Source organism: Sciurus vulgaris (assembly GCF_902686455.1).
Source record: "Sciurus vulgaris genome assembly, chromosome: 3".
Lineage (NCBI taxonomy): Eukaryota > Metazoa > Chordata > Mammalia > Rodentia > Sciuridae > Sciurus > Sciurus vulgaris.
In genome coordinates this window covers 145004073-145580788 of record NC_136463.1, presented here as the reverse complement: position 1 = coordinate 145580788, position 576716 = coordinate 145004073, and the positions used below count along the sequence as shown (strand labels likewise).

At 35.9% G+C, this 576716-nt stretch overlaps 2 protein-coding genes and 2 long non-coding RNA genes across 6 annotated transcripts; 2 read left to right on the top strand and 2 right to left on the bottom strand.

Moving 5' to 3' along the window:
- The first annotated feature begins 100938 nt into the window (after positions 1-100938).
- TMEFF2 (transmembrane protein with EGF like and two follistatin like domains 2) lies at positions 100939-337984 on the top strand. 2 transcript variants are annotated; one of them, XM_079132593.1, is made up of 11 exons: positions 100939-101527; positions 103936-104045; positions 111702-111831; positions 116497-116523; positions 229091-229187; positions 290282-290430; positions 291157-291216; positions 331463-331486; positions 331888-332011; positions 334075-334233; positions 337602-337984. In XM_079132593.1, exons 1-11 carry the CDS (start codon positions 101356-101358, stop codon positions 337696-337698), a joined length of 1149 nt encoding a protein of 382 aa, XP_078988719.1. In that variant the 5' UTR covers positions 100939-101355; the 3' UTR covers positions 337699-337984. The 2 variants fall into 2 exon arrangements, with proteins under 2 accessions (XP_078988719.1, XP_078988720.1); XM_079132594.1 differs by lacking the exon at positions 331463-331486 and having other exon boundaries at positions 100940-101527.
- Positions 201311-241190, bottom strand: LOC306656965. The gene is made up of 3 exons (XR_013762683.1): positions 241004-241190; positions 231708-231821; positions 201311-202462 (listed from the first exon to the last, which is right to left on the bottom strand). It is a non-coding gene; the product is annotated as an uncharacterized lncRNA (long non-coding RNA).
- A 58060-nt stretch (positions 337985-396044) lies between the features above and the next one.
- Positions 396045-422331, bottom strand: LOC306656966. 2 transcript variants are annotated; one of them, XR_013762684.1, is made up of 5 exons: positions 421042-422331; positions 418092-418193; positions 416894-416947; positions 416565-416674; positions 396045-396223 (listed from the first exon to the last, which is right to left on the bottom strand). It is a non-coding gene; the product is annotated as an uncharacterized lncRNA (long non-coding RNA). The 2 variants fall into 2 exon arrangements; XR_013762685.1 differs by lacking the exon at positions 416894-416947.
- Positions 422332-445219: 22888 nt separating this feature from the next.
- On the top strand, positions 445220-457991 carry CAVIN2 (caveolae associated protein 2). Its single transcript, XM_079130306.1, has 2 exons — positions 445220-446048; positions 455582-457991. Exons 1-2 carry the CDS (start codon positions 445566-445568, stop codon positions 456374-456376), a joined length of 1278 nt encoding a protein of 425 aa, XP_078986432.1. The 5' UTR covers positions 445220-445565; the 3' UTR covers positions 456377-457991.
- The last annotated feature ends 118725 nt before the right edge of the window (positions 457992-576716 follow it).

The following is a 576716-nucleotide window of genomic DNA, read 5'->3' as shown; positions in this document are numbered from 1 at the left end:
TTTTATTTTAATGTTTAACTACTATCAGAAAGTTATTAGAAAGAAACAAGTAATGTGATTGTCTCCTAAAAATAAAACTATAATGATATATCCTGAAATTTATATATAAATATGTATGTATATGTGTATATAAAATGCATATATATATATAAATGTATATGTTACATATAATCCACACATATTTTATATATGTATCCATTTGTATATAACATACATAATAATGATTCAAGATGTTTGTGATTCAGAAGTTGCCAAGACGTTAAATGGTTCTTCCCATTTATGACATTTATTATATTCTTATTGTAAGGAACAAGGCTGCAGCTATTTCTCCCCTGATTCTGTCTCCTCCCCACACTCGAGTTTTTAATCTAGATTGTCAACATTCTTGTCAGTCATTGGTCCAATTAGCCAGCAGTGTTTCACTATTTAAGGGTAATTCTGCTCTTTGCTCTTTTCTCTCTCCCTCTCTCTCTCTCTCCCTCTCTCTCTCCCTCTCTCTCTCTCTCTCTCTCTCTCTCTCTCTCTCTCTCTCTCTCTCTCTCTCTCTCTCTCTCGCTCTCTCGCTCTCTCTCGCTCTTTCTCTCTTTCGCCCTTGAGAGCAGACACTCTGTTTGTATGCTAATGAAGTTTCTTGTGTGAATTCCCGCATCTGGAGTGGTTTCTGCTGCTTTCACTTCTGTTCTTTACTTTTGCAGCCCTGTTAAGTTTGACACATCTTTAGCAGTTTAGCAGGGTTTTGTTGTTGTTATTGTATAATTGACATATAACAAACTTTACACATTTACCTTGCACTATTTGACAAAATTTAGCATATGTGTACCATCATCTAGTCTAAATATTAAAGATATCCATTACTGAAGAAGTTCCCTTATGTGCTTTTGTAATCACTGCCACCTGCCTTCCTCTATCCTCATCTTTATACAGTGACTGAATTGGTTTATGTCCTTATAACTTAGTTTGCAATTTCTAGAATTTCATAAAAATAGAAACATGAAATGTGCATGTTTTAGGTTTGACCTCTTTCTTGCAACACAATCATTGAGTTATTTTCCAAGTCATTCTCTGTGTAGCAATCATACTAAGGAAAAGACTATGCAAGGATTCTTCTTTATTTGTAGCAATATGTTAGTTCTATCAATGAAATAAGATAAATTGCAAAATTGTAACATGGTGAACTGCCAGGGAAGGTTTTAGAACTTACAAAGAATTCCTAACAAAAACAAACTCATTATGTAAAAGTAAAAAAGTTCTATCATTTTTGACTAATGATCTTTATTGACTTTAAATTGCAAATGCTAATAGTAAATTTTTGTAAATTTTAATACTTAATATATCGACTCACTTTTCTTCTGTCTTGAAAGGCAGACTGATTAAATTTCTGGAATTGACTAGGAAAACATATCCCCTTAGCAAATACAGGGAATAAAGAGATAAAACTAAACCCTCTGGTATTATTACTCAGATGCTACTTTCTAGGGTTTACATGGACACATACATTATTTAAATACTTTAAACTCTCAATAAGCAAGAACTATGTAAATGCAAATACTGCTATTGCTGTCATTGTCTCAGAAGTCTAGGCACAGTCTTCTTAGAAACATAATTAAAATTTGCATACTCTTATTAAACAATTTTCAGGTACTCATTTGGCAAGTCTCAAAATAGAACTTTGTTTTCAGAAATAGTTTATGAATGTTTATTTAATGTATCCCTGAGGCTTCAAAAGAAAATGTCAAGGGAACTTTTATGGGAGATTTGCTAAAATTCTCATGTAGCAGCTTGGTTTTATAGAGCATGTTTTAAAGTGGGAATTGGAAAATATCCATAATTGGAAAGTTGCAACCTTATAAGCCAATACAGGAGAACCCAGGAGTATCTGAATTTGGTAAATTGTGTGTTTGGGGAAGTATATATGTATAAAATACATATTGGTCAGGTGGGCTACTCACCAGCAGAAAATAAGCAAAAGCAAACAGGACTGTATCATGTCACCTTTCGACACACTGGGTGCCAATTACAACAGTGTGCAATATACTACCTGTTAAAAAACAACTTGGAGGTCAAATAATGAAAACCAAGGAATAAGTGAGGACGATGCTAAATAAGTGTACTTTCAAAGTGGTTTCAAATTGGGAATCTTTTTCTATGAAAAATTGCTCACTAAAGCAAACTGTATGAACAGGGTGGGTAGGTTGACTGGCAGAAAAGATTCAGAGATATAAAAGGAACTTAAATATGGTGTCTTTTAATATTTGAAAAGAATGAAAGGAATTATTTTGTCTGTAACTAAGAAAAATATAGCCCTGTAAAATTGGTGTCCCCAAAGCATTCTCTCATTGCACAGTGGAAAGGGAGCATTATACATATAAAGAGAGAGGTAGCTTTGTTACTATTTCAGAAACATTCAGCAAAGGTTAAAAAGAAAAAAAAAAGGAAATAAAGCGACATCAGGTTCTGTGTTCTATACAGCACCCTCTGAGAGTTCCTGTGAGTTTCATAAAGTAGTCAGGTGTTGTACACTTAAGTCTCTTAACAATTTAGACAATTTAGGCAAGCACAGTAGCCATTAGTACATTCACAAAATGCTCACTCTATTTTCTAATCGCAACATGGGTACAATTTAACTGAGTTCTAGAAACAAAATATATAGGGGCATTTTAAATAGCTAAAGAAAAGGTAGAATGGAAGAGGAAAATTCACAATTTAGAAAACAGATATAAAGAAATTGAGTAATGAGGTTTATAAAAATGTGAAAACTGGTCCATAGAGAGTTATATAATTTAATGATTACTTTAGGCAATTATGGCAACTTTTACAGATTAATAAACAGGGATTTTCCAATACTGGAATATATCCCATTGTTCAGTTTGTAAAGTATTTCTATGTGATATACTCTAGAAAAGTCCAAATTCAAGAACAACTGTTCAAATAGTGCTAGAATTATATAATGACATTTTTTTGTTTTGTGAATAATGATAAGGAGTGAGAAAGGAAAGTAATATATAACCTTGTCTGATTTTCCAGTCAAGTATTATTAAAATTGGGGTGGGGGGAATCCATACAATGGCAATTCCAAAAGAAAAATCAGAATTATTTTAGTTAATCTAGGATAGTGCTATTCAAAGTAAATATAATGTAAGTAAATATATATTATTCTAAATTTTCTTACACTACTTTGAAAAAATAAATTGCAGATGAAATTAATTTAAATGTATACCAAAACTCCAATCTGGGTCTAGCTCATACAAAGAGTTAAACTTTGCAACCATACCTATGTTTATATCTATATGACCATGTCCATATCTATATGGAAACTTTTTTTATGTATCAATGAGAATATGTAAGAGGTCAGTGAATATTACATATGTGTAGGGTAAATTCAAATAAGACATATTAAACATGACATGAGATCAGAAGACAGGTGGCTGAAGTCAACAAATAGATAAATCATTTACCTTACTTTGGTGTTTATGTAAATTTAGCTGAAAGATTTGGCATTGGAAATTAGAAAAACAATGTTACTTTATTTTGAATTGTCATATATAAGAAATTCTACTACGAGACTTATTCACATTTTATCATTTAACTCTCTAATAGTTAGATACAGTTATTGTTATGCTTTAGATAGGGGAATTAAAGTTTGAAAAGATTATGTAGTCTGTTCTTATCATGGACTGGTAAAGATGGATATAGGACTCACCCATCTCACTCTGAATTCTCCACCATGATCAATCAAATGCAATGCAGTCTCCCTGGCTCTGGGAAATTAAGTAGATAACTCTGCCATAGAAAGGAAAGAGATAAGGGCAGTTGTGATAAGACAAGAAAGTAGGAACATTTTTTGATCATATTACGTGGTGCCACGTAATATGCTTTATGTGGATGAACTTAATTATTCCTCTCAACTACCCCATGAGCTGTGATCTCTTGTTATCTCAGTTCGAGATATATATCAATTCAAGATGTATCACATTTTAAAGAGAGTATGCAATTTGTCAATGATCATATATGTAGGTTGGCTTTGAACCATAAATCCCATCATCAGAATTTATGCATTTCAATACACTATTAATCTGCTTCAGAGAAGTAAAATTGAGCTAGTTACTAAAGAACAAGTAGGGGACAATAAAATAGAAATGTAGCGGTAGAGGAGAGTATTCTGAGCAGACTAAATGGCACATGGCCCTTCCTCTTCTTCCTTCACTTGCTGCTTTTAACAACCTAAGTAAATGTGACTTGCCATATGACATGGAATCAAAATTTTTTCATGACCTCTTGCTTCAGTGTAACTTAAATAAATCACTGAATTTCATTTTAAACAGTAACAGATGAGAACTTTAAAATATATTGTTCTATAAATCCATTTCAAAGGTTTGAATTAGGTCCCATTTCCCCATCCATAAATAGATCCATTTGGGTAATTCTGAATAGTTAAGATGGGAGATTCATCAAACATAAGAAAGTAAGTAGGTGATTTGGGTTGATTTCATCCTTCTGTTCAGGTGAACAAAAGGACTACAAAGGTATGACTTATAGAATCAGATTGTAATCTTAGAAATCAAAAAGTAGGGATAAACAGAGATCAATACTCTGGAAGACTCCCTGATGGCATGATAAGAACTTCTTAATAAAAAAAACCTATCTGCTAAGTAGGCATTATATTAGAACTGAATAATCATCTCTTGAAATTTGTCCTTTATATATACTAAAGACATGTAAACTGTATTATCTATAAATAGGAAGCAAATATTTTAGTAGCCTAGATTCTGATTGGGATTCTAGTGAAAGAATATTGTTATTGTAAGATCCATGTGGATGGTAAAATCCACCACTGGAATTCAGACACAAGGGGAAAGATGAGAAGTACTCAAGAGCATATTCAGGTTTGTCTCCTCCTGAGAGAGGTATGTGGATTGATTGTGAAACACTTCTTAAAATGATTCTCTTTTCTGACCTATACAATGCAGAACCTTTTCAATTTTAAAGAGAGGTCTAGATAGAATACCTCTGTAAAAAGGGAAGCACATAGGCAAAATATTAATGAATTAATTCAGTAATAATCACTACAGATCTATATGCAGAGGATCATTCTATTTTTTTTATTTTTAATCTAATCTATAAGGTATTAAAGTTTCACAAACAATATAACTTAAAGTATTTCTCAAGAGATTCAATTCATGTTTTTTTTCTTCCTCTACAGTTATTATGGTAATGCTTTGATAAATAGCATCCTATTTTCTGTTAGTGAAATATAATAATACAAGTGATATATACACTAAGAATATACTTTGGAAATAAAGTATGTAACTCTGAAACTGTGAAAACTCTCATAACTTTCTGATTCATATAATTGGTGACAAATGATACTGTATGTAGCTCATTATTTTTGAGACCTTTAGAAGGACTTTAAAAAGGTGCATATTATCTCATAAAAATAGGTTCCAATCTCATTTGTCTAGTCCATAAATAATTAAAATTCTTATTCTCTAAATTGGATTACTTTCATACACATGCTTACTATTCCTAAGACTGCTCACATTACCTAAATATTATGCTCAATCAAAATGTGTTAGATGTCGAAATGACTTTTATAAACAATGCTATTTGCTGTGTGCTGCCATGGAATTTTTAAAGGAAACCTGCATTTCTGCTCTCTGAGGAAGCTTCTCTTCCTATGGAATCACAGTTAATAAAGATGTTTCAGAACAATGCTTGTAAACTCTCCATTCCTCCCAGTCTGCCTAAATTACGCCTTCACGTTCTCCTACCTGGGCCTTGTCCACACGTATGTAAAGATTCAAAGGGAGCATGGAATAAGGGATGAATGGATATCCACGCATGTATGAAGAATGAAATGTTCACCTAGACAGTAACAAAACCTTGTACACTGAAGAGCTTACAAACATCAGAACTTTATTTCTCATGGTTCCAGAGCACGGCAAGCCCAAGATCAGAGGTCCAGCATATTCAGTGTCTGGCAAGGGCCACTCTCTTTCACTGATGGCCCTTTTCTCTGTCCTCACATGGTAGATGGAGTAAAGTAGCTCTCTGGGACCTCTTTTATAAGAGCTCTGGCTCATGACCATTCATTTCTCAAAAGCTCCCATCTCCTAGCTCCATCACGTTGGTGACTAGGTTTCGACTATTGAACACTGTGGAAGACACAAACATTCAGATAATAGCAAAAATGATTTGTGTGATTTCCATGATTCCAAAAATCAATTAAATGTCCCTATGTTGGCATTTCTGACAGGTGTTGTATAATACAATGATTAACAGTAAAATTGAGGCTAATAACTTAAATATTTAATTTTTCTTTACTTCATCAAGTAGCAAATACAAGAAACAAAAACAAAAAACAAAAAGATAACCCCTAGATAAGTCAAGAGAGAAACTATGGAAGGAAGGTAAAAGTTTTATATTTTTGTTTCTTTATTGGCAGATTTGTGTGTGTGTGTGTGTGTGTGTGTGTGTGTGTGTGTGTGTGTGTGTGTTTCTGTTTTTTGAACTAGGGTACTGCATTTCCATTTTGTGCTGTGTTCCACAAATTACATAGCTGGTCCTGTTGGAATTAACAACTGGGAAGAGAGGGAAGAAGCAGAATTGGGCTGAAAAGAGAATTGGGTCAAAAGAGAAGTCTGTGATCCATTCACAACAGTGACCTGGGCCAACTCCATAGGGAACTCTGAAACTGGAATGGATAGGCCTCAGATGTGCTCCCAGCTGGGGTGAGGATCAGGCCTCTAAATCCTGTGTCTGCCAGTCACTGAAGTCAGGCTGCCCTGGGAATATAGCTCTCCTAAGCCAAAGGAATCCCCAGGGAGGAACTCAGCTGCAAGCCATGAGCTGACACATTCCCAGCAACTGGAGAGTGTGGCTCAGACCTGAAAGGGAGATCTGGGGATAAATGCAAAAAATCTGGATAGATAGATGAGGAAGTTTTGACTTGATATCAGACATTACAACACTGTACCTCTCTAATTTTGAGTAGCTATTATTTTAATTTGGTGCCATTGTTATGAGAGCCCTTTGACAAAGAAGATGCCTAGGATACCACTTCCACATTGCAAGAGTCCCCAAAAGGGACATTTGAGGTACTAGATGTTTGGCATCCTGATAGCAGTACAAGTGAACCTCCTTAGTCAAAATATATAGATAGTAAAATCTGAAAATCCCTCAGATACAGCATCATTTTTGTAGAATCAGGGGAAGGAACCTAAAAAACAAATCTGTGACAAGGAATGAAGTCATTTTGTTGTTTTGTTTTTATATGAGAGCCTTTTTCCCACATTGAGGTAGAGACACATAATCAAAATTTTCACAGGAGCATGCATGCTGTGCTTCATTAGGGCCACAGCTTTGATGTTGCTGGGCTTTCAATCCAGTGCAATTCACAAGACTTAAAGATATATCTGCACTGGAGAGGGAAGAGGAAGGCGAGGAGGAGGGAGAGGGAAAGGGACCAGAAAAACTTTGAAACAGGAGCCTGTTGGACACTGTCATGCTCAATAATGCACCTTTCTCCTTGAGGACACCTCTCAGAGTCAATTTGCCCAATTTTAAGTGAGTTGTAAAGTATTTAATTAATTTTTAAATGAGGAATAGCCCGATTTATGAATATAAGTAGCTTATAAACAGTTTTCAAATACTTCCCATTTCTCCGATTTGACATATTAAACCTGACTCACTTTCCCACTGTTTTCCTTCAGAACAGGGCTGTGGTGTTATGATTCATGCAAGCCACGGCAGCATGATAGTTAAAGGCTGAGGAACTCAGCAGCATGGTGGCAGAAGTGGAGAGCAGGAGCCTGCTGATTCTGATGAGCACTTGGCCTCCCTTCTACCACCGTGGGCCAAGCCCCAGCAGTAGAGATCTACACATATGCATCCACCTTGGCCTCTTCCTATCCCATCCTCTGGGCTGGTTTCACACACATGAAACCTGTTCAGTCACACAAGTCCTTTCATCTAGAGGAGCCTCAGACTTGGTTTAAAGTTCTTCTGTCATTGCCCTGAAATTCTTAACAATTTCCAAATAAGGGGCTCTTCATTTTTACTTATGTGATTTATTTGACTGGTCCTGCCTGTGATTCAAAATATCTGAGAAGATCAGAGAACTGAGAGACCAGTTTCAGATGTTTGTCATCTGCAAATAAAATAGCAACTTTCTTCAAAAGAGTAAAAGTAGAACTGCTCCTGCAGAGGAGAACCCCACCCTTTGGCCTCTGAGTACCTAAGTCAAGTCTGTAGAATCGTGAAAATCTATGGAACGCTGTTTAGAAAACATTGCCACAGTGATACCATCATTTACAGGTGATGAGCCCTGCTTCCTCAGGTGTTGAAGTATAACGCCAGAGAAGCACGTGGAGGTAAGCGTACAATAGAAAGTATTTCTTTATTTAAAAAAGTAAGGGGTGATCCAAGATGGCAGACTAGAGGGTGACTGCATCTCCAGTCGCTCCAGAACCCAGGATTCAAGAAGGGCAGGCATTGAGAGACTCGGACTAAAATAGAACCACGGGGTGAGTCTCCCCCACCCAGTGAAGCTCAGCTGGGCAGCAGGCCGGGATTCGAGCAGCTGATTAGAGTAGGACAGGGCAGATAGAGTCTCCCCCAGGCAGCTCTGGGCACTCTGGCGGTGGGCTCCTCCCACAGGGCCAGACTCTCCAGCCTCGCGGAGCAGGCCCCCCAGTGAGAGCCTTTCTGCACAGAAGCAGCATGGCCAGCTCTGGCCCATCCCACTGCCAGCTCCAGCCCACCTGCAGGTTGCTTCAGAGACCAGCATAGGGCGCCAGGTACTTCCCCAAGCAGCCCAGCCCACTCCGGCAGGAAGTGCCTTTCTAGGCTAGCTTCTCGGGGCAGACCGCCCAGTGAGAGCCTGTCCACACAGAGCCAGCTACAAGTCCCCAAGCCAGTGGAGACCTCCGACCTGCAAGCAGCCTCTGGGACAAGGGCTGGGCAGCAAGAGACCTCTCCAGGTCACTCTCCCTCGAACCAGTAGCGGGCTAGGGGCAGCATTCTTCGGAAGCACTACATTATCAAGGTAATCCAAGACTTCAGGCTACTGAAGGCTGGTAGGTGATACACTGCAAATCTACAGGGACACTATAAGCCAATAGAGGAAATCTACAATATCACAGAGTCCCACTGACATCTGACCAATATGAGAAAACAAGGGAAGAAAATGTCCAAAACAAACCTAGATACTATATCAATAAAACCCAATGACAGCACAGCAGAAGAAATGTCAGAAAGGAAGTTCAGAATGTACATAATTAAAACAATCAGGGAAGCAAACGAGCAGATGAAAGAACAAATGCAGGCATTAAATGAATGCACCAATCAACAGTTAAAAGAGCAAATACAGGAAGCAAAAGAGCATTTCAATAAAGAGTTAGAGATACTGAAAAAAAAACAAACAGAAATCCATGAAATGAAGAAAAAAATAAACCAAGTTAAAAACTCCATAGAAAGCATAACCAATAGGATAGATCACCTGTAAGACAGAGCCTCAGATATTGAAGACAAAATATTTAATCTTGAAAACAAGGTTGACCAAACAGAAAAGGTGATAAGAAATCATGAACAGAATCTACAAGAATTATGGGATATCATGAAGAGGCCAAATTTAAGAATTATTGGGATTGAGGAAGGCTTAGAGAAACAAACCAAAGGAATGAACAATCTATTCAATGAAATAATATCAGAAAATTTCCCAAATCTGAAGAATAAAATGGAAATCCAAGTACAAGAGGCTTATACGACTCCAAATATACAAAATTACAACAGACCTACACCAAGGCACATTAATATGAAAATACCTAACATACAAAATAAAGACAGAATTTTAAAGGCCATGAGAGAAAAGAATCAGATTACATTCAGGGGGAAACCAATAAGAATATCAGCAGATTTTTCAATCCAGACCCTAAAAGCTAGAAGGGCCTGGAACATTTTTCAAGCCCTCAAAGAAAATGGATGCAACCAAGAATTTTATACCCAGCAAAACTTACTTTCAGATTTGACGATGAGATAAGATCCTTCCATGATAAACAAAAGCTAAAGGAATTTACAAAAAGAAAGCCAGCATTACAGAACATTCTCAGCAAAATATTCCATGAGGAAGAGATGAAAAACAACGAAGTAAATCAGCAACGGAAGGAACTAGCCTAAAGGAATAGCCAAATAAAGGAGAAACCAAATCATGTAAAAAAAAAAATGAGTTCTATGACTAGGAATACAAATCATATCACAATAATAACTGTGAATGTTAATGACCTGAACTCATCAATCAAAAGACATAGACTGGCAGATTGGATTAAAAAAAAAATCCAACAATATGCTGCCTGCAAGAGACTCATCTCATAGAAAGAGATACCCATAGACTAAAGGTGAAAGGATGGGAAAAAACATACCATGCACACTGACACAGCAAAAAAGCTGGAGTATCCATCCTCATTTCAGATAATGTGGACTTCAAGCCAAAACTAGTCAGAAGGGATAAAAAAGGACATTTCATACTACTTAAGAGAAGCATAAAGCAGCAAGACATAACAATTATAAATATCTATGTATGTCAAACAAATCCTTCTCAATTCCAGAAATCAAACAGACCACAACACAATAATACTAGGTGATTTTAACACACCTCTCTCACTGCTGGATATATCGTCTAAACAAAATTTGAATAAAGAAACCATAGATCTCAATAACACAATCAACAATTTAGACTTAACCGACTTATATAGAATATATCATACAACAAAGAACGAATACACTTTGTTCTCAGCAGCACATGGATCCTTCTCTAAAATAGACCATGTTTTATGCCACAAAGCTACTGTTAGCAAATACAAGAAGATAGAGATACTACCTTGTAATCTATCAGATCATAATGGACTGAAATTAGAAGTAAATGACAGAATAAAATACAGAAACTTCTCCAATACTTGGAGATTAAATAATACACTATTATATGATGAATGGATAACAGAAGACATCAGGAGGGAAATTAACAAATTCTTAGAAGTAAATGAGAACAAAGACACATCATATCAAAATCTCTTGGACACTATGAAAGCAGTACTTAGAGGAAGATTTATTTCATGGGGCGCATTCAACAAAAGAAGTAGAAATCAACAAATAAACAACTTAACATTACAGCTCAAAGCCCTAGAAAAAGAAGAGCAGACCAACACCAAAATTAGTAGAAGACAGGAAATAGTTAAAATCAGAGCCAAAAGCAATGAAATTGAAACAAAAAAAACAATCGGAAAAATTAACAAAATAAATAGTTGGTTCTTTGAAAAAATAAACAAAATTGATAAACCCTTAGCCACACTAACAAAGAGAAAGAGGGAGAAAACTCAAATTACTAAAATTCGGAATGAACAAGGAAATATCACTACAGACAGGAGTGAAATACAAAACATAATTAGAAGCTATTTTGAAAATCTATACTCCAACAAAACAGAAAACCTTGAAGACAACAAAACAGAAAACCTAGAGACATATGAATTACCTAAACTGAATGAGGAGGACATACACAACTTCAATAAATTAATTTCAAGCAATGAAATAGAAGAGGTCATCAAAAGCCTACCAACAAAGAAAAGTCCGGGACCACATGGGTTCTCAGCCGAGTGCCAAGTTCTACAAAACCTTTAAAGAAGAGCTCATTCCAATACTTCTCAAAGTATTCCATAAAATAGAAGAGGAGGGAACCCTCCCAAACTCATTCTATGAAGCCAATATCACCCTGATACCTAAACCAGACAGAGACACATCGAGGAAAGAAAATTTCAGACCAATATCCTTAATGAACATCGATGCAAAAATTCTCAACAAAATTTTAGCAAATCACATACAAAAGTATATTAAAAAGATAGTGCACCATGATTAAGTGGGTTTTATCCCAGGGAAGCAAGGTTGGTTCAACATCTGGAAATCAATAAATGTAATTCACCATATGAACAGACTTAAAGTCAAGAATCACATGATTACTGTGATAGACACAGAAAAAGCATTTGATAAAATATAGCATCCCTTCATGCTCAAAACACTAGAAAAAATAGGGATAGTGACAACATTCCTTAACATTGTAAAGGCCATCTATGCTAAGCCCATGGCCAATATCATTCTAAATGGTAAAAAACTGAAAGCATTCCCCCTAAAAACTGGAACAAGGCAGGGATGCCCTCTTTCACCACTTCTATTCAAAATTGTCCTTGAAACTCTAACTAGAGCAATTAGACAGACCAAGGAAATTAAACAGATATGAATAGGAAAAGAAGAACTCAAACTATCCCTGTTTGCTGATGACATGATTATATATTTAGAGGAACCTGGAAATTCCACTAGAAAACTCTTAGAACTCATAAGTGAATTCAGTAAAGTAGCAGGTTACAAGATCAATGCACATAAATCCAATGCATTTTTATACATAAGTGATGAATCTTCAGAAAGAGAAGTTAGGAAAACTACCCCATTCACAAAGGCATCAAAAAATAATAATAATAATACTTGGGAATCAATCTCACAAAAGAGGTGAAAGACCTCTACAATGAGAACTACAGAACACTACAGAAAGAAATTAAAGAAAACTTTAGAAGATGGAAAGATCTTCCATGTTCTTGGATAGGAAGAATTAATATTGTCAAAATGGTCATACTACCAAAAGTGCTATACAGATTCAATGCAATTCCAATTAAAATCCCAATGATGTACCTTACAGAAATAGAGCAAGCAATTATGAAATTCATCTGGAAGAATAAGAAACCCAGAATAGCTAAAACAATCCTTAGTAGAAAGAGCGAAGCAGGGGGTATCGCAATACCAGATCTTCAACTCTACTACAAAGCAATAGTAACAAAAACGGCATGGTATTGGTACCAAAATAGACAGGTAGATCAATGGTACAGAATAGAGGACACGGACACAAACCCAAATAAATACAATTTTCTCATACTAGACAAAGGTGCCAAAAATATGCAATGGAGAAAAGATAGCCTCTTCAACAAATGGTGCTGGGAAAACTGGAAATCCATATGCAACAGAATGAAACTAAACCCCTATCTCTCACCCTGCACAAAACTCAACTCACAATGGATCAAGGACCTCGGAATCAGACCAGAGATCCTGCATCTTATAGAAGAAAAAGTAGGTCCAAACCTTCAACTTGTTGGCTTAGGAGCAGACTTCCTTATCAGAACTCCCATAGCACAAGAAATAAAAGCAAGAATCAACAACTGGGATAGATTCTAACTAAAAAGCTTTCTCTCAACAAAGGAAACTATCAGTAATGTGAAGAGAGAGCCTACAGAGTGGGAGAATATCTTTGCCACTCATACTTCAGATAGAGCACTAATTTCCAGAATCTATAAAGAACTCAAAAAACTCTACACAAAGAATACAAATAATCCAATCAACAAATGGGCTAAGGAAATGAACAGACACTTCACAGAAGAAGATGTACAAGCAATCAACAGATATATGAAAAAATGTTCAACATCTCTAGTAATTAGAGAAATGCAAATCAAAACTACCCTAAGATTTCATCTCACCCCAATTAGAATGGCAATTATCAAGAACACTAGCAACAATAGGTGTTGGCGAGGATGTGGGGAAAAAGGTACACTCATACATTGCTGGTGGGGTTTCAAATTAGTGCAGCCACTCTGGAAAGCAGTATGGAGATTCCTCAGAAAGCTTGGAATGGAACCACCATTTGACCCAGCTATCCCACTCCTTGGTCTATACCCAAAGGACTTTAAATCAGCATAGTAAAGTGATGCAGCCACATCAATGTTCATAGCTGCTCAATTAACAATAGCTAGATTGTGGAACCAACCTAGATGCCGTTCAGTTGATGAATGGATAAAGAAACTGTGGCATATATATACAATGGAATATTACTCTGCCATGAAGAATGATAAAATCATGGCATTTTCAGGCAAATGGATGAAATCGAAGAATATCATGCTAAGTGAGATAAGCCAATCTCAAAAAACTAAAGGATGAATGATCTCGCTGATAAGCAGATGAGGACATATAATGAGGGGTAGGAGGCGTTAGCATTAGGGCTAGGGTTAGGTTTAGGGTTAGGGATAAGGAGGGTGGTAAGAATGTAGGAATGAAGGACTGTATAGAGGGAAAAGAGGGGTGGGAGTGGTGCGGGAAGGGAAAAAATAACAGAATGAATCAAACAACATTGCACTATGTAAATTTATGATTTTTAATTAAAAAATGGAAAAAAAATCCCCAAATAAAAATAAAAATAAAAATAAAAGTAAAAGCAGACTTCTCCCGGGTGGAAGAAGGGGACCCAAAGGCGGAATCCATAGAATGAGCAAATCTCGTCCTTTTTATAGGTTTTATTCTCCCATTTTTCCCCCTTACCTCTTTCCTTCCTGCCTACATTATTAGGCCTGATTTTGCATAAAGTGAGAGGTGATGGGCAGGGAGAGGGCCAAGGTGATTTAGGCAGGTAAGGTTTCTGGGGGTATTAATTAGCATCTCCTTGCTTGCAGTCCCTGAGGAGGGCAGGTAAATTTGGTTATCAATGGGCTCTGTAGGTCCTTGACATTCCATTCTCCCAGCACAGTCTCCAACTTCCAGAGGCAGATGACTTTCATGGCCTCCATCTTCTCAATCTGACCCGATCCCCTATTTCTACACTAACTGTCTGTCCACAATTCTGACTTCAATCGGATTTATCTTTCTAAATACAGAAAAATTAATATCAGAAAAGAAGTTACTCCATTTAGTCTAGAAACCAGAATTTGTATATATTTCATTAAATGAGATATTTGTTGTTCTTTTGTTTACATTTTCTAAAATGCATTTTTAAAAATTTTGTTTTAATTTTTTACAGACTGCATTTTGATTCATTGTACAAAAATGGGGTACATCATTTCGTTTCTATGGTTGTACACAATGTAGATTCATGCCATTCATGTAATCGTACGTATACATAGGGTAATGATGTCTGTCTCATTGCACCATTTTTCATACTCCCACCCCCTCTTATTTCTTTCTACATAATCTAAAGTTCCTCCATTTTTTTTCTCCCTCCCCACCCTAAAATGCATTTTTTATATCTTTCCCTAAATTATACAAAATGTGAGACACAAAAATGCTTAGACTGTAAGGAATCCCACGGAAACCATGCCGGACCCGGGAAATTACATAAGGGAGTTTATTAAGCAAACAGAGTGTCTCCCTGCAGGGTAAGAGAGAAAATGAGACGAAAAGAAAGGGAACGAGAAAGGGCACGTGCAAGAAAGTGTGAAAGCCAGGAGGATAGAGAAAGTGAATAGGAAAGAGAGAAAGATGAGGAAAGATGGCAGGGTAGCTATAGTAAAGCCATTGAATTCCGCTGGGCTAACAGGGGACCAATATGGGAGAAGGATACTTGCAAGCTGGCTGATGAACCAATAGCTAGCTAGGATGTTCACAGATTGACAAGTGGTTGGGAGGCAGGCAAAATGGCTGCAACGGAAAGGGCAGGGGAGCAGCTTTATACATTACATAGACTACTTTTGATCCCACTTAGTGAATGCTCTGTCTCTGCTATACATTGTGTTATACAATAATAGACTGCACACCTAAAAGGTGACAGAGATGTGATTTTAATCCACAATACATTGACTCTAACACTCTTGAACTAAACATTAACAAAATACTAAAATTTAAGAAGTTTAATATTTTTAACATCCTTAAAATCTCTATTTGTTAATGAATACATGGTAAAACTCTTTGTGACCATAGTTTTAACAACTATGCTGCTTTTATTATGCATCATGCTTTCCTTAAGTCATTTTCTAATGATAGAATTTGTTTTTCTTCTGTTTTTCCCTAATAAGTAAAATTACATCTTCACATAATTTTTTCTTTAATGCCGTATATCTTATTATTCTCTAATGATAGATTTCCAGAATAGAGATCAGTGGATAAGAAATGCACCAAATAAGTACAAATGAGAGTATTTTGAAATGTGTAGGAATTAGAAAAATAAGTTTTATGAATGTAATGCTAAGCTCCAACTCATGTGATGGGACTTTTGAGGATGATTCTTGTTCCTTTGTTAGAAGAAATAAACACTAAGTACATATCTTTAGAAATTTGGTCTGGATTCAATGTTTGTTGGTTTTCAATAGTTGAGGAGAACTGAAAAAGAGATTAAAAAGAAAGAAAAGAAAATTGAAAAGTCAATAATGAAAAATGTATAAGGTAATTCCACAATTGGACTCTTCATACAACTTAGAATAAATTTTTATGTGAAAACTGATTTTCAGAGTTGTATAAATATTTTGTACTGAAAATAATCTATCACCAAAAATAACTCTTCTTACTGAACTTGTTATTCTCCAGGAAATTGGATAAGCCACATCACTCAGAATTCATTTCCCTGGGTTCTTTCATAAGAAAGTAATCAATTTGGTTCAAGAAAAGAAACACTTTATGGTTGACACCATCTGTGTGATCAAATGAATACTTGAAGAATTAGGGGTCCTGCCTCTTTAAAAAAAGAAGAACGCAATGGGATTAATTGGCAAATTACATGAACAGTCGTATTGAAAACAGGAAAAACAAACAATGAACTATCATTCATTTGCTAGTGCAAATTAATATAATGATAAAGTAATTTTTGCCTAACAAATTGGTCAAGTTTGTGTTTGTCTTATATTTACTTTCAAAGATAGTAATGCGAGAGTATAGACAAAAACAAGTTTTCTTATAGAATTGATCGAAGTAAAACTTAGTTCCACATTTTCTAAAAGAAATTTTCAATGGGTAATAAAATGCCTTAAAAAACACTTATTTGTTTTTGATCAATAATTCTATTAGAGAAACCTGTCATTTGGAAATAATAATAAGTACAGCCATAAAGAAAAAAATTTTGTGAAGATATTCATGATGTTACTTTTATCGGGGAAAAACCAGAGGAAAATCAACTTCTGTCATTAGAGAATGGTTTAAAGAAAGTATATGCATTAATAAAGGTGGCATAGCCATTAAAATTATGGTTATAAGGAATTTTAAATTAATATTTAGAATTATGGAAGAGTTTAAAGTTATGATATTAGCCATAAGTATAGTTTGATCTCAATTATGTATGAAATTATATATAGGCCTAAATTTACAATTAATCTACAAGAAGATGAGTTTAAATTTAAGCACATTTATAAATTAAATACTACAGAGCAATGAAGATAAATCACATAGAGCTATAAGACATCAACATTGATGAACCTCGTGAACATAAAATAGGGAGAAAAAAGCCAGAAAAATATAGTATAATTTCAAAACATACAATTCTATGGAAAGTATCAGAATGAACTACATATACACATACATCTATGTGTGTGTTTCTATTTTATGTTTGTATACACATGTGTGCATATGTAGCATAAAATTTATACATAGAGGTAGACAAGAACAGATAAGTGTAAAACAGTATGTGAGTCAACTAAAAGAGGAAAACTTTTGAGTTTTGTATAGATTTAAAAAGTTAACTGGAAACCATGTAGATCGACCCTTTTAACATATTAATTAATTCATTCATTAATAATCACTACAGATCTATAAGATGAAGATCTTTAGGAAAACTCAGATTATGGTCAATTAATTTGCTTCAATCTTACTAACCAAAATGCAGTTTTAATTTTATGCCATGAAATGTCTCTTTACTCTTTTTTTTAATCCTTGTGGGCTATATATCCCAGGGAAATACTTAATTACACTTGTGTAGTTAACAATCATATGTTTGATATAAGGAATAGATTTTTATTTAATTAAAATATTTTTTCAATTGTGCTTAAGACAAGGGCCTTGTGCATAGCAGGTAAGTGCTCTACCACTGAGCTACACCTCAGCTCCTAATTTAATTTAACTTAATTTAATCCATAGTTTTGAATTGTGTATGATGGACAAGCTACCAGGCTGAACACTGAAAGATATAACAGCATAATTGCTGTTTCTCACAAAGATATTACAATGTGAAAAGTCTCTGGCCCTATTCTGTCTGTGGAAATAAAAGGAGATAAGGGAGTAATATTAGCCAGAATCAAACACATATTGGGTCTGTTTGCATGTGTTGCCATGCTAGTCCTACAAAGTGAATCTATTGTTTATTTCCCTCCTCTTTCCCCTCTTCCTTCCTGGAATAAAATACAGAGACTCACAGAAGGAGGCAAACAATTTTTCAGGAATCTGCAGTTAGCATAAAGCAGAAATGGGGTTTGAACCCAAGTTTGTTGGTTGTGAAGTCTTGAAATTTCCCACTCAACTCTATGAACACCCACCTCATTGCCTTGCCCAAGAAAAACACCTTGAGAAGCCCTTTGTCAGAGTCTATTAAAGCTAGGAATCTATGTATAAGGAAAACCTTACAAAATCTTTATTTAACCTGTCTAAAGTACCTGAGTGTCACAAGTGAACAGGGACAAGAGAAAAGGGAAATGCCCATCAATTTCATTTCTTGCTTCCTGTGATTCCCCAGTCGATGAACACTATTTTTCCATCTTGTTTCCCAGAAAGAAAAGTGAATAAGATCATTCCAGGCACTATTACATTTCTTTAGACCCCAACTAACATTTTAAACCATTTCATAGTGCTAGATAATATTTCAAGTATTAAAAAGGTAATACTTCAAACTCCTTTTCATTTACAACTTCTCTCCCCATCTAATGAACACTAGCTCATTAGTGGTGTATAAAAGCAACTCTGCATTTTTGTCAGTCTATTAAATGCCAAAGCTACCAATTTAAAAGCAAGAAAGATTAAACAAATTATGTGGCATTATGTGGAATTGCCCAACTACAAGTAAAAATTCCTATTAAATTCAGCTATTTTTAAATAAATGAGTTAAATCATCATAGGTTAAACACAGAACTTAGTTGTAATTTATTTTATAAATGACATTTACTGAAATATTCTAAAATTTTCCTAGATGAGGTTAAGAATAAACAAAATTTTTTTTAAACACAATTTTGTAGGAGTTGGTTTAATAAAGATTCTTTTGTGTTGCAACACAGAGACCAAGGCTGTAAATGCATGGAAAACAAGCATTAAGAGTATGTACTTGTTGTAAGGAATTTCCACGGAACCAAGCCGGACACGGGAAATCACATAAGGGAATTTATTAAGCAAACAGTGTCTCCCTGCAGGGTAAGAGAGAAAATGAGAGGAAAAGAGAAAGGAAGAGAAAGGGCATGCGCTAGAGACAGTGGAAAGCCAGGAGGATAGAGAAAAGTGTGTAGGACAGACAGAAGAATGGAAAAAAGATGGCGGGGAAGCTACAGTAAAACAGTTGAATTCTGCCGGGCTAACAGGGGACCAATATGGGAGAAGGATACTTGCAAGCTGACTGATGAACCAATAGCTAGCTAGGATGTTCACAGATTGACAAGTGGTTGGGAGGCCGGCAAAATGTCTGTACCTGGTGGGTGGAGGAGCAGCTTTATACATTACACTTGTGGTACAGAAGAACAAAAATTTGCAAGGATAATCACCCTTTTAAAATGTTTATTTAGTAACTGTTACTCTTTATCTTCATAATTTCTCATTCCAGAATCCAAGGTTAAGAGAACTGATTATTTTATTCCAGTTGCTCTCTGCAAAGAATGTCACTATCTTCCAATCTTATCAGCATACAGATGTGATTGGAGTAGAACCATGATAGAAGTTAAATATTTCATTTGCAGAATATAAATTCTTGCCAAAGAGGCTATAGCTAACGTTACATGTCTCAGTACAGAGAAGAACTTTCTCTGACATTTTAATTTTCACCCTCGTAATAGTCTTCATCAAATATAAAAGCAAATTAAATTACTTTGAATACAATGGCTGTGTGCTTAGAGGATGAAGAGTGTGCCAACTCTTTACACAATAAATCAACATAACATAATATTTTCGTTAATGCTTAAAGGTTGATATTACAGGTCTAATTCTGTGTGAGCTGTTGTTTTGTAAGACTTTTTCTAAGACTCTGAAAACTTAAGCTATGACTGACTCTATAATGAAGAAAAAACAGGTGTACATCATAGGAAACCATGGCAAGATCCCAATCTTCACAAACACCATTATTTTCCTGTCATTTCCCTATAAAAGGCACATTACAATAATTTATTCTAAAATGCAAAGTTGGTTAGCAATGATACTAAGAAACTTTTCTCTTTTTTGAGTTATTTTGATTCTTGTTTAGGGAAATTGTGTTTTTCCAAACAAAAATTTGAAGTCTGAAATCATACTTTCTATCAGAGTTGATATCGGACAATTAATTCATACCAGAAAATATTAAACTTTTTTCTTTAGATATAACCAACATGTTCTGGGTTTATTTGTGTCCTCCAAAATTCATTTGTTTCAATCCTAATCTCCTAGGTGATAGTATTAGGACATGGGCCTTTGGGAGTTAATTAGTTCCTGTGGAGGATCAGTGCTCTTAATGAGTGGGATTAATGTCCTTATGAAGAAGACCAGAAAACTCATTTGCCTCTTCCACCATGTGTGGACACAGATAGAAAGCACTGTCTGTAAAGCAGTAACTTCAGACACTAAACCTGACAGCACCCTGATTTTGAACTTTCCAGTTTCAAAATCATCAGAAATTAATTTCTGTTTATAAGTACCCATTTAATGGTATTTTGTTATGCATTGCAATAACAAACAAAAAGCTAAAGCATTTCTGGAAATATGGTCTCCTGACTCTTATGAGTTGCTCCTTTAGATTTAAAAATGTGTATTTTCTCAAATCTTACATTGTGGATTCCTATCCCAGGGCTCCTTCTAGAAGCCTGTCCTGTCTGCTGACTTTGGAGGGGCATATTTATGTCCTCAGGATTCTGCTCCATTGGCCATGACTGAGATTTACAGTTGGTCTCAAATCAGACAATCCATTGGTTTAGCAAGGCTTCATCTGATTTTTTTTTTTCATGATTTGGAATGAAAAAAACATAGTCTCTAGTTAGGCCATGTTCATAGTTTCACATACAAAGCAAAATTGGCCCTGAGGCTACCATGTGTTGTATTCTGGAATATAAGTAATTCCAAGCAGCCAATAAACAGAGGATAAAATAGTGAGATCCTATCTCAAAAGACGAAACAAAACAAAACCTTTGAAAGATTGAAAAAAAAGACTTGATCCATGACTTCTCAGACCAGAGTCCAATTGGACTTAATTTCCTCCCTACAAATGTTTGAATTTACTTGCATGCTTGAATAAATCTGCATTTTGAAGTTCACTCACGAGCTTAAACTGCATCCAAAATTCTAGGTTATTACAGGATGAAATGAACTATTTCACAAATGAAAACTGTAATTTGTCAGTAACTAATTTCATTGTCTTTTATTTATATTTCTTACTCTGGAAAGTGGGCATAGCATATTGTATTCATGTTAGGTACAGGACCACATACCATGAACAAACACTTGATCAAAACATATCTTTGATGATCCAAATCTGAGTTTTAAAGTGAACTCACAAACAATGCATAGAATTTGTGATGTACAAAAATATGTAGTAGCTATTTTAGGGTTATTTTACAGATATGTTTTTTTATATTGCTTTTTTTGTGTGGAGTCATTTGCTTTGAAAGGTGTAAATGAAATTTTGTGTCCTGGGAAACAACAGAATGTTCAGAAGTTCCCACCTAGTGCTTTAGGAGATTACTAAAAATGGACCTTGTTTCTAAAAACTACTATCACTATACTGTATCCCACTTTATTGAATTTGCTGTCCGCCCTGCTAGAAGAAGCTATTTTTTAATGAAGTTGTGTGTCCTTGTGTTATTTCATTTCTTTTCGTCCCAGTTTCCTCATCAACAGATTGGAACTAATAACAGTTCCAACATGATAGTATTGTTGTGAGGATTAAACGAGATAATTTGTGAAAAGCATTAGATATACAAATGGAATATAGAACATTGGCTGGGACATTTAAACATTCGACACAGCCAAAAAAAAAAAAAAAAAAAAAAAACTTACCAGATGAAATCATATTGTATGCAACATGCCTAGAAAGAAGCAGTTTTCTCAATTTTTCACATCTTTAATAATTCACTTAATATACAGTTTACCAATTTAATGTGTAAATTTCTTGGTTTTTAGTAGTCACAACTCAATTCACCACAATGAATGTTAGAACACTTTATCACATCCTTGTATGTCTTAGCTATCATCTTCCAATCTTTCAAAACTCCCAGCCAGAAGCAACTATAATCTACATTCTTCTTTTTGTCTATTCTGGACATAAATCATAATGAATAGGAAAAAATGCATAAAGACAACTTGTTTTCAGCTCAGTACATTAACATTTACCTTGAGAATTCTAGAAATGCCAAACCTTAGTGGATTTCTTGGACTTCTTAAATTTGAGCATATAATGGCCTGTTTTCTTTGCTCACAATTCTTTCTTTAAACAGAGAGCAGCATTAGGAACTTGGAAAGTTGCCCAGTGTGCTCTGCACAGCATTCAATTGACCTTTCGACCTATGTCCCACATACAGCTGATAATGTGACGATTAGGTCCTCACTTTGTTTAAGGTCAAACTTACTCCACTGTGCACAGTGCAATAAAGAAAAGGTGAAAGGCTCTTTTTCGAAGGAAAATGTTCAGGAAACCCAGTGATTGAGATCAACCGCAAAAATGGATTTTATGAATGGTTTGCTGGAAAACTCATAAAATGGTAGCATCAGTTCAAATGTGACATTTCAATTATTCGTATTCTGGGCCTGTGCAAATGAGCAATTCAATACGTTAGTAATTTTCATGAAGAAGATAACAAACCATCTTGTTTGCCTTAGACAAACTACCTTATGCTATAACAGTCTTAATCAGCTCTCCTGAAATTTCAAGTACAGAAATATTTCAGACAGTGCAAAGAGTTGAAAATCTAAAAATAATGCTTTGATTCTTTTAAAGAAGGTTTTGTTGGTGTCTTACACCTTTCAAACTGACAGGCAGGATCATGAAATGCACCCCCCCACCCATGATTTCTAAACCATACTTAGATAATTTCCCTATATGAGTGATGTGTCATTATCAGGATACTCTGTGACTATTTATTTCTTTAGAAATTTTCTCATGTGATCATGAAGAGCCAAATGTAGCACATAAAGTTAAGATGGAGATAAAATATCCTAAGATCAGTGCTATAAAAATCAGGGGATTTTGTAATTTATTGTTTGCTAACAGAATCTAAACATTTGTGTCACAAAGTTTTGTGTTTTAATGTAACTACATCAATTTCCATAATTAATCTGCTCAATAATTCTGCAGCTCACTAAGTCATCAATCTGAGACAACAAATTTCAGTCCTCATCAATTTCCAAGAAAGTCCCTCACCATGTAGATTTCACCAGCTACAACGGGACTAACTTCTAAAATAAGGTAGACCAGAGTGTTTCCCAATGCCTTGTACATTCATGTTGATGCAAAGTGTGAGTCATGTTGTGACAGAGAAGAGGTAGAAGGATCTATGTACATTGTTGACAGATCTGTCTATATTACATGATACACGCTCTATGAAATCATAAGAAAACACTCTTACACAGAATTTGGTCAACTACTCTAATGAACATTTTTTTGTCTCTGCCTGTTACTTAGATTTGCTCTGGATACTATACCACATGAAAATATATAAAGGAAATATAAACATGTCATCTCTTATCATAAAACAGGTCCTATACTTAACTCTGCCAATAGAGAAAGGAGTCACAACCTTCTCCTTAAAAATACATGCATAGGTATATACAAAATCATGTAAGCACATTTCTAAGATAAAACTAATCATGTAGTGGATTTGATCATTCTGTTTCTGTCATATACCAAATACTACAGGCATTGATTTCATGATAAGCCAGGTACTGAGTATTTAAATAGCAAATGTTGTTAGACTGACTTTTTGCTATTTATCTGTGGATCATAAAATTACCCTGATTATAAAAATATTATGATTAAAAGAATAACATATTCACCTCTAATCACTATATTTCTCTAAGATTTTAAAAGCGGCCTATCCATTTTTATCAAGAATGTAAAATATGGCACAAAAATCTCTATGGTAACAGAGGATGTGTATAGTCTTTCTGAAAATAAAATATAAACTGTTTCTTTTCAGTGACAGAATCTTATATTTAGCTGCTTTGAATAAGCATGATGGGGTCAGTTCTTGATAAACTGTTACTTTCTGGTAAAAATAAAACTCTCTTTAAGATTTGTGATGGACACAATTCTAAACCATATGACTCTATTTTACCATTAAGTAATCAAAAGGGATAAGTTTTGCCTCCCTTTTCTCCTGTTAATGATAGGAAATCCTGAATTCTCTCTTGACAAGGAAGCAGATACTTGCTACCTTGGCTATTATCCACCAAACTGTGAAATAGAACTATAACAAATAGTTTTACTAGTAATGTCAATATATACTGTAACTAAACCCACACAGTTTTGTCTCCAAGTGTTGCATATTCATCAGCTCTTGTGAGTACAACCATTTTGGATGCACTTTTTTTTTCCTCTCTGTTGAGTATATACCAGGATTTCTCAAACTCAAGCCCTATTAACATTTTGAGCAAGGTAATTCTCTGTTGTGAGGACTGCCCTGTGAATTATAACACATTTAGCAATAAATCTGGCCTCTGTCCACTAGATGCCAGAAACATCTTTCTCACTTTCCCCGTATCTGTGGAAGACCTTAGCTTTGCTAGTCTTTTTAACGTATGTCATTTCGGTGACTGTACAATGGTATGATATTTTCATGATTGCTCTTTTTTCAACCCAGAAATATGGCTGGTCTCCTTATTTTGGCATTTACATTACATCATTTTCAACTTTCTATATTTTCATATTTTCGGTGTAATTATTGAATTGACATAAATTGACATTTAGTTGATAAATTAACATTGAATGAACTGGATTTACAAATTTTAAAATGTATTATAAGAAAACTATTTATTTTACTAATTTAGTCTGTTCACATCATTTGTGATTTCTGACATATTTGAACATTTTCCACCTTTTTATTTAATTATGAAGCCAAACTAAGTTTGAGAGTTTGAGTGGTTTGACCCAACCTAATTATCCTGATAAGCCTGTCATTTTTCATAAATAATTTTATAAAGCATAAGGCTTATCATTAGGTTATTACAAAAATATATTTATTTTCTTTATGGAAAAATACATCATTTTCCATCCATTAATTTTAATTTTATATCCTTTTGTCTTAAAATATCTCTTACAAATATAACTGTATTTTAATTTTATACAATTGAGTTACATGTTTTATAATTATTGGAATTATTAATGTAAATATACCAAATTTATACATTTTAATGCTTATTCTGTCTTTCTTTTCTACCCTGTCAGGTTAATAATATTTCCCTTTATGTCTTTGTGTCATTTTAATAGTTCGGACGCTACAAATGTATTGGGAGCGGCCCCAAGGCATTCACACAAAGACCTGTCCGTTATTGGTTAACATTTGAACAGCTAAACATTAGTCCTCCTCTGGTTGGGTCCTGCCAATCTATTTGATTTTCATTGGGTCCCACCAGAACTGAACGGTCCTAGAGGAAGAAGGGAGGAGGGAAGGGGTGAACTATGCAGGAGATGAGTCGGGCTTAGGCCCCCCCTGTCCTTGATAGATAAGGTTTCTAGGCAGCTGCACATTCCTCAGACAAATATCTCTTAACAACCTCAATAAGCACAGGGGCCCAGCAGTCCTGTTTGTGCTGTATTGGCTCTTGAGGGTGCAGTCGCAACTGCCTGCATCCTGGTGATTAAGTCAGTTAGCTGCACAGATATCACCCTGTTCTCAACAAAACATCTAAAGTATTTCTAAAATTTTTTCATTCTGTTGACTGCTCATTTCATTTGGTACAAATTTTCATTTTTCACCAGTAACTTGTAGATATCACTCTCTTGTTTTCCAAAATATGTTGCTGCTGATGAGAAGTCTACTCATATTTTATTATTGAGTAGAACATGATTATCTTTTTAACCTTCACGTTTGCAATTTTGCTTTATTATAACAAGAATGAATTTGTTTATTTAATTGCTGAGTTACTGCCATACACTTCCATCTTTAATTCTTAGAATTTTTCAGCTGATTTATTTGTAACTATTGCTCCTCTGTCATTTCTTCTATTTTGTTTCTCTGTATCTCATTTGTTGTACACTGGGGCTCTTAATCTGGTCTCATTGTCTTAATTTCTGTGTGCACTTTCATACACATGCATATACATCTTTTCATACACATACATACACATCTTTATGCCTTAGAAAATGTCATCTTCAAACTTACTAATTCTTTAGCATCAATTTTTGTACAGAATCTAAAGCCTAAGGAGCTTTAACTTGCCAAAGACATACTTATATTTAATATTTTAAATACTTCTTTTCATACTGATTTGTTTCATTTCTCATTTTTTCAATCATAACTTCATGCTATTTTACAACTTTTATTATCTCCAACATCTTTCTGAGAATCCTGGCCATACTAGTATTCATTTATTTAGTAAATTATAATATAAACCTAATTGAATGTGGAGTGGCACTGTTTCCCTTTTTGGTTTTTGCTATCTTTCTTAATTGTGGTCTTTTCATAAAATTTGCACTTTTTTTCATTTTTAACCTGATCCATTCTGTGATTCCCCAATGCCATGTATTAGTAGATAGTAAATTCTTTGAGCCTCCCTCAAATTCCATTAGTGTATTAGTTTCAACCCTTTTCTCCAAGGAAGACTCTAAATGCTGAAGAACATGCTGACCACTGGGAGTAAACTGCTGACAACTGTCCCTCAACTTCATGCCTGGTCACTTTATATATTATATAATATATAAATATATATTACATATATATCTGTAATGTCTATTCTTTTAAGTTCATTTCTGTGTTTTCCAGGTATATATTTAAAATTTTCTCTATTTTTTTCTTACTGCTTTGTACTCATCTAGAGAATATGATGGTTTTATTTAGTCAGCATCCTCTCCAGATTCAGCACCTACCTGTAATATACTCTATCCTGTTATCTATCCCAAGAAGCTGACTCTTAGCAGACATTATTCCCCAAGCTCTTTGGATTTGTTTCCCAGCAAGTTCGAGGAAGAAATTAGGGGGAAAAAAAAAAAAAAAAAAGAAACACCAGAACAGGGCTGGAGGTGATAATAACTTCCACTGCCTACATTTCCATATACAATTCCTTCATTTCCATCTCTGTATTTAACCCATCTGAATTGGATTATGCTTCCTGCCAGTACTGGCATACTGAGGGTGTGACAATGTTTGCAAATAATACCCTGTCTTGACAGGAAGCCCCTTGATGTTGCCCTTAAGCACTTCCAAAGTGCTTTAACACATTACTGTGTTTGTTAGCTCATGGAGACACATTTGTTAAACTAGCTCATGCAATCCTTTGTGGATATTTCAGTATTTGACAGAATCAGCATAGATCTACATATCTCTGTGTGAGGACAGGGTCAATAGTTCTGAGAACCGAGAATAAGTTTGGTTAGATTTGGCCCTGCTTGACTAGTTTTGGCTTTCTTCAAAAATACATTCCAAGTCAAACTTCAAATACAACCTCAAAGTAGGTGCATTTGAATTGCTGCCAAGCTCCTCTCCTAATAATTACTGCTATTCTTTTGGGTAAAATGCATGACAAGCTAGCATGTTCTTACTTTTCTATGGAGTAGAGGAATAGGAAATTAACTGCTCAACAGACTTCATAGAAGAATTTCACCTTCTGAAGTGTTCTGGAGTTACCCTAACAAAATTGAAAAGAGTGTCAACATTTACATAATGAAACAAATGTTCTATTTCTTAACACACTATGCACTCTACTGTTTGACACATTCATCAAATTCCATAAGGACATTGACAGCAAACAAAATTATAATGGCATCTTGTCATTTCACACTCATCACAAAATCAGAAATCAGCAGTAGGACAAAAAGATCTTTCCTGGTGTGTGTGGGTGGTGATCACCATACGGCAGGCCCTGAGAGGTGACTCCCTTCTCACATACACACCACTTGCACACACAAAGGCAAACATGTTGTTTTATATATCTATTTGTTCATCTTTGTTTCATTTCATGTGAAATTTTCTGTGTGGCAACAAGTCCACTTAGGATTTAACAAGAAATATTTTTTAACAAATATGTAAGATAAATAATACAGAAAAATTTCTCACCACATATACCCATGTGGGCACAAAAGTATTCTTTGTTTTTGTTCTTCATTTTATATATATATATATATATATATATATATATATATATATATATACACACATGTATAACACCAGAAGAGAGAGCAATAGAGAAGAAACTTTGAAATATGTTCTAGTTGGGGCCTTTGTTCAACTAAGTTCAATTAATTTACACTAAGTTCATGTCTATTTCTACATGCTGACCTAGGTCATAGAGATCTAAGGTCAAATAAATTCTAATTCTATCATTAAGGAATTCATAAATTGATATATAACCACTTAATCTCTCAAAAGTCAAATAGTACTACTTGAGATTCTCAGGGTTTGTCTGAATTCAATGTTCCTCCATTTAATCAATATACTAAACTGAATTATAAATTATTTCTTATGGGTCAGTCCTAGAAAATATGGAGTACTGTTATGTATCCAGGTTCTTAGTTAACACTAATATCCAGAATTTAATTAACAAATACTCAATTGGCCATTTTCTATTCCTTAAATCATTTCACACTTTAAAACCTTCACCATTGTCAATTTTTATATGGTTCTTTCACTTAGTAGATTGTATAAATCTTGCATCTTGATCATTTCTGAATATGAGAAATGAAATTCTATTTAACATAATATTTCCTTGAATATGCAGTGAAATAATTCATGTAACTGGTTAGCATTATAAGACCTGGTGCATAAAATAGCACATTCAATAACATGAAATAGCTCCAGAGCTTAGACTGCTTGAATGAGATTTGAGTCATAAAGTCAGAGAAAAAATAATTACAAAGTTAGACTGGCGTCAGGTTAAGAAATCCTGGAAAATCTTAGAATGCTCATCTGCCCATTTATTGCATGCAGTTTAATTTAGAGCTATGATAGTATATGCAGTATAATCCTATAAATAGTCAAAGAATTTTTGTCTGGATAATTCCATATTTTTATAATTTTCTCTATAGATCTTAGTCTTCAACAGAAAATACTACTCTTACCTACTTGCCACTGAATGTCTGGCCAGGCTTGTTCTAGAGTAAATTAATAAACTACAAAGAAAAAACGTATGTTTTAAAATAAGAAGGTATTTTATACATGGTCCAGCTATAACAATAAGTACATTTAAGTCTATTTTTCTGAAATCATAAAATAAGTTGCTTGCTGTTAAAGGGATTTAAGAAGTAGAGAGGAGGAAAGGTTTCCTACTTGCTAAGAAGAGTCCATGAGACATGTAAGACACATGATACAGTAGAAAGAATTTTTGGAGTTGAATGAAAAACACCATTTTTCCTCATGAGTTCTGTAAACTTGAGCACATATTTTGCTCATTTGCTCCTCAGTTTCCCCCTTGGAAAAGACAATTTCCTAAGAATTGGCTTTGATGATTCTCTGTGCCTTCACCCTCCATAGAATACTTTCTGCCAACAGTTTTAGAGAATCCTGGGCCTCCATAATGCATACAGTCTCTGTATAATCTTGCTGTCAAAGTTTACCCTGCTACCAAGAGCAATTAATTGAATCCTTGTGTGTACTCATTTATCCATTCTCTTTCCTGCACACACCTCTGTTCTGAAGGAGAATACGGCTGGCTCTCTTTGCTTTGAGAATGTACATCCTTTTACCATGTGTTCCTGCCAACGGTGAAGATGAGAATTGCAGTTCTGAAACACTTGATGACTCTTGTTAGGCCTGTATGGCACACCTAACAGGTCATTCTTAGTTATCATTTAAGAAACAGCGTACAAAAAACTCGGATATCGATCATGCAAGAAACACTTTGTAGTAATGAATACATTTTAGTGATTAAAGGAAACCTTCAGTAGAATATTACATTTTGGATTATCTCACTTAAAATAGCTCTGATTTTTATCGGCATAATGGATTTTGCGTTTTTGCTATTTGTTTTTATTAAAGGAAGTTACCACAGTCTTATATGAGCACAGTAGAGTTTAAACCCCTTTAGTCTCTGTTCAACTTAAGTACGTAATTCTACACATACTCTGCAGGTTATTTTGGTATAATTGAAAGTGAGGTAAACATATCACCTACAGAAAAAAAACAAAAACAAACAAAAAAGTGTCCCAAGAAATAAAATCTCACTATAATGAAAAGTCTCCACTCTAAGTGTTATCACTGACCTCTTAGCAAATTCTGTATCTTAATTTTCCAAGCATAATATGGCATCTGTATTAATATACATGCTGGATTATGTGGTTGGAAGTAAAATTATGTCTAGTGTAAATATTTCTGTATTAACTTGATCTCTCAATTAATCATTCATTCTCTTTACTGGAAAATATAGGTTCCCTGATCTCACAGGAGAATGTAGCTTTTTTTCACATTTACATTCTATGACCCAGTTAGACTAAAATTTATTCCTTTATACAAAAACTTTCTCCAGGAAATGAGTAATTTTTATTTGATCTCCACAAAGAGAATTAGTCAGATATTGGCAATGAGACAGTATGTCATCAAGATTCAAACTATAGAAGAGATCTAAGTGCTATACAGAAAAGAAACTTCTATAATAGAGGGTCGGATCAAGGAAACCAATTTCTAGGTTGTTGAATTTTAATTTGTACATATTCATTATTATAAAATATTAATCTATTAAAAATATTGATTGAAATCCAACCATATTTTCAGCTTAAATCAGATACTAGGTAACATGGGAAGTGAGAATGGAGTAGAGAATAAAATTACAGAAATATCCTAAATTTTTAAGTAATATATTATAAGCCTAAAATTTCCAGATATAAAAATACTATCTGGTTGTTAAGATCAAGTTCAATTTTGAAATTTTTTTATTAACTGGTGGCCTGGAAAGTTGTGAAAATGTGTTTCTTAGTTTCTTCATCTGAGAAATTTAGATATGAACAATACCTACACTCCAGATTTATAGGAGGATTAAATGAGATAATCACCATAAATTTACTTAGAAATTACCGGGTAACAACTCAAAAACTACTTATTCTTTGTGTTTGTCTGCCTTAAGTCTGTTTGAGCTGCTCTAACAAAGTATCACTGAGTGGATTGCTTATAAACAACTGAAGTTTATTTCTCACAGTTCTGGAGAAGTCCTACATCAGAAGGTCAGCACAGCCCTCTTGTAACGAGGGGTCTTTTCTGGGTTGCAGACCTCACACTGTATTTTCTGGAAATAGAAAAGAGAAAGAGAAAAAAGAAGAGAGGTCTCTAGCGTGTCCTGTATGGGTATTAGTGCCATTCATGTAGTCTCCACCTTTACCACATAATTACCTCCCAAAGGACCCACTTCCTAACAATATTTCATTGTCATTTAAGATTTCAACATCTGAATTTGGGAGATAAGGGACACAAATTCAGTCCATCCCACTGTTCCAGCATTCAGTTCATGGGAAGGTACAGTGAAAGTGTTCCTTCAGGTGAAGAAGAGGATGCAAGAAAAGACAAATAATTATCAAGAAATAAATGAGCAATAATAAAAAGAACACAGACACTAGCTTGACTGTCCAGTAGTGTATAGTCTTGCTAGGGTAATGGTCTTATTAAAATCTACCAGCTCTAAATATAAAAGAATCCAGAGAAAGAAAAAGAAAAAAAGCAAAATGAGCTGAAAGCTTCAGAAAGGCTCTGACATTCATGATTTCAGGATATTGATGGCATAATTGCATTTGCTTCTCTTCATCTTCCATTCTTCTCAAATAAAAAATTCATAATAAACTGAAATACATTTATCAACAACTTTAACCTGGTTAGGCCATCTAAACATGTTCTTCCTATTTTTAAGTTGATTTATTCTACCTCTGGGAGTAACTTCCTGGAGAGAAATTTCTTCTTTCTCTTTTTTTTTTTTTTTCTGTAATTACTTCAAATAATTTTGCTGAATCCTTTATAGATCCATGTAACTTAATTCTACCCCAGAAATTTCAATTTAAATAAATAGTGACTTCTAGTTGAAAGCAAGATAAACCCAGAAAAAGTCTTGGTTAAGGATTAGGGAAACCAGTGTGGAGTTTCCTCAAAAGACTAGGAATAGGACCCCCATATGACCCAGCTATACCACTTCTTGATATTTATGCAAAAGAACTCAGATCAGCACACTATAGTGATACATGCATATCCATGTTTATAACGGCACAATTCACAATAGCCAAATTGTGGAACCAACCCAGATGTCTGTCAACAGATGAATGGATAAAGAAAATGTGGTGTATAAATGTATAATTGACTTACATTCAGTCATGAAGAAGAATGAAAGTATGTTATTGCAGGACAATGGATAAAACTGGAGAGCATTATGTTAAGTGAAACAAGCCCCCTTCAAAAAGTCAAGGGGTAATGTTTTGTCTCATATGTGAAAGCCAGAGAGAGAAAAAAAAAAAAAAAAAGGAAAAAAAAAGGGAGGGGGGGTGAATGATATTATGTAAATAGAAGGGAGACCAATGAGTTAGAGGAAGGAGATCAAGAAGCAGGAGGAAGGATGGGAAAAGGAAGAGCAGTGTAATGAAATTGACCAAACTTTGTGATATATTTATATATCACAAAGAATTCCACTTTCAGGTATAACTATGATGCACCAAGAAAAACTAACGAAAAAATATTGGTTACCATCAGACCTGAACCTACAGTTTGACTTATCATATTTTTTTAGCCAATGTATTTGGGTATTTTCTGCCTTGGTAAGCTAAGGAAAGCAGTATATTAGATATCTCAAACATTGTCTACTTAGTCCTTTCCTTTTCTGGAAACTGTCCCTATGTGAGCATATCTAATTGTTCTCAGGGATTCTTGGCAGTCTTAATTCTCCAGCATGAGCTTGCACACTCCTTTCAGTGATTGAGTCAATGATCAAAAGACAGTCAACAGTGTTTTTCCTGGAAATTTTAACCTAAAACCCAAAGACATAATTTCTCTCTAAGATTAGTTGCCTAATATGAAATTAATATCTTAACTCTCTTTGTATTTTTTACCATGTGAACTTAAGAAATCAAAAAGCTGGTGAAAGGGAAGTGGAAGGAAATGCAAAAACAGTAAATGACTAACGAAAGCAAAGTCCTCCTGTCTCTCATTTCAACTCATTTCTAAGGCCCAGCTTCACTCCCATTGCATTGGCTGATCTGTGACACATGACATTAAAATAGAGGAATTTTCTGTGGTGTGCTAAAATGAATAAGTTTTCCTTTTTGCAGCCAAAACAACTAGTGTAGATGACATATGATTTAAAAGAACAGAAGATATTTTTCTTATTTATTCAAGCTTAATACTTGTTGAACCATATATGATAGTCAGAATTACAGCCAAAAAAAAAAAAAAACTTTTGGCAAAGCAAAAAACAAGAACAGCAGAATCCCTCAGATCAGTGGAAAGAAATTAAGGGCTATGTAATTTGGTAGGAAACTAAGTAAGCACAGACCTATTTAATAGACATGTCAAATTTTTATTGGTCCCTAATTATTTTACATAACAGTGGGTTTCATTGTATCATATTCATGTATGCACATAACATACTTTGATCCATTTCATTCCTTAGGACCTCCTCTTTCCCTTCCCTGCTTCTTCTTCTCAACACCTTCTGCTACCCCACTGGGTTACTTTCTATTTTCACGTGATCCCTTTTGTTTCCTTTTCTTTCTAGTTTTACATATGAGAGAAAATATAAAATCCTTACCTTTCTGAGTCCAGCTTATATTATTTAACTTGCTCTGCAGTTTCATTCAAATTCCTGCAAAGAACATAATTTTGTTCTACGCTATGGTTCCGTTGTATATGTGCATGTGTGAAGTTTTCTTTATCTGTTCATCTGTTGATGGACACCTAGGCTGGTTACATTATTGGCTCTTATGACTTGTGCTGCTTTGAACATCAGTATATAGGTGTCATTATAGTGACTTTAGTCAGTATATAGGTGTCATTATGCTGACTTTAGTTCTTTTGGTAAATACAGAGCAGTGGTAGAACTAAACCATAGGTGGCGAATCCATTTCTACTCCTTTACATTCATATGGTTGCTGCTTTTAAGAGTATAAGAAGGGTCACTAGTTCTTCCTAATTTGCCTGGAATTTTCCTTGTTTCAGCAAAGTCACATATCTAAGGAAGTCCTGAATCCTAGGCAAACTGGGACAGTTGGTCACTCTACTTTCAATGAAAGACTAAAACCAATTTGTTCCAGAAAAAAGACAAAATTGTCCTTGAAAAAAAATCATGATTTCTACATTTTATCTTGATTCTATTGCATTAACTGAACTTTGAAAAAGTTGCCTGTCAATACCTCTTGTTTTTCAGAAAAAAAGCTGAATATCTAGTGTAAGATGAGGAAAAGAACCAAATTCATTTGACTCTACAGTAAGTGGATTTTTAAATTCTGTTATGCTTAGTGAAAACAACTCTCAAATTACTCAAACCTCTTTATTCACAGTATTTTTTCTGCTAAATGTAAGAATATTGGTGTTGAAAGCCCTATGGTTACACAATACTTTCAGTTAGTGCAGGTGTTAACAGCATGAGCATAACACAACCTGGAACTTGGTCTTGACTCCATGATCATCACAGGACCTGGAAAACTGTTGCTTAATAGTAATAGACTAACTTTGTTAATTAATAAAATAATTGAAACACATGACTGATAGAGTAGTTGAGATGATGAAAAGCAATTGTGCATGTGAAAAAACACTTATCACAGTACCTGGCCCTGTTAGGCACCCATTAGCATTACCCATTATTTCGTTCAATCTGATAATCATCATCATCTTATGCACTAAGAAGGGTGAGTACGGCAAACTTATTTTGCAGTTGAGAAAATTCAGGGTTAGGGAGATGGAATGAATTGAAGTATTTCATTTAATAAAAAGTCTGTACTTAAACTTCATGTCCAGGACTTGTTCTACCATACTATATTTCTTTTGTGTGAAAACAGAAAATCTGAGTTTTTAATTGTTTTTACCTATGATGATAATAAATGTTTATCTATGGCTCTATCTAATGCTAAAGTTTTTAAAAACATAAAAAATAAATTCATCTTTTTAAAATAGATGCTAAAATTTCTACAAAGATTTTAAATTAAATTTTTCACTTTTCCATCTCTACTGGGAATTAGGAAGACATCAATATTGTCATTTCAATTGGTGGGCATTATCCAAAATAAAGTAACTACGTGGTCATATGTGGCAGGCGAAACCCAGGGCCCAGGGTTACGCCACGTGCATCTAAAGATGGAGACTGGCAGAGCGGACCATGACCTGGTTATGCTTGGAGAATGGCAGGAAGCATTTACAATTGGCTGCATGATAATCAGTTCAGCCACCTAGCGCGTGGACAGTATACTTTACATGTATGCTAGAGTGAGTGATCGCTTGACCTTTAACAGGATTGGATGGACATATCTGGTTACAATTGCTTATGCATGAGACTGCTTATATATTGAAGGTGTTATTTGACTAAACGAGAAGCTGCTTCATTAACCTCTGAAGTGTACATGTCTTTCGTCCCACTGGTCGGGCAGTAAGCACGAGAAGCGGCGCCGAGTTGCTTCGAGAAAGCCAGGCAAAGAAGCCCCAGTTTTCAGTAAGCGGAACCGCTTGGAGCAGCCCTGGCAGCAAGCAGCGGTTTGCTGTAGTCATAAGTCATTTTCTGGAAACCAATGAATATGCTATCAAAGACAAGCAAAATAGATGAAGATAACACTTATTTTTTTTAAAAAATCCTATGCTATAAGGAACATATCCATTGAATTCATTTAATGTAAAACCCAGACTTTATCATAAATAAAATTTGTACAATTAAGGTTTGGAGAAGATAACTGGTAAAGAATTGAGTTTCCATTTTCTGAACTCCAAAACAAAAACAAACAACAATAAAATCCTTCACATTTCAAAAATCATTTCAATAAAGAAAAATTTAAGACAAATTATGTGGTAGAGTTCACACATATTTTGGCTTTGTGATTTGGGTGAGTATAAAAAGGAAAATCTGATATATGAATTCATAAGACCAAATCAATAGAGTTTATGCTGCCAGAAAATTGATTTGCAACAGTTTTAATTGAATGCTTTTTATATCTTAATGTAATCTATGCCATCTACAGAACTCCTAATGTAAATCTTTGCAGAAAAAAAAAAAAAAAGATATACATATATAACTTAGAAAAGCAAGGATTTTTGCTCCCTAAACAGAAAATAGTTTGCAATCATGTGATACACGCAAAATAAACTATTCATGAAATTAGGGTAGTCATAATTTCTCATAAATAGCCTGCTGGGGGAAAAACTGACTTTATTTTGTAATAAAGTTTATTTATTGATATGCGTGCTAGTTAATTTTTTAAGCCTGATAGATTGGGCCACAGGGTGCCTAGATTCAGGCTCATCATTATTTCTGGGTCTGTGAGGGTGCTTCCAGAAGATATGGACATTGGAGCAAGCTGACCAAGTAGAACAGATGTCCCTCCCCAGTGTGGGTGGGCCACATCCAACCCACTGGAGAAAAGCAGAGGAATGGAGAGTGCTCTTCCTCTGCCTGAGTACTTGAACTGGAACATCAGTCCCTGGTTGTTCTCTTTGTTCTCAGACCTTCAGACTCACACTGGAACTATACCACCTGCTTTTCTGGGTTTCCAAATCGTTAATTTCCCAGCCTCTATAATCTTTGAGAAACAATTCCTTATAGTAAAATATCTCTCTGTCTCTCTCTTTACCTCTATTTCTACCTATATATTTCTGTCTCTATTGATAGATGATAGATAGATAATTGCCAATGGGTTCCATTTCTCTGGAAAACCTAATAATGTATACAACAGCTCTCAGGAATTTTTTTTTTCATCCTCTCCCTCTCCACCAAGTTTACCATTTATATTTGCACCAAGAAAGCAAGGGCATGACTGTATTTTTAGATCATTTTCTTGTTTTATAAAAACTATATTGGGCTACATGATTTTTTAATTTCACAGGTATCATATACATACTTACATATTAACTTTTAAGGCTCAGAATTTGCTATCTTGTTTAAAATATCTATTATTCAAATAGTGCTATGCTAAGCATTGGCAAGAATGACTGGACCCCTGACTTGATGGCCTCATAGTTTAAGCTACGAAGTTCTTATTTGCAAATTAAATGATATTCATAGAAATTTACTCATACATGACATTAGCGTTCCATTTCATTTCACTTTAGCCTTTGTCAATTTTGTGGACAAAAGGTGGTGCCTTACTAATGCATTAATTCTAACTATTTTTAATACAAAGTTTAATTTTATATGTTGATTGTCCATTTGTAGTTGTGATTTTTTGGTATTAATGTTTTCACACATATTACTGATTAATAAATTTCTATGTGAATAGTATTGAGCTTCTCTCCATTAGGCATTCTTTCCCAATTTTCCTTTACCCCTTAGTTTTGTTTATAGTGCCTGGAAATAGATGGTTTGAATTTTTATTATTAAATCAATAAATAATAGCTAACAATAATGACGTGCTAAGTCTTCCCACTGTACATCTTGTTCATCTTGAACTGTACACAGTTCATCTTGATTTCATAACAGCTTTACTAAGTATTCTTGTTTTCTGTTTTATACACAGAATAGTGAAATATTTTTTTAAAAGGTCATTTAACTTCTGTAAATTCACCCAACATGCCAATGAAATTAAGTCATCATGTTGAAAATCCTTCTGTTTTCTGTCTTGAGGTCCCATTTACAAAGCAGGCACTTGCTTTAATATCATTATATCCTCCTTTTTATTTCTTTGTTCTTTCTTTTTTTCACATTTACATTATGTGAGGTAGTGTTCAATTTAAAATGCCTACAATATTTTTGATCTATGGTGGAAGATATTAAAAATATTATCCCACCTCAAAATTATGTGGCCTTCCCTCCTATTAAATAGAGAGGCACTACAGCTTCTGTAAAAGGTTGAAACCTCAACTCTAGATCCTATCCTCTCTTTATCTCCCCAAATATTTAATTCTATCACTATGCTTTCATCAGCAATGTCCCACTATTAGATCATATGCTTCAGGAGAAAATCATGTCTCGTGCCTCATTTCTTCATCAACAAATTTTCCTACCATGCTCAGTATTACCAACAACACATAGCATGCAGACCAACAGAACTCTATACCCTGACATTCCTCTCTGGTTAATTATCACTCTTTGTGCCACATTTCACTTTGAAACCTCAGAAGAATTGATATTTTCAACCACTTTTCCTCATTTCCTGCTCACTCTTTAATTGATGAAAATTGATTTATCCCCCTCAGCACATAAAAATTTGCTTATGAAACTCACAAATAACTTCACCCATACCAGGTAAAATACCCAATTCTTAGTGTTAAACTTCACTCAATTTTCAGCTGTATTTGCTAATTTTCCACATATTGCTTTTTTAAAACGTGATCTTCTTTCATATATCTGACAACAAACTCTTTTGATTGTCTGTTTACTTACCTGGTTACTCCTCCTGAACCTCTTGGCAATATTGTAAGTAGAGAAGTTCAAGGGCTGACTCAGAAGAAATTTCTAAACACACACACACACACACACACACACACGCACACACACTCCCCCATCCCTTCTTCTTTCTCTGTATTCTATCTTTCTACCCTTCATTCCCTTGATTTTTTAACTAGTCTCTCTATATAATGACAAACAACTCTATCTCCCCAACTTCAACTTTTCTGCTTATCACCAGACATGAATACAACTGTTTATGGGATATCATTCTTTGAGCTTAAATAGGTATCTCAAATTTAAAATGTTTAAAGCTGAATTTTCACTGTACATATAACTGCAAAGATTTTTAAAATGTAAGTAAAATATTTTCTTATTAAAAAATTCTTAGCTAATCTTTCTTTTTCAAAATTTCAAGATGATCTTGTCTCTGAACTTGTTTAGCATCCTTATGCCCAAACTTATGCTATAATCCTATTCTTTTCACTTCTACAAATAACATCATGACATTTTCCTCAAACTACTATACCAAAACTCTTTTAAATTTAATCAATTAAAAACAATCTTTGAACATCTGCTTCTGATACGGTATGATTCATATTGGAGCGATTCTTCCTCAATTAACAATTTTAAATTCTAGAACCATATTTTAAAAACACACGTTGCACTAACTAGAAAGTAACCAAAATCAGACAGAAGCTGACAGAGCTAATACTTTGAAGAGGGAAATAATCTAGGTGAGTCCTGTGTTGTGTGATTTTTCAGCTAATGCCACTGTTCCATACAATACACCAGAAGGATGAATGCAAACAGAATGCCATGATATTTACTAGTTTAGCTGCTGTCAATAATTTTTACTTGTTTATAATTTTTGGCAATTTTATTATATTGAGTGTTTTTATGGTTTGTTTGGATTCATCATCACTGAGGTTGACTAAGCTGCTTGTAAGTTTATATTTTCCCAAAAATTTAGAAAATATTCTCTTTATTTCTTCAAACATTGTTTTCTTCCTTATTTTCAAAAGCTTACATTTGATATTTTAATTACGAATTTTTTTTGTCTTTGTTTTTATATCGTCCCACAGGTCACCAAGACTCTGCTTGTTTCTGGAAAAATATCAACTTATAGATACAAGATACTCAGTGATCCTCAATGATTATGAAACCCAAAGAAAAGTATAATAACATTCAATATATTAAAATTCTCAAAAATTAAAAACAAAAATAAATAAAAATAAGAATTAATGAAAGCAGCCCAAATAACTAATCTATTTTATATACAGAAACACATATTGAAATGATTCAGTTTGGTTGGTTGATGTAATGGTTAATTTGAATTTTCAACTTGATTGGATTAAGAGATGCCAATGACTAAGAGGGTTCTTGGTGTGTCAATTAGGGTGTGTCTAGGAATGAATGGAACGTGGGATAGTGAACTGAAGTGAAGACCCTTCTTAAGCGTGGGCAATAGGATAGAATAAAAGCTGGAAGAACAACGAAGCAGATGCAGATGCAAGCTTGGCTCTTCTTGAACAGACTCTTGATTGTTGCTTCTATTGTCTGAGGATATCGGACTTTTCTTCACTTTTCCAAAGCAGACTCTGCCAGTGATTCTCCAGGTAGTTTCCAGAAGCCTTAGTCTCAGACTAGAGTAGCGCTGTTGATCCTTCTTGTTCTGGGGCTTCTGTGTCTTGGACTGTGCAGCTGTTGGTTCTTCCAGCTCTCCAGCTACAGACGGCCAGACAATCCAGCTTCTGGTCATGTAAGCCAATCTAATAAATCCCCTTTTATAATCATATTTCCTGTTGATTCTGTTCCTCTAGAGAACCCTGACTAATACAATTGGCTTGTTTGTTTTGGTGGTACTGGATTGAACATAGGGACATTCTACCACTGAGCCACTGATCACTGGTTAAATCCCCAGTGATAGGTTCTCCCCAAGTTGCTGAGGCTGGCCTCAAACTTGTGACCAACACACTGCAGCCCCCAAGTAGCTGAGATTACTGGTATGCACCACTGTGCATGGCTCAAATGACTGAAGATTTATCATGAGAAACTATACCTTGAAAAGGGATGCAGCATTTTAAAATGCTAAAATAAAAGAACTATTAAATTGAAATTCTTTTTTTAAAATTTATATTTATTATAAACAAATGGGATACATCTTCTTTCTCTGTACATGAAGTATAGGCATACCATTTGTGTAATCATACGTTTACCTAGGGTAATAGTTTTTGATTCATTCTGTTATTTTTTTTCTTTCCCCCCACCCCTCTCACCCATCTTTTCCCTCTATACAGTCCCTCCATCCTCCATTCTTGCACCACTCCCACACCCCATTAAGTGTCATCATCTGCTTATCAGCAAGATCATTCGTCCTTTGGGTTTTTGAGATTGGTTTATCTCACTTAGCATGATATTCTCCAATTTCATCCATTTGCCTGCAAATGCCATAATTTTATTATTTTTTATGACTGAGTAATATTCCATTGTATATATATACCACAGTTTCTTTGTCCATTCATCAATTGAAGGGCATCTAGGTTGGTTCCACAATCTGGCTATTGTGAATTGAGCAGCTATGAACATTTTTGTGGCTGTATCTCTGTAGTATGCTGATTTTAAGTCCTCTGGGTATAGGCCGAGGAGTGGGATAGCTGGGTCAAGTGGTGATTCCATTCCAAGTTTTCTAAGGAATCTCCACACTGCTTTGCAGAGTGGCTGCACTAATTTGCAGCCCCAACAGCAATGTATGAGTGTACCTTTTTCCCCACATCCTTGCCAACACCTATTGTTGCTAGTATTCTTGATAATCGCCATTCTAATTGGAGTGAGATGGAATCTTAGGGTAGTTTTGATTTGCATTTCTCTTATTACTAGAGATATCGAACATTTTTTCATATATCTGTTGATTGCTTGTAGATCTTCTTCGGTGAAGTGTCTGTTCATTTCCTTAGCCCATTTGTAGATTGGGTTATTTGTATTCTTGGTGTAGAGTATTTTGAGTTCTTTATATATTCTGCAAATTAGTGCTCTATCTGAAATATGCATGGCAAAGATTTTCTCCCACTCTGTAGGCTCTCTCTTCGCATTGCTGATAGTTTTCTTTGCTGAGAGAAAGCTTTTTAGTTTGAATCTGTCCCAGTTATTGATTCTTGCTTTTATTTCCTATGCTATGGGAGTCCTGTTAAGGAAGTCTGATCCTAAGCCGACATGTTGAAGAGTTGAACCTACTTTTTCTTCTATAAGATGAAGGGTCTCTGGTCTGATTCTGAGGTCCTTGATCCATTTTGAGTTGTGTTTTGTGCAGGGTGAGAGATAGGGGTTTAGTTTCATTCTGTTGCATATGGTTTTCCAGTTTTCCCAGCACCATTTGTTGAAGAGTCTATCTTTCTCCATTGCATATTTTTGGCACCTTTGTCTAGTATGAGAAAATTGTATTTATTTGGGTTTGTGTCCGTGTCCTCTATTCTGTACCATTGATCTACCTTTCTATTTTGGTACCAATACCATGCCGTTTTTGTTACTATTGCCTTGTAGTACAGTTGAAGATCTGTTATTGCAATACCCCCTGCTTTGCTCTTTCTACTGAGGATTGCTTCAGCTATTCTGGGTTTCTTATTCTTCCAGATGAATTTCATAATTGCTTCCTCTATTTCTGTAAGGTACATCATTGGGATTTTAATTGGAGTTGCATTGAATCTGTATAGCACTTTTGGTAGTATGGCCATTTTGACAATATTAATTCTGTCTTTCCAAGAACATGGAAGATCTTTCCATCTTCTAAAGTTTTCTTTAATTTCTTTCTGTAGTGTTCTGTAGTTCTCATTGTAGAGGTCTTTCACCTCTTTGGTTAGATTGATTCCCAAGTATTTTATTTTTTTTTAGACTATTGTGAATGGGGTAGTTTTCCTAACTTGTCTTTCTGAAGATTCATCACTTACGTATAAAAATGCATTGGATTTACCAGCATTGATCTTATATCCTGCTACTTTACTGAATTCACTTATGAGTTCTAAAAGTTTTCTGGTGGAATTTCCCAGTTCCTTTAAATATGTAATCATGTCATCAGCTAATAGGGATAGTTTGAGTTCTTCTTTTCCTATTCATATCTGTTTAATTTCCTTGGTCTGTCTAATTGCTCTAGTTAGAGTTTCAAGGACAATTTTGAATAGAAGTGGTGAAAGAGGGCATCCCTGCCTTGTTTCAGTTTTTAGGGGGAATGCTTTCAGTTTTTCACCATTTAGAATGATATTGGCCATGGGCTTAGCATAGATGGCCTTTACAATGTTAAGGAATGTTGTCACTATCCCTATTTTTTCTAGTGTTTTGAGCATGAAGGGATGCTATATTTTATCAAATGCTTTTTCTGTGTTTATCACAATAATCATGTGATTCTTGACTTTAAGTCTGTTCATATGGTGAATTACATTTATTGATTTCCGGATGTTGAACCAACCTTGCATCCCTGGGATAAAACCCACTTAATCATGGTGCACTATCTTTTTAATTTTTTTTGTATGCAATTTGCTAAGATTTTGTTGAGAATTTTTGCATTGATGTTCATTAAGGATATTGGTCTGAAATTTTCTTTCCTCGATGTTTCTCTGTCTGGTTTAGGTATCAAGGTGATATTGGCTTCATAGAATGAGTTTGGGAGGGTTCCCTCCTCTTCTATTTCATGAAATACTTTGAGAAGTATTGGAATGAGCTCTTCTTTAAAGGTTTTGTAGAACTTGGCTGAGAACCCATCTGGTCCCGGACTTTTCTTTGTTGGTAGGCTTTTGATGACTTCTTCTATTTCATTTCTTGAAATTGATGTATTTAAATTGTGTATGTCCTCCTCGTTCAGTTTAGGTAATTCATATGTCTCTAGAAACCTGTTGATGTCTTTGAGATTTTCTCTTTTGTTGGAGTATAGATTTTCAAAATAGCTTCTAATTATGTTTTGTATTTCAATCGTGTCTGTTGTGATATTTCCTTGTTCATTACGCATTTTAGCAATTTGAATTTTCTCTCTTCTTCTCTTTGTTAGTGTGGCTAAGGGTTTATCAATTTTGTTTATTTTTTCAAAGAACCAACTATTTATTTTGTCAATTTTTTTGATTGTTTCTTTTGTTTCAATTTTGTTGATTTCAACTCTGGATTTTAACTATTTCCTGTCTTCTACTACTTTTGGTGTTGCTCTGTTCTTTTTTTTCTAGGGCTTTGAGATGTACTTTTAGGTCATTTATTTGTTGAGTTTTTCTTCTTTTTTGAATGCACTTCATGAAATAAATTTTCCTCTAAGTACTGCTTTCATAGTGTCCCAGAGAATTCTTTATTCAGAAAAAAAATTCTTCAAGAGAGAAGGTGAACCAGATATTCTCATATAAAGGAACACTAAGAGAATTCGTTGTTTGTAGTCATGCAGTAAAAGATCTTCTAAAGGGGGTTCTTCATAAAGAAAGGAATTGAGACCAGAAGGAAATTTTAAATATCATGAATTAAGGAACAGCAACAAAAATGATAAATATCTTACTAAGTAAAATAAACTATCAGTTTTCCTCTTTAGTACTTCAAAATATGTCTTACAGTTGATGGGTAAATTTATAAAACTGTGTATATAAATGTAAACTATAAGACAACTATAATATAAAGAAGAGAATAACCTGTAAGAAAGTACTATTTCAAAAATCCTCTTAAAGTGATATAATATGGGGGTCTATGTAGCCTACAGAAATTAAGTCTGCATATCGTCATCTCTAAAACAAGCACTAAAATAAATTGGACAAAGATAAATTAAGAAAAACAACAGGAAATTTAAAATTAAATACTGAAACTTTTCCAAACAACCCAAAAGAAAGTACCAAAAAAGGAAACAGGGAGTAAAAACAGACGAAATATATAGAAAATAAATAAGTAAATCTAAATGCAAACATACCAATAACTACATAGAAACAAATAGTTTACACACAATTAATTTGCAGATATTATTATAATGTAAAACCACATATTTGGTATCTATAATAAACTTACTTCCAATATGATGATGTGGGTACAGTGGAATAATTCTGAGGTGGATTCCATAATCCCACCTCCTGTGTTCCTGCCCCTTTCTTTGAGTGTGGACGAACTTGTAACTTGCTTGTGGTCAACAGAGTAGAACAAAAGAAACCAAAAGTACATAATTATGTTACCTGAGATTGAAGCTCCTATCAAGGAAGGAGACTTTCTCTTTCTGTATTGATAGGTTTATAAACACAAGTCTCCGTGCTGTAATTTGATTATTGAGAGGGCATATGAGAAAAAGTCAAAATAGAATTGACTGATGGCAAGCAAGAAATGAGGCACTCAGTCTGATAGTCCACAGAAAATAAAATACTGTCAACCACCGTTTTAGTCAGCTTTTTCGCTGCTGTGACTAAATGATCTGAGCAGCACAATTATAGAGGTTTATTTGAGGGGTCATGGTTTCAGAGGTCTTAGTCCATAGAAGGCCAGTTCCATTCCTTAGAGCTGGAGGTGAAGCAGAACATCACGACAGAAGAGTGTGGCAGTTCACATCATCAGGAAGCAGAGAGAAACAGCTTGCCAGATACAAATTTGTACCCAAAGCTACAACCCAGTTTCTACCTACTCCAGCCACACCCTACTACTTCAGTTACCACTCAATTAATCCCTATCAGGGGATTCAATCAGTGATTGGACAGACTCTCACAACCCAATGGTTTCTCCTCTGAACCTTCTTTTGCACAGTCTCACACGTGAGGTTCTGGGGGACACCTCACATCCAAACCATAACAACCTCCATGTGAACAAGCAAGCAGATCCTTCTTCAGTTAGTCTCAGATGAGACCATAGCCCAGAGAATTATCTTGATTGCTGATTTGCAGAGAACCCCACTTTGATTTGCCTGGACTCACAACTAAAAGTCACTGTGAGATTATAAACTATAGTTTTAAGTCCTAAAACTCTTAGGGGAATTAAAATTTTAATCTCAATGACGCATGTGTTTGGGCTAGGAGTTAGAGATGAACAAGGCAATAATAAAATATTTTTCAGACAGAGAAAATACTCTGATACTTCAATGTGGAAAGAGGTCATTATATATTTGTTCAAACTCATAGAATGTGTAGGTCTAACTATATGTAAACTATATGTAACTAACTATATGTAACTCAATGTAAACTATGAGCATTAGGTGATTATGGTATATCAATATAGGTTAATTTATTATTTTTTTTTAATATTTCTATGGCTGAGTGTGGTGATACACATCTGTAATCCCAGCTACTTGGGAGGCTGAGGTGGGAGGATCTTAAATTTAAAGCCATTCTGGGCAACATAGTGAGATACCATCTCAAAAACAAACAAAATCACAACTCTAGTGGAGGAGGTTTGTAATTGGGGAGGTTATTATGTGAAGGGACAGGGTATACTGAAAATCTTTGTCCTGTCGTCTCAATTTTAGTTATAACCTAAAACTGCTCTTAAAGACATACCTTTAAAAGAAAATCTCCAGGACTACATGATTTCAATGAAGAAGTCTATCAAATTTATAAAGAAGAATTAATACTAGTCCTATCCAATTCCTCCTAGAAAATAGGAGAGGTAATACATTACTATACATTTTATAAAACCATTATTACTCTGATACCAAAACTAAAGAGACCATAAAAGCTAAAAAAATAAATAAATAAACGAACAACACTATCACTTAAGAATGCAGACACAAAAATCTTTAACAAATTATTAGCATATTTAATATAGAATATGTACATATAATTACAAACCATTACTAAGTGGGTTTTATTCCAAGAATATAAGGCTGGTTAAATGTTGAAAAATCAATATAATCCACATTAAGGCTAAAGAAGAAAAAATCACATGATCATATATCAATACAGAGAAAGCATTTGACAAAATCTATAACCCATTTGTGATGAAAACTCTCAGAAAACGTGGACTAGAAGGAAGCATCCTAAAGGCAAATACAAAAAGGGAACAAACGAAAACACCATATGGTGAACTTGATGCTTCGTGGTGAAAGACCAGCTCCAGTGCATAAGAACAGGACAGGGCTATCTGCTCTCATGTGATGGCCGTGTGGAATAGGGTATTATGGTAACTGGAAATTCTACTCAATACAAAAAGGCAATGAAAGCACAAAGAACAGAGAGGAATAAACAAAACTTTGCTAATTGTAGATGGCATGATTTTCTACGTAGAAAATTCCAAGGAATTGAAAAATGAAAAACAGAATCCCTCCAAGGACTAATAAGTGATTTCAGCAGAGAACACAAGATTATTGCACAAAGGTCAATCACATTCCATTATATGTGCCGCATGCATAATTGGAAAGTGAAAAACACCATCTATAATGTTTCTAAAAAATGCAACACTCATGTATAAATCCAACAAAAAACAAGTATGGGATCCATATGCTAAATTTTTTGATGTACTGACAAGTAGGATCAAAAAGCACCTAAATAAATACAGACATTCCATGTATGCAGATTAGAAGACTCATCACAGCATAAGGCAAATTCCATCCCAAATGGCCAATAGTCTTAATATAGTTCTTATAAAACGGTCAGCAATATATGTTTTGTAAGGATAGGCAAACAAATTCTAAATTCATATGGAGTATCACAGGAACTGAAATAGCTAATTTTGAATAATCAAACTGAAGTTAGAAAAATCACATTACTTGATTTTATGATTGTGATAATCATGACTGGCATTGGCAGAGGGACAGACCCATCGATTGATAGAATGCAATAACAAATCCAGAAATAGAACTGCACAGATAATGGTCATTTAGATTTTGACAACAGTGTAAAAGTAGTTCAACAGGGAAAGGATATTTTTTCAAAAGATTGATTATGCAAAAAATAAAAATGTCTAAATCTCACAACTATGCAAAAATTAACTCAAGCTTTATCTTAGATATAAATGTAAAATATAAAACTATATACCTTTCAGAATAAAGTAAAATTCATCTTCATGACCAAATATCAGACAAATAGATCTTAGATATAAAGCCAAAAGCACAATCTTTAAATGGAAAAAATTACTAAGGTGACTCATCAAAACAAAAGTTTTTATAAGCTACAGAGAGAATATTTGCAAATTAGATATCCATCAAAGAACTTTTATTAAATCATATGAAGAACTTTCAGTTCAAAAGAAAGTAAAAGCCAAAACTAAGAAAGCAAACAACTTGATTAAAAATGAGCAAAGAACTTGGATAGATACTTCAAGAAGTTATGTGGATAGCAAATATACACATAAAATTATTCAATACTATTAACCTTTGGGAAAATGCTAAAAACACTGTATGGTATCATTATACAGATATTAGAATGGCTTACCTAAATAATACCAAGGAACTGATTATTCAAATTACTGGTGAATATAAAGAACTAGAATTCTCAATATATTTCTGGTATGTATGTAAAGTGGTACAATCCAACTACAAAATAATTTGGCAGTGTTTTATTATATTAAAAACATTCTCACCAGGATTCTTGGGTAGTGAGACTAGAAAAAGGTATATATGTGTTTGCAAACAAAACACTTTTAAACATTTTTAAACAGCTCTCTTTATAACTTCACCAAACTGGAAGCAACCCAAATATCCTGGGAAAAATGAATGGACTGTTAAAGCCATAGAATACTGTTCAGCAATAAAAAGGGAAAAGCTATTGATAGACTTAAAAGGCATTATGCTAAATGAAAGATAGGACTTTTCAAAGGTCCCATTTATATACAATTGGATTTATATGACATTTTCAAAAATAAATATAATAATGGAGTTAGAGGTAGGTAGATGGAGAAAATGTAAATAACTATAAGCAAATGGTATGAGGAAATTTTTTGAAGTGACTTAAGTGTTCTGTCTCCTGACTGTGGTGGTAACATGAGTCTGTACCTGCATTAAAATTCATAAATTTATATACCAAAAAGGTCTATTTTAATGTGTGATAATTAAAAATTAAATTTAAAAAGTGATGACCTCATTTCCTTATAAATATGCATTTACTGAATAGTCCTGTACTGTAACAAAAGCACCTCACAGGATTCTTGTAAAATTATAAAATGGGCCTTAACATATCTAAGTGTGAGCTAGACAATGATAAGATGCTCAATTACCTAAATATCTCTGTTTCAACAAATGGTAGACTTATTTTTTTCCACTTCAAATTCTACTGTAAATAGAATTCTTAGTACTAATAGTTTATTTCCTTAGAAGTGCGGAGACTGTAACATATGAACATGATGAACAATTTCTCCTGTCCTTTAAGCCCCTTCTATTTTACTTTCCTTGAATCTCATAACACTGAAAGATCACTGTGATCCTGACTATATTAGCTGGCATTGTACAAGGTCCTAGGCAAGTTTTACTAATATAATATTTGATTGTTTATAAAAGCTTCCCTGACAGTTTAGCAAAATATAGATTCAATTACAAAGCCAATAGAAGATGCTTGGGAATTTTAAATGAGGACATGCCTATTTCATAAAATGTGACTGATTGTCTGAATAATATTATTAAAGGTCAGTGCTACAGCTGTGTATTTGATGAGCAGCTGTGTGAGCTACCAAGAACAATGAACTGTTTGATTGGCACCAAACCTGGCTGTGCCAGCAGTTAGGATAGAAGGATTTGGAATAGATTTAGAATGAGTATCTACTGGGTCCTGCTGTGGACACCCTAACTATTGGAGAGTTTAAAGTAAATGGAATAAAGCTGGTGCAATTTGAGAATAATATAGACATCCTACAGAGAGTAGAGTTGTGATGAGGAAAGAACAGAGAATGTTCCCTAGAGGCAACAGATACAGGCTCTTCAAAAGCATAAAATGAATTTGAATCTTTTAGGTTTAAGAATATCAAAGTAAGATGTTTTTGACAGCATTTATTGAAATAGTGGGAAAACTCACACAATCCCACTTTCTACTGGCAAGGTGACACTTAAATCCTATTTACTTAGATCTAGAATTTGTCTTGGATTTTCATAAGCCTTTTTTATGATCCTGGGGTAACATGGCAAAATTTCTCCTTCCAAGACTATGGTTGGAAAATGAACAGATGATGTGTTGTTCAAGTAGAGCAAGTGAGTCAGCAGCAAGTGAGAATGCATGTGTGTGCTTCTTGCCTGTAAACTGTTTTTTTTTTTTTCACCACACTTATCGTTATTTGCAAGAACAATGTATGTATAATAACTTTTGCATTACCCTCCACATATGTAGTACCAAATGTGGAAAAGCTTTCCATGGGGTGTTCTACAGTTTCTATTTTCCATCAGGGTTAATTATTTTTTCTTTCCTTAATCACACACTTGCTATAGCTTTATTTCTTGATTATATTGCCCTTGTCTTCTAGCCTTCCCTTTAAGATATATCTTCCCATTTTCCAAAATACAAGGGCCTTCAGATTTGAATTCAGCCTTGGATCTTGCAGATCTCCAGTCTGCTGGACTGCCCAGAAAATTTGGGACTCGACAGTTTTGTAATATTGTAAGCCAATTCCTTAAGGTAAACCTCTTCCTATATGTATATTCTATTGTTTCTATTTCTCTGGAGAATCCTAAAACTGATAGATTCTTTGGACAATATAAACAAATGTCCAAGACTGCATCTTCACTTCCCAAGTACCTTATTAATAGTGTGAAAACCATAGATGGAATATTCTTTGCCTAAATATTCACAAATGAATGTGAATCAACATGAATTAAAATATGTATGTTTGACCTGTAGATATACTACTCTTTATTTTAGAGAGTAAAATGCAAATGCCTTTTCTTTATGGAATCTCTCTTGCATCAATACTTTAATACTTCTTTTTCACTGCTCTTTAAGTCTGTTAAATATTAAAGCTTCCTTAATCCAATTCTTGTTGTTTCTTATTAAGTAGAAAGTGAATTTCTATGGACCTTTCTCCCACAGTATGTCATCCCACTAAATAGAAAGACATAACAGACAGCAGAAAGCAATCACTGAAAACGATACTTTGCTTTCTGAAAGGCCTTGATGATATTAAGGGAGAAATATATGACATATTCCCAAGCTAACCACATTTGTACACATTTTACTCTTTTAGTCATCTCTATTTCTCCAAATAGTCATCCAAATTTTTTCTTTCAACTTTTCTTTACCCACCTCATTCTCTACATTCCACTACCAAAAGCACCTTCCAATGCATCTCTAAGACACATTCTTCCTGCCTGTTATCTAAAGAATGGGTAACAAAGATTAGCCTTTCTTCCACAGTTCATTCATCTCCTCAGTTAGTAGAACAAATGATGCTCCTGTTCACCATAATCCTTAGAGCACAAAGTAAGGTAGAATAGTCTCACTATATCTAAAATATCTTAGTTATAAAATAAAAACTTTTAACCATTTGGTGACTTTTCCTTACTATTTTCTCTGGCCCTCTGAATGGACTACCTATATATTGATTCTGGCCTCCCCAGGTTTTCTTACCTCTAATAATGGACTTATTCTTTCCTGAGCCATCCCATATTATACTTTAGAAACACCTAATAATTCTCATGTACATTTAGATATTTAAGTAACATCATATCAATCATTGATCACACTTTTTCTACTATCTATTTTGTTGTTTGATTTTTAAAAACATTTTACACTATAGTTGGTCATACTCTTGATCTTTACAGAAAAGACCAACATGCCAACTTTCTCATGTCTGTCTTTTATGCTTTTTCACAAACATATCTCCTAATGTACCTGGGAGTGAACGTCCTTTGCCACTTCTTGGGAGCTATAATAGATGTCACCAGCCCCTGAACATCCTCGCTGGGAAGAGTGCAGAGGAGAAGCCATCTTATTCTGCATATGGAATACTCAGAGATGGTGTCAAAAACCCACAGGACAAAGACTATGCACCAGGTCTGTGTCTGCTGGAGTTAAATTGGTTGAGAACAGAGTCAACTTTTAAATTGACTGATATTAACGATAAAAGGATTGACTTTTATTTTTGTTCTTTTGAGAAGAATGAGCTGGAATCCTGGCCCACTTATCCCAAATGATTGCATAACATTTAGTTATCAGTGGTAATAAAGAATAGGGATGAAGAAATTCTCAGGAAATCTCCGGACCTCATTTTCGGCATAATTTAAATGTCAATGATAAGAAATATTTAATCTAGCTTCTACTAAAGTCTTTTCTTTGGAACATTAATTCTGTTTTATGTCTGGAAAAAGAAGAAAAAGAAAAACTCTCTGAAGAAATAAGTTTGGGAAATGCTAGGTTCAAAAGAGTTTAAACCAGTTTCTTTATTGCAAGAGAGCTAGAAGCCTTTAATACTCCAGTGTGCACTGTGAATTTCTAAAGAGGGGCATATGATATGCAGCATTTATTCAACATATTGAATTTAAGAGTCCTTTTTAAAGAAAATTCTTAGAGTAGAAGTCTATAGCTCTTACACTGAAAAATGCTGCTCAAATTGGAATTGGTAATAGATAGCAATTTGATATGATTGCATTAAATCTTTTTTATCTTCCTTGATAAACCTACCAAATGAGAGCAAAATGTCCTAAGGGCAAGTAAACATATGGGACAGGGAATTAAAAAAAAAAAAAAAAAAAGTTCTGGATAATCATCCTGCAAATGCTTCAGAGTAAGCTATACTTTTAGTAATAATTGGCCTCCAGATTGTTCTGGAAATACACAATTGACAGGAAATGTAAATCAACACATGCCCTAGCAAACACCTTTTTAAACTACTACATTTCCTGAGAACTGACGCTTCCTCTCTCTTTCTCCAGAGCCAAGGGTGCTCTCCACCAGTATTCAGTCTGCTGGTGGCTGGGAAAAAGTCCAGCAGAGCCATGGGTGAGCACTTCCCCTCTCAAAGTGAGTGATCACATTGATTAGTAGCTGCTCTGTAGGAGCTGGGAGACAGATGCCTTGTTCTAATTACAGTTTTAGCACCTTCTACTCCACATTCCCTGCTGCTGAGGGTGCTGCAAAGTCTCTGCAGATGCTTATCAGTTAAACTTCATTTTGAATACAAAGTAGTATTATTACTTCATAGGAACTCAAAATTCAGGACACATTCACCTGGTTCAATTCCATACTTCACTTGAGTCATACAAAGGAAAATACTTGTTAATCCCTTATTGTCAAAGAGAAGTTGAGGGCCTCTAGCAGCTACATTTATCTCATTCCACATAAGGAAAAGAGCAATAAATAAAAGACTTGCAGATCATTCCCAGCATATTCCACGAGAAGGTAGAAAGACCAATGAAAGAGACTGAGGAATTTGGTTGGGTAGACTAATCCACGTCATGTCATGAGGAAAGTTCTATTCATGGTGGGCTTATTCTATACCCCTGAAAGATTTCAGTGATTCTTTTTCTTCTACCACTTATGAATGCTGTTATATTTTCTAAAAATGTATTTTCTAAATCAATGACTCTTTTTCCCTCTTGATGTTCTCCACTGGGATTCCTATCCACTTCCCATGATTTCAAATATCAACTCTAATTGGACAACTAAGAAAATTATGCCTAAACCCTTAGAGCTTCTTTTATGAACTACAAAGTCTTATTTTCATCTTCCCGATGAACATTTTCACATGTGTATTCAACTGGTAGCTCAGATGAAAACATCAAAAAGAGAACATTTTCATCTCACTTTCCTAAGCCCAACTTCCTTCAAAAATTTTTTTACATATTGCATATATTTTCATGAGGTTAAACATTTTTAAATAGAATATATATTCAAATATTTATTGAGGGCCTTTTAGACATAAGAAATTATCATAGAGGCTAAGAATATAAAAGTGACCAAAACATAAATACAACTCCTCCCTTCTGGAGTTTATATTCTACTGAATTGTGACTAATAATAAACAAACGAGTCAAACTTATACCACAGCAGAGTGTAATAAAGTCATGAAGAATCCTTAAGCAGATAAAAAAGCTCTGAGGAGGACAAATGTTTAATATGTTTTACAAATATCAAAGACACCAAATGGGACTAAGGCAGAATGAACTAAAAAGAAAAAAAAAAGTTCAAAGAAATAGTGATACAAGATAATGAAATACAAATGTTCGCAATACAGACTGCCTTTTGTAGTTACTACCTAACAAAATATTTTTAAAATTCCAGTGTCCACATCTTATACAAGTCTTGACAAATTAGAACTTTGGGTGATGTGCCCCTGCTACTGGTATATTTTACAAGCTCCGCAGGTGATTCTGATATGCAGTCTATGTCAAGAACTGAATATGTGGGCTCAGTTTTCTACTGTAAGATTACAGTTTCTTTATTTAAAAAGCTTCATTATTCTATTTACATTTTAAAATGATAGCTCTGGCTGGTGTGTAGAAAATAAATTGTGGGTAAAAGTGACAAGGGCATAAGCAAGGACACCACTTCTGATCTCCAGTAGTAATTCAAGGGAAAGGAGGTCATGGTGTGGCCCAGGGTGGTCACAGTGACGGTGGTGAGAAATACTCAGATTCCAACTATGTTTAGAAAGTATGGTCAACAGAATTTGTCTTATGTACCAAATGGGAATGACGAAAGTATTTCAATAACTCCAAGGTTTAGGACCAAGAAGGATGGAGTTGCCATAACCAAGACAAGGAAGAATGTGGGAGAAAGTATAGAAGGGAAGTTAGGGAGGTGCTTTTGAATTTGTCAATGGAATTAAGAAAATACAGAGAAAATTTAGCATATTCTCAAGAGAAAACCATGGAAAGATTTAGAAACTTTTTGATGATTTGTAAAACAAAGGGGAGCAAAGAAATGTGCTTGAAGCCAAGAGTTCTTCAGGAAAGTTTGCAGCATATCTATAACTATTGGAGAGATTATAACATGTGTTGTGATACTGCAAGAGAAAGATTGTGGAGGTATGTCCTTGAATAGACACAAGGGAAGGAGTTCTGATACACAAGAAGATAAATTTTGCTAAGAGCACCAAAATTTTTTCCTAGAAACAAGACTGAAGGCAGGAATAAATAAGTGTGAGAAGATATTGTGGTAGGATTACATGTAATTTATTTTGTATTGCATAACACTGAAGTTTAAATTGTTTTTGAATTCTCTTTTCCCATGATATAGCTCTTAGGTTGAGAAATATCTTGATTGCAAAATAACTTTCTAATTTTTTCTAGGTTAGAAGGATATATTTTTTAAATTGTGACATCTTACTTTTTCAGTGTTAAAGTAATTCATTTCTCCCTCCACATCCTAAACCATCCATATGTCTCAGAATTTAGTGATTTGCTAAATAATTATCCTTCAAAAGTAGATGAGACATTGTAGAAAATAATACCCTATTTGAGTTTATTATAAGAAAACCGTGAGTCAAATGTAGTGAATTTTCTCTCCCAGTCCAAGAACTCTCAGTTACATTCTGTCCCCCAGATCCCTGCTTTCTCAGAGAGCTTTAATCAACTCATTCAAGTGATTTCAGGTTGAAGCAAATAAAGGATTAAGGAAAAGAATAAGGCTTCTTCTTTAACATTTTTCTGAAAGTGATTATGTAACCTCCAGAGCATCTACTAAAAATATTCAGGATGGACTATCCCTCATTTAAGAGAAAATTCCATTAGCTTATGGAAAAGTGGAGTTATTGAACTACAGGTTACATATATGTGTGTGCATATATGCACACACAAACTGTGAGTATATATATACATTCACAGAAGACTGACATTTGCTATTATAGAAACATTTTTCCCTGTAGTAGCTAAAAATAAAATTGGATTAACTATTTTTATATCATAAAACAACTTTTGACAAATATTGCAATTAAAGTTTTGCTTACTCTGTTGTGAAGGATTTTTTTAAATGCAAAGCTTACAAAATGTTTTTGGAACACAGCATCATTATAATACCTCCTTTTATGAGATGCCTCCTTTTATGGAATTATACTGATAAAGTCCAGATAGAGATATGGATTCTCTAATGTTCAGCCACCCCACAGAATCTGGAATATAAGAGGGCACAGTAAATCTAATGAGGGGATTTAATTGAAATTTAATAGCTACAAGCAATGTAAATAAGATTTTAATCAATGAGATTTATTAGAATATAGACTGTACATGGGCAAGAACTTAGTTTTAGCAATTTCATTCCCAATATCTAAATTATCACATTGTCCAAATTTTAATATGGATCTGTTGAGTAAATGTTGAATACTGAATATATGGTTACTTTTCTCTCCTTACATTTATTAGATTATGGTCTTTAATTATGAGATATATGACAAGGGTTGAATATCATTGTTAACTGAGGAAAATATGTTTTCTTATTCTCTTCTTCTTTATCACCTCAGGAATTATTGTTGTCTGCCTATCTTCTAAGCCCACTTCTTTCAGTTGCCCAATTTTTTTTTAGCAAATGTCATTTTCTACTTAAAATTCTCAGAGACAAGTTTTGTTATTGAAAGTAAGAATCCCAAAAGATGAAGGATCCTCTTGTTCCTGGGAGCCCAGAGGAGGCTTCTTCTCAGGAACATAATCTAGACTTAATAGCTGGGGCCCCTGTCTCTTCTCTATTACAATGTTCTTCCCTTAGAGAAGAAGAAAGGGTTCTAGGAGAGAATTAGGATGAATTGTGAATCTGAGGCTAATAATACTTTGTACTTTCTTTGGAACTTTCATTCCCCACAGAGCTCAAAATGTTTTACAAACCTAGCATTTTGTTCTGTGGCTATTATTCCCAAGGATATTACACTTGAGAATATGTATTTCTAGAAAATTTACCAATGAATTGTTACATGTGAATACAAGCTGAGGCAAACCTTTATTCTGACCCATAACAAAAAAAAATATTTTACCAACTTGATGATATTAATAATCATGAGGGATGTATTTTAATACTACATGCATTCATTACAGGAAAAGAGCTCTAGGACCTATTCTCCACTTATTTCAAGTGCTTAGACCTTTAGATGGGAAGCCAAGTCATGCCTATTTTTAGTATTGTTTTGAAAGGTATTGTTTTGACATCTTTGATTGTTTGTAGTAATTATTTCAAAGTTTATTTCTTTTGAAGGATGGAATAGCATCACACAAAATGAAAATAACCATCCTTTATGCCTCTATTTCTAAAAATATACATAATTTTGAGCTAAGACAATATAGAAAAAAATCACATATATATGAGTTGTAGGACTTGATCAATTTAGGCATTAACTTAGAAAATTCAATTTGTCCTCCTCCTCCCCCAGCATGGTCTACAAGTCTTTACCGTTAATTCATGTGTGTGCTCAAAAGCAGAAGAAAGAATCAATTATAGATCTAATGATTTCTGGGATAGGCAACCTCCAAGAGGGTTCCCAGGGACCTCTACCCCTTGGTGTTCACAAACTCATTGTAGGTTCACTCCCGCACTACACTAGGGTGGCATTTTGTGACTAATAACATTTGAGGAATAATATTCTAATTTGGGAGTAAGTTATGAGTCTGCAGCCAGGTCAGGTTCTCCCTCTGTAGTTATGTGTAATAGTGGGGTTCATGGGGACATTTTCATGAATGCCTATAACAATTTGCTTTACTTTATTCCCCAGTACTTCCTCTTTCCCTCCCCTCCTCCCTCTCCTAATTCCTTTCTTCTACTATGCTGGTCTTCCTTCTACTTATGGTTTTATAATTGGTAAATATAGATGTACATAAAAGTAGAATCCATTGTGATATGTTGATACATGTATGTAGCATAATTCAGCCTATTTCATGCCACAGTTCCTCCCCTTTGCCTCTCCTCCTCCCTCCCTTTGACCCTCTTCCTCTACTGCTCTCCATTCATATTTACGTGATCCCTTTTTTATTCCTTATGTCTTTTTATCTTCCAGAAATGAGAAAAAAAAAAAAATTTTACCTTTGACTTTCTGCATCAGACTTATTTCACTTAATATGGTGTTCTCCAGGTTCATTCATTTACCAGCACATGCCAAAATTTCATTCTTTTTTATGGCTGAGCAGAACTCCATTGTGCATATATACCATATTTTATTCAACCAGTCATCTGTCGAAGGATAGTTAGGCTGTTTCCATAACTTGGCTATTGCGAACTGTATTGCTGTAAACATCAAAATGCAGATTCAATATAGCATGCTAATTTCTATCTCTCTGCACAACAGACAACTCAAAGTGGACCAAAGATGCAGGAATTAGAACAGAAACTTTATAACTGGTAGAAGAAAAGACAGAATCAACAATCTAACATATAGGTGCAAAGAATGACTTCCTGATTAAGATCCTAAACCTCGAGAAATCAAACCAAGAATCAATAAATGGGATAGTATCAAATTATAAAGCTTTTGCACAGCTAGGGAAGCAGTTAAAAACATGAAAGGCTACAGAATGGAAGAAATCTTTGCCAACTACCTTTCTAACAGATAATTAATATCCAGAATATGTAAAGAACCCAACAAAACATAAAAAAAAATAGCCCAATCAATAAAATGAAAATGAAATAGAGACCTTTCTTTAAAAAAAAATGCAAGTTACCAACAAATACTTGAAAAAATATCCAAGATCCTTAGCAATCAGGGAGATGCAAATCAAAACTACATTGAGATTTCATCTCACCCCAGTTAGAACAGCAAGCATCAAGAACGTAAATGACAGTGAAAGCTGGCAAGAATGTGAGGATAAAAGAATACTTATATATTGTTGGTGGAACTGTGAATTAGCACAATCACTATGGAACTCAACATGGAGATTCCTCCATGGGAATGGAACCACATGACCTGGCTATTCCATTCCCTGTCCACCCTATTGTTTTTTAACCAACTTAAAACTTCAGTAGGTTTGTATATATTTTTGAACATCCAAATATCTTCTGTTTAAAAAGATAGTAGTTGCTTTCAGTGGAATGGAGTGTTTATGTTTTCACATTTTTGCCATGTCATAAACTAGCATACCATAACATTTACGATATTTAGTTGTTCCCCCCATACACATTAATGTGGCACGAGCTATACATACATAGTCTGCTTCTAAACATTCCATTATAAAAGTGGAATGTTTAAGCTGTGTTTTAATGTAGTACATCTCTACAAAGATGATCTGTCTTGGCTTTGCTTTGGTGGATATAAGGTTAAAGTGCAGTTCTCATGATGCCATAGTGTGGCTGTTAGGAATTCTAGTACAGATGACCCAATGGAGTGAGAGGGACTCATTCCATCTGCCACAAATATATAGAACTAGTAAAAAGCTGCTCATCATGTGTCTTGTCAAATGTAATATATTGCACCGTGAGGATAGGAAAAGATATTCAGCATTCACAGTAAAAAATGAAGGTTAGCTGTGAGAGGTGAATAAGATGCCAGGAAGAAAAAGGATGCTTGTATTTAAAACATATTTATCATTTTGAATAGGATACCTCTTTTTGATGGCTGAGTTCTTAGATGATGAAGTAAAACCCTGGATGGGAGATGTTGTCAGGACACACAAAAAAAAAGCAATCAATTTTCTTTAAAATGCAAAGTAGCTCTGGATGCATCATCTTGGAGCTTTCCATTGTGACTCAGTGACTCACACTATACCCAATTGTAGCTTGTGTTTTCTCCAAATTTGAGAAGACAGTATATGACTCACTGACAGACAATGGCAAACTCTCCCCAAGATAGCAGGGAGCAGGACAAACAAACATCTGGGAAATAAGTTGAAAAGAACTAATTGAAGAGTTAGCGTGCCGCTGTCCACCTCCATCTGTACTTCTCTTCCTCTCATTTTTATTTGGTTCTTAGATAAAGAAAAATTTATTGTGCCTGATAGAAATAACACCCTTAGGTTGCTAGGACATCATTCTGAACCCCACAAAGGGTTATGTATTCTCCTATCACCAACGAAGCTGAAATGCACTGATTCATTGTTATCGATGATGATGTTGTTTTTAATGCTCGTAATTTATAGTTTTCCTTTGAAATACTGGCATAAGATAGAGAATGAAAAAAATCACAATATATTTCACGTTTGCCATATTAACCTACTACTGTATAATGAAATCAAATTTTGAATTTTATCTAAATCTTAAATACCTAACCTTCTTTTATGCAGATTTCTTTGTGTTATGCTTATGTCATTGTCTTTATCTTCATACAAGATACTTTCATTTGATCATAATTGAATTAAAAAAAGAATGCAGTATGCTTACCCTTTACGTTTCAAAGTGATGGCATATATCTCAGCGTATTTTTTGTCTAGTTAGTTATCTTTCAGTAGGCATGATGAACACATTTTGCTCTTTATAAGATTCTTACACAAGTTCCATTTTTCTTATGCACTAAACAACACTCAATTTTTTCTATTTAATTATGTGTATTAATAAAGTTAAAAATTGAAAGCCATTCACTGGTAGGGAAATTATTGCAATTCTCGAAACTTTCGGTTTTACCACACCAGTTAGTCAAGACTGTCCAGTGAATATCTGTATTTCATATCACATATTTCTATTTTTTCTCAATGATTTTCACTTCAGACTAAACAGAAAGCAGTAGTATATGAAAATTCCCAATGTGTGCTGTCTTCATAACACTTTACTTCAAGAAAATTTTTGATTATAATGATTTTCTCTGGAAAGACTCTGCCATTATTGATATGGTTGGGCATTGGAGAGAGAGAGAGAGAGAGAGAGAGAGAGAGAGAGAGAGAGTGTGTGTGTGTGTGTGTGTGAGAGAGAGAGAGAGAGAGAGAGAGAGAGAGAGAGAGAGAGAGAGAGAGATCTGTCTTTCCCAAATTACTCTGCAATAATAAAATCTTAGTCTTAGTCTTTGGCATCTTTATCATTCTCAGAGGATTTCAAGCCCAGTTTGATGGTTGGAGAGCCAATCCCTTTTAGTATCTCTGAAAAACCAAAATCTACCTCTTACACGTACATTTCCATTTTTTACACTTTAAAAAAAGAGATTGATTTAGCATCAACTATATTCCAGACACTGCCTTATTACCGCAATTATCAAAATGAACTATGTGTGTCAGTTCTCAGAAAGGTTTCTTTCTCCTTGTAGAAATGATTCAATAAGCAAATAACTGTATAATGGTGTGATATGAGTCGCAATGGAGTCAGATTCACAGAAAGCAGTGAGAAACAATCTCTTCTTTGAAAAGTCAGAAAAGATTTCAGAAAAAAAATATAGGAGCTAAATGCCAAATAATTTTTTTCATATAATCAAAAAATACAGGAGACAGTGTAGACCGAAAAAACATAGTATGAGAGATAACAAATGGAGAGAAGTGCAAATGTTCATGATAATCTAAATAGTACAGTTTTCAGAACTTGCATGCAAGACGAATGAAGTGTTGGAAGGACAAAAGATGGCATCTGAAATACATTACTTACAGGATTGTGAAGGGCTGAAATACATTTCAGAGTTTGGGTGTTATCTGCCTGGTGATTGGGATCATTGAAGTTTTCCAAAGAGGGAAGGACATGTTCATTTTGCATTTTAGAAAGTTTTTTGTTTGTTCAGGTTTTTGTTTGTTTGTTTGTTTTGTTTTATTTTTGTTTTTGTTTTTGAGAGTAAACTAAAGGATGAGCTTTAAAATTGGGAACTTGAGCCATGGATATCAGACAATGCTTCCTATTCTCATTCATTTCAGAAGCTAAAACAGTTAATCTCAGAAGTAAAGAGTGGAATGGTTTTACTAGAGGGTAGGAAAGCACTGAGCTGGGAGGACAAAGGGGATGGAGGGGGCATGACTAATGGGCACAGGAGTGTAGTAGGTGGAATAACAGCTAATGTTCCTTACCATAGCAAATGTGGTTGACAACATTTAATTGTATATTTCAAAATAGCTCCTAGAGAGGATTCTGAATGTTCCTAAGACAAAGAAATGATAACTCCTGAAGTTGAAATGCCAGTTACCCTGATCTGATCACTACACATTGTGTAAGTGTACTGATATATCATACTGTACCCCATAAATACAATTATCTAAATTAAAATATTGTTTAAAAATATTTATAGAGACACATGTATATGTATATGTTTATATGTAATTTGCAGTACATTTATATTTTTTTCATTTAAAAAATAATAGAATTCACTGTCAAATCATTTTCCAAACTACATGTGTTCATTTGGTTCAGATATTTATCTTACAACATGATTTTCACCTTATCATCTTGGTGGTTCTGCTCCAGATATATTCTACTTTCTCAAAGTTCTAGGTACTTTTATGATTTTATTGATTTGTATTTTCTGTTTCTAGATATATTTTATATTGGATATTTCAATTTCCTGTTGTGAGGAAATAATACCTCCTTTTCTGTTTTGAAGTTACTCACAATGCTTACTTTTTCTCTTCATCTTCCTCAAATTGTCTAACATAAATCAGACAATAAAGCAAAGCAATAAAGCAAAGTGAATAGTTACAGAAAGTGGAATAGTTCATCTACATGAATGTTAACATACATCACCATATTAATAAAATAGAATTAAAGAACTATAACGACCTCTTAATTAGGTTAGCTATTTTTAGCAAATATGAGTATAATCAGCATACTCAGCATTTCTGTGATTCTAAATAATCTTAGATTTTTATTATTAAAACCCTTAATGTTTTCAATTGTACATGGCAGGAAATAGCTTGTAACCAAAAGGTATGGTGCTTCCAATTAAAACTTTTAAAAGTAAAAAATGTAATTCATATATTAAAATGTTTCATTTTAACTAAAAGTGACCAAGGTAAAATACCACATTTAAGACAGCTGGCTTTGTAGGCCATTGACTAAATATTTTGAAATTAATTTGAACTAAAATTTCTGCTGGATATACATAAACTCTCCACATTTTAACACCTCCTTCCTCAGGCCAAAATCTTTCAATGTGGCATACGTTTTTTTTTTTTGTTTGTTTTGTTTGTTTGTTTGTTTTCTTGTCAATGACTAAAGTTATATTTATTATATCTCCTTCTGACTTTAAAAAAGTTATTTTTAGTAGACCTTATTGGAGCAATAACTGACTAGATTAATCAAGAGCACTGTTTCCTCTCTATATATCTGCATTCCTTAGACTACTGAAAAACTATAGCTGCTGGTTTCATAATTGCACACTCTATGGGCAGCTGACACTTTCAAGACAAAAATACCCATCACTGAACTATTAATCCTGATATGTCTCAATATTTGCTATTAAAGATGACTGAACTAACATAGATATGTGGGTTTATCTTTGATTATGGCTGTGAGAAAGGCACAGAAGTTTTCATTTCAAGGGAGCAATTAGCAAAATGCATGGCATCTTAATTTCTCAATGTGCTCAATAGCAAAGGAGGACATCTGGCTGAAAGCAGGCCAACATGCAATCAAATTAACATTATGAGAATACCACTGGCTATTCCCATTTTCATCCCAACATAAGCTATTTTTGAATTCTTTGTAGTTTGACATATGATCATTTTATTTAGATTCTCAGCCAGGAATTTCATCTCCAAAGGGCATTAGAGTTATACTGGCTTGGAAAAATGACACTACTTCCCAGCAAATCTGGGTAGGTTTGGTCTAGCAGAGTAGAGTGAAGGTTTCATAGTGAGACTTATACAGGGTTGTCTCTGGCTCTTTGTTCCAGAGGGATGAATCTATCCATTTTCTAGGAGGTAGGGGCAAGATTATCCTTTCAAACAGAGGTGAGGTTTTTAGCCTCCATTAGTCTTTGTGGTGTATTAACAATATTTCTAGCATGTACTATCTCTACAGGGAATGAGGCAGCTGATAATGAGTCTAGACTCTCATAAGCAAGAGTAATAGCTAGTCAAAAGTATAATAATAGAAATATTATAATATTATAATATTAGTTTTATGCTTAGTTAGGTTAGCCCTATGCAATCAATGAAATTAGCATATTTTCTTAAATAGTATGTAATTATTTAGACTTCAAGTAAATATGATATATATGAAATCATATTATTTTACAAATGACAGTTCATTAATAAATACTTTAACTATCCTCTTCAGCATTGTTCATCAATCCCCAGCACCGCAAAAAAAAAAAAAAAAAATCTCTTTTCAGTGTTGACCTGAGGCCCAGAGTGACAGTCTTTCCCCTGATGGTCTCTCACTCTTCCTCCCAATCCTTCCCTACCCTTGAGACCATCAATTGCTCTCTTTTGTAACATCTGATTGAAGAGTAAGTGTACCGAAAAAATATAATGGATTTATATTCTAGCCCTTTTAGGATTCTAAGATGACAATATTCTCAAAAAGGTGAATAGAGAAGTTGGCAATCATTAATGTGGTTTTGGAATTCATTAATAATACAAATTTCAGACCTTGAAAGAACCAATACAAGAGAAAATGTTTTTTTTTTCTCAAATAATACCTTTGGCATGAATAACCATTATATTTTAAGCAAATCAAGAATTAGAAATCTTGAAAATATCAAATGCTTTTTATTCACTTTAGAAACATAAGAAAAATTTAAATTATTAAGGAATTGTCAATAAAAAAATGGAAAATGTAATTATATAATGCTTAAATATTTAAGGAATAGGAGCAGATTAAAAATATCAAATAATAACTTTAAGGTTGAGCTACACCAAAGGGAAGAAAACATTATTATGTTGGTGGTTATAATTGAGGAAGCTTGTGCCATGTTACATTCAGTATTTTTATCTTTCAGTTATTAGATAAACTCTTCAGATAATACAAATAAACTGCTTACAGGGTTCAGTGTCAAGTAAAACCGAGAGCCAGTGTGAACAATGGAAAGGCAGAGAATGAGGAAAGTTCTTTGTTCCGTTAGAGAAGGTTTTAAGTTACTAAAGAAACCGAGAGCCAGATTGGTGAAAAGAGAGCCAAGAAAATGAAATAACAGGATACAATAAGACAAGGAAGTGTTATAAGGAAACGAATGCATGACATTCTACCCAAAAGAGTCATGATACAACGAAAACTCATGGACAGATTTACAGTTTTGCTCCCCCCAAATTTCTGAATATCTGCATAGCTTAGGCAATCAGACAGTGTATGTCAATAATACCAAATTTTCAAATGTCAGTTGTAGTATTTCATTTTCATGTTTGCCTATTCTTGGCTAAGAAGGCAATTTCAAAGAGCCTGTGCTTAGAACAAATTGAATACATGAAAATGTATTTCAATTAGAGTCTACTTCTATTTGTACTGGCGTTACTGATTTAAAAAAAGAAACGTTAGTACATCTATTTGTTACACTCTTGCCTGTTCATTAAAATGGTGTTTGACTTTGTAGATTTTTAGTCTGAATACATTTGATGTTTAAATCTTAAACTGAACTGGCAAAAAAGTTCTTTTAGTTCTATGTGCCCTCACAAAACATATGGAATATTTAATCAGGATTTACAATTGTATTGATTATTATGCAAACTTGCTGGGCTTGGTGGCACACACCTGGAATCCTAGTGGCATGGGAAGTTGAGGCAGGAGGATGGAAAGTTTGAAGCCAGCCTCAGCAAATTAGCAAGACTGTAAGCAACCCAGTGAGATCCTGCCTCAAAATAAACAATAAAAAGGGCTGGAGATGTGGCTCAGTGGTTAAGCACTCTTGGGTTCATTTCCCAGTACCAAATAAAAAAAAAAAAAAAGAATTATACAAGCTAAAACAACTTGGTTTTGATGGCTATATTACACCTGCTACTTTCCTAATAATTCAATATTTTCAAAACCATGTTATGGGTCATTAGAAAAGCTTAAGTTAGAAAAGGCAGCTTAACTTACAAATTCAATATATAATAATTGCAAAAAAACATTTTTAAGTCTTTTTTCCTAAAGCTCTTGGCTTAAATAAATAAGGAAAAATTTATATCTGTTCATGCTTAACCAAAAAATATCAAGTATATTGTTCAGTTGTAGGGCCTCTGGAAGATAGCTAAGTGAGATTGATTAATTTTCCTGAAATGAAACACTAAATTTAATAGTCTTCTATATAAGAAATTTGACAAATTTAAATTAAAATTCTTTAGGGGATTGGAAAGGAGGAAGCAAATATGTAGATTTAATAAGAATTGCTTGAAAAAGTATTTCCAACTGGAAATATTACGATTGATTTTCTAAGAAATGGAGCACAAAGGACCAATGTACTCTGACTACTAACTACAAATAGTAGCAAATTTCAAAATATGTCATAGGACTACAAGACAAGATTTCTGTAATTCCTGATGGCTCTGGGCTGGCAGTCAGCAACCATATTAACACAATAGTATGCAATAACTTTTTGTTGAATTAGAATACAGCTATGATTAAGTTTTATGCTTTAGTTAGGTTAGCCTTATTTACCTAAAATCTCCACCCTTCAGTTCAGCAATAATTTTTCTAAATCATATAAAAAACTCAACTATTAAGCATTAAAGGCAAAAAAAAAAAAAAGGAAAGAAAAAAAAGGGAAGACAACCTTATTCAGTTTTAGTAAGTTCACAGATGATATGTTGAAAAGTTAAATTTAAGAGCTTCTCATGACTTCACTGAACTTCATTTCTGAATCATTAAGCTGCTTTGGATTCCAGAATCTTCAGCTCTTTCTTCTGATGAAGACTTACCTAAAGTTTCTCCACTTCCTGTTTCAGGCCCCAATTTAAGTTCAAATCCATTGATCATGGCTTTATTTATGCCTGAGATAAATTTGTCTCTGGAAGGAGTTTCCCTTTTGGTTCTATCAGCCTTTCCTTTACAGTACCCATCACAATTGCAATTCAGTATAATTATCTGTTAATATTTTTTGCCAAGTGTACAATAAATTCAGGGCAAGAACCAAGACTGTCTTATAAGTGCTGTATATCCATACATGAGAGATTCTTTTTAAAAAACTATATAGAGTGAATATGTATTCATCAGAATTTCACATGTAATCTAATTGTATGAGTAAATTTTGTTACCATTTATATAAGAAGCAATTCTTCAGAGTGTTTGTTCATGGTCACATGGTTGCTTACAAGAATAAATTGTAATTTAATCCCACTCTTCCCACTTTCTCTAGACATGTTGGTTTAAGGTACTATTAGCTTGGTAATCAATTATATAATAAATATCTTCATAAAGTAAACATTGCTCAATATTCTCTCCAGAATCTTGAAAAATTACCTCATATTTCTTTACGGATAATGCCTTTTAGCTAAACATAGACCCTCCCTACTTTTAGAAATATAATAATGTTTCTTTTCTAAAAATCAACTCTTGTGGCTGTTAAATAATGCATTTAGTTCAATAGAAAACATGCAGTGGAAGGTTTATCTGCATAAACTCCATGTAAAATATTATTTATTAAGTAGGTTAATTCTTGTCACAGTAGTACATATTGTTATTCATAGTAGTCTAATATTCACCTTTAATGATTGCTATTTCAGGAGGCAAAAGTGATTAATAAAGACATTAAATAAAAAAGAAATAATTATCTATCTAAAATCTTATGGTAAAGTGTTTATTTGTTTCATAAACAAATATTTGGATTTATTGTTTTTGATTATAATCCAATATTTTTTTGGGGGGAAATGATGACATTCTCAAAAATGTAAAAATGTGTACATATACATTGTGCTGACACTAAGAAAACTAGTAAGCCTAAACTTAATTATGAATATAATAGATCACTTAACAAGAATATAAATCATAACAATGGAACTAAAATAGGTGCAAATTATCAGCATTCCAGAGCTCAAAGTGAAAATTACTTGAGAAATTATGAAATTAAAATATGTCAAACTCTTATTGTCAAATATACGCCTTGAGAATACATATATGTTTCACAGATTAATTTTTAGAGCAGTATTCTTTAGTGTGAGTCAATGATCATCAAGTGTAAGGTTTCCAACACATCACAATTGTTTCATTTGCAAATATGAAAAAACTTCAGAAGTAACCTTAGGTATTTTATAGGTACTTTTTTCTTATTTTTTTAAACAGAATGTCCTACCATGTTTCAAGGTGTGGGCTTGAAGACAAGATAAGGGACCACCAGATCCAAGACCTAAAAGGTGGGGAGGAATGGACGAAAAAGGGTCAAGGTCCTGCCAGACAGAGGGGTCAGCATCTGGGGAGGCCTGGAGTATAAACAACTGATTTGTCAGAGAGACAGTCTTCTTTTATTACAGAAAGAAATATGAATTAGGAGAAAGTTGTATTTTTTCTAGAGGGAAGAAAGAAACAAAATACAAGCAAATATTTTGGAAAGAGCCATCTTGTCCCCATTCACAAAACTTCTTTACTGTGCCTCTATTAATTCTCTAAAGTCGAGGTTTCCCAGTCCAGATGAAATAGAGTCCAGTTAATGTTCACTCTACATTTAACAGCTCCAAGCTAGTCATGCCTTCAAATTTTGTGTACAACTGTAAGAAAGTAAAGGAGATATTTGCTCTTGAAACTGTAGGGAAGCAGTAGGATAACTATGAAATAATAATTTGAAGAAAAATAAATAGAGTCATAAAAGTCAGAGGTAGAACATAGGAATGAAATGCACACATTCTTACACCATGTTGCATCTTTTTCTCAAAGCTTGGCAAGGAAAACAGCAATAAGCAAAGAAAATGCAGCAAATCAGGTGTTCTAATCTATTTGCTAAGGCTTCCAAAGGAACAATAAACGGGGAAACTTTAAAACACGGCAACCAAGTCATATACAGCCAGATCTCAGCAATTTACCTTTTAAGAGGGCAGAAAATAAAGAGGAAAAAAAATATCAAGTGGGAAAGGTAAATAGTCAAAAGACTGCTTTTACCTACAGATCTACAAATATTGCTGAAGTGGAGTCAGATGCTTGGCATTTCTGTTCGTACTTGACTCCACTCCAGTGTAGTGCACTGAGAGAATGCAGAACAACAGGCACAGGGCAGATTATGCATAATGGCCAGGCAAGCATGGCAGCCGAGCCTGCTTGCTGAGTGCCTTGTGCTGTGCACTTGGCATATAGAGGCACAGTCTATGAAAATGACTGTGAGGCTCATCAACTTAAAAGGAAGGCAGAGAATTTAGACAGAGTTCAGGGTAGAATGACAACAATAATGGAGACCTCTAAGGAGACATTAAATACAGTCATTAGCCTGGAGAAATCTGAGATGCTGCATATTTATCGATCTTTAAACAAATTATGGCTTATCCCTCAAAGGAAAGAAGTCCAAACTTTTTACTCCATTGGGCATCGCAAAAAGGAAATGAATTTAAATTGCACTATAAGATATTTAAGTTAGACATAAAAACATATTTCCAGGCAGAGAGAGAGAGAGAGAGAGAGAGAGAGAAGAGAGAGAGAGAGAGAGAGAAGAGAGAGGTTTAAAAAAAATCAACTTTCTCCGGAGGTCATTAAATGCATGCCATCTTAATTGGGTTAAGCCTAATGCCTCTAATTTTCTATCACATGTTTCCTTCAGTGCTATCCTATTACTGCTCCTGTTATTTTGGCATTATAACAAATTACATTTTTATTATGATGAGATATATTTCTTTGGAATGCCTTTCACCTCTTTTAATATGTGTAAGACATTTGAGGAATAAAATAATAATGGCTTGTGTCTTTTTCTTTGTTCTTTCTTGTGGAGATATTTTCTGGAAGATGCTTATTTCCACATTGATTTTCAGTTTTAGAAAACATTAGGGCAGTTTGTTCCTAGGAAAACTAAAACCTGTAAGAAAATGAAATCATATTCCAAGTTCTCATTAATCTGATTTCATATGAAGTTTAAAAGCATCATTCCAGCCCCCACCGGGGCTATGGAAAGGAGATTTGGGGACTACCCCAAGACGTCCTTCCCCAAGATGGTTATATCTGAGGATACTATTTCTATCAACTGGGATCATCCAGATGTCTGGGCACAGATGAATCAGGAATCTTCTGATTTAAATAATACTTTTCTGAGGAGTAAAAAATAAATTTTTTAAATTCTTTTTTTAAATTAAGCTCTATTTTCAGGAACTTTTATCCTAGTTATACTGCTACTAAACCCAGTCTCACAATTTAAGGAGAAAATAGGAAACTATTCAAATGTTATTTGAATTAAAAAAAAAAAAAAGCTGAGACCACTTAAATTTAAAAGTTTACTTGAGCAAGGAAGAGTTTCTAGAGTCAGGTCACATTTCAGAACAAAAGAGATTAAGAACGCCACATTCCACCATGTGTATAGGTTACACTTACAGCTAGAGAAAAGGAAGGTTTGCTGTAGTCATCATGTGCCTCATAGACATGGCCAATGGGTAGCCAGTTATTGGTTGAAGCTCAGCTGCTGTGACTGACTGAGACTCAGTTGCTTAGTCATAAGAGTGTACTCTACTTGGAGGTAGGACCTCGTTGGAGGAAGTAGGTCACTGAGGTTGTGCCCTGGAAGGGATTATCTAGTCCCTGACTCCTTCCACTGTCTCTCTCCACTTTCCCCTTGCCTTGAGCCAAGCAGCTTTCCTCCAGCAAACCCTTCTGCTATGATGTTCTTTCTCATCTCAGAACCAAAGCAATGGAGTCAACCAACTGCAGACTGAACCTCTGAAACTCTGCACCCAAAACAAACTTTTCCTCCTCGAAATTGCTCTTGTCAGGTATTTTGGTACTAGCAATGAAAAGCTGACGAATAGCCAAGATTTTTCAAACCTAAGTAAGCAGCTGTATCTCCTTAAATCTTGTTAATTTCATGCCTTCCACCCTGAGAAATCATTTCAGTCAACCTGGAATAAAACCCCTTAATCTGTATTTGTAAGCAGTACCCCAAATAATTATGAGAAGTCCTCCAATAACCATACTTTTGAGAAATATTATATTGTACTGTAATAACAACAAATGCTAATGAGCTCACAAGAAATTTTAACAAACTAGTCCTTTAGAAAACTGGGTTGTAAGCAATCTCTTTTCATTAGGGGTTTACATTTCTGTGGGACAGGCAGGTAAAACACAAATAGCTATTAATTTTCCATTTAAACATTATTTATTGATAAAAATAATTCATAGTAAAACAAACTTCAAATGCCATGTGAAGTGTGAAAATATTTTAGCTATTAATTACATAGAACTACTTTTTAGAGCTACTAAAGTTATCTGAAATATAATTATTCAATAGTTTTTATCATGTTAAATAATAAATCCATTAAGGTAATGATTTTCTAAGATGGATTATGGTAGACCAAAAACAGTAGAACCATTATTCTAGTAAAAGTTGGCATTCGCTCTACTCAAGAGGTGCAAACTTTGTTTTGTGAAGATGGAGGGACTAAATATTAGCAGAGGTTGTGATGTCTGAAAAATTATTACTGAAGTATCTTTAATTATTATTGAATATTCAAGGTACATGGAGGTATTCTGGGCACTATATTACCACATTACTTTTTTGTCCAAAATCCTTCTAGGATTCTTTCCAACCTGCCTGCAGAAGTAAATTCATTCTCCTCAGCTCTTTGGTATAAGCGCTCTGTGATCTGGGACTGATTTACTCTTTTGATTTTATCTCCACACCTCTAATAGCACCACGCATGCACTCTCATGCTTGTTTCCAATAAGGCAATGTTTCTCACAGGATGTCCCCAAGAACTCTAATTTCAGGATACTAATAGGTGTTATATTTTAACAACAACAACAACCACAAAAAGTCTCTGAGGTCAAATGCATTTGGGAAATGATATGATAAGCAAAGTTAATCACATTCCTTTTCTATAATTCTCAGAACATTTAGGATTCTAGTGTGAATTAAAAATATCCAGGGAATGGATGTAGAGTGAAACATTTCCCAAGCGATCTTTTTTTCATGAAATGTCTATTTTACATGTATTATCTATTGAGAATAGTGGTCTAAAGAAATTAGCTTTGGAAAATTGAGATGGTAGAAAAGCATGGAATTGGGAATCTGACATCCTTTGGTTCAAATATTAGATTCAATATTCATCAGTGATACAACCCTAGTCTAGTTAATATGCAGATTGGGTTTTTTTTCCCTACTGAGAGAGAGAGAGAGAGAGAGAGAGAGAGAGAGAGAGAGAGAGAGAGAGAGAGAGAGAGAGAGAGAGATGTTTAATTTAAAAGGTCATTGCAATAATTTAATAAGAAAGCATATATTAAACACTTAGTATTGATCCTTGTCATATGTTAAATAGTCAGGAAATAAGAGTTTTGTTGCTTTCCCCCATCTTCCAGACAAATGAAACTCTTCAGGTTGGGGAGCTCTTTGCTTTGGGTGTGGTAGAACTCAGAGAATCTCTTACTTCTTTGTGTCCCATTCCTTTTAAAAATGGGTTGACATGTGAACAACTTTTATATAGTAATTTTTACCTCTTCCTGCCTGCTGTAATCCTCCTATCATTTATATTTGCCTTCTCTATGAAAGCTTCCTTTGATCTTGACAATTAAAATTAGATCTCCCCTGTTCATATTACAGTGGAAACTTTTCTTGCACTGCTATTCCATACAAACCTTTTTATACTAATAGGTTATAATCTCTGTGTATTCAGACAATTATTGTTGCACCAGCATAAGAATTTTTAATTGACATAAATGCATTAATACTACAGAAATGTATCCTCTAGGAAAACCAGGAGGAGCAAGACTCTCTCTTACTTGTGTAGCAACAAGGTTGCGGAGTGGTCATTGATGTCACATGCTGCCTGTGGATTCTTGATCCACATTTTTAATAAATTTTTAACTATCTTGTTTTGATGTTTAGTGAATGAAGAAAAACTTGACTTGTTCCTGCCTCTTTTGTTTAAGTTTTCACCATTGGTGGTCCAATATTCTCTTCCATAATTCTGATAATTTTTCTCTTGGAATTCTCAAGAAATATGTAAGTTCTGTGCTTTTCTGAATTTAATGTAAAATACATTTGGCTGTGTTCAAAAGCTGCAAATTTGTTTACAAAATTAAAATTCCTGTTCTAATTTTCAGCTTAAATTTCAGTGCTGAGAAACTGCATAACAGATCGGATGAAAATGTGGCTGTTTAGTTAAACACTCAGGTTAAAAATCATGGATTCAACACTTATTTATGTATATGAGCTTGAAGTATAGAAAGTTTAAACATACCCCAATTTTGTTATCTCCAGAATAATACTACTTCACAGCATTACTATAAAGACAATAAAATAACATATATATATATATGTGTGTGTGTGTGTGTGTGTGTATGTGTGTGTGTGTGTATATATGCTCTTTACTGGGAAAAGAATATTAGAGATATTATATTTGTATAAACAGTTTTATTATTATAAAATTCACAAATATTATTAATAAAACTTAATTTTAGTATTCTGAAATATTCTTGGTGCTATTTTTACAGCTTTATTTGTTTCTGTATAATTCAAAAAATAGCAAACCATTAATCATTCTACATACAGATTGAGAATGGTTGTAGTTTCAGAGTCTTACTCAGTGTTATCCCTAGATATCAGTCCATGGACTCTTTGTAACGACACTTTAAGTAATAATTATGCACTACAATGATTTCTCTGGAAATAATTTTTATTTGTTTACTCTTATTTTATGTTGTAATAAAAAGTCTCAATTTATCAAATAGAAAGCAATAAGAATAAATTTCACACCTCAAAGGGAGAAAGTTATGAGGACATAAAGACATTTTCGTGGAAACTATTCCAATGTATAGCCTTGTAAGACATTTGACATTTCAAGATCTGTTATCTCCAAGTACATGAGTGTTAGTGAACCTCAGATTTATCATAGGACAGAACCGGAGTCAAAGTTTGCTAACTGCTAATTATACCGTCTACTGGAATGTTTCATTGACTTCACACCATCCCTCGGTTGAGGGTTCCCACCTGTTCACCAAAGAAACCACATTTCCAGCTCCTGTTTATCAAAACTAATTTCTGGTTTTAATAGTGACTTCATCAGGGCTTCAGTTGGAACAAAAATAGTCAAGGAAGAAAGAAAAGGAGAATGTGTGAATGCTTCAGAGGAAGAGGAAGGAATTGCCATAGAATCAAAGACTGGAAACACCCACTTATTTTGACTTGAGAAAATAATTTCATTCCAAGAGGCAGTTTATATAAAAAATAATCAGTTTGGAACATTTTTCCATTAATGGTGCTACACTTTTCTCAGTAGAATATGTACTTATGTTTTCACATATTTGTATTTTATATAAGACAGAAGTAAATTTTTATGTTAATATGTTTTATTTAAAACAGAAGCCAACTTTCTTGGAAAATATCAAATGCAGTAAAAAATAAAAGCAATACTAATGAAACGTTTTTTAAAATGTATATTTTAAACTAATCAAAATGCAGATTTTTACCTGATATGGAAGTTCCCTTGGTAACTAGGGAGGGAAAAATGATTATTTCTGAAGAAGAACGTTCCCCATGGAGAGCCAGTGTTTGTCAGGTCTGCGTTGTCTGCTTGCAGAATTACCGGCAGACCACTGCTTTTTACCTGATGCCTGCAATCACTTTAAGCCCTTCTACTTTGGCACAGTTGTCTTAGGTTGGGTATTCTTCCATTAGGCCCCATCTCCGCACTACTCTTTCATTTTAGGTCAATGGAATTTTCCAAGGTCATTCTGGTTTCTTCAGAAACAAGTGTAGTGATTTTTTGTTTTTGAAGGAGTCATATCATTTATGGCAAAGGAAAAGTGCAACCATATAGAAACCTTTAAGGAGAGATTGGAAATGTGCTCTGAAATGGAAAAGTGAAGAAGGAATAAAAATAATAGCATCTCCAGAGGAAGTGACCTTGTTTGATTGGATTTGTATCAGTGTTCCCTCCACAGTCACCCACTCCCTGCCTTCAACACATTTCCCACCTGCACTCCCCCATTCCTGTGCCTCTGTTGTACTCCAACTTTGTTCTCTGAACCAGCTGGATTCCAACCAGTCTGCAGTTATTTGGTAATGAGTTACTTGTTTAGGAGCTGGGGCTAACATCATTTTTTTCTTAAGAAACTTACAATGATTTTGTTGTTGTTGTTGTTGGACTCCTCTTCTGAGGCGAGCTTCTTCCTTGCCTCCAACTCAGCCTTATTGTTCAAATTGCACCCAACCTCTTCTGATAGAGCTCCCTGTTACTTGCCCAATATTGAGTAACGAGTTAAGCACCAAACCAACACCAGGCAGGTCATATTATTGAATTCCTTGCCTAGCCATATGGCACCCTTCTTGACGTTGTGTTTATTTATATATTTTTTGCCTTGTTCTTAACTTGGGAAAAGAAAAAAAGGTAATTCTTAGACCATATCTCATTTTAAAAATCTAAGAAATGTGAACCTCCTGGTCCCAAGTAGCCATATCAAAGAGATCAATGTCAGAGAATTAAAATGTCATGCAGAAAGAAATAGGAAAATGAGGGTATAGGGAGAAATTGAGAGAGACTGAGAGATTGTAGTAGGATGTTTATACTGATAGATTTTTCAGTCATCAATGAGACCCAATTAAACCTTTACAACTCATTATATTAACTAATAATGTTCTATTTTCTTTAAATATGTTCAAAACACATTTCTGTATTAGAAGTTAAACTACAGAAAATTAATGTGCCATTATACTCATTAAATACACAGTATACCATAGTCATTACTGTACAGAATTTCAAATTCCTTGGGAGCAGGGACTATATATTTGTTTCTTTGCATCCCTTGTGGTAACATTACACAAAAAAGAATTCAATAAGCACCTGTTGGTGGACCTGGGAAGGCAGAGTAGTACAGTTGTTTCCAACTATTTAAAGTTGTATCTTGCAATTCTAATCAAATTCCAGCAATGGTAATAATAAGCAGCAAAAAGTGTAGACATATTATAGTTCACCTTATCGCCAATAAAAGTAATATATTTAGTATCTGGTCAAAGCAAAGAGTTTATATAAAGGTGTTATGAGGACCAATTCTCCTGTCTTCCAGATAAGGAAACTGAAATATAGGAAGATTAGGCAACTTGATAATATATATACAGATACAGTCAAAATAAGGATTTAAAAATCCAGTTCACCCAAACTTGATTTTCTCTGAGTCACATCTTTGAACCTCTCTTAATAGTCATATGAACTATTAATGTAAATTTCTTGAGAGTTTTATTATTTTTCCTGTGTCTTCATTCTTGCCATACATTTAAGTGGATCAAATAAATTGCTTCTTATAAATATATGTAAGCTAGAGGATTTACATAAATTATTAAATTTCCTACACAGATATATATGATATGAATACATCAAAGTTGTTCTTATTTTATTTCTGAATAAATCTTATTTCTAAATGAGATGACGATTGATAAGAAAACAGAGAAAGAGAAATGGCAGCTTACTTTCCCAGTCATAGAATTGATGGGGTACCAAATACAGATAAAGGGGCACTAAGGTTGGTAAAAAAATGAAATGGTAGAAGATCCTGATCTATTCTCTTAGCTTTTTCCTATTGTGATGTTTTTGGAGTGGAATCATATAGCAAGTTCACTTTGCTCATGTCAGAGTACTAAGTCATATTGATTACTCCTACTGGGGTAGAAAGCCTGTCTCTAATTGCACACCTGGCCTTTCAGAGTTCAAATTCTCCTTGTTATGACATTGTACAATATATGAAGTATACACAAAATTGGCTGCTTGATACCCTAATTTGCATATGAAAAGAGTATTTTTCTTTTCCTTTGATAAAAATTGTGTTGTCTGAGGTCAGGAATAAAATAGTAGTGCATGGGAGTAGTTTTGATAATGTGAACTTTCTTCTTTACAAAGATCATAAGAAAGAGGAAAGCAGTAAAGATGAAGAACTTTTGTTGTCAAGTTAAAAATGAGAAAGTCAACAAAACACTCAAACTACTAAGTGGATAATTGTCTGTTCTATAGTGTATTTCACCATTGGGAGGTCGATTGCCCTTGGCTGTGTTTCTTCACAGGTGAGTTTTAGAATTATCTTCAGGAACTCTTCCATATCTGAATTTCACTTTTTCTTCCTGGTACCCATTCTAACTTAAGATTTGTGGATACCTAATGATCTCTGGCTCATTTATACAAAATTGAAGTTGAAACCATTGAAGCACCATGTTGACTTGCTTCAAGATATGGACCACGTGACTTTCATGCTCATCACCAATGTCTCTTGAATGTAGGAACACAATTTCCTTAAATATCGTATTATTTTAAGATTGCATGGAAACCCATATACTGGGGTAAAATGGTAGGATTTTAAAAATAAGGTAATTTGAAGTCAGTATATTTTATTTTGTTTTTATTTATTTTATATTTTGTACTGGAGACTGAACCCAGAGTGTCCTACCACTGATCCACATCCCCAGTTCTTTTTCATGTTCTTTATTTGGGGATAGGATCTTCCTAAGTTGCTGGGTGTCTCCCTATATTGCTGAGGATGGTCATGAACTTGCAATTCTCCTGCCTCAGCCTCCTGAGTCGCTGGGATTACAGGCATGTGCCCCATGCCTGGCTTTGAAGTCATATATTTTAAATACCATCTCTGTATCTTTAAGCATTGTGAATTTTCTGAACTTCATTCACAGTGCAGATTTTAGTGAGTGATATTATTGACTACACAATATTTGGGGAATTTTTATTGAGATAATAAGTCTGAAAGGTGCTTAATAAATAGTAACACCTGGGCTGAGGTAGTGGTTCAGTGGTGGAGCGCTTGCCTCACATGTATGAGGCACTGGGTTTGATCTTTAGCACCACATAAAAATAAACAAACAAATAAAGGCGTTGTGTCCATCTATTTAAAACAAACAAACAAACAAATAAATAAATAAATAAATAGTGATACCTTACTTGCCTTTATATGAAAGTGTCCACAAAATGTTGTATTTATAAATATTCTAGTGATAGAAAAAAATATACATAGTCTTTTAGAAATTGAGTTTTTATGTTTGACTAATTAAAATCTAGGAAACTTAAAAACTTACACTTGGAGTTGATTTTGTCTGATTCTTTGTTATCTAGTAATTTATCATTCAATGATAGACATAATAAAATCTAAGTTCTTGTGTGCTGGATATTTTTGTATTCATTTCCTGGAAGCTAGTTGTCTCTTGCAGATAATCAGATTATTTTTGTCTTCCAAGTCTTTCTTTTAAGTGATTTTCTCTCCCTCTTCCTTCTCCTCCTTCTTTTAGGGCAGTTGTAGAGGAGCCTTTATTCTAATGCTGCCTAATCCTGTCATCTAAAGTGTGGTTCACCCAGGATATCTACTGAATGCCCATGTATTTAACAAGGTAGGAAGTAAAAAATCCCCCGTCTTATGTGAGCTCTAAACATTTTCAGTCTTACAACCCCATAGTAATTTTTCTTTTTTCAGAATATGTGCTTGTCTGACCTTATGGAGTTTCATCCCATGCATGTACAAACTGCTGTTCAACCAAATTCAAGGGAACCTTTTTGGAAATGTGTCTCTCTCTCTCTCTCTCTCTCTCTCTCTCTCTCTCTCTCTCTCTCTCTTTCTGTAGATTCCTTCCTCTTAAGTATTCTACTCAGTTTGAGCTACCTTGACTTCCACAAACTCTAATCTCTGTATCCTGAAACAGCTTAATTACTGGCAGATTCAAACATGGAATTCTATTTCCATTGATTAATGAGAGATTGAAATAGCAGATAAATGATAATTATAACCTCTGCTTATTTTAACTTCACTATTTTAAAAATATAATTTAGTGCATTAATTTTAAAATAATAGTTACATAGAAGATTTTCTTAAATACTGGAAATAAATAGTTTGAAAGAAACTGGAGTAATTTTAAGCAAGTTACCTCAAGAACAGAATAATGTAGGAGATTTTTTTCATGAAAACTATGGACCAAGTGACATTTAAGAAATAGTATTTTTTTTTAACCTAAGGGTGGCCTTCAAAACTAGATTATCATAAGTGTAGTTAGGGACCAATAATAAATTAATATTTGTTCTAAATCAACAAGTCACACTTAAGTCTTTCCTACATGAAAACAGAAAATTACATTGAGATTTAAGTGTAATATTGAAGATTTTATTGTCATAATAGACTTTATATTACTAAATTCAGACTCTACCACCTAGAAACATTTTCCCTCTTTCTTTGAGTTTCCTGAAGTTTCTATTTAATTATATAAGTACTAAAATATTGACATTAATTTATTTGTTTTACTAAGACATAATTTTATTCATTCAGCAAAAAAGTATTATTTCTTACACTGTACTCCAGGAATATGATGAGGGTCCACCACTGAAAAGCTAATAGTTCAGATTAAAATACAGAAAGGTAAATTGGTAATTATAGTTGAGTGTCTTGCAGTCAATAGAGCAATTAAGTTGGCTTTAAAGAGGAGGCTATACAATCTTAGAATGTCTAAGTGCGACTTCAAAGCATGAATAGAAAATATATATACATATTTGCATGTCTGTGTGTGTGTGTGTGTGTGTGTGTGTGTAATGTGTGCTGTACATATCTTGGTATCCTGATTATTGCAATATTTTCATATATACTATGTTACTTTCATAGATATGACAATTGTAAAGAACTTTTTCTTTGAAGACATTTGAGTCAAAAACAACTTTAAAAACAGCTTCCAGAAAAAAATGAATCTCATAAAATGGTAATTCAAGTTTTTCTTTACTTAGTCAAGAAAGGACATATACAGGTAATGTAGAAGTGCACCAAAAGTTTGGAGAAGTGATTACAAACAATAAAAAACTGAAGATATCAAAGTAGCAAAAAAGTAAATAGAATAATAAAGTAATGAACATGAGGCATTTTCAAGAAGTGAATTTCATATTTTTGAGGTTTTTTTCTGGTATTGAGAGTTACACATGAGCTCACAGGATATAAAAGTTTTAATGTCTCTATTCACAAAACACAATAAAATTCATTGTCCAAAATATGCTGAAACTTTGGCACATATGAATAGCTTTATTCTACTTTCATGCAATGGATGAATTGTAGGTTATATAATTAACATAACTAGAGTGTCAAGCTCAATGAGCATAACTGTGTATTGGGAAGAAAGTAGCAACAAAGGGAGAATATTCACCTAGAACTGTTATGAGATGTCAAAAAGCAGACCGTATCACTATTCTAAGGTCTCATCCTGCCATTGTCACTGGCCAGGTGTCTGACCTGCAATCTGTCTACCTGGAAATGCACATCTCCATCCGAAAACCAAGGGAGCAGGGCTCTAAAAGCTCTGTGTTTCTTCTGAGTTCTAAAATTCTACGATGCAATAATTTTCATTGCCTGATGGGTAAATATATGCTCTTTGCTCATAAAACAACTGCACCTGATAACACTGACCATTTTTTTGCCTTTAATTAATGCCCTAAATATCTTAAGATATATGGGGAAACATTCTCACAGTGTAAGAATATAAAATGGGTTTTGGCAAATGAGGACCCAGGAGAATCTAAGTTATGTCTCACCTAATACAGGAGACATTCTGATACTTAATTATCATGATTTACCCTTCAAGTAGGGGAGTAACTGAAAACTTTTACGATCCACTAGTCAATAGTAGGACACAAGTTTATAAATAGCTGCCAATAAATATAATCATAAATTTAAAAGCATTCTTCCTTCTTAAGGAAATGGGTGATAACAGAATTAATTCAAGATTAATTCCAAAATAGTTATTAAGGAATCTTTTTGTAACTGATATCTGATTTTAGCAAATTACGTTGTGTGGGCATTTTTGTTTGTTTATTTTTTGAGAGAGAAAGCATATGCAAATACAAGGGAGGAAGTAGCCCTAAACTGGAAAAGAATCTCATTAATAGCCTCCTAAACAAGAAATGCAACAAAGGCCTAGATACTGAGTCTGCAGCTGCAGTTAGCACTACATCATTGAGCTATGATGGACAATACTGGTACTGTACAAATTCAGGCTAAATTAATGCTGATGGGTTTTGTTTCAAAAGACAAAAAAAAAAAAAAAGTGTATGAAACAACTTCAGTTCTCACTAAGCTGAATCTGAGATCCCATCTGTTCAGATTTCATGCTTTAAGAAGAAAAAAAATCAAGCTCAGAAACAAACCTCTTTCATTCTAATATTATTAAGAGATCAATCTGAAAAACTAAATAAAAATCCTCAGAATTTTATTCAACTTGAGCAACCTTTAAATGATGAAACATATTATTTTGCAGTGTCTAGGGTAGCCTGAATTTCTAAGAAAGCCTATGAATGATGCAGCCAGTGAAAATTATATCAGGCCAAGACACTTCTTTCTCCTGGCATCATCTGAGCAGTAAACTATACAATTGAAGGGTTATAGTTAAGAATTCCAATATATTCTTTGATTTTACTAAAGGCAAAGAAGTGATCTGTCTTAAACTAAAACCTAGAGATATCACATTAATGTCTTTCCTTTTAATTGTTAAGTGACATTTAAAAGGACAAATAAATGTCCATCAAAAACTTTTATTGCTTCTCCCTTGTTTTCTTAGCAAGGAAGAAATCTGATGTAAACAAAAAATGTTATTGCCTAATGGAATGCTTACTAGAGAATAACTAATTGGCTTAAAATAGTTTAATTTTAGGCTTGATTAAACTTTTTCAGTCCATGTTTGTATTCAGTTCCTGGGTGCAGTAAGTGTTGCATTTCTTTAGGATTTATGATGCTCGTGAGTAATGTGCTTCATAATTTAAACTCAGCTAAGAAAACACTGTTCAGTTTTAAGAATAAGCTTTAGATTCTATGCTTCCCCAGAATTAAGATTTATGTTATCCTTATTGATAATGATAGTTTTATGTTTCAATAAAGCTTTAAAACAGATGACCTATAATGTCCTTTATTAAATAAAATTAATTTTATGATACTTTTGGTACTAATCTGGATGTAAGAATTTGTTATCTTAGTATTCCAATTATAATAACTTAGATATATTTTCCTCCACAAATGAAAATGCAGAAAGGAGATTAAATTCCTAAAAGCTCTATATTGGATATCAGCAATTTGGTAAAGGCGGAATCAGAAAACACCTGTATTAGATTAAAGCAATTTATGCAGACACATTTTTTAAAATGTGCTGATTATGTTGATCTTCCATTCTCCATTATAATAAATAGAGCAATTATAACATTCTGAGATTTTCATGAAAAGATAGAATTGCTTTTTATTTTTTATTAACATGTAATAATTATATATATTTATGGAATACAGTATGATTCTTTAACACATGTATTCACTGTGTATTGATCAAATTAGGGTAATTATCATTTCTATCTCCTTATCATTTCACTGTTTGGAGAAATTGAGCTCCTTTCTCCTAGTTTCTCATAAAATAGGTAATAGATTACTCTTTTAAGATGCTCCTAAATCCTTAGTCCTTATTCTTCAGCATTTTCTTGATAAATAATAATAGTAGCTAACATTTAGTGAGAGCTTTCTATATACCCTATTCAGTGAAGTTCTGAGGTATTGTCTATTTTTAATTACCCAGTGTAAATTTTCTTAACAATGTCATTATTCCCATCTTTATACATATGAGAAATCAAGACTACAAAGAGGTTAAATATTCACATAGCAACTCAGTGATGGAAATAGGATTCAAACCAGTTAGGTAGAGTTTGGTGGTTATACAATACTAATAGAATTGCTAAAGTTTTGTTTCTTTTTTTTCCCAAAAGGATTTTATTTAAAACAGAGAAAAAAATCAGGAACATTTAGGTACATTGTATGTTATTTATTTCAAAATTTACTTCTCATCTGTTATTCAGATTATATAGAGATGAAAGTCAATGGTTTTGATAATTCTTCAATCAAAAACAGAAAACCCTTCCACTATGTGTTTGGGTATATTTCCTCAAGTATATTGACAAATCAAAAATTGGCATTTGAAGACAGCTACTATATGAATCTTCTGTTTGAGGGAAAACTCAATAAATTTGCTACTCATTAAATATTTACTTTTTGCTCTAAGGCAATTTAATATGTAATAGATGAAAGCAGGGAAAAAGTTATGTGTTTATGTTATGCATTATAATCCTTAAAATAGAACATAGGATTATTTGTAAAAGAGCAAAAATAAATAATTCAGGAAACAAAACAAATAAAACCTAAATTTACTTATTGCCATAGATATTATCTATAGCAATGGTTTAAGGAAAGCAATTATTGACCTTGAACTAGGAATCTTTGCAATATTGCTGCTTCATTTCGGCAGCATTGTATGTGGTTTCAGAAAGCTTAATGATTAAAGTACATCATCATCTGAGTCTTTTTTTACAATGTTGTGATGGTCTTTGCATCCATGATCTCATTTGATAGTATGAAATAATAATTGTCCTCTCCTATCAGCAAATACAAAGGAATCAGATGGAGTTTCATTATGAAGACCCTATAGAAATGCTTTTTTGAAAGGTCTTCTACAACAGGTAGGATCAGATGGTATAATCCCCTCCTAATGGTAGAGAAATCCTATGATGGATGTTGCTTTTCATGGAAGGTTAGTAGGAGGCTAGCACACAGGATGGAGTGATAGGAGTAGAGTTAGAAAAGCATTTAGGAGAAAATTAGAGAAAACAAAAGGGAATTTTAAATATGTTAACATCCATAATTAAATATTTATATCAAAATTTACAAAATGTTGTTAAAAATGCAAATTGTTACCTGAAAAAAGAATGAAGTCATAGATATAAATTTAAGAATCGTTCATTTTGTGGGAATGATTTAACCTTGAAAGTGGAGGAAAATGTCAATGTAGAAAAGAAGCCAAAGGAGGAAGGGTCAAGGACTAAACCTTAGAAACAATCATGTTAGAGGACAGTAGGAAAATGTGGAGCCAAGAGAAGACAAGAATCATTAAAGTAGTTAGAAGAAAAAAAAACACAGTATGTGCTACAGATTTCAGAAAATATGAGATTTTTAGAAGTTAGTCAATCATGTTAAATATTTCAGAGGACATAAGTAAAATGAAGACATATTTAAGGAAATATAAATATATATTTACAATATACAATTATAATTATATTTAATTATATTTATAAAATATATATGTACTTATATGTACTTAAGGAAAATGAATATATACATTTCTTTTATTCCTTTCTTCTTTTTCTCTTTGCCTTTGAACCATTATTTCACACCTATATAAAATAATAAGGTTCAGCAAAGACCATGACTTAAATATTTGTCAAATTAAAAAATATATAGCATGTATAATTATTGTTTTCTATGTATGCTTATATGAACTTCACTAACAATCTTTTCATTGTTTACTTTGTTTATAAAGAAAGTACCACATTGCTATTATCATCCTTCTGATTCTATGACTCGAGTCATTGAATGCTATCATCTGAACGTTTGAATCCCCCCAATGTTTCTATGTTGAAATCCTCAGCCTCAAGTTGATAGTATTAGAAGATGGGACCTTTGGGACATGATTAAGTCATGGGGGTAGAGCCCTCATGAATGGAATGCTCTTATAAAATAAGCTTCAGAGACACATACCATCCCCTCTTCCAAGTGAGAACACAGTGAAAAGGCTGCTGTCCATGAACCAGGAAGTATGCCTTCATCAGACACTCCTCTGCTGATGCCTTGATCTCAGACTTGGCAGCCAAGGCAACTTTGAGAAATAAATGTTTATCGTTTAAGCCTCCCAGTTTAAGACAGTGGGCATGGTTCTGCAACAAAGCTGTTCCAATCAAAGCTACTCTTCACCAATCTTGCTGTGACCTAAATGTTTTCATTCCTCCTCTAGTGCATATGTTCAAAGCTAATTCCCAGCAGGATGGTTTTAAAATATGGTACCTCTGGGAAGCTATTAGGTCATGAGGGCTGAGCTCATTAATGGGATCAATGTCCTTATGAAAGGGACATCAGAAAGTTCTCTTGCTCCTTCTACCTTGTGAGAACTCAGCTAGAAGGCACCACTTATAATATGGAAATATGGCCCTCGCAGACTACTGAATCTGCCTGTGCCTTATCTTGAATTTCCCAGCCTTCAGAACTTTGAAAAATAAATTTATATTGATTATAAGCTACCCACCATATTGGCACTTTTTTGTGGAAGCCAGAATAGATCTAGACAGTTCCCTTTAATGTATGTAAAATTTTGGCCAAGCTATATATAGACAAGTTGAAGTTATGAACAAAGACGTGTCCATGGAGAGAATTTATGAGTTTATGTGTTCTCCTGAGACATGAAAGATATACTAAGAAGAATGACAATCTCAACAGAAAGAATACTAGATTAGGAAAACTGCCTAAATCTTCGTCCAGGGTCTGCCATTAATAAGAGGATCTAAATATCTTTATCTTTTAAATAAAAGAACGAGATTATATTATTTTTGTGAACCTTTTCACTTACTTCTCATAAACTATACTTTTCTACACAACATTTAGAGTGTTTCTGAAATTACAAGATGAAAAATATAGTCTCTATGTTTTAGTCAACTTTTTCATTGCTGTGACTAAAAGATTTGACCAGAATGATCTTGAAGAAGGTAAAGTTTGAGGGATCATGGTTTCTGAGGTCTCAATCTATAGACAGCAGACTCCATTCCTTGGGGCTCAAGGTGAGGCTGAACATCACAGCAGGAAAGGGTGTTAGAGGGAAGCAGTTTGCATTATCAGGAAGCATTCTCCAGATACAAAATATATACCCCAAAATCATGCCCCAATTCCCACCTCCTCCAGCCACACCTTACCACTTCAGTTACCACTCAGTTAATCTCATCAGGGATTAATCAACTGATTAAGTTAAAGCTCTCACAACATAATCATGTCTCATCTGAATTTTCTTGCATTGTCTCACATTGAACTTTTGGAGGACACCTCATATGGAAACAACACTGTACAAATAGCTGTCACCAAATTTCATCTGAGGGAATTGCATTTTTGGAGAAGTATATTGATAAATCTTTGATAATGAAAGCTAAGACACTAAGAGTTGTAAATGGATGACATTATTCTAAATACAATGGAAAATAGGATTTATTGCTCCATGAGAGAAAGATCAGAAAATGAGACACAGTAAGAAAATGGCAAAAGGGCATTTACTTTGAAATGAGCTTAGTGAACTACTTAAGTCACTATAAAATCCACTAAAATTTCAAAATATTTAATGTGTAGATTGCATAGAAAATGATGAAGAAGTTGAGTTGTAAATCTGGGTGTCATGGGGAAAACAAATGCAATCCCCAGCAGCCTGGAGCACATCCTTAAAAAAGAGAAGACAATCAGGTCTTGAAATTTAAAGAGACCGTGGAAGGTTATGAATTACATCACGGTGAAGGAACTGGAACACAAGCCAAGTCACACCAGATCTCCAAGAACTAGAAATCCATTTATCTTGCAATTCTAAATAGTGAGTGAATTCTAAATAAATTCACTACCCTGCTGAAGCCTCTTCATGTCTCCATTATCCTGGAAATAACATCCAAAATCATTAACATGAGATACAAGAATAAGCTCAGCTTAGCTCCTGTCCACCAAACAGCACCATCTCTCATCTTTCTTCTAGTCATTGGGTTCCTTTCAGCATACCATGATCTGCATAAATTCTGGCTTCAATATTTATTTCACTAGTTTATTAACCACAAATGTTTTCCTTTCCCCATTTCTATGTGAACCTGGATAACAAGGTCTCACCTTAAATTTTCTTTGCCCAGTTGGATTTCCTAACCTTCTAGAATAGGCTTAATCTCTAAGATTTATAGGCTTAATCTCTAAGAATGCAGTTCCCAAGCATTCTCTGGTTGCCATTATATAACATTCCTCATAGTTGAATTTAATTTCATATTTCATTTCTTCTAAGTCAGAAGAACAGAGGCCATGTCTATCCTGTTTACCATTCTAACATCAATACTTAGTACAATGCCTAGATGTGATAGAAGTGAAATAAACTAGCATGGAATAACTGAATTATATAAATATTGGATGGCTTCAGATTCTAGAGAAAGGTTTAAAATGGTCCATAAAGATTGAGTCATAATATGACAGCCTCATTCATCAATCACAAAGTGGTGTTTGTCAAATGGGTAAAAACAACATTAATTAAGCCACTTGCAAATATCAAGAATCTAAAAAGCAGAGATGTCACTTTCTATTATTTATTGCATGCATTATAACTTCATTAATCTAGTCATTATCTAAAAAGGATGCAGATATCCCATTTTCTGACCACTCCTTCTATGTTCATTTAGTCAAGTTTGCTTGCTCAATTACTCAAAATTTTTTCATATCAGAAAAATTGCGTAAGTTGCCTAACTTTCCTGTCTACTCCTTTATGATCTACTTTACACTCAGCATCAGTGATCATGTTACAATATAATCCAATCTGGCTAGGCTCTCATTAAACTCTTGAGAGATTTCTCTTTGTACTACAGAGCATTAAGCAAAAGAAATCTTAATATGACTTGAAAGACTTTATATGATCTATAAGATTGACCCTGCTTACTCTGCAGAACTCATATAATTCAAGTTTCATTTAGCAAATATTTTTGAATATAATGTGTGATAGAACTTCCTTATATTTTATGAACTTTTTCACTGCTGTGACTGGAAGAACCCAACCAGAACAATTATAGAGGAGGAAAAGTTTTTTTGAGGGCTCACGATTTCAGAGGTCTTAGCCCATAGAAGGCCGGCTCCATTCCTCAGAACTTGAGGTGGAGCTGAACATCATGGCTGGAGAATGTGGCAGAGGGCAGCAGCTCACAATATGGTCATCAGGAAGCAGAGAGAGAGAGACTCCACTTGCCAGATACAAATATATACTTAAAACCATGCTGAAATTAACCATTTCTTCCAATCACACCCCACCCGCCTCAGTAAATTCCATATGGGATTAATTCACTGATTAGGTTGGGACTCTCACAACTCGATCATTTGTCCTCTGAATCTTCTTCAATTGTCTCACATGTGAGCCTTTGGGAGACACCTCATATCCAAATCATAACACCCTAGTTGTTGGGGATGCAGAAGTCCTGCTGTCCTAGAGCTTGCTTTGTGCTCCAATGAAGCTGTCACGTCTCTTCACTCCAGTTCCCAACTACCATCTTTTCTCTGGATTCCATTTCATTAATATACTTTTGAGAAGTCACCAGTGGATGTCACATTAAAACTCAACTGGCATATTTTCTACCCTCGTTTTACTGGGCCTCTCCAACCATGACAAGCTGCCTATTAACTACTATAAACACTCTGAAGTCTTAATTTCTACCAACCTAAATATCAATAATTTTTTTCAATCTCTGTAAGAGTTCACCCTCAACTCTACCTAAGCAAAAGATGACAATAGTGTGAAGGTAAGATGAAGTCCTAAGAAAATGAAATATTTGTAAGAGTGAATAAAGAAAATGGTAAGTAGCTGCCTGCCCACTTCATTGGGTTGATTAGCTCTGTACTTACTCTATGTACTCAAGTACAGGAAGACTGTACTCTTCCATGGAAGTTTTCATAGTTACCTATTTATGTAATTACCTAATGCATATCTTTGCAACTAACACTGTTTCCCTTGTAAAATCCCTAAGACTTGGTCAACATTTTTCCCTGTTTCTTCCCTGGGTATCTTAGGTCTGACTCAGGAGCCATTCAACATTGAGGGATAAACAAACATACAATTCCATCACATTTGCATACTCATCTACATACCTTTCACTGTGTAGTTGTGTCACTGGGTATATGACACATGGACAATAAGAAAGGCATATTAATGGCCTTAAATTAATAACAATAAATCAACACATTGAAATTAAAAGCTATTAATGAATTGTTTAACCCACTGCAATATAATCTTTCTTATTTACACCAAAGACCATTGATTTGTTAAGTATTTGCTATCTTATTGTTCTAATGAATCCTTCCTAATTATACTCTAAACTTAACCTAAAAACTAAAAAAACACTCATAATTATTTAAAAATTGCAGCATAAGAGGATGTCAAGGGAAGTTAGAGTGAAAGTGAAGAAAATTAAATATGACTTTTATATAAAGATAAAAATTGTTTTCTTACCTCCTTGTCATGAGGTGTTTCTTCGATTATTTTATCCTAATAAACTCATTAAATGTTCTTGTAACAAGTAATGTGAATCAAGAAAAAGACATGCAAAGTCATACACTAAGAAGTTTTTTATACTTCCTGTATTGATAGCAATAATCACTTAACACTAGGTTCTGATATATATTTTAGTCAAGGATATTAATAAAAATACTTTTAAAGTAATTGTAATTTCAAAAATGGTCTATAAAATTATTTTGGTAGCATAGTTTTTTGTTTTTGTTTTTTAATTCAAAATTTCAACATATAAAGTCAGTATTGGTTGGTGAAAGAAGGAGAATGTGCATCAATACCCAAGTTTTTTAGGTTACACAGGTGCACAGATATTTGAAATATATTTCCTTTTATCTAAGTTTAGATTTAGGTATTATAATTTTAAATAATTATGCACATAATATAAACCATGATTTTTATAATAAGACATGCATTCAATACAGCTTCATATTTCTTCATACATTCCCCGATTTGAAATCTATGCTACTTAATAATTTAGTTGTTTTTTTAATCAAAAGTCAACCTATTTTATAGAAATGCAAAGTAAATCAGATCACCTGGAAGTAAACTATCATACCTCCATTCCAAATTGCTTTTTTTTTTTTTTTTAAGGAAATGACTTACAATATGGTAGCAATATTTTCCTTATGAGTGATAAAAAAATGACTCATAAAATTAGGTGTTTAACCTAATGTTCATGAATGGGTTGTGGAGAGGTTCTTGGGCCTCCTGAAACTATGTGTAAATCAACTGTGGTATAAGCTTATGAACATTTTTCTGGGAAGAAGAGCTTTAGTTTTATCTACTTCTCAACAATAAATCTTCAAAAATATATATACCAATAATATGAAGGAAAGAACTTAACCTTACAAGACTACAATGAACTATGTAATGAAATTAAGGAGACTTTAAATCTGCATTTTACATAAGGATTTTGTGAGAATGCTAAATTGGGGAAAACAATAAATTCAAGATTTATTATAAATGACACTATTTAGCATTTCATGTGCTCAAAACTCATAGTAACTAATTTGATAATTAGCAATCTATGACTGATATAACTTTTAATGGGCATTTCTATAGAAATCATATTTTAACGTGGCTGTACTGACTGATCACCAGATATATTCAGATCATTCAGATATATTAAAATGACTAGTCAACTGGTTTAAATCTGCCTCAAATCTTCTCTGAAATAAAATGAAGTAAAAACAAATGCCATTGAAAGAGTGAACCACATTCTTCAGTGCCATATGGAGATGCTCTTTGTCTCTGGACAGATAATGTTACTTAAATGTACATTTTTATGAAATTCAACTTTCTGCCAAGTGGCGATGGATAGCACAGTAACATGAGAGCATTTTGTTGCTATGTCAATAAAAGCAACATCCATTGTCCAACACTTACCTTTCAATCAGATGACAATGGAAAGATAATATTTTATTAGAGAAGTAGAGAAATAGAACTTGCTAGAGAAGGAGCTTATTGTTACGGAATGTAAGCCTATTAATGTTGTAAATTTATCTTCACATATGTCATGTAAGATGCATTATCACCCATTAGAAGCAGGTATAAGTTAAACATTAATGGAGCTATTGTTGATATCTTTTCACCACAATATCCTCCCAGTTGCATGTGCTGAACAGAGCTCTTCTGACTAAATGGTCGACCACTCTAAAGGATGTGCAATTAAGAAATTGCTATTCTGCTGCATTAAAGGATAAGCCAAATGTGAGGAATTAGCATCCATTTCCAGTACAACTTTGCACATGAGAGAATGTGTGCAACAAGGAAGTAATTGCTTACCTTATAAATACAGTTTAAGAAACTGATATTTACAATACATATCCTCTAGCTTGAGGATTTCTTTCAGCTCTTTGTAATCATCTTGACAACTCAAAAGGTAAGCTCATTCTTACAGAACATTGAAACTTCAGCTTGAAAACATTAGATAATAAATCTTTTCATATCATTTCCCAGATCTCAAAAATAAAAATACCTGTCTTGTAAGGATTAAGAGATATACTTAGTTTTGTAAGATACAAATGCTATGTAAATATTTTTAATACTATCGCTAATAACTAAAGTTGACCTACTAGAAGGAAATGGTCACGAGATTAACCATGCATTTCCAACAATAGCGCTGTTTCTGTCTTCACCTGTTCACTGAATCACTGAATTGTACATCACAAATTCCCTAAAAATAAAGAAGTCAATTACATAACTTATAAAAAATATTTAAAACCTTTAAATCATTAACTTTCATTTACTGAAATGGAAATCACTGTTTAAAATTTCAACCAAAATTACGGATTATAAAGAAAATCACTAATCTACAAACAAAGTGACTTAGTTTCATTTAAACTCCTGTGGGTACTACCTTATTTTTCTTAATTTTCTGTACTTCTTTAGTTCATATAATTTTAAAAAAATAGAAAAATAAACTTACAATACACTTAACATTAATACAAATCCATCTACTTACACCTTTTAAAAAATATCTACCCTGTTCTTAAGTTAGGAGTAACTCAATCCCCAGTGTTTGGTGCTGGTGCAGTTGGGTGATAAGTGTCACCAAGATTTATCATGGCTTTTAATTTCGACTTTGACAACAAGGACTAAAGCACATAAAACTCCTTTGCTTTGTGAACAGTTTAGTAGAGAGCAAACAACACCTGTAGAGAGGAACTTGTAGATTACAAGTCTTGTTTAATCTTCATGTTATGACTGTCAAATTCTGTACATAATGAAAATGAGAATCAGGGAAACTAGGATCACACTTCAAGGGTCAGAGTCAGAATTTTAAACATTTTCCAATGCAAGTTCTGTGTCCCAAATATTATGCAAAAGTTGCTTTAGATATGATTGGTAATTCACAGTCAATTATTTATGAGGGGGAAAATGACTATTTTTAATAATATATTTTAAATTTTTATAAAAGAATGAATTTCTGAAAAGAAGAATTAAGTTTTGTAAAAGAAAGAACTCATTCACTCTGTCTATATTGGTGCATCAGATTAACACTACTCTTTGTATGCAAATAGTTGTAACTGTCATGGTATGATAATTAACATCCTTTGGAAAGAGTTCAAGACCAATCCACTTACATTGAAATATATAATATGACAACTAATATCACATTCGATTTTAGGGGTATTATTATGTATTATGGCAGCATGGAGCTTATAAGAAATTATGTTCTAACTGCACTATTGAATTAAATTTGAAAGCTATTTAAAATATTTCCAGTATTTTACTCAAATTTAGCATATATTCCACTAAGAGTAGTTAAGAACCAAAATATAAGGCTTTATTTTGCTAGCTACCTCAATAATGCCCCACCCCCAAACATAGATACACTCTCATTGCAGGTTTTTTGGTCTTTTGTTGGAGAGTTAAGATAGACATCTTTGTCGTAAAGTTAATATATAATATATTGCTTTTGTATTAGTTTTAATTATCAAATGAAATAAATAGTGGACTGAATAAATTATGAAACATCCTATCCAGCCAAATGAGGCAGACCTTCATGTGTTCATTAAGTAAATAAAACAAGAATTAAAAGAACCCATTAAATGTTTGTAAGTGCATACACATATACAATACAAGAAGGAGAGTCTTTGTGAGTATGTCTATGTATATATATATATATCAGGTCTCCAAATATCATTGGCTTTCTATTTTCTTTTCTCTTTGTTCCTACTACTTAAAAACCTCAAATTTTGCATCAGAGGGCTGGGGTGTAGTTCATTATTTGTAGATCACATGCTTAGCATGCACAAGATTCTGGGTTCAATCCCTAGCACCCCACAAGAAACTTGAATCAAGACAAAATTTATTAATTTATTCTAAGGCATGATGATTTGGGTAGTTGCTATACTGACAGGAAGTGATGGGAAATACAAAGATAGCAAAAAACTAAAAGACAATAATGTAAGAACACAAAGAACTCCACATCCAAGGTAATAAGAGCAGCAGCTGCTGTTAAGCAAAACACACAGGCAGAAGAAAGAGGAAGATTCTCTCCCCTATCCCAACCTTGCTTAGGTGCTCCCAGATGCATTGTCACCATTACCGCTCAGTATTGTCCTTGGACTCCAGGGTGGGTCTTGCCAATTAAAGAACTTTTACACAGGACTTCCGTCCTATTCCACAGGGATTTACACTACCATCAGAAATGGTAGTGTAAGTAGGTGCATTCTTCATGTATTTAGTTTTAAAATTGTAATATAATTCAGCATCATTCATTGAATGCCAACTGTGCATAAAGTGTTTTCTATGCCCTTGCTGGTATAGACAAAGAATGACATCATGGGAAAAATTTAAAATATTTGAAATCCAGTATTATTAGTCATTGTGTCTAAAAAGCAAATCTTATAAATGAAAGTCAAGATTTATGAAATGTAAATTAGATAATTTACATAAATTAAATAATAAACTAGTTCCGTAGTCTCTTAAACAATTCACTATGAAAATATCTTCTCTTAATAATTAAATGTACTGAAATTTAAAATATGAAAAATTTTATAATGCGTATATAATATACAGTAGGCTTTCAATAGAGTTAAATACAATTATAAACACCTATCTAAGTTAAGGAAGATAGAATAGCTGAGAAAATTGATCTATGTGGAAAAAGAATGAAAATAACTAAAAGTACAAAATAGAGCTGATAATGTACAAGAAAGATGAAATAAGAGACTGTCTTAAATGGTGTTGACTTTCTGTTGTGGGAGTGGGTAGTTGGGATTGAAACCAAGGGCTCTCTACCACTGAGCTACATCCCAACCCTTTTTGTTTTTATTTTGAGACAGAGTCTGGCAAAGTTGCCCAGGCTTGCCTTGAACTTGAGTTTTCCTGCCTCAACGTCACTAGTAGGTAGGATTACAGGTGTGTGCCACCATGCCCACCAGTCTGACACTCCCTTTTGCCCATGCTCTTATTACATGTATTTTCATTCCCTACTTCTTCTTCTTCTTCTTTTTTTTTTTTTTTTTTTTTTTTTTTGTGGCACTGGGGATAGGGCAAGCACTCTACCAACTACCAACTGAGCTATATGTTCAGACACCATTCTGTTCTTCTTAAAGTTAATGCATAACAGCCTAGAGCTCCTTCCTTCCTTTTTTCCTTCCTTCCTTCCTTCCTACCTTTCTTTCTTTCTTTCTTTTCCATTCTACAATTTGGGATATTGAATCTAGGGCCTTGAATATGCTAGGCAAGTATTTTTCACTGAACAATATCCCCAGACCTTTTTATTTTTTATTTTGCTTATTTTTATTTTTAAGTTGTTGAGGCTGCTCTTGAACTTGTGATTTTCCTGATTCAACCTCCTGCGTCACTAGAATCACAGTCCAGCCACTCTGCCAAGTAACCTATTCGGACTTTCTATTTACAGATTTTAGTCTTTCCTATCATTCTTTGTTCTTTCCCCCAAGGTCCGCAGCATATTCTCTCCCATCTTATACCAGGCTTTCTTTGTTACCCAAGTAATAAAAAGAACTCTAGCCAAGACAAAAATACTGAAGGTCAGAGAAACCAAGTATTGACATGGACATCTTCTAGATAACAGGATAAAATTCCAACTCAGATATTTACAGGTGTCCAGAACTTGTCCTGTGGTCTTTCTTGCCTTGTCTTTATGTGGGAAACTCTAGTTACCCCGTGAGTGGCTGCGTGTCCAGATCTATGCCATAAGAGATAAGCATAGAAGTGTAAATAAATCAATTAAATTCTTATTATAAACTTGTGAACACTTCCATTTAAACATGTTGCATGTTCAACAATGTAAGATATGGTTTTTCAAAAAGTAATGTTATCAGATGCAATCTGTATTTGACCCTATGTTACAATCACTGTAAAGAAATTACAGTAATTTAGAATTTACATAGGATGAAATCAAGGACAAATTTATAGGTTTTATGGTCAGGAAAGGCTGACATTTTAATCAACTTAACCAAAATGTTCACACTGGCAGGGAGTATAGCATCAGAAAACAGAGTTGTGGAATATTTATTCTGCTGATTTATAAAACTCACACCTGATTGTGAGCTGGCTTTACTGCTGTCACTGCAAAGATATATATCAGAGGGAATGGTCAGACCTGTTCCCTAAAATGTGGATAAGATGTTTTCTAAAGGCTTCTTCCTTTAAACTATCATAATAGAGTAATACACTGAAATCCATTGCCATGGTTTATTGTAGATTTTCTTGCTAAAAGGGATTCATGATCAAATAATATTGGAAAATCTGAGTTCAATAAAGTTAAACAGGTGTTTAGTTTTATTTGATATGTTTTGGTTTGATTTTACTGCAGGGCTCCTCAGAGCCTTTAGTATGTAAATGCACACTATGAAGCTACAAGACAGTATTTTTAAGGAGGCATTTACCAAATTCAGTGTATGACAGAAGTCCCTCTCCTCATTTCTTTTTCCTTCACTCATTTTTTTCATCCTTCCTTCCAATACAGAGACAGGAGATGCAAAGTGGTTGGGAATTATTATTGCTTAAAGGATCTGCTGTCACAGATAATAGAAGTAGAAATGACTGAGAAGTATTGTGAGAAATAAATGAGTAAAATGCTCAGAACGTAATAGACTGGATGGTGCTAATGACATAAATTGCAAAGAACTACCTTTATTAATTCTTTACACAAAGCCAATAGAAACCATGGGTAGCCAAAGATAGACGTGAAAAGCATTTCATCCTAAACTAATTCTACTTCCTGGTTCTAACTCCAAAAAATAAGTTTCATAATGAATTTTAAGAAAAGTACTAGACTAAGCTCTTAGATAAGGCTATGATTAAAATAATAGCTCCTGGAAACTATTTGAATTTGTAAATAAAAAGAACATCGAATTGCATTGAGCTGACTATTGAATCTTTTGAATTTTAACTGTATTTTTTTCTAAACCAATTTGCTAGTACCAAATTAATGGGAAACATTAACTATTTCATTACCTGCTTAAACAGAGGATATTTTGTATGAAATGTGTATTTAAAAAAACTCTAAGTGAAAAGAAAGCACTCTTTTACTGCCTGAAATTTGGATATCTCTATGATGAGGAACAAGCCACCCACTCATTCACTTTTCCCAGAAAGGTGACAATCAAGGCTATATGTTATAATCATCAGGAAAACTTTAAAAAAAATATATCTCTTTGTCACTCCCAGAGTTTCCAAGTCTTGGGTAGGAACTCTCATTAGTGGTTTTTAATTTTCAGTGAAGTCATGATTGAGGCCCACTGTCCTAAGATGAAATATACTATCCAGTACTGACAATTTTTAGACATAAACAATCAAAAATAATTAAGACCACAGGAATCAATAAAGTATAAAGAAACCTTATAAAATTATTTCTTTAAATCAATTTATAATTTATACATTATTAACTAACTATAAAAAGGGTAGTTGGGGAGCCATCCTTATCTAGTAGAATCAGATGTGGTTGAGCCATGGGACACTGAAGCCTGACTCCCAGGAACTGGCAGCCATGGAGGATTGTCCCAGATCACCGGGGAGTATGTGACCCTGTGTGGGAGTGGTTCATTGTCTGGTTATATGATAATTTCCCTGAGCAAATGGCTCCCATAACTCTACCACATCCTGTTCATCACAGAAGAAGCCCCTTCCGGTCTTGGCCCTCTTTACCTGTGACTATAAATAAAGGAGTGGTGGGCTACTCCATGTTATTAGAGGACAGACAAGGTATGGCCCCATCCCTCATGCCCTCTCTCATTTAACGAGTATTGGCTCTTGTATCTTTATTGTTCAGATAAGTTTATGGGTAATAAATTGATTTATAGCCAACATCATCCTCCGGCAGTTAACCCTTTTCTCATCCACACTGGACATGGCTGGAAATCCCCTACAGGGCAGAAAACAGCACTTTAAATTACACTCAGTTTAAAAAAAAAATCAATCAGAAACAAAGATGGTTTTTCTGAAACACTGTCAATAGCATTTTCCATAAACAAAATTCTGATCCATTTATTACATACGGGTAATATTCACTTTACATATTAATATTATAGATGAAAACTAAATAATATTTGGGGTATACTATATATATCTACCTGCCTATTTAAAATAGGCTAAAACTTATGGGATAAAATGTTAAGGTATGGGAATAGAAACAAATAATATCATACTTCAATTATCAATAATCAACAAATCAAATACTTTGATATCACATACGTATAATATTATTTGTGCACTCAATTTTGATCATGCATCTAAGTACACATACATTTCTGTATTCATCCATTCATTCATTCACTCATTCATTTACATGATATCCCCCCAAAGTCATTACCAATAAATCATATATTATTTCTCTCTTTGTCTTGAGAACAACTGGGAGGTATTATTTATACCCACATTGTATAAATGAGGAAACTGCAATTACAAAGTTACTAAGTCAGACATTTTAGAATCAATATATATTTAATATATATGAATGATAAAGAGATAGACACATACAATAGCTTATCTCTACACTGAGATTGAGCCTTTATTCTTTCTTTCCAAAACTTCTCTACCTAAAGCCCTGTGTAAAATGAGCCAAAGTACAGATACCCTTTTACTTGTCATTTAGGTATAGGTGGTACCTTAGTTCCCATTTAAGGATGAATATTAAAATATAGATCTTTTGAATCAGAATTCCTGCCAGTGGTACCTGGAATTTTCTATTTAAATTTGTTTCTAGTAATCATATGATCAACAGATAGAGAAACCATTGTATATTATTGCTCATATTTGAGATTTAATGAGTTTGGATCTTAGTGATGCATCAAAGAAAAGACAGACACAATATTTTTAGGGAAAGAGCTAATATATACCCAGTTACACTTTCCTTTCTCTGATATAAAGAAGTATCAATACAGCAGGAATTGTTGACTTACTCCTTGTGTTCTTAAATCACACTGAATTTTACTGAGAACCAAGCTGCTCGATGCTTTAAACACCATATTTCTTATCCATAAAATATAAATAATGATATTTCTGTCTCATTAGGGCATTGTAGGATTAAATAAAAGTAATTTTTTTCTTGCATGGGGCAATGTCTGATATCTTGAGAAACATATTCTATAGTCCTATTAAAAATACCAGAAAATATTAGAGGTCAGAAAGAAAAAAATAGTTCTAATTGCCAGTGTATCTTATTTTCCCAACTATTTTTTATCTTAAATAATTGTTGTTCTAGAATAATTTCTTTTTTTCTCCCCAAACCCCATTAAAATTTGGGTATTCTCATATTTCTCAACGAGTGCTAGGGACCAACTCCAGGGCCTGGTGCAGACTGGACAAGCACTCTGCCACTGAGCTATACCCCAGCCCCTCTCACTAAAATCTTCTGAGGAGTTCTTGTTTTTTTTAATCTCTGAGTTATTTCTATTTTAAAATATGGCAACTTGACTTTATCCCTCTGCACCAGTTGTAGGGTGTGTATGCCAAAATAAAGTGCTCTAGCTCAGGATTACTGAAAGTTAATACTGTATAGTATTTTAAAATGAGAACTTTGTAAGTGAATGATATGATTGGCTCATATCCTTAGTAATTATATAATATACAATAGAAGATACAATTCATAGACACGGTTTTAAATTTAATTCAAATAAGTAAAGCGATTTGACCTGTTGGGGAAAAGTTAAAGCCCTAATCCAATCATTAATACAATCTTCTTTGCAATAAAATTTAATGCCTGTCTACTTCCTTGGTGCCTAATGATGAGACTAAATAATGTACATATTTTATTTACATATTCAACAATACAATGCTCTATTCAGTGAATGATGTTCTTCTGCCACTTGGTGGTGCTTGCCAGTTTCAAAATTTGTTTCTTGGTGGCACTATAACACTAAGTACATGGTAAGGAGAACAAAATCACAGCATTCCCATTGGAAAGGCTTTGCTTCAAACTGTTTAATAATTTAAAGAACCTCTGTGGAAGCAACTGTATTTGTTAACCAGTCACAACCAGTAATTAACTCCTTTGGAGTTTTAAATTACTTTGGGAAAAATGTCTTAGGAAGAATACATATTACTAGAAAGCATGCCAAAAATTTACTTAGCAAAGAATTCAATAGCAGTTTTCCTCTGCTAAGAGGTTCTGTACAGTTCTACTTAAATAGCCAAGCCCTGAAATCTTTGCAGGTCTCATTTCATTATCATAATTACTGCATAAACACTTTTAAGGACTTTTGCCTTTAGTTTCAAGCATGGCTTATTTTCATAAGCCTGATTAGTTACCACACCAGCCTTGTTATGGATAATGACATGTTCTTAGTCTGTACTGCGGAGTTGTTATAGCTTGATTTACATTTAGCTTATATTTATGTTGCTGTCTCTACTGAAAGGCATCTCTGATTCCTTGCTTTTGCAATATCGGTTGGCAGTTGTATCTACTGGGCATTTCGTTTCCTTAAAGAATTTATCTGCTCTGTCTAGAAGCCGATTTTCTGATGCCGCTAACGTCTGGTCAAATTGATCTGTTTTAATGGAGTCTTCGTCGGTGAGGAGTGAGATGCTACTGACTAGAATGCTGGGATCCGCTGCTTAATTGCCAGGAGTGAGAGACACTGAGATTCAGAAATCTTTGGAAGTGGGCGGGGGAGGGGGAGGTAGTCTTAGGATGAAGGCGGAGATGCAAGATAAAGGGATGGAATTCACATAGGGAAAAAAAAAAAAAAAAATTTTCTTTGAGGCACCGAGGTGCTGCAGGATCACATCTCTCAAAAGAGAAGTTAAAAAACAAGGAAGTGGGAGGAGGTCAGAGGTTAAAGTACTTAAAAAGACTGCTGGGGCACAATTTGTTTTTATGGTGGTGTCTGAAAAAGACAGATGCTCCCCGTTTTCAAAGTATACTGGTGTCTTTTTTAAGTGATTAGGAACAGACACTAATTGCTTGTTAGATGCTATCAAACAACGCTGTGCTAAATTCTGGGGATATGGAGGAAAAGAAGAGAAAGGGGAATTTAAGAAGAGAGAAAAACACAGGCTACGAGGGTTTTTGAAAGAGAAGGGAGACAGAGGAGGGAGGGAGGAAAACAGGGAGGAGGATGCGGAGAGAAGGGGAGAAAATCCTGAATCATTCAACGCTTGCACACACACACACACACACACACACGAGAGAGAGAGAGAGAGAGAGAGAGAGAGAGAGAGAGAGAGAGAGAGAGAGAGGAAAAAAAATTTAAAAAAAGAAAAAAAGAAAACTCTTAGTTGTAACTCTTCCTTGTAGGGCATCAAAAACACTGTGACTGCAGTAGTGACCGAATCGCAGGAAAAAAAAAGATGCTCCTCTCCATCCTGTCCCAGAAAGCTATGGGTCCTAGCGACTAAAAACCCATTAGGCTAAAGAGTGTGTCTAACTGCGCGAAGAATGCAGCAGGCAGAAGGCGGGTCCCGCTACGCCGTTTGCCCTGTGCCCGCTGGAGCGAAATAAAGAAACGCGCAGGGCCAGCGACTCCTGCCGATTTAGACCTTCTAGCCTCGCCAGGTCACTGGTGATCAAGCAGAGACCTGCGTAAAGCGCCCAGGGCTACTGCCTGTGCTGCCCAAGTGAGCCGGCGGTTCCCGGACGCTGCTTCCCTGCGGAGGCGCCCGGGAACCCACCCACTGCTTATGCAGAGGAGCCCTTCCCTTCTTCTGAGACCACTTGTCCCGACTAAATCTGACCTTCGAAACACATCTGGCCGCACGGCAACAAACAGGCTCTGGGCTGGAGAAGAGCGTATGATGGGAGACAGGGATTCAAACCTTCGGTCCCTCGGTTTGGGTCGGAGCTGCGGGAGGCCAGGAAGGGGACTGGGGGAAAAAGACTCGGAAGAGGAAAGAGCCTGCAAGGCTGGCTGGGCCAGCGCGGCGAGCAGCCTCAGGGTTGCGGGCTCCTGTGGGCAGTGCTGCTTCCAGGCCTGCTAGAGCTGTTCTCACACTCACACCATCGCTTCTCACCCTCTTTCTCTCGGCTACTGTCTAGAGAAACGTCCCTGGGCTCTCCGCCGCGACATTCCCAGTCTTCAACCCCTTACAGCTCAGGCGGCGCGCTCCCTCACGCTTGAGCGCCCGGCGCCCGCAGGACGCCCTCTTCTCCATGCCCGCTTTCCCCTCTCTGCCCTGCTTCTGCGGCTCTTCTGCCACCTCCGCCCCCATCATCTCTAGCTCCTAGAAGACGCCATCCAGCCGCGGCGGGTGCTTACAGCCCCGGGTCACGCATCTAAGAGAGGCGCAACTCTGGACCCTGCGCTCGGTAGGGGGCGTCCTGGAGCGGAGAGTGAGGCAAGAGGTATAAAAGAGTGTGGGGGTCGCCCGCCCTGAAGCCTGAGCTTCTTCACAAGAACTATCCGCGCCTAGCTCCATTCGGGCTAGAGCCTGGCAAGCAAGCCCATCTGTGGCATCCGCGGCAGCCTCCTCCTTGCACCTCCTCGCCGACCCCTCCCTCTCGGGACCTGCATCCCGCTCCACCAATCAGCGTCCGATTGCCGCTTCCCACGTGATCCCGGGCGGGCTAAGGACCTGCTGCTTCCCAAACGCCAGAGGGATGCGGGCGGCAGAGCGCGAGAGGCGGCTGCTAGGCTGCGGGGCGCCTTGACTCTCCCTCCACCCTTCCTCCTTGGGCTCCTCTCCTTTGCCTTCTGGACTTCTGCTCCTCTACTTCTCAGAGCCCCCTCCTAATGGCAAGAGCTTTCCGCATCTCCGGTGTTGCTTCTCAGCGGAGGACCCTCTCACTCCCGGGGCTGAGCCGGGTCACTGGATGTTGCTGAAACTCTCGAGATCATGCGCGGGTTTGGCTGCTGCTTCCCCGCCGGGTGTCACTGCCGCCGCCGCCGTCTCTGCTGCCGCCGTCCGCGGGATGCTCAATAGCCCGCTGCCTGTTCCCCGAAATCCTGTGTTCTTCAGAAGCTGTTTGCTGCTGCAGAGTTGCGAGAACTAGTCATGGTGCTGTGGGAGTCCCCGCGGCAGTGCAGCAGCTGGACACTTTGCGAGGGCTTTTGCTGGCTGCTGCTGCTGCCGGTGATGCTACTCATTGTAGCCCGCCCTGTGAAGCTCGCTGCTTTCCCTACCTCCTTAAGTGACTGCCAAACACCCACCGGCTGGAACTGCTCTGGTAAGCCCAGAATCCGGCCCCCGACCGACCCCCCTAACCCTCAGAAGAACTCTCCCATCCTGCATAGACCGCTGTGTCTCCCCAGCTTCTCATCTCCACCGCCCCAAACCTGAGACCCCGTACCTCCATCCAGAAAAACACAGGGAGCTGTTCCAGCCATCCTCCCCCACCCCCCGGGAGTGAAGGGGGGGCTGCTGGGATGGGCAGAAAGTGCAGGTGCTGGAACCTTTGAATGTTTGCACTTAAATTGGAGCCTCGAGGATTTTGAGAAATATTAAACGGGATGGTCTTCTGGGTTCATTGAAAACAGTACCAACCTTAGGGGAAACACTAAACCAGAACATTTCCCATCATTAAAGAAAAAGTCTGACTAGGATGAGCGAGAAATAACTTTATGAGAAAGAACAAGGGAGAAAGCAATAAATCAAATGGTGACTGCAGAGGAATCGCTGATTCCTGGCAAAAGTGCTATGAAAGTGTGATGGTCTCGAATTCAAGACCAGATCATATAGATTCTAAAAGAGTAGGTTATAGGAGAATCAATTTCAATATCTCTCTCTCTCTCTCTCTCTCTCTCTCTCTCTCTCTCTCTCTCTCTCCCTCTCTCTCCCTCTCCCCCTCTCCTCCTCTCCCTCTCTCTCTTCCTCTCCCTCACTCCTCTCCTCCCCCTTCCCTCCCTTTCCTTGACTGCAGAGGACATGACATTATATTTGATTTTGCAGTCCAAGGGTACCCTTCCCCTGCTTCCCTAACCTCCTATGTGGTGGAGGGAAGTTGAAAACGAGCGCTTCACAAATTTCCCAGGCCGGAGTAGATATGACCCAGGCTGGGCAGGCTCACATGCAGGTGGACAGAAGGTGAACCAACCTCTGTGGGCTCTGACTCCTCCATTTCTGGACTGGGTTTGGAGTAGGTCGGTTGTTCCTTTTACTTGTCCGGGTCCCTTCAGAATCTGAAAGCAAGAGCTTTGGCAGGCTTCACTCTGCTAAAGCCTGCTAATTAAATAGGACCGTAGGATGGGAGTTGCTGCACTCCTAGCATTTCAGTATGACAGCCTGTAGTATACCGGGTGGAATTGTGGTGTGATTTCATTGGCATTTTAAACTCCATTAACATGCCTGGGTATTGTCCCCTAGGTCTGGTCTGTTCTAGTTTTAGCAAGTGTGCATGTAATTTTTTAACTTCTGTAAATATAATTCTGCTACAGTGAAATCTGGCTCTGAATGAAGTGACTTTCAGGGATGTATGTGAGCCAAAGTGTATATAACTTTTGAGAGAAGATGACTAACTGTAACTTATAAGTGAAAGAATATGTAGTTTTCGGTTGTTACTGATGTAAATTCCAAGATGAAATTTATTATGCTTCCTTTTAATTTATCCTTTTTTAAAAAAGTTGAGAATTGGAACACTGTTACATTTGGGTCAATAGATCTTTGTTCTGTTTTTGGTAATTCTAAATTTGACATTTTATAAATTTCATGTTTCTTTAATTTATTCTTGGTTTATGCATGGTTGTAAGCTATTTTTGAAAGAATAAGTTCCACTTTGCAGGTGCCTTGTCACTTTTTAGGTGCTTGGTTACATGAACATTAAACAGTCTTCAAAATCAGTTGTTTCAAATGTTGATGGCTTTTTAGTCCAACATGACTGTTTTTCTTCATCCATAACTGTAGTATTATTTTAGGAAATAACTAATTTAAATGTAAAATTATCATTGACAATAGAGAAATTCATTATTGGCCAGATATCTTAAAGGGATCTGCACAAACTGAAAAGAATGAACTGGTTTTCCAGGCAGATTGTCAAGAACTTGGCATCCCCCTCCTATCCTGTTAACTTGGAGGTGATCAATCTTCATTTGAGCCAGACAGACCATCACAGAAAACACTGTGCCTGTTTATCTTTATTATTGGGGCTTTGTTTCCTCTTTGTCTGGAGAAATTCCAAATAAGGGATAGTTTCAGACCTTAAAAACAATGATTAAATATGGAGAAATGGTAAAATGGCATTCACAGCCTATCATCAGCTCTTCAGCTCTTTTCCAAAATGTTGAGTTTTGGAGATATATATTCCACTTACTTAACAAAAAAGCAAAAAGAAAGAAAGAAAGAAAGAAGCTAGGTAGCAAGTGTCAAACTTTCATTCACTGTTGTCAATATTCACCCAAGCTAAAATGCATTATCAAAAGAGGCTATTGAAAGAGATTTGACTACAAAATAACTGTAAAGAATGGAAGTGACTATTGATCACTTAACTAGCTTGTGAGGTTATTGGTAGAGCATTGTCCTAGTTGAACAGATGTGGTTGTTGGAATTAAAATTTAGGAAATTCTTTTAAAGATTCAGGGTGATCCTTTTTGACAAAATCTAACATGTTTTAATGACTGGAGTGTTATCTTTGAATTTGAGGTTACGATGACAGAGAAAATGATCTCTTCCTCTGTGACACCAACACCTGTAAATTCGATGGGGAATGTTTAAGAATTGGAGACACTGTGACTTGCGTCTGTCAGTTCAAGGTAAGATGTCTTTGCATCTTCAAATTCATTAAAGGGACTACGAAGCAACCTTTTACGACCCATCACTCATTGATTTATAGCTATATGAGCTAAGAAGAAAGCTGGCATCAAGTGAATGTTGGCAAGAGAGCCAACAAATGTCAGGAAGATGTATACCTCTTGAAGAACCATGTATGCCATAGTTATCAATGCCACTGGAGATAGACAGCTTTGGATTGTGTTTTTTTTTTTAATATGCAGGAAATATTATTTCTCTGACCCTTCTAGCATGCATTTTGTATGTCAAGAGACTGGGGGTAGAAGTCAAAATAGTTGACCAGTAAAAAAGTATGGATCTGTATAATTTTGTTCGTTTTGACTAGGACTGTCATCTTTTGAAGTTATTGTTCTTTGTTTTAATGGTCTTGGTTTTCACTATCCTGTCAATATGATTAAACTTTTAAATAAACTCTGATTAAAGTGACTTTGAAACTACTGATCTAGTTTTGAAATTATGGACCTTGTTAATACATGTTAACTTTTCAGTGGGTACCATGTTGAATTAGAACTGAATCTTTCAGGAATCAAAATAAGCACATTGCATTGAACTGCAAGTCATTTCATGAACACAAGAAAGATTTAGTTGGGCTGGTGTTGTAAAATTTTCAAATATTAAAGCACAGAAAAAGTTGTGTACTAGGTATCATTGAAACTAGATTATTAGTATCTCTTAAAGATAAAACTGTCAATGCTATTATCATCATTTAACAAATGTTTTCCATGATGTAAATTATAAACCTCCTTTTCCTTTCAAAATACTCATCTATATATACCTTCAATTACATAGATGTGTGAATATTCTATATCCACCTTTGAGTATTACTGAGTTACTTTTTGTCAGGGGTGGTATCAGGAATTGAATTCAGGGGCACTTCACCACTGAGCCACATCCCCAGCCCAATTTCGTATTTTATTTAGAGACAGGGTCTCACTGAGTTGCTTAGCACCTTGATTTGCTGAGGCTGGCTTTGAACTTGCCATCCTCCTGCCTCACCCTCCTGAGCCACTGGGATTACAAGCAAGCACCACCGCACCTGGCCATTGTGTTACTTTTTAAAATATTCTTTGTCATCAAGATAAGATTCAACCAGGAAACATGCATATAAACAAAACTCTGTATGTGAGATAAGGAACACTTTCCAAGATTGTAAGTAAAAGGAAGTTATAGAACAAATAAGAATGTCAATCACAAATTCAGACCTAAATATCTGATTTAATATGTAATATTTAGAATTGAGGAAATTCAAATATTTTAGACTGAATTCAACCTCTTACTGAAAAAGATAAGGGAATTCATATTTCAATATAGTTTGACTTTTACATAGGCTAAAGGCTTCATAGACTTTATTTTCTTCATTCTACGAAACACAGTAAAAGAAGTGCTATTTGTAAAGTGCACCACCTCCTGTGGGTGGTTACTGCTGTGACTATACCACAGTATTTAAGACCATACTGTAGTGTTAAAAACACATTTAATATGCATAGACTTCCAAAGTCTCCAGTACACTGAGCAATGTAATTATGTTCTTTCAATGAACTACAAGAGAGCAATGGAGCATGAGAACTCCCCAATTCATACTTCCCCCAAATGTTAACTAACAGGAAAAAAAAGTTGGACATATCACTAATTGAAGAACTCCCCCCCACATAGGATTTTCAGAAAAATTTCCCTTTAACTTTGTGATTCTCATCAATTTGTCATATTTTGTAACCAAGGGTAGATATAATAAGTGGACTCATAAACAGTAAAAAATGAACCAGGAAGAACATTCCTTAAATGGAAAGTCATGGTTCTTGAGGGGACGGGAAGAGTAGACAGAACTCTAAGTGGATGAATACTACTAAATGGAATTGTGTTTGATTTGCAGCTGCCACAGGAGATTCTGGTAAAATTTTTATCAAGAAAGATATTTGTGTTTTTTATACTTTTGTCATCACTTTAAAAAAACTCTTGAGTGGAATAGATTGTAGAGGGTAATGAATGCAAGTTTTAACAGAAAACTAAAGTGTAACTTTGTAAAATATAAAATATGTAAAATGTAAATTTAAAAAATTTTTTAAATTTACTGTATTACTACTGCTATCAATGTGTGCTTTGTAATACTTGTCAACCTGGCAGAAGAAAATAAACATCTTCCTAGAAGAAAATTTAGATTTTGCCTATACCAGGAGTATAGAATGATATATGCAGTAATGAATTTGCATATACCAGGAATATAGAATATGTACAGTCTTCTCATAGCATTTTCACATGAATTTGAATTTTTTGTTTTTGTTTTGTTTTTCTGCCCTATTACCTGATGAAAGATGAGAAGTTCTGAAATCCTGTTTTTCTACATACTATTCCAAATCTCTGTTTCCCTTGCATCTTAAGATGCAAGCATGAATTCTTCCATTCAAAATAGGATACAGACTGTAGTCTTTCTTGCTGAGAGATAATTTCAAAGAGAAATGGGCATATATACATGTAAGCTATAACGTCTTCCAATTTGTATTATTATTGACCAACCTCAGTGAACATATATTAGCCTTCACCCCCCCTTAGATGATTAAAAATAAATTTATTTCTACCCTTTAAAATATGATCACACTTAAAACTGGGTAAGAATTCTTCTTCTTCTTTTAAATATGGATCAATCAAGGCTCATAAATATAACTAACTCACAATTAAGTGTTTATACTTCAGTAAGAAGCTAGATCCTAACACCAAATGCAATTTTCCTGAAGATATTAGATATCCAAATGAAAATATCAATAACAAAAGTGCCAGATTTTTGTGGACGACTCTTAATATCCAAAGCAACAAAGACTGAGCATCCCTAATCCAACAATACAAATTTCAAAATGCTCTGAAGTTGTACATGATACTCAAAGAATTTTTGATTTTGGAGTATTTTAGATTTCAGACTTTTGGTTTAGGAATACTTTCAGGGCAATGTCTTTGCCAGTACTCTAAAATCCTCAAAACTCTGAAATATGAAACAATTCTGGCCCCAGGCATTTTTGGATAAGAGATACTTAACCTATATAACTATTTCTTAAATGATGATATAAATTGCAAAAATTGCGGCCTCTTGCATCCTACCTTCCTGTCTATATACCAAATGATATGCTGGTCAGTCTGGTAAAATAATTATGAAGGTAAAAATTTAAGACAGTAGATGGGTGAATAATAGGATGAGAGAAGAAAGAAGGAAGAAAAGAAGGAAGGAAGGGACAGAGGAGGAGGGAGAAATAGAGAAATTTGGATATTGTTATTAGTACTCATCATATAATGATCAATAATCACCTTATAATTTAAAAATATGATGAAGCCTTGTTTTCAGATTTTATCTAATTCAAGTATTAAATATTCCTATTTAACAAAACATACCTTAGATCTACAAATGTCTCATTACTAGGGCTATATAACAAATTGCCCAGAGCTTAGCAGCATAAGACAGTGGATTTTTATATTTATTTTTTTCATGAATCTTCAATTTGGGCTCATTGGAAACATCTCATCTCTGCTTCCTTTGTCATTAGCTGAGTCCTCTCAAAGGCTAGATGCTCTATGCATCTCAGGGTTTTAAGTTGTATCTGAGTACCAGCTGGGGACCTTGTTTTTCTCCATTTTGATCTCTCTATATGGGCTAGTTTGGCCTCCCTCAGAGCACAGAGGCTGGCTCTTAAGGGAAAATATGCTAAGAGAGGAGGGAAACCACTTAGAGCTGTGTCTTTAAATGACCTAGCCCAGGAAGCCTCACAGAGTCACTTTCACTTATAGTCAGAGGCTACCCATTCTTAAACAGTAAAAGTTTTACATTTAAGGAAATACAACCACAGGGAAGTAAAAGTTGCTTAAGGAATGGTCAAAGGACTGCAACATATGCAGGGTTTTTTTAATCTTTTTTCTTTCTTGGAAGAGAAATATACCATATCCCAAGCCATTCTTCCTAAGCCCTTGACAACTGGGAATATAACTGAATTCACTTAACATCTGTTGAACACCTTCTACATGCCAGACTCTGAAGAAGGTGCCGACAATATATAAAACATAAGTCATACATAGCTTCTAGATGCTGAAATTTCAACTAAAAAACTCTATTAACCAAATTAGCAATAAATCATATGAAATACTTTTAACATAGTTTTTATTCCTTTGTAGCAAAAATGAATTCCTTATATTCCATTATTATATCAAGTTATTGAATCTGCTAGTGTGGTAGATCGCTGATTTTATAACCAATGAAAAATTTTGGAACAAAATCATTCTATTGAAAAACACATATTTAGAAAATAAACTTTAAGATTTTAAAAACATCTTCGGCAAAATAAAATCACTTTTTTCTCTGTGAGGAAGTTTGTACAACACATACATTTATGGACCTAACCATCTGGGCTTGAGTCTTGGTTTTTCTTTTATCAGCCAACTAGGTGGCCTTTAGCAAGTCACTACCCATCTGAATTTGTCCCTTCATCTAAAACTGAATGGTTTCATCATTAAAATTAAAACTATTTCCAATAATTTTATATATTTTAATATAGTATGTAGATAGTATTTAGCATTTTTTTCACTCTTAGAGTTATCCTTTTTTCATTTTTTTCCTAATTCCAGGAATTACCTGTTTTGGTGTTAATGTTAGCTGTTGAATGCTAGTTAAAATACATGTCATAAGAGTCAAATAATTTACATTTCTTTTTACAATGAGATTTTCAAAGTATTCCATATATTAAAAGCATAACTTTATTAATTCCCCAACTATCCCAGTTAACCATTTCAAAAGGAGAAACTAAACTACAAATTTGTTAAATATTTAATTATTGAGTAATATAAATAAGGTCTACATCAAGACAGGGAAATAGGAGGACCTAGGACTTGACCCCACTCTTTAATGCAAATGATTTAGAGTATGTTCCCTCCTTGCGTTATTCATGTTGTAAGCGCAAGTCATGGTACTAAAGGCCAAAAGCATCAGGGTGATAATCTACAGTTAAGCTTTTTTCAGCTCTGTACAAATCTCCCCTTGGCTTGTGCATGGAACTTGGCAGCTCTTGTTTTAGAACTGTTCATATTTGGCTTACTACATTTCTCAGAAAAGACATATGAACACTTTATCAGTTTATTCGATATTTTAAGATGCATATCAGAATTGTGTAATAGCACTTGACAGAGATAATAAATACTTCCCCTCCCCACTCCCGTCCACTGACTCTTATTTTGAGTATTCTACAGAAGTACATGAGAATGCCAAATAGAGAAATTTTAGGGATAGGACAGAAGAAAATGTGGGCCCAAATAATCTACACACAAAGTATTCTCATTGGGAGTGAAAATAGAGATTAAAAGACAACCAATGGCAAAGAATGTCAGGACCCACACATGGGTCCAGCTGTCCACACCAATTCTGACTCTCATGTGTCTACCAAAAGGGTTAGCAAGTCTATTGACCATAACGTTACCAGCTATTTCCTTCTTTCTGATCTCTCCTCCACGTGCTCAGAGTCCATGAGTCCATCGTAGTGTTAGCGAGCCCCATAAATCCTGCCAACCTTCTCTCATCCCAGGTCCTGAACACGCAGCATGTGTGTGTATCAAGCACCTATCTATTCGCTTGCTTTCCTGGCCATAGTTCTGGCATGAGCACGAGTCCCCTTTATTTGTTTTCCCTTCAGCACTGCTCATTGGAAAACTCAAGTTCTTCACTGACATTTTGTTGTTGCTTGCCTTCTGTCTTGAGTAGCAGAGGAGATGCTCAGTCCTATGGTAGGTCAGTATTCAGATATGTTAAATATATATATATATATTTATATATATATATTAATATATATATTATATGTATGTATGTATTTATATGTGCATATATATGTCTATCTTGTGGAAGATAGCTCTTACACGGGTAGTCTATCTATCTTATCCATCTATCCATTCATCTATCCTGTCAAAGATAGCTCTTACACAGGTATTATACAATCAGAAGTAAATTACTTATTGCCCCAAAGATTATTGAAAGACCAACAAAAAGTTCTAATCAAATTAGTGTTTATAAAATCCAATGACATAAATAAACTGTGTCTGAAAATGAAAGGTTTAACTATAGAAAGGAAGTATTACATAGGTTTCCAGAATGTCTACATTATAATTCATAAAAAGAAAGATAAAGAATATTTCTAAAATATGTACAAAATCTTCCTATTAATAGTTATTGCCAGCATAATATGAGTGTCATACAATTTGGATTTACTGTTTAGAGGAAAGTAGATCATAGTTAGCAAAATATAATATTTAAGTAATTTAGTGATAAAAAGGAAGACTTTCATTTCAGAGAACGTTGATTTTCTCCATTTATAAACTTGTCCATAAGACTAAACTATTTTTTATAAAGGCAAAGAGCAAGATGAGAGTTGATTGGGAATAAGGGTATAGAAATGATGAGAAATTAGAGCATAAAGGCATCTCAGATTTTATGAATTGGATTCTCACCTTACTGAAAGTTTGTTTGCATAAATCTTGAGTCCATAATTATTTCTTATAGAGTTTTAGGTTTAGTATCACATATATATGAAAACCTTCATAGTGATCTCAATAAGTCAATAAGTATATGTATTCTACATTTACAGCACATCAACAGTCCAAAAACAATTAAAAGTGAAAAAGAGAAAAGTGTTTTTACATGAATATATGCATGAGTTTTCTTACTTAGTTTCTGGCATAGGTAATCATTTATAAGTAATCATCTTGATCATTACATTTGTTATAATTAAACAATGAAGTGCATCAGTAGTAGTAATCATGAGATAATCACATCCCTGGTGTAATTAGCAGGTATAGGACACAGCCAAGTACCTCTAATGCCTTGGAGTGTGATTATATTATGATGACTATACCCGGTAGGTTGCCTAATTTTCATTGTAAAAATGTGTACTTTTTGGCAATGAGGTTGTTTTTAAAAATTAACTTTTCTCTTTCTGAAATATATATTAATAGGCATGCTTTGGAATAGGCAGTAAAATTTACATATAGTTCAGAGTTGTTGAATTTTTTTCTCTGCAATCCATAGTCTGTTGCCGGACTGTATCTACATCAATATCCAAAGCTGGAAAGTTACATAAAATGAACTTGTAAGTCAGTACCTCATCTAAATATTCAGAAATTTGAAATGATTAAAGTTCAATGGGAAAAAGCAACCAAGAACATTTGTGGTATCTCAGTTTCATTCTTCTGCTCCCCACATGGATAAAGCATTGCCTTGTTTCAATAGCTTGACCATCGTACTATTCTGATTTCTTCTTCCAAGTCCAGTGGGCTATATATCAGAAAGGCAATATTAAATAGCACTGATATATTTCTTGTTTTATGTTTTGCATGCTCCTAGTTCAGTCACTTTGGTTTTGATAGGTTGATCAATTTAGATACATCTTGTTACCCAACCCTAAATAAAATGACTGGTTGGTTGATTTGATTCTGCCTTTGTGTAACTTGAAGAGATGCACTCACAAGGTTAAAGACTTCTAAGATAAAATGGCGTCACTGAAAATGAAGACAGTGGTTTGTTTTGTAAATTGTTATTTCTGTTCAGGGTTTCAGAGGGATGCCAACTCCAGTACTAACCATTAACTCCCTTCTCTGTTCTCCAGTGCAACAGTGACTATGTGCCTGTGTGTGGCTCCAACGGGGAGAGCTACCAGAATGAGTGTTACCTGCGGCAGGCTGCGTGCAAACAGCAGAGTGAGATACTTGTGGTGTCAGAAGGATCATGTGCTACAGGTATGAATATGACCCTCCCTGAAGACCTTCTTATGGATTCTGAATCCAAAAATCCTGTCTTGTGTTTCTTATTATCTTCAAATAAATAATTCAGACTCGATATGGACTGGTCAAGCTACTTATTCTTTGGTACAAAGCATTGTATTGTTCTTATTGTCTTTTTACATTTTAATCAGTTTGAACAAAAAAGAAATTGTATCATAAAGACATTGGTAGAATTAAATAATATGTTATTTAATGAGGTGCAGACAGTTGAATATGTATAAGTAGAAATCTTGATTGACTTCTTAGGTACCAAATATATAGAAGACTATCTATACATGCATAAATTTTGCTTGTTTTCTTATTTGTTTAGAAAAATGCAGTTATGTGCTGGAGGTCAGCTTTGAAGGTTTAAGTTCTGAAGTTAATATCTAACATTAACAGCTCAAAAAATGCTCTTCTTACCATTTAGCAGATTATATTGAAGAATGTATTGGTGGTAGATGTGATTTATAATGACATCTGTCTTTTCTGACAGCTAACTTGGGATTCTATAAAGCTTTTTAGCTATTATACCAAGGGGATATAAAGAAAGTAAAGGAGAGAGTGACTTCACATGCTCATTAGCTTTCTGTGTTTTCCTTTGTGTAGTGGTTGTTAGAGCTTAACAGCATTACAGCAGAAAAAACAAGAGGGCTACAGCCCAGCTTGACAAAGCTATTCCTTAAAATGGAACTGAGTCTTCAGGTTAGACTTATGGAATCATAAGCACTTGGGTTAAAGAAACTTCTGTATCTCATGAGAGTCATCCTGAATGGGAAATGGGGATCTTTCTGGAAAGTCATAATTTCTGAGAATTTGAGTGATGAAAACTTATTTAGGAAAAAATAATGATATAAAATATGAATTTTTTAAATAGTAGAAATAGAGAATATTATCATAAAATATCTATTTTATTGAAAAGTTCCTCTTATATAGAAGGTATTTCTATTTTAGGACATTATGTTAAAGGATTTGGGTTTGGTGGCTGGGAAAAGAGTGGAAAATGGACAAGGAGAAAAGTCTCATATTCCTGAAAAGATTATCTTCAGCCTATTGATTGTTAGTGGTGAATAATATTCTAAGATGTACTGATGACTGCAAACAGAGCAGAAGAGAGTTGGTGCTGTTTTTCACAGGGATGTGCGGGCTTTTGGATTTGGTTTTTGTTATTAAGTAGTCTTTTCTCCTAAATGATTCTGTGCCTCTGGATGTGAATGCCCCTTTTGGATAAGTGTCATGAAGTGGTGTGGACCAGTACTCTACTGCTCATTATTTGGTAGAGCACCCTTAGTCTTGAGTGAATAGTAGTAAATAAAGTGACAGCAACATGTGAACTTCATGGGCTTCCCAAGCACAGGGGGGAAGAGAGGAGGAGACCCCTGCTGCTCTCACAGTACAAGTGGGAGAAATAGAAAGAAAGGCAAGAAGCAAACTAATTATGTGAAAATTCAGTCAGCCATACCAAAGGAACACAAAATGAAAAATGACACTTTAGGACAAATGGAATAAAAAAAAAATTAGAAACTTTGTCTCCCAGAAACCAGGAAGGATGTAGGCAAATCCCAGAGTACTGAGGATGGGATTTGCTTCTTCAAGGCCAGGGGGTATAGCTGTGATTTTCTAACAATCCTCAAATGAGGCAACAGTATAACAAACAGACCAGAAGTTAAGGTTGTGGCAAATTATGTTTGCTAGCAAGATCTACCTTTCTGACTCGCCAGCCTCTAAGTTCTTATGAGTGCACACAATCATATTCTCCTCATTCATTCAAGTCTTTTCATTCTAGTCCCTGATGTGCTGGTTATACTATGAAAAAAAACACTCAGCCAAGTTGAAAATTTAATCACAATTGAGTAAGCTGTCCTGAGCTCATTCACACATTTAGATTCTACAGGATTCAATTAGTAAACTAGTTCTGTTTAATGCATGTTCCTCTGACTAGTAAATCAGAAATGTTTTTATTTAAGAAATGAAGAAAATACCAAAATAATTTCTGTTAAACGGATTTAGCTGTAAATCAATTGAGGATCAGAAATTTTTTTTTATCTAAAAGGGCTTTTCATTTTTTTTTCATAGATTTTCCATTTATTTTTTTATTGCTCCTTGACACTGACTGAAGGTAGCAAGTTGTGATCTCTCGGAATAAAAGGGTCACAGAAGATATCATTCTATGTTAATTTTATTTCATTGAACTTACATATATATTTTGTCCACAAAGCATTTTCCTATTGGACAGTCTTCTCATGGTCTCATTGTTATTTTAACTTTTTGCCTTGTGGGAAATGCATTGACTAGGAGCTCAGATTCAGATCCAGCATAACGTTTTTTTATTAGGTATTTCTGTCATCCTCATAAGTCCTTCGTAGGCTGCTGATCTCTGTTTTGCCAAGATGACTTAATCTTATAATCGAGAAAACATTAATGTTTCCCCCAACTATTTCCCAATGATGCCATGGACTTAATGTGATCATTTCTCCAGTCTTTCCCTCTTTTCTTCCCCAGCTCTTTAAGTGGAATCAAATCAAACACGAATTGCCTTAAGGACCATGTCCCTTGAATATTTAGAAACATATATGAGAAACACAAGCCAAAATACTGCTGCCAGTTTTTTTCTGATTTCCCACAGCCACATGTTTATTAGAAAACCTACCAATGAATACCCAAGATGTTTACTCAACATATTAATTATTATGTTTCAGTCAGTGCTTAAACATTTAAAATAAGGTATTTTCCAATAAACCTCAAAATAGCCCAATCAGATACATATCACTATGACCATAAAATAGAAAAATAGCTTAGGAAATTTAAATAACTTTCCTGTGTCATTCATTGAGTGATGTTTGGAGTTGGGAACCCATAAGTTTTTAGGCATTTCCTCTGATATGCATGTAAGTATAGAAGGATGACCCATACATTGCCTGGACATATGCAAGTTTATGATTTTAGTAGAAAATGACAAACTACACATTCAACTTAAATATAGGTAGATGTATTAGCACTATAATACTGTAACTTGTGATTTAGTTCTTGATGAATACAAATAATAGGGAAATAAATTTTTAAATTAATTCAAATAAAGTCAATAAATTTTATCTGTGAAAGGACATTAAAAGGAAATGCAGCAAGTACTGACCATTTGAGCACCTATTTGTCCAAAAGAAATGACACTGTGACTTATGATTATCAGTCCATTTGGCAAGAATATTCTCCAATGATGGAGATAAATGTATCTGCTTTTCTTGATCTGTTATCATTAAACCATCTAAACATGATTAAGTATTTGTATGGTCCTATATTTACAAGAAGTATTTTTATTATAAATTGTTTTTTACAAATTAGCTTGCTTTTAAGCAAAGACATATACCGTCACATTAGCGAATGTTTAATGAAATAACATTTTGATGTAATACGGTGTTAGAACCTGTGAATTTACTTAACATGAGTCTCCACCAAGTCTAATAATTTTACTGCTGTTACTTCAGGGCAGTTTTCATGCCGTAACATGGAGGACTATTGGGGAGGCATCCATTCTTCCATATTTGTCAGATTTGTCATCCGCCTTTGGATTTTTCATATACCATGCTACTTTCTGTATAGTTTCTGTCAATAAAAATGTCATGGAGGCAGACAAATAGAAGTAAAGTTTTATTTCCATCTAACGAAAACATCAAATAAAAATTCATAGGAATGACATTGGATATAAGCCTTGAACTCCGATTGAGATTGAGTGGGATAGTGGTGCATTAGACAGAGGATTTCAAGGTTAATCATACTCCTATTACTAACTTTACAAATACAAAATTAAATATATTTAGACTACAAAGAAGGTGAGAAGCAGAGGGAAGATGATGTCTACATGTGACAAGTAAAAGCAGCTGGGAACTTGGTGGTTTTGACTCAAACTAGAAAAATTGTGTTCTGAGTTCCCAGAAAATAGACAACTTTGGTCAGTTATAGTCTTGTGGAAGACAGGGGAGAGAAGTAGAGAAGGAGGAATTCAGAAGCAGGGGGTGACATTTTTTCTTCCAGCATCACTTATATATATCCAATTTTAAACACAAAGATGCATGTTAAGTTTACTTCTTTATTTCAAAAACAAAGAACAATTTAGTTGCAGATAGAAGCATCAACAATTGTGGTATTTGTTAAACATTATCAATTGTATAAAAAGGTTTATCTTTAAATGTTTTCTCTTTGGTCACACAAAATTTGCAATAATATAAGCCTTAACTATGAGTTTATTTGCCATATGTTTAGCTTTTAAAAACTTATTGTTTTTTGGAGTGTTTAGCTTTAAAAACCTTATTGTTAAAACCGTTATCATTTATAATTTTTTTGTTGTTAAAGTTTCCAAATACAGTCTGATTAAAATAAAAATATGAAGGATTTCGCATAGTTTAGAAATTTTCCTAAAAATGGATATTTTTTTCATAAAGTTTAAAAGTGAGAGGAAATTTATTTTATGCATTATGTTAGTAGAAATTGACAAATTGATGTGACTATACATTATCAGATTTTCATTAATTTTCACAATATTACAGACTTAAATTAAGAAAGTAAACTTTAAAATGTCTAATTTTTAAATATGTTTTTTCTAGTGACCATAAACTCTGTTTTTTGTTTTTTTTTTTCTCCTTGCAGATGCAGGATCAGGATCTGGAGATGGAGGTAGGAAGTTGCTATTTTTCTATATTTAAAAACTCAGGTGAATATTATCATGGATATTTTCTTATGTATACTCTATAACAGATGTCCAAGACAAATTTACATTTTTTGTTTTAGGAAAAGAGAAAACAAAAATCATCCTCCTTGCTAAGAAAATGTACATACTGTGCAAATTAGTCTATTTGTCAATCATACGCTATCTCCATTTCATCTTTCTTGTTCATTTGCTTGAGTGTGAATGAACTCTCCTTAGAATGCCAAAGCTTCCTAACAGAAGCTTCCATGAATATTTGTCAGAATAGGAAGATTTATGAGGAAATCATTTAAATTTGCATTCTAAAAGTACATAATGCTTCTTTCAGTGCCCAGGTACTAATATAAATATGCACATAACTATCATGTAGTCAAGGTGTTAATTACCAAATTTGCAGTTTGAAATTAAAGGAATTTTCATTCATAATAGTAAAAAATGTCAAAAAAATTTGAACCAATGAAAATAAAATATTATCTTTGCTTTCTAGATTACATGAAAATGTAGTTCTTTTCCACAAAAAATAAGATATATATTTTCATTATTTAGTTTTGTTTATGGGAATATACAAGAGAAAGGTGGAAACTTTAAAAGTTGGAGCCAATATACTTAGAAACAATTGAAGATTCTAGTATAAACTCATTCTAAATGTTTCAAGTGCTTTTCCAAATGAAGTCCAAGTGAAATTCCATTTTTATGTGCAGGAAACAAAACAAAAACCTAGATATAATTTCAAGATTAATAGCAAAGTATTGAAAAAAGTACAAACATCTCAAGGACTTCTCAAGCTTTATAAAATAATTAAATGTATGATTCTGACTTATGTTTTAAATGCATCGTTTGATGAAAAGATAAGTAAAAGAAGACCATGGTTTAGGAAAAGAAATCTTTAATGCACAGTTATTTAGTTTGAGAAACTTTGAAGATTTATCAAGTTGCCTCATGTAATTTATTAGCAAAATGCTTTGCCTGTTCAAATAAACTATGTCTAGGAAACACAATTCAAACAGCATATTGGAACATATATTTTGCCCATAAAGATTAAAACTGAACAAGAGTCAAGACTCAAGCATGGACTGTATTTCAGCATCACATGACACTGGACAGTCACTTGAGTTTTGGTCAGTATTTCTCTACTTCAAGAAATTAAGTTGACCCCAGTCCCAGTCTGGTTGATTAATATGCTATTCTAGAGAAAGCTTCCTTAGAGGTTTTGAAAGATGAGCTTAAAGAACAAATTAAATATTAAAGAAAAAGAAAAGAAAAAAAAAAAGGCATTTCCTCCAGTAGATGTTTCATCAGTGGAATATTAAGAAATCATTTAATTTTTAAAATGTTGCTTTTGTAAGGAAGTAATTTCTATGCAGAGTTCTGTATACCTTCCAGCCATTTAGTTTTATGTGTAGACTATCTAATTTGGCAGATATTGTGTTGAGATTGAACTGTTCCACTATTCCTCTAACAAGTCTTGTTACTTTGTAGCATCTTAAAGAAAAAAAAAATCCACAGAATACAGGATATCTTATTTCCCTTCCTGTTAAATTGAGTCTCCTATCACATCGTGCATCATTTCTTCTTGTTTTTAAATGATAGGATATGGTTTCTGTTTCATATACTAGGTTTTAGATTTCATTCACTGTTATTAGTACATGCAAATGAAATTGAAGTCAAATTTACTCTTCCTTGTTGCATTTTATATTGAAATCTTTGGTTCATTATGTTGTCTTGTGATCTGAGTAAGGCTGAATTTTTCAGGAAATAATTTTAATCTCATGAGTGTGACATTTATAACTTCCTTCATAACATATGGATGATACATCATTTGGAAGCCACTTTTCTTTCTGTTTTCCTTTCCTTTTTATTTTTCCTATTCCTTTCAATTACAGATGATTTATAGTAACTTAGAATAAAAAAGAAACAACAATTTCTTAAGAGATGTTTAGGTTAGAAAAAAACTAGAGCTTAAACCATTTCATTCTGAGTTGAATCTTCTGAATAATTAGTATTCTGAAAATTTTAGTAATGGTAAATTTAGTAATTCTTAGAGTTAAATGTTTTTTGTTTTTTACCAACTTGCTTTTTTTCCCTTAATCTGTGCTCTGGAATACTAATGGTTTTAATTTTATTTAATTGTATTTAAAATTGCAAGATCCCAAGTGTCTTAATAACTAGAATTAGAGTGGTATACAAAAGTTCAAGTCACATAACCTATGGAGTTGTACATAAAATACATTTGAGCCAGGCATGGTGGCACATACCTTTAATACCAATGGCTCAAGAGGCTGAGGCAGGAGGATTGCAAGTTCAAAGCGAGTCTCAGAAACAGTAAGGTGCTAAGTAATTAAGTGAGACTCAGTCTCTAAAAAAAATACAAAAAAAAAAGGGTGGGGGATGTGTCTCAGTGTTGAGTGCCTCTGATTTTAATCCCTGGTACCAAATATATATATATTTATATATATTTGGTACCAGGGATTGAAATATATACAAATATACATATATATTTGACTTGCTACTTCTGCTATACAGAGAATAGATTTGCCTCTGTATTTGGATATAGTACCCACAACCAAGGCATCAGAGGGTCCAGAATCAGTTTCTTTTGAATTACCCTGGAGTGATTAAATAACCTGATAATTTGACTTATTTAACAACTGTAGCTAGAGATTGTTCTAACTGGTTGGTGTCTGTAGAATATATTCTCAATAATAGGTTTAGTTGATAATTGGGTCATCTTTGCAAGCATTTTGGAAGGTTAATGATTATTTTTCCAATTTCTTATTTTAACAAAAATTTAACATAATTTCCAAATGCAGTGCACTGATCTGAATAGTGAAATGAACAAATTTATTTGAAAAACCTTTTATTATGTGTGACTAGTATAAATCATATTATTAAACATCCCAATTCTGAAATTATTTTAAAATACATCAAGTTTTACTTGTTTTGATTGTACTGTATTTTTTAGTGGATATATATTGTGTTAGCAATGAAGATTAGACTTGATTATTTTTAAAATAATTTGTAAGCCTCGCCTTTTGCACAAGTGCATATCTGTCATTTATTGCATTTGAGGGAACAATTTAATTGCAAATAAAAGGGATATAAAGGTTTCATAAAATTTATGTTAACTTGTTGGAGTGCATTTTATAGGAGTTTAAAAATCTTTAACTATTGATCCGTTCATTCAGACGAAATTTTCAACTGGTTAACTTTATTAGTAAAACATGTTTACTGTGTCTCTGACTTGATCTACAGATGTGCATTCATTCATAAAGGTAATTTGCAGACTAATAAAAAGCAAACACTGCATACAAATATTAAAGACTAGCTTTTTCCATTTCAGGGACTATGCTCTTCTGGCATTTCAGAAAACTTATAATATAAGAAATAACTGCATTATTAATTTTCAACATAAGACTTGCAGTTTATGGAATTCTGTTTTCAAAGAAAAAATATTTCTTAGAATACCTCAGGTATCCTTTTTGGATAAACTCACACTTTTAAAAATCAGGATAAATGATAATTAATCATAAAGAGTTCAATGGGAAAGTAATATTTCAACCCAATTCCAAAGAGTTTTAGAAAGTGATTGAACAAAAAGGATTAGTGTTTCAAGTACTTATATATATGGAGATTTAATGTTGTAAATAAGAAATCGGGTGTGTAGGAGGGATAATAACCTCTTATCTACCCACAGACTTCCTTAAGCAACAAATACTGAAGGAAGAAAAAGTATTAAAGATGCCTCCTCTCAAAATCCAATGGTGTGTAGGTGGTTCGAGGATTGTTTTTAACCCCTGTTTTTCTCCCATATATTTAGTCATATTTTAAAGACAAGCTTATAATTATTTTCCATTCTCTCTTCAAAATGTTTTGGAATTGCTTAGATTTTCACTAGATTCACAGAAAATTAAAATTAAGTCCAGTAAAATGAAAACCGTATTTCAATCATTATAGTAATTGTAAACATACTATCCTCCTATAAATACGACAGAATCCCAATTAAATTTTACTAATGTAGGAGGTGGTATGATAATGATTATAGATGTAAAATGTATTTAAGACACAGAATAGTTCCAATGAGTATAGTTTTATTTCATGAGGTTAAAGGAAGCAGGGGAGCATGGACTTTTAAAACCACTTATATAGTTACACAGGTCTACAAAAAGTCTTTAATAGACTTATGTCAACTGTATACAACAAGTCAAATTATTCTATTACTTTTTATAAAGAAAGTCTTATTTTCACATGATTGAATAATGTAATTATTATGATAACAATTGTTAGAAAGTCAGTTGACTTATTATTTTTTAAAGTCTTTAATATTTGCCTCTCCTTTATATATATATATATGTGTATTTAAGTTGACAATGAATCTTTTATTTATTTATATGCAGTGCTGAGAATCGAACCCAGTGCCTTGCATGTGCTAGAACAGCACTCTGCCACTGAGCTTCAACCCCAGCCTGACACATTATTTTTAATTAATGAAAAATTTTCTTTGTAAATTGTCTTTTTATTACCCAAGATGTCCATAATTAAAACATTTATGTACACTGCAGATATAACAAGAAAGGATGACATTGCAACAAATTGCAAATCTTAAGCTACTCTTTCTGATTATGTGGACTGCTAAAAACTGACAGATTTGTAAGAAGTTTGAGAATTTAGAAATCCTTTTTTAAAAAATCCCCTTCCTTGTATTATGAATTTGATAATATTCAGGAATTTAGTTGACTTGAACAAGTGTAATAGAACCTGGGCCTTATGACAAGATTCCTGGAACTGCAATGATAAATATGATCAGAGTTCTGTACACTCAGGGAGATTACATATAAATTCTCTTTCCAGCACACAATGGGAAAATTATGATTCTAATTATGAGAAGAAAAATAACCCCCTGCAGAAATAAAATGTTAAAAACACTGTAAATACCAAGGAACAGAATATTCATCCCATAAAATAATCTTATATAAAGATAAATAATAAGTAATTTTTTTCTTCCAGGTTGCTGTACTCATTCCCTGTCCTGATCAGCCTTTGTACCTTCCCCACTTTATGTCACAGTCAGACTCTAGCAAATACAAAAAGCCTGGTCATATCCCCCTCTCCCCATTGGGTTCACATTACAGCCAAAGTCTAATAGTAATCAATTTTAAGAAGTCCAACTGTAATGCTGATTCAAGAAAGAAATTCCACCAAGCATGCAGGGTCTGAGAGTCTTCCAAGGCAATCCATAACAGAAAGCAGAAACTCCTCTTGCTGTGCTATACAGCTCTCTTGAGAGCTGCTGTTCTGCGTGAAGATGAGCTTGTCGCCACCTGAACCTCAACTGAAATCTTATCTTGGCTTTTCATAGGTTGGGATCTATCTTGCTTTCTCTTTACTTCAAAGAGGAACAGTACCGAAATGGAGTAATAACATAGAAGTAGAATGGATGAGGAACATGTAATGGATATTAATGTTGGGAAAAATATAAGAAGCAAACAGAAGGAGGGAGACAAAGTGAGAATGATGGAAAGTGAAAAGGGAGGAGAAGGGGACCTTTATTATTAGCCTGCCTGTATGGTAGTTTATTTCACACATGAATACCATTTTACAAATAAGAATTTTTTTTTTTCTCCAATAGAGTAGTAATAGTTTTCTGGATTTCGAGAAACTGTTTGGGAAAGTGAAATGGATGCTACAAATTTTTGTCTGAGTTGTCCATATGCCTTTTTAAAAATTAGACAAAGAAATTTAATCATTATGTGTAGTATTATAGAAATGGCTTTGGATTATGAATCCAGAGATTCACATCCTAGATTTTTAATTGGCTTTAAGGATATCTAAAAGATTTTTACTCTTCACCTCCTTGGAGATTCATTTCCTTTTTATCAGTTAAACAAAACAGTATTTATTTTTAGGAAAGATGATCATAATAAACAACTGCAAGCAACTTTGAACTTCAAAAATTAAAGATGAAATTATAAGGATTCATCTTACTTCTTGCCTTTTATTCCCATTTAATCTAAGCATATAATTTCTATGAACAGTTTAATTAGAATTTTGAATATTTAATTAGTAATTTTAAGTCCATGATTTTAAATATTGATGCTAGGATAATAATAGCTCTATGAGTCCAATACAGTTTTTAGTACTAAAAGGAGACATCTAGCTCTGAAACCTTGAAGGAAAGTAAAATCATATGTTTTATATACACTTTGGAACAAATGTATCCAGAGAAACTTAAGTTACAGAAGATAGATAAGAAAGGAGGAATAATGTTAACAATTTGGAAATAGTAAATAATTATTCTTAAAACTACAGTATTGTCCCAATAGGAAACCTGATATGGGTGCGATTTTGTATATCACAAGGAAGAATTTCTCTCAGGGCTCTAAGGATGGCAAAGTATTTCTATGTGTATCTGAGATTTTTAGAAGGAGATTCCTTTAAAATAAATGGAAAAATCATACTACAGTTCTGTTCAATATTAGAATATGAATTGGGTAAATCTGTGAGCATGTATAATTGTTTAAAATACCCTATGATTTATTAAATGTTTGAAGGATATCTAATAGATAATACCTAATAGATAATACCTAATTTATTTAATCACAACAATAGCCCCTGGATGAAGATCAAAAAGATCAGAAAGGATGAGTATCTTACCCACAGTCCCAATGCAAATATGGTAATTAACTTAGTCCTGAAATTTCAAGAAGGAAGGAAACTTCAAAGTTATCCTGCCTCTTGTAGTAGCTGTTTGCAGTGACTACATCAGACCTCAGATTCTGTGGTTTATATAAATTGTACTTTCTACCAAGAATCATATGAAAAAAAAAAAAAAAATTGAATGCTTCCTTCTTATCCCTTTCCCACTCTAACTTTTACTTCTGAAATCATCTGTTCTATTCAGTGTAGTATTCAAACACTGTGAGCTTAGGTTATCATCTGTTAAATTAGTCTTTCTTCTTAGTTCATAACATATAATGATTGCCACCCCTTCTCTTTCATTACCCCCACCCTTGTTTCCCCATCCCTAATTCCCTTCTTCTTCTGCTGTAAGTATTTATTCTAAGGTGTTTGATATACTTTACACTTGTGATAAAAAATATATATAGTATAAGCCAGGCCTGATAGTGCACACTTGTAACCCCAGCTAACTGTGAGTTGGGCAGGAGGATTGCTTGAGCCCAGAAAATCAAGGCCAGTCTGCAATGCAGCAGGACCCTGTCACACACTCACACACATGCACACACGTGTTTGTTTGTGTAGACATGTAACAATCATCTGAGTAGCAATAGGAGGCAGTAGTTCAAAGCACAATCTCTGGAACTTTAGATTACGTGGATTTCAATCCTGGCTTGCCGCTTAATTAGCCATGTGACCCCAGACAGGTTACTTCATTTTCTATATTTGTGACTCTGTTGGGATTTATCAGTAAGTACTTTAAAGTTGAAATTTTTTTATGTGAAGTATACTGATGGATGCTCTTAGGAATTATATTTGTGAATTAGGAAGAGGAGAATTTTTATTGGTGCAGTTAAAAAAGCCAGAGCACAACCTACATGGAGTTTTCAAGGTGGATGGTCCTTATGGGTTCTGCCCAATTGAGATGATGTGTCTGGGCCTTACATACCCCATTGATCATCATTCCTCTGGGCAATCCCCAAAAGGGAGAGTGTGTCAGGCCAGTTGGCTCTCCTCAGTACGGACTTGACCTGAAGAGGCACTCAGCTGTGAGCTCAGTGCAACACTCCTAGCATCTGGGAAAAGAGAGAGATGTGGACGTGAAATCACAGCCTCCATGAAGACCTATAAAATACAAAGCAGACAGAACAAAGACCCTGCCTTTATAGAACTTATTCCTTGTGAAGGGAAACAAATGGTAAACACAAAAACAAAGAAGATAGACTGTCAAATGGTGCTATGCAGAAGGGAAATAGTGGGATAAGGGAAGGGAGGGGTGTCAGTGTTTTGAGGATGATCAGGAAAGTCTGGAGAAAGATAAAAAAGGGAGAGGAAAACAAACCCTGAAGTAAATGGGGGACATTCCAGCAGCGAGACCTATAGATGGCAGAAGCTCCGAAGCAGGTGCATGTTAGAGATAATCCAAGAAGATCAAGTATGGTCATTGTACTAATGTGAGTGAGGAGGTGCTTGGTTGAAGATGAGGAAAGGTGGGGGAGTGACCCTGCAGACTCTCCCACAGGGAGTGGCTCTGCCTTTGAGTGAACTGGCAGCCCTTCTGGGGGTCTGGAGCACAGAGGAATGTTGTGATGGAGCTTGTGATTTTGAAAGATCACCTTGGCTGCTGTTTTGATGACGCACTATACTGAAGCTGTGAGGAAGTGAGGAAACGTCTACAATTAAAAAAAAAAAATTTTTTTTTGTTCTCTGCTTGTTGAGTTTCAGGAGTCTGTGGGCATGTTCTCTAGTGAACTCCCTGTGTGTGTTAGACATACCAGTCATCTACTCACATGAGTGATGTTGTCTACGAGTCTTTATTAAATAAATATCCTAGATGTTGCTGTATTTAAATCCACAACTATATCTCTTAAGGTATTTTTGTACTGGAGTATATTATAAAATATACTTCTCTTGATATTTTTAAGCAAGCAGAAAATTTCTGTTGTTTTTCAGACTGTGTTTAATGCATAAGAATGCCTCGGCATGCAGCAGTGCATGCCAAATTGCATTGAATTAGTTTCAAATTTGGACTTGAAAATATAGCTTTTTTACTGAATTAAATGTACAATACATATTGTAGTGTATGATTTCTAATGTGTACTTAACAAAGAGCAATTTCATTTTCTCTGGTAAATTACACACTTGTTATAGCTTTGGGATTTTAAGAAAATCCAGGAATAAATAGAAAACAATATGTTTAAATAATGTTAGCATCCTAGCTCGATGAGTTAAACCAAAAGAATTATTCCAGTGCTTGTCAGTTAGTAAACTGGTTCTGAAGAATCTTTTAATTGTGTATTTAGTACAGATCCTTCTCTGAGAAGAATAAAAAGGGGATTTACTGAACTTTAAATAAGGTTGGTCTGATGCTTTCAAGAGCCTGTTCTGCAGATGAATATTTAAACTGGATCCATTCCTAATTAAATAGTATTTCTTCTAAACTTCTCTTTCCCCCCATTTTCTCTCATTTTCTAGCTGTGATTCCTTTCCCCTATGGTTTGGCTAATGGGGTGCTGTTCTATCAGTTCCTTCTCTTGGTGAAGGCCACAGCACAAAAAGTCATAGTAGTAGAGTCCGTTAGAGAGGGAACTCATCTTTATAATTGCATCTACACAAAATGGTGTACTCCGCACATATTTGGTCCTGACTGCACTAAGAGATTTTACATGCTCTTGTAAGCACTTAGAGAGATCAGGAATCATTCCAGATGAACTAACTGTCCTCTCCAGAGACTGTGACATTCACAGAAAAACATGACCTTTGGCACATAGAATTTCTGACACAGTGATCTAAGTGGCCATGGTGGCAACATGGTGAAAGGACATGTGGAGTTACAGAGTGTCGTCTCTTCTGGCCCTCTCAAGCTCATGATGTAGTTTGAGAGCTAATCGTTAAGGAATGGAGAGTTTTACAATGCTAGGGATTTTGTTCAGTTACTCAAAAGACAACCATAATAGCAGCTTGAATGTAGTTATCTTTGAAAGTAGATGTTATTTTTAAATATAATTAAAGAGAAACACAGCTGGCATTTAAGGAAAAGAATTAGTAGTAGAGTTATTTTACTGCATCTTAAATAGTGGGATTATATTAAATCGTTATATTCTGGAAACTCATGCTCACACTACACTTGAAGTCCAGGCTGTCCAACCATATCCAGGCGTTGATTCAGGAAACTCCCATGGCTTTTCATGAGGAGAGCTCCCTTATGCTGAGATCTGCTTTGAAACAGAATGTGGCAGAGTTTTAAAGCAAGTTGAATCCTATAAATTAGCACATTTTGTGGATTTTGCATTGTGAATGGTTCTCAGATCTGTATCTTAAGACCCTCTGCAATCTCTTATTTCAGCCCCTAGATATTTCTTGTGTATTCTTTAGGAAAAACAGCCTCTTAATAAGTCTGCTTGCTTCTAGCCTTGCTTCCTAAAACTTTTGCATTTGCACAGCCAGAATTGTTTATATAAAGTACTTTGTAAGCATGCCATTCCTTAGCTTACAACCCCCAAATGGCTATCAACCTTAGGATAAAAGTTGGTCTTCCCAGTAGGAGAGACAATGACCTCTGGAATTGATTCAGTTCCTGCCTCTCCGTCCTCACCACGCACCTTCTACATCTCAGACTTGACCCTCAGGTGCACTCTTGTGTTGAGCATACATCATTGAGAAAACCATCCATTGATTTCACACCTCTGTGCTTTGCTAATGCTCTTCCCTCTTACTGAAATTTTTCTCATGTGTTTGTGTAAAAATTGTTCATCCTTCAAGACTAAATTGGCGATCATATTCTTCAGGATGATTTTTTTTCAGTCCTCTTATTGGACTAAATATCTCTCATCAATTCTTTGTACACCATCAATCTGATTCATTGAAATAATCTGTGTGTATATGTATCTGGGACTTGTTAGTATTATTACTTGTATATCACAAAACAAGATCTAGTGTATGTAGGAGTTCACTAAATATTTGTTCAGCTGGACCACTGCATTAACACTAAAAACAAACAACAAAAAATGTGTGAAAGTGTGCCTAAATTTCCAAATGTTCCCATTCACATTTGCATGTTGCAGTTTCAATTATTTGAAATTCTAACATAAAATTGAATATGTGAAATGTTTAGTGTACTAAACTGACTATAAAATTATTTTAACTTTGTGGAAGAGGACTAAAAAGCAATGACAATAACAAAGTAAGAATATGATCCATTCTACTGAAAATGAGGCAAGAAGATGATACCCACAAACCTAAACCAGCCTCAAAAATAAGCACTGTTTTTCAGGATCTAAAAAATGTCAAGAAAACCCAAGAAGAAGCCTTGCAAAAAATACATTGCAAGCTTAGTCTGAAAGCTTCTTCTTCTTTTTTCTTTTCTTTTTTTTTTTTTTTGCATTCCCTTTATTTTAAAAGTACATAGCACCTTATATCAATATAGCAATTTGTTCATTTGTGATCTACTCCATTATCCTAAAAGTGGTATGCAGAAAAAAAATTGAAGTTATTTTAGGATTCTAGTTAGTTTGTAGGTAATTGAGGTAATTTTACCCTATGTGAATACTTTATTCCACATCCAAATTACTTATTAAAACACCAAATGGCTTTGGCCAGAGAATAGAATCATTTGGAAATCTATTTGATGCCTTCATTTAATTTGACATTGAACCAGAGTGTGTGGAGGGATCCTGTCTTTTCTGGGTTTTTAGGGAATTACAGTGATTATTCCACATAAATATGCTTTATCCACCAAATAATATAACTTGAAAATGAAACACTCATAATACTTCCTCACATCCAGAAAGACTCTTATCATAGGAAAGTGACACAAAAGAGTAGAACTCTTTGAACTTCATCTTTAATTTACGAAATATGCAAATCTATGGAGGAGGAAAATGACACTTCTACATGATGTCATGGAGATACTAGAGCAAGTGACATTAAAGTTAAGTCACACCATTGTCCGAAGACTAAAAGTAAAGACTCAAACAGCAGAGTTTCATAGAAGTGGGCCTGACATAGAGTAGGTTCTTGCTGAATATTATTAAATTAAAGAATGAATGAATGAACTGGAAGGGCAATGATGTCAGTTACAGTGAATGCAATTCATCCATGAAAATAGAGACTATTGTTCTACTTCCCCCACTTGATAACTAGGACCCACGACTTAGAATGGGAATAGGAAATGTCAGTATAGACATCAACTCTTGAGTAATCAGCAAAATGATTCTATTCCTCTGCCAAGTTCAAATCGGATCCCTTGCCCCTTCCTCATGTTCTTCGAGCTCATCTGTTTTCCCCCACAAGTGAATCTGGAGCACTGTTGCAATGCTGCACTCAGATACAAAAGATGGTTGTGAGGACAAAAAGAAGAGTTTGGAGAAAGAAGACAGTAGGACTGCCTGGTGAGAAAGGGGAAGACTGTCCAATGTGAAATGTCAGAAGGAGGAGAAAGCAGTGATGTTCACATGATGCAGAAGAATTACAATGATCAAGTTGGAAAACAAGAGGTGGAATTTTAAGTAGCTTCAGACTTGTGTATGCCATATTGATTTTATATATTCCAACTCTAAATTTCTTTTCATGTTAACACATGTGGAACATACTTACAGAATTGATTGTTTCTATACCTGCCGCACATATGCTTTGAGAAGGAAAAAAAAGTGTGTTCCAGATGTAGGTTTTCTTCCCAACTCCAGCCATCTAAAATAGCATTTCACGCTGCCAGTGGATACTTGATTGGAAAACTACTTTTTCTGCCAGACAAGATGAAGGTTGAAATCAGTGTTCATACTGCTCATGGGGAGATCTAGACAACCTTTCTGTACCCTAGCACTTTTAAAAATGTGTCCTGTGGAATTTGAAGGCCTCAAGATGCTGCTCTGCTGTGGTGTACACAGATAAATGAGGTTGAGAAATGTGGCATCTTTTGACTTCTTTTGAAGAGTCATATATAATTAGCAGCTAGCTGTAATATGCCTGGGGTTTTCCCAGTTTTATCTCTGAAAGTTTCAGGAAACTTTAATCCTGGAAAAAAGCATGATTGGTCACTTAAGTCATAAGTAAGACTGAAAAGTCTTGCAGTAAAAGCATACTAAATTTTGTTTACTCAGTGTTTTTAGAGGAGACCTGAACAAGAAGCTTTTCTTCTTAAATGTGATATTGAAAATCAAAGAAATTAAGAACCTATTCTATCTATGCAGTGTGGGAAACTCTGTCCCAACTCCATGCATTTGTCTTCTGGCCCCTGGCTCATCAGAGGTCCCTCTCTATTGCCCTGCCTTGCAGGGCACATGGAGACAGGAGTGCCCCCCCCCCCCCAGTAGCTGCTTGACTTTATACTTATATCCAAGACTAAATCTACTTAGAACCTCAAGCCTGAAGCTTAAAATAATTACTTTGGAAATTATTTTCATCACTTTGAAGGAATTCTCCTTTCACAGTCTCTTTCACAAATGTGTATCTGTCGTAATGCACATCATTTTGGGAATTTGTATAGAAAGGTAATCTGTCAGGAGGAAAGTTCTTGAAAGGTCTGTATTCTAAGTTTTTTTTTTTTTTTTTTTTTTTCGTTTGCTATCATATATTTCTGGATGAGTCTTGAGTTTATGTTGGGCAGTGTATATGAGTTTCAAAGCAGAAAGTGGTATTGAGCTTTGAGGCTGTTCTCATAAAGACAGAGACATACAAGCCATTCTCTTCCAGTCCCTCTCTTTAGGAAAAATACCAGAAAGGAGCAGAGTAAGACAATTATATGCATAGAGGGGAACACAAACAATTTCAGTGTCTGGGAAAGGGGGAAAATCAGATTTGAAACCACTTAGTTCCATTCAAACTTTGGATTTTTAAAAATTTTTTATCTTTTAATCATCGTATAAAACCTCCATCTGGTTGGACCCATCTACACATCCCACTGTATCACAAACAAGAGATAGGTGTCTCTTCCATCACCAGCAAAACAACCAGAAATGACAAAACTCATTTCAGTGAACACCAAACAATTGGCCAAATGGAATTATGAAAGGGGCTCTGTTACACTGAATAGTCTTCCAAAAAATGCATTTGTTTCAGCCAAGACTTAAATTTTTCTAAATTCAGAGATATTTTTCTAACTTTTCTTAAGTAGTTTTCAGTTCTAGATAGCTGAGAATTACAAAGTACTGTTTCTGACATTTCTAGCACACAGTGTCTACTAATAATGCTGAGGAAGCGTTCCTTCGGATAAACTCTCTAATTTTTGTACCTCTACAAGACTACATGAAAGTAAAATACAATAGTTGCCTGCTACTCCCTGAGGTTATTGGGTGAGGATAAAGAGTAGATGGAAAAGTGCCTCAAATAGTATATTAATTTTAGGTGTGTTGCTTTCAAATTGGGCAATAATGAAAACACTGATAAAGACCCATCACTGCCTCTGTGTGTGTGTGTGTATGTGTGTGTGTGTGTGTGAATCACTGAAGTCCATAGAGTTTATGCTGTTTTTATTAAGAAATTAATGAGGACCTGCTGTATATCAAGTATTTTATAGCCATACATTAAATACTTGCTATAACTCTTCAGGAAAAAATGTATCATGTTCATTTTCCCATGAAGAAAACAAGAGACAAACAAAAATTGTTACTTGTGTAACAGGAGTTAGTAACATGTAGTATTAGTGAAAAAGCCAGGTTTTAGATGCATGCTCCTGGAACTCCAAAATTTCCCTTTTATTATCTGTGGTTTCATGCATTATCTGGCATATAGTTTAAAGTCAGTGATTTAAAGTCACTTTTTGTATTAAAATATATTAAACATTTATTAACATGATTGAGAGTAAAGTATTATATATTTTTAGTTGTTGACAGACCTTTATTTTTATTCATTTATTAACATATGGTGCTGAGAATTGAATTTAGTGCCTCACACATGCTAGGCAAGCATTCCACCACTGAGCCACATCCCAACCTGAGAATAAAGTATTTTTAAGCGGAGATTTTGCACTAGTCATAGAAACTTTTATGCTTTTCATTTGTGCAATGTAACTTTGGCTTACTAGTTGCCTGTGTGCACAAGTGCACACACACACACACACACACACACACACACACACACTTTTTATTTAAAGTGTTCATTCTACTACTATTCATTGACAATACTATTTATTGATATATTATATTTTATTGGTGGTAACATGAGCTAATATCATTATACTTGTGTTGACTGTTTTAGATGAAAATAAACATAAGCCAAAATATTTCAGAGAATGATTTCTTTTAAGACAGTAAAGCTGGTGCCATAACAATGAGATATTTACTGAAGCCTTCATTATAAGAAGGAACGAGGGGGTGAAGACACGGAGGCAGGGCATTCAGAGCAAAGGGGAGAATAAGTACCAAGGCCCTAAGCAAGACCTTCATGACATCTAGAAATGGAGAGAAGACCAACACACCAGAGTGATTAAGTGGGAAAATGCTATATGAAAGCAGAGAAACAATACATTTGCATTTTGTTCACAGTGTCATAGGAAGAATTGAATAGCAGTCATATTATCTGGCTTATAGGTTTTGAAGTTTTCCCTGGCATGTGTGTGGAGAATTAATCGTAGGTTCAACCCATGAATATTACATTCAAACGGGAGAAGATGATCCTGACCTAACTAGAATGGAGGTAGTGTAGGTGGTGGGAAGGTGGCCAATCTGTTGCGGTCCAAGTCTGCTCAAATTCTTTTCTATTTCTTTCTCTAGCGACATTGGTGTCAATGAAAATGTTCCATGTGTAAATAAGAAGTATATGGAAAAGAGAAGGAAAAAAAAAAGATCAGAATCCTCTTGCAGGTCTCAAATTCTCCAATAACATTTAACACTATTGAACACCTAGGTTTACTTTTAAAATGCAAACATTTTTCATAAAAAGCATTATTTATAAAACCAAAGCCCATGCACTGAGTTCGTTCTATTCATGTAAGGTGATTTTCTTGGACTTTCAAGAGGGAGGCAGTCTGATGTTCTTTTGACATTTTCAGTTGGTGGTTTTTCAATAATGCCTATGTATATACATTGATGTTTTTGTTTTTCATTTACCATTTCAAATGTATATGATTTAAGCATCGTCACTGGTGTGGCAGTAAAAGGTAAAATATAAAAATAGAATGTTCTATAATGTGGCCTTTAAATGGTTTTATATATTTATATTCTATGTAGGATATGTAACAGATTGTGATAACAGAATCAGATATAATCAAATTGCAGCCTTACAAATATAGCAAATATCATGAAACAGCTCCCTTCTGCTGACTCAAAGAGTAGGAGTTCTATTTCTTTCATTATATTTTTTCTGTAACAGCCTATCACCAGCAACACCTTTGCAGCTTTTCCCCTGCTTTGTCGGTGTGAATGTCCCCACAGTAGCACTTTACCTAACATTCGTCATTGATTCTCTCACATTGAATTTTCTGCTCTGGAGACAATTAATTGAGTGGCTTGAAATATAAAACTTATGGCTTCCACCTTCAGTTTTTCAGTTCATATAGCAACATAGAAATCACTTCCAATGCAGAAAACCCCAAGACCTTCAGACTTTATTCAGCTTCCATGGTGCTACAATTTATTTTATTTTTCTAAAGCCTATAGCTTTCCACATATACTATTAAGGGGAGAAATCTGTTATAAATATGTAAGCATCACTACAATTAAGATCTTCTGGTTGTTATATATGAATGTGAATGAGGACCTAAGATCATTCTTGAGTGACAGCTCTTTAGTATACTCTGTCTAATATTGGGTGGGGATTAAACAGGTGCTCTCAAGTATTTGTAAACAAGTCTTTTGCATTCTTTTTTTTTTCTCACAGAGATTGCTTTAGAGGGAGAAGAGTTGATTTTCTGCTTTGTTTGGCTTTTTGTTCAGTTTTTAAACACTTGTTTAGCTTTTCCTCTTTTTAATACTAAATTGCTTTTTTTTTTTTTTTTTTTTTTTTTTTTTTCTTTTTCTTTTTATACTGCTATTCACAGAAGCTATTTTTGCTGGGTTCCTGCAGTGGGAATAGTGTTGTACCAGTAGGGGGAGCTCATATCATGCCTATTTTATGGGTTGGAGAAAAGGAATTTTGTGGGTTTGTTAAGGGTGGAGCTATTTTAATTCTAAAGCCAACAGAGATTATAGGTTGGAATAAAAGTTATTTCCTCTGGTTGAAAAGTTCAAATTTTCTGAAGTTATAAATCTTGAGTACATTAAGTGTTTAAGTGACTTTGATTAATGAATCTGCATACCGGAGGTGAAGTTTTCAGACAATTGAAATACGATGGCTTTAAAACTTATTAAAAGATTTCTTTGTTGAGATGTATTGTCAAATGACTTTCCTCCCTAAATAGTAGACAAAGAACCTGGTTTATGTGTTTGTTTTATGATTATATGTCAATATAAACAAGGCAGGTGCTGATGTGAGTGGCAATAGACATAAAGTTGAACTTATTTTTCTCATAAATGTCTCAGGTCATTTTGCTTTTGAGTCATTTATCTTTCTCACTAAATTGGCATCAAGTGTGGCCACAAGTCACCAGGATCACAATTAGCTAACTTTTACCAAAATCAGTAAGGAAACAGAGCCTGAGTTGTTCTTCTACTTCTTTTTCCTCTTCCTGGGTATTATGATTCTTCTTTGACTAAACACACTTCACAATACCATCTGTAATTTTGTGATCTCTAATACAGTAGACATCAAGCATCTCATCATATGGCATTATACTTTTCTAGCCTCTTAGCATTTACTATGTCTGCAGGAAATGAGAAAGGGATAACACATCCTCTCCTTGCTCATTTCTTGCACTCTATTGAGCACCCATCTAATGTCAAGCACCAAGTGAGAGACCGGGGATTTCAAAAAGAAGAGAAACAAAGCTCATCTCTGCCTGCAAGAAGCTCATGATCTAGGCAACTTGAAGTTTAGTATGCTGGGAAAGGAGAGCTCCAATGGAAGTCTGCTTTTTTCATCAGAAGGAAAGGACACAGTTGTCTCCAACTGGTCCACGTGACTGACTTTCAATCATTCTTGACTCAGGCCAACTGACTAATTGCTCACTTTATGTCTAACAAATTTGAAAGTCTTTGAATTTGAAAGTGCAGGATGCCTGTAATTGGACAGATACGAATTATGAAATCACTTGTGTCATAGAACTTTCATCCAAATCAATGTGCTGCTTCAGAGGTTAAATCTGTTTGGAACACTGGTGTGGAAGTGGGACAGAAAGAGGGGAGAAGAATGTAAGGTGAAGTGAAGAGAGGAGACTGAAAGATGGTAGAATGTTTCTGGGCATTTGTTCTGTTTCCTCAGGGTGAGCTCCACAATTGTCTAGCAATTTTCTAGCAATAAAATAGCTGTCCTATGGTTGATAAGGCTTTAGCATGACAGAGTGATGGCCCTCGACTGGATTCTCAGATTTAAATAGCTCTTTGGTTCCCATAGGGCAAATCCCTTTTCTCCTATCTTTCTTCAATAAACTCTTCCTTCTTTTCTAACTCTTGCCTACTGATCCCACTCCAATGTTTAATTGTTGTAGCATTACTGTTGCTGCAAATGCTTCTTCCTCTATTCTTCTCACATTTCTCTTCCCATGTGGTTTATCTTTCCTGTCTTGGATTTAACTAAAAGACTATTCTGGACCCTTCATGAGTACACTGACCATGGCAATGTAATGAGGTTATTATGTCCTGGAAAGTGTGTGACTTCTACTTCAGAGCCCCCACCTTGGCCAGGCTCTTTCCAGGCCTCTATACATAATTGGACTTTTGTAACGTTATCTTTTTTTTTTTTTTTTTCATAAGGAAGGTTTCCTATATTGTGTAAGTTCCAGCTCCACAGAAATTTAGGCCGATGAGTTTTATTATTCAGATGTTTGGCTCGCTTTCCAATTGCTTTGCTGTTACTGTTGTTTTGTGGTTCTGTAGGCAAATTGTTGCTGTGCTGGTTCTTTTATTAATGAATATTTTTAATATATTTTTGTCTCCCAGGCAGTTTCTTGTGCCAGAAGCCAAGTTATCTAATAGAGCTTAATGGATGTTTCAACAATTCTTATAAAATATGGTATTTTAGGCCTCCATTGCTAGATTAGATATTACAACATAGATGCTACAAGAATATATCCAACAAAGTATGCAGCATGTGAGTGAAGCCAAATGGTGATTCACACCATTAATAGCATTTACCCAATAATTCATATTTCAGGCTCAACAGTAACTTTGAAACCAAGCTCTTTGTGAAATCTATCGAATAACTCCCTCAGTTCCACCTCCCTTGACCTCCACTCCTAAAACACACACATACTTGCTCCACCTCAGAGGCCCAAGGCTCTTAATGTTTTAGAAAACAGTTTGAATGAACTCACTCTTTTTCCAGGCAGTAAAATAACAATGGAAAATCTCTGACTACTAAGCCTCTGGCAACCATAAAGTCTGTCTTTGCCATTGTTGAAGGTAGTGCTAACCCAGTAATTCTTACTGTACCTCTGACTTCTCATTAGCCCTGGTCTTAGACAAATAGAAGTACAAGTCTCTGGTTCAGACTTTCAAGTCTCCAAAAATTGATTGGGAAAATGACTTGCATTCATTAATTCAACATTTTGTGTATCAGGCACTTGTTCAGGTTCTGGGAATATAGACATGGAACAAAGCAAATATAATCATGTTAACACAGCAGCAAAGGCAGGGCAGTGAGGTGGAGACATCGAAGGATGGGGAGGGACTGTTAAATTACCTAGAACATTTCCTTGAAATAAATCCACAAGCTTTTAGTATCAAGCAGCTAGGGGGTAGGCCATTGCTCAAAGGGAATGCTGTGAGAGTGGTTTGTATTACCAAATTTTATTAGATGTCGGGTCCATATAGGGGTTGAGCTATATAGTGATAGTCAACTGAATATGAAGTTATTAAAAATTAAGTTTTATGTTGTTCTTTCAGGTGTCATGAGAATAGCAGAACTAGCACATGCAGTTCCTAGAATCACAGCTTCATCATGAAGATGAGTCATGTTGAACTAAAGGAACTATATTTTAATGAACCAATCTGGTTACGGTAGCTCAAACACCCTCAGCAGCAGACTGCCTGGGGAACAGGAGACAATCTATTTTTCAAATGAAAAATTAGTCCCTAATGCTATCCTTCTGTCTTGAGTCCCCTGACAGTACTGTCTGCTCTGTTCCTTCTTGCACATGCTCTGGCCTCTGGGTTTCCCTTAACTGCAAATAGTCGTTGTCCCAAATGGTCTCCATTGTTGTGGTTGCAATTCCCTATTTGGTATTCGTTAACAAATATGAGTCACCAAATATTTATTATGTACCTACTATATTTATAACACAGTAAGATTAGAAAATAATTTCTATAAAATAACCTGTTGTCCTTGACAGGAAGTTTATACTCTTTTGGGATTGTGGAAACGCGTACACACAAGATCATCAAACCAAAAGATGTGATGTGTAGTCATTCACAAAATCTTGCTCCTAGGGTAGTCAGTGGGAGGAGCATTAGAAAGGAGATGGGCTATGAAGTAAACCTTAGGTTTTGAATATTTTCACATTTTTATGATTTTCAAATATACTCTGTTTTTAAGTTCACATGGTAAACATTTCTTGTTAACAACAAGATAACCTACAATTATTTTTATTCCTGATTTCAATGGATTATTCTGTGAGTGCACTTGATAATTTTTTTTTAGCGCTAGGCGAGGATTCGTACCTTGAATGCTTAGTTTGGAGTCTCTCATAGGTTCTTGAGATACTAAACTGTGAAGTAATGAATCCTAGGCTCAAGCAACTATGATAGAGAAAGAAAATAAGATAAATGCTGATTTTCCTTAATGTTGGTGTAACAGGGACAGTTACTATGGGTTTTGATATTCTGATATAAAATGTTTAAAATGGATTTGATTGTATTATCTTCCTATAAATATTACAGGATATCATTTAAAAATATATTTGTAACTTCCAACTATGTGTCAGGTTATGTACATTATTGATGGCTAAAGTAATTGGTAAGTGTCAGATACGTCTAGTTTTCACATTAAAAGTAATAAATCTAGATTTACAAACTTCTTGACATCCGAAATAATGGAGGAGCTATCTCAGAAGTATGTATTCAAATAAGGGTTGTGCATTAGTTTTACATTGCTGTGACCAAGATACCTGACTAGAACAACTTGGAGGTGGAAAAGTTGATGTTGGCTCATGCTTTCAGAGGTTTCAGTTTATAGTCAGCTGTCTCGATTGTTCTAGGACTCAGATGCAGCAGGGCATCACGTTGGAAGGTCTTGGCAGAGAAAGCTGCTCAGCTCATGACAGCTGGGAAGCAGAGAGAGTGAAAGAGGAGCCAGAATGAGATATAATCCCTAAGGGCACACCCCAGAGATCTATTTCCTACAGCCATGTCCTACCTGCCTACAGTTAACACCTAGTCATTCATTCAAATTATTAGCCCATCAAACAGCTCTCATCATGGCCCAAAAGCCCCACCTCTGAGCCTTCCTGCATCGGGATCATACTTTCAAATTGTGAGCTTTCCTGGGGACATTTCTAAATCCAAATCATAACAAGTTGGTCTTCAAATTTAATCCTTCATGACACTATAATCATGCTTGAAAAATAATGTCATCATTCAACGTATTTTTAAGTCAATGTTTCAGTCTTTCTTAAAGAACCAGTGTACAACTGCAGAAATAAATTTTCTTGTATTATTATGAAATTGACCATAATGACTTCACTCTGCCTAATCATCTGCTTCCTTCCTTCATGTAAGAAACCTTTGCATGGTGCTCATACTCTAAATGCCACGGAGTCAGAGATCAGTGGGGCACAGATCTTGCCTTTAAGGAACTCACCACTATTGCAAGAAAGCAAGGAAGAGTTTGGCAAATGAACAAGAAGGGAAAGGCCGTTTGAGACAGAGGAAGTGACATAAAAAGACAAGGCGGTGTGGAACAGCATGGCATTTTCAGGGAACAACAGATGGTTTGGCATGACTGGAATGTAAAAATGCAAGGAAAGAAAGAATACAGAGAATGCTAAAAAAGAAAAGTTATTTTTAGTCAGACAATGAAGGATTTTTCTCACACTTAAGAGACTTCCTGTTATCAAAGATTTTATCTTTCTTGTTTGCCATGATCAGAAATAAAATTCAAGTTGGCTCTTCAGGTGTACTTTTACTAAAATTTGAGAGAATGGGAACAGGAGGAATCAGTGCTATAAATAAGTTTAGAAGTAAAAAATGAAGTATCAGAGTGATTTCTATTTCCAGTGACAATTATTTCCCTTTCAGTCAAAATAATTAAGAAAATCACAGAAGTCACAGAAACTCATGTTTTGCATGCTTTTAATTAAGTTTTAATGTATTATATTATTTAAAATATGCAACAATTTAAGTAGTAGGCCTTACTCTTTCTACTTTATAAAGGAAAAATTGAGACTCAGAGAAAAAAAAAAAAAAAAGTGCCCAAAATTTCCAGGTTACCCAGAGACAAAATTCAGATTCAAACATGGACATGTTTAACACCAAAGTTAATGGCTTATACTGTGCTGGTGTTTTCCCTTAGTCAGGCTTTATTCATGCTATCTTCAGCTTTGAATACTCTGTTCTGAAGAAATTTTAATTCAATCACTAAATCCTCCCAAGCGTCAGGAAGGGAAGGTTGACAGTAACCTCCCTATACCATAATATTCATATTCAATATCCTGGAGGTTGTCAGGGAAAGAATTTCATAACTATCTTATCTACAGCCTCCTATATAAACTGCATCTTGGTCCATTAATCTACAAATTAGGTTAAAGAACAAATGGGAATATTATAAAATCTCTAAGTGAGACAAGACTCTCAAGTGTGACCTTAGGAAAATAAGTTAACAACATTCAACCTTCATTCCTTATCTCCAAAATGAACAGTCTGGACTAATATTCCCAGGGATCCCAATGCATGGTCTGAGAGTTCTGTGTACTCTGTGAAATAAAGAACATTTAATTCTATAGTTATGGTATATGCTGGTTTAGAGGTGAGAGAACACTTCAAGTGTGATTGTTTTACAACTGCCAAATTCAGAATCAGATTTAAGAACTGTGATGTACATGTTTATTTTTAAGAACTCTCATGGCCTGCATATTTCTGGAATATGTAAGATTTGTTACTGGTGTGACGGAACCAGTTTATAAACAGAAACCTGCTACTTAACAACAAGGTACCAAGGTATTTAGCTTTTTAATCAATAAAAGTAGTCAAGACTACCAAATTTTTGCAGAGCAATTTGTGACCTGGGTAGGCAGTAGGATTGAGGACCTAAGCTCTGAAGTTTGAATTCTGGTGCTTCCACTTCCTAACTGAAACATCAGGCAAGTGAATTCTGTCCTCTGTGCCTTAATTTTCTCACTTGTAAAAACCCTTCCGCTTTTTAGAACTCTCTTGAAGAGTAAATGTGTTAATGTACACGTAGTACCTAGAATAGTGCCTGGTATGTATGAACACCCATGAAATGTTACTTATAATTAACATTTTGATAAAAGGATATTTATTTTAATTTAAGAAGGTATGAATTAATGAATAAAATAAGATTGAAGATACCACTAGATCTCCAGTGCCAACCTAAATACCTGACTCAGATTAGGTATTCAATAGATGCCTTGTTGAATGAATAGGTCAAGTCAGTAATACTGAAAGCTCTATATCTTGTTCCTTTCCCAAACATTCCACTGTATTTTAATGTTTCTTATGTTCAAAAGCATTACTGCATAATGCTATAAATCATATAAAATGAGTAATAAATAACAGCTTTGATGTCTAGACTCCAGTTCCAGTTCTTCTGTGCTATGTTAAGGAGAAATATCTCAAAATCTTAGACAATTTTCTGTGGAAACAAATGTTAGGCCTTATTTTTTAGGGTTAAAACATCAGACCGCTACTTATTTAGACATTTCATGGCTCTTGGCAGTTCCTTTGTTACACCAGTAGCTCTATTGATCCAGCTGTTGCAGTTGCTACTTGGGCAGCTGCTGGGCAGCATTGCCAACTGCCTCGGATGGTTTTAAACTGATTTCAGAGAGAAAACCTACTCAGGAATTCCAGAAATACTTATAAGCCTCCTTCCTCTCTCGTTCATTTAGAAGCTATGGTCTAGAACCATGGATTTCAAATTCAGCAATCCTGCCCATCCGGCTACAAGTTAATGCATATCTCAAAAATCTTACATTCATTCATAGTTTTATTAATAATCATTCAGAATTAGAGATATGTTTTAGAGATATGAATTAGAGATTTTTGCAGTTCTTATCTTATTTTACTTAAAAGCCTATGCTTTCTCCCCTACTCTTTCCCACGCATTGTTCCCAAGTCACTATTGAGTTGCCAGAGTGACAGGGACAGCCACTTTAGTTAATGAAATTAAGTTATTTCTCCCAGTAGGCTCTAAGTAAAAAACATGCTGATATGTCAGGTACATTCCAGCTTTATGCTAATTTAAATATTTATTTTTGTCTAAATGATTTTATTGGAAGTGAAGCTTGAAAAACTGGGAACGGATTAGCCAATGAGTGGACACTTTTTCTTAGTAGAAAAAAGTACTGGTATCAAATTTAAAGTTCTCAAGAAAGGTCTGCAAGTTTTGCATGAAGATCTCACAGGCTTTCTAGAAGGAAAGAGGAAAACAACCCAGCTAGACATTTTCTGACCAACAGACAATGTTTCAGGAACCTGTTGGAATAGAGGAAGATACTACCCAAGTACCACGGGTGAGAAGCAGGGTGGTCTTGAAAATCAGCTGGGCACAGGGTGTGGCTGAAGTATTCCCATCCTCATTGGGGTATCGTATTGTGCTTCACTGCTGTTGTGGGGTTGGAATCCCATCAGAAATGACTCCTTAGAGAGTGAGTGAACAGTCTGCAGATAAAATAAAGAAAAAAAAAAAAAAAAGAGAACAGAACATAACTGCTATTAGTAATAGGAAGTTTCTTAAAGTTTAGGTGCATTATTGGAAAAGAAATGCCACTTTATTTGTTGACCCCAAATAAATGAATTAAGTACCAAATCAATTAAAATTGTCACAAAGTTCTGCCTGTGGTCCTCATAAGAGACACAGGCATTGACATAGTTTCTAAATAAAAACTCTCCACTATTCTTGATCTGTTGTGTTAGAAGCATAAATGCCAGTCATGTCTGAATCAGAAATTTAAATTTGCATACTTATTGCACTAATGTAGAAAGTGTTCAGGTCATCATTAAGTCCTCACTCAATGCATCCTCTCAATCAGAATGATCTTGTATACCAAGCTCTATAACCAAACCAGCACAATCCATTAAAGACAGATATTATTGGGTATTCACTCCTTGCCCTCCCCTCCAAACCTCCACATCATTTCTAATGAGAATAGTTACAAGCCTTAGTTCTAAGTACTGACAGGTAACAATGCCAAATTTGGACCTTTTCTTTTATAGTCTTTTACTCCTATAGTCATAGAACACAAAGGAACCACTGTGAGCACTGTGTCATTTTCAAAAGCAACCATGTCACTAACTGATAATAGTTCATACAATTAGCATTTCACTTAATTCCTCTGCCGTCACATTTAAGATACAAATACTATCTTCCATTCACCCACCCCTCCATATTCCATAATATAAGCTGAATACGAGCTGCTTTTGATAAAATTGTATCTCAAATGAAAAAACTATTTTATGTTTATTTACTAATTGAACCTGTGACAACAGTTCTGGTGCATTCTGAAACAGGCATCAGCCACCTCATGCATATTTGAGTACCATCAGCACTTCATCCCTATTTGATGATACATATTTCAAGCATTAGAATGTATGTTGGCATCTGAGACAGATCAGCATCTTTCAAAACAGAAAACAAACACTGTTTATACCTTATAATATATATTTTTCATATCACAGATGTTGATTTCTCTCCCAGAAAATACAAGAATGGTAGATCAACTTGTGTTAACTATGTGAGTTATGTTTGAGTGTTGATTATAAATAGTCCCATTAGAATGTTGCATGGTTGGCAAAATACATGATAGCACTGAGTTGACCCTGTTGCCTGGTCATTGGTCCACATCAGTGACTGCACAGAAGTGGTGATGCCTAAGCCAATATACATTGGTGAATTGGTTGTTTATTATTATATTTACAGATGTGAAATGGATATAGGTAGCAAAAAAAATGCAGTGAGTATAGATGCAAAATTATCTGTGGGAATAGTTCTAAATCCATGACCTTTTAAAAATAGTGCCATTATTGAGGTATATCATACTTCATAAAATGCATTTGAATTATTGATAAGATCTAGCATTAAATACTGAACATATAATTTGATTTGAACTACCTTTTTCCCATATCTAAGATGTATTTCTTTTATAAAAGGTTAATATATCTCTTGAGGAATTAAACTAATTCTGAGATTTATTAAGGTTGTCAAGAGTGGTCATTCAAATATTTAGATGTAGGATCCATATTGACTATTGAAAAATTTTCTTAATTAACATTTCCCATTAGATTCAATTAGATATCAAATTAAGTAATACTTTCATGTATGAGGTTCTAAATCTTATGAGTTCCAATGTAGATTGACATGACCATCTTACAGTGCTAACATAGGGTTTTGATTAACTATATTCTGAGTATAGTTGTATTTGCTAATAATAACAGAAAAAAATTTTCAGCATTCTCAATTTTTTAACATGAGTGGTCTGTAAGTTATTTTGGCAACATTTTAGTATGTATTAGACAAATACAGTCCCTATATGAAATAAAAGTTATCATCAAGATCAAGTGACATTCAGTTAATTAAATAATTCCCAGTTATCTAACTTATAATCTATGCTAATTTCATGGTTTTATTAAAATAGATGACCATCTGTATGAAATAGGTGCATATATTACAAAATTGGTGGCTATCTCCTTGTGCAGGCACCATACTAGTTACTTCATAGACAACATTTTTATAGTTCTTACAACAGTGAATAAGGATTTTTACGATTGTTAAGTTGAAAGCTCCATTGAGGCCAATGAATTTGACTCATTACCTTCATAGCATGATCAAATCTGTTTTGTATGACCCTCTTGCATTGTATGATGTCCAGGTTTCTCACTTGCTTAATTTCAAAGTTAGACTATTGTAGTCTATTGTAGCAACAATACCAGAAGAACTTTTTGCCTATAAAACATCCTAAAAGGAAATCTCTGATTTAGTGCAGACTTCAGTTTTTTGAAAATTGTAAGATTTTGGAGTGAAGACCTACCGCTGATAACCAAGTCTTGCATTTAGTTTTTAAAATACAAATGGCAACTATTCACCATCACACACAGTCACTCTAGTACTGTCCTGAGTTAGGCAACCCAGATCACAGAGTTATGCATGAAATGAAAATTGGCAGCAATCTTGGTGCACTCAGTTTCTGATTATGCATGAATACATTATTCTTTCATGAGTAACACATGCATCACTGTATTACAACCCCAAAATTTCTATTGTAGGCCCTCTGGCCTGCTTCTCCCCTGAAAACATCCTCCTCAACCACTCTAGAAGTCCCCAAGGACATGACTCACAAGATCTCCAATAGCAACCCTCAGGCAGTGGGAAACAGCTACCATTTTGTTCCTTTCTGGCCCAACTTCCTTTGTTTGTATCGCTCTGGAAGGCAGGTGCATACCTACTCATCTTAAGCTACAATCAGGCACTGCCACCTGTGAATACTCTCTCATAGTCAGATTGTGTAAATACCATTTCCCAAAAACCCCTCTATAGGAATGAGGTACATATCTTCTTTCCCACTGTGTTGTATTCTCTGATGATAGTCCCAAAGTGTTGGCACCTCCAAGTGTCAGAGAAAAGTTTGTATTAGAACAGTTTACTTCTTGCTCAGTTTCTCTTCATACCGCTAGAGAATTGAATTTGAAATTTTTCCTCCAAATTCCAATGATCCCTTCTTTGATATTCATCATTTAAAAATTAAGAAAACAAAACAAAACAAAACAAAACCAAAAACCTAAAACAAACTCAGGTTTCCCAATTTTCCTAAGAGGTCTTTCATTAGCAAATAATTGGGTTCAGATATCTCAAAATTCACATGTGAATACAGAACTCTTAATTTTTCTAAGCAATTCTTCATACAATAGCCATGATGATAACTTTAAATGTAATGGACCAATGGTTCGCAAATGTGACTAAACTTTGGAAACACTGGAAAGTTTTAAAAATAATTGATGCCCAGTTTCTTAATCAAGATAATACATCACTGCAAAAGAGGGGGGAAAATTCAAAAGAAATAATATTGTGTGATCTATCTCATGCTTAACTTTCTAAAGAGAACAAAAATGTAAACTAGACATGCTAAATTCAACGTTTTCTCTAAGGCTATGGAATAATGAGGAGGACTTGCAACTGAAGACAAAGGAGAAACTGAAGGGTGGACTGCTAGGTCGGAGATTCTTGCCCCTACTCTACTTGTTCCCTAGGCATAATTAAAAAGAAGCTTTGAGATACCTTCTGCGTAGAACTTGGAGTATGTCCTCAGGGAGCATTTTCAATGCCTTGACAGTGATGCAATTTAGGGAAAGTAACCCAAAGTAGAAGAGAACTGACAATGAGGAAGAGAACTTACATTACAGTGCAAGTACCTGCTCTGTATATTGCCATGGAATAACTGAACACCAAAAACACCCTGAAAGTTAGGTCTTTGTTTTTCACTCCTAGATTTTTCTTAACCATTGTAAAGTGCCTTCAACTGGGTGGTGTTGGTTTGAGAAGATGAATGTTTTTTCCAAAAGTCTGGATAAAGGCTTAAGACCAATGAATTGTAATACTTTCCACATTGGCCTGTATTATCGTCTTCAATTTCATTCTTCAGTGTTCTATAATTTTCACTGTAAAAGATCTTTCACCTCTTAGATCTATTCCCGCGTATGTCTTTTGGAGGCTATTGTGAGTGGAATTGTTTTCCTGATTTCTTTCTCAGCAGATTCATTATTGGAGTATAGGGAACCTATTGATTTTTGTATGTTGACATTGTAGTTACTTTGCTAAATCTGTTTATCAGCTCTAGAAGTCTTCTGATGGAGTATTTTGGGTTTTCTAAGTATAGAATCATGTCATCAATAAACAGAAGTAATTTGATTATTTTTCTTTTACTCTTTGTATCTTTTTAGTTTCCTTCTCTTGCTTTATTGTTCTAGCTGGGGTTTCAAGAACTATATTGAATAGAATTAGTTAGAGTGGACATCCCATTCTTGTTCCCAATTTTAGAGGAAATGCTTTCAGTTTTTCTTTTGTTAAGTATGATGTTGATATTGAGGTAAGTTCCTTCTATCCTCAGTTTCTTCAGTGTTTTTAACATGAATTGGTACCTGATTTTGTAGAGGCTTTTTCTATGTCTATTAAAATGATCATGTGATTTTTTTCCTTAATTCTACTTATGTGATGAATTAAATTTATTAATTTGCATATGATGAACCAACCTTGCATCCTTGGAATGAAACCAACTTGATCATGGTGTACAATCTTCTTAATGTGTATTTGAATGCAAATTGCTAGTATTTTACTAAGAATTTTTCTGTGTTCATCAGAAATATTGGCCTGTAGTTTTCTATCCTTGATGTGTCTTTACCTGATCTTGGTATCATTGTGATACTGGCTTCATAGAATGATTTGTGGAGTGTTCTCTCCTGTTTTCTTGGAATAATTTGAAAAGCTTTGTCATTAGTTCATCTTTAAAGGTCTGGTAGAACTCAGCTGAGAATTCATCTAGTCCTATGCTTTTCTTAGTTGGGAGGCTTTTTATTACTGCTTCAATCTTGTTGCTAGATACTGACCTGCTGAGGTTCTATATCCTCTTGGTTCAATTTGGGTAAGTCATATATGTCAGGAAATCTATCAATATCTACTAGATCTTCCAATTTATTGTGATGTATGTTTTCAAAATTGTTTTTGGTGATCATCTGAATTTCATCAATCTCTTTGATTACATATTCTTTTATATCTCTAATGTCGTTGATTTGGGTCTTCTCTCTCTTATTTTTTTTATTAGTTTGACTCAGTGTTTATCAGTCTTGTCAAAGAACTAACTCTTTGTTGCATAGATCCTTTGTATTTTTTTAAAATTTTCAATTTCATTAATTTCAACTCTATTTTTAATTATTGCCCATCTTATACTGGGTCAGGAAGTAGTACTGGTTTGTTCTTGCTTTGCTAGGACCTTGAGATGTAACATCAGATTGCTTATTTGAGATCATTCTGTTTTGTTTTTCATTTTATTATGTTGACAATGTTGTAAACCTTCCTATTAGAACTCCCTTCATAGTATTATTGTGATTTTAATATGTAGTATCTCTCTCATTGGTTTTGTCCCCTGATTTTTTTTTTGTATCTTTTTATTTCTCTCCTAATTATTTTTCTCTGACCCATTCTTCGTTCAAAAACATATAGTCTCCATTTGTTAAAATGGTTTGCTTTTAATCTTGTTATTGATTTCTAATTGTATTCCATTAAAAAAAAGCAAAGGAATAGTGTGTTTTCTTTATTGCTTGTGTTAATTTTCAATTATTTTTCAACCTTATGTAGATTAACAAGATAAAATTTAGAAATGGTGCATGGCAGTAAAACATTGATTTCAGAGCTTTACATAGAATTTTTCTGGATGGGCCTTCCAGACCTATGAACTCTAGATAGAAGTTGTACTGAACAAACGTTGAACATTAACCATGAAGTTACATTACTATTTTGCTTTCATTAGGTCATGTGTTTAACAATATATAGGTTTAATTCTAACTGCATGATATTATGCAATCATAAGTACAAGATGCTCTTGTGACTCTCTTCTCTTTGGAGCCTGTGGTTCCAACTGATTTCACCATGTTTTTTTTTTTTTTTTTTTTTTTAAACTGTTGCTATGGGGATCATAGTGTATCCGTTACTATCATTACTGTAAGCTCCAATTCAGAGTAAATTTTTCTGGTGCAGTGTGAAATTCACAGACTAAACTTATACTCTGAACTTTAGTTTAGGGCAGTTTTTAGATTAAACATATATCTAATACTTCCTATCTGTTTTCTGGGTTCAAAATTCCATTGCTTCAAATATTAAACCACCCCCAGAAGTGTGTTATAAGTATGACTCTCTCACAGAGAGAGGTCACAAGTGATGTTTGAACAATAGACCAAGCATAAGTCGAGCTTTTTTCTTTAATTTGTTCTTTCTCTCCCCTTGCCATGCGCGATTCTCTTGTTCTTGTGTACACACCCACTCATACATATTTTTGGAGGCAGAAGAGCACTGCTTGCTTTTGTGAAAATTAAATTGCAAAGGAAAAAAAATATGGATGTGGAATTGAAATACACTCATCAGACTAAAGAAGTGCCTCTGAAGAAAGTTTTTACTAAATGTTCTAAGAGAAGCAGCTCCCTTCTCCTTAAGGCCTTTTGCATGAACCCCTGGACCTTGCAATCCACCAAAACATACTAGACAATGAGCAAGATTTGAAAGCAAAATCAAGGGCCTGAAAACTGTAGTCACTATGTGATTAGTAGGTTGTCATCAAGAGAAATGGGGGGGCAAATAAGCCATTCTCCTGTTTTCTTTTTTCTTTTTTTTTTTTTTTCTCTCCTGTTTTTGTGGCTTTCTTCTCATTCTGAAAACGCTGGAAATACCATGGGACTTAGAGACCTCATGGACATAGAAGATAGTCTAAAAACACATTTGTTTAAAATTTTTAAAAAGCCATCCACTCTAGAATTTGTCTTCTTTTGAGGTAATCTATTACATGAGGCTGCTGTAATTTGGCTTTCAGCAGTAACAGCTAGTTATGCCAAAAATGGATCATAAATAAAGTCTAGACAAATGCAATGTTTTTATTCCAGAGGCAGCCAGCAGATGCTTTGTGTAACCTGCACTCTCTCCCTGGCCAGATTAATTTTGCACCATGCTTTTACTCTGTTAATGCCTTGGAACAAAACAAATTTAAAATGAGTTCTTTGACCTCTTGGATTTCCTCAGATGACTCACTGTAGCATTCTTCAATATTAATAAAGAGTAAGCTCTCTTTTTAAAGACCCTTCTGATAGTCAACGACATAGCACACAGCTCCTCAGAGGCAGGGAGATCACAGACAGAGTAACAACTCCTCCAGAGATGTTCTTCAATTGTCAGACTTTTCGAGCACTTCAGGTGTAGGAAGAAGGACAATGCAAAGATATATAGACCTAAAACAGAAATCTCAAGTGCTATCCATGAACTTTGGATCCAATATATGATTATAATTTCTGATAATCTCATCTTCCACTTGTGCGATAGTGGAAACTATAAAGCCCTTCAGATCTAGTACCTCCTTCTTAGAATGGACCTCATACTTAGACAAATAGCACTGCTGCTTCTCCAAATAGAATAGTAACAGAGTCATAAAAATAAGGATATTTTTTTCTTTTTGAGTGAACTAATGTATGACTACTATTGAAAAGAGCAAAAAGATTAGTGGCCTTGTCCTTGAAATAACCCTATTTGACACTCCATGCAACCTAAATGTAAGCATTAGCTGAAGGGATTGTAGGAAATATGATTGAGCAGTTCTGCCAGCCTCCATAGACAGATTTGCCTTAATTGAGGAACAGGCATTACCAATGAATTTTTATGAGTTTATTTATTCTAGAATTTTTCATCATAATGCAGTTTATTATATTAAAAATATATATATGTGACAACTGAAGCAGTTTTTTAAAACAAGCATTAATACAAGACCATATCTATTTGTACCTTAAGAACATAAGGCAGAAAAGGAAAACTATTTACTACTGGAAAAGTCATAGCCATCCATAACTAATGTCTATGGTGTTGGAAGCCAGGGAAATGCGTCCATGGAACCCCAGTCAAGTAGTTGGGTCAATGATAAGGAAATGGAACACTTGGTTGAAATTGGATCAAGATGAAGCATAATAGGTTATAAATTCCTTTCAAAGGATGATTGAAAATAAAATATGAAGAAAGATAGCTGTGGTACATTCCTTGTACTTATAAGTTCGTTAAACTACTGTTTGTTACTTCTAGTCTGGTATCCACCTGAATATATGGATGCCCATTGTGTTTTATTTAGTCTTTAACTATTAGATACAAGTCCATATTATTAATATATCTAAAAGAGTTCCTGCTTATTTCTCTGACTACTGATATAGATAATTCTAGGAAGAGAAGTATTAAAAGTGATTTTAAACAGATGATGACCCTCAAAAGCAGCAACCTAAAGTGGAGTCTTAATAATGATCATTTTTATACCCAGAGTATTTTGATGCCTCTTAATATGTTACTCTGTTAAACATAAAAATTACCTCTGAGGTCTTGAAAATTAAAATGAATGCTTACGTTTTCTTTATTGTAGTTATATGTGTGTGTGTGTGTGTGTGTGTGTGTGTGAATTTTCCAGAAAAAAAATTCCCCTGCAGGCTCATAGGGAACCAGCATTTCTTAGCTCTCAATAGTCTATACATTGGAAAAGTATTTCAAGAGTAATCACCAAGACAGTAAAATGGTTTTCTGAGATGAGTTTCTTTAACCAGTATTTTCAATATGATTTACTGAAAGATATTAAATCTCTTTATAGATTTAAAAGAGTTGGTAGATAATGTGCAGTTGGGAAATAATTTACACACACACACACAAACACAAATTACAGGCTGTTGCTATGAGCTTTTATAAAGCTTACAAATTCGGAAAATAGGGTATTCACATTCTTTCAATGAATCAGAAATGTAGCGGTCCACATGACTAACCTGATGACTAAGCAGACACTTGAGAAAAGAGTTTGCAAATTAGGCTTTAGGGAAAATGCTTTCATTAGACTCTAAAATTTTAAAATAATGATCACTTAAAGTCAATGTGAAAAATTAATTAAAATATTTTAGGCCATTAATTTTCCTAGTCTCAGATCTTTTCCCCCTCAATGCTCACCCCATGTCTTGTAGCCCAACATCAAAAATATAACAAATATCAGAGGAACACTTTAGAAACCAAACCTGGAATTCAGTTAGTTATTTTTCCACATTTTTACTGACCAATGGCCTCTGTTCTCCCGAGAGTAATTTATTTTCTCTTACCTAGAAAGATTTACAAATTTTTAATACTTGTCGTTGAGATGGCACCTCAAATGGTGGCAAGCTTTATGTTATTTTGTCTTGGGAGTTATTTACATTTTTGTAAGTTTTTATGGCCTTATTTAGTGTATGCTGTTTTTCTGAGCTCATTCTCCTGCATGTCTTATGATAGTAAATGCAAAAGTAAACATGTTTTATTTCACCCACCTATTACCATGTGATATGGGACACATCTAGTCAATCAGTTCACCTAAGCAAATGGTAAGTTACTTTTCAATTTTTTCTCCTTTTTTCAAAGGGCACTGGCTTCTAAATGTGCCATATTAGGCATGATAAGAACAATTTTATATGGTTCTTAACCCATGTTGCTCACTCTTTTAAGTTCTATCGGCAAAATGAAACACTTAATCATCATGATAACCCTAAAATATATAGATGAGAACTGAGGCACAGAGAGGTTAAGGGACCTTCCCAGATTGCACATTTAGTAAGTGGTTAAGTCAGATGTTGAATTTGAACAATAGCATCCAGAATCTGTGACCTTAAGCTGCTACTCTGTTCTCATACAGAAATTAACTTGTTTTCCCAGTTACAGCGAAGAGACATCCTCACAAGCTTATGTGAGATGAGTGCTTTTTCATTTTTATCACACAGTGAACATACTTTTAAAATGTTACATTTTATTAATGGAAATCTCTATGATTCCTACTATAGCATAGACTTTTAAAATGCTATGGCCAAATGTATATTAAAAGGAACATCTTATTTGAATTAAATTTCAACTTTGAAATCCTGGCAGTATGTTACCATATTCTTTTCTATAAAAAGAAGTTTGTACATATTTAAAGGTTTGTGCCATGAAAATAGATGCCACTCATTTGTACCATGCACAATAAGAATCATACATACATAAATATATATTTTAGTGAAAAGGTTAGATCAAAATCAGTTAATTTGGGAAAAATCAAGATCAAACTTCTTGTATTAAATAATGTTAATACTGAATAATTAATAACATGAAATATTTTTGTAGAATTTAGTGTTCTTTGTACTATGACTAGCACTATATAATCTGAACTTTTACATTCTTAGAAAATGAATTTTGTTCTCTTAAAAAATTTTTTTTTCAGTTTTTCCTACAAAAATATATCTTAGAAAATAATGGTCATTTATTTCTAGTATGCCAACAAATAATGGTTACTCAAATATTTTATTGACTCACCTTATTGAGAATCTCCCATATTTGCATTTTTGGAAAATTTCAAAAAAAAAAAACTCCCAAATATTGCATTAAATTGGTCATTATTTATAACGTTTAATAAGAAAGCCATATATGGTAACCTTTTAAACTCAGCATGAACAGAAGCATTATTCTCTGTGGAATAAGGCAATGTTAAAAAACAACAACAGCAACAACAACAACAACAAAAATGAACAAAGCAAACAATTCTGCGTTTGTCCTTAATACATTTGAATAAGTTGTTTAACATTTTGTGTTTTGCTTTCTCTCATTCCTGAACAAGGTTCAAAGTACTATCAAGTCAGTCTTGAAACAGACACACAGACAAGCACACATTAACTTAGTGCTGTGGTTATCTGCAAAATAAAGCACAAAATCGAGTTAAAAGAAGTGCAGAAAACAATTCAGTATAAATATTGTTAGAGGGGCATAAGCAGGCTAAAAGAGTTATACTTGGTTTCTGTTCCCACTGTTAACCATTATTAGGCAAAGAGAGTGGAGCAACCAGAGCAAACAGAAGATGGAATGGGAATAGAGAACACAAAACTGTAGAATCAAAATTGTTAAAGCATCAGATTAATTATCTTCTCTGTTCTCCAGTATTGTGCCTTTGACAATTTTAGGATAAGTTTATTTTTCATACTAACCCTTGAAAATATAGAAATAGGAGGAAAAATTACCAAGTGATATTGCACGAAGGAAATTAAAAAATGGAGAGAGCAAAATGGTGATTGTGACAATTTCTGGAAAACTATGAACCCTCATGAATAAAAGTTCTCCTTGGTGAACTTCAAAACAATAAATAAAATTCAAAACAATAAATAAATAAAATAAAATTTAAAAACCCAGGAATTATATGTTTTTCTTACTAGATAATATGAGATTCATTATTTGGTTTCGAATATCACCTGAGATCTAAAAATAACCCAGCACTATTTGCACTGATATTTTTAATGTAACTACTTGCATATATCTAATAAATGTCTAAGTGGACTATGTATTGGCATAACTAGGAGCAGAATTTTATGAAATAAAAAGTCAAGCAAAATAAATAGCTTTGTGTGCATTTGATTTTCACTCTAAATTAGAAAGGACTATTAAAGATATCACTAAGAAGAGACTGCAGGTCCTATATCTCTTTGACAAAACCACTTGATAAATGCAGAGAATGATAGAGGAAGGTGTCTCTACCACTCAGAAATTAACAAAAATGTGTGCTTGTCATGGGGATACTTAAATTACAGAAAGAAATAAATCAGGAAGTTATGAATGTAATTAATTTTTCTTGAAGTTCAACTGATGCAAGGTAAAAGCATATTATGTGAATGTCTAGCCATCCGTGATATTAAAAAAATGAATACCAAATTTGCAATATATGTAAATTAGGCAAATTTTGTCATTGAAGTTCACAGCAAATACAATAAAAGTGTAGTTACTCAGTGATGAATTTAATTTTCTCATGTGTTTTTGCATAAATAAATAAATAAATACCCACATTTATAAAAATTGCAAGCTTACTTTTGTTACTTTTTACACTATTTAATAGGAAAAAAATAAATCAAAGAGGAAGTAATAGCCCACATACACCCAAAGAAACCTAATGTATAAAAATCGCTATGGTGCTGAGCAGCAGGCCACACCTTCAGGGTGGAATTTGAGCAGCTTTGAAATGCCCACTTCTCTTCTAATTCTAAATTAAACAGCTCCTCCAGATTAGATGAGGGAACTGGATCAAGCAAATAAGTAAATAATATGGGTGTCTAAAAAATTAGAAATGGGGACTGTCCATGGTATACTAAAGAGCTTGTGCTTTGTCTAAATGAGAAATTAACAATTACAGTTCATTTCTCTAATAGGTGTCCTGCATGAATTTGTATTCATATATGCTAGATCTTTTGATTTTTCATTAGAACCAAGATATTGAGATCTTTATGCAAAACTTTCCAATTTTTAGATGTGGACCAAGGATAGAAAATATTTCAATCATCCAGTGGGCCACCAAAGAACTATTGTCATTAATAACTTGGTGATTTTTCTTACAGGTCTTCATGTAGAATTGTCTTTAATAAGTAGGCTGAAAAGGATCAGTTGGGAATTTGCTGGTTGGAATCTTTTTGTAAGCTTGTTACAGTTCTTCAGTCACAGGTTCATGAACGTGAAACTGTCTTCTGTGTTTCATCAATGGAAGCTTCTAATAAACGATGGCCTCTTCAGACTGTAAGGATAAGCCTGCCTTTCATAAGGCTTCTTGATCCCAGGAGCACATTTCATAAATCCTTCCTATCAGTTCTTGCATTAAGGCCAAGGATATTTTTTTAAGGTAACAGTTGTTTTTGTTTCACAGTAGAAGTTCGTTTAGCCTCCAATAAGATAATTTACTAATTGCTACTCCTGTCACTGACCAATCTTCAGACTGAATTTTAGCCATTACAACAGCAAAGAGTTTATTTTTCTTTGTGATATTAATTAATGCAAACACATTCTTTCATGAGTTTAAATGATCCTTATATAAAGGATCTTCAGATTTGCAAGCTGTATTTTCATACGATATCTCATTTTTTATCATAGATAGAGTGAAAATACCTGTAAATCTCTTCCCTTCCCCTTTTGACTTTACAAAGCAGGTATTTCAAAAATATCTGAGCAGATTCCTTTCTTACGTTCCCTGGAAAGATCCCATTGACTGAGAGTTACAGATATGTTTATGACATATTATCACAATATTATAACGAATTCTTGATTCTATATCATATTTTCACATATAAACCTAGGAAGATTAAGTGAGAAAAAGTATATAAAAAGCCTCACATAGGGCCCTGGAATATAGATGAAATGCAACTATCCTTAGTTATCTCTAGGCAATCTATTTTCCAAATACACCTGTTATATCCAGTTTATTCACCTATGCCATTTTCTAACACATCATGTGTATCATGGTAATTTCACACTCCAACCCAGGATCCTATCTGCCTATAGAACATAGGGCATAGCTTTCAAAACCCTCTCTAAGCCTTTTTTCATTGCTATTAGTTTAATAGATTGTGCTTTATCCAAACTAAACGACTTCCTGTGAGTTTCTCTCTCAGCTTCATATCTTTGCTACAATGTCTTATATATCTGTAATTATTTTACTCCCTCTTTTTCTTACCAGTTATATCTTATGAAAGCCTTATACATCCTTGTAACCTAGTGTGGTTGAATATTTTCACACCTCTAAGTCATCCCATGCTCTGCTTAGAGCACTTGCTGGCCTTTAGAGTACTTCCCTGTAAGTCTCATGCCTTAACACTAATGGAGTACACATCTCAAGTCCATTGCAAGATAGCAAATGTTTAGGATAAAATCTTTATCCATTTACTTTTATTATACCCAAAAAAGGGGAAGGCTATCTTCCACATAGGTTGTCTTCCATTAAATGTTCAGTAAATATTTATTGGATTGAGTTATTAGAAGTTACAGGGGTCATTAAGACTAGCTTCCCATCGGGTTCAAAAACCTCTTCTACATCTTCCCCAGCACCCTGCTTCTGGCCCAAACATATGGAATCTAATTAATTCATGACTTAGTGCTTAGTGTTTTACTTTGTTGGAGAAATGAAATTATTAGGAAGTTCTTTCTTATTTTGAACTGAAATACTCTCTTCATTTTGTTCTCACCTCCACCTGTGGAATTTAAATGTTAAAATACTACCCTTTTCCACTTAGCAACCTCTTAAATATTATTATAGTTCTTGCCCTGAGCATTTTCTTCTCATGGGAAACCTCAGCCACCCTTCACCCCCACATTCTCCTTTCCCTATTAAGACATTATTTCGGTCACCCTCTTTTAAAAATGCTACTTATTTCATCAGTTTACTTCTTTTAACAAGGAGTCAAAAACTGGGTGAAATGTCCTCTGAATGGCCTGACCAGTCCAGAGTGCTAGGAAAGATAATTTCCTTTGATGTGAACCCTGCATTCCTGTATTAGCCTACCTATAGCATTAACAGTCAAACCATGTGGTTGTCTTTTAGTGAGCTTCAACTCCTTTATCAAGTGCCTGCTATCTTCCAGGCACCGTAAGGAACTTTCACATATGTAATCTCAGTATCGTTTATAGTTGATTAAAACACCTAAGTCCTTGTCACAGGAATTGCTGTCAAGAAAAGATCTTCTAGCCTCAATGCAAGTCACTATTATCCTGATACTCATCTAGGACTGTTCATTTATCCCAGTAAAATTTCACTATGTTGACATTGTCTCACCTCTTATCCTAGTTAAATTTCATTATGCTGATTTTGCCCCAACTTTTTAGCCTGTCAGGATGATTTTAAATCCTGCATCTGGTGTCAAAGATAGTAGTCAGTTGTTTCAATTTTGAGTCAACAACAGAGTTGATAAGGATGCCATTTAGTTTCCAACTAAGATGTTGCTAAAAATATGTTGAAGTGAAAGGAGTAGAGCCAGGAATGGAAGCTTCCTCTCTAGACTCCTTCCTACTGATTCAGAATTAGAACCGCTAATGAAGGTTTCTTTTACAGGTACAAACTCTCCTCAGTGTTATGTCATTAATCCCCTATTCTTGTTGTAGCTACGTGGACTCCATGAAATATGGGACTGGCTTGGTATGCCTTAGTCTCAGTGTACTCTTGGTGTTTTTATGTATGTAGTTGTTAGTATATTCAAAGCTTACTAGAGGTTCCAAACTAATGGTTTGGGAAGGTCTTAGAAGAATTTTCAAGATTCAATAACCGTCTCACAGCACTGGATTCCATACTTCAACGTTTATCCCTTTGGGGAAATTGAGTCATTTTGCTCACCTCTAATCTTACTGAATTTCCTCTGCTCATCATCATTTCCCAGTGATTACCCAGAGTGATTTGTTTCACCTTTCAAATGTTATTCATTGGATTTGTACATTCATTTAAAGAGCCTAATGCTCTCATAATCTTTGCTTTTATTTTGTGCTTCAGTTACCTCTTGATGGTGATATCCTTCCTAATGTGAAGATAATTCTCCCAGCAGGGAGAAACAGAAGCAAACCACTATTTTGTCACATTTAACATTATATCATTTTGCCCAAGCAGTGATCATTTTAAAATATTTTTGTCCTGTGTTATGGTTTGAATGTGAGGTGTCCCCCAAGAGCTTGTGTAAGACAATTCAAGAAGGTGAAGAGGAGAAATGATTGAGTGTGAGAGTCTTAACTCAATCAGTGATTTAATCCCCTGATGGTAACTGAAGTGGTAGGGTGTGGCTGAAGGAAGTAGGAATTGGGACATCTTTGGGTATATATTTTTATCTGGCCAGTGGAATCTCTCTCTGCTTCCTGATCTCATATGAGCAGCTTCCCTCTGCCGCACACTCCACCATGATGTTCAGCCTCACCTTAAGCTCCAAGGAATGGAGCCAGGCTTCTATAGACTAAGACCTCTGAACCCATAAGTCCTTAAAAAAAGTATTCCTCCTCTACACTTGTGCTGGTTGGTTTCTTAAGTCACAGCAGTGAAAAAACTGACTCAAACACACTGAATATAGTGGTTTTATCATATATACATATACTTTATGTTCATTAACTTAAGGAAAAAAAAAACACTTTAGTGTCCTTCCTTAGTAAAGGTAAGAAGTATCAGATAATTTCAGACTTTGAGTCCTATTCTGAAAGATTGTTGCATCCCTTCTGTATTAATCCATGATTTTACGTTCTTCCTTTCATATTTTGTATAGGTTTCGTTTAAAACGGAGCTCATCAGAAAGAGAGCCCTAAGCAACCACACTGTTTCCTTGGATACAGATGCTCTTTATGTTCCTCGTCAGTATCATTTGTGATTGTATTGTCAGATTTTCAATTTCCGTTCTCCACCCCCTTTAGATTTTCTGTCCGTGAAACCCCGGCGGGATTATCATAGCTGTTGCTTCTTAAATGGTTTTTCAGTATCATTTCCTAAAACCCAGGGAAGACTTTAGTAGCCTTTTCATGGCTACTAAAATGGCATGGGTCCTTTTCTAAAAGTTTTCATTATTCCTGACTCAGGAATAAGCTTCTCTTTGCTGGTAAAGATTAAACCAATTATTTTGTCTTTATCCTGAGGAATGGTGTTTGATCAAGACAGCATAATAATCTCAGACATTCTCTGATAGGAGATAGGCTTTCTAGCAAAGGCCCAGGTGGTTGAAATTTTCCTTAAACAGCCTCTTTTTTTTGTATCATTTGTGTAATGTAACATTGGCAACCTGTGTGTACCTACTAGAAACACAAACTCAGAACCTCAAACCAGACCTGCAGGATCAAAAATTCTCAGTAATCTGTTTTAACAAGTCCTTGAGGTAGTTCTCCTGCCCACTACAGTTTGAGATCCAGTGTTGTAAGGCATCACTCATATCTTCTACCTGAGAATTTATGTTGACTCAGATATTTTCTGTGAATGGCAGAGTCTTCCAAGGAGATGCACATCTAACCAAATAGCTGAAAGTCCCTGCCTAGTCTACTGACTTATTTCTTTTGAACAAAGAGCCTTCTATATGGCATAGTTACCTTCAACACATATTGTGTTAATTGCAAGATAATCCAACTTCTAATGTTAAATTGCCAGTATTTCAAAAATTTTTTACCTGTCAGGTTCATCATACGGGTATGCAGATATCCAAGGCTTTCTGTGTAGACACTCATTCAGTATTACTTCCCCTTGAGAACTCACGGCAGCCTCTCTCCTGTGGTCTTGCCCCGCTATCACAACCCCCTTGTACTTACTCTCTCTGATCCCAGACTCCTGTCACTCTGAATCATTCCTCTATAAATGGAGTTAAAATGCAGCCCCAATTTCCTTGTTGGAAATTCCTTGATGTTTAAGTCTTCACTGGCATGTGCGCTCCTCTGTCACATCACTTCAACCACCCTCTCCAGACTTTGATCTCATGGTCCCTGCTGGGTAGCACACACTCCAATTCAACAGGATGGGACTACATGGTGTTTCCTAGACTGTCCTTCACCCAGGCCTCTCTTCATGCCCTTCCTTCTTCATGGCATGATATCTACCTTCATTTCCCTTGTTGAAACCCTTTACTTCATATTTCTGGGATATGACATCCTCATGAATCCTTTCCTACGTAACTTGCTTAGGTGTCATCTCCTCCTCTTCTTTGGTGAGAACACAGATATTGTCCTTCATGTGCCTACCTGGCACAGAGTATAGGGGTTTAGGCTTCCATGAATAAAAGACTTCTGGCTCATGCTTCATTCTTAACAATGTGTGAAATCTACATGTCATATTGTAACCACTATTTTTCTCCCTCCTAGATTTTTCTCAAATGATGTAGTTTATTTCACAGTGCCTAACAGAGGACCAAGGGTTTTACTTCCAAATACTTAAACTTAGTGATTTCATACAATAATGTACTCCCTTTTTGATGAAAGGGTTTTTTGTTTGTTTGGCTGATTGGTTGGTACTGGGAATTGAACCCAGGGGTGTTTAACCACTGAGCTACATCTCCAGCCCTTTTCAATTTTTTGAGACAGGGTCTCACTCAGTTGCTTATGGTCCCACTAAATTCATGAAGCTGGCCTCAAAACTGCAATCCTCCTGCCTCAATCTCCATAGTTTCTGGAATTATAGGTGTGTTCCACCACCACACGGCATGACGAAAGGGTTCTTGAGTGTCATGCTCTTTTGACAAGTCTAATGCTGGTTGTTCACCTTCGAATGACTCATTTCCACATGGTAACAAATCAAAAATAGCAATTCATAAAACTTGGCATTTAAACATATGACATAAATATGTGTGTGTGTATGTGTGTAAGAGAGAAAGGGAGAGACAAAAATGGAGAGAGGGAGAGAAGAGAGAAAAGGAAAAAGAAACAATTCACCAAGAATGATAAATCTTTGTAGGCTTTGAACATAAATGTCTTCAATGTTTCTTTCCTCTTCTGTCAATAATACTACCACACTCTATTTAAGTGAAAACATCACCTAATTAATGTAGGAAAATAATTATTTTATTCCACACTGATACAGAGGTAAGTGTGGCTTAATTTAAGAATTATTTCAAAAGTACCATGTATTTGGAGATTTGAGAGGTTTTATAAACCATAAAAAGGCGAGAGATAAGGAAACTGACTGAAAATAGGGGGAAAGGCTTAGCAATTAACCTTAGGATGAAGTATCTTTCCTTTCTTACCATTATCAATACATATTTAAGTCTTTAAATGGAAAATGACTTGTATTTAACCTTTATGATTCACAGAGCCATTTAATTGTAATTATAGCTAATCCAATTAAAGATGGATTATAATAACTGGTGAATTAATAGGTCATGAAATACTAAGTTTAATTAGTAGATTCCTATTTATTTTGAAAAAAGGAAAAATACTCTTTTTGATGATATAAAAACTCTTTATAATTTTAGTCTAAACTCAACATATTGAGGTTGCAATTATAAGAAAAGGAGGAGAGGGGATTGGGACAAAAACAGCAGCGGCCACCTGAAATTTGGAAAAAAATCTTAATTGCCAGTTTTGTTTTTATTGAATTTAAGGGTTTTATACTTCAATCTTGAAGGAAAAATTATGATAATTTTATTTCCTCTACTTCTGGACAAATTAAGATTATTGTTAATTCATCTACTCCAATGACAATAATCATAATAATTGTAGTATTAAATGACAATTTTCTTAAAATTACAAATCGTAATTCACTATAATATAAATCACTTAAAGATATTATGTATCTGTTAGTTTCATATTTAGAGAAATGAATGTAGTTGCAGTTAAATCAAACCTATGACCGGTGTTAGCATCATGTCAGATATTTTAATATTAATGTTTTATTTGTTTTTAGAAAAGATGGAAAAACAAACAAGAATAAAGGAGACTTAAAGAAATAAAGGCTTGGCATTGTAAATAATTCAACAACTAAAATTAAAGGACTCTTTTATGATATGAATACTGTAGATGACATAGCATGGTATCCCTCAGTCTTCCAGCTGTTCTTACAAGCATACAGAAAGAACTGCACTCCCATAATGTCCACATTAATGCCAGATCCTCGAATTAGAAAGTTCTGGAGCAGTATCAGCAAATCCCTTACCATAAGTATAAAATTTCTTTAACTCTATGCTACACTATTTTCATGTTTAATATTTCTGAAATCGAGTTACATCTTAAAATTGAAATGTAAGGATATATGTGGGGTCCTTAAGCCCTTGTTCCACTGCCATGGTAAATTTTTCTGGGTGGCATGAACTAAAGTGTTGTAATACTTCCCTCTAAAAGTCTCCTTTTCCCTCAGAGGGCCCAAGAACTACACACATCATAGTCAGAAGGCATTTCTCTAAGGATCATATTATCTAGTTAACTTTTTTTTTAAGCAAGCTTTTTAAAAGTATCAGGATTTCTCTCTTTCCTATCTTATAAATTAACTAGTGACATATACTTTTAAGATAACTAGCACTCTCCAAATAAGGGAATTGGTAAACATTCAAAAATAAGTCAATGAAAACCCAGAATATGTGATAGACTTTCAAGGAACCAATCCTGAGACCTTTAGAAAGACTCCAGAATTCCTAGCAGTTTTTTCAAGGATGAACCACATAGGTACACAGAAATATAAACTGGGACCAGAGCTACAAGACTTAATTTAGGAGCCCCAGGCCAGGCCAGGTTAAGATTACTCTGTGTTCTACACTCACATACGGGGCACTCAGGAATGTCTCAAAGGAAATATGTAGCTATTGAAAGATATACCATGGCAATATATATATCAGATACACAAATCACCCAGAATGCACCGCCTGTGCCACATGCTGGAGAGTTCCAGTCTTTCCTGAGGGATGCCAAAATGTGCTGCTGCAGCACTTGGAATAAAGTACATTTTCTGTGAGCAGCAACCTTCTCTGAAGAAATTGCTTTCTCGGTTAGCATTTGGAAGCTGCTGAGCAACCCATAATCAAGGTTTTCTTAATGTTGTTTTAAACAGGCCCATTATCAGAGTCACATCTCTCTGAAAACTTCAGACTTCATTACACTATTAGAAAGGAATTAACATATTGTACCTGATAAGCTTCTAGTCTATTCAGAAACTTGCTGCTTTGCTAATACTGACTATTCCAGCAATTTCTTCCTATTAAAAGTGAGTTGCACAAGAATAAAAATATGCGCTATTTGTCTACATTTTTCTGGAAATAAAAAGGCAACAGTTCACTTGTCCGGGTGTTTTCTGTCTATCTGAATTCAAGCAATTATTTTTAGCATATCTTTTTTCAAAATATATCTTTTTGTTGAAGAATTTTTAAAGGAAAATCATTTTAGGTATGTTTATAGTAGGTAACGTACAAAAGTAAATTTGAAGGAAAAATAACTTTGAAGGTTAGTGGTTTATTAGAATATTTCATGTGTCCACAATCTAAGTAGAAATTAAGAATATCATTATATTATGCTAATGCTGCATTGTTATATTGCCTGGCAGTTCTTAAATATTATTAAAATTGAAGGACTTAGAAAAAATGAAAATAAATGTATGTATAGACATTGAACGAAAATAGCAGTTTTAGCTTTTTGAAAGTAGGTTTTATCTGTAATGGCAAATTTAAAAAGAAACATTTGTGACAGATGCAATTTATTTGGACTTTAGTTTAATCAGTGAAAGGCTAAACTTCTATAAAAGACTGAAAATTGCAGTGATCTGAAACCTAAGGTTATAATGGCAATTCAGGATTGGAAATATTAATCATCACTATTTTGCATGGTAAAATTGTGTAACTTCTTGCTAAGAAATTCTATGAAAGAGTCCAGGATGACATACCTAAAACTTCAGTTTAATGTGTTTTCAAAGATAATATACATACCTTATTAAAATTAAAATTCAGATTAGATGACTTAAAAAAGAGGAAATTTTGTTGATAAGAAAACCTATAGTAGTTTAAGAGTTTCTATTATGCTCAGAATCCTTGACTAGAAAAAGAATGGCATAAAATAGTGAGCATTACTTTAAATGCTCAAGATTAATTGAACTAGCATATGTAGAACTCAGGTTAAAAGAGCTCAAGTTAAAAGCCTTTTAATTAATGTAAGACAAGCTTAAAATTACAAAATTGCACTACTGCCCAGTTTTTGACTTTAGACACAGTCAACTCTATTTTTTCTATTCTTTCTGGGCTGTAACACAGTGCTTCAACATTTGCCCCAAATAGCTGTTTTGTGCCGGAAAATCTCATTTCTCCAAAATAGTTAGAGGGACCTAGAATCTGGTTTGAATAAAAAATATTTATTGACTTTTTGAATGTTCCTTAAATGCAATTTACATGTTGGACTTAGAGGAGATATAGGAGAGAAGGAAAAAGGGAAACACTCTAAGACACAGGTAAAGATATCTTAGAATCTGAAGAATTCACACAGGTAAGGCTCTAAATTAGGTGCCCTGCGGTATTTAATGAACCCTATGCAATTTCCTCTATTGTTAGTCAATATTTGACCTCCTCTAAGTATTTAACAATTATACCTTGATGAACAATAAGTGGAAGTGAATTTTTCTTTGTTCTTGCTGATAGAGAATCATTTGAAAATGATCAGAAACCATTCAGATGCCATCGGTGCATGACTGCAGGAGAAGCTACAGTCTCTAATCTGTCAAGAGGCCTGGTGGATGGAAGGCCTGCTTGACACTAATGATCTCACTCATGAACTTAGCATTGCAGGTGTCAGAGTGAGAGTGTTTTGCTCCTCTTTTATTTACACATAATTAAATATGGTAGTTCCAAGTTATGTAGCAAAATAACAAGAATCCAAAACCCAAACCTAAAAGCATCTCCAATACTGATAACGATAAATAAATAGAATGGAAACTAAACAAATGAATGAATAAATGAATTGCCGAAAGTTGAAAGAGCAGATATTTTTCTAAAGCAACTAAACTAGGGATTTATTATTATTATTATTATTATTATTATTATTATTATTAGGATGCAGCTCCACCGAGTGAAGGAAAACAGGTTTTAGAGTGCAAACAATTTATGTTTTACTACCATGGGGAAGTTACTTGGTCCCCAGAGTATTAGTTTCTTTATTGTGTATTATTCTTGATTGTGAAGATGGCAAGAAGATTTTTGAGTAGAAAACAAGAAATAATTAAATTAGCAGGAGTCAATTCTCCTCTCCAGTTGCAAGTGTGTCTTTCCTCCTTCATTCCAAATGTCATTACCATAGAGTATCTAGAATGAATCAAGCTGTGACATGAAACCTCAAAAATCCAGTTGGCATCATGAGTTTAGAATTGAGTTTAAGACAGTTTTAGTTCTCACCTCCTATTGTTCCCATATAAATCCCGATTAATTTTTTTTATCTTCTGACATGTATCATACAAAATCTTTATACAAATATTTTAGTGTTTGAGATGCTTGAATAATTTATAAAATATTCTGTTATCCAGCTTGTCATCATATAGAATTTGCAAATATATTCACAAGTCAGAACATTTCCATAGGAAAGAGATGGTAAATAATGCAGATTGTACTTCTCCCACCTCCTCATTAATTAGCACAGCATATTAACGACCTATTTATGTATAACACAATATGCAACTGTATGTTGCATGAACAAAAATATTTTTTTCTAAAAATAGAAACAGTATTATTATTTTAACCACCATATGAATAAATACTTCACCATTTTTGCTTATTCATTTTGAGGAAGAACATTTTTAAATATCTGAATAATCCACTGCATTTTTCAATTTCATTTGGATGTATCTATGTTTACTCTTTCAATAAACTTCTATTAAACCTACTTTTATTTTTATTAAACCTACCTCTCAAAAATATTTTTTGCCTTAATGTAAATGAATCTAATAGCCTAAATTTAAATTTAAGAATATTTTGGTGACTTTAAAAATTAATCTCTTAAACACATTTATCATTGAATAAATAATCCTTTTAATAAAAGATATATAAATGAAAACAAAGCATCATTGATTATAACACACATATTACTAAAATGTATGTTTTAAAATTTACAAAATAGTGTACTTTATGAGAGTTGAGCTAAATGTTAGTTTTACTCAGAGTTAAAATAATAGCTAGAAAAGATCTATTTTGTTTATCTTCTCTCTGCAATGTGTATCTAACACTTGATATCTAGTTTAAAATAATGTTCAATTGGAACTGAGATAAGAAGCATTTCATAAACCTTCAGGATCCATTGCTTTCCAAATGTCTCCCCTTCCAAATGGGAAAACTTTTTAAAAAATAACTCTGTACTATATAATTTCCTACAAGTGATTTTGTTTGGGACACAGAATGGCAATGTACTTTTGTGGTATGCATCCCCAATTAATTAATGCCTCTTTTATGAGAAGTTGGGTCATGGCAACTTTTCAGAGGATATAATCCCTAGCAGCTAATGGTGAAGTGTTATTTCTGGCTATATAATAGATAAGAAATTAAGGGGTGCTACCATGCAAGAAGCAAACCGTTCTATAGAGTGACTGAGACCCCATCTTCAAAAGAGACATGCTTGGGGAGCAAGGAGGACAGATTATGCAGAATGAGACACCATTGACTTATGACAAACTTTGAAATATTGAAAGACTATATTTGTGTTTCTTCTCAGCTTTATGATCAATATGAATTACTCCTCTGTCCTTACATGTTTAAGCTCCATTTGCCAAGTGTCAGCCCAGAAACCCATTTTCTAGCTGCTTTTTCATGTTTTCTGTCATTTGAAAATTCTTGTGTGTGTGCAGTCTGTTTCTCGGAGGTTGGCCACATAAATTTGAAGTACATGCTGATCTTATTCATCCAGAAGATCCTGGCAGTTTCAGAACTGGTTAGGGAATCCAGATATTATTCTCAGGAGTCTTAATTTGACCCACAGAAGGTACTAAAGCATCCAGATCCATAGACAAAAGAATGGAGCATCCATCACTTCTGTCAGCCCTTTGTCAGGTGAGCCACAGAGCCCCGTTAGAATGTCCTCTATAGGGAGAAGCTTGACTGCATTCTCAGGTGAAGAAAAGGTGATGTAGTTTATAACTGCTGAGACAGGGGAGATGAAAAAGAGATGGATAAATCAGTTCAAATGAAGCCATAAATAGAAAAGAGCACGTACACTCACCCCTATGGTGCTGTACCCCACACCTCCTCCAATTTGCAGACTACACATTCATTTTCATAATGATTGCATTAATGCATGTTTATCTTAAAGTGATGGAAGTCAGGTGACTAAATTCAAATGCTGCTGGAAACGATTTATAACACAACAGCACTGCAGGCTCAGACTGCTTCAGTTAGGAAAGAGTGAAAGGTGCATTCAGAGGAGCAGCTGATCAGTTCTTGGCAGGCAGAGTACTGCTGAAGTAACAATTTGCAATAGTTTTACACTCCTGTCAGTGCCAGTTGGCAAACTAATGGAGATGATGGAATGAAAGAACAAAATGTCACAACAGAAAGGAGTGAGTTGAAAATTCAAACATTTTCTTATTTCTCATAATCCTGCTGAATCAAAATGAAATCAGTCTACAAATGAACCATCTCTATATTGAATAAAAGGCAACTCTGCACAGTTTTTTTCCAAGTAGGAAAATCGACTAACATTCTTGTGACCATTAGCTTGTTCAAAACATCATCATGATTTGTAAGAACTCAGAGAACTAGTTTATAAACAAGAATATTGATTTTTAAGAGAATAAGTTTTTGTTGAGAATAGCAATTGATACAGACATTGAAACCTTACATTAAAGATTCCCTTGTTGTGGTGCAGTAGAAATCAGTGCTAAGGTAGCAAGGTCAATTTTAAACTACTGTTTTGCTAATAGCAGATATAATGCTTTCCTTAAATATCTTTCGAATACTTATCATCTGAATTTACTGTACAATCTTTGCCCAACACCACAGAGGACACTATGAAAACCAACTCAATATACACATTCTAAATCATGTTTTTAACCTCAAAAATTTAGTAAGTGTTGTTTACTTCCTATGATTCACTTAATTTTAAGTGTCTTTGTAATCTAGAGCAATTATCTCAATTTTTGGCTTTAAGAAAAAGCAAATTTATTTGTCAAAACAAATATAAGAAAATCAAATTAGCGCATCCCATCAGAAGTTCAACACAGGATAACTAAATGTGAAATGCAGATGCTGCGAAAACATACAAATATTGTCTCAGTAAATATACTAAAAAGCAGGTCTTTAATTCAGAGAAACTACAAAACAGCAGCCATTAACACATCAGAAAATGAACTACAAGTAACTTGCCAAAGGTTGCAAAGTAATTTTCTCCCTTAATATGATTTTAAAGTGTGTTGGTGTGGTGATGTATTTATTTTTCTTCCTTTGGGTATATAGGAGAAAATGTTTTCATATTCATGGAAAATAAGGTAGAAAACTTTACTATATAGTCACTATAAAGCTCAGAATCCAAGTTGAATGTCTTGTTTTTACATATGCATCTTAAAATTGTGATATATGTCTTAATTTCATTTCTGATTACAATCTGATTATTATATTTTCACTTTAAATCTTTCTATTCTGTTGTTTTTCTATATTTATAAATCATTAAATCACAGTGTAAAATTACAACTCTACATTAGTCTAAGAACATTTTCAAAAACACTTAATAGAGAATATTTTATTTATTTCCATGGAGTGCTTATATGCATATTTACACAATAAAGGTTATTTTTTATCTCATCATTCTACATGAAATTTTGACTTGATACCACACTGTCTATTTCATTGCCTGTTGATCCCCACAGAGGAATGTAGGTAGCATCATGCACTGTGTTTAAAAGGATTTCTTGTTGTCATTTTGCCATACTGGGATTGAACCCAGGGATACTGTACCACTAAGCAACATCCCTAGCTCTTTCTATGTTTTGTTTCATTTTGTTTTGAGATATGGTCTCTGTAAGTTGCCTAGGCTGGCTTCAAACTTGTGGTCCTCCTGCCTCAACCTCCTGATTAGCTGGGATCACAGGTTTATGCCACCATGCACAACCAAAAGGAACTTAAAAATTATTCAATTATTTGGGAGAACTAAGTCACCACAGAAGGAGAAATGCTTATACCATTCTTTAAAGAAGAAAATGTGCATAACTTATCATCTGAACATTTTTGGAATTTTAAAATAAAGCTTCTACATTGGCAGAATCCAAATCCCCCTGACATCAGTTTTAGCAGACTGGAGGTTAGCTAGTATACGCCAAAATATTTCTCTTGTATATATTTCCTGTTGGAATAAGTCCTGTAAGTAAGAACTTTTTTTTTTTTTTTTTTTAAGCACTAAGGAAATCAAATTCTGTTTTTGCTTTTTGCAGGGGTTGGTATGGAATAGGGCCATTTTTTATTATGGTTGCTTATTGAACATTTTTCAGGAAACAGCTATTGCTACTCCACTCCTTTAACTCATCAATCTACACAATTTGCATATTTACCTGTAGAATGTTTTTAAATTTTTATCATCACTATCGCTTACTATAAGCTCTAAGCATTTGTCTCCTGAGCAAGTTTCTCTCAGAATCTTTCCTACTCTCTTTGTTTCCTATGTGCAGTCCATACTCCACAGAGCTGCAATTTTATCATTGTAGTTCCAAGATTTGACTGTGTTACAACTCTGTTAAAAATGTCAACTGCATCTAATTCACTAGTGAACAAGAGCTAAAACCCTTAGCATTGTATGAAATCTTGCTATTCCAGCAAGGTTTTTAAACCAGTAACCTAACTAACACATGGAATGTGGAAATGCAGAAATAAGGTCCCACCCCAGACCAACTGAATCAAACTTCCACTTTAAAAAGATTGCCCAAAATGTTTGTAAACTGTGTATCTAACAGGGTTACTATCCAGAATACATAAGGAGCTCCAAAAATTCACCAACCTATTAATTGAATCCATTAACTAAATAACCTGATTTAAAAATAGGCAATAGATCTAAATAGACATTTTGCAAAAGAAGGCATACTTATTGCCAATGGGTATATTAAAAATGCTTAAAATCATTAATCATCAGGGATATGCAAATCAAAACCACAATGAAGTATAAGCTCACCCCAGTAAGAATGGCTATTATCAAAACAACTAAAGCTTCACTGAGGATGTGGAGAAATGGGTACCCTTGCACCCTGCTGATGGGCATATAAATTAGTGCAGCCATTAGGGAAAACAGTATGGAGTCTCCTCAAAAAAATGAAAAACAGAAATACCATGTGATCCACCAAGCCTACTCCTATATATCCAAAGAAAATGAGATCAGCCTGTCCAGGAGACACGTGCACTCTCATTTTTACTCACAATAGCCAAGAAACCGTAACAGCCTAGGTGTCCATCAGCTGATAAACAGATAAAGCATATATAGTACATACATACCATGTGTACACCATAAAAGGAATGAAATTCTGACACTTGTGACAACATGGATAGAAATGGAGATCATTATTGTAACTGAAAATCAGGCCCCAAAAAGAAAGTACCGTGGGATCTCACACATAAGTGGAATTTTCATTTTAAAAAGATGGTTCCTAGTATTTAGAAACTATATATCTAACAAGGGATTAATATCTAGAATACATAAGGAACATCAAAAACTTAAATGCACACACACAATAAATAGTTTTAAATCTATTTTATTTAGGTGATAGACCTAAATAGATATTTCTCAAAAGAAGACATACAAGTGCCTAACAGATATATAAAAATATTTGACATTACTAACCATCAGAGAAATGAAAAAAAGTTGATACAGAATTTGAGAGTGGAATGGTGATTACCAGAGGCTGGGGGAAAAAATGAAACTAAGGTTTTGAATATTTTCACCATAAATAAATGATAAATGTTTAAGCAGATGGATATGTTTAACCTGATTTGAACGATAACACAATGTATATACATGCATCAGAACACCAAAAGTTATCCCATTACTAAGTGCCATTTTGTTTTTAACCTATGAGTTTAAAAGGAAGCTAATAAAACACAAGCCTCAAAAAAGAAGGTTACCTGAGTGATTCTTTTGCAATTAAAACATGTGAAGCCCTAGTCCCTAAGGCTGCCCCAGTCTAGCCCTATCTTGCCTCTCTAGGTGCATACTTCAAGTACCTCCTTCCCTTTCTTCTGCTGTTCCTCCACTGGCTCTCACTTCTCTTGACTTCTAAATGATCTTCTCCTACCTCCAGCCCTCTGTGTACAAAGGAATCCCCCTTACCTGGCTTCCCTAAGAAACTCCTACAAATTCCTTATGACCAAGACCAAATATCTTCTCATCTGGGATTTCATTTCAAACACAATTAGTTGGTTTTCTCCTCTTGGCTTCTATAGTATGTTTTACTTATTTGTTTTAGGGGCAGTTATTGTATTATGTTAGAATTAACTTCTATCATGTCTCCCTCATTAGACTGTTTTTCCTCTTCTGACACCTGAAAGAGTTCACGTAACATGGTAGGTCCTTGGTAAACATTTGTTCAATAAATTTATGAAAGATTAAAACCTCTAATGGTTCTCTGTATCTTGTTCAGGTAGATAAAAACAGTAAATATTTGCTGTAGGCCAATGTGAACAATTGTCTTCAGTATCCTCTACTACAGGATCCCAAAACTACCTGGGGCCAAGTATAGCTTTCTGCCACTGTGAATTAACCCAGGTTGGCTATAGAAATTAAGTATTGCTACAAAGTTTATAATGTCTCATAAATTCAACGTAAAATTACAAGACAAATTAGCAGGTGTATGCAAAAAATCACACTATTAAAGTCATTTCAAGGACAGCTGACATTGATTGAGAAGTGATGTCAAACTGCAGACAATACTCCAGATACTGTCAAATTTAAAGCAAGAAGAGAGATCCCCATTCCCACACAAATTTACAGCATGTGTATTTTCTGAGCTCAAACCACAATCCAGAAGCACGTTTTGGACCACAATCCAAGTTCAAAGGAAATATTTGCATTTCAAAATCCATTTAATTCTGCAACTGAGGAGCTTCCACCTTACCTTCAGTTGATCTAAAATTTAAGACATATTATGAGGCATAAATTGAGAAATTAATTTAATGGTATTCTATAAGTTCCTTCTAAATGACAAATATGCCCAATTAAAATCATGTACTCTTGCATTTATATCAGTATCTGGCACTACCTTATGGATATAAAGATATATTTAAAGGTGCAATATATAAAATATCATTACAGAGGAACATTTGCAATTATTTTAGATTACAGGGACAACCTAACTTTGGATCTAAATTAATCAAAATGTTATCTATCCCTCCAAAGAAGAATTCCATTTCTCACTAGCAGATTTATATTGCACAAACTGTATTACATATTTATTGTTATATTTTGAATTTCATCAATAAATCTTCATGGAAATTTATTTTGTATCTTGTCACATAAGTACCCATATAACGTCTCTGATTTTGGTTCTTGGTCCCTAAAACATTTACTATTTGCATCTTACAGAAAAAGTTTGCAGACCTCTTCTCTAGTGGCAAAAACAGCTATTAAACATTCAAAAATGGTTAAAAGGGCCGGGGATGTAGCTCAGTGATAGAGTGCTTGCCTACCATGTGTGAGGCCCTCCATTCAATCCTCAGCCCTGCACACACACACACACACACACACACACAAATTGGTAACATTTATTAAGTGTGGAAATGAAGTGAAGACATTTTCACCAATTTATAATTATGATATAACCTAGTATGTTTACATTTTCCTAAATCATTTTGGTAAAATATATGGCAATAAAATTGGTCCATTTAAAAATATATATTTAAATAAGGTGAGTCATTGAAATAAAGGGTTATGGAAAACTAGGAAGCTAAAATGGACCTCAACATAAAGAATTTTTGTATCTGGACAACTCAGATCTAGATTAGATTTATTTAAATCTGGAGTATGAAGAAACCAACTTACTCTACAGGGAAATTTATCTTTCAGGTAGTAAATTGTTACAGTTTTTTAAAAGCTGAAGTCTGCCTTTATGTTTAGGTGTGCTGAATAAGCTCTCAGCTTCTGCAACGACTTACATAATTAAACTCAGCAAGTCCCTCTTCACTGTTTACTGTCTGCATTCCTCGTACAGAGGCATTTCTGAACACATACTGAGAACCACTGAGAACTGAAAAAAGAGGAGAGGCGTTTTGTTTCTCTGTGACTTAGATACATCCCTTAAAGACAGAGCAATTTTCTGTGTCAAAACGTTGATTCTCTTAAAGCTGTCATGGTGGAGTAGTGATGTCATTTGTAGAATGTTCACTGCAAAGTGGCTGCCTATTTGAACACAATCCTCAGAGAACTCGCTGAAAACCTGGCAGTCGCCGGAGGTAGTCAATTGAAGAAGATCAAACGCATCTGTTGGTATATTGATCTCTCATGAAAAGATCTCTAGTCTAAAATTTTTGGTGCAAAGCCTTCTATCTTGATTGGAATACCATGGAGCAGCTTACAGAGTTGAGACTGAAAGAAGTTCACGAGCTTTAAGGAGTAAAATCATAAAGGAATTGAACATTAGTAGATTAGTTTTATTCCAAGACTACATTTTATCAATAGATACCAAGTGGTTTCCATTCACAAACACTTTTTCACTCTTTCTGTCTTCCTTTTTCACAATTTTGTATTTGAATCCTAGGCTTTCACTTAATAAACTGCTATTTTCCCCCATTTCAAGAATCTTTTACTTAGTAGTTAATCTTTGTCAGGACTTTTAGTTTTATGCCACATTTAAATGTGTGTATAAAAGTATATACCAGTTTGATGTTAAATAATTTTACTTATAATTGAATTGATTATAGGTCGCAGGGGTAAATTCCGGCATCACGTGATAGTTTACAGAAATTATAGTTTACAAAAATTATACTTAACTGTAGCTGCTTATCACATCAAGAGATTCACTTTTGTAAAATTTATGAAATAATCTTTTTACCACCTCTTATTACAGCCATTCTCTTATACCCTCTATTTGTTGATAATCATTTTAAAGTCATTTTTAAAAAATCATTAAAAACATGACAAATATTAAAAATCTATTGGAACTATATGTAGTAGAATTTATTCAAATAGTGCTGTTAAATAATGATGAAGGAAAAGCATTTATTTAAATAAAAATATCTGCAGAAATATGATGTTATTCTTCTGAATGCCTGTTGAGCCATAAATGTTTGATCTCTTGCTTGAAAGGTGTAGAGACTCTTATTAACTATCATAAGTAACATGGTGCACTGAGTGGTAGCATCTTTAAGAATTCTTGTCTTCAAATGAGAATTGATTTTTTCATTACTCACATCATGACAAATAATAGTCATTTTATATTAGAAGATTTCTAAAACTTACCTCACACATTTTCATATCTACTCTCATGGAATACTTTCTTATATGTAAGTAGTAACATTTTTAGAAAATCATGTTTTCAGTGTGTTCAGATTGTTAATATCTACAACCAAAACCACAAAATATTTCCTTTATTGCTATGCTCAATAACTAATATCAACATATAAAGTTCTTTTACTAACAAGTAGAAACTTAACCATATTCATTGAATTAATTCAGTCATTAATCTTCATTTTGCTTACTGAATAGCAGAAGCGAGTCTTATGATTTATTTTTACTTGTTAAATGTATTGAATTATGTTTAACATATTTTTGTGATTGCTAATAGTTAGGGATGATCCACTTGCAGACTAAAAGGGGAAATTTTGCTCTTTTTTTCTTTTTCCAGCCTTATTGAGATATACTTGACAACTAAAAATTGCATATACTTAAGTTATACAGTGTTTTGAAATATATGTATACACACATGCACACATTATGAAATGATTACCAAAATCAAGCTAACTAATATATTCATGAACTTACATGGTTAGCATTTTGTCTGTGTGGTAAGAATCTTAATATCTACTTTCTTTTAGCAAATTTTAAATTCTCAATATATTAACTATGTCACCATATTGTTCATTAGGTTTCATAACATTCATCTTATATCTAAAAGTTTATACCCCTTGACCAACATCTCTCCATTTCTCTAAACTCTCAGTCCCTGGAAACCAGCCTTTTTCCTGTTTCTATGAGTTTGCCTTTGTTAGATTTCATATACGCATGAGGTCATGCAGTATTTGTATTTCTGTTTGGCTTCTTTCACTAAGCATAATGATCTTCCATGTTTTTGCAAATGGCAAGATTTCCTTCTCTTTATAAAGCTAAAATATTGTATTACACACACACCACAACTTACTTATCCATTTACCTGTTGGAAGACACTTCAGTTGTTTCCATATCTTGGCTGTTGTGAATGAATACTGTAATTGAAGTGTAGATATTGAAAAGTGGTGATTTCATTTTCTTTGGAGATATATATATCCACCCAGAATAGGGATTGATGGATCATATGATAGTTCTAATTTTTAATTTCTTTAGAAACCTTCATACACATTCACACCCATAGTGAGTAAGTGTTCCTTTTTCTTCACACCTTCACTAATGTATACTATCTTTTGACTTTTTAATAATAGCTATCCTAACTGGCTTGAGGTGATACTTTGTTGCTGTTTTGGTTTTCATTTCCCTGATGGTTAGTAATGTTGAGAGTATTTTCACATACCTTTTGGCTATATGTGTGTCTTTTTTTGGGAAAGAAAATGAGCTCCTTTGCCCATGACCATTTTTTGAATTGGATTACATGCTTTTTTGCTGTTGAATTATGTGAGTTTCTTATGTAGTTTTTAAATGTAAATTCCTTATTACATACATACTGTTTACATGTGTTTGAAGATAGTGATCTATAAATTGTTAACACTTTACCCAGGTTAGTTGACCTTATATTCAAGGTTTATTTCTGGGCTTTCTCTTCTGTTCATTTGGTTTATGTGTCTGGTTTATTTTGGTGTCATGCTGTTGTAATTCTACAACTTTGTAACATACTTTGAAATCAGCAATGCCTATAGTTCTACTCTCCTTCGTTACAGATGCTTTAACTAGTCAAGGACTTTTGTGGTTCATATGAATTTTAGATTGTGTTTGTTAGCTTTGCAACTAAATATGATAGTCCAAAATTGTTGACAAGAACAACTTAGAAAAGGAAAAGTTCACTTTGGCTCATAGTTTCAGGAGTCTCAGTCCATGGTTGTCTGACTCCATTTTCTGGGCCTGAGGTGAGGTAAGACATCATGGTGGAAGTGCATGGCAAAGGAAACTGCTCAGCTCATGGCAGCTAGGAAGCAAAAAGAAGAGAGCAAGGAACCAGGAACAAGATATCGTTCCCTAATATTTATTCCTAGTGACCTATTTCTTCCAGCCATGTGCCACCTGCATACAGTTACCAACCAGGAGTCTATTCAAATTAGTAATTCATCAAGTAGATTAATCCACTGATGAGGTTACAGCTCTCATCATCCAGTCATTTCCTGAAAGTCCTCTTCTGAACTTTGCTTCTGAATATTGCTCCACTGGGGACTATGCTTTCAAAATATGAGTTTTAAAGGGAGTTTTCAGAACCAAACTATAATAAGGAAATTTTTTTCTATTTCTCTATAAAATTAGAAGTTTGATAGTATTTCCACTGAACCCATATATCACTTTGGGTAATATGGATATTTTTATTTTAAAATATTTAATTGACAAATTATATGTATTTGAGGTACACTGTGATTTAATACATGTACACATAGTGTAATGAATATCACATTCATACTAACATATCTGTAATCATCTATGCTATATATGAGATTCCTGGAACTTGTTCATCTTGTAATTTTGTACTATGGACAGTTGACAGTATCAATTATTTTGAACCATGTACATGGACTATTATTCCATTTATTCGTGTTTTCTGCAATTTATTTCATCAGTTTTTAAATGATATTCAGTGTAAAGAACATTCACTTCCTTGATAAATTTATTCTGAAATATTTTTCTTTTGCCCTGATAAATGGGATCGTTCTCCTCATTTCTTGTTTGAGTAGTTTATTATTAATATACAGGAACTCATCTGATTTTTGTATATTAATTTGGTATCTTAAAACTTTGCTTAATTTATTTATTGTTCTAACAGTTCTTTGGTGTAGTTCTCACAGTTTCTATATATAAGATCATGCCATCTGCAAAGAGAAGCAATTTACTTTGTCCTTTCTGACCTGGATGATTTTATTTCTTTTTCTTCCTAATTACTTTGGCCAAGACTTCCAGGAATGTATCAAATAAAAGTGGAGAAAGTAAACATCCTTGCCTTGCTCCTTATCATCTTAGTATCCTTATATTTTTAATTTTTATTTTATATATTCCCCATATGTTTTAAGAATTCAAGGTTAAATGTTATACTGATAAAGAAAGTAGAATTGTCATCCACAAAATAGGTAATATTATGTGAACTTTATTTTCACATAACTTCACATAATTCTTTTGGGTCAAGAGAATTTAGTATGCAATCCGCAGTCTCAGTTGTTTTATACAGATGCTCCTCACCTTTTGATAGGGTGACGTCTTGATAAACCCATTGTAAATTGAAAATATTGTAAGTTGAAAATACATTTAATGACACCTCTCCTCCCAAATCTCACAGTTTAGCAACACAGTATGCTGTAAAGCATCAGTTGTTTATCCATATGATTTTGTAGCTAACTGGGAGCTGTGGCTGCCTTCCCAGTGTCACAAGAAGATCATAAAGCACATTACTAGCTCAAGTCAAGATCAAAATTCATAATTTGACGTGCAGTTTCTACTTATTTACTAATTTGGCACCATAGTAGAGTCAAAGAAAAACCTCAGGTAGAACCATCATAATTCAGAGACAGTATTTTCTTTGTGTGTGGGGGGGTAAACTTAATATTGTTTAAATGGTGGTAGCACTCCCCCATCCCCCGCTTTGCCCACAATGAGGTTTCCAGATTTGACTGAATGTTATTCTCAGGGAAAAGTGTAAATCTAACTAGAAGCTTTCATCAGTTTTGGTTGTGGATGCTATTAAAGTATGGAAGTCTAAGAACTAAATTCTGAACTAAGAGGTTTAAGTTCAAATTTCTGCTCCACTATCAGCAATGTGCCCTTTTTTGAGCTTCCATTATCATGAGTGTAATGAGGATAATATTGCTACTCACTTCTGTAAAACGTCCTAGCTATACAAATAAGGTACAGTGCATGACAAATACTAAGCACCAAGCATCCGTTTGCTACAATAAATATTACCTGCTTTTGAGCAACTTCCCTAGTGAAGTCACAATCTGAGAACTTAAGTTCATTTTATAAGTTTCCTACTTATGAAAAACATCTTTCATTTTCCTTTACTATTTTTAGGAATGCTAATTATAGTTACCACCATAGATATTTAAAACAACCTAAGCAGCTTATTAGAACTGATTTAATGTGATTAAATGCCATATTTATTCCATGTTATTTCTATTAAGAGAAAAAAAAACTTTCTCCATGAAGAAATACTCCCAAAACTATATGTTCTATTAGTCTGTGCATCCATTTATTTTCATGAGTCTGATATTAATTCATACAAATTAGTTTCCTCATTTCATGACAACATGGTGTCTGTAGTACCATGAACATATGAAAAACTTTCAAAACCATATGAAAAAGATTCATCATTTCTATACATTATCATTTACCTGAAAAATATGCAGACTTATCTGCTCAACCCATGCAATTATTAGTATTCTAATTGTTAGCAGTCACAGGCAGAAATAATAATAGAACTGATATAATCTAGTCTAACATTTTATATGTTAGTATTTTTTCAACAGTGCATGAGCCCAAACATTTTAGAATCAATAAATACGTTTAATTAATGGTAATATTAATTTTAAGTGCTTCTTTATTAAAGCACATCAAATATGTGGAAGATATATCTTCAGATTATAGTCCAAAAAAGTTACACATACACAGAATAATAAAGCATATTAAGATTTGACTTTATTAAAAAGAAATTAATGATAATAAGGGATGTTCAATATTCACAACAAACCTTAAAATTCTGTGCTTATAATAAGGGGGCATAGAGTAAGTACTTAACTGCTGTGTATGCTGAAGGAGGTGAAAGAGGCAGGCAAGGATTTAATCTTGGAAAGGAAGAGAGTTATTTAGGCAAAATAATACTAGAAGTATAGTTTTATTTTTTATCTAAAGAGTGTCAGCTAAATGAAAGAATAAAACTTCTCCCTCCACACCTAACTGCCAGTACCCTCCTCTTTTCTGTAATTGAGTACACTCTCTAACTCCTCTACTTTATTTCCTATGCACATCTCAACCCCCTTCCATTTGGTTTCCTTCTCCATCTTGCCACAGGAGCAGTTATCCATGAAGCCAATAGTGACCCCTGGGTCATGGAATCCAGTGGAAGTATTCAAATCCTCAGCCTGACCTCTTATAAGTAGTTCACTCCATTGACCTCTTAGTTCTTAAAACGTCTCTGTTCCTTCCACTTTCATGACTTGCCTAATTTCTTTGGCCTAATTTCCTCTCATGGTTCTGATAGCAACTTTTCTGTCTTTTTAACCACCTCATCTTCATTATCCAAAGGTTAAATATTAAAAGTCCTCCATGGGCAATTACAGATTCCCTCTTCTATTTTTTTCTTTTCTCCTTTCTTTTCCTCTCCTTTTTCTTGTTCTAAATTTCTCCCTCAGTTATATCACTATATCTGTGACTTCATTATCTATATGTTAATGGCTTTATCATAATGTCTCAAGTCCAGAATTTTTTGAGATTCAGACTTGGAAATGTAACTGTCTACACAGCATGGTCATTTAAGCTACCCCCCAAAAATGCTTTATCAAATTACTTATCTCCCAACACACAGGCATGTGCACATTTTGCAACCATCAGAATCAAATTTTCAGTTTCCTATTTTAATTCAATTCTGTAAGCCAGAAAATGAAAAGTCACTGTGATATTTACCACTCCTCCATGCCTCCCCACCATATGCACTCTGTCATTAGGTAGGCAGACCTGGCACTCCAAGTCTCTCTTGAAGTTGTCTACTTCTTCTCCTCTTCATCATCTGTAATAGAGATAAAATTGTAAGAAAAGAGCTCATTAAGACCAGAGGCGTCTTCAATAATTAATCACTTATTGTTGGTTAAGAACTTAACATTTCATGGTCAAGAAGGCATATTTAGATATAAAGACAATGTGAATCAATGTACTAAAAAAAAAGGTACCTTGAGGGGATGAGCGTTGGTAATAGGTGGCAATCACCAAGGTATCAATACAGTAGAAATTAATTTGCAGAGGTTTAGACTGCTTTGGGGTGCATGGAACCAACGGACTACTGACTTTTGAAAATCACAATCTAGGCTCCCTAAGTAAGAATATAATAATTTCACATAGGTGTTCATACATTCTTATTGAGGTACATATGAATATATAACAAAATTTGTCATTTTAATAATTTTAATGTTCAATTCAGTGGTATTAAATCCCACTCACAAAATTGTGCAATCATCATCACAATCTGTTTCTAGAACTTTTTCATTACACTAAATATAAATACTACCCATCAAGCAATAACCCCCTAGGTAACCTCTAATCTACATTGTCTCTCTTAATTTGCCTACTCCAGATATTTCTGTAAGTGCAATTATACAATACTTGTGATTTTGCATGGTTTATTTTCCTATGTTGTACCATTGTCAGAAGTTAATTGTTTTTTATGGTTAATATTCCATATGTAAGTATATATCATATTTTGTTATCTAGTCATCAGTTTATGGACACATGGGTTATTTCTACCTTTTGGCTCTTGAGAGAAATGTACAAGCATCTGTTTGAATACCTGCTTTCAGTTCTTTTGAGTGTAGGCCAAGGAGCTGAATTGATGAGTCATGAGCATTCTGTTTAATTTTGGGGGGAACCACCAAACTATTTTCCATACTAGCTGTACCATTTTACATTCCCAAAGTATGCAAGGTGTTGTCTCATTGATAACTTTTCAAGGATAGCATTTTAGTTTAATAGTTTAATACTTGACAATTTAGGATTACTATAGAGAATTTGTTATAATGCATTAGTAAAGATGATTAAAGAATTTAAATATTAAAATTATAAGGCACAGCATCTTGACCTGGAATAATCTTTTAGTCTAGAGAAGGGTAAGGGATGACTTAAAAGTTTTATGACAAAAACATTTACATTTAAATAAAGTCCTGTTCTTCATAGATTTAGATTATAATAACAACTTATGTGAATATAACATGTCATTGAAATTGTGGTTATGGTAATAAAACAAGTCATTCTGATTTAACCAGTGTTCTGTTTGGCTCTGTCCAAGCCCCATATGACTAAGAGTATCCATTTTAGACTTACTGTCTAGATTAGTAATGCATCTGTGGAAGTGAGGAAAGCTAATTTCCTGTTAGAAAAAAAAGTAGTTTTAAAAATCAACCTATTTGAACTAGTATTGTAGTTGATTGCATGGTTACATAGTTACCTCTCTTTTTCCACTCCTTGCCCGAACCAAAGAAATTAGTTTGATAGTTATTATGACCATATTATTTATTTTATTTTTACTATTCTCTTTCTGAAAAAGGAAGCATGTTTTCTATCTTATATAGAGAATTAGATTTACAAGGCAGACAGTGTACAAACTAACTTCCCTTGTTGCCTGGTGATTCCTTGACTATTCTACACTACTGATATGTTGAGACAATTTTACTGGGGAAGAGAAATGTTAACTCTTACACTGACATATGTGGTGAACACACACGAATTGTTATATTTGGGAAAATAACAATTCTCGTATCACCATATTTCACCACATAATTTGCACAGATTTTACGACATGTTTTGCAAAAAAGAGGGGTGCACCATTATGATTTTAAAAAAAAATTGTGCCAGTATTATAAAAATAAATTATTATTAAACCATGTTTGGTGCAAGATTAGGAGGCACAGAATACTCATGAATATATGTCATTGTGGTGTTGATGATAATGTACTGAGCATGATTTGTGCCTGGGATTAATAACTTGTGAATGCATGCACAGTTTCCATATACACAAAAATCTTTGCTACTTATTTTGATAGACACTTTTGTCAGTATGCAGTACTGTACTAATTGGTAGTTCTGCTTTAGAAAATTTACCGTTCCTAAGTAGAATTCTTAATTACTTGCAAATAATGATATATGTGGAGAATATTCTTTTAAGTAAATCTGAGGGTCTTGAAAAAAGAAAGTCTAGCTTAAAACTTAGAATTTCGTAGATTATGTAGTGGAAAGAAAGAAAAAAGTTCTGAATATTTTTCTTTTGTAATAACCCATCAAAATATCAAGATTATTATATTATGTAAAATTCAAAATGAAATGTTTGACTGATCTGTATATGAAATAGTAGTTCTTTGTTCCTATATGTATTTCTTACAAATACATTCATATTTTAAGATAATATTATTCCATTTTTGAAAAGTTTTTAGAGCTCCTCAGTAAATGGAAAATAAAATTTAACTACCTTTGCCTTTTTTCTCCAACGTGTCTGCACAGTGTTAACTCTTTTCATTGTTAGTTATCAAACACTCAGTGTATTAAACAAACCATAACACTCTCTGCTTTCTCCCTATATGTTCCTTATGTAATCCATGACCCTGGAAATGCCTATCATTTTACACTTGTAAAAGTCCTAATCATTCTTCAAGTCCAATTTCCATGTCAAATGCCATCACCTCCGTTATACTTCATTAAATGGGAAGTAATCTCTATCTCCTTGCTACCATAGACTTTTTGCCACCATTGACACACTTCTTACATTTTGTCTGGAATGGTAGTTAGATTTTATGAACATTTTTTTCTTCTATGTGTGAGCTCTATTGTGCCTGGGGCCATACATTCTTCATTCTGGAACTTACCAAGTTACCAAAAAAGTATCAAACAGATGGAGAACACTGAAATAAAGTTTATTGTTTTAAATTGAATGGAATTCACATTTCCAAATACAGATTTAGAAAGATGATTTTAATAAGAATAAAATTTATTCTTCATTAGGTAAAAGTGTTAACAAAGAAATATGTGACTCATGGGCATCTTTTGAAAATGACATAAGCTAAGCAGAGTTAGTGTGATTTCAGCACAGGCAGAGACATAAAACGGTGACTTTCTGAAACTAATTTTGGGTTTGTTATTAAGGCATATGTCTATTGTATAAAATAATTGAAAATGCAAAATTAGCAAAAATAAAATTACTTTTACCCCCACTGCCCAATATAACCCCCATATATATTAAGATCCATTTTTAACTCTCAAAAGAGGAAGATATCATTTTTTGTAGTTTCTGTTTTCCTAATAACAATTTGTTATGCCAAGATACATGCTGCTTTAACATCATTTTAATGTTTAATGTTTAATGATGTTTAAGCATTCTTTTCTTATCTGTATAATCCCTATACTTGGATATTTCAAATAGTCTAATTTTTCACTATATCTGTATCACATTAGTTTCATCCATGTGATTTAATCTGTATATACATCTTAGAATATCTTCTTGGGATAAATTCTTGTATTAAAATTTGTTCTCCCCAGAAAATGTGTATATTGTTAACATCTGCATTAGTAGCTTACCTTTCAACTTGTTTTTTGTCAGTTTCTTTTGGCAACCGTAGTGTTTTAGAATATTCAGGTGATCTCCTTAAGCACCAATTCTAACACAGCTGCTTGCTCTGACGTATCTCTCAAAATTGGGATGTTACAATTCTTTCTTATTAGGAAGACATTAAATGAAGTTCTTGATAAAGAAAAGGGAACAGGATTAAGCATGTTTTAATTTAGACACTTTTATATTTTCTGCAATTCTGAAAATAAATATTTTGTAATTAGTTGTGTTATTGCACATTCATTAGTGGCATATAATACAGACTCAGTAGTGCAAATCCAGAAATGCCTGCTCAACTAAAGAAGCATCTGTTGTACAGTGTTACTGGCTAGGTTTAAATACTACCATTACTTTTGATTTTATAATATTGGGCAATACACCTATAACTTTTAGCTACCATTCCTCATTCACAAATAGAAATTACGATGATAATGATAACACCTTGTTTAAAGGGTGATTGTTGAAGGCCAGACCCCACAGCGCATATGAAGTTTCCCAGTGCCTACCAACTAGGTCTCCACGAAATAGCAACTATTATTAATTTGACCTACAATATTTAAAATATCTTATAATACAACTTTGTTATGTGATAGATAACATCCCATAAATGGCTTTATTGACTGAAGGATGAGGGGGAACTTGTAAAAACAATATAAATTTTATGCTTACTTCAGTAACACAAAATACATATGTAAGCAACCGCTCTATCTCATGAACATTGAAAAAACTGGGAAAAAATGTGTCATTTTGGAATAGGTCAAATGAAAAGAGTGTGTTGCTTGACAATAGTGCATCAATTAGATTCCATAAGAATATTTAAATAATTTTGGTAATAATTCATGTGGCAAAATCCAAAAGTAGCCTTTTCAGTAAATGAAAAGTTTCCAGGTCAGATTGCTTCATGATATCTGTATATATTTTCTTGTCTTGAATTAATATGAGACAACAGTCAGGGTTACAATTTCACCTATAACTAGCTTAGAGAAACAAGACAGGTAAAAAGAAAAGGACTACCTTTCATAACACAAATATAGAATTAAACTGTCAAGGTTTGAAATGTTCAATATACTACATGTACAGTAAGGTTTTCTTCATAATTCAAATAATTTTCTTTGAATATGATAGGGAATTAATGTATTGGCCAGAAAATTGTGACAATTTCAGAATGACTGAATTTTAATAAAAGACTCTAAGGAAAAAAAGCAATGAAATGAATGTGCTACTCGCTTTCAAATCATTTATGGTTGAATAATTTATGTTATCTTTAATTCATCCATTTAAATTATCCAAAATTAATGCAATATGACTAGAAGAGGTATAAAATTGTCAGGTTTTTGCCTTAAAATGTTTACCAATAAACATTTTCTGTTTTTTATTACTATTTTAATGGCTTTATATATTGCAGTATGAATTAGAAGACTATGCTAGAGTATACAATGTGATGAGCTTGCCAGGCTATAAATATTTGACCTATATCTTTAGACACTAAGAAAAAAAAATCTCTAATAAAAATGATATGTGTTCACTCTAAGAAAACTAACCTAATTGAAAATCACTCTGATATTCCCAGTAAATTTGACCCACCCTGTTCTCCCCATTTCTGTATCTAATAGCATTCTTCAGTTGTTCATGCAGAAAATCTTGGAATCAACTTCTCCTGTCCATCAGTAAATAATGTCAGAAGCTACCTATAAAATACTTCTAGAATACTCCTTGCAAATGCCTGCTGCTACCCACTTTTACCCAAATCATCATCATAATCCATCCCCCACCCTCGCTCTCTTTTTTGGTACTGGGGATTGAACCCAGAGACTTTACCACTGGACCACATCCCAGCCCTTTTTAATTTTATTTTTAATTTTGAGACAGAGTCTCACTAAATTTTTTAGGGTCTTTCTAAATCGCTGAGGCTGGCCTTAAACTTGTGATTCTCCTGCCTCAGCCTCCTGAGCCTCTGGGATTAAAGGTGTACACCACTGTGCCCAACTGAAATAATCTCTTCTTAGTTCTTCGTGCGTTGATGGTGGTTTCTTTCCTACATCTCCTAAGATAGCAGACAGAATGATCTTTTATGAATTGAAATTAGACTGTTGGTCCTGAGAAAGCTTTCAGTGGTTTTCCATTTCAGTAGGAGTAAAAGCCTAAGGTCTTACAATAATCTTCACAGCAGTGTAACGATCTAGATCCCTGCTGCTTCTCTGATTCTGTCTCCTACCACTCCTTTTCTGTTTCCTTCTGCTCTCTCTTCACACACACCAAACATGCTGTCACTTCAACTCTGCATATAAAACAAAAGCATAGGGTTTCTCATCTTCCTTTGCATTCTACCAATGAATCCACTATCACTTTGACCCTCACCAAAAGGTCCCTGGAATTCGACTCTAAATGCTAACACACTAGGTGTTTTATCTGCAGAGTTGAAAACAAGACTACCTCTCTCTCTACTCTTTCCTACCATTGAGAATTAGATGCTGAGTCAGAATTAGGATTTTTGTTAATATTGTCCTTTGCAAAAGAACCAAACAAGGTAAGAAGGTTAGTTAGAAATCCTCATGGAACTGGAAGTTTGTTGCAGTTTTAAAAAGGAAACAATACAAAGTGCAGTCATTCCAAGGACAAACAAATGAGGACAGATGTCTGAAGGTGAATTCAAATTAAAAAATCTATATCTGGGCAAAGATCCAGGCAGAGGTGTGACAGGATATGGAAGGAAATCTAATAATCTTGTCATTGGTAAAACTACTTATTGGTGGTCAGTCAGTGCTAGAAAGAGGCCCAAGGAAAAGAAATACAAATGAAACTATACACTTCGGGGCACTGTTGTTCACAGAAAAGATATCCCTGAGAACTAGAGATATCCATGAACAAAGAGTTTTAGGAAAAGTATGCAGATCAAGAAATACCATATCCAATGAAAAAACTGAATCATAAGGCAATGAATATCATTAATTAGAGGGCAGAATTCAACCTCTGTGTGTCTTTCCAGCCAACTCCAAGTTTTGATTATTGAGAAGTCATTGTCTCCTTTGCTAAGGTCCAGGAAGTGACCATAGAGTTTAGGGGGTAACTCAAGTAGACTCAACTTTAGTATTCCACCACAGAATGCTCATGGAGAAAAATGAACTTAATTTTAGGAATAAAATTAGAAGTAGCAATTTCTAGTAAGATGGTCAATAAAAACCTTTTATTGAAAAGGTGGCACTAAAATGAGTTGAGGGAGAGAATCTTATAGGTCATTCTAAACATCGGGAACAAATACAATGGCTATGTTCAAGGAATAAAGAGGAATAAAGAATAAAGAGGCTAGCATAGCTGAAGTTGAATAAGGAGGAAGAAAAACAGTAAAAACGGGCTTGGTGTATATGGGAACTTTGGGGTTACAGTCTATGGGGCCTTATGCACCACCATAGCAAGGACTTTATCTTTCATATTGAGTGAGATAGAAGGACAATAGATGGATTTTCACAGAAGAATGCAGGATCTGTGTACTGGTGATGTTTATAAGCATGACCTCCACTAGAGTAACCATTGCAAATGGTTCACTACAAAAGAAAAAGTGAAGTTCTTAATTTTGTTCATTTTTATATTATATGTGATTATAGTCACTTACTGTGTGAACTTCAATCATTTGCATTTACCGTGTTTTATATACTGTTGCATATTCCTTCAAAATTGTAACTCTGTTGCCCTAAAACTAAATTAAATCACATTTTTTGAGCTTCCATATATGTTGGATGCTATACTCTCTGTTTTGAATGTAGAATTGCATTTACTCCTCCAAAACCACTTGAGAATCTTCACTATCGTGTTACTGGGAAGGAAAGTATAAGACAGAGAGCGTGCAGCATGTGCCTTGGCTGGAGTTGACATCATACTGTTTTTGTGGACCTGACTTCCCTCTTCAGATGTTTTTCTTTAGGTTGGCTAACCTTGTTAGAAGAGAGGACATTCTGCAGGTTGCACTGGATCTCTAAATGACAGGACCCAGTGTACATCCTCAGAGCTTTGTTATAGCCTGAAGTACTGTTTGGGATGCAGTGTAGTCTCCTGGGACCACATATGTGCATTTGATTCAGAACCTAGGGTTCCCATCCCAGAGCATCCACTCGCCAGCTGCCTGGGTGCTTCCCAGTGTCTCATTTTGGTTCTCTGCAAAACAGCAATGCCTCAAGGAGAACCCAAGCTCTATAAGATCTTGAGATCACATATTAAGAGAAAACATACCAAATCAGGAACAAAAATGAATATTTTTGCACATGGAGAGAATAAAATATACAAAATATAAATGTTAAAAAGCTGACTACATCATAAACTCCAGAAAAAAAATAACTATTATTTTTTTATGCCCAGAATAACTCAAGCTATTTTTTCATTCATTTTCATCCTTTTTTTTTTTTTTTTTTGGCTGTCTATTCTTTAATCTCTTCACATGGCTTCAGTTTGGCAATATCATATCATGCAACCGATTGCATGGCAAAATAAATTTGGTCAATATTCCCAATGTAGGCCTCTTCAAAGTTTACAGTGAAATCTGCCTGTCAAACTGTGAGAAGCTTGTCTAATTCAACCTGTTTAACTCCACTCATACAAACGAAGCTGCCGAAGCACAGTAAATTGAGTTCCAGGAATTTACCACACAGCCTTTTCTTCCATGGTATACTTACTAGCCCATGAACTGTGATGTGGTATGGAAATCTAGTTTGCAAAGCACTGTTCTTCATAAGTACAAAGTAATATTACTCTGAATAGAATGTAGTAAGTGAAAGGTGGAGATAAAGCTAGTAAAATTTTGTTCTGTCCACAGATAATTAAGACGTTTCCTGTGTCTGTGAAGGAATAATAACAGTTTGTACCCATAGGCTACAAATTAAAAGCAATATATATAAAGATACATGATGGTATAAATTCCTGAATATTTAGTATTCTAATCACCTTGAACTATAATGTTTAGCTTGCATTCTGTGTTTTTCTCTACACTCTTTCAGCAGTACTCACTTTAGAAAAGACTATCAATGTGAAAATAGAAAGTCAGATTATTTTACATGTATAAGTAGAAACTTGTTACCACCTTGATTTGGAGGGAATTCAAAGAGTTTTTAAAAGTTCCAGGTTACTGTCCATCTCTCCATGTAAGCAACTAGTTTTTTTTTTTTTTTTTTTTTTTTTTTTTTACAATGTTAGTGTTTTTTCCCATACTTTAATTAACTTTCAAGTTAATGATCAAAACTGGCCATTCCCTATAGAGCATCACCATGGTAGTCATAGTGACAATCATTCTACATCAATAGCCTCTGTCCAGCCAGGTCAAGTGCAGCACCCAGTGGGAAGAAGTGAAGAAGGGCTTTGAGAATAGAATGGATGTTAGTATGGTGTCAATCAAATGACATAACAGGACTGTAACAAAGTAATAGTCAAACCCTCTTTGTTACAAAGTAATAGTCAAACCCCCTTTGTTACAAAGTAATAGTAAAATCCCCTTGGAACTTTAGCGGTAAGGCAAGTATTTCTGGACAGAAGTTTTCAGCAGGCCCCAATTCTGACTCAGCGTTGTGTAAAACAATCCATTTATAAGCCTCCAAATTTAATCAAAGAATTACCTTGAAATGTTCAAGATGTACATTTTAGGTAAAACCAGTCCCTGTACACACTCAATATGTTTGTTTAACTTAATTAAATTTGAATTAAATTGAATTAAATTTGAATTAAAGCTGGTTCCTTGCTATAAAATATGAAGTGACTTATTGAATTCCCAACTTATTTTTATGGCTATTTTAAGACAATTAGTAACTTTGATAATAAAAATTTGGACAGGACCATAATTTATTATTAGGCTAACATTTCTTCTTCCTGTGAGCATTTTTCAGTAACTTTTCTGACCATGATCACAAATGATGCATGTATTTGTAATATGCTTGAGTAATACATATGAAAACAGCTTGGAAAAACTAGAAACGATCTACATTTTTTCCCTGATCAATGTGTCAAACTATATGATTCAGAAGCATTATTGAAACAAAATACCACGGTGAAAGAAAAAAAACTGGTTGTGCTGTGGGATGCTTAGGAATGGAAGTCTTTCATTTATTATCCATCTTTGATTTGTTCTCAATGATAGGAACCTAGGAAACTGATTAAACATTTTGAGGACACAGATTCTTTAGGGTAGAAAAAGCCAATGGGGGATAGTTCTCCTTAAAGAATTTATAAAAATAAACCTAAAAATGAACATATATCTGTGTACTTTTTGTACCTAAATCTGTTATGGTGCAACATCATCTGAGAAACACGATACCACTCTACATGTCAAAGTAAGAAAATTGGGTCGGGGAACCTTTTCCCTTAAATAGACTTGGAGGCTGCCAGGAGTTAGTTAGATACAGTTTTTAAAAATACTAAAGCCAACCTCTCTAAATTGTGGAGCTCTGTACATGGGCCATCTGGAACTACCAGATAACCTAGACAATTTAAGTTATTCTTACATGATTGTGAATAAAGAAATTCATTTTGGTCTGAGTTCAAGGGTTTAAAAAAAAAAAAAAAAAAAAAAAAAACAGAACATTCCCCATCCTAAAATTTTTGAAACACAATAGTAACCGGAAAGAAATCTACTTCCAAAAGTGACTTGAATAACAAAGTAAACATGGAAGTTTCTAGAATTGCTAATATACCAATGTATTTTGTTTTGGTTTTGATCTGCACCTTCAGTCCCTAAGCTTCTTAGTCAGTTTGTAGACTTCCTAACCTTTAAGAGGTGAAACCTAACTAGACATTGCTCAGGTACTAAACAAGCAAACAAGCAAAAATATATTTGTTGACTACTGAACAATGCAATTGAACTATGAGGTTTTCAATTCTTATTTTGTGTGAAGAATAAACCATTTTGTTTACTATAAATGTTGAAATAGTAGCAGCTGAAAAAGAGGAAAGAAGGAAAAAATAGGGAAGAACCGCTTTTGCCTCTACCCTCCATCCCAATTTTCAACGTACATACCCTGTGACTGGGAGCTGATGCTTTTTGGAGAATACTAACCAAGAGCTAATACAGTCTTTGAAAGCTGTCATTGTTGGGAATTTCAACAATGTATTAAAAAAAAACACAGCTCCATTAAGCACACTCTCATGCATAGTTTCTGTAACTTAAATATTCTGAAAATTATACATCATTTTTTTAATAATTAAACTGAATGCTTACTCAACACTTCCTCTAAACAAATTTTATGATATTCACCCAGATGTATATAATGATTTATGATTACCTGGCAAGAAGACCTGGTTTAAAAGATTATTCTGTTTTCACAGAAAGACCACTGACCCAAAAAAGAAAATCTTTGGGAACTGCACCTTCATTGAACTGCCAATTTAACTACATTTTGTTTATTTTCAAACTTTATTTTTATCATCCAGTTGATAGAAGAATAGCAGAAAGCTTCTCCCTCTAGCTGAGCTGACCTCCTAAAAACTAGTCTTCCTGATTTCTCCCTTGTTCCTAAAAGTATTGTCTAATCAGGAAACATCTACAGAGAAACCCAATGAGACCAGGGTCTCATTTCGTCAGAAAATGTAGGGACATTTTTTTGAGAAAAGTATTTTCATCCTACATAACAGACAAATTAATTAGTTACTTGGCAAACACTGATTCTTTATAGCTCAAACATTTCAAAAACTAGGAAAAATAAAAATTTTAAAAATCCTTTTTCACAAAGGGAGACCAGGATTCCATTCAAATGAGGTTTGGATTGAGACTGTTTTGCTCATTAGAATGTAACCTTGTAATATACTCACTAAACAAAAAGTACCTTTTGTTTTTAAAGAACACATAAGCTAGCATTTTAATTCAAAGTTGAGTTTACTAGTTTTGGAGCACTTCTTAGCCTAGGCTAACTTGATATTATGATGTGCATTATTACATAGCTTGCACCAGAATCATATACATTTAATATACAAAAAAAAATACTTAAATTGAATAGACACTGCCTTTAAGGTGTGATACCAAAAATGCCATCAATTGAAAAAAGAAGTTATCTTTCATATCTTAAAATTTATTTGAAATGTTTGGGTGAATTATTGTCTAAATTGACAGGTGGTTGCTTTCAAGCTAACAATATATTTTTGCTAGCATAGCTGAAAAGGACTATATTAAGGAATATATGCTTTTCATAAATTGAGGCTGAATAGATAAGATGATATGATACATGAATTAGGAAACAAATAAGCTGGAATTACAACTAAATCCACATAATTCTATTGTGAGATCGCCTTACTTCAAAATCCTTTGCAAAACATGCTGTGCACAGTGTGCTAAGTATTCTTATAATAAACAAATAAGGGAGAATCTCATGCAGAGAAATGCAGGACAACTTTTTAAAAATAACCTCAATAAATACCTTTAGGTGAAGACAACATGCTTTCCTTAAGTTTTTAAAAAATGTGGGCCAAAATTGCTATTCTATGCAAAATGTAGTGCATACCCAAACCTACTAATTTTGTTCTTTATCAAATATTCTATTTGTGCATACAAATACTAAGAAGTAATTCTAAAAATGAATACAGGAATGAATTTGTTTTAGAATACTTTTATAATAACTCAAAAACATTTTATAGTTTTTGAAATAATTGGTTCATTTTTAAAATGAAATTTATTTTGTAGATTCATGATTAATTTGAAAGATAGCAGTCATATTAGGAGTATTTTCTAATAGACAGAATGAGTATGTTTTTAAATGATGTACCAAAAAATCTTTCGATAATACTCATTACCTCATTAAAAATTAACCTAGCTGATAAATACAGTAACATTTCTGTTGTTTTGTGTTAATGTTTCATCTACATTTACATAGATAAAGTTTTTAACTTCAGTTGAAAAATCTCTTCATGTAAAAGTTTCCAACAATCCTTTGGAATGAAAAAGTTTCAATTGATATTATATCAATTTCATTCTAATATTAATGAATGGCCAAGACAGAGGAGAAAGTGAATGTCAGCTACTACTTCTTTTGAAGCAGTAGAACATCCTCCTAAGACCATCCTCCTGCCATTAAGTATTCTGTGGAGTAGGGTCTTCGATTCCCATAATATCACCTTTCTTCATTATGCACATTTCTTTGTAGTTTACAGGGTGACAACAGAAGACTAAGTTACAAATGTCCTTTGTAACTTTTATAGTCACAAGACCCCTGAATATATCGTCATCTCAAATTATGGATTATGTAAAAAATTATGAAGGATATTTTTCTTATATATATTTTATTTGCTTATCATGCCTTCTTAATATTTTGGCATTAGTTATTTCTCATTTATTTCATGGCTAACATAAGGTACTGAAGATTTTTATTTTCAGAATACAGAAAAACTAGTCTGAACTACAAGTCATACATTCAATAACTCTGATAATTTCTTAGTTTGCCATTAGTTTTTCCCCAGAATTATTTTGAAATGTCATTAGTGACAAAATTCTATACAGTATGTATTTTTGCTACAGAAAAAAATTTGGGTTTATTGAGTTTCCCCATAATTTTATATTTTAATATTTGAGCACTTATGAAAATTAAATTGGAATAACATGTTTTCATTTGCCATTAAGAAGCACATATTTAGAATTTGATTTTCAAGACATCCATATTTTTCCCCCACTGAATTCTATGATGTTATTATTTCAAAACCTCCTTAAGGACTCATTGCTGTGTTGTATGCATGAGATAATACCTTCACAAGCATCGCAGGAAACATCTAGCTGGAAAGTTATATTTCCATGTTTACATTAACAGGGATCAGTTTTTACTTCTTATATTTGTATTTGCAAAATTCTTCACCATCTCCATTAAATATGGTACTGAAAGAAATTGAATTCTATTTCTTCTTAAACTATGATTTTAATTATAGTTGATCCTTGACAGTTTAGGTTCACTGGTAAAACAAGCAGCAAATTCTAAGCCTAAATAGTTTAAGAATAAAATCAGGGCTTGTCCTCTCCAGGGTTTTAGCTATAAAATATTGTCAAACCTGAAACTAAGCCTTAAAACATAGACTTCTTTATGGCTTCAGCTGTTCCTCTCCCCTTAGTTGCCTTCTAGGTTCAATTGTTGTAGAATCAGAAGAAACTGACATGGTACTCTCCTGTCTGCAGAATGACTAGGAACCTTATGGCAAAAAACTGTAAAAGGGAAAATAAGAAGACCATAACATACCTACCTATTCATGACATAATAAAGGCAAGAAAGGAATGCTTGAGGAAGATAATTTAACTTGTCTGATCATGCATGGTTGTAGAAAACCATGTCCATTTGGGGAGAGTTAACACTGATGTCTAAAGGTAGCTTCTTCTGATCAACTGTTGTACTTGCAGAAACGTGAAAATACAGTCTTACTCAAGTAGATTTACTGATTGAGCTGTCATGTTTGAAAATTCAGCCAGATTTTATATTCATTCAAAGCCCCTTAAATGCATCTTGTGATTTTAATATTTGATTAAGAAAATATTTGGAAGTTCTTTTCTTCTCTCTAGTAACTATTAAATTTGTCCTATGAGTGAATATGAAGAGATCATCTATATCGGTTTTGATATAGACACATGCACTCAAGTAAACCTCAAATATATTGGCTCATCTTATTTTTAAGGAAGTCATGATGACCAGAAATTTGCTGAGTTTTAAGAGAAAATATATCCATTTCAGTTGCTAGTGGGAGGCTAAATACAAAGTTTCAAGAAATTCTTTAAAGTCAAAACATGTTGGTAATAGCAGTGAGTCTGAAACTTAATTATTGGCAGTTTAATTTCCCCATCTCCAGTATATACATTACCTAATGCCAACTGATGTCAACACAAATTATGAGCATGCAAGAAAAACTAATTGTTACACATTATTTTACAGTTATTATTGATTACCATGCCCTTTGCAAATCAAGACAGAAATAGAAAGTATAATAATTCTTAAGAGTGAATTTAACAGTTAGTAGAGGGGAGGAAAAAAATGTTTCCAAATATTTTCTCAATCATATATTAAAGCTACAAGATGCCTTTATAGAGCTTCAAATGAATATAAGTAAAATCTGTCTAAATTTCAAACATAATTTCTAATCAAATGTACACTGGTTTAAGAATAAATTTCTTTTTGCAAGTTTTAAAATTATTTTTTTAAATCAGAGCATATCTTCTTCATCCACAGATAACCTAAAAGCAAAGTGAAAATGGAGATGAGCATACACACACACACACACACACACACACACACACACACACAAACATACAGACACTCACACACAATTTACTATGAATATTTTGACTCTTAGTTAAGTGGTAGAATTTTATTTAAAATGGGCTCCAGTCACCATTTGAAATAAGTTTGGATCAGTCTCTTTGGAATTTAGTCATATGTTACATTAAATGGAACACAGAGAGATTGAAAGGCTACATCACATATTAAAATAAGAACAAAAGCTAACAAACATGAAAAGCAATGTAATAAAAGCTGTATGTTGTAAACTTTCTTCTGTGTCAGGGGCTGGAGTTCTACCTGACCCTCTCACGGTAGGCAGACAACCTCATAAACTTCAGCCAGGCAAAGTCTTAATATTTCTCCTTTTCAAGCATTTATTTCGATAAAATGAATAGGTTCCATTCAAGCCAAATTACTAATAAGTACATTCAAAAATAGCTGCTGGGAATATAAAAGTTCAAGACATTTACATGTGGCAATGTAGAGAATTACTGTGATTTACTGTAATTTTAAAACAATCCAGAGGCTTAGGAAAATAAAACCAAATCAAAAACCTGTCCTGTGCATAGCAACATGGGCTCCTGGATGTATCAGGCTGGTCCCCAAATTCATGAAAACCCAGGAGTCTCTTTCCCTTTCTCTTCTCTTAGCTTCACTTCTTTTCTCTTTTCTTGATTTTTTATTTTGTTTTGTTTTGGTTTTGTTTTTGTTTTTTAAGTTTTTCCTTGAAGTTCAATTGTATAATTGCAGTTGTTGTAAAACTCCCAAATAAAATCTGATTCGACCTGTGTCTACTTGTTATCAAATTATACAGTACACCAGGGTTTCTGGGGCACTCTTTCATTTGGTTCCCATCCAGTCACTGGTAAGGAAGAGGAAATCTTGTATGCTGTTGAGGTCTTGGAATACAGATTTGAAACTTGCATCCAACTAATTTCTGTGTTCTTTTCATCATTGCTAACTGCAGCTAGTTTTGGGAGATGAGGAACATCCAGCATCCTAAAATCCAGTTTAAGATGGGATATTACTTAAAAACAGGAGACCAAATGAACACTTCTTTATGAATGGAGAGAGGATAATACACAATAACATAACAAAATGGCAGAATACTTATCAACACTACTGATAACAGAATTTGAGATATATTATTTTTTAAAAGTTATTAAGCCAGACCTGTTACTACCTCCAAAAAATAAATAACACAAAAACATCAATCTCTCTCTCTCTTTCTCATTTTTTTTCTACCAAAGTAGTCCATTTGTGTAACATCTATTTCTTCCCTGCAAAATGTGAGTTACATGGGAGCAGGGACATCCCGGGGTAGGAAAGTGCCTTTCTTATAAAGATCCCTGGCCAATGAGTAGAGAAGAACAGCAGAGATGTACGTATGTCCATTAGAAGGAGCCAGTGGAGTAAATAGCAAGGAAAGCTTTTCTAAGTTCATCCCTAGTTGAGGGTTTATATTGGTTTCCTATTGCTGATGTAACATATTTCTATAAAGCTAGTAACTTCAAAACACAAGTATATTATCTTACAGCTCTGGAGGTCCAATGTTCAAAATGAATCTTTCAGGGAAACTTTCCATACATTGGAAGAGCTGTGGTCCTGTTTGATTCTCTAGGTAGAACCTATTTCCTGGTCTTCTGCATTTTGAGAGGTCACCCACATTCTTCCACTCATGACTCTGCATCACACTGCCTTGTTCCTCTCTGCCTCCATTGTCACATCTACCACTCACGTGATCTGCTCCTGCCTCCCTCTTCTAGGGACCCTTCTGATTACGTTGGACCCAACCAGGTATTCAAAGATAAATCTTCCCATCTCAAGATCCTTATTCATATCTGTAAAGACCCTTTTGCTATGAGAGATCACATATTTATTGGTTCCTAGGGATCTGGAGGTGGACATTTTGGATGAACCATTATTCTCTCTACTGCAGAAACCTATAGGAACCTTTTTCCTACTCAGTCCCCAATCAATGAAAAAACAAAAATGTTGGTCATTGGGAACACTTCAAACTTCTGTAAAATATGGAACATTCTATTATTGATCATGTATATAGTCCCCAGATTTTTTTTTAATTCCAGATATTTTATCCATTTTCTTTGAATACTACATACTTGGTGTAATTTTCACTTGCAGTAAATACCCAGTCAGGCTTCAGGGAAAATCAGTTCTTGCAACAAGCTTTAATAAGAGGAAAAGATCTGAAATTTGAGGGTTCAATCCTGGGCAAGTATCTGGACTTCATTTACTTAAATTTATGATCAAGAAAGCAACCCATAGGTACTAAAAGTCTCTAAAAAGGAAGAAACTATGCTGTCATAGAAAATAAACATCCTGTGGAGGCAGCAATACCTGTCTGCTAGGAGAACAGGGTTTCAGCATGGAGAAGTCACTGGACCTCAGAAATTTTATCCCCATCCCTGAACCCACCAATTTTTGGATACTTTGGAATGAAATACACATAGCAGTTCATGGTTTTTAACAAGTTGTAGAATTACATTGAAATTCAGTACTATGATAATAACCTCTAAATTAATATTTTTCCTTCAGATAAATTGCATTTGAAAAAAATCTAATTTTCTTGCCTACAAAGTGACATAATAAAACTAGAATGCCAACTTTAGCATGTAAAACTCTCCCAGCAAATGTTACAGAGACAGTTCACTTTCTGAGTATTTGCTCTTTGTGTTTAGCTATTAAAATAAGGGTTTAATTTAAAATGCATGAATAAGCTTCTTTCTTGATTGCAGACAAGCAAAGAAAGTAAACATTTTTTTTTTCTCTGTCTTTTTTGAGTGCTAATGCTCTATCCTTTTCTTTCCTTCATGCAATTATAAATTTAATAGCTGATGTGACAGTGTTGACCTGGGGGGTTGGGACTATTCAGGTAACCACTCTTCTGTCTCGATAGTCTCCATGGTTTCCCTGATGCTTCTGCTACTATGTGCCCTTTACTTTGGCTGGGGTTTGCAACTCATTCAGGAATAGGTGTTTGAGAGGAGCCATTAAACAACCATCAAAGCATTAAACAGCCACACACACAGGAACCTCCCACAAGTACCACCAGGAGTTGACTGCAGAGAATCCTTAAGCCTTGCAGCAGGTGTGATACCACTTAGAGTAGGAGTCTGGGGAGCAGAGAGTTGACAACAATGTCCAAAGGACTGGAGGCGAAAGAGCACACAGCTTGAGTGTGTGAGACAGATGCTGCTTTCACCATCTCCCTCATGTAATGTTTTCAACACATTAACAGAGCACTGGAGTCATGGCATGCTGAGTGACAGCAAGAGAACCATGAAATCGGTAATGTCTTGCCAGTTTTAAAATGTAGATGAATAACTTCTTGTCACAGCAATGAAGTCTTTCTTATCCTATAAAAAAAAAAAAAATCCATGTATAACTAATGAGCCGCCAGGGCCATCATACCTGCTCTATTCAATTTCTTACACTAGTTTGGCTGTTCAACTACCTGTGGCACTTAGACTATGGAGATAAGTATTTTCAGAATTAACACTGTAATAAATTAATAAGCAAATGCCCATGTCTGGGTTGCATCTTGAATGGAGTGGGCACAATATGATATTTCATTTTTGAGGTACTCCTGGTGTTCCTGCATCAATGATTGAATTGCCTTGATTCTTCTTCATACAGAAAACATGTAAATTAGCTTATGCCGCACATTGTGGGGGGAGAGTCTGGGCATGGCACGATGTCAAGAAACTGCCATTGTGAGTGATTTCACTCCTGATAACTTATTATGATAATAGATTGCTTTTTATTATATCACTGTATTTGGCTGTGATGATATTTAACTACAGATTGAAGACATGTCATGATGCCAATGAACTTTATGAATGAACTAGTGCATTTTTGTCATGCTTAAAATTAGCAATCCAGAACAATAATAAACAATTCTGGGAAAGCTCAGAGTCACTCCGCTAATGAATATACAGTTTTTGTCTTTTAGTATTTCCTTCAATTGTTGAGTCAATAAATGCTTATTGTTTACTTTCTATGGCTAGTACTAGGCTAGGTCCCAGCAAGAGCACATGGCCATCAACTATGACTCTGTCCTCAACGATATGACAACCTAATTTACCATACAAAGTAGTAGGAAAGACTACATGATAATTACATAGCATTTCTGATTTGCAGGATACAGAAAATAACTGATGTTAACAGAAAAGCATATCAGTTATGGATAGAATTACATAGGAAAATTTCATAGTCAACTGATGATTTAATACAACTTTCTTAAGAAGGAGAAAATAGAAAGGAAGACATCTTAGGGAGATTGAGTCATGGAGGAAGAAAGGAATGTGGTAATTCAGGAAACAGGAGGGACCCTTTCTTCAGCTTAAGGGTTACCGTGTTCTAGGCATTATGCTGCTCATCTTAGCAATGCCATAAAGTAAACCTTTCCATTTTAAAGATGAGGGAAAAAATGTAGGGGAGCTTCCGTCAATTCACAGGGCTTAAAACAGAATAAGTTAAACTCAAACCCAGCCTCTGTAGTACCATCACAGCATGCTGGCCACAGCACAATTGAAAGCACCCTGCAGGCTCAGTCTGGTTCCTCTGGCTAGGAACCCAGAGGCAGACCTAATCTGAAGTTGCTATTCTCAGAAAATACAGTCATAAATATCAGGTAATGGAGAAAGGAAAGGGGATTGTCGAAGAAGACTCTAAGGGTGATGCTGACTTTAAGAACCACTCGGAAAGAGGAGAAAATCTCTTCTCTTAGAGCCTATGCTCTCCAGGATTATCAAAGAATTTCACAAGCAAATTTCTCTGCCATCTAGAGAGCAATATTCAGTCATCCTCACCTTTGGGAGAAAAAAAAGAAAAGATTGCTGGTCCCTCGGCTGCTTACCTAATTCTTCTACCACAGTAACTAGGTCAAGTAGGGCAATGTTTGGGTGGGGTTGGGGAGAAAGGCTGTATGTGAGCCTGGAGGGATTTAAAAAGAAAAGGAAAGGAGGTTAGGAAACACTGCACTGGAGTTCAGGGAAAAGGGGCTTTGTCTACATATCCTACATTCAGTGAAAAATTGGAGCAGTTGGCTGATTCAATCCCCAAGTGTCACTTTTATCTCAATTTTCAATAATTTATTTATTAAGCATATATTTACTGCGTGCCTACTATGGTAAATGGATTAAGGAATACAAATATAAAATAGAGAAAAATCTTAACAGTAAAGAATTCATTGAGGGTTATGAGATCACATACCCATTAATTAAACCTATCACCAGGGCAAACATGATTGCTAGTCCGAGTTAGCAGTAGATAGTGTTCCAGAGCTCAGAAGAGAAAGACTTATTTCTGGAAGAAGGAACAAGGGATGCAGAAAGCTAAGAACAAAAGATATTTTGGAGATTATACTTGAAATGTGTAAGATAAGTTTTGTATATTCAGAGATAGCCGAAGAAAAAAATACTTTAGACAAAAGAAATAGCATAAATTAGAAGATAAAAGGTGGGAAAGCATGAAATATGGATAGGGAAGAAACTTGAGTCCTTGAGTTTGCCTAGAAAGCAAAGGGCCCATCACTATTTGAGAAAATAGCAGGGTAAGTTCATTCAGTTTTGTACTATTTCTGCCCATCTACTATTTTATTCAAAGCAGCTTATACCAGTAGCTCCAGTTATGGAAGTGCATCTAATGCTATCAAGGTCACTCACTACTTCTGCCAATCGAGTGGGGTGGGGTGAGAATCTTCTTTGTTAATTCAGCCCATCCTAATATAGAAAAATATAGACTCCATCAGCTAAAAATTCACCGATCACTTATTTCCACACTGTTGGACATACAGCCCCTACAAATCGTCAGTATTAACATAAGTGTGAGACTTCCTCTCCTACCTCCCAGTCCAGCCTCCTTGTCCCTTCATGGTTCAGTACTTTTTTAACTGTGGGCATAATTTAGTCTCTTGGGTGTGTTTGAAACAAAAACTCCTATTCATTTGAGTGGGTGGCAGATTTCTAGAAGTGATGGCATTGATGTCCCTATACCAACATCACCTTCCGGAATCCCTGCAAAGAAAGTTTTTCACCTTTGAGCTATAGACAGAAAAATTGGACTCTGAAATGCTGTTGCTCCCTATTTAATTAGGCAGCTAGAGAATATGAACCACACTGGAAGGAGTTTGTCTTTTTAAAATCAGTGTTTGGCTCAAGGGGAAAAACAGGAATCAATTGTCATAAATATTACTTCTCAGCTTTGATTCTTTATAAATAAATCTATTGTTGTTTTCATTAACAAGTTATTTCTTCTTTTGAATTCAAGTGTATAGCTGATATATATATATACATATATACTTATCTCTGTATATATATACACAGATATATAATGTAGAAAATCATGAATGAATAAAAGTATGGTCTTATTAATAATGATATTAAGAGAGGAAGCCAACAGACATAAAATAGGGATATGATTCAGTCAGGATGAAATTATCAGAAACAGGAGAAATGATTCTGAGGAATCAGAAACAGTATTTGTCAGTATCACACATATTGTACATTAAATATAGAAAAAGTTTCTAATGTAATCCAATATACTTTATTGCATCTAGTTATAACGGATCAGCTCTCTTTTCGTTTCTTCTTTAATTTCACTGTGGTAACATGCTTGAATAAACTCAGACATGGTACATTTAACCAATTTGGCACCATGCCTTAGGTTTATTAAACAAACAAAGATTTGATGGGTTGTCTCTAAACTCCAACCCCTCAGGTAAGTCCTGCAGCTGTAAAACTGTCCCTAAGGTGATTTTTCACTCAGCTGCTGTTGGGACTTGGTACACTAAGCGGACATGGAACCCACACTTCAGGATCAGTGTTTATCACTTAGATTTCTCTCTTCTTTTTAACTTGAGTATTGTCTTCTGCCTACCTTATAACTTCTGCAATGTTGATACTATTGAACAGAATTATAAGCTGTTTTCTCTCTGGGTATTGTCTGTTCTTTCTTACAGCCTTCATAATTGAGAATTTAGTGTTTTTCAAAGTTAAGAAATAAATGAATTAATTACTGTATGTTTTTTCCCATTGAACAGACAAAACCATCCTCACTTGTTAATAAGCTCTTTTCCCTAGAATTCCCAGAGTAGCGTATAAATAAATGTATTTTGATAAATATATAATCTATATAATTCACATGTAAAATAAATATATAATAGATGAAATGTCTTTATGAGAATTTTATGTCTAATGTGGAATTTTTTAATGTTAGAAAGGTATGTACTTCAATTATTTTCTTTTCGAATCTAATCTAGCAAATGATGTCTAATTTTTATTACTCATATGTCATATTAAAAGAGAAAATTAGCTCTTAGTATATTTTTCTACCATGAAGAACTTGCAACTTGTATGTGCTAACAAAATTAAAATATCTCAAGGCAAGTGCCTTTAGAGATTGCTTGTAGGCCAAAAAGCAATAAGAGTTTGATTCCATAAGAAATAAGTGACACATGAACCTGAGGTTGTCTCATTCTTCATTTGTGTGGCACTTACAATATTGTAGATGGACCACAAAGTTTGATCATTACTATGAGCATTTTTACTTTCGTTTTTTTAAATGTTCTTTTTAGATACACATTACAGTAGTATGAACATTTTTATACCCAGACTTATAATCCATGATGACCGCCTCATCTCAGCTAACAACCCTTTTTCCTTTTTGAGAGTTATGAAGGCGATACAAAGCATGTGTGAGGAAAGAGATGAGAATTACCAGAGAAATATTTCATGGACATCCAAATTGTAAAAAATTTTCATAATGAGTGATTTAAAGTAAGTTCCCAGAAACCTTGACTCAAGTCAAAAACATAGCAGAGGGATATTTTTCCCTAGAGAAAATAGGATAAATAATAGGATAACTGGAATTACTTCTACTCAGATGTGATTTTGAAGGGAATAAAAACTTTCAGTATAATTTTATGTATCTTTCATATGGCTCACTGATTTTGCAGAAGAATTATGAGGGCAAAAAAATTCTAACAAACAACAAAATGTTCCAAAAGCTTAAATGTCTTTAGTTGTGGGGAAATGTGGAGGAATCTTACAGACAACTACTAAATAGTTCAGCTTTTTTTTTTTTTTTCTAATCTCATTGATGATTTTAATGAGTCAAAGATACAGACTTAATCAAAATGATCGATTTTATTTTTAATATAATTCCTTTGATCTCTACAGTGGCCTGTAGAGTCAGATGGAGATCCATTTTCCTAATAAGGGAATTGACACAGTAAGATGAAACAACTTAAAGAACACAGCAGCCATTGAGAAGTGTCTCTGCATCACATTTGGGAAATGGATCCTGTCCATGTGAACAAAGCCTTTGAAATGCAGAGCTCTCTGGAGTACTAATTGCATGATGAGCGAATGCTGTGACATGTTGGTAAAAAAGTCTGCTCTAAGAGCTTTGTGATCAAATTTGTACATTCGTATGCGAGGCATCTCTGACCCAGGTTTGTTTACTGGATCCTGAAATTGCCTCATTGGTGTTTTTCTTTCTGCTTCTTTTAGCTCATCTTCCTTCTCGCTCTGTAGATTTAAATTTCCACTACATATTCCTCTTTAACACGGTTATTAGATATAAACTGCTCAAGATTCCACAATTGAAAGAGGAAAGAGAGAAAGAGAGATGGAGGCAAGCACACAGTTTCAAGGTTTACATTCTCCCAGTTTCCCTCTTTCTGTGGCTGCCTAGAATGGGATTACACCTCGCCATCTTCAGGAGCAAAGCCTTTCAACTGCTGTCAGATTCATTTAAACAATCCACAATGAATGATGCCTGACTAAGTGGTGCTGTTCTATATGCAACATCCCAGGATGCATAAGAACAGTAAAGTCCTGATACCTGTTTATCTTCTTTTGGCTCTGCCAGGTTGGTCTCAGTGATAGGTTGCCTCTCCTTAGCATTCCATCTCAATTTACCGAGGAACTGTGAACTGAAGTAACTTATCCAAAGTCACACATGAGTGGCTTACCAGAATTCATACCCAGAACTGTCATGGTTCCTAAATCCTTTATTATGAGCATTATACCATACCATCTTCCAGGTCTCAGTATTAACATCATGTAAATTTATTCTCCAGCATGATTCATTAAAATGAAAATGGGCCATTTTCTCTGATTCTCCAAGCACTTCAGAAGAAGCGTTACATCCTGAATACAGATTTCATTTCTGAGAAGGAGACAAGAAAAGAAGTTAAACCTTTACTTGTATTGGAGGCTGGTTCAACCTAAGAGAGCTTTTATTTCAGTTTCCAGTTTAAAATATTTAAAGGAAACCCAAGCAGTATTAAGGTTAAGAATAGCTACAATTGCATTTTTTAGCAGTAGGGCAAAGCAAGGAAGCTAAAAAGTGCCTATAATTCAGTGGCAGAATCCTAGTGAATCCCCTCTGGATAAAAAGCTAATGTAAAACTAAATTTAAAAAAATCAACCTATGCTAGACACCCACTCACACATTTTAAAATACTTTGTCATCAAAATACATAAGTATCAATTCTTGTTTTCTGTTTAAATAGTAAAATAAATGACAATAGAATGATCATTTATATATAGCTCTCAATAAAAATAATAAACAAATAAATGTTTAATATGTATGAATGCTTACAATTATGATCAAGAGATTAAAAGGCAAAAATTAAAATGAGCAAATTATAAAATGTGACTTTGTCTTTTCCTTCTCTTTCAATAACAGTCCTGCTTTGGCTCCATTCCTCTTAAGAAGAAAAAAAAAAAAAAAAGCCTTCACTTTTTTCTTTCCTGGAACTTAGATTAAAAATTATACTCAGGAAAAGTCACATAGTAAGCACCTACAGTGTACAGAGCATCAGGATTGGCACAGTTGGATAATAAATGTCCACTCTATCAGTTCTCATCTGACTAGGAAATAGAGCATATGTATGCTGAGACCCATATGAATACATGATACAAGCATGTACACATGGCACAAGAAAGGAATGCCAAGGGATTGGTACACACAGTAAATATTATAAGCACTTAAGTGAGAAATTAGTATTAGAGTAAAAACTGAACCTTCCAGATCAAAGCAGTGGCACAAAGTGGACAGTGAGGGACAGCAAAGGGCGTGGTTTTAGGATTGTAATGGACCCATTTGTGAATGTCATCTCCAACTGCTATTAGCAGTGTGACTTTATACCAAACTCATTCTCCTTGTACAAATGGGGATATTACTGCCCCATACCCCATACAGTTATTTTGAATATTAAATTAGGAAATGTATAAAACTAACCCCTCCAGGGTTTATCTCATGGTCAGTACAATTCAGTGGTAATAATAAGAGCATTTCTTTTTAAACTCCTGGGACCAAAGCTGGAAAAGACCCTGAATGAATTTTCATTCCCTTTCCTAAGACCTCCTTTGCCAACAACACCAATTAACTCTTTCATTGCTTGAGTTGAACCTTAGGTCCAATAGATCTTAAAAGTTAAGAAATGAAGACAGACATTCCTTAAATGAGTAGAGTAAAGCAAATCTGGCACTTGAAAATATAATCTGAGCTTTTAAGAAATAAGGAATATGCTGGAGAAAGGTAGGCATTGATGGTATAGTACTACTACATGCTTTGTGAAAGCCGATGAGCAATCTCAGTACTACATATGTAACCACCATGCAGAGGGATTTTTCTACTAGTTGACTTGAAAATAACTTTTCTCCATACGCAAGCCAAATTAATATAGCATTGGGAGAAGTTCATTTCAGTTCACTTCATCAAGCATTTATAATTGCCCAATGCCAGAAAAGAACATTTTTCTCGATCAACATCTGCATTCCTCCTCCAGAAGAAAGTGCCAATAGCATTACTGTCCATATTGCTGTTTTCTACATAAATAGAAAAATTTAGAGGTCTGGCCTCTGTCTTTTCCTAAAACCACAGATGATGATGAGAACAGCCCCTTTATACTCTGCATTTAGATGATGCCCCAGCCTTTCTAGCAAGTGGAAAGAACTGGAAGTGGGCTTGGAAGAGTGCAGTGATTTTAACATTAGATGCCACCCTCAGGGTTCTATCCCTTCCTCAGCACTAACTCTCCAGCTTTGCCTTGCTTCATACCTCTCTCCCGGACCTATTGAAACTTCTCCTTTATTCCCTTGAAGGGACTGGAAATGCTGGTTTTATTATTTGAATAAGTAACTATGAGGATTCATAGTGTAACTAATCAGAATAATAAGTGTCCCTAAAGAAAGTGTTCCAGGCCAGCATGATGATGTGATGTGGGAGGCTGAGGCAGGAGCATCAAAAGTTTGAGACCAGGCTCAACAACTTAGTGAGACCCTGTCTTAAAATAAAAAATAAAAAGGAAAGAAATGAACAAAAAGTGTTCTACATGTCCAAAGCTTTACCAACATTGCCAACACGGCACAAGAATATAGAGAAGGTAGGTAGTTCATAGACCTTCGGAAAAATAAAATCAGCTGTCTAAAAACCTTGTTAGTGTAGAGATGTTCCAAAACTCAGGAAACAACTGATAAAATAAAATATTCTGTATATCATTTTGACATTGTTTATGCTTTTCCATCTTTCTTTAATTTAAAAGATATTTCATGACTCAAACTAAACCATTATTCAAGGGATGAAAATTTGTAAGGATTTGGGGGAAAATGCACCAAAAAGAGTAGAGATCATCTAAAACTAACTCTTAAGGAATGTTGTTCCTCTGTAGAATCCCAGGAAGTAAGTAAGTGAAGTGGTTTTACTGAAAGCTTATTCCAGATTAAATATAATTAACAGACATTCATGTAAGAGATGTTTATCTTCACCCATTGTGTAAAGAACACAAATGTAATAGCCTATGATAAAAGTAATTAAAAAGTTAAAAATGATAAAAAGTGATGGAATGTTAGCAAAGTTGTAATGATGTTATTCTATATTAATCTGCTTTTGGCAGCATTGAAAATTGACTATTTTAGAAATGCATAAGTAAAATATAACCAATAGGTTATATTTAGTGTGCCCGACCTTCTTTTCACCTGGATGACTGGAGCAGTATCCTGCTAACTCTGAAGTCACGTGCATTCTTAGCCAGAAAGAGCATAAGACTTAAATAGAAGTCTCTGCCATAGGTAAGGAGCACAATAAAAAATTTCAAGTTATTTAATAAACAAAACTCCATGCCTAAGCATATGTTTCAGTGAAGAAAAAACAAAGCAATATAATTAGAAAGCTGTTTCTTACAGAATTAACTGTAATAGCAAAAAAAAAAAAAAAAAAAGAGGCAAATTCAAAACCAAATAGAATTGGTTAATAATTATGATACCCTGTCATTGATTTTTTTTACAATAAAATGTATAATCTTAAAGCTCATATAGATGAATTCAATATTTCCTCCATTGTATTTTTCCATATAAATATGCTCAGAGTAGGCAATTATAGAATAACAGAACTGATTGAAAAGCATTGGAGTTTTTTTGCCACTGAGATTCATTTTGCCTCACCCTCTGACCCTTGTCATTTTTTTGCAATGTTATGATTCCTTCATTCTTTGAAAAGAAAAGCCTGGTATTTTATCATAGTTAATTCAGTAGAAATTAAATTTCAGGTATATGAATTTAATAAATTGGCACATCATTTGGCTCATTGTTTTATCTTTCTCAAATTAGAATTAATATGTCTAGAGAGAAATTGCTTCCATCTTGTGCCTCTTTATAGTGAAATTCACTAATGAAACAAAACCTCAAACTACTTAAGAATGAAACATATTTTCATTCCCTATATTTCCAGGCTTAATATTAAAGTAGACAAGCTTCTTCAAAAAGACATTTTTCAGAGACAGCTTCAAGAGTAAATTATAAAGCATACGGCATTTTCTGCAGATTTATTGTAAACCAATAAGCTGTGCACCAAGCTCCTGCTAGAAAAACAAAGAGTATCACTTTACATTTTCCATTATTTATGTTTTGGGTAAGCTATACTATTGCATCTGAACATACCATTCACAGGATGTTTTCCTTTCATACATCACTGTCTATAATAACAAAAAAATTTTTTCTTAAAATATTCTTATATCATCTTCCTAAATAGCATTGCAGTGAATGCTAATTTTAAAAAATACTCTATTCAGCAAGAACAAATAAAATTGGAAAATATCATCACATTTCAGGATTTTCCTTTAAATACCATCCTTATTTAGTCAAATATTTTGCAAAATATTCTGTGTAATAACAAGCAGAAGATAAGAATTTGTAAATCAAGTAAGCTTTTGGATATCTAAAACAGTAGCCCAAATTAGCATGTTTTTGGTTTGACAAACAGATTACTTTATATAGTTCAAGTCCTTTTTTATTTTAGGCAAATAAGAAAATTGTGGCATACCAAAGCTAGCCCTTTAAATTGATAGGTCTAAGATTTGTTTCAGTATCTGTAAATACCACATTGCCTTAATTCCACTACCACAATACATGGTTCATAAAAGTGGCCAAGAAATGTGAGTTGCATAAATTTCTAAATGACTAATGGTACTAAGGCTACGTGATGGTACATTATTTTGTCATAACTTGGTCTATTTGATGTGAGTCAGTATGTCCTAATCTACATTTGTAGTAAATTGCTCTCTAGAATCTGCAATCATTGTTTAGCCATTTGTAGAATTGTATTTGTTTCTCTATCACCACTATTACCATATTGTTGTGTAAGAAAGAAGCCAGTTCTGAAAATAACGTCAAACTCGTTTAGATTAATGGAAGTTAAGTCTTTAGACATATCATGGTGCTCAAGTCCACATATTTTTTTATCATCCCCTTAGTGTTTGTATAACATGATACACAACTACCAACCAAATCTTTAGATTATTAAGAAGCTAATAAAGAAGTGAGAAATATTTTAGAGTTTTAAAAAGCTAATAAACATTTATTTTTAGAAAGCTGTTTAAAACAAATTAAAAATGACTGAGGCATATAAAATGTGGAGAGTAAAAGAAAATCATTTTAATCTTGTATTTATTCATGCATGTATTAGAGTCTAATGCAGCAGAAACAAGATGCAATAATACAAGGCCTCAAAAAATAACGTTTATATCTCTCACACATGACAGTCCAGCCTGCAGGACAAATGAACAGCTTTGCCCCACATGACCACTCAGAGATCCAGGTTTTTTCTATTACTAGATGTGTCAGTTGGGTCTTCTGGGAAATCAATATTAAGACAAATGTACAAATGCAAAGAGTGTATTTGGTGAGTGAAAGATAAAATAGGGAAGAAGCAGACTTTGACTAGGAAAGTCTTCAAACTGTGATGCAAGTCCTGATAACTAGTGAAAAGAAAGAGGAAAGGAAGTAGGACTCTGCAGAGCAAACCTCAAGGATACAAATCCAGAAAAGACTAGGTCAATGTCATGTGCATCTCTAGAGCAAATATTGCCTGTTAGAAGTCTCTTGTTGGGCAGGAATGACCAGATCTTAGTACCCCTAACAATCTTTGACTGTGATTGCCCAAGAAAAAATGTGGCTTGAGTCTAAAACTAGGATGAATCCTGAAGATACTAATAGCTTAAGGTTTTCAGTCAACTGCATATCTTGCAATTAAATGGCAAGTTCTTTCCTTAAAGTGAGATCTGATTTGGATACCTCCATGGCTACCATGCTATGAAATAAAAGAGAATAGATATTTAGGGGAAACCTGCAGTTAGCTGTATACACACACACACACACACACACACACCAACAGTTAGTAATGTATGGTGTGTGTGTTTGTGTGTGTGTGTGTGTGTGTGTATTTTTTTTTTTTCAGAACTTGATATATTTGACTATAGGCCTAATATGTTGTCAAATTTGTAATACATTTTTATTTATAATCTGATGCTATGCAGATTATAGTTTTTCATTTGTATGATGTGAGATTTAGCTGAAACATTGAGAAAAATCAAATGAAGGTCTACACAAATAATCTGTAATATACAGAATCAGCAAGATTAACTTGTAAATTTTCTTGATTCACATCAAGAGCACCTCTGCAATACAATTCTAATGTCTATGATAAAAATTCTTATTCTATACTGCAAAAAATCCAACAATTAACTAGCATAAATTCTGATGAAAAAGAACTTGAGAAACTTGGTTTAAGTGTGGCTTTTTGTCAGATTCAAATTTCTGAAATCAAAGAAATCAAAGAAAGGAGGTATAACTCAGTGGCCAAGGACTTGCCTAGCATGCATGAAACCATAGGTTCAATCCTAGAATTAAAAAAATAATCAGAAGAAACAGAAAGGTAAAAAATAATCAATTTCTACTACTTACTAAAGGTCATACAATACTGCATGTTGAAATCTTCTTGTATGTTGCATCCATTCTTGAAACATTCCTGCAATAGATACCATTATGCCTGCTTTGCAGATGATAAAATAAGGCTAAGAGAACTACTCAAAGGCATGTTATTGCTATAGCTATAGCCTGATGTTAAACTAAGGTCCCCATAATCCCAGTGCCTATCAATTTTCAATTATGCCATTATCTCTGTAAAAATTGAACAATCTTTTGGATCACTTTTCTTAAAAGACTTGAGTCCAGTGCAAATGAAGTTGTTTAAGACGGATTCTCTATTTCTTGCTACTGTTCATTTTCTAGAGCTGGGGTCAGATTAAGTTTGGGGAAAACATTTAAATGGTGTTTTTAAATATGTGCCTTGTTAAATCTCTTTCTTATAAGAAATCAGAAAGTTGTGTTTTATATACAAACATGTATAAATGTATGCACAACTGTACACACATATATTCATGCATGTGTATATGTGTTTATGCATAACTATGTATACATATATATTCATGTATATGTATATGCATTTGAGTATAATGTGCGTATATGTACATATACACACATTAAGGTAGCCAAACTTGAAAACAAAGGTTGATATTCATTACAACTTGTGCATTCCCTCAAACATTATTACATAATTGACGTTCCTCATTCCTAGCCTAATTATCGCCTAATCTGATGATCAAGAATTAGAAGAAAGACATCCTTGGAAGGTTAATAAGCCATCCAGAAAATTAGATTAGTATGATCAAATCTTAATGATTATTGTTTCTCATAATAATGGATCACCTGAAAAGTTGGAGGAAGAAAAAATAAATTGGCATCTTTGGGCAATTATACTCATAGTTTTCCACAGTAGATTTTACAGATGATCACCAGTTATAAATTCTTTTCATATCTAAAACTGGAGGTTTTTTTTATACATTATATTACCATTATTATAGTAATCAAAGCCCGTTTATTTGATCATCATCATAATGGAGTACTTGAGGCATTTTCTCCTTTGCTAATTGACAGTTGGTCAGTTAAGAGGTGCTTTTCACAAAATCTTCAATAACCCTAAGGGTTTGAATTAGCTTGTAATAAATGCCTGAGAAGCTCCTCTAGTTTCTTAAGTGCATTTGCTAAAACTCTCAACTGCTATTTTCTACTTCTGGTCAGGAAATGCCTTTGATCTGCCATCTAGCCGTCTTTCTCGTGTGTTTCTATCTGTCTCAAGCATTGTAACCCTACTCATCAGCACAATGACACATTACCATTTAGATATCATTTTCTGAAGCCAGAATTTTTTGAAAAAGAAAAGAAAATGCAAATAGTGGAAAAAGGGTCAAACCAAAGCTCGAATTGCTCTGTTTGGAGAATTGCAGGAGGTAGAATGTGGTCAGAAGACTGAGCCTTGAGCTTGATCCTCACTCTCACTTTAATTACACACCTAGGTGCATCCTGTGCAGACTTTTTGGCTCACTTGCAGCTCCATAAGTGCCCACATGCCACTTCACCATCTGTGGTGGGACCCCCTCAGAGCCCGAGCTCCTGAGCATCAGCATCCAGCAATGCAAGATTGCTTCCTTCAATTTCACTCTCCCCATCACTTCCTGTTATGGTGCTGGTAGCTGGTGGGGGGTGGAGGAATGTGAATTGGACAACATGAACTTGCAGATTTTAAAAGAGTGTGTGCAGTGCACAGTCTTAAAGTATTCCAACATGCTTACATTATTTTCTCACAATGATCTCCATGACAGGGACTTTATTTTTCTTACTACTTTCTCCCTATAACTACCAGTTAATTGTTGGGTAAATGTTGATAGAATGAATGGTTCTGGTAGAGAGACTAGTCCATATCATTGAATTAAAAATTCAATATCTAGTGTGGTCTTGATTTCTTAATGGCATTATATTTAAGTACAAATATTTAGAGAAGTTTTTTTTTTCTTGTGGCGAAAACTCCCAAATATCAGAAATGTTATTGATTACAAACCTCCATTGATAACACTAAAGGAGAGAATTGGGAGGAAATGGAAGAAAGAGAGGGACGGTGATTCATAAAATATAAAAAATAAATAAATATAAAAAAGCAATGTATATTTGAGTAAAGAAAGTGTATATAAATATATGCCTATAAACATTAAATTTAAAATGACTCTTCTTCTTGTCTCAGACAAAATTTAGTGACTTTATTTCTTTTTTTTCCAACAAATATTCCCTAAGTACCTATTGTGTGACTAGTAAAATGTGGATGTTAATGCAGAGAGAACAATAAAATAGTTCCTATCGAATAAGAAAAAATGAAGATAGTTCCTTAAACCTTTTTTCTCTCTTCCTTCCTTCATTTTTTCTCCTTTTTTCCTCCTCTGTTTTCTTCCTGTCTTCTTTCCTTCTTTCCTCACATATAGAATACAGAGTTAAAAATATCAAGAATAAAATATCATCTTTATTCTCTCCCACACTATTTCAATTAATCTGGAAAAGTTAGCAGTTGAAAATCTCTTTTTCGCCAGCTGAGGTTAGCTTCTTCAGTGTGTGTTTTAGTGTTTAAAATAAATATTTTGCAATTAGGGTGAAATATGTTAGTGACAGCTGCAGAGGCTGAAGGCTTCTATTTATTCAGATACCCATTTTATCTCCAAAATATCAAGGTAATGGCAGATCCCCAGCTTATCACTGCTTCTGGATGTGAACACATAATTAAATCTCTATATGCCTTCATTTTGCTTTAATCTTCCTCCTCAAACTGCTGGTAATGAGAGGCCTGTTGATGTAAGTTTAGAAGATAATTCTTCTGGAGGAAGTTTTTAGGTACCCAAAATGAAATCTGTCCTATTACAAATAATATACTGCTCAAGGCTTCCATGTTGACTTCATTTAAACTCACAGGACTAAATTTGTACATGGAAGAATTAGACCCCCATGCAAAGGAAGCATTTTTGGTTTGTATGAAATGCTGTAGTCTAGGCACAGTAATGAACCTCAGTGAATGAGACAGGCATGCTAATCCACACTGTAAATGTCATTGCAACTGCAGTAGCCAGAGTCTTGGATAGAGGAATAAAAGATATTCATTGTAGTCACATCCATTCTTCTGTATTTGGTTCTGTTCTTCCAATCTGTTGAGATTCAAGTCACAGTCATACTGATGCTCATTATCAAGATGTTTAGAGAATAAATTAGACTATAGCTACATAAGCCCTTGAGATAGAGTAAGAATATAAACTTTTATTAATTAATAATTTCTGTTGAGTTTATTTATTAATCAAGAGATAATAGCTAGAAAAGGGAAACTCATAATCAAATCACATGTGTAAGATACACTCTCTGCCTCATAGGAAGATGAAAATGGAAATCATGCCATCTCTCATTTTACACAGGCTGAAAGATTCTAAAATGAAAGCACTGAATTGGGAAGATTGATTTATGAATATTATTATATACTGTGTTTGAGTTATATACTTACTACAACAGCCCTACTCAATAGAATGCTGCATTGATGAAAGTGTCCAATATTCACATGTCCAGTACAATACCAACCAACATCATGTTGCTGTTGACCAGTTGAAATGTAGTTATTATAAGTGAGAAACCAGATTTTAAATTTTATTTAATTTTAATTAATGTAAATTTAAACAGCCACAGATGGCTACTAACTACCATATTGGACAACGCAGACCTAGATAAGGAATTTGATTTCTAGTTTTTCAAAGACTGTTTTTTTATAGTAGTAATTTAAAATACTGCTTTTAGTCAAATATTAACCAAATGTATATACATAATACTCCTTAATCATCATTCAATAAATATCTATACTATATTTTAAGATCACCCCACCTAAGTAATTGTCTATGTTACAATAAAATCTCTCCCAAAAATTTAAAGCTAAAACCAGTACATTTTCAGCCTTCTCACCACCATCTTTTCATCAATATATCAAGGTTTGGAATTTGTAGTTTAAAATAGTAAAACTAAATATAGTCATTGCTAAGCTGAGTCAAACCTTTAGGTTATAGCAGAATAAAGTTTAAAGCAGGTTGTCCTCAGGTTCGAATACACTACACAGAGTGACATATTAACTTCTCTCCTTGCTTCTTAGAAGAAATAGATTTGATGTCTGAAAGTAGAGGCATAAGATTACTATAGGCTCACTCTTTTAGCGAGTAGACTATTTGATTTATTTGATGAGTGATCTCCGACGACCCTCTCAGGCAGTGAACCATCAGAGTTATGTTACTGAGTGATAAGAAACCTTCAGAGATACCTAAATCTTCTCTTACCACTGAGAGTTTCATCTGTCTGGGAATAAAAAAACATTTTCATGTTTGATGTTTCTATCTAGATAGCTATAAGGATATTTATAGAAGATTCATAGACTGATAACAAATTTGTATTAAGGAGTGCCTTAAGTTAGCAATACAATATTCATCAACAAAATGGTAGACAGTCTTATTTTTAATTTTATTTTAATTTTGTTTCCCAAAGGTTGAAGGAATGGTTAATGTATTATACATTGAAAAGTCCATTAATCTTTGGATTAGCATTTGTTTTCCTGTGTTTTCCTTAGAGACAAACCAACAAATGAGGAATGTTCTTAATTTGATCTCTGGAGTAATCATAGATAAGGATATTGTATCATTTAGCAGATGCACTAAACAAACAAGTAGGTTTTTTTTTTTTTAAATGTACATTTCTATGCACCAAGATTGCAACTGGATTCTTAATTTTACTGAAATTCTGAGAATGAATTTTATTTCTAATCTAACATTGGTCCACTGATCATATATAGTCTTAAGTTTTTAAATAGAAGTTAAATCCATGTCATTTGTCTTTAAATAAAAACAAAAACAAAAACAAACAAACAACAACAACAAAAAAACTCTTCCCAGCTGTGTTAAAGTTGATGAGAAACCTGCCTCTAAAAACATATACTCCTCAGAGTGACATTCTTGCTTGTTATTTCCCACCCACAGAGTTCGCTCAATATGCAGCATTTTTGACTAAGGAGACTTCATTGTTTAGAGTGTACTCACCTTGCCCTGGGACTCTGCCAGGTGTAGCTAATATAAAATAGACACTGTCCTTGAAACATATCTTCCCCGTTTAGTAATTTCTCATCTGAATATGTTATCTGTTTCTTTGCACTAGACCCATCTGTATACACCAACAAATCACTAGCTTGGCCACATAGCCCTTAAGAATAAAGTGAGGTACATGTTTTATTTGTAATCCCTTTCAAGGCAAAGGGATGTGGTTAAGGATCTTTCTCTTTGAACTGCTTGTCAGGCATTGTGAGAGCAGAGGAGGAATGGAACTGCTGTCAGCAAAGACAGTCCCTGTCTCTGAAATAGAATTTAACAACCCAGTATAGTTCTCTTCATTTTGAGTACCTGTACTGGGTTGGTGAGCGGTATTACTGTACTGAGGTAGTTATCCTGAAAAATGGATTTGGTGCAATGAAGGCATGATTAGTCTCTGTGTACTACTACATATATTAAATTCCTTTTTCTTCCCCTTCCCTTCCATTTAAAAAATGCTGTCCACACAAGTGCTTTTACATCCACAAAATTTCATAATGGTGCTCAGATACACAAAGAAAAAGCAATTGAGTACAGAGACAAAATTAGTTGCTACATATCAATATTTCACAAAGCTTTTAAGCATTTCATTTCATTAACATTCTCTTTGAATCACACTACATATTTTTCAGGGGAAGAACTTCCTATTCATTTTATCTGATCTAAAAATACGAATATGCACGAAGAAGTCTAAGCAGCATTAGGAAAAATGAAAGCAACAGTAGGAATGTCATGTGGGTATGAATTTGGAAAGAAAGCAGAATGTGTTTTTGAGAGAAGAAAAACAATGTTTTTCCACTCGGGGATACCCTGAGTCAGCCAAGATCTGATCTTTGTGTTATAGGACCTTAAAAGTGTGCATATGAACAGACAATTTAATCATGCCTATAATTGTTAAGAAGTATTTCCCATATGCTCTGTGAATATAAAATTGAGCTTATTTATTGATACAAGAAATTAGTATACTCTTGACTGTTTTTTGTTAATTATCACCTGTATTAGTTCTATTGAAAGAGTAAGATCAAATTGTACTAAATGTCTCAACAATTTCCTCCTGTCTTTTCCCCCTGGAGAACACAGCACTCCATCAAGACTTTTCTGTTTCTATCCTTCTTTCTCTTGTGGGGCTAGGAGAAGACTATTTTTAATTTCAGATTGTCATTTTCAAACTACCATTAATGAAATCTGGCATTATCAGCCAATATAACACTTCCTAACTGCTTTGTATTCAAAGCTCATACTATTTGCTGATAGTCCTTTCCTGATACTCCACCTCAGTACCATTTTTCTCAGTGACTTAGCAGTGGATTCACTTTCAAGTACTCTGATCTAGGGTAGGTTTCTGGGAACTGGGAGTGGTTGAGAATTGCTGGTAGAGTAAGTGTATCCACTGAAGAGACTGCATCCATGCCTCTAAGTACTGTCCCCTTACATTTTCAGGTTGTATTAGATTACACAAATGAATGTTCCAGTAATAAACGTCCTCCAAAACTTAGTGGCTTAAGAACACCAATGCTCATGCCTTCTTTCAATACTTGCTTGCTAAAGTTGACTGGGCAAGGTGCTAGGCAGGGAGAGTTGGATCTTGAGTATTTTCCAGAGTCTCCTGCAGTTCACTACTCTAGCCTAAAGTTCTTCAACATCAAAGCATACAGAAAAAGCAATATGACCCTGTTCCTGGACAATTAATGGACAATTTTAGTAATTACCCCAGATCTGTCTGATCTTCTTGACACTGGTACCACAGTTCCTCCAACTCCTACCTCAACTTAGTCATCTGAACATGGGACTACACGTACCTTGTTCCACAGAACTGCCATGACCCAAAGATCCCAAATTCTGAAATCCCCCACTCTGATCACCACATATTGTCATCTCTCAAGCCCTGTTCTAAGAGGAATTTAAAATAAGAGTTGAGGGCTGGTGATGTTGGGATCCATCCTCACACAATGGGAGAGAATAAGAAAAATGACCCAAGTTTTAGAATATGATAGTTCATAAGAACACTGGGACACAAACTAAGAACCCAGCACAGCAATGGAGGAAAAGGGAAGAAGGTGAATCTATTGTTCAGGAATGGTAGGATTCTGCAACTGAATCCTATGCTACAGTCTGAATCAGGATTTTGAGGTGGGAGGAGACATGCTCTGATAGACAGTGATAGCAGCATGTGTAAATTTCTGAGAAAGTTGTAAGGGTAGCTGTCACATAAAAAGCATGCCATGTGACTAGAGATGAAGATGGAGTGATTGGTTAGGGACAAACCATAAAAGTTTAAATACAATGATAATGACTGTGGACTTTTATCCTCAAAATAATAGGAAAACTTTGAACTAAAAGGATTATATCTCAATCAAATTTGTGTTTTTCAAGTGCCATTCACATTTGTTTATTAACCAATATATCATATTCATTAGAAATACTTCAGTGACTTCTAAACAGAGGGTACAGCATTAGATATGAGCAACAGTAAAGCTCTATAAAAGTATGTTTTATTTTAGTTCCATCTATATAATCTACAATGTTATAATAAGACAAATGTTTTGACCTTTAAAAATGTTCACTTTTAAGGTTCATTCTTATCATAATATTTTTATTCATTCACAAAACCATACTTTATGCCTGAAAACCTTACACATCTTTTGATATTATATTTTTAATGATCATTAAACAGAAATATATACTACAGTACCTATTAATCCTAAATCTTATGGTTTAGACAATAGCAGTTTTCCCTAAAACTTGAAGATAATTTCCAAATCCAGAAAAAAATAGGGAAAATGATACAATTTCATTGGTTTGAATTTTAAAAGATAAGATTCATAAAGTTGGTCTCATGATGAAATTGAAAACAGATATTGCTAAGTTTGTAAACTTACTTTCCATTTATCTCTGGATAGCCTAGGCAATCCAATGGCAACAAAAATTCATCTAATGCACATGCATTTTTAAAATCTGTATGTCCTTTCCACAATTTTTCATTCTTTTCACTTTACAGTTTTAGACTGAGCTAATGGTTCTGTATATAGACATATTGATTGACTCAGGTCAATTTCTTACCTCTTCTAGCACTTCAGCTTTCTTAGACCATTTTGTGGGATTTTTAAAATTTTGTGTTTCCTTTTTTTACTATTTTGTGGAAGATGGTTATGTCTTTTTTCACACCTCAAATCAAATAAACACATTGCCTTTCTCTTCTGACATTTTCAAGAAGCCTTTTTTTTTTTTTTTCCATCTTTTTTGCTTTTTTTTTTTTGGTATGTTGATTTGCAGCAATGTACATAGAAGCGCTTTGGGAGTGAAGGAAACTTAGGTAATGGGATAATGGGATTGTTGGCGGCAGGTAGATTCCAAGAAATGGCATCCAAAGAAGGAACTTGGGGAGATCTAGAGTAGACCATAAGTTAATGGTTTGAAACCAAAACTTGAGGGACAGTTAGAAACTAGAAGAGGGAATGACGACAGTCACGAGAGTCCATGAACTGAAGCCAGGAGAAGGGAGATTGTGAAGATGAATCAGGGTCTCTCAGGATGGACCAAGCAAGGTTTCAAGTTGTATGACTAGATCTAGCAGAAGTCCGAAACTAATAAGAAACACTGATTTCTGACCTTGATACTCTTCCTAATAATTGGTTATTGTAATTCCAAAACCAAGGGTGAACCTGAAATAGCAAACTAAGCTGGAAAACATAGACAATTCAAAAAAATTGTTGCTGTTAACTACCAATTTTATGAAATTCTGTGACCTCTTAAAACTGCTTTATTACTGTTACTTTTTTATTTCATTGCCCTATTTGTAGTAAGTAAACTATATATTTAAGCTAGTCTTATCTCAAATTTTTTAAGTTTTACTTGAAGTTGAAGTCAGGCTTAGATAGATTATATTTTTTAGACATACAGTGAAAACCAGTACCCATAACAGGTCAGTAAAAAAAGGAAAAGGGTAAAGTTCTCAATTCCTTTCTTGTCTTCATCAGTAAGAAAAAAAAAGGGAATACCACCTTAGTACCAAGGTCCAGTGTGCTAAAGCAGCAGTCCTGCAGCTGCAGACAGTCTCTGAGAATGTCTATCAGACATCGCGCCACTCTTCACCTGCTCCGCACTTGATCTTTTTACTTATTCCACTCAAAAGTCGAATTTGGATATTTTGGTGCAAGATAGTCTCTATTAGTTCTATAATACTTTATTTCTCTATTTTTGCTATGTTGCTTTATGAGTTTTATTTCCCTGGTCCCACAAAGATTTTTAGACCAGTATCCTTATAAAGTCAATGACAAGGCCAAGAATTCACATTTGGGAGTCTCAGCCATTTTGGACTTACTTCAAAATCTTACTTATAATAAGAGAATGACTGAACACTTTCTTAATTATAACACCTAAGGGTGACAGAGCAATTTAGTGGGTGCAAAGCACTCTCACACTCGGCCTGTTAAATCTTCACCCCAACCTGTGTGTGCTAAGCAGAGCAAGCATCTCACTTTACAAGTAAAAAATCTGGGACTTGAGAAAGAATATGAAGAACCCATGTCCAGCTCACGTAGCATTAGGTCTGACTTTGTCCAGTGTGCAGCTGCCGGTGGACTACTTCATGTCATTTCCAGTGTTCAGTGACATGATTATATTCTCATTTCAGTGAGATACAAAGTAGATATATCTAAAAGAAGCAAGTTTGCAAGTGTAGAGATTAACCAGTTACTTTAAATTTTTGACAAGGATCAAAGACATAAGAATAAAATCTGAAACTTTAAAAAAGTTAAAAGAAAACAGGAAAACACTTCAAGGTATAGGCACAGGCAATGACGTCCTGAAGAGGACTCCAAGAGCTCAGGAAGTAATGAGTCGACAAATGAGATGGCATCAAATTAAGAAGTTTCTGCACGGCAATCAATCAACAGAATGAAGAGACAACCTACAGAATGTGAGAAAATCTTGCCAGCTACTCTTCTGACAGAGGATTAATATCCAAAGCACATAAAGAACTCAAAAAACTTAACACCACAACAACCCCAATTAGTTAATGAGCAACTGAACGGAACAGACATCACAAAAGAAGAATAAGTGACCAATAATCATATGAAAAAAATTTTTGCCATCTCAAAACTACATTGAGCTTCCATCTCTCCCCAGTTAGAAAAACAGTCATCAGAATAACAGTCATCAAGATTACAAAGCAATAAATGTTGGCACGGATGCAGGAAAAATGAGGAGACATATACACTGTAATGGTCGTGTAAATCAGTACAGTCCCTGTGGAAATCAGTATGGCATTTCCTCAAAATCAAAAGTGATCTACCATATTATCCAGATGTACCACTCCTCAGTATATACCCAAAGGAATTAAAGTCAACATACTATAGAGATACCTACATACCCATGTTTACAAGGCACAATTCACAACAGCCAACGTTTGGAATCAGCCTAGGTGCCTGTCAACTGATGAATGGATAAAGAAAATGTGGTGTCTATACAAATGCAGTGTAATACAGCCATAAAGAAAAATGAAATCACATCATTTTTAGGAAAATGTATGGAACTGGAGATTATGTTAAGCAAAATAAGCTAGACTCAAATGGACAAATATTTTAATTTTTCTCTCATATGTGGAATAAAAAAAAGTGACATGAAAGTAGGAAGGAGACTCTTAGAAAAGAAGAATAGAAATGATCAGTCTATAAAATATGCATATACAAATAGACCACAATGAAACCCATTATCCTGCATCTTTATGAGAAATCTGAGAGAAATACAGGCAAGGTATGAGGCAATCTGAACTACTACAGTGACAATGGAATGGAGAAAATATTCAGAATATAAACAGGACTTGTAAGTTTTTAACCACATTGTGAAGTTCCTTTATCAAAACAAATCTTGTGTAGGTTAAAGTTAAATCATTTGGTAATGTAGTCTCTGTTTCATGATTGAAATTAAACTCTATATCAACAAAATACATTTAAGCTACCAACACCAAATGCCAGTGTACTAAAGACGAATAAGTAAGTACAAATTAATGTACTCATTTGGTATTTCACATCTTTTCCCTTTTCTGCTACCCCAGCTGATGGCTTCCCTAAGTGTGAGAAGAGACAAAGAGACAACAGTACAATCAGAAAAGATCTTTCTCTTGCACTGTCAGTGGCACTTGTTCCTTATGTATGTACTCAGTTACTTAGCCATTCCTCTTGCTATGGTAGATGTGCTCCTACTTCTGAGAACAACCACCACACCATCATCTACACCCATTCCCTTCTCACATACCTTGCTTATATCAGGTCTTCTTTTTCTCTACTGTCTAAATTTGTTCCTCCTTGCTCCGTCATTCCTCTTAGCTACAAAGAATGCCTCAACACCACCTTTCCATGAAAATCTTTCTCTCGACCCCAAATCCTTATCTGTTCAATGCTTATTCTGTTTGCTTCATCAGCAAATCTGTACAAAAGAATTGCCCACATTTGCTGTTTCCTCTTAATAACCTCCCAGCTTTTTCCTCAATCTCCACTAACTGGGACTTATTACTCACCAATCCTACAGTAACCCAAACCAATGTTCATAATTTATTAATGAACAATAAATTTCCCATCTTTCAGGCATTCAATAAGGAAAAAATTTAAAATCACTTATATGAATATGCACAAAATGATTCAAATTCATTATGCAGGGAACAATAGAACTATTTTTCTTATAATTATCACTTAATTGATATGATATCATTTCATGAAGTCTAGCATAGCAACTTGCTCTAACTGAATTATGCTATGCATAATATCAAGCTGTTTTTCTTCCTCCCTTTCTTCCCTTCTTCCTCCTTGACTTTGTCTTTCCTCTTCCTTTTAAATAAACTTAAGTATCTTCAGTTCTGATTAAAAAAAAAAAAGTGAAATCAGTCAGGCTTAAATGATGACAATGGAATTGTGCCCTAACATGGTCGTTTTGTATTAATCTCTTAAATTATTTTTCATTGTTGTGCAGAAGATAAATTATGTGTTATTTCTAAAGAAGCTTTGTCAAGCTCTAGCAAACTAGCTTAATTATGAAAAACTAAATTTTCTGTAATGATCTCTTCTTTTGAACTCTTCACAGGAAATTACATTTGCTCAGTTATAAAGTTGGTTCTTGGGTTTTTCAAGTGTTTATAGAATTTTAAGCCATTATGTATAAGTATAATTTCAGCCTTCAGTTTTTGGCACTTAAATCAATTAAAAATAATCAGTAGGGTAGTACTTTTTTAAATAAAGGAAAGCAAAGATAATTGATTTGCTCTCTAAAATATATGAATATATGTTGCTGCATTATGACATGGATACATATTTAGAATTAAACTGTTAGTCTTACAAATAGCAAACCAAAATGCCACTTCTCTTATTTTAGAATTTCAGTAGTATATAACAGTGCAGCTATTATTCATTTGACAAAAATCCTCACATTAAATGAAAAAAAGGGAAGCGTTTTCCTATTTTTCTTTAAAGTCATATTGGGATTTCTAGGGAAATCAGAAAATGTAAAATATGATATTGTTATGGTTCAAAAACAACAGTCTACATCTTTCTGGGACTCTAGGATCTGTCAAAAGTTTCCATCATTTAAATCCAACTTCCTTGCAGAAAAAGTGTGTGAAAGGGACTGTTACACAGATGCAAAATAAGCAAGTTGTACAAATTAAAGAAGGAATGAAAAATTTGAATTAAAATATTCTTTCCCCTTCTTTAAGTGGACTATATCCTTTTTTGGAAGGAACACTTACACTTTAGTTTTTGGGTAATAATGAGATAGTAATTAACTCAATTTATTAACAAAGAACAATTGTCATTTTCAATTTGATAAAGTAATTTTAGTTTACAACAGGTATATTGAATTCTATCATTAACCAATTCTTTATTTATGCAAAAAAGCAGAAATTAAAATTCTTACCAAAGAATTGTTTTTGTGATTCCAATTTAAGAAAAAGCACTGACCACTAGATCTATATTAACTGAAACAGAAGGAGAAGAAGGAAAAAAATGTGTTCTAAATGAAAACAAAATTAAGATTAGGGTCAGCATATTTTTGTAAAAGTTTCTTTTTCACACATTTGTAATTATTAAATAACCCTCAATATCTATGGGTCACATTTTAAATCTGAAAAGCTCATCTCATCTGTTGATACACTTGGATAGTTCCACAAACCACTTATTTGAACCACTTACCTCAGACTTGATGCATGTGAAGATTTCTATTTATACCTGTTTATATTTTGCTTAATGCAAATTAAACACTTTATAAGTTGGTTATTAGAAGTACTAAAGCTACATGCAAGAGAAAATGGGAACCCTGCATAGACTTATAAAGGTAGTATTACCTGAAGAGAAAATAAAAATATAGAAGAAATATGCTTAAACTATCATAGAATGTATGCTGACGTGGAAGGGAAATTTATAAAGATTCGAAGGCAGACTTAGAGAAAATTAAAAGCAGATCCAGGTTGTATAGATAAATACAGCAAGAAAAATCTGAGATATGAATATATTTGTTTTCTTAGGATGTATTAATAATATTTATCCATGTTTTATTAGTCAGTTTTCACTAGGTAAAGCTACAGTAACAAATGACCTCAAAATCTCAGTGGCTGCAGCATCAATGGTATATATCTTGTTCCTTTAGCTGCAGTCAGCTGTGGCTCTGCTCTATATATCTTCCTATGCTGGAACTGGTTGAAAGAACAACCCATATTTTAAAATGTGTCTTTTTTTTTTATTCAAAGGGAAAGAGCAAGAAAGTACAAATCCATACAATAGCTTTTTTGTAGTTTCTATCCAGAACTCTCTCGACTCCACTCACATTTGATGGCAAATTCATGTATTAATTCAATACATTAATTCATGTATTCAAGGCCAAGTGTGGTATTGTGACACTCCAAGTCCTAGAGCTACAGTGAGAAACACGATCCTTCTATTAGAAAAAGAGGAAAAGAGTGGGAAAAACAATATATCTACTCTGAGTGTGATATGCCAATAGTCTTTTCCATGGCGAATGTAGTTCTATAGACAGACCTTGAAAAGAAAGAGCAAATATAGGTCAGTCAAATAATTTTGCAAGAATTGGCAGGTGTCTCATTAGGACTTTTTATTTTGAAATTAGCATACAAGTGTAGGATGGCTATTTAAAGTAAAGATAATTTTAAAGGAAACATGAATTGTACCATGTGGGTAGAAATAAAATATATAAAAATGAAAAGATTGTAAGATAGTCATTGGAAATATGTTTTCATAAAATTATTAAGTTTGTAATTAAGTAATAGATTAGGATAATCTAAAGAAAAACTAAAACAACCATCAAAATAATAACACAAAGAACTATAACTTCTCCCCCAAATATCATTAGAAGAGATAAAATAAGATGAATACCATTAATATTTGACTTACCAAAAGAAAACAGAAGAGGGAAAAGAATAACACAAGAAGAGGAATCAAATATGATTCAAGCATCAAATTGGTAGTAGGCTTAAAACCAAACATATCGGTAATTACATTTGAATAAACGAACATTTATTCAGACTGGATAAAAACCAAAGGTGCATTCTGATTAAATGCATACATATTCAGATGGTATAGAAACATATTTTAACCATAAGGAAGCAGATTGAATAAACAATCTCTTTAACAAAAATAAACAAAAAGTAAACAAAAAAGTAAAAGAAAACTTGTGAGGAAGTATGACTATCAGGAAGTAGACTTCAAGATGAATAGCATTACCAGGGACTACATTCATAGGACTACTAAACAGCCAGTATCAGAATTGCCAAATGCAAAATAAAAATTAACAAAACAAAAAATAACTAGTAGCAAATTTACTGTCACCAATGTGGATTTTAAACTCTTTTCTCAGTAACAGATAAAACAACTAAACAAAAACATCAGTAGAGTTTTGGATAATATAATTGCACTAACCATTGACTTAAGCTCATTAACATTGATAGAAAATTCTCCACATAAGAGAAAGTTGCAGTTTCTAAGGTGCACCAAGAATGTTCAATAGAGACCATATTCTGGGCCATAAAACAAGTTTCAGTCTATTTCAAATGATTTAAATTAAATTATGTTCTCTAGTCATGACAAATCAAATTATTATATTTAATGAAGATGAATAAAAATAATGAAACTGAAAAATCCCTAAATACTTGGAAGTTAAAAAACACACTACTAAATAATTCATGGATCAGAGAAGAAATTTCAAAGGATAATACACCATGTACTTTGAACAGAAATACAGGAAAACACAACATATCAATATTTGTGGGATGTATCTAACACAGTCTTTATAAGAATATTTACAGGCTTAAATACCTACGTTAGAAAATAAGAAAGTATAAATTACCTCTAGTTTCAGAAACTAGAAAAATAATAAGTTAAAACCCTAATTATGTAGTGCAAAGGACGTAAAGAAAAATAAAGAGCAAAAAACAATAAGATAGGAAAATTAAATAGTCTTATATACAGAAATTAAATTAGTAATTGAATAACTTTGAACACTCTTGTACCAAATAGTTTCACCAATGAATTATAACAAGCATACGTAGGGAAAAAAATAACACCACATCCTACACAACCTCTTTCTTAAAGAACCAGATATAAGAATGCTTCCCAACTCATATCACAAAGCCATTTTAACTCAGAGACTAAAATTAACTGTGGACAATACAAGAAAATAAGATTATAGCAAGAATGTCTCATGAATGTGGATACAAAAATTATTAACAAAATGCTACCAAATGAAGTCCTGCAGTAAATAAAATTGTCAATATGTAGTGATCGGGTTTGGGTTTTCCAGGAATGCAAGATTGGCTTACCGAAGTGCATTTTACCACATTACAAATCAAGATAGAAAAATAAAAAGCATTTGGAGAAAACATTCTCAATCTTTACTTCATATCATAAACAAAATCCAATTTAAGATACTCATAAACCTAAGTATAGAAATTTAAATTTTTTTTAAAATTAGAGATATAAAGAAAACATAAGATATCTTCCTGACCCTTAATAAGAAAACTTCCTAGAAGTGCCATAAAAATAAGAATCCCTAAAAAACAATTAACTTCATCAAAATAAAAACTTCTCATTGGGGGAAAAAATAGATGAAGAACACAGCATCCAAAAGTAGATATAAAAAAAAAAAAAATCGCAAGATATATATCTGACAAAAAACTTATATCCCAAATATTTTTAAAATTTCCTGCATCAGAGAATAAAAGTAAAAAACCAGCAACATTAATTTTTATATTAAGACTAAATAATCCTACTTCTAGGTAGTGGTCCAAGAGAGACAAAAACATATATGCATAGCTGAGGTGGTGCACACCTGTAATCCCAGTTACTTAGAAGTCTGAGGCAGGAGGATCTCAAGTTCAAGGCTAAACTGGGGAACTCAGGGAGACACTGTGTTGAAATAAAAAGGACTGAGGATGAACCTCAGTGGTTGGAGCACCTCTACATTCAATCCTTGATACTGAAAAAAGATAATATGTGCACCAGAAACCTTTTATTGGGAATATTTATGACTGCTTTATTCATAAATATGCAATTATAAATTTCTTCTATTTATTTACTTATTTGTCTATTCATCTGGTTTTGGTACTGGGGATTAAACCCAGAGCCTCCTGCATGCTAAACAGATGATTTTCTTCCCAGTTATTGAGCTATTAATCTCTGCACCTACCTGAATCTCAAATTATTCTGAGTGGAAGAAACTCAACACAAAAATTACATGTTGTATTATTCCATTAATGTGATTTTTAAAATCATTAAAACTAATCTGCGGTGATCACTGATCTGCCTGTATGTAGATAGCATGGTGGTAGGGGCAGTAGTAGTGGGAGAGAGCAGAAAGTTCCCTTTCTGAAATGATCATTCCATATGTCTTGATATGCACTCTTCAGAACTGATTGAAATGAACCCTTATGATCTGAATGTTTCACTGAATGTCAGTTTTAACTCAGTTCTTAATAAATTGAGTGACATTGAATGACTAAGTGTTTGAACATTATATTTCACATGTATTCAGAAATAGGTTTAAAATATTACAAGAGAAACAGGAGGGTGAGTTAGTTATGATAGTGAGTTCAGTAGGCCTGTCCCTGTGTAGGACCAGTGTGCCTACCTGGATTGGGACAGAACAGAGTGGTGAGGAAAGAACTTTGGAAACCTTCAGAAAAAAAACGCCAGAGCAAGGAGATTTGGGGAAAAGGTAACTTTATCATTTTTATAACCCTCCAATTCCAAATCTTCCTAAAAGGAATAAATCATTTTTAACTGTAGAAGGGCATATTAAATATGCTCCACCTCCCTTGCCCCTTGAATTTCTTTCCATCACTTGCCAAAACCTAAGTTTCAATGAAATGAAAGCAAAATAATTCTTTTGCTTCAAAACTTCAAAATAAAGGGCTTAAAGCTTTACTACAAAATAAAGGACTTAAAATGCAAATGCATGGTTAAGATAATACTTTAGGATAAATGTGCCTTATTCCTATACAATCAGTATGCAACTACAAACAATTAAGTACTGATCCTTCCCATTTCTGATAATATAGAAAGACAGGAAACAGTCCAATTCAACACACATTATTGAGCATGTAACATGTGCTAAATAGTGGTTTTCAAGAAAGCTCTTGTGACTGTGACCTTTAGTAAGAAATGTAATTTGTATTGCAGCCTTGTATGAATGTACACGTACATAACTAAAGCATTGTTATAAAATCCAACATATTCCTGCTCAATGAGATGCACTTTGATATCTTCTGGTCTAATATGTTTTATATTTACAAAAATGTAGATTGTGGGTAAGTTTCACTACCCACTAATAGATTGTGAATTGGGGTTTGAAAACCACAATGCTATTCTTTCTACTCAAAATGTAGTCTGCGAACCAGCTGCAATAGCAGCAGCATCTTGGGGCATGTAAGAAATAAAGAACCTCATACCTACTGAAGCAGAATCTGCCTTTAACAAAACCTCAGATGCTTCCTGAGACCTTTGTAGTGTCAGAAACCCTGTGCTGGACATGAGGAGGGTTCTTGGAGCCAATGGAATCTTCTTGGTATTGCTTCAGACACATAATATCACTAAGGAATGATCTGCTTTTTAGAATGTTCATATCCAAGCCCAAAACTAAGCTGTTAATTCAGTATTTCCAAGGATATTACAGGACATTTATGTTAAAAATAAATAAATAAATAAATCTACCAGAACTCTGAGCTCCAATCCTAATAACCATTGGTGCACAAGATTAAATGAAGGATGGTCACTTATTTAATTGTTTGTGTCTTATAAAGGTAAAAACCAGTGCTTCGGGTAATATGGAAAGATTTTACTTTAGTTTTCATTGAGGATGATTTCATATAGAGGCATTTCATTCCCAGAATATTTATTGATGGGGGTATTGCTATGGCTTCCTCTAGATTTACTTCTCCTTACGGGAAAATTTCCAAACATCACTGTTCTACCAATTATTACCCTTTTATAGAAATGTAATGTGACTTCGGGTAGAAATATCATTATCAGTCCTGCTGAGTTAGCAAAATTCATCCCTGGATTACTTCCAGTAGATCCCTAACCAAGGATCTCAGCGCTAAAGAAAATGGGGCTGCTCCTAAGCAGCTATCACTAATCATTAAGGACCTTCCTGTTGTGTTACTGTGTTTCCTGAGTGATGGGAAGCTTTAGCCTGGAAGTTGCTAATCTTGCTAACACTAAAAGGCTCTCTCCCATTAGCAGCTTCTGTATTGCATTAATAATAAGAAAGTAATAAAGAGTTCAGCCTCAGCTGTTCAGTCTCCCCTGAGGTAGGGCCTCAACTTCCCTCTTATCCCCAAGGTCCACTCTAATGGCCTTGCCTGTATTAGAGCAATAGAGTGGATAAAAAGACAAGTGTTGTCCATTTTAACAGAGTCTAAAATCCTATCTTCTTTTGGGGGAGGAACACCTTTTTTCGTTTGTTTGTTTTTAAATGTACCCAAATTGAAAACTATACTACCAATACTTTTGCAATTATAGTTGACCTGTTAAATTCTTAACTTGAACACAAATTAAGGGATTATCAAGCACAGGGAAAATTAAAACAATATACCTGCCAATTCTCAGTCACAGAAAAAATATTGTTTTAGAAGAAAATAATTTTCTCCACCTTTCCCAAAAGAGCTACAAAACAGAAATATCTGCTAGAGATTTGTGAGATTTGTGTCTTTTTTTTTTTTTTTTTTTTTGGTATATCAAATCAGTCATCTACATGGTAATAAATTAAAATTAAGAAATACAGGACTTTGTTTTTATAAATATTAAAAATCTTGTTAATAAACAAAAAAGAAATGAAAAAGTTTTAAAATAAGATCAAATTTGACAAGCTCAGGGAACATATTTTAAATTATTTCTGTTAATGTTTTATTAGAGTTCATAAAAACAGGGATTTCTCACATTCTCTTTTTGCATTAAGATATGTGATCTTTGCAGAAGTACACTTTTTAAAACCCTCTTAGATTTTAAACATGTTTTGAAGCTTGCAATCTGTCCATGAAATCTGATTATCTTTGTAGTAGTTAGGTAGTTGCAATTTTTCATTTTCAAGTAAAGCTACTTTTTTTCTTTTAACAATAGATCTTTTAATTGGGTAAACAGTAATCCACCCCCTCAAAAGTCCAGCTTATTCTTCCCACTCAAAACACTAGAAATTTTTTTTCAGTTGATATCATTGTGTCATGATCTTTTGAAAGACACATTTTGTAATTAAGTTACATTTTGCCTATTTTTGTACCTGTAATTTTGGAGGTAGGGAGGGCTAATATCAATAATCATCATCAGTGACTGAATATATATTTTTAAATAAAATTTATATCCAAAACTCTCAGTAAATCACTATGATTTGCCCTGCCCTATTTTTATGTAAGATTCAAGAAATGATAGTAAACTGAGAGCTGTTTTCTAAAGACTTATAGTCAACATATTTTTCTATGTAAGTACTTAGCAGTTTGAGGAGGGGAAAGTGGACATATCTAAGACAGGACTACCTATATAATACTTTAAAAGTTATACATGAAAATCTTTGAATGAAAAAATCTATAATTTAGCAATAAGATCACAGTAGTTTTCATAAAATAGACACTAGATTTTTCTTCTAAGGAGATAACAGTCTAAATCCTTTTTCATTAAATAATTATTTCATATACTCTATTTGCTAGCTGAACAATTTTCATAAATCCAGTAAACAATGCGTGTTCATTGCTTTAATTTGTTTTCAGAAGAAAAAGTGTTGACTACATTCCAATGGGTAGCATAACATTGTTCAGTTACCCTGTGAGTGAGGGAAGAAAAGTGTTGTGAATGATGTTCCTATGAAGCCTCGGTAGCAGACAGGTCCATTGGAAAGTAGCAGCTTTATCAGGGAACTGTGTCAGCGTTATTGATCGTATGCACACTTATCTGCATTTCCTTTGTTTACTTTTTTCTGTCCTGTAGTCCATGAGGGCTCTGGAGAAACCAGTCAGAAAGAGACATCCACCTGTGATATTTGCCAGTTTGGTGCAGAATGTGATGAAGATGCTGAGGATGTCTGGTAAGATGCTGTTTTTTAGTGTTTTAAAAAAAATAACAATAGCGATTATTTTCTTTTTTAATTCCATGAACCATTCTCCAAAGGAAGACATGGTTGGCATTTTCATTTTCTTTTGGGTTTCCAAAGTGGGTAAAAAATGAGGGTTATAAGAGCAACAAGGAATTTCTGGAGCTGGAAGCTGTTCAGGGCATTACCTTATAAGGTACACTAAAATATCACTAATCCCTCTTCTAAAATTTGGTACTGTTAAGATACAAAAGGGAAAATGATATTTATAGCACTGTCTCTCAGGAAACACCATCAAGAAACAGTGTCAGGTTACTGTCTAAATCTGACCAAGTTACTATAATGAAACACCAAAACTGGATAGCTGATAAACAACAGAAACTTATTTCACACCATTCTGGAGAGTGAGAAGTCCCAAATCAAGGCTTCAAGCAGAAGCCAGTGAGGACCCATTTTATAGACAGGCTCCTTCTCACTGTACCTCCCAAGGTGGAAGGAGCACAGGATTGCTCTGTGCCTTCATTAAAAGGTACTAGCTCACCACAGTCTATTTATGAGGGCTCACCAAAGACTCTGCCTCCTGATACCATGACCTTGGGGTTGAGGACTTGAACATATGTCCTGAAACACACACTCAGACTACAGCAATGCTAATATGATTTCTGAGATGGTAGTCTGATAACTACAGATATTTAATTTATAGAGTATGTGTGTGCACATCCATAGCTGAATTGGGATGACATGTAACAAAAAATGAACTCTGGGCTACCTTGTAGGATCAACTTCTCTTCCTCCGATACTCAGCTTCTTTTGCAATGATATGTTGAACAAATCATCAATAATATTCATTATTTTGAATGGGTGTTAAAATTTTAGCTTTCTATGGCATCCAGGTGTATTGGCCCTGGCCTGATATTAATAGCCAAGAGAAGAACCAAAAGATCAGAGTGAGTTTTTTGTATCTTCATAATGAAAAGAAGCAGTTAGTCTCTCTTTCCTCCCCCTTCCCTTCTCTTCCTTCCCTCCTCCTCCTCCTCCTCCTCTTCCTCCTCCTCCTCTTCCTCCTCCTCCTCCTCCTCCTTCTTCTTCTTCTTCTTTCTCTCTCTCTCTCTCTCTCTCTCTCTCTCTTTCACTTAAATCTCATACCTTTCATGAAAAACAGTCACATTTTGTTTGGTCAATATGTATTTTCCTAGACCAGTTAACAAACATTTGATCAAACTTTTGTGAGTGGAAGAAGAAATTTGCCTAAGGGAAATGAAAACAACAACAAAAAACAAAAATGAAGGCAAAGTAATTTGGAAAAGAATGAAACAATCAACAGTTACTTTTTAAATGCAGAATAAGATGAAGAGTTCATCTGAATAAACTGGGATACTTGTAGGTAAGCCTTGCCATGAACTAGCCAGGCATTACAACCTTCCATTGATGAAAGCCAACACTTTCACCAATGGGCAGGTAGGGGTGGAGTCAGAGTCTACATTCACTGCATGACAATATTACGGTAGATAGATGTACATTTACTGAAGAACATCCTGAGAATCTTGTGGTTGGTGAATTCATGGTTCCAAAATGTAGCAGAGCATCAAAATCCCTTTAGGAATTTTTTAAACAAATAAATTCTTTAATTCTACCCCAAACTTATTGACCCAGAATTTCAGATGTGAAATTAACATTTTATTTCTATAAAACTTCTAAAATGATTATGGAAACACTTCTATAAAGTAAATGACTGATCTAAAGAATATCTGACTGCATCTGGAGTTCCACATCACTTTTCAAACTGTTAACTTTCTTGTTGTAAATTATTTTTCTTGATGAAAACAAAAACATGAGTTACTCATTTTTCAAAAAATTTCCATTCTTCTCATTTCTCATCATTTTAATGATCATTTTTAATTTCCACTTTCCAAGTACAAAGATTTAAAACATGAGATTATACTATCAGTTCGAAGTTATTGATGCTTACTGTTTCATATTTTTACATTTTTTTCTTAGTTTTCTTCAAAAACTAAGGATACACTAAGAAAGTGTATTATATCATTATTTTGCTTTGTAAAGAAGATACCAGGTTTTGAGTTGTTTAAGTGATGGGGCCAAGATGAAATATGAAGTGAAAGTAACTAGAGGTGTTAGTTTGACAATTCCACCAAAGATGCAATTAAAATAGTATTTCTTTCCTGTCGTGGCTGGAATAGTGACATGGCCAGATTGCAGGGAGTGTATTTGCAGTGACTCTCAAGATCTAAAGATTAGAGTCGGTGACTAGGGAGAGGCTTACTGCAGGTGGTGGAAAACCATCCAAGGAAGCAGAGTGTCATTTCTGGTATCTTGCAAAAGTTCAGATCTATAATATGAAAGCAGTTCATGGCTATATGGGCTAAGCTAGTAGCATTAGAAAAGTTCAGCAGTTGACCATAGGGCCCAACTGGAGTTCAGGAAAAGGAGCCTAGTGATAAAGGCTAAATGAAAAGGACAAGACAGACCTCATTCATGGAGGAATTGTATACTCACCAAGAAAACAAATCAGGGACTGAAACTGTAAAACCTAGTGGGTATCCATTTAGTCGAACAAGTGTAAAAAGCCACGTTTTGGTTACCAGAGGTAGGGAGATGCATCTCCTAAATCTGAGAAATCAGTTACAAAGTCTAAATGAAACCAGCCACAAGCCTCACTAGTTGCTAAATCAGTTAGCTTTTGGCTAGGATATCTTGTATGCCCCCAGCCTAGGGACAAGATTAGTTCCAAAAATTGGAGTAAATATGAACCTCCAGATGGGGGCTAAGTGGCCATAGCTGTGAAGATTAGAGGGCTGCAAGGGCAGGGAGCCAAGAAGGTCATTGTACTTCCCAGGCAGGAATAAGAAGTTGTTAGCATTTAAATAAAATGTATTTAAAATGTCCAATGTAAGCAATAAAGAACGGTGCTGAAGTGGTGAGTGCATTGATTTTCATTTACGTAAACATCTTTGTATGTTAGCATATTATATTTAGTTATGACCATGAAGGACAGATTGGAAACAGCTGAAGGACATAGGAATAAAGCAATAAATGAAATTAAATAAGCATGGAATGAAAGAGGCTATAAATTAGGATAGGAAGCGATACAAGGGTGATCTGACTGTAGTACTAATCAATAGAGCCGTCACTAAATCAGGGGAGCTCAAATACACTGTTGATTTTGAATGAAACTATAGCGAGATCCTCTTGCAAACATAAAATACTGCATATGCTATGTGGCCACAGAGAATGCAACTCAGTGTTTTATTTTATCCTTGACATCTACTAAACTATAATTTTATGCATATGAATTTCTTTAATCCTACATAAAGAAGTAATAATAAGATTTAAATAAATGCTAATGATAAATCATGTTATGTCTATAATACAGATACAAAGGTGAAAAATAATTCTTGATCTTACTTTGATCCTAGAATAAAAAAATTAATATTTTACATTTTGCCACAACAGCTAAGTCTGGTTACTCAAAATTTCTCAAGTACTTCCCAGGTGAAGATAAATATTTGTTAGAAGTAAAAAGCCAGTACACTATCATCTGACCATGCCTTCCCAGTTAGATGAGTTTTTGAATTTAGGAGCAAGGCACACTGGAGATGGAAAAGAAATGAAATGATATCAAAGGGGAGAAGGTAAATTGAAGAAGTAGAAAAAAATAATTAGAGGTTGGCATTGATAAGCCATGATACTAATGACATAACATTTAATGCTTTTATTTTGAGAAAACAGATGGCTTATAATCTAATATAAGACCTAGTTTATATCCTGTGATTTCATTGCAAGGTTCTCTCTTGATTTTTTCTTCTTATGGAAAGATCAAGGCTTATACAAATCAGAAAATGGTCAGGTTTCCCTAAGAGGAAAGGCAACAGACTATTGCTCCAAAAGACTTCAGTTGTAGATATTCACCTAAATGTTGAAAAGAATCAAGTTTCCAAAAGAGAGAGTTAAAATTCAGCAAGATGCCCCGATATGAAATACCAGAGCATCCTTTAATTTAAGATGGACTTCAAAAGCAATTGGAACACCTATGTATGACTGTTTTTGAGGAAGGGGTTATGGGAAGGAGAAAGGAAGAACTTAAAAGATTGTTTCTCCTTCTATCAAGCCTGAAAAGAGTCAACACTAATGCATTTATACATCAAAGTGACTCTCAAATACATCCTGCCAACCAAATTTATAAAGAAATAGAATGTCTTATAAATAAGACAAACATAATAACATTGGTTCATTGCAAAGTAATAAAATCCTATCTGATAGCACTGGGAATACTACATTATGATTTCAACAAATATTCCAGATACTTGGTTCATTTTAGAAACAACTTTATATTCCTTTAATTATCTTACCTGATAAATTATCTCTGTAAGTCTAAAGTAGGTCAGTAGTTAACTCTTTGCACTGGGAACTGTTTCTTAGAAGTAATTAGCTTCGAACTTTCTATTGGTCCTGTCAGTCAGAAGTAGTTCAGAGCCCTGGGGTTGATACTTGATTTAATATATTTTAAAAAGCAAGCTGATAGCTGAGTCTTATCATCGGAATGGCTGGGTCTGAAATTGGCTGTGTGCCAAATATTTCCAGGGCATCAGAAGAGATCAAGGGAGGGAGCACAGGTGTAAGAGCAGATGCAGCCAGATGACAAATGATATAAAGGACCAACTTAAATGATTATGTGTATTTGCTTTCTATGCATCTTTCATAGTTCTTTATTCCTGTTTTCACTTTGCTTTTGTAGTATTCTCACATGCCACTCAAGTTCCATTAGCAAAATCATATTGGCTTAAATGCTATTAATTTCTCAGTAGTCATTCATTTTGTCTCTGAAAGCATTAATGTTTTCCAGTAGTGTAGTGCTATTCCACAAGTGTATAACATCCTTGTGATCAACTGCAGTGGTAAGAAAGGAGAGAAGCAAGGTAGAGGAAATAAAAGAGTTCACAAGACCCAGTGAGCATCCATTTTTTTTCACTTTTCTATGAGTGAAACAGGGTATAGGATCTGGCATTCCTTTTGTGAGTGTCTCTTACATAGACAGCTTAGTTTGAAGTATTTAACATCTTGCTCCTTTGATCTGAGAAGACTCCTTGTCACTCGGAAGAGTGTGTGCTGTTGGCATCATTCCCACCTTTAATGCATTTGGACTGTGGAGACTCATGAATATTTGAAGCGGGGCAATGGCCGTGGATGATCCTTGGCACTAGGTTTCACCATACATATAAGTAAATTAGACATTAGGTCCTGCTGACTTTAGTGCATTTGGGTCATGGGTTTGATAGAGAAAATTAAGACACCTCTGAGGAAAATGCAGAAAATGGTTTCTTTTTAAACTACTACTGGTTGAGAACTGAGTGGACTGTGTTGCAAGTGTGATTGTTTTCTACTTAGTGAAAAGATCAGATGGACTGTACATGGTATAGTCAAAGAGGATGCTGATTAGTCACAAAATGTTAGTGAACCAGGAGTGCTTCAGGTTTCCCCTACAGGGTTTCCTTTTTATTGATTTCCATTGCTTTCTGGCCTCAGAATTGTAAATGTGGTAAACCAAAATTGGGACTGCTTCTAATACAAATTTACTCATGGAGATGATGAAAAGGAATACAGCAAAACTCCAGTCTAGAAAATCCAAGGCTTATGGATGTTTATGTGGCCTTTTGAAAGACCCATTTCAATTCCAGTGGTTTCCTAGTTAGGTGAGGAAAGCATGGTTGGGATGTTCATCTCTCCAATTGCCTTTTTCCCCACTATGAGGAAAACTGCTGTCATCTCTGAAGCTTGCCATGGTGTTAGCTGCTTGTGAAGAGGGGTGGAGACTGAGGAGTAAATGCATCTCTCTCTACTTCCCTGCTTTCATTTTCCCAGAAAAAATTTCAGAGAATTTGATTTCCGTATTTTTTCTACCCCCATAATCAGAAGAGAAAATTACTGATACTTTTTAACAAAGCTGAGTTTGACTGTTTTTCTTTTATTTCTCTCTCCTCCACCTAACTTAATCAATACAAAAATAGCCTGTAGTATCCTGAATTTCATGCAATGAGATAAAAGTTAGAGGTACAATTATAGCTCTATGGGGCTAGTATTTCTAGCAATGTCTCTACAGTGATTTATACAAGGCATCAAAAACACCCGTGTCAACAAACGCACATCTGTGGCCCAAGCATCTCTGCAGTCACTGCCAGTACTCATATCTGCAAACTGAAGCTGAAAGCTTCAGATGACACTTAAGGAGATAAATTAATAACAATGACACTTCATATACACACTACTTAATTAGCTATAACCAACAACTACCCCACCTTCCAAAAAGAAGAATTGTGCTTTATGAAAAGTAACTTAAAACCTAAAACTGAAATTTGAAAATAATCTAGTCTTTAAAACCTTGGGTCTTCTGTGGTGCTAGCCTACTTTAAGAATTGGATTTTCACACAAATTCTAGAAAATCTTTCAACTTTACTGTTTCCATGAACTCAACTGTGCTAGCTATCAGAGAGTGATTAATGAAACTTAATTAGGGTGTGACGGCTACAAACCTAGATCTAATATAGAGTATAAGGACTTTAGGAATAAAGAATTTTGAACTTTAACAAGTGTTTTATATATTTTACAATATTTATTTAGACTATGCAGTATTGATCATGCAATTTCCATTTTATATTGAAATAATGAAATAATACTTGTCTGAACAAATGACTCTGAATTCTATGGATGCTTCAGTGCATATTGTGCTTCTACCACTAATTTAACTGTTTTCAATATTGTTTCTATTTTTACCTACTTAAAAAAAAATCTTGTTATAGGTTACTCTCTGCTAATGGAATATTGTCTGTCTTTCTGTACTCACTCAACAAACTCAAACTTGATTTTTTCCTGAAGTTTTTGGGTCTCAGTTTCTCACAAATTCTGAGTCAGTAACTCCTATTCCTACAGTCAGGGATGACATGCTGTATGTTCCAATGTCCCAGTGTAACATCAGTCTTAGAGATAAAAATGTGAATCTCAATGTAGTTGTCAAAATATGACAGGACTTTCAGAAACATGTTTGTGTGTATCAGACACGATCTCAAATGTTTAAATGTATGAAACCATTTAATCATCACACCAAATTTATGAACTTCAATACACTGGTAAACCCCATTTTATAAAGAAAACTTAGGCACTACACAGAGAGGTTAATCAAACATCCCACAGCCCAGCAGTAGATAGAAGAGTACAACTTGAGCAACAGTATATAGTAGAGCTATGATTTGAACCAGTCATGCTGGTTTCAGAAACCATACACTGAACTACAGCTTACGATCTTCTCAGACATTTAGTTGAATAAATTGTGTGTGCATAAGGGTCTACATCATGCGTATACACAAATATGCATATGCGTGTGTGTGTGTGTGTGTGTGTATAGAACATGTCCAATATATGTTACATGTTTAGAATTACATTTTTAATGAAATATAAAACAAAGACTTTAAGTGCCAGTGTGTTATAAAATTTATCATTAACAGGCTGACATTGTTCATGATGCCCTTGAAGCTATTTCTCATTAGGTATACACTTTTTTTTTTTGGCAGAATGTTCAAGAATGTTTGACTTTAATTTGTTTTTGTAGATGTATCGGATTATTCTCCAATAAAATATCTTCATTATGACTATATGTCCAGTTATTGATTTGAGGATGCTGTCCTAATGTTTGCCATTTAAAAAAAAAAATTACTGAGACCTGTATTTTAAGTCTGAGTTAGACAGATTTCTTGGTTAATTCCAACAGAATAAACAGTATGGGTACTGAAAACATTTCCATTGGCCATATCCACAGTGTTCATAATAAATAGCTTTCTGAAGAATAAGCTTTGTTTACTGAGAAACTGTCCTCCCAAAGGTGTTTTAAATTGGGTAAAAACTATTGCTGGTCTTCAGTGGTTTACTTCCAAATGGTAATATATCCTATGTGTTGGCTCATCTAAACAATAAATCAGCAAAGTGTCCTCTGCAGCCTACACCAGTCTGTTCCTGACATTTCTTCTTTGAACAAATTGTAAAATTCTGGGCTGGGAGATAGCTCAGTCGGTAGAGTGCTTGCCTTGCAAGCACGAGGCCCTGGGTTTGATCCCCAGCACCGCAAAAAAAAAAAAAAATTGTAAAATTCATACACAATGACCAATTGAAAAATCAATACTAATGAAGGTCTAAATGCTTATTTTCATTTTTAAAAAGAAAGAAAATAAATAATGAAAAGAAATTATTTTTCTAGCCCCCCATTGCAAAATAACATTAATCAGGAGTGGGTTCATTCATCCCTTTGTCACTAAACTATGAATGAAACATAAGAAATCAGAACACTGCACTTGGGACAAATGATCTTCTAAGAATTGTTTATCGGTCTTTTTTTTTTTTATTCATTGCTTTCTTTTGGAAACCTTTGACATAGCACATAGTACATAGCTCTCTTCTCTAAGTTCATCCTAAGATGAGTTTTCTACAGTCAAAATTGTTTTATCTGGGGCAATAAAAGTAATATTAGGTCCCAACTAGCCATAGGGTTTATAATCAACAGATATTAAGAGATGTATATCTGGGAGAAGTACACAAGAATTGAGACAAAGGCAAAAATAAAAATGAAATTAATATTACCTTCACAGTAGCACAAATCATTGATGTATTTCTGTAATAAACATAGATATCTGCATAAATTTGGAATTTTGGCCTTTCAAATATACACATAAAATTATCAGTTATAACAAAGAAATAAATTAATATGTTTGGTAGCAGTATGCAGTTGAATTCTAATCAAATATGATTGTCCTTCCCTCAAAAATATGTTGATATAGGGAAAAAGAAAATACAACAGAACTATTTGTATTACTTCACTCAACACTGGATACTCAAACTTGTGGGAAGGAATAGAAAAAGAAAAAGAAGCCCTACATTTATCAATGTATCAGTGTATTAGTCAAGCTTCTTCAGAGAAACATAATAGGTAGATAGATAAAGATATTTATTATAAAGAAGTTTTCTCATGCAGTTAGGAAGGCTGACATATCCTAGGATCTGCAGTTGATAAGCTGGAAACCATGGCAAACTAATGGTATAGTTCCAGTCTGAATCAGAACATGAGGAAATGTCCATCATCATGATGATCCTTGTTTCTATGGTCACGTGGTCATAGTTGGTATTTACAGCTACCTTATTTCATTATAATTCCTTTACCTGCAGCATACACCTTGCTGGTGATGGCTCCTTACCTGATGAGGTGAGGCAGACCTTCATCCCTGAAGGATCTCCATCATGTGTCCTTCTGTCCAGATTGGTTGTTATAGTATTTCATTGACTATAAACTCAGAACATGGTAATACTAAGAGACTCCCTGGGGAATCTTCTGTATTTCTCCCTTATGGAGTAGTCCAATTTCTCCTTGATAACCAGGATCAATCACCCAAGTCAGCACAGTAATTCTCTTCTTCACCTGATGATTCAGAGTCATGAATAGACTGAGGCCAAGCAGTAGTCATAACTTCCTACTAAATGAGCCCTGGATGTGTCTTAGTGCAATCATTCTTTACTTTGGAAGTAAGACCTCTGGGCTAGCAGAGAATAAAATCACAAATAGAGTAAGCAAAAAAAATTTTTAATGAGTCACTAGAGGTAGGAGTGGGTTTGCCACTTCCATTTTCACTCTTGAATCCTGCCTATGGGACAATCAGCTCCAGATGCTGTTATCAGAACATGTACAGCCTTCTGGGGGAACCTTGTCCTAACCCTGCAAATTATCGCCACCAAGCTGGCACTATAACTGAGTCTTCAGAAGGCCCTTCCACACTCTGTCAAGATAGCTGCTCTGAAGTAGTGGGGAACATGGTAGGACTAGTAAATTCCATGAATCCCATGAATATTGTACCCAATGCTGTGAAGTGAATTCCTTGGTTAGAAGAAATCTTGTATGGCACGCAATAATTGTAGATAAGAGCATCCATGGATGGTAGTACTGGGAGAAATACCACATACAAGAAAACATGTAGATATTCAGAATATCTATTCTAATAAGGACAAATGCTGTTTCTTTCATTATGGAACCAGTCCAGTATAATCAACCTGCCACCAGATAGCTAGCTGATCACCCCCAGGGAATGATACCATATTGGGGTCTCAGTGTTGGTTTCTGATGCTAGGTGATTAGGAATTCAGCAAAGGATGTAACCAGAGTGATCTTGGTGGGTGGGAGTTTATGGTACTCTTGTCAGGCATAACATTCCTTCCTGCCATCCTGGTCACTTTGTTTATGAGCCCATCAAGCAATGACAGCTCTGGAGATAGAAGCTGACTAATGTCTACAGAGCAGGTTATTCTAGCCATTAAAATTACCCTTTACCCTTTTGTGGGCATTCACATGGAGCACAAATAACTTCATCTTTTTGACTATTGAGAGAAAACCATCCATACCCCATATTTCCTTGTCACTAATTTTCTAACCATGTTCCATCTGAGTTCTTGATCATCCTGCCAAACATTTGGTCCTAGACCATGAATCAGTGTATAACTACACATTCTGCTATCTCTTTTTCCAAGCAAAGTGAACAGTCAGGTGCACTGCTCAAAGTTCTACCCACTGACAGAATTTCTCTGTACCACTCTCCTTTAGAATGTCCTAGAAAGGGGCTCTGATGCAGAATCTGTCCCTTTTAGGCCATAGCTGTACGGTATACAGAATTATCTGTATACTAGGACCATGCCTTCTTGCTCTCTGTCAACTTATCATAGGGGAACACCCCAGGAGTTCATAGGAGTCCATAGGCTAAGATAGAGAAGGTAGTAAAACAGGAGTGGGTATCATGGCATTTAGGCACCTATTCTTTGTGTAACTTATGAGTATTTTGAAGGCCTAATTTCATGTAAGTACTTCCATATGATAATGGAGTACTATTGTGCACATCCAACTGTATGGCTTGGTAGGAAAGATAATACTCAATTCATGATGTGATGTTTAGATTGCATTGTGATATAGTGGCCCATGGTTAAGTATTCAGTCTCTACTAAGCAGGTCAACAGCTATTTCTTGAAAGAATAGTTATCTGCAGAGGGTGCAAAGCTTTACTTCAAAATCCTCAGGGATTGCACTATGATTTATTTACAGTAGCCTGCCAAAGGCTCTATACAGTATCCTTATGTGCCACTAACACTTTAAATATCAGTGGATCTGCTAGGTCATATGGCTTAAGCAGTAGAACAGCTTGCATGGCAGCCTGGACCTGTTGTGGATCCCATTCTTATTTTGGGCCCTATTCAAAACTAGCAGATTTTCAGGTCACTCAGTAAATGGACCAGAGTAACAGGTTCAAATGAGGAATATGTTGCCTTCAAACTTCAAAGAAGCCAACTAGGCATTGTGCCTCCTTTTTGATTGTAGGAGGGGTGAATGCAACAACTTATACTTCACTTTAGAAGAGATAGCTCAACATCCCCCCCAACAATAGACCCCAAGAAATACCACTGAATTTTTGTTAGATTTGTTTTTTCACTCCTTGACAAGCAAATATCTTACCTATAAAGTAGTTGCAAATCCTTGCTCACTAGGACCAATCAGCATAATGCCATCAGTATAATGGACCAGTGTGATATCTTTTGAAAGAAAAGGGTATTCAAGATTCAGCAAGCTAAATTATGATATAATGCTAAAGAGTTGGTATATCCCTGGAACAGGACAGTGAAAGTATATTGCTAGCCTTGTTAGATGAAAGCAGAGTTTCTGGTGGTCCTTATTGACCAATAAGGAGAAAAAGGTATTTGTATGATTAATAGCTACTTACCAGGTAATAGGGGATGTGTCACTTTGAAGCCACATCTAGCACAGCAACAACAGTTGGAGTCATCACCTGGTTGGGCTTATGATAATCCACTGTCATTCTCCAAGACTTGTTTTTTGCACAGGCAAATAGACAAACTGAAAGGCGATGTGATTGGAATCACCAATTCTGAATCTTTCAAGCCCTTGATGGTGGCTCTAACCTTTTTATCTCCTTCAGGAATGCAGTATTATTTTTGGTTTAATATTTTCCTAGGTAAAGGTAATTCTATCAGCAGCCTCTTGTCCTTTTACACCATATTAATCCTCACTCCAAAGGTCAGGGAACAAATGTGGGGATTCTTCTGTCAGTAGGTAAGTATATCCATTCCAATTATGCCTTCCAGAGCTGGGAAAATAACCATAGAATGGATTCAATGACCCACTACGCCCATGCAAAATGGGTCTGAACTAAAGATCTGTTGATCTGACCTCTATGAATATCTGTTCTGTCTAGTGGACCACATTGTTGTTCTGAGTCTGAAGGAATTAGGGTCAGTTTTCTATGCCTCATTCTCAATGCAAAGTTATTCTGGTAAACAGCTGTCAGTCCCCTGGGAGAGGACAAGGAGAAAGAGTATAAATTTTTAGAACTGGGTGGGAGTATTTCTTCAAGGAGAGCTGAACTTTCCTTCATTCAAAGAGTTCTGGGTCAGTAAAATAAGTTCAAGTCTGAGAATTGATTCAGGGGCTCTATATCTCTCAGCTTTTGATTCAAGTTAGACTTTCATTTACTTAACCTAGAACTTTTCTGTTTATAAAGATCAAATAAGAATTTAGTAGGCTTTGTACATATTTCACTTTAGGAATTCATTGATCAACTAGCCAACCCAATAGGTCTACATGGGTCAGATTATTCTGATTGCTTCTTTGGTTCTAGTGTCCGTTATGGTCACCATACCCATATTGTTTTTGTTGGTTGAGTTCTGCCTTTTGGCCTCTACTATAATGGAATTCAATTACTCATGTTACATTTAGGTTTATTGATTCAGTTGCTGTAGTTTCTACTTAAGTTCTGGTCTACAGAGAAGAGAGATAATAGAGCTCTTTGGAGAGGCTAGAGTTCTTCTCACAAGTTTATCACAGAATTGGTGAAATTTATGTCTTCTATGTCTTCTTACTATTGTTGAGTAGGTTTTAAATGACAAATCCATTCTAACATTCCCATATTCCTAAGTATTTGAATCCCTTCCTTTTCATTGAACCAAGGCAGATATGACCTTTCTGATTTAATCACTGTGGGTCACCTATTGTTACATGTTTAAAGCAACCAAATCATTAGAGCCCTTTCTAACTCTGCAACCCATGTTAAATGTAGAGTATCTATGTAGTGAGCCCTATCAATAAATTCATCTTGATCCAATTTCATGTTATTTTCACCATTGCCCCACATATTTATTATTCACGTCCACTTCCACTCCTTGGATTTATGTCTATATAAGTTAGAAACTCAAATAGTTTGGGAACTATAGCCCACTTCCTCATGGGTCACATTTTGTACCTTACTTTAAGGTGCTGTTGAGACTTGAGTTCTCTTACAGGTCTAGAAGCAAAAAGAAATTAGGGAAGTAGATCCTGAGGAGACTCAGTAATACCTTACACAGCAACTGCCTCAGAGGAGGCCATTACAGTTTCCTTAGGAAATGCAAGGTTAATCTCTTCAGATGGAAATAGAGAGACTGCTTCCACTAACGAAGATGACTCATGAGAATTTACTGGCTCAGTTTTCCAAGTTTCATCAGGTTCTTCCCACATATTACCATTCAAATTTCCAGGATGCATTTCTTTCCAATCAATGCCCATATGCTAACAGTACATACCTTGGGAGGCTGAGAGTTCCACTTGTATTGCAGTTCACTCAGTCATAGGATGAAATCTAGGTTTGATATTCATCAATCATAGGATGAAATCTGGGTGTGATATTCAGCAGTGTCAGCCCTGTGTCTTTAGAAGATAAGGGTCTCCATTAAAGCCCATGCAATTTTTCAGCTATCTATGAGGCATTTTAACTATGAATTTGAATTCTGGACTCATTCTTTTGTTCAGCAAAACTAGTAGCAACCAGATAAACTTATTATATTAACTTATTTATCAAAAATATTTGAAAGCATCAGACCATCACCCAGATCCTTGCTTTATATAAGTGGTCAATTAAGAGTAACGAATCGTTATATGTCACATATCTCTATTGCCAGATTACACCATAAACAATCAGTACTTGCTTTACTATGATTATGGGAAATCATTCCAGAAAACCCAGACCTAATTGTGAAAAATCATCCCTAACATTCTGTTCCCCTAGAACTATTCTTGGTACCAAAACCTATATTGAGGTTCTGCAGAGGAACAGTATGTATAGGAAATGTATTGGGGTGTGATTAGGAGATACAGATAGATAGGGAGAAAGAGAGATTATAAGAGATTATAATCAACTCACATGGTATAGAGACTGACAAGTTCCAAGGTGTACAGTCAGGAAGCTGACAACCCAGGAGAGTGGATGTTGTACTTCTAGGTTGCATATTGGTAGGCTCTAGTCCCAAATAAAGATAATATTTCAGTCCAACTCTGAAGGTAGGAAAGAGGTAATGTCCCAGCTTAAGACCATTAGACAGGATGAGTTGTGTCTTACTAGGTCTTTATGTTCTATTCAGGTTTTCCACTGAGTGGATGAGGCTCACCCATATTAGGGAGAACACTATGCTTTACTCAGGTCTTCCAAATCAAATGCTAATCTCATCCAGAATAATCCTTGCAGACATACCCATAATCATGTGAGTATGTTTGGGTACTCACAGGCCAATCAGATTGACACATAAAATTAGCTCTCATAATCAGTCTATGACATTTTGTATAACGTTATTATATATTTAGGGGACATAGAATTCTTTGTTTTAGAGATGAGTTTAAAGTTCTTATAATAAATATCTTTTTATGCTTCTGTTGTATTTCCCTCTTAAGGTGTTCATGTCATAAAGGTGCTACCAGAGAAAACTTTGAAGTATTTGAAAACCTTATACTTTTCAAGTTACTTTTTCCTCTTTTGTGAATTCTGACATCATTGTGAGGTAGGTAGGGTAGGCAACTCTTGTTTGACAGACAAATACACAAAAAACTCTGAATGGCTAAGGATGATCAATGTGCAGTAAAAGAAAGGATTTTAATGATTTAGGTTATTGCCTCAATAAAACTACTAAAAAGATATTTTAAAGGAATAGAAAAAAGCTAATACCACACAGTTGAAAGGCCACTGGATCAGGAATTCAGAAAACTGAGATCCTTCCTTGGGTAAAGTCACATCATTTCTCTTGTTCTCCATTTTTTTTAATATATGCTGATGTAGATGATGATGATAGACAGATTAATTCAGTATCTACCCAAAGTATACATTTCATCATTTTTTAGTATATGCAATGATCAACAAAATCTCTTTTCATCACTAACAGAAGAAAACTGTACCCATTAGCAGGCCATCCCCATTTCTCTCAATTTCCTTCCTTCGGCATTATAGATAATCACTGATCTAATGGTCCTTTATGGATATTTTATATAAGAAGAATCATTCAGTGTACATTCCTTTGTAACTGACTCCTTTCACTTAGGATAATGTCATTCATACTGCAGCATGTATCTTTACTTTATTCTTTTGATTGATAAAATATTGTAATGTATATATACATCATATTTGGGTTATCCATTCATCAGTTGATTAACATTTGCTTGTTTCCAATTTTTGGCTATGATGATACTGCTGTTATGAACACTTGTGTACAGATTTTTGTGAAGACATATGTTTTTAGTTTTCTTGGATATATACCTAGAAGTTCTGGTATACTCTGTGTTTAAATTTTTTAAGGAACTACCAGACTTGTTTTCTAAGGGGACTACATCACTTATATTCCCATCAGCAGTGCATGAAGGTCCATATTTCTCTGCTTCACTGCCAATACTTACTATTACCTGTTTTTTTTTTTATTATTATTATTACAATCTTACTGGGTATGAGGTGATATCTGATTGTGATTTTGATTTGTATTTCCCAAGTGGCTAATGCTATTTGGTCTCCTTCTATATGTATATTGGACATTTATGTATCTTTTTTGGGGTAACATCAGTTCAGATCCTGTGTGCATTCATAAATTAAATTCTCTATTAAGGTAAATCGGTTTAAAAATATATTCTAGATAGAAGTCCCTTATTAGATTTATGACTTGCAAATAGTTTCTCCATTTTGTGGAGTTGTCTTTTCATTCATTTGACAATAGTTTTTAATTTTGGTGAGTTCTATTCAGCTATTTTTTTCTTTATGTCACTTCTGTCTCTTGTTATGTCTAAGAAAGCTTTGCTTAACCAGGGGCTATACAGATTTACTGTTGCACTTTTTCCTTAGGGACTTATAGTTTTGGTTTTATATTGAGGTCTGTGATCTATTTTGACTTAATATTTGTTTTTAGAGTAATGAAGAACTCCAAATTCATTTTTTACATGTGGATACCTAGTTGTTCTAGCACCATTTATGAAAAAGATTTTTCTTTCCTCATTAAATTTTCTTGGTCCCTTTGTTGAAGTCAGTTAACCCTGTTAGCAAGGATTTATTTCTCTTGTCTCATTCTATTCCAGTGATCTATATGTCCATTCTCATGTCAAAACTAGACTCCATTTTCTTGTAGGTAAAACAAGAGAAATGAGAGTGTTGGACTATAGATTTTCATCCAGGTTTCCTTTGAACTCTCACATTACTACAATAGGAGCAGACTACTGTGAGCTAGAAAGCACTGCTACACAGCAACCCAGTGGTCCCTGTAGCATTCTTCCTCTTGCCTTGTTGACCTGATATTTCCACCAAGTTACTTTTAAGTTAGAAAAGATGATATATTGTGTCCCAAAAACAGCACTTCCCGCTTTGTATTTTAACCATATCAACTAGTCATCTCTTTAGAAATCACAGAAAATTGAAAGCTCTTCAAAGGATTTGAAGCAGCTGTGGCTAAATGTAAACAGAAAATGAAACTCTTTAAATAAAAAGAAAATTAAAGTGTTGAATAACAAAACAATGTCTAGAAGAAGAAGGTGAAAGACAGGACAGAAAGAAAAATCAAGACTAAGAGAAGCTGTTATGATTAATCAAAAAATCATCTCTGAGTGTCCTGCATTTAAGGCAAAGAAAAAAAAATAACTTGTAGTGTATTAGAAAAGACAATTTTACATCATTACCCTATGTACTTGCATGATTACATGAATGGTAAGAATCTACATTGTGCAAACCATCGAAACAAAATGATGTACCCCATTTGTTTACAATGAATAAAAATGCAGTTTGTAAAAATAGAAAATATATAATTAAAAAAGAGAAAGATGATTTTAAACCAGAGTCTGAAGACCAAAGGAAGAATGGATGGAAGAAACAGAAATTAAGGTCAGTGAGGCAATTAAATCAAAATTCCAATGCAGTCTTTGCTTCCTTAGGGGTGTATGAGACACAGGGAGGTAGGAGTCAGTAAACCCCTCCCATGAGGACTTCATGAACTAGGATTCACTTTTGCCACCTCTTGCAAGCCACTCCCAGCAGAGTTGGGAGCTGTCAGCAGCACCTGGTGAAGAACAGACAAAGGGAAGATAAATTGCTGGGGGGAAAGAGGAAGCCAAGTTAATCTTATGTTACTTACATCCTTATGAAAACTCCTTTTGCTTTTAAGAAGTGCTATTTATGAATTCTCCAGGGAGTAAAAAAGCAGAAGAGATGGGTTTTTTTGATATGATGTCAATAGAAAATTCTTTTAGCTTCTGAAATAAATGATGCTTTTGTTTTGGCTTTCTGTTTTTCAAAAAAAAATAAATACAAAATGACATTTGACAAATTAAACAAGACTTCTAATTAAATAAACAGAAATATAAATAGCTTAAGTCCTTATGTAAAAATGTTTTTAAAGTAATAGAATAAAAACCAACATTTAAGTGGTGGAAAAATAAATGATATATAATTTAAAAAAAAAGACAAGTAGTTCATCAAAAGAGATATTTTTTACCATTTCTGAACTCTACAACAATATACATTCTGTGCATTTAGTAAAATTTTGAATGGAATCAAAGATACCATCCTTGATTACTATAAAATTATTCATATTGGAACTTACTATAATGTTTTAATGATGAAGTTCTAAAGTTGTAAATTGTAACTCTCTAGAAGTGACTCTTTAAGACCTGAGTACTGATATACAGAGAGATACCAGTATTATGCTTAAATGACTTAGTACAAGATTAAAACAGGAGAAATGAATGACTAGGCTATCCTTTGGTCACTTCTTTATTTTCAATTATCTCAGCCAGAGATTAAGCAGAACACCTGACGTTTCTAATATGAGTCTTTAGAATTGTATTCCTAATTAGAGTAAGGTATATTCCATGCTTGTGTGATTATATCAAAATGGATTCTACTGTCATATATAACTAAAAATAACCAATAAAAAAATAAAGGTAAAAGTTACTTTTAAAAAAAAAAAAAAAGAACTATATTTGCCATGTGGAAAGAGCACACTAAGTAGTTGTTGGGAGATAAATAATTTGTCCATGTAGCAGACTGGGGGAGATGGTATTTGAATAGTGTTTCCTGAACTGTTCTCTGTTTTACTCCAAACTATTAATGAATGACTTAGAAATTATATGATTTGGTTTGTGTCATAAAGTGTTGTTTTCTTATACAGTTTCTTTATCAACATTTTATTTTGCTATTAACTAATAATAAAAGATGTGGTTGTTATGTAAGTTGTACAAAGTGAGAAAACTTTGATCAAATTTTTATGATATTCAGAGGAGTTTTATAGGCATTGAGAAAAGAGAGACATTTATTGGGAGAAATAAAGAAATATATTAACTATCCCATAAGAAGTCATGTTTACCATCTTATTTAACATTTGCACAAAAGAGTGATGACTTAGGTATTATTTTACTGCATTTGTGTAAAGTCTGAAACTAAAGTTGAGAGGAAAATAATAGGCTAGTATAAAATCCTAGGTTGGCATAGATCTTGCATCCCACCTCAGCTTTGCCCGTCCCAGGGTGATCATCCTGTTCATTGCATAAAGCTAAAAGGTAGATGTCAAGATGAAATGGAGACAGTGAAATTTTCTTGTAGGAGAAAGTTTATGGCTAAGAATGTGTGTAGTACCTAAAGAGTTAGAAAAATACACATAACCACATGATGAGAGTTTTCAAGTTTATTAAGGTAAATAAAACTAAATGCTTTAACATACAAGTGCAAATTCTCAGAAGTATAACACACACACACACACACACACACACACACACACACACTCTTATTTGTTGCTTTTATCATAATTTAAGGCAGATGTACCTAATCAGTCATCCTTAACGTAAGGTCTTTCAGGATTCTTAGCATTTTCCATAGCATGAGTTTGTCTTTTTTTAAATTGTTGGGGTTCTATTCCTTGATTTCATAGAAAGCAAAGAGAAGACAAGATCCTACATGGGAGTTTTTATCAGCTAGTCTTAGCAGTGACATTAGTGATTCCACCCACATTTCACTGGCCATTACATTCACTATACAATAAAAGTATCATAAAAGAGAAAGAACCCAGTAATGAGATTTGGTAATATTCTCTGAAAGAGACTGGATTTAGTGAAGTTCTATGGTATGGGGAGATATGTATTTATTCATATGGTAGGTCATGTTCTGTCGGAGTCCCAGAAATACAGGGTAAAACACACAATTCTCACCTTTAAAGAGCTTACATCCTGAGAAAGGAGGAGACAAGGTATAGGCAATAAGGAAATGAACAGGCAAACAAGATGCTTTCAGATAATGAGTGTTTTTGAAAGAAGAAAAACTGAAAATCTGGGCTCTAGGAAAGGAGAATGCTATGTAAGATTGGGTATTTAGGGAATGCCTCTCTGAGGATAGCAGGTCAGCCATGCAAAGATCTGTAGAAACAGCATTATGAACAAAGAGGACCTCTGTTCCAAAGGCACAAGAGTAGGCGTGAGCTTGATGTGCAGAAGGAGCTGATAGAAGTTCAGTGTGTCTGCAAACACAAAATCAGAAGGAGACTGTAGGATGAAGTTAAAAAGGGGTCTGATCATGAAGGCGCTAGCAGGCCTTAATGAGTTGGTTTGATTTTAAGTATCCTGAGAGACTTCCAGACATTTTATTCTGGAAATGGTATGATTTATCTCCACTCTCACTTCCTGCTGAGGCATTTCCAAACTGCTCCAGAACATTACTGCCAATCCCCTTCTCTCATGCCCCAGAACATTTTCCCTTGCTTTAACCATATCAATATTTAGTTACCTTGAAGTGTGGATATGTGATCTCCTTCCCTGGCATGTAACCGCCTGAAGAGCAGAGGACTTCTATTTAATTTGTGGCTTTCTCAGTAACAAGTACAGTTCCAAGAAAGCACTTAGGTCCTGAGTAAATGCATGAATAAATGAATGATGAATAAATAAAAGAAAGACTGGAAATGGTCAGAGAAGGCAGAGCAATGCACCCTTATATTTAGAACCTGCAACATGCTTTCCCTTTCACTGTGTCATTTGATTCCCACTAGCACATTGACTTCATGGGGAAGAGTTTGGTATTTGCACAGTTATGACAAGCAGGAGATTAGAGAGTGAGGCAAAGAGAAGTGAAGACTGCAGCTGAGCACTGGGAATTATAATGGAACATCTGTAAAAATAGAGGATCAGGAGGTAGAGTCAATTTGGAGTAGAGGAGGAATTTGGTAAGAGAATATGTCCTGAGTCAACTGATAAAAGGCAGAACCAAATGGTATACCCAGTAGGCAAATAATTAAAGGTTAAGTTATGTGCTACAGACAGAAAGGGCTGCAGAGTTCAGAGAAATCTCATAAAGAAAATGGATTTGAATCTGAGGAATGAGACTATACCTTAGGTAGCAAAAAACTAGACCACTAGGGACATGACACAAACCATTTACTGAAAATAATGGGATAGCATAAAGAAGTAACAAGTAAGTAATGGGAACTAGAAAGAGATCAGAATATATTAATATTATATATAATTATATTAATTAAAATAATTAAGAGTCAAGAAATTAGAAATAGGGGCTGGGGAGATAGCTCAGTCGGTAGGGTGCTTGCCTTGTAAGCACAAAGCCCTGGGTTCGATCCCTGCACCCAAAAAAAAAAGAAAAGAAATTAGAAATAAAACAAAGAAGAAAAAATAATTTTTTATTTTAAATAAATAAACTTCCATTTATTTATTTAAAAAATAATACAGCCTTGCTGCTCATTGAGTATTTCTGATTCCCCATTTGCAAAGTAGAAGAAACAGGGCTCTGCCAAGATTATACTACCTGGCTTCATGAGGTTGAGGATATTCAGTTGCCTAGATCAAGACTGGGTCTGAATATTTGATTGCCAGTACAAGACCTTGCAGAGTTCTTTTCTTTTTCCAATGTGGTAACCAGCCATGTTCAAATAGGTGGCTGCTTCATCATCCTGGATCCCTTAGTGACACATAATATGTTCAGAACATGGGTCTCTCCTATGTTAAACCATGAAGATTTGAGGATGTTTCTTCCTGCAGTATAGCATCTCATCTTGACTGATGAACTCAGCATGAGTGTTGAGTAAAGAAGGATACATGTCGAGTGAGATTCACTCCTGAGATAGGAAGCAAGGGAGAAATTGAAGATCACTGAAGAAAGAAGAGATAAAGTTGGGAAAAGATACTAATCAACCTTCCAACACACTTATACCAAAGGCCTTGCAGTGAAGTGGCCCTAAAAATGTCACTGCATATGTCTTAACCTATCCATTTTCCACCTAGTGAAAAGTAGGGCAGGCCATCTCCTCCAGAAAGGCCGGTGAGCCCCTCAGATGGGCTGGTATGTCACTCTCCCTCTCCCCTCCTTCCAACTAACACAAATTAGGTTGACTTGCCTGAGGAGCAGAAAGGTGAGAGGGCAGGTAGTGGTGCTTCCAGGTCTCCAGTGCCACACTGCCCATGATAAAAGAGAACAAAGAACCAGAAATATCACAGCCAAAAAATAGGACGACCATTTATAAACAGGAGAGAGCAAAATACTTGATTGGGTTCTGACAAGAAGGATGTGTTTAGGAAGATAAAACCAAGCTTACGAGAATAAAGTAGAAATTGGTTTTCCATATGGGGCCTACCAATGTGGAGATTAGTGAAAAGAAAGGAGAACAAAAAAGAGGTAAATCCATTTTGTTCCAACAATGTGCAACATATTAGTGGTTTCCCCCCCATGGAGAGGTGATGAGGAAGGTGAAAGAGAAAGGAAATGAACCTCTTTTTTAGCTCGATATTTGACTACTTATAGAAACCCTCATTTTAAATTTTAGGAATTGTACTTAAATCTATATTTAAGATAATTGTTTTAATATTTTAATGTAATTTCAAGTTTCATTTTAAAGTTTAAATAGAAAATATACTCATCAATTTTATTTATATTTAAAACAAAAAAAAACATATTTCCTTTTTTTTGTTTTTTTGTTTTTTATTGTTTTTCCTTTTTAAGAGAAAATGTACAAACCAGTAAAAACTAATTCTTTTTTGGAAATTTTTTTCACAAGAAGAGAATTGTTACTGCCTAGCAAAAATAGATGCTTAGTTTGTGATTGAGGTATATCTAAATCTCAGGAGTGTGGTGGTCATATTGTGTCAGAGTCTAAATCTGATAAATCTGCCTTACTTTTTTCATTGGCTGTGAACCAAGACTTCAAGTTCTGCTAGCCAAATGTAATAGGAAAAGATATGCTTGTGTGGGTGTATGGATGGGTGGATGGATAGATAGATAGATGGATAGATAGATGGATGGATGGACAGATGGATAGATGGGTGAATGGGTGTCTGGGTGGATGGGTGGATGATGAATGAACAGACAGAAGTCAGATGAATGTATGGATAGATTTATCTAACAAGGCAGGTTGGTGTCTTGAGAGAGAATGGACTGTCTGTAAAACCTGAACAAAGGCTCCTATGTTAGAAAGCAGTTGTCATTCAGGCCTTGAATATCAGTGCTGCCACATACCCCTGTATAGCTTTAAGTTTTATAATCTTTCTGAGTCACAAGATTTCCATCCTAGGAGCATTTAAACAACAATTATATGAGGTTTTTAGGATACATAGAAAGTATTATTATTAACCCCAGTTTTCTTTGAATTTATTCAATAAGTTATATCTCAAATGTGTTTCTCTTTGCTTATATCCATTTGGGGTAGGGGATCTTAGTAGGGTTTGAACCCAGGTCCTCACAAATGTCAGGACAGTACTTTACCACTGAGCTACATGTTTGGTCCCTTTGCCTGACTCTTAATCATTTATTGTCCAGACCATGATTTGGAGAAATATTATTTGTTCTCTCACCATAAGTGAGCTGTATGATGGTGTCCTAGCTCATCACAGAAACTCTTCATAAGTCTCCAAATAGGAGAACAAATCGGTCTTGAATCTTAACTACTTATTTCACTGGATCCAAGAGTGAGGAAGTGTGAAAACAAACCAACCAACTGGGATTGTAAAAACAAAATTAATACTTGCACTTATTTTGTTATACATTGAATAATAATGTAGGTGTTAACTTGTGTACAATGAATCAAAAAGTAATAATAAAAAAAGAAAAAAAGAATAATGTAGGTGTTAGTGTTTAAAATAAGAAAATCGCACCATCCTCAACTCTCTCGGAAAGTTACTTTGTGGTGGAGAAAATAGCCTATAAATAGCAATTGCTCACATTAAAAAGGTGATTTTGTTTACTATTCAAAAGACCCCTACAATATTATTATCTTTTACTGATGAGAAAACTAAGGCTGAAAGGGCCATAAAGGGACCATGTCATATGGCTCCCAAGTGGAGGGAGCCAGGGTCCAGGCTCCTCGCTCCCTCACTGAATTGCCTCCCAGATGATTGCAATTTGTTAAGTCTAGCTGGATGGGCCTTGGAGATTATTTAATCCTGTCTCTTTGTATTACTGTTTGTAAATGTAAAGCAGAGAGAAGTTAAATGATCTGCCCAAGGTTACATACTTCTGCCTTTTTCTCAATATAATAACACACTTCACTGAAACTCATTTCTAGGACTTACACAAACTAATGGCGAAGTCATGACATTTTTTAATTGAATGCCCAGTAAAAGAATCACTTTTATCTTGTTTTTCAATCTCATGTCCATGAGTGAAATGTAAAACTGTGTTGCAAAGCCAAAAGAGTCCTTATCTGTACTAATAGCCCGCTTTTTTTCTTAGAAGGAGGAAATCATCCTTAGGCTAAATCTGTTTTAAGTAAAACAAGTGTGTGGTCATATTTTTGTGAAGAGTGACTCTGAGGCATTAAGGAAAAGATATCACGACTGACCTTCTAAGTCATGTATCTTTAAATTACAGCCACTATATGATTTCAAGAGCACTATAATCTCCCCTACCCTGCTAATGTCCTATGTCTTATAAGGTCTCCAGGTCACTTCACCATAATTCCAGGTAGGGTGAAAAGTCTCTTGTCTTTTTAATAGAGCAATTGAATATATTTTTAACTGCTAAAGTTTCTGTTGTTCTATCTACCTTTTACTTCTTTATTCAAACATTAAAGACGTCTAAAGTATGTATATTATTTGAATAATCTTCTCGTTTCAAGGCCAGGATTTCTTTTTTCCTTGAAGGATTAAGAGGTGTTAGCTTTTACCATTTACAAATCCAGAAAGCAAGGAAGACTCTGAATCATTTTCCTGGAAACATGTATCGTGGCTGAACACAGTTTAAAGTTGCATCCATTAGATAAAATCTTCATTGAAGATTCTATACAGAGCTAGTTCTAGTGTTTTACATAAAGGCCCAGCTTCCTGTCCAACTTTGCGACCTAAGTTCTCTGAACCTAAGCTTTTCTACCTGTAAAATGGAAGAGGTAACAGTATGTACTCATAAGACTTTCCTAAGGGTCAAATGCTAGAATGTATCTAAAATGTTTAGGACAATCCCTGGTACTCAATAAATTCCTGATGTGGTCTTTGTTCATTCTGCATTTAACTACAGTGCATTTACCTAGACCTGAGTCTTTAGTTTTTACCTTTAGTATATGATGAACAAATTTTTGCAACCCCACTCATGCTGAGTACCCATTCATTCACTGAACACATATTCACTCAATGTCTACTAAATATCAGACATTGTCCCAGGCACTGGTTCCAGAAGTGAACAAAAAGAGATAAAAACTTCCATTATTGAGTTTACTTTCTATTAGAAACATGTGTTTTAATAGAAATAAGCATTTTAATAAAAATAAGTGTTCAGGTAAAAATAAAAAATATAGAAATGACTTGGACTTTATTAGGATGAATTAGATAAAAGGGTGTTAAGAAAGAGAATCATGAATATTCCAATCTTAAGAGAAACCAAGGAAGGTTTTTTTGTTTTTTGTTTTTTGTTTTTTTTGGAGGATATTCTCTTACCATCCTGCTTTATTTTCTTATTTTTTATTTATATTTTTTTGATTCAATGTACGCAAATGGGGTATATCATTTCGTTTCTATGGTTGTACACGATGTAGATTCATACCATTCGTGTAATCATACATGTACATAGGGTAATGATATCTGTTCCATTCCACCATTTTTCATATCCCCTCCCTCTCATTTTCTTCTACATAATCTAAAGTTCCTCCATTCTTCTCTTACTCCCCACCCACCACCCCCATTATATATCATCATCCACTTATCAGGGAAAACATTCAACCTTTGGTTTTTTGGTATTGGTTTATTTCACTTAGCATGATATTCTCCAGTTCCATTCATTTATCTGTAAATGCTATAATATTATTCTTCTTTTTGACTGAATAATATTCCATTGTGTATATATACCACAGTTTCTTTATCCATTCATCTGTTGAAGGGCATCTAGGTTGGTTCCACAATCTAGCTATTGTGAATTGAGCTGCTATAAACATTGATGTGGCTGTGTTACTGTAGTTAGCTAATTTTAAGTCCTTTGGGTATAAACTGAGGAGTGGGATAACTGGGTCAAAAGGTGGTTCTATTCCAAGTTTTCTGAGGATTCTCCACACTGCTTTCCAGAGTGGCTGCACCAATTTGCAACCAACAGCAATGTAAAAGTGTGCCTTTTTCCCCACATCCATGCCAACATCTATTATTGTTTGTGTTCTTAATAATAGCCATTCTAATTAGAGTAAGATAAAATCTTAGAGTTCTTTTAATTTGCATTTCTCTAATTACTAGAGATGTTGAACATTTTTTCATATATTTATTAATCGCCTATATATCTTCTGTAAAGGGTCTGTCCAGTTCCTTGGTCCATTTATTGATTGGGTTCTTTGTATTTTTGGTGTGAAGTTTTGTAAGTTCTTTATAAATTTTGGAGATTAGTGCTCTATCTGAAGTGTGTGTGGAAAAGATTTTCTCCCACTCTGTAGGATGTCTTTTCACATTATTGATTGTATCCTTCGCTGAGAAAAAGCTTTTTAGTTTGAATCCATCCAATTTATTGCTTCTTGCTTTGATTTCTTGTGCTTTGGGAGTCTTGTTAAGGAAGTCTGATCCTAAGCCAGCATGATGAAGATTCGGGCCGACTTTGTTTTCTATTTGGTGCAGTCTCTGGTCTAATCCTAAGTCCTTGATCTATTTTGAGTTGAGTGTTGTACAGGGTGAGAGATAGAGGTTTAATTTCATTTTACTGCATATAGATTTCCAGTTTTCCCTACAATGAAAACTACAGAACACTAAAGAAAGAAATTGAAGAAAACCTTAGGAGATGGAAAGATCTTCCCATGTTCTTAGATAGGCAGAATTCTACCCAAGGCAATATACAGATTCAATGCAATTTCAATTAAAATCCCAATGACATTCCTCATAGAAATAGAGAAAGCAATCGAGTTTCATCTGGAAGAAAAAGAGACCTCAAATACCAAAATAATCCTGAGCAGAAAAAGTGAAGCAGGAGGTATCACAATACCAGACCTTAAACCGTACTACCAAGCAATAGTAACAAAAACAACATGGTATTGGCACCAAAATAGACAGGCAGACCAATGGTACAGAATTGAGGACACAGAGGCAAACCCACATAAATACAGTTACCTCATACTAGACAAAGGAGCCAAAAACATACAATGGAGAAAAGATAGCCTGTTCAACAAAAGGAAGGCTTTCTTAAGAAGACAACATTTTCATGAAAATGCACAGATGAGAAAGCAACACTTATAGACATTAGAGTAATTCTGTCCTATATCATAAAGACATTTATTGAGTAGCAACCATATGCCATATATATTAGGTATATCTTTCATTGTATGAATTCAGATTTAATCCATCATCTTCCCACTCTCAACCTATTATATTTGCAGTGTTTCTGCTGTTCTTTTAATCTCTCCGGCAGGCAATGAACCATGGTATGGCTTATGCTTGATTTCCATTTCCTGTCTCCACATCCTGTCCCTCTACTCAGCTGCCAGGATTGATCATTTGATGGCACAGGTCTTTCTCATCTATCCTTTTCATTTCTAAACTAGTGTAGTTGAGACCTATAGAACCTTTAACTAGACTATTTTAATAATCCCTCATCTCGTGTCCTGAAGTCCAAGCCATGATGCTCAAGCTCTTCACAGACATTGTGGAGCTTGTCAGTTCACAGTCCCGAGATCTTCAACAGTACCCTGAATCAAAATAACTCAAACAGTGAAGCGGCTGGGCAGTTCCAGGGCATGTTAATTAAGAAAATCAGTAACATCCAGGCACTGACTCAGCTCACTCAGATTCTGTGACCTTCTCATCATTGAATCAGGATGGTGGCAAGCAAACTGGAGCAGCACAACATCCAAAGGCAGGAAGGAAACTTCTGGATTGCTATCCGCACCTACCACAACTGACCTCTTTTCATTGCATGTTTATGCCTTTGATAGCCATGGGAGGGAAGAAAACAAGTCAGTGTGCATCCCCTCCACATGTGCTTCCAATAGCTGAGCAGAATCAAGGATTCTTTGGAAAAGAAGAAGGGAGTGGACACGGACTTGGGATGGACAACAGATAATATCTGCCAAATCCTCTATCAATTTTGATATGCCAACCTTTGAGACATGTTGCTGGCTCTTTGCGGTACAAAATCCATGGATATTTGTCACTGCTTGCAGCAACAATTTGCACGGGTCTTATGGGTGGTGGACTGGAAACTGAGCTACTTCTATCTTTCTCTTTAGTGCGCTGCTTTCTTGTTTATAGAGGATAGAGGAAATGAGGCTTACTTGCTTTGAGAGGAGAGAGAGAGAGCCTTTGCTTATCAGAGAGAAAGAGACTTTGCTTAAGAGAGACTTTGAGAGAAGGACAGGCTTTGCTTAGAGCTTAGAGGAAGAGAGACTTGCTGCGCCTCACTTAAGGCTTCTTACTGGTGCGTCCTGCATCCTGTGAACTAAGGGTGCGTCTACCTAAGGTGCTTTAGTGATGCGTCTCAGTTCTCTGCTCTGTGATCTGCCTTCCACCGCTTCTTTCTGCTATCTGCTGCCCCGCTTCTTTCTACTAGCTGTCACCGTGTTCCTTTCTTTCTTCTTGCCCTATTCCTGCTAGCTGCTGCTGCGCTGTCTTGCTCCGCCTACCCTTATATCACCTCCAGGAGGCAGAGAGCAGGGCCACGCCTCTTATGCAAAGATTAGCAAGACGCTAGATGTCCAAGCAGGCACGATTAGGAGTGCTTGAGAACACATGCACATACACTGTGTGCGTGGACGATAAATCACCTGAATGTGCTTATGTCAATTAACCTCCTCGCTGCCGATGTGATCAGGCGCAGTTCTGGTGCGGTCAACATGACACAGCCCCCAACAGAGACAAACCTTATTTTTCCTTCTACAGTAAACTTCAGTCCATATGTGCTCCGAACTTTCTCATCTCCATTCCCTAGAACAGTTGATCTCAACGTGTAGTCAAGGGACAAGGTATTATTGGACTTGTTTCATTCTCATTCATACACAAATGCACAGTGGAGTTTTCCATAGTCTACTTCAAATGTATTATTCAACAGATTCAGTGCAGAAGGTGGTATTAGAATCCAACTTTCTTCTATTAAACCAGACTTTAAAAAGATTTTCTTTGAAAAAGTACACACTGATAATCTTTTCACTAAATTTATTATTAGGAAATATATTCATTTTTATATAATGTATTATCTATGTCAACATGTAATGGGTGTAATAGTATTTCTAAATGAATTAATAAATACAAAATTTTAAAGCCTCAGTTTCAGTTTTTCATATAATATATACTGATAGATATAATCTGCATAAATAAAAGCTGTTTGGGATCCTGGATAGCTTTTAAACTTTTAAAGGGTCTTATAAACAAACAGCTTGAGAAATGTTGCTTTTATCCGAATCACACAGTATCATCCACCTGTAATGTCATTTCCTTCAGTGCTGAAGACCCATCCTAAAAGACTTAGGTCAAGTGAATATTCCTCAGTCCTTGAAAGTAAGCTTTTATTCTACCAAATATAATACATTTGTTTTCTACTGGTGCATAATCAAGGATTATTCTATACTTTCATCATTCTATACTTTAGCAACTTAAAACAATAATGTATATTCACAATTTCTGTGGATAAGCAAGGTGAGTATGGTAACTTGTTTCCCTCCTTTCCTCCTAACCTCTGAGAAAGAGCTGGGAGGCTAGAAGAAAGAAAGAAGAGAAAGAGGGCGAGATGGAGGGAGGAAGAGGAAGAGAAAGAAAAAGGAAGGAAAGAAGGATAGGAGGGAAGTGGAATGCAGAATACATTTATAAACTACTCTTGAGAGGGATGCTGCCCTCATGGCCTGCTATTTGTGGTGTCCACTGGAAAAAGAATATATAAAGTCCTAGTTCAAAAAGCAGAAAAGAAGTGCTGTTGAAGTCTTTTTGTTTGCTTCTTTTTCTTCCATTGGGTCTCCTTTCTTGACTTGCTATGATGGGTTTTATTTGCTGTGTTATTCTAAGTAGCGGAAGAGTAAAATTTAAAATTATTAGAGTGAATTTTACCATTCATTTTATATTGTATTATGCCAGTTAATTGCAAATATGAGCATTTAATTTGCAAATAGAATCACAAAAATTATACAACTTGTATTTTTAACTTATTACATCATACATATTTCATTCCTACCAGAAGAGCAGAAACTACTGTAGAAAACTAACTCAAATGTTTTGATTTCTCTTCTTGATACTCATACATATTACGAATCCTCTCTAGTATTAGGCTTACTGATAAGTAAAGAGATAAAGTCTGCCCTATCTTTCCCTCCCCTCCTATTTTTAGTATAAGTGGTTGGCCAATTTAGGAAAGTAGTAATACATGATATGTGAAAAGTTTCCTTTGTCATTTGCATTTCTTAGATTGCTGGCTAAGACAAGAAATTGAAATGATAAAAACATGCAATCTTAATTTTGCAAAATTTGAGGAAGATATCCAGGTTGATATCTCATTCTGATTATCTTTCTTTATAAAGACTGCTCACTAAATCAGAGTTCTGCATCATTCATTCATTCACTCACTCTAAAAGCATACATTCAGTGTTTATTATGTATTGCATACTACGTATGACAAAGGAGCAGCGGTATATCTTTAGATAAAATGTATCAATCAAAGAGGAATTCTAAGTAAGTAACAGAAAGTCCGCCTTGAAGAGTCAGTGCCCCACCTAATCAGCTATAGAAGCAGCCACTTAGTTGTTCTGAGTCTCACTGAATTCCTACGATTGAGGGAACCCAGGAATTCTGTATCTGTGAGGCATTGAAAATACTGCAGGTCAATAGTGTAGCAAAGAAAGGATGCATCCACTGAGCACATCCCCTGCTCATACTGATGACCCACTGTCTGTCCTGATTTACAAAATTTAAACATAAAATCATTAAGAATTTCACATTCATGGAATGTATCAAACCAAATGGAGGGCCCAGTGTGGGAGGGATCACGTGACCATGAAGCATTTTGGCTATAATAGTAGACAGTGACTATACCCAGTCCATTCTCAAGATGAGAGGATTACACAAAAACATGAACACCAAGAAGCAGGGTGTCTGTCATTGAGATTCTCTTAGATCCTGCCTGCTACATTTGAGAAAAATGATGTTTTTTAATTCATTCCTTTCTTCTTTGTACTCTATAATTCCATATGTGCATCTTATTTTGCAAACATATTAGATGGTAATATCCTCAAGGACAACACTCCTCTTTGAGTGATATATTTTATCGAAAGATACACCACTCCTTTGTCATATGTAATATGCAACACATAGTAAACACTGAATGTATGCTTTCAGAGTGAATGAATGAATGAATGAATGATGCAGAACTTTGATTTAGTGAGCAGTCTTTATGAAAAAAATACTCAAAATGAGATATTGACCTGGATATCTTCCTCAAATTTTACAAAATTAAGATTGCATGTCTTTATCATTTCAAATTCTTTTCTTTCCACAAGAGCAATGTACTAATTTCTCTATTTTGCACCTTGTCATGGAAGGCCCTCCCTCTAAGCGTGGGTTCTTTCTGGCCTCTACAAAAATTGTATTTAGATTAGTGTCATGGTTGAATTATTGTACTTGAGAAGAAAATTAATGATTCAAGGGACAGCTGGAGCATATGGAGAAACTGTTCCATTGGCATTTATATTTTTATTTTGGACTGCATCAAAATGGCAGGGGAGCTACGCCCTTTTAATGGTTTGCACATGTGGTCAGGCATTGTGTGAGCAAATAATGCTTCCCAGTGCTTGTATTCAGTTTTCAGAAAAAGAAAATAAAAATGAGCAGAAGCCTTTGTAGATCTAAGCATTTTCTTCAGTTTTCTTCATCAGTCTGTCCCACAATGCATAAGCTTTCAATTCCAGATCTGTTTCAAGGGTCTTTTATAATGACAGAAACTGAGTCTTTGTTTCCAAGGAGCAGAATACAAAACGCATCAGTGTGCCATTTAAGAAAAACTATTTTGTCAGTCTTGTTTATGCACTCAAGATAATAGTGTTTTTAAAGAAGGCTGGACCCAGCCTCTGCCTGTTTATTCAATATAAACAGAAGCATCCCTTTTGACGTTGTAAGGACAGGATGTGTACTAATTTTGCCAAGTAAAAGCCACTGCACTTGGTCATTTAAATCCCTGTCTAAAGCAACCTTGCTGCTTCACAATGTTGTGAAAGTGCACATAAAGGATAATACGATGAGGCACATCAAATATTAATGTGCATTGACACGTAGTCCTCTATTACTGCAGGAAAGTATCCACACTGAACCTCTGTAGGGATACAACTTCCTTGACCTTTGTCCTTACACTTTGCTTTTCCTCCTCCTCCCTTGCCCAAACAAAACAAAGCACTCTGTACCCTACCATTCCTGGCAAGTCCACCAGCAAATTGACTAGCGTCCTCACAGTGGCCCATTTATTGACAATGAAATGCCTTTTAACGCCAATTTGTGATCAAGAGAGGAAGTTTATTGTCTGGGGTATTGATACTGTGAACTGAGCAAAAGTGAAAGCCAAGTAGGAATTTGGGGAGACAGGGAGACAGAAATGCACGAGCGATGTAGTGTATTTATTTCTGTATCAATTTCTTACCAGACTTTTAGCAATACATGCATTATGTTTTTATCATGTTTTATGTGGGAATGTATGAATAGTCAATGACAATTCAACTCTACAGTTTAGGAATAAATGTGCTGGTTAAACAGTCAGGTGTGTATTTTTCTCTTTGCACGGAGCTGCAAAAGCTGTTGGTGCTGCATCTGTGCACTGCATGCAGACATTTCACCTCCCCTCTGTGGACAGCTGCTTCTCCAGCCAGCACCCATCCCACATCCTGCTTCATTTTAGACCAGTGCCACACCTAGAGAGGGAAGGAAGCGCTAGAAATCTGTTTATGCAATTCCAAATCTTCCCATTTAAAAAGATGTATGCCAAAAATCAGCGTATTGCTTCCAGACAGAATTTTCTATTACTGTGGCACATCTACAGATCTCTTCTCGTAGAAAACGCAAGTTCTGAATTTTATACCTCAAGATGATATGCTGAAGCAGAAGTTTTGCTTTTTGTAACATGGAAAAATATTTCTACTCTTTATAGCTAATGCCCTAGTGAGAGTTTCACTAACTCCTTTATTTAAACTGTGCTATTTTCTTATTCTTTCCATTGAGCTTATCTGCTTCCCCCCACCCGCAACAAAAATTGTATATTGTTAAAAAAAAAAGGGGGGGGGATTCAGTTTCAAATAAGACTTCCCCAGCTCTGACTTAACAAGTAACTTCACACATCATTGTACGCACATCCCTCATCATCTCCTGATCAATAATTCAAAGGCCCAACAGAAATGTTTTAAATGGAAAGTGAACACACCATTAACAATCCTCCGAGGGTGGGATCATTCGAGCAAAACCACCAAAGGCACTCCACAGTCACCAGCACCAGGCCCGTCTAGCAGGCAGCCTGGATTTCTCACTGACTGCCAAGGCGTCACCTCCAGATTAATGATTTAGTCCTGAGCGAGTAAACTCCTGATCACCTCCTTTCATCTGGACAGTAGTCTGTTTCCTTTACATTAGACAGTGGTGTACTCATTCATTCCCTCTTTGTTCAGGCCTCTCTGATTCTCATTAATTTTCTCCTAGTCAACCAGCCAGCTCCAGCCCCCTGTGGTTATAGGAAATTATCCATGCAATGAACTTAATTTAGAAAACTCTACTGCAGAAAGAGGTGGCAGCATTATTCTTCTCAGAGTCCAGTCTATGTTTACTTTCATGCTATAGCCGCTCAAGGGTCACTGACAAAGAGAGAGATTCTGAATTTTAAATGTTTTTGCAGAAGCCACTGGACAACTGATAAACAGAACTGAAGTTAGACTCCAGATTAAGTGCCTAAAAAAGTAAAATGCTGTCATCGTCCGTCTTCCTTATCCTGCCATTTGTAAAAACCGGCATGAAACACCAACCATATACTCCAAGAGTAAAATGTACATTTTAAAATTCATGTTTTTAATATAAAATGTGCTGGCTGTGCATATCTAAAATAGGTGAATTCTAACTCAAATTTTGAAATTTTACTCTAGGATACCTGCTTTAACTGCCCCTGTTCTCCATGTGTCTGCCATAGCTCTGTGCTGTATGACAGTAACAGCAGAATGTGTTTCGCTTAATTTGATAAATGTCACAGCATCTCTTTGACTTCACTCATGAAAGGACAAGAACCCACCATATTTAAAAGAACATAGCAACAACAAAAAAGTACTGAAGGGTGCTCCTGAATATTTTACAGACTGCAGTCTCATTCTATATTTAAATTGAAATAATGTGCTATCTTAATACAGTTTCTTTTGAATTAATGCAGCTTGTAGTGAAATGAAGAGCAGGAAGTATCCATAAAATATAATTCCATTTCAGTATTTATGGTAAATCAATTATGGAAAACCCTCATGTGTGGGAAATATATTCAAAATTATTCCCTGAATAAAGAAATATGGGAGTGTTGTGCTTTAGCAAAAATAAATAAATGAATAAGAGATTTGTGATGATCCCAAAGTATATCTGTAAGTTGATCATGCTTTCACCCCAAAGCCCTCCCCTCTGCAGTGTTCTTTTACAAAGTTCAGAGTAAAGACTTTATTTAGCGTTAATCTTTTCTTTTAATGTGTCTTTTAATCACTTTGAAACTTGTGATTATGTTTAATCAGTGGAAGTTGCTTAAAACTTCCTTTCTCAGACTCCAAGTGTAGTTTGTCCCAAACTCAGGTAATCTGAGGATGACAAAAGCAACACCAGGGGAAATGGGGGTGATAAGGGGAAAGATTTCCCAGTTTAATTATGATGTCTGGAAGATCTAATAGAATTTTCCCAACTAACTAAACAAGTGGAAATGTCGAGAGAGAGAGAGAGAGAGAGAGAGAGAGAGAGAGAGAGAGAGAGAGAGAGAGGGAGGAAGGAAGGAAGGAAGGAAGGAAGGAAGGAAGGGAGGGAGGGAGGGAGGGAGGGAGGGAGGAAAGGGAAGAAAGACACAAACATACATACATGAAAAAAAAGATAAACTACCCAAACCTGCAGATATCTTACTGACTATAAGGTCAATAAAACTGGACTTAAAAATGTAATCAACACCCTGTAATTCTTCACAGAAACAAAGACCTCCCGCTCCTACCTCCTGCCCATTTTGAGAATCCATGAGGACAAACCAATCAGAAAACTGTTGCCCTTTCCTCTAAGAGCAGTGATGCTTTTGGAGAAAGCTAGAATGCTTTTGTCGCTCTCCTCTTTCCCATTATCACCTCTCTCTCTCTCAAGTGCTGACAGAAACTACTGTTCTATAATATAATTAGGCAGGAAGTGGGAAGTACATGGTGTTGATGTAGTTTCACAAGAAGAAAATACTATGGGCAGATGATAGAGAGTATAAGGAGACTCATGGGTGCTGGGCATTGTCCATGAAAGTAGGCTTTTGTGTACTCATTCTATTCAAAGTGCCTTAGAGGGAAGGGCAGGGGGCAACCATTTTAGAGAAGCGCTTAAGTAGTAGACATTGGACTATGAACAGTGTCCATCAACCTCTCACTCAGCTGTGGACATGGAAAAGGAATCTGGTCAATATGCAAGCAAGTAGGAAGTAATATAAATGACAGTTTATATACCTTAGCTAAATTTAAGTAAACTAGGACTTATTTAGACATGAGTAAGCAAGTTAACAAACCATCCAAAATAATTTTCAACATCTTTTCTATTTTCTAAATTGAGTAACATATGGAAATTAAACACTATACTTACTATGACTCATTGAAAGATACATACTTCGTAGCATTATTGTAAAGAGATAAAGAATATATTCTATCCAAGCATTTAGCAGAGCTCCTGGCAAGTAGTTAATATCAAATAAAGAGTAAGAATTATTACCAATGATGAATCAATACAGAGAAATAATTTTTTAAAAGTTGAGTACTGATTAAAAGAAAAAAAATTCCATGAAAAATCAGTGAATTAGTAAATAGGCTCCCACTCCAAATTGTAGCTTGGAAAATATTTTTAGTCATAGAGATAGAGGGGGAATAACTGACAAATATTCAGATACATAGAAACACATTGCCTCCTTTCTCAAAAGGGTTCAAAGAAACAACCACTAAGAATGTTACAGAATTATGGATTTTTTTCTTGTAAATAAATTTTTACGCATTTGTGGAATCTGGAATATGGAAGGGTGTTGCCTATAGTAGTTCCGAAGTTGCCGTAGACCTTCAGGATCACTAATCAGGAAGAAAAGCTAGATGTGAGTGAGGCAAGGAAAACAGCAAGAACAAATTGGAACTTTCAAGGGCAAACTAGAATACTCAAGGACAAATTGGAACATACATTTCCCATACCTTCCACTTCAACTATTAGAGTGACCTGCAGGAGAAGGTGACACCCATGCTATGGAGCTATAAACCCACCAGCTCCAGACTCCGAGGAGCACGTGGAGAAGATACACTGGGGGCTTGAGATGCTGCAGGTCAAGCTGCTACCCCAGGACAAGAGAGGGAGGAGCAACACATTAGCAACAATCTGTGTGACTTGCCCTACACACAGCACCATCCATGAATTTACAGTCAGAAAGCCTTCCTATCTGCTTCACTTCCAAATAGTTTTCTAGTGGCCAACACTAGTCCAGAGCCACGTAGGAAGGGATTCATGGGAAATGCAATTCCAATTTATGTATCTTCAAACAAAGAAAAATGAAAATGACCTCAGGTTTTTCTTTCGTGGGCCTTAATTTCAGAAGACAATGGAACAATAACCACTGAATTATGAAAGAACTAAGCTTTCAGCTAAGGACTTACTGCCTGAGATAGCTATGTTTCCAGTTTGGAAGACATCTGTCCTCTTCAGCTCCCTCGGAGTTTCAAATTCCTCCGATTCTGTGCTCCTCCATCTGCCCCTGCTCTCTCTGCTTGAAACCCTGCTCTGTAGCTCAACGTTACTGTGTGTTATGATGCTCCTGGGGCAGTGCTCCAAATTCACAGTTTTGCTTGCATCTCGTCACTCTTAGATATGGCACTTGGAGTCCTAAATCTTACAACTGGCAAACTTTATCTTTCTGTCTTTTCTCTCCACTTCAGGTTTAGCCATATGCATCCTTTAAATTGGTTTATATTGTTCTATGGTTTTTGCAATCAGGACACTAGGTATACTACCTTTTGGCACCTAAAAAGACATTTCTTTAGGTTATCCAAGATTTGTTCATTAACAAGTTTCCAGGCCCTCTTAAGTACCCACCTTTACTTTCCCACAGCACTGGGAATTGAACCCAGGGCCTGATTCACACTAAACAAGTATCACTGAGCTGTATCTCCAGGTACTAACTTGCCTCTTTGATTTTGATTTTTGCTATGCTTTTTGTCATCTGACTTCTAAACTTTCATTCTTAGTATTGTTCAACATGTTTACCCCAAAAGGTGTAAATAATCTGGAGTATCTGTGTTTCCTTTATTTTTTACTTCTGTCATTCTTAAACTTTTTAACTTAAGGTATAACTTAAATACTTGCTTTTAGGAAAACAAACTAGCAGTCTAAATCCTCGTTAATCAGAATACATGTAGTCAAGATACAGCAACAAATAATTAAGTCTTCCTTTTCTTAAAAAAACAAAATAGAAAAAGGAAAACTGTGTAAATCATTTTTATATGATTGTTCATAACACGAGTCTTTATTTGTATAATACTAGGGCTTGTCTCTTTCTTGGGTGTCACTCAGGAGCTGTGTAGAAGTTCTCACCAAGATCCAAACAGTTAGGACAATTCACTAGTAATAAATAAACCACAAATTTGGTTTCATTTTCTACATAGTAAATTAAATTAGCAAAAATATTACTAAAATATTTGTCGCCCTCCAGACAAACTACCCTAGCTAATCAACCTAGAGTCTGCACACTCCACCATACCATAGCTTGCACTGGAGTTAACCTGCCCCCAGGAAGGGGTCTCATATCTCCATGACTGTCCCATTTGAGCAGACTCCTAGACACTCTCATTTAATCCTCTTTGTGAACCAGACTTTGAGAACCACTCCTGGGAAAAGAGGATTAATGATTTGTTGGCTAACTGATAACCTGAAGAATTAAAGGTAGTGAGAGAAATCTAAGAAAGTTGAGTCTGCTTTGATAGATGGTGGTTTTCTAGATTCCCTGTTTTTCGTTTTTCCTGCTTGCTCTTATTTTTCTTTATGTTTCAGATTTTGTTGTTTCCTTTCTTAATTTCTCTACTTCTCTAGAGGAACAAAGAATTCTAGAATCTCCAATAATCAAGATCCCTCCTCTTCCTTTGCTCGCTTTCTTTCCTCAGCCTATTTCTTCTAAGAGTCTTGAGATCAGTCCTCTGAAGAAAGTGACTGGTAAAATCAAATGGAGTCGCAAGTGTCTCAGCCCCAGAGCAGTTGTAGCGTGATAATTTAAAAAGACAGACAACACCTATGTTTGAAAAGATCCAGTCTCTCTTTAAGATAAAGTGAGGACTATATATTCCTAAACTTTTAAAAATGCCTTTTCAACTATTCTAAATGATTAATGTTCAAGAAAAACTATTTAACATAGTTGAGTATTACACATTTGAGAGGTCACTTTAAATGGAACAAAAGTTAAAAGATAAAACAAGACATTTATTTTGCCCTTAAAGTGTTAACATGCAATTTAATATGCTGTAGAGAGCAAAGGGATGGTTGCAAGTCAAATGAAGGTTATATTATAATTGATACTTTGAATTGTTAAGGAGAAGCAAAGGTGAAATGGAATGCTTTTTATTATTATTTTTTGTTGAAATCTTATTAAAAACTTTTAATGGAATGCAAACTAGAGGCCATCTTCAAGGTCTCAAGTTAAATTAGATATGCAGCCATTAATAGTATCACTTACCATAATGCTTTTTGAAAATAACTTTCCCAGCACAGACATGGGCTAATGTGTTTTCTCACATTTTTGTACTTTCTTTGCTAGTTCGGAGAAATTCGTGATCCCAGAGAACATAAGGTCTGGCCATCGTACTTAATCCTGATTTTGAAAGATAATTGAAAATACCTAGGTTGTGATTTACATTCAAAAAATCTAAACTAATAAATATATTTAGCATTTTATTTCAGTGGTTTTCAGTCATGTTTAAGTGCCTGAGCACCTGAAAAAATAGCCATGTTTATTGGGTTTCTATGAAAGAATGATGTTTTAATTAAATTAAAAGAATTAGGAGGAAATATGCCTGCAGAAATATGACGTTTTATATGTCTGCAAGCTGCCACAATAAAAAGTAATGATACACAGCATGTATTTGAGAACTAACACGTGTTTCTTTAGTTATGTGCTCTTGGTTCATTCATTTTGTCATCTTTGGCAGGACATGTCAGCAGACAGATTGAAGAACCGACCATCCTAGCGAAAAAAAGAGGCAGGGAAGAGCAACTTAAAATTCGGAAAAATTAATTCTCTAATTTGTTTTTCTCAGAGATTAGAAAAAAAATCTGTTATTATTTTATTTTAGTGGCAGAACAACTTGGTTGAGCTCCCAACAGAATAGTTTCCTAGAAGCATAGTATGAAACCTACTATTTTAATGTGTATCTGCTCAGACACATTTTCAAAAGAGAACACTTTCTCTACATGAGCAAAGAAAAGTAGTATAATTACACCAAATTTTTTCCATGTTGTGAAACCTGAGGTCCTTTAAAGTAGTTTGTTATGCAAAACCAATTTTCCATGTAGTATTCAGATCATTTTGAGCATAGTTTAAGTATTATCCTATTATTTAATTAACCTTGTCTGTCCTATTAAATCGCTATCCAACAACTTTTCATTGCTTTTTGTTTTTAGTAAAGAAAGATGTGTAAACTTCGATCAGATGTACCATTATGAAAAGTCAGTGCAAAACAGAAGGACCCCGAAGAGGACAAGATAAATAGACAACATTTTAAAATGTAATATCTTGTGCATGTTATAATCATCATTTTGAAGGAAGGAAGCAATTCTGAAAACAAATTGTCAGTGATATTTTTACATTAACATTATTTTTTCTAAATGTGCACCTATTACGGCAGAGTTTTCTTTTCCTTCCTCAAGCTCAGAATTAAGTCAAAGTTAATTTCCTGGTATGTGATGTGCCTTTATTTTTATGTTTTACTAAATTGTTGAGCCAGAGTCAGATCAGAATATCCATTTATTAAAATATATAAGGTTACTGTGAGCTAAAAGGACAAATTCCATATAGCTTTATTTATATGAAGATATTCTGAATACTTCTCAACAATGATTCTAATGAAGATGTGTTGAATAATTTTTGGCATCTTTTCAGGGCTCAAATACTAAAAGTTTAGAAAACCAGTATTACCTTCTTTGACTGATTTCTACTCTTTTACTGAAATCAAATAGTATTTATGCAGTGATCAAAATAAAAAGAATTCATTCAACAATATTTTGGGACAGTATAAATGATTGTCTAATGACAAGTAATAAAATATCAACTAGATAGTTATTTGACTTTGTTTTATTTAATTTTTATAATAGGAATGTATGAAATATAAAATTATTTTCAAGAATATTTTGCTTTAGATGCTAAGCATTACAGTATCATGTGAATGTGTAATAGAGAACAAGAATATGTAATATATTGATATGTTAGAAGAAATTGATTATATCACATAAGTACAGCAAACTGAGAATAAGATCTTAGCATATTCTGGCTACTTCATAAATATAGCAAAGTTGATTTTGTTACCTTTAAAAAAGCACAAATGGACACAATTGGTCTAAATTCAGAGAAAAATTAATAATTCCAATTAATGTACTCATCTTTTGAATTCATGATTTGAAATATTTAAATATTTATTGATACTTTTGTGACCAGAAAATATATTCAATCCAAGTTCCTCATGAATATCATCAGAGGATTTGGGTGGGGAAGAGCTAAAGGGGAGGAGAGGAAAGCAAAGATTACATCTAGCGCCATTCCCAGCCAACCTTCATTTGGCATTGCCAGGCTACAGGATGGCAATTCAAGAGGACAGTCAATCAAATCCTAGTTTAAATAATAATTGCATAAAATAAAATGAGGGGGAGAAAGACAAGTACACTAGATTAAATGACTTACAGATGACAGTGAATAAATGAAAACTGGTTACAAGATTGAGAGGAAGGAGGACGAGGAAGTGGTTATTCAGGATGTCTTAAAGCATATGGGTAAAAAGGAACTCTGTATAATAAGGAAAAGCTAAAAGCAAAGGAAAAATGTTAAACCTCTTTCATTTTTTTGCTGAGCAAAAATTTTGACACAGTTATACAAAATTTTTCCCCAGCTATCTCAAATGATTTCACCAATTAGAAAGAATATTTGTTTATTGACAGAGACCAGAAATCTGCGGCTCAGAGAAACTAAAATTGATTCTCACAAGACTTGCATTTTTATAGACTCTGATAGAACATATCATCCTCACAAAATCAAATGTCCTCCCCACGCCCCCATCCCTTGCTCTCAGACAACAAGCCAGAGGCTGATCTTCAGTAGTTTGTCATCCTAGCAAGAAGAAAGAAAGGGTAAAGAGGTGAATGAGTATAGGAGAGAATCAACCCTGACTCCTAGGTTCCTTAACTTGTCTGCTTGGTTGATAAATGCCAATTACTGAGGTGGGATAAATGAAATAGAAACAGATTTGGGGGAAAAGAACAGAGTTTAATTTTTAATGTTAGTTTATGGTGCCTCTGAGATACTCGAGTGGATACATGAAGTAGGCATTTGGATTCTAGTGGTTGGATTTTAGCTGATTCTGGCCTGGAAAAATAAATTTGAAGTTTTCATTCTGTGAATGCAAGAGATTTCTAAGGGAAAGGCTACAAAGAGACATGGAAAGGAGGATTTGGATTGAGTTTGAAGAATTTCAACCTATTGTGAAAGAGAAAAAGAGATATTAAGCAAACTATGAAGGGGAAGACAGTTACAAAGCAACAGAAAAGTGTCATAAAATAAAAATGAAAGAAAGAGAAAAGGAGGGAAGGCAGGGAGAAGGGAAGGGGATTGTCACCTATGAAGGCTACTAACACGTGTAATCAGATGCTTAACTCAGGCCTCAACACAGCTCCTCTACTCTGATATGGCTTTTGAAATGGTCTCCTTACTTCCAGTCTCAGTCTCTGCAGTCCATTGCCATTGTTCCTGAGAGAGGACATTTCTAAAGTAGACATCCCTTCCTGCCACTTTTCTGCTTCTGTTCTTCAAAGCTCTCTGCACCTCCACAGTGAAGTTCCAAGTCCTTAACAGCTTGCATAGCTGACTTAAGATGTGGCCTCACCCATCCACTCCAGGCTTGCTCTACTCCTTCCCTGGGTGCCTCTACTAAACCACCCACAATTCCTTGAAGAAAGTCTTCATGCCTCTGTGTTTGGGCATGAGTTCTTCCATCAAACTGGAAGATTTGTCTCCTACTTTTGTGCCCAACCAAGACATGACAGACTTGCCACTTCCTCTCTGAAGCCTTGGTACTCCAGTCTCAACCTTGCAAACAGCACTCTGTGATTAGTTTACTGTTTTGTTTCTGTTTTTCTCTTGTCCTCTTAAGTGTAAAGTAGTGTCCTGTTCATCTCTGTATCCAAAAAATCAGTATCCAAAAATACATGTTAGATTTTTAACACCAATCTGTTGAGTAACTGACCAAATGAAGACAAGCACCAAATTCTGCCTTTGTAATTTTTCTTCTACACCTTTATGCTGTAGTTCTTCATTACTCACTTAGAAGATCTACTATTTGGTGATGTTCAAAGAAACACAGTATAGCTTCTTTTTTTCACTCCAGTTGATGAAAATACCTTTTGGACTCTGATTCTCATTCACTGGCTGAAAGAGAGAAATGTCCAATTTCACTGGGCTTCTAGTAACTTGCCACTAAAAGAACATGAGTGAAAATGTGACAGGCTGTGAGATGGAGTCACAGGGGCCTAGGTATATTTCCCCAAATGAGAGCAGGGTCTCCTCAGGCCTGGAGTGAGCAATGCTGTATCGCAGCTCATGTTTCAGTTGATGAGGCATGGGATTATAATGACATGAGTCATTTGATTGAGTGCCTTATGCAGATAGTTACTGAAGTGGTTTGGGTTACCATGGTCAAACTATAATGTCCAAAAATATTCTAAAGTAAACGACCCTTGACCAATCTAATCTAATTATGAATTGTTAGTAAACAAAGGTGGGCATATATTTACTGGTGATTTAGACTACATTGAATGGAATTATGAATCATTCAGTACAGCTTCTTCTAACCTAAAACTCTTTTATTTGCAATGATCACTTTTATATCAGAGTTAAACTAATTTTGCTTCAATTCATGGGATTTATCATCTTTAGCTCATGTACAAATTCTTATAGTATGGTCAAAAGTTGACACCATTATTCTTTATTTAAAGCAGTCTTTAAAGCTATAGGTTAAAAAGTGAGTGTATCCTGCGTGACTCACGGTGCACTTGTATCAGCTCATCTCTGCACAGACCTTACACTTGGTCAACATTTGTGTTAAATGCCTTGTCCTGTGGAACTTCATTATCTATGCCTGCAAGCCTGCCCTGCAATGAGCTTAGGCCATCACAGTGACTGTTTGAACTATGACCCTATCTTATAATATAATGAGACAACACCAACATTTTGCAACACTGGAATTATGCTTCAAGGAAGAGAGGACAGACCCTAGTCACTCAAGCAACCTGACAGGTCTGGTTCCATTTTCCCAGATATGATACAAGTAAAATGGTGTGCACTTTCTCCTGGGAAGGAGCCTTCTTCAGAGGGTCACACTTACTGTTCTAAAGTTTTGAACTACTTATTAAGTAAGTGATCACCATTGCTTCTTGCATATGCACTATTATTTTTTAAAAATGTAATTGCTTTTTATTTAGTGAGGATTATTTCAGTATGATTCCTTCAAAACATATTTAACAAACTTAGGCTTTCAGCTATTTAAAAATGCTATAAAAATGTGATCATTCTTTAGCCTTTAAAAGAAAGACTATAATTTGTGCAATTTAGCTGCAGTTTCAGATTTCAATCACACATCGTGTTAAAGAGGTACACATAATGCAGAGTGCATAGCCAAATGGACCACACTCAGAGTATTTCAACCTCGTAAGCATTTCATTACTTACAGGACTGGCAGTAAAAGCTTCAGTAACAGTCTCTAGAATGCCACTGAACTGTTTGTGTGTTCCTCTGTCAACAGAAATATTCCATTGACAAGTCACAGCCATCATTTTGAGATTCAATTTTTATACATCATTTTTGTGGATGAAACTTCATATGGTTACATATGAATGCTCAGTGCCTGATATTAACTAGGCAAAACCATAACAGCTTGCTTTCTGCCCAAGTCCAACATATATATCAGGCAGGCAGAAGAGCATTGCTACCTAAGAAGCCTTGCTAAGCAAATGGAGGCATTGTGTGCTTTGCAGTTGCTTGCTTTGTTCACTGCATTTGCTGCAAAGCATATCCTCTGAATAGTAGTCTCTGGAAACTATAATCATTTTCTAGTCCTGCAATAAATACTGACTCATACTTTGAAGGATATACAATCTCAAGAATACTAACAACAAATATTAGTATGAATTAAATAATCATTCAAACATACAAGGCTGATTTTTTTTTGTTCAGAGTGAGACTCAGGGAGTATAAACCATTTTGAGCATCACAATGAAAATTTAAAATTTTATATTAATTGTAATACCAGGAATGTACAGAGATAATGAAAAGGCTCATTGTATGCATTGCATGTAGCCTAGGGCTCTTAAACCGTGAGGAACTTTACCATTCACACTGATTACTGAAGACTGATCTTTGGGACATAAAATTCATCATCATGTTTAAGATGGCCTACTTCAGATCACAGGGATATTTGGATCATTTTTTGGTGAATACCAAAATGTATTTTAACTTGTACATGGTAGGCACTCTATTTTTCAACAAATAGTTATTTCACATCCACTATGAATTAAGACTTTAGTAAAACTTAATGAATATTTATAATATGTATGAAGAAATACTTTTCTTGATAACTGAAGTAAAACTGCATGCATTGATCTAATTAACCATATAATTCAAATCAAAACTTTATGTCTATACCACTAAAATGTAAACATATTTTAAAGTCAGCAATGTATTCATCTGTTTACTCATTTATTCAACAAGTATTTATTGAGTTCCTATTGTATGGCAGACACTGATGTAGGCACGAAAAATACAATAACAAATAAAGCAGACAAGTCTCCTATATGTAGCATACATTGTAGCATAAAAAAACAGACAATTTTTAAAAATCAGCCAAGCACAGCAGTGCACTACTGTAATCCCAGCTACTCAGAAGACTGAGTCAAGAGGATCACAAGTCAAGATCAGCCCAATCAACTTAAAAGATCCTGTCTCAAAATAAAATGAAGGCTGAAGGTTAGCTCAGTGGTAGAGCACTTGCCTAGCATGGCAAGGCCCTGGGTTTTATCACCAGCACCACCAAAAAAAAAAAAAAAAAAAAAAAGGTCAAGTATGTAATATAATATCAGGATGCAGAGGAAAAGTGTTGCTGAATTAGCTAGGGTAGTCAAAGGACATTGTCTGAAAAGGCTGTATTTAAGCCTTGCAAGTATCACAGGTAAGAGCGTTCCAAGCAGAGAAAGCAGCAAGTGAAAAATCCTACTGGCAGAAGCATACATGGCACATCGGAGGGGTAATAAAAAGTCAATTCCATCTTTATGTACATATGTTAAGCACCATTCAAAAATAAACAAATGAAAGAAAGGAAGACAAGTAGAGTAGAGGAAGGAAAATGGGGCTGAGGAGCAGAGGGAAATGAGGGGCACCAGTTATCAAAATGGAGTAAATCAAATTCCATTCATGTATGATTTTGTCAAAATGAACCCAACAACTATCTGTGACTATAATGCACTATTAAAAAAAAAAAAAAAAAAAAAGATCTAGTGTGGTTAGAGCATAGAAGGGCATGTAAGATTGACAAGAAGCGAAGTTGAAGAGTTAGCCACAGGCCAGATCACAGAGAGGTTCAGAAACCATGGCAAGAACTGTGGTTGATGGGAAATTTTTGCTGGATTTTGAGTAACAGAATGATTTGATCTTGTTTAGATTTGTAGGCGTCACTCAATATAGTTTACTGACCCTTCAGAGGTCAGAGTAGAGACAGGGAGAAGAATTTGTGGCTCTTCCATCTCCCTGGTAATTTATAGATATAGACTCATCTTAAGCTATTTTTAGAACCTGAACATCTTAGTATCCTAGTTCTGAAATAGCCTCTAAATTTTTCAGTAATCAGGGAAATTTTTAAAATTTTTGTATACTTTTACCAATTTTTTCATACCTTAGTATTCCAACTGAAGTACCGATTGTTATCTTAGTATAATATTTTCAATCTCCTATGATTTAAGCTACTCTATGTATGAGCATGCATACAAAGCAAAAGCTATCACATTTCTTTACAGATATTTGTTTTAGATTTTATTGCTAATTTTGACTAGAACTTTACATTTGAAAGCATTTTTTCTCCAGGACACAAAAAGCACTTTTTTATATTAGAAAAATCACAGATTAGAAACAGACTAGTTCATTTATTTAGGGCCAGCATTTTATAAAGGAAAACACAAGCTTAAACTCCAGCTCATGTTGATAGGACCTTAGCCAATACAACATTTGGATGAGTAAAGGAAGTATCCTAGCTGGTTTTTTAGCATAGATTCCATTTATGCCTCTTTGGTAACTGATAATGACCTAAGCAAGTCCCAAGTCTGCCTTCCTGACAAATATCAGACCTCAGTAGCCCATATCAGTGAGAAAGGTATAGAATATATACTATGCAGAGAACAAAAGTTATCAACTTTGGGGGCTAGTGGTGTAGCTCAGTGATATAGCATTTGCCTAGGATGTGCCAGGCCCTGCATGCAATCCCTAGCAACACACACACACACACACACACACACACACACACACACACACACACAATTACCCAATGATTTTAAATTGTAAGCAACTATCAACTATAAGCTGACATTTAGATAGAAAACTGAAAGATGATGTGCAAAAATAAGAAATGTTGTTTGAAACCAAAGAAAATATAAGTGGGCTTCCTTCAGATAGAAGATGGACAGTTTAAAAATGACCAGCATGAGTTAAGTCTACACTACGAATGCTACACACAATCACCAAAAAAAGTTAAATTAATGGCAGTATTGCCAAATGTTAGATAACTGATGCTAAGACGAATTTATTATAGTCAACAGCTTATTAAAATGAAATTTCCTATTCACAATACCCTTTAAGAAAACATTGTGTTCTTATATTAGCTACTTACTATAGTTGAAGTCCACATTTGATCATGCATCTTAAAAAGCCTTCTGAGATGAAACCAGAGCAGGAACCTTTTGCACAGCCATGCTTAAGAATAGAAATGCAGACATTTTAATTAGAATAAAAAGAATAGCACCATTAGCAAATAACTGTAGCATGAAAAATTAAATGAGAGAAAAGGAACTCACAATTACTTTATGCATGTTGCCATGTATATTTATCTAAAATCTATAAATTGAGCTTCTTTCTACTATGTTTTGAAAGTACAAGTAGATTTTTCTCATTCATTTTATTTATTCTGTCTCTCTATATATAATACATTTATATTGTCTTTATGGACAATAGATAAATGTGTTTTTCTACATTACTATCAGCAATTTTGAACATTTTCTCTTCTAAATGGTTAAGTTTCTCTGCTAAATCGAGAAATCCATGAATGTCAGGGAAATTTTTTTCTCTAAATACATGGGCTATATATATTTTATATTTAAATATTTGGAGAGAGAAAAGGGAGTGAGGGGGTGAGGAAAGTGGGAAGGAAGAAAGGAAGGAAGGAAGGAAGGAAGGAGGGAGGGAGGGAGGGAGGGAGGGAGGGAAGAAGAGATAACCATGGCTAGAAAAAAATGTAGGCATGAAATTCATTTTTAGTGTTATTCAGTACAATGATATTCTAAGATTTTTATGAGAATTTTTAAACATTTCTAGAAAACAAGATAAATAAGCTGATCATTTCTGTATTTTAAAAGTTATATAGAATAAAAATATTAAAATCTAGAGGACAATGCCAAATATCTCATCTTTAAAATAGATACATTAGAGCTGCCATTAACAGTTTCCATCTTTATTTAGCCAAAAATAAATAAATATATGTAAGAAATGATTCTACTTGTACTTCCAAACATGGTAGGACAAAAAAGAACGCTATTTATAGGTTTTAGATAAACATGCATGACACATTGCTCTCTCATTCAAATTGGGTTGAAGATTACTTGCAGTTGATCAATTAGGAGTTGGTGGAAATGTAATGTAGCTTGATGGCCAGCTTGGAATGAACTAGACCAATTTAATAAAAGATAAAGGAACACTCCAGAAGCAAGGAAAACAACCAAACCTATGCACCAAACAGCACATTAAATTGTCTTAATTTTCTCTCCCCCTTTGTTATAAGCTGACCATTATTTTACATGTTTTCCAAAAGAGTCCAGTAACTCAGAATTGGAATCTTTACTCATTCAACAAGTGTGTTTTAGGCACTGATATTGGGTGCAGACCCTAATTCCAAGGTCTTTGGTCTGTATTTCTCCCACTGAACTTTAGAACACACTGCAGGTTAAGAGATGGAGACTCCAAGTACTGAAAGAGCAAGCAGCCCAGCAGAGGGCACCAGCCCAGGAAGGAAACCTTCCAGATAACAAAGGAATAGACCAGAACCCCAGGCAGGAACCCTGTGTAATTCATTGATTGGGTGGACACTGAAGAAATATTGAGAAGTCAACCAGGAATTCTCACTGGGTCCACCATCTGTAGGATGTATTATTATGCACTGAACTCCGTGCTGGGGCCTGGAGAAGGCAGAGGAAGATGCTAAACTCATTTGATGGAAGATTCAGAGAGAAGCAGCAGCAAAGATGGTGAGGATGGTTAAAAAATATATACTAATAAGGGTGGCCAGATAAATGAAATACCTAGGATTATAAGGAAACTAAGCGTAGAATTTTAGAGTTTATTACCCTAACTTTCACCTACTTAACTAGCTTGACCTTCAGTATCCTGTGGCCCGAGATCCAACAGTTAGAATTTCAGAACCCAAACCCACAGGATTCTTGAATGACCTGGCCTGATGGGTCTGGGCTACAAACTGGGTACATGGGGTGTCATTTTCCATGAGAAACAGAAAGCAGGACTTTAGGTGAAGGAGAAAAGCATTTTGATTCATCTGATACCACCATGTGAACACACAGGGGAAAGATCAAGAGGAAGGAGAATGACAAATTACATTGTTAGATGTAATCTTCAGTGGAGAAAAGGATTCAGACATTCTCTTGTTACAAGTCATCAGGGAAATCACCTGTTGAAATTTTATTCCTCCTTAAAATTCTAGCTCAAGCATCCCATCCTCCGTGAAACCATAATACCTACTCCTAGGTATGAGTAATTATTACTCCTCAGTGACCTCAAAATACATTTTTCATGCCAACAAGACCCATCTCTGATGATGCTGCTTTGTGGATATTTGTTGTTCTCATTTGATTGGGATCTCTGTTGCAGCTGACATCACAAGACGCATCTTTGTGTCTCTGATGTTTATCCCAGTACAGAACCTGGTACAAAGCAGGTGCCCCACTACACTTATGGGATGGAACTGAATTAAATAGCATCTGTGTAATGAAAATTCATGTACCCAGAAGGAGGAAAAAGAAAAAAAAAAATGGTGGCAGTAAGAGCTGCACTCTCCAAAACCTTCAGAGAGAAAACTTAACTGGGGTTCCATGAGAGAGGCACTTACAGATCCTCTCCCTTTTTACCTTTTAAAGCTTACTATTTTTCAGAAATTCAGAAGGATTTTTATTTGGAGGCAAAATGTTTCAACATTTCTACTTAAAATCCTTCAACCAAAGGATTTTGGAATCACCACTATTTCTGGCTGAAAGCATTGCCATGCATCCTTGTTTGAAAGCAATCAAAACTCATGAAGGATGCTGCAGGAAGTCAATGATGAACGGCTGGTTGGAGCGTGCACACTGAAATGCCACCATGTGTTTTTGAGTATAACATTTCAGAGGGTGAACACGTAAGACGAAGAGAAAGAAACAGAGAGAGAGAGATGATTCCTTTCATATAATAAACACTGCTTGAAAGTCATTTTTATAGACATAAACTCAATCTTAGTTATTTATAAAGAAACATCATCTTACTTCACTGGAATTTCTCCATGCACATATTCTTTTTTCAAAAAATATTTACCAAGATTGGTAATTTATTTATCAGGAGAAGTATTAGATGTAATATTTTTCTTTTTAATTATGAAACATGTCAAAACTACCAAATCTAACTCTTATGCAAGCCACCACCTGGTCTTAACAAATGCAAATATTTAGCATACTTGCTTTTGAACTTTTCTTATGAAATATAACATTACTAATAAAGTTAAGGCAACCTGCTGCCTTAATCATATTTCATACATTCTCTTTCCAGGTTTAGGGGACAGCACCCCATGAACATTTTAATTATATTTTTTGTTTTTCAAGTAATGAAATTTATGATCCCCTGTTATATATTTTAAATATTATTTTTAAGGAAAAATTAAATTGACCCTAAAATCAGTAAGGGAAAGACAAAGCTGGATATAATCACAAAAGGAAATCATTTGATACAAGTACTCATTATGAATGGAGTTAGTCAATGCTAACATAATTTAATCAATGCTTCATTTTTCATGCTCAATTATAACAGTATAAACTTCTCTGAATACAAGTTATGAAATAACATGTTACAAAAACACTCTTCCATAAGGATATGTTTTAAGTTCACACACCCCCCCTTATTTTTCCTACCTTTATATTTTAAGTACAATAGGACCTATTGAAACTTTCTGAATACTTTGTTGTTCCCATGAACTACCCATCATTCAATTTGTATACACACATGTGCACATATGTACACTCACACATACTCACTGCTTATCTCTGAACTTCCTGAGAGTCAAGGAAAAAAGAAACACTAGGTCTTATAGCTGATGTTTTCTAATAAAAACAGACATCCCACATCATCAGGTGAGACTTTTTTCTTCTGAAGAGAATTATCATGGCGTCCTTATAAATAAATAAATATTATCTGAACAAATGAAAACCAACAATGTAATAAACAATACTTAGGAACCAGAAATTTTACCAAAATGCAGAGCTGTAGTTTATCCACTTTTTCTTATATCTCCTGAATGAGATCCAAGGGCATGATGTGAAACTGCAGTTTTCTGGGAAATCTAGACTATAATGATGTTCATACACATTTACTTCTGAGACCTTTTGTCAAATGAGAGCATGCCAGAGGGCCAGTTTATAAATACAAACCTGAAGCCATCCCACTGCCTACAGTGGATGCAGGGGTCCTGGAGCTCTGCCTGGAGGAAGGTACTAAACACTCAACAAAATCATGACAGAAAGGACCAAAGGGGAATTTGATTCATCGTGTTATTGAAATGTGGTTTTTCTTTCAGTAATTTTATTGCATGCATTATTTTTCCTTCCAACTTTATTGTGTGAGGTTTTCACACATTCTGACTGTGGTGTGTTAATACCCATCCAGTCAGACCAACCACACTTCTCAGTAATCATAAAGTCACCCTTGCTTATTGAATGTGTTTTCCAGCTTAATGAGCAAGAGCATACATGATGCTAATGAGGGATTTTGCTTCAGGAAACTTTTAAAAATGTACATGAGTAAAAGGGATTGTTTACTTTGATTATTTTAAGATGTAAATGCAGCTGCTTCAAAAAGAAAAAAAGATAACTCTGAGAACAAGGCCACTGTGTTCCATGACAACAGATCAAGAATTAAATCCTGTTTAACTCCGTCATATACAAGAGCATGGGAACACTTGCAGCTTTGCAAGGAGCTTCATTTGCTCACTGAAACTGTGGAATTCATCAAACTGCCACTGTGGTTTTGTTTCAGTCTTCTTAAGTCACTCCTGGAATCGGGCAGGAGGAGTAATCTCCTTAAACTGTAGTGAAGGGTGCTTGCATGACAGTACCATTGTGACAGAGCCCTGTCTGACCCTGACCCAAAGCAAAGACGGAATGCTCTCCCCAAGAGGAAGGGAAGCCTTCCTGAGTCACACACAGCTACCTTCCTGAGCCTGGCGGCTCTTCAAGTTTCCGATTTGGAACACAACTGCAGGGCGGGAAAGAAAGCAGGAAAGGGAAGATCAGGAGGGGCACTGTGCTAACATTTCTGCCTTAGCACTTCACTGTGCTGTGCCATAAGTAGCAAGCTGCTAAGCCCTATCAATTCTTGCTTTGCTTCTCTTCTCCTGGACTTTCTGTCCGTGTCCCTCTTACTGTACGGCAGTAGCCTGGTAAGCCCTCTGCTCACTCTCTACCGCTGGAGTGGTATCTCTAAAGCACCTCTTTCATCATGTTGACCTTCTGATCACCTGTGTGCAAAAAGCTTTCAGGATTCCCCATTGCCTAGACAATAACAGCTCCTCCAAGGATTGGAACCGAGGCCCTATGCAATCTGTCTGGAGTGGAATGGCCTCTTCTGATGGGAAGAGTTCACTCCAATCAGACTGGTCCATTTGTGTCCTCCCAGCAGGTCTGCCCACACACATTTCTCTGTCCTTCACTCCACCACTCGTAGCCATCTAAATTCTGCCCATCTTTCCAGACTCCACTTTCCACTTCTTCTGTCCTATCTTGTGAGTGTTAAACCAGAGCAAGGTATAAGACAGGGAAATCTGCCCTACTCCATAGTTTCATCTCCTTTTTTACCAATTGGTTTTGGTTTTATTTGGCAAATTGAGTCTGCTGAATGTTCTACCACTGACTTTTTTTTTAACAGGGATTGAACTCAAGGGCACTCTGCCACTGAGTTACATCCCCAGCCTTATTTTGTATTTTATTTAGAGACAGGATCTCACTGAATTACTTAGCACCTCACCGTGATTGCTGAGGCTGGCTTGAGGCTGGCTTTGAACTCTCAATCCTCCTGTCTCAGCCTCCTGAGTCACTGGGATCACAGGCGTGCGCCACCATGCCCAGCTGATGTTTTTTCTTTTCTGTATCAGGGTCTAAACCTAGGAGTGCTTAACCACTGAGTCTTATCCCCAGCCCGTTTGTGTGTGTGTGTGTGTGTGTGTGTGCGCACGCGCACATATAACGCATATATATATAATATAATATATATATTATACACACACACACATATTGACCAGTTTTAAAGCACCCCTTTGCACTACAGTGAAGTTGGCTCTATGGGTTGTTTTATGACTCTGACTATGGTTTATTTCCCTTGAGCTATCTGTCTCTAGAGTGATTAAGTAGACCCTCTCTGAAGTAAATGAAGTCAGAGCTACTGTCTGTGCATATATATATATTTTACATATATATATATATATATGTTTTATTTGGAGATAAGATTTCTCACTGTTACTTAGGGCCTCACTAAGTTGCTAAGGCTGACCTTGAACTGGTGATCCTCCTGCCTCAGCCTCCTCAGCTGCTGGAATTATAGACCTGTACCACCATGCCCAGCAATTTTTTTTTTAATCACTGCATTTAATCATCTGCCTGTGTCACCTGACACCATACACATACTACCTGAAGTACTTGTTGTATGAAAAAAAAAAAAAAAACAAAAAAAACTTTTAACCAATATTACTAAACCATGGGCTTACAGAAGAATATTGAATTCCTTACAATGGAATGAATGGAAATGAAAAAAGTAGCTAGAACCAGAGTAACTGAAATTTCTCTAGAGGTGACAAGAGTCATCTGGGGTAGAAAGGGTTTAAGATCTTGCTTCAAATGCTTACTACTGAGTCTTACCCCAGACCTATAACATCAGAATTTCTTACTTATGCATGCTAAATTTGGAAAATTTCTTAGATAGTCTTAGAAGGTCAAAAGGGGTATTTAATATCAATGTACCCCACTATGGCACTCATCAGAATCGCCAGTAGCATTTTTAGCAACTTCAATTCCTTAGAACTCATGCCAGACCTCCGAAATGAGGATCTCTGAGTTGGCCTTTTGAAGTATTCCTTAAAAGGTTTATATCTGCACCAGGATTAGAAATTCAAGTTCAGAAGTCAAAATGTAATGAGAACCAGTATTTGTTGCATAATATTGACTTCTCAGAGCTTTTTTAAGCAGTTTGTGGGCATTGTTCTATTTAGTTCCTATCATCCTGGGTTATCTCCACTTTCATAGGTGCAGACTCTAAGGCTTAAGGAAGATCAGAAACAAATCCAGTGCCACACAGCTAGTAAATAAACAAGCCTAGATTAAACATAGGACTGTCACATTCCCCATCTACCTTTACTGTCTTAGACATTATTTAAATGTGTGGCCATCGGTTGCTTTCTCAGCAATAACTCCTTCCGGTCAACATTCGATTCTGTCTTCGAAAGTCCTAGCACCACTCAGGGAAAGCGTTTTTCAGCTCAGATTTCCTTTGACTGGCTATTTATTATTCTAGGCTTTTTCAGTCAATGAGTCTCAGTATTCCCAAGACCTTCCTTATAATAAGCCAACTTCTGGTCCCTCTCCTTTCTGAGAGGATCCACTCTCTCCCTTGACGGTGCCCCTTTTCCTCCTTTTCCATCCCTTCTAATAAACTCATGCTGTTACTTTGAAAAAAAAATAATAAGATAACTTCTATGCTTTGTCTCCTTATGAAGAGATCAGTATTATTGACAGCTGAGCTTTTTCCACCTATGAGCTAAGCCTGACCACCCTTAGAAAAACTCAGTGCAGTCCTGATAATGCTTCCAGAGAAAGGCATTGTTCCTTTCCTGCTAGGTTTCAAAACTAAAAGGATTGCCCACTACAATTTTTTTAAAAAATGTCACTTGAGTAACATTAGGAGAGACTTACTAGCTTACCACTCAGTGTGTTTTTCTACCCTTTGTATAGAGGGTTTAATTTTCCAGTGCATTTTCACATCTCTTGCTGTGTTTTTTTTTTTTTTTTTCTTTTCCTTGTAACTCAGAGTCATTCCTGCACTGTAGTTTCTTTTCAGATAAAATACTTATAATCAAGTTCCATCAAAAGGAGTGACATGAAAGTTAATGAGTAAATGGGCTTAAAGTATCACAGAGTCTTGAATGAAAGGTACACACTGTTTTTACTGTCATTAATATAATGCAGCTCATCCATTACAGATCTGATGATGAGCACAGACAGTAGCTCTGACCTCATTTACTGGCCAGGCTAGAGAGGGTCTATTTAATCGCCCCAGAGACAGACGGCTCAAGGGAAATAAACCACAGTCAGAGTCAAAAACAACCCAGAGAGCAACGTCACTGCAGTGCAAAGGGGTGCTTTAAAACGGGCCAGGAATGTTGTCTAGTCAAAATACGACATGGACACCAAGTCAAGGACCTTGAGAGGGGAATAAGTGACAGCCATGTTTAATAGATGAACCAAAATCTAGTGAAATTAGAGGGCAGCCACAAACCAGACACATGAATAACTAATTTGCTAGCTGGCAGGTTTTGCATCCTCACACTCTGGCGGATGACAAGACATTCCTGAACACATGGGCAAGACTCATTTAACTCCTTGTAGATCATCCCTGGAAGAGTCATTTCAAGTGAGACAGGGAGCTAAATTAATGTCAAACCACCCAAAATATTCATGAGACAATTATAAATGTGTGTGACTTGTCTTAGGTGCTGCCTTTTCCTTCCTATAATTTAGTTTCTTTATTCCATCAAGTGGTCTTTTCAAATCATTTCATATTTCTCTTCTTTCTTATAATTCAGAGAGCTAAGGTTTTCAGTCAATGTTAATGTCTCTAAAGTATTTTCACAGGATAGTACTTCCACATAGAGACCCCTGAAATTATTATTTTCAAGTATAGCCGATTCTTTTTCTTTGTAGACTAAAAGAAAAGAGATCCATGTAATCACAGTGTCAAAATGTCAAAAGACTGAAATAGGTTGAAAAAAAAGAAGAAAAGAAAATACACGCACACATACACACACACACAAACCTTAAAAGCATCCATGCAGTCCTCAGCTTTACAAATCCTTGGCTCACATAAAATACATGTGGCATGCTGTAATTAACTAGTTACTCCTCTCAGAATGAATAATAATGCAATTATTCACCAAAAGCAGTGAAGAAGGGATAGTTTCTGCTTTCAAAAATGTGTTCCTTTCATTTCTATAGAAAGAAAAACGCTGGATTAATTTACATAAGCTGCTAAAGCAGAGTGATGTGCAATTTCATCATTACACTATATGATAATTCTGTCACTCTTTTATCAGAGACTTATATTTTTCATTGGGTGGAAGTATCAATAAACTGACAAGTTGCTATCATGGTTAAATTATATTGGTGCCAAAAACTGTATGTTCAATATAACAAAATATAAGTAGCAGCCTGGCCAGTGGAAGCATCTCCTCATCACAGTTAGACACCAAAGGTTTTGAGGTCCTAGAGAGGTAGTAGCCTGTTTCTCTTGCTGTGGGAAGACAAAGAAAAGGAAGATATGAGCCTCAGTTGTTAAGGAGCTGCAGTCTCCTTCTTTGGTGGCCCCACACGTGCCAAATAGGACAAAGGTAAGTGAGAAGTTTCACGACTCTATCACTGGTTATATCTCTTAGTTGTTAAACCAAAACTCTTGAGACAGAGAGTCATCTAAAATCAGAGGAATTATTGAGCAAGTATATAAATTTGAGAGAAAAAAAAAGAAGGACTGGGTCCTGGGATAGCTTAGCTAGTAACAGCAACAAAGTTAGAAAGCAATTGGGACTGTGTCTTTTATAGTGAAGAGTGTTTTCATAATGAAATCGGTTTAAGTTGTTTGCATTGATTAAAGATTATAGATTAAAGGGGTAGGATAACCTGAAGCAGGAAAAATCTTGGGATAGATGGACAGTCCATTCATCAGAAGTTCTCGGTGCTTTATGGTTAGTCGAGGTTAACAGTCAAGAAAGTTCTTTTCATAAGTGAGGTACAGTGGCACCTAAAAATTCAGTAAGCTGAGGTCTCAGTCAAGCTTATATTTCCACACTCCTTTACTGACTACCATCCTCTAGTTCCTCCCCTCCTTTTCCCAACCCCTTTAAACTTAATTTAGGATATCCCAAAATGTTTCTCGGCAGTACTGGTGTCTAGCACAGAGACTGTTTTTTTGTACTCCTTCCAACTCCATCTGGCCATTCTCTCAGTAATTCATTCAACAAGCACTATCAAAGACCATAGAATACAAAATGTTGGGTACAAGGATTTCAAAGATAAGTAAGATGACTTTCCCTTGAAAAGATTATGGAGAAGTAAAGATATAAGCTGTTAAATAGGCACATTAACAATGTAGTAAATGCCACCATGGAGGTAGGTGTGGTCCCACCACACAAAACAAGTCCATTCACTACTATAAATAAGCAAAGCTCCTGTACTCCATGTACATGAACTTCCAAAAAGTTTCTGCTTCAAAGGAAGCAGAGACTTGGAAAAGATTTACTGCTAAAACCCTCAAATTTTGTACTTTCAATAAAGTCTATTGGGTGTATTATTTGTATATACATGTGTATTTAAACATGTTTTTATGTGGAGCCAACTTTCTATAGCATTTTATTTAAGGATAAAATTTCTGATTAAATGATATTTTAAGTAGTGAGATTAATGCCAATAAGATTGTTTATTCGTTCTAAGCTATGTATTCATTTACAATGTCTTATAAAACTAACATTCACCAATGTAGTCCAGTGATGTAAAAAAGGTTGAATCACTTGTTTGGGAAGATGGAGACTAAGAGTCAATATGAATTCATAATATCACATTAAATATTCCCAAGAATAGATATAGTGTGTTTCAAATTCTGTTCATCCACAAAGTATTCCTTTAATCAGTTAATGATAGGAATTTATATCCGTTCTTTTTCCTTGGACTTTCAGCGTGTAGAGTAGTGCTGTCTCTGGCGTCAAACTGCCTAGATTTGAAACCAGGTTCTTCCCCTTAAAACCTCGTGACTTCTTCAATACTCAATTTTCTTATCTTTTAGATGGAGACAGTAATAGTGGCTACCCTTCTTTGAGAACTTAATATTGTTACTCTGTTCACTTGTTTGATTTCGTTATCTGTTCAGCATGTACTCATGGAAAGTTTAGTGTGTCCAAAGTATTGAAAAGAGTAGAAAAGGCAAAGATAATGTAGTCTCTACCAATAGAGGTTAAAATGGACTTAGAATTTCAGACTATGATCTTGGAACCCTGCCTCTTTTTCTAATTAATAAAGCTTCTAACAGACTTAGCTGCACAAAATACAGTAAATGATTATATAATCAGAGCTAATTGGTCTAATGGAAACAAATGATGGATTCTTGGTAATATAGTCACAACATTTTCCTCTACCCCAACTGAATAGTTTTTAAGCCATTTTAGCAAATCCTTGAAGCTTTATCCATGTATTTAAAAAAAAAAAAAAAAAATACTTCACAAATTTCCTGTTTCCAGTGATTGCTGACATTCTCAAGAAAACTTTTTTTTAGTTTATTTTTATATTGATTTATTTATTATATTACAAGTCCACCAAGTAGAAAAGAAAGAGGGAGGTAAAATAAAGGTACACAAAATAGTAAAAGGCCAAAATGGCCCATGAGGGTGTGAAGTTTATGTCCCAGAAAACCTACATCTTAACTTCATCTCAAGGAATCTCTGTCCTCCATTTGAGATGAGACTAAAATTCCGGATATCTCTTTTTCTTAGCCATTTTCTGAAAGTCTTTATTTGAGGCAGCAAGACCTAGGAATTATCAAAGGGAAAACAAATCTTGAAAGGAGGCCCTGAGCAAACACTTCTGGGAAAGGAAAGGGAGAAGGACAATGTGGGTGGCTGTAGGTGTGTGGAACTAAGACCAAATTGGTGAAACTGCAGGAAGAATCAGTAAAGGGGGAAAAAAATAAGAAGTTAGCCAATTGGAGGGATTTTTTTTTAAATATCCTGAATAATTCAATTTGGGGTTATGGCTTAATTAAGTGGATTTTTTTTTTCACTGAACTATTGATTCTGGCCATTTCAATTCAACCAAACTTTCTCTTTCTCTTCTCTTCTAATTTCATCATTTTGTTGTGTCAAATGAATTTCAGAACTGTCAGTTATTTTGAGTCCAAATATATTTGGTATGCATTCCTGAACTTCTTTGGGTGTAATTCAGAAATACTAGTAATGCCCTTGATATTTTACTTTACTTTTTAGATAGACAGATGAAACAACGTACTTTTCCTTTCTGCTAAACATTTATCTCCTTGAAAGGACTCTTGAAAATTAGACACATAATCAAACTTAAACTGACTTGATGGTAGAAAGAACCACCTTTATTTAAAATGCAAAAAATTCAACCTCCCCAGTCCTTCTTTATTTAATACACATAGTTAAGGCCATCTGACATACATTCTTTTATCTAGATCCTCTCTGAAAGGAGTAAAAGCTCTTTAAATACATAGGCAGCTCCCGAGCTCCAGTTTTCAGATGCCAAATATTAAACCCAGGTAGCAATGTTCCTTGAGATCATAGCAGAGGTAGGAACACTGCTCCTCAATGAGTTAAGCATTTAGAGCTGGTTACCATCTGGCCTAGCTATTTGCTGCTAAATAGGTAAATGTAAAAATAACCAAGTACGCCTACAGCAATTATTTTGCAAAAAAAGAAAAAGAAAAGAAAAGAGAGAATACTGTGTCACTGCATGATCTTGCCAGAACTTTTAACAATCTAGGTAATGCTAATATGGATGATCTATGGAATACTTCCGGTCTTCAGTCAACAGACCCATCTAGCAGTAATTTCCAGAAAGTGAGTCAGGTGCCAGGTTAACAACTTAAAAATACAAAATCCCAGGTTCTTCCCAGATTTACTGGAGCCCAGGGTTCTTCTTATGAATCTGTATATTTAAAAGTTCTCTGGGAGATTCTAATTTGCAACTGGTGGCATTAGGAAAAAAAGGGTTTAGCTTAATACATCTGTAAACGGGTCCTTGTTCTACAATTGACAAGCTCTCTGGTGTTATGTACTGTCTTGGTCTATAAAATGAATGCTGTGAGGATTAGATAAACCAGTGTGTATCAAGAGCCCAACATGTGGTAGGCTGGTTGTTACTGTTGTCATTACATTGTGTTCCCAGCCCAAGTAAAATGTACAGAAGCAAAATGTGTGATTCACAGCTTCAAAAGGCATATGATCTATTTAGGAAAATAATATAAACATTAATAATAATTTTAAATATGAATTTATATTCTAAGGCAGTAACAGGCTTGCACAAACACACCCAAAATCACAATATTCTGAATTTCAAAATAGATTGTAATGCAACATTAATTATAAGAACCTTGAAAAATCATATAAAGTTCACCTCAAAATGTTTAATTCTTATAGTTTGGGTGACCTAATTATCATTAATTCACCAAATACTTGTTTAGATGCCAAAAAATTAAAATTATGAGTGACTCCCAACTCATATTTATTAATTTATGATTTAATTTGAGAGGTAGAAAAAAGGCAGTGTATATCTTGGAAAAGGATCCATGGAATATGCTTCAAGGGGCCTAAGAGATCCCAGAAATTTTATACAAATAAATGGTTGTCTATATGAGTGTGGGCATTTCTGGGAAGCAATTTATACATTTCATTTGATTCTCAAAAGGTTTTGTGACACCCAAAAATGTCAAGGATCACTGAAGATTCCCATTTAGCACATTTTATGCATGTTCTTCTTTTGAAGAAATTTTACTCCTTCTTACTTTCCAAACAATGTACTTGTTTTCTTTTAACTGCCATCTGAGTCACTTTCCTCAAACTTTAAGCTGAGAAAGGAAGAAACAGTAAGGTTACACGTTCTAGAGACTCCAGAGCAGTTGCATGGTTTCTTCGGCCTATTCAAATTCTGCAGACATCAGCTTGGAAGTTTATGTGCACAATTTAAAAGTTCCAGGGCAGAGATTAACTGATGATCATCTTCTGAAGTTTTCTCTGTTCATTTTTTATCCATTCCTCAATCTTTTGAATTATTTTCTATTAGTTCTGTTTCTTTTCATCTCAGATAGAAAGCACACAGAGCTTCCCTGGAAGCATACAATTCAATTTTGCTGACCTGCATTCTGCCAAACTAGCAATTCTTCCATTTGTGTTTTATTTATAATGTGGTAACAATACTATTGATGTTATGTATTTTTATTTCTCTCTTCTCCCTTTAGGTGTGTGTGCAACATTGACTGTTCTCAAACCAACTTCAATCCCCTCTGTGCTTCTGATGGGAAATCTTATGATAATGCATGTCAAATCAAAGAAGCATCATGTCAGAAACAGGAGAAAATTGAAGTCATGTCTTTGGGTCGATGTCAAGGTAATGTTCATACCAAAATTCGTTTTCAAAGATGTTTTTAGTCCTTGTACAGAAATGAAAAGTGAAGATAACTCCTTATTAGGCAGCCATTTCGTTTCCGAAAGGCAGTTCTCATTTACAATGGATAGTATAGTCTACTACAGTGTTTGTGTTGATTATAGGTGTTTGAGAGCCTATCAGCAACAGTCCACAGCTTTTTCTATATAATGGGACTGTATTGTCACAGGGCCATGGACACAGAAGCTAACATTGAGAAGATAGCAGGCATTCTCCTTGCAAAGAGTGAAAAGAAAGTCAAAAGCATTTTTTAACAAAAAATCTGAGAATTTATTAGGAATCTTGAGATTAAAAGCAAATCATACTATTTTTATGTATTGATTTAGTAGAAATATTTCAAGTGTATTTTTAAGCAGGATATATGGAATGTTCTACTTCATTTTTTTATTCAAACCAAACATTTGAGGGATAGTTGATTTGTTATTCCTTTATTCAACTTATCTCAGTTATAATTATGAACTTTCTCCTTGTCTCAAAGTTTAGAAAACTGGCATTATTCTCTTACTTTCACACAAGCAGAAAGATACATTGGAAATCTTTGTACAAAGCTTGCTTAGAATTATAGTAGGAGAAAAACTTTAACTGCAATAAAGATACAGCTTGGGAATATTTGATATTAGATATTTAGGAGACAGTTAATTAATATTTATTATTAATTTTTTAACACAGATAACACAACTACAACTACTAAATCTGAAGATGGGCATTATGCAAGAACAGATTATGCAGGTACATAAAATTTTCTACTACAAAACATGAGCCCTTCTGTAAAAATTATTAAGAACCATTGTTTTCTATTTATCCTAGATTGAAACTTGCAAGACTTATGATATGTGCTGGTCTTCTCTTGTTGAGTTCAAGCTTTCAATAGGCAAGAATAAATTTTTGTTCAAACAAATAACACACACTTTTTTTTATTTTTTGCCAGAGTTAGAGCAATTGTCAAAAATGTCAGTAAGATATAATTAACTTGTTTTGACAGTTCAAATGGTACAAATGACAAAACATTTATCAAATTAATGGGCATCGATGGAAATTAATGCAATTTTTGGCAGTATATTATAATAAATGCAAATGTTCTTATTTGAATTTTCACAAAAGTCAACAATGAAAAAGTTTGCTGGTCTGAAAAGCTAGAAAGGATAACTACAAATAGTAATGTAGGCTGTCTCTTTGGATGCTAAATTAAAACAGTATGTATAATTTATTTAAAAAATAAAATCCTTTAATTTATTTAGAAACTAAAATATAGCTACTCAGACATGCAAAATTATAAAAAATCTATGCAAAAATATAAGTCTTTTGCAACTATAGGATTTTATATTGAGAAATAGCTCTATCTAATATAATTTTCTTAGATTGAGAAATAATGTATGGGTATATAATTGGAATGTTGTCCAATTCTTAAATTTTATAGAAATTTTTGGTTAAAAATATAAAAATGAAAGTATCAACGTTGATAATGACATGTAAAATGTTTTAAAAAGAATTTTCCATATAGCTATTAATAAGCAATTCTAACTATTATGGCTGATAATTAATCAAAAATAATTGCTTGTTATCTTTCAAAATATATACTACCATCCACTCTTTTTTCTGAAATTTCATTTCCTTTAATAATATTTTTGACATTATATTTATATATAGACTAAATCTCTTAGGATATTGAAAAAATTAGTTGATCATATGTTTTATTTGAAGATCTCTCAAATACCTCAGAATTTGGAAAGAACAAATGGACTCTTTTTAAAAATTTTTTTTCACATTTTATCTTAATGTTTTCCAACATGCATATAAAACTCTCCATATGCCAGAAGCCTGGAATTATTGTGAACAATGATACATGGAAAAACTTTAGTTCTGCCATTATATACCCATTCCTTGAAAAGAATAGTACAGTGGTCAGTAAGTTTAATGAGAGTCAAGATAAACAAATGGATCTTCTACCCAGAACTCCCCACAAATCTTGCATTGATTATAAAATCCTTAAGAGATATTCATGTTTCATTTATAGTCATCCCTCCATGTCCATGAGCAATTGGTTTCAGGACCACTTCACAGAAAACCAAAATCCAAGGATGCTCAAATACCTTACATGAAATGGGATAGTATTTGCAAATAACATAAGCACAGCCTACTGATGATTTATAATACTCAATACAATGTAAAAGCTATGTAAATAGTTGTTGTACTGTATTATTTAGGAAATGATGGTAAGAAAATAACTCAGTACATGTTCAGTAAAATACAGCTTTTTTCAAATATTTTTGATCAATGATTGGTTGAATACTAGAATGTGTAACCCATGAATACAGAGGGCCATTTTTTATTTTGCTGTTAGTTGTCAATGGTTTCTAATATATGCAAAATACACACAAACATAGGTTGTGTACTATAAGGAACCCATATGTGTTTATTATTCAAACCTAGTAACATTGATTTATACCTAACCCATTCCCATCCCCCCCATCCTCTCTCTCCACCTCCATAGTATGTGAAATTAAATCCCCAAAAGTGCATGATTTCATTTATAGTTTAACATACATCTCAAAAAGATTGACACTTTTTAAAAAAATTACAGTACCATAATCATACCTAAAATAGTTATAAATAATACCTCATAATACACAGTGTATAGTAAATTATTTGATAAATAACACATTTTGTGGCACATTATGCAGTACTAAAGTTCTCAGAAATGTACTTGAGGCATGTTGGTCCACAGAAAAAAATATTAAAAATAATAAAACAGGGGGCTGGGGATGTTGCTCAGTTGGTAGAGTGTTTGCCTCGAAAGCAAAAGGCCCTGGGTTCAATCCTCAACACCACCACAAAAAATAATAATAATAATAATAATAAAACACAGTAATTAAAAATTGAGTGTAGTAATATAAGTTTAAGATTTTGGATAAATCGAATATAAATTTTATACTTTATTATAGATAATACTATATCTTGACAGTGACCAAGTCACTAATACTAACTATACTGAAAATAATTTTGTATCTGTTCTCAAACCAATTCATCTGGGGGAAAAAAGTTTTAAATGCAACAGTCAATGAAAATCTTCTCCATTGAATCATCCTTCATTGCACTAATAAGAACATCAAATTTTCTCCTGAGACAAGGAACTCTTCAAGTTGATCAGCATCATGTGCAAATATACGTGCATTTGTGAATTGTACCAATAAATATCATGATAGAGTTAACCAGTCTGTCAATGTTATTCAGGTTTCATATATCCATTTGTTCATTTTTTAAAACAATTTATTTGTTTTCTTTTTCTTTATATTTCTTTTATTTTTACAGACTGCATTTTGATTCATTGTACACAAATGGGGTACAAATTTTCATTTCTATGGTTGTACATGATGTAGATTCACACCATTCATGTAATCACACATGTACATAGGGTAATGATGTCTGTCTCATTACACCATTTTTCATACCCCCACCCCCTGCCCCCTCTCATTTCCCTCTCAAAGACAAATTCTTACTACAAAAATGTTTATACTTGGTTTTGGCTTCAGATAATCTCTGGTGTTCGGTGTTACTGTTTTTAATTGACATTGTTTCCTACCTTTTGGACACAGAAAGAAAAGAGAATGTTTTTAAACATATGTGTGTGAAAACTATTTGCTCACTCAGTGTGGTTCAGGTTTTTCTAGTTTATCACCAAATTTATCTACTAAATCTCAAAGAAAACTTAAGATAAAAGTTTAAAAATACATACTTGTTCCAATACAAATGTACAACAGAAGTACTAATGTCAACTGAATCTTGTAATTCCTATTTAAACATTGATTGCATACTTAAAATTCCCCTAGAATATGCTTTCGATAACTTTATCTTTATTAATGGTTTTATTAAAATACCTTGTGTGTACCCCTTCAGAAATTACTTAGTCATTTCTTAGCTTCCAATGGTAATACTATATCTTGACAGTGACGAAGTCACTAGCACTAACTATACTGAAAATAATTTTGTATCTGTTTTCAAACCAATTCATCTGGGGGAAAAAAGTTTTAAATGCAACAGTCAATGAAAATCATCTCCATTGAATCATCCTTCATTGCACTAATAAGAACATCAAATTTTCTCCTGAGTTTTGGTACATATACTTTGGAGGGGAAAAAATGAAAGAAACCAAATGGAAAGTCAATATGTCATTGTGGTCTTAATTTACATTTCACAGGCTAAAAACTCCCCAAAAAGGGAAAGCAGGAACTGTATGATTCACATTCCTAGAAGTTTGCTATGTGCTCACAGCTAATTTAATACCACAACCACTTTCCTCCTTAGACATCACAGACTCTCCCACCAGAGGGAAGTAATGATCCTAACACACTCTCATTTTCCCCTTATATTTCATTAAAAACCTTTACCAACGCCCTTCTTTTGTTCCTCTGAGTCTACAAAGCTAATAATACAAGAACATATCCTTCTAAGTGTAAAAATGGGTACCTTCTTTAAAGAGAACCCAAATCTTATAAAGAAACCGAAATTATATCTCCTTAAAAAAAAGAAAGAAAATCCAGCAAGATCTAGAAGGGTTTATAAAAAAGAAGAAAGAAAGGACAGGGGATGAAGGGGGGAAAGAAAGAGAAAGGAGGAAGAATGAAGTGAGGCAGGGGAAAGAAAAGAGAAGTAAGGAAGCAATCCTAAAATAAAATTAACATGTGCGCTGGGCTACAGTATGTCTAACTTGCACGAAATATGCATTCCATAATCCTCACAGGCACATAAATGCAGGCAGCTCCAGGAAACTAAAGAATTTGCCACATCATCCCTGCTAGTGTTGCTTTCTCTTTGCCCTTCCTGAGGTCTCTATTCTGCCCTCTCTCCCTTAATGAGACCCAAGTTGCTGCTGAGTCTTGAATCGGGGCTTTCGGTGCCTGTTTCAAAGCCTAGTGGCAAGCTCCCTGCTAGATGAGCTAAACAATTTAATGCTGCTTTCCCTTCATCAGTCTAAGATGTGGGCTTAGATTGCAACCTGTGCCCTCTCCTACAGAAAAGTTCAGAGAACACAAATTTTATAAAACCACAAAGCCAGGGTTTTCTGGGCTTTCCACTATTTTAAATTGCTAATAGTAAATTTTCCTTCTAGAAATTTAAAGTAGCAAATGTTTTATGCCTCTCGAAACCAGAAAACTTCCTCAAAGTAAATGTGATGTACATACATACATACATATACATTAGTATATATTTATCCCTATCATGTCTTCTAATGAAAAGAAAATGAAGCTCAACCATTTTCTTTCTCTTCATCTGATATATGTATTTTCTGACTGTGCTGATTTTTTGTTTAAAAGTCTGAATGAGCTTCAGAATATGGGACTATATCTTTTTCCAGTAATAATGTACTTAATTCTATAAGGTGTTAAATGTTTAAAAAAAATGGAGTTCAACTCTTGTTTTTTTAATCATCTAGAAAGTAAACTCTATTTTATTTTATGACTTTCTATACCAGTTTCCAAAAAGGATTTGTAGTGTTTTATAATTAAACTATATTCAATGAAATTGTTTAAGCAGAAATTGAAAACATAAAAACAGAACCGTTAGGAAAAATAAATATATCAGCAATGTAAACCATTGCAGTTACTGCATTTAGCCCTGAGATTTCTTGAAACCAATATAAAACGAGAAATTATGATGGAGTCAGTTTATTCCACAAATAGTTATAGAGTCCCTGCCATATGCAGACACTGTCCTGGGCTTCACAAATGTGAACAAAATCAACTTAGGTCTTTGCTAAATGGAACTTAAGTTTTCATTTTCTGATATAAATATAAAAAATAAATTCAGAGACCAAAAATGAAGTTTCTCTATGGTAAATTATATCAGAATTATTTAGCATAGATCTTTTTACAAAGCATCACTGGAAAACATAGAATGGATAAAGTCCTCAACATTGACTTTTATGAAAAACATCAAGAGGCTCTTTATAATTTTTCTACTCATTTTGGGAGATTTTTTAAAATCCACTTTTGATAACTTTCTAGAGCATAGCATTGTATGTACAATTCAATGATAGTGTTTTTGTGGAAGACTAAAGTAATGAATATCATTCATGTATATTTCCAAATTGGAAAGAATAAATAGTGCAGAACACTAATGAAAATGTCTGAGAAGGAAAGCAAACCTAGCTTATTTTTCTCAGGTTTCTATGGGTTAAACAGGAATGGGATAATAGAAGAGTCAGAAAGTCTGAGTAAGGATAAAGAACATATGAGGTGATAAGAGGTCCACAGGGAAAGAAATTTCCCATTTTTAGTGGATATTAATTTGAATAATAAGTCCCAAGTTTGTGCCTTCAGAATTGAAGCAGTGATTTCCTGCCTGAGTCCAACTGGCTACAGGCATGCATGCAGTCCATGTATCTCATTTGTTGAGCATTTCATGATGCCACTTCACAATTTCTTAAAATATTTAGGAAGGATTAATCTTTGTAAAACTTTCTCTTTAGAAATCCATTTCTTATTTTTAAGGAATAAGTTATTAAGTTATTAAACTCAGGTCTGAAATATGGAAGAAAGAAACGAGAAAGATATAGCTAAGCTAAATTCTACCCATCCTATTAATATTCCATCGACCCATTTTTCCACATTAAGCAGAAACTGACATCTTGAAAGGGTATCTAGATAGTCTAAGTGAATTGTCAAAATAACTTGTTCTCTGTAAAAGCCATTGCAATTTACAAAGCCTTTTCACATACATTGTCTCCTTCAGTCCTGTAACAGAAATGTGAGGGAGATATTATATGCATTTGACAGGTGTGAAATGGAAGTTTAAGAAGATTAAGTAAAAAGAGTACATGATAGAGCTGTGGTTCAAGCCTTCATTGCTTCATTGCTAATTTCAGAATCCAGCAAGAGTGATGATCAAGTACCAGGGAAGAAGTACCACTGCTGAATATTGGGGGGGGGGGGACTTTACTACTGTTCTGCACCCCAAAAGTTAACCCCTTGAGAGTTCCAGACTCAAAAACATTTCACTAAGATGTCTATGTTGCTGTGAGATACTCCAAAAAGTGGTTCTTTTCTTTGAACTTATGTCTGTGTATTCTCAGCATCCTATAAGGACTATTTTGTTTGGTTTTAAAATTCTCCTGCTCTGATTCATATTTCTCCACATAGACAAGAGAAAGCAAATGGAACAGTGTTTGCTGAGAAATCCTACATTAATAATAAAAAAAAGTCTCCAACCTCTTTGTGATACTTTGCAGTTTTACAAAGGTCCTTTCACACTATCTCATTTGTTCTAATGTCAACTAATAAAACAGGGTTACACACACAAGGGGAAATAAAATTCAGGCTCAAAGAAGCTAATTGGCTAACCTGGAACTGATCACAGTATTTTGACATATTGACCATCCTCCTGTGCAAATAGGTGCTTGATGTGCCTGATATTTGCCTCAGTTGCTCTTCCAGTAAAACACGCATAGACAGGACTATCAAGTGGTTTCATATCATATTTATAACATGAATTAATTCAGTCATGTGGCAAAAATCTACATTTAAAATGGAAGCTTTTTCCATTTGCTCATGAACACAAGGAGCACTTCACTGGAAAGCACATTATGTCTGGGCCAATAATTTGATCTGTAGGAAATAAATAAATAGCAAATGCAGGCAGCAGCTTGTAGCACAAATATTGGTATCAGCAGTGAAATAAATAAAAATGTTTGCCCAGGCTATTACAGTGCCACTAGACTAGCCTAGAATATTTAAGCCCAGGAAATGAATTAAGATGTCAAGATTTTCTCAAGATTTCTGAAGGAAAGTGTCTCAATTCAAGTATTTTCCCCTCTGGGATTTACATTAGAGTGCTGCAAAATTCATAAAGCTTTCCATGAACTCTAACTCACAATTTTTCCTGCTCTCTTGAACTTGTGTGCTTTCATTGTTTTCCCCATAAAATCATGTAGCCAGTCATCTGTAATATTATGTTATGTTCATAGTTATAGATAAACACAGAAATGGTATTTGCAATACAGATGAAGTTTCACTGCTGAAGAGTTGCCTTGGGCCCTCATAGACACTCTGGAAAACTTTGTGTTTATGCCCCAGTTCATAAATGCATCCTGCATCATTTATGCGCACTTTTTCCTATTTGAAATGTTCTTTTCTGAAACAAATTGTTCACCTGGAGGTGTTACTTATCTATCTACCTTTCTCTTCCATAAATGTGTGGCAGCTGGTTTAGAGGTGATAGCCACAAAATCGGGCAGGACTGGGTTTAGACCAGTCCAGGTTAAATAGACATGCTAGTATTGCCTATTTAACCTGCAGTCAATTAGTTGACCTTTCTGGACCTCAGTTTCCTTATCTGTTCAATGAAAATAGTAAGGTTAGTTCCAAAGGATTGAATTTTAAATTAATAGACATTTTTTAAAGTATCCGCAGGCAGCTAGTGAGGTACCTGTTATTATAACTTCCATTTTGGTCTGAAAATCAAAAAGAATTTACTTTGATGGTAAACTTGACACATTCTGTGAGACATGGTCTGGCCATGTGATAGGTGCTCAGAGTTTTTACACATATATCACTATTTATGGATTCAATTAAAATAGGTGTGCAGGGTTATTTCCTACCTAAACCATAAAACAGCTTGTTGCAAAGGACCTTGGCTGACTTTTTAATTCATTTTTAAAGTAATATTTTGAGCACTTATTTACATGTTTTTAACACATTGATATGTCTAAATTTCCATGCACCCAATATTTCAATTTTCCTACAGTCAATGTAATTTTTGTATGGTATATTTTGGTCATTTAATAAGACCACAATATTCTTGCAACATGAGATGTAAATAAAAATTTAGTAGGAGGACATAGAATATAACAGAACTGCAAGATGATGATATAACTTATATTTCTTTTCAATTTGACCTTTAAAATTAGTTATTTCTACCCCAGAGTATATATTTGAGGACCTACATATTTGTTATTTACAAGAAACATGCTATAGGTGACCAAGAAAAAAATACATGAAATATATAGTTTCATATATAACTATGAAATGAAATATATAGTTTATTTCGGTTTGTTCAAAACATTATTTTTCACTCAGAAATGTTAATGCTTACCTGTTGATTATTATCATGAGTGTATCTTGAGGAGTGAAAACAAATATTTTTTAATAAAATCTGATCATAAAAAATAAAGCCCTGCTTAGCATAGAAGAAAAAGAAGGAAAAGCTCTTTGAAATCAAACACCCAAATACTACTAGTTAAAATGCCCTAATTCTCCACCTTAATTCATCTTTTTCACCTCAAGCATGTTATTTCTGTTCCTCGGAAGAGCAGTATAAGTATTCGTAGAATGCATAAAACTGAAAGAGAAGTAGGTGTGTCCTGACACTCTGTATAATTTCAAGTCACAATGTTTTCCATAAAACTAGTAAACAGAATTCAAGTAGTTTCAAAAAAAAAAAAAAAATGTTCAGAGCACTTTGATTTGCTGCTTTGGTTAATGAGTTTGATATGCCCCAAACACAGAGCCCACATTGTCAAGTACATTAGAAATTCAGTTTTCCCATTTTGACAATTTGAGACTGTGTACAAACATAATCAACCACATATATTTAAAAATACCTGCAAAACTAAATCTTGCAGAGGAACTGCATTTCCAAACAGTTGTTTCCTCCAGTTATTCATTTGGAAAACAGTTACTCTTTGGGTGTGATTGAGAGGTATCCAGCATATGGGCCATACTCCCGGCAGAGCAACTGTGTGAAAACCAGTGATAAGACCTGAGAAAAGTGCTGGTCTAATAATATGGATAGTGATGAGCAAGGAGGACAGCACTTCACCTGAGTCCTGAAGTGCAAGGGAGAGAGGACACAAAATATGTGGAACACAGTTTTGGGTGAGTTGTAAAAGGTTTTGGATGTTCAGAACTGAAAGACAGGTATACTCAAGAGCAGAGAACCAACAAGGACAAACATCTTGGGTATGATGACTCAGTGGAAGACGGGTAACTGGCACAGGATAGGAAGAACATCATACTTCAAATATTGGCCACATTCATGATGAAAGCAGGTAGAGTTTTTAAACTTGTAGACTCAGAAATTTAAGGTTTGGCCACACCAAGAGTCAGCTTCCCTCCATGATGAACTCGCATCAACCAAATTTAATAAACTTAATGCCTGAGCATTGATGTGCAATGAGAAAAAATTGCCTAGAGGTTCTATACACTGACCACTGTAGTCTCCTCCTAGAATTAAATTCTCTGACAAGTCCAGTGAAAATGAGGTTACTTAGTAAGCTTAAATAGAGCTCTTATGCTTTAGATGTTTAAGGCACCAAGCTAAGAAGCCTGATACAAATGTCTACACAGTAGGGATACTTTTGACCTCAAATCCATGTGAACAACATGTGTCCTTGACTAGGGCCTTCTCTTCATGGTCAAAACTTGCATTAACACTGTTGGCCTGTGTGACTCTCTGTTGTCTGAGTTACCATTTCTGGGCATCCACCCAACCAGTCTACCTGCTTTCCTACATATAGTAAATTTAATCAGGGTATAGTGAGGCCTGTTCTCCTGTTCTGAACAAGCCTGAGGAAATCTTGCTCACTTCTGAGCTTCTCTGGGATCTCTTGCTCAACAGCCCCCAAGAAATGTCAGTATTAGTATATAACTCAAGCCATACTGGATGATACATCCTAAGAAAGTTTTTACACGAAGTTAACTTTGAAAGTCACAATATAATCCAAAGAGGTTTGACCAATAACAAAGAAAAAAATGAATAATTGTTAGAAACAGTTTTTTTCTATGGTAATTTTTGGCATTTGTGCTGATACATGTCCTCTATGGTGAAATTATTAATGTTTAACTTCATAAAATATGAACATAATGAAATCTATTAATTACCCCACATTGAATGAGATGGAGGGTTTTGCCGAGGGCTGCTAATGCTATATTGCTAATGCAATATTTGATAGTGTTACATAATGTATCTATAAAATATATTCCAGACCCATAAAAAAATTACTCTGCTTTTAAACTTTCTTTCATACTTTCTGAGGTTCAAAGCTGTGTATCATACATTAGAAAATTCCCTCCCCAGAGTATGCTTTAAAATTCTATTTAATAATAAAAATAAATGTTTACCTACACAAAAATTTCATAATGTTTTTAAAAATCATTCAGAAAATGAATACTGAAAACCAGCTCCATTTCTCCTCCAGAAATTAGGTATTCCAGAGTGCTCATGTTATTTAGTTTATAGACGTTAAACCAACAAGCAATTAGTGTTTTGCCAGGGAGTACATGTCCAAATTCACTTCTGCAGATTGATTGTCCATGTACTGTCGCAATTATTCTACAAATCTTACACTGCTAGATTTTTTTCCTGTTTATTTTTGTGTTATTTAAAGAGCCCCTATGGAAATTGAAGGTTTTCAGTTGTTCAGAATAATCTCTGAGCAAATGCCATTCCTGTCCCCACACCCCTGCCCACTTACCCATCACCCACAATTGGCACATCTACCCATATTATTGGTTTATGACTTTTAATGAAAAGTAGCTATGAAAAGCATGAGGAAGAATCAACAGGCAGACTATCCGTAGAAGAACCAACAGGAAAATTCTCTGTAGTTTTCATAAATGGTTCACATTGTGTTCTGTACCTAGTACAATCAATAGTAAGCATACCATCTTTTTGACAAAGATAAACCAGTCACTAACACATATCCAAGTAAGTCTTCAGTAATATATTCTAGAATTGAAGCTGGTTGCTTCCTGCAACTTAGCATGCTTCTAAGTTCTTCACCTTAGCCATGAATTGATAAGTGCTCAGGAAACTGCTAATTGTAATGTTATCCTAAGAAAATCATTATCATCTTCATTATAATCATGATTATCATCATCATCATAATCATCAGGGAAAAAAAATACCACTGGAATTGGCTCACTTAGTTCATTCCAAACAAACTAGAAATTACATGTGTTATCTGTTGTTTTGGATTCTCTAAGAGGCTATTCTCCAATGATGTGGATAATCATATTTATTTCCTAATTTCATTTGGATTTTAGAACAAATGCCTTACAAATGGCATTTTGTAGGAGAAAGAGCTTGGAATAGGAATGCAGAAATTCTTGTCTCAGTTTCAAAATGCCAGTAGTGCCAAGGTTTAGAAATCCTGCCTTATGAGACTAGAAATGATAAGAAAGTACATATTAGGTGGGGTCTAGGAGGCAGAGGACATTGGAGTCCAAAGCTGGGCCCCCCTAATCACATCTCCATTTTTCTTATTGCACAAAAAGAGATACAGTCACAGATCAAGGTCCACTGACTTAATCCAAGTTCTTTCTCATCTTGCTGCTTCAAATACATACTCACTTTTCTTAAATAATAGTTGACTCATAATAGAAATGTAAGACTTCATGAATAAAAGGGAATATCTGTTTCTACAAAGAATTATGAGAATGATGAAGTCATTTGGCTAAAGAGGAAGCTGTACCTGCAGTGACCATAAAATGTTGAGAAGTCTCATGATCCTAAACTCTTCGGCAGTATTGCTAACTAGTATTCTCATAACCTGGGCCCTGCTTTGCTTCTATTAAAACCTATATCCTCTTCTTTTTCATATTAGCTGTTTCTTACAAATACTAACTAAATTGCTGAACCAAACACTACCCATTTAGAAAAAAAAAAATCTTCTAATGATGTTCTTTGAGGAGGCAATAGCAATAGTTTCAAAACTTCTTTTTATTATCTGCACATCTCCTCATTATAAATTTTTGTAAACCTTGGCTCATAGAAATACATTTAAAATCAACTGGCTAAATTCTATTAAAACATTCAGCAGAAATTCTTAATGCTGGAGTCATTGTGTTGTTCATAGAACAAAATATTTGGTACAGCTTGAGAACTCAAGTGTTTATGAAAACCTTCATAGCCAAAACAAAAGGGGAACTTAAAGATGTTTCTTAAATAGCAGTTTAGCACTCAGCTGTTCTGTGCCAATTCTCCAGGGAAGGATGCAAATTTGTAATACAATTAGGTCGGTCCCAGGCACAGACCCTCCTCAAAACAGGGAATAAACCTTGCTATATCAGTATGTTGCCTTACCGAGTGAAATAAAGTTATTGGTTTTGCAACAAGGACAATGAGGATATTTGTTTAAAAAGACAACTTGAAAAAGTAGCAAAGACAACAGGAAATGATAAATGAGCCAGTCTTTGCTACAGTAATTACTTTAGCATTGAAACAAATGAATAACTTTCACAGCTAAGCTATTTGCTGTCTTACATTCTACAACTACCTGTTCATTCAATATGTGCTCCATGGCCCTTTTTACTGGAGAAAAATACCTGAGAAGGAAAGGTTGGTAAATAAATTGTCTGAGAAATTTGTGTTAATGTTTTGAAAAAAACTTATGATGTCTGATATCTGTTTTGGAAACAGAACATCTCTGAGAGGTAGAATAGTTGGTTTTAGTTTTGGTTTTGGTTTGGTTTCTTTATTTTATTTTTTCATCTATGCCAGTTTTGTGTGAAAAGTTGTCATTAATAGAGCAATTGAGGTAAATATATATGGTATAGAACAGGTGAATTAATGTACAATTATCTGTAATTTTTTTAAATGTTAGCTTGTTAGTATCTACTGAGGTATATGGAAAACACAAGGGACAAGTTATCAAAAGACCTAAATTCTGAACCTAGTTGCTCAATTTACAAATATTATAAAACCAGGGGAAGTTGCCTAACCTTTATGAGAATCATAGAAATGAAGGTAACATCTCTTCTGTCTTTATCACATGTTTTGAACAAGAAAGCCCTTGTGAAATGTGACTTACTCTATACTTATAAGGAATTATTATTGGAAAGAAATTTAAGATACAGATGCTTTTCATTTTAGGATTTTTTCATATTATAATCAAATTTTTTATTATTTTCATGATAGAAATAATGATTTTGTTTGCAAAATAAAATTTGATTTAACTTTAACAAAATTCAAACTGAATATTTTAAAATTTTAGATTCCCATTTCTGTGTGTCACTTCACTAAATGTCTATAACAAATGAATACAAAAAAATTGGATGAAAAGACCCTTGCGTTTCATCTTCCTTTGACTATATATAAAGCTTTAATTTATGCCCCCAGGTCATTCTTTTCTCTTCTGATTGGCTTAAGTCTCATTCAGACTCAATTTTCCCAAAGCAGAAAAGTTGTTTGGGGCAACAATTTATATTATGACAATAATTTGTATTTCCTCCTAGCCCCTTTAACTTGTCCCTAAGACAAATGCATGCAAAAGATCACACATCTTATCCATGAACCCAACATGTGTAGAGTGCTTCACACTTTGAGTAAAAATTGTTTTAGTTTCAGACAATATTATTTAGCCTGTGAAAGAAAACAGTTACAAAGCTTAAGTAAAATTGTATGCCAATTAAAATCTTTAATTTAAATGTTAACCGCACATTCCAGATAAGATACATCCATCATTCCCACATTTCAAAATATGGGATTTCAGTGAGAGATTACAAATAATCAGGACAAGCATAAACCTTTCAAGTACTGCAAAGAAGGGATTTTTAAGTTGAAATTCTTGTCCTTTCCTTTGGTAAACAGAAAATAAACAACCAATCTGGTGTTCATGAAAATTAAATTCTAGCCCCCTCCTCACCATAAAAATGAGCTCTCATCCTGTTTTTAAATTTCTTTGGAGAAACAGATTTTCCCCATTGTCTTAATCACCTAAGCCATCAGTTTATAATCCTTGATTATTTTTAAAAAGGCAATGTGCTTTTTTTAATTAACAAATTCTTCTGTTGGGACTTGATTTCCAAAGGTGCCCTTCATTCCTTTAAAAAGAAAGAAAACAAACTTTGGTAGTTTACCTCCATAGGTTATATTACTTTTACTTATCATAATATTTTCAGTACATGGGCTACCCAGGGTTTAGCAAAATACATCTACAAACTATTATTAGACTTTGGATTTAATTTTGAGCCTTGAAATAGCATAGTTCATTCAGTGCTCTATGTGACATTTTAAAAACCTCAGCAAACAGTATTATTCTTGGAAAAGAAAAGTTCTTTCTTACTAGATTCAGCATTTAGAAACAATATTGAATTGATTTGAATCAGAAAATTGTCTCTGAAAACCTGAAATGAATATAAACATTAGGCAGATGATCTCACCTCTTATTTCCTGCCTTAGTCTTGTTCTGTTTCTTTTGAGTAGTTCTTAATATTCATTCAAACTTTGTATGTGTTTGAATGCATCCCAAAGCCAGAATTTGCTCTTGCTTTCGTTAGAGCTGAGTCTTACTGCTTTCTATACTTCAGAACTGTGCAAGGCTTCTATGCCTTGGGGTAGAGTCCTCTTAATAAGAAGCATGTTATCATCATGCTACCAGGCACTGTCATCTCATATGTCAAGATCACTTGTATATTTTACTACAATTTCTTCACCCCCAAAACAAAAACGGAGCACTAAGGTGAGGATAGCTCTCCTGCTTACCCTTCAGGCAGGATTCTTACATTCCTTGGAGTGACAAAGGTTCATATCCCTCTTTGCCCTAGGAGAGAAAGGGTGAAAAAAAGACTAAGATGCATCATTAATCATGCAAACTGTCGACTGCAACACTGCCAAGAAAATGATCATCCTCGTGCCACCCATCAATATTCCTGACACCTGTCTAAAAACTCAGGTCATGCATATCCATCTGCCTTTAGAGACGTGTCAATGAGCAAACATCCCATCACTATTTTTAGGGTCATGTTAAAATTATTCATCACCTGCCTGTCCGTTCATCCAATTTGTCATATTATCCTAATCTACCAATGTCTATTACTGGTCATCTGCCCTTTGCATTGTGTTTTTAAAGCATTAGAGTGTAAGATGTTTTTGAAACTGTCAAATATATAAGGAACAGTGGATCCGACTATATGCCAGAATTTCCAGCAGGAAATTACTATGTTTAATGTCCCCTCATGCTTAAGACTAAATATGACATTAGGGGTTCCTATGTCTATTGCAAGTTCCTCTTCAATCTAATTTCTAGTATATGAATTCTGGTTTCTAATAACTTCATTATAAAATCCGTAATATTTCTGCCTTTGGAAATGGTTCCAAGAGGTTAAAAACACACCTTACAAATGAAACAAAGCTTTAAAAATTAAGGGATCAAAGAAAAGTTGTTCTGATGAAACTGTCAATACTCAAATGCCTAGAAATAGTATGCTATCTACAAATCTGAAAGTGAAATAGAAATTTTGGCAGAAAAATATGATGTAGCATCAGATACTCATGATGGTAAGTCTTATTTATCATTTTTACTGTAAAAATCATAATCTCTAAAACTAACAACTAGTCAGTCGGGTATCAAATAAATTTAACATTTTAATTTCACATGTAATGCAGTTTTAAAACTAGTATAACTCTGTCCTTCTTGCTTTTTTTTTTCCTTTTACCTGTTTCTTTTAACATCTATGAAATCGATATCTTCAGACATTTCCAGTGTAATTCTGGTGGTGATTGTACACTAGTCTTCCCTAGGCACTAATACCTTTCCCCCTCACCTCCATGAGCCTTTGTTTTCTGATCTGTCAAGTGTAGATCTCAGATAGGTGATCTCCAACATTCATTTCAGATGGAAATCTACCTTTTTCTCACTTTTAGAACAGTTCACTCTCTCAACAGCTCTGGGGTCCCAGGAGAGTTACTTTGAGGATCCCTTCTGAGAAAAATGCCCACTAAGGAACTAAGGATCTCTCTTTTTGGGGAGTGCTGGGCTGGGGATTGAACCCAGGGCCTTGTGCTTGTGAGGCAAGCACTCTACCAACTGAGCTACATCCCCAGCCCTGGAAGTCTACCTTTTTCTATGGCACAAGAAGCCACACTCAGAGGTGCTCAGCCCTTGCTAAAAAATGTCATTTCCAGAATGTGCATAAATGTATTGGAATTCTGAAAAAGATTAGCAAAACCACCATTACTATGGTCCACATTGCTGACCAGTGCTCACCACAGTGGTAAGTTCTAAGCCTAGAAAAGTACTAGTTATTTTGAGGCACTTTCAAGTGGCATGGGTTTAAACTGTGGTGCCCATGAAGTGAACAGTCCTGGTTCTGAGGCTACTGATACTCAGGACTTCAAGGTGGCAGGCATGAAAAAACAACCTGAGACCACCAAACCCTGCACATATGGAAGATATGGTGCCTTAGAGAAATTGTGATTTAGTTAGCCATTTGGGTTCAGAATTCTCATAAGTGAATTTCTCAATGATTGATCAGTTAATCATTAGTGCTAGGAATATTTGTCTTGACTTTATGGAAATAAGAAATTTGGGCTGGGGATATATCTCAGTTGGTAGAGTGCCTGCCTTCCATGCACAAGGCCCTGGGTTCAATCCCCAGCACCACAAAAAAAAAAAAAAAGAAAAAAAAAAGAAAAGAAAGAAAAGAAAAAAATTTGGGGGCAGTCTACCCTTAAGCCTCTCTCTAAGTTCAAAAACTCAGATAACACTAAATAAACATTCCTATACTAAATAATGATTATTCACTTAACTTCTTATGCCAAATAGAAAATAAAGCACTGAAGAAATGCAATAATAGAAAAATCATGTGTTTTATATTTACTTTGAGTTATGTATTATATATACAATCTCTTCAAAGTCTACTTAGACAGTAGCTACAATGAATAATGAACATTTTTAGAAATAAGAAAAGTAGAGTTCAAAGACGTTGCTGCAACAGAGCAGGGATTCAAGCAATGGGGCAATTATGACCACAACCCAACATGAGAACCCAGCAGTGTCACAAAGAAGGTGGCGTTCATTGGGTTACCTGGTAGAGAAAAGAAAAGAACATTATCAACATAGAAAAGAGCATTCAAAAGGCAAAGAGGCTTTGATGAGCAGGCAGGTTCAGAAATAGATAGTTTGTCAAGACAGATGCATGGATAAGGAAGGGGAACTCACAGAGCTAAATGGAAAGAGTAGTTTGTAAATTCAGTACAGGCTCCTTCCTTATTGGCAATGGAAGTTGACATCTATCCACTCTTCAGTAGCAGACCATTGAGGTATTTTAAATAATGTCATATCTTAAATAAATAAATAAGGGGGAGGAGGAAAAGGAAAACCCGGCAGCAAGTGAAGAACAGGCTGGAGAGATAAGGGACAGGAGGCAAGATGAATGAGAAGAATGTGGTGGTAATAATGAAAAGTGAAGGCTGTGGATGATGGGGAGAACAGGAGGAAAAAAAACATATTTTAGATGGATTTAAAAGACAAAAGGGAAATGAGAGGGAGAGTGGTTATGAAAAATGGTGGAATGAGACAGACATCATCACACTACTATGTACATGTATGATTACACAAATGGTATCAATCTACATCTGTGCACAACCATAGAAACAAAATGATGTACCCCCATTTGTGTACAATGACTCAAAACGCAGTTTGTAAAAATAAAAAAAAAATTTTAAAGACAAAAGTTTCCAATATTTGCTAAATGACTAGATACCAAAGCCAAGAGAAGTGGAGAGTTGAGAAATATACTAAGCTTCCTTGTTTGGTTGCCTGGATGGTTGGTAGTTCTGTTCTCTGAGATAGAGATAATAGCATGAGGAAGAGCAGATCTGGGCCAAAATAATGAACCAGTGCTTGATGTATTTTATTTGAGGACATCAATATAGAAATGAACCTATAGGACTACTGATCTGGAGAAAAGTGGAAATGAAAAGGATTATGTGCTAATCCACAAGTAGAGACAGAGCCTAAAAGGTGCCAGGGAATTCAGGTAGAAGAAAAAGCAAAGACGACGAAGAGTAGATGGCTAAGAGTAGATACCTGGGAACAGCAGATGGGTAACAGGAAGCAATGCAAATTGCAAAATCACTCAGAAGCTTCTTTCTCTTTTGTGTCCTTCCTTCCCTGGGTTCATGTTTCTCTTACCTAATGTCAAATAAATGGGCGTTTCACTCTGAGAATTTTATGTAAAAATGGACTTCCTGACCTGAAGCGTACTTTTCTGGACCATTATGTCTGAAGATTACAACTTGTCCTGGATGGTAACTGCCTCATACGAATGCACTTGCCTCTCATTCCCCTGGCGGTACCCTTCACACCAGCCAAGAGTCAGCCCACTGGACTCTGAGTGCCTTGCTGTCCGGGGGACCCCCTGACTTTCTCTCTGCTACCACTGGGTATCCTTTTCTTTACTTTTTTTTAACGTAAAGAATTTTATCTGTGAATTTGTAGTTTTTTTTCTCTTTACTTTCCTTATAAACTCCATGAGGGCAGGGAATTCATCCCGTCCCCACCGTAAATGCTGTGCCTGAAAAAATGCCTGATACATACTAGATATTCAATAATTATTTGTTGAAAAAAATAATAATTATTATTTACTGAATCAATGATTAAGACTGGCAGTCAATACCTAAAAACTGAACTATATGAATTTTTAAAGAAAGTTCCATATCAAATTAACCCACAAGTCCCAAGTTTCCAATTCTATGATTATTTTAACAAAATTGAAATAAGTTCATTAAAATGCATTGGAAATCATAATCTTGAGCTTTATATAATTATATTAATTGATATTACATCACAATATAATTTATTATTATATAATCATATTATATAATTATATATTATATGCTACATTTGTTTTATTAAGTATGTATCATAAATTTAAGATTAATTTACATATAATTATATATCATTAATTTTAGATTAAATTTCACTCCTAACATAAACTGATGGATTCCAGTATGTGGTTTTATTTTTTATTTCTTCAGGGCATTTAAAAAACATTTTAAGGAAGAACTTGTACAGAAAATATAATTCCAAACATTGCTTTGGAAGTAATAGCAGAGACTGTTTACTGAAAGGGGAAGAAAGAGACCTTCATATGCAAATGTATGGCATTTGAAAATGTCATATAGCTACATCTACATATAAATAAGCTGCTCTCTGAATTCCAGGGAAGGAAGACTTTGTATAGCATTAGCCAATTTCTATATCAAAGTGAAGTAAACTAATAGAGTAGCAGTGAGACATGGAAGAGCACATCTTTACTACCTCTTAATACAGTTGTAGCACTCTAGGGCAAAGACCACCTGGCCAAAATCCAAACCAAAATGAAATCAAGTCCCACAGTACTTGACTGATAATGGAAATGAACCAGCTAGGAGGAAAGGGATGGGCAAATCAAACATTGACAACTACCTGTCAAGTATTTGTTTCCCTTCTAGAAAATGACATGGAAATCAAAGGTGTCATGAAGTCTCTATATTTAACCTCTGTGCCAGGAGGGTTTAGTGAATTTTTTTTTTTTTTATGTAAAATTGAAAAAGTTGAAACAAAAAAGAAAAGAATTTTTACCTCCTTTCTACTTGGAATTTCTTTCTTGATATAAAGACATTGCCTTGGCTTAAGATGATCACTTTAGGAACATTTCTCCAATAAACTACAGCATGTAAATTACTGGGTAGGAATAAATAACTTCTCTGTATTAAGTGAGTGTTCCTTCCAGGACCCTGGGATACCATTTTATAAATTATATTTTCCCTACATTGTTATGGTACTCTCAGTTCCTAGAGGAGCTATAGGGAAAATTTTTTTGAAAAATTATTTTATGCAGTTTTTACTGGTCACTTCACGGACTCCATGTGGAAGTTGTGTCTCCCTACCAGCAAGAGTTGACTGCAGTCTATCAGCACCTGCACTACAATTTCATTTTAGGTATAAAAAGCATAACAAAGTCTGCCCTGGCCCTTATGCAGCATATTGATAAGGGGACTGGGCTGAGTTAAATTTCTAGAATGATAACTGGAAGGAAAGACTTCAATTTTAGAAAAAAGAGAAATTTTAATGAGCTTAGGTAGTTGAGAAGAAAATGGGAAATCCGATTTTCAAAGAAACCAACAAATCAAAATGGTCTTCAGATGGATAAGTACAGTTGCTACATTTTATTGAACATAACTGAATGCTGGGCACTTTATTAGTGCTTCTCTTTGAAATGATCTTTCAAAACAAAAAAAGAAAAATTGCTGCCATTGGAAAGATTAAAAATTTTAGGCTCAGAAAGTTTAGGTGATTTGTCAAAGGCCATCCAGCTATTTAAGCTGAGGGTATATGTAAACTGTGATCTCCTTGACCACAAAGCTGGCTGATGTATTTCCATTTCTCCAGCCTGCCTCTTGATGTATAGAGCAGTAGGAAAAAGGTAGCAAGATGCACATTGGGTACATCTGAAAATATACAGTCTCTTGTGGCGGATATTAAAGGAACCAAAGCAAATCCCTAATGAGGATTAAAAATATCGTATCAAAGAACATGTTCAGAAAACTAAAAAAGGAAAAAAGAAGTAGAGAAAATTTTGTTGACTTTATGCTAAAATGTGCTGACATGTGGGGATATTTATGTTTTTCTGAACATCTGGTGGATATTAGTATGTTTTTATTCACAATCTTCTATTATTAATGATAAAGGAAAGCTGGATAATTATGATATACTGCTACAAATGAATGAATATCATGCATGGTTTTTTTCCAATGTATTACAGAATCTCATCATCCCATCAAACATAAAAACATAGTTATTTTTAAAGAAGAGGAATTTGGATATTCTCTTATAACAAACTTATTTCCATAAGAATAGACCATATTGAGTCAGCAATACTTGTGTCTAAGAGAGACTACATTTCAAGTCATGATTTGTTGTTACTAACAAGTGATTCAAATTATACTCAATACTGCCTGTAGTTTGAGAGATAACCTAAACCTGATACATATTTGTCTTGAGACTTCCATTTTTTTATAAGACTTCATGGAAAAGATATTGTTTTATTAGCGATAAATGCCATGAAGGCTATTGTTTCTTTTGTAGATTGTCAAAATGAAGTGAATTTTTACCGACCTGGCCACTATGGAGGGTTCTTTCAACTGCTGAGGGCTTTTTACAAGAATCCATTATTGAGTAAAACTGTTTCCTTTCCATATAATGCCACCAGTGACACTTATTCAAAGGGTGGCTAAGAAAGTTCTGGCCGTGAAACTGCTGGTCCTGCTGGTCCTGCTGGGAGGCAGGCTGCCCATGAGTGGAAGCAGAGGGCTCTGCATGCACTGGTTCATGGGGGTCTACTTCGTAGCAGAAGTATTAGCGGTCATGGCATGTGCCACACTCCTTAATCCATGCCTCTACCCTTGTGTCCTTTACTCTTTGTACTCCCAGATATAACCAATTCCCCTCTGGGCCATGCTTTATCTTCCATCTGTTTTTTTTGTTCATTTTGTTTTGTGTGTGTGTGTGTGTGTATTGATTATTCAAATCAAATACTCTCATACTTTTTTGTTTGTCAATTTTTGTTTCCACTTCACTTGTCAGTTTAGATATTCTTAGAACAGGCACTTTCATTTATTGGGCTCTAACTATATGCCAGGCACTGTGCCAAATACTTTATATTTCACATCTCATTTATTCATTATACCTATTAGTTTAAAACAGTTATAGTTTGATGAGCACTTACCATACTCAACATTGCCAGTCAATGTTATAAATTTTATAGACATGCATTATAGTGAATAATTTGCCTGTGGTCAGAGCGAGGAACAAAGGGATTTGAACCCAGACAAAGCACCAAGCCTGTCATCTTATTACCTGAAAAATGTTTACAGGTAGGTACTGCTATTTCACTCATTTTAAACTGAGACTGTTTTTCCTTCCTTCACCTTGAAGTCTAGACATAAATCCTGACTAAAACATGGGCCTCCTATACGCATTTTAGAGACAAGAAAACATACACAGAGATATATGACTGACTTTAGATCCCACAACTAGTAAGCAGGAACACTACTTTAGGACTCAAACAATTTGACACAATAGCTCTTCATTTGTAGTAGAAATGAGATTACTTTTACTTTCACTGTCAATTATCACACTATTTGATCCATAATGTTTCTTCAAGTATGTAGTAGCGAGACTAACAGCAAGCATGCTTATGTGTAGTATCTCTTAGAAAATACTACCAAATATTCAGAGAATAGAAACAATTGTGCCTCAAGTTCTTCAAATTCATATTTGCTCCTGATTTCTTTGCAATGCCCTTGTGAAGATGAAAAGATACTAATGAAAGGTTTGTATGAGACTGGGGATATAGCTCAGTGTGTAGAGTGCTTGCCAAGCATACACAAGGTCCTGGGTTCAATCCCCAGCACCACAAAAATAAAATAAAAGGCTTGTATGGGTCCAACTTTGTGTAGCAAAAAGATAGCTCTGCAGAGCTGTTCCTCTGCTAGGCGTACTTCATCTTATCTGTAGTAAACTCATCTTCTTTAATTGGTGCAAAAGATTCATTGTTCCAAATCTCAGGTAAAGATCCCTACACTGGATGTCACTAAGCCTTACAGTGCTCTAAAGGGCAGTCTTGTCACCCCTGATCACAGTCAGGACACAGTAACAGTTGCCTACAGTGACCCAAGATCAATAATAACATGAAAGAAGTTCTTACTCTCAAAGCAATAGCCCACTCCAGGTTCTGCTAACTATGACATAAATGATTGCCAACCTTCTAGATGAGAAGATACACTCAGTCTTATTTGGCCTGGAGAAACTGTTTCTATAAAGCACTATGAACATGAAAGCAACTGGTGACTATCTGAGTTTAAGAAATTGAGGAAGGGAAGATATCTTTACATTCTTAATAACAAAGGCTGTTCACAAATAGTCAAAAGTTCTGAATGTGCTAAATCTAAATAGATAAGTAAAAATAAAATCTTAAATTTAAAGACTTCATTACTTATTGTGTAAAAATTAATTACTTGGTGATCTTAGTTTTTCAACTAGTGAATATTTTTTATGGTAAAAACATAATTGTTATAGGAAATCACTATTAAATTTTGGAGAATTTCTTGTCAGTTTTTTACATTTCCCACATATTATATATATCAGCATCCTATTCATTTTTATATGTTATCAAAATTATTCAAAAATTTTATCCAGTTGAACCATCAATTATAGTTTATTTAACTACTACATGATTGCTAAAAATTTAGGTAGTTTCCCATTCTTTTACTATGTGGTATGATTATGTAATTAATATCTTTGCAATGTATCCCTTTAAAACTCTTGATATATAATTTGTTTTTGAAAGTTCATACCTTAGTTTCTCCTGCTGATGACATCTTAAATTCTTGTGTCTGCACCATCAACCGCTGGCCAATTAACATAAGATGTGGCTTTTGGATGACTAGTTTCTCTCCAAATAGATGAAATGGCCTCCTTAGAGTAAACCACAGTAAGCAACTGAACTTCACTGCTATATGAGAGCAGATATAGACATGTCCTGAGATGAAACTTAAAAATAAAAAAAAAGAATGCCCTCTGCATTCTCCAAACTAGGTACACAGACACCCCCAAAATACACATAGTAAAATAACTAGAGATAAACAAGTAAGATGTCAATAGCAGTTTTCTTTAGATTGTAAAGCTTGTATATTTTTCTTTTGTTCTTCTGCTATTTGTATTTTTACTATTATCTACTCAATGTGAATTGCTTTTATAATGAAAAACATCCAGTGTACTTTATTTTAAAGAAAAAATATAGAACTAAGCAATTTAGCCCTCTCAAAAAAACCACATTCTTCACATTGAATGATAGAGTTTCTATTAGTAAGTGAAACACCTATGTTTATGACTATACCTGCAGACTCAAGTGGAGGAGGAAGGCAATCACAGGGATCTCTCCAGGCAAAAAAACATTTCTGTCTCAATTATCTATACCTTTCAAACAAAATTGTTTTCTGGCCTGAAATTATCCAGATGACTGCCTCTTTCATTTTTCCCCTAACTCTATGTGTACAACTCTAAGACAATTCCTTACCATTGAAACATTGTGAAGAAAACACCAGATTAAAAATGAGAACACACAAAAAATTGGGTGTGGGTATATGAGAATTTTCTGTACTATATGTAACTTTTCTATAAATCTAAATCCATTTTAAAGTAGTTTTTTTTTTTTTAATGAAACAGAAATAGTTTCCAGAGTTAATTTTCTGCCTTTAACTCTCTGTATGGTAGTCGTGACTAATTGTATATTTCTGGCTTTAACCTCCAAATATATCAAAGAAAAAAATGTTTGTATAGTATATACACATAAATATAAGCATATGTATTTTACATATATATTTGCATATGTACTTATGTGCATATGTATATGCATTCACACACACACACACACACACACACACACACACACACACACACAACCTCCTGGAAGTGTTACAGTCTTAAACAAAGTGAGAACAGCAAACACTGAAAAATATAAAGCCCTAAGCAATCAAAAGTTAACATTACTTAATAATCTTGTGGCCAATAGAGGACCTGTGTTATATAATGGAAATTGGAGACAGCAATACAGCTAACTTTTTACCTTTAAAGAACTTATATTTTCTTGTGATAAATTTTTCAAAAAGAGAGAAAATGCTTTGCTTAAAAGCATTCCTCAGTGATGTTTCTTCATAGTCTAAATTTCCTTTCATTTCATGATATTTCTTATCTTGCCTTTAAATTTACATCTCCAGGTGCCTTGTAGACTATTATAGATGTCCTTTCTCCTCCTTTGGACTTTATATGGCTGTTAAGTTTCCATTTAATAATCATGAATTTTCTGAATACTATTTGGTGGACATTTTATCACCTAACAGTTTCCTACCAAATTATTGAACAATGAATTCTTTCCAGTTGACATCAATTCTATTGGAGACATACTCACATATAAACAGAATTTTCCATATTTCCCAAAAAAGATAATAATAAGAGATTTCTGACATGTTTATATATTGAAACATAAATGCGTTTCTTCTCATCTCTCTCATTGTTCAGAATGGTATTACCTAGAGATTTAAGTCAACAACATAGTTATTTTTGAGTTGTTCCTCCCATTTTGCAATATATGGAACATATTCAATCCAACTTTGACATAAACTGGAAAAAAAGTTTTGTTTTTTTGGGTTTTTTTCTCCCTCCTTTGCTATCATTCGGGTTCAAGACTTAGACACAGACTTCCACTTCCACTATTATGCAGGCCTCTTATTTGTTTTGCCTGCTTCCTCTGCATCCTGTCCTTCATCAGTTTTCCACAACAGTCAGATACACTCAAAGCTATCCAAATGGTTTCCCATTGCCCTTGAAATTAAAGCAATACTTCCTAGGCTGGCACTCAGGGTTCTGCACAGAAAGGGTCTTGCATCTTCCTTATGTCCCTCTCTCCATCCTTACCTGGCTTTCTCTGCTGTAGCTACAGTGAGGGTTTCTAGAATACTCTTTCCTAGAGGAGAACCTTCCTCTGCATGCTGTTCACTCAGTCACAAGCTCTTCACCTGACCAGCTCATCCTTCCTTCCTCTCTATACCTCTCCTCCTCTCTTACTACTAGTTCTCCTGCCCAGTATTCTATATCTGAACACCCTATTTTTCCATGTAATGTTTCTAATTTAGATATTAGGATTTTGATTGTTTTTGTATATTGCCAATCTCACTCTCACTCACTGCCCTTCAAGAGAGCTTTATCTAACTCACCACTCACATCCTGTATCTGTAGTATTTGATTCATGGAAGGAAATGAGTATTTTTTAAGTGAGTGATTTCATTGATGAATTAATTAGGTGCAGACCAAATGAAACTCTAGTAAATTTAGAAACTTTATGACAGGAAACACGTTTTTTACCTTTCCAAGATCCAAAGGGCTATGTGGTCACATTGCAAAAGTCAAAACTTGAGAGTTGATCTTCACAATATCAATCAAAAATCAAAGCAAATGTGAAGGACCTGTGTCACACTCCACTCCCATCTCTGGATGTATTCATTTTGTGCTTTTTCTTTTTCAAGATAAATGATTCTCTGGAAGCCTCAATTGTAAATGTGAGTTGTTCTGTTTCTGTGGTGAAATAGGCATTTGACTCTCTCCAAATTCAAATTTTTACATGTTTTATAACCCCTATTGATTTCTTGAGTGGCTAACCATCTGCTTGGAGAGTGTAAATTATATAGTGGGAGTGTGTTAGACCTGTTAAAAGGTAAACGAGCACTATGAGACCAAGAAGTACCATTTAGTTAATAACTAATTTCAAGCACTAAATGATGTCCAAGTGGAAAAAAAAAACATTTGGACTCACACACCATCCTTAACTACATCCAGAATAGTTTTCTGTGTTCAAAGATATAACTGACTAGAAATTAAGAAAGCGAAAAAAAAAAAAAAAAAAAAAACAAGATTTGCACTTAACTGAAGGACAACATTCCAAATACAAGAACATTTAATTTAATCTTATTTTCTTAAGGGGGTACTCTAAATGTCCATCAGTCTTAAACAAAAGTTGTCAAATAAACTTTATCATTTTCTTAGTGGGTCAGAATGCCATATGAACATCATTTTTTTCTGAAAATGCAGACAGTTAATATAGAGATCACAATACAAATGTGACCTAAGATCACTGATGTTAGTTTGCTTTTTCAATCATTTCCTTCTTTCCAAAAAAGGTAGAATGCAGCATTATTTGTTCTGTGGAAAAATGAGCAATGTAAGATGACTACTTTTCTTATAGGGTGAATTAATAAATCAAAAAAGAATGTAGCCCATTCCAAAGCATTTTCTCCTCCTTTCAAAAATCCATCTTTGCTGTAGTTATTAGAATTGTTTGACATATCAGCACCTTTAAAACATAATTTTTATGTTGCAAATGCAATGAATCATGAGTGCTTTAACATAGTTTACACTCAGGTGATCATAGTTTATCATCCAAATTAGAAATCCTTTGAAAGTGAAATAGGACACTATTAATAATTATACCGGGAAAAGAGACATAAATGAAGATTTTTCCAGGTCATATGCCAGCTGCCACCAATATTTCAACTCACTTTCATTGATTCCATATGGACTATTAAAAAGTACACTGCATCAGTTTAAGACTTTGGTTGGCAAATGGTAACTGTATTAGTTTTCTAGGGCTGCCATAACAAATTACATGACTTACAGAAATTTATTACCTCAGAATTCTAGAGGCCAAAGTCTAAAATTCACTTCCTCCAAAGGCTCAAAGAGAAAATCATTCTTTGTCTCCTTCAGGTTCTAGGGGCTCCTGTGTGCCTTGATTTGTAGCAGTTTAGCTCCAATTTGTGCTTCATCTTCATGTGACCTTCTACTTTTGATTCAACCCAGTACAGTAACTAATAAAATATTTAGTTATTATTTTACCATATAAGATTTAATGACATACAAAAAAGTAATGCTTGAAATGAAAAGACTTCTTCATTAAAATTATTGTGTCACTCTAATAAGTTAAATGGAGGAATTATGTAGAAATCCATGCTAGACTCTCACACCATTAAAAGTTTTATTTTAGAAAGCAATACTACCTTTGCTAACAGTCTTATTCTGCTTAAACACAGAGATATTTGATACACTGACATGTACCAAGATATAATTGAGAAATACCATCAACATAAAATGACTTTTCATTATCATTAAACTGTTCTGGAGCTATTCTGTGTTCAGAAATTACTTATTCACAAAATTCAAAATTCTGCCTTGGATTTGATCCCATGACTATTTTTTTAAGTTAATTGTATCTAGAGTGTTAGTTCCAGTGGCATCTCAAACCCACCTTTAGAAACACTCAGAACATAATCAGCTACATTTTTAAAGTTATTTTCCTTATCCTTGACTATTAGAAGAGATTGCGTACTTTGTAGCCCTTTCAGTGAGGATCCCATTAATTTGATCAGACACCATCAATGGCAGAACTCCAAATGTGTAAATCAATCCTAATTTACACCATAAATTCTCTAAATTCTCCCCTTTCTGGGCCATGACATCGTGCAGAAGAGATATGTAGACTCATCAGCATTGCCTCACACTTGGTCTTTTCATTCATTTATAGATTTCCTTCTTGTCATTTACAATTAGCAACACACTTTTGCCTTCATATTTTTGCATTTCACTGAAAAAGGAAGAAGAACATAGCAATTGTGGCTTTAACCTATTCACCTAGCCCTTTCATGCAGAATATATACATTTTATTGGGTAGAGTCCTCCACCATACTACACCTTACCTTGTCACCTAAGCTGGGAATTGGTTGTGCCTTTATAGTCACATCACATCAATGAAGTATACCTGGCTCCTTGAGGCAAACAACAAAGAAGTATTTTTTTTCAAAGTTACCATAACAAGGTAGTGGTGGCTACCAAATGTACCTCCTATGCACCCTACCCCCTATTGCCTCTGCTCTTCTGCTGTCAATAACTGCTAATTTTTGTGACATCAACTCTCCCAGGTGTCTCAAGGTTGCAAATGGCAATTTTGCTTCCATGTATTTCCCTTTGTTTGCATTCCTTGCAGCCCCTCTTGATCTCTTATGACTTTATCCTTTCCACAGACTAGTTGAACCTATATAGATATCAACATGGGTCAATATGCCTTCACCCCCAGTGGGAAATTGAAGCAGTCATAAATGTTGGTGTAATCTTCACCCTTTCTCAGCTGTGTTATTTGTTCCTGTACAAGAGGATGCTTCATTTGCTTTCACACAGGGAGTTCTTGTTGTTATTCTGTTAGTTATCTAACAGAGTCATTAAAGACGCCTGGAGATTTGAAAAAGATGGTCTCAACACATATGAGATTTGACAAAATTTAGAAGTCTCGCAGATGTTGGCACTTGTTAGAGACACACAGCCTATTCTTTGAGTGTTGGGTTCTCAAAAGAGGCACAGACATTCCAAAAGGAATCTTTAAAGCTGACTGCCAATGTTAAGGAAAGTTGGCATGCTGAAGGCCCTTGAAGACTCCTGTGACATGCAGGGGTAGATGTGGGGAGAGCAGCAAAGGAAAAACCATTGCCATAATGCTCAGATCACAGCTAAGATCTCCACTGAGCCAGGAGCTCAAGAGCTGAGACGGACTTGAGACCAGAAAGGTGGGCTATGCACAGGGCAGTCACCAATGGAAGTAAGGGGAATCCAGAGCCAGGAAAACCTAACATTCCATGACTAAGAAAAAGGAAGAGAAATGGCTGGTTGAGAAGAGTATAGTGATACACGTTGTCTAACTGTCAGAATTGCCTGGAATGCTTTTTGTAAAAGACAGATTCAGGACCCTCAGCTAGTGATTCTGATTCTGTTGATCAGAACCAAAACTTGGAAGTCTATTTTTCACATCAGTGGAGTTGAGTCTGCACTAGAACAAGCAATGTTGTCCTCAAAAGAGGAATTTTGGTAAGCTGAAATGACCATTACACTTTATCTCAATAAATTTCATTATTCCTATAAGATCATAGTAGAACTGTGTACAAACAAAACACACACACATATACATATACTTTTGTGAGGGCTGTCAGAGCAACAAGTGTCTTGTATGATCCTGTAACATCCAAATACAATGTGCTGCTCAGGTGTCTAGCATGGCATAGCATACCTTACTGTGGCTGTCAATAGTTTCTAGACTAGGCAGCTTATTAATGTTTAAGAGCTCAACATGAGGGCTGGGTTGTGGCTCAGTGGTAGAGCACTTACTTGCCTGGCATGTGTGAGGCGCTGGGTTCAGTTCTCAACACCGCATATAAATAAATGAATAAAATAAAGGTCCATCAACAAGTAAAATAAATGTTTAAAAATTTTTAAAAGGAACCAAAGTGAGGGGAGGAGCCAGTAATGACCTTTCATGAGGTCCCATTTTAGGAAAAAAAAAAAAAAGAATTCAACATTAAACTTAAATATTCCACTGAAATAATACAAAACATTTCCAGATACTAGAAGTTCTTTCACAACGATTTTATGAAACTTTTTATTTATTTCCCTTCATTTTTTTTCCAGAAGTTCAGTTTTTAAAGTTTCCATACAGATTTATACACCACTGCTAGTGTTTTTTTTCTCAAGCACCTTTGAGACTCTGTTCATGAAAGCCTATTGAAGAGTAGAAGTTATACTTTAGTGCCTTAGTTTAAGAAATGATTAAAGTTCTCCAGTTCTTGTCAAGTGCTCTTTCAGAAAACCAAACTGATTGCCAGCCTTATTCATTGTAATATCATCAAGGGTATCTGCACTTATAGTTTTGATGCTTATCATCTATCACTGTAAAATATTCTTGAGTATGAGGATGAATGCACAATTATATTCAGAAGCAACTAAAGGAAATTTTTTATAAATTCATAATTCTAGTTTCTATTTTAAAGTGAATTTGCCTGTGTGTTTGTTTTGTTTTACTTCATTTTTAAATAGAAGTTTCCTTCTTTATTGTCCTAAGAAAGTTCCACATTTCTTACTTCTGGATAATACCATAGACACAGTATGAATGGCCAGATTAGAATCTATAAACTCACATTTGGTGGTACTAGTTCCAGTGTGACTTTTACAGTACGACATATATACAAGATGTCAATTTTCCACCTAGAAGAACCAAAGTTCCCATAGTCCTCAATCTTTAAATAAAAATGGTTATAAATCTTTCATTTTAGAATCACCCATCCATGCTTACAAGAGGGAATATTTTTAAATCTAGATAATGTGCTCATTTCTCCATCAGCCCCACCAGAGGCTGTGCAAAGAAGAAATCAAGTTCCTTCCTATGAATCCATTTCTACAGAGTCTGTAGCCAAACCCTCCAGCAGACATTCTTTCATGAGATAGATCCAACTGTCCCTCTAATCATTTCCTGACGTGCTACCCTCACCTACAAAACACTGCTGCCATGACATGAGATTAAGATTCGTTTTCTACTGATAACAATTTCTGGATATTTTCTGGCAGCTTCTCAATTCTGGGCAACCATGCTAGTGGAAAAATCTATGGAAACAGTGCTTTAGTTAAAAACTACATTTTTTTTTTTTTTTTGTGCTATGTTGTACATATTACAACAGAATTTTTTAAAAAGCAAGTACATTACCTGCCTTTCCAAAGGAGTTTCTGAACTAATGTGTCACACAAAGAAGTCAACAATGATGAATATTTAGTGTGAAAGTGCTAGGAGAAGGAAGTGACTTTAAGTAGCAGGGTCAGTGAGCCCAGACTGAAGGGCAGGGGAGAACTTCCTAGAAGCTTCTTAAAGGAAGAATGACAATGAACAGACCAGAACAATGAGTAGGATTTGGACCAGTAGGGGTGGGGGTGAGCATTGCACAGCATAGGTAAAGGCCCAGCAGGGAGAAAGAAGTTTCCTATCCTAAGTGTAGGAGGATATATAAGAGATTGACAGAAGGTGAGGATGAGAAGCTGAGACCAGATTCTGAACAGCCTTCTAAGTAATACGAAAACTTGATTCTTTGAGGAGATAAAGAGGAATAATTTTAGAACTGTTTCTTTGTAGGAGGGTGGTTAAGAAAGGCAATGATGCATTTATATTTTTCTTCTAGGAAGATCACTTTGGATGTAGTATGCAGAATCATTTTGGGGGAGGCTGGTAAGATTGGAGGCAAGATTAATGATTTCCTGAATAGTGATAATCTGATTTAAGTGATTGAGTAGGAGTAGAATGTAGAGCAAGAAAATTTGGATGGTATTTAAGAAGTAGAAATCACAGTACTTGGTGATTTACTCAGTTAAAATTGAAAGTGAAACCCCAATTTCTGGTTTGAGTCAATAAATGGGTGAATATTCTAGGCAAAGGAGCTGGGGGAGGCAGTGGGAGGAGAACCTGATGAGTTTGAGGTCACTGAGAGACTCAGAGCCCTTGTATATTGATATGAAACTCCATAAAGGCGTTATCACCTATAAAAAGGTTATCTGGGCTGACTAATAAATATTTTGAAGTCAGTGGTAGGTAAGGGACGATGAAAGACTTGAATGAGGATGAGCTGTCTCACAGAAAGAATGTTCAAAGTGTAAGAAGAGAAGAACCTTAGGCAACCATCAACATTTATGATCAGTTGGAAAGTAGAAGCCCACAAAATGGACTATGAAGAAATAAGCAAAAATAAAAAAGAGGTAGGTGCTGTCACAAAACCCAGGGAAAAGAGGGCTTTTAAAAGGAGAAAGTGGTCAACTGTATTGAATATTACTGAAACAGTTGAAATCTGGGGAGAGACAACGTGGCCTAGCGTCAGAGATGCTTCTGTTGACCTGACGATAGCAGTTTCTCTGAAGGGTTTCAGAGAGACACAGGTTATGAAGAATGGACGGAAGGTAGTGCCATAGTGAAGAAAAAGAGCAGAGACAACATTTTAAGAAACTTAGCTATAAAAGGAGAAAAGCAGACAAAAGGTCTGCCAAGGGACGTGGATTGAGAGAGGTTTTAAAATTTAATTTTAAGAAAGAAGACATTTTAACATATTTAAACAAGAGGGAGAAAAGATTGAGGGAGAGTTGGAAATACAGGAGAGAGAGGAGAAAATTGATGGAAGAGCCCTAGAGGATAATAGAAGGGATTCACAAAGATTTGGCCTTGAACTAGATACCTCTCCTGGGAACAAAGGAAGAAAGAAGAAAGCAATCAATTTTCAGAATAGCAATAGGATCTAGGTGGGATAAAGAGTCAGCAGTCTTAAAGGGAAAATACTAAACAAAACATGGAGGTTAGATGTTGTCTTGTTTTAGTAAGTTCTAACTACATGAATGGTCTGTTTGTTACACTGAAAAGAGCACCAACTTTGACCTCAGTTCTGTTTATCGATTATGTAAATTCCTGACTTTCTTTAAGTATGCAAAATGGTAATTTTACAAATCTACCTTGAGGAAGTCTATTATAAGGAACATATTTTTATCATGTTATGTAGTAACACAATGATAATCCTGTTGTGGATTCTGAAGTAATTATATAATACATTGTTATATATAATATTGTGTATATATATATATATATGTAAAATCATCTTAACCTGTTTTATTGACTGTGTTTAGAAGACAACAGGCAAAATCATTGGAAAACAAAAGATATAGCATATAAAGCATGTAACACAGGACAGGCACATTTTATTGACTCAAGAAGTATTCATATAATAAATTTCTGAGTTTTTCTTTTTTGTGGTCCTTTCTATGTTATTAAACTCTTTGCTTTCACTATGTTCCAATAAATGTTCCACTTTCAATTGTCTTCGCTCTCTGAGGGTTCATAACTTCAGGTCACAGAGAAAAACAAATGTGTCACCTGATAAGGCTTATCTTGATTATTTTCCCATCAATTTCTGCATATGTAGCCTAAGAAGAAAACAGCTTGACTCACACAGTCCAGACAGCTAAAATGGATGGGACCTGAGCTCATTGCTTGTTTTTTGCTGTCTCTTAGTGTCATTTTCAGAATTGTCACCAGAGACACTTGTTAAGAAGGGACATGCAGGTTAACCACTAAGCAAATAAATTTGGCCAGAAATGCATAGGCTTAGTTCAAGACAAAAGAAGGGAAGTATTCCGGCGATAACATGGATCCCCATGATTATTTTCTTTCTCTAAGGTTTATAGCAAACTTTGTCTTCTGAGAACAGCTTGGAAGCAAGAAGGATGCTGCAGCAAAAGCTCAGTGGGGAAAGCTGTAGCAAATTGCCCCTGATAAGCTTAGGACAACTCCAGCTCTGGACTCTCAAGAGGCTAATGAACCATAGATCCCTACCTCTTCCCAAGGCCTGATATTTACGAAATGTTGTCAAAACCATCTAAAGTTCCATAAAATATTGTATTTTTAAAAGATCTTCAAGCTAAATCCTCTAAACCCATAAGAGTTACCCACTGCTGAGAGTTAATAGGTTCTTGACTGGTGAAGTTTGAAGAGGACCATTGGAGGCGGAACACATCTTCTCCCAGTGGCCTGTATTCTTCTCTCTAAGCGCTGCCATCTGACGGCAGGCAGAGCATTTCTGAATCAAAATATTAGAATAAACGCCTAAGAGTTATCACATATTACTCTTAATAGAAGTAAAAAATTATATTTTCCTATTTTCTTGGAGGTCCAGAATTTCTAACTAAATCTGTATAAATCTTGGTATGCCAAATCCTTGAATTAACAATAATTATATTTGTATGTCATAAATTAAAATATTACACACATTTCTCTCCCAAGATTTCACACAGATTTTTCACTGTTTATCAATGGACATATATTACCAGTAGAAACTGAAATAGTAAAAAAATGATACAAATAATCATCTGGCATTGTTATATTTCAGTCACCCACATCCCCAGATTACTACATATGTTTCAGATTTTGGTATTTTTTCCAATTTAAAGTTGAGCAATTCCCAAAAATGCCATCAAGGCCTTGCTTGAGAATGTAATGACATGAAAATTAGTTTTCTTCCATTTTAATTTTATATCCAGTAAGCATATATACAAATGGTAAATATGGATACCGCTTTCCACATTTTGTATTAGTGCCTTATCAATTATTTGTGGGTTAGAAGAATTTTTTCTGCATTTTCATCTATACTGCTCCCAACCGAAGCCACTGCTTAACAAATTTTCAGGTCCAAGTGGTTTCAATTATTCTTCTATAAAAGGGGATAACATTCAACTTGCAAAAGAAATGTTGAAATTGAGGCATTTGAAGGACTTGGCTTCTGTTTGGAAGAGTTATTTTTCTAAATCTTTAACAGAGATTAAATAACTATGAATGTTATGATTGGATCTCTGCTGTTCACAAAACTTGAGAGTTGATTGTGTCCTTAAATGCCTCTGTCCCCCTGTGCTAGGCTGTCACTTTTAGCTCACATTCTATTTGAGTCTCTGTCCTAGAGGCTTAAAAAAGGAGAGACTCTTCTCATCTACTCATCTATGCCTTGAAGAAACTATGACAGCAGGTGAGGCTATTATGGAATTGGTTAGTTTGCAAGAACTCATATTGCATTACATTCAGAACTTATTCAGTAAGAACATTTTCTGATCTTAAAAAAAAAAATTTCCACTGCAATTCAAGTTAGATATGAGGTTTTACTGCCACCTCATATGTTTATACCTGATAAGATAAGGAGAGGAAATCATAAGAATTGAATATCTTCTCGAGACCAACTCCAATCAACAAGGGGGACAAGCATGGTTTCACTTCAAATTCATAATTTATTCTATCCCAGGCATAATGTAAATATAATAGAGTTAGATATTTTCCTTTTCCTACTTGGTTAAATAAAATCATTTTCAAATTGATTAGGAGATAGAGCAGTAAGTAAAGGTAACCCAAGTGACCACAACATGGGCAAGAATATCAATGATTCACTACCGAAGTTTCCCTGTACTGTTATTAAATATGGAAAATGGATGAGACCTAGGTTACTGGGGCCTCATTACCCTCTGATACAAATCCTTTTGCCTTGATGCATTATAAAAATAAAACTATGATATATGTATGTGTACATGTATATGTGTGCATATATGTACACAGGGTACTTGGTATTGAACCCAGGGTTGCTTAACCTCTGAATCACATCTCCAGGTCTTTTTATTTTTTAGTGAGACAGAGTCTCACTAAGTTGCTTAGGGCTTTGCTAAGTTGCTGAGGCTGGCTTTGAACTCATGACTCATGATCCTCCTGCTTTAGCCTCCCAAATTGCTGGGGTTACAAATATATGCCACTGTACCTGGCCTATTTGGAATTCTTTTAAAAAAAAGAAAGAAAGAAAGAAAATAGCAATATATCACTATTGAACATCAAAGGTTTTGTTTTTCTAGAACAGCATGGTACATTTCATTTATCTACAGGGGAAGATAGTTGAAAATATAATAAACCAGTCTGTACTATTCATACACATATGCTTGTCAAGATAAAATGTGATGTTAAAGGATGATGTTAACAAGTGAGTTTAGATTCACAAACATTGTTCACTAAAAGGAAACAATACATAACAATTATCACTTAACATTATAACATTGGGATTATAGACATAGTGAAAACTTAGGATGTTTTACATCCTTTTAAAAAGTAAGGTGCCCCCGTAATTAAAGAAAAAATGATGTCCTTTGTTTAATATATCTAATATCCCTATTTCTCTATTTCTTTCTCTTAGGATGTAAAAAAACAACATTTTACAGTAAATATTAGCAAACACCTCTTAGTAATGTATTATAAGTAAATATTACCAACAGAAATAAATATTATTTTGGGAGTTGAAAGAATTTAGAAATCTGGGAAAAAAAAAAAAAAAAGCTACCATACAGTAACAGCATACAACATCTCTGAGAAATGGTACTAGAACTTCTTTTTTAATACTGGCAGAACACTTCTTCACCACACAATGAATATATTCACCTAATAAACAGCTCTAGTTGCTTAAAAATGAGTGGTAGAAATCTGCCTCTCTCAAATATCCACTGAATCCTTGATGTTTCCTCTTCTTTTGAGGATCTTGCCAACTTATTCTGAAATCCTTACATAGAATCAGCCCCTGGGGAATCAGTGACCTAGGGGATTTGTGTACATTTGGAAGAAAGGCCTGAGGAAAGCAATGTGAGAGAGTCACCAGAAAAATATTATGTGGCCAGCCCCAAAAGGCCTCCCCAACATAATATGCAATGAGTAGGGGCCCATCTTCTGGCCTTTATGAAGTTTAATCTTCTCATTAGTTTGAGCTTACAGAACTCCAGAACTAAGAGAGCTGAATGAAGAAAACTACCGCAAAGAAAATACACAGAAATTCAGAACCAGTCAACTCAAGTTAAACACAGAACTGTCAAATGGATGAGATATTCATGTTGTATGCTACATAAAAGTGGAATCATTCTAAGACTTTAGAGCAGGGCACCAGAACAAGAGAAATGGCTTGACAGTGAAACACTTACTAGCACAAGACACTACTAGAATATAAAGCTTGTCTGTCTTTGAAGAGGACCAGACTCAAGGTTTGCTGGTTTAGGTCGTCTTTCCAGGACATAATAGAATAGACAACATAACTTGACTTTCAAAACTTGTTTGGTCAAGCTCTAACCCTTATCCAAACAGAAGCATTCTTTCTTTAGAAATAGAGTTTAGAAATAGAATATTAGTGCAATTTCACTTAGTCATATCTCTACTTTGACCCATAATGTGATGCCTTGATGGATTAATTCTCTGAACATTATATTTCCAGGTTTTGGGGGAAAGAAAGTGAGGAGTAATAGTAAACACACACACACACACACACACACACGTGTACACATGCACTACCCACCCACCCACACACACACACACACGTGCACACATGCACCACCCCATTCTGGGCTGTATTAAGTCTGAGGTGCTGAGCAGTCTGTCTCTACTCCCTTTGTACCCACTTAGCATAACTGACTTGCAGTTAGGTAAGGCTTTGTCATTTGCCCTTCTTTGTCTGTCTCTTTGGCTTTCCCTATCTCTTTCCTTGCAAGTACTAAGGTAGAAACAATATGTGTAGTTGTGCTATATAGAACAGCCCACTTCAACAGCACTTGACAAGGGTTGACTAGCAATGGGCATATACAGCCCTATTAGCTCTGCTGCAAATAACTCAAGTCACAGCAGAAACTATCTCATAAAAGGGTCAAGATCTCTTTCAGAACAAACCACTTATAAACATTTGAACAGGAAACTGGTTGAGGATTTTAAACAGAGACATGAAGAGTTTCTAATATCACCACTATCTCTCTTAGAAGAGAGAGCTCAACCCTTACTTTAAACCTCTTTAAATGGAGGTTGGAGAAATCGATGTCTAAGTCATCAGCCACTGGAGGAAACATGCAGGCTTCCAAAGTATCATTTTTATATAATTTTAAATATTTAAATGCTTTATTAGTGTTTGAATACCCACTTTTACATAAACTTCAGGAAGGCAGATATTCACCATGGCGCATACTCATATTTGTTGGGCATATTAGATTTCTGTGCTTCTTTTCTTCTTAATATACTTAAATCTCATTTCTAAAGTATGTCTATTGCATTACTAGAAGTGATTATATATTCTGGTTTTCAATCAACTGGTTTACTTGGTTGGATTGACTATAAATTTGTTGACATATATTGATGACTCCTCATTTTCTTGCCCAGGGATCATTTCTTCTACTCATTTATTTTCAATCTTTCTACTTTCTTATTTGACAGTATCCTATGAGCAGCAAAACAGAGCACTCTGAGCTCATAAGAAATGGTGTAAACTAATTAGCAGATTTTATGATGAAAACTATTCTCCTCCCATGTGATCATTCTGGTTGGATAATAAACTTTGTAAAAATATACAGCTCTTACCACACTAAGGCAATATCTCATTCAAATACACTCCTATTTTGCCTTTGACTTCAGTTCATAATTGTGGATGTGGTTCCAATGCAGAAACAAACTGTCAGTTTGGGGTGAGGTACTGCATTAAAAGTAAAATAGTCTAAAAAATGGATTTTGAGTTAAAAAAATCTTGATCTTCTTTTACAGCTGACAGAAAGAAAAATAGCCCTAATAAGATGTGCTTGAAAATGCTATGACTGAAAAGACAATGTATAACTGAAATATAGGAAAGTTGGAGAAAATTCTCCTCCATGCAGGTGTGCAGAAGCACTGAAGGGTAACTAACGAACCCTAAATAGAACTGTTGACTAGTGTGTTATGGGAAGAAGATCCAGAAATAAGAGTGAAAATCAGTGCTGGCTCATTGCATCAGCAGTGGTCTGTAAACCCCCACCGCTACAGTTTCCTTTAACAGCAGGTGTATGGTTAGACCACTCTAGCTTCTTGCCCCCTAGTCTGGTACAGAATGAATCCATGTTTTCTCCATGGATTCATGAATGACCACAAGTCATTGAAAGATGCATTTAATACCGTGGTTGCCCTGTTTCCATTATTATCAGATGTTCCTATGTTGGAAATATTATCCAGTAGTGTACTTGTGTTTGCTTACCACAGGTAAGATTTGCTACCAAAATTCCATGCACAAAATTACAAAATAACTTAAAAGAATGGGGTGAAACCAAGATCAAAATTTCTATATATTTGTAGTCTTCTCTATGAAAGCAGTTCATTCACTTTAGTACTAATGACCAATGTAGAAATATCACAATGCAAAGTATTGCCAACCATCCTGACTAAAGAGACATAGATTAAAAACAAATGACTGAAATGTCATCTATAAGCTCTCCACCATGCATATGGTAAATTCCTTATGAATTTGAGTACATAACTTGAAATATTGCTCATCATGACAGTATACATAACCTTACACAAGAAAGCATTGAACATATTTAACAATTTATTTCAATTTTTAATTATTTGGAGATGGCATTTAGTCTTAAAATGTATAGACATTTTATAGCTTTACCTAAACAAAAATAATATATTTGTCTGATTTATTAACACCAGAGGCATATTTTTTATTCTGATGAATATGTTCATCCATCACTGCCAGTTAAAATTATAAGTATATACTATAATAAAAAATATCCCTATGTGGAAATAATAGGAAACAATACATTTCATAAAAATAGTATTTAGCTTGCCATATTCCATTACTGCAGACCAATTACTATGGTGTTGAAGAATTTATTTAGGTTGAAGAATATCTGCAGAATGGAGTCAGGAAAGTCATATTTCTCATGTGTTTGGGCAGACAGTTTCAAGAATATCAGAATTTAGATTATAGAGGAAACTAAAAAGACAGAACTTTTTATTATAAGATGAAAGAATAAAGGATCAGAGGGCTACTTAGAGAAGCCATTATAAATATAAAGTATGCATATTTAGACAAAGATAAAAAATCTTTATAAAACCATATAAAAATAAACATTAATGACAGTTAAAATGGTTCATTTAAGAACACAAGTTTTTCTTTATTATGAGTTTAAATTTCAAATAGCATTGTTGACACTGGTCAAATAGTATGCACTAAAATATACTTGGAGCATTAAGTATGTATAGTTTGAATATTCATAAATGATGCTGAACTAACATTTTCTCTTTTGATAATTTTATTTTAGCAATAAAAAAATGTATAGATGTTAGTCAAATTCATGTTCCCAGTAGATTTTAAAAGCTTGAAAGAATACATTTGTTGAAATTTGCATTTGGTTTGGAAAAATGTCTGTTTAACAATTGAACATGGTCATATTTTAACTTTTAAGCTATCACACTGAGAAAGTATCAAGGTATTGTAGCAATTTACTCTTAGGAACATTATGCCGGGCTTTGAAATTCAAAATATAGAATATTTCTTCTTGGATTATTTTATGATCAATGTACAGTCTCTAAGCAAGGAAAATTAAAGCTGTCTGACAACTCATAGAAACATCACTGGCTGTTAAAGATGTAGGAAATTGCATAAAAGCATGAAAAGCACTGGGCAATTTTGCAGTTTCATCTCTAAACACAATTGTAAAGACGTCTGTCTTTCAATTCTTTCTCCCTCTTTCTTCAGAAGCATGGCCTTTTAGTTCTTGCCCTTTTAAATAGCTTTGCCTACTGTAGCTTTGCTTCTTAACGTACTGGTTGATCTTACTAGGCAAAGAAAGTATTTACAGGGGGTGCTTGCTTTTATCCGTATTCACAGAGAATGCTAACAAATTAGAAGAAACTGCCAGAGAACACCACATACCTTGTCCAGAACATTACAATGGCTTCTGTATGCATGGGAAGTGTGAACATTCCATCAACATGCAGGAGCCGTCTTGCAGGTAACGTTTTCAGTCCTAAACTTTTAAAATGCATAAGGTAAAACTAAATTTTAAATGTTTATGGAGGCTTGGTGACATTCAGCTTGAATGAGTGATCAGCAGCAGAACATCTCTCTGCCTCTCCTGTATACACACACACACACACACACATATGTGTGTGTGTGTGTGTGTGTGTGTGTGCAGGTGCATATATGTGTATGTCCAGGGCAGCTGTGCAATCAGAAACCATAAAATGTGTATGCCTTACACACTCCAGTACCATGTAACACATTGCCCTATACACTCTTCTAGTGGAATTTAAGATTGTACATTGTGCATTACAATATCCTTAAAGATATAGGCTACTCGTTATTATGTACTCTTTTCCTTGAACATAGAACAGTGCTTGAAACTGTTTATTAAATATTTCTCGAATGAGTGAATGCTACTTTGGGGAGGTGATCATTTCAAAAGTCCTTCAGACCTCCTAATAAATATCATTCTTGGCTTTGCCTGGCACTCACTGTTTCCTGTGGATTTGCTATCCACAAAGCCTTGCAGAGTGAGATGACTAGTCACATTCTGTAGTAGAGACACAAAGAAAACTTGTTCCACAAAGGATTTCCCCCAAGCCTTCAATTTGTACAGAACACAGTATTTGTAAACACAATAAAGTGAAGCACAATAAAATGGAAGGAAAGAAAACAAGAAATTGAGGTTCTGGGTTTGGTTTATAAATATCTGATGAGTATTTCTATCTGGAACATAGTATAATTATCTCAGAGATGGCCAAAGTGGGAAAAAATGTATTTTATTGAAATTAGCATACAAGTGGCATATGACAAATTAGGTGAAGTTTTACTATATAAATACATAAAAACATTCTTTCTGGTTCTCTCCCTACCCCCATCTACCACTGTCCTCCCTTCTAGGTTCCCTTCACCATAGGCACTAGCACCTGCCCCCTAGTGAAACCAGACAAAGTGCACATATTGAAACTGTTACCTGCTGCTCCCACCTTCCTCTTCAATCTTCATTATTAAGCCCTTCCTGAGGCAGAGAGCAAAGACTTCAGGATATAGTTAGGAGAAATTCAAAGTCTAATACTAAAATAGTTCCACAAAAATCAGTGACAAGTCGATCCCCTTTAGTATTTTTTTCTTCCTGAGCTGCTTCCTCATTTCATTGCCAAATGCTAATTTTAGATGCAGAGCTCTACCTGAGCTCGTGGTTGGTAGTTGGGTCAGTGAGAGGCAACAACATTCGTTCCCAGACGACTCATACATGGGCCTGTTTTGCAGAACTGTATTAACCATCATAATTACTTTTCATTCTTTAATCTCTTTTTTTCTATTTATTTGCTTATTTACTTTTTGGGTTTGAGATGGGATCCCACTCTTTTGCCCAGGCTGCTTTTGAACTTTTGAGCTCAAGTGATCCTCCTGCCTCAGTCTCCCAAGTAGCTGAGACTGTAGGTATACACCACTGCATCCAACAATAATTACTTGTTTCTAACAAACTCTAACTCCTCAACATCAACATCAGAACATGATTTTATGATTAGCACATTAAATAAATGACTCTTGCTGTACCTCTGGTTTTAATGTTTTTCAAAAAAATTTTTCCCTGATAATAGAGGATGCTTTTCTTTGGGGTTTTTTCCTCCCATGTGATGAGAAACAAACTTTTTCCCAAGTATATGTGTTGGCTTAGGTTGATTAAAGAGAAAATTAAATAAAAGGTAAAGCTCATCTAAAAAATAAAAACTGAATAATTATCTCTGAATGTGTATCCTCTTCTACCTCTATTGTCATAAAAACAATTTGTCTAAAAATGCTATCTTCAAAATTCAGTTTTAAATATAAAAAGGAACCTCACATCTTCCAAACTACAGATAAGTTGAAAATAAGTAACTGAGAACCATATCTACAAAGTAGTGTTTATTCCGAAAAGGAAACACGCCCCAACTCCCCCCCCCCCACAAAAAAAAACCTCTAATTTCATGGTGAAAATCAATGCTTATCAGTCAACTATAAAAATGAATTCAGAAGCTACAGGTAATGGGGTACTATAATTTCTTCCAGGTGTGATGCTGGTTATACTGGACAACACTGTGAAAAAAAGGACTACAGTGTTCTCTATGTTGTTCCTGGTCCGGTACGATTTCAGTACGTCTTAATTGCAGCTGTAATTGGAACAGTCCAGATAGCTGTCATCTGTGTGGTGGTCCTCTGCATCACAAGGTCAGTAACTTTACTTGGTGACTTAAATAAAGGGATGCATTGTTCCTCTTTTTTAAAATGAGATCTGTTTTAATGTCTTAATAAACTCCGCAGCTATCCATTCTCCCTAAGTCCTGATTCCTCATCAAAAGACCTTCTGAATAACCAAATGGAAAGACATGGATTTTCATGTTGGACTGCTACAACTATTTTTCTTGCTTTTGCATTATGATGAAGATGATTTATTTTATAAGCAAAGGTCTTTTTTAGCCCCTCTAACAAACAATGCTAACCTGTGTTTAAATTTATCTTTCTCTTTTAACTAACAGTCTGTGTAAATGACTAATGTATCCTTACCTATCCAGATCAGTACACCAAATGAAAAGCAGGTATATTTTATACAAGGCCCAGAAAGATATTAAATTGTAGCTCTCATATATAGCACTTATATTTCTAAATGTAAGTCTCAGTTATAACAATCTTAACATACTTGATATAAACAAATACTTTGTATCTTAAGATGACAAAATAGATTTTTATCAAGAAATTAAAAAATCAGTATAGTGAGAAAGATTAGGTTATAGTAAATTAAGACTTTCAATAATGGAATCTTTAATACAATGCAGCAAATATCACAACAAACTTTTATATCAAACTCCCAGTTCAATCAGAAGGTAAGTTTTCCTAAGGAACAGGTTGGGAGAGAATGGTGGTTCTATCCAGTCTCAACGGGAAAGCAAACCATGTAATGTCTGACTTTGGGCTTGGAGTAACTGATGAGACCAGGGACTTGCCTAACTTAATTAGTGTGCAGATCCATGGTAACCAAGAATTAGATTCTAAGCCAAATGCCTATCATTCACCAGAAATGTTTTTGAAGATACTTCTTTCTGACCTGATTTCACTCTCCTTTGAAAAGTTCCAAGGAAGTTCTTTAAGATTTTTGCCAAATCCATGAAGCATTTACACTTTCATTCATTTGTATAGCTCTCCAGTAAATCAAAATGATTCCCAAAAAATTATTTCCAAAGAACAAGAAAATAAAAAAGTATTGTACCTTTAGAAAATAAAGGCCATAATCCACCTCACTATCTGTATTGCACTGTCTTCTTTGAGGACAAGTATGGCATTTGCTCTTGAAAAAAACGAAATATGATTCATAAATCCTCACCTGACCTACAGGCTTAAGGGAAGATCATCGACTGCAGCTTTGCGCTGCTCTAAACCAAGCTGAGTTCATCAACTCCACTCTCATGTTTAGATGGCAAGTGAGTCAATGGATTATATTAAAATAGATTCTGGGGAACATAAAGATAACTCAAGAAATCAAAAATACTGAGTATTAAAAAGGAAAAGATAGAAAAGAATCTAAAACACAAAAAGACTGTGCTTACTACCCTAAGGGTCTTGAGCTTTCTAATATATAAGCAACATCAGTACATGAAAAATAAAACTCATCTTTGATGGATATGGTATCATAACAATTTGCTACTTCATATATTTTTTAGTCCTTCTTTTTTTGCTACTTCCTATATTTTTTAAAAAGGCAAAACTTTCCAGCAGACATTTTCAACTTCGCTGTTAATTACAGTTCCATCCCTATACATAATAAAAACAAATGGGATATACAATATACAAGGTTCTTTCTTCACCAAAAATTGCGTGCATGTGCATGTGTGTGTATGTGTGTGTATAGACACTGTGTGTGCACAAATACACGTACGCACATTTAATAACATTACAAAGAATAAACAATTATCCTCATTTTTGAGGTAGAGATTCTGAGGTATGAGAACTTAGCAAAGCATCTAGTTCACAGAGTTGGGTGATAAGAAAAGAAGTGTCCAGCTGTCTGGTGTCATACCTGTACCCTTAACCACTGCTCATACTGCCCCTTGCCTGATTCTTAGCTCCAAATCAGAATAAACCATATTTTCAAGCATATGGCCTTTTTCATTTTCCATGTTAAAACTGATCAAAAATCTATGTTTATTTTTGAGAAGGAGCAATAGCATTTGAACTAAATTTGCATTAGTATAGTGTACTTTATAAGTCTGTCCTTGGATCACCAAACCTTCCAAAGCCTTTCCAGGAGTCACACTGGTCAATGAGCCACACCACTGCGCAGATCCAGCTACCTTGGGTAGATCCATTTTATTCATTCTGCCTAGAAACCAAACATCCTAACTAGGCCATTCCCCCTCCCACTTGAAACCCTCCTTTCCTGGTGATCCCGCACACTTCTTGTCCAAACTTATTTCATAATATCCAGGTGCTAAAACATTTACAAAATCACACCAAGCAGACATCTGCTCATTCTTTGCGATTTTCTTTCTTGCCTGATCTCTTCTCTTTCTTCTCTCTCTCTCTCTCTCTCTCTCTCATCTTTTTACCATCATCTTTCATTTTGCTTTATTTCTTCATCTTCAAACACCTTCCTTCCTCCTAAATAATATGTGTCACAACAAATATGGACACTAGAGACACGTTCCAAAATAAAGAGTTGTCCTGTTGAGAAGTTAGATTTTTAGTCTTTTTATCTCCCACTTTCTGGGAATGTGATTTCCTGCTCCATGTTCATTTATGACAGGTATATGTCAGCACCAATCTATACACACAGACACACTTACACATACCACACACACGTATACTATGTACGTGTCTGCATATATATGTGTGTGTGTTTGTATATATTCTCTGAGAACCCACAGCTTGTTATGATGGGATTTTATGAGAATTTTATATTGTTCCTACTTGCATGATCAAAGCAATCTTCTATTATAAGAGAAAAAATACTAGATCAGAGATTTTCAGATAATTTCACTGAATATTAGCTTTTCATAGAAGCTACATAATTGGTACCCATTTAAGTCTCCAGCTGATAGTATTCATGCTCAAAAATGGTATTAGGCTAAACCAAAACAATATTCCTTCCCATTATATATCAGGTATTAACAGTTGGCTCATTTTCTGGTGTGATAGAATTTTAACTCGTGGAATTGAAATGTCAATATAACATTCATCTTTAAGACATTTAGAATATGAAATTGTTGAAGACCTTTAAAGCAAGATGCGATGAGCTCACGACTTGCTTGATTGCATTGTGCTGAGTTTGTTCATTGTGCCTTAATGAGTAAGCATTTGAGGACAAGGTAAATGTATTCCTCTTCAACTTCCACTTCTGTTCTTCAGTTCTCAACAGAAGCTTAAAGACGACCTCAAGGAGAAGCAAAACAAAGTTTCTAAAATAATTCCAGCTTCTACTAGTACTTAATTCTTTCATCTGAGACATTTTAATAATTTGCTTAACCAGCTTCACTCTGTAATTGTAGGACCAAACTTTAGGTAATCTCATTGGACTAAGATCTGTAAACTTTCCAACCTTCTAGGAAATGCCCCAGAAGCAACAGAATTCACAGACAGAAGCAAAATACAGGGCACTACAGTTCAGACAACACAACCAGAGCGTCCACGAGGTTAATCTAAGGGGAGCATGTTTCACAGTGGCTGGACTACCGAGAACTTGGACTTCACAATACAGTATTATAGACAAAAGGATAAGACAAGAGATCTACACATGTTGCCTTGCATTTGTGGTAATCTACACCAATGAAAACATGTACTACAGCTATATTTGATTATGTATGGATATATTTGAAATAGTATACATTGTCTTGATGTTTTTCTGTAATGTAAATAAACTATTTATATCACACAATATAGTTTTTCTTTCCCATGTATTTGTTATATATAATAAATACTCAGTGATGAGAACAAATTGGCATTCTTAAATCTGCGGTATTTCATAACTCTGAATATAACCCCACTAGTACAATCTGTACAGGTGCCAGTATTTCATCTCTTTCCACATCTGGAGACTGCACATTAGTTTATACAGGACTCAGTGGCTAGGTTTTGAGTGATTCCAAGATCAAGGGAAATGATGGTTATTGGAAAAGAGAAAAAATAATTTACTTTATATCGAGTGAGGATAAAATATTTCAGATCTTTGAATCATCTCTATTTCATCTACTTTCTTCCCTGGTCTTCCATTTTCATCCCCAGAGCAGAAAATCTCTGGCATATAAATTAGATCAAAGAAGAAGGGGAGGGAAAGTGTTTTATAACTCATAAAGGAGAGGGAAAGAAGATATTGGTTTTTATTTGGGAAGCAGCCTTAGAAGCTCCCAGTTAAGTGTACATATCCAAAGGATCCTAAGTGAGTTAATTATTAGGTATACACACAGTGGAAAAATCTATTCCATTTAGGTGAGTGGAATTAACAGTGAGGGAGGAAATTTAATGACATCAGTGAATCATCAAAATTGTGACTTCTCAGAAGCCCTCCCTATATTTGTAGTATGATATTTTTGAGAAGAAGTTAGGCTTACAACCAAATAACCCATAAATAGCTTTATGACTAATGAGACACCATTATTTAGGTTGTCATTAAGACAATGATAATATTGCATGAAAACAGACAATTCCACAGCATCTGAAGGATGTTACTGGAGTCTGGTGTTGATTTTTGTTTGATTTGAGCATATGAATAGGTATGGCCACTTTAGGAAAAAAATAAATTATGAAAGTTCTCAAAGAATAAGATTAAAATAACAAATCAAATAGTTGCCTTATTATATTTATTTCCACATAGCTTTCCATGACTTATATAATAAATTTAAATATAGCTTTCTTTGTATACTTCAAATGACCTCTCTGTCTACTAAAAGGAATGACAGTTCTATGTCCAAAATAAAAGGACACAAATATCAGATCAATATATTCTGAATACAAAATTATTCAGTGAAAAATAAATTTTCTGAAGTGATGTATAAGGCATTTGTTAAAATATAAAGGTGACAATATAAATGAGATTTAGGACTTTGAAAAATCTGGTTTTCCAGGTCCACCATTAGTTTGAAGAGTGTGACTGTATTGGCATAACCATTACTCAAGTTTTTCTATAAGCCAGTCCTATAATACTTGGATAAGACAATTCCTTTTACACTGCTGCATGGAAGCTTCATTTGATTGACATGTGCAGAGATAAAACTAACCCTGAGATCTTTTGCAAGGTAGTAGTTATGGCAAACAAACTCTTCTTCCTCCTAAAGGAGGAGAAAAAATTTAGTAACAACTGAGATATGTAGAGTTAAGGAGAAACAAATATTGCAATGACTTTTGCTTGTAAGTGTATAAAATGACTTGCATGGTTAAATATTGATGCATTACTATCTATCATTTTTTCTCTCTCTCACTGGAGATTAAACCCAGGAGTGCTTTACCACTGACCTAATCCCATGCCCTATTTTATTTTTTCATTTTGAGGCAGAGTCTTGCTAGGTTGCCGAGACTGGCCTTGAACTTGTGATCCTCCTGCTTCGGCCTCCTGACTATATGTGAATTTTTATCAAAGATCATAAACCCAAGTGTTAGAAAACTCTTTTGTACACTCCCACCCACCTCCATGCTCACCCTCTTCCTGAAGGAATTCCTTTTAAAAGCTGCGTAAAAAGTCTTAAATGAGCATATACCACATGCCAGGCACTATTCAAGATCCTAGGGAAATAAAACTGAAACGTTCTCTCTCATGTAAAGGAACTCATCATGCAGTACCAACAGATAATCATCCATTACCTGCACATTTCTTATCATTTGAAATTTCATTCTTGGACAATTCTAATTTTCTAAACAATTCTTTCTCACATTGAGTTGAAATTCACTTCTTTGTGGTCTCTCTCCTATTTTTACTGTCTAGAAGAAAGGAATAATGACTTATGTATTTGAAATAAAGACCCTAGCCCTCTTCAACTGTTTTCTTCTCCAAATGAAACATCTTAATTTCCTCATCTGCTCTTCATGTGATATGTTTCCCACATCTTCATCATTATCATTCTCACTTGTCTTTACCTTGATTCTACTTTGTCAATAGACTTCTTTTAAGTTCAGATTGCACTAACTACCAAAATTGTGTCGTCTGACCAGTGAAGTATATGGCAGAAACTGAGGACAGCAGTTTTGACTGACAGTCATGGTTTCTAAATTCAAGTCCCACATTGACCATAAATTTGCTATGGATCCACAAGCAAATCATTTCACATCTCAGACCTCGGTTTCTTCACCTAAGGTCACTTTATCTCTGTAATTCCAAGAGTTTATATATTCAAAGAAAAAAAGTACTATGCTGCCCAAGACCACATCATTTTTGTTGTTTATCCTAAATTTAAATTCAAACACTGTCAACTACTAAGCCACGTCACTCATTTATTCATTTACTCCTTGATTCATTATGAACTTATTATACACAGTACATTTACTGAGGGTCACCAGTTGTAAGCACTATGCTGGGCCATGAGATGACAAAATATAAATAAGACAGAGTCCCTGCCTGAAAGGAATTCACTCTCAGATCATCCTAGTATCTTGCATAAAAGATCTCACCATCTGAAGAAAGAGATAGGGTAAATTAAAAAATATAAAGAAGGCAACACAGACCATGGTATTGGTCAGTTCGGATTCCTGGGGGACTCTCCAGGCTGGCTAGTTGTGCCCCTTCATGGAGTGACACTCCATTATTCCTCACACACACTTGGCTGTCTTATTTCTAAGATCTTGTCCACACTTCCTGCATACTCTCAATACACCTTCCTCTTCACAACATCCAGAGCAAATAACAGCTTGTCAGTGTAGTGTCCCCTCTGTAACTCCCTTGGCAGTCGCCTAATTCTGTTATGGGACTCCCCAAGTTCCTCCTTAATTGTCCACACAAGCCTGTCTTGCCCTTAGCCTGGAAGCAATGAGAATCCAGAAAATTAATGGCTTGCCAATTTTTTCCATTTATTTAACAGATACTTATTGGGAGCCTACACCATGTCAGATGCAATTCTAGGTGTTGTGATATAGCAGTGAGGTAGGAAATAGGCCTGTTCTCTCAGGCTTACCTTGTAACACAGGAGGTGAGGGTGGTGAGAGAAGAGGATTCATCAAGCAACAAACAGCACTGGAATGTTTTAAGTTCTGCTCAAAGAATAAAAAAATGAATGAGGTGATTCAGGGTGACATTGTGGTTAGTGGAGATTGGGTGTCTCCAATGGGAGTATGATATTTACAAGTTGGCCTCTGAAACAAGGGAGATGTGGGTCCCAGCCTAAGCTCCACTGTGCTATTTAACCTTAGGTGTAATTTTTTTACACCTCATATTTACAATGGAGAAAGAAGATCTTCCCCAGTCCCACAAGACTAGTATGGGCTCAGAACAGTGACATGCACAGAGTAAACTTTCAATGTATGAGAATTATTTTTTAGGGATATGATAAATATTTTTTGTAAAAGTAAATATATAAGAAGAAGAAATCATGTTTCATCAGCCAAATGATGGATGATGAGAATCATACAATCAGAGTTAGCACTGAACAAGCATGAGGACTCCCAGGAGTACCTCTTGTCCCTGGAGATGAGAAAGCTCATTTTGGTTCTGAGGAAATATAGCAATATAGAGTTAAAACACAATCCAGTTCTCTAGGTTTTATTTTTTTTTCCCAAAAGCATCCACTGGTACTGTGTCTGAACAAGAAAGGAAATCATTCTTTATTTAAAAATAGGTCTATCCTGATAAAACAGATATTAATCCTCCAGTGTGTTTCAACATGCAGGATGAGTGAGTCAATATTGCAGTGACTTTGCAGGACCAAACTCTTTCCCTGAATGGATTCTCAAGAAGCCAGTGCAGACAACTGAAATACGACAGAGACTATCTCAAAGTCATATTAAACTCTGCTAATATTTGTCTTCAGATGTGATCTCTTCTTGCCAAAGTCACACAGCTCTTGCACCAACAAATACTCTTCCTCACAGTAGATATTTCACCTACATAATTAACCATCCGGGTATTAATAATGAATTAATTGATATCTTTAAGCATCCCCAGGAAGCTTATGTAAAGGATAGAGGAAGGATGAAGGATTATATAAAGTAATGATCAGTGCATAATTTTACAAATGAACATGGCCCTTTGAAATCAGCTCCGGGAAGGTAAGTGTGATGTGTTTGCTCACTTGGTCCACAGTCAGGCCTCTTTCCAGCCTCACTATGAACAGAAATCTCCCTTCCTACACTGGGAATGAAATCTTGGTTGATGTCTATCAACTGTAATAATGAATAAGTTAACTTGAGTTTCTTGTATACTTTTAGCTATTTAATTAATTTTCACCATTTCTCTTGCATCAAGTAAGAAATGAAGGAAATGGTATTTCCCTTTGGTTTTCCAAGCCAAATTCCATCCAGGATAAGAGCCTAAGTCAGTGCTAATGAGCAGTCCAAACTCAGGCATGATAGGGGAAAGCAAGAGAGGCAGGAGCGAGATCTGGCCCTCCGTTCCTTGGGATCAATCCCATTGCCACATAGCTCTCAGGACCTACACAAACAAACCCTCTCTTTGGGAAGCATTTCAAGATGGTTCAAGCCCTTCGTGCCTGTAGATGTCTCCTCTTGCTGGGATTCCTCCCATGCTTAGAGTACCAACCACCTTTATTTTTTTCATCCCATGAAACATCCATCCTTGGGTACAGCCTTTTTCTGCCACAATCCAACCTAATTCTCCTCCATGAACTTAGAGGAGCCTTTATGTTTTCCAGCTCTTGTGGAAACAATACAGAGTAATGTCCCAACTTTTTACCACTGTATGACAAATTAGTAATAAATATATTAATAAGTGATTCTTTCTTGACCAGTTAAACTAGAAAATATAGATAAGTCAAAAACATTATCATACCAAGGGCAAGAGAAACATCATGGTATTTGTAGATTTAATTTCAATGAATATCTGTTCAAACGTACACGCTTTATAAAATTAAATAAAAACAACAGAAAAATATTTTATTACTCAAATAAGGGAGTACAAAAAATAGCTGCCACTCATTACCTGAGCTAAAGCTGGCTATTAGAAAAGGGTATTAGGGTTGGGGTTGTGGCTCAGTGGTAGAGAGCTCGCCTCACATGTGTGAAGCGCTGGGCTCAAGTCTCAGCACCACATATAAAGAAATGAATAAAATAAAGGTCCATCAACAACTAAAAAAAATTAACAAAAAAAAAAAAAAAAAAGAAAAAGAAAAGGCATTGAATTTAACTGGATGAACTAGTCCAGTAAGGGCAGTCTATTCAACTACATGCTTTATGGGTCATTTTAAGGAGAATTTTAATAAGAACAAAGATAAAGAGAAAAACTCACTAGCCATTAGGAAACACACTTACCTCCTTACTAACTTGTGGAGAAAAACATTCTTAACTAGAAGTCACTTCATCTATTCACTTCCATTGCCTCCGGAACTATGACATGTCACACAAAATCTTTCAGAGTGAGAAAAGCCAACATGAGGAACAGGCAGAGAAGACAGTGAGCAACAATGAACTGAGTGAGAAACCAAAAGTCCTGGCAAGGTGAGCAGGACAGAGATAGAAAACAACTGGATAGGCAGGAGCAGAACCGGGCAAATATGGGAAACAAAATTTAAGACTCAGTTTATTCAAATAGTTTTTTCTAGAACAAAGGAGACTAAAGCATTTGAGCAGGGTTTCAAAATGTGAAATGGCAGCCAGAAAGCAGGGAGCAGAAAGGTGGGGTCCTCAGCAAGATCTCCTGCCCTGAAATCTAAGGAGGCTGACCCGCTATGCACTCGGGGTTTGCAGAGGAGCTGGCTTGGCAAGCTGGGCAGAATGAGGCCAAGGCACAACTCCAAAGAACGATTTTTCTGGGTGAGGCAGAGAATGTGTTTAAAATGGAAGTTCTGTCATGTGCATATTTTCTTCCTCACAAATCTTGACCTCGAGATATGTAGATTAGATTCTTTATATTCTGCACGGCAGCCTTGTCCCAAAGCACTAGATCTGCTCTACAGATAAAGAAGAAAGGAACAGCCTATGCCCTCCACCCAGAGGCCAGCCCTCCCTCTCAGGACTGTGCAAGAGCCATGACAATCACAAATGCAGGCTGCTGGGATGGTATCTGATCTGGCTGCACTTGGAAAACAAAATCCTGGGATCATAAAGCAGTCCTGAGTAGCATTAGAAAAGACAAGCTAAAAAAGGAAGCAGACTAGTCCCTGCTTACAGAAGACAAATCCATTTGCAGTCTGCCTGGGGATATATGGGTCAGAACTGTCAAGCAGAGCAAACCATTGGAAAGTATTGTTTAGGTTTGAAAAGATGAGTAGAAAGAGAAAAATGACTGCTCTATAAGTGGAGGTTGAGAAAGAAACGGGAAGGGAAGCCCTAGTGCTGCACCTCTCAGCCCTTCGGAAGGCACGTGGCTCCATTCTTCACAGGACAGTGCCCAACAGAGCAGGCTGGCTGATTTGTAATTAAGCTTGCAGACCAGAGTGAGTCTTGTAAACAGCCAGTGATGTTGCTGACTTCCCCCCAGAGGGATGAGACTTTGCTGCACCAGCATCCACATAATAACATTATATTTCACTTTTAAATAAGATGTACATGAATGTGCACTTGCGCCCAATTACAGTAATGCATGATTTACATAAAATTAACTCTCCTGCTTAATTACAGTCACACAGGGATTAGGGAGAAAGGGCTTTTACTTTGTAAACAGTATATGCTTTAGCACTTAGCCTCCCCATGAAGTATAATCGGTCCAATCATGAAAGAAAATGAATTTTTCAGGCACTGGGTCTTGCCATGAGTTTTCTTTCCTTCTATCAGGATCATGGATAAATTGAGTCATTAGAGTCTTTATCCACTTAGAACAAAGGAATCCAGTTCTTCTGAAATGCGAATGTATAAACCGAGTTGCTTTGTAGCAAGGATCTAGAGTTCAGAAGCTTTACATTCAGTGCAGAGTTTAACCCTCTGGGTAAGGAATCTGCAAAGGGCAAGAGAATGAATCTCTAGTTTGCTAGAAGCAGGGAAGGAAATGCTTTCTTTAAAGGGCGATCCAAAGCTGCTTTGACAACAAAATGATTAAAGGCTGCCTTTTCTCTCATCTTACATCTGTCACTTTTCTGCGTCTTCCTTTTTTCCACAAACATGAACATAATTTTGCTCTGAATAGGACTTAAGATTGCACATCAACAAGGAATTAAAAGCAAAGTTCACTGCAGCCCACACCAAAAGAAGTTTTTTTTTTTTTTTTTTTTTTTTTTTTCCCTCTACCTCGGCTAGACCTGGTGCCAGAACTGGGGTTGAAGAAATTCATTGAGCTGGCATAATAAGAAAAAGATTGAAGGCAACAGGGATTGAAGTTTCATCGTTATCAGTTCAGTGGGGACGTGAAAATGCTTCTCAGGAAAGCTGCACAAAAATACCTCAAGGAGACCGAACGCTCATCACACTGGCTAACCACAAAAGATGGCAATTTCATTTTGCCACGTTGTCAACCTTCTTTTCACCCAGGACACAGAAGAACTGGATACCAAAAGAAAAGAAAAGGCTCTGAAGTAGGAAAGAGGGAGAACAATCTAACCTGTGGCACCTAGGAAAACCAAGGAAGAGCAAGATCTAGTCAGAGCAGATTGCATTTAGAGAAAAGAGCTGTAAATTGAAATTAGGCAAACAGGATCTTATTTTCAAAAAATTGAAAAATAGAAAATCACATTTCTGACTCAGGGATTGGTGCTTGACTTCTTTAGAACTATTTCTAAATACTATTCCTAAAAAACTAGATACCTATCACGTATGTACCAAGCACTTTTATAAAAGAATCACTAACCAAAAATTATTAACTACAACATACACTTAATATGTGGAAGTATGGTATATGACACTGATTATTTTACTTCATAAACCTTGCCATTTATTCCCCCAACAAAACACTTTAAGTGAAAAGATCTATTCAAGTCTTTAAATTCAGAAAGGCTTCAGTGGAGAGATTTTCAAAGATTTCTTTAGAAAGTCTGGAGACAGTGCTAGGTCACTTGGTTGTTTAGGGGCAAATTGGTCTAGTCATCTGTGTTTTAATTCCTTCTTTTCATCATTACAAATTTTTCTGCCAGAAATGAAGCCAAATTGTAGAAACTAATTTGTTGATTTTCATTTGTTGGTTTTTGTTTCTTTTCTAATTTATTTTTATTGATGCATTATAATTATATATAATAGCGAAATTCATTGTGCCATATTTGTGCAGGTGCATAACCTAATTTGCTCAATCTCTTTCTTCTCTACCTTCTCTTTCCCTCCTCTCCTCCTTTCCCTATTCACTTGCTTTACTCTGCCTATCCACCTCCTATTATTATTATTATTATTTTAATTAGTACATTCCCTCTCTGTTCTCTTGAAATACCTTCTCTCTGGCACTAGCTGATTCACATTGTGCCTGATGCCATCAGACATCTTTAATTTAAAATGCATGAATTAACCTTAAATTTTTCATCCTTTGATCTTTCATTGAGTTGTTATTTCAAAATATCAAAAAGCCTCAAAAGTTATGACTTGAACAGTGAACACATTCAAAGGAGCACTAGGTCAGATTTGATCCTGAATACACAAAATCAAAACTACTTCCATTTGGTTAAAAATAAAAAAAAAAAAAGAAGAAGAATCAAAAAACTTGACTTTGCCTGAGAGTAATGAAATGAAACTGCCCATAAAGTACTGACTTTGTTTATCTAGTTGTACTTGAGAATTTTAGGAATTGATATTATGGTACTGCATGATGTATTAAAAAATACAGTTTATGACTAAGAATTAAAATGGCAACTGCACGTATGAATATTCTACTCATCTTTCATAGAAGAAGGACTGGGGCTCTTTTGAATATTATTTTACTTATAATAAGTTTCTGAGATGTCATAATCGTACCCATTTTATGATGAAGTAAGTTACAAATAACTTGGTCAATACCACAGATCTAGGATAAACCACTGCCAAGATCTAAAACCAGAGCAAACTGCTCCAGTATATAATGTAGTTTTCATTACTTTTAATTTATCCTAGCATGTAAAAAATCATACATCTTTCAAAGTTACCCATTGGCCAGGCAAATGCTTTTCCAGTGATACTGCCATTGGTCCCATTATTTTAAAATTTTGCTCTGAAAATCATGCTGAGAGACAATGTATGTGCCATACCATAATAACTCTTTGAACATACAATGATACTATGTTTTGATTCCTTTCTCTTTTCTCCTCTCTTCCTTAATCTCCCAGTTTTAATGAACTCATCTATACATAGCTCTTCCTACCTAAAGTACAGGTACCAAGGGACAAGATAATTTTAGATTGTTCCAAGTGATATAATATCAGACATAATCTTATTCATACATATGCTTACTTCTTATTCTTTTTCCCACCTCCATTTCCAGAAAGACAAGCTTCATAAAATCAAGAAGTCTGTCTGGTGGCTATGACCTAAGTACTTAGAACAGTTTTGGGTATTTAACAAGTGCTCAGGTATACTTGAAAAATGAATGAATGAGTGAGTGAATGAATGAACAAAATAAAATCATCTCTGAGCTTCTGCCAAGTTGCTTGGAGCAATTGCTCTCTATAAGTCAGGAGCATAACTATGGTATTGTGGCATAAATCAGCAGAAGAAGGAATAAGAGATGTTTAGTTTGAAAGATGCTAGTCTTCAAAAGAGCCCCCAAAGTGTAAACTGACTCTGTAGAGACTTCTAAAAGAAGATTAGAGTCTTTTTCTTCCTTTCCCCTTTCTTTGTTCCAATCTTGTGTAAGGCATACTAGCTTCTAGGAGGCACCCTGGTAGGGCAAAGGGTAGAATGGAGCTGATGTGCTATAAATTATGGTGATTACAGAATGCCAACAGCCCCCCAGCTGAGATCTTTAACTCATTGCTATGAGAGCTTTCAAGGACATTTACTTTCATGAAGGTTTAGGAGCATCAAATGCCTTTTGTAACCTGGCAAGCTTTTTAACTTATGTGAGTCTTACACTTGTTGGGTGCATTTTATCTCACAATCAATTTAATTAGGAACTGTCGGATTAAAAATGATTTGTTGCTTCTGAAAGGCACTTGAACTCTAAGATCCATTTATAAAAAACTGTTCTCTTTCCCTTGTCTCTCATCCTGTCCTTCTAGTCCTATTACAAAGCAGCATAAGACAACGTATTGTGACCACCTTGACTGCCAAAGAAGGCTCATCATAAAGCTCACTTAGAAAGAGGAGTGACTGCTAAGTCATTATTGGCATCTTCAGATGTCTTGCACATACCCTTTGAATAATCAAGATGGCAGTATGCCCTTTTTTACTCCTTATTAATATCACTTACTGCTTATTCTTTCTTAAAGAGGGAAAACATTTTAAGTGGCTCTGCATGTCAGAGATCAGAATGACTAAAAGGTGAATTGAGATGTAGAATAAAACTTAAACACAAATAAGTCTAAGCAGGAATAAAGATATAAGGGGCATCTAATTCTGTTTCATTTGTTCAGGACAAGGGCCCTGATTCCATCATTAGCCATTCATGTGAAAGGACAAGAGTGAAAAAAAGAAAAATGCTAGCTACCTAAAATCAGTACTTGCAAAGCTACCGAGGTAGAAACTGTAAAATGAAGCTTTCTTTCCATGAGGTCAGCCATAAATGAAAGAAATGTATTCAGAATAAATTACCACCGGCAAAGACCAGCAGAGAGTCCTCTCTGGTAAGAACAGTAGGCAACTTTGCATTTCATCTGCCAAGCTTTAGGTGCTATATCGAAGAAACGAGAAGGGAGATATGGGAAAGCCAGTTTAAATGACCTTATTCTAAGAATTACATTGCATCCCTTGCCTGTTTTAAAATTTCAAATAAAAAGAATGTGCTTAGTTAATGGTAAATAAAAATGAAAGTGTGTAGAAGTCCTTAAATCTGTGCTAGGAAAAACAACTATAAGATACTACAAGGGATGAAACTGTCTTTATTTGAAAGTATGTCTATTATGTGTTTACATATTTATTATTAAAATTTGATTATGCTTTCCCTCTTTGGTATACAAAAAGTAAACTGGAAGTTCGGCGATATTTAATTGTACTGTGTTTGTTATCTGAATGGGTCCCTCTAAATCTGTCCTGGGTCCAATGAACTATTCCAGAAACTGGCTATGGGGACAGAACTAAATTAGGGACAACAAATTCAGTACAAGCACAGCCTTAACTAACTATAAAGGGATTTACCAACTGCAAGAACTTCCACATTGAATGCATGGGAACCCAGGCAGAATGCAAGCCATGTACTTTTAATTTCTGAGGAGAGACTTGCTATAAAAACAAACTGCAAGAAGAGCTATGAAGCCAAGTTTCCTATAAATAATGTTCACTAGTCACTGGTTCCTTTTATTGTGCAATATCGCTAGGGTTTTCAGTTGAAGAAAAATGTAAGAATAAATAATTTCTACTTGATTGTACAAACCCAATTTGGCATTCTCTTGTGTTTTTCCACTCTTGATAACATTTTTGTTGTTTCTTTGTAGTGCTGGGAATTGAACCCAGAGCCGCATGCATGTCAGGCAAGAGCTCTATCACTGAGCTCCCCAACCCTATACCATGCTTGAGATCTGGTTGGAAAAAAACCTTGGGAAAGGGCTAGTGAAGACCCTTGTCTGAGAACATAAATACCACAGGAGGTATTTATGACAGCTTGCCTACCTTTTGAAAGTTTTATCTGGGTGTTCTAGTCAGTTTTCTTATCAATGTGATCAAAAGACTTGACAAAAACAACCAAAGGAGGAAAAGTTTATTTTAGGTGACAGCTTTAGAGGTTCAGTCCATTGTTGGTTAACTCCATAGCTCTGGGCCTGAGGTGAGGCAAAACATCATGGCAGGACCCAGCAGAGGAAAACAGGACATGGCAACCAGGTAGCATAGAGAGCTCTGTTCACCAAGGACAAAATATATAATCCAAGGGCACACCCCAGTGACATAATTCCTCCAGCCATACCCTACCTGCTTATAGTTACCAACCAGTTATCCATGTCAGAGGATTAATCCACAGATTACGTTAAGGTTTTCATAATCTAATCATTTCACCTCTGAAAATTCTTGTATTTTCTCACTTATGAGTTTTGGGGAGAAACTTCATATTGAACCCATAATACTGGGAACAGAGAAGGCCTCAGTTGTTTTAGCCAAACATTTCACTACACTGACATTTTAGCAGCACAGCGTTCTAGCAGTGGAAGAGAATCCTGTGTGAAGTAAAATCTTCCATATTTTATGCTGGATTTCAGTATCAGTTGCATATCCTAATGACTTTGTAGCCATATCACAAAGAGATCCAAGGCCTTGTGAATTAATTGCAAAACCTTGCCAAATAGTGAAGTAGTGAAGCAAAGCATATTGCTTAGGGTTTTGGATAGTGTTTACATTTCCTGGGAGAATTGTCCACTCTGTAAATTACCCTTGATACACATCCATCAGACAATCAAATTCTAGGTTTGACTCTGAGTCTGAGGCCCTAAACATTACATACCTTTTGAAACTGAGAATGCCTGCTGCCCTATGTCTCATTAAAGGTCCCACAATCAGCAGGATTAGACTTGATAACCATCCCGATGTACACTTGAAAGAGAAGAAAAGACATGAAGAACTCTCCCCAAGGAATCCCTTTACCAAAACCATTTATAGTACTTTTACAGTCTTCTTCGAGGTGAAAATAGAAACCTTTCTCCCTGACTTGTGTGTATCTTGATTTTGTAAAGTGTTGTTCAAATGTTATAACTTGGCTTGAAAGTTCAAGTTAGAACTTAGATCTTTATTCATTTAGGATTAAAATGGTAGTTCTGTAGTTCCCCCGTCTCAGTAATACATAGTGATGTAGCAAAACAGGGTTACAGACAATCCTACAATTGTATCTGTGTTTGTATGTGCCTTTCACCAATCAGGCCCTACAGTTGTCAAATGCTTGATCAGTTCAAATTACCACCAATGTCTCTTGAAGGTAACTTCCAAAAGTGAAACACTCCCAGAATTGATTGATTGAAAATTATTTGGCTCTTTGAAAAATTAAAACAACAAATGAAGTTCAGCATGAGAGTTCAATAGGAATGAATACAAATATTCAAGAAGGTTATGTCAGATTTTAACTTTCCTATCATTATTAATTTAATTTCTAGTCATTATGATAATACCAAGCATTTAGAATGCATTTGGTGTTTATGGAGATGGAATTACTTCTCAAAATTACAATTTTGAATTAATATGCTATTAAAAATGTCACTAGAAAGTGCTTTTATTATTCTGCCAGTGAAATAACTGTTCTCTATTTCTTTTTATAAATGAGATTTCAGCATTTTTTGATCTTCCTTAGATTTTGAAAACCATAATGTTTCTGTTTAAGAATTCTCCTTATGCTACATTAGTGCCATGTTCTTTGGCAGCATAAAAATATGCAAATACAGCCTTTTTAATGGTGATTTTTCATTTTGTTACTGTCATTTAACTAAAAAACAACGGATGATGTTTCAACTTATCACTTACAACAGTGAAGTTACTGAATTGATATTTATGTTCAGAGCAGATGACACAGAAACAAATATGTTTAAAATACCATCTGCACCATGTTGATTTCCTCCTTAAAGGCAGAATAGAGTTGTTCAAGTTCAACCTTAGAGGGAAGTTCATACTTGAGGGCAAAGAATGGCACATCGCTATCTAAGAAAAATGATTAAATGAGGTTTACTGCATTTGGAGATGGGTTATGGAGAGGGGAGAAGGGGAGGGGTATGCAAAATTTGCAACTTCCTAGGAATCCTTCCATTTTGGCATCATGAGATTCCGCTCTGCTTTTTGGCCCTCCTTCTCTTGGGCTGCCCAATTGGCTGCCTGCCTCCAAGTCCACCTCTCCTTGCAGCCTCTACTCAGTATTACACAGCTTCTACATCTGTTGCCATTTGCCAGCCGGATGCTTAGAAAATCCCACGATACTCTGCAATGAATTATGGGGGAGTGGTGCCTTTCATGGCTATTTGAACTGAGAGAGTCAGGCAGCTGGGTGGGAGGAAAGTTGGACAACAGAACTTTGCTGGAGCAACAAGCACTGGCTAGGAAGACTGGCTCTCAAAGGGAGAAGTGATGGCTCATCTGGGGAGTAGCTAGAAAACATAATGTAGGAAGCTTTCCACCACGCCAAAATGATTAGAAAATTAAGAGAACTTTTGTTAATGGGTCAGTGAATAGAGTATTGTACTGAGTGAGATTTTTCTCTCGGTGGACCAAGGTAAATGATACTAGCTAGTCAATTCAATAAACTCCCCTGTGCCCGAATTTCCTAGTGTTGAGATACCAGGATCCAGTCATTGTATGTAGGAAAATAAGGTTTGTTTGGAGCCTCCTGCGCATACATTTTTAACAGCTTATCAACATTAATAGATTCCATTAGCAGGAAATAAAAATTATAATAATAGTTAACATTAATTGAGCACTTACTCTTTGACATAATTAGGTGCTTTACATGCTATTCTGAGTAATTTCCATTTGCCCTCAGGGTCACTCTCCACATGCCCTCACCCTGTTCTGGGCTCCTCTCTGCCCTGAGAATCGACCACTCTGGACAGCGTCTTTAGGCTCCCTTGCCCTCTGATTTCTGGAGGGGTTCAATTATATGTGATTCACTTCAAGCAGATTTATGGGAGGAAGAAAAATGTGGTGGGGCACTCTTCTCTCTCTGCCCTGTGACAGCAAGTGGCCTATTTCCTATCAGAAACCCTAGACAGCAGCAGATTCTCACCTCCTCCCTCTGGGGCATAGGAGAGGTAACTGTTCTATGCCATTATCCCTATACTTTCCTTTAACCCTGCTCTCACCTTTGTAAAGATCCCCTCATTAAGCTCTTTTCAATCACCCTGACTTGAGCATGTTACTTACTCTATGAGACAGGTATCTTTTAGTAGGTGAGGAAACTCTGAATTAAAATTAGTTTAGAACTTGCCCAAGGTCATGTAGCTAATAAACACAATGGTCAAAGCATAAACCCGCTTTCTAACTCTGAACTATGGCCCAATATTTCAAAGATGATCAATTCTAACTTCATGGTATTTATTGTGTTAGTCTGTCTCTTGTCCTTAAAATTGCAAAACCCTTACTCTCTCTTAGACTACTGCAATTCTATCAAACTAAGGAAGATTTACTTCATTTTATACAACAGAAAACAGCTCAAGTTTCATATAAGACCAAAAGAAAAAGAAATCTAAGGTTGTGGTAGGCAACCTCAAATAACCCATGATCCCTACTTCCTGAGATGTATGCCCTGTGCATCTCTTCCCCTTGAGTGTCAATTTTATGCACTGACTTCCAATGAATAAAACATCAGAAATGATGGGATGCCACTTCCAAGATTAGGTTACAAAAACATGGCTTCAGTCTTGGATACTTGGGCATTTCCTTTTGTCTGTGCCCCTCCCCTCTCTCTCTTTCTGTCTCTCCCCCTCTCCTCTCTCTCTGCCCCTCCCCACCCCAGCCCCATTTTCATCACTTTCTCTAAGGAAAGTCAGCTGCTTTATCATTAGGAAGCCTCATGTACAGATCCATGCAGTAAGAAACGGGCTGTCCAATGGCCACATGAGTGAGCTTAGAAGTGATTCCTTCCCTAGTTGGTCCTTCAGATGTCGGCTCTCCTGGCCAACACCTTGATGACAGCCTGTGAGAAACCTTGAGCCAGAACCTCCAGTTAAGTGGCTGCCAGATTCTTGACTCACAGAAATTAAAAATTAATAAATATTTGTTTTTTTCAACTATGAAGTTTTAGGATAATGTGTTAGGCGACCATTAGTAACATGCAGATTCTGCTTCTCAGAGTACTCCACATGGATTGTGGGTTTTGTGAAGGTAATAGGAAACAGGAGTGTGGAAATGAGGCAACAATCACTTTACGGCACATACATGTTGTTGCTGAGCTGCTAGCCTCCTCATTGGCATGAGCAATAACCAGGTGGCACTGCTTCTTCCTCTGGGTCTTCCCCTTCAACTTATCTGATTCCTGTGCCAGTTGTGTGTGTTTAACTCACACCCTTACAGAGACCATTTAACCAGATCCTGCAATTGTGTAAGGTCAAATACACTCAATTTCAATCATTCCAGAAAGGATTTAACAAAATGCTTAGGTTAGTCAAGAGTCAGAGTAGTTAGCAGTATGCCTTAGTTGAACCTCTCTCTCTAGCTCTACCATAAACCAATGCAAGTCCACCTGCTTCCTTTCTCAGGTCTCCTAGTTCAAAATTCCATTGCTGCTCTTGAGCAGTCAACTGGGGACTGATTATGTGGTGAAATATATGAAGGGATACTATTTCCAAAGAGAAGAGAAGGTCAATAGCCCAATGGGCCTCAGTGGCTTCCCCAAAGGACTCCCAGCCTCTATTCTTTGCCTCTGATTTATTCTCCCCAGTGGAGTCATAATTTCCTACCAAGTACTCAGGGCTCATCTCAACATGATCAAAAGTATCATTTGAAGTTCAGATGATTCACCAATGTGTTCCACAATCCATACCTAATGGCACAAGTCACTTTGAAACTCCATAAAATTGCATTTGTGCATGATTTATAATAGTTATCAATCTGGCCTTTTATCACGATGACTTATAGACTTCAAAGTTGAGCTAAGCTTTAAAATGTATTACAGAGTCGTCTTGTTTTAATCCACAGTATTCTGTCACCACATTTTTTCAGGGTACCTAAGGAGAAATGTTACCTGGAGATGCTTTCTGACAGAGAGAGTATAACTTTTCCCTTTAAGTAGACTCTCATCCTTTTGCTACCAGTAATGTTTATTTCACTCAGTGGGTGACTGCCTGCTCCAAAGGTACAACACCCTAATAATGTTTTTGCCAAATAAGGGCAAGATTCATTTTAATAGTGAGGAAGTCTTAAACATATCTCTGCAGTCATTGGATTTCTTTTGTTTAGTGTAATTCCTTAGATAGACGAATGGAAATACTACACTCGCCTAAATGTGTTCAATAGCCTTATGAAGTTGTGCTAAAAGAATGTGCATTGTTATTGTCCTTTACTTCACATTTGATAAAGATCTCATAAGCATTTTAAATTAGAAAAATAAAGAGATCTGGCAATTGGAGTGATGTATCTCATTTTTTGTGTGTGCATGACAATCATCCAATAAACATGTTTTGATAAAAGTGCTGAATTCTGGTTTCATAAATTCAGATTCAGTTGATGCAGGACAGACAGGGGGAATTTAAATACTTAATAAGCACTCCTAGTAATTCTGATAGAGAACATCTGCATGTTCATACCTTAGAAAATTCTTAAAAAAAAAAAAAATTGAACTAAACTCGAAATTTAAACCAGTCAGTTCTTGATGGAATAAACACACACACACGCAAAAACTCATTACTCATGTGAACCCAACCATATCACCAAGCCATCTAGCAGTCCAAAAGAAATTACTTCTGACCTGGGGGCTTGCAGTGAGTAAAAAGGTGAGTGAAACAAAAGTTCAAACAAGCAAAGAACACTCCAGGAGGAGAAAAGGTCAGCAGAAGTCCAACAACTCTTCAGCCTGGGTCTCTGAGCATCTTCACTGTTAAGTCAGGAAGTGCAGAGACAGTCAAGGGAAGGCATTCTAAATGCTAGTTAAATGGAGGGAAAAAAAAAAAAAACATTGTGTTTGAAGAAACAGTTACTGCTTAAAATGTTTGGAAAATCAGCCTGTAATAGCATCCTTTTATTGGTACCAGCTCCACAGATTTGGTTGCTTTTAGAAGGAAGTTATCAAACAACTTCCCTCAAGACCTGCAGCCCTGTTGCCTTTGCTATGTGTCAGGCACAATTTAACCTTCATTATGATCTCAGCAGAGGTATTTATACGAGATACTGTGATCATCATGCATTGCTTCCTTTCTTTGTTCTTCCACAGTCACAAATACCAGGTGCCTAATTTTTTTTATTTTTAAATTAAAAGCCTGCAGTTAGTGCAGCTAATCTGTTTTTCTCAGGCACGCCCTGAGGGTGAGGGGCTTCTGATGGCTGTATATCTGGAGGATGGAGTGGCAGGAAATGCTAAAACGAGGCTGATTACACTAAATGACGGATGTGGGTTTAACTGACCAGAGTTTCTGGCCAATGACAAAAAGAAACCAGGAATCCAGGTGGAGGGCAAAGACAAGATCAGCATGTGGTCAGGGGCAAAGTCAGGAGTTAAGGATGCCATACTGAGTAAACAGGGCATTGGGTGAAGTGTAAATTCTCCCTCTACCAGTAAGAAAAAAATGAATGAGTAGTTACATAGTCAGAAAGTCAAGGTCCAAGGGAGTTGAAAAAATAGCAAGTCAAAAATAAAACCCTCTATACCAGTCAACTGTTCAAGTTCAGGACTCAGAATAAGAGTCGTATGATCTTTCTGCTGATTTTGGCAATATGTCCTGAAGTGAGGTCTGACATCGCTTGACTTCACAACCATCCAGAGAATTGAGAATAAAGGCACACATATTTAAGTCTTCCAGCAAGTGCTGAATGAAACTCTCTAGAAGGATGGAGTTAAACTCCCAAAGCTGGGTCTATGTTCATCCATTCTATCTGGAGTCCCATGGTATAAGTGGCTCTTCTAAGATGTTTCATTCAACCCTACCCTCTCATGCCCCTTTATCATTGAATGTACTTAGATGTTAGTTGTCTCAGTCTTAGGACTCTTGTCTATTTTATATATATATATATAAAGTCATTATTTGGTCTAGTAGAGTGGTGGTTCTCAGGGGGCTAAAGACTGTTCACTAAATGTCTTTATAGGCCCAAAGTTACAGGACAAAACATTATAGTTCAATGGGGGAACGACGCCTATGGAGAAAACACTTACCTGAAACAATTCCAAAGAGTCTAACTCTCTTATCAGAGTAGCATGGTATTATCACATTGGTCTCTTGAATTATTGTCTGAGTTTTTCCCAAGGGTTCATTAACATAACTATAAAAGTGACACAAGAGAAAGTAAATATAAAGTCACCCAAAGTGGGTGTTAACCACTAGAAAGGGAGGAATAGAATCCAGTTCTCCTAACCCTCTGTAGAATATTACTGTTATCTATTCAAAATCAAGTGTAGAATATTTAATAAAAACACTCAATGGAATACTCCAATGTTTTAGTCAGCTTTTGCATTGCAGAGACCAAAATGCCTGACAAAAACAACTTAGAGGTTGGAGAGTTTATTTGGGGCTCACAGTTTCAGAGGTCTCAGTCTATAGAAGGCTGTTGCTCTGGGCCCAAGATGAGGCAGCATATCATGCAGCAAAGGCCCAGTTGGAGGAAAGCTACTCAGTTCAAGGCAAGATGAGGAAGCAGAGAGGGGAGAGAGGCCCACAAGGCAGATGTACCCTCGTAGCGAATGTCATTGACCCACCTCCTCCAGTCATGTCCCCATCTACCTATAGTTACCAGACAGCCAGTCCATTTAAACTAGGACGGACAGTTTAGGTTGCAGCTTTCATAAACCAATCATTTCACCTCTAAATATTCCTGCATTAACAGGAGCTTTTGAGGGACACTTCATATTCAAACCATAACACCCAATATTGATTTCTGTAATTTGAATAGAAAATGAGACCTGCAGCAATACAGATAACAAAGTAATATTTACTATCCATACAGAGCTCATCTGCTAGGGATAAAAAACAACAAATAAATACACTCATGTGCAAAATACAATGTGAAAGAGGGAGAGAATTAGTAGCTACAATTTGCCCACAAGTTGCTTTGTAAAGTGATGATAAAATTCCCAAATCACATGTACTGTCCCAACTTATGCACACATAACCTCTAGCAAGAATAGCAGCCAAGTCACATGCTATCATCAAAGCCAAGAACAATTACTGGAAAACACCATTAACCCCCACTTCCCTCTCTTTTGCTCTCATTCCCCACAGGTGTGCCTTTTGAGTCTTGTCCTGGAATAAACAAAACTGTACTTGCACATTCCGCCAATGAAGAAATTTACACTTAGCTCAGAATCGTGGAGGACGATGAGTACTTTCAAGTTAAAGTAACCTTGCAAGTTTTATAATTCTGTCATTCTTTAAGGAGTTCCTATTAAGTCTTAAATGCTTCAGAGATTAAAAGGGTATATTAATGTTATTAGAGACTTGAGATAAAATGCCATGCCTTGCAGGGTATCTTTGCACTTAATGAAAACATTTTCATCACATTCTGAGTCTATTATGCCAGATCTTCATTTCATAAGTTGTAAGATAATCTTATTTTAATTAGAGGAGATATACCAAGTATATTAGAGTAATACAGTTAAATATATTCATCAACTTTCTTCTTGTCAGTTAAAATGCCTCCTTCAGAGTTTGTTATTCCAATGTGCTATCACAGGTGTAAGTAAAATTATGTATATGAATTTTGAATGACTTCTGGAACCTTAAATGACTAAATGATTGTTTTCTAAGAAGGGTCCTATAGGGTCCCCATATAAAGATAGTGTTGGATGATATGGTAGCCACATTAGCCAAATATGGCTACTGAGTACTTGAGATATGACTAGCTTGAGTTGAAATGACTGAGAGAATGGGGGGAGGGAGGAAGAGAGGAAAAGTGGGAGGCATTAACTGAAATCAAATCCCAGGAATGTACAAATTTATTGAGATAAACCCAACTACTATGAATAACTATAACAGTATGAAGTACACCCTGAATTTCATAGATTTATTATAAAATATCTCAATAATACATAAATTAATTACATTTTAAAATAATTATATATTGGGTTATTTAGGTGAAATAAAATATAATATTAAAATTAATTTTCCCTATTGCTTTCTACTTTTAAAATTTGATAATAGGGAATTTTAAGTTTGGTATATAATGTATATGACATTTCTATTGGACCCTGTTGTTCTATACAATTTAACCAATATAGTGAGTCAAAATTTTATTATCTGGGGAATATTTTCCATGTTGCAATTAAAAACATAAATAATAAAATAACAAATTGGCCCCTAAATTCTGAAAAAATTCACAATTAGCTTTTTCCAATGTTCCCTCAGTTAAATGACAGAATGGAAAAGCTAATCTTAATAGCAGCCCAGGAGCAGGTCTGCTGCTGCCGAAGGAAACTGTATAGTACCTTCCAACATGAGACATGGATCCTGTGTTCTTAGGAGTAAATAATGAGATGAAGCCAGAAGTATCTTGTGAGAGACCAATCTTTAATAGCCATCGCATTCATGATCCAGACATTCGAGAGGGACAGGGAAAGACTCGCATTCTATTTTCTTATTGGTGCATTATAGTTATACATATTAATAGGAATTGTTGTTACATATTCATAAATACACATAATAAGGAAGCAAAAAAAAATACATACATGACTGGGAAAAGGTTTTGAAATAAATAAGTACTCCTGAAGACCACACTAAAACACCTTGCTGAGACCAGGAAAAATGGGGACACCAATTAAAACAGTCCACAAACGAAAGACAAAATTGCCAAAATGATAATGACAAAGGCCTGACAAATATTTTTAAATGTAAAACTTGCTACTGTCAAAGAAAAGGAACGTAGAACAGGTCAGAGGAAAACTAAAAACAAATAGTCCATGAAGAAATCAATAGAGCACCACACAAGAGAGTCCTAAGCAAAAAATGCAAACCCCCTTAAGTACAAAAAAGTCGGGATGCCAGCTAGAAAATGCAAAGGTCACGCAGGGATGAAGAGGTGATGACAGGGAGAATCAATGAATTATTTGCTGTGGTCTTTACTGAAGAAGACCTTAGAAAGAGTCTCATTTCCATCTTGCTTTAAAGCAGACAGGTCAAAGGTATTAGAGCAAACTGGAAAATACAGAATTCTCCTAGACCTCACTGACAAACTAAATGTAAATAAAAATTGCCAGGACCAGATGGCATCCACCCAAGACTTCTAAAGGAACTCAAGGGTGAAATATGGAACTGCTGGCCAAAATGTACAACCTGTTGTTATTAACCACCACTTTGTAAGAAGAATGTCAGACTGCCAGTGTGACTCACACAAATAGGATCGACTACAGAGGAGTCAAATGTTTCCAGGGTTTATTTTTTTTTGTTAAATGAAGGGCTTTTTAAATTTAAATTAAATTTTTTACACATGATATATGTGTTTATATAGACAATTTTTATGTTTTATATATCAATTTAAAAACAAATATATATGGTACCATGTGACAATTTGATACAAGTACGCACTCTGCGATGTTTAAATCAGGATTGACATATCTATTCTCCTCAAACATTTATCATTTCTTTATTATGGAATCATTCAAAACTTTTTCTTCTAGTTTTTTGAAATATGCAACACATTCTCATTAACTGTAGCCATTTTACTGTGTAATAGTATACCAGAACATCTTACTCATACCTAACTGTAACTTAGTACCCATTGATCAACCTGTATCCATCCCCCCAAGCTCCCTACTCTCCTGAGCCTCTGGTCACCAGTATTCTACTCTCAACTTCTATGAGATTAGCTTTTTTTAATATTTGACATTAGAGTGAGATCATATGGTACATATATTTCTGTATCTGGTTTATTTCACTTAACCTAAATGATATCCGTTCCCATCCCTGTTGTTACAAATGGCAGTATTATTCATTCATAATCAAGTGGGATTCATTCCAGAGATGTAAGGATGGTTTAATATGCGCAAATTAATGAACATGATAGAACACGTCAATAGAAGAAAAAACATATGATCATCTACATAGATGCAGAAGAAAAATTTGGTACAATTTAATATTCTTTCATAATAAAAATATTAAACAAGCTAGGTATAGAAAGAACACACCTTTAACAAAATGAAAATCATATATAACAAGCAAATAACAGAATAATGAATTGAAAAAAGCTGACAATTTTCTCTCTAAAATCTTCAAGAAGACAAGGGTGCCCACTTTTACCACTTTCATTCAACATAGTGCTGGAGGTCCTAACCAACACATCAGGTGAGGAAAAGAAATAAAAGGCATTGGAAAAGAGAAAGTCAAATTATTATTTTCAGATGACATGATTATTATATATAGAAGACTCCAAAGAGTCCATAAAAATTTATTCTAGTAAATGAATTTAGCAACACTGCTGATACAAATCAATTGCTCTATGCTAATTGTGAATTTTCTGAGAGAGAAATCAAAAGATCTATATTTACAGTAGCTACCCAAAAGAAAAACACCCTAGGTCTACATCTAACAGAGGAAAAGTTCTTCATAATGAAAATAATAAAACAGTGATGAAAGAAATTGAAAAGACATCTCATATTTATAGGTTGGAAGAACCAATGTTAACATGGCATTTACAAATAAATGGATGGAATTGGAGAATATCATGCTAAGTGAAGTAAGCCAAGCCCCAAAAACCAAAGGCTGAATGTTTTCCCTGAACAATGTGTTCTATCAATGAACACATTGATGATATATAATGGGGCTGGGGGTAGGGAATGAAAGAAAAATGGGGGAACTTCAGAATATGTAAAAGAAAATAAGGGGGGTATGAAAAATGGTGGAATGAGACAGACAGCATTACCCTTTGTACATGTATGATTACACGAATGGTATGAATCTACATCGTGTACAACCATAGAAACAAAATTATGTACCCCATTTGTGTACAATGAATCAAAATGCAGTCTGTAAAAAATTAAAAGCTAAATAAAAATAATAAAAAAGTCTGTAGTACCCAAAGTGATCAGAACTACAAGAAAATCCTAAGATTTGTATCATTCCCCCACTCAAAAAAAAAACAAACAAACAAAAAAAAAAAACAAAGAACCAAAGTCATCTAGAGCAAAAAGAACACAGTAGAAGATAATATACACTACCCAATACCAAAATAACTCCAAAGCTATAGTAATAAAAACAGCATTGTATTGTATTGGCATAGAAAGAGACACTTGAACCAATGAAACAGAATAGAGAGCCTAGAAATAAACTCTTTGACACTTAGAGTCAACTGATTTTCAAAAAGGTACTAAGAACACTGGAAAAGGGATTTCTTTCAACAAACGGTACCAGGGAAAGTGTTTGTTCATGTGTAGAAAACGGAAACTAGACCCTCTCTCTCAACAGTTACAAGAATTAACTCCAAATGTAGCAGACATAAATGTAAGACCTAAAACTATAAAACTACAAGAACAAATGACAGGTGAAATGTTTTAGGATTTTGGAATAAGCACAGATATTTTGGATGATGCCCTAAAAGCACAGGAAACAAAAGCACATACAGACAAATGGGTCTATAACAAATTTTAAAAATTCTACGAAGCAAAGTCAAAAAAAGAAAAAAAAAAAGTGAGCTGACAACCTAAGGAATGAGAGAAAATGTTTGCAGCCCATTCATCCCACAAGGGATTGATATCCAGACTATATAAGGAACTTCAAAACTCAGTAACAAAAAAGCAAACCAACTGAAAAATGGACAATTGTTCTAAATTATCATTTCTGAAAAGTTATACAAGTGGTCAACAGGTATATGAAAAAAATGTTCAGTACTACTAATCATGAGGGAAATGCAAATCAAAACCATGAGATATTACTTCACCCCAGAAATAATGACTATTATTAAAAAGACAAAAGATATCAAATGCTGGTGAAGATATGGAGTACAGGGAACTCTTGCACTTCATTGGTGGGAAAGTAAATTAGTACAGCTATTATAGAAAAGAGTGTGGAGTTTCTTCAAAAAACTGTAAAAAGAGCTACCATAAGATTTAGCTATACTACAACTGGGTATATTATATATCCAAAGAAAATGAAATGAATATGTCAAACAGACGTCTTCATTCTCATGTTTATTGCAAGAGCCAAGAAATTTAAACAACCTATGCATTCACTGACTGATGAATGGATAAAAAAAAATATGATACACACACACATTGGAATACCAAGTGTATATATATCCATAAAGTGTATATATTCAGTTTGTTTTCCAATTTATAAAATGATGGCATCTGCATCAAGACCGAAGGGACTTAAGGTTTACATGGCTTATGAGGGAAGTCTTGGCTAATGACCTATGAAGGACACCTTCAGATGATTTCAGAAACTTGGCTCAAATACAAAGAAACTCTTGAAATTTTGTGGAGATTTTATTTTACAGAGTTTGTTATTAAACTTATGAAATTTGTAAAATCCAGAGTTTTATTTTTAAATACTCCAGAAGAAAAAATTAAAAAATGGCAGATATAATAAAAAAAGAAAGTAGCTGTTGTAAGCTAGGTATACGATAATTTATTATCCTTTTCTTTCTACTTTTGTGTTTGAAAATCTCCATAATAAAGGAAAAGTTAATCAAGAAGGGAATGTAGAAATATGAAAGCACATCTCCATTGGGAAGCCAATGAATCTTATTTATTTGGACTTTCAAAAACATTTTGAAGAAGTTCCATGCTAACATTTTATATATAAACACACACACATACAGTGGTAAGGTTTTTTTGTTTGTTTTGTTTTGTTTTTTATTTTTTCAGGTACAAAGAAAATTTTTCTCACAGAGTGGAAATAACCCTAGAAACAGGAAAGACAAGTGGGAATTTCTCTGGATGATGAAGTGCTAATAGTGATGTCTCTGAAGAACCAGTTTACAGTATCTTAAAAATAGAGAAAGAGAGACTAAGTGGAAACATCTAGTTCATAGGTGATTAAAACTCATTTCTGTAGTGAATTTTCCAGTCGTATTGGGAAATAATTACCTCCCCCAAAATTTCAACCAACCCAGCTTAAGCAAAAAGAAAAATGATGCATGGCAATATTGAAGAATTAACTTTAGAAAATAGTAATGTGAAAAGATATGCACAAGAAATGAAATCTTATCAATTACCAAAATTCTAGAAAAGTGTTTAGAAATATCGATGAAGTATTCCCCCTAAAATGAGCTTACTTTACTTCTGCGGATAAAGAAAAACACAAGGTTGGTGATCCCTGGGAGGATGTTCTAGGAATAAAATATTTACAAAGCTAGATATTTCTAAAGCAGGAAGTGTCTGCTTTTTCTGAATAGTATAATTAAACTAAATGAAATCTAGATAACAACATCTACAGTCATTAATGGAACTGAGTAGACCATCAAAATAGACTCAAGCAATTAAAACTTTTCAGTTTAGAAACACAAAACTTGAGTGATACAATGTGATCAATGTTTATCAGATGAAAACTATATGGAATGACTGAATATAGCTTTATTCCTCAGTTCCTAAAACTAAGGGCTATTCTTTGACGTGGTATAGCTTTAGTTTTCAAACAAATAACATTAGTAATATACTCTACAGCAGGAGTGAACTTTACAAAGAAATTATCCCCAGAAAAGAGTCAAAACTAAAAGGGAAAAAGAAACTAAAAAAGATGGAATATAATTTTAGACCAATTTGCATCCAAGTTACTGAACGATCACTGATGGATACTTAGAAAACAAAACAAACTCACTGGTTTTTGTTGGTTTGTTTTTGTTGGTGGTGTTGTTTTTAAATAAGAAATTGACAAGAACAAAGAAAAAAAACAGTAAACCTAACACAGAGGCTCATGTCTGTAATCCTGCTAATTCAGGAGGCTGAGGCAGAAGGATCACAAGTTTGAGGGACACCCTAAGCAATTTGGTGAGACCCTGTCTCAAAATTAAAAATACTTGGCACCGTACAAATTCTGTTGGATTAACTTTATCTTGATGTTTTGGTGTCTTCTTTGTTATAATTAATTTCTTGTTAATTATAATGTTTCCATCTTTCAGTTATATGATTTAATAACACCAACCATAATGTAACTAATTATGGAGAGGGAGAAGACTACAATTCATGTACAAAAAGTGCACACTAAAAGTTGCAAATATTCCTATTATGATTCGTCATTACATTATTTTCACACAAAAAGTTTAATTCACCAATGATTAGAAAATTAGCATTAGTGAATTATTTTCTTTAGCTTTTTCCTTAAAAGCTTTATAATTTATAAACAGGTAACTAAATTCTTTACTCATTCTTAAATGTATATTATATTCCCATATGATTTATTGTATTAGGGTGTTAGTCATGGCATTGTCTTCTAAATCCCAAAAGACTGAGTGTAAGATAGATAATCCATTTCATCAAATAACCAAGAGGAGTTATTTTACACTCAGGAAAGATAATGCAAAATAAAGATCAGACCACAAAAGAAATGTTGTCCATCAAGATATCTGGTTCTTTCACCTGGTTCTACAATCATCATAGTACCTCCCCATTCTTTATAATCTGAGTTTAAAAATTAACTAATCTCTACATTCTAAGAGTAAATATTTGCTGAAAAGACAACATAATCTCTTAATGTCTTTCAGTTCGACTTGTTCATAGACTCCTCTTACTTTAGACACCTGAAACTTTTGTGAATTTCTAAATTACAAAACCCAAGGTGAGGTTGAAGTGAAAATTCCTGTTTCCTGCAGCAGATGGTGGTCACGGTTTTCTTTCTTGCTCCACAACAGGTGAAGGCAGTCTGGTACCCAGCGCAGCTGCACAAGGCCAGCTGGCCGGAGCGGACTTGACACTGCTTCCAGATCAGTCTCTGCACTACCGTGGGCAAATAGCAAAAACACAAAAACCTTATCATTATGACGAACACGAATGCTCATAGTGACCCTATCTAATAGTTACCTTTGTCTGCAAGGTGTTCTAAAAAGAAAACTATTCAGTTAAAACAGCTAATTAACTAAAATGTTAATAGTGGTGACGTCTGGTTAATGATTTTATTGATGACTTTGTTCTAAAGTCTTCAATACAAATTAATTGCTTTGCATCTGGAAAAGCATTAAGAGTATTACAAAATACACATCACTAATCCCATTAATGTAACCTGGAAGGAATATTTAAAGTAAATAATATCTCATTGGCAAAGAAGTTTTCAAGTCTAGTGTCTTATATAATGACTTCTCATTTTCTCTAAAACAGAAAATGAACTTGACTTCCATCCATGTGGAAGTTGTGAGTCAAAATCCTTTATATGACAAACAGACTAAAAAGGCTTATGGGGCTCTATTTTAATTTTTGATGAAAATGTATCAGCATTACCTACTGTCCCTTATATCTGAGAGAAACAGACTTGGAGATGGACTATCACAGCATGCAGAGAATACCACTCTATCACTATCTAGGTACCGCTGTATTCTCAATCACAAGAGGGGCTTGGCATTTTAGAGCAAAATGCCACAGAATCTTAAAAAGGAACTTTAAAAATTATCAGGGTCTATACACAAATGTGTGTGCACATGTGCATAAGCATGCATGTGTGTGCATGCCTGTGTGTATCTCCAAGTGAACTAGGTAGTAATTTAACTTTACCCCATTCACTTAAGGAATCTCAATCTGTTGTTCCCCAAATAGCAAGGTACAGACTCAGCAAAAGGACCCAAGAATTATATCACACATTGTTTATGGCTGAGTGAGCTTACAGAGTGCTGGTATATGCTGAGCACACAGCTATTTGTCATGAAGCCATCAATCAAATTCAGTTGATAATAGAAATCCCTAAATAAATGAATTACAGAAATCAATGAGTCTGCTATTCTTTCAGAGTTTAAAATCACTGAAAAATTTACCATGGATTTAGGAGGCAATTAAATAGTGAGGCATCAATATTCCCTTATTCATCTCTCAGCTCATTCAGGCCTAACTGCTGTGTTTATCAGAGACCCATAGAGACTGCAAAAGACAGACTCTACTGGGTCATCCCAAGACTAAAGGGATTGAAGGGGAATGAAGGCAACGGGCAAGTTTTTACCTATTCCATAGGCTCCTAAAGACAAAATAAACTGGAGTTTCTTGGGACGTATCCAATCACATCTACCAATCTAGTCCCAGCTCTCACTTTCCTATTATCACAATTAGTGAGGCCAGATGGAAAGAGAAACTGAAACCCCATGGACAATCAAAAACTCTCACACTGGCTGTGAAGTTCCTCTTCACTTTTTCCCTCATGTTACTAAGAGCAACAATGACTTTTGTAAGTCTCATCTTTTCTCTTTGTTCCATTCCGAAGAACTATTATCAATAACTAAACCCCCCAGCTGACATTTGGTAAAGTCTAGAAACAAAAGGCACAGATAATTATAAACTCAATAATACACACTGAAGTGAATTGGTTCAACACATCTGTAGGTATGAGGCCTAGGCTGCAAATGCATCCAATACTGTGCTGAAGGGGAGCTCCTGTACCTAGACAACAATGAAGTTGATTTCTTTCATTGTCTCAAATATGTTGCATAACACCACGATGGCAGCGTGAAAAGGCTGCCTGCTGTGTGCCTCGTGCTGTGTTAGGTGCGAAAAAAAGGATGAACAAACCTGTGGATTTTGTCCCCTAGACTGGTGGGAATAAAAGACAAACCAATCATCACTATGCAGTGTGAAAAGGTGGGTTTTTTAGTCAGTTTTTTCATTGCTGTGTCCAAAAGACCTGACAAGAACCATTTTAGAGAGGAAAAGTTTATCTGGGGCTCACGGTCTCAGAGGTCTTCATCCATAAACAGCTGATTCCTTTCCTTAGGACCTGAGGTGTGGCAGAACACCACAGCAGAAGGATGTAACAAAGGAAAGCAGCTGGGGACATGGCCACCAAGAAACAGAGAGAAAGAGAGCTACCTCAGGGACAAAATATAAACCCAAAGGCATGCCCCCATCCAGCCACCTCCTCCAGTCACACCCAACCTGCCCAGTCACCACCCAGTTAATCCCTATGAGGGGATTAATGTACTGATTCTATTATGGCTCTCATAGCCCAATCATTTCATCTCTAAACTTTCTTGCCTTGTCTCACACATGATGCTTTCTATCTAAACCTTAACACAGGGTATTGTATAAGATGCAGCATCAATAAAAGATTAACTTTCTAAGGAATAGGACCCCAAAAAGGGCTCAAAATAGATGACAATCTGAGTATTGGTGGCTAAGATGGCTTGGATGAATAAATGAAATTTAACCATCATTCATATAAAGTCATAGCATGTGCAAAGGTAGAGAACGCCAAATAGCTTAGTGTATTGGGTACTGTAAGTAATTTGGTGTGTGCAATAATGAGAGTGCCTATTCTCTCCCCTCATTCACTGACTGGGGGCTATTTACAAGGAAGAATCTGCTGAGGTCCCCTGAGTTGTGCAATAGTAATACAAATAGAAGTTCTGATTATAACCCCTGATTCATCTTGTGTGTCATTCCCACTCATTAGCAGCTAAGTTGCACAACTGACCTCCAGTTATGCTTTATCATAACCTCTGCTCACCTTGCTTCAAAACACTAGAAAGGAAAACTGACACTGAAGGAGTTGATGCATTTTTATGAAAATGCAATTACTAACAGGGCTTTATTGCCAAAAACACAAATCGAGGTCTTTCTTTCCTCGCTTATCCTTATCTATCATCCTCCTCCTTTCTCCAGTCAAAGAAGCATTTTTTAGTATGCACCAAAAAATACAGGTTTGTCTTTTTGAATACCCTTTGATTATAGGGATTGTGTGGTATTTATAACTGTTCCTAGTTAGCTGGCAGAGAGGCTTGCCTACAAACGATTGATGAACAGAACAATCAATCAATCATCTCTTCTGATTGCTGCATTGAAGGCAAGTGTGCAAGCTTGTACCATGTAGAGTCAGCCAATTGAAGCAAAGGAAAATATTGCACATTGTCTGCAATTTTAATGACCTAGGAGACTGAGGCATATGAGAAATCATAAACATTTAGTCTTTGCATAAATCCTAACTAAAAATAAAATAATAGTAAGGTGATATGAGTTGCAATGTTTGTGCTACAGGAAATGAAAAGTTGCCTAAACAGTAAGGAAAATGTGTTCTGTCACATAAGAAGCCCAAATTTCCAAGGCTGAATAATTCAGGAGCTCAATAATGACATCTTTTTCATCTTTCATTTTCAGGTTTTCATTGCAGTTTTTTCCTTTGTGGTTATAATTGGGTGCAATAGGTTCAAACATCACATGATCACACAATATTCAAGTGCCAGATAAGAAAATTAGGCACAGACTTTTTGTTTTAGCCAGGTTTTTGGCACTGTGACCAAAAGACCTGACAAGAACCACATAGAGAAGGAAAAGTTTATATTTGGCTCATGGTTTCAGAGTCTCAGAACATGGACAGTTGACTCTATTGCTCTGGGCACGAAGGACATGGCAGAGGAAAGCAACTCAGGACATAGCTACAAGAAAACAAAGAGGCTAAGCTTGGGTCACCAGGGACAAAATATATCCCAAAGGCATGCCCTCAGCGACCCATCTCCTCCAGCCCCACCCCACCTGTTCTACATTTATCACCCAGCTAATCTATTCAAAGGGATTAATGCATTGTTTAGGTATGGCTCTCAAAATTCAATCATTTCACTTCTAAATTTTTTTGCATTATGTCTCACATGAGCTTTTGGGGAATACCTCATATCTAAACCATAATATCTTTCTCATATTGTCCTCATGTCTCTTTGGTCAAAACTTCATCATATGCCTGGTTCCAAGACAATGCAGTTCTGTGGATTGGAATTATTGGAATTATTGACTTTGTCATGAGCTAAATAAAGATCCATCTTCCTGCGGTGCTTCCTTCAGGAACAAGAACAGAATATGGGTCCCTAAGTAAGGAATTAGAGGATGGGGAAGCCCAAGTAAGATTTATTGTTAAATAAGTAATCATCAGAGTCCATGATAGTCAATGACCTACTTAACTTCATTTCATTTCATTCATGGAACTTCCAAAGGATGAAATAAACAATAGGTCAAAGAAATTTTCGACAAAAAGGGGCATGACTGTATTTACTCTTTCTTTTTTAAATTTGTTCTTTTTAGATAAACATGACAGTAGAGTGTATTTTGGCATGTTGAATATACATGAACTATAACTTATTCTTATTAGGATCCTATTCTTGTACCTGATGCAGAGTTACCTTGATGGTGTATTCAAATACAAGGATAGAAAAGTTATGTCTGATTAATTCTACTGTCCTTCCTTTTCCCCCTCTCCACTCCCTTCCCTTCATTCCCCTTTGTCTAATCCTAAGGACTTTTATTCTTCCCCACCCCCCTGTGTTAGCCTCCACATATCAGAGAAAACATTTGGCCTTTGGTTTGGGGGGACTGACTTATTTCACTTAGCATGACAGTCTCCAGTTCCATCCATTTACTGGTGAATGCCATAATTCCATTCTTCTTTATGGCTGTGTAATATTCCATTGTGTATATATACCACAGTTTCTTTATCTACTCATCTGTTGAAGGACACCTGAGTTGGTTCCATAGCTTAGCTAGTATGAATTGTGCTGCTATAAACATTGATGTGGCTACGTCACTGAGGTATGCTGATTTTAAGTCCTTTGGGTATAGACTAAGGAATGGGATAACTGAATCAAATGGTGGTTCCATTCCAAGTTTTCTAAGAAATCTTCATACTGCTCCAGAGTGGTTGCACCAATTTGCAGTCCCACTAGCTACCCATGTGTGTACCTTTTTCCCCACATCCTTCACCAACATTTATTGTTACATTCTTTATAATTTCCATTCGGACTAGAGTGAGATGGAATCTCAATGTAGTTTTAACTTGCATTTCTCTAATTGCTTAGAGATGTTGAACATTTTTCAGATATTTTTTGACCATTCATATTTCTTCTTCTATGAAGAGCTTGTTCAGTTCCTTTGCCCATTTATTGATTGGGCTATTTGGGGTTTTTGGTGTTAAGTGTATTTACTCACAGGAAATAAGGAACAGATAAATAATACTTCAACAACAAAAAAAATAAGCATGAGGAAAAAACTAGAAGTAGATCATAAAGCATTTTAAACACCATGGTCTTTGAGAGATATGATATTATTGTGGATTATGTTTATAAAATAAACATCACAATTTCAGTGTGGCACCAGATCCAGTAAGCCAAAGTTCCTTTATGTATTTCTTCTGTTGACAGTAAAGACTGAAAAGTGATCACGTTTAATATAAGAAACAATAGACTAATAAAAGCAGCAAGACTCAACTTTAGCTACAGACCTTATAATTACATTTGCTATGTCTGCAATATACTTTACCCAGAAATATGCAGGCTTTCACCAAGTCTTTGAGGATAACACTAATTAATTTGTTAATTTATTCAAAAGTTATTTAGGTGGGCAGAATAATTTAGTTCTAACCACAGTTAATACAGTTTTAAGAAACCTTTCTGGAATTCAGTGCTTGTCACACATTTAGTGTTAATACCATGTTGCAAAATTTAAAAGTTTATTAACATAAAGTATTTCAAGCTATACATTTTTTTAATTAATCCCAAACAAAATTGAAGATTACACCCATTAAACATACCCTTTAAGAGTTGGATCTTGGGCATAACAATCACGACTGGTTGCCTAGCAACCATGGTACCTGCTCTTACAGCAAGTTTACCCTAAACACTAATGCAAAATCAGTGATGAATATACATCCACTTCAAGTCTCTATTTACTAGAAAAAAAATCACTTTTTCTGTTATTAGTAATTGCATAATTTGCTATTCCAGGGAGTTGAATTTCAATGGAAGGGTGGGGAAAATGGTACACTGGTCATTAAGCTACCAGTTACTCTTCATAAGCATTCCTAACAATGATGCCTGGTTATTAAAGGAACAATGCCAATCACAGGTCATTGGAGTTAAAATGAAATTAATATCAGATGACTATCTCAAACCATCCTAAAAAAAAGTCACGTGGAAAGTATACCTTGCTTCCATACATTCTAATTTCCAAAAGAATATGGGATTAGACTATGAGTGCCTTGGGGCATTCCCAAGGCTATCCTGCTCTTTAAAATGCCTGAGGTAGACCCCACAGTCAAAAAATGTCATCTCTCATCCCATTTTCTACAGCTGGAGTGCATTGTTACAAATAACCTTTCTAATTCTGCATACATTCCCATGTCTGTACATTTACATTACTGGAGTCTCTGGAGCCACAATTGCCAAGGAGCTCTCTGAAGCACTGCAGCTGTGCTCTGCCAACTGCGTTTGGCTGCCCAGTTCCTCCTGGGCTCCCAAAGCTGGCAAGCTAATATGCTAATAGAATTCATTAGCCCAGACTTTGACAGACAGTTAAAACAGGACTCCACATCAGCACTCCAGCAAGCACAGCCATTATGCCATTTCAGGAGGCACAGCTAATTCAAAGAAGATGATGACAGGGTTTGCAATCAGGGAACATTAGAGTGTCGGGCAGTGGAGAGGCGGAACATGCTAGGCAGGCAATACTGCCAGCAACCCTGATTTGATTTCTGGCATCACTGGCGGGCTTGGCAAAAAAACGGAGGTAATGAGATAAACTGAAATACCAGGCACAGGGACTGGTCTTTGAAGTAATTATTCTCTGGGGTAACAAGGGACAAGATGAAAAAGCTTTCAGGGACAGGCAGTGGGCACCCGTGGGACCTAGTTTCCATTACAGCATGACACTCTGATGAGCAACTCTCTCTCCACTCGGGAGAGCAGAGTACTAAATAGGCTGTCAAAGGGGAGGGGACACTGGGAAAGAGTTTGTGAAAAGAAATAAAGCTGAAGAAAGATAGAAGCAAGATAGAGAGGTTGTCAGAAACCTGTAAGTGAGCTAGAATTAAGAGAGGTGTTTCAGAACCTGTTAGGAACTATGATAACTTACGTGGCTTGCAGCAATTAGTCCCTACATTCAATACACTGGGCAGGGAATGGAGAGGGAATAAGGTAAAGGACACCACAGGCCACAGAAGCCCTAAGAGTAGTGAAATCCCTTAAGATGTTGGTGGAAAACAGATAAGCCTGTGGCGATTCCCCTTTGGGGCCCTCAGCTCTGTCAGACTGAGGACCTGAGTGAAATGATTAAGAGAGCACTTTCTGGAAGTGCCGGCCTCTGAGCCTAGGAATATAATCAAGCTCACCCAGCAATTCTTTATGGAGGAACAGGCCCAAGGCTACAGTTGAACCAGAAATGAATCATTTCTCATTCTGCAGTGAATACTACTTCTTCTGAATCAAGTTGGAGGTCACTAGCTAAACAAACTGGGAAGCATGTGTGTTACAAACCAAAAGTTACTCCCTGCCACAAGCCTGGAGTGTTGGCTTTGTTTTCTTTTTTCTTCTTTCCTTTCTTGGTTCTTTCTTTCTTCTTTTTTTATTTTTTTAATCTTTACACAGAAAACCATTCCCCAGCTGAAAATAAACACCATGCCAGGATTGACAACAGAGAAGATGTACAAATCATGTCACCTTTGCCCTGCTTGTTTAAAAAGTGGAACCAGGATCTCATATTTGACTACATTTCTCTCCCAACGTGCACAATGCTATGGTTCCCAAGATGCTTTATGTTTCAGAGGTGCATTTTTGATTTGTGCGTGTAATAAAGCCTAGCTGGCATATTGATCAGTTATACTTCCCATGCATTTTCTGTAAAAATTTCCCTTGGATACTTTCCTCTTTATACCTGCATCTCAACCATTCCTACAATTTCAACTATCCCTTTAGCAATGCATCCTATCTATTCCTGTAATTTCAACTATTATGGCTATGGAAACCCAGTGATCCATAAACTGCAAGCCCAAATTACTACTGGTCTGTCAGAGAACACTAATGATGTACAGTGAGCTGGCAAACCATATGCTTTGACTCAAAGCCACCACCTCAAATTCTACTCATCCCAAACTCTTCCCTCTGTGTTCCTGTTTCCATGAATAACATCATTATCTCATTATTCATCAAGTGCAAAATCTCAGAATCATCTTCTCTTTCTCTTGTCTCCCACATCCAATTCGATATGAACTTTGTAGATTAACTCTCTCACATCTCTTGCATTGATCAACTTCTCCATTGCCACCATACTTTTCCAATGTAAGAGCCACGTGACTAATGAAATCATGTGTATGGAGAAAATAGAAATATCACATGAGCACCAAAACTGGTAACTCAAGTGTCCTGATAAAAGTTAGCTAACATTCATAAGTTTTTCCAGTATTCACTTTCTTTGAAAGCAAGATAACGAGGTTTAGGTCTGTTAAGGTTATTTTGTGGAACATACCACATGCAGATTGCATGCAGATTGGCCTGTAATCATCTTCCCTGGAATATAAGTTAAAAGCCAGGACCCTCATAAAGAGGCTAGTAAGCAAATTCAACTAACTGAGAAAAATAACACACACAGTTGATTAGTCTCAGTGTTCTCCAAAGTGTTCCCTCCAAGGTGCCATCTCATGGTCTCTATCCACCCAAACCACTTGAGATGAAAATTTGTTTTTAAAGTGACATTCCTACATGTTCCTCACTCCAAACATCTCTACATGGGTTGTGAAGGAATCCTGCTGACTCCCTTGGACTCCCTCAACTAGCATCTACAAGACTCCTGCTAATCAAAGAAGTTTTTCAGAAGTAGTTTACAACTGGAAGAGGTTGGGAGGAACATCACTCTTGGTTGAGAGTGAAACCAAGACCCTCCTCAGATTTCCAACATGCCTTCCTGGGAGGAAGGAAGTCCTCCTTTTGAGAACACTGCCATCTCCAGGGCCCAGCTGATCTGAGTGCACCGTGTCACTCAGATGCTTTAAGGAAGAAAAAAAGATTTCAGAACCTTTGGTTTGGGTCATGCTGATAATCACATCATCTATATCACAGAGAAGTTATGAAAACAAAGATGATAATGAATCTGAAAATGCATTATAAGAAGAGAGCCTCTCTAACTGTAATAGTCTTAGGTAACCTAAGTATGTCTTACTACCCAGTATGGAATAATTTGTGGTTAATAATCTACATTTGTGTCAGTCATCATAGGTTCATCCATGTGGCTCGTCTTCCAGATTGTACTCACACAATGCAATGGAATGACTCATAGAACTAGAAAAAAATTAATTATTTGGCTTCTCTTTCTGTATCTGTCATGTTAACTGGTTATTTTCATATCTCCACTTTACCCTGGGTTTCCGAGAAACAGCCTTGTGTCTTTTTGATAGAGCAATGGAAACAAATTCACAGAGAACATAATTAGAATCATAGAATTTTAAAGTTAGAAGAGACCATAAAGATTGTAATTGAGAGTAAAGTTTACTTGGGAGATAGAATCTTATTTTTCCCCCTTCGTGGGTTAAATGGCCAGTACAATCCGCTCCAGATTGTTGTGTCCCTTCTTAAAGGTAAATTAACTCTATCTTCTAGAGAAAGAAATCCTTTTCTCTTTGCACATATTTTAAAACGGTACTTACTGGTACCTTTTAGAAGGGTTTGTTTGTCTCTTGCTGCCATCTCAACTAGAAATCCAGTTTGGCATTCGAACTTCCCTGTGCATGTTCTAATTACAACGTGTCCCCTTTTGCAAATCTCCTCGGGATGAGTAGGACAAGCAGCCATGTAAAGAAGCACCATAGTGAACAACTTCAGTGACAAAGGTGGGAGAAGGGCTCCGGTAAAAGAAAATGTCCTGGTGCATTCCTTCACAAAATCTTCAAAAAAGCAAATACATCCTGCTAGTGTAGTTTTAATGCTAAGTGGATACAATTGACAATCTCAAGAGGAAAGGGAATAATATAATGTGGATCCTGATTCTTTAAGTGGTATGGGCATGAATTAAATCAGGTCATGTAGGTGGAAGTAATTTGGAAATTGTTTTTTTTTTTTTTTTAAATGAAACAGGAGAGTATTTTTAATCAGTCCCTATTGTATACATCTATATTCAATTATTATTTGCCCTATCAGCTTGTAAACCCTGGATGTTAAAAAAAAATTGAGAATGGCAGGGACCATTATCATACACAATATCTTGAATGTAAAATATGCTTAATAGATGTGTGTTGAATAAAAGAAGATGTGAATAAAGAATACAAAAATGATAAAATGATTATGTGATTGATTGAATGAAATAATACATTAAAGGAAAAGGAAGAGAACAAAATCATAAATGGACCATAAACACCATACTAGGTTAGAGTAGTTGAACTGCATTCTAATGTGACATACAAAAAATGCTTTCTCTTTTTAGTAAATAAGAAGGCTATTAATCTAAGGTGTTTCTCTTCCTGTTTTCAGAGGAATAACATTTCAAAACACTGTCACCTTTCAGATTTTCTATTCAGATAGGGCAAGCCAGAATGCACCCACACGAGGATGGGCATTAGAAGGGCTATTCATCCGCAAGCTTCAGGACATAAACTGATCACCAGCTGGGGTCAGGAAGAAATTATGGAGACTCCTAAAAGCTTCCTCCAGAGCATGCTGCAGTGCGCACTGCTGGAGCCGCAATACCAATACTGAAATGAAGCTCAACTGTTATTTTTTTATTGAGTAGCAATTCTTATGGTTTTCAAAATGAGAAGAGAACACAACAAAGAAATCTGCTCAAACAACAGCAGCAGCTCTTGTGTTCTGGCTTCCAGACAAAATGCAGGTGATGGGTGATAAAAGCAAGGAAGACTGTGACATTGTTGATCTAAAGTCCAAAGCATTTCTACCTATGTGAGGGACCATCATATTTCACTGAAGGACCAGGAAAATAGCACAACTTTCTCCTGAGAAAGTACACAGCATGCAAAGGCAAATATTTCATCTTTAAGGTCAACAGCTATATCACCGTCAGTTTTCTTATTGAAAAAGTACTTGGGAAGTAAAAAAATGCTCTATTCAAACATAAAGCTTTTTCGTCCATGCTGGTAATTTCATTAAGTTGAAATGGTTTTTTGAGATCGTTCCATCTGAGAAAATAAACAGGATATGTAAGAAGAGATGAAACCCCTTTCAAGGACACATTGCCTTATTACACAGGAGCCTACTGCTGGTGGCAAATCTGTTGGGGTTTATTTAAAGAAGAAAACAATTGTCAGACATTATTTCTGATACCTGAATTTCCAGGAATCCTGGATGGCATATTTAAAACAAGCCTTGATCTTTAGCTGTTCTGTGTGTTTTTTAGGCAAAAATAGGTGAAGCTGCCTGAAAGCATTAGCAAAAGCCACTGAAGTCCTTAACTCCTTCCAAGTTCTTCACTCCTACAGGGAACAGCTTGAAGCTTTATCTGGTGCCCAGAGTCAAAAGTTCATTCCATCTTGGGGATATTGGCAGCCATGGCACCTGAAGAAAACAGCTTCACTGTCTGCAAAGCCAAAACATTTTGCCAGATCCTCACTGTTTTGCCTTAGACATCAATGAGAATGCTGTGAACAGAATACAAGCCAGATGACCAATACCCGTCTTCAAATTTATAGTGCCCTGACATAGAACTAGAATCCAGCATATATTAGAGAATAGGAACATTAGGTGGTGCTGAGCTATTAATAGAGAAACTGAACATATTTAACTTCAGCGCAGGTCTCCTGGAAATTGTAAACTTATTTGCATAATAAATATTTGTTGAGTACTTATTCTGTGTGTAGGTGATAGAAATACGGTGGCAAACAAGCCTTGGTCCTTGTCCTTCAATTGTTGAAGTAAAGAATTCAACGAATAAGCTCTGCTTTTTCTAAGTTTTTCCTAGGTATCACACTTCTGTAAAGGAAAGGGGAGAAAATGTTTTTGAAGCCAAATGTGACTATATTCATTTGTGCCTTTGGCGGAGTCAGGACGAGCATGGTGGTGGTGATGTTACTCACATAATGAGGGAGAAAGGAGGATGGGGGGACATGGTGGAACAGTTGGAACACTGTTTAGCAGAGTGCATTGGTGAGTAGCAACCCTACAGAGGAAGCTCAGGAAGAGCTTATAGGTAGGGAATGGAGAAAGCTGGATCATACAGTATAAACAAGGATGAGAAAAGATTATTTTCCATTTTGAAATGGTGACATTTTGAGAGTATGCAGGAAAGAATCATGGAGAAGAAATGGTATCCTATGTCTGAGTTGATGCCAGAACAGAGATAAAGGAACAACCACACAACACAAAATAAACAATAAAAATCCAGCATCAGTAAAACAGTGGAGTCCAAGATGATGAGATGAAGCAGAACTCCCTGGGCACTTGCAAGACTGCTAGGGCAGATATATTGGATTTCCCTGCAGACGTGGGGTAGACTTTCCTAAGAGCAGCAGGTGATATCTGGATGGCACTTTTGAAGAGCAGGCCCGTGTCTTTGTCTTTGTGTATTACATAATGCCTCTGCAGGCACTAGTACAAACCTCCCAGGAAGAACTTATGAATCTTTGTTGAATAATTTATAATGGTGAGATGAAATCTCAGCACCTAACTGCCAAACAGGGAATCAGGGGGCTTCCCAGGGGATCAAGTCTGAAACATAAGAACTTCTCTGATGGAGGTGAACAGTAACTTCCCCAAGACCCTGAGTGGGAAGCTCAAAAATTCCTTCTTCACCATTCAGTCCCATATTAAGAATCCCACCATTAGCAGTCCTAGGGTAGACTGAGGACCACAGATGCAAAAGCAATGCCTTCATTACTGGTTTTTAAGACCTAGCACAGAGAACAACCTGTCGTGCTTTAAAAAGGTCTTCAGAATCTTAGAAGGTTATTATTTCTTTTACTTGAATTTGTAAACAGCAAAGACCGAGCTAGTAATTCAATGGTTTGAGTAGTGTTTAATGCAGAGTCACCACATCAGAAGGAAAAAGAAATAAACAAATGACATTTTTTTAAATATGGAAATTCACTATTATTATTTCTGCCCTAGTGAGATGATAGCTAAAGGAAAGTGAGGTTCTTGGCCTTCAGTGAGTCATTCTCTGATTTACTGAACACATGCCATGCCAAGCAAAGAGCATTAAAAAAATGTATAAGTTAAAAGTTAACAGTGCCTTCATGGCCATAGTATTATAATGGGAATAAAACAAGGGCGCTTGTGACATAGAATGGTAAGAGCAAAACTGGGATAAAACAGAATGCAAAGATGGCACCTAAGCAAAGGGCTCGGGCTCTTTCTTTTTTCAATCTGGTATATTCAAAAAAAATCAAAGTAGCAATCATTGAAAAACATCACACCTTTGTTAGGCTCACTTATTGCCTCAAATAGACTTTACCATTCTGAATTGTTTTGATTTTGAATTACAAATGTGGGGTCCCATAATCTTCAGTGCTAGGGCTAGCAGTAATAGTGGATAGAGGGTGATGTTGATGGCATATGCCCCATCATTGCTCTAAATATTTTACACTCATTGGTTCATCAAATCCTCACAATAATTCCACTATTATTCTGTATTACAGATGGGAAAACTGAGGTTGAACAGCTAAGTAAGCTGCCTAAGACCATAATATTCAGGGACAAAGCTGGGATTTGAACCCTCATAGTTGAGTGTCTGTCTCTCTGTACCTAACTAGGTACTTTGTACCCATTGTATTTAAAGTTCCCCAAACCTACTTTAAAAATGAAGCCAAAGAGGAAAATGGGAGCAAGATCATGAAGGGTCTGATAAGCCCTATCAAACACTTGGAACTTCTTCATGAGGGAATAGGGAATCTCTGAAGGATTTTAAGCCTGGAAATGACATAATATGAAGTTCTTGGTACCAAGATCCCTGGCTACAGTGGGATCCACTCAAGGAAGAATAAGGCCAGAGACAGGGAGAAAAGGAGGTGATGAAAGTATTCCAGGTGAGAGACTGTAATTGCTTGATCCAGGATAGTAGCCAAGGGGTGGAAACAACTACCCGTATTTGAGAGATATTTAGAGGGTAGAAACAACAAAACTTAATGACTAGAGTGAGGTTGACAAAGCAGAAGACAAGGATACCACCTACAATTCTGGGTGGCAGTGCATGACCCATAAAAGAAGCAAGTTAGGGGATTGGTATGAGTTCAGATTGGACAGATCTGTTGTGTGTCCAGTAGTTGACAGCCAGTAGGTAGTTGGATATGAAAATCTGAAGTTTGAGAAAGTGACAGTAATTATAGCCACAGGAGTAGATGAGAACCCCATGGCAAATGTGCTGCATGATGTAAAATAGAAGACGGGATGAATATTCCACCAAAATGTAAAAGACTGGCCTAAGAAGAGAAGAACACAAAGAAGACTAGAACAAGTAAGTCATCAGAGCAATAGGAATTAAAAGAATATGTCACAGAGCAAAGAAGTATCAAGAAAGGAGCAGATGCTTGTGGTTTCCAAGAGGTTAGAAGATAAGGGTTCCAGAGCATCCATGGGATTTAGCAATAAGGACCACGTTAGGGACTGGCAAGAGGTGTTTTCATGCAGAGCGAAGGAAGAAGCCAGAGGGCAGCAGATTGAAGAAAGCATGGGAAACAAAGAGTGGAAACAGGTTGTGAACATCAAGAGGTTTGGCTGGGGAGGGGAAGAAGAAATTGGACGGAGTAGAATAGAATTATCATTATCTTTGTCATCACTTCTGTAACTATTGATTTCCTAAAGACGTGAACACAAAAAAATGCCAGAAAGGGGCAGAGAATTCAGCATGTTTATAAAGAGACCTCGAGAAGTTGAGAGTTGAGAATCAGGTAGAGAGGGATGGAGAAGAAAGAAGGAACAGGATAGCAGGCAGGCACTTGGTAGGACCAGAGCAAAAAGCAGTAATTATTTGCTTTCTCTGATAGAAGGCAAGGTTACCTGCTGAGAGGGAGGACAGGAGGACATAGGAAGAGAAGCTCAAAGAGATGATTTCTCTCCTTTGCTGCTTTCACAGTTTGTATGGGTGCTTAATTCAGTCCCTGACACTGCCAGTTTGCTAACAGGTAATGTATATATCTTTCTTTAAAAAAAAAAAGATAGTTGAACTATTGAATGTTATTAGGTGGGATTATGCTAGACAGAATGGAATAATAGAAATGAAGAAGCATGTCAGGAAAAAACAATCAAGAAATTATCCTAATATAAGGTTCCTTCTATAGGATGGATAATAGAATCTTCTGGAACACTTGAGGGTTCCCCCCCTTTTTTATACTCATATTGGACTTTGGGGTCTCTGTAATAGCTATATAGAGAAGTCTGCCACAAGATAAAAGAGCCCAGCACTAAGTATTTGTGATGTTGCAGATTCATTTTTCTCTCTTATTCTAAAATAGGATATTATAATTTTCAGAGTGAAGCCAAATTTACTGTACAGATTCTTTCTTCATATTTTGTAAAACGGTCATCCAAAACTTCATGTTGCTTGGGCATTTTGTTATTAGATCCTATGCATTAAATTTTACTTAGAATAACGTGCTAAAACTATCTCTTCTGAAAAATTGATATGCTGCCTCCATCCTGATAACAAAAATCACACAACTGCTTGGGCCCTTGTCCTCCAGCCTTGCCACGGAGAAATCCCCGTGTCTTTCCCGAGCTCCCCTTCGTCCCCATATTTAGCATCCATCTCCTTTTCCTTTTCTTGTCCCATGTGTCTTCTTCCAGTCTGTTTGTCCAAAATGTGTCCCTTCTGAAAACATCCTTCTGGGATATGTGATACAAATGAATTAATTAAAAGGTCAACTTAATCTCACGGGTAATTGAAAGTCACTCATTATGAGCATGAACACTTACAAGTTTACCTGGTCTTCATAATAAATAATAAATCTGTACAAACTAAATACCCAGTATTGCTTTAAAATCCTAAACTTAGACTAAGAAAAAGCTTGAGAAATTCTCATACTTTAGATTGAATTGTGTCCTTTAGTAAGCAGCTTTCTACTTTTATTAAACCACAAAATAATGTTTAAAAAAGACAAACAAGTATACAATTTTTTGATGTTTTAGCAAATTGAAAAGCTGAGTTGGTTTTTTTGTTTGTTTGTTTGTTTTTAACCATATCTTTTGTTGCCCATTTGACCTGGCTGTCTTCCAGAAAGTAGCCTTCTAACATTTCTGAGGATAATCGCTGCCCTACTCAGTGGTTTTTATTCTTCCGAGTGATTTATTTTATTCAATTTATACCATCCCCTGTCTCATATTCTTTTCCAGGAGCCAGCCCAAGCTATTGAGAGGTGATACACATCTGGCACCTTTAAAGGTAGCATCTGCATTGCCTGCAATAATTAGCATTTTGCTTTATGATGCATCCTGCTTTGCATTTATACTGCACCCTGAATCAAATGACTTTAAGACCCTGAATTAGTTAATCTGCACAACACAGCTCTCTTGCCCAATATTGCAGAAAGATCTGAAGAATTTTATTCAAATTTAACCTAGGAGATGGGTGAAAGTGAAATTAGGTAAGCCAGGCAATAAAACAAGAAGCCTGGGATAGGAACACCTGGAGATGAAAAACCTGGAGCTGTGTCTATAAGCCAAGCTACTTCCCCAAGAATTCCTGAGCACTAATGAAAGCAATTAAGGCTGCACGCAGCTTGCCTCCACTCATATCCTGCATTCTGGTGACTCGCAATGGCCTATGTGTCTTCTCTGTGATAGTATTAGAATAAAGCAAAAATTGTTTATATGACAAGCTTCCCTGTTCTATCATCCCAGAATTTCCTCTATACTCACTGAAACGGGTATTTTAAAAATCATTCAAGAATACCACCGGTTTCCTTGATAAGCTCAGTGGATTATTTCGAAGCAATTTTAAGAATGACTCCTAGAGTTTAGAAGTATTCTCTCTTTTGCCTTTGTAAAATATCTAATTTCCCCTCTCTTTCCATAATACCTACACGCCAGAGAACAGACAAGGAATACATACAAATTCTTTCCTGATCACTGTGGATGGAATTTAGTAACTTACTTCATTTTGATATAAGAACAAATTGTCTCTTTGTTGAAGTTGGGGGTTTAGTCAGAATCTAACGTGCATTTTTAATCTCATTAGCCTTTTCAGGATCTGGGGCCATTCTGATGCATTTTGAAAATATCACCATGTTTATACAGTCATCCACAGCTTGCAGTTTAAAATAAATGAGTTGTTCCAACATCATCTCTTTCCCACTAGGTTGAGACTGCACCCTTATTGTGTACAAAATTTCAATTATTTTTTGAAGACCGATTTCAATTATTTTTTTCATCTGATCTATTTATTCACTGGTAGCAAACTGCAATAAGTTCCTAGGCTCTACAATAGTTTTAATATGGTAGTGTTAGCCTTCACCCTGTGTTCATTTTCAAAATATTACTAGCTATTAATATTTATTGTTCTATGTATTATTTGACATCAGCATGAATATTTCAAAAAATACCATTGATCTTTTTATTGGGATGCCAATATACAAATTAACTTAGGGAGAATGATATCTTTATTGACTATTTCTAGCCAAATCATGATGTACCTTCCAATTTGTTCAATAGTTTTTTGGTGCCCTTCAAAAGCATTCTAAACTTTTCTTTATATAGATTATGCACATACTTTATTAAGGGTATTTTCAGGTTTTTATTTTTTGTGCTACCCGTAGATATGAGTTCTCTTCTTCTGTTAGATCTCATACTAGTCATTTGCAGATGAAAAATATTTATTTTTTATATAAAAGTGTTACCAGACTATCTTATATAACCTCTTACTGTTTTAGTATTTCTTTTTAGTTTATTCTCTTGGGTTTCCCAGATGTACAACCATATTACCTATGAATCTAATTTCTCAACCTTCTTTAAAATTGTTGTGCCACTGTATTCTTTTTTTAGTCTAATTACATGGATATTCTCTAATACAAGATCAATAGAAGTGTTGATCATGGCATTATATGTATTATTCTTGAATCTAGAAAAATAATTGTATCCACAGCTTGCACCTTACATGTTATATTAACAAATTCCTAATCAAAGGTTCATTAGTAAATAATTAAATCACAGAAGGAAACAATATTTTATAATCTGTGTTTTAAGGAGACCTTTCAAAATGTTGTTCAAATTCCAGGAAACAAAAAAAGACTGACATTTTTTACAACATTAAAAAAGAATTCTACATGACCAGTAAAATAAAAATGAAGCAAAAAATAAAAATAAGACAAACATTAGAAGAGTATTTTCAACACATTAAACAGAGGAAGAACAAGATTAATATATGAAATACTCTTGAAGTTAGTTCAAATAATTAAAGACCAATAACCCAAGGGGGGAAAAAAGAACAAAGGATATAACAGACTTCAAAGAAAGTAAAATATAAATACTTTATAGTTATATGAAAAAATAATCTCACTCATAATAAAAGAAATCAAATTTAAAAGACTGAAATATTATCGATCGGCATGGGTAAAATCTAAAAGCTTGATAAGACACTATTCTAGCAAGTTTTAATGAAAGCAAACATTTCAAAATTCATTGATAGAAATATAATTTGCTAAAAGATTATGGGTGATATTTGGCAATATCTATTATTATTACAAAATCAAATACCATTTGATTCAGCTCCTTTGATTCTAGGAATTTATCATATGGACATATTTTTCCACATGCAAAATGCGTGATATACAAGGTTATTCATTACAGCATTGTTTGCAAGAATAATTTGTTGGAGCCATCCCTGATATTTATCTGGAAAAGACTGTTTAAAAATTGTCCATGCAATGGGATACTATGCTGCTGGATGGAAGACTGAAGAATAGTGAAATAATAAAAGAATTTCTATTAGTTTATGTATAAATATATTACAGATGCAAATACAATAAATGATTAACAGTGTTCACCTCTAACAGTAGGGTGAGAAACTAAGCAAACTGAAGAAAGGAAAAGACAGAGACATCTCCTTCCCTCTTTTCCTTCTTCCTTTCTTCATCTCATTCTCTTTAAGATTTTAACCTTGTAATACACTTCTTTTTAAAATTATTTATTTATTTTTTAATTTTTTACAGACTGCATTTTGATTCATTGTACATAAATGGGGCACATCATTTCGTTTCTATGGTTGTACACAATGTAGATTCATACCACTCGTGTAATCATACATGTACATAGGGTAATGATGTCTGTCTCACTTCTAAAATAAAGTATCGACTTCTCAGAAAGATGAGAACAGAAAAGTAATGTCAAAGCTTCTCTTCATACAAGCTGAGAAATAAGCAAAAAGTGTCCAGGAATTTTTCTCAGAAATGGCCCAGATGGAATAAAACTGAAGTGAGTCACTAAGAGCTAACTGATAACCTCTTTTCCAAGAAAGTATAGCCCACAAACTCACCTAATGTTGCACAGACCAAGAATAGCCCAGCGTATACTTTTGTGCAAATTAGAAATAGGCATGGCATGTGTGCTGAGAGGACACAAGACCCCAAACTGGGCAGATAAACAATGTCTTCATGATAATTTGTGCATAGTACCTTTTCCTTTGGGAGGAAGGAGGTCACATAACTTTGTCAGCAGGAGAATGTGCGTCAGCCCCCAATCGGGTTCCTCTGTAGAGTGACAATCTGTCCAATCATTAACAGTTCTAAGAAAGTGAGGCAAGGGACAGATAAAAACGACTCCACTTGGGATCCCTGAACCAGTTCCTTGGGAGTAAAACTTGCCAAACAGAAAGAGGTAAGGATTTCTACTGACTCCAACTTCCTGTTAGAACTCATTCCTCCCCAAGGTGATGGAGTGCTTTTTTGAATCAATGAGGAATTTTTCCTTTAAAAGAAGGGAGTGAGACAGAAAAGACAGAGGAGGGAGGGGGAGGAAGGAAAGAAGGAAGGAAACTGTAAGAGAAATAGGGACTGTCTATATCAGAGTCTGTCTCAGTGTTTTACACACACACACACACACACACACACACACACATAACCACTCTGAGGCAGAAGCACTGGCTAAAAAATATACAAGGCCTTATAAAAAGGAATTATAGACAGGCAACTTCCCATCCAGTGACATATTCATTCTGACTCAAAGGCATTTTCCTAAACTAAACAACATTTGCCCAGATTGGCAGGTAAACAACAAAACGATGTTATTTACCTAAAAGCAATCACTAGGTTCAAGGGAAAATTAGATATGGAAACCTAACCACTTCAACAAATATAAAACGTACTGTTTTCCTTCTGTTCCTCCTAAGTCTGCCTACAACTTAATTTTCTCTCCTTTCCTTTTTGTCAGCCTATTAATATGATTAATGATTAATATGAATCTATATCATCTCTTTTATCAAAAATATAAAAGGAGGAGTGGGAAATGTCAAGCTAAACAATGAACAGACCCAAGGAGAATGTACTAAGTTAATTTTTATTCAAATAGCAGATCAAAATAGACCTGCCTTCTATCAGAGATAAGAATACACAAAATAAACAGTGTGAAGTCCTTTGAAAAGTTTTGGCAAGAAAATCGAGATAGCATGATAAAGGCTGGATGAGTGTATTTTTACAAAGATTTGTTCCAAGGAACAAATATTTTAGAACATTGTTTTTGTAATATTATTTTTAAAAAGTAAAAATGAAATGAAAGGTAAGGCATAGGAAGACATTTTTGAAAGGAAGTTGACAGTATTGGGGGAAAACAAAACCATAAACAATTTTAAGTAACTAATAATGTTGTGACAGTATTTAAAAGAGCTCTCTCAAAGTCCTGAGGCACTAAATTGACCTTGCAGAACATTAAGCTGGGCTGTGGAGAAAGATTTGACACAGTCTTACAGAAAGCAAAGGTAAAGGAAAAAGAAATGAAAAAGTCAGAGAGAAAGAACAGAATAGAAGAGCAAGTGGCAGAAATCTGACATCTGGATAATTGATCTTCCTCCAGGAGAAAATAGAATTGCCCAGTCCAAAGCCATTTAAGAATTGGGGCTTTACACTTCTAGCACTCTCCTCCAGTTTCCTCTTGCTAAAAACTGAATGCTATTTCAAATGTCCAATTCATTGATCCCCATCCAGATTGTGGGCTGTTTTCCTCAGGAGCCAAATATGAGAGTAGCAACCCAAATTCCTTTCTTTAAAGGAGAATAACTAACCGCATGTATTAGATAAAAGTAAGAGAGACATGGTGCTAAACCATGGCCCTAATATAGGTACTGACCAGTGATAATAACCACCAACACACAAAGCATTATCTAAATCAACAATCACAATCTACTCAGCCATAAAGAATGACAAAATTATGGCATTTGCAGGCAAATGGATGAAATTGGAGAATATCATGCTAAGTGAGATAAGCCAATCTCAAAAAGACAAGGGACGAATGATATCGCTAATAAGTGGAGGATGACACATAATGGGGGGGAGGGAAGGGTTAGTGTTAGGGTTAGAGTTAGGGTTAGGGAGGGGGGCAAGTATGGAGGAAAAAAGTACTGTATAGAGGGTAAAGAGGGGTGGGAGGGGTGGGGAGAAGGGGAAAAAATAACAGAATGAATCAAACAACATTACTGTATGTGGATTTATGATTACACAAATGGTATGCCTTTGCGCCATGTACAAACAGAGAGGCAACATGTATCCCATTTGTTTACAATAAAATAAAAAATTAAAAAAAAAAAAAAAAAAAAACAATCACAATCGACCCTATAATGTAGGTATTATTATCATCCCTATTGTACTAACTAATAATAGAGAGCTTATCAGGATGAGTAATTGGTCAAAGATCACACAGTTTAGTTGAACCTGTTTCTCTAGAATGCCTGCTTTTAACCACTACTGTATTGTCACTGGGAAATAATCCTGGAAGTCTGGGTTATCCTGAATAACAGTGCTCATTCCCAAAGATGGTCCTTTGTGGTGACTCCAGAACTTATGCTTCCAGATGCAACCAATGAAGAATCACAGAGATTGCATCTCCAGTGTGAGCAAATTCACCTCAAGTCTCTCTGCCCAGTTCAGTTGTTATCATGTCTATAATGTAGAGAAATCTGTAACTCATTACTGGCCACAATTCAGAGTTCTATTCAGTGAATCAAGCCTAGTATTGCTTGTAAGTGAAACCACTCTCTGCTCCAAACAAGGCTGAGATAACAAAACAGAGATGGAGATTATGAGGATGCATGCAGAGAAAAGATAATAGACTCAGAGCAAAGGCAGCTTTCTACCTGAACAAGCAGATTGCAACTGACCACACAGCCTCCAGCAGCTGCGCAGAGTTCCATCAACATCAGAGATACCATCAAATATTCAAAGAATGATAGAAATGTCTCCAGATTTGGCCCTACTTAAGATGGCATGCAACATCACCTGTACCCTAGTTTATCAATTCCTGATATTTTTTATGCAACAGATCTTTTGTAATTGAAAGTAAAGGACTGTGTTGCCCTGGACAAATGTAGTAGAAAAACATGTTAATGATATAATAGAAAAAAATCTTCATAGGAAGAAATAAACAAAATTAAAAAATAATAGGATATGCCTGCATGCGAAGCAAAGCTTATTAAATGTGACCAGTGACAAGACCATCCTAATAAAGTGCTGAATTTCTATCATTAGTAAAAAGAATTCACAAGTATACAGGTAGAAAAAGAAGGTGCCTAGAATAAGTGATAAGAGATCTGGCTGTCTTAAGAACCCTCTGGTATATTAGATCCTCAAAAAATAAATAATTAAAATAGCAATAGCATCTACATTATATTCAGTGTTCTTCGGAAGGCTCAGAGTGCTCATTAGCATACATAGATACTGCCAAGTCTGGTATGCATGTGCAAAAGAATAATGGCAAACCTTGTTGACTCTACATATTAACTTACTGACTTTTCATTGTTTCCATAGAAGATAATCATATTATTATATCTACTTTACAAAGGAAGATATTGAAGCACAAAGGAATTTAGTAAATTTCCTGAGGTCATGTATCTAAAAAGTGACAGGTACTGGGATTTGAACCCAAACATTGAAGTTCCAGAATATAAATTTTTAACTGTCATACTGTTTTTAACTTGCATATGTGTATGTGAGTGTGTATGGTACTTATGCATTCCAGGCAAGCTCTCTTCCACTGAGCTACATCCCCAGCCCTCATACTGTCTTCAAAATAAACAAATAATCTAAAATAAAAGGTAATGTACGTATATTGTATGTACCAATTAGAGTCAATTCATTTTGGATTGTTCATGTCCAAGTTTTGGCTTAAATGCCATTCCATTAGGAAATCTTCCCTGTGATGTCTTTCAGACTAGGCCAATAGTCAAGGTATAACCAGAAAAAGCAATCACACTAGGTACTTCAATCAGAGGGAATTTTTACAAAGAACTTATTATATTAATTCGGCCTATCCAAGAACATGGGAGATCTTTCCATCTTCTAAGGTTTTCTTCGATTTCTTTCTTTAGTGTTCTGTAGTTCTCATTGTAGAGGTACCTTACAGAAATAGAGCAAGCAATCATGAAATTCATCTGGAAGAATAAGAAACCCAGAATAGCTAAAGCAATCCTTCGCAGGAAAAATGAAGCAGGGGGTATCGCAATACCCGAACTTCAACTTTATTACAAAGCAATAGTAACAAAGACGGCATGGTACTGGTACCAAAATAGACAGGTAGATCAATGGTACAGAATAGAGGACACGGACACAAACCCAAATAAATACAACTTTCTAATACTAGACAAAGGCGCCAAAAATATGCAATGGAGAAAAGATAGCCTCTTCAACAAATGGTGCTGGGAGAATTGGAAATCCATATGCAACAGAATGAAACTAAACCCATATCTCTCACCCTGCACAAAACTCAACTCAAAATGGATTAAGGACCTTGGAATCTGACCAGAGACTCTGCAGATTATAGAAGAAAAAGTAGGTCCCATCTTCAACATGTCGGCCTAGGACCAGACTTCCTCAACAGGACTCCCATAGCACAAGAAATAAAAGCAAGAATCAATAACTGGGATAGATTCAAACTAAAAAGCTTTCTCTCAGCAAAGGAAACTATCAGTAATGTGAAGAAAGAGCCCACAGAGTGGGAGAATATCTTTGCCAATCATACCTCAGATAGAGCACTAATCTCCAGAATCTATAAAGAACTCAAAAATCTCTACACCAAGAATACAAATAATCCAATCGACAAATGGGCTAAGGAAATGAACAGACACTTCACAGAAGAAGATCTACAAGCAATCAATAAACATATGAAAAAATGTTCAACATCTCTAGTAATAAGAGAAATGCAAATCAAAACCACCCTAAGATTCCATCTCACCCCAATTAGAATGGCGATTATCAAAAATACAAGCAACAGGTGTTGGCGAGGATGTGGGGAGAAAGGTACACTCATACATTGCTGGTGGGGCTGCAAATTAGTGCAGCCACTCTGGAAAGCAGTGTGGAGATTCCTTAGAAAACTTGGAATGGACCCTCCATTTGACCCAGCTATCCCACTCCTTGGTCTATACCCAAAGGACTTAAAATCAGCATACTACAGAGATACAGCCACATCAATGTTCATAGCTGCTCAATTCACAATAGCCAGATTATGGAACCAACCTAGATGCCCTTCAATTGACGAGTGGATAAAGAAACTGTGGTATATATACACAATGGAATATTACTCAGCCATAAAGAATGATAAAATTATGGCATTTGCAGGCAAATGGATGAAATTGGAGAATATCATGCTAAGTGAGATAAGCCAATCTCAAAAAGACAAGGGACGAATGATATCACTAATAAGTGGAGGATGACACATAATGGGGGGGAGGGAAGGGTAAGTGTTAGGGTTAGAGTTAGGGTTAGGGAGGGGGGCAAGTATGGAGGAAGAAAGTACTGTATAGAGGGTAAAGAGGGGTGGGAGGGGTGGGGGGAAGGGGAAAAAATAACAGAATGAATCAAACAACATTACTGTATGTGGATTTATGATTACACAAATGGTATGCCTTTGCGCCATGTACAGAGAGGCAACATGTATCCCATTTGTTTACAATAAAATAAAAAAAAATAAAAAATAAATAAATAAATAAAAATAAAATTAAAAAATAAATAAATAAATAAATAAATAAAAAGAATTTATTATAAAGGTGATTTGAAAGTTGGGAAACCAAACAGGGGAGAGTGAAGCAACACAAATTTACTATGTTTGTTTACACCAGGAATTTACTATGATCTCTATGGAATAAGAGGACATCGGCCACAACCAGTGTCTGCTGAACTCATCTGAAGGGCACAAGGAAAGGGAATTTGGGCAACACTGTTTGATATTGCATGGAGCAAAGCAGGAGAAGAACAGTGAATGCACACTAACTTCCCTTTCTGTACCACCAAAATACCCGCTTGGGATCCTTACTGTAATGCCACATCCGTGTATCAGTTTGACCAATGTTTGTCTTTTGTACCATACCCGCTATCTTACATCACCTATCAGGCAAAATCTGTGCAGTTAGCTGAGAGCCTGTACCTGCTGCACCTAGTAGATGCACCACGGTGTTTGACCAAAATGAAACTCTCCCAGGGCTGCTCTGAGCCAGTCACTAAGCCTAGCAGAAGTAGTAGAGCTGGGTGGTTCCTGGTCAACATGGAACTCTTCCAAGGAGCAAATTTTGCTCATGGCTCCTCCGCATCAGCCTAGCTGAAACTTCCTCTGGGATGCACTGTATGTAATCTTGGGTTCTCCCTTCCCCATCTTTCTTGCATATTCTCTTCCTGCACCATCATCAGACCTGCATCATGGTCTGAGGTGCTCTCCATATACTCCCACTATTCCCTTTCTCTGCTATGCTTCATGAGCATTTTCTCCAATTAATCTCTTTCACTACTAATCCCATCTTGGCATATGCTTTCCTGGAAACCCCAAACTGTAACTTCCTGGAGAGGACTTAATGTATAGATCTTGTTCATTGCTATCATACTATGATTCAATTCACCGATATATAGCAGGAACTGAATACATATATAATGAATGACTGTTAAATGTTTGAAGGAATTAATTGGCATTTTGCAATAAATCTTTAGCAACAGGTTTTAATCATGGATAGATTTAAGACAAGAAGTAAGTGGCCTTTAAATGAGGATTCATTGTGAGTCATCTCACAGTTTGCAGTTTGGTCTACACAAAAAAGAACTCTGTATTAGTCATTAAACTGAATAAGAGCCAAACATTCCTGAACTTGACATAGAGGAGAACTCCTACAATTCTTCCTTGGTTTCCAAGTAAACCAAGTAACTTTTTTAACTTCAAATTTCAAAACTTTCATATTTTCACCATTTACTGAAAGATGTGTATTCAGGAAATAGTGAACAAAGAGTTCAAACTACAAAAAGTCAGAAGAAAAGATAATTAATAGCATTATTTGTGTGGTCAGGGAACTGACCGCTATAGAATCCAATTTAACTGTCCTTTTCCCTGTTGGTCCCTCATTTGAGTCTCACTTTTTCTTTTTTTCTTCTGAGAGGAAAACATTTTAAAAATCTAAATCAATGCTGAGATTACTAAAACCAAGCACACAGTGTTACAGAGTGTTAACAATTTTCTTTTATCTTATTCCACAAAACCAAAAGTCACATAAGAAGATAGGATGTCAGGAGAAATAATAGGTATCACGTTAAATGCCAATCTCTTTTAAAAGGCCTCCTTTGCCACCAAGATTAGGACCTTCCTAAGACAAAAATCTGAACTAAATAAACAGTTGTATGCTTGTATAGGAAATTTCTGGAAAAATCTGAACTTACTTTGCATAATGCATATATATTCATTCACAGTATGTCTATTATTTCTTAAGAATTGTATAACATAAGTTAAACAAAAACATAGTTCCTTCCCTTGACCTATAATTCCTGTAAATGGAGTTAAAGCTACAAGTTTGATGTGATTCAAACTTTAGTTTTTGGTTTTTTTTTTGTTTGTTTTTTTAACAAGGTTCTTCAGAGGTGCTGCTATGAACTTCCATGGGAGGTACATAATAACTGGTCATCTTCCATTGGTGATTCTAGCAACTGCTTATGATCGCTACCTAGCTACAGCAAATCAGTAGGAGTTGCAAAATACTATCAAACTGTTACATTTTTTGTTTATCAACTAGAATATTTTATAAAGAGATACAATCTCTTGTATTTAAAGCAACTTTATTTGTTGCTTTAGGTACAGTTTGTATAAAAAAAAAGAAGAAAAGATTGATTCTATCAATTATCTTACCATTTTTCAAAATAATTAATTGGATCCTCAACATCTTCAAATCTGACTCATGAAGTATTTTTTTTCTGCTTTAGTGTAATTATGAGTTCATTTCTTTAAACATGTTTGATATGTTTTAATCCATTGCAACTATTTATTATCTTTACTAATGCACAAGCTAGTCCATCTTTGGCCAGTGACCACCTGCTCAAGTTGGTTCCTGAATCTTTTGAAACATACTAGCAGTCTTTGATACTGGCTTCACTTTCAAGTGTGACAAGAATTCCATGGCTATTTTGTGCAGTTCCTACTCCAGACCAGAATCAGTTCCTTCTCCAAGAAGTCCACAGTTACATTTAGTGGAAGTGAGTTTGAAACACACAAACCAGGCCTGCAACTGTAGCTCAGTAGTAGAGTACTTGCCTAGTATTTAGAAGATCTTGGGTTTGATCCCCAGCAACACACACACACACACACACACACACACACACACACACACACAAGATGGTCATTGTTCTAGACTTTTACCAGGAGCAGAGAGAGGTAGAAAATATGTAATCTAGAAAAAGATGAAATATGTCATCTGTTCATGTCACACTTCCAGTTTAAATTCAATATTAATGGATTTTTAATGTTTTTATAAATTTTGCATTGTATATTAACAGTAGGTTCATGTTCAGGAAAAAAAACTGTGGAAAAACAGGACATTTTTGTTTCTTTAAGAAAGAAGAAGACATAGAGAAATGGGGAAGAAATCTATAGATTAGAATTTAATTAAGACATACTCATAATGATGACTTATTAACAGAAAATACCAAGTGTTGGTGAATATATGGAGAAATTGGAACCCTTGTGTATTGTTGGTGGAAATGTAAAATGAAATCACCATAAGGCCCAATTGTTCCACTGGGGCATACACTCAAAGAAATCAAAAGCAAAACCATGTTTAATCCGTCCATGTTCATAGAATCATTATTCACAATAGCCAAAAGGCATATGCAAACCAAGTGTCCATCAACAGATGAGCATGGTGCATACCTATAAAGGCAGATTATTCAGGCTTCAAAAGAAAGGAAGTTCTGACATGTACTATAACATAAATGAAACTCAAAGATATTGTGCAAAGTAGAATAAGCCTATAATGAAAAGGAGAATACCACATCATTCCTACTTACATGCAGTATCTAGAGTAGTCAAATCCCTAAAGACAGAATGTCATAAAAGCATTAGAAGTACAATGGCAATTGCCAGAGGCTGGGAGCTAGGAGGAAAGGGAAGTGGAGAATTATTGTTTTGTGGGTACAGAGTTTCAGTTGTGCCAGATTTAAAGAGATAAAAGACCTATGGTGGTGACAGTTGCACAACTATGTGAATACGCTTAATGGCAATGAACTACACACTTAAAGATAGTTCAGATGATTAGCTCTGTGTGATATGTATGTTGGTTTTTGTTTTGTTTTGCTTCGTTTTATTACAATGCTATGGGAGGGAACCCTGGTCCTTGTGCTTGAGACAAGTGCTCAAGTACAAAGCTGCTTCCCCTGCCCTGTGTTATTACATACGTTTTGTCACAAGTTTTAGAAAGAAAATAAAGAGGCATATCAATATAGTGCAATGCTATTTGAATCTAAATTAATTTTTTTTAAAATATAGGGTGCATTCCTTTGTACTTCCCCATGGACTTTGAGATATAACTCCAGGAAGCAGATCTGGGAACACAGAAAGTATTTCTGGGAAGGAGGAAAAGCCAACATAAAGGTACATTAGGAAGGCTGCCACTGTAAGCATATGGGGCTGGCTCTGCCTGGGCCAAGAAGCACATGGCAGGCTGCCAAGAGTCATCTTCTTGAAGAACCAGAGGCTGGAATCTGCTCCACAGACACCTGTCCCCATTGGTTCAGTGTTATACCTGGGCTGTCACCCCCACTTTTGGGATGCATTGTTTGACCCAGTGGTGTGCCATCTTTCGTAATGTAGAAAAGCTTGAAACATAAGCTTAGAATCAGATGCCAAGAGAATCTGAGTTGCTGTACCATGCTCACACCTGAGAGGGCAAGACTATGTGATGTGGAAACCCTAAGGCCCTCCCACAAAAGACCAGGCTGCAAATAAAGTTGCAGAGTAGACATGGATGATACCAAGAAAGGATTAGCTTTTTAAAAGATGTAATCATCATGTTGTATATTCATGAGCGAAAGGAAGAAGAAAGAGAAAGAATTTTTGTTTTATAGATAATTCTGGAACATTTATAGATGAATCGATATGATGTTTGGGATTTGCTCCAAATAATCTAAGAGAGGGAAGTAGGTGAAGTATATAGAAATAAAATTGGCCATGAATTAATACTTGTTGAAGCCAAGTGGTAAGTACATGAGGGTTCACTGTAATTTTCTTTCTTAACTGTGCATTGAAAGTGTTCAATGGTAAAACATTTTTTAAGCATAATTGTTTGACAATATTTGCCAAGATAGCTTTCTTAATTCACTGAGGTCAAAATGTGTATTTCTGTGTGACCTGTTTTTATTGGTTAGTTTTAACAATATTTTATATTCTCAGATCTTCAGGGATTTCATAGGTGTGAATCTCATGTTCCATAAAAAGTAATTTTCATCTTTCAACAGTTTCAAAGCATTTGCAATTAAATGTTTAAGTAGATAGACTTTAAGATAAATGTTAATTGCACATACAGTGTAATTATTTACTATTATTGTTTGTTTATTTCCTTAGTCCAGAAAAGACTATAAAATTTAAACTTAACTTTTATGACACCATGCCACTCATTTTTGATTGACATAATAAAGCACTAAAATAAGAAGTTAAACAAAATTAATTGAAAACCAACAAACCCCTAAGGGTTGTGAGGTAGGAACACTGAACCTATTAGTATCATTGCACATTGTATTCCCTGTGAACACCCAAAAACATGTCCTAAAAGTCAATAAAGACACCATATTTTATATTACCTCTTCTGGAGAACTAACTGTACTAAGTTCGAAATTTTATCTGCTTCTATAATTGAAAACAAAATTGCAGAATTTTGATTCAAAATGACAGTAATTGGCTATTGCTTACTTAATTTAAAAATAAAATTATTGGAAAACTTTAGGACAGCTTTTATGATGGAAGAAAAAGCTGAAGAACCAACCTTGAGAAAGGGCAAGGATCTGAGGAGCTCCAGATGTTGTGACAGCAGATATAAATGAATGATCTCTCAGGGTACTACCTTTCAGATGAATGGCCTCAAGCTATTATTTCCAGACATCCAGTCTCTCTGCTCACAATTCCATTTCCCTCATAGTCTGGGTCAGGACTGCCCTCTCTGGCATCGATCGGTCATCCCAGTGTGGTTCTGTCAATGAGAATGGAAATTTTCCCAAAATAAACATAAGCCAATATTGGGCCCAGCACAGACTCAGACTCGGGTGATGGCTATTCAGATTCAAGTCTCCCTTCATGGTTTGCTAGTTGTGTGTTTCCAGGTGAATTTCTCATTCTCTCTGGGCTTCAGTGTCCTCATCCATAAAATGGAACTTATAACACTATCCCTATTATAGACTTGTTAAAAGAATTAAATAGGTGAAAGTATGTTACTATATGCTGAAATCTGGTGTTTTGTAAGTATTAACTATTATGCAAAAAAAAAAAAAAAAAAAAAAAAAAAAAAGAGAGAGATAGAGAGAAATGTGCAAGGGCAGGCGAAATCAGTAGATGCAGTTTACTCTCTTTCACTGAAGGGCAAGAGCCTTATTCACCTCTGAATCCCAGCTCAGAGCCTGACCAATGAATGTGCATAGTGATTGTTCATACCAGACCTCAGTACGTATTGTCAAAAGTGTGGGCCCAGGATGCAGAAAGGTAGTGCAACTCAACATAATTGATTAGTTTGGATGTGTTGAAATACAGTAGATGAACAAAGCAGATCAAAGAGCCAGACAGAAACAGAACAGAGAGAATAAATAAGGGAGATGCCCACTTTAGGCTGACCACACAACTCTAAGCAATCAGAACCAGTACATAGTTTAAAACAAAGTCTTGATGAAATGAAAAACCAAGGTATTGTGTGTACATGTATAGTCAATTAGACTATTTCTGGATTGATTATTTGAGTCCATATCCTGATTTGTACATGGAAGCCCCAACTTTAAGACATAGCTACAAACAATGGGAGACTCTGTCAATAATGACTATAGTATTTTCCACTTTGTGTGCAGTGAACTATTGATCTCATATTGATCTGGTAGATACAACCCTACACATGTTTGTTAGTAATACCATTTCCAAACATGAAGGGCAGCAATATTTTGCAATTCGTATAAAGAACTACCATATGTTGCAGGGACACAAATAATATGGATTTAAAAATATTTAATTTTTTATTAGTGTATTATAGTTATACATAATAGTGGGGTTCATTTTGACATAGTCATATATGCATGCAATATAATTTGTACCATTTCAAACCCTAATACTTCTACTTTCCCTCTCCTCTGTCCTTCTCCTTCTCCCCTTCTTCTACTCTACTAAGTCCCCTTTTATTTATTTGGTTTTTTTTTAAATGGATGCTTTATAAATATACACAAAAGTGGAATTCACCATTATATATTCACACGTGTAGCATAATTTGTTCAATTTTTTTCCACAGTTCCTCCCTTTTCCCATCTCTTCTCTCTTCCCCTCAATTTCCCACCTGTACTCTACTCTTCTGGCCATCATCATGGGATTTCCCACTCTAAATTTCTTATTTCTCTCTAGCTTCTGCATATTCAAGAAAATATTTCACCTTTGACTTTCTGAGTCTGTCTTATGTTGTCACTTAGCATGATATTCTTCAATTTCATCTATTTATCAGCAGAGCAAATGACAGAACTTGATTTTTTTTTTTTTTTTTTTTTTTTTTTTTTTGTACTGAGAATTGAACCTGGGGCACTTTACTACTGAGCTACATCCCAATCCTGAGCCTTTTCCTATTTGGTATTTTGAGACAGGTTCTCACTAAGTTGCTCAGGGCCTCACTGAGTTGCTGATCCTGGCCTTGAACTTGAGATCCTCCTGCCTCGATCTTCAGAGTCACTGGGATTACAGGCATGTGCCACCACCACACCTGGCTATTTCATTCTTCTTTATGTCTCAATAAAATTCCTTTGTGTATATATACCACATTTTCTTTATTCATTCATCCATTGACAGACACCAAGTTTAGTTCCATAATTTGACTGTTGCGAAGTACACTGTTATGAGCATTGATGTGTCTATATCACTATAGTATGCTAAGTTCTTTAGGATAAATATCAAGAGGTAGAATAACAGGGTTATACAGTGGTTCCAAACCTATCTTCTGAGGAATCTGCATACTGCTTTTCAAAGCACTTGTATAATTTTCAGTTCCATCAACAAAGTATATGTGTACCTTTTCCCCCACATCCTCATCAGAATTTATGATTATTTGTATTGTTGATGATTGCCATGCTAACTGGAGTGAGATGAAATCTCAGTGTTGGTTTGATTTGTATGAAATTGAGAATGTTGTATAAACAATTATATAAACATGTCAGTGCCTAGCCATTTCTATCAACATTGGAGACCACTAATGTTAATATGCAATTTAGGAGAGGCTATGAATACAAACTTCTTTTAAAATGCTAGTAATTTAAGTAGCAGCATACATGCAGGAGTAAATATTGTCTCATACTCCATTCATACAAAATAGGATTATCTGCAACGTAATAGAATAATTTTATACCAAAACATATATTAAGATTACTAAGAATAACAATGTCCAGACTCTAAAATATAAAGCCAGGTGAAGTGGTACAAGCCTATAATCCCAGTGGTGTGGCAGACTGAGGCTGGAGGATGGCAAGTTCAAAGTCAGACTCAGCAACTTAATGATGTGCTAAATAATTTTGTGAGACCCTGTCTCTAAATAAAATACTAAGAAGCACTGGGCATGTATCTTGGTGGTTAAGTGCCCTTGTGTTCAACCCTTGGTACCAAAAGTAAAATAAAATACAAATTCTAAGATATCAATAAAAATGCTAGTCAGGTGTGGTGGCACACGCCTATAATCCCAGCAACTCAGGAGGCTAAGGCAGGAGGATCACAAGTTCAAAGCCAGCCTCAGCAACTTAGTGAGACCCTGTCTCCAAATAAAATATATAAAAGAACTGGGATGTTACTCAGTGGTTAAATGCCCCTGGGTTCAATCCCTGGTAGCAAAAAAAAAAAAAAAAAAAAAAAAAACAAGAACTAGATAATTTTAAAACAACCAATTCATGATTCTCCTGTATAAATATACATCTACTCAAACATTAAGGAGAAAGTTAGATTATCAATTATTATTCATTAGTTTTTTTCTTGAGAGTTTGAATATTTCTGTACTTTTCTAGTTATTTCTATCTCCCTACGAAGCTATCTAATTAGCCAATTAAATCGAAGTTGCTTCACAATCAATAGTCTTCTGTGTATATAAAAGCACTGACTGGAGGAAAAACCCATATTCCAGAAGTATATTCCTTCTCTACTAATTATGTTTTATTTGAAAATGACTTCATGGTCTTTGTTAAGAGGAGTCCTACATGCCGATTCTTCAATTCAAACCAATCTTCAAGAGGAGGAAAATGTTTAGAGAAGGGAGAAATAAAGAAGAAAGCCTATCACACATAAAATATGCTCAGGAAATGTCTTTTGAATGAACAGCATCAGGGCTACCAATTGGGACCTATATTGTCACTACCTTTCATAAAATGCTGTCTGAAGATTTCAGGAAAACTGATAAGGAAGACCTGATGGAAACTTATTTGTTTCAGGGGATGAAGAACTTTCCAGAAAAAGTCATACTAAGAGAATGAAAATGACTGCCTCCCCACCACCACCAAAAAAAAAAAAAAAAAAAAATAGCCCTGGTTGCCTAAAAAGAACCCAAGCTGAGCTGCACCAACCTCTTCTCAGTCACTCTCTCTGGATGCTTACCTGGAGCCCAGGAAAAGTGTTCCAAGTAAAGAGAGGACTCTCAATGACCTTTTTCATGAAAGTACTTATGGATAGAATCACCAACAGTAACATGTTTATATACCCTAAAAGATTCCAAGACAAAGTGAAATGAGGCCTCATGTGCCCTTCAGGACTGACTGGTAAAGTAGAGCAGCCATACAACAGCCTACTGGCCTTGTCACAAGTGTACTGGGAATCTCTGGAATGGCTGTTTTAGGGCACACAATATAGCTTGTGCAGATATCAGTGAGAGGCTGAAAATTTTAGGGCAGCACTGACCATGAGCCTCCACTGCACTCATAGATTAGTGAGTCTTACAAATACATGTGTAAGCCCCAGGCACATTGAAACACTTTTCCCTTTACAAGAAAGGAAATTTTCTAATTAAATTTGGATGTCTGTGATGTCATAGGAGAAAGTGATGTACTGGTGAAAAGGAGAACAATAGAAGACATCAGGGTTTGTCCTGGACAACTATCTGTGACAATTTATCATTTATTCTTTGAGTTCCATGATTGCAGGAAATCACACCAAGCAATACCTAAGCTCCTCAAAAACTTGCTTGACTTTTTAAAAAATATGCATTCTGGATGATTTCTTTTGACCATTTTAATGTCATCTTGTCCCATCATATCTGATAAGCAAAAAAGTTAACTCAGGTTGACATCCTCCCTACCAGAGACACAGATATTGAATTATCTAAGGATGGTTCTAAATACCAACCTTTAAATGATAACTGATCTGCAAAAGGCATGCATTGTCTCTGACATGCCATGTCACATTTCTAACTCTTCATTCTGCATTGTGCTACATCCTGCAATGTCAGCTAAGGTGGAAAGCAGCAGTACACAACCTGTTGGGGTGACTTAAAATTGAATGAAAGCCACTATTCAGCCCGAGTACCCATTTTATACCATCCATTAGGAAAAATAAAAGGGCAAAGTATGAAAGGTTATTTTCAACCATTGTTTAAAATATGCTGTGCTTCCCTGAACACTTGCATTAAATGTATCTCTCTTTTCTGTATTTTTATTCCATGATTCATTATTGTGAAAGCCAATTTAAAAAATAAATTCTATGCCATTTCCCTAATCAACTTGCACTTATACAAACCGTCACCTCATTCCATAATACAGTTTTTGGCTTGAAATCATTGGCTTTTAAAAATTCTGGCATTGGAAGGGACCTAGGAGATCATATAGGTCAACCCATTTACTGTGCCGATGAGGAAACAGTGCCAAGATGTAAAAGGATTTGTCCAAAGTCACACTGCTAATTAGTGGCAAAGCTCCTGCTAGACCCTGCATCCCTTTACAGTCAGTGTCTTTCAACCATACTGCATGGGGCATAAACGGCTGTACGGAAGCTCAGCAAGCAGAAGGGCACCTTGAGATTATTTACAATGGTATAAACAGCAGGCAACTAGACCTAACTTGCTCTGATTGAATTTCTGCTGTATTTTCATTTCTTTTCACATTTCAATGATTTAAGAGAGTTTGCTGTTTATTTAAAGTAGTCAAGAAACAAAATGCCTGTGAATCTGATAAAATACGCTTAATAACAGACCAAAAATAAAATTAATGGAAAGTCCAAGAAAATAGCAAGGAAATCAAGGGAATGAGTCCGGAGTCTGGAGAGAGAGCACTCCAGCTGCTGCCTAGCTATTGTCCTTATTTTCAAGATGAGAGAACTAAGGATCAGAGCCATTCCCTTGCCCAGGGTCATCGGAAAGCAAATATGTATCAAATCTTCTTTCAGTAATTTTTCCAACAGGCAAACCTTTCACAATTTCATCCCAAGTAAAACAACCCTTCTAACAAACTAATCGATTCAAGTTGCATTGTGAGAGATGATGAAAGGAAGGAAGGACAAAGAGCAGACACCTTGTCCTAAAAGGCACTTCTGAGGTTTGGCTCTGTTTGGTTGGGTAGAAGAGACCTCCTTGGAGGGATTTCAGGAGAACCATAAATCTCACCTCTCCAATGTCACCAAAACCTAAAACAACAATCCAAGATGTTCTGTGTAGAGGATTTTTGTTTTTGGTGCACAGATGGCCCGTAATGAAGTCCACGCGTGTTACCTTCCATACTGATCTCACTAACACATTGAACTATTCAGTTCTATCTTTGCCTCTCTGCTATAGTCCCTTAGCTCTCTGACCTTTTCCCATGATGTTATGGTTTGCATATGATATGTCCCCCAAATCTCATGTGTGAGACAATTCAAGAAGGTTTGGAAGAGAAATTATTGAGTTATAAGAACCTTAACTCAATTAGATAATTAATTCCTTGACAGGATAAAGTGAGAGGCACCTGAAGGTGGGTAGGATATGGCTGGAGGAGGTGGTCACTGGGGGTGTGGTTGGGTATATATTTTGTATCTGGATACTAGAGTCTCTTTCTGCTTACTGATCATGATGTGAACTGCTTCCCTTCACCATACTTTTCTGCCATGATGTTCTGCCTCACCTTGAGCCCTGAGGAATGGAGCCACTATCTATAGACTGAGACCTCTGAAACTGTGAGCCCCCAGATAGAGTTTTCCTCCTCTACAGTTGTTCTGGTCGGGTCTTTTAGTCACAGCAGTGAAAAAACTGACTGAAACACATGACTGCAGTACCTATTTCAAACTTACTTCCTTTTTTATTTTTATTTTATTTATTTGTTTATGTATTTATTTATTGGTATAGAAGTGCTTTACCATTGAGATATATCCTCATTTTTATTTTTTTGAGACAGTCTCACTAAGTTGTTGAGGGTCTTGATAATTTGCTGAGGTTGACTTCTAACTCGAGATCCTCCTGCCTCAGACTTCTGAGTTACTGGGACTGTAGACATGTGCCACCATGCCAAGTTTGCTTCCTTTTTTAATGTACATAAGCCAGTTGCATAGTAATATACATTCCTTCCTTAAAATGGGGACACTTACTCAGTTTGGAGTTGCTAGCATTCGCCCTGTGGTCACTATTCTCTCAAGGGCTGTCCAGTGATTCCCGTCTCCCTAGGATCTAAGATGTAAGTGTTTAGACCTGAAAATCTGAACACTGTTCTTTGATGATCATCTTACATATTTTGGCCTTTCAGTTATCTAACCAATCATTCTTCTACCCTCCCTAGTCTCAAAAGGCATTCTGCCTAATCTGGGAGACAGATGTAAAAGAGAATTGGAAACAGTAACTTTTTTATCACTGTCCATGGACCTTAGACTGCCATTCCACACCCTAAGCGCTGACGATGACTTTAAAGCTTCTTGTCCTCTTTGGTATTTTTCAGAAGTCTCATTCTTTCTGAGTCTCAACATTTCTGACTTTCTTCATGAAGGTTCCTGCATGAATTTCGTGTTTATACTAGGTCATCCGCTCATTCTTCTTTTTTCTGAGCACAACCTTACTAACTTGAGACAACCCATGTGGTTGATCCTCACCCAGCCATATAGCCTTCAGAAAAACCACTCTTCTTATTTCTCATGAGAACAGAAAACAATTCAGAATCAGACCTTCAGAGTTACATTTTTAGAGCATTCTTTTTCTCCTGAGTTATCTTGCCTATTAGAGTCTTGTTTTTGCATAGTCCTGAGACAGAGCAGAACATAGGAACAGAAAGGAAGTGAGAGGGACACAGAAGAGAGCTGACATCCCTTCCTTAATATGGACTACATATTTAAGCCAGGGGTGAAGGACTTTGATGTCTTAACCTTCAGACTTTAGCCCTAATAATAATGAGAATGACATTATGCTCTGTTCTCTCTTCTGCTGAACACCATATGGCCATTACACTGCTTTGAAGGGACAGAAGGAGGAGAGATATCTTGGGACACTTAGAAATAACGATTGTTAGCATTTCTGATTAAAGTTATTGTGAGATACACCCATGACTGAACTGAGACCAGAGGTTGCCTGTCCTCTGCAGTCTGAGTGGTTGACATTTCCTTTGTCATAAAAAAATAGAGTGAGCTATAACAAAGTGTGAGTTTTCACACCTCAGGAATGGGATGCAGCTAATCCAGTATGGATGGGAGGCACCTACATTTTCACATCTGCCATTCATAGAGGCTCCAGTGTGCACTAAAATTTGCCCCAAGTCCAAGCCCCACTTGGACCCAGTGATTCATCAGGGATGCTGAGATGTATCATGTGAGCAATAGTACCCTGAAGAGTCTCTGCCCACCTGTGAGTCACACCATCTGTCATCAAGCATCATGTAGCCTCTATACTGACTCACCATTGCCAATCGTGGGGGTGCCAGTAAAGACAGGTGTTCCTGCTGCTCCTTTTGATGTGGCAGTGCCCCCATGACTGCTGTCAAGAACCAATGATGGAGTACCTCATGCCTTCTCCCTGCCACTGTCAACCTGTCTCTTTTCCAAAGCCCCTTTTCTACAACAAAGTTAGAGGAATCTTTGAATCCTCCAGAGAGGCCCCTAGGTATGGCATGCATCACCGCCAAAGCCACCACTTCAGGAAGACACCTTGGTACCTCTAAAAAGGAGTAAACTGTAGTGGAGAGTCTCTGTTCTATTTAATCTCTGCATCTAAGTACATAGGAGCAAGAATAGGACCATAGTTTCAATTGTTGTGAGCATTTTCCATAATCTTCTAACTAGTTGCTTTTACAGCATTCATAAACCCAGTTCTTGGAGGGCAGGCCTGTGCCAATTTGCAGGGCTGCTATTTAAAGATGAAACCCGAAAGGTATACATATGCTCCAACATGGCTGCAATTTTAGCTGTTCAGAGAACACAGCAAGATAAATAACCATGCCATGAGAAATTACAGCATTATGTACTGCAATAAATATGACAAATGATAGGCCAGATATTCATTGGCTCATAACAGTTGGCAGGCATAACCATCTGTGGATCCAAAGTTCAAACTATTTGTTTTCTCTTCTACAGCTGCCTTGATATTTCTCCTCCTCAGCTGGAACCTCTGGCTGCTAAGGTAGCCTGGACAACCTTGAGAAACCCCTGACCTTATTGGTTTTCATTAAGAAATGAAGGTATTGTAGCAAAAAAGCCAAACCCTTCATATGTAAGAGAGAAAGAGAAAAGACAGCATGAGATTTTGATGTCCTTTTCATAATGTAGAGAGCTTTTCACTTGCAAAGAATCTGAAAGCAGGAAAGGCAAACCTGAGGATAATTAAGAAAAATGATAGTGTTTGTTGCCTCAGAAGAAATAAATCTTCTGTGTCTCTAGTTTATTTATTGATTAAACAAGGAACCCTACAATGGATTTAAGTTCCTGCTTTTGTCACTAGAAAGGTAACACTGAAGTCCATTATTTCATTATGCAAAATGCTAATCTATATTTCTCATTTAGAATCTAAACCCTCTGCTTGGTTGAAATCTCACAGCTTACACCACTGATAAGAGAAAGCCTAATGAGCCCTAATGTCACCACAGCAAAACTTACCCAATTAAACCAGCAGTGCCACAGAGAAGGAGACTGCCAACTTCTAAAGCAGAATCTTGACAGTTTGGAGTTGAAAATCCAGGCTAAAGAAAATCAGGTTTTAAACAGTTGTCTTTCTAAGCATAGTTGTTCCCTGCTCTTGATTCCCCCTACTAGGATATAGGGAAGAATGTCATCAGAAAGGTCAGGAAAATGTTTTCTCGGGTGATGAGAGATGCTAACAGAATTCCAGGAATAGGAAACTCTTCCCTAGTTACTAACCCAGCCTGGGAGAGAGACAACTGGGTAAGACAACTGGCATTTTATCTTTTTTAATGAATGTTTTCTTTTTCAGCACCTATTAAAATGAAGCAAAATGAGCACGCCCAAAAGTGAATTTTTTTTCTACTCCTCCCCCATCACACACAAAACACCAAGAGCAATTTTTAGAAAAGCAGAAACTGCAAATTATGAAAGCGCTCTACTACCATTTCTTATCCAGGTACCACACCATGAAATCAACAATGTCAGAATAAATCTGCAATATTTATTGACCAAATATGCATTGAATACTGTCCACATATAAAGCAATAAGTACAGTTGGAGATGGTGGGGAGCTGGAGTAAAGATAAATCAGACATGGCCTCACCTTTTATAGCTCCCTGTTCATGAAGATGAATCGTTGTCCTATAGGTCAGACATATGAAGGGCACAGACACTGCTGGGGAAATGAAGAGACACTTTCAGCTGTGAGAACAGAACAAGGGAAGGTTTCCTAGAGAACGTGAAACTTGAAGAAAAGTTTGGACTTGAACATGCAGATCTGAGGCAGCACATGGGCACTCCAGTCAGAGGAAAAAATTCACACAGAAATGGGAAGGTGGAAAGGGCTTGTGAGCTCTGCAGGGTGAGAAGCCAGCAGAGTACCAGACACACAGACAGGCATTGAAAATGAGGGATCGTCTTAGTACCGTTCTGGCACTCTTCTGGGCACTGGGGAGAGAGGACTGAACAAGACACAAACGATCTCCATCCCCCTAGGGTTGTATTCCAGCTGGGAATACATGTACAAAGATAACGAGCTATGCCCCAGATGGTTTTTGCTCTTGTTTTTGTTTTAATTTTTTTTTTCTTGTAGTTGTAGATGGACAGCATGCCTTTATTTTATTTGTTTGTTTTTATGTGGTGCTAAGGATCGAACCCAGTGCCTCACACGCACTAGGCAGGCACTAAGCTACTGAGCTCCAGTCCCAGCCCCCTCGGATGGGGTTTTTAATTATACAAGTATTAGAGATCAGAGATTACAGAAGGTGTTCAGGGAACTTTCTTTGATAAGACAACTATTGAGCAGACACAAAGTAAGTGAAGGGTAAATTATCTATCTTGGGGAATTGTAATCTAGGCAGAGACTCTGTGGAAAGACATGTCTAACGCAGTTGAGAAAAGAGAAGGCCAGGACAGCTGGCCCTAGGCAAGGAGAGGGATATGAGAAAGGAGGCCTGGGATGTGAGGGGTGGCAGGCCACATCTTCAGAGCCTCGGGATGAAAAGACAGGGAGAGTGCAGAGCTGAGGAGTGACAAGACCTGTCTTATGTCTTGGGAGGAGCACAATGACTGTGGTGCAGAGAACTAATAGGAGATGCTAAGGATGGAATTAGAAAAACCAGTATGGATGAGAAAAGTGTGGCCACAGAGGACATTGGCATGAATGAGGAGAATATTCTGAATGTGAATATCACCAGGGCAAGAGAAGGTGTGAAACAGTTTTCAAAGTGTGTCTAGTCCTGGTCTGAATTGGCCAAACATTTCTATCTTTATTTTTATAAGTGCAGCTCACACAGTTGTGAGTTCATTTGACCCTGGCACACAATCATATCATTCACATTGTATGAATAGTGAAGTTAGCTAGTATTACTCAGAAGTTCCAGCTGTAACATCAGCCTCACTGCACTAGATAAGAATGTAATTGCCCTGGTGTTTCAACTAATTCGACCAATAGCATCAGAGACACTGTACCAGTGCGTTTCCTCATCAAGGTTTTGGGACTCCAGTTCTCTCAGTTCACAGCTTCACTGGCCCCAGTTTAAAGAGACAATTGTACTCCTCTTCTCCTCTAATGTGAACTGTTAAAAACAGTAGCGTGTTCTTTGTGTCCAACAGCCACGTCTTATTTTCTTTCCTGATCAAAACACAGCATAAACCTTCTCTGAGACGAGAGATATGGAAATGTATGCTAGCAAGCCTTGTCCATTCTTTCAGGCAACCAAGAAGGAGCAGGGAGTGACTGATGATCGTCTCTTCCCCATCACTAACACTGTGTCAAGGTCTGTTTGCTCCACTTCCTTCCGCATGACTTAGGGACATGGCGTTTCTCCCATAGTCCTGGCTCCTTCACCCTCTCCTTCACTCCCCCTAGGGCACCACTCTGATTTCTATTTTTCTACATCTCCTATCACAGTTTAATTTTATTATTAACACAAGTTATCATGTCATGGGAGAGGTGCTTGCTCGATGGCTTGGGTATCTCAACAGTCACATGATTGATAAGCTTTTAAAATCACCCAGGAAAGAACTGCTGTAGCAGACACAGCAGATAGAATGAAATAGACAGGGAAGACCATATTTCCAAATGCCTGCAGCAACCTCCAGGTCAGTTTCCTTCTCTGACCCAAAAATAAAAAATAAAGAAGGAAAAGAATTCACCAGCATAATGTGGTGAGAAATGCAAGATGATGTGTCAGAAATAACAATGCAGGTCAAGTTGGCATTTGTTGTTACTGAAAGTGATGAGCTGCCATTGCCCCATAGCTGCTTCTCCTCCTCCAGGAAAAATAATTCTCTACAAGTCATTATCTTTTCAGAGCAATAGAATGAGACTTTTTCCCACTATGATATGATGGCCCCATTGCAAAACAAGGGTGACCATTACTCTTTGTATGTGATGTTGTCCACATAATTCCATTCACAAAAATACTTTAAAGCAGTGCTTTTCAAATTTTAATGTACATATGAATCACCTAAAGATCTTGCAAAAAACTAGATTGTGGTTCAGCAGGTTTAGGGTGTGGCCTAGATTCTGCATTTCTAATAAGTTCCCCATAAAAGTCAAGGCTGTCTGTCTTCCAACCATATATTTTGTAGCAGAACACTAAACAATATCTTCAGCTTTATATTTATGATTACTCTGTATTTTGTTTTGCTTTCTAGAATATGCCAGTTTCTACTAGCTTTGGGTTTTAACCAGGATCCTTGCTCCCATGCATGAAAGTTCTCTAGTGGTACTATTTTTTTTTTTTTTTTAGTGGTACTATTTTAATATTTTGACTTTTTGATGACTATGGTTGGCTGTGCATTACTGTTCCCAGTGATAGTGGCATTCTTTAGTTATGATTCATACTCTGCATTTTATTGTTAATATGTAAGTCACTGTGCTGATTTATTGATGTGGAGAAATTTTCTTTCTTAACCGTTCAAAAAGATGGTAATTAAATCCTTAGAAATCCAGGAAGCAAGAGGCAGATTTTTAATACTTTGGAAAATACTGAGGATCTAACAATCACCTTTCTAGAGAGGAAAAAAAAAAAGAAAAAAACATGCTATTTTGCCAATTTTACTTGCTCATTCATAGAGTGAGAGCTATGAAAAATCATGGAAGAGAACTTAGAATAGGAAAGTTATTTTACATTTTGATTCAGATCCTGTAATTTAAAAGAAAGCCTTTGAAGATAGATTGATTTTGATAATTTCCTGCATTCCACTTAACATCACCTGGAGCCAATCAAGAGAAATCAGACTATCTAGCTCTGACATTTGGGTGTGAAGCAAAAACAACACCTTTATATTTTAAACTTTGGTGTTTCTGAAAGTGAGAGGTTGAGAGGCTGAGAGGTTGAAAGTTCCAGCTTTATCCATGCACATTAGGAAAGAGCCCACTATTTTTTCCGAAGATGATTTTGAGTCAGATTGGCTAAGTTGGTGGTTCTATCTCAAACCTCTTCTAAGTAGAATCTGCTGAGCAAGCCAAAGCGTGTCCTATAGTTTGCTTTGCAGATAAACATCTCTAAAGTAAGGTTGTGAAGATTCCATCTTCTTAAAATCTATGACAATTTTAAGATCATCAATTTATTTTCAAATTGCAGAGTTGGGATGGTATTTGGGTATGCAGGAGGATATATTGCTCAATTGTCATTTAACCATACATAAATTAAATGTCTGCATAAAAAGGAATGCATTTTACAATTTTCAAATTGATGAAAGTTTTATGGGGAGATGTAATGAGAATAAGGATGTATTTTATGCAGGAGGGAATGCTGTCTGGCACAAAGAACCATTGACAAGAATTTAAGAGTCTGGGATTGAATTGGTGCACCGCAAAAGATGCCTTCAGGCATGGATGCTCCAAAGTAGGTCAAAAGAACATCAACTGAATCAGAGATGCTCACTGCTTCCTTTGAAACCTCAAAGATGCTCTGGTTCCCAGGGTGTCAGGAGAGGGCAGGATCACCTCAGATCTGGCTGTGCGAGCTTGAGCACATCATTGAAGGAAGCACAGCATGGAGCAGAGAAGCCTGAGACTTCGGCCAGAGGCTTGGATTACCCAGTCAGAATGCCTCTGCTGGAGTCTGGTTGCTAGCTGTGTGAATTTGGAAGGTTGCTTATCTTCCCTGTGCCTCAATTTCTAAGCTATGCAATGAAAATAATGATAGTATCAGTGCCTTAATATTGGTATGAGGAGTAGGTGCTAACATTTCTATAAAGCTCCGATCAGTCTTACATGCAAGTGTGAGTACTTTGTTTGTTAAATAGGTGGGCAAGTTACTAGCCTACCTGAAACTTAACTTACTCATATAGCAAGATACTTCTTAAGGTTGATATATTTCAGCTAACTTATCCATACTAATGTTACTGTTAAATTGATAAGTATGTTTCAATATCCTGAAATATAGTTTGCACAAGAAAAGGGCAAAGAAAGAAAACAAAATTAAAAAAAAAAAAAAAAACCTGTAGCATTGAACCAGCAGTATTCTTCCAGGTTAGCATCCACACATTAATCAACCTTTCTGGGCACAGTCATCCATCAATTATGACTCTACTTCACAGTGCTGTCATGCAGCCCATATTTGACTATTTAGTCCACAAAAATAATCTCTTTTTACTGCATGTTTTTAACACACAGTACATGATGATAACACCTTCCATTTATATAGCACGTTAATGGTTTGCAAAGCCTTTCACATCCATTATTTTATTTAACCAGACATCTTGTAAGAGGCTCATTTGTCTTAGAAGAAGCGGCTTTGAGGAAATTTCCAAATTTGATTTTAAAACATATTTTCACTGCTCCCAAGAGTTATCATGGAAAACAAAATTTCCACCAATGGTTCCTTTTCCCTGATGGACTGTAGTCACAGCATCTGGGGATGTTTGCTGCAAGAGTCAAAGCCATCCTGACATTAAAATCTTGCTCATGTTCTCTCCAAGCCCATATTGACTCCTTTTTTTAAAACCATCTCTAGTTAAAGCACAGTCTGTGTTTCCATGTATTCAGAATCCCCACGCCTTTGCCATTACTGTTATTTCGTCTATAGCTCCCTTTCCTTGAGCCGAGTACTGTAGCCCCACGTTCAGTCAGTGTGCAGTCTACTAGTATTGCCCAGCATCCTTCAGTCCACCTCCTCTTCATCCCAGTGTTATCTTTGCCTGGGACTTACTAGCCTTTATTTATTTATTACTTGGGATTCTTTTAAACTTCACTAAAAGTACTTTACTGCCTACTTTCAAAAGGAATCTGAGATATCTTAAAAATGCACGCCCATTCAGGGGTTCCAAAGGAAGCCCAAAAGAGACGGCCTCCCAAGTCTTCCGCTCACTGGTCCTCAGCTTGGTGTCCTCTTCCTTACCACATGCTGCACACACAAGCAGGTCACTTCACTCAGATTATTATAGAATTCATATTGCTTTGTGAAGGGAATATAAACTCTGGTCATGGCTGGCAGAGTTGCCCCAAAGACCAATTTTTCTATTTTCTCAGCCCCGAATCTTCCATTTCAGGCTTGTTTAGGCTTCTGGAGAATCACTGTGCCTGATTCTTCCTTCCCTGCCCTCAGACCTTTCACAAAAAGCTTATTTATTGAACACTGATATCATAGTCTTAGTATGTGCCCGTCACTCTCCAGCACGTTACACAGATTAGCTCATTGAATCCTAATAATGCTCATGGATGGAGAAACTAAAATAGAGGACAAGGGGCTTACACAAAGTTTCAAGCAGAGTAGCAGGACCAGGATAGGACTCCAAGAACCTGGGTCTAGAGCCCAGGTGACTCTATACTGTATCACTTCCAACTACACAGAAAAACTCTCTCAGGTATATGGAGCACCCTACTTGTCTTCTTAACATGAAACTCGTGACCCAACATCTCAACTAAACCCCTGCAAAGGCTCCACTCTGCACGTGGCAGGGAAACTATTCAAATCATCTCTTTCAATATATTTTAGAAATGTATTAAGTTTAAAGATCTAGTTCTCATGATACTGACTGATCTCCCTAAGGTTCCTCGTGGTCAGAATATAATGCAGCTCTTCTATCCCAACAATCTCTCAAGCATTTGTCTTTCTCCAACATGGACCTCGGTAGCTGGAGATCCACTAGATTTAAAAGAAAGAATGACTGGCGTTCATTGGAAATGAGTTTCACAGACCCTGGTATCTCTGTATTCTGCCTAGAAGGCAATTTTGGCATTGATCCTCTTGAACCCTATATGAACTTAGAGATGCTTGTCTAAATTTAGAAAGAAATAGAGATGAAATGGGTTCAAAATTATATGCCAGACTTACAACAACAACAAAAAGTCTTTCTAATTTTTTTTTTTTCCTTTCAGAAGAAAAAGAAACTTCTGTAGGAAATTATGAGGAAGACGATCTAAAAAGAAATGAAAACGTACACCCTACCTAGCAACCATGTTCTCCTCTACTGATCTGTTGTGGTGAAGCCCTAGGAAGTAGCCAGCATTTACATAGACCTTCCATTTCACCAGTCTGAGTATTCCCATCTCTAGACCTTTGTATTGTTTTCATTATTTCATACTGCCTAATAAATCACCTGTAATGTACTGGCTTAAAATATTTATTATCTGCAGTACCACATGATCAGTGAAGGATGGCAAATTTCTGTCAAAATAACTCACCCCCATTGATTTTACATGAAACCAAGCCTTGCGTTTTATTGTCTGGCTCTGGAGGGGAGAAAAGAAAAAGTAAGAAGTTCAGTCCTTCCCTATTTCTCTGTTCCTCTCTGCCAATACCACAGCCCAGAACATAGGATGTTTCCTAAGGAAATCCTTCCGACTTCTATCACTATCACAAAAAAGCATACCATGCTACTCAAAAAGCAACCTTCTTCCCTATATGGGTGGCAACTCATTATTAAAGCCAGTTACATCAATATTAAGCCACTGTAGCCATGTCTAAAAGATCGTCCCCCAAAGTCAACAAGTTAAAAATGTTTTAAAATGTAGGATAGAAAACTAATTATGATAATGTTTGATCACTTAAACATCTTCTTGAGTTTCAGAAAATATTTTTTGTTAAAATTTTGGAGCATGTGTTGGAGTTATAGTAAATACTATTCTTTACTTGTTCTTATCAATACGTAAAATTCAATATTTCTAGTATGTCTATACCAGTGCTTAAGAGATGAGCATAAGTTATAGCTGAAATCCAAAGCAAGACTTGTTCAGTAACAAACTTAGGAAGAGACAGAGGAATACACTTCAAGTACGACATTTTATCAACAGTCTAATTAGTGTACTACCAAGAAAGTACCACAGCTCCATATGGAATAATCTCACTGTTGGGACCATTGGGGCCATTTGCTGTTTGGAGGGAGAGATGTTTTCGCTGGATCAAATATCAAAATACATTTTGATATACATATTTAAAAATTGAATATAAAAATGTTTAAAAATTAAGTAATTAAAAAATTATAAAACATCTAAGAAATATGGTAGGGAAGTATAAGTATCATGGTTAGTTACATTATGAGATAATTTTACTACATAATTTTTATTCAATTAATTCTTATTTTTATTTTAATTTCTGAACATATAATAAACAATGTGTTGGGGATATAGTTTTAAAAATTCTAGTACACAAAATATTAAATGGAAGGTTTTTAGAAAGCTTTTTCTTTGGTAAGAAAAATACTAAAACATTAAAATAATGAGGAAAGAACATGAACTGATTCTAAAAAATCAAATACAGGGGCTGTGGTTGTGACTCAGTGGTAGAGCGCTTGCCTAGCATGTGTGAGGCCCTGGGTTCCATTCTCAGCACCACATACAAATAAATGAATGAAATAAAGGTCTGTCAACATCTAAAAAAAATATTTAAAATAAAATCAAATACAAATGATGAATTGACACATAGAAAAGTACAGTTGCCACTCCCCATCCAAATGTTCGGCATCCATGGATACAACCAACCTCAGACAGAAAAAAATTTTTTTTTCTAATTAACAGGTGCAGATCTTTTTTCCTTGTCATTATTCTTTAAATCATACAATATGCCAACTATTTACAGAGCATTTACATTGAATTAGCATTGTAAGTAATCTTGAGATGATGTAAGCTATATGAGAGAATGTGAAAGGTTGTATGATATACCACACCATTTTATTTAAGGTATTTGTGCATTGGCAGATTTTTGGTCCTGAAACCAACTTTCAGACCACAAGGGTCCTGAAACCAAATTCCTCCATATACCAAGAGACAAACATATTTTTTTCTTACTAATTAATAATCAAAGAATCTTAAGTTCTAAAAATATTTTTTCAACTATCTTATTTCTAAACTTAAAACATTCAGTTGTAATGAAGATGTGAGGAGAAAAGCAATCTCCAAAATTATGCCATATGTATAAACTGGTGTGATCTTTCTTGAAAGCAGTCTGGTAATAGAGAAAAGAACTTCACAATCAAATTAGATACTTCAACTCAATAATCTTTCTTATAGGAATCTAGTCAAAGGCACCAAAAGTCATTTATATACCAGAAGGTTCATCTTTATGATATTAAGTATCAAATTTTCTAACACTGAAGGAATAGTTTTTAAAGTGACATATTAAAGATAGAATATTGTGATAATTTAAAAATCATAATTTAAAGGAACAATTCAAGATTTAAAATAATATGTACTTTAAAATAATACATGAATTTAAAATAATGCTTTCAATATGTAAAAAAGAAAAACTACCAAGATACATGAGTATATAAAATTATCTCAATTTATATGAAAAATAATACATAATTGGAAAAGCCAATATTTTAACAAAGACTACCTGAGTGATGAAATTATGGTTTTTGTATTTTTCTTTATACTTCCCCCATTTTTTATAATGAGTGTGTATTTCCCTTATTGCCAGCAAAAAAATAAAACCAAGATATTAATTACACATTTATTGATAGAAAAATACGTAGATGATTTCCTGGGATTATTTGGAAAATTGAGAGTCAGACCCTGCATAAACAAAGTACATGATTGCCTCTAGAAAGACTTAAAATTCACCAAGAACAAATTCTCACAATAACCTCTTCCATTCTTCTATTGATCCTACAATTGTAGTCGGGAGACAAATCTCTAAAGGTCTCTTGTGTTTCTTCTTGTCCTTTATTCTATGCTTATTTAATGAACCCATTTGGAATATATAGTGTCTCGTTCCAAAGCAAAGGGTAAACGTACTTATTGCCCATGATAAAAGATTCAAGTTCACTAAGTTCTGGATTCCTTCTCCTTCCACCCATAACATCTGGCTCTTTGCACATTACTGGGAGAATTAGAACAAATATCTGGCTATTAATATCACTGTAATAAAGTCTCATATCTTCTGCTAACATTCATGAAAATGTGACAGGCGAACTTGATAGTGTAGGACCCCCCAAAAGGAAGACCCTTACTCGAGTCTCAGGATGGCGCGCTCCAGGAAGCACGAGAGACCGGCTTGATGCAAAAGCACGAGGCACTTTAATAACGGAGCTCCGGGCCAACACGTATCTCACGCAGGAGATAGAGGAGTTGACCACGAGGCTCAGAAGTCAGGGGTTTATATAGGAAAAGTTAGGGAGTTTGGCATGGGTACACATAATTGGCTGATTCAAACATAAGCGGGCACATGACTACATTGATTCAGCAAGTAGTACGTGCAAATTGACATTCCAGCAATGTGGTAGGGCAGTTTATTTTGGTTAGCAGGCGGTCAAGTTAACCTTAAAGAAAAGGGAAGAAGGGGAAAAGTGGGTGACACCAGATGGTCCACGGCCTTGTGGAGATTGTTTATCCTCCATGGCCAGTTAGATTTTGATGTTTTGGCAGTCTTATTTTAGGCTTGTTAAGGTATGTTCAGGCCTCAAGCCTGTCCCTCTTTGTTTCTTTTCCTAAGTTCATTTGCTAGACTACAGATTCTGTGCTTTAATTATGGGCACTTAAATTTTAACTCCTTCAATAGCTTGCAAGTAGGATAACATCTCAAATCCTTCTCAACAATTATCTGATTAGAGATTAATTTCTTTGGATGTAAAAGTTTGTTTTCTATTAAAATGGACATACATTTAGGAAGGATAGTACTTAAGCGTTAATCAATCATTTGTATAATTTATTATGTAAAAGAATTTATAATATTCTTTGCTGTAAATACGTTTAGACAGAGAAGAATAGCAACATGTATCTTTAGCAATTAAACTTAGACAATGGTGCAAACAAAACAGAAGCGTCTTTTGAAAGGGAAGTAAGAAGAAAATAATCAATGAATAGGGTGACCATGTAATTTTTCATCACTTTTAAGTATGAGAGGGTATCACTGAACAATAAAATAAATAAAAGTAGTAGATTTACAGCACACTGAAACAAGGGTGGATAGGCTACACTCTGCCCATGGCAGAACTGCTTGGTTCTTCCTGATCTCCCACACCTGGAGGTCCTAGACCCTGACCCCGAGGAGCATCTCCAAGAGTGTGACAACACCGTGCTGAGCTCAGCACCACGGATCCTTGCTGAGGGTGGGGATTTCAGTTTGCATCGCACACGGTCTGAGGAGGTTGTTTCTTGTATTCTTTGATAGGATATTTTGGTACAAGCGACAGTTTGGATTTTTTTAAAAGGGGAAAATGATGTGTTTTGAGTGAAAGACTTTTCCCAGTGCAAAATTTTACGGGGAAAAGTAGTAGGGTTCATGTGCAAGCAAGTTCAGTTCCACTTGTGTCTTCAGGGATGAAACGCCTTCAGTAGCACTCGGCCCCCAGCTGGCAACCCCACACACCATGTCACCTTGACTGGCGTCCCTTGGGGCTGATGTCGGACCTGATTCCCGTGTCACTGCTCTCGCAGTTAGCCTTCCCCACCTTCGATGGCTCCCGGTTCAGCTGTTGTCTAAAAAAGAAAAAGAATAAAATCCGTACATAGATTAAATGATCTTTTTATCTCACAAATTCTCCCAAAACTAAGACACAATTGAACGAAAGAGTTAAAAAACGAAGTAGCTGATTCAAATGCTTCGTATCATACTAAGTGGTAACAAGAGGATAAAAAGGGAACAACACACTTGAGGACTTGAAAATTTCAATTCTTGAAATTCCACAGGTACTTTACCTCTTTATAATCTTCAAATTAGAGAAACATGTGGCCAGTACTTCTAAAAGAGTTCTGTACTTAACAAAAAAAAAAAAAAAAACAAGTAGAATCAAATTCAATCTTGATGAAAATGACCTCTGTTGGGTAGGGAAATATCAGCTTATGGTGACAGAGTCAATTAAGGCTTGTCGAAAATATCCTTGTGTTTATGTAGTATCGCTTTAACTGTAGTGCTTTCTCTGCATTAATCTTGAATGAAGCCATTTATGGTGCTGGATTGCCCTGACCCACACTGAACTTAGCTAGCTCTAGTTTCACTTCTCTACTTGAAGAAAAGGGGCGGGGGGATAAGAAGAAAGTAGGAAAAGCTCCTGGTTTCTTCCATGGTGTGCAAATCCACTTAACACAATTATAATGCCCAATTAATCTTAGCAACATGAGTGATGAATCATTTCTCCAGGTGTCTCTTCAAAAGAGAGTGAATTTAGTTCCAACATTTCACTATTGTTTTAAACCAACTGTAATTTTGAAGATTAATAGGGAAGCAAATAAGTAAACCCAGATATATATTCAAAAAGAGTCTCTCCCCAGGTGTCAACATAACAGAATACTAAGTACCCTGGATGCCAATTTTTCTAGATAATACAAAGGAACAATGACTAAATTCCATCATTTGTGTCCTTTTTTATATCTTGATTTGATGGTATCTCCTGCCATCTACTGATAGATAGAAAAGATAAAAACAACTTTTCTGAATCATTTGGCCATTACTCCATACATGATCAATTGCCATCTTTTGTTTGAATATGAAAACCACCCAATACATCAGGAGTTTTCCTTCCAGAAAATAACAATAGGTTTGCTCCCAGTAGAAAACTTTTGGTTGCCTTCACACCATTTCACACTTTGAAAGCATTATGATATAGAAAAAATACTGCTGGATTTGGAGTCACAGGCTCTGGATTCTCATGCCAGCTCATCCAAGGACACAGAATCTTATTCTAAGCTTAGATTTCTTGTTCTAAAATAAAAGTGTTGGGGTGGGGGGGACACTTCCTCCCACCTACAAGATGATCTAAGTTTTACAGGGCATATGCGTTCTTGATAAACTCAGTTCCAAAGAACAGGTCATTCATGGTTTTACATATAGCTCAATTAAAAAGCGAGAGTCCCTCACTGCCCTCTGCAGAAGGCTGTTCTCCATTTCGTCTCTCACCTCTGAACACTGCACATCTGGCCTGTCCCCAGTGTGCAGCATCTTCAGGAGCTGTCTAGTCTCCTTCGCCCGTTGACACAGACGTCTTCACTGTGAAGGGCTCTGCATTCATACAAAAAGTTCACATGGGAATAACGATTAAGCTGTTGAATTTAAATGATTTCTCCAGCTACTCTGCAGCTGATCCCAGCTCCCAATTGGGAGATAGATATATTTGATTCGTTTTCTAACCTTTGAAAAACAGTCAGTCCAATGACTCTTTACTTATCTGAGGGTCACTTATCTGGTAACTTCAAATGTCTAGGACACCACTGAGAACCAAAGATGGACAAGAAAAGGCCTTGGAGAAGCATTTCTAAAGGTCTCCAGAAAGCAGAAATGCATGTCACCAAACCCATTCACTGAAGTTCATGCACTTGACTTCAGAGAGTTTTTTCTGCCTCCTTCAAAGAATATATCATCAATATAAATAAATTTCCAAGCTTAGCCATGTTGAATTTTTAGCCATTGCTATTTAGAGGTAACAAATTAGAGATGGGAAGAGTCTATTAGAAGCAGGAGCAGCAGCTATAAGAAGTGACATCCAAGCATCCAACAATAAATAGAAAAATGTAAATGTGTGTTATCATAACAAAGACTTTTAATAAAGCAGTGTGTAATCCAGTTAAGAAAGATTAGTATTAAAATTTGTAAAGATAAAAAGCAGTCAGAAGCCTTAGAGGTGTCGGTTTTAAATAAGAAAAATTCTCTATATAGACTTTCACAATTCTAAATGATTTTAGAAAGATGGGGAGGTGAGAGGGCTGACACAACTGGATTCTTCTTTGGCCAAAGTTTCCAATGACCAGGTACTTAAAAGTTGTTCATTTTCCAAGGATATGTCCCAGTTTCCCAGTCTGCTTCCTTACCCCATTCCCCACCCCCATTCATGGTATATGGTGTATGCAACATTGATTTTCCTTGATTGTTAAAGTTCTTCCCTATTGACATCATTGGTCAATACCATGATGCCCTCAGAGCTGACATGGTAGTAGAGAGACCTCTTCAGAATGGCTCCTGGCCTGAACACTGTTGCAATGCCTTTGCCTTTTTTGTTCTGATATGTCATCCAATTCAAGCTTGCTGGGTGGCTAGGATTCACAATTTTGAGTGCAGTCTTCTTCCTTCAGGAACTGTTATTTGCCTAATTCCTCAGCAAAACTCTCATTCTTTCTCCACTCTTCTAATTCTAGCAGGGTTTCAAAAGTCCTGCTAGGCAGACCAGGTAAGTCTCTCTCACACTTGACCTTAGTTTCCTCCATTAGTACCGTCATGTGAAGCAAAGTGTGTCAGAAGAACAATAATGTGTAACAGATTGCAAGAAAAAATAGGAATATGTTTCTGCCTCCCTCCAATTTGCCCTTTTACTGTCATGCACTGGGGTGTGAAGAAGCACAGCTTGGGAGGAATTTGGCCTGCTCTGTAAAGGTCATAAAAGTTTCCAACAGAAAATGATGACTCATGTTCCATACATCCTGATATTTCAGTGTTCAGGAAAAAATGCAATCTAGTCCAACACACCCTTTCTTTCCATCGTTTTCTTGCCAGCTCACAGTACTTGTGAATTTCACTACAAAGGGAAGTTCAACAGCCAAGGTGAGGGAAATTGCTCATGTGAACAAAAGTTCAAAAGCAGGGCAAGAGGAGGCAGGCCTGTCTGCACCCTGTGTTTACCAAAGAGGCAGGTTCCATCCAAACACACAGATCTTTCTCGTACAAATATGCCGCTCAATGTTTTGGCATCTTTCAAAGCAGAGTTTTAGAGCCTGCCTTTCCTCCCCAGTTCTGTACACACACATATGCACGCACACACAAACACCAGCTTTGAGATCGCATGGTATTGTCTCAGAACTTGAAACACATCCAGCATTTGACCTTAACTTTCCAACACCACAGGAAGCAGGAATTCTCACACCCTAAGGCCTCTAGTTAAATGAGCCCACGGAAATATCTCCCCAAGAGATGCTTAATTGTACAAACTGCATACATATCATTTTCCCTTCTCACTGAAAATATACAAGGCCACACATTCCAAATCTTGATAGAAACTCCTCTCGACCAACAATCAAGCAATATGGTTACATAAACACACAACTTGTGAGATCAATTTGCCATCTGCAATTGAGTCTAGGAAACATGAACTAAAGGGCATTCTCTTTGCAAGGCTGTTGGGAAACAATCAGCTCCAACTTTTCCCTATCCTCGTGTCATAGTACTCAACATTCAAATTCCAAGGGAGAACAGGGTTGGCCAAGTTTCGCCGGATCCTTATAGCTCAGCCTGACACATACAAGGATTCTCCATAGAGGGAATCACCAAGGTGGCATGCAATGGGAGAAGCATGGTCTCTCCAAAGAAAAACGAGAGTGCCGTTATCAGAGGAAAACAGGAATGGATATGAGATAGGCAAAATCCGCGGGTTAGCTCCAAAGCAATAAGGTAACAGAATGCCAAAGCTCAGTTAGGTCTTTGCAAGTTGGTCAGACTACAAAGAGGATCCGTGAATACTTAGCTCATGTTGTAAGCTTTCCATCGTATAGTATTATGTACTCCAAAGAGGAAAAAAATTAAGAAAAAGTGGATTTAACACAACTTTGTTAAGACCATGCAATAGTTCAGCTGACTCAATTATATTATCCTATTAAGGGATGTAAAAAGAAAAAAAAGGAAAGAGAGAAAGAGATCTTTCAAGCCTCTATCAATCCCCTGTCCAAATGTAAAACTGAACAAGAAACTCCTAATTTAGAAAATTGTAGTAGCTGGGTGTATAGCCCAGTGGTAGAGCATTTGCCCAGCATGTGTGAGACCCTGGCTTAGATCCTCAGCACTTTAAAAAAAAAAAAAAAGAGGAAATTAAATTATAGGAATTTGAATTGGAAAGAATCTCCACAGGTCTGGCTCAACTACTTACTCAGTGCAGGAATTTGCTCTCTCCTCAAGATCTTGTAGTTTTTGCTTACATATATATATATTTCATCGTTGCACAGTTCTAATAAGCAGAATGATCTTTATGTTGAATAAAAATCTGTTTGCCCTTGAATCTCACATATTGACTCTAGTTCTGCTGATTGGAAGAACTACAAGCAAAAAGAAGAAATCATTTGCATTTTCACCTGACACCTTTCAGCCCTCCTCCAATAATAACAATAATAGTAATAACAACAACAATAATAGTTGATCCCTTTAGGCTGAACACCTCCAGTGATTTTTAAATTTCTAATGGCATTGTCTGCCTCTTACTCTTTTAGCCCTCTTCTATGCAGGTACTAGTTACACAGACACGAATGCAATTGTTTCCTCCCACCTTGTTCCAGGAAGATTTCCGGTGGCTGAATTCCAGTTTTTCAATACCCCTTTAAGAAATCTGATACCCAAAATGAAACACAACACTCCAGAGTCAGAAAGCAAATGTACTGCACTCAGCACACTTCACACATAGACTACCATATGTCACTAAGTGTTCGGGATCTGCTGTCATTGAGGAGGAAGTACAAGACTGCAGGGGAGTCAAGACAGAGTCCTGGGTTGTGTTCCAGTATCATTCAGTGTGAAATAGACCCTAAATAAGGAAAACAACAGATGTAATGTGCTGCTTTTCATACAAAACTCTTCCAACATGGGAATATCTTATCATAGTCACAATCTAATGTTGCCTCACACCCTCTAGGGGAAATTCCCCGGGGATGTGTTAGAAGAGGAAACTGCCTTGAAAGAATTTTTTCAGGCACATTAGAGCTGACAGAAATCAGTTCTGATGTCAGGACTGGGTAGGTGTAGGATCTAACGAGGAACACAGAGCAGGTGTGCTCAATGAGCCCTCAAAGCCTGTATTAAAAGCCACCTAGAAGCTCCTGGCACTGAGAATTTTACCTACCTCTAATCTGGGGGTAAGAAGGGAAAATAAGGGTCAGGAAGGCAGGAGGTTGTAATAGCAGGTAGACTTTGTTCATGGGATCTCAGAAGCACATTTTGCAAGTTCAGTGTATTCCCCAAGCCTGCTAGAAGAAACAACATATAGGAGCCTCTTTTGATTTGCAGTTGATTGTAAACTGTCTGACTCCATGTGATTTTACAACTGTTTCAGCTAATTCAGAGATTTAAAAACCCAGCCCAGGGAGCATCTTGTGCATTTATGAAGCATCTGAGAGATTACGGGTACTGAAGCCAGGGAATACTTTACATCTTCCCAACCCACAACTCACATTCCCCTATTCCTAAGGTACACATAGGCACAGATACACAGGACGTGGACCAGCATGGAGTGTGTGTGTGTGTGTGTGTGTGTGAGAGAGAGAGAGAGAGAGAGAGAGAGAGAGAGAGAGAGAGAGTAGTCTTTTCTTAAATTCAAGCATAATTATTTATTTTCCAAATCTCTTAAGCAGTGACAATCAATTCTCCATGCCTTGTCTAAAGCCTACTTCTAAACTTCTTATCCCTACTCTTGAAAATCTACTACTTACTACTGGTGGAAATGGAACTGTGAAGTTTGGGAAGGTTTTAGTTGTTGTTTTGTTTCATTTTAGTGTTTTTTTTGTTTGTTTGTTTTTTTTTTTTTTTTTTTATTATTTTGTGCTTATCTCTTGGTTTGGAGTGTGTGGTTGTTGAACGAAACCTGGGTGGTGATTCTGGCTAGCACTGACTATACATTGCTTCAACTAGGATTGTAGCATTTTTTCTTTGGTAGCTCAGTCCATCTGCAGACAAAAGATGAGTCACACCAGCACTCTGCAGAAGTGTGGAAGGCATCCCTCACGTGTATTTTAAGAGAAGACTGCCAAAGTTCCTCCTGTTTGAAAAGCCAGCCTGTGACATATCATTGACTTTTTTTTGGAAGACTCTACTTCTTATACAACACTAACTAACTGCTGTATCCCAGAGGCAAAACACTGGGATATCTGTAGAATATAAGTTTAAGTACAGAAATTCACATGTATTTTTAATGCATGTATGCTAAATGGAAAATACACACAACCCTAGGACAGGGATATTTATTTGTTTGGCTATCTTGCTGACTGGGTTATCCCAAGTGCCTAGAACAGTGCCTAGCATGTTGAATAACTGGTATGTTTGAGAATCACTGATTCAAGTTCAACTCCAAGAAGTTATTATTCCTGGACCCACTATCGTCCTGATAAATGTTAGAAAGTAAACAATCCCATGCTGGCAAATAATAGCACACAGAATAATGTGATAAAATACATATCAAATGAGGAGCCCCAGTAGAAGATACTATTTGTATTCACAGAGATATAAAAAAATTTTTGTTGCAAGATATCGTTTTTCATGTCTTTTTCTATTATACGAAAAGAGTTTACAAAGAAAAGCCTGGAAGTCTTCATCATCAGGTGTTTTCTTCTTTGTGTCTACTAGGAATTTAACACCTCGATAACTTCTAACTCAAACTAATACAAGTTTGATACAAGGACTAGAGGAGATGAGTCTAGTCCAGATGCCAAGGCAAATCTCTAGTGAGTGGGATTGGGAAGCTGGTCTGTTGAGCACCCCATGAAACCAGGGATGTGAGACCAAGGCTGAAGGATACAGGTATGGTGGCCAGAAGCCAGCAGAGCAGAGGACTGCAAGCAGGAGGTCAGACAAAGAGGGAAAGTTCAGAGGACGAAGGCACCAGTTTCTCCAGTGCCCACAGTGAGGGATGGAAAAGAGAGGAGACAAGATGCCTTGGCTGGCAAGACTGGATAGATAGCAGGCCTGGATGATGGATAAACCAGAATTGTTCTTAGGAATATTCTACAAGAAAGAATTAGCATTGGTTTTCTAGTCAGACAACATTAGTAAATTATTTCTGATAGATATATTAATAATGATAAGAATAACTGTAAGGTGTTCACAATCTCCTCAAAGATAAGTGACATTTTTCCTCCGGGAATTTTCCAAACTTCATTCTATAATTTGGACATGAGCAAAAACTATAGATTCAATAATTTAGCTAAGCTATTGTAACCAATAACATTCAGTAAAAGCCAGTCATGATCTGTTGCATACGTGTAATATTTTACTAGTTTGCTACTTGGTTTGTTTTGAAGGTTTTGCAGGAATTATAAAATTATACCACATTTGAAAATGATAAAAATGTTTATTAGGGGTTTGTATGGCTTTTTTTTTATGTAGACTCATAGGTCAAAGGCTTAGATCCCTTGGTGAAATATTGCTTATTTTTCATACCATATTAATTTTAAGGATTAGCATGTTTGGGTCTAATACCAGCCACATTTAAACTGCTGAGCCCTGATGAACAAGCCAGAGTAAATGTGTGAGTTACTAAAAAAAAAAAATTGCTCAGGTACATCAGAATCAACATTATCTCTACTTTAGAAGTGTTAAAAACCAGCTCTGAGGCAGAGAGTCCTGCCAGAGTCAAGATAACATGGAGAGATTCTCACGTGTGCAGAGCTGTGAGAAGAATGGAGAAGAGCCAGCTTCTGTCATTCAGTACAGATTTCCAAGGGGCAGACTGGAGCCCCTGGGACTGACTCCTCAGACCTTTCCCAGGAAAATCTAATGTCCCTAACAGAGTCTGCATATATGGGAACTTGAGAATCACTCCCACAGGAAATTACATTGGAACTTTGTTGTTTCCAAGTCATCCCAAAGGAAGATGGAAGCTAGGCCTTCCAATCCAAAATATCCACAAGTGACAAAAGGGAATTTAATGAGTAGAGTTTTTCATCTCATAACTTTAATGCCATTAGATGTATGTAAAAATAAAAAGAAATGTGTATTCAACCAAAGTAATATCTGCTGTTTAGACTTCTTTCCTTTAATTATTGTAGAGCAAATGTTGAGGGTGAAGATTCTTCTATATTATCATATTGCTGACATATTGTCAGAGAGGTGAGCGCAGGCAAGGAGTACAGGGTTGCCTCCATAGGGTCCTGGGAAGCAGGCCCAGGGTCTCTGACTCTGGCCCAATCCCCCAGATCACTAGTTGCATGAAATATAACAAGTCATATAATGACTTCTTGCCTATTTCCTCATCTGTAAAATGAAGAGATGAACAATAGTAATTCTGGTGACAATAATAATAAAGGTATCAATAACAATAGCTAAGTAGGAAAGCTTATTAATTGTACTTTGGTTTAACCCCCTCAATTCCCCTCTGACTTAAAATATGATAATTATTATTTCAGTTTTACAATTGAGAAAACAGGCTCAGCATAATTTCCTTAGCATTATGGCAAGTAGAGGCAAACTTTCTTGAAGTTAATGGCATTAAAGTTTCAGAGCCCTGTCTTTGAGTAGACCCCTTCCAAGACTCTGTACCTAATTTTGTATCCTCTATCTTAAAGAGGGTTTCTCAAATTGTGTAAGTTCCAGGCACCATAAAATTTGGATTTGTCCCTAATACAGACACAAGGCAGAGTTGAAATTCAAGGCAGGTAACCCAAATCCAAAGCCTGAAACTTTACTCTGCTTAACGGGCTCCCTTTGATAGTTTCCTTGGTTCTTCATAACATCCCAGGCTGTCTGTGTCTCCTCAAAATTCATATGTTAAAACTCTGACCCTCAAAGAAACCATATTTTAACTGCACCTATAAAGAGATCATTTAAGCTAACTGAGTTCCGAATCGTTTAACCTTGAGGTGGAGCCCTAATCTAATGTGCTTAGTTTCCTTACAAGAAGAGGAAGAGAACAGAACTTTCTCCATGAGCATCCCCCTAGGAAAGGCCATATAGGACATAGTGAGGAAATGGCTCTATCCACAAGAATAGAAGAGAGCCCTCACTGCAAACAGAATTTGCTGCCACTTTGGTCATGGGCTTCTGGAATCCAGAACGGTCTGTTCTTGGAATCACACGGTCTGTGACATTTTGCTGTGACAACTGTAGCAGACCCATATGCCATCCCGTGTTGGCCTCGTCCTTGCAATCTCTTCTGGCTCAATAAGAAGACTGTTTGTATGTCCTTTTATGTCCTTTAAAGGGTTATTCCACTCATAGTATCTTACGTGCAAACAGGACAACCTCTTCCTGAGCCTGGTTCTATATCATTTCATTTCAAAATCAAAATGCCCCCTTGCTGGGCATGGTGGTACACACCTGTAATCCCAGCTGCTCGGGAGGCTGAGGCAGGAGGATCGAGAGTTCAAATCAAGTCTCAGCAATTTAGTGAAGGCTTAAGCAACTCAATAAGATCCTGTCTCTAAATAAAATTTAAAAAAAAAAAAAAAAAGAGCTGGGAATGTCTCTTAGTGCTTAAGTGCCCCTGAGTTTGATCCCTGGTTAAAAAAAAAAAAAAAAAAAACTTTTTCCTTTTTTCCTTCTGGTATTAGGGAAGCAGTAGGAATATCAAATATTCAACAATAAACAGTACAAATTCAGCTCAAGTTCTAATCTCAATTATTCTTGATTTGCTAAAGATAAACTGGGCTTCATGTACATGCCATTGTAGCATCCTTAGGCTTAATACTTTCATCTACATGGGATTATAGGTCAGAATAATTAATCAAGACTATACTGCAGAAATCTCCCAATATGATGTAGCAAATGCTGTTTGATTACCTTTATATTAATTTGTAACAATCATAAGATTGTTTCAAATCCAGTATAGCATATTAAACCTATATCTGAATATATAAATCAATTGTTCATTTTCATTTCTTACTGATTCCTTGGCTCTTATTTAATTGACTTTTATTCATTTACTCACAAATACACATTAAATGCTAAGTGTCCAATGGTCTTAGGGTTACAATGGTGTGGTAGGTGGTATTACAAGGTAAGTTCCAGGATTCCCATCCGTAGCATAAAGCTCTCTGCAATTCCCTCCCCTTGAGTATGGTCACCTGTGAATATGGTGAGCTATTCACTCCTGTGATCACATTACATTAAGTAGCAAAAGTGAAAAGATTTTGCCAATGTAACCAACATGTCTAATTAGTTGACTTTGAGTTAATTAAGAGATTATCCTGGGTGGACCTGGGTTAATCAGGTGAACACTTAAAAGAGCTCTCGCAATCAGAAACTGTTATGCTGCCTTGAAGAAGTAGGCTGCGTGTTGTGAGAAAGCCTCACGAGTAGAACTCTGGGGTCTCTAGGATCTAAAAGTACCCCACCCCCTCCTAGCTAACAGCCAACAAGAAAAACCTTGGTCCTGAAACCACAGGACATTGAAATCTGCCAACAACCTGAATGATCTTAGAAGAAGAGCCCAAGTCTCAGATGAGATACAATCAGACCAACACATGTATTTCTCCTGGTGGAACCTGAGCTTACCCTGATGAGAAACACCTAATCTGCACCTAGACTCCTGAGCCTGGAATATGGTGAGATAGAAAATGTGTGTTTAAACTGCTGAGTTTAAACACTTGTTACATGTGATAGAAAAATAATACAGAGAGGGAAAAACACAGTGAAGGCCCTGCCTTCCTGGAGCTTTAGCTCTAGTGGGGGGGTCATAAGCAATAAGCAGTTCATAAATTAACAATAATTCTTCAATAGGTACAATAAGTGATAAGTACAATAAAGACCGTGCAGTGGAGTAGTAGGGGAGAGACAGACTGCAGATGGGACTCATATTTGGTAGGATAGCCAGAGAGGATAATGCTGACTAATGAGAGGAAAGTCAGTCCTAAGAGAATGAGTTTGGAAAGAACATTCCAGGCAGAGAAAACAGCAAGGAACAAGGCTCTCAGCTGCAGTGGCCATGTCATTACAGAATTAACTCCAAGAGCCACATGGAGACACTGCTACATAAGCTCATTCACTCAACGAATGTTTAATTTAATATAAATGTATAACTGCCTAAAAAATATGCTTCAGTAGAGTGGGTCCTATTGGACATTAATCAGTTTAAGTGCCATTAGCCAAAGTTCTAATTATAGGAGACTTTTAAATTCGGCTTTTCTTCAACCTTTGCCAGGCGGAAATGTTCCTTATAGGACACAGTACTTAGCACATAATGGAAATCCGAAAGGACAGCTATTGGATTGGAGTGAATGCTTCAACTTATTTAAAGTTTCATGCTTTTCATTTTTTTGGTGTAGAATGTTGTTCCCTGGTAAGAAAACATAATGATGAGTCAAAATTAAATTCTGCTCCACCTGAAACCTTGTATGTGTAATTTAAGATCTCAATTACTATGTATATAATAGCAGGACTATAATAAATCTATAAATATAAAATGATGTAGTATTGGTAGTTTTACAATAGGCACAGTGCAGTGTCATTAACCCCATGGAACATTAAATAACTCTATAGTATTACTAGCACATTTTTAGTAAGGAAATTGAGGTGTAGAAAGATTAACTTTCTTAATATTATACAAATAGTGAAGAAGCTGGGACTTGAATCCAGGTGAATGACTCTAAATTCCAGCCTGGTCATCACTAGTTATAAAATAATCACAACAATGACTAAAATTAATTGAGGATTTACTATGTGCCAGGCATGGCTAAGCACATCACATATATTAACTAGTACAATCACAGAACAATATTATGAACTAGGTACTCTTAAATTTACATAGCCAAACTAATTACATCTGGACATTTTAACTTCTTCTTCATCATGAATTTCTTTAATTAACCCAAGTTGTTGTTTTTGTTTTTGTGTTTTGTTTTGTTTTGTTTTGGTTTGGTTTGGTTTGGTTTTGCTTTTGCTTTCCTCTGGACTCTATCTTCCATTGCTTGGTCAGTATTCAAGGGTAGAAGTAAGGAGTTCCCCGCTGCCTCTCCCCAAATTTCAAATTTGAGTTGTAACTAAAATGTCATGCCCTGCAATTGAGAATAATAGAATCAATTAAATGGAATGTGAATTGCTAGTCTGCAAAATAACCTATTGTAAGAAGCATTTAATAAATGCTGGGGCTAATGAGACCAGGGAACTCCCTGGTGTTGAAAAGACAAAAGTGACCTCCAAATTCAAATGAAGGAAAGTGTTTCTTAATCTAAGCAAGGTGGTAAGGGTATATCCTAAGGACAGGATTATGGCTAGCATAAGGAAACTTCCTTATTTAATCAATTATTTTGTAACTATCCAGGGTAACAAATCTACCACAGGAGGGATGTGGTCTGTATGGAATCTAGAAAAGGAGATCCAAAAGGGAAACACCTGCCAGTGTTTATTCAGCTTTGTTCTGGGAAGAGAGGACTGTGAGTCTATTGCAGTATTTTTCAAATTGTGGGCTGTGACCCATTGGTAGGTCGAGAAATTGGTTATTGGATAGTGACTGACATTTTTAACGAGACAGGAGAGATCAGAGTTCATTGCATGAGATTTGGTTCAGTATTATTTTGTGACACTTCTGTTTCCACTGTAAAATACATAAATACACACACACACACACACACACACACACACACATGCACACATACACATTTGAGTGTGCATATACTCTTTGATATGATAATACATTTCTCTCTGAAGGTCTCTTTTGAAAATCATTGGTACACTGATCTTAATTTTTCTAAACCAGTGGTTCTCAGACTTTTGGGATTTCATAGAACTACAACTCACCCTTGAAATAGGAAAAATATAATAGGGTTGCCAATATTTTTACTCTGCCAAGGTTAAAATATTATAAATATAATGCTACTCTCCCTAAAATCAAGAGTTTTGACATCAAAACTTACAATGACATAAACACAAAGTAAAGCATATTCTTTCAAATTCAACACTTTAAGTTTTATGGTAAGTCTACTGAATCGCTCTTATATTTTTAATTCACTTCAGAATCATGAACTCCAGCCAGATCCTAGAGAACAAGACATGACTGAGCAGTGCATGGTTACCCTCACCTCGGTAAACCATTCCTTAGGTATAACTCTCTTTTGCTTCTTTTCTGCACTTACTAAGCTTCTGATAGGTAATTTTATACTGGAAGAGGTACGACCTCTAGTACCATGAGCCAGAAGAGAGGAAATGAACACTCGGTGTATTATGCCAGGTAGCTCTTTCTTTATTAATTAGTGCAGAGATGCCTGGCTTCATAAATGGCTCCCTTGTGAGTTTGAATAACATGAATTGACTTTTCTCAAATCTTATCATGAAAGAGTAAGTGAGTAAGATTACATTTCTGGACCTACAAACTGGAAAATTGGATATTTCAGACCATATAACTCTAAGGAGCAAAGTTCAGCTCATGATAACCCCTGCTATTTTAATACCAGTACCACTCGTTCCCAAAGCTAACCCTAGAATCTCACACATTGTTTACCAGGTTTCCAAATGCTTCTCATGAAAAGCATCCAGTAGCTCCTTGTTCCTGGCTTCTGCATCCTGCCCACTTCCTCTTCCAGGCTGCCTTTTAAACATTGTCATCTCAGCTTCTCCTCAACCAGTGCTTGGATCTGACCTCCTTGCTACCTGAACAACAGCCAGGCTGGAGCAGACATTGTGAGCAGCTCTCCTGACCACTTTGTTTACATTCATCCTTCAATTGTCACTGATGGTTTGACAGAGAAGGGCTCCCAGAAGTTGTCAGCCACACCCCTCAGCATGTCATGGTGGATGACAGTCCAAGGCAGCCAGCTGGCCTCCCTCTTGGATATCTCCTTAGCTTCAACATTTTAGGGATTACAGTTCCAGATCTGACTACAGTAATGTTGCATCATGTCTAGGGCACAAGTGCCAGAGCAAGGGCATTTGTTCAAGCCCTACTAACTTGTAAACTTGAAAACTAAAACATGCTTCCATGTTGGACACAAGTTTACCTCTGAACTATTCATATAAAAAGGGGGCCACTAAACAAATCAGCAGCATGGACAAAATTTAAGGAGCTCAATTAGTCATTTCATTTTAAACCCATTAACACATAGATTATATGCATTCAAAAAGATAGTCCTAATGAATCAGAACATATCTAATCATTAAAGGGAGATTCCAATAGCACTTAAACTTAGAAATGCTTTTCTAGCAATTAGTTCAACTTACCACATACACTTGAAAATAATATCATTGCAATCCTTTTTTAAAAATTCCTATAATTCAGATAATATTTTTCTCTAATTTAGATCAGGCTTCCTCCCATTTAAACTAAATTAGTTCAGTCTTGTGTCAGGGATATTTACCCTTGTTTCTTCGGCTGGCTTCATTACCCTCTCTCTGCCCTGATTCTTTTAAAGGTCAATCCCTGAACTGGAAAAACTCCATCTTCCCACGTTTTCATTTCTCTTACACCCTGCAGAGGAGTGAAATTAGCAGTGAGAGATGGACATGCCTAATCACCATAGCAGATTGTGGTTCTAAGTAGCTGCTGCAATGAACTGCATATACCAGTTACAGTGTCTCAAGTGCAGACCGAATATTTCTTTCCTTGAAGAGTTCTTCAGCTGTAAGCAAGCATCATCTTTCATAATACTTGAAATTCAGCAACTCATTCTCTGCCTTGTGCTCCTAAAATTTTGGTTTTTTTTTTTTTTCTATTATAATATTATCCTTCTTGCCCACAGGCCTGAATTTCATTGAGAGCTTCTCCACACCTTTATCTTTGTGTTTTCCCCAGTTCTACCCCCATGTCCTATGGAAGGGTCCTAATTACAAGAAATGACTAATAAATGTTTTCAGTATTTAATTAGATCATGCAATCGAACCCTTCATGTTATAAGTGAGGAAACTCAGTCTTCACAAGGTTGAGTGCTCAGTATCATCCAGTGAGAGTCAGACCTAAAAAATCAAATTCAAGTCACTTGAATTCTCAGTTCTCATAAACACAGCACTGTACCAAACCGCCTTGACTGTGACTTAAGAATACCGTATTGTTTTTAAGGTATAAAACTCGAGACAATACTAACAAAATTACTCTGCAAAAATGTATTAAAATATTCATTAAATCACAAAATGTTCTCACTAGAAAAGGCCTTAAAACTCAAATATGCTAGTTTTATAAATGGGGAAAGTATGACCTAGAGACACTGAGTTCCTTTTGGGTTTTATCACATCCCATCATGTCTGCCATGAATCAGGCCTGATAATACAATTGTGTCTGTGCAATGGCCCAAAATGGTTTAGAAAGAGTAACCAAAGCCATGTTTTAATAAAACAGCCATGCACATGAGAACAGCTAGCCAAACCCTACCTGCGCTGCTCTTGTTACCACATGTGGTACCTGGGTTTCTGACTCTTTAATTTTTTGCAGCTGGAATAATGCCATAGTTTCCACTAATGCCACAGTTCTTTACGGCAAACAAATGTGAGCCCAGAGAGAGAAGAATTTGGAACCACACATTTTTAGCATTCAGAGATAATTCAAGATAGTTCAAGTACTTTCTAAGTGTCAACAGCCAGGCAAATGTTCTTGCTACCCTGTGTTTGCCTGCAAAAACATTTTATTGCTGAAACACACTGCATTGCCAGAATATTTTTGATAAAGAGCATTCATAGCACAGGGTGCTATACAGCCTCTCTTTCCTCAGGGATCCTAAATTTTAACCTGAATATGTAGAAATAACAGAAAGATGATTAATAGGTAATTTATAGAAATCCATTATGTGGATGTTCATTAACTCAAAACACAGAGCAGAATGAAAGGAAATGGTTTTATATTGCTCCGATAAGGATTTAAATTATCTATGAAGAAGAACTTCCTGACAAATACCAGACTTGGTGACCAAAATGGTTGTGGAATTTCCTTCTCAAAGCTTTCAAATTAATATCATTTCCTTTTAAGACTGGGTAAAAAGTTGTTGTTGTCTTTGAATTTAGGTGAGGTTTTTTTTTTTGTTTTTTTTTTTTTTTTTTTTTTTTTTTTTTTTTTTTTTTTTTCATTGTTGTTTGTTTTTGAAATAGAGGACAAATAGAGGATGACCCTAGACATCCATTGGTCATGATACTTCAAGGAACAACTTCACAAAATAAATCTCAAAATTAACAATTTCAAAATAAGGATTACTAGCTCATATATGAATACATGACCAGTGTAACTCCACATCATGTACAACCACAAGAACGGGATCACAATTGGAATGGGTTGGACTCCATGTATGTATAATATGTCAACATACATCCTGCTGTCATGTATATCTCAAAAAAATAAAAATAAAAATTTTTCCAAAAAAATAAGGCTTACTAAACTCTGAAGCATGTAACCAAAGAAATTTATAGAATCTCCTTCATAGGGGAGACTTAAGATTCCATACAGAGTAGAAGGGTGTCATGGAAGAGAGAAGGGAAAGGTGGAAAAGATTGGTAAGAAAAGAAAAAGTGAACCATTTCAATATGCTACCTTACTGTTCTGCCCAGAGCCCTAGACTTCTCCGAGTATCAATTTGATCATGAAAAAACAGTGGAATACCCACCCACTTCCTTAAAGTATTGTTTTTCAAGGTCTTAACAATATCTTAAGACAACTACATGAAAAGCACCATAATATTAGAAAAGCATTATTAATAGATTACCCTTTTAATTTAAATTTCTGTTTGCTTCAGGACTCTACAATAAGAAAAAGTAAAAACCAAGGGTTACTGTGGTGTTAAGGGGTTTCCTGAGGCTGAAAAGGGAAACTTCAACACTTCATTAGGTATTGCCTTGTATTGTCTTTTAATTGCTTCTTGTACGTAAGTCTTGCTTTTCCCAAAAAACTCAACTTCTCTAGGGTGAAGACCTTGACTTACATTTGTTTCATATTCTCTAAAAATCTAAGTCTATACTGAGCACATAGCAACTCAGGTGAAGTAGTTGATTGATTTATCTATAAGTAAGGGCGAGGTACCCCAGTATATTTCCCTGAAAGTGTGCCACACAGTGCTCTGTAGATGAGCAAGGCAGAAAGACACAGCAGAAGAGGTGTTAGTTTTTAATATAGCATATGCAAAACAATATATCAACATATTTATGGGGAAAAAATGAAATCACATCTTCACAGCCAAGAGGCTGAACTAAACAATTAGATTAGTAAAGGTTTTTATTCACTTATGTATTTAACTCATGCGCTACTTACCATGTTCTAGTCACTGGTCCAAACATTTCACAAACCACTGTCGTATGGTCTTGCATAACATACAACGGCCTGCGACAGAGTTCAATGGGCCCCTGTAGAACAGTCAAAAGATTGAAAATGATCCTCTATGGGACTGAAGTAGAGCATAATTGTGAATAACAAAGGTCTGTCCAGATGTGTTGACAAACTTCAGTCTTTCTTCTAACAGGATATGAGTTTAGTCTTACCTGATTAATGAAATTTCAGCAGGAAGACTAAAGGTAATCGTGTTCCTTTTTGGGTGGATTGCATCTTGTAAATAAGGGTACTTTTCAGTTTCTCCCTGTGATAGGAGGGTGGAAATAAGAGAAGATCAGAGGGACCTTGATTTTGAGATAGATTCTAAGGCTTTTTAGCATGTCAAATCACTGGACTTAGGGTTCTTATTTCCTGAACCCCAACAAGAGCATACATATGATACTGGAAGGGCAGTATTTAAAAGCAGTCCACATCATGCTCATATCCACGGAATAGAACCTGTCTATACCTGAAAGGGAGGCTGGGAAGTGTAGTCTTTAGTTGAGTGTCATCACTATGTTAAAGACATTACAATACTATATAATAAGTTCTTTCTTTATTTCATCTGGGTTCTTACAACATCTCTGCTTAAATGACTGTGGTCCAAAAGGACGTCTTTGACCACCCTACCTAAGCACCCCAGTCACTCTCTGGGCCCTTACCCTACTTTATTTTTCTTCCTAGTACTTACCACTGTCTGAATTGTATTTTTATTTATAATCTGTGTCCAACTTCCCTTCTTTAGACACATGTTCTGTAGGATCAGAGACTCTTTTCACTGCTATCTTCCCAACACCTAAGGGTCACTTGATATTTGTTAAATGAATGAATAAATGATGAATGAATGGTGTTCTGACTTGATTTCCTACCTGTGAAGTTGACCAAGATAAAGTACAAGAGTTTAGTTATCTTAACTAGTGCCAGAATTCTTGGGAAGGGAGAAAACTGTCATTCATGATAAAAATTTTTTTTAAAAAGTGCACATCTTCTTGGAGAAGAGGAAGGCTCACCATCCAGTATTCAAGTATGGTTTCTTTCATGAACTAGTGGGAGAGGCAAGCAGGAAACAAGACAGACAACTAGGAACAGAAGGCTTAGCAAGGTGTCAGAAATCATCCTGACTGTGGCCCTAAAATTTCATTCGCATCTGCTACACTCAGGATGAAAACCTCAGAGTGGATTGTATGATGCTTACGGAAAGGTGGGCTTCACAACTGGGCAGATATGGAGAAGTTCAGGAATGGAACATGGGGACATATGCACCAAAGAGCAAGAGAATGCCTTGAGAATGCAAGCCCATCTGGAATTTCCAAAAATCCCAGAGTTCCTAAGATGACAGCCCATGGAGAGTGAGCGGAATCTCCCTTGTATGTCTATTATTTATGTATTTATCAGTCATTTGGATAGGAATTTCTTTTACGTTGCTCTGCTGACATCATTGATGGGTTATTATGGGGACTTTGGGAGAGATTAGAGTTATGTATTCACGTGCTTTTCACCATTAATATTTCTACTGAGGGTGAATAATATTGTCACTCTGCATTGCCTCAGCAAAGGGGGTGTATGGAGGACCTTCGGCTTTTCCCCAAACAGCACCCTTACTCTCTGCCTGTACCCACTGCAGGGTGCAGTTAGTGCAGGATGCAGGGTACATCTGGTTTATCCAGGTGCAGTCAGAGGATCCTTCAACCCCACCTTCCTTTCTGCCTAACCCATTTTCTCTCAGTAATATGCCTTTAACCCACCATCTTTGATATTTAGCCCCACATTAAGCTTTTCTTAATATTTCCACACAGCCCTTTACTTTAAATGTTATCTTAGAAGTTTTAAGAATAGTAGTATGTATAAAACATATTAGACAGAGGGGTTCTGGGAATAAATAAAGACTATTAATAATTCTTGAAAAATTGCATATTTCTAGTTATTAATTTTTTTTTCTTTTTTTAAATTTATTTTTATTGTAAACAAATGGGATACATGTTGTTTCTGTTTGTACATGGAGTAACAGCATACCATTTGCATATTCATAAATTTACGTAGAGTAATGATGTTTGATTCATTCCATTATTTTTCCTTCCCCCCCACCCCTCCCACCTCTCTTTTCCCTCTATACAGTCCCTCCTTCCTCCATTCTTGTCCCACTCCCACCCCCGATTAAGTGTCATCATCCACTTATCAGTGAGATCATTCCTCTTTTGGATTTTTTTTTTTTTTTTTTTTTTTTTTTTCAGATGCTGACAGACTGTTTTGGAGTGGGCCCTTCCATTTTACATTTCCATTAGCAAAATGTGAGTCATTCGGTTTCTGAAAATCCCCTGTCGCTTCTGTTGTGTCATTTAAAACTTTTTTAGCTATTCTGATAGTATGTAGTGATAGCTCATTGTGGTTTTAATTTTCATATCCCTAGTCACTGGTGATGTCCCAAGTAGCCAACACCCTTCATGTGCTTAGTTGCTGTCTGTATGTCCTCTTTGGTGAACTGTCTCCTCCTATATTGGGTTGATTTTCTAATTGGATTGTTGTTGACTGTTGAGATTTGAAAAATTTTAAATATATTCAAGATATTCGTACTGGGTTGGATATACTCTTTGCAAATATCTTTCCTCATCGTTTGCAGTTTCTTTCTTCATCCTCTTAAAAGGGTCTTCTGCAGACCAAAGTTTTTAATTTGGAGGAATGACAGTTTATCAGTGTTTTGCTCTCATGGATTGTTCTTTTTTTGGTGTCAAGTTGAAACTTTGGATTCCCAAAATTTCCTTCTAATTTTTTTTTTCTACAAGTTTTATAGTTTTAGGTTGTACATGGTATAATTGTAGCTGTGTTACATCTGTGATTTTTCTGAGTTAATTTTTTAATAAGATGTAAGACTTTGATCAAAACTATTTTTGTTGTTGTTTTAATATGCATCTCTGCTTGCGCCAGAAATACTATCTGAATTGATTTTGTACCTTTGTCAAAAGTCAGTTGGTGGAAATTCATACGTAGCAAAATGAAATTAAACTTCTATCTTTCACCCTGTACAAAATTCAACTCAAAGTGGATCAAGGACTGAGGCACAAGAACTGAGACCCTGCACCTAATAGAAGGAAAAGTAGGCCCAAATCTCCACCATGTTGGCTTAGAAATTGACTTCTTTAACAAGATTCCTGAAGTGCAAGAAGTAAAATCAAGACTCAATAAATGGGATGGTATCAAACTAAAAATCTTCTTACCAGGAAAGGAAACAATCAATAATATGAAGAGAGAGCCTACAGAGTGGAAGAAAATCTTTACCACCTGCACTTCAGATATAGCATTAATCTCCAGGATATACAAAGAACTCAAAAAACTTAACACCAAAAAACCAAATAACCCAATCAATAAATGGGCTAGGGAACTGAACAGGCACTTTACAGAAGAAATACAATCAATCAACAAACATATGAAATATGTTCATCATTTCTTGCAATTAGGGAAATTCAAATCAAAACTGCTCTAAGATTTCATCTTACTGTAGTCAGAATGGTAATTATCAAGAATATAAGCAACAACAAATGTTGGTGAGGATGTGGGGAAAAAGGTTCACTCACACATTGCTGGTGGGACTGCAGATTGATGCAACCACTCTGGAAAGCAGTATGGAAGTTCCTTAGGAAACTTGGAATGGAACCACCTGTGACCCAGTTATCCTGCTCCTCAGTATATACCCAAAGGAATTAAAATCAGCATACTACAAGTGATGCAGCCATATTAAAGTTATAGCAGCTCAATTCACAATAGCTAAGCTATGGAACCTACCTAGGTGTTCTTCAGCAAATGAATGGATAAAGAAATTGTGGCATATATACACAATGGGTATATTACTCAGCCATAAAAAAAGAGTGAAATTATAGCATTTGCCAGTAAATGGATAGAACCAAAGATTATCATGCTAAGCAGAATAAATCAATCCCAAAGAACCAAAGTCTGAATGTTTTCTCTGATCTGCGGATGCTAGTTTACAGTGGGGTTGGGGCTAGGGAAGAACAGAGGTACTTTGAATTAGACAGAGGAGAGTGAAGGGAGTGGAGGGGTTGTGGAGGTCGGAATGACAGAATGAATTGGAGGACATCATTATCCTATGTGCATACATGGTTGACTACACTACTGGTGTAAGTACATCATGTACAACCAGACGAATGAGAAATAATACTCCATTTATGTATGATGTGTCAAAATGAATGCATTCTACTGTCACGTATAACTAATTAGTACAACCAAAAAAATCAGTTGGGAAAAAAAGTTGGGCATATTTCCGTGGTTATGTTTGGGGTTCTTTGTTCTTTTCCACTGTGTTATGAATCTGCTCCCTGGTCAGAACTACACAATTCTTATTCCTGTAGTTGTATGAGAAAGTCTTGAAATCAGGTAGACTTGTTCCTCCCATCTAGTCTTCATTTTCGAAGTTGTTTTAGTTATTCTAGTTCTTCTATCATTTAGACCAATCTTGTCCACATCTACAAAAAAGTCTTGCATATATTTTGAAAGGAATTGTGTTAAATTTGCTTATCAATTTGGAGAGATTTGACCTCTTTATTATGTTGAGTCTTTTAATCCATGAAAATGGCATGTTCTCCATACACTTAAATCTTCAATTTCTCTCATTTTATTTGTATGGTTTTCAGCATACACATTCTGTTCATGTTTTGTTAGATTTATAGCTAAGTATCTCAGGGTTGCCCCTCATTGACTTTCTCTTTGCTTTTCTATTTTTATTTTATTCATTTCTGATTTTATCTTTTTTTATTATTGCTCTCCTTGCTTTGGATTTATTTTGATATTCTTTTGTAAGTTCTTGAGGTGGGAGTTTAAGTTATTGACTTGAGACTTTTCCTTTCTTCCAATATATAGTTTAGTGGTCTAAATATCCAATTCAGTCCTTCCAAAGGACACGCTGCATGTTTTAATGTCACATTTTCATTTTTATTTAATCCAATGTATCTTTTTATTTTCTTCGCGATTGCATTTGGTATCAAGATAATACAAATTTCCGCCCATGGATTATTTGTAAGTGTGTTGTTTGTTTTTCAGTGCTTCTTCCTGTTGTCTGTCTGTTATTGCTTTCTAGTTTGATTTGATTGTGGCTGGAGAACAAAGTCTTCTTTCAATTCTTCTAAATTTGTTGAAGTTTGTTTTAAGGCCCAGAATATGGTCTCAGTATATGTTGTGTGGACAGTTGTAAAGACACTTGTATATTTTGCTCTTGGGTGGAGTGTTCCATTAATATCAATGAGATCCTGTCTGTTGATGATGTTGAATTCTTCCGTACCTTTGCTGGTTTTCCATCTCATTATCTATTAATTACTGAATGATGGTCTTGAAGGCTCCAGTTATAATCATGAATTCGTCTATTACTCCTTTCAGTTTCTTTTGGATTTTTGAGATTGGCTTATCTCACTTAACATGATATTCTCCAATTTCATCCATTTGCCTGCAAATGCCATAATTTTATTATTCTTTATAGCTGAGTAATATTCCATTGTATATATATACCACAATTTCTTTATCCATTCATCAACTGAAGGGCATCTAGGTTGGTTCCATAGTCTGGCTATTGTGAATTGAGCAGCTATGAACATTGATGTGGCTGTATCTCTGTAGTGTGCTGATTTTAAGTCCTTTGGGTATAGGCCAAGGAGTGGGATAGCTGGGTCAAAGTTTTCTAAGGAATCTCCACACTGCTTTCCAGAGTGGCTGCACTAATTTGCAGTCCCACCAGCAATGTATGAGTGTACCTTTTCCCCCACATCCTCTCCAACACCTATTGTTGCTTGTGTTCTTGATAGTCGCCATTCTAATTGGGGTGAGATAGAATCTTAGTGTAGTTTTGATTTGCATTTCTCTTATTACTAAAGATGTTGAACATTTTTTCATATATCTGTTGATTGCTTGTAGATCTTCTTCTGTGAAGTGTCTGTTCATTTCCTTAGCCCATTTGTTGATTGGGTTATTTGTATTCTTACTGTAGAGTTTTTTGAGTTCTTTATATATTCTGGAAATTAGTTCTCTATCTGAAGTATGAGAGGCAAAGATATTTTCCCACTCTGTAGGCTCTCTCTTCACATTGCTGATAGTTTCCTTTGCTGAGAGAAACTATTTAGTTTGAATCTATCCCAGTTATTGATTCTTGCTTTTATTTCTTGTGCTATGGGAGCCCTGTTAAGGAAGTCTGATCCTAAGTCAACAAGGTGAAGATTTGGACCTACTTTTTCTTCTATAAGATGCAGGGTCTCTGGTCTGATTTCAAGGTCCTTGATCCATTGTGAGTTGAGTTTTGTGCAGGGTGAGAGATAGGGTTTTAGTTTCATTCTGTTGCATATGGATTTCCAGTTTTCCCAGCACCATTTGTTGAAGAGGCTATCTTTTCTCCATTGCATATTTTTGGCACCTTTGTCTAGTATTAGAAAATTGTATTTATTTGGGTTTGTGCCCGTGTCCTCTATTCTGTACCATTGATCTACCTGTCTATTTTGGTGCCAATACCATGCTGTTTTTGTTTCTATTGCTTTGTAGTATAGTTGAAGTTCTGGTATTGCGATACCCCCTGTTTTATTCTTCCTGCTAAGGATTGCTTTAGCTATTCTGGGTTCCTTATTCTTCCAGATGAATTTAATGATTGCTTGCTCTATTTCTGTGAGGTACGTCATTGAGATTTTAATTGGAATTGCATTGAATCTGTATAGCACTTTTGGTAGTATGTCCATTTTGACAATATTAATTCTGCCTATCCAAGAACATGGGAGATCTTTCCATCTTCTAAGGTCTTCCTTAATTTCTTTCTTCAGTGTTTTGTAGTTTTCATTGTAGAGATCTTTTATCTCTTTGGTTAGATTGATACCCAAGTATTTTTTTTTTTGAGGCTATTGCAAATGGAGTTGTTTTCCTCATTTCCCTTTCAGCTGTTTCGTCGCTTGCGTATAAAAATGCTGTAGATTTATGCAAGTTGATTTTATAGCCTGCTATTTTGCTGAATTCATTGATGAGGTCTAGAAGTTTTCTGGAGGAGGTTTTTGGATCTTCTAAATATAGAATCATGTCATTGGCAAATAGTGACAGTTTAAGTTCCTCTTTTCCTATTCGTATCCCTAGTTATCAATTGTTGAATGTAAACCATCCTAAAACATAGTGACATAAATATGTTACTATATTGTTTTTCTTTCTGCTCATGTGGTGAGTTGACTCATCCAACCCCAGGACTGCTTCCTGCTCAAGAGGCAATCCAAACTTTGAAAAGTTTTGAAGTCCAATATGGGGATCCAGAGGAAAAGATGCATGGAATAACAAGCTTAGATTCTTCTCTGCCTCATTAGCTCCTGGAGAAAAAGATTTTACTTTCATAGGCTCATCATTCCAGGAATCCAATCTCTGTCATAATTAATTACACCAATAATTCCAGGATTCTTGCACGGACCAACCCAGGAGGTCACTAAGCTGCTTCTGATTTAGGAATTGTGACAACTGAGTAAGACGTCTTTAAGTAGTTGTTTTTGTTTGTTTGTCTTATGTTTACTGTTTTGGGGGGTTGTTTATTTGTTTTTAATACTGGGAATTGAACCCAGGGGCATTTTACCATTGAGCCACATCCCCAGATCTTTTTATTTTTCATTTTGAGACAGGGTCTTGCTAAATTGCTTAAGGCCTCACTAAGTTGCTGAGGCTGGCCTAGAACTTGCAATCCTCCTGCCTCAGCCTACCCAATCACTGGAATTACAGGAATGCACCACCATACCCAGCTTCTAAGTGGTTCTGAATGGGAGACCGCAGAGAGATTGGGACCCATGCCTTAGCCAGTAACAAAGGAGGTATTTTCCTGGAGCGACCTCTGTGCTTATGTGACTCGCACACCTAGGGTGACAGTAGGCAGCTGGTGGTCAACTAGAAGACTGAAGTTCCCAAACATACCCTGTCCTTCCCTCACATTCCTGGACTGTAGCAGAGTCGAATCCCTCTTTAGTTACCACACCTGTATATCTATACCCTTATTTACCTACCTGCCTAATTCTCCATTAAGTCAGAATCTTGTAAAGGGTAACAAATAAGTGTCATTCATTTTTGCCTCCCCAATGCCTCTCACTTATTTCCCATGGAAAAAGGCTATTGAGAGACCCCCCTCTTACATTCTCTTGTTTCATTGTTTCTTCTTAAACATGTCACTTTCACATGTTCAAACACTTCCAGGAGTCTTTCATCTGTCATTATATTAGGTCTAAACTCTCTACTTAATTTCCAAGGAACTTCATAGTATATAATTGATTGATTAAATATTTAAAATTTTTCTTCTAGAACAAAAATGTTACTAATTCCTATCAGAAATAGGATTTAATTTAAGACAACTAAATGGTGAATTGGATACTCAGAATTACCTCAAATTCTAATTCATTAATCGTGTTTTCTTTGGTTGTGTGTGCTTTATCCTTATATTAAGTCTTGCTGCCCTTAGAGTTTGTATCATAGTCTATTACTAACTATGATACACGCTATCTTCTCCAGGAGGGTTTCCGCTCTGTAGCTCCTTATAGTTCCCATGATTATAAGGTTGAACAACAAAGCAAACTGTATCACAACATGAAACTTTTCACCAATGGATCAATCACTTCTAAATATAATTACCAAAGGATATAATATAAATCCACAAAAATGGTTACTTTGAATAAAAGGGAAAGGGGGATAAAATGCAAATGGTGGCCAAAGGCCTTTAGTTTTATCTGTAACAGCCTTCTTAAAGAATATATTTGCATCAAGGTAGATTGTTTCCAAAGACAGTTAGAACAATCTCTCCGGTGCTGCTTCCCCTTTTACCATGGAATGTTGCTGCTACCAATGATCTCGTGGTGCCTATCCCATTCCCTTGAATCTGAGCTTGATCCCATAACCTGCTTGGATCATAGAATGTGATGGAAGTAACAAGGGGAGTGTTTCAGAGCCTACCCTTAAGAACTCCTGCAGCTTTTGCATCTATTTCCTTAGGACCATGAGGCACCACATAAAGACATTTGACTTCCCTTCTAGAAAGTCAAACAGAGTTTCTGGAAGCTAAAAAATGGAGAAGAAAGAAGCTTCAGTATTCTAGTTATCCCAGCTAAAGCTTTAGACATGTGAATAGGGCGATCTTGTATTCCTCCCCCAAACTATACCTGAATGAGCATGTCCAGCAGAGATGACCCATTCCATCTGAACCCTGCCTAGTCAGCCACAAAACCATGTGTAAATAAAATGACACTTCAAGTCACTGAGTTTAGGCTGATTTGTTACACAGCAATAGATTACTACATTATTACTTGTGCTATTCAAAATTAATTTTAAAAAATAAATAAGTGTACATGCAAATCATTCTCCTTGTTTAAGAAAGAACTTCTCTCCTTTCCCACCTCATATTCCATCTCCCTATCATCTCTATTTATCCGGCTTATTATACAATCTCCAACAATGCAATGCAAAATCAGTGCAAATCAAGGCAAAATCAGGGTGAAGTGATTATAATGTGAAATCATCTTGCAAAATATGTAGAAAATCATAAAGTTGATGAAGGTAATGTTAGAAAAGCCCTTGAATCATGGGCGACTCTTCTGACAAATGAAAATCTGCAGCTGGAATAGTTAACATTTTGAAGAAGATGAAATCCACGTGGAAAACGCACAATAAGTGCTTCAAAAGGAAATGATTTGAATGTCAAAATTCAAGAGAGGCTCTTGGAAAATTGATGAAGCCCTCAAATATTTTTGAAATAATTACACATTTTATGATTTGCCCACAGAAGTCAAATGCAGAAGGATGTAATATCGCGACACGAAGTGATTTTGTTAGAAAATTAAACTTCTCAAAATCGGCACTTCTTTCATATTTTGTTCTAATATTTAATACACCACTGACCAACTAAATTTTGTTAAATATATTGAATTAATTTTAATAATCGCTTTATTTTTTAAAAGATAAAATCTCACCAAATCTCACCTTTTGAATTCCTATTTTTAAGTATTCACTTTAAGTGGGTATCAGTTATCTGAGGAAGTTGGGGCCCTCTGTACCTGTCTTCAACTCATCTTCCTAACTAGCAGGTATATTCATTAAAGGTGAGGTCTTGGGTCAGGTTTTATAAATATCCCCTGGATACTACAGATAACAGAAGATAGAGAGTCAACAAATGTGACAGCCAATGACCTGTTGATTGACTGGCTTACATGCAGATATTGACATTGAAGAACTGCACTGTTCCATTATCAATCCCTGACCCAATATGGGGTGGCATTAATTCTCAAAACTCTTCATAGAAGATCTGTTACAAACTTCCTGCCAAAAGCACTTTCAAAGACTGGATACATTTAAAACCAATTCAAGCATGTAAAGTCGTTTTAGGAAATAAGCCCCACGTCCCTAGGGCTCAGCTAAGGAGGGCCATGTTTGAGAACAGGTGTGCCACTTCACTGAGCAGGAATTTGGAAATGTCAAACATTAGAAACACTCCAACTCAACCTGCTTGCAGTCACACTTCTGGGTACATGTCAATAAATGCCTTGCAGAGATGGGCATTTGAAAAGATCTCTCACCATGGATTCAAAATTAGTTAAAACAAAAAAGCATTTAGTTTTTTAAATGAACCACTTTGGGGAGGGCAAAAAGTCTTCTCAAAAAAAAAAAAAAAAAAAAAAGTCATTCAGAAAACACTATGACAACAGTCCATAACATTACTTATTTTACCAACCCTGAAACTCAGTTTCTTTCCACTTACATTGCACCCCTGAATGCAAGAATAATAAGTAATAAGAAGAACTGGGCTGTTTTCCTTGACATTATCAGGATTACTTCCACCCCTTTGCAAATGAGAAATTTACAACACAAACTTGGCTACACATATTTTTTTAAACTGTACCCCTCCCCGTGTTAGGCATAGGGCACCCGGTGTTCTACAGTCTATCAGTCAGTTCTGGGGCAAATGCAAACAATACTTTCCGTTACAATAACTCGTATCCAGGAAGAAAAAACAGTCTCTGTAACGTAGCAGCAAGAGAAAAGTTTACTAGCTTTAGCCAATTGGAGGCCTTGGAGCTGGGCCAACTTAGCATGTTTTTCTCCGCCTCTAGATGAAGTCACGATTGAAATATGGCATTGAACTTATTTTGAAAAGGGAAGGGGAATAGGAAAGAAAAGCTAAACCTGCACCAAAGCGCTGTGTGCGGTGGAGAACGTGGTAAGGAAGTGTGTGCATGCCTCTGAACTCTGAGTGGTTGTCAGTTCTGTAACCTTCGCCTCCCACTGGGTGGAGTAGGTCCTTTAAGAGCAGCTGGAATGCAGTTACCCTGATCAGCTTAGCCAGTTGTTGCCTGTCTGAACCTCTGCCAGCCTGGAGAGCAGTGCTCAGACCTTAAACCTCAGTGCTCAGCGGGCCTCTTTGTACACCCTCGCTGCCAACCTTCTCGCCCCAGAAAGAAGAGCTCCCAGCAGGAGAGATTGTTCCCACCTGTCCAACCATGGGAGAGGATGCTGCACAAGCAGAAAAGTTCCAGCACCCGAGTTCTGACATGCTCCAGGAGAAGCCACCAAGCCCCAGTCCGATTCCCTCCTCCACGCCAAGTCCCAGTCTGAACCTGGGGTGCACAGAGGAGGCCATCCGGGACAATTCGAAGGTGAATGCCGTCACGGTGCACACGCTCCTAGACAAGCTGGTGAACATGCTGGACACTGTGCAGGAGAACCAGCACAAGATGGAACAGCGGCAGATCAGCCTGGAGGGCTCCGTGAAGGGCATCCAGAACGACCTCACCAAGCTCTCCAAATACCAGGCCTCCACCAGCAACACCGTGAGCAAGTTGCTGGAGAAATCTCGAAAGGTCAGCGCCCACACTCGCGCTGTCAAGGAGCGCATGGAGAAACAATGCGCGCAGGTGAAGCGGCTGGAGAATAACCACGCTCAACTCCTCAGACGCAACCATTTCAAAGTACTCATCTTCCAGGTCAGTGTCCCCTACCCTCCTTACACGTGGGCTGGGGCTCTTCGACATTCATGATCTCAGTCTTCCTGGCTCTCATGGCCATTTTTACATCTGTCCTGCCTGTCAGGGATCACACACACAAGGCATTGTCCCTGGGTTGCCTGCAGCAGGCAAATGTGAAATCTGCACAAATCTGGGGTTGGGAATTTCCCAAGTCGCTTCAGCTTAAAACCAAGGCAGGTGCCCATGAGGTTAGTAAAGCGGGGTCATTTGTCAGTGAGCACCTGGATGCACTTCATATATGTTGGGGAGACACGCAGGTGCATGTACCCATCCTAGTCAAATTTGTTTGTCTTTTCGAATTGGGAACTTGGGGTTTTGGCAGCAGCTGTTAGCTGGACAGGGCAAATTAACTCAGTGGCTGTTTGTTTATTAGCTCTTTGTGAAAATGAGGTAATCATAAGTGTTTTTGTTTTGTTTTGTTTCAATCAAGAAACTCATAGCAGTTTCAACTCTCCCCTTTCCAAAGGCCTCCAATGTTTGGGGGACTAACCAAGCGACTGATTGATTCCGTTAGAGTTGAACTAGCATTGTTCTTTAAAGACTTTTTTGGGCAAAGCAATCTTGTTGAGTTCTTTTTCTAACAAATGATACACTAAAAATGCAGAGCATAACTCTTTACAAACTAGATACGTCTCTCATTGCTCAGAGAGACCATATCTGTAAAGTAAAATAAAAGGAGTGTTATCAGTTAGAGTCACAAAGCCTAGTCTTGAATATTTTCTCCTTCAAATGGTTGCCTTAGAATAAAAAGGCCACTTAATTTTTTTAATGCATCAATGATGCAGTTAATGTGGCAAGAGGCTATTTGGGGACAGGGAGATTGCGTAGGGCCGTTGTTCCGCCAAGTGGTGGGCATTTGTGAATCCAAGGGCAACCCTGCCTAGTGCTGGAAGCCCTTCTGCCTGGTGGAACCCAGCCAGCCCAGAGCCCAGGAAGCGATTGCCATCCTGCCTCAGGGCTGTCTCATTGTGACCATGTGAATAGAAGAGGATTTCAAAGCCATGGAGGGGAGAGGGTATAACCAACAGTTTGATTGTGAAAGGCACACAGGGAAAGCCTTCATCTCCCAAGAAAGATTTAGAAATTGGGGTTTAAACCAAGCAAGCCTTCTTTTTCTGAATGAATCCACTCTGCCAAGTTAGAACCTAAGCTTTCCTATAGCCATAAAAGGAAAGACTCATCCCGTTGCTTTTTTGTCCTCCTCAAAAATTGCACTTGAATATTGTAAAAGTTTAGGCAGCCAATGTGCTCCTGCACCTTGCAGGCTTTCGCAGTCAGGAAACTTTGTAGCTTTTAATGCAAATGCAATAGATTTTCTCATACCAGATGAACTGAAAAGAGATACACTAAACCATATGAGATCCTCATTTTATTAGTGTAAAAGATAGTAGAAATTTCAAGTCTTAAGCCATTTCTAAATTAAATAGGGATCTCCAAATAAAATCAAACATGTTCAGTCCTGTTTAACTCTGTGTCACCAAAGGAAATTGCCCCCCCTTCTAGTATGAATGAGGGAGATTATTTTGCATCTCATTCCTCAGTTAAGGAATGGGAAAAGTATTTATCTAGCAAAGGAAAGCACAATTTGTCAGGATTGTGTTTTGTTTTGTTTATCTACAGGCTTCTGCAAATGTTTGGGCGGGTGGGGAAATGGGTGTGGGGGGAGTAATGGGACTAGAAATTCAAGAGAATTTTGAAACTGACATAAAAAAAAACTGTTGGAGAACTTAAAGGTACATGCTTTTATTAATGAGGGCCTTACATGGTCACCTGTTTTGTCACATTGGACTGACAGGTGTGAAATTGCAACGAGAAAGAGTAGGATTCTTAACATAGCAAGAAAAGATAAAACAAGGGTGCTCAAGACCAAATGGAAGCTAAGAGAATCCAAAACAACCTGCTGTCTCCATTCTGGGCCCCTCAGCAAGCAGCTTCCAGGGCTACTTTTGAAGAGCATTTGAGGAGTCAGGTAACTGGCAAGTAACTGGCCTTTTCTTAAGTTCTGTAAGATTCATTATTGGTCTAAAGGATATGAGAAATCTTGAGTCTCAGGCAAGGCAAGAGGACGATTTGGAGAAACAAATGCAAGTACAGTTCCCAGTGGGAAGATTGCTCTTTCCCTTGTTCTTTGTTAAAGCAAGAGTTTCAGTAGGGTAGCAAGGGTGCCAAGGGACAGCAATCATATGTGTTAGAATGCTGTTCAGTACAATGGTTGCAAAGGTAAGTTTGGAATCACACTGTTACAAATCCTAATTTCAATCACTTGCAAATATGAGATCTTTGACATATTTGTATCTTCTCCAAACCTGTTTCCTCACCTATACACTGAAAATATTAATATCAGCCAAAGTATATTTGAGCACTCTACAAGCCCTGCATATATCGCTAAGCATCTTTCTGGGCATTATTTCAAGTATCCCCAATTTACAGATGATAATGCTGAGAGTCAGAGGAGTTTACTTCCTATCTGAAGTTGTTTAGTAAGCAAATGGTGAAATTAGGATTCAAACTCACGTTTACTTGACCCCAGAACATATGTTCTTAAACACTAGTGCTTCCTTTCTCATCTCTCTTTTGTAAGGTGAGGAATAAGGAAATAACATATTTTAAATGGTTAGCACAGTCTGACATGGTATAAGTGCTCAATGAATACAATGCTATTACTGAGTGGATCTGAAATACATTTGCTCAGAGAGGAGGCCACACTTATACTTGTTTGGAACTATGCCTCTTGGATCAAAACTGACCCCACCCTTCCCAGGATCTTAAAACAGCTCTGCAGATGTCTTTTGAGTTGGGGCTTACACACACACACACACACCCATACATGATATGCCTACCATCATGTTAAAATCAGCAACGTGTCATGTTGCCAAGAAAGTAATCTGCCCAAAAGACCTTCTCTCAATAGACCCTTCTAGTAGCATCAGCATCTTCACAGTGTAGCAGAAGGGGTCTGTGTCCTAGATCTGCAGGAAATATGGAGGCTAGGTCTTGTACCAGGTACCACTTGGCGTCATTATTTTCTCATCCTCAGTCCACTTGAACCCTATGCTAGACTTTCCCTTACTCAAGCTATTGGTTTTCTAGTTCAAGACAAAATTATGTAAACATAAGAGAATGCAAAAAGAAAATCTGCCCTCCGCCAATTTGGGCATTTTTAGTATTATAATATTGCAAATATTATGTTTCTAGTTTGTGAAGTCCTGTCATGTCTTCCAAAATCTGCAGATGTTTATTGGTTGGTTGGTTGGTTGACTAGACACTAAAACATTTGCATTTTTTCATTTCAAACATTGTTCTTAATTTGTACTACTTAAAACACGCCATTTATTTATTGAAATCTGAGCTGAACTTTACAACATTGTTGTAGCTGTTAAGCATCTAATTTCTTAGCAATTACTTCAAATTATTACCAGTAGTATCTAAGGCTGCAGAAACATTCAACTCCCTTTGAGCAATTAAATAATTTTTTAAATTCTTATTAAACTCAGCATCTTTCCATTTTTAATTTTTTTAACAGCTCAAGATCAATGTTTCAAAATACTGTGACATGACCCAGGATTAATGAAACAAAAATCATAGGCATTCTTAATCAAAAAGCAAATGCTGTAGATAGACAAAGACTAAGACTTTGCCTGTAAGCATGCCTATCTTTGACTAAAAAATAGAATTTGTATAGAAAAATAGTGAATTTACAGTTAAGAGGAAATTTTCTCTGTTCGTTGAAGAGGCTAGAATTTCACAAGGCCCTGAGGGCATGGTGTCCACTTACATCCTCTTAAGGTTCTAGTAATGACTATTTGAAAAAGCAGTTTGGGAATAATTTCAAATCCAGTGAACAAAATGAGAGTACTCATGGACAGCTTACACTTTCCTCCATATAAAATTGTGAAATTGGGTGAAAAAAATAGAAAGGTTAGATATTTGCAGTGGATACATTTCTGGAGAATTGAGCCTATAAATGTGCTCAAATATTAATCATTCAGTTCCTTAGATGAGATCAGAATTTTAGAAAAGTGCTAAAAGCATAATATCTTCAGACTGTTTTAAAAATTGATTTTTTTAAAAGATTGTACTTTTTCCAAAGCCACCGCTCTAAAAACTGTTGAGTTAGTACAGACTTGGAAGAAATAGAAATACAGATAGTCACACACCTTTATACAACAACTTGCCATGTTTCTATCACGTTGATTAACATTCCCATAATGAGATATTGGTTTCATGTGTTATACAACAATGCCCTTTTAGTTTGTAAAATAACAAAATACTAATTCTTCTTTCACTTATTGAATGACAGTACTGCCCCAGTACTTTAAATGAATAACTGATCATTTTTGGTACTTCTTCAAAGAAAATCATTACCTTCTCCCATATGTTAAAAAAAAAAAAAAAGGTAGTTATCATCTGCAAACCCTCCAAGTAAATGTTGCCCCTTCCATTGTTTTGTAATCTGTATCCATTTGAATTTAATGAATGAAAAAACGTTCTCCAGTGCAACTCAGGTCCTGCAGTTTTGATTCTTGCATGAAATAAAACACATTTGGCATGAGTACACTGTGGAATTATTTCTACAATTTGCTAATTCTATTTTGTAGGGTTTAGGTTAATATCACACAATCAAATATTTTAGAGCTGGAAAGCACCGTAATAATCACTTAGTTTAACTTTATTTTATATCAAAGTAGCAGAGGCCCTGAGAAACCAAGTACCTAGCAATGTTTCATTTTGTTAATAATAGAAATTACAGACTGGAATTGTGAAATGAGTAAAAACAAACACTATAATCCCATGGTGGTAAAGTTCATGTTTACTGGGTTTTCTATACCAGCTTTTAAATAATTCAGTGTGATTTGTTTTTTGTTTTGTTTTGTGTCTTTTATGTATAACAAAGAACACCTAACCAGTGTGATCAAAAAAAAAAAAAAAAAAAAAAATGGAACCCTTGATAACACTGAAAAATAATGAAACTTTTAAATCCTCCAGAATGTGAAAGACTGCTCAGGGATTATAACTAATGCATTTTATTCTTATGACTTGCTGATTCCACCGACAGCTGCCCTAGGGGTGCAGTTCTAATCAATGGCTTTATCCGCTTGGCAATCTATACCTCAGAAACACAAATCGGAGAAAACCATCAATGTGTAGGAGACCTATAAATCACAATGTCAGGTGGGCACAGTTCCATTTTAATAACTACTAGTTAGAAATTATTGGATAAAATATTCCATGGACACAAATTTATGGTTTCCATATCTCTCTGGGATGCCATCATATCCCTTTAGGAGTATGACATCCTTTGTTACTTTTGTCTAACATCAAGAATGATTATTTAGCGACAGGAAACCAAAACTGCTGGCTTCTCTCTCTTTATTCAAGTTTTTCAAATGACTTAGTGTTGATTTCTTTTTCTAATGCTGGTCATGGAGTCTCCTCTTTTTAAATCATGCATGCCTGCAAATGCATGAAGAGTCACTTCCATGAGCTTCATTCAACCCAAGAAGAGCCCAGCATGTTGGCACGTTTCTCTGAATTGATATTTACATGCAAGACTGGATTATTGGTTCACAAGAATCAATATAAATAGCCAAGGAGCTGGAGTGCAAGGAAAAATGCCACTTCTCAATAGTTCTTTCCATTCTTTTTCTCTTTTTATGCTGCCAGCATAGCCATCATATATGTTTGAAGTGTACTGTTTAATTCTCCCTTCCTTTGAAAACCTCCTCAGGGTCCTTGTGAAAGGTCAGAATCGCAAACACCTGCATCAGTGGAGGCTGAGGACCTTTTTGAAAACAAAGGACAAATAACCAGTTGCTCCTTGGGGTTTCTACTGGGTAGAACTGCCCAAGGAAGCAAAATGGCCCACAAGGACTCTTAATGCCATTTTAAGGAGCCACAACCCTTAAGTAGACAGATGGTTAACTAGCATTGGTAAGCAGTGACAGAGTTAGGATGTGTACTTGATCCTCTCCCTTGAAATAGCTGGCAGTCTTAGAATCTGTAAGAAAAAGCAAATCAAAAACATTGCAACAGGAAGCTAAAGGCAGAAGAGTCACCTCACCTGTAGGCATGTGAAATACCAAGTGATTCCATGAGGGGTATATAAGAGGGCTGCATGCAGAGGCACGTGGTGAGACTGGGCACCTCAGGGAGGGGATGGTTATGGAGGAATCATCATCCAAAGTTCAACTTGAATTTCCACCCATAATAGACCCTTCATGGTCACATACCATGTGTATGTCTTTCAAAAGAACAGACTTTGAAAAGTGTCAGCTTTTTTTTTTTTTTTTTTGTATATTTAAACAAACATCATGGAAAGGGAAGACCTACACGTGCTTGTATATTTACAAATTTCTGTGTAAAAAGAGTTTGCCTCCCAAGTGGATGCCATAAGAAATCACATAATAAACTCTGTCCAGTGGACAGAACATAAAATACTGCTCGCGTAATTAAAATGACAGCAGAAGTATAGCAGTTAGCCAAGAAGACATATCTCACTCATTTCCAGTTGTGTAAAGACACATCCAGCTCATTCTGAATTATCTCTTTTCCTGCTGGGTTAATTTCCATAGTTGGCATCAAAGAGCTCTTGTATAAATTTCCCTGGCATTTTACAAAAGAGTTCAACTGGTTTTCGGTTTCCCACCTTCCCTCGGCACCTGCTCCCACCCCACAGACGCAGTCTGTATCTACCACTTATCTCTTCTGATTCACCTTCTAATACATTTTCCTCAAAGCTGTCTTCAAAGGATATGTGAAAATAGAGACAAAAGAGTCTTAAGATGGTACAGAAACTCTGGTTGGTTAATAGTAAAACTTACATTTAAGGAAAACTGAAATACTAGTAGTTTAATTCGTTTAGAAGTACAGTTAATATGCCTACCTTTAGTTAAGGTTGAAGAAAGGGAAGCTATCCAATTTGCTACTTTTGATAACCCTGAAAGATCATGCTATATAAAAGGTACCACTTCTCTGATAACCAATGCTTATTTTTAATAGTTTTCTGCCTGAATTTTTGCTTTCCTCCCTGAGAACTTTTAATAACACTTCACTGAACTCTTGGTTTCTTCCTTTCCTGCAAGCAACATCTGTCAAACCTTCCCAACCCTCTTGTCAAACCCCAGAAGAAATTTCGCTTCTGGACTAAGCATCAGAGCCCTAGCTCTTTCTGTTGTCTACCTGCTTTCAGGAATACTCACCCACTGAGAATAAAATCCTTCCTTTAAAAGGGAAACTACTGCCCTCCTTACATCTTATGTTCCCCTGATTTTCCAGAGACACCAGCATCTAGCACACTTCCTCCTAGACACAGAACTAGGTCATTATTTGGTAGTCCTCAAGCCCTGAAGGACAGTGTAGCCATCTGCACTCCCACCACTTCAAGGACTTCTTAGAAAGCCCACCTTACCCAAGGAGCGCCCCTTGGACAAGCAGCAGCTGTTGAGCTCTGGGTGTGGAGAACAAGAGATGAAAATTCCTACCTCCATGGGGACTGCTTTCCAGCAAAGCAGAAGCAACTTCAACTTTAAGAAAGAGAAAGGCGGCTGTCTGTAAAAGCCCTGGTCACAAATGACTCCTGGTAACTTCATACTCCTTTCACTTCTTCACTTTTCCTCACACTGTGTACCTAACTCTTTCCATGACATATAAACTGGGAGGGTGTGAGGACAGCATTGGGAAATAGGATGTGTAATAAGTTCCCTTTCACACGGCCTCTGTTTAAACAGACTTTCTGCTCTTCACCTCTCCCCAGGACTTTCTCCTTTGTTTCTAACAAATTGATGGACAGGATACTATATGAGTGTGTATATAAGGGGAGGCAAAGGACTGTATCTCTTCAGAGTACCATAATTATGTTCTTCAGTAGTTGAAGAGAAAGTTTAAAGTTTCTCTATGATATCAAAAATTTGTTCATATAGTCTTCGTATCAACAAGTTAAAAAATATAGTCATACTCTTAGAGCATATTTTCAATTATAATCCAGTTTTATTGCCTTTTTAATCAAAATTACAAAGCCAGAAAAGAAGTCCTTACTATTAACATGAACTTTGCATGAAGTTTAGATCCCAAGTAGACTTTTAAACCCACTAAATCGGGTCATTTTTCAAACTGAAAGTTTACCAGGCAGCCCAAGATGCAATCAGGTCACCTTGAGACTCTAATGGCAGGAGGGGTGGCAAGGGGCTCAGCTGCCTTGCCCCCTCCCGCATTCCTGCAGAAACCCTGGTGCCCCTGGGAGCGTAGTTTGAAAGCTGCTAATCTAGGTCAAAGCCTCTGGTTCATATTTGGAAGAAACTGAGACCCAAGGAGATTAACTTATTTGCTGAAGCTGCACAGCCATTTAGCAGTACAGCAAAGACGGAGACGGGGGCCTTCTGCCACACATTCGATCCTGTGCCATTTTTTCCAGGGAAAATGTCATGGCACCTGGCTGAAGGGCTCTCATTTTCTAATGTTCAAAGAAAAGCATAAAAATCAAACAGGTTCTTATGCTATGTGACCCAAGTCGGTCTGGATTCAATCTCCTGGGTGAGCACTGAAGCAAAATTGCCCAAGTACTCTGGCAGCAAGTCCTTGGGCTCTGTTCCCTGTGCTATTGCAAGGCCATCTTGTGTGTGAGGAGCTGGAAGTGGGATGTGCTGGGAATATGGAAGAGGGCGGGTAGCTTCCTGAACTTCTCTCCTGACTATCAGATGGAGGTCAGGGCCAAAGGATTCTTGCCCAAAGAAGCTGTTTAACAACAGAGGCTTAATATGCAATGCCTGGCAGTTTAATTCCTCACAACTCTAAAAGCGACCCTGGTATGTCCCCTACCCCTGAGCTCCACAAAGCCTTTCCTAAACCACACAGCTTCATGACCTTCATGAGCAGTACCCCCAGGAAGTTGAGCACTTGCTCCTTTTACTCTAAAATGATGTCATCAGCAAGACATGTGTGCTTCTGAGCAAACTCTGGAGCAAACCTTCACTTCTGACATCTAGCTGGGGAGGGAACATAACCAAGACTTTCTATGGTGTCTGGTACTTTAGGGCTTCTCTGTTTTCTCCCCTATCCCCATCTTTGATCTTTCATCTCAAACTTCAGGCACTTTTGCAGTGGGATTTTGGCAGAAGCTTAACCCTCTGACCTGGAGGGAGAATAGGAGAGAGAGGGCCTCTGGGTTCACAGTACAGTACTTACTTTAGCTCCTTTTATCTAGGCAGCTTCCTGGTCTATCTGAGTCACAGCCCACTTCCCTGCTGCCTGTCACTGATAGCGCTTTTGCCAGCTATCCTCATGCTGTTCCCAACAGGCAGGCCTTGGCCTTATCCAGCCTAAGGGAAAGGACTTGACCAATTTAGAATGAATGCTTCCTAGTCTAGAAAACTGAAGCCACAAACATTCTGTTTCTGATATTTCCATTCCCTAGAATAGACACACAAATTACAGCCACTTAGGACTATTTGTGAAATATGCTATTAACATAAAACCTACATTGTCCATCTTTTCAGGAAGAAAATGAGATCCCTGCCAATGTGTTTGTGAAAGAGCCAGTTCCCAGCCCAGTGGAAGGGAAGGAGGAGCTCGCTGATGAGAACAAGTCCCTGGAGGAAACCTTGCACACGGTGGATCTCTCCTCAGATGATGAATTAGCCCACGAGGAGGAGGCCCTGGAAGACAGTACAGAGGAGAAGATGGAAGAAAGTAGGGCAGAGAAAATAAAAAGATCCAGCCTCAGGAAAGTAGATAGCCTCAAGAAAGCATTTTCTCGCCAGAACATTGAGAAAAAGATGAACAAGCTGGGGACAAAGATCGTATCTGTAGAGAGGAGAGAGAAGATTAAGAAATCTCTCACATCCAATCACCAGAAAACATCCTCAGGGAAAACTTCCCCCTTCAAGGTTTCTCCTCTCACTTTTGGTCGAAAGAAAGTCCGAGAGGGAGAAAGCCCTGCAGAGAATGAGAGCAAGTCAGAAGACATGCCAAGCAGTGAGCAGATGCCAAATGACCACGAGGAGAGCTCCTTTGCAGAGGGTCTTTCTGAAGCATCACTCCCCAGCTCTCTCCTGGAAGGGAAGAACACAGAAGGGGATGCCGAGAAGGGGGCCTTGAGAGGGAACAGCTCTGGGATGGACAGCAATATCGACTTGACAATCGTGGAAGATGAAGAGGAGGAGTCGGTGGCCCTCGAACAGGCACAGAAGGTGCACTATGAGGGTGGCTACATGCTAACCTCTGAGGTGATCGAGCAGTCGGATGAGGAACCCATGCAGCCAGCTGTGCTCCAGGTGAACCAGACCGCCTGAACCTGGAGCCCAGGGCCCCCAGCCTGTGCCCCAGTTAAGTGGGCAACCAGGGCCTAGAAATCAGCTCTTCCACATCTCCAGCACTGTCTACTCACTAATGTCACCATCCAGGGAATACCCTTTGGCCCCATAGTGGCAACATACATACGTGAGGCCAATAAAGCAACCTGTCAGGCGATCCACTCAATTGGCTCTTAGGTTCTACTATAGAATTTCTCCAAGATTGTCAGGAAGAAGAAATGGAGCAGTTGAAAAACACTGATCCATTTCACCTAGACAGGAAAACCAGAGGACAGTTAAAATACTAGTCATGAAATGTGATTCATTTTTTGGTCATTCCATCAGCTTGCTGAATAGTGTGCCATTAGTAATACAGTGGATTTCTGCAATACTCTGTGAATCTAATGATTATTCTTTAAGTGGGTGATACACAATATACTTAAGTGTGTAAGCTAAAACCAGCTATATTTTAAGAAGTAAATATTTACTAAAAGTAGAAGGAAATGTTCAGGCGGTTTTTCAGTTAATAGAACCCATTGTCTATCGGAAATGAAGGAAAGTTGAAAGAGAATGATAGCTAATAACATTAAGTGTGGAGTAAACTCAAGGCTATTAGAAAAGAAAACTAAGAGGGAGAAGTAGAGAAATAATAAATGGAAAGCAAAAAATGCCAAAGAGAATGAAGATAAAGAGAAAAAAGTATGTGCGTAAAAGTGAAACTTTACAATATTAAGCTAATTATTTCACTCTTTAAATAACAATACTAAAAAAGTTTGTATATCCTGAAATAAAATTTTATAACTTCACAATATTTTATTTTCTAATATTTTCAAATACTACAACAAACATCTTATTGTGTTAAAGCTGCATTGTTTTCTTGATAAAAAAAGGAATTACAAATATTTCTCTAAAGAAGTTCAATAGGATTTTGTCTCTTTAACATTGTAATGAGTGTAAATCTTCAAAAGTTAACAATGTATTGTCTTTTGTAGGAAGTTGGATAATACTATTCTTTAATGTTTTCTAAATTTGAAATAACCTCTACACTTCAAATAATGTGATATTAGTTTTTAAGCTGTTAAATCTACAGGTTTGAGAAGGGAAGGATGTTATATTTCCTTTTTTGTACATAATGGTAATTTCATTCCAGGTCATATTTTATTTATACATTAATTTCACAGAATATTAATATTTCTTAATTCTTAAAGCATGCTAGTGTTTTATATATGTGTACACATTCACTCAGACAGGGTAATGTTTACTGTCGCCTAACATTATACTAACATATTGCTTTATCTATTTTTAATTACAAAATGCTAATGTTTTGTTAAATTATAGTTTAAAGATAGTGGATCCAAGGAGCAAATTTTCTATCTTTAGTATATACCACTATAAATAATCTAACAAATAGAGGTAATCCAAGACAACAATAACAAACTATGCTTTGTCTTTAATAAAAGGGATAGAATTAGCAAAATGTATTGATGGTATGACCCATTCAGCTATGTCTTTATGTTGCAATAATGTAACCCCAAATATTGGATTTGTGAACTAACAATGGCTGTGTTAAAGAAGATTAAATAAACCAAAAAATAAAAGGTATATAACAATGTCACTTTTTTGGCAGAACAATTTTACAACAAGCAGAAAGAATTGATTTTTAAACTCTCCTTCAAATGTTGCAGTAATGTTGATTGTTTCAGTCTTGATTTCCCCTATTAACTCTGCTTTCTTTTTTCCCTGATCTCATTTAGAAATCCAACTCTCATTCTTCAAGTTTAACTTTCTTGACATTACCTTGCCAGCTCTGAATAGCATCTGAATTTACTGAAGCAGCTTGATGAATTTGATAGTTCCATCTGCATTATTGTTGTATTGTACCAGACCTTTTAATACCTTGAATAGTTCTACAAACATGAATTTATCGAACTATGGGTTCAGTTTATTCACTCACATAAAACTTTGTCTTCTGTAGAGTCATAGACTGAGCAGAAGACTGAATTTCTTGTAGGGCCCAAAGCATGCCTGTTTAACCTTTTAAGATCTACTGTCACTTCTTACAGCCAAAGGGTCGGAGAATCCAGAGCTAGCATAATGTTTACATCCCCTTTACAAAAATGTTTTTATCCATTTGTTCCTATAAACTAGCTGTTTGTCACTGGAAAACTGCATCCCGGCATCTTTTTAAGTTTTACTGACAATCACATTTATTCTATGTTCCACATTCAAAGCATTAAAATCTTAAGCAATAAAACAGAGAATTAAGCCAGATAATTGTTGGGAGACACACACTGTAGGGATTAGAAAGAGCAGCAGTTGTGGAAATGGAAGCTATTTATTCTGTATTATTGTTGAATTATTTGCATACTGAAGAGGCTATAAAGTCCCCAAATTAGATATGTCTTCTTCCCACCCATCCAATAACCCATTCCTAACTTCATGTGCCTGGAGCTCAAGAACTCAATTAGTTTTCCCCAAACATCAGTTATACATTAATACAGACTGAGATCCATATCTTAGAAATACAATTCCAGAGTAAGAAGCATCCATTACATGGATCACAAATCTTGCGGAAATATAGCAAAAATGTCATTTGTCTGCAAGATTTATTATAAAAAATATGCAGATATATATTTCAACAGGAATATTTTCCTCTTTCCACTTAGGAGTCTAGCATATGACTGAATTGCTGGTCCTTTTTATACATTCAAATAAGAGACCCATGCTAAGTCCTGTTCTGCACAAATCAATTTTTTCATATATATTTATATTATGATGAAGGCCAAAACGTCTCTGCTTTTAGTCGTGTCCACTCAGAAGAGTAAAGTTTGAACCTCATGCAGTTCAGATGACTATCAGGAAAACAGAAGCTGCTTTGACACAGTCCAGCTGCCAGTGCAGGTAAAGGTTATAATGAAAGTCATTTCCTACATTAAGACACTAATGCCTAAGCACAGTTAATTCCTGCTCAAAAGTTTGTTTACTGCCCTACAGCCCAAATCTAAGTGATTTTATATTGGAGATTGGGAGTATGAAGAATTGAGGTACAAGGAGCAATCATTATTAACAGTTCCATAGCAACCAAAGCCTTTTCCTAAAAACCAAGACTCTGGCACTGCAAAACAAGTTACAGATGAAATTGGCATTGTGACCTTTGTATTCTGCTTGATCTGGGTGTCTAGATAAAGACTTCTGCAGCCAGGAACTCATTCCTAAAGGGAACAGGCGGTAACTCACACTATTAAAGATACTTTCTTATTTTTGTTTTAACCATTGCATTATCCTGTGATACTTGAAACTCTAAAATTATTTTTAACTCTCCACACAAACTGCCCCAATTAAGGAGTCACACCTTCAGCAAAACAGCTTGATGTTCATATATTTATACACTTTCCACTGTAAAAAATCAATTTGTTAAATATTTATGGGCAAAGCAACCTTTAGTCTCTCCTGTTTGCTAAAATTCCTCATGTTCAAGGCAGTAAAAGGGAAGGGAACCAATAATTTTGATAGTCTCCTGTACAGGAGACTGGGTTCTCCAATGGCCAGCAATTCTATGGACCTACCACAAGCATTATCTCGTTTAATCAAACAGAATCCCATTAGCAAAGTACTACTTTCATTTCCATTTTAATGGAGTATGAGAAGTTAATTTATTCCAACTAGTAAAATGGAGGAGGAGACAGAGATCCTAACCCCTCCAACTTCTACTCATCATGCTAGAATCTAAATACAGTCATCCCCTTGGTATCCACTGCGCATGATTCCAGCTCCCTCCTCCAGCCTCATGGATACTTAAATCTGACAATGCTCAAGTCCCTTATATGAAATGATGTAGTATTTGCAAATAGTACTAAACTCATCCTTTCATATATACTTTTTTGTTCTTTTTATATATACATGACAGTAGTGTGTATTTTGACATGTAATACATACATGGAGTATAATTTATTCTAATTAGGATCTCCCATATACTTTTAATCTTCTCTAGATGACTTATAATACTAACACAATGTACATGCTATATAAATAGTTATTTTGCTGTATTGTTTAGAGAATAACAAAAATGTCCATGTATGTTAGGTTCATATGCAATTTTTTTCCAAAGTATTTTTGATCTATAGTTGGTTGAATCTACAGATGCAGAACCACAGATACAGGGGCCCTGTGGTATCTTTCCTGTGAGGGTTATTGAGTTAAGTGACTTGGCCAAGTTCACATGATTACTAAAGTGGCAGGGCCAGGACTCAGTCTCCATCTGAAATTCATTCTTCCAAAACAGATTCCTAAATATCACCCAACTGTGCTTAGTTATGAATTAATTTATACCATCTCTGATAGGTATAAAATTAACTTCATTTTATCACCCCTTACATAGCATCACATACAGCTAAAATTTGTAAATGATCTAGATGATTGTCAGAATTGATGTTTTTTAAAAAAACACCTCATGATTCTTGGAAAGTCTCAGAGAAGCTATTTCTCAGGTCTGCTAAGGGCACAGAGGGGCTCCTTGGCTCCTTGGTATCATCCATTATCAGGGACTGCAGGGTTCTCTTTGGGGCAGTGTTTAATAAGAACAAGCTGTCAACAGAGATAGATACTGGAATCCACTCATCCAAAGATGGCTCACAAGGTCTACCTCAAAATTTCTGTATTAACGGAGTCATATCCCTGTGTCATAACAGAGAAAGTACTACATTGTATTCAGGCATATCTTCTCATAGGCTATGAAAAGAGCATGTGAGGTAGGAGTGGAGGAATATGGAGGTTGGGGAAGCAGGACGAACCATGAGGACATGGAGACCTAGCCTTTGAATACAATTCCTGCTCAAAAGTGCAGATTTCTTCTCAGGAAAAGCAGGAGCCAAGTCAAACAAATGCTGTGTCTCCATCTCTGTGGACAAGAAACCAAAGAAAAGCCCCTAGGCCAGCCCTCATTCATCAAGATGTGTGCTGCAGGCAACAACTTCCTCCAAAGGATTTGGCAGTGGTCACAGACTCCAATGCCTGAAGGGCTCAGACGTGAGTGAAACGGCTCAAGGAGGTGGTGGCAGTAGTGGCAAAGTTATTGCATGTGGGCCATATCCTTTCTGAAAGGGCATCCTTATAATTCAACTGCCCAGAGGCAATGCCTCCTTCTCAACCTCACAAAGGGAAGGTGTGTTGTAGGAGCCATCAAATTGTGACCTCCCTCCGGTAACCAAGTGGGACAGCTGACCCATCATTGCCAAAATTCAGACTTCTTTTTATACGTATCTCTTTTGTCTTTTAATTTTGGGCAACTAGTTTAAACCATTTTAAACACTATGCAAATCAAATAGAAAGATCCACTGGCTGGATATGGTCCAGGCACTGATCATAAGTTTCTGACTCGTGGTGTACAAAAATGAGGGCTCTGGGGTTCTCCTACCCCTCCTTTCCTAACTGAAGACAAAGACACAAGAAATGAAAGCTAGTCGTAGAATTGGATTTGCTTAAAGAAGAGCACAAAAGCCTTCTTAGGAGAATATAAAATGCAAAAACACCATTGCCAGCACTTATAAGAAGTGTCCCTCTAGCTGCTTACCAAATTTATGAAAACATTGTTAATGCTGCACAGTTAATGCACTGCGGAGACAGTGGCCATTCATTTTGAATAATGGTTACATTTTCTTTAGTAAGAAAGCACCAGTCCTTCTCATTAACCTTGCTAGCCACCTGTGGGGTACCTGCAGCATTCCTGGAAGTCAAAGGGATTGGTATTCTTGGTTTACTGAGCATTCAGAGTGACTATTCCATTTCTATGTTTCAGCTGGAAAATATCTACTCCTACCAATAACTTGGAGACCTACATATGACAAAAAGAACGCCTATATTCTGTTCTTTCATATATCATGGCAAAACTGCCAGCCAACATGCCTGTTCTTAAAGTCTTCATTGTTGGTAATGAGGTACAAAAGGGAAAGAACACGGCTCAATTTTTTTTTTTTTTTTTTTTTTTTTGGATGCTAAATTGAGCCTTCAGAGCTCAGTGTTGGGGAAAGAAATGGATACAGATTTAGCACAGGGTCAAGATGTCCTTTGTTAGGGAAAAACTTTTTATGTTTGCAACTACTTGTAGTTCTAAGGAAGCACGAGGATTAGCTGTGACTCTAAGGTCCATTGCCTGTTAATGGTCTCCACGACCCTAATGAAATGCAGGGCAGTGCAGTGTATTCTAGTGAATGCACCCTATTTGGAAAATCAAATTCCATAGGGACTTTAGATCAATAATTTTAAATCCACACGTGATAAAAAGAGCTTATGGGAGTGCCCCTAAAATTAACCAGAGAAAGGGAAAATGAAGCACATTGGAATTTATTTTTCTATAGTCTTTATTTTACTTTCTTTTTTCTTTCTACCATCACTTGTTTTATTGTCAGAAACTATTCTTTCCAAGTACCTTGTACCTGGACTTTTCAGAGATTAAATAAAATTATGCCTGAATTGTCTAATAGCAACAAGGAATTTTTATCTGCAAGAAACATTTCCTCAATACACAGATCCATTTTTATTAACATTTATTATATGTATTGGGCATCTATTGGCACCGTGTTTTGTGCTAAACATGCAGATCAAACAGAAGAATAAGAGGTTTTGCCATCTAAAAACTCCCTGTCTTTTCACGAATGTAGAAAAGCTGACAGTCATTCCCTATACAGAGAGATTGAACTTATAGTAGCAAAGCAAGAGAGAACAGACAATCTGAGAGAAAAATAAATCCTCAGCCTTGTAGAAATTATTTGCAAAATAATCACCCAAGATCATTAAATGGAGGCTCTGTAAATTATTGTTAGTCTTCAAGGCATCTATAACAAAAACCCATATACCAGGTATCTCATACACAACAGTAATTAATTCCTCACAGTTCCTTGCAACTGGGAAGTCCAAGGTCATGGTGCCAGCAAATCAGTGCCTGGTGAGGGCTCCACTTCCTATGTCATAGATGGTACCTTCCCGCTTCCCACAGGGTAGAAGAATCAAAGCTGCTCTCTAGAGCCTTTTTGAAATGGCACTGATTCCTCCCAAGAGGGTGGAGCTCTCTAATCACCTCCCTAAGGTCCCCACCTCCTAACACCATCATACTGGGGGTTAGGTTTCAACATGGTAATTTGCTGCGGTGGGGCACAAAAACTTACAAGATAGCAGACACCATAAATGTTCCTGGACAGACAGGGAGGGACACTAAGCTGTGGAAGGTGTAGGTGTTCAGACTTAAAGAATACAGATGTGCAAGAACGGGAGTTTCTTTGTTCTTAAGTGGGAAACAAAATGGTGGAAGAGACTCTGGGTAGAAGGAAACCTATAAAGTCTTTCAAAGACAACAGTAACGGCAAGCACATTCATTTGTTTTAGTTGACAGATAAACACTGAGCATAGACTTCATGCCAAGACCTGAGAAGGAGGTGCTGGGTTCACTGGGTAGGTGGAAGCAAACCAAACAGACATGATCTTCCCATACTAGAGTCCTCAAATAAACTGTTTATTTACTCACTCCCCTTACCAAAAGTATTCGAATAAATTTGTTTTTTGACGTTTGATTCAAGGGAATTTTCCCTCATGAAAATGCATTGCTGATTTATAATGTTACATATTTTTGCTAGGATAAGACAGTAATGAATAAATGAAAATATAAAATGGAAATCAATGAAAAAATATGATTCCCTTTAGATACAGTAACTTTACATCTAACTTTGGCAGAGTGCATCTTCTTATTGTAAGATCTCCTTGTTTTCTCTTAAATTACATTTATTAAGGATTTTATTTATTTATTTATTTATTTTTTATTGTAAACAAATGGGATACATGTTGTTTCTCTGTTTGTACATGGCGTAAAGGCATACCATTTGTGTAATCATAAATTTACATAGAGTAATGTTGTTTGATTCATTCTGTTATTTTTTCCCTTCACCCCACCCCTCCCACCCCTCTTTACCCTCTATACAGTACTTCCTTCCTCCATTCTTGCCCCCCTCCCTAACCCTAACTCTAACCCTAACACTAACCCTTCCCTCCCCCCCATTATGTGTCATCCTCCACTTATTAGCGATATCATTCCTCCTTTGGCTTTTTGAGATTGGCTTATCTCACTTAGCATGATATTCTCCAATTTCATCCATTTGCCTGCAAATGCCATAATTTTATCATTCTTTATGGCTGAGTAATATTCCATTGTATATATATACCACAGTTTCTTTATCCACTCATCAATTGAAGGGCATCTAGGTTGGTTCCACAGTCTGGCTATTGTGAATTGAACAGCTATGAACATTGATGTGGCTGTATCTCTGTAGTATGCTGATTTTAAGTCCTTTGGGTATAGGCCAAGGAGTGGGATAGCTGGGTCAAATGGAGGGTCCATTCCAAGTTTTCTAAGGAATCTCCACACTGCTTTCCAGAGTGGCTGCACTAATTTGCAGCCCCACCAGCAATGTATGAGTGTACCTTTCTCCCCACATCCTCGCCAACACCTGTTGTTGCTCGTATTCTTGATAATCGCCATTCTAATTGGGGTGAGATGGAATCTTAGGGTGGTTTTGATTTGCATTTCTCTTATTACTAGAGATATTGAACATTTTTCCATATGTTTGTTGATTGCTTGTAGATCTTCTTCTGTGAAGTGTCTATTCATTTCCTTAGCCCATTTGTTGACTGGATTATTTGAATTCTTGGAGTAAAGTTTTTTTGAGTTCTTTATAGATTCTGGAGATTAGTGCTCTATCTGAAGTATGATTGGCAAAGATATTCTCCCATTCTGTAGGCTCTTTCTTCGCATTGCTGATAGTTTCCTTTGCTGAGAGAAAGCTTTTTAGTTTGAATCTATCCCAGTGGTTGATTCTAGCTTTTATTTTTTGTGCTATGGGAGTCCTGTTAAGGATTTTATTTAATTAAAAAATATTAAGAAGAGGCAAAATCCATAGTCTCACTGCCTTGATAATCCCCACTGTTATTGTTCATTTCCTTAAATATAAATATTACTGAAAACCAGTATTACTTTTCTATTGCTGTATAACAAATTATCACAAACTTAGTGACATTGAACAGCACTCATTTATTAAAGCTCACAGTTCTGTAGGTGAGAAATTCAGCAAGGTATGCTTGTTTCTCTACTCAAGTTTTCCCAAAGCTGAACCAAACATGTCAGACCCCAAGTTCGCTGTTGGCAGAATTCAATTCCCAGCAGTTGGTAGGATTGAGGGCCCCACTTCCTTGCAGGCTGTCATCTGGGAAATGGTGTCAGTTTCTAGACGCTGAACATGGACTTCTTCTCCATCTGCAAGCCAGCAGTAGCATGCTCAGTCCACTTCATGCTTTGAGTTTCTATTTCATCATTGTCTTTTTTGACCAGAGAAAATCTTCTGTCTATGAAGGTCTCCTGTGATTAGCTGAGGCCCCCCTGGATCATTTCTCTTAAACTGTGCCAAACCACATCATAAAGTCACAAGAGTAAAAGATATATCATATTAATAGACTTGGGAATTTTACTGGGCATGTTTACTGAGCAGTTGGAAAATTATGAAGGCCAATTGAAAATTTTACTTATCAAATGAAGGAACAAATAAGGATATCAAAATGATGCAAAAAGATGTTAATTGGGTATTAAGCTATTTCCTCCAACCCTATACTTCAGTGATAACTACAGTTTACAGTTTTCTTTTGTATCCTTCCAGAGGGAAAATAATGCTTATGTATCCCTATAATTCCTCTTTAAATTTAAATAAGTAGTATCTTATTGCTTTTTTTCATTTAATCTCTCTTGGAGTTCCTACCTTAGTGACTAATATGAATCTGCATACACTTTATAACAGCTACATAGCAATAACTTTTATTTCTACAACAGTTACATAAGAATAAGAAAAGAGAGCAGCAATGAATCACCCCTAAAATAAAGACAGATTATTTATTATTTCCCAAAGATTTTTAAATTGTGGACAGAGCTTGCATCAGACTCCATTGTTCCAGCTGAGACTCCTACTTCTCTTGGAACAGATGGATTCTCCAGGAGTCCCTGTTTGGGGAAACAGTCAATTTTACTGTAAAGCAAATTTAAATAACAACTTCTGAAGGAAGTGAACGATTTAGACACAATAGGATTTCAACAGGATTTGGAAGAGTACCACAAGGAAGAAGGAGGAGGAGAAAAGGGGAGGAGGGGGAGAGGGTAAGGGAGGAAAATACAAAAGCAAAACAAATCAGATTAAAGTTAAATTGAAGTCTGGAGTTCATCTATGCTTCAGAGCAGGAATAAAGAGTTACCACATCTTTTCTCCATAGCAACGCCAAAGAAATAAAAAGAATTACCTTTTTCACAAAAGATGCATGTCTAATTATTGTCATTCTAAAATTCTTAAACTAGCTGTTTGATCTATGACTTTAGGATACCACTTTTTCATATCTGTTTCTTCTAAGTACAAAAAGACAAAGAGATGTCCACCACTTTTCATTGTTCCTTGAATGAGACTAGACACTTAAAAATAGATTTACATTACCAGTCATAACTTGTGATTCCCGAAGCTTCCACTAAACCTATAAATTCATTTTTTTCTACTGAAGTGGCAGGCTGGTCCACTTTTATCAATTTAAATGAAAACACAGTAAACAATAAAAATGGCCCCAACTTCCATGAATGTTTTCTCTGTATCAAGAGTCCATGAACTAAAAGTTTCTCCTCAGAGCTCAGACCACCATTCTGAAATGGAGGTAGACTACTACACATGTTAGTGCTGATGAGTACCTTGCACTTGAACTTAGTCTTCTTCACCTCTGCTATAGAGAGATTCCAATGGCACATCTCTGAAGGTCACCCAAAGGCACATTTCTGAAGGTCACCTATTGGACATCAATGAGAGAACATTAGTAATAGTAGCAGCAGCATAAGAACAAACCCTAGAACTGTGTGAGACAATTGTTTAGTGAGATGAACAACAACAGAGAAGCTGAAAGGAAATGCAGAACTTCCCATAGACCCCAGGCAAGCAGGAACCCTGTCCCAAGTTTGTACCTCAGGAACACAATGACTTCAATCACCTTCCAAGAAATTTTCTAAGTTCTCCTTGTGAGTGAGACAAGCCCTCCCATTCCAGCAATCCACCTGGACAGGAAGCCTCAGACCACACCAGGACACTTGTCTCATTTCTTCTCTACTTACGTCCCACAGAACCTCTAGAAGGATTCTGCTGGCCAGCATAGTATTCCTTTCATAAGCCTATTAAAAAAATGAATGAGATGGGTTCTCTAGAGTGGGGTTGGCATGCTGATTTGAGATAGCGATCAACTTCTACACAACACAGAACAAGCTTGGGGCTCTGTTGTTCCCTGGTCTTGAGCCACACATATGGACTGGGATAACAGCTTATCAAACTATGTTGCCACACCTAATGTTTAGTCCCAAGTGAGCAGGGTGGCAGCAATTGTCCTCTATTCAGAGCTGTTGGTGTACTTCCTCCACAGGTCCCACACCATATATCAGGTCTTTTTCTGGGGATGGCCTTGTCTATCTCCCCCTTGAGCCTTTACAATCTTTGCTGTCCTTTGCCTGGTGACTTTTCAGATGCATGTGCTCTCTTGCCTTATATGCTGTGCTGATGTTTTACCATGCCAGGCTGGTCTTAAGCCATACTGGACAAGTGCAAATAGGACAAAATTCTTACCTTCCATGGGTTCCTCACCTGTCTTCCTCACTGGCGAAATAGGGAAAGGTAAAAGAAGTGCAGTCAACACTGGAAGAGATCCTATTCAGAGAATGCACTGGCCACTGCCCAAGGGGTTCTGAAGAATACATCATCAGAAAATGTACTATTGTATGTTTATGCTATGAAATTCTGAGCTGTACATGTAACATGACTGGCAACACAATGTATCACTCACGTTTTCCTGCATATGCTGGATGAGATTTGCATTTGAGGTCATCATCAACAAACCATTATAACAACCTTTGAGACAGTCATGGGAAAACTGTATTCACGGATGGGGTGTTGAATGATACCTGAACCTCATGCGTAATGATTAAACCAATGTTTAATAAATGGCACTGGACAACTGCAGAGGCAAGAAGATCTACATTGTTTCAATACAAATAGAATCTGAAGAGCTACAGCATTATGAATTATAACAGCGTTCTTACTTGTTTCTCTTACGGTGAAAGAGAGAAAACTAGCCAGGAATCACACATTTGACAACAAAAAAGAAGATATAGTGCTGGCTACTAGCTATTTTTTTACATGCAATGATTGAATGATAAACAAACGTGTATGTAAGTAGATTCCTCTTTACCCATTATTCTGAAGCTGTATTGTAACTTATAATACCTTACATAGATCCACAAACTTTGTGATGCTTTAAATTAAAGTGTTTATATAGAAAGAGTCCCCACAAAAAAAAAGGATATTCTGGGGACCTTGCACATCCTAGGCACAACCCTGAGGAAAACTCCTGAGGAAGGTTAGCAGTAACCTTCCAACTAGTTTCATCTTTTCTCAAAACAACTGCAATAGATTTCATATTACATAGTTTGAGAATCTCCATGACTTAATTTAGAAAGTATTTTATATAGACAATGAGATAATTACCACTCTGTTACCAGTATGTATTGTAGTATTTCCACTCTATGTTGCAAAGACCCTCTGACAGGGAGTTTTGCACCTTTTTATTATTTAGTAGCTGTCATGCTATTTGCATTTTTTCCCTGCTTGAAGAGTATTCTCAATTGGTAGTTATGGCTTACTTAGTGAATTTACTGCAACAAAAGGTTTGTTTCTAAACTGGTTGAACTGCAACACCCAGAGTATTTCTGGATGGCCTCACTGTCATTAATTGGTGGAAACTCAGAGAATATAAACGTATTTTAGTATTCACCTTAAACATTTTAATTATAGATGAAAATCTTCCCTAAAACAACACAAAAGCATGTGAACAAAGTGTACGGGTTATTTCTGAAATATCTCTTGAATTCTCTTTGCCTGTTTAAGAATGTAAATAATTAAGGTTTAACTGTATTTTGAGGCTGCCATTATACCAATGGTCTCTTTTTCCCTATATCACCCATGTTTACATCTATAAAATTACTTATTCACAAGTGCTTTATCTGCCATAATGACTCAACTACTAGTCTGATGATATGACCACTCAGCCCAACAACTCAGGGAGGTTAGGGCTGCTAGTGAAATTCTAATTTCAGTTCTAGTTCAATAAATCATGATTTATTTCTAGAAATAGGCAAAAAATAATCAGGAAAAAGGAAACTAAAGTAAAAGATCAAAATTTTAAACTAATATATTATAACAACTGAGATTACATAGCCACTTCATAAATATTTACAAATATTTTTGTCTCCTTTCTCTTGGCCACTTTTTTTTCAACTTTGCCAGATTCTAATTCTTAAGAAAAAAAAAAGTTACTAGAGATACTGAAGCTAATCTTTAGCAATCAGACAAATGCAAATCAAAACTACACTGAGTTTTCATTTTGTTTCAGTTAGAATGGCAGTCATCAAGAATACAAAAACTAGGCCACACTTGGTGGCACATACCTGTAATCCCAGCAACTCAGGAGGCTGAGACAGGAGGATCACAGGTTCAAAGCCAACCTCAGCAAAAGCAAGACCCTAAGCAACTCAGTGAGACGCTGTCTCTAAATAAAATACAAAAAAGGCTGGCGACGTGGCTCAGTGGTCAAGTGCCCCTAAAAAAAGAATACAAATAGTAATAAATGCTGGCAAGAATGTGGGGAAGAGGAAGGGGAAGGAACACTTTTACACTATTGGTGGGATTGTAAGTTAGTGCAACCACTATGGAAATCAGTGGAGATTCCTCCAAAGACTAGGCATGGAACCGCCATATGATCTAGCTATACTCATCCTTGGTATTTGCGCGAAAGAATAAAAGTCAGTATACTATAGCATGCTCTCGCTGCACATCCAACATGGGCGAGAGAAAGGGTTTCTGTAGGAAGATAGGCTGACTGTGAAATAAAATTTATTTATCAGAAATAATGGCAGAAAACAGAATTATCTTAAAAGCAGGGGCATGACTGATTGAGCCATCCATAAGGGTCTGGCTCTAACAAAAGAAGGAGCCCATGCTTGCTTTATTTATAGCAGTACAGATCAAAAGGGGACCAGTAGGAACTTCTTCAAGAAAAACAGGATGGGGGGGTGGAGGTAAGCAAGTCATTTTTCTCTAGCAGGTCACTCCCACATCATGAACTTCAGTCATGAACCTACGCAGAATAACCACGTGACTCAGGCATTCTCGAACGATTTTTGTGAGTTCCTGAGGCCAGATCCTCCTGGCTAATAGCTCAACCAAGCTTGATTCTCATACAAGCCACGGATGGCTCCCCACAGCGTACATGCAGACCCATGTTTATAGCAGCACAATGCACAACAGTAAGTTACAGAACCAGCCGAAGTATTCATCACAGATGAATGAAGAAAGAACCCTGGTATGTATACAAGGGAGTTTTATTCAGCCATAAGAAGAATGAAATTATGTCATTGTCAGGAAAATGGATGGAACTGAAGAGCATTATGTTAAGCAAAATAAGCCAGACTCAGAAAGTGATACATTTTCTCTCACACGTGGATGCTAGAGAGAGAGAAAAAAAAAAAAGTGGAGAATGAAATCAGAAAGAAGAGAGACCAATAGAATAGAGGAAAGGGGAATAGTAGGAAAAGAGGGAAAGGAACAGAAAGGTACTGAGGGATGAAATTGACCAATTATGTTATGTACATGTATGCATATATCACAGTGTATCCCATTATCATGTATAATTTTAATGCACCAACTTGGGGAGAGTTATGAAATTCATTGGGGTTACAGGGGGAAAGAGAAGAGAGTGATTCAGATCTTCTGAAAGTTTTTCGTTGTCATTATTGTACTTTTACTCGCCAACAGTTTTCCCTCTACCAAATAGAGATAAGAAGTTTCTAAATTTCAGAAATGCTTCTTATGTTATTATCTTGTCCACAGTCCAATTGTGCCGAGGCAGTGGGATAGGTTCCAGACAGGCCAAAGAAAGTACCCAGAGACAGGATGGGAGACATAATTTATTGGGGGAAGGTTACAAGATCAGCGACTGCTCTAAGAAGAGTTCAGTGACAACATATTGACAGCCCTTCTGCTTATCAGGGTGTTTGCCAAGCAGTGCCACCTCTACCTCCAGGTGTTTTGTCCAGTGGGAGTTGACTGGACAAGCGACACGTGTCCTTTCCACAGTGTCCTCAGTTCCAAGCCTACTCCACTGAGAGGGGTTTTATATCTTAGGCTACATAAGCAGTGACATCAACAGTATTAACGTGCTTAGTTTGCTCGTAGGACAGCATCCCAAGGAGTAACCGTCCCAGCATACCTGCAGGAGCATAGCTTTCTACACATGACATTAACTTGCCCTAATTCCCAGCGTGCATAAGAGAAAGGCCGTGTCCTTCAAGATGATATTATGTCTGGATTTTCCGGCCCAGACTTGCTCTCATTGTTCCCTTAACTTGGCTAGGTTTGCGAACAGAAAGGAGGAATTCGGGGACATGGTGTTTTACTGCACCCCTTCTCCTTAGTGTGATAGTCACCTAAGCCTTTCAAGCAGTACAACAATCTTGTGGCAGCAGGGAAAGGGTTTTGAACAAAGACATTAGCAACTATAATAATCGCCTCTACTTTCTTAGTAATAAATGGCAAGTTTCAAGCTTCTTTTGTTTGGAAATTCAATAACAACAACAAAATGTATTCATTTTCCCTTAAAAGGCAGTGGCCTTTTTGGAACAATCTGGAAAATAGTCTTATAATGTGAAATTCTGTGACTTTCAAAAATAAACCACAAATTATATAAAATTAAAAGCAATTTTCTGACTTTTCAACACTGACCTTCGAATGAATGCATCCCATTCAAAGATCAAATGCTAACAACTTTGCATTCTCCAAATCCAGCAAAAATCCTTTATAAGCATCAAGAAATTAGACCAAAATGAACCTCAGATGTCTAAATAGAAAATAGCAAGCACCTGCTTGCTTTAAAAAGAATGTTTTAGAATTAATTAGAAGGTATTGATTATGAATAAGCAATAGCATGGTAAAAACAAAGAGCCAATTTCTTTAGACTGAAATATAGTATTGAGAATCAGTAATATCCAATTCCGTGCTTCAGTCAACACGTTTGGACATTATGTTTGGTACAAAGCACAGCTTTGAAGTGTCTAAGGGACTCGGACTCCTCCACCGTACAACCAGATATCCTTGCACCTCCCTCCCCAGGAGAGGGGTCCTTTAAATATTTCTGTCCCAATGTCCTTTTTCATCACCTCTGTGCTTTGTTTCTCTAAGCAGTAGGGTCAACCTGACATTTCCTGGAGGACTGCCCCTGTCAGCTAGAATCACCACTCTCCCAAATGCTGAATCAGCCCACCCTCATACCACGGGCTGGTAGCAAGGCAAGGAGACCTTCAAATTCTGTGAATTTTGTGTCCGGATTAAAACAGGCTCTAGGCCAATTTCTTTAAAACAGAACAGATTTTCAGACATTTATACAATCACATTTCTAATTACAGAGGGCCCAGAAAATACATATCCTTTCAGACTTGGACGGGCTGTTTGATTCCAAGAGAAAATCTTTTACTATGTCACCCAGAGAACTCTCATATACAAAGGTCTTGATAATTATTCCTATTAAGGCATAACCATCAAAGTCAAGCTTTTAGAAGGAGTACTATAAATATAGTCAAATACTAGACAAACTAATAAAATTGGGGCGGGGGAGTAGGAATCTATCACAGACTTTAAATTTCCAACCTTTGTGACTTTGATCCTTTGCCAACCGTGCTTTTTTCAAGTAAGCTGACAGATAAAGTCTGCACAGAGACTAACACTGAATTAAAGGAACTTTTCTTCTATTTCAAAGGCTTATTAAGGGTCTATAAAACAGACTTCAATAATTCAGAGAGAATAGTCTATTTTCTAGTAGAATTCTGGCTAACAATGATATTGTATTATTGAATTCGCCAGGACAAAATAAGTAAAAATCTATGAGAAAAAAAATCACTGTTTTGGGTCTCGGCATTTAGAATCAGAGACTGAAACAGTGGTTCTGGAACATGAGACTTAGAAAAGGAATGCTCTAAAGGGAAATCCAGTAAGGGAGGGTAGGAAACAGGAGAGGAAGGAGGAAGAGTTGAGCAAGGATGTGGGCCCATGTAAAGGCTGGTCTTGACTGACCCATGAGATCACACCACAAAATTAATTATTGATCCTTTGATCAAGGGGCCATTTGTAGACCCATATCTATCAATCATTGGCTGCCCTTAGTTGGGGTGAGGATCATAACCTCCTGGGAGATGCAGCTGCCATCAGCAATTCTCTAAAACAGGGCAGCTGTGATTCATTAGCAGCCAACACAGCAGGTTGGAGAAGGGTACTGGGCCTGGTAAAGAAATCCAGCAGGACACCCACAGCATTCTCTATACTTGATAATTGAAATTCACTCAGAAATTAGGAAAACACCTAGGAATCTCTCAAATATTAAACAGACTGGAAAGGGTCACCTCTGTATCAACAGGTGAAGTCATCATGAAACTGCTGGCAATCTTATGCAGTTGCCTTTAATTGCATTACGCCCTATGACTTGCTCTTCCTTGGCTTGCTAACAATCTACAGCCTCTGACATAATGTATCCTTAACCTATTTTGGTGCTCTCAATTTAGAATTATTCCTTCTTCCCGCATGAAAGAAAAGCTGCCAGTTTTGAGAATGTCCATTAAATTAAGGGCATAAGGCAGAACGTTAACGTTCAACTTGAAGAAAGAGAAATAGACTTTATAAATCACAGAGCACAGTCCTTTTTGAATGGAAGAATGAAGTTTCTGACTGAGAGAGTTGGGGGCATAGAAAGAAGTTACCTTCCTTAAGGTTCACATTTCATTTGCATCTGATGAGCCCTCCTCTGCAGAAATCCTGCACACAGAAACGTACACTTTTGCTTTGGTCTATGACCTTCCCCATTCTTCAACTGTGAGCACTAGAAATTCTAAACATACTGTGAGGGATTTTTTTCTTCCTTCCTCTCCAATCCTGTGCTGCAGTCAGAGTGATTTCACATTTTTCTTTGTTGCTCTGTTGTATTCTGAAACAATCAAGACAAATCTAGGCTTTTATCATCCAATAGGTACATGGGAAATGAGAATCCAGTCTGGAGAGTGATAAATCTGGGAGTACCTTTACCCAAATGGGTGTTTTGAAGCCAAAACAAAACAAAAAATAACCATCACTTTGCACCTCCAACTTTCCTCCTCTCCATTTGGAGGTGATTAATTCCATCAGGATATCTAGAGGCCAGTCACCTTTATATTTGAATTCATTATAAAAAAAAGAAAAAGAAAAAGAAAGAAAAGATTTATCTATCTCCTTTTCTTTCTCTTTTGACCTAATCAATGAGAACACATTAAATATGATGGTTTTGAAATCTTAACTAGAAATGCCAGTTTGGTCACAAAAGGATTTGTTAAAGGGGCATGTGGGAATCTGTGGAGAGGGTCATCATTATAATAATCCATCTGGGATGGTATGATTTCTATAGCTCAGCGTCCACATATCTGTCCTGGATTCTGCAGCCAGCCAAAGGCAGTGGGAGATTTTTTTCTGAAGCAAACAAATCTCCCTCTTTCATACTGATCCAACCTAATTCTAGCCACACAGCCTACACATTATATATTTCCTATTTTGAGAAAAACATTCCTGGAACAGAGAGTGGGCAGTGGACTCAATTCTATTTTCCACTAAATTGAGACACCTTAAAGATAAGAAAAGCCACATTTTCTGTGACAGGGAAGAAGCAGAATACTTGCTACAGTGAAAAATCACAAACCAGGGACCAGAGGCTAAGAGGAGAATGGTGGATTGACTTCCGGTTATAGGACAGCTGTAAGCTCTTAACAAGTCTGGCTGGCATCATTTCTTATTCCTCAGATTCATCCCTCATCCATAAAGAAATAGTTTCCCCCAAAGTAGACTAGTGTAAGAGCAAAATTCCAGCTTTGCCAAGGTTTCTGACCCTAGCCTTATGCAATCAACATAAGACCCTCAAGTTATAATTAGCTTTCATTGACCCTTCAGTCTCAGCTTTTGCACAGCCAATTCACTGCTATTCATTATCAGGGCTCAGTGGTGACTCTCATGGCCACAATTGTGTTCTGACCTTCTCCAGGGGAGGCATTAAGGGTCAGCACAGTTATGTTCATATTTAGATACAATTAATATATCATCTCTATGACTTCTAATTCTGATATAAAAGGGTGAATGGCAGTTTTTTAAGTCCATTATTGGTGCAAGAAAGTAATAAAAAGTAATATTTGTATTTGTTTGGATTGGATCAATGACTATATTATGAAATGCCAGTAAGAAGGTGGAGAAGAAGAGACAGGGGAAGTCTTTCTACTAAAATTTTTCCAGAGTTCAAAGAAATCTAAGGTTCTACATGACTTTCTGAATTAACACTAATGTGAATTTACCTCTTTAATGAACTTGAATTCAGGCTCAGAGAATTTCACCTTCTCAGAAATGCAACCAAAGAAAATGCAAGCTAGATGGACAGCAGTTCTCAAGTCAGAGGCAGTCTCCTGGCTAATAAAATTAGCTTACACTTATTTTGTGTTTACAGGTGCCAGGCACCATTAAGATTTCAAGTATGAATGTGTTATTACTTCCAGAGCATAAGCTCTCAGCTGGCCAGTGGGATAGAAGCCCAGATGGAACATTTATTGGCTCTGTACTTCCCAAAATATATATAACCTATCCATATTTGTTTGTTCATTAAAACTAGTCCCCACCTCACTTCAGTTCAAGATCTTGAAGAGATTTGTACTTCCATGTTTCATGCAGCATTATTCACAATAACAAACATGTGGAAACAACGTAAATGTCAATTGTGGATAAAAACACATTTTAAATGTAGTACACACATACAGTGAGAACTTATTCAGTTAGTCCTGAGGGAAAAAATCCAATTATTTACAAAAAAAGGGATGATGCTGAGGACATAAATGCTAAGTGAAATAAGCCAGTCACAAAAAACAAATACTGAATGATTCCTCTTACATGAGGTTTCTAAAAGACTCAAACTCAAGGAAACAGAGACTAGAACAGCGGTTGTCACAGGCTGGGGCAGGAAGAAATGGGAATCATTGTTCAATGGGTACAGAGTTCGCCTAGTGGAAGATTACTAAGTTCTTGCAATGTCGAATAGCATTGTGCCTACAGTTAACAATACTGTATTATACACTTAAAATTTATTAAGAGGGTAGATCTTGTGTCAAATGTTCTTAAATCAATTCATAAATAAAAATTAATAAAAAATACTTCACAGGATGTTGTCAAGTTGAGTGAATTAATACATGTAGAACATTAAGCTCTGAAACTGGCATATGTAAAGAGCTTAAAAATCTTGACTTGCTATTATCCATTTATTAGAGATGAAAAAATGGAGGTTTAAAAGGATAAGTAACTATCTAAAGGCCACACAGTGAAAAATGGGCAAAGCTAGAATTTGAATTCAGATGCTCTATCTCCAAAGTCCACGTGCTCAAAATTCAGGAGCAACCCAGCATGAGACACCAGTGAGTACCTGTTGGCCAACAACCTGTGGCAGACCATGAATCCCATAGGAGAATTATGAGCTACTACAAAGTCCAAAGATACCACAGATTCAAAAGCAGTGTTAAGGAAATCCCCTTCCTCAGTGGGAGGGATCAATGTGATAAAAGTTATGGACTGAAATTAGATTTCTTTCATGTATGACTCAAGCCAAGTGTTGAAAATGTTTAAGAATTATGAACTAATAGCTTCAGTGAGGGCATAATATTTCACCTAAAGCAAATAGAACTTACCCTTCATGTATCTGACTAACACATCCATTCACTCATACTGTCAGATATTTTATCATACTCTATTTCATTGAATCCCTATCAAAAACTCCATGCAGTAGAAGCATTAATTTTATCAATGAGAAAATAGAGAAGTTAAATGACAAGGTCACAAAATGGCAAACTAAAATTTGAACCTATGTCTGCCTGGTTCCCAAATGCTGTATTTAACCACAAGAATAATACTTCCCTGTTATTTATGTTGTGATGCTCTATTTATGTTCAAGAATCATAAGTAAGAAATATTTAGCTGAAACCCTCCTCACATGATATTTGCACCTAAGCATAGCTTGTTACGCATAGAAGAAAATACATGTTATTTTTCCTTCTAACTGTATGCTTTGGGGTTTTAAGTACTTGCATTTCTCTTATATTAAATAAAGCTAGAGAAGGCATAATTACTCCTACTTTAATGGAAATACTGAGACTTGTAAAAAATGGCTTGTTCTAATCAAAAAGTTTTTAAGTAGCTCCTTAGGCCTAGTTACCTAAGTTTTTCATTCTACTTTATTTCCTACCTTTGGGAACACTTTTCAGAAGAGATGATTAAGGGATACAGTAATACAATAAAATTTCTACAAATATAAATGATTTACATCAAAAGGCCAATTCTCCAAAAGTCCATATAGCCATACCAAGAACATTTCCATAGAGACAAATTGTGAGTATAAACATATGAGGCTCCTAAGACTTACAGATGATACCTTTGGGTTCCTGTTCACCTAGATAGACTGCAAATATCATGGGGGTTACAGGCTCAAGAAAGCTAGATGGTCAAAAATGCCTCCAGGCTACTGGGGGGAGAATATAAGGTTAAAAAGTAACCTACCTCATAGGAGTTACAGTAATTAGGAAGATGTGTGTTTATTTCTTGACTATAAGGAGATTTAAGAAGAGGGGTGAAGAAAACAGTCAAAAGTCTGCCACACAGTTGTACACATGGTGGCAAGTACTTTAACACTAAGTCATTTATATTTAATTCTGCTTCACCTTTCAGTTGAATGCTTAAATTTCAAAAAAAAAAAAAATTGCCTCATTTCCCCCTTCCTTCTGCAGGATCAGGGTAGGGGGAAAGCAAGCTTGAAGAAAGAAAGAGGAAAAAAAGGAAGGAAAAGGAAGGAAGGAGAAGCAAGCAAGGAAGGAAAAGGAAGGAAGGAGAGAAGGAAGGAAAGCTTTGGTTCCCTGGACATATTTATGCAGGAGGAAATGTCTTCACTGCCATCTCCAAATGTAGAAACACTCTGTGGCAGTTGAGAATTCCGGTCTCGTAATGGGCACTCAAGAAATGCTTATTGGATGAGGAGTCTGGGGCTCTCAAAGTGATGGGGATGACATCAGTTCTGCCCTGAAGGGACTTGCAATTGAAAACTTCTGACACTAACCCAGACAAAAATGGACAAGCTATCTGGATAATGCACTGAGAACTTTGAGCAATCAAATAAATATGCAGTTTGACTTTTTTTTTTCCCATCACTTAGGTTATAATCACAGACATCTGAATTCCCAACCATCCTAGGGTAACTTGAATTCACAGGCTATTAAAGCAAAGTTGCAATACATTTTGAAAAACAACCTTCAGCAACATAAATATGAAACCATTTTTGACTGGAGATGAGTAGAATGTTTTATAGAACCATTAAAAGGCATTTGTGAGTGGATCTTGCATAAGAATGTCCTCTTGATTCCTTTGAAAGGTAAGTAAAATCAGCAGCTAAGCTAGCCTCCACTTGGACATAGATTTGATTATTCTGGCTAGCTTAGAAGAGATCTAATGATCCTAATGGATTCTTAAACTGATCTAAGTGGTTCTCCTCACTTGGCTGTGTCCACTGTAGCAATGGACTGAATTACATGCACATGAAGAAAAAGCCACTTTGGGAATGAAAATCAAAAGGCAGTGTCTGACAGTTTTGCTTTCGGACATTTCAAGTCCTGCCATACCAGCTGATGTTACTCCCTAAGGTACCTTTATGTCCCTTTATGTAAACTTCCCCAAACTTCTCATTCTTCTTCTCTAGCATTTTTATCATACTTTCAATGGAAACTCACTGCACTATCACTTAGGATATTTTCTATTGTCTGAGATGCTTTTCCTGAAAGTCTTCTGGGACTGCAGCAGAGCCCGCTTACATCTCAGTGAAAAGCCCTAAAATGTAAAGAAGAGAGAAATGAGCTTGTAAATGCAGTCTGGAGAGGTCAGACTAAATATTTTGTTAAAGGTGGTCTCAGGAGTAATATTTGTTCATGAAGCAGACATGAGCATTTCCGCTAAGAATCAATAGTGGGCCCATTTGCACCGTGCTTAGTGTTCAAAGTGTTTCTGTGCATTTATCCCACCTTGCGCACTTTCTCTCTATAAATAAATATTGGTGGCTTCTGTGTTTCAAAATGCTGCTGCTGGTGGTGGTGTTATCCTTGCCTGAGAGTCAAGCTGAAAAGACCAATGCATTGCTATCCATCCTTTAAACCCTGCATTCAAGCAAAGATTTTCCTGGCATAGCCATTCTAACTGCGCTTTGCTTCTCTGCCTTTAACTCCACAGAATGTGTGGTGCTCTGAAGCTTTTGTTGCGGACAATCCACCTCCTCTCTGCAGAATAAACCCCCGGGCAAAGTCTGCAGATTTTGTTTCCCAATATCCCAAAGCTCTACAGATGCCTTGGGGTCCCTGCATATGATATCTTCTGCCTGACACGTTTGCAGATGTCAGTCTCTCCACACAAATATTGAGACTGCTGCCTTTCTGTCTTCCATACCTGTTCTAGCCAATGGAATGGTGTTAAAGCAAACAGTTCTTTTAAAAGGGAACCAGTCCAGCATGGTGGGGAGAGCATGGACAGATCTTGGATTCATTTCCAACTTGGATGCTTACTAGGAAAATTAATCGACCTCCTTAAACCTCAGCTATCCTGTATATAAAAAGGAGAGAATAGCCAGCTTGAATGGGTGTTATAAAGATTAAAATACCTGAAAAGGACCTGGCCCATATTGGGCATGCTATAGAGTAACTGTTGTTATTAATTCTGAAAAAATCAGCAAGTTCCAGGATCAGATATCACATTGCATAGGAAGCTGGAGTAATAACCGTTCTGTAAACTGCAGATAATTTGGCAGGGAGCTTGAACCCAAGCTTACATTGTACAGCCAACATTTGAGGACAGTCTGTCCTGTTTTACCGACTTTGGGGATCTCTCCCTATCTCTCAGTACATCCTTGAACAGTGTGCTGGCTGGTAGCAGAATTTAGCAACAGATTTACGACAGTGTGCTGCTGGTGGAAATCTTTGACTGGGGCAAGCTGGAATATGACCCCTTTCTCCTTCAAGTTTATCATCAATCAATGGTGCTCTGCCAACTCTTTAAAGAGGATTCTAATCTCTTTTTGCCCTTACCCTTCAAGAAAAGATTAGGCAGCAAACAGTAGTTTCTTCCCAGTAAGTTCACAAGGACTCTCTAGCACAAGCCAAACAAGCGCCCAGTAGGCATGCAATAAACATTAGATGTAAACAAGAATTGAATGTCTTTGTGCCAATAATTAATGTCCTAGTAAAAGAAGTTCCTGTAGACCTGCAAGTATCTGTGTGACCCCCAAGTCCCTCTTTACATTCTCACATGTTTGAACATGACTTTGTAAGACAATATTAGAACTCATCTAATTCCATTTCACTCCATTGGTAGTAGGTCACTATCAATATCTAAATGAATGATTGTACCTGAGTAAATGTCAAGGCACTCAGATTTCAAACTGAATTGGGGCCTTTGTGGTTTACTCTCATCTACCTTCCTGCACACCTCCTGTGCTGGACATGTAGGAGAGCTCACATCCACCCTCCCACATTTCATTGTATCTCCCATGTGCCTTTAAGGAATCATTCTTGATCTCAGTCATAAAATTGGAAAGCTGCATAACTGACAAGATGATCCCTGAAGGCAGCTGAAATATGGGGTAGATTGAAACCGACAGTTAATTTGTAGCAGTAAAAAATAATGATATCATCATAAAACAAGTTTAAGATTAGACTAGGCTCAAACACTGTGTGCCCACAGGATATATAGATGGGTATTGTCAAGCTTAAATAACAAAGCAAAACAAAACAGAACCTCCCAGCTCCTCTGAGCCAGCGCTGTTTGCTTTTTTTTTATGGTACGCTACCACCATCTGCTGGCTGCAGCCAATAAGATGCTTCGCATTCTCCAAGTCCTGGAATATTCCATACTGCAGAGCCTGATGTTAATTACTATGCACAAGGAAACATATTTTTAACCTCACAATATCATTGAAATGGTACAAATAAGTCAGAGCTTCCTAGAATACCAAACACATGAAAGAACCACAAGGCTGGAGAGTGCCAACAGCCCCCACCCTGTTCTGCTGTGCCTGAGAGCTGCACTTGCTGGGTGCACACGTCCCAGCACATTGTCTTTTCATTCTTGAGCTCTCTCCTTACACGCATTCACTTCCCGACTTCCTCCTCTCCAGCTGCCTCCTCTACCAGGCATCCTACACGGCACTTCAGTGATAGGCAAAGCAGTAGCTCTCAGCTCAAAACAGCCTCCTCATTAAAGAAAGGAAACCATTGACACTTGTCTCCTCTGAGGAAAGCAAAGCCCAATGGGGTTAGGTGAGAAAAGCAAAGACATGGCTGGCTCTCAAAAATTCTGAGAATATATTTGCATGGTTTCCTCTGGGTTTACATTGTGTTGGGTCTGGATTCCCTGACTCAGCAACAGGTGTTCTTTAGAGGGTGAAAGGATAGAGGCTTTATGAGCAAATAAAATCTAGCCACCTATAAAACCCTACTCATTTTATAGTATGTGTTCAGTCTTACCATTTTAGATCCTCTGTTACTAACAGCGCAGGCCTTCGACTTCCCAACCATCCTGAGGATAAAAAAAGGCCTTAGAAAATGTCTTTTTCATCCTAACTTGTGTTTTTCTTTTTCTTCCTTTTTTTTTCCTTGACTAACTACAATTTACATTTTTTATTCAATGAGAATATAATAGTATGTAATAAAACAATTTATGAAAAGCCTTCAAGTTTTTAACCTACTCAGGAAGTTTTTCTGTCACTCATATAGTCATGACCATAATTAGACAACAATTGCTCTTAGACAAAATATCTAGTTCTTATTTAATGATGGAAATTATCATAAACTGTTTCCCCTGAAGAAAGAACTGTAAGCCTACAGTAGCAAAGATAAGTGTCAAGTTGCTGCAGAGCCATATATCTAGCCAATAGAAGGTTATTAGGATGCTATACACAAAACACACTGGCCTGAATTCATTTCCTCCTGAACAGTATCTGACCTGCATCTATCTAAACAATTAGCTCATTCTGCTAAACATTCTGAGATGTGAACTTTTGTTCAAAGGCATTCTTGCATTTTCCTCCTGATGCTGCAATTTCAGAAACTGTAGGTATGATGATTTCTATATAACAAAGGAAACACCTACAGAGCAATAAGGCCTTGAGCAAAATTTCCATTTATTTTCTTTTGTGCAAATGATCAGTGAATATATTTTTTAATGTTCAATGTCGTCAAAATAATCAACACCAAATTACCCTAAAATACAATAAAAATATTTTTCTTATCAAATAGCAAAGGATTTTTAACAACTAGTAATACCAATGTGGTCAAAGTTACTCTGTGCTCTGCTGTCAGGGTGCAATTTGGAGTAACACTTTCAGAGGGTAAGTTGGCATTGCTTCTCAAAACAATATTTTAAAATAATGTATGTGCCCTATGGTTTATCTGTCTCAGCACTAGAAATTCATTCTAACAGAGTCATGGCTATTGCATACAACAACACATATCAGCAGTCTTCTTTATAATGAGGGGAGATTTGAGTATTCAAATGGGACAGTCCAGATAATGGCCTCCCCTAAGATGTCAATGCCCTCATCCCTGAAACCTGTGAGAATATCACCTTGCATGGTAAAAAGAACTTTGTGGATGGGATTAAGTTAAGTACCTTGCAATGGGGGATTATCATGGTCCATCTGGTTGGGCTTAATATAATCCCCAAAGGTCTTATAAAAGGAAGACAAATGTGTCAAAATCATAGAAAATGAAGGGCAATGGAAGTTGAAGTTGTTGGAGGGATACCTTTGCAGGTGGAGGAAGGGCCCACAAACAAAGGGCTGTAGGCAGCCTCTAAAAACTGGAGAAGGAAACAGCCTCCTCCCCTGAAGACTCCAAAAGGAATAGAACTGTGCTAACACCTTGATTTTAGAACTTCTAGCCTCCAGAATCCTAAGATAATAAATTTGTGTTGTTTTAAGCCACTAAGTTGTGGTAATTTGTTGCAGTATGGATAGTAAACAAATATATCAAATATCAAGAAAAGAGAATCTGTTCAGGGCTCTAAAATCCTTTTGCTCGAGGATCTGAATTATAAAATGTCAGATTTTGTGGGGGGCGCTATTTGTTTTTAACCTTGGGTTTTAATTTTGACAATAACCTTAAAAAAAAGTCAATGTAATGATATTCTGGACCATCTTTATAATGGCTATGCTATGATTTCACTGCCAAAGTTTGTGACTGTCACACTCATGCTAAGGCAAGGCTAACCCCTGAAAATACAAAGAACAGAGATCAAGGCAATTCTGAGAAGTGCCTTGGTAGGACTGGGTTATCCATTGGTGGATAGCTGCCAATGTCACATTTACACTGAGTTGTTATCTTTGTATCTAACAAGAATTAGTTTAGTAGGAAATAAGTTTTGCTTAAGCTTGTGTTAGAACCATATTTTGAGGTACACCATTAAACTGACTGACCTATGAAAACAATAGACCACTAATCTAAAATGAGTTTATTACTAGAAGGTATAATAGTGATGATGGTATTCAAGATGACTCAAATTATGTTCCAACAAGATCAAAATCCAATGAATCATATTAAGAAATAATATAAAACATGTATCACCTACTAAGAAAACATCAACCATCACCTTAAATGACTGGTGGCATTTTAATTATATTGATTTTTTTAATCTAAATTTGAATATAAAATTTCACTGGTTTTACAGTTGTTGACATCATGAAGAAGTCACCCTTATTTGTATTTCTACAAAGAGAATTAGCAACATAACAAAAATGATAGAAGTCAGCCCTGGAAAGAGCATGAGAATTTCTTGTTCCTTTGAAAAGGATCCACACATGTGCTCAAATCTAAGAAATGTAGAAACCTTTAAATTTGGCAATAACTCCTTCTTATGGAACAGTATTCAATCACTAGAAATAGTGTTGAAAAATATTTAATGAAATAATGAGATGATGACGATATGTGGATAAAATTGAAGAGTAGCTTGGACCATTGTATCTGAATGCTAAAAACGAAGAAAGTAGATCCTATACATAAAAAAAGAATAAGACAATATAAAACTAAATGTGAATATACTGCTGGTTTATTTTCCTTATGCTTTTTTGCCATTTTCAAAAATTTTTACAACAAGCATTTTTATAGTAAGAAAATAGATCTTTGAGTAATCAATCTGGGATCACTCTGATTCCAGAGAATTTTAAAAATAAGAATGACAGATTTGTTTTTCAACCCCTGGAAAGCAATGTTTAGAGATAGTCTAAAAGGCCCTATAAGAAGAGCAGAGTGCATATATATAATCATTCCCCAGTAAACCTGTTTTCTCAGTGTTTAAGTTATGTAATGAATTCTGAATCATTCTCCTAGTGAGAGAGTTAGGAGACTCCTTTCATTCACAGGGCTGCTACATTTGTTCTTATTCCCATCAGCTAATATTTGAAATCCATGACCTTCTGAGTAATCCTGTATCACCTCATATTTTTAAGTGAGATTTCTGAAATATTTACTGTAATTTTAAATTATTGCAAAGGATGTATCGGCCAACATATTTTATATTGATATGTGCTTTAAATATGTCAAAACCTTGGAGCTGAAAATTTCATTCATTAAATTTATAGAAAATGTCTGTCATAGAACTAATTGGCAAAGCTTGTCTTCACTGTCAAACCAATCAACCAAATCAGACTTACTTTCTAACAGAAAATGTCTGGCTCCCTTGTTTACTTTAAATAAACGTGTTAAATTACATCTTGTACTTCCTTACCTATAAATTCAAACTTATTGTTTGTTAGACTGAGGCAGAAAGACAGGAGTTTGCTGCTGACATGATATGAAAATAAGGTTTATCATGCTTCAGCAATTCTTACTAAGGCTTTCTCTGCTTTGCTCTTACAGAAGCAACGCAGTTTCAAATGCCACCCTGTATACCATGCTAAGATTAGAAGAGGGTGAAAGACATGGTTTTCTTACACAGAAGAGAGGAGAGAAGAGTGATTGTGAAGGGGTCAGGGAAGGAAACCCAGCCAACACAATCTTCTCTCTAGAAGATTAGTGGAAGGAAAGCATACGTGTTGTTTTAGTCCATTTGTGCTACTGTAACAAAATGCCAGAGACTGAATTATTTATCAAGCTCAGACACTTATTTATCACAGTTCTGGAGGCTGGAAAGCCCACGATGGCATCAGCAGGTTTGGTTATCTGGCGAGCCTACATCATTCAGAGATGCAGAGCACTATGTTCTCACGGCAGGAGAGCTGAAGAGCACACCAATCAAATGCTACCTGAAGTCTCTTTCACAAGGGCCTAAGTTCCACTTAATGAGGAGCCCTCATGGCCCAACTCCCACATTGGTGAGACACAAATTTTGGAGGAGATCCATTCAAATCATTGTGCACATATAAACTGAATTTGAAGGATTATTTTTTCCCAGAAAAGATGCACCTTTTGAAGATAGATATCCAGATCAAAATCTCACAGTCATTATCTCATACTGTAATATGAGAAAATTCCTCTGAGCTGAACCAAATTTCCAGTGATTAAAAAGAAACTATCTGGACTGGTGGTTTAGCTCAGTGGTAGAGTGCTTGCCTGGCATACCCGAGCGCCTGGGGTTCAAACCCTGGCATAGCAAAAAAAATAAAATAAATCTTCCTCTAACACTTGAGCAATTCAGCCTTTGGAGGCATATGTAAATTATTCAGTTATGACCTTTTGTGTTTCTCCAACCCTACCCTTGAATTTCTAATAACATACATAAAAGCCTTCATTAGATTGTTGGTTATAGGGTAATATTGTTATAATTAAATTGAACTTAATCTACCAGCAAAAATTTTTAGTACATACTCCAAGCAGGCACCATGGTACATTTTGAGAAATGTGTTTTTAAATTGCTCCTTCAATGCCCAGGAAATAGAGAAAACCACCAGATATGGATAAACTCGTAAATAGTATGTTGGTATTTCATAATTGTTTCTTACTGCATTTGTAATTAGAATGTTAGAACAAACTCCTCCCATTCAGTAAATCTGTATAGTGTTAACCTCATCTTGAAAAAAAAAAAAAAACAAAAAAGGTGTATCTATTGTCTCACCCTTTTGTCCTTTTGTCTACGCTAGAAGCAGAGAACTTCTTTCTGCACTGGCTGGAAATCCTCAGCAGTCCAACTAGAATGGAAAGGATTCTGTCTTGTTTCTGTCCTTCCCTGACTATAAACATTGTGTACCTGCACTCTGCAATCCAGCCATCATGGCTTCTTCCTCCCAACCCAAGAATCCCTACAGACTAGCTTCTTCCTGGAATTGCCTCTCATTCCCACTCCCATGTGAAACACTACTCTCCTGGTCAGATTCCAGCATGGTATCGGTCCTGGCCTATGTTCTACCCAGTCTCTATTTCTGATCCCAGTTCATAAGCACATCATTGCTTCTTCAATTATTATTAACATCTGTCTCTCCCACTAGCCTCCAAGAACCACAAGAGCAAGATCTAAAAACATTTCATTACCACTGTACCCTTACCATTCCTAGAGACTAGGAGACACTAAATAACTTCTTCTAACAATATGAATGGTCTAACTCTAGTGTACTCAGACAGTTCTGAGTGTGGTCTGCAACCCATCTTGGCCTTGCAAGATCCAGAGAACCTGTGAGGTAGGCAATGTCCCCAAAGACTTTTTCAGACACTTTCCTAGTTAATATGGAGCTAACAGGGTAGAAACAGAAAGGTGCTTCCCTTGTGATCAACATTACCACTACAATTTTCTGGTCTCCAGATCCTTCCTCTCTTTGGCTACCCTCCATTGAGCCTGAGTTTTGATGGTTTTGTTTGCTCCTGCATCATGGGCACCTAACATAATGCTTGTCTATTAGGTGCTCAATAGATATTTATTGAATCAATCAATCCTTGACCTGAGGTTTCCCTTTAGTACAAATATGCTGAAACAGGCCAGTTGGGTAAGTTCGGAACCTATACACCATTTGACATCTTTCCACATTAATCTCACACTCATTTCTTTTAATCACCACTTATTTTTCACTCCTGGACTCATTACTTTTCACAAACAAACTGCCATTTGCCTCTGGAAGGTTGGCAGCGACAAATTTAAGTTGACCAGAAAGAACTTTCTTTTTCTCATAACCTGAAAAACACAGATGAAAAAATGTCCCACTCTTTTCTCAGCCAAATGTGCTTTTGAAAGATTTGATTTATTTTTAACTCAGAATCCAACTCTTTAATTATTTAAACAATTCCACAAGTACAAAATATCATATTTACATTGCAAAGGAAGAATGAGGAATTTGAATACTTAACTTATTCACAAAATTGAATGTTGAAACAACTACAAATTCATATACTATTTTTTTTTTTTTTTTTTTTTTTTTTGCACATTCACGTCTCCAAAGTGGCCTTATAATATACTTCTTTACCTAGCATCATGGTCCTCAAAATCTTATCTCCAAACAATTGATATTTTAGGATCTCAAGTTTTTAGGTAAATATTTAGAATATGTTTGCAAATTGAGGTCCTGTAATCAAGGTTGTTAACTTACAGGCCTCTTGAAAATGAGGTCTTCGGTGTGCAAACATTTTGTTTTAATACCTAGGTAAGGAAGGGGGTGGGGAAGGTACATTGATGGCTTAATAGCTTTTTCTTCCTAGGTAGACTCATTTAGAATGAAAGTGATTATTTAGAAATCCATTTCATTGTAAGCAAATGTCTTTACCCTGGGAAAATAAAACAGCAATTGCTGGCTAGCTCCTGAGCAATTGTTGCCATTTTATTCAGAGTTCTTCCTTATTACTCCCAATAGTTTAAATAAATATCTATAATGGTCCCCATCTTCCTTGTAGTTCTATATAAAACTTACCCCATTCAGAAAATGTATTCTAATGAAATTATGATCTTTTTTCAGTCTTTCTAGGTCAACATTAAATGTTTTCCTTTTCTAATTTTATACCAGTTCACAGCAGAATTAAGGTCCAACTCCATCCTCAAATGACACATTTTCTCCTTGGTTGTCTTGCTGTTTAATGGTGAGCATCATTCCTAGGGGGAGGTCTCCCACGGGGGTCACCTTCGAGCCCTTAAACATCTCTAATAAACAGTCCAAACTGTCCTGATCCACATTCTCCTGGCATGTTTAATTAAATTATTTGTAAAGTAAGTTAAAGAGATAATGAAGTGGTGACTGAGAAACTTTAAATAAGTGGAAGATTTTAAACATAATAATTAGCACCGTACTTGGAGTTTCATTTCTTTTGAGTTCATTTCTTTTCTCCAGTTTCACTTTTCCTCACATATCTAAGAATCAAGATTTCTTCATTTCACTAAGACTGACTTAAGAGTTTATAACTTCCCTTATTTTACTAACTAGGGAATCCAGGATACAGGATAGAAACACTTCACATTCCTTTTCTTTCAACTTGTTGTACTGTTTTATCCTTACTCAAGGTCTAGCCTTTGAACAACGTTTCAAGATGTGGTAGTGTGTTGTGTAGCACAATCAGACAAAGGCAATATTCAATATGGACTTGAGGGGAAAGAGAGGCAGGAGGCATTATTACCTGGCCTGCACAATTGTCAAGTGTGTCAGAGATCCACCTGTAAAAATATCTGAAGAGGCATATTATTATAACCCTTTATAAAATGATGAAAGGATTTATAGTGAATCAGAGCTTACCCTATAAAATAAGATTTATAAGTGAGTTACCATACTGTTGATTATAATTAACATAATAATAGTGAAATGTTTGGTTCTAAGAATTACTTAAAATTCTTTCTTAAAAGAAATTAGCAAATCCTTGAACCACAGTACCAAATGAATCATCTCTGTTCATCCTCAAAACATCTTCTTAAACTCTCTGAAGATTGTGTTGAGCTTCTTCTGAGGCCCCAACCCAAGTTGGGCACTGTCATATGAGTTCTAATTATGTAATATTGTCACTCTAAATGCATTTGAAGGAGATGGTTATTCTCCAATAAACTCTGCTAGACTCTGGACCTTGTACAGTTAACTTATTTCCAAGGTTCATGATATCACTCTGCAGCTTTTCTGCCTGACTCTACAGAACTCTCACCTGGGTCTTTGGAACTTACTTCATTCTTCTTTTGGGTTATATCACATTGGCAAAGGAGAGAGGTAGAAAGGAGGCCAAAAGGATTATTTTCTCAGTTCTTTTGAATGAGTTTGTAAAAGTTGAAAATACACCCCCCATGGGTCAGAAATGTGAATTCTATAACCTTTCCTTTACTTTATCTCACAACCCTTTTGCCCTAAAAACGTTTCTATCTTTTGATACAGTAATCCTCTTTGTGAATGAATACTAGGGAAATAATATAAAAAATACAAAAACCTTATACCCAAAGATAGTAAGAAGCATCATTTTGATAACAAAATAGAAATATTCAAATAGTCAATAATAATAGAAGAATAATTAAATGAACAGTTAGGTTCCTATTACAAGTTACATTGGCAAAATGTTCAAAATAACAGGTGAGAGCATTATACGTGAGAGCATATGATAAAATTGATGTAATTAGGTTTAAAAATCCGTTGCACTGATTATTATTTCATTCCCTTTAATTTGTTTATTCCTAACAAATCAGAATTCATGTGAAAATATAAAGCAGTAAAATTCTAGGTTACTATAGCCACAAGAATATGGGGTTGTGGCTCAGTGGTAGAGCACTTGCCTAGTACGTGTGAGGTCCTGGGTTCGATCTTCAGTACCACGTAAAAAAGTAAATAAATAGTATATAGCTATTATGTTCATCTACAACAAAAACACAAAATCTTTAACAAAAAAATCTATGTTGGGCTGGGGATATAGCTCAGTTGGCAGAGTGCTTGCCTCACAAGTGCAAGACCCTGGGTTCAATCCCCAGCACCTCAAAAAAAAAAAAAAAAATCTATGTACATGTACTGCCTTGGTTTTCTATTAGTGCTGTAAACAAATTACTATAAATTTAGAGTCTTAAGCAATAGATATTTATTGTTTCACAGGTCTGAAGGTCAACAGTCTGCAGAGCATCTCACTGAATTTCATTCTCCTGGGGGCTTCAGGGGCGAATGCAATTCCTTGCTTTTTCCAGCTTCAGAGGCAGCCGGCATTCCTTGACTTATGGACCTCTTCTCCAGGAGCACAATGAGTCCTTCTCATGCTGCTGTCTGGATTTCCCTTTTCTGCCTCCCTCTTTTACCTTCAAGGAAATTTGTGATCACATCATGCCTACTTGCCTCATCCAGGATAATCTACCAATTTAAAGGTCAGTTGATTGGCAACTCTGATTCCTCTTTGCCATAATTTTGCAGATTCACTGGTTCTGTGGACTAGTATTAGGCTGCAGATATTTTGGATCCTTCCTTTATGAAACCTTCATACACTATGAAAGATAAAGCCAACAACCAAACAAATGAAACAAAGACAAATAACGAAACTAAGCATAGAAAATTTGGATGAAAATATGCTAAAATGTTTGCATTATTTGAAGTATAGCTGATTATTTTTATTTCCTCTACTTTCACATGGTTTCCCAATTTTATTATTTGTCATGATTTATTATTTTCCAAATAATAATGAAATTATTATTTTGATAATAAAAAAGAAAATCTTATCAAAAAAATTTTTTCAATTCTTGTGGCTATAGTGACCTAGAATTTTACTGCTTTATATTTTCACATGAATTCTGGCTTGTTAGGTATAAACAAGTTAAAGGGAATGAAATAATAATCAGTGCAACAATTATTGATCAGTACAATTTTCTGAAAATATATAGTAATTCCAACTTCATTGACTGAAAGAACTCAGAATTGTGCGTTAACCTGTAATCATGTCTTATCCCTCCAGCTGAAAAGTAGACAATTTAAAGAAAGTATAAGTCATATTTTAATTATCAAATTTTTGAAGCGAATGCCAAAAAAGAGTAATCATGACCCTTGTACAAATATAAAATGAACACATGTCGAAGATTTTATTTAGCTCAATAATTAAAGAGGGAACTAGATATATGTTGCAACCTATTCAAAGGATTTAAAATACCACACAAACAGAATCAGAGAAGGAATTCTGAGATACATTACAACTATGTGCCAAACAGGTCCACTCACAGGGCTATGATCAATTTCATTCAGGTAAATACAGTCAATTACATCTCCATGGACAAGAATTATTTGTATTCTTATCAGTTTTCTTCAACTTGAAGAGTTATAAGACACCTCAAAGACAATGAAAATCAGAAACAGCCCAGAAGGTCATACTAGCCTGCAAATTCACAATTCTATCTATCTATCTATCTATCTATCTATCTATCTATCTATCTATCTATCTATCTATCATGTATACCTCTATCTCTTATCTCTCGGGCTCATTTCAATCTTTCGCAGTCTTTTCCTAACAATACAGTACATCACATAGCATCTTGTATGTAGTTAGATCTGAGTATAAATTTGGGGACTGAATGTATAGTGAAAGATCGATTCTGGCCTGACTGTACTAATTGTATTTGGAATGCCAATTACCTTATTATCCTGTGTCTGAGGCCCCTGGTTCTTTGCCCTCCTCCATAGTTGTATTTAAGTTATAAGAAGAGGAATATTCTGGAATGTGTGTTTAGCTGGACTTACAGGATGATATTACAGGAGTGAAAGTGTCTGATTTGGAATATAGATATAGAAGATAGAAGATAGATATAGATAATACGTATAGATGTGATCTCAGACTGATAGACTCTCTCCTACCTTGAGTAGGAACTTAAATACCTCAAAAAAGAAAACACTCCAGAGATGACCTGTTAGCTATCAGCACCCTGTCTCAGGTTATGAATCTAAATTTCAATCCTCAGGTCTTCCAAAGTTAGAATAAGCTAGGTATTTTTCAAAAAGTTCAAAGAATTTCTTGAAAGTTTTCATTTTTTAAAGAATCCATTCCCACAACTTCATCAGAGAATTATAAAATTAGATTGACTTTTCCCTCAAGAGCTAGAAACATTAAATAGCTTAAGAACTCTTGGTCTAAGGTCATGATATTTTCCAGATGGGTAAAGAGGCAGAAATTAAGTATGGTTAGAATTCCAACTGAAGTCATCAAAATATGAACACTTAAAGGAAATAAAAATCTTTGAAGGATTCTAGTTATTCACACCAGCAACTTAAATATATTAGTGTATTTTTGAAAGCTATGAATAAAGATCAAGGTAATTTTATAACCGTTATCAGAGATAGGCAACTCTAGTTCCCTTGACTGTGCAGAAAACTGGATCAAATCAAACAAGACAAGATGCCACACATCTTATCAATTAAAATGCTAAATAATTTGAAGTGCAGAATGATCTAGACACATTCTTAAAAAAAAAAAAAAAAAAAAAAAAAACACTGTATAGCCATTTATAATTGCCCCTCATCCAAAGCAATTTTGTGACTTGAAAGAACGCTTATTGAAAAAAAAAAAAAGGCTTGGCATTGCACCAACAATCAGCCAACATCCTGGCACCCATTCAGAGAGCATCCTCTACTAACAGTTGTAGTAATTCTTCATCGTTACGAGTTTGCTCATACATAAATCAGATTCAGGTGAACTTGCAATGTGCCATGAACCATCAAACTTAGAGCAGGCAGCAGATTGTCTTAAGTGATACAGGATTCATGCCTTTGAGTAGCACATAACTCTCATAGCTATTGAACAACATTCCAGATGTACTTTCCTCAATATTATTCCATTTCCATAAACTGGTAAGTTTATGTGTGACATTTTAAACTTTTGGTTTTTATCTCTTGTCTGATTTTAATTCTAAGTGAACCTTAAAACTTAGATCAGGAGGAAGAAACTGCATGCAGTCTTTTAAAATGAGATCTGATTTTTTTTTTTTTTTAAGACCAAAGCACCCTTGGTGAAGAGGCAGCAGGTCTCCATGTCCCCTTACAGTGCTGCCCATTTAATACTTCAAGCTGCAGTGTCTGTAGGCATTTGAGCTTTTTCTCTTCCTGCAAACCCTCCAGTTTCCAGGTGCACTTCAAACAGACTGAAAAAGATAGCCCCTTGACTGTGTGCATTTCAAGCCTCTCCTTCACATAGATCTAAGCAACTGCCACATTAAACAGGAAACCCATGGGTCAAAATCCTAACTGAGAGGGAAAAGGTAACAAGCCGACCTGAGCCAGGGGTAATTTATGATTAGGTTAATGAAATTCTAATTAGGCTTATAAAGCCCTGAAGTATTTCCTGCAATGGAGTGACATGAAGCCTTTATTCCAGGAAAGCCAAATGCTCTTAAAGGTAGAAAGGCAGGATAAAGAAAAAAAAAAAAACAGCAATCTGTTTAGACCCACCGCAGAACTTGCAAGGCTACCTGTGGGTAACTTGAATTTCTTCTGATTTAAAAAACAGATTATCAGCCTAAATAATGTCTAACAAAGTCCCCCCAAAACATTTCTGCCCTGCTGTCCAGAACCTTTTAAGAATGAATTTGTCTTTAGAATTAAGAAATATCATAATTAAAAATAGAATGTTATTAAAAGTAAGGACCAAAACTTAATTAAGTGTGCCTACTCACAAGCATTGAGCAGTGTCCTCTGCAGAGCAGAGGGAAAGAAGAAGACCACTTAGCACGTTGCCTGTGTGACTTGGAGCCAGTCTCCATTAATTCAGAGGCGTATAGATCGGGTCTGCACCTGCAATGGGAGGAATTGCTGTGTTAATGGAGGTAGCCTGAGCAATCTATTCTGAAGTGGTCTAGCTGGGAAATACATCTCCAGAGAGAGGAAAAGAAAGCACTGTGCTGATTTGAAAAAATAAGACAAGAATCAAAGATAAGTCCACGTTCAGATTCACTTTCACACATTTAGATTTAATTAACTTGTTAAGATAAAATTGTATTCAAAAGGCAACAGCTTAAAAATAGCCTTTGGGGGTCTGCTTTCACAATCACATGGCTCCAATGTGGACCCTTTTGATCCCTTGTCCTGAACTCCCATTACCTTTATAGTTATCTAAACAATTTATGCAGGACCTTGGCATGCATGACACTGAGCCAGCCTGCAAAGATCGACACCCGATCACTCAAATTTCTTACGCTTCCTGGCGAGCATCCAGCTGCTTTCCTTCGATTCTTGCACTGGGAAAGATTTCCAGGGTTATTTATTCCCTCCTATGTCTTGACTCCACTTTCAGTTCAGAGATGACCCCCCACATACCTATCAAGGTTTTTTTTTTTTTTTTTTCTTGCTCTTTTTCTCTCTAAAGGCCTTTCAATCATGAAACTTGAACTAACCTCAATAAAGAAAAAGTTTCGATAATGATGCCTCATAATATTTATTCTCATTTATATTAGCCATGACTACCTCTAAAGGGTTATTTCATTTAATTCCTGTAAGTATTCTTTGAAGAATACTTTTTTTATTTATATCCTCATTTAACAGATGAGAAAACTGAGCTATCAAGAGTCAAAAAATTTTAGGGCTATCTAAGTGGGGCCTAAATATAAACTAAAGTATGTTTTATATAAAAGCCCTGTTCTTAACCCTTTCGTTGAGACTTCATGACTTGCTGTGCTTTGCCTCTCAATTTTTCTATGAATTTGGAATATCTATGTAACTGTTGAACAATAAATAAAATACATGATGCCAGCATCCCTATGTCCTTAATATATTTATAACATAAGCAATAACAAATGATAATACATACTTGCACAGAAAGAACAAATTGTTCTAAATTACAGAATGCATTCATCAGTCAGCATGTTCAAATTGTCCTCACTTAAAATAATGCTTCTTGCTCCCTCTTAGACATACCCATTGCCCCACACTGCTGTAAGCATCAGACAGAAACTCCAGCTAAATAAACTCACAACTTCCCTAGAAGAAAACTCCCTATGAAAATACATTACAGAAATCAGAGCTGGGATTGTGGCTCAGTGGTAGAACATTTGCCTAGCATGTGTGAGGCACTGGGTTCAATCCTCTGCACTGCCTATAAATAAATAAAATAAAGATCCATTAGCAGCTAAAAACTTTTTTTAAAAAGAAAATATATTACAGAAATCAAAGAAAACACATGCAAAATTTTATGCCCATGATTAGTCTATTTTAAGCCTTGTGGGTATATATTCACCTATTTTGTCAAAGTAACTCAAAAGATAAAGGAAAGGAATAAATATAAGGATAGTTTAAAAATAATGTAAGTTTATTATTATCTCTTATCTGGAGATGAGCCACTATTAGTCATTTAATAATCTAAATTACATTGATCTGTCAAGAAGTTACCATGATTCAGACTAAGTATACTAGGGTATACTTAGGTTGGAAGTTTATTTTTATAATTTTGCATTTTAGTTCTTTTGTGGAGGGGAAAGGATCACAGGTTAATTACTATGTAACTAATTTTTTTAAAAGACATTTTCCCATTTTATTCCATTATCCCTAAATAATATTTTAAATCCCAACTCTATTTCCTTAACACTTTGAGACATTATTGGGCTCAGTTTACAGGTGAAGGAATTCAGAGGTAGACAGCTTAAGTAACTTCCCAAGGATACTCAGAAGAAATTGAGGTTTCAGATCTTAACCCTGCTCTCTTGTATCATATTTATATCTTTGACAGTACTTCTCCAAAAAGGGATCATATCACTCTCCCCAACTTACCATGAGGCTACATGCTAACTTGAAAATGTTGTAAGTCAAAATGCATTAACTACACCTAAGCAACTGAACAGTCACCCATAGGGCATGGATTGTTTATCCTTAGGATTGTTTGACTAACTGGTAGCTACACCTTGGTGCTGCCTGTGCCTACCCAGCACCAGAGAGAGTATCCTACTACATATTTCTAGCTCTGGAAAAGATCAAAATTCAAAATTCAGAGTGGAATTCTACTGAAAGTATATCCCTTTTGTATCACCCTAATGTCAGAAATCATAAGTCAGACCATCATAAGTGGGAGCTGTCTATATTTGTCTGGTTAATTCTTACTGGTCTTTCAGAATTCAACTTAGAGACTATTTTCCATAGAAAGTCTTTTCTGGAACCCTCTATCTGGATTGGGTGCCTCTTATAATTGTTCCCATAGTACTCCAGGTATATCAACCCATTGCAGCATTTACAGGAATACTATGGTTACCTATGCCCTTTAAGCCTCCTCCACCCAACCCCAACCACTGACTATAAGTATCTTAATTAATAAGGACTGTGCCATATTCCATATTCTATCTCCAGGGTCTAATATATGTCTAGCACATCAAAGGCTATACTTTGATGTATACTCCAATACTTACTGCACAATAAAATAATTGTTAAACTAAGGGATATAGACGCCAACATCCACATGCCCAGCTGCCACAGGTTTAGGGGTGTCTCTGCCTATGGCATACTGACCCTCCTATCAAGTTTGTGGCAGCAATGAGCACAAGACTAGCTGGAGCCCAACATTCAGCAAGCATTTTCAGTAGTTAAATCCAGGTAGAGTCCCCAAGGGTCTAAGGCAATTATTTCAGAGAAAGGCATGAGCTTTCTCATATTTCAAATCAATTAAGACTTTGTCAATAGCACAGCAGTTTAGTCCTAGTATTGAAAACACAATTATTTCCTCATTATTTAAATGGAGGAAAGGATGGACTGCATGCAACTTACTTAACAGTAGTACAGCTACAATGCTCTTTTATAAAACTCAACTAAATAGATATGACTCAGACTACACAAATTAGATCTCTCTCTTTTGAAATTTCAGTGCTTTACAAGTCTACAGGTAAGAATAAATAAGGAAATGAAATCACTCTTTTTACCTTAAGAAATGCCATTACAGTTGAAGCCTTGCTTGATAAGACACTTGAGAGTAGTTAAAAGACTGAGAAAGAAAACACAGTAGTCCAAGAGAATTAACCAGTACCGAACAGAGGAAGGGGAAGAGGATGTAGGAAAAGAACATAACAGAAAACTAAGCTGTGCAAGCCTTGTTCTTCAGTGCTCTGTGCTGGTCTCTACCCACCATCATTTGGGTATACAAGAGTAAAACCAATTATTATTCTATACAAAAGACTCCAGTGGCAGGCAGAATAATATCTCCCCCAAAATATCCACATCTTAATCCTGGATCCTTCGAATAGGTCACCTTACATGACAAAAGTCACTTTGCACATATGTGAATTTTCCAGGTAAGATCAATGTAACCACAAGGCTCCTTATAAGTGAAGGGACGCAGGGAAGCAGCAGAGGAATATCTGAAGATGCTAAGCTACTTATTTTGAAGATAAGAGGAAGAGGCCAAAAGCCACGGGATGCAGGTGCATAGAGACGCTGGAAACAGATCATTTCTCTGGGTTCTCTGGGACCTCCAAAAGGAGCATAGCTCTGATGACACGTTAATTTTAGCCCAGAGCCCAGAGCCCAAAGCCCATTTTGGATTTCTGACCTCTAGAGCTGTAAGAGAAGAAATCTTTTGTGTTAAGCCACTAGAATTGGGATCTTTTTATTTTATTTTATTTTTTTCTTTTTTCTGAAAACAGGCCTCTCAAATTTGTTTGACTTTAGGCTGTTTGCATCTCCATTTCAGATATCCTCTAATGATCCCAATTCATCACATCCAGAACCAACTCCGTCATCCTCTCCCAAACTATCCTTCATAGTCTGTTCCCCTGACTTTCTTACAGGCTGAGGCTGGATGCCTCTGATTCTTCCACATCCCTCTCCCTTCTCCCCAGCCTGTTGCCACTCTTGTCAATCCACCAGCTAACACTGCTGCTTTCACTCCCGTAATCTTAAAACGAATTTGAATTATTTAAAGAATTAAATTATAAAAAGAATTCAAGATGACTTATGTGGGAAAGTGAATAATGAAAGAAGAAAAGGCAAGAGAAGAGAAGAGAAGAGAAGAGAAGAGAAGAGAAGAGAAGAGAAGAGAAGAGAAGAGAAGAGAGGAAACCCTTAATGTATTGTTGATGGAAACTTACAGCAAGGAGGGGTTTTCCAACAGGTTGTGGATCTTCATCAGATAAGCTGATCTAAGGACCCTTCAGATACAAAAAGATGTAGTTTCGGGTTAAAGAAAGTGAGGAAGACTGGTAAAGAAGTGGAGTGAAGGTCTTTCCAAAGCATTCTTAAAATGCTGTTCTATTGCTTCACACCTCAAGTTTTTACTTGCACACAACCATTATTTCCTGCAAACCCATTCCCAAGATGTGACGATGCACGTGAGGGTGATCTGTCACTCCACAGCAAAGCAGAGTCAGGTTTCAAGATTTCAGCTGTCCCCTAAGATAAAACCATCTGTCAAAAAAGAATTAGTTCATGGTTGGTCCACCTGACCTAGTTAAGATAATATTTCATCCTTTGTAAGTTGTTGAGAGAATAAAATATGTCACCAAAAGCTCAGTTAGATAGAGAAACTCTCTGAAAGGCCAAACTCTAAGAAACCAGGGAGAACAGTTCACTTTCTAGTGACAGCTTGTCACTTTCCAAGAGAAATGTCTCTGCTTAGTCTCAGGACACCAGACACTGACTCTGTCCTGAAATGCCCTGCAACTTGAAAGCCACTCAGTTCTGAGTTTTGGAAAACTATATTTGTAAAGACATATATTCTACTGTGATCTTTATATTTTATGTAGTTTCCCAAGACAAATGAAAACAGTTGACCAACCCTAAGTGTCAGCCTTCAATGTGGGACCACTGCAATGGGCAATAGACATACTGCTGTCCCCGAAGGCAGAAACCAATGGTGTAACATATTTCCTGCGGGCACCTCACCATCCCTGGAGGAAGGAACGATGGAATTCAGAGGAGAGGCCAGTAGAGGCTTGGTCTCCAGGTCATTGCCCATATTATATTCTGGTTCGGACCCACTTTTCTTGCCATGTGAGCCAATGGTAACCTGTATATCATGAAGCCAAGCTGTGCTTTCAACCAATTTTTGTACAAATCTTGGCTAGGCCTTAGGAATTTAACTGTAGAAACACGTAAACAAGCATTTTAGTGGTAAAATGCATGCCTTTCTCTTTTCTCCTCCCCTCCTTTTTGCTCTCTTAAATGAAACAGACTAAGAACTTGACCATACTATGTTTGTTCCTTTCCTGACTAAAATACAGAGCATAAACAAGCACACATTTAAACAACCCAGCAATTTCAGAACCCAAAATTTTAGTGCTCTTATCTCCTATAAATGCCTCTCCAGGAAGTGAGCGTTCCAACCATGCAGATATGAGACAATTCTTCTGCCTCTCTCAGTAAAACTTCATTAATAAATAAAACCACCAATGACAAATACTTTGACATCTATAAACTCTATCCAGTTATATTTGAAATGTAGGATCCACTCTAATTATAGGAATTATAGGGAAGAACTATCTCTTTCTTATAAGAAAATTGGAAGCAAAGAAAATATTTCATTAACCAAATCCCATTCAGGAGATATTTTTTTCTTGAGAGTACACTTCTGATTGCTTCGATCTCAATCTCAATTTTAATTGTTGAGATTAAAGCCTTGGGAAAAATCAGGACAGCAGAAATTATCATTTCAAAACATAATGTTTGCTGGTAGATGAAATGTCTGAAAGTAGGGCAGTGAGTTTGCTACGAAATAGGGAGAGATATGCTGCAATCAGGCTGAAACTGACAGAATATAGAAATCCCCAGGGATTCACACAGTGAAATCTTTCATGGGACTATGTCCACAGGTCTGCACACAGTCCTGGTTCAAATGCCCAAGTAACGAGTTGTAAAGATGTACCCCTAGCCACACAGTCCAAAAAATGTGATTCTCAGGGCTTACATAAATGGGTTATAAAGAGTAAAGGACATCTGAAATGCAGTGGTTTTAACTGACTTATAGAATGGTCCTTTAAGTTCTGAAATGGTTCTCTGGAGAACTGTTCTAATCCTCAGTGAATTCCAAGTTTTTAAAAATGTCTGAAACCATTATTGTTTAATTTCATCACTCTAGTCTCATTCCCCCATAAGAGGCATATAGCACAAACACTATGGCTCTTTAAAGAAATTTAAATTTGGTTTTTAGGGGAAAATTCATTCACAGCATCCTTTCTGACAACTGCTTTAAGTTAGAAAATAAAGTAGGTAAATTAAAGAAATGTTCTATCTAATCAGGTATCTTGACTTTCTTAAAAGTAGGACTTAGATGCCCATGTCCCACACAACTTGATATCACTCTTGACTAGATTTGCTGTCCTTACCCCAAATTTCCCCAAGAAATTAAGACTGTGTACTAGACAAATATTTTCAACATAAAAGAATGGCAGCCGGTGTATGATCATGGATGGGAACTGAGTGTATAACCCAAACAAGTATAATCAGGAAGAGAAAGATGATCTTTCCATATACACTCGAACACTTCAGAAATGTGAACCAGAGAGCAAAATCTTTCATAGTAAACCAGATTATTTTCAGGAATTAAGTCAGTCATTTTCCCAGAGTACAGAGAATAAAGGTACTTGAAAGAGCCCAGGCGAATGAACACTTTTGATAGAACAAGGTGAGGTTTTCCAGTTCCTCCCAAGAACAATAGCCCCTCTGCAATATTATTGATCTTTCTTTAAAATCCATTTCAGTAGATATAGGAGCTTAGGAAAATCTCAATTTACTATTGAACTTTGCAATGATAACATGCATTGGGACTTTCTATGAGTGAATCATATTACACAGTGTTCTCCAGACTAACTTGACCAAAGAACATATTCACAGAGAGTCTGTCAGCATCTCCTAGGGGTCACCAGCGCTGAAAAGAGCAGAGTTTGGAAAACATTCCATTTACTTAATATGGCAAAGGTCATGGAGTAGTTAGTTGCAAAATCGGAGCCAAGGGACAGTCATTCTGAGCAGTCCTGTTTCCTATGATATTACCATCTAATCCCCAGCAATGGCATCAAGTATCTTGCGACACCAACTCTCAAACTTTGAGCAGTCATCACAAGTGGCAGGTTCAAGCCAATAACAATGTATTCACTGACAGCATTTGGGAGCATTTCTCAAGACCTCTTCCTGTCCTGTTCCTCAAATTTTATGCAATTGTACATTTTCAGTGCCAGGACTATCTGGCTGTACATTTAATTTTCAGTTTTGTTTCTGAGCCCTGTCATTTCATCAATCAGAGCCATTCCATCTGCTAAAATGCTGACAAATCCAGCTGCTTTGTCACTTCTAATCAATTTCATTAATGTTTCCACGTTCTGTTTCAATTAGCGGCCTATTCTTTGAGCTGTTTGATGACTTGATACTACCTACTGTCCGCCGATTAAAAATCAAATTACAAGTTGCTTTGTCCTTGACATTAAAAGATTCTCTCTTCTTTACCAAGCCATTTCTATTTAGCACATTTACCCCTCTTAAGTTAAATTACAATCTCCCACACTGAGAAGTAAGGGGTTCAATTGTTATACAAAGAATGGATCCATACTGGGACATTCCTCTTGACATTCACTTAATCCTTGTGCCCTCATTCAGAATTCAATCTGCTTTCATCTAAGTCTTTTCATTGTTGTGAATTTTTTCAGCACATTACTTTTAAACACCTACTTGAAGTGTTATTTACTTGACCATAATCCTCACACTTTTTTTTAACTCATCAGACACAATACCTATATTGTCTATTGTCTGCAATTCTTTGAAAATTGTTTAAGAGGAACCAGTCAGACAAGTCATCCTTATTGCTGATTATATTACCACTCAAATCCAAGGATTGTCAAGTAGCCATTTGAATACTATTTATCAAGTAGATCTAATGCCTCTTCCCAGTCTTTTCTCTCTTTCTTTGAAAATCAGTCGATGCTTATTTATTTTAATTGCATAGCATTGTACAGATTTTTACTATTGTAACAAAGTATAGAACTGGCATAGAATTTTGACTGTCCTTTCCCATACTTTGTGTCATAACTGACAGTATGGAGCTTTAGTAGCCTAAAGCAATACAGCAACTGTGCTATGGGTCATATTTTTAACTTTAAGGACAATCTGTAATTGCCTGCAGCTTGCCTTATTTCTGATCCTGCTGATTTCTTGAGGACCTGTGATAACGCAGCTAGGACTTGGCCCTTTCCTTTTGACTGGTGCCCTCTTTCATGCATTTTTATATTTTTTCAGGGTTATCAGGTCTTGCAGTAAAGTAGCCAGAGTCTACAACTCTACCCTCTTCTTCAAGGCATTCCAAGGTATTAGAATTTCCTTCTAGCCTACAGCTTCTATAACTGCTATGTTTTCCTGTGGTTGACAGTGGTGAAAGTTTAAATAGCAGGAGCTTTGCTTCAGATTGAACAGGCCAAGACCAGCCTTGAAATCCCCCTTAGCTTTAATCTGTTTGAGAAATTCAAAATGTTCACAATACTGCTTGTCAGGCTATGTTCCTTTTCCCTCCAGTATAACATTTGTTATAAGTGATAGGGCAGTTATTCCATTCCTCTTCAAAAAATTACGTTCATTAAATGTTTACAATGAACATACCTTTGTCCATTTACTCAGCAAATGTTTACTGAACACCAACTATGTGTTAAACATTGGCTGAGAAGATACTAGAATTTCAACATTCAGCCAGGAACAAAGCACACCGGCACTGTCCTCTTGAAGGAGCTTACAGTCCAGAGGGAACATACAACAATTAATGCGATTGACGTGAATACTAAGGAGAATGAGAGGCTCTGTACATGATCATTAAATAAGGAATCCTAACAAAGAGGCAGCACTGGGTAGTTATAAAGAAGGAATAGGATGTCAGACCACCTGGTTCACACCCTGCTCCGTCGTTTATTAGTTGTCATCTTGGCACTTTACTTAACCTTCGGGTACCCTGTCTGGTCACATCCATAGATTAGAGACAGTAACAGTTCTATCTCAAGGGTTTGTTGTAAATATCAAATGAATTAATGTCATAATGCTCTTAAAATAGTATCCAGCACATTAAAAGTGCTATTGGAATATTTGTAAAATTCAAAATAAATATTAGGTAAGAGGAAAGTGTTGTGATCTGGGGAGTATGTATTACTCTAGCAGTCTACAACAAGTGCCAGAGCCAGTGTGGGAGATGTCAAGCAAGGCATCTCAGGGAACACTGCCACTTGAAAGTTTCAGGTGGCCACTACAAGGGGAAAGGAAGGGGATGAGGTGGTGCCTCTACAGCTAGAACTGAAACTGTCCATTAAAAACAACTAAAAATATCAAGGCAACAGTTTAGGGACCAGCCTGAAAAAAAAATTTAGACTTTAAAATTCCAGAAAGCCAGAGGTCAAGTATATATATATATATATATATATATATATATATATATATATATATATATATAAATAATGAAGAAAATTATAAATAATGTGGATCAAACAGAATAATACCCCAAAGTACTAAGATTCAGAAGATCCCTTTGATACCTGAGGGATAAAGATAAAATCAGTAAGAGGAAGTGCTACTTTGCAAATTTATGAAGTTCATTTTCCAATGAAGTAACAGAGATTCAAATTAAACAGCGGCCTCTTGGAGAAACAGCCAAGAGATGATATTCTCACTTTAGAAGCAGGTACCACCTCCTGCCACCTCAAACCCCCCCCCAAAATAACCCAACTGGACAGGTTGGAACAAAGGCTCATTCTTAGGACCACCGTTCTTCCTATCAAGTCTTCTTAGCATGTTCCAGAAACTGAGTACAACTTAGTGGTTTATTCAATTCACAATACCTACCTGAAGATGAAGTCCAGGGCTTACGTGTGGCCCTTCCAATCACTGATTTAAAATGGACTTCAGGTTCTCCCCCAGGGTATTATTCTATTTCTGTTAGGTTGACTCATACAAAATTGTCATTTTGGTAAGTTAAAAGTTTATTGAATTCCAGTATTTTCATATGGTGAAACCTAATATATATAGTATGGGAAATGTTTAGTTTGTTAGGATGAGTTTTCCTGAATGACAAACGACGAGAATGCTAAGAGGTCTTTCAATCTTTCGATGAATTGATGAGTAACACAGAGCTTAGAGCTTCATAGTGAAAGTGACTTTATGCACATGCTCTGACTGCTGGAAAATTGGTCTCCTTGTAGAGATCTAAATCGTGCCTCTTTACAAATTCTGCCCAGGAGTACCAGTTATTTTCTCTGAAGTTACCTAAAGAAGTCAGAGTCCTCTCCCACCAGGGAATCCTGGACATCACACATTCTTGAGTTCTCATCAGCAAATTTTAATGGGTAATTCTCCCTTACTTTAACTCATATCCTTTCTTTCAAGTTGGCTACATTGTTGGGTACATTATTTCAGCTGGTTGAGATTCAACCTATACACACAGATATACATTCTACATAGCTTTCTCTAACTCCTTAGATTTGAGATACACGTTGTTATGGTTTGAACGTGATGTGTCCCCCAAAAGCTCACATGTGAGACAATGCAAGAAGGTTCAAGAGGAGAAATGATTGAGTTCTGAGAGTCTTAACCCAATCAGTGATTTAATCCTCTGATAGGGATTCACTGAGTGGTAACCGAAGTGGTAGGGTGTGGCTGGAGGAGCAGGGAATCGGGGCATGGCTTTGGGTATATATTTTTATCTGGCAAGTGAAGTCTCTCTCTGCTTCCTGATTATGTGAGCTGCTTCCCTCTGCCACACTCTTCCGCCATGATGTTCTGCCTCACCTCAAGCCCTGAGGAATGAAGCTGGCCTTCTATGGATTGAGACCTCTGAAACTATGAGCCCTCAAATAAACTCTTCCTCCTCTACAGTTGTGCTGGTCGGGTCATTTAGTCACAGCAGCAAAAAAGCTGACTAAAACTCCAGTCATGTATCCCAAACTGTGACATGTTTGTCAGAAAAAATAGCTTTTGTTATTTCAAAGGAGGGCATTAGAATGTTAGTGTCAAAATTCTATGATATTAAATCTGTCACCATTCCAATCATGCAGATGATGGCAAGGAGGTTTGAAAGGATCCATTTTTCTACCTGTGCTAAGAACTGACTGCCAATAGAGAACCAGACATGGTGGCTAGACAGTAAACACTTTTTAAATTATCTCTCATAATAAGACTAGTGGAGATAGGCAGTTCAGGAGGTCTATGACAGAATGAGCGATGGCATCTCTCAAATGCCCTTGGTTGCATTTCCTTATCTCAAGATGGCAGCAACAATGCTAACAACCTTGCCCTTACATGGTACCCTCCAAAGCAAGAAGCCAGGAAATGGGCAGGGGTAATCCGTTTATTGCTGCTTGCCTTCTTACCAGAAATTTCACAACGCTGCCACGTGTCTCTTACAGCTCATTGACCAAAATGAATCAACGGCCTGTGCCCTACACCAGGAGTTCCCAGAGTGTGGTTCCCAAAGAGCAGCATCAGCTTCATCTCTTGAAGATGCAAATTCTCAGACTTACTGAGTCAGAAACTCAAGAGTTAGAGCCCAGGGAATTCTGAGTTTTAATAAATTCTCCAGGTGATTTTGATGCATACCAAGTTTGAGAGCCTCTGTTTCAATCACTAGCAAAACAAAACCAGACTACAACAACTTTAGACTAATCTTCATTCAGCACATTATGACCTGGATTAAAATTGAGCTTTTGACACCATTTCAGTTTTCAGTTTACTCTCCTGCTGACACAATAGTTTTCATGTTGGTAAGGTAACTTGGGTAATTATGTTTGCAAGCTTAAACACACATTCGAAAATTAATTATAGTTGTAATACAAAGAATTATCTGATATTTTTCCTTGGGGATGATGGTCTCGCTATTTTCCTTAATTCTGATACTTGAACTCTATTTTCCTTTTGTCTTTCCACATGTTCCTTTAAGTTTTCTGCTGCAGCAATTCAAGAGAATATACTTGGATAATTGATTATGATGGTGGACACCAATCTACAATTATGTTATTAATTAAAGATATGTGTCTTAACCTTGTTAGGGAAAAACTTCCCACTTTTTCTTTTGTAAAGCATCACCGTAGCAAGATAATACTGACCTTGAGAATTTAAAGTTTCTAAGACTAACTAAAAACAAAAATAATATCTATTATTGTGTTTTCCATTGATTAAAAAAAAACAGTTCGGAGTACATACTCTTACAATTTGCTTATAAAATGAATTATAAAAACCAATGTAAAGTCTCGTTCCTGAAAATGTTGGCATAGTAAATTAAAAAAAAAATTTCATAATTATAAAAATTATCTTGTCCTTCTCCAAAAATTGAGCTTTTGAGAGCCAGAAAAAGAAGAGAGCAACAATGAGGAGTGAGACTGGAGAAAAAGAAAAGGAGCACAAGCAGGAGGAGGAATAGGAGCCAGGGAGCCAAAATCATCATGGAAATGGAAACAAGTAGATCTCAACTCAGTCTGAGCCTATTGCTTGAGGAACATCTGAAACTATTGATTTTTGCAGATTAGAGGGAGCTACTACAAGTAATAAAAAGTCAGAGGAAATCAGTGTTCTAATGAAAAATAGACTTGATTATTCTACTTCAAATGTAATTTAAGTGTGTGATAAGTACCATTCCATGACACATTTGCCAAAAAGTGATACACACTGCAAAAATCAGTAGCTAATTAGAACTTCAGTAAAGTGCCAGATTTCATACGAAGTGTGAGATGGGGTAAAGAATGTCATTTAGCAAAATGCAAATTAGTGATTTTGCACGTCTTCCTACTGATGGACTGGTTTTATTTCTGCAACACAGAGCATACCATATGGATGGTTAGTTTCCAATCATCCATAGCCACACTGCCCAGTATGGTAGACACCAAGTACATGAAGCTATAGAAATGTAATTAGCATGAATTGAGATGTGCTGTTAATATAAGATACACACTGAATTTCAAAGACAAAGTGCAAAAGAATATACAATATTTTATTAACAATTTTTATTTTGATAATGTTGAAATGATATTATGATACATTGGGGTAAATAAAATACTTAAAATATTAATCATTACAATTAATTTTACCATTACTCTTTTTTATCTTTTTAGTGCAACTACTAGAACATTTTAAGATACATGTGCGGTCTACATTATATCTTTTTTTTTTTTTTTTTTTTTTTGGCAGTACCAGTGATTGGACCCAGAACCTTGCACATGCTAAACAAGCACTCTACCACTGAGCTACATCCCTATATCCCCAACCTTTTGTTGTTGTTTGTGTTCTTGTTTTCTATTTTGAGGCAGGTCTCGCTAAATTGACAAGGCTGGCCTAGAATTGTAAGTTCTACTTCAGCCTCCTCTGAGCAGCTGAGATTATAGGCATGCTCCTCCACACACAGCTGCATTATTACCTTTCTATTAAATAGCACTGCTTATATCTTTGATTTAGGAAATTTACCTCAGTCAAATTCATGAAAACTTTTTCAAATGCCAAGTCAGCAATTAAGAAAATAATAATACTGGTGGAATTCATAGTTGCCCATTTGCCTGTGACAAAGGATTGAGACTTATAGGTGGGAAAAACACCCCATCCACAAGTTCTTTACTGACTTCAAGAGTCAGTCTTTAAATGAACCCCATTTTTTCCTAAGCGTCTTCAGCTAATACCCCTCTTCACCTGTACTTTTGAGAGAGCTAACGTATAAAGTATACACCAACTAGGGGCAGAAGACTTTCCAGTATCTTCAATTTCCACTTGTTCTCTTTCCTGAAAAAGAATAATTCATCCAGCCAAGATCAAATGCAGTCATGATGCTGGCCTCTACCTCATTTTGGGTAGCTTTCCAACCTCTTTTCTGGTTTTTTAAAGACATATTTTTTGCCCTTCACAAATATTATAGTTGTTCATTTCCTGCAGTGTTGGAGAAATATCTAACAAAGCATTGGGAGAAAGAACAGTGAATAGAGAGGAAATAATTTTGCAAGTTCTTCAACTGTTTATTCCTTCAAATAAAATTGAAGGAAGAACCTTCATTGTTTCCCACTGATCATTTATTTTTAAATGTTCTTAAGGAGAAATCACTAAGTAATAATTTTTGGCATATAATTCAGAAGTTTAAAAAAAATGAATGACATTGTCATAGCAATATTCTTTCCAGTGCCAATCTCTTATTTATGTGAACAAATTTTTAAGAATTTGCTTCTATAAAAATGAAAAAAATGGTGTATTACTGATGTTGAACGCTAAATATTAAACAATAAAGGATACTAAATTAACCAATTTTTAAAGTCCCACACATTTCATTTTAAAATGCATTTCAAATGAAATCATACTTTTTTATATTTATTAATAATCAAAATGTACATATTTAGATCAAGTTTGGGATGGTAGTACCTTCAATGGTAATTCAGCTTTGTAATTCAGTGGGAGAAGGGGTATTTTATATAATTGGAAACTTACAGAAAAATTTCAAAATGACAGAGTCCAACTGATAAGGTCATTTTTGTTAAAGAGAAATAGAATAAGTAATCAATAAACTTATGTAAGAGATATAGAACGAAAGCAAACATTCAAGGAGAAAAAGGAAAACAAAATATTCAACTGCTAGATGAGGGTCTGTTCATGTGTTTCTTAAATGAATCCTTGTAGGTAGGTACCAAATTCCATAGTTTCTCATTTCATTGAGCTCACTTTATAATTTATTATCTTTATAATGCCTTATATTTGTAATGTTAAAATTGATTGATTTGAAACCACTTAAACTATGTGAAAACATTTTAGATGTCAACTTAAAATCTGCAAAATGGGCTGGAACTGTTCTGAATTATATTAGAGCGTGTGTGAGAGTTAAGTTGGAAGACTACCTGGTTCTCAGCCCTGCCTGAATCAAAGCCATGAGGACCGCCCAGGAGAAAATAGCCAGAACCTCCAGAACACCTCCCAGGCACTCTGCCCTCCATACTAACACAGAGCCAAAGGTGAGGACCACAGCATCACTGGGCTTCTCTCACATTCCTCCAGTACAGAAGGTGTCTGGAAAGCAGATAAGTGCAGGACAGGAAAGAGAGGAAACCTAAAAGGGGAGAAATGAGCAGGGGGAAAAATGCAGGAAACAAAGGGTAGTGAAAGCCATCCCATGCCAATTTTGCCAAAGGATAGCCCTGCCCCTAATCAAAAAATGAGTAAGTTATTACTGAAAACTCTTATAGAGTACATTTATTCTCTCCCTTTCTTGTTTTGTGCTGTTATAATATTTTACAAGGAAAATGTTCAATAGCTGTCATCTGAATGAATTAATTCTTGTTGCTTTGCTGATAACAAAACATCTTTTATCTAATGAATATTGATTCTTACCATTTTTTATGCCGGTTCCTCCTCCACAATCTACTCAATATTCAATTCAAAAGGGGAGTCCTGTCCTTGCTTCAGGTTTAATGCCACCAACACCAAAACTCAAGAACGGATATTTTTCGCCACCTGTAAGAAGAGGCTATATCGCTGCAGGATATTTCATCCTGGTATCCTCCAGGATGTCTCTCCTACCTCTTTCAATCCTCTGTTGTTTTTCTTTACCGACCTCCTTCTAGGAAGTAAATTGCATACCTCCCTTTTTCTGACATCACTGGATTCTGACACTCCGTAGGTAATTGGTATTGTTTCGATGCCGTGGCTGTTGACATTCGTGGCAATTCCTTTAAATAGTAGCTCACCTGTGGATACTGTATAATCCCGCATAACCTTCAAAGGCTGTCAGAAGGTGCTTTCTTGAAATTTTATCATTTCATGAACAAATGCAAAAACCTTGGTGAAGTCACAGCTTCCCTCCTGTTTATTGTTCTGGAAGCCATTCCCAATCTGACAAGCTACAATATACATTTGCTATGAATGTTTTCTTTTGGATCATCTAAGCACAGTGCTGATGACAGCAGCCAAAATATTTCCTCAGTAGAGGAAAACAATTTATTGTGAAGTACATTTTACTGATTTCCTACAAAACTTTTTGAGTCAAGGGAAAAAAAAAAAAAGGAAACCTTAAAGCAGAAAGCAAATTCCTCCTCCTCATCACAAGCCTCAACTAGAAAATGCTTTGAAGAAACTGTGGAATCTAGCAGCCTGAACTTGTCATGTGGAAGGCAGCCCCAAATCATTAAGAAGAATCTCTGAGGCATAACTGACACTTTTATCCCTTTTCTGACAAATTTGACAGAAGCCGCTGTGTTCACTAACCCCTAATCCCTTTTTGGAGCCCTTCATCTTTCATATGAATAGCTCCTGCATTCAACGTTCCTAAAAAGTTTTCATCGGCCACAATAATTTGAGGATAACATCAAACTGTTGCCTTCGTCCCGCTTTTGTCTCTGAAGATGAACATTTCATGCCAGACCTCATCAACAAGAGAGAAATTAGAGAACCAGGGAGACCTACTTGATCACACAGAAGTGGCAAATTGGCTGAAAGGTTTTTAAGTCATCTTAATTTGATAAGTAACCACAGGTCCTTTCTTTCATTTCTGACATTTTCCATATCCGAATGTTGCCAAATATCATTGAGTTTTCTCCTCTCTTCTACTCCCTCTGCCTCTGCCCTCTATTCCAGGCTCTGCCCCTTTGTCCTAGATTTTCGTCAGGACAACTGACAGGTCCCCTTGTCCTAGGGTTTTCCTTTCTGTAATTTGTTCTCCTCCATGCCTTTTTTGGGATTGTCTCTAGAAAACACCATTCTGATCATATCATTTCCTTTCCCAAAGGTTTCAAAGGCTCCTCGTTGCATGCAGAACCAAACTCACACTTCCTCACCTGGCTTTCAAAACTGTGCATATAAACACCAAGGTTACAAAAAAAAAAAAAAAAAAAAAAAAAAAACCGCAAGAATGTTAAGTATTTATTGGCATGTGGGGAAAAAATATAAAATACGTTTTACCCAGAAGCAGTTCTCATCTAGCTGGAAGGCAGACACATAAACAAAATAAACAAATACCATGCCACATTCAGGAAGGACAGAGTGTCTAGTGCTAAGAGCATCAGGGGAACTGAATGAAGAGAACCTACTCCTTTTCTTGGCCTTACCTCCCACGTATACTTCTCCCCATTGTCCCCAACACACTGTAGACAGAAATCCTCTTCTCAAGCCTTTGAGTTAATCCACATCCTGAAATATCACTGCATTGACTACTTTTATTCACCTGGTCCTCTTCACCTAGAAGTCTATCTTCTCCACATCCTTCCTTCCTGGGGGCACCCATCCTTCCAGCTCTGATGATCACAACTTTTCTCTGAGATTCCTTCCAATTCTCCCCATTGAGTATTTAGAGTTATTAAACTCATACTATAATGTCTTATGTCACTATTTATTTAGGAATTCTTCTTTCCTACTAAATTTTGAAGACATTAAAGGTTGGGATTATGCTTTTTCCCCCCTCTCTCTCCTTTCTATTTTCCAAGGTGCCCAGAGACTGACGCATAGATAATATCAAGAAACATCTGATGGTATGCGGCACCTGCTTTAGAGCAGGACCGTGACAAAGTGGTACCTGATGATTGCCTCTTTTCGTGGAATTCTGCATCATTGTGTTACATGTTGTAGTAAGTTCCAAATACCCACTAGGAATTTTTTTTTCCCCCCAGTACTGGGGATTGAACTCAGGGCCTTGTGCTTGCAAGGCAAGCACTCTACCAGCTGAGCTATCTCCCCAGACCAGGATTTTCTTTTTAGTAGCTTCTCTAACCAGATTGCAAGGCATAATCTTTAGCCAGTAACATAGTAGAAGACAAGGCCACTTTTCTCTGCACACTACAACTGCAGTTTTCCTTTCTCTGATATTGCTTGTTCCAAATGATGGTGCCATATAGACACTGAGCCACAAAGCAGTCAGTTATGCATACTGGCTGCAAAAACAAAAACAGTAAAAAAACAGTTCTCATTAAGTACTTGCTAATTAAATGACTTGCGTGAATTCCAGGTTTGTGCACTACTGCTAACCTCAGCTGTGGTTGGAGGTTTTTGGAGGTCTCCTACCCAGAAACCATGCCTGCAAAGTAACTAGCCATCAATTAAGTTTTTGGAAAAAAATCAATTCTCAATCCAGTGTGTGTAGAGGTAATCAAAGAGACTTTTGAACTCACATAGACAATGTAGTTGTCAAACTTTAATTCTTCTATTTTTGAGCTCAATACTGCTTTTTATTTTGTAAGTGAGAAACATTTGGGGGTACCTGCAGGATATAAAGGCAGCATTCTGAATTCTCTGGTGGATACAAAGAGGATAAATGAAAATCTTCAGGCTTCAAAATTACTCAGTACATCTAAAGATAAGAAAACTAAAGTTAGTTCATTGTTGCACGATTTCTAAACATTATCCTAATGTTATTGATTGATTTCTAAACATTATATCTATAATCACAGTCATACACTCAGCTGGTAGGAAAACTATGGAGAATCACTGTGTCCACTAATGTAGCCAACTTGACTGATGAATTCTAACTGAGTTAAATTTTGCTTTCTCCATCCTGCTGTCCTCTGGCCACCCCACCACCTCAGTGACACCCTACTTCACTCTTCTGCCTCCTCCGACTCAGGCTCTCTCTCAACTCCTGCAGGCTTTCCTGCCCCTTCGCCCACCCACCCTGTGTCCTAGTTTTCAAGGGATTGACTTTGTTTCTGACTTCATCATAGATTAGCCAAAGCAGACCCTCCTGTGGAGTTCTAGAGGACACTTCACTTCAGAGCTTGCACAGTGGTAGCTCACAAGTTGAAACTGCCCTGTAAAAGAAAAAAAAAAAAAAAAAAAAGCAACTGAGGAATGAGGAATGACTGCTTCCCTTTAGATGGTGTGCTAGTCAGTTTTCCATCACTATGACAAGTACCTGAGATAATCAACTTACAAAGAGAAAAGGTTTACTTTGGTTCATGATTTTAGAGTTTCCAGTTCATGATGAGTTGACCTCTTTGTTTTGGGCCTGTGACCAAACACATGACATGTCATTTGGCAAATTATGTTGTATATTTTAGTTATCCTTACAGAGTCTTTGTCTTCACCTCAAAACAATTAGCTCCGTAATCATTTACCTCATTTGTTTTGGTATCCCTAGCACCTAGGACATGGGAAATGAAAAAGGTTCCAAATTTCAAGGTCTTTTTCAAACAGTAGACACTCCTCACTGATTTCATGAAAAACTGGGAATATGAAGAATTCCTTTCAGATTTTTCTATCATTTTAGCCACCTTATTTGTAATTTGAGTGCCTTACAAGCCAACAAGATTTGTGTCTCAGTTCCAGTCAGAATATACATATATATGTATTTTTTTCACAAATGACTCATTGAAATGTGATTTAAAAAACCTTGCAGAGCCGCCTTAGTGGTAGAGCCAATAACAATTTATTGAGCTAAATCATTTGAGCTGTAATAAGAAGAGATTCAGAGATCTTCATTTTTGTTTTGGCACAAAAACAAAAGTATGGAATACAAAAACCAGATGAAAAGTAAAAAATATTATTGTCATTTTCAAGTGGAAAAAGTATAATTTGGTTTTGACAAAAAATATGGGAACTATTAGGGGGAGGAGGCATACTTTATAAGACAAGTTTGGCCACTAATGGCAAATCACATGTCACAGAAAGCACAACTTGTAGAATTAGTCCCTAATACTTTTGAGTTTTTTATTTAATAATAACAACTAAATTACCAAGTGCTTCATATGTCAAGCAAAGTTCAAAGTCCTTCACATATACCAACTCATTTGATCAGCCAACAAATGTATTAAATAAGTATTATTGCTATTATCATTGTTATTGTATTATATATGGCACTATGAAACAGATATTATCATCACCTCCATTTAATGAATGAGGAAGTGAGGTCCTAAATGGATTAGCCCTGGTCCAAGGTCACTCAGCTGGCTAGTGGTATCTCCGGGATGAATCCAGTTATTCTGGCTCAAGAATCCACACCCCTAACCATTTCACTATCCTTTCTTTCCAGTTTGTCTTTAGTTTTTTCAAACTATTTCATTCACCTAAAGCAAACCTTGCTATTTTCATCGTTAGGATAACAGATTCTCTAAACCCACAGGAGAAATTTTGCTGCAAAATTCTAACTTTGATAGAAAAGTTTCTTATGCATGACCCTTAGGAACTACATTGGCAACAAACCTCAGAATCTTTGTTCACTGAGAACATTAAATCAGAGGAGCAGTGAATATGCCCCAGGTTTTCTCATGGTTTGACCCTAAACAGCTTCCTACAGCAGAGGAGGAGCCAGCCTGAACCTGAACAGGCCAAATGAACCAAATGAAGTCTTTTTTTTTTTTTTTTTTCCTGCAGACTATTTCCAAATTGAATAGTAAAATAAAACAATGAGAAAGGTTTTTGTTTGGAGAGGGTTTTGTTTTTGTTTTTTTGTTGTTTTTTTTTTTTTGAGAAAGATGATTGTGCTGTGTTCAAGAGAAACTACATTCCTACTTGAATAAATAATTGGTTCTGTGGCAACTATAAAGACTGCATTGTGCCACTCAGAAGCTGGCTATAGAATGGTGGGTCTTTAACTCATGACAGGGCTGTCTATAAAGACCTTGACCTTCGGAGGCTGCTCTGCACAAAAGAACACTGCAGAACCAGTTCAGGGGGCTCCCATAGCCTCTGCCTAGGTCCCATCTCTTTCTTTGTCAGTCCTTCTTCATTTTTGTCTAGGCATCCCACACATTTTGATCTTTGTGCTGGTCTCCTGCTGGGTGACCTGATTTCCAAGCACCTTCTTATTTCCAACTTCAAGCCTCCAGCTCCTCATTTTTCACCCTTCTCCTCAGCATAAGCAAGGACGGGTGTTTTAAATCACACCTTGACATCTACATTTTTATTCTTCTTTTCTCTCATCAGAAACAAAAATGACTTTCTTCTTTGTTTCTCCCAGGGCTTTCCAACAGCCCCCTCATTAAAAGAAAGGGAAAAAAGAGAGACTATGTAACTGATTCGTTTCCCATAAAATCTTCAGCCATATATAAATCACCACTCCAAGTAATATTATCTTAAAGTTAAGGGTTTAATAAAATATAAATAGCTACCTTGAACTTTAGATTAAATTTTATTGCACTGGAGAAGTATGCAAATTCCAAGTAACAACTCAAAAGAAAAGAAAAATGAAAAAGACCACTTTTCAATTATTCCAAAGAACCTTATATCAAAGTCACTTTGATTTAGAAACTTCAAAGACACCAGATTCCACTTATTGAAGGGCCAAACAGTCAGCAATATTGATAAAACTATCTAGTTATTCTTTAGAAGAGATTCACCCTGGATTTTAACCATCCAACAACTTCTTAGCATGATCTTGCTTCATACCTGTCATCAGCAACCAGCTCCTCTGCTCTTGGATGTTATAAGCTAACATACTGAACAGGACTTTATCACCACCCATTCTGAGACTAGACTACCTGCTACCAAGATAACTCTTTTTGTTTCATTTGATTCATGTATTGGGTTCAGTAGGGGTAATATGTTTCAGACAATGGCTAAAATTTACTCTTGTACTTAATCCTTTCTCTGTATAGTTTCTTTCTTTTTCTGCATACCTTCAAAGATAATGCTTATACTATATAAAAACTTTTCTAGCATTATTATTGTTATTGATAATGCTATATTTATTCACTTGATCCTTTACCTTCTTTCAAGTGCACATTTCTCTTTTTGCCAAATCAAACGTGTTATTTTATACTTTCAATGACAATATAATATCTCCCAAGCCCATTGTTGTTTGCACACATTGAATTCAGTCTTCAATAATTCCCAAGACTGAGTTTGAGTTCCACAAGACTGGTTCTCTGATCATCTTCAATTGCATTTATTCTTTTGAAAAACTCATCCAAGTCCATGGGTTCTTGTCAAATCTGCCTCTCCAGCCCCTACTCCTCTGCATACTAGTTCTAACCAACTCCTGTACCTCCAAGGTGAGGTCAAGCGCCAAGATCAAACTCAAGACATCCAAAAATGAATACAATCAGGTTTCCTCTTAAATAGGATCATTTACAACCATTTGATTTTAAATGTTTAAGAATCAAAACTGAGGAAGATCTTCAACTTCTCCCTTTTTCTGATTTCCCATCTGTCACCTGGTGGAATCGCCCTTTCATTTGTATTCTTGTGGTCGCTAAGTTCACTCCCTTACCACTTTATACAGGAACTGATTTTCAGGGCCACATCTTTCCCCTCCAATTCAGACTGAATGCTGCTATCGCCAGCCTAAACATGGGAAAGGGATGTTTTCACTGGGTCACTCGATATTGAATAATCTTGAATGGCTTCCTACCATTGACCTCACTGAGACACCAATTCCACTCACTTTATAAGATTCTGTATACACTTGATGTGATCTGGCTATGCTCAACCCGTACTCTGCTCAACCACCGTGTACATGCTCATCTCTATGAAGCTCTCCTACACTGCCAAAGCTGCCACTTACCTTATTGCTAGGCCTTCACTTTTTCCTTCTTTTAGACCCAGTTCAAGTTCTGCCTTTTCAGAAAGTCTTCTCTGTCTACCCAAGATCCAAAGATCTTTCTTCTTTGAATGGCTACTGCACACTTAGTTGGCTTTTGCAACCAAATGATCAAAGCATTTCCACTCTTCTTGAAATATTCTGGGTTACCCCTGGGATGGTGCTTCATTCATAACACTAATGGTACCCTTCCACAAATGCTTTACAACCAAAGAATGGGCTCATCAGCATGGATTGTCTTTGTAAGAGAGTGAACTCTGCCCACCCTAACAGAATAAAATTGTCTCAGGAGTACAGTAACTTAAGTAACTTATACCTCCATAACACCAAACACCCAGTGATTCCTATTCAAAATAAAGTCTTTGTTGTCCTGGTTCTTAGGTTTCCTTGATCCTATCTACACCAGAGGCCAAGCTGCTATCACCCTCTATCCCTGCCCCACCCTCTACCCTCACCATTCCTTCTACTGCCATCAGTCCTTTGTTCCCTCTGAAAAGAGTTAAACCCAGTACTCAAACCATCAGGAAGAGATTGGCAGAAGAAAGCTAATGAAATCTGAAGGAAGGAAATAATAAAAATAAAAAGCAAATATAACTCAGTTGGTAAACAGAATCATATTAAAATTATAAATTAAATTCAAGAGCTGGTTCTTTGGGAAAAAATTAACAAATCTAATGAAAAAATTTAAATCACATGCAAATGAATATAAAAGAATATAAAGGACAAAGAATTTTTGACAATTAAAGTATGATATTTAACCCCTTACCTGCCCTTTCAACCAGTTCCAGAATTAAGTCATGAGGCATGCATTGCAAATAATAAATTAACTTCTTTCCTATGCCTCTACAATGGTAACAGCATACAACATTTTGAGAGAATTGAAAACATGGTCCCTCAAATTGTTCTTTAGAAAATTGAGATCTTAATGAAAAAACAATTTTGTGAGAAAATGCAAGTTACTGAAAGTGACTTACAAAGAGTAAATCTGCTTAGAAGAAATCATAAAATAAGTTGAATAAGGTAAAAAATTACCTCCAAAAAAATGATCCTAAGCAATAAGTGGTACTGCCAGTGATGAGACTCAATCAGGGCTGGGTTCTGTTTTCCCAGATGTGAAGATTGAACATCCAAGAAACGCCAAGGCAAATGTAGAAAGCAAGTTTTATTTAAAGGATAGGACAGAGATAGACTTCTCCTGGGAGGAAGAAGGGGACCCAGAACTGGTATCCAAAGAAGTGGGGGTGTCTTGCCCCTTTTATACATTTTTAGTTTCCTTTGTTCTCATGGTGAAGCAAAAGTCAGGCAGTGAGTGTGAACAGATGAATTGGGTTGGGTGGGGTAGATGGAAGCTGGTTCAGAGGAGAATGGAATGTTGATACCTTCAGGACACATCCACTCACTCATGGCCAAAGTCACCAACTCCTGGGGTATTGGAATGTTAATACTTTCAGGACACTTCCCCCTCCCCTAACTGATAACTACAAAGTCACCTTCCTCTCAGTAGATCTCTCCCAGGAGGAAATGCTTAATGAATATTCCCTGAGGGCTCACCCAGAATTGCCCCTTCCTGCCTTTTTACTGCCTGGGTGGGATAAAGGGAGGGGACATGAGAAGTAAGAAATCTGAAAATTATAGAAAGGACAATGAGACAGCTGATTATCAATGACGAGTTCTGCTTGCTCAAATGTTGAAGTTTGAACATTAAAGAAGCGGCTGAGCAAGCATAGAAAGAAAGTTTTATTTAAAAAACAGTAATACAGACTTCTCCCAGGAGGGAGAAGGGGGTCATAGCTGGTGTTCCGGTATCCCAAGAAGGGAGAGCATCCTGCCCCTTGTATATATTTTAGCTTTTCTTTGTTCTCCTGCCCTGTTCCCCCTTTATCTCTCTTCCCTGTGTACAGGACTAGGCCCAGGGGATGCCAGTGGACGGCCAAAAGGTGAGAAGCAGGTGGGCTGGAAGGGAGTGATCTGGGGGCAGGAAGGGAGTGGAGGCTAGGGGGCATTAATTAGCAGCTCCCGGTCTTCTCAGGGGGTGCTTCATTAACAACCTTCCGGGAGGGGCAGTAGAAGCAAGTAACCTTGGTAATCAAAGGGCTCTGGAGGCATTAACATTCCCGTCTCCCAAGGGTGGTCTCCAGCTTTCCAGACCCAAACCAGCCTCTGTTTTCTCCATCCAACCTGATTACCTATCTACACTGACTGCCTGTCTTTAATTCTTTTTTTTGTAATTAATTTTTTATTGGTACATTTATAATTATACATGTGTACGGATTACCACCGCTTCTAGGGGGCGTTTCTTTAAGCGGCTCGCGCGGCTTCTTGCTCTTACCGCCTGACCAGCGGGACAAAAGACATGTACTCTTCAGAAGTTCATGAAGCAGCTTCCCATTTATTCAGATAACACCCTCAATATATAAGCAGTCTCATGCATAAGCAATTGTAACCAGATATGTCCATCCAATCCTGTTAAAGGTCAAGCGATCACTCGCTCAAGCATACATGTAAAGTATATCTGTCCATGCGCTAGGCAGCTGAACTGATTATCATACAGCCAATTGTAAACGCTTCCTGCCTCTCTCCAAGCATAATCAGGACGCAGTTTGCTCTCTGCCAGTCGCCATCTTTAGATGCACGTGGCGTAACCCTGGGCCCCAGGTCTCGCCCGCCACACACGTGTCTTTAATTCTTCATTCAACAAGATTCACCCCCTGCCCGGGACACCCAGTTCTGGGCCCCCTTCTCTGTGGAGAAGTCTGTTGCTATTCTTCAAATAAAACGTGTTTTCTACATTTGCCTGGGCTTTTCCCAGGTGTTCAATTTTCACATCTGGTAAAGCAGAACTCATTGTCACAGGGAATAATGGCCTCTCTTCCCCCAACCTGCATATGTGACTAGTGACCATAAGGTGGGCCAAAAGGGGAGTGATCCAGGGCAGGAAGGGAGCAGCCCAGGAGGCATTAATAAACAACTCCTACAACTCCCTGCAGGGAGGAACAGTTCCCCAGAAGTAGGTCACCCCGGCAACAGGTTGAAGGAGGAGGGAGAAGGGCTTTGGAGATATCAGCATTTTCTTTTCCGCCCTCTCAATCAGCCCCCATCTTCCAGATTGGACCTGAGTATTTACTACCTGCACTGTCTTTTTGTTCCCCAACTTCACTAGTTTTGAGTTCATTCATTCAAATCCTAATACAATATAAGCTTTATATTGGAAATAGGAAAAAATGTGAAACACCAAATTTATTTTGGGTGGCTAAATAATGCCCCAGACCAAAATCTGATGCACAGAAGAAATTATTCAAACTATATCTTTGTCTGAATTGTAAATACAGATTCAATAATCCTAAAAATGAACAAAAAATTCTAGCTAACAAAATTCTATAGTATAATACAAAGAATATCCAATAATCAAAGTAGAATTTATCCTAGAAATACAAATTGGATTTATTATTCAGAAAAAAAAAGTCATATTACTTTGTAGAATCTTTAAAAAGGGTTGGATTAAAAAAAAAAAAGAAAACTCAAATAATTTTCATGTATGTTTTAACTGAGAAGTAAATACTTCCTTAACATGAAAAGTAAGACCTATGTTAAACTAGTAGTCAGTACTAGAGACATTATTGTAACAGTGGTCCACTTTATGCTTTGCATATAACCTTTGCTGCTCTGCCACTGCAAATTATTTTTTAAATGGACATGTGTCCCTTCCTCTCTCCCTGCTCCTCCCTAATCTCAAGGGAAACAGGATTACCTTTCTTCCCCATCCTAGGCAGAGTTATCTGCTCCTGAGTACACACCCATTAAAGAAAGTAATCCAGACTTTGGGGATGTACCAGAAGATATCAGAAATAACTATCTCCCAAATTAACAAGTGAATTACAACTCCAACAGAGAACACATGGAATGTAGCCTTTGAATCACCTCTTTGAAAGTCTGGTGTTCCTGCTAATGGGCATAATCACAGTCTTTAGAACAAAAGTTCCCTGAGTTTCTCCTTTGCTAGCAAAGCAATAAACCTTCTTTTTCCTTTTTCTCAAAACCATGCCCTTGTTATTGGATTGGCACTGGGGACAAGGACTAAGCTTTCAGGAACATTATCTTAAAGTATGAAGAGAGATCATGTCACTATTCATGTTCAACACAGTTCTGGAAGTTCTGGTCAATACTTTAAAATTTTGAGATTAAATGAAGAGGTAAACTTTTAGGAAACAGGAAACAAAATCACTACTATTTGCAGGTGATATCATTAGGTATCTAAGAAAAAATGAAAAGAATCACCTGAAAACCTCATAATTAGTAAAGTTTGGTAAAGCAAAATATACAAGTACAAAAATAGAGAGTTTTTCAATATATCAACCAAATTTAGTTAGTAAATACCATGGGAATACATTCTAATCCCAATAGCAAGAAAGTTTCTAAAATGCCTAAAACTGATCTTACTGAATAACATCTGAAGTTACATCAATAAAGTGACAAAACTTTATAGAAATATATATTTTTTTAATTTGTATAAATAGAAAAACATGCCATGTTCTTTCCTGACAAGAATTGATATTCAAAAGGTGATATTTTTCCAAAATAATATACAGATTAATTGCAAATGGCAATTAAATTTTTCTATTTTTCTTAATGATTCTAAGATTCATCTGGAAATATAAAACTTTGACACCAACTTTACTCTTTAGAAAAGAGTAACAAATGCCAGTTTGGCCTACTAAACATAAAAACTTTTATGAAACTACCAATAATTTAGATGGTGTGGTAATGGCACAGGATTTGACAGATTAATGGGACAGACTAGATAGCTCTGAAATAGGACTAAAAATATATAAAAGCTTAATGAAGAATGATAAATGAAAAATCACATACCATAAAAATGCTGGAAGTAACATTGGTGAATATAAAACTGATTTAAAAGCAATAGAATACATGACCAAGGAAAAGATACATAGATTTGACTGCATAATTTTTAAAAATTTGTATATCACTGAAATAAAGTTTATCTAATATAACATCAATAATATTTTTAAGGTTAACAACAAAACTGTGTCAGAAAGCACAGTAAAATATTCAAAAGCAAACATAACCTTGGAAAAATATTTGCAACATATATGACAAGTTAATAACTTTATTATATAAAAGGTTATTTACCTAACAATAAGAACAATATGAACACACATTGATTCCTATTACCGTTGTAATAAATGACCATGGGTTTGGTGGCTTGCAATTACACACATTTATTTTATTACATTTCTGGAGGTCAGAAGTTCAAAATCAGTTCCACTGAGCAAAAGTCAAGATATCCACAGGGCTAGTTTTTTCTGAATGCTCTAGGAGAAATCCCTTTCGCTACTGTCCCAGTTTCTAGAGGCCACCTGAAGTCCTTGCCTTGTGGTCCCTCCCACCATCTTCAATGCCATCAGTATGACATCTTCAAGTCTTTCTCCTTAGACCTCTGCTTCCATCTTCACATCTCCTGTTCCAACTCCAACCCTCCTGTCTCCTTCTTATAAAGACCCCACCTGGGAGCTGAAGAAATAGTTCCTGTTGGAGAGTGCCCTCCTAGCATGCGCAGGGACTGCGGGTTCAAATCCCCGACCCCTCAGAGGGGAGGAAAAAAAAAGAAAGAAAGAAAGACCCCCACCTGAATCATCGGGGGGGGGGGGGGGGGAATCTCCTTATCTCCAGATCCTTTATTTAATCACATCAGCAAAATCTCTTCTGCCATCCGGGTAAGGTAATAAGTAACACATTTTGGGGATAAGGTTATGGACATCTTTGGGAAGCCACTATTCATAAGCACATATCAATAGAAAAACAATGAAGAGACAAGATGGGATTTGTTAAATGGCTGATAAAACTATGAAACACATTCAATCTCACAAGAATGCTAACAACTGGAAAATAAAACAAGAGTGAGATACTTCTTTTGCATAACAAGTTGACAAGGATTTTTCTAAAGTGTGAATACATGTTTCTAGCTACAGCAGTTTCCAAACCATTCTAGAAAACAGTTAAGTGATGTGTGTCAGGAGCCTTAGAATTAATTTTACTTTTTGCAACTTCTCAGAAAGAAAATATATAACATGGCTACTACCCATAGTGTTTGTAAAGAGTAATAAATTAGAAATTATACCCAATAATAAAGCATTGATTAAGTTGTGCAAAAACAAAGATTGAAAGTTATGCAGCCATTAAAATTAGATCTGCAAAGGTTTTTAATAATTGGGGTTATTTTCACATGATAATGTTAAGGACCAAAAATAAACAGAATACAAAACCACTTGTATTATAAAAATAGATGCAAATAAGGGGCTAATAATGTTTAACTCAGAGTCATGGGATTATGCGTTATTTTTATTTTCTTCATTATACTTCCTATATTTTCTAAATTTTAATAATAAATATTATTACATTATAATCATTTTTTAAAGTAATTTAAAAATTCCAAAGCGAGGGATGACAGATGTTGGCCACTGAGCCTTAGAATTCTAAGTAGAATGGAAAATAGAGTGTTACCCGTTCCCAAATGGCAGCTCCCACACATCAGTCGGAGACCAGCCATGCACATTATTTCTTTTAGAAGCAATGCCAGCCAGCACCATGTGCAAATCAGTATCTCACAGTTATGCACTGTTGCCAGGAAAGGAACAACACAGGACAAGATCAAGTAAGAACCCCAGATTCTGAGTAGGAACAGGTTTCCCTCCCTGCATTTGAGCCTAGAAAGGAATATGGGCATATTGCAGAGCCCTCCAGAGTCAGAAGGGAGAATTAAAAATACTAGCTTTAATTAAATTCTAACATAGGAAGAAGAGACTAATTGGAATGGGTGAAGAATATGCCAAATAAACACATCAGACATAGTGCAGTTCAGAATACAACTTTTTTCCACTTGGGGAAAAAGTTTTTTTTATACAGGCTCCTAGTATTCCCACTTAAAGAGTTATTTAGGACTACCTGATGTCATTTGTCAATAAACTAATAGAAAACTAGTTTTATGATAATGCGTTTTTTTTTTTTTTTTCCTTCACTCTATTTGGTTTATTGTTATATGTTGATTGTCTATAATAGTGCTGGGCACCTACCAGGACTCAATTGTTAAATTAAGATTGAATCAATAGAATTGCTATACACTTTTGGTCTACCTTTAGGTTATTTAGAGTATCACTTTCACAGAATTTTAACTCAAAACTGATCAGAGCCAGGATGGGGAAATTAACACATCTTGTACACTGGAGGGTAAATTAAAGTAGGAAACATTCTTTCTCAGTTGGCTTCAAATCCAAGCCCTCTTTTTAATATGAGAGAACTTATATCTGAGTCTCAAGTGAATCATTCAAGGACATACCTCTACCCAGTAGCAGGATTGAAGTCACTGCCACCTAGTGGAGGGCTATTTTTCTTGGCCTTCCTGTGTTGATCAACTTTCTGTCACTGTAACAAATAACTGAGATACTCAACTCAAAAAGGGAAAGGGTCTATTTTGATTCATGGATTCAGAGGTTTCAGCCCATGGTCACTTGGCCTTGTTGCATTGGGCCTGAGGCAACACAGGAACCTGTGGTGGAGACCTGTTCACCTCATGGTGGGCAGGGAAGCAGAAAGAGGGAGAGAAAGAGAGCAAAGAGGCCACCACCTCCTTCAAGGGTGTGCCCCCAATGCCTAACTTCCTTTCACCAGGCTCTACCTATGTAAAGAATATTCCTCAAGCTTATCTGACAGCAGTTGCTGACACCATGGTCCAAGTAAGCCAAAGAGTCTGGACAGAGAAACTGAGGTAATGGTAAACACTCACCATGGAATGAAGGTCTTTTTTTTTTAATTTATTTTTATTGTAAACAAATGGGATACATGTTGTTTCTGTTTGTATGTGGAATAACAGCTTACCATTTGTGTAATCATACATTTACATAGGGTAATGATGTTTGATTCATTCTGTTATTTTTTCCTTCCCCCCTACCCCTCCCACCCCTCTTTTCCCTCTATACAGTCCTTCCTTCCTCCATTCTTTTCCCCCAACCCCCAATATGTGTCATCATCCACTTATCAGCAAGATCATTTGTCCTTTGGTTTTTTGAGATTGGCTTATCTCACTTAGCAGATATTCTCCAATTTCATCCATTTGCCTGCAAATGCCATAATTTTAGTATTCTTTATAGCTGAGTACTATTCCACTGTATATATATATACCACAGTTTCTTTATCCATTCATCAATTGAAGGACATCTAGATTGGTTCCACAATCTGGCTATTGTGAATTGAGCAGCTATGAACATTGATGTGGCTGTATCTCTGTAGTATGCTGAGTTTAAGTCCTTTGGGTATAGGCCAAGGAGTAGGATAGCTGGGTCAAATGGTGGGTTCATTCCAAGTTTTCTAAAGAATCTCCACACTGCTTTCCAGATGGCTGCACTAATTTGCAGCCCCACCAGCAATGTATAAGTGTACCTTTTCCCCCACATCCTCGCCAACACCTATTGTTGCTTGTATTCTTGATAATCACCATTCTAATTGTGGTGAGATGGAATCTTAGGGTAGTTTTGATTTGCATTTCTCTTATTACTAAAGATGTTGAACATTTTTTCATATGTTTGTTGATTGCTTATAGATCTTCTTCTGTGAAGCATCTGTTCATAGCCTTAGCCCATTTGTTGATTGGGTTATTTGTATTATTTGTATAGAGTTTTTTGAGTTCTTTATAGATTCTGGAAATTAGTGCTCTAACTGAAGTACGAGTGGCAAAGATTTTCTCCCACTCTGTAGGCTCTTTCTTCACATTGCTGATAGTTTCCTTTGCTGAGAGAAAGCTATTTAGTTTGAATGTGCCCCAGTTATTGATTCTTGCTTTTATTTCTTGTGCTATGGGAGTCCTGTTAAGGAAGTCTGATCCTAAGCCAACAAGGTGAAGATTTGGACCTACTTTTTCTTCTATAAGATGCAGGTCTCTCGTCTGATTTCAAGGTCTTTGATCCATTGTGAGTTAATTTTTGTGCAGGGTGAGAGATAGGGGTTTAGTTTCATTCTCTTGCATATGGATTTCCAGTTTTCCCAGCACCATTTGTTGAAGAGGATATCTTTTCTCCATTGCATATTTTTGGCACCTTTGTCTAGTATGAGAAAATTGTATTTATTTGGGTTTGTGTCCATGTCCTCTATTCTGTACCATTGTTCTACCTGTCTATTTTGGTGTCAATACCATGCGGTTTTTGTCACTATTGCTTTGTAATATAGTTGAAGTTCTGGTATTGCGATACCCCCTGTTTCATTCTTCCTGCTAAGGATTGCTTTAGCTATTCTGGGTTTCTTATTCTTCCAGATGAATTTCATGATTGCTTGCTCTATTTCTGTAAGGTACATCATTGGGATTTTAATTGGAATTGCATTAAATCTGTATAGCACTTTTGGTAGTATGGCCATTTTGACAATATTAATTCTGCCTATCCAAGAACATGGGAGATCTTTCCATCTTCTAAGGTCTTCCTCAATTTCTTTCTTTGATGTTTTGTAGTTTGGGAATGAAGGTCTTTGCAGCTGCTGATGCTGAGTTAGGACCTGAGGGTAGGCCTCACTTATCAAGCATCCCAGCAAGCTGTGATGTGAGCTCGACCGTGGTGCCTTGCCTCATGCTGTGTGCAGGAGCTTACCATCCCTCAGTCCTTTATTTCAGACCTGTTACTGGGCAGAATTGCTTAAGCATACTTGGTTTGTTTACACTATCTTGATGTATAGTTCACCTACAGGCTGATTCTGTTATGCTTTAACAAGTGTGTTAACCTGATTGGATAATGTGCCTATATATGTCCTGTACAATCCTAAGTAAAATTAGATGTGTGCCTTCAGAGCCCAGTCTCCGATGTCTGAGTGCACTGGGGTAGACATCGTATGTCCTCACCTTCAGCGGACCCCGTCTCCGAACATCTACATACCTACTGAAGGTTCCACCACCTCCCAATAGCACAAAGGCCTGGGGACCAAGTCTTCAACTCATGGGTCTTTGGGGGACATTCCAGATCCAAGCTATAACACTTGCCCACAGTTAAAGAGTCAGATTATTTTAGATGGGTGACCTGACAGGTGGAAGTACATTTGTTTGGGCCACCTATATGGCTCCTTCCTCCTTCTTCTTACAAATTGTAACCACTGCCCATATTATTGCACACTCTCTATGCCTAGCACCTGCCATTTTCATATCACAAACTCTGAAAATTAATATGGACAACATTTTTCCTATGACTAATGGCAAAGATTCTTTTTCAAATCGGTTTTGAAATCAGCTCAAGGAAAGTCCCTTCTGAAGACTCTGAACATCACAAGCCCAGAAGACTTCCTGCTCCCTGTAATTGTGCTGTTCATCCTTGAAGTCTCTGCATTTGACATTTTGCCATTGTCGGCTCATTAAATAAATTACTTATTAAAATAAAAGAGCATCCTGCAGTAAGTGCCTGGCCTGCTGACATCCAGCTGAGGAATGATGCCAATGGGTTTTCAGCATTGTCTGATTGTTCCACGTCAGCTTTGCGGAGCAGCCAGCCCCTAAGCATCCCCTACAGAGGCTGGGGACACACAGAAATTGAGGGCACAGGATACATGGCAAGGCCTTCCCTATTTACAGAAAAGGGAGACCCTTTTATAAATTGAGGGCCCAAAACATACTATTATGCCATTGTGGGCCACTTACTGTTCTTAGGGAAAATCTGCAATTCATAAATTACCTTCCTTACATTCAAGAAAAAACCTAGACAGATAAATTGTCGAGGTCTCTCATAGACTGGAGTTGACAGTAGCTCACCAGAGACAGGAACACCTTCATGAACAAACCTGAAAGCTAACGAAAGACTTAAATTCCCTCTTTTTTCACCTTTATGTTTTTTCCAAAACTAAAATTTAAGCAAGCAAACAGTATTTGAAACCTAAGATGCCCCTTTCCTATTTGCCCTTTTTTTCCAGAATGAGAAGCAGCAAATGTAGACTTCTGTGATTCTATGCAAGGAAAATTGGAGCAGATAAGGTTTTAGCTGAGCTGGGAATATGATAAACATTTTCATGGACTGCTGAGTCTCACTAATTGGATACTTCAATGAAACTTAAAGTTTCTCTTCATAATTTTTAACACCCTTTTAACCCTTACAATCTGTATGGGTAATTTTTTAAGCAGAAGAATGTATGATCCAGGAGAATCTACTCTTCTTATTTTCTATTGGAAGATCCAATAGTAAATTAATAATGGCTCCTGGTGGAAAAAGGGCTTTTGCTTTTTCCTGCCGCCTTCAGAACAGCTAATAATGAGAATTTCTTTCCAGTGTTCACTCAAATGAAGATTAACAGTAATTGAACATTAAGTACTGAGGAAACACCCACTTGTTCTTCCTCACTTCTCTCCCCCACCTCAGTCATCCTGCCATTTCCTGTGTTAACACACTGGGCAGAAAGATGTCTCCTGCTATTGTACCTAAACAAATCAGTGTACAGGGAAGTGATTTATCATTCATGAAAAGCAATCAGATTGCTCAGGGCTGACAGCTGTTCCCAAAATGCAGCTGAGAAACAGACCTTTGGCAAAGTGTAAGATTTGGAACAAAATCATATTACTGTACTTCAGCTGGCAATAAAAGAGGCTGACAGTGAGCTTAATAAACAAAATACCATACAGCCCGAAATGTATTCACTGATCTCCAGTTATGAACAAAAATGGTCCTTTCCCCCCCCCCCTTTTTTTTTTTCAAGTTACATTCAGTCAAAATACCTGGGATAAGTCAAATGATCTCTTTAGGAATTTTTTTAAAAATTTTTTTAGGACTTAGACAAATTTTTGGTAAAGACTTATTTCCACACAATTCATTGTAGGAAATGGAGCAGAGGGGGGGAAGATGATGAACATGTAGAAAGGTTAAAAAGGGACACAGCTTTTACGAGAAAAGGAAGAATTCCAGTATATTCTGGCTTCCAAGTCATAATTCATTTCATTCCCCATGTCGAGAATGCTTTCCCATATCTCTCTACTTGTCTAAAATCTAACTGATCTTTCAAACAAAATATAGATCTTCATCTAACCTACAAAAGCCTACAGTTCTGAAATGCTTTTCCCGACTGCTCTGGCTCTCAGTGATCTCACCGTCTTCTGAACCCTGGTAACATTTCTTCCAGCCGCGCCTCTCTTCCTTCTGTGCCCCATCATGATCTCTCCTTCTTTCCACACCCCTACCCCATGCAATCACGTCAAACGCTTCGCCTGTTTCCAAATAAAACACACTCTTTTTTTCACACCTCTGCATTTCCTTCAACACGGATTCCTTGGTAACGAGATGTCCTCCACCTTTTCTTCACAGCCAATCATATGCGGTCTTTGAGATTTAGTCCATGTCCATTTCTTCTTTCACTTCATAAACATTCCATGAGCTTCTGTGATGACTCCTGCCCTGTGCCTTGGAGAAAAGATAGGAAGACGCAGCCTCCATCATAAAGACATTCATTTACTCTTAGTGTTGAAGACCCAAATCCTTCACCTGAAATCACTGTCATGTGGCCCCTGACTTTTGCACTCATCTCCTTTCTGTACTTCTCCCTTGCTTCTTGGATGCCAGCCACACCAGCTTTTTCCCATTCTCAGGTCCTCTATTGTCCCTGCAACCTCAGGACTTCTAAATATTCAATTTCCTCCTATCATGCACTCCTCTTGGATTAGCTAGCTCCCACTCTGCTTTGCTTCTCAGTGCCCACATCAAATTTGCAGAGATACCTTCTCCGTGTTTCTTGACAAGGCCCAATTCTCATGAAATGTTCTCACAGCACCAGCTAAGTCTTCAAAACCATGCCAAAAGCTCTACTCAATACAATTGTGTATTGAATTCTTGACTTAATTTATACTTCTTTCAGAAGGCTATGAACTCCATGAAGACTAACTTTTGTGTCCATTTACCAGTAAATCCTCAGGACCTCCAACAGTATCTGTGCACATTAATAATCAAAATATATTTGGAGCACAAATAACTAAAAATGTACGGGGGTGGGGGGGAAGGTCCAGTGGGTAAGACAGAGTACATGATAGAGGGAGCTGGGCGTGATACAGGACCCCTGAGGAGGACCTGGTTTAACAGAAAGCTATTGACAATTTTCATGGAAACAATTTATTTTGACCATCAGACAGTAAAGTCAGGTTGAAATTGGCCAACCTGCAAATAGGATGTGAGGTAACGCATGCAATAACTGAGGACTCTCCATTCAAGGAGTTTAGTTGTAGGGTGGCTACAGTGGAGACCTAATCTGGATCTAAGTTATTTAATGAGAAATGGAAATATATGTATGTGCTGATGGAGAAGTGTTAGACGGATGAAGAGACTGGATAATTGACTGATCTGGATACATTAAGATCTAGAAGGAATCTGTTCTAGAAGCAAAACAAAGGTAAGAGGAATTATTCTCAGCAAGAAGAGAGACTTCCCTTTTATTAGGTAAGGGGGGAAAAGATGTTAAAATGTGCAGGAGTATAACATGAATTTGACAAATGTTTATTGAGAATATACAATAGGTGTGAGATTTCCCTAGGATCTTGGATTATACCAGCAAATTAAGCAAAGATTTTTATCTTAGTGACACCTGTTTGCCAGTAAAGAACTAGAGATGTAAAATACATATAAGCTAGTTAGAAAATTCATTATAAAGTGATGTTTGCTACAGGATAAGGGGAACAGACATTGTATGGAGGGAGTGGAATGAAATTTTAAATAAGGTAGAAAGGACTTATTGAAAAGGTGACAACATAAAAAAGAAGAGAGAGAGATGACCATGCAGACACCTGAGAAAAAGAGTGGGACAGGTTAAGAGGATAATTGGTCCAAAGGTTCCAAGGTAGAAGCATGTCTAAAATTCAGAAGGAAGACCATGATGTTGTATAGTAATGCTTCCTAAATTTTCTTTATGAAGCAAACAAACTAGTTATTGGCCGACAAACAAGTAGAAGTTGGACTGAGAAAAATAATGGAAGTCTCTGTTACTCCCTGTTGAAGGGAAAAGAGCGAGCATGTGTGAGGTGCGTAAAGGACTTCATCAGCACTGACGGCTGAAGGACAGAATTTGGAGTTCATGGATTTCTACCAGCCACATTGTCATTCCACAGCCCCGTCCTTAGAGCAATGAAGGCAAAGAGGTGAATCCATCCAAAGAAAGCAAGCATCCAAAGCAACTGCTGAGAGAATTATTCCTGTGATGGAGTGTGGGGCTGGAAAGTAAAGGAAGTGATGCCAAAATAGAATGTACCCAGCAAAATGGAGAACACCTCTTCACTTCCACAAACTCTCCCAGAGAGCTAACCAGCCACACCCTCTTGTGCTTCCACAGCAGTTTCCTCTACATCAATCTCCACATTGATTTTATCATACTTGGCTATGTTCATGTATGAGAATACCTTATTTTCCTTTAGACCTTCCCTGTGGCTTTGCCCCGTGCCTGACCAAGAGCAGCACTAAGAATGCATTTGTTGATTTAAATTATAAATGAAATAATCTGCCATTCATGTGTGCTACCTTTTGTAAAATCTTCATCTTACCATGTTTATGGTCTATTTTCCCTGCAAAGGTCAAGAGCAGAAATCATGCTTTATATTTCTTTGCTTCCCTAGGAGTGTGCCCTAGAAATAGAAAGAAAAACTTAATTTTCTGTTTTTGTCGTTGAAGAGAAAAAAATCATTAAGACAATAAAGCAAGGTCACTTTCTAGAGTCTTCTCTCCCTGAAGCAGTCATAAACTTGTAGTTGAGTAATTGTAAAGTTTTGAGACTAGAGCAGAAAAAAATGATGTAATCAGAAGAATCCCGGTGACAAGTGTTGAAAAGGATGATCCTGAAGATAAATGGCTCCTTATGTCTCCAACATCACCAAGTGCTTCTAGAAAATTATTTCCCAGGATAGCACCATCCCTGAGGTTATGAAGGGCATTTTACAAAGTCATCACAGTTTAATGGAACTACCCTTCAGGACAATGCTTCTCCAATTGTGGTATGAGTATCCTCAGGGAATTTAAGGTGATGATTCTAGAGATAGGAGAAGCACCAGGGTAAACATGGTACATTTAAAAAAATACTACTGGATATCAAGTTACAATATGTTATTAACATCAAAAGAGCTGCGTGCATATTATTAGATAAAATGTAAATTTTGAGTGAATTGTGATGATATGAAGTATATATAGGTATGCCAATTTTGCCTTTGCTCCCAGATTTGGTTCATGATATAGGGATCCAAACTAGGAGAGCAGGGGGTGGTACTCACTTTCATTAGCTATTCTAGCACTTTACTAGGTAAATCAGGGAAGTATTGCATTATAGTTGCCAGCTCCTTGATGATCTAATTAAATATGAAACAACTTCTTAAGTCAATTGAATTTTTAAGTGGGTCTCACCAGCAGATAGAAAGGGCCTGGTGAGGATAACTATCCCAACTCCCAAGTGTATACTTTTCAATGAATATACAAATTGTCCTTCTGATACAATACAATCTTATGTGAGTATAGGCATTCTGAATGAAATGACACAAAAAAATAATTAGTTTGTCATTTTAAAAAAAAATGTGCATTCACCTTTTTTAAAAAAATGTTACTTCCATGTACCTGCATCCTCCCAAAAGCTTTAACTAAAATATTCTTTTTGTTGACCAAATGTAGGTGCAGGCGTAGATTCACAAATTGGAAAAGAATAGCTGGCTTTCATGATTCAGCATTACTACTGCAATGGTACCAACCCAAATTTCCCTCTCCTTTACACATTGATTTTCTAATTCTGTGTAATTTGTAATCCTGGTTATATGGTATATATATATATATATATATATATATATATATATCCTCTATTATAAAGTTAGATTGTGTTTCACAGTAGGTATAGTACATATTATCATTAAAATATAATTAGAAAACTTGAATTTTTGAGATGGAAACTCAAAGGAAATATGGTCAGTTATCTTCACAAATGTGTGCCTGCAGACCCTTCCATAACGACCTTCAAAATAGTCCCACCCCAATCCCTGGGAAAAGAAGATTCAGGGAGTGGAGGATAAATTCTGAAGTGATATTTTTATCTGATTTTTTATCTGATTAGATTATTTTATCTGCTTTTTCTTTATTTAAAGTGAGAAACAAAGTGTGAGAGAGGGAGAGAGATTTACAGTGTTATTTTTTATGGGATATTTCACCAAAAGCCAGGAGTGAAGAATAAAGGCCACCTAGAGACAACTTCTTAGGAACTTGTAATTAATTTATTATATTTACTCAAACTCCTGCTTTCCCCCTAAAACATTGACATCATTAAAATTCAATATTAAAACATATATGTTAATTTTATCTAAAGTAAATTAAATTTAGATGAGTTTGCATTTATGTTTCTTTAATCCACTTGCTTATTATTTGATCAACAGAACATTAGCTAATGATTTCCAAGGATGGGACTATATGAGTAGGTTTTTCATGAAACTCATGACTTCTTTTTTACTATCTTGATTATTTGAATGTTAATCATTTTAATCAAATTACCTTAGTCAGTTGTCAAAGGAGCCATCTTTTGAAAAGAGCTAAAATGTATTTAAAAGAAGCCACAATAAACTGAAAAATTATTCTCATTGGTCCTAATATGGAAAGAATTTAAAGTCAATTTGATGTTGGTTTAGATATTTTTCAATCAGCAGGATAAACTAAATTATTCAACAACAAATATCCAGAAAATTTTCCCACTACATTTACTCAGGTTAAGCAATCAAGCAGCACAGTCCCAGAGATCTCCTAGCCAATTTACACTAAGATTTGGTTTCCAAAAGGCCGCTTCCTTCATGCTTTTTCTCTCTCAAAAGCCCATAGCATATTTTTCAAGGATTTTCACTGCCAAGTCCCTTTCCTTATTCTTAAAGTACACTTCTTCATGGAGTACTCGCTAGTATTTTTTCCTCAATTATCTTTTCCAAGCTCAGGTTTACCTAGAGGGGTTACTACCAGGTACTCTCCACTTTGGCAAGCACAATGTAATCCAAACAGCTCCCCCAAGAGCCTAGCAAAAGTCCAAGTTGTTTAGAAAGTGCCTGTGTGTCCAAAGCAATTTGAGTTACAATCCTTAGCTTTGTTTCTCCACTCTCCACACCACACCAAATACAAACAGACAGGTAGAAAGTACACCAGTTTAAGCTAACCTTCTCTATGCAATTTCACCGGAATTATTTCAAATTGGATTTCTATTTTAGCACGCATTTGCATATTTATTATTGGACCCAGAAGTCAACAGTTTTAACTGCCTCCGAACTCCCTGTACTCATCATCAAGGAAAGGTAAAACAAAATTAGATTTTGACATAGATGAATTTATTTGTATTTATTACAGCAGAGTCTGAAATGGATGCAAAAGAATCCCCCATTAGGAATTATATATCAAGGATAAAGCCTAACTCCTATTCACAAATAACAGGAGCAACATGCCACACGCAGTTTAAATCTCATCCAGCGCATTCCACTCTCAGACTTAACTTTCAGGCTCTGGTCAGCCTACTAGAAATAGGCACCTCATATCCCACTTCACCATGCTCTGGAGTGGAGGATCTTAGACTTCCTTACCACCTCAAAGTCTGCACAGTTTCCTCCCCAGGGTTTCCCTTCCCCAGGGCTAGCTACTGGTGGGCACACTTCCAGGGGTCCAAGGGGGTAGCTGTTTGGCAAGGGTGGGGCAGTGGTTATGGGCAGAGATTGGACCTGAAAACCCCTCCGCATGTATGTGACACCCTTCCAAGAGCTGGAGGAACCAGACTGGGTTTGGGGACCACGATGTTCTAGCTCAAAATTCTGAGAAACTTGAGAATTCTAAATTTGAACATAATTTCTGGCTCATTATAAGATTATATTTTTCAAGGTAGGAGGATAGAACATACTTTATTTAACAGTTTGTAAACTTGTTTTATAACCTTAAAATACTTAGATAGTAAGTGGGCCTTCATTTATATTCTTGCTCCAAGTCCCACAAATGTTAGAGACAAGTTTATATAGAATGGAAAAAAGAAAGCGAAAAGAAGAGTGAAGGGAAAAAAGAATGAAGTAAGAACGGGGTGCTTGCCAGACAAGGATTAGGAATAATATCTCCATATACTGTACTCAGTGTCAAGTGAAACACCTGAGCTATTTCAGATGTTTAAACTAAGTTTGTTGAATAATCAGGTCAAATAATCAGGTCAATCAATCAGTAATGAAGCAAAAATCAACTTTGCTGCATAGTTAGAGCCACACTAGGGATTACAAATCTTTCCAATGGGACCTGCCAACTCCTTCAAATATCTGATCACAATCTCAACATGAAAAAGACAAAACTGGTGGCTAATGCATAAAATTCTTTTTTTTTTCTTTCTTTTTTTTTATTTGCATTTTTTTTCTTTTTTTATTTATTGTAAACAAATGGAATACATGTTGTTTGTTTGTACATGGGTTAAAGGCATACCATTTGTATAATCATAAATTTACATATGGTAATGTTGTTTGATTCATTCTATTATTTTTTTCCCTTCCCCCCACCCCTCCCACCCTTCTTTTCCCTCTAAACAGTCCTTTCTTCCTCCATTCTTGTCCCCCTCCCTAACTCTAACCCTAACCTTAACCCTAACACTAACTCCCCCCACCCTCCCCCTTATGTGTCATCATCCACTTATCAGCGAGATCATTTGTCCTTTAATTTTTTGAGATTGGCTTATCTCACTTAGCATGATGGTCTCCGATTTCATCCATTTGCCTGTAAATGCCATAATTTTATCGTTCTTTATGGCAGAGTAATATTTCATTGTATATATATACCACAGTTTCTTTATCCACTCATCAATTGAAGGGCATCTAGGTTGGTTCCACAATCTGGCTATTGTGAATTGAGCAGCTATGAACATTGATGTGGCTGTATCTCTGTAGTATGCTGATTTTAAGTCCTTTGGGTAAAATTCTGATAGGTTGACAGAAAATGAACTGACCCCCAGAAAACATACATCTCAGGTGTCAGGGAGATAGAATAATCAATACAGAAACAGGAAGACCGGCTCTGGGACTTCCAAAATCATAACCATCCAAGACGAAAACCTTAAATTTGGCAAGATCAATGAAGCTTCAAAAGGAAGGGTTCAGAGGAATGCCTAAGAGTATTTCAAAGAAAATCGATATGGTTCCCTGAATGTGTTTAATTACATTGTTAATTCAAGCATTGTTTAATGCTTATTTAGAATTTCTATTTTATCTGTACAGAGGCATAATTGAGAAAGCAAGTTCACCTCTTTCTTTCTTCCCCATTTTATGAATCCCATCTTTATATATCTATACAATGGTTCTCACTTCTGATTCTCAAACCTAGAATTACTTGAGGCATTTAAAAACTGCCAATGCCAAGGCCTATCTGAAGAAACACAGATGAAACTGTCATTTGGGATATGACTAGGAATCAGTATTTTTAAAAAATGTTTTCAGGACATGCTAATTTAGATTCAAACTTGGGAACTACTGAATTTCAGGGAATATAGCAACTTGGTTCACTAACCTACTAACAGCATTCTTTAGCTGGAGAGGGGAAAAAATCCTATAAAGGAGTGAAGATGCTCTGAGGAATTGACCTCAAAGCCCATTAAGAGATCAAGGGGATGGCTATAATGACAGACAAGACAGAGTTTGGTTTCCAATCATGTTTCCCCACTTTCACTACTGAAATTCATTCTCTTCTTAAATGACTCACTTGCAAATTTTTCAAAATCACTGATTTGTCTTTCAATTTTCTGGAATAGTAAATGCACTCCATATTTAGACTCTTCTGAGAGAGTTTATTGATATTCCAACTTTGATCCATATTTATAGTGTTTATCACAATGAGCATTAGAATCTCCAAGAGCTCCATCCCGGAGATCCCATTCAGAAAGTCTGCAAGGGGTTTGGGGTTTGCGTATTTTAACAAGATAATTCTGCTCTTCTGCTTTAGAGAAATACTGCTCTCAAACCAGCAAAGTCTACGGATAATTGCCAAACATAGAAGATTCCTTCTATTGCACTTTGGCATTCTGTAAACGACATAGCTATTCCAATTCTATCAATCACAGGAAATTGATTACACATAGCTTGAATACCACTGTTTCAGAGTCTACAGTGTATTCAAGATTTTATGAAATCCTGGTAAATTGATCAACATTTTATGAAATCCTTGAGCTGATTGCTTATCCCATTATCATTCTGCAATACACAGAACACAATACAGTATATTACCAGTTAATGAATGATAATCACACATATTATGCCAAAAATAAATAGATGGTACTGGGAGTTTTGAATAGTTCAGCTTATATTGATAGCTTGACAATCATGCAGGATTCCATCCATTCTTTCCCTCTCTTTGGGGGCTGTTCCTCCATTATAGTGGATAATACAAATCAGTAAGGCATCACTTGATCCGAAAGTCATATTTGCTTCCTAACTTCTTGGTTCTTTTACATTGTTGTGAATTTATTGCTTGATGATTTCTTCTGCTGGCTTCCTAGGTATCAGAGTAAGCTGACACAATTCTTGGTATTTACAGAGAAATGTCCTTCATAATTTCTCAAAAACAAAGACAGCAACTGTGATTGTTAAATAGATTCTAGGTTCAAATAGAACTTTATGATTATTTTCATTTACTCCGTACAACAATCATATAAAGTAGGTCAACTACTTACTAATTGAGTAACTTTGGGCAAAGAAGGTCTCTGAACCTCACCCTTCACACCTGCAGAGTGCAGAGGGCAAGGTTCATAGTCCTTTTTTGCCCAAAGTCACTCCACTTAATAAACTGAGTTGAGAACAGAGCCTGGGTGTTCTGAATATTCATCCAATTCTCTTTCCACTGCATTACACTGCCAGTCATCTGGCTCTGCTGGTTCAACTATACCCAGACATTCCAGGTACTCTTTAATTACTTCTTTGCCTGTCCTAGTTGGCTGTCCAATCTCCTGTCACAGCTGAGACTTATTCTAGCCAAGTGATCACATCTGACCATTTCTATAAAAGGCAGAAATGAAAACTACCTCAAATGCTTCTGCCATTTCCCGGTCTTCAGTATTACACTCTCTTTTCCTATCTCTCAAGGGGTGGTATGTTCACGGTCAGCTCCTTTGTCTATTATATTCATTATTTCCAAGTATTAGTTGGCTACAACTGTGTAATTGGCATCACACTTGGTACTACTGTGGCCACACAACAAAATGACAGTCTCAGAGTGCCAAATTCACACTGGCTGTGGTTGATAAACAGGAGGGGAAGGAGATGTGGGCAGGAGCAGTTGAGCCAAGATTAACTCAAAGAAGTTTGTGTTTTGACAAGGACCAGGTGCAGAATAGATGGGTGAGAGGTGGAGGTCGGGGATTCTTCTATCCTGGTTCTCAAAATCTGGCTACTACCCTATGCCATTCCCAGGGGTGGAAGTGGACATTCATCAAGGTAACTACTACATGTGCTGCTGATCAGAGTCACTCAGTGATGGCTGCTGGCATGGTCTTCCACTCTGGGCTTGTTGGGGAAAGAAGCAGACAACTGGGATCAGTCCTCTGGCTTCACCAGTTCTCTCGCCTCTCACCATCACATCTATTAATTTTAACCATTGGCAGACTGTATTTCATTTCCAGTTGTTGACATTCACTTGCAGCAAGTACTCAACATTTGAAGACAATTAAAACTTCAGGAAGTAGAAACTATTTACTTAAATAAACAGCTATTATGCATTATAATATATGCAGAAATCATTGTGCCGAGGGCTAAGGGACAGAGATAATAAGATAGATGTTTCTTGCTGTTGTGGAGCTGACGTTCTAGGTATCTTGGAATTTCAGTTACCCTTTTCAGAAACTCTCACATTATCTTTGAATCCATTTATAATCGGTGTATAACGTGAGATAACATAGTTTTAGTGAGGTGGAATTCTACTTCACTATTCCAATGCCCAGGTCCCAGACAGTCTATACAATTGGTCATTGTAGAGGCCTGGACACTGATATTATGTGAAAACTCCCAATATAGCAATTTGAATGTATCATAGGGACTAAGAACCAGTTGTTTGAGTGTTCTCCATTCCCGCCCAGTCCTAAGAATCACATGGGGGCATTATTAAACCTGGACCTCAGTCTCACCGTATTAGAATAAAAGAATTTTTAATAAGCATTCCAGACCAATCAGATCAATTTGGGAAATACTGATTTTCATCAAAAAATGAAATAAAACTTGCCAACTGAAATGCAAATCAATCTATCATAAATTCTGAGTTTTAAGTTTTATTTTTGAAATGTGTAATCAGTTTTTTTCAATTATTAATGAACCACAATTTATTTTTATAATAAATCTCATTCCATTGTTTTATGAAATATCAGAATGAAATGGAATTAAAATAAATACAATCATACATATTGCTGTCCTCTAAATTGCCATATTCAAAATGGAGTTTATCCTGGGAATATTAACCCAATTACAAACCAGTTTGTAAAAATATAAACTACATTAAGCATTATTGCAATGTAATTCTATGTTTGGATTCAGAGCATCTGATTTCTTATTCATAATCTAACTAAACTGTTCTTGCTAAATGAAATTTAGTCATGACAAAATATTTGAAGAAAAGCTGTCATCCAGAAAATTAAGGTCAACCAAAAGCAGATGGCATCTATAAAATAGGGTGTTGACTTTTCCGTTATGCCAAGTAAGACAACAAAATAAAACCTCTGTTAAAAGATAATTCTTCTGGAACATACACATCTCTTCTGGGAATGTGTGTCCAAGTGTATGTGTGTTTGTGTGTGTGTATGTATACACATTTATTTTTTAATAACCCAGACCTCTGAAATAGTACCCAGCCTTTTGTATTTCCTTCTAAGACTTCTTTTATTTGAAAATAAATGTTATGATTTGAATGAGAGGTCTTCCCCAAAAGTTCATGTGTGAGACACTTCAAGAAGGTTCAGAGAGAAATGATTGGGTTCTGAGAGTCTTAACCCAATCAGTGAATTAATCCCCTGATAGGGATTAACTGAGTGGTAACTGAAGTGGTAGGGTGTGGCTGGATGAGGTGGGAATTGAGTTTGGGGTATATATTTTGTATCTTGCGATGGAGACTTTCTCTCTCTGCTTTCTGATCAACATGTGAGCTGTTTCCCTCCACCACACTATTCTGCAATGATCTCCTGCCTCACCTCCTCAAGCCCCAAGGAATGGAGCCAGCCTTCTATGGACTGAGAACTCTGAAACCGTGAGCCCCTAAATAAACTTTTCCTCTTCTACAGTTGTTCTGGTCAGGTCTTTTAGTCACAGCAGCACAAAAGCTGACTAAAACAATAGAGTTCCAGGAGGCTTGATTTGAAGAGGAAATGCATTTTCATGCCACACATTTGTTAAGTCTTCTTGGAACCTATCAAATAAACATTTGGTTTATTTAAACATTAGGCTGTGGTTCCATTTACGTCCACTGGAAGGACAATGTCTCTTTGCTGTCTTTTAAAGAACTTCATTTTCAGCCTAAGGCTACTTTCGGAGAAAACCTTACCGATCCCTGATGCCTAAGGATAAAACTTGTTCTCAAGGCTCAGGTGATTAACCCACTGAGACCACCACAGAAGCTGAAGAGAGTACATGACAGTCTAGAGAAGCAGACGGCTTTGGTGAGAGCGGCTGTAAGAAACACCATATTGCAGGAAGCGAGGGGTTGCTGCTGGGAGCTTTCCATCATTCATCTCAGTTACACCCGCCTAGCTTCCAGATAAAGTGAGCAACCCAGAATTTTTCATTTGAAAGTGGAGAAAGCCTCTTTCTAGGGCACTGAAATGTGAAAGGCATGAATAAAGATGAAGAAATGGGCATTTTCATTTTGATTGGAGCTAAGTAGTTTAAAAATGATAATGGGATTGAAACGCATTTAATAAAAAATTATGCTGTGAATAATAAGTCTGGTATTGTAATTCTGACATTAAATCATTTTCTAGAATACCTTATTTTTTCAGTAGAATACGAGCTCAAAATTGAGAACTAGAAAATACATTAGATGTTTTTCTACCTTGAAGGACATTTTTTTCCTTCTTTGTTGAGAAATAAAAGGCAAAATTATGACCTAAACTAATATTTATGGATAAATATAGCATACAGTTTAATATTGAATGTTTTATGAAATGCTTTATAAATATTAATTTGTTAGTCATTACTAAATTCCTTTCTAAACTATAGCAACAATGCTATTAAAAGAAGCCATACCTTCCTCCTGCCTTCCAAATGGCTTTTTCTATCCTGGGCTCTATGGTAAAGAGCTGGGTGTTTCATGATTATGTAAGTTCCAAGGAAAAATTTGGTCCTTTTCTAACAAGTGATACTAAGTCGCAAAATAAATGAATCACAGTATGACTTTAATCCAAAATAACTTATTCTCAAACCGTATTTCCTCCGTGATACCTCCATGAAATCTAATGATGTGGAAAGATATCCACATTATAACAACTTATCAGAAAGGTGTTATTTTTGCTCATCTGCATTTTCTAATTTTTCCTCAATGAACATAACTTTCTATTTTTTTAATTTATTTACTGATTGATCATTTTTTACAGTACCTGGATTATATCTTATAGTATTGTCTTAGTGATGGTATTTAAAAAAGATAACAAAGGTGATAATCAAGATTATGACATTTAATTTTATGTAAATGAATTATTCTTAGAAAATGACAAGACCTCAAAACAGCTTGACTTATCAACAAAATTTCCAGACTCGTAGAAGGTCAGCACCCTCTGCACACTCGTTATGGCTCTCCTGCCTCCTTACACACATTCTAGACTACCCAATATCCTTATGTGAGCACTGTGTAAAAACCAGCCAATGTCTAGGAGTGCCAAGTCTTATCCATTTCCCACAACAAGGGCAAACCAAACCCAGGTCCCAAACCTCGAAGAGACCAGAAGAGAAGAGATGCTGTGTTCACAAATAGCAACCAGAAAACCAGTATGGAAAAAGGTGTTTAAGAAAAATACAAGGTGCTATGGATCTTAAAGACCTTCTTTGTGTGTGGTTGCTTCCATTGTCCAGTCTTCCCTCTGGAACGCCTTGTCTCTTGTACCTCAGTATCTGCTGGCTCCTCACCTCAATAATGACACTCTCTCCCATTTTGTTCCAATCTTTCCCATTCTTCATTTTAACCAATTCCTCTTTCCTCTCTCCAAATAAATGTGCATGTTCACTGCCCCACTGTCTTATTCCTCACCAACATGGTGTGGGCCTGCACTCACAAATGTAGGTATCTATTTAGAACTGCAGGCCACAGTTTGCTTCTGTGCCCATGCACCACTGCAGAGTCAGGCTGAGTCTTCCACCCTCTGAAGAGACAGTCAGTACCCCACCCCCTGAAGAAGACTTCAGCATCTCTCCTTACTTCCTCCAAGGAAACTGCAAACTGCAAAGCACACGAACAAGAAGTGTTGAGGAAGAAGTGTTAGAAACGGAAGAGAAGTGGGGAGGCGCCAATTCTTACGCCTGGTCTTTCTAAATCTATATTAGATTGTGTCTGAGTCTATTTGACAGAGCTAAAAATATTTACATACTTGCCATCTTTCTCTGCCAGTTTCAGGAGATGGCTTGGTTGCTGCTCACTTCCAGGGCCTTCCTTATGCTGTGGTGACACACTTGGCAAAGAGAAAAGAGCCAAGAGGGCAGAGAGCTGCAAACAGAGAAAGGGAATAAATATAGAAAGTTAGAGGAGAGGGCAAGGGAGGGCAGAGGAGCTGGCCAGCTCGGAAAAGGTGGGATTTGGGTTGACTGTCTAGGGAAGAGAATAGAGTTATTGGGGAGCATTGTACCCTGTGATCATGAGAGTACCATGTGTTAGGCACAGTAATTTCTCTTTGCCATCTCTTCACAAGACTCCACCAAAAGCATACTGGAATTTTAAAGATGTTTTATAAATTATTTGGATTTCCTTTACATTTGACAAAAGCTAAAAGCCCTAGATCTATGGGGCTGGGGATGTGACTCAGTGGTAGAGCATTTACCTGGCATGAATGAGGCCCTGAATTAGATTTCCCAGCACCAAGGAAGGAAGGAAGGGAAAAAAGGAGAAGGAAGGGAGGGAGAAAGGAAGAGGAAAAGAAAGAAAGAGGGAAAGAAAGATCTAGATCAATTCCGCTTTTGATACATGTGAGATGTCAGTGTTAGTGAGGGTGTGGCAAGTGAGTAGAACAAAGGGAAAGATCTACAGCAAACAAATGGCAACAGGATAGCCAAACAGAATGTGGTACTTTGGTCTCCAAAACTTTAAAAATATTCTTTATTTGGTAACACACCTCTATTTTTTTATATATTCTTTTCAGTTATATACAACCCCAGGATACAACCTGACATAAACACAAAAGCATGGAACACAATTCAGTTCCCAGCACTTCCCCAACTCCCCTCCCTCCCTCCACCAATCCCTCTTCAATCCATTCAGTTTGCTTTTTTTCCCCTGTTACTGTCCTATGGATACACCCAATGCCAGGACCCACTGTGTTTGGTCAGATTCCCTGATCCACTCTTCTTCCCTTTTCCTGTTCCTTCTTCCTCTTCCTCAGTCCTCTGTCTACTAATCTTTCCTCTATTTTTTTTTTTTTTATTTTTTACAGACCGCATCTTGATTCATTGTACACAAATGGGGTACATCATTTTGTTTATATGGTTGTACACGATGTAGATTCATACTATTCACATAATCATACATGTACATAGGGTAATGATGTCTGTCTCAATCTACTATTTTTTATACCTTCCTCCCTCTCATTTCCCTCTAAGTAATCTAAAGTTCCTCCATTCTACTCTCACCCCCCCCCCCACTCCCATTATATATCATCATCCACTTATCAGGGAAAACATTGGACTTTTGGTTTTTAGGTATTGACTTATTTCACTTAGCATGATATTCTCCAATTCCACCCATTTTTCTGCAAATGCCATAACATTATTCTTCTTTATGGCTGAATAATATTCCACTGTGTTTATATACCTCAGTTTCTTTATCCATTCATCTGATGAAGGGCATCTAGGATGGTTCCACAATCTAGCTATTGTGAATTGAGCTGCTATAAACATTGATGTGGCTTATGTTACTGTACTATGCTAATTTTAAGTCCTTTGGGTATAAACCAAGGAGAGGGATAACGGGGTCAAAAGGTGGATCCATTCCAACTTTTCTGAGGATTCTCCACACTGCTATCCAGAGTGGCTGCACCAATTTGCAACTCCACCAGCAATGTAAAAGTGTGCCTTTTTCCCCACATCCATGCCAACATCTATTATTGTTTGTGTTCTTAATAATAACCATTCTAATTAGAGTAAGATGAAATCTTAGAGTTGTTTTAATTTGCATTTCTCTAATTACTAGAGATGTTGAATGCTTTTCCATATATTTATTAATCACCTGTATGTCTTCTTCTGTAAAGTGTCTGTCCAGTTCCTTGGCCCATTTATTGTTTGGGTTCTTTGTATTTTTGGTGTAAAGTTTTGTAAGTTCTTTATAAACTTATCTTTTGGAGATAAGTTTTCTATCTGAAGTGCATGTGGACCAGATGTTCTCCCACTCTGTAGGCTCTCTTTTCACATTATTGATTGTATCCTTTGCTGAGAAAAAGCTTTTTAGTTTGAGTTCATCCCATTTATTGATCCTTGCTTTGATTTCTTGTGCTTTGGGAGTCTTGTTAAGGAAGTCTGATCCTAAGCCAACAAGATGAAGATTCGGGCCTACTTTGTCTTCTAACAAAAAAAGGTGAAAGACCTCTACAATGAAAACTATAGACACTAAAGAAAGAAATTGAAGAAAACCTTAGAAAACGGAACCATCTCCCATTTTCTTGGATAGGCAGAATTAATATTGTCAAAATGGCCATTCTACCAAAGATGCTATACAGATTCAATGCAATTCCAATTAAAATCCCAATGACATCCCTCATAGAAATAGAGAAAGCAATCATGAACTTCTTCTGGAAGCATAAGAGACCTCAAGTAGCCAAAACAATCCTGAGCAGGAAAAGTGAAGCAGGAGATATCACAATACCAAACCTTAAACTATACTACAGAGCAATAGTAACAAAAGTGGCATGGTATTTACACCAAAATAGACAGGCTGACCAATGGTACAGAGTAGAAGACACAGAGATGAACACACATAAATACAGTTATCTCATATTAGACAAAGGAGCCAAAAACATACAATGGAGAAAAGATAGCCTGTTCAACAAATGGTCTGGGAAAACTGGAAAGCCATATGCAGTAAAATGAAATTAAACCTCTATCTCCCACCCTGCACAACACTCACCTCAAAATGGATCAAGGACTTAGGAATTAGACCAGAGAATCTTTCCTCTATTTTGATGGAATTCTCTCTTCCTTTCTCTCTCTCTCTCCCTCTTTTTTTTTTTTTTTTTTTTTTTTTGGTTTGTTTTTTTTAACCACCACCCCCCCCCCATTTTGGATTAGCTTCTACATATCAGATCTTTGTAAAGATATACTGATCTTTTTGCTGTTTACTTATAATTTTCTTTAATTAGTGTCTTGCACATGATTATAAGGTTCACTGGGGTATATTCATATAGGTACCCAGAAAAATTAGGACAGATTCATTCTACTATCTTTCCTTATCCCATTTCTCCTCCCTTCCCTTTGTTCTCCTTTATCTATTTCACTGATATTTCTTCTACTTTTTATCCCCACCCCTTATTTTGAATTAGTTTCTACATATCAGAGAAAACATGTGATCTTTGCCTTTTGGGAACTAGCAAATACCATAATGTCATTCTTCTTTATGACTAAGGAATACTCCATTGTGTATACATATCACATTTTCTTTATTTATTCATTTAATGAAGAGCACCTAGATTTGTTGCATAGCTTGGCTATTGTGAAATGTGCTGCTATGAACTTTGACATGGTTGCATCACTGTAATATGCAGATACTAAATCTTTCGGATATACACCAAGGAGTGGGAGCTGTGGTCCTACTTCTAGTTTTTTGAAAAATCTCAACACTGCTTTCCAGAGTGGCTTAATTTGCAGTCCCACCAACAATGTATGAGTGTACCTTTTTTTCCCCACGTTTGCCAACATTTATTGTTGCTTGTATTCTTGATAATTGCCATTCTGACTGGAGTAAGAAGACATCCCAATGTAGTTTTAATTTGCATTTCCCAAAGAGCTAAAGATGTTGAATATTTTTCATATATTTGTTGACCATTTGTATGTCTTCTTTTGAGAAGTATCTATTTAGTTCTTTTGCCTATTTATTGATGGGATTATTGGGGGGGGTTTGGTTTTGGTGTTACTGTGTGTGTGTGTGTGTGTGTGTGTGTGTGTGTGTGTGTGTGTGTGGTACTGGGGATCAAACTCAGGGTCTTGTACTTGTGAGGTAAGCACTCTACCAGCTGAGCTATCTCCCCAGCCCTGATGTTACATTTTTTGAGTTCTTAGTATATTTTGGACATCAACGCCCTGTCTGAGGAGCTGGTAGCAAAGATCTTCTCCCATTCTATAGGTGCTCTTCATTCTCTTAATTATTCCCTTTGCTGTGGAGGAGCATTTTAATTTGATACCATTCCACTTACTGATTTTTCATTTTATTTGTTGCTCTTTAGGAGTCTTGTTAAGGAAGTTGGTTCCTCTATCGACGTGTTGGAATGTCGGGCCTACATTTTCTTCTAATAGGTGCAGGGGTTCTAGTCTAATTCCTCAGTCTTTGATCCATGTTGAGTTGACATTTGTGCAGGGTAAGAGATAGCATGCCCTTATTTTTGCTAGACACTCATTTCTGCCAATTTTTCCCCACTAAAAGAAATTTTGTAGTGTCACCCTAATCTATTTAAAAACCAGAGAACCAGGGAACCATGAAAAATCTGCACAAAAAATCCAAATCCAAGCAGAAATGTGCATGCTGTTATATCCAGTTCCTTTAAAAGTTGGCAGTGTTCATCATAAAATATTAAGTGACTGACTAAATATTAGCACAAGATTTTTTTTTTTTTCTTCAGTAGAGTTAAAGACTAAAGGCACGGCAAGAACTCTTTCACTGATGGTAATGACTCACTCTGTTCTAAGTAAACTCCTACATAATCAAGTTTATTATACCACTCTGTAGCATATGTCTGGGGGAAGAAATCTGTTAATAGGCCATAAATCTAAACTCTAAAAATTAATGTCATATATTAAAATATTATCATGACTTTTTTAAAAATAAGTTCATTCTGGAATTAAGGAATTATAAAAGTGCAAAGTAAATCTGACAGATCAAGGATTTTAAAAATGGATGCCAGAAATCTCCTGATTTACCTTACTTACCAGAAAATTTTGTCTTATCTCACCTGAATTTTGACCTGATCTGAGACAGTACAGATATAATCTGACTCAGCCACACTTATGCAGTATCATAAATCAATAGTAATCCTCTATTTTAATAAGGTATATCCTATACATTCCAGCTCAAGTTTGCATTTCTCTGATTCATTAAACTCCTTTGTTACCAGATTTTAACTTTATGAATCCAGAACTTTCAGTACCTCTTGCCAAAGGATTCATATGGACACCAATCTGCCCAGCAGTTCCTCTGCAGGATGTCTGCACAACGCCCTCTGTTCACAGCACAGCGTCATTCTTCTGAAAGCTGAAGGTCTTCTGAATCAGATGTCTTCTAAGTGATTTCTCTTTAGAAACTTCTGGGAAAGCTTCGTGATGCCCCATCATTCCTATATGGATGAGTCAATGCAGTGCATACACACTCTGAGTTTCCGGAGGTTCCATAGTATAATCATAATCACACCTCCCTAAATTCCTTGTATCATCGAGCTTTAATTCCTCTAACAGTCGTCTTCAGTCTTTCACTGTGATTTAGAAATAAAGAAATATAGACAGGCCATATGTCTCTTTACTGGAAAAAAGACATCTCTCATGAGGTAGGCCTGTCTATTGTCGTTCTACTTAACATAGTTGGAAAGTCATGATGAATTACTGCTTTTCTTTTTATGTACTCTGTTAAGCCCTGAGCGACAAAGATAAAATTGAGCTTCCTACAAGGTTTACCTACTTAGTTTTCAGGATCCAGCCAACTGAGAGGTCTCAGACCAGGTATAGTTCAGGGGCTGCAAGAGTTGGCTAGAGATGAAAAGACGTTCAAAGTCACACACAATGCTCCAGAGTCAGATGAGTATGATACAACCATTAACTTTTCCTTTTGGTTTGGTTGTCAGGAGGCTGAGAATTAGATATTGATTGTGAACTTGCTGTGAGTATCTCCATATGATCTCCCTTCCCAGATGTGCAGGATGTGTGGTGTTGGTGGTTAGAGGAAATTGCTGTGGGCCTGAGAAACTGAACTGAACCCTGGGATCTGATACGTCATGCTCATGATTGCAATTTAGGAAGCCCAAGAACAGCAAAGGCTGCTGTGTTTGGAGTTGTAATCTGAGTACCAGAAACCAAAATGCAAGTACTAACAAATGTGGAACCGAAAAGACCTCATGCATGGAGCAGTGCAAAGTAGGTACAAAAGATGTGAGAATTATTTATGATGTCTGATCTTTCTACTGTGTAGGTTCTGGAAGCAGTTAAAAATGCTACAGTCCTGAGATACTGAGTAATTTCCTCCTACCTTTCATGGCATTTTTGATCTCTATGCCATGTGTTCTACCAGGAAGCAAGAGGAACTTCCATCCATACATATGACAATGTACGGCACCTGGCTGTTCCTAATGGCTCTCACCCAGTACCTCTGCTGGTCCTCGTTCACGTACAGCTTGGGCAGGTCTTCCAATAACAACTTCTTGGAGTTCCAATATCTTCATTTCTTCCATAACTTTTCAAAACTATTATTGACTACCAAAACGTCAATAGTTTTAAATTAGCAGTAGACTTGTCTACCGCAGATAAGTTTTTGTCTATTTTCCTCCTGTTTGTTTTATGAACATCTATAGAACTGTAATTACAATCACCGTCAACCTCATGTCACATGATTACTATTGAGCCATGCAATACATATTCACTATTGATAAGGTTATGGGTTATTCTAAACTCAGAATTCAGAGGTTGTACAGCTATGATCAGGAAGCAAAATACTAATTGGATAGATCGTTGATTACTAATGCAATGCTGATGGCAAATAACTGCATGGTATTTTATAAGTATACTTATGTCATTTTAACCACACATCTTACTAAAGTAGTGGACCACAAATTCTTGCTATTTTCTATTTACAGGTGAAGAAATTGAGATTCTGGGTTAGGTGACTTGCTCAGGATCAATAAGTTTTAAATGTCAGAGCAAGGATTCAGAACCAGGACATATGGCTTCAAGTCAAGTATTCATTCTACCACTAAATCATGTGGCCTTTTCCTGTCTTGAGCCTACATCAGAATTAAAATCTCAGACTAAAGGGCACTCACCATTTTGCTGGCATAACTGAGCAGCTGAATGTCACTGTTGATGCTTGCAGTCTTGAGTCTTCAGTCTCGTGACTGCATGATCTTTACATCTCCTAAATGACTTTTATATATAAAAGATATCAGAGACAGTGGTTGGTCATTGTCATTTCTCTTAATTATTTGATGGAAAATGTACACTTTGCCTGTGTATACTATATCCAGAGGTCAGCGGAAGCAGTGAGTCACTATAAAGATAAGCATTTAGCCATTATATTAATTTATTTCAGGCAGGGAGGCTACTTGACCATTTACAATTACTTCTTTGGAGCTGATAAAGAAATGCAAGACTCTTTTGACTATTAATTATCATGACTTTTCACAGGAGTCACAGCTGTGGTTTTGTTGGAGGGACCATGGGCGAAAAATACCTACTCTAGAAATCCGAAAGAAGATCCTAGGATTCTCTCATTTTATTTTTTTTTTAATTGATTTGACTACATCACCTAAGAAGGCAGGATAAGGAAACTTTCTTTTCATCAAACATGGGCTCAAACTCCAGCTTCTTCCAGGGCAAAATAAATAGAATATATTAACTATTTGCTGAAGCATCCCCTACTAACCCTTCTCATTTTTATGTAGGTCCTGACTCCTCTAAAACTTCCTTCCTCCATTCTAGATGAGAGGATGATATCACCTTTTAAACATGAAGATCTATTTTCAATTTTAGGGAAAAAAAGAGTCCAGGTTCCCACATGACAAATTTTGGTATCTGATGAACCAGAAAACTCAGAATAACAAAAGGCTACTGTAAATTCAATAGCGTGTTTAGAAAGAAAACTTTGTGCTTTATTCACCATGATATTATCAGTACACTTTTGGAAAAAAATAGAATGTGTGTGTAAGACATGTTTGTGTTTCGTCTACATATGGATTCACAGCCACCCTCCCACCCATCCCTCCTCCCTCCCTTGACTCACAAGTTGGAAATAACTAATCTAGAGTTTTGGCTTCTCAGACTATTCCGTTGTCTGAGCCGTCTTCAGAGCACACCTTCTCCTGGTATAGAGACTGTTCTTAGGGCACGCTGGTCTGGATTTCCTTATCCCTTTTGCAAATATTTCTTGAGCCCTTCCTCTCCAGTGCACTCTAGGTCTAGCTTGGGGGGATTTCTGGGAACTTCCCCACCCACAAACGTCTGAAATTGCACTAGTAAGAACTACATTCCTTTCCTACTAAGCTTTAGATCTTTCAGCAAATTTCCCTGACAAAAATAATACTTCAAATTGTTAGCTGCTTCTCAATCCTAGCTACACTGTAAAATCACCCAGGGGAATTTTAAGAACTACCATTATCTGGGTCCCACCTCAGGCCAATTAATTTAGACTCTGGGGAAGAGAAAGCCAGATACTGGGTTTTTTTGAGGTTTTGTTTTTAATTGTGTTTTTAAGTTTCCAGATTATCTAATTCATTACCAGAACTTTTTCAATATTTCTAGGGCTTCAAGAGGAGAAAAGCAACAAGAAGAATGTGGAGAAATGACCCTGAATGTGAACATGCCCTGCAGCGTGGATCAGTAAAGCTGGGTGGAGAAGGAAGAACACATGAAGATGAATGTCTTCAACCTCGCAGCTCCCTCTTTTCTATGAACATCTTAGGGTATTTTCATCCCAAACCCTTTTCCTTTGACTAAACCCCATTTCCTCATTCATTTGACAAGTATTAATATTTATTGAGTACCTATTAAGTGTCAGGCACCAGGCACTTTGTCGGGCAAAATTCTGTCCTCATAGAATTTATGTTCCAAGTGAGAAGAAAAACAACAAACAATGAATTTGTATCTGTTTTGTGCCTCTGGTTATCTTCTTTTTTCCATTCACTGGCAACTTCCAGTTCTTAGTCTCTCTCTGATCAGGTATCAATGGCTTTCCCGTCAGACTTTCTTCTATGTTATCGTGCACATATTTCCAACTGGGGCTTTTAAAAGGGTATTTACAATCACACAGCACAAATTTATGTCTGAGATGACTAACTTCCATCCTACCCTCAAAAAGTTACAGTCCTTTGATTTTAAAATATTTCTGCCTACAGGCAAATGTGGAATGAGGTCAAGATCTGAAGTCTAGAAACATAAATTCAAATTGTGACTCAGTCTGACTGTTGTGTAACCTCAAGTCAATTACTTAAATTCTTCAGGTCTCAATTTTCTCATTTGTGAAATGAAGATAACAGCAAGAAAATCAAAGTTTTAAATAAGCAATAAACAATATATACAACCAACAGGATTTAAACAGAAAATACACCTAAGACCAGGGGCTGAGAACTAAGACCACTCTCCCCTAGGCCGTCTGTCATCAGAGGTGGAGAAGCCCATCCTCCCCATCACCAAATTCCCTGACCACCATTATCTGCTTCATTTTTTCATTGATTCCCAATGATGTCAACCAACACAAAACCCCTGAATGCTATTCTTCCCCCACTTTCTAATCCTCATAAAGATCTCCACATACCCTGTTCTGTCACCTCCCTTCCCCGGGTTCTGAAATCTCTCTACTGTGCCTTCTGGAATTCATATCCATTATTCATAAATAAATTGTACTAGTTATCAATAGATTTGCAGCATAGTTATTAATAGATTCGTTGCATAGCAAGCAACTCCAAAAACATGTGGCCTAAAACAAAAATAAGTATGTGTTACATAGTGGGGTTTTCACAAATTGGAAATAAAGCTTGACTAGTCAGTTTTGGCATGGAGTCTCTCATGGGGTGACAGTCAGATGCATCCTCTGAAGGTCTGACCAAAGATGAAGGATCCACTTCCAACATAGTTCACTCACTTGCTGGTACTTGATGCTGATTGCTGGAGGAGGCAACTCTACTTTCCTCAAGGATTTTTCACTGGGTAGTTTGACAGTCTTCCAAGGCCTGGTGGCTGATTCACCAAGAGCCAGTGACCTAAGAGAGCAAGGCAGAAGCTACAGAGCATTTCATGACCTTGCCTCAGAAATTACATGCCCTCACTGCTGCCGTGTATTGGTCACACAAGTCAGCCCAGATTCCCTAAGTCAGGGGACTAAAATGAGGCGCTAATAGCAGGATATGAGGATCAGGGAGTGTCATCTCAGCAATGGCTGCAACCCCTATTCAAGCTATTCTCTGAATACTCCCTTCACCTTTTCGTTCTCATCAAAACCCGACTTTCCCCTCAGGACATGCTATCAGCCTCCTAAATGGAGACTGCTGCTCCTTTTGTACCTCTCAGATCTTTAAGCCTAGAAAACAGTAGGTGCCATGCTTGCTCCTCGTTATATTCAGACATATTTCTCTCCCTCATCCCTAAAAATGAATCTCACTTCATCATATGGTGTCATACATTAGGATGCCTGTGACTTACCCCTCAGTTCTCTAGATGCTAGCTCCTGACTCATGACCATATTCTGCAATAATACTCCTGCCTTGATTTCTAGAACTATGGGCACACAAGTAGACCATCATGCCCATACCCAGGCCTTTCAATTCCTTGAACTTCTTTCTCTTCACCATTGATCAGGCCAACCACTCTCCACCTTTAATCTCATAGCCATAGCCCTAGACCATAACTTTACCAATAAATCCAACTGTCTTTAATATTAATTTCATGCTTTCACCCTCTGACCATTATCTACTATCTTTTCTGCTCATTCCCTCTACTATCCTATTCCCAGTAATCCTTCCAACTCATTTGGAACTCCAATCTGCCAATCCACCACCATTCCACTGTCCCTTACCCCTTGATGTTATTGTTTTAGTCAGCTTTTTCACTGCTGTGACTAAATGACCTGATAAGCACAACTGTAGAGGAGAAAGAGTTTATTTGAGGGCTCACGGTTTCAGATGTGTTAGTCCATAGAAGGCCGGCTCCATTCCTCACAGCTCCAGGTGAGACAAGAACAACATGGGAGAAGAGTGTGACAGAGGGAAGCCACTTACATGGTGATCAGAAAGCAGAGAGAGAGAGACTCTGCTTGCCAGACACAAATATATACCCCCAAAGCCACGCCCCAATTCCCACCTCCTCCAGTCACACCCTACCCCTTCAGTTACCACTCAGTTAATCCCATCAGGGATCAGTTCACTGATTAGGTTAAGACTATAACCCAATCACTTCTCCTCCAACCTTCTTGCATTGTCTCATGTGAGCTTTTGGGTGACACCTCACATCTAAATCATAACAGTTATCAGCCTCTTCTAACTGAATTTAAATTTTATGACCCATCTTTATGATTTTACCCTTACATAGCTCCTGACTTCTCTGTCTCTTTTTCAGGTTTATCATATTTAGAAGACTGAAATCTTGGTTTAAATCTAACTCTCTGACTAAGCCAAACCTCCATCAAACAACTAAAAGTGACTGGAGAAAAACATACAATCATGTTGAATGGTCTCACTCAATTTATGACTGAGTCCTCAAATACACTCTTAATGCTACTAGGATATCATACTTAATGTCCCAAGAACATTCACTTTGCCATTTTCCTGCACAACTTTTCACTGTCACTTTTTTCAGATACCCCAAACTTTCTTCCTGTCTTCACGTTTCTTCTTCACTGAGAAATTAAAATTAAAGCCAACAGAAGAGCCTTCCAGACTTCACCACATACCACCTACCAGCTACAGTGATCCTTTCAAAATTCTCATGCCACTCTTCTCCTCAAAATCCCCCACCTTCTTCTCATTTCCACAGAGCATAATACAATGGCTCACAAAACTAACAGGACTGACATCATCTAACATCAGCCTAACATATAGCAATTTAACATAGAATAGCTACTCCCCTTTTATCACTTACCTCCCGCACCACATTCCCTCAACAATACAATGACACATTGCACAAATGTATACTACCAAACCCCACTTACCCTATCCCTTCCTTTCCACTTACTATCATTTATCTCTTGATAATTTACTTACTTTTTATTATCTATTAACTATCTTCCCCAGATATTTTCTACAGTACAAAATGAAAGCTCTTGAAAAGCAAGGATCTTTCTAATATTCACCAACCTATCCCAAACCTATAAATACACATAACATGTTCAGTAAGTCCATAAGCGAAGTCTTCCTGGAATTTACAACTCACAGGTTTTAGGTATAATCCAAAGTTCTATAGCTAATTAGTAGAAGACATAACTAAAACTTGAACCCAGACATCCTGAATATTGAATCGATCACCTGTCCACTCTATTATTCTAACTTCCAAACAAACCAAAAAAAGGCTCCTCAAACCCTTGAAACACCAATATTATTTTTAATTTTTATGACAATAAAATGTATTATTTTAATTAAGCAATTGATTATCAGCACAGATAAACATTTTTTATTCCTCTTGACTGACCTAACAGAATTGGTGGTGTATTTTGTTCCTGCAAGACTTCTGTTTTGTGGCTTAGAATCATTGCTTTCTTGGACCTCTTTATTTTCTCTTTAGTACCATTAGCAACACTAGCAGATGATTTTCTTTTATAGCCCATTTTACACAAAAAAACAAAGTTTTTATCACTTCAGAAGAGTCAGTGTGCATGATAATGAGTAGAAAACAACACAGTCAAGTTTAAATTCAGAGGCTGTGGCTGGACCCCTCCCTGCTTGTTAGTCATTACAGCACATCAGTACTGCAAAGCTTGCAACTAAATTCATTCCTCAGCAAAATTGCAAATTGCTATAAATTGCTATATGTTAAGTTGCTTCAAAATAGTCAAAACTACAAATGTTGAAGCCTCAAATTGCAATAATCCATTGTAATTGGACTCAATCATTACAACAGATATCATGAAGTAGAAGGGTGGGACACACAAGAGGACAAAAAATTTATGGAAACCAAAATACCATAATCTCAGTATTTAGAGTGAGAATTTTTCTGCGGTGGGCAGCTCTCTACTCCTCCAGGTGGTGGCAGTAGGAAGGTAGCACAAACAATGAAAATCGTCAAAATTGAAAATTTTAAATTTTACAACTATGAACCTTGTAAAAATAAAATGTATCAAAATTTACATAACTCATTAAGGAGGGAACCAATAGGATGATAAAGGTGGTTCAGAGAGCATTTGGAAAACAGAGGGGTTGTAGAAACGGAAGGAAGAATTTGGAACAATTTACTTGATAATTTACTAGTTTTGTATCAAACTGGTAGATATTCTACAGGGCTATAAAGCCATAGACATTGGAATTATATGTACTATTAGACATAAATCATTTGCATCCCCACCAGACAAAACTCTATATGTAGACATGTAACTTCATGTAACTTCACAGACTCTGGCCCCTAAACAAAAGGACATTCCTCAAATGAATCCTTGCATGGCCCGCTAGGCAATGTTGCAATTTGACAGAAAGAACACATAACCTTCCTTTGCCAGATTTCCAATTATTTGTTGCTATTCTTTTAACAGAACTAAAGTAGGAGAAACTTCTATTTGAAAGTTGCCTTTAGAGAAATATTCTATTCCATTCCATTAGAAATGTGTCTTGTCTTTGTTGAAACAAAACTCTCTCCTGACTCTAAAAAGAGCCCCTCATACTATATCCTGTGTTAGCAAAAGAGTATTTTGCTTGGATAACATATTTCGCCTTTAAAACAAGAACTTTTATTAATTAATGATTGAATGCATCTCATATTTCCATCTGCTTTATAATTTTTCTTAATTCAAAGCATGTGTCAACTACATTTTAGTGAAGAAAAGCACCTTAGTGAGGAATCTTGGAGTGAAATTACATTCCATAAGCAATTTACTCAAGGTCACATTGAGAGTCTGAAGCTGAGCTCATACAGTGACTTGAAATTAAAACACAAAAATATATGGACCTATAACAGCTACAGAATTCCAGCTTCCTATGGCTGTTCTAAGGACAGTCATGATCTCATAAGCCTCAAGTAATGCTAATTGGCCAGAACAGAGTTTGCATAGCAAGGAACTCAGGTTTAAGAATGAGTAACATAGAGGAGAGAAAGCAGTATCTTTCCTCACTCATCATAAGGTTCATGGATGACAGTCCTATAACAAAAGAGATTAACAAGGGAAAAGCTTAACAAATTGATTTAACAAGCTTTAGAGGTGACACCAGAGACCTCAGAAATGAAGACACAAAGACCCAGGGAAAATTCTGTTTTTATGGTTAGGTTTAATGAAGAGAAGACAGTCATACAGAAGAATGATTGGACAAAGGGGTGTGTAGTCAGGTGCCATGACACATGCCTGTAATTCCTGCCTCAGACTGGGGAGGATCGCAAGTTCAAAGACGCTCAACAACCTCACAAGACCCTGAGTAACTTACCAAGATTGGCTCTCAAATTCAATAATAGAAAGGGCTGGGGATGTGGCTCAATGGTTAAGCACACGTGAGTTCAATCCCTGGAGAAAGAAAAGAAAGAAAGGAAGAAAGGAAGGAAGGAAGGAAGGAAGGAAGGAAGGAAGGAAGGAAGGAAGGAAGGAAGGAAGGAAGGAAGGAAGGAAGGAAGGAAGGAAGGAAGGAAGGAAGGAAGGATGGAAGGAAGGAAGGAAGGAAGGAAGGAAGGAGGGAGGGAGGGAGGGAGGGAGAGGAAAGGAGGAGGAGGAGGAGGAGGAGGAGGAAGATGGAATGATCTAGTGGTGACAAGCTTGGGGAGAACTTGTCCTCTTTGTTCAGAGTCTTCTTTACCTCTCTGTGCCTTCATTCCTTTTAGGGAAGACCACCTGTCATATAAGGGTCACACATGGGACAAGGTAGGGACAGGTCAGAGAACAGCTTTCTTGTTTCTGTGGATTTTTCAGCATCCATCACTTGAAATACTCAGGATGCCAAGATGCCATTCTTCAGAGTAACATGCTTTGAACCTCAACAACAATTTTCTACAGTAAAAAGCACAGTAAAAGAAATAGGTTAATTCAACTGCTGTGAAGAAGAGGACAAGGAAGAGATTAAAAATTAGGTATAATGCTATTTAAATTGATTAGATTGAAATTATTTCATCTTTTATAACTTTTTTATTCTTTCCTGATTTTTTTCTTCCAAGTTTATTTTTCCCAAAGAACAATCTGCCTCCTTGAGAAAAAAAGAAACACTTTCTTTTAGAAAATAAGGCTGTATTGTTAAAATAATCCAGTTTTAGAAGAGATACATTATGAAACAACAACAAAAAAAGGATTTTGACTACCGAATAACTTTTGACAGCAGATTAGAATGCATGTCATTTCTCATCTTCTTTTTAATTCTTCTTATCTACAAATTGAATTTTGAATGCAGGATGAGCTGATAGTGTTGAGAGAGTTTTGTTACTTATTTTAAAGTTTTTATGTCAGTCACAGTTATTATGCTTGGGCAATAGTATTCTTTCATCACATATTTGTGGAATACTGATTCTTCTTTCAAAGTACCTAAAATGATTCACTTAAAACCATTAAAACTAGGTATTTGGCATTGGAAAATGAGGTTCAAGGAATGTTCAAAATTGATTGCTAATTACCACCTTGATTCTACAATCTCTAAAATGTCTCTGAATAATAGACTTCACACAATTTCAAATTAATTCAAATCCATATTAATTTAAAATATATGTGCATATCACATGGCACTTTTATACTGATAGAGACAGAAAAGCTGTACGAAAAACAGGATAAACTAAACTAGAATGTCAAAATTCTGAAAAGTTTAGGGGTGGCTGTAATATCAAAGTTTTGTTTTTTTTTTTTTCAGTTACATTTCAAGTTTTAAGCCTGCACTATCCTGTAATAATCTTAAATCCTAAGGGCAGGCTGAATGATTATCCTTCAGCCTGGAATATTCAAATTATATTGTTGATCAAAATAGTCTACATATCTTATTCAGAGTACTGAATTAAAAGCATTTTAAATGAAAGTGTTGATTTGTATTTAACTCTCTTCCTCAAGATTGTTAATAAGTATTCACCTCTTTAAATAAATGAGTATATTCAAATACTGTAAAGATATTTTGATAAAATATAGACAGCTGAAGCCACCAAAGCCACATTTCCTAATAGGTTTCTTGCCACATTCAAATAATTTTATTTTCTCCTAAATGTACATTTGACTAAATGTAAACTAAAAAGAAGTATTGGTTTTAAGCAAGTGAGTGACCAGAGTTAGGGGCTTGGTGGCACTAACTCTAGTCTATTACGGGACAAGTCAGAAGGGCAGCAATCCTTCTGATTGAGAAAGCATCCCTGGGAAGCCATGACCTTTCAAGACCAAGGGTTCTAGGGATGAGTAATTGGGTAAAAAGGAGATCTTAATTACCTAATCCCGGACTGGAAATAACTAGTCTCTGGAAAAATCTGTTACTAATAAATTTTTAATCATATTTTTCCTCTAATTTGGGGAGATTTCATCATCTCCATTCCCCCAGAATAAATTAAGTTTCTAGTTGTTTTAAAAAATATGATAAATGGTCAATGATTCTGTTCATTATTTTTAACCTCTAAATTCAATCAGTATGTAGAGGGATGACTGGAGAAAGGGAGCTGAGATCGCCCATGATGTAATATCAGACATGCTTTTGGTTACATGAAAGTCAGGTTCAAAAATGTCCTTTGACCAGTGAATCGTGTGTGTGTGTGTGTGTGTGTGTGTGTGTGTGTGTGTGTATTCCAGGTGAATTTTTTATTCTTTAGACTTCCTTAAAAGTCACTAGAAATTTATATCTTTAGTAGTATGTGCCATTTGAAAAATAAAATCCCTTCCTAGAAATTAGACACAAAGTCACCAAAGCCACACTTTGGCCTACTCTAGTGAATTGATAGACTAAGATAACTGTGCTATGCAGCTTCCCTGATACAACTTGAATTTCCTTTTTTTTTTTTTTTTTTTTTTTTTTGCGGTGCTGGGACTCGAACCCAGGGCCTTATGTTTGCAAGGCAAGCACTCTACCAACTGAGCTATATATCCAGCCCTACAACTTGAATTTCTACATTAGCTGGGCATTCATACCGATTTAAATGTGAATGTTGGTGGAAATCAGCTGTGATTTTTGTGCCCACAGCTTGAAAAATGCAAGCTAAAATGCTACTTCTGATGGTTTTGTTTGTCCATCAGCTTCATAAGGAAGTGACAGAATAGAAAGGATAAATTAAAATGCCTTTTTAGATAAAGAAAATAAGCCCTAAACTATAAATGTCAAAGATAATCTAAGCCAAGGAAACATTCAAAAGCCAGCAATGACTTCATCACCTTTCACCTTACTGTCAACAGACACTGTTTTTCAAATGGAATTACATAAAAATATGTTTATATGATTCTAAAAGAATGAAATACCACTATCTCAAGAGTTAATACAATTTTCAAGGTATACAGTGCCCTTAGGGATTTTAGATTAGAACATGATATGTGTATTATATATCCAAGGAAATTTGAAAAAAAAAATGTTAGGCTTGATGAAAAAAATTGAGCAAATATACTGGAAATATGACCTGCCCTAAAGTTACCATTTATAATGAAAACAAAATCTGGAAATAAAGACTGAAGAAAGAGAAGTAATTTCACTATCTTGAAGATTGACTATGGGAAAGTTAGAAATTGAATTTAGTAACATATTCTATACTATGTCAGTATGAAGTTCCAGATGTCCCAGATTTCCATATGATGTTTAGTCTCTTTGTCAATGTTTTTTTATTATTTTTTTAATGAATGGAAACATTGTTTATGTAAAACAACTGAGAAATTAATGAGTATGACCTACTACAATAATATTGGTAGTACATATTTAAGGTATAGATCACTTAAAACATGTTTAAGTTACTCAAATTCTTGCTTTGAAAGAAAATGAGCCTGCATAAAAAAAAATAAAATAAAAAGTAAAAATAAAAACATCTAATTACAAGGGAAGATGTGGAAGGTGGTAAGTATCCAGCAATACATATCTCATTTTTCCAGCCTCAGCCTCAGCCTCCTGGTCTGTATCTAGTCTGTGCTGATTTGTTCCCTGGGAAGGACAGGTATGTTCCTTCTCATAGTTCACAGGTAGCAAAACCAGTTTAAATCCACAGATTTTCTTTTTCTGCTTGTAAGCAGCAAATTTCCTGTAACCAAGGCAACTTGGCTGGTTCTGATATTGATTCTGGTTACCAGTTCCACAACAGTGTACTGTCCAAGGTTATATTTTACAACAATAATGAACATCTCGAGAATCGTACAAAGATCTTTGCTAAATAAGAGGAGATGCTTTGCATTCTCCTAGTTTTTTTAAATTAAACTTTCTATTTTGGAGTAATTTTAGATTTACAGTAAACTTGGGAAGATAATACAGAGCGTTTCAGTCTACCATTCACCCACCATTAATATCTTACATCTCCATAGTGCAATTTTCAAAAATTTAAAACCAACATTTATTCATACATTACTATTAACTAATTTCTAGATTTCTTAGAATTTCACCAGTTTTTCCATGAATATCCTCCAATCTATGGTGCCAGATTTCTTTTACTTGTCTTGCCTCCGTGGGCTCCCCTAGTCTATGAGAATATGCCAGTATTTCCTTGCTTTTTATGACCTTTATAATCTTGAGGAGTGCTGACCAGGTATACTGTGGATGTCTCCTGTGTTAGTCAGCTTTACTTCATGATGACCAAAATACCTGACAAGAACTACTTAGAGGAGCAAAGATTTATTTTGCCTCTTGATTTCAGAGGATTCAGCCCATGGCCTGCCTGCTCCAATACTTTGGCCTAAAGTGAGGCAGAACATCATGGTGGAAGGGCATGGCAGAGGAAAGCTGTATATCTCCTCAACCAGGAAGCAGAGAGAGAAAGCGGGGGCGGGGCAGAGAAGAAGAGGCTGAGGAGAAGATAAACTCCAGACCTCAGAGATCTACTTCCTCCACTAGGTCCCACCTCCCAATAATCTTTTCAGCTATCAATGGATTAATTCATCAAGTGGATTAATCCTCATGATCCAATTATTTCCTAAAAACTCCAGTTTTGAACCTTCCTGTATTGGGGACCATGCTCTCAACACAAGACGTGGGGGGACATTCTATATCTAAACCAAAAAATCTCCCAATCTTGTTTTTCTCAGGATTAGGCTGAGATTATGAGTTTTTAGAAGCATAGCACACAGATGAAGTGACCTCTCATTTCACTTTATCAGAAGATACATCACAAATATCCCATTCACATAATCATCCACATCATAACTATCATATCCACATAACCGTCATCATTTGGCTAAGGTTGTTTTTGGCAGGATTTTCCACTATCAAGTTACTATTTCTCTTTTTCTAGAGTTTATTATTCTGAACTAAATCATTAAGTTCAGCCCACCCTCAACGCAGAGAAAGTTTCACCTCCTGGTGGAAAAATCCCCTGTTTATACCAAGTAGAAGTCTTCTGTAAGGAAGATTAGTCCCTTCTTCAATTACAAATTTCCCCACTTTTTTTCAATCATTTCATTCTATCAGTATATATCCAAGCATGCTTATTTTAGAATTTGGGGTATAATCCAATACTACATACTTATTTTATTATTCCTATTGTTTCAGTTCCTGAGGACTGACTCTGAGGTTGCTTTGATATGACTCCATTCTTTTGTTTGTTTTTTTTCTCCTAAGTTTGGGGACCTTTTGTCTTTACACTAGATCATTTATTCTCTTGAGGATTTCATCTAGTTCCTTGGCTTAAAATGATATCTGTATGCTGATAGCCACCAAATTTATAGCTCCAGGTCAGCCTCCTCCCTGAACTCTGAAAGTGTGCTCTTCTGCTCCCTCCTAATTGCCATTTAGATATTTTATCTCAACAAGCCAAATCAGAACTTCTGATCTTCCTACCAACTCCACCCCAGTCTTCTCATGTCAGATGATGATAATTCCATATATCTTGCTATTTGTGCCTTATATTCACCCACCCATTCATCCATCCATCCAGAACTTCACCAACCCTGTCAACAGCATCACTGTCCCCCTAGTCTAAAAGACCTTCATTTTTTCCTGGGTTATTGAAAGAGTCTTTGCACTAGTCTCCTTGCTTTTATTCAAGCTCCTCTCCAGCACGTTCTCACATGGCTGCCAGGGTGCTCGTCTGAAACCTAAGTTGGATCATGCTATTCTGAACCCAACTCTTTATTGATTTCCAGTATTGCCCTTAGTAACAAAGTTCTCAGATCCAACTTCTTAAACAGGAGTATCCTGGATATCTGCTATGCTCCCCGCTTCCTGATGCCTGCAACACACACACACACACACACACACACACACACACACACGAGACCCCCGGTGTAATTCTCTGAGTCCTTCTCTAACATTCCTGAGTCCTTCTCCTGACAGTGTCCAGTGTCCACCTCATTCACCCTGTGGTGGCCACACAGGGCTGCATGCTGTTTATCTTTCCCACCAGGCATGCTGTTGCCTTCGAGCCTCTGCATGTACTGTTCTTTCTACCCAGAATGCCCCCCACTTTTTCTGCATTACCTCACCTCCTTCAGTACTTCACTCAAATGTTACTTTTAAATCATTTAATGTACTTTGTATTGTTAACTTCTGTGATACTTCTTTATCATAAATAAATTACTGGGAATTTTTAACATCAATAAAGTAACTGTGCAAATTTTTTAAAAAATTTAAATTTCAACCTCCCCTCCCCCTCATTACCTATCACCACCTACTCAGCACCATCTATTCCACTTCTCTGATTTAATCCTTTGTATATCACATCATAAAACATCCTATATGTTCAATCCCCAGCACTGCAAAAATAAAAAAAAAAATCCTATATGCTTTGCTTATTTATCTTTTCATTGTCTAGATTCCCCTCAAGAATATAAGCTCTTTTGAAAGCAAGATGTTTCTCTCTTCTTCATTACTGTACTTGCAGTCTTTGGAAAAATGCCTGCTCATTGTAGGAACTCAAAAATGCAGGTCAGAATCAATTTTACTTTTTAAGATCTTAATTTAGTCATTTCAAGGTTCTAGGCATTTCTCACTTTTCCCTGGAAGCTGTGACTTTGCTGTACTTGGGCATATGCCATGAGTCATGGCAACAGGGGGCGAGGTACTGAGTACATAGACATCAAAGACAACAGTAATGAGGCAGCAGAAAAAAAAACAATAAATGTCTATACAACCACCATGATCTCAAATTGAGTATTCCATGCACTCTGCAACCTCTTCATCCCTGCTCTGATGTCCATTCTGATCAATGGATTGATAATCTCACCCTCAGCCCCACATCTGACACTTTCAGAGATAAGGAATGCTCTGCCCTAAGGAACCTGCCTCTAAGCCCATTTGCCTGCGGCCTCTCACTGAAGGGTCACCATGCCTGCACCCTGCAAGCCAGTGCATTCACCAAGGAGCTGACTGTCTCCTTGGGCTGCATCCTTAAAAAGGAGCCACAGATTTCTATAGGATCCACCAAACTTTCTGCAGGACCGTGTTCCAACTCCATCTTGAGGGAAGGGAAGCTGAGCACATAGTCACCTCTTGAAAATTCTTTCCTTCTCTTCAGCACAGAAAATTTGTATACCTCTTCCCTGTGTTGGGGAGGTAGTAGTCTCTCATGCTTGTGGTTAATGGATGAACTTCACATTTAAAGTTGACATTCAAACTTGATATTCAAAGTAAAAAGTATGAAATTCAGAGGTGAAGGAAATATCTTCTCTCTCAAAGTTTCTTGCAAATTTAAAGCAGCAGAGCTTTCAAGATGTAGTTCTACTGTGCATTTTTCAACGTATTTAGAAATGTAAATGTGTTTTTTTCTTCTATACTTATTCTTCTGTATCTGGCCATGTTTGGAGCTAATGTTGCCTTAAAGGACTTTAGCTCAATAAGGAAGCTGGATACTTAGGAGATAAAGTACACCCAGGTAAACCAAAACCACCTTACTGGTTCCCAAATGTGTTTTGCTATCCAGGATATTCTGCTCTAATTTTTATAAAAATTCAGAAATGCAGACTACCTAACAAGTTTCTAAACAAAGTAGCCAGAAGGATTTCTTGTACCAAACTCTGTGTCAGGAGAGCCAAGTCTGACTTGCCCAAGGTGATTGGAAAAGATGTAGCAAGGAAATGGTGATCACCAATACTAAGTGCTATGGAGTACAGGTCTCCAAAGAGAGGATGCACAGTCCAGGCATTTAAGAAAATATTAAAACTATTATTTCCATTTCTAATCTATCAAAAGATAAATAATAGAGTAGTTAAGCTTTATTATTATTTTATATACCAATTGACCCTGGCACCCTGCTTCACTTTGCACATCAGATAGCCCTATGCACATTAAATTCCTAATGTGTCTTGGGGGAAGGTGGGAACATCATGGAGTCGCAGTGGCTACCACAGGTTTCTTTGCCTTCAGCATATTGTAATATACTTAACCTGAGCCTGGTAGAGCAGCCAAGTTCATCTAAAATTAAATTTGCTAATGTGGCTTTTTAATAAGGAAATCGGCCCCTGTAAATTAATGCAGCACTACATATCAATCATCAGAGAAAGCTAGTTAAAAATCTCAGGGAATGATACATCCTGATACTTCACCAAACACTGTAACAAGTTTCATAGTAGTATATGGTTATCTTGTTCTAATTAAACAAATCCTTAAATGTTTGGTAAGTGAGTTAAAGGAGATGACACAAGGCAATAATGTATTAAAGATGATACTAACAAAGCAAGCAGAAGTAAATTATAAAATGGCAGCAGAGACATTTTGTCAGAGAGCTCTGACTTAGCCCCAGACAGATAAAAACAAGGAGAACTAATCCAGAGGTCCCCAAATTTTCTGTCTATAACATTCTTGGTGTCTCAGTGGTTTTTTCATGACACCTCTAGACAAAAGTAAATAAATAAATACCCAAGAATTTCCTTTACTGAGTAGTTAGGTCCAAAGAAACTACCAATTATCTCTTTCCTAAGAACTTAGTAACCACTTGAAAAAAACAAAACACAAAAATTTAGAGTAATTTTTATCTAATTCTTTAACAATAGCCATTTAATTACCGATAGAATTATGCATCTGTTGAAGACTGCTTAGCTCCCCAAACCTTGGACTTTAGTTGGAGACATCACCTTTAATTGGACATTTCATTTTCAGGAGGCAGTTGCTATTTATCCCACCAACCACAAAAACCCAGAATTGCAATATAAATGTGATCATTGAAAATAAGATAATGCTGCCGAAAGTTGAAAACATGAACTACTTTGTGCCAGTGGTTCCTATCCTGTCCTGTGGATGTTGAATACCACTGTGTTTCACTCAACAACTTAAAAGGTCTCACTGAACCCTATGAGTTTTCTACAGCCACCCTGGAAAAAATCTCTGAGTCCATGTCAAGTGCAGCAAATGCACAAGATAAGCCTAGAGTATTTTCATCTATAAATTAGAAGGAAAAGATCCCCTCAAGACTATAAGGATTGGGGTTGGGGTTGTGGCTCAATGGTAGAGAGCTTGCCTAGCACGTGTGACACACTGGATTTGCTCCTCAAAGAGACATAAAAATAAATAAATAAAGGTTTTATGTCCATCTATAACTAAAAATATTTTTTAAAAAAAGACTACAAGGATTATATCAAAGAACTTTAGAACCAACTTAAAGAGGTTCTTGACTAATGATGGAAATTTTTCTGCGGCATAATAATAGCTTTCATGAACTGAAACATAACAACATGCATAAATTCCTCTGCTCATAATGGTGCTTTAAAAGTTGAATTGGTTGTATTTTACAGACATTAAGTCATTATTTTAAAGCTAGTAAAAGAAAATAATCTAGTATTTTTCCTACTTTTTCTACATGAACTGTGTCACTGGGTAGTCAAATAGTAGGTGTTGATGTTTCTCTGTAAGTATTTCAGTTAGCTAATAAAGAAAAAAATGATATAATTTTAGAATATTACCACTTTATAACCTTTAATAATTTATGAAATCTAGACATTGATTATAATTGACTGCTTTAGAGAAAGAGAGAGAGAGAAATTCAAACAACACTATCCTCCTACATCAGAAAAATGAAACATCTATGAAGTAATCTTGCCAAAAAAAAAAAAAAAAAAATCGAGCATGAGCCCAATGGACCTTCAAGATTTTTTCTCAGGAAAGAGAGGAGACAACAGAACACATTCAAGGACACCACAGGGATGCAATACAAATTCAGTTTAGGGAAACCCTAAAACCCTGTTTCTTTAGCAAATAAATAGCAATTTAAAAAGAGGGAAAGGGCAAGGAGAAATACCATGGGACTTTAGGGTGTGGTAAAGGTAGCATGTCAAGTGTTTAAAGAAAAGATAGGAGAATTATTATCAGGCATTGAGAAAAATGAAATTAATCACTTATACTGAAATATACTCAAGAAAATAAAACATTTAAATAATTAAAACTTGAATTACTAGAAATATATGCAAGCAATTATTTTTTCATTCAAGCAATAATTTATTGGCCTGGAACGGGCCTTTCTAAGGAAGATGCCAAACCCTAAAATCATAGTAGGAAATGTGAATTAATTTGACTACACAAAAATTTTAAACTTTTATAGCAGAAAGCATACCACAAAAAAAAAAATTAAAAATAAACAAATTGGAGAAAAACATTTACGACACACATATCAGGAAACAAGTCAATTTCTTTAACATTTAAAGAACTTAAAGAACTCTTTAAAAATTGTTATTAATACACACACACACACACACACACACACACACACACACACATTCAAATCGATGTGTGAAACGTTGGTATCCAGAAAAATAATTTTACTGGGAGATATAGTGTAGCTTTGTTTAAAATAGACAAATTCTGAAAATACAGGACCAGAAAAGAAAGAAAAAGAGAGGAAAGAAGGAAGGAGAAAGGAGGGAGGGAACACATAGATTAATAAAAGATAACTTTTTTATATTGCAGACATTAAATGATGATTCAAACAAAAATCATTTTCAAAAGGAGTTATATTGATGAAACAATTGAAAATTGAACAAAAACTGAACATTTGGTGATAATGGACAATCAGTGTTAATTTTTTACCCTGAGAGGATTTATGTTTTAAAAGCCTTTATCTTTTAGAGGGTTATACTGTAATGTTTGTAGATGAAATTATATAATGTCTGAGATTTCTCTGGGAAATAAATGTGGAAAAGAAAGACAGATGAGATTGACTCCATCATGGATTGACAGTGATGTTAGGTGTTAAGTATGTGTCAGATCCTAAAATTATTCTATTTTACTATACATTTGAATAAAATGGTCTTATTTTATTTTGTAAATAAATAAAGCCCAAAGAGGAGACCATATGGCCTGATTCAATTCAATTCAAACTTGGAGTAAATTGCCTACATTCAAATTTTAGCTCCGTGAAGCAATTGCCTGAGCAAACTCCATTTCAATTTTCTGATCTGAAAACTGAAAAACATAGTAGTACTCAACTCACTAGATTGTCATGAAGATAGTGTTGAGATAAGACCACAAAATGGGCAAATGTCAGTGGCTCTTATTTCAGAAAGCCATGATACAAGAAATAGTTCCCCTTATTACATATAGTGCTAGTTTTAATTTTTCCCAATGTCATACTTGTGAGTATGAGTAAGTATCCCATCAGAATCTCAGGACAGAAGAAATATTTAAAATTTGATGTGGAGGTTCTGGCATGCTTGCCATAGGAGGTCATGCTACTGTAGATTATTACTCAAGCTGTTTTATAGAGAGATCCACATGGCAAGAAGCCAACAGCCAGGTCCAACTTGGCAGCCACATGAGGGAGTCACTTTGCAGGGGGGTTATCTAGCCCCTGTTAAGTCTTCTCACAGATGCTGCCCAGGTGGGCACCTGATTTAAGCTCATGAGAAACTCTGAGCAGGATACCCTGCCAAGTCATTTTTCTGATCCACAAAAAATAATAAGCACTGTGAGAGGCAATGAGTATTTATTTTTAAAGCCACCAGCATTTGGGGGTAATTTGTTACACAATAATAGATAACATATACATATAAAGATATGTGAACATTAAAATTCACTGGAAAATATAAATTCAGCTATAAAATGTTTTCCTAGCTTGCATAATTCTCAGAAAAGTGTTCCAAAATGAACTTCAAAGAAGTTCCTCTACAGAATTAGTACTGGTCATAGTTAATATATAGACCAATTAGCACATAACACATTAAGTGCTGGACCAAAAAAAAATTATGTTCTTTACTTTCTGAAATACAGTATTCACCTGTTTGAAAACAGAGTGTGTTCTTGAAAAAATATTTGATTAAACCTATCTAACGTAAAGTACAGATAGAACATGGATCGTCAGCAACAAACCATTCTTAACGGCATGCGTGTGTATTTTTGGTGTGTGGTCAATTTTTTTTTTTTTTTTTTGCTCAAGTGATCCTAGTATTTTTGTTGGAACCATCTGGCAATACTATTTCCAAACATGCATTGGAAGCTCCAGTATGGAACTTTGCATGGAGCTATGCAAATAAGGTCAGGGATAGTTAAAGCTATAAACTATAATTGATGAAGGCTTCAGTTGAACAGAAGGTCTTCTATTTGCCAAGCACTGTGCTAGATGCTTGAAACAGAAAATCAAATGTGGACATTTTAAAAACTCAGAATCTGAAAACTCCTTTCAAGTATTGAAGAACTGATACAAGGGACTAATGGATTCAAGAAGGATGTGTCAGAATGAAATGACACAAAGAACTAAAATGATTAAAGACAAAGGCCAGCCAAGACTTTTATGACTTCCCTGCTGAAAGAGATTAGAGGCTCAATAAACAAGATCACAATGCCTATTGCTTTGGGATGTTCCTTGTATAAATTGTTGAGTAAACTGAGCCCTCAATTAACTCTAATTCAATGAAATTGATTCTATCATTCCTGATGTTTTTAACAACTATAAAAACTGTACTTGGGAAATATTTATACAGAAATACATATAATAAGTCACACCATAGCTGTTTTTAAATCCTTAGAATTTAAAAATACAGACCATTTAGTATACATACATATCCCAATCCCACTAATTCCTCTCCTAAGAAGATAGTCTAAAGAAAAATATTGCATATGTTCCCAAGAATACATGTAGAGAATACTCTTGGCCCCATTGGGGTTTTTTGTTGTTGTGGTGGTGGTGGTTGTTTTGTTGGGGGGGTGTTGTTTTGTTTCGGTTTCAGGGACTGAACCCAGGGGCACTTACCCGCTGAGCCACATCCCCAGCCCTTTTAAAAATATTTTAGAGACAAGTTCTCACTAAGTTGGTTTAGAGCCTTGCTAAATTGCCAAAGCTGACTTTGAACTTGCAATCCTCCTGCCTCAGCCTCCCTAGCAGTTGGGGTTACAGGTGTGCACCACCATGCTTGGCTGCTCTTGTTTAAAACAGGTAATGCTAAAACCATTAATGGGATAAAAAAAAAAAAAAGTATGGTTTCTTCCATTGCTCTTCATTTTAGTACTTACCTAGTTGTTCTTGTTTTGTTTATTTTCCAAATTATCTTTCAATTCATTTGGTCTAGCTCTAGAGGAAAAATTCATTGGTATTTTTTATTGAGTCAGCTTTGAGTTTTTGGAAAAACTTGAGAAAATGGACATTTCTATAATAAATCCTTCTATCCAAGAACATAGAATGTCTTTCCAACTTCTTAAGTTGCCTTTTTTTTTTTTTTGCTTTTATGTTTGTTTATTTTTCCTAGAGGTCACAGAACCATTCCTCCATCATTCTGAGACCACTGGTGAGGGCTGAGGTGAGACTAATCTGACTGAGAGGGAAGAGTGAGCATGTGGCCCAGATGCCATCAGAGTAACATTGTTGGGTTCAGGAGTGGATCTATGTCCTCACTGGGACCAGTGAGCATCACCTTTGAATAGTGTCTGGATTAGAAAAGAGAGACACTATTTCCAATGGTATTGCTAAAGTAGAATATAAGGTTGCAGTTATTCAGGAATAACCTGAAAACAAAGTCAATGCTTGCTTTTTCTTAAAGCAAGTCAAGAGACAGAGGGACTCAGGTTCCTGACAATAATCTTTACAAAGCAGGATCCAGCTTTGCTTGATCTTATTCCCTGAAGTCCATATATTGTCTTCTTTCTCTGTGCCAGTTCAAGTCGAAAATTTATCACTTATAACTGAAAGAGGCAATGTGGCTAATATAATATCTGTTATTGAAGCCAGAATTGGGGACAGGCAGTTAGTGTAGAAATAGGCGGTAAAATCGAGCAAATGGACGCCATGAAAGTCATCTGCCTCTGGAAGTTGGAGACTTCCCCTAGAAGAATGCCAAGGATCTCTGGAGCCCATTGATTACCAAATTTACCTGCCCTTATCAAGGACTACAGGCAAGGAACTGCTAATTAATGCCCCCTGGGCCCTTGCCTGGTTGAATCACTTTGGTCCTCCCCCTGCCCATTTTTTTCTCACTTTATGCATCTCACCTGCAAAACCAGGCCTAGTCACATAGGCAGGAAAGAGAAATAAGCCGGGAGAGAACTGGAGAACAAAAGAGTTGTTAGGCTATAAAAGATGTAGGGTGCGCTCACTTCTTGGGATTCTAAAACATCAGTCATGGCCCCCTTCTCCCTCCCGGGAAGGGAGAAGTCTGTATTATTACTACTTTAAATAAAACCTGCTTAATATGCTTGCCTTGGCATGCTTCTCTAGTGTTCAAACTTCAACATTACAGGGAGCAGAACTCGTCACCAGTAAATGGCGGTATCATTATTACTTTAGAATTTCAGATAGAGCATGAATCCATTGTCACAGAATCATTTCTGTATTTCTCTATTCTGTCTTGCTGTCTCTTATCTCATCTGGATCAAAATCTTGAAATAAGTGAAAGACAAAGCAGGAAATGTTTAAGCCCTTTTCTCCCTAAAGAGAGCTCAGAAGAACAGTCTATGCACATCACCTTCCCTAGAAACTCATTTGCTTCCATAGCTGGACAAGAGGACCTTTGCTTAGGAAGTGCAATTAAACTTACAGTTAGGATTTCAGATCAGAAAGAAATAGCTCTCTGGGGCTGCTTCTTTCCACTCACTAGACGCCATTCCGTATGTAAAGACTCCTTATAACAGTCCCTTTCTTTTTCTGAACACAAAGATCACCCTCCTAGTTATTGCTTTACAAAACAGAGATATGCTTTGTAACTGATTAAACACACATAAAGGACAGAAGGTATAACCTGGAGCCACTGTTTCTAAACAGTTTAAATATGTGCAATCAAAAGCTACAAGGTATCTTTAATATACCTGTCCTCGTTTCACATATTCTGCCGCTTATTGCTTGAACCATAAAATGAACAGAGCCCTGCAATACAACAAACCCAGCAAATGCGCACTACACCATTTCACAGCAGGGGCCTCAGCGTCTCACAGCATGTGGCTCTGCCTCTCAATGATGTGAAAAGCCTGTCGCAGACTGACTTTCCCGCTGATGCTGCAGCCTTCTTACATTACGGATAAGCAATTTCTATACTGTGATTTTTCTCACGTGGATTGCAGAAATGGTTAATACAAATCTGGCTCAATGGAGCCATCTGAAATATCTGAAGAAATGACATTTCTATCCCTGGAAACACGAAACACAGAGTAATTTGTAGGCATACTTAAAATTATGCTCTTTTTTTTTTTTTTTTTTTTTTTTTTTACAATGCTTTAAATGTGGCTTTAAATATGACGTTATGTATTCCAGCTACATCCCAGCTATGGGCAACTAATAGCCTCATTTCTCTTCATCCATTCTAGAAGGAATGTTATGTTTATAAAACATGCACTCTAAAAAATGTATCAAAATCTTAAGAAAACTATAAACCCACTTAGCTCCATCCATGCCTTCTATCTTTAATTATTATGTCCTTGACTCCTTAAATTCCTTATTCTGTTCCTCTTCCTTCATTTCTTTCCCTTTTTCATTTCTTCCTCTTGTCCTTCCTTCTTATTAGGCAAGGTCCTTTGCTAGGCCCCGGATTAATTTTCTGTATAATGAATTTATGCATTTTGTTGATAGAAATACATTAGTCTTCTCCAGGTACATTGACTTGACCCTGTTTGTTTATTGAGGGATTGAGAATATCTTGCTTTATCTGCAAGAAGATGCAACAGGCAAGTAAAGACTGTATTTGCTGCAGGAGGAGGAAAAAAAATTTCCTGAGAAATAACTCATTCTAAGGGAAAGAAGAATCAAGATGAACATTTTAGTAACAGGGTTGGGAGCAAGAGGTTCTAGACCAAAGGGCTACAATAAAAGAGTGAGAAATGCTAAAACAGTCAGAAGCTGGTGGGAGCAGAGTGGCTGGCATTGATGTCATCAGCTCTGAGGCATCAGAAGACGTGCCCTTAGTTTTCACAGACTAGGTTAACCTTAGCCCAGGCTTACTATCACCCTCTGCCAGAAAAGTACAGAGGTCAGGACCATCAACAAGGAAAACTGACCATCATCCACATGCTAATCAGCTTTCTGTCACTGCAATTATCTGTGCGATTATTTCCATCAAAATACCTGAGATAATTATAAAAAGAAAAGATTCACTTTGGTTCACAGTTTGGTAACTTCCAATCTATGATCGATTGGCCCCATTCCATTGGGCCAGTAACAAGACGATACATCATGGCAGGAGAGTATGCTGGAAAAGCATTCGCCTCATGGATAGGAAGCAAAAACAGACAAAGGAAAGGACTGAAGTTCTACTAACCCCCTTCAAGGGCCCTCAGTGACCTAAGGACCTCTTACCAGGCCCCACTTGTGAAAGGTCCATTTCCAAATCATGTCACCCTTGGGACTAAGGCTTTAACACATGGTCTTTTGGAGACATTCAAGATCCAAAGTATAGCAATTGGTGAATATCTATGGACTCCACAGGCACTGCAATGTTGAACTCCAGAAGCAACAAGAAGTATCACAATATTGAGGGCTTGGAGAAAAATATCTCCTAATACTCATTGTTAGAAGCTAAGAAAGGCCAAACTATGCCTACCTAACTAATCATTATTATCCCAGCATCTAGTATAGTACCTGGCACATAGTAGGCACACATTAAACATTTATGGAATGACTGAAATACAAAATGTCTATATCACCTTTTCAACTATAGCAATAAACTCCAAAGGTTATCTTTAAAAATGTATAAAGGGAATGTTTGTGAACACTTAAAACTCTACTCAAGGTGACTGAGAGCAGTTTCAAGAAGGCAAAACTGGCATTTGATTGTAAGTAGAATCCTAATCAAGTAGAATCAAGTATATCAGACTCATGTTTAGAAGAACAAAACGGATGATCAGTCATAGAAGCAAGAGAGAACAAAACAGGATCCGGGAAGAGAAAAATGATGACAAATAATTATATAAGCAACTAGAAGGAAAAACACCCTGAAAAAATGCTAACATTTTTAATTTCCTGATACCATCCCTAGAGTACCTCACTCTGTCCTAACTGGGAGGAACTTCTTGAATCAGATCACTCCTAGTGCTTGGATTCCTTTTTCATCAAACTTCTGTCAATCTAAGCACTCTCATCTCCTTATGATTGTGTTGCTCTCTAAAATTTGACAAGTGGGCCTATAGGTGACAAGCCTCCGAGAGCTTGGGTAGTGCCAGCCCAACCAAAAGGATGGTCTTGTCTCAGTGTGCAGAAAAATAATATTTCTGAGCTTCAGGCTGAAGACTAGTATGCCCCGATGGAGGTGGCACTCCAGGGTGAATGCCACAAGCTAAGGAAAGTGACTAGTCACCATCCAACCCTCAAGAAGTGACTTCGCTGCCTTTCCCCATGCCTTTGCCAACATCACCTGTGTCCTTAGAGCCAGAGGAAGCAATTGGTGGACACTGCTTGACAACCAGTGTTTTTTTTTATTTTTTAATAAAATTTATTTTAGTTGTTGATGGCCCTTTATTTTAATTAATTAATTAATTTATTTATTTATAACTGGTGCTAAGAATCGAACCCAGCGCCTCACGCATGCTAGGCAAGCAGTCTACAACTGAGCTACAACCCCAGCCCCAACCAGTGGTTTTTGATGGACATAAGTAACACCCAGGAGTTCCTAGAAATGGGTGAAGAATTTTTTAAATTCTGGATTTTTCTACAGGGCGAATAGCAGCAGAGCCAGAAAAAAAAAAATATCCATTTTGTGTCTGTCACTGTGACTTTCTATTTTTTTGGAACAGTGTCTCTGGAAAACTATGTCTAGACCATACTTACTACAAATAAGTAGCTTTCAAAGTCACTTATGTGTTTCTGTGCATTTCACCAGGTCACCAATTACCTCCAAATTATCAAGCTTGTCTCATTCATTGGTTATCTTGGTGCCTCTGAAGTCACAGATGCCACAGATTATCCTCATGGAAATTCTTCTCAGCAGGCACAGTGACATGACAATGTTCTGACTCTCTCTTTGTCTATCCAGTGGCTCATCTGAAAGTTCCAATTCCTCTTTCTGGGGCTAACTGGACTTTCAGTCTTCAGGTCTCTGGTCTCTGTATTTTCTTCTATCAATTTCCAACCCATTCTGACTTCTCCAAACACATTTAGTCAATATTTACTTATTGAGCAGCTCCTGTTTGGCACTCTACTATCTACATGACCCAAGCCCAACCCTGAATGGTATCCTGAACTTTAGATCCATACACATAATAGAACTACTGGACATTTATGTGTTGATAGACTACTGTTGCCTCCAACAAAAAATATTTGTGTTTCCATTGCAAGTTACAGTATACACAACTCAAAATAGTTTAAATATAATGGAAATTCTTGTCTCTTAATCTCTCAGTTTTGTACCTCAGCTCTGCTGTCTTCCTTCAGTTGTGTTAATCCTCAGAAAGGCTTTTTCATAGTGTCTGAGACTGTTGGTGCTATGACAACAAAACTTACCAGATGGAATAACTGTTAAATAACATAAATTTATTTCTCATAGTTCTGGAGACTGGAGAGTCCAAGATCAGGGCACCAGTAGATTTGGTTGTTTGGTGAAGGTTTGCTCTCTGCTTGTAAGATGGTATCTCTTATTATACCTCAAATGATGGAGGGGACAAAAAGGAAAAGCTTGTTCCTTTGAGCCCTTTTATAAGAGCACTAATCCCATTCCTAAGGGTGGAGCCCTCTTGACAAAATCACCTCCTCAACACCCCACCTTTTAATATTTTTGCATTGAGGATTAAGTTTTAGCACAAAGTTTAGAGGACATAAACGTTCAAACTAGGACACAAGGTAACAAAATGGTTGCAGTAGTTCTAGGAATCAAATGCACATCTCAGATTACAAAAGAAGGAAGCCTCTCTTTCATGGCCATTATACAGAAGTTAAGGGTTTTATTCTGATTGATTAATTGGGGCCAGCATCTGTCTCTACACTCATGGTCACTACACTCAAAGAAATGCTATGAGCTGTTTGTTTAGGGCATGCATAGAGGTTTATTTACAAGTCAGTTACTGTGGCAATTCACACTGTGAATTGATGTGATTGTTATGATTAGCTTATACCAACCAGAGCCTTCATCTAGAGCAAGATATGTGGTCAATCCCCCTAAGAGTTCATTCCTAATGCATTTTTAAACAGTTTGAAAGATTCAGATCAAAAAGTATATTTTTTAAGTCTCTGACAAAAGTATACCAATCAAAATTTAATAATTTAATGATGACTTGAGGTTACCAAGATGTAAATTTGTTATTGTTTCAATTACAATACAATGACCATTCCCAGGTGTTATTGATCTGTGCATGTCTGTCCCATTAAATGACTCCAGAGCTGGATGTACTTTAACAAATTGTATCTACTTTTTATGATTTTTCTTTCTCTTCCCTTTTCTAAATTGCTACTTCTAACCTACAATGGAACCGGGAACCAGATAATGAAGCTTTTAAAATTGCATACAATTTAAAAGTAAAAATAAAATTGCCTACGAGAAAATATGTCAAGATGGGAACCATGGTTGCCTTTGGGTAAGGACAGTAACTTTTTTTATTTTTTTGCTTATTTTTTTTGTCATAATTAAGAGAAAATTTATGATCAAACATATATACCTGCAAAACAGAACAAAGTAAATAGATTTGAAAGACACCTTCAAGTTCCCTAAGTGGAAAAGTGGCCCTGCTGTTAATTCTTAGAGTCTATGACAGCTCTCCTAGCAGACAGGAGGCCTTGTTGAATTCTTGGTTGCCTGGTGTGTTCTGACTCAAGGGAGTGCACAAACATAAGAAGAGATAACAGGAAAGTCAGAAAATGCCAGGGAATAGGTCAGCTACCTATCTACCATAACTTGACTTGGTAGGTCACCACTAGACAGAGATTGGCTCTTATCCTTACAGACAAACAAGTCCAGTCTTGCCTGTGCCCTGAGATTAGAAATATGGTGAAAGTGAAGACTTAACACCACAATTTAATGACAGACAATGAAAATGGAGTTTTTCTTCCTGCTGAGAAACTATATAAAGATCCAAATCATGCTTAGAAAGTTGACTTGGTGAAAATTAGAACTGATGAAGAGGTAGAAGGTTCAAACA

Excerpts from the sequence above, each read along its gene's own strand:
- TMEFF2 (XM_079132593.1), top strand. The coding sequence starts at position 101,356 with ATGGTGCTGTGGGAGTCCCCGCGGCAGTGCAGCAGCTGGACACTTTGC. Across the intron at positions 101,528-103,935 it reads CACCGGCTGGAACTGCTCTG|GTTACGATGACAGAGAAAAT; the intron begins GTAAGCCCAGAA and ends TTTGAATTTGAG. Across the intron at positions 331,487-331,887 it reads CACACTGAGAAAGTATCAAG|AGAATGCTAACAAATTAGAA; the intron begins GTATTGTAGCAA and ends CCGTATTCACAG.
- CAVIN2 (XM_079130306.1), top strand. The coding sequence starts at position 445,566 with ATGGGAGAGGATGCTGCACAAGCAGAAAAGTTCCAGCACCCGAGTTCT. Across the intron at positions 446,049-455,581 it reads TCAAAGTACTCATCTTCCAG|GAAGAAAATGAGATCCCTGC; the intron begins GTCAGTGTCCCC and ends CCATCTTTTCAG.